At 38.4% G+C, this 524,476-nt stretch overlaps 31 protein-coding genes across 51 annotated transcripts; 12 read left to right on the forward strand and 19 right to left on the reverse strand.

Annotated features, from left to right (window-relative positions):
• Positions 1–806: 806 nt before the first annotated feature.
• Positions 807–17,678, reverse strand: tpcn1 (two pore segment channel 1). Of its 2 annotated transcripts, none has more exons than XM_089130446.1 (26): positions 17,216–17,678; positions 12,683–12,813; positions 12,401–12,577; positions 10,954–11,067; positions 10,683–10,813; positions 10,351–10,474; positions 10,197–10,255; positions 9,736–9,835; positions 9,502–9,618; positions 9,270–9,394; positions 9,124–9,172; positions 8,961–9,024; positions 8,755–8,799; positions 8,249–8,305; positions 8,020–8,073; positions 7,834–7,906; positions 7,640–7,747; positions 7,143–7,214; positions 6,971–7,060; positions 6,544–6,659; positions 6,410–6,456; positions 4,226–4,294; positions 3,754–3,850; positions 3,500–3,636; positions 3,314–3,394; positions 807–2,991 (listed from the first exon to the last, which is right to left on the reverse strand). In XM_089130446.1, the coding sequence occupies exons 1-26, from the start codon at positions 17,292–17,294 to the stop codon at positions 2,890–2,892; spliced, it is 2,418 nt and encodes an 805-aa protein (XP_088986572.1). In that variant the 5' UTR covers positions 17,295–17,678; the 3' UTR covers positions 807–2,889. The 2 variants fall into 2 exon arrangements, with proteins under 2 accessions (XP_088986572.1, XP_088986571.1); XM_089130445.1 differs by lacking the exon at positions 17,216–17,678 and adding an exon at positions 12,906–13,382.
• Positions 17,679–17,709: 31 nt separating this feature from the next.
• On the forward strand, positions 17,710–20,504 carry drc10 (dynein regulatory complex subunit 10). The gene is made up of 5 exons (XM_039658565.2): positions 17,710–18,034; positions 18,298–18,954; positions 19,112–19,345; positions 19,437–19,508; positions 20,136–20,504. The coding sequence occupies exons 2-5, from the start codon at positions 18,310–18,312 to the stop codon at positions 20,415–20,417; spliced, it is 1,233 nt and encodes a 410-aa protein (XP_039514499.2). The 5' UTR covers positions 17,710–18,034; positions 18,298–18,309; the 3' UTR covers positions 20,418–20,504.
• A 162-nt stretch (positions 20,505–20,666) lies between these two features.
• On the reverse strand, positions 20,667–23,841 carry cfap73 (cilia and flagella associated protein 73). Its single transcript, XM_039658514.2, has 7 exons — positions 23,700–23,841; positions 23,424–23,535; positions 23,194–23,298; positions 22,910–23,110; positions 21,501–21,722; positions 21,194–21,349; positions 20,667–21,030 (listed from the first exon to the last, which is right to left on the reverse strand). Exons 1-7 carry the CDS (start codon positions 23,747–23,749, stop codon positions 20,935–20,937), a joined length of 942 nt encoding a protein of 313 aa, XP_039514448.2. The 5' UTR covers positions 23,750–23,841; the 3' UTR covers positions 20,667–20,934.
• A 6,305-nt stretch (positions 23,842–30,146) lies between these two features.
• tbx5b (T-box transcription factor 5b) lies at positions 30,147–36,763 on the reverse strand. The gene is made up of 8 exons (XM_039658494.2): positions 36,529–36,763; positions 35,878–35,972; positions 35,170–35,289; positions 34,601–34,748; positions 34,346–34,498; positions 34,166–34,257; positions 32,288–32,412; positions 30,147–30,790 (listed from the first exon to the last, which is right to left on the reverse strand). Exons 1-8 carry the CDS (start codon positions 36,670–36,672, stop codon positions 30,420–30,422), a joined length of 1,248 nt encoding a protein of 415 aa, XP_039514428.2. The 5' UTR covers positions 36,673–36,763; the 3' UTR covers positions 30,147–30,419.
• Positions 36,764–40,473: 3,710 nt separating this feature from the next.
• On the reverse strand, positions 40,474–46,467 carry prps1a (phosphoribosyl pyrophosphate synthetase 1A). 2 transcript variants are annotated; one of them, XM_039659303.2, is made up of 7 exons: positions 46,165–46,467; positions 45,297–45,480; positions 44,931–45,029; positions 44,604–44,728; positions 42,823–42,996; positions 42,547–42,706; positions 40,474–40,885 (listed from the first exon to the last, which is right to left on the reverse strand). In XM_039659303.2, the coding sequence occupies exons 1-7, from the start codon at positions 46,284–46,286 to the stop codon at positions 40,793–40,795; spliced, it is 957 nt and encodes a 318-aa protein (XP_039515237.1). In that variant the 5' UTR covers positions 46,287–46,467; the 3' UTR covers positions 40,474–40,792. The 2 variants fall into 2 exon arrangements, with proteins under 2 accessions (XP_039515237.1, XP_039515236.1); XM_039659302.2 differs by having other exon boundaries at positions 45,291–45,480; positions 46,165–46,421.
• Positions 46,468–47,107: 640 nt separating this feature from the next.
• nexmifa (neurite extension and migration factor a) lies at positions 47,108–57,349 on the reverse strand. The gene is made up of 4 exons (XM_039659522.2): positions 56,832–57,349; positions 53,954–54,075; positions 50,221–53,800; positions 47,108–49,842 (listed from the first exon to the last, which is right to left on the reverse strand). Exons 2-4 carry the CDS (start codon positions 54,024–54,026, stop codon positions 49,710–49,712), a joined length of 3,786 nt encoding a protein of 1,261 aa, XP_039515456.2. The 5' UTR covers positions 54,027–54,075; positions 56,832–57,349; the 3' UTR covers positions 47,108–49,709.
• A 685-nt stretch (positions 57,350–58,034) lies between these two features.
• On the forward strand, positions 58,035–61,252 carry uprt (uracil phosphoribosyltransferase (FUR1) homolog (S. cerevisiae)). The gene is made up of 7 exons (XM_039659939.2): positions 58,035–58,436; positions 58,679–58,721; positions 59,031–59,100; positions 59,234–59,296; positions 59,411–59,572; positions 59,702–59,800; positions 60,858–61,252. Exons 1-7 carry the CDS (start codon positions 58,189–58,191, stop codon positions 60,962–60,964), a joined length of 792 nt encoding a protein of 263 aa, XP_039515873.1. The 5' UTR covers positions 58,035–58,188; the 3' UTR covers positions 60,965–61,252.
• A 102-nt stretch (positions 61,253–61,354) lies between these two features.
• Positions 61,355–70,755, reverse strand: zdhhc15a (zDHHC palmitoyltransferase 15a). Of its 2 annotated transcripts, XM_039659938.2 has the most exons (12): positions 70,434–70,755; positions 69,877–69,903; positions 69,661–69,755; positions 67,220–67,340; positions 65,871–65,940; positions 65,420–65,452; positions 64,915–65,035; positions 63,392–63,524; positions 63,183–63,309; positions 62,245–62,345; positions 61,684–61,865; positions 61,355–61,612 (listed from the first exon to the last, which is right to left on the reverse strand). In XM_039659938.2, the coding sequence occupies exons 1-11, from the start codon at positions 70,753–70,755 to the stop codon at positions 61,699–61,701; spliced, it is 1,317 nt and encodes a 438-aa protein (XP_039515872.2). In that variant the 3' UTR covers positions 61,355–61,612; positions 61,684–61,698. The 2 variants fall into 2 exon arrangements, with proteins under 2 accessions (XP_039515872.2, XP_088986577.1); XM_089130451.1 differs by lacking the exon at positions 69,877–69,903.
• atrxl (ATRX chromatin remodeler, like) lies at positions 70,674–94,704 on the reverse strand. Of its 3 annotated transcripts, none has more exons than XM_039659935.2 (34): positions 94,482–94,704; positions 93,944–94,062; positions 93,776–93,831; positions 91,012–91,061; positions 90,806–90,927; positions 89,572–89,688; positions 87,983–88,092; positions 87,736–87,803; positions 86,341–86,845; positions 84,815–85,802; positions 84,240–84,303; positions 80,226–80,386; positions 79,813–79,974; positions 79,625–79,697; positions 79,408–79,480; positions 79,109–79,315; positions 78,625–78,748; positions 78,041–78,150; positions 77,811–77,954; positions 76,521–76,698; positions 76,291–76,428; positions 75,958–76,133; positions 75,749–75,866; positions 75,201–75,304; positions 74,632–74,717; positions 74,202–74,323; positions 73,984–74,095; positions 73,386–73,483; positions 73,199–73,307; positions 72,937–73,114; positions 72,005–72,172; positions 71,758–71,907; positions 71,253–71,309; positions 70,674–71,168 (listed from the first exon to the last, which is right to left on the reverse strand). In XM_039659935.2, exons 1-34 carry the CDS (start codon positions 94,499–94,501, stop codon positions 70,989–70,991), a joined length of 5,247 nt encoding a protein of 1,748 aa, XP_039515869.2. In that variant the 5' UTR covers positions 94,502–94,704; the 3' UTR covers positions 70,674–70,988. The 3 variants fall into 3 exon arrangements, with proteins under 3 accessions (XP_039515869.2, XP_039515868.2, XP_088986576.1); XM_039659934.2 differs by having other exon boundaries at positions 70,674–71,165; positions 74,190–74,323; XM_089130450.1 differs by having other exon boundaries at positions 74,190–74,323.
• A 274-nt stretch (positions 94,705–94,978) lies between these two features.
• On the reverse strand, positions 94,979–100,606 carry cnga2b (cyclic nucleotide gated channel subunit alpha 2b). Its single transcript, XM_039659937.2, has 6 exons — positions 100,506–100,606; positions 99,199–99,309; positions 98,932–99,105; positions 98,722–98,829; positions 98,334–98,440; positions 94,979–97,050 (listed from the first exon to the last, which is right to left on the reverse strand). Exons 1-6 carry the CDS (start codon positions 100,604–100,606, stop codon positions 95,630–95,632), a joined length of 2,022 nt encoding a protein of 673 aa, XP_039515871.1. The 3' UTR covers positions 94,979–95,629.
• Positions 100,607–104,306: 3,700 nt separating this feature from the next.
• On the reverse strand, positions 104,307–109,211 carry chmp1b (charged multivesicular body protein 1B). Its single transcript, XM_039659732.2, has 8 exons — positions 109,025–109,211; positions 108,330–108,427; positions 107,227–107,373; positions 107,067–107,135; positions 106,850–106,957; positions 106,706–106,749; positions 105,055–105,127; positions 104,307–104,970 (listed from the first exon to the last, which is right to left on the reverse strand). Exons 1-8 carry the CDS (start codon positions 109,038–109,040, stop codon positions 104,926–104,928), a joined length of 600 nt encoding a protein of 199 aa, XP_039515666.1. The 5' UTR covers positions 109,041–109,211; the 3' UTR covers positions 104,307–104,925.
• A 739-nt stretch (positions 109,212–109,950) lies between these two features.
• Positions 109,951–128,916, reverse strand: brwd3 (bromodomain and WD repeat domain containing 3). Of its 3 annotated transcripts, none has more exons than XM_039659238.2 (40): positions 128,760–128,916; positions 128,567–128,625; positions 128,450–128,479; positions 128,247–128,306; positions 127,468–127,618; positions 127,216–127,314; positions 126,700–126,860; positions 126,181–126,402; positions 125,248–125,348; positions 125,094–125,164; positions 124,856–124,956; positions 124,643–124,683; positions 123,480–123,584; positions 123,161–123,314; positions 122,906–123,040; positions 122,454–122,582; positions 122,128–122,353; positions 120,839–120,973; positions 120,541–120,721; positions 120,184–120,274; positions 119,813–119,983; positions 119,603–119,679; positions 119,177–119,381; positions 119,003–119,101; positions 118,785–118,892; positions 118,533–118,657; positions 118,213–118,295; positions 116,961–117,072; positions 116,802–116,863; positions 116,556–116,711; positions 116,268–116,388; positions 116,032–116,157; positions 115,845–115,920; positions 115,643–115,693; positions 115,384–115,527; positions 115,128–115,280; positions 114,090–114,238; positions 113,922–113,998; positions 113,546–113,671; positions 109,951–112,178 (listed from the first exon to the last, which is right to left on the reverse strand). In XM_039659238.2, exons 1-40 carry the CDS (start codon positions 128,791–128,793, stop codon positions 111,502–111,504), a joined length of 5,184 nt encoding a protein of 1,727 aa, XP_039515172.2. In that variant the 5' UTR covers positions 128,794–128,916; the 3' UTR covers positions 109,951–111,501. The 3 variants fall into 3 exon arrangements, with proteins under 3 accessions (XP_039515172.2, XP_039515173.2, XP_039515171.2); XM_039659239.2 differs by having other exon boundaries at positions 119,603–119,676; positions 120,541–120,724; XM_039659237.2 differs by having other exon boundaries at positions 120,541–120,724.
• A 1,443-nt stretch (positions 128,917–130,359) lies between these two features.
• Positions 130,360–133,573, reverse strand: hmgn7 (high mobility group nucleosomal binding domain 7). The gene is made up of 6 exons (XM_039659169.2): positions 133,419–133,573; positions 132,530–132,556; positions 132,151–132,180; positions 131,813–131,860; positions 131,598–131,705; positions 130,360–131,237 (listed from the first exon to the last, which is right to left on the reverse strand). The coding sequence occupies exons 1-6, from the start codon at positions 133,431–133,433 to the stop codon at positions 131,178–131,180; spliced, it is 288 nt and encodes a 95-aa protein (XP_039515103.1). The 5' UTR covers positions 133,434–133,573; the 3' UTR covers positions 130,360–131,177.
• A 596-nt stretch (positions 133,574–134,169) lies between these two features.
• On the forward strand, positions 134,170–137,134 carry LOC120469897 (uncharacterized). The gene is made up of 3 exons (XM_039659168.2): positions 134,170–134,343; positions 134,702–134,870; positions 136,333–137,134. The coding sequence occupies exons 2-3, from the start codon at positions 134,711–134,713 to the stop codon at positions 136,983–136,985; spliced, it is 813 nt and encodes a 270-aa protein (XP_039515102.1). The 5' UTR covers positions 134,170–134,343; positions 134,702–134,710; the 3' UTR covers positions 136,986–137,134.
• Positions 137,135–141,017: 3,883 nt separating this feature from the next.
• LOC120469996 (connector enhancer of kinase suppressor of ras 2) lies at positions 141,018–184,943 on the forward strand. The gene is made up of 23 exons (XM_039659362.2): positions 141,018–141,719; positions 155,388–155,551; positions 159,499–159,701; positions 160,048–160,135; positions 160,234–160,275; positions 162,152–162,271; positions 162,617–162,676; positions 165,650–165,718; positions 167,775–167,921; positions 169,281–169,411; positions 169,533–169,693; positions 170,957–171,037; positions 173,576–173,814; positions 176,177–176,211; positions 177,877–177,925; positions 178,357–178,405; positions 178,565–178,737; positions 179,095–179,168; positions 179,384–179,455; positions 179,535–179,605; positions 179,777–179,859; positions 180,832–181,533; positions 182,607–184,943. The coding sequence occupies exons 1-23, from the start codon at positions 141,656–141,658 to the stop codon at positions 182,826–182,828; spliced, it is 3,099 nt and encodes a 1,032-aa protein (XP_039515296.1). The 5' UTR covers positions 141,018–141,655; the 3' UTR covers positions 182,829–184,943.
• Positions 184,944–186,002: 1,059 nt separating this feature from the next.
• Positions 186,003–190,422, forward strand: apool (apolipoprotein O like). Its single transcript, XM_039659023.2, has 9 exons — positions 186,003–186,251; positions 186,887–186,991; positions 187,404–187,523; positions 187,923–187,977; positions 188,059–188,157; positions 188,242–188,333; positions 188,458–188,553; positions 188,962–189,712; positions 189,997–190,422. The coding sequence occupies exons 1-9, from the start codon at positions 186,192–186,194 to the stop codon at positions 190,083–190,085; spliced, it is 1,467 nt and encodes a 488-aa protein (XP_039514957.2). The 5' UTR covers positions 186,003–186,191; the 3' UTR covers positions 190,086–190,422.
• Positions 190,423–191,599: 1,177 nt separating this feature from the next.
• LOC120469817 (RPA-related protein RADX) lies at positions 191,600–200,276 on the reverse strand. Of its 4 annotated transcripts, XR_005620436.2 has the most exons (17): positions 200,181–200,276; positions 199,397–199,961; positions 198,805–198,947; positions 198,506–198,698; positions 198,015–198,123; positions 196,261–196,361; positions 195,997–196,116; positions 195,805–195,897; positions 195,545–195,718; positions 194,451–194,608; positions 194,142–194,302; positions 193,544–193,588; positions 193,105–193,205; positions 192,515–192,612; positions 192,325–192,443; positions 192,083–192,247; positions 191,600–191,965 (listed from the first exon to the last, which is right to left on the reverse strand). XR_005620436.2 is itself a non-coding variant. In XM_039659019.2 (16 exons), exons 1-16 carry the CDS (start codon positions 200,184–200,186, stop codon positions 191,817–191,819), a joined length of 2,568 nt encoding a protein of 855 aa, XP_039514953.2. In that variant the 5' UTR covers positions 200,187–200,276; the 3' UTR covers positions 191,600–191,816. The 4 variants fall into 4 exon arrangements, 3 of the variants coding, with proteins under 3 accessions (XP_039514953.2, XP_039514952.2, XP_039514956.2); XM_039659019.2 differs by having other exon boundaries at positions 192,325–192,612; positions 194,142–194,299; XM_039659018.2 differs by having other exon boundaries at positions 192,325–192,612.
• Positions 200,277–200,931: 655 nt separating this feature from the next.
• Positions 200,932–267,412, reverse strand: npas2 (neuronal PAS domain protein 2). 4 transcript variants are annotated; one of them, XM_039658938.2, is made up of 22 exons: positions 267,201–267,412; positions 228,541–228,924; positions 228,353–228,409; positions 226,678–226,832; positions 225,509–225,600; positions 224,276–224,365; positions 221,877–222,000; positions 221,224–221,337; positions 220,011–220,129; positions 219,811–219,893; positions 218,608–218,714; positions 218,238–218,385; positions 216,173–216,254; positions 214,491–214,617; positions 214,297–214,400; positions 212,973–213,044; positions 212,444–212,602; positions 211,297–211,461; positions 211,025–211,215; positions 206,127–206,222; positions 205,210–205,420; positions 200,932–205,084 (listed from the first exon to the last, which is right to left on the reverse strand). In XM_039658938.2, exons 2-22 carry the CDS (start codon positions 228,609–228,611, stop codon positions 204,884–204,886), a joined length of 2,568 nt encoding a protein of 855 aa, XP_039514872.2. In that variant the 5' UTR covers positions 228,612–228,924; positions 267,201–267,412; the 3' UTR covers positions 200,932–204,883. The 4 variants fall into 4 exon arrangements, with proteins under 4 accessions (XP_039514872.2, XP_039514873.2, XP_088986580.1 ...); XM_039658939.2 differs by having other exon boundaries at positions 206,127–206,219; positions 267,201–267,410; XM_089130454.1 differs by lacking the exon at positions 267,201–267,412 and adding an exon at positions 246,415–246,710.
• An 8,905-nt stretch (positions 267,413–276,317) lies between these two features.
• On the reverse strand, positions 276,318–277,603 carry vma21 (vacuolar ATPase assembly factor VMA21). The gene is made up of 3 exons (XM_039659942.2): positions 277,429–277,603; positions 277,078–277,187; positions 276,318–276,844 (listed from the first exon to the last, which is right to left on the reverse strand). The coding sequence occupies exons 1-3, from the start codon at positions 277,488–277,490 to the stop codon at positions 276,702–276,704; spliced, it is 315 nt and encodes a 104-aa protein (XP_039515876.2). The 5' UTR covers positions 277,491–277,603; the 3' UTR covers positions 276,318–276,701.
• Positions 277,604–279,040: 1,437 nt separating this feature from the next.
• mtnr1c (melatonin receptor 1C) lies at positions 279,041–300,668 on the reverse strand. Its single transcript, XM_039658362.2, has 2 exons — positions 299,946–300,668; positions 279,041–281,342 (listed from the first exon to the last, which is right to left on the reverse strand). Exons 1-2 carry the CDS (start codon positions 300,139–300,141, stop codon positions 280,453–280,455), a joined length of 1,086 nt encoding a protein of 361 aa, XP_039514296.2. The 5' UTR covers positions 300,142–300,668; the 3' UTR covers positions 279,041–280,452.
• Positions 300,669–304,781: 4,113 nt separating this feature from the next.
• On the forward strand, positions 304,782–311,221 carry LOC120470170 (uncharacterized). The gene is made up of 6 exons (XM_039659622.2): positions 304,782–305,086; positions 308,959–309,117; positions 309,203–309,301; positions 309,751–309,821; positions 310,448–310,578; positions 310,814–311,221. The coding sequence occupies exons 1-6, from the start codon at positions 304,948–304,950 to the stop codon at positions 311,046–311,048; spliced, it is 834 nt and encodes a 277-aa protein (XP_039515556.2). The 5' UTR covers positions 304,782–304,947; the 3' UTR covers positions 311,049–311,221.
• Positions 311,222–312,145: 924 nt separating this feature from the next.
• Positions 312,146–320,998, forward strand: nono (non-POU domain containing, octamer-binding). Of its 2 annotated transcripts, none has more exons than XM_039659591.2 (10): positions 312,146–312,323; positions 313,071–313,218; positions 313,308–313,501; positions 315,288–315,589; positions 315,668–315,763; positions 316,198–316,394; positions 318,713–318,897; positions 319,994–320,024; positions 320,260–320,339; positions 320,426–320,998. In XM_039659591.2, the coding sequence occupies exons 2-10, from the start codon at positions 313,071–313,073 to the stop codon at positions 320,516–320,518; spliced, it is 1,326 nt and encodes a 441-aa protein (XP_039515525.2). In that variant the 5' UTR covers positions 312,146–312,323; the 3' UTR covers positions 320,519–320,998. The 2 variants fall into 2 exon arrangements, with proteins under 2 accessions (XP_039515525.2, XP_039515526.2); XM_039659592.2 differs by having other exon boundaries at positions 320,429–320,998.
• A 2,503-nt stretch (positions 320,999–323,501) lies between these two features.
• casp22 (caspase 22, apoptosis-related cysteine peptidase) lies at positions 323,502–326,202 on the forward strand. Its single transcript, XM_039659512.2, has 7 exons — positions 323,502–323,612; positions 323,970–324,290; positions 324,468–324,484; positions 324,619–324,727; positions 324,944–325,454; positions 325,566–325,719; positions 325,987–326,202. The coding sequence occupies exons 1-7, from the start codon at positions 323,606–323,608 to the stop codon at positions 326,002–326,004; spliced, it is 1,137 nt and encodes a 378-aa protein (XP_039515446.2). The 5' UTR covers positions 323,502–323,605; the 3' UTR covers positions 326,005–326,202.
• A 62-nt stretch (positions 326,203–326,264) lies between these two features.
• On the reverse strand, positions 326,265–329,552 carry tnfsf10l4 (tumor necrosis factor (ligand) superfamily, member 10 like 4). 2 transcript variants are annotated; one of them, XM_039659514.2, is made up of 5 exons: positions 329,185–329,552; positions 328,919–329,050; positions 328,744–328,789; positions 327,171–327,257; positions 326,265–326,827 (listed from the first exon to the last, which is right to left on the reverse strand). In XM_039659514.2, exons 1-5 carry the CDS (start codon positions 329,356–329,358, stop codon positions 326,424–326,426), a joined length of 843 nt encoding a protein of 280 aa, XP_039515448.1. In that variant the 5' UTR covers positions 329,359–329,552; the 3' UTR covers positions 326,265–326,423. The 2 variants fall into 2 exon arrangements, with proteins under 2 accessions (XP_039515448.1, XP_039515447.1); XM_039659513.2 differs by having other exon boundaries at positions 326,265–326,830; positions 329,185–329,550.
• An 850-nt stretch (positions 329,553–330,402) lies between these two features.
• Positions 330,403–346,524, forward strand: aifm1 (apoptosis inducing factor mitochondria associated 1). 3 transcript variants are annotated; one of them, XM_039659321.2, is made up of 19 exons: positions 330,403–330,607; positions 332,267–332,391; positions 333,060–333,159; positions 333,426–333,452; positions 336,594–336,956; positions 337,064–337,129; positions 337,725–337,873; positions 340,095–340,225; positions 340,378–340,468; positions 340,641–340,725; positions 340,813–340,889; positions 341,799–341,907; positions 342,897–343,004; positions 343,111–343,199; positions 343,333–343,473; positions 343,675–343,817; positions 344,778–344,902; positions 345,661–345,851; positions 345,946–346,524. In XM_039659321.2, exons 1-19 carry the CDS (start codon positions 330,520–330,522, stop codon positions 346,015–346,017), a joined length of 2,280 nt encoding a protein of 759 aa, XP_039515255.2. In that variant the 5' UTR covers positions 330,403–330,519; the 3' UTR covers positions 346,018–346,524. The 3 variants fall into 3 exon arrangements, with proteins under 3 accessions (XP_039515255.2, XP_088986584.1, XP_088986585.1); XM_089130458.1 differs by having other exon boundaries at positions 336,624–336,956; XM_089130459.1 differs by lacking the exons at positions 336,594–336,956; positions 337,064–337,129 and having other exon boundaries at positions 330,406–330,607.
• Positions 346,525–346,630: 106 nt separating this feature from the next.
• Positions 346,631–360,621, forward strand: glra4b (glycine receptor, alpha 4b). 3 transcript variants are annotated; one of them, XM_089130460.1, is made up of 10 exons: positions 346,631–346,742; positions 348,791–349,100; positions 350,448–350,575; positions 352,891–352,958; positions 353,326–353,549; positions 353,629–353,936; positions 355,035–355,249; positions 355,688–355,846; positions 357,939–358,043; positions 358,708–360,621. In XM_089130460.1, exons 2-10 carry the CDS (start codon positions 349,030–349,032, stop codon positions 358,993–358,995), a joined length of 1,566 nt encoding a protein of 521 aa, XP_088986586.1. In that variant the 5' UTR covers positions 346,631–346,742; positions 348,791–349,029; the 3' UTR covers positions 358,996–360,621. The 3 variants fall into 3 exon arrangements, with proteins under 3 accessions (XP_088986586.1, XP_039515257.2, XP_039515258.2); XM_039659323.2 differs by lacking the exon at positions 346,631–346,742 and having other exon boundaries at positions 348,822–349,100; positions 353,629–353,711; positions 353,799–353,936; XM_039659324.2 differs by lacking the exons at positions 346,631–346,742; positions 348,791–349,100; positions 350,448–350,575 and adding an exon at positions 352,736–352,807 and having other exon boundaries at positions 353,629–353,711; positions 353,799–353,936.
• Positions 359,844–362,513, reverse strand: rpl36a (ribosomal protein L36A). Its single transcript, XM_039659327.2, has 5 exons — positions 362,387–362,513; positions 361,840–361,945; positions 361,685–361,752; positions 360,529–360,651; positions 359,844–359,925 (listed from the first exon to the last, which is right to left on the reverse strand). Exons 1-5 carry the CDS (start codon positions 362,387–362,389, stop codon positions 359,905–359,907), a joined length of 321 nt encoding a protein of 106 aa, XP_039515261.1. The 5' UTR covers positions 362,390–362,513; the 3' UTR covers positions 359,844–359,904.
• Positions 362,514–365,979: 3,466 nt separating this feature from the next.
• Positions 365,980–394,845, forward strand: sptbn4a (spectrin, beta, non-erythrocytic 4a). Its single transcript, XM_039659320.2, has 21 exons — positions 365,980–366,080; positions 367,762–367,994; positions 368,230–368,380; positions 377,597–377,893; positions 377,977–378,180; positions 378,877–378,966; positions 380,175–380,453; positions 381,236–381,366; positions 382,992–383,196; positions 383,445–383,690; positions 383,794–383,928; positions 385,443–385,687; positions 385,856–385,994; positions 386,581–386,665; positions 386,758–386,948; positions 387,045–388,009; positions 388,765–388,825; positions 389,707–389,960; positions 390,657–390,827; positions 391,498–391,540; positions 391,631–394,845. The coding sequence occupies exons 3-21, from the start codon at positions 368,258–368,260 to the stop codon at positions 391,994–391,996; spliced, it is 4,230 nt and encodes a 1,409-aa protein (XP_039515254.2). The 5' UTR covers positions 365,980–366,080; positions 367,762–367,994; positions 368,230–368,257; the 3' UTR covers positions 391,997–394,845.
• An 80,821-nt stretch (positions 394,846–475,666) lies between these two features.
• LOC120469570 (uncharacterized) lies at positions 475,667–483,166 on the reverse strand. Of its 2 annotated transcripts, XM_089130461.1 has the most exons (8): positions 483,018–483,166; positions 482,237–482,394; positions 479,346–479,373; positions 478,920–479,252; positions 478,713–478,792; positions 478,166–478,226; positions 476,486–476,932; positions 475,667–476,377 (listed from the first exon to the last, which is right to left on the reverse strand). In XM_089130461.1, exons 3-8 carry the CDS (start codon positions 479,362–479,364, stop codon positions 476,040–476,042), a joined length of 1,278 nt encoding a protein of 425 aa, XP_088986587.1. In that variant the 5' UTR covers positions 479,365–479,373; positions 482,237–482,394; positions 483,018–483,166; the 3' UTR covers positions 475,667–476,039. The 2 variants fall into 2 exon arrangements, with proteins under 2 accessions (XP_088986587.1, XP_039514568.1); XM_039658634.2 differs by lacking the exons at positions 482,237–482,394; positions 483,018–483,166 and adding an exon at positions 479,671–479,838.
• Positions 483,167–485,483: 2,317 nt separating this feature from the next.
• On the forward strand, positions 485,484–491,258 carry gpr83 (G protein-coupled receptor 83). Its single transcript, XM_039659759.2, has 5 exons — positions 485,484–486,047; positions 487,027–487,152; positions 487,298–487,431; positions 489,169–489,730; positions 490,471–491,258. Exons 1-4 carry the CDS (start codon positions 485,736–485,738, stop codon positions 489,644–489,646), a joined length of 1,050 nt encoding a protein of 349 aa, XP_039515693.1. The 5' UTR covers positions 485,484–485,735; the 3' UTR covers positions 489,647–489,730; positions 490,471–491,258.
• Positions 491,259–491,956: 698 nt separating this feature from the next.
• On the reverse strand, positions 491,957–520,898 carry arhgap20b (Rho GTPase activating protein 20b). The gene is made up of 15 exons (XM_039659767.2): positions 520,649–520,898; positions 519,453–519,520; positions 514,277–514,414; positions 514,030–514,176; positions 512,683–512,724; positions 512,395–512,485; positions 512,148–512,225; positions 511,738–511,804; positions 510,104–510,268; positions 508,383–508,552; positions 507,843–508,004; positions 507,541–507,641; positions 504,585–504,774; positions 499,828–499,942; positions 491,957–498,077 (listed from the first exon to the last, which is right to left on the reverse strand). Exons 1-15 carry the CDS (start codon positions 520,730–520,732, stop codon positions 496,222–496,224), a joined length of 3,474 nt encoding a protein of 1,157 aa, XP_039515701.2. The 5' UTR covers positions 520,733–520,898; the 3' UTR covers positions 491,957–496,221.
• Between the last annotated feature and the right edge of the window lie 3,578 nt (positions 520,899–524,476).

Here is a 524,476-nt window from a genome sequence, read left to right on the forward strand (position 1 = left end):
GATAAAAACCCTGGTAACCGATTGCGTCACCTACCATCATGGCCGACCGGCTCAGACCCCGCCCAAATAGGCACGTGACTCCTCATTCTCAATAGGCCTAACGTTACTCTGAGAAGACAATCGTGATAAACTTTTAACTGCGTGTTGGCCTAAGTTACTGTTAATATAAAGCTGTGTAAGGTACCTGCTGTTGTTTTACACTCTCAGGGAAGAAGCAGAGATAGACAAGTAGCCTATTTACAAGCCCAAAATATAACGTTAATGCAGCAAGTTTTGCTTAGCGGCCTACTACATGCCTGTCGAAATAGTAAATGAAAAATCGGTGCATCATGCATGTATTTCGGAGCATGTGTAAGAGGATTATTTTTTATTAATTGTAATAATTACCAATCAATTATTTTTGCTAAATAATATGCCTATGCTAAAATGCCATTTTTTTGTCCGTTAAGCAGGTAGTCCCATTAGGGAATCAATATAAAGCTCACTCAAGTCACTTCCACGCTGCGATTCGCGTGACTAAACTAACATTTGTTGCGAAATCTCCGTGAGAGAAATACGCGAAATCAAATTACTACGGTCTATTATTGCCCATGAAAATGTTCAATTTCGCAGCAGCAAAAAAAAAAAAAAAAAAAAATCGGATTGGTTCTTTCATTGGACTAAGCATTTACCTGTAAATCTAAAAAGATACATTGTTTTAGTCCGAATGAAATTAAACATAATAACAATTACAAAGACGAGCCAAATAACATAATACATATAAAAAGCAACTATTAACAAACAAATTCAAAAAAAAAAAGAAAAAGTTTCATTAAAATGTATCATTTACTAGACCTGTCATTAGGCTGTTTATACATTTACAGAGGTACAAGAACAGAAACACAGGTAAATCCTACAGTATTAGAGGAGCTGGTGTGGTTTGATCTCACACATGCAATATGTTACCTTGTGTTAGAACATCAAGGCTGTACATCCTACAGTGAAAAAAACAACCAACTGGGATGAAATCACTGACCCTCCTGAACACATTTATGATTTACTCCAGGTCAGATGCTCTAGACATTATAGTAAACAATGATATATGAGGATTTGCATGCATTCACCCTGTTAAAAGCATCAAGAAAATAACTAATAAAATATAAAATAATACAGCAAACAAGAGAGATGTACATGAAAATATGTTTAAGTCAGAGTAAATAAATAAATAACAGTTTTGAAGAACCTTGCAAAAAACCATAAGCAAAGCTATATGGTTTCCCTTTGTCACCTATGGTTTTACACAAAATAAAATTTAGATTTCTAAACATTTGTTTTTACTCTGGAAAGCTGAAAAAAAAAAAAAAAAAATCAGACTGTAGGTGGAATAAATGTGTGATTTTAACTCGATTTTATCTGAACCGGTCTGTTAAAGTTACTCTCATGCATGCGTAAAACAATACTGACTCCAAACTAAGGAAATAAAATATTTTTTTATATGTGACAAAGATGATAGTTTGTATGTACTGAAAGGTCCAGGGCTGGTTTTCTAACATTTATCAGTCCAAAATTAACACTTCTGGGAAACCAGCCCATATTGAGTGAATAAGTGAATGTATTAAAACATTCTTTTTTTTTTTAAAATACTTGACTCTTAAAGGTTTAGTTCACCCAAAATTGAACATTTTGTCACCCTCGTGTCGTTCCAAACCCGTAAGACCTTCGTTCATCTTCTGAATACAAATGAAGATCTTTTTGATGAAATCTGAACGATTTCTGTCCCTCAATAGACAGCTACGCAGCTACCACTTCGACGAGCTATCACTTCAAAAAGTATATTAAGAGATCGTAAAACTAATCCATATGAATTGAGGGGTTTAGTCAAAATATAAAGAAATCAAGTCTCTTCAGAAAATTTGGACTCTTTGTGAACTTTTTGGAAACACTTCCTTTTACAGTCCAGTTACCTATGTAAATACTATGTACTTATTTTAGTAACTACAATTACTGGGTAATAACTAGTACTAACCCTGAACCTACCCCTGTTCCATGTACTTACCTTATATTAGCCAGTACTTTCTAGGTAAGTACACTGTAAGTACCCAGTAAGTACTGTACAGTAAAAGGAAGCGTTACCAACTTTTTGAAGCGTCAAAGTGTCAGTCGTGTAGCTGTCAAAGGAGGGACAGAAAGCTCTCAGATTTCATCAAAAAGATCTTCATTTGTATTCAGAAGATGAATGAAGGTCTTACAAGTTTTGGAACGACACGGGGCAGAGTAATTAATGACAGAATTTTCAATTTTGGGAGAACTAACCATTTAACTGCATTGGACATACGTTTAATCTGCTTGTATATATTTATAAATAATAACAAAATAAGCCTCTCTATAGGTCCAAAGGTTCCAGCATAAAGCAGCTTTAGTTTAAAAACAGCATTAGTTTATTACTATAATATTTTATCTGTTGGTTAAGCAATACCTCAGACTGTGAAGAAAGACACTTAGTGCTAAAATCCTCACATTCAGTTCTGATTCATCTCCCACAGAAACATTCAATCACTGTGCTCCATTTGTCAAATCCATGAGAGAGTCTGAATCATTCAGGATCCCACCAAAGGGCAAATGTCATGAGGTGCATTTTTATGGAATAAAGAAAGAAGGTTCCTGGACCTAGTGCATGTCACATGATTGGCCTGCAGCAAGCTTCCCTGATTGGCCATGGAACCTTAAGGTTTTTTGGGGAATAAGGCTTTAAGTAAAGAACTTCTGTAGGTCTCCATGTGGAAAAGGGAGAATGTAGTGGTCATGGGGAACACCTGTGCTTTCCATTGATGGGAGGAAGACGGTCTTACGATCCCTCAGAGGTATGAGTGAGTGTGTTAGGTAGCGCTGAAGCAGTGTTCAGAGGTTGTGCTAATTAATGCTGTTTGAGGCATTGACTTCAGGGCTGTCCAGTTCTCTGTGGAATGTCTCATCAGGCTGAAGGTTTGTTCTGGAATATTCCTCGTACCATTCCTGCAGACAAAAAGAAACAAACACTTGCCTATCTGGAAATTTATGCTTTAAAAAAAGAAAGAAAAACAGAACATTCTGAACCAAAGACATCAAAGTATAGCTTAGCACAACATAAGATTATTTCTATAAATAGCTGTCTGATTGATTACAACTTCAAACTTTCGTGATTTAATTTTCTGATCCTATAAGAGAACTCTTTGGGAGTGCTTTAATTAAAACTTCCAATAAAAGGTTCAAATTAACATTATGACCACAACGCTACATTTTTGCAAATTCAAAAGTGTGGCTTTACCATGCGTTTCTATATGTGAGGTTTGAGTACCTGAATCTCCTCCTCGTACATCTTCATGCTGAGGTCGCTCTTGGTACGTGACCTTCGACCCTGAAATACTAATGAGGAGTGCTGTGAGCAAAGACAAAAATGATCCATTAGTTCGATTAATCTAATGACAAAACAAAATTCAATGCTCTGAACATAGACTGCGTGTACATGTGTGCATGTACTCACCCCGCTACGCTCCAGAGCCACACACATGTCCTGCAGTGAGCTTAGGTTGGTGACGCCCAGTGTGTGTTTATACAAGTCCAGAGTCTGTAGAGCTTCAGTCTGAGACACCTCTGTCTCAAATACAATCCCCTTTTCATCTATTACACATACACACACAAACACACACATTCTCATTATTAGATCTCAGTGGAATAGGTCCCAGTCACACCGACTTTGTCACACTTGTCATTGGATGAACTGGACTCATTCAGAACCTTCTGGGTCGTCCAGCGGCTCTCTGTTCTTCCGACTGTAGTTCATCCTGAAGACAAATGCATCCAGTATGAAGGCCACGATTATCGTCATGACTACCTGCATCACATAATCACACAGGCATTTACACTCAAAACAACACAGAGCTGGGAGAAAATATTAATATCACTAAATCGGGTTTATAACACACATATAGAAATGGGTAGCTGATAACAGTAGTGTGACATTCTATAGTTTAATAACATTCTAAACAACATCATTCTACAATTGTAAGAGTTTTAAACATGCAATTTGGGTCTAATATTAATTAAGCAACTACATTACTATTCTAATTTTCGTTTAGTTTTTCTTCCATTTTATTTTATTTTAACTAAAAATATGAAAATCATTTTTGTTATTTGAAGGTTTATTTGAAATTTGTTTGTTTTGGTTTGGAATAATAACCCTGATTTACCGACATACACATTCCCTTACCATGGTGACAATGTAAAAGGTCATGAAATAAAGGCGAGTCCAGTGAGAAGTTTCTGATGTCAAACCTTCCTGTGAAAACAAAGATCAAAGTGTTCAAGAACTACAAATGGCAGACAGATGCTCATTTACTGACTGGCTCATAGGGTCCATAGGCTTCTGCTACAAACATACACACACTGCACAAACACTTAGAGATGTTAGCATTACTTCACATTTAAAACAACACTTTTAAACAATGTAATGTTCATTGTTTACAATGACATAGGTACACAACAATCTGCTGTCTGACATTTAACCCTCTCATTATCTTTGGTATCTTTTTAACCCTCAAATGACTTTTACTCAAATTTTTGTCCAAATGGTATGAAACTTTCTTCGGCTCAAAAAAAAGGGAATGATATCTGTTTTTATGTTAGCATTAAGCGACACTACTTGTCTTCGGGGTCCCTGGAGACCCCGCATAGTAAATATACAAAATTCATCATCAGAATCAGAAACAACGCAGAACACATAGACAGAAATAAAGTGGCACACTTCTAACAATGCAAAAAACATCCACAATGCGTGCACACACAGAAACACACACAGGAATACATTTGTAAGGCTATACTATGAATACTGCCTGCAGTGCACTGACGCATAAACACCTGCAGTGCATGGTAAACGAGACTGTATGAGATGAGACCACCAATTATTGTTCGTAGTTGTTCGATTTTTTTTCCGCCCATTCACTGTTTTTTTAACTAAATTTATTTTTTTAATGCTCTATTTGATCATTTGTTATTGCTGTTCAGTTCATTGCATTTTGATGCTCATGTCATGTATTTTTTACTCAATATGTAATATAACTGTTCGTTTCTGTTCTGTTACAGTTAGTAACTGACATGTTGATTAAAATTGTAGAATTATATTAAAAACAGATGATTGCAATAAATGATAAAATCTAAAGACTCCAACAATTCTCTTTGTAACATTTTGTTCAGGTTTGATTCTAATCATAATGTAACATTATTGAAAAAAATGGGTCAGTGCAAAAAATGCTAAACTCTGACAAAAGTTTTTTTTGTTTTGTTATAATTGTGATTTTAGAATATTTAGATATGAATCCAACTGGAAAAACTTGTGAAGATGTATTTTGATTTGTCAAATAGCATATAATGGAGCTCTATAGCCATCTAGTGGTTAAAGTGATTTTTTTTTTACTACATTTTCCAAAAAATGGCTGCAAATCTTAAGGCCAATTTATACTTCTGCCTCGATGGTACGCCGTAGTGTACGGCGTTGGCTACGCACGTAGGCGACGCCGTTGTGAGCATTTATACTTCTGCGTTCAGGTCTTGAATGCCCTGCAGTACTGCTCCAAAACGCTAGTTGGCGGCGGAGGGTTTTAATGTTCCACTGTGTTTAGATTCCTCGCGGCTAGGTTACTACAAGCAATATCGACTGAAAGAGAGCGGATCATGTTGGAGTTGGAGCTTATTGAGGTGGAAAAACAGTTCATTTTAGTGAAATTACTAAAACTGAAAGGCAGAAATGAGAGAAGATGTCGGAGGAGATGGTACGTGTGGAAATCATAGACAGTGGTGGAAATGCGTGAGAAGGTACGTGCGGAAATGCGTAGGAGGAAATGTGATGCTACCAAGCCGACCAATTACCGATCTTGCGGTCCGCGTCGCAGCGACGTGTAGTTACATTTTTGAGGAGGTGCGCGTCAGGCGACGGCGAAGGGTACGCGCTATGGGACGCGTCTGTGCGTATGCTACGCCGTACCTACTGCGCGCACCCTACGCAGAAGTATAAATTGGCCTTTACATTAAACCATGTAAAATTATCCATGTTATCTCCATGAAGGAAAGTTAGAAATCTGGGTCTTTTATAAGTGAATTTTACATAAAATGCTGTTTCATTTGTAAAAAAAAAATAAAAAATAAAAAAATAAAAAAATTAATATTTATTTCTTTATTTTTTTATTTATAGATATAAAAACTGCACAAATGTTGAGTAAAAACATTAATAATCAGAGTAAAATTATTATTATTTTTTTTAAATAACTTTTTATTCTGTTACAAAATTAAATGTTATTGTCTGGGGTCCCGGGAGACCCCAAATATAACTAGTATAGACACAAAAGAAGATAATCAGAGGGTTAATTCCAATAAAAAGGAGATGTGCATTTACACTCACCATTGTGATGTACCAGTTGTTCACCACTGTTAGCTCAAAAAGAGTGACTGAAACATGGAAGAGAAAAAACACTCAGTTACAAATTACACAAAGTTATACACTGAAGTGAGAGGAGTGTGGAGTGCTGCACATACCAAAGCTGCTTAGGATGTTATTGAAGTTATTGAGATAGTAATATCCCTCTTCAACCACGGTTCGGTTGCCAATGGTCACATTTATCTGGCGATACGAGTCAGCAACTGTGCTATTCCTTTAAGAGACAGAGAACATACCATTGAACACACCACTACTCAATTGTTTTTGTAGCTTGGCATCTACTGGCCATCTTGTACTTTCATAAACATTCTTTAAAATATCATTTTCTGTGTTGCACACACCACACTTGAAATAACACAAGGGCAAGTAAATGATTTCATTTCGAGGTGAACTATTCTTTCATTATGTAACAGGACAGCAGTAGTAGATCATCTTACATTTATAAACTGCATACGTTCAAGGTGATGTTCAGTCAATTTTGATTTTTGCAAAAGAAATACATTTATGATGATTAAAGGGACCTACTTGCAGCAGTTCGGATAAACAACCCCAGCAAAAAACTCCATTCCAACGATGGCAAAAGAATAATAGAAGATAATCAGAGTCAGACCTAGACTATAGAGACAGAGAGTGTTATGAGAGAGAGAAGATCCTTCATCTGTGACTAATGAGCTGACATGGATTATTATTTCTGTACCTGGCCATACGCGGGAACAGTTCAAACATTGTGTCCAGAACATTACGATAGCGCTGTTTAATTTTAAACAACCTTGACAAGAAATAAGAAAAAAATACTATGAAACTGTTAAATATGGAAAATGTCTGTTTCAGTTATATCAGCTATGATTGATGAAAATATAAATTATAAAAAAGATATTTAATGATTCACACAAAATGACAGAGTTAAAGACACTGACAGAGTTAAAAGTTATTACACTGCAGATGTTATCTACAATGGGGTACAAATTTGGCATTTTTCTTAACTGATTGGTTTTTAATATAACGCAATAAATTGCTTAACAAGGATAACAATTTGCCTGAAAGTTGAACAAATAAAAAATGTCATGTTTTTTGTTTTTTGAGAGGTTTGAATTCGAATTTTTTTGATTTCAGGTTTTCAATTCAGTCTAAGACTTCTGGGAGAACAATATGTAAATCAGAAATACGTCAAAACACAAAAATTAGTACACACACCGGAGGAGCTGAAAAGGTCTCAACACCACAATGAAGTAGAACGGCTCCATGTCAAAGGCCAGAGCAATCAATCCCAGAAAGGCAAATACTGTTACTGAAAAATCAAAGCTGGAAAAAGAAGCACACACATAACAATGAGGCAGTTTGAATGTGTGTGTGTTAGTGCTTATATGAGTGTACGTGTGTGTACCTACAGGTTCCATCCTGAGCTGAAATATGTCATTGGACCAAGGCCTGTGATCTTCAACAAGACCTCAATTCCATAAACTTCATTCCACAGACATATCAGCAGGGGGAAAAAATGCAAATGGTATGCATATTCATTAAAACATTGACATTTGGATTTACTAATGATTTCATTTGAAATAATTTCCACTTACTTGTGAGGAAAATAATGTAACTCAAAGGGACAACGTGAGTCCATGAGACACCATCTGTGAGGAGAGAAGAGCTCCCTGAGAGCCAAATTCAATTGGATTCACACAGAGAAAACTGTTAATTCTATGAATTCACGGTGAATTCATGGTGAATTCATAGAATTATCTAGAACTGCAACACAGCTGCACTGCATGTCCTACTGTTACATTACATTACTAAAGCAGATCTTACCATTTACCATGTTTGTCTCCACTAGGATCCAGATGCCATTAATTGCTACTACCAGATCTGTTACAGGTCAATAATGAAAAACAGACATTATTTTTAGAAATATTGGAATGAATATAGTGCAAGCGCAAGAAACTACTACAATTTAAAAGTTTGGTGTCTGTGTTTAAGCAAAATTAATACTTTTATTAAGCAAGGATGAATTAAATTGGTCAAAAGTTAAAGACATTTATATTGTAACAAAAAACAATACGTTTTACTGTATCTTTGGTCAAATAAATGCAGCCTTGGTGAGCGTTAGAGACCACAATCTGTACAGTATATTATAATATAAGAGGTACTAGGAGGTATTAAGAGAATATCTGACAAATATGAATTTTTAAAATACACATTTTTCTATTAACCCAGAAGCAAACTGGTTTCAAAGAGAATGTATTCTGATCAGGTATTGTATGTTAATATCTAAAGGGGTAGAGCATATAACACAGTATTTAAGAAATATAACTTACACATTGCATATTGAAAAGCTTTGGATTTCACAAGTAAATTCATTCCTGTTAAAAAAAAAGAATAATGATCATAAAAAATATTACGGTAGATAAATATTTGATGCCAACTAATCATAAATGTACCTGGTCATTCTGAGCAGATCATTAAGTGTAAAATACTGTAACTAATAGAAATTAAATTAAAATGACAAGGAAGCCTTTAAAACCTTTGAAAATGAGGAATGCTGTGCGAGGAAGATCATCAAACCAGTACTCCCCACTCCGTCGAGCCTGCAACACACACATACACACACCAGATGTTCTGGCTCAAGAGGGTTTAACATACACGCTGGAAGTATAATCATTGTGTGACGGTGTGTAAAATCTGACCTTCCATTTGAGCCCAATCACTTCATAAAATTTATAAAAGTCCTGGAGACTAAAACACAAGCACAAATACACCTTAAAAACTCATCATCTATTCAAAAAAAATCAAAAGAATGTACGTGTATGCACTTGTGAGCATGTGTATGTACCTCAGCATGGTTGCGTCTGAATAGTTGAGGGCTTTGAAGGTGAGAAAGCGATCCCGTGCAGTCATTCGTGGACGATAGAATCGCATCAGTCCATCAAACTGCTTCAAAGAAACTCCATCTGGCCTCTAAATAAAAGACACACATGCAGATTAATCACATTCACTTTCATTCACAAAGTAAACAAGGCTAAAAAACATGGGAAAACAAAGAGCGTTATCTGAATAAATCTCACCTGCCGACTAAGCAGCAGCTGGAAAGCGTGCTCCATGGCAGATCGCTTGTGTAAAAGCAGAGATTTGAATTTCATCTTCTCGACTCCATTAAAGGTGTCAAAAACTACTGCCAGGAGCTGAGAGGCAAAAAAGAATAGCAAACTCAAGGTAAAGGCTAGTTCAGGCTGCCCCAAAAGACCATTCCAAAAATGAATACATTATAACAAACAGATCTGATGTTGTCCATTACTGACCAGATTCATGATGAAGTAGAGCTCGATGGACAGATACACAATGAAGAAAATGCATGACCAACGATTCTTCGAATATGCTGGCATCATCACATCTGGAAAACTAGTGAAGAAAAAAGATGAAAAAAAAACTTGTAAATCTACTAACGACTCTGAGGTCTTTATAGATGAATAGTTTACTATAAATCATTTAGCAAACACCCTCTTATTGATATTGACTATTACTACATTTTTAACAGTGACAGTCTGAATGTAGCAACCTGGGGTTAAGTACGTTGCTCAAGGGCATAATGATAACAGAGGATCTGAGAAATTCTCTAGTTAAAAAAACTCCATGTGTTTTTGAACTGATAACATTTGTTTTACTAGCTCCGTTACAGGAAGACATAAAACAACCCCACTGAGACTCAGGGTCATGTTATCTTAGCCAGGATGTGTGCCCCACAGTGAGGCTACATACTTACTTTGCAGTGGTCAGAAGGACGAACAGACTCACAATGCTGTTCTCAAGTGTGCTAAAATACTGTAGAGAGAAAGAGAAGTCTTCCTGAGTTTGTACGTGTGATAGAGAAAAATGTGGAACATAAAGGTGAGTGTGTGTGACTGTGATGCACTAACCGGGTCAGCTGAGTTGCCTGAGAACAAGCAAAATCCCAGGATGGCAAAGATGACCATGAAGAAAAGCAACAGCAGAAGAATATCAATGAAGGGAGGAAGAGACTGAAATATCTGCCTCAGGTTTCTGAGGGAAGACAGAAATAGAGATATAGTGTCAGAATATCACTACAATGTATCCAGTCAAGGACATGCTGTGCAGAAATTTCCTAATGTTAAAGTGGATTTTAGGCAAAATCGGTGTAACGCACAACCTCAAGCAGCTTATTGCTTTTATAAGATCTCAGAAACAGCAATAGAATAAAAAACTTTTAATTTAATAAATAATAATATGCCTGCGAACGGCTCCACAGTAACGGCAGTCCACCAAAAAGATCGGTCGCAGGGCTCTCGTCACACGCAGGTGAGATGTCTGCCGGACTAAGACCACAATCGCCTCGATGAATTGAAGAAACAGGACACACGTCTGAAATGCACACAAATCCAGAGAGGATATCAGGAAGGAATCTTGAGCTGAACTTCTGTGAATATGAGTCTATGAATCTACAAAGAGGAAAACATATACCATTTTAAATATACATAGTCTATTACAAAATCGACACACACCTTCACCATGGTCCTTTTATGCTGTATAAAGGTGTAAAAGCCAAGCCATCGGAGCTTCATACCCAACTCAAATGCCACCAACGCCAATGCCAATAACTCCAGTGTCGCATGAATCTGATAAGAACAAAGTATGAAGTCTTATTCATATAATCGAAATCCACAAGCATACAAATTTGTTTTACAAAGGCATTAGCCTTGTCTGGACGGTAATTGTTTCTGATGGGGACGTAAGGCATGTTCAACATTTGCAGGGAGTTGTCTGTGATTTTATTGCCATCCGAATCCAGAATGTCTGTTTCTCTTCCAAAACCCACATAAAAATCCCTGGCCGAATTAACTGCTGTTTTTTTTAAATTACATCATCATTTTGAGAGATAAAATGCATTACAGAAAAGCAATCCAACTATAGCATGTCTATTTTCCTATTTTTAAACATATTTAAATAACCAAATAATAAATAGGATATTTCTATTACTAAAAATAAATATGAATTTATTTTTATTCCAAGCATATGACATTTTATTTACCGAAGTCAATCATACGACCATGTGAGCAGCCCGTTGTTTCATAAGATAGAAAAAAAAAAAAAGAAAACGGCATCCAAATGCATGACTTTTATCAATGAGGAGCCATGCAAATCTATAGATGTCCAAATGAGAAACAAGTCCTGTCTCAGTATGGCTTTACACACATACACAACCTTTCAAAAGTTTGGGGTCAGTACTCTGTAAGATTTTTGAATGTTTTTCCAAATAAGTGTCTTATGATTACCAAGGCTGCATTTATTTGAAATAAAAATACAGTAAAAAGCATAATATTGTGAAATATTATTACAATTTATTATTATTATAACTTAAAATATCTGTTTCCTGCTTTAATACATTTCAAAATGTAATTTCAATATTCCTGAGGGCAAAGCTGATTTTTCAGCAGTTATTACTTCAGTATGCTGATTTGGTGGTCAAGAAACATTTCTTATTAGAATCAGTAGAAAACGAAAAACAATTCAGGTCTCTTCAATTAATATAAATTTCTAAATAAAAGCATTTATTTGAATTAGACTCATTTTGTATCAATGTAGAAGTCTTTACTGCCCCTTCTGATCAATTTAATGCATCCTTGCTAAATAACAAATTAATTTTTCTTCTCAAATCTTAAGGCCCTTGCACACAGAGTCCGAGATTTTTTCCATTCCATTCGTGATTCAGTGGCTCTGAATTGTCAAAACACCATTCAAACTGCTTGCTACGAATGCGAAAAATGCAGAAAATCAAACCGATACGATTTATTTTATGACGGGCAAAAGTTTCGGAGGCAGTGCCCAAACGTGATTGACAATGACATGAGGTCGTATTTATTTTTTAACGTGTGAAAAATTTCAAACGTGAATTACGGATTCAGTGTGCAATGGTTGTGTATGCACACAGTGCAATTAGAAGTCACATACATAGACGTCCAAGCGCAGGAAGGGGACGGCAGGGGCCTCTGAGAGGGACAGTAGCATGAGTAACAGCGCAGTCAGCAGCTCCATCACATAGAAAAGGTGATTGTGAGCAAACAGGTAGGCGCTGAGCGCGTGGGCACTTCGTGGATGAGTGAAAAACTTGTCATTATTCTCTCCCTCCTGAGGACAAACACAGACAAATGGGAAAGGAAGAATTATTATCAGCCCTGAGTGTGTGTTTATGATCATCTATTTAGGTGCTTCATTGGAAGTTCAAAAGATGACCTGCAGATATATTGCTGCTTCCTGGTAGTTCATTTCCCAACTCTGCCGCAAAGAATTCTGGGCTCTTGGGTCTGGTGGTCCAGGGGTCGGTATGACAACATTATTCACAACATCATAATTTCCTGCCGCATCTGTATAGAGAAAGAAAAAATATATATAGTAAAAATGATTTCTCAATATAAAATAAGCATTCACAGTTGATCAACACATTTCAATAGCATACCGACAGACGGAAACTGCTGGCAGAACGAGGATGTTTGGACTGGCCTATCATGTGTTAGTGCAGTCATGTTGTCAACAGTGCAACTGATTTCCATAGCAGCCGCTGTGATCGGCCCCACGTCCCAGTAGTCAGACAGAGAGCATGTCACTGGTCAAGCACTTTAGCGCCGCAAGGGTTAATTATAAACAATGGACTCGAACATGTGAGTTTCATTGTGCCAGCTGCTGTGGCCAACAGTCCAAAAGCAGAACAGAATCCTGTGGTTAAGCTCACGATTCCTCCAAAGACGACACAGTTTCCAGGAAAACTCAAGTCAAATCAGGCCAAACGCTACTTTAAAACTCAAAATATCTCTCTCAGCACCTTCAAACATTCATTTGAATGTAACATTTGTTAAGAAAGACAAAAAAATGCTATTAATGCTAAAAATAACCAATAAATTACACAAAAATGTCTCTTTTGCTGGCAAAAACATAAGAAATATCCACAAAAGAGGATCCAAGTTTTACTTATATATATATATATATATATATATATATATATATATATATATATATATATATATATATATAAAATTTGATTAGACAATTTTATAGAAAAGTGAAGAATTAGATTAGGTCTGCTTTCAATAACATCAACAATATTTAGACATTCAAAGACAATCAAATACCGAAAAAAAAAAATAAATCAAATGTGAATGAAATGTGAACAAATGCACTTCAGAACTGCTTCCCAAAACACTGGCTGGACTGTTGAATCCCAAATAGCTCGATATTCCAAAAGGATTCCACTCTGCACTTTTCCCCTCTCTTTCACAGGATATGTGGGAAGGAAACACTGTTGATGGTTCCAAGATCACAGTGTAACCCAGCAGTTGAATAGATAGTCCAGTGGATTTTCTTAAGCATCAGGCCCAAACACAGTGAGAATGTCCTTTGAAATCTTGAAATCTCTCCCATCAGTTCTTCAATCTCTCTGTCATAGCCTCCTCTCTTCCGTGTCATCTTTTGTTTCTAATGCAATTTTCTCTATTTACAGTGTCCATTTTAGTGATTTTTTCCTCCAAGCTCAAAAACGCAGCAGTCCTTTGAGAGCTGAACAAATCTACCAAACTGAGAGCCTCATTTGACTCAAAGGGAAGTAAAAAGTTTCAATTCATTTTTTCGATTTATACTTACCATTGCTTCTCTGTAAGCAATGAATATAACATTTAATCCACTAACACCCTTTTAAACGATCTGTCAGGGCAAAGCCTGGTAAATGAATGCCTTACCGATTAAATCAAAAACACTAAGAGCTTTTAGTTTGACCAAACACAAGCTGATTGAATGAGTTACTCCATTGCCGATCAGTTCATTGTAAACAGCTCTTATTGAGTACGCACATGACAACAACAGTGTGGGTTTTGCTCTGTGTCTGTCTGATCAATAAGTTCCTGGCAGAGCAAGAGCGAACAAGAGAGACAGCACTGATAGCAGTTTTCTTTTCAGTCCAGTTCCAGATTTCCTTCAAACACAAAGAAACAAAGCCGAACTAATGATCAGAGATTTCAAATATCCAAACAATCTTCAGCATGACAATGACAAACATTTTGAGATAGCAGCTTGAGGCAGAATGAGAAAGCAGGCATCTGATATTCCCATCAGCTTCTTCTTTCCTCATAAATTAAGAGACAGCTGTCCAGGAACCAAAAAGACCGTGTCCTTATGTTGTTTTTTTCTTAATGGCTAACTAAATGAACATGTCAAATCCCAAAAGAGCGCTACAATTTCCATTCAGGTCCTCAAAATATTCACGCGTCCAGCGCTCATCACTACCACACAGTTTTGACACAAGGCCATGGACTGTGTGTGTGCCAGATGGGAGTGGAGAGGGGGCCACACTGTTGTATTTGCCATAGGCTGACACAGCACTTTAACTCCTCTGTCTCTCTCTGTGTGTGTGTGTGTGTGTGTGTGTGTGTGTGTGTGTGTGTGTGTGTGTGTGTGTGTGTGTGGGAGAGAGGTACAAAAGCTGGTATGCTGCTGCATTGGACACTTGAACACATGATCGTTGGGGTTTTTGAATACTTCACTCTTAAAGTGAAAGTACTTCACAGTGTCCTTACCCAAAAACATTGATTCACATAATGTTTGTTAATGTTTTCACCAAAATGCAATACCACACAAGAGCACTAGAGCGCAGCATCTCTCCTGTCATTTTTAAACCATTCACACCAAAAGTCTCACAGTTCTGAACACAGCACATTTGCTGAATCTACACTGCGAAGGTGTCACAGATGCGCTTCTGAAGTGGCATTTAGGTGTCTTTACAGACTTTTGAATGCTGCTCAGAAGTGGCATAGATGCATTTACAAAGCAATTTCAACGGTATACTTATGCAGCACGATGTCTGGTCTTTACACAGAATTGAGCAGGCACAGAGCATTAACTCTGCAGTGTAAAAGAGCCTTTTAATTAGATTATTTCCCTTAAATTTACACTGCAAAGTGCAAATGTGTCACAGAAGCACTTTCAAAATGGCCTAAGTCTAAGGTTTAATGCTGATCAGAGGTGGCATAAATGGCATTACACCAAAATTACAACTTTGATTCTAGGGCCTGAGGTGGGTGAGAGCAGGCATAAATTAGTCTGGCTTTTAAGCTAAATTGCTACTTTAGACTGCATTTTGAGCAGACACACTTAGCCTTAACTCAGCTGTGTAAAGACGCCTTAAAGTCCCCGTGAAATCAAAATTGAACCTATTTACTTTGTTAGCGCATATTACTAGTCTTGTGGTGAACAATTAATCCGTGCAAGTAAAAATATATTTAAAAAATGTTTTACCTTCGTAATCTTTAATCAAAATCTGAAAAGTTACTTCCGGTCTGGAACGGTTTCTTTTTCTGATGACGTAGGTTTCACAACTTGGGTGGGGAAACGCTTAACCACTCCCCTCAAACCGTTAGTTTGCTATGAGCGAGAGATGGAGAGGAGGAGCGCTAGAGTAAAACCCTGCCCTCTGTTCAATATTCCGTTTCACTTGGAAATACGTCACAGCACTGGAGAAAAATCTTTTGCAACTTCCGGTTCACGGGGACTTTAAGAACAACATAAGCCAAATAGCACTATAAGCAATCTGTATCCAATAGCAAATCTGTTTTTTAGAGTGAAAGATGCCACATGTAACACAATTCAACAAAACTGCCTTCAAATGTATGGCTGTCAAGCCGAATAGATTTACTTTATAAACTTATTTGTGTGTGTGTGTGTTTTAAAGAACTGCTGATATCTGTATGTGTAGCAGATAATGTTCACTTCCAAGTGAAAACTGGATACAATATGAAAATCATTCACATTCACACATCAAAGAGATATTTTGTGTGATGGCATCATGATTAAGTCTAGCAATCCCACACTCCTCTATAACAAGATCCACCACTGATGACAGCTGGCACACACTGATGAAATTAAATTCAACATTAGAAATGCTTTTATAAAGCAGTGTGGGGGGAAAACAGCCATGCTTTAGCAGTACTAAAACCGTAAATTGTGCCAATGCAGAAGGCCTACAATTATTAAGGCCTAAATCATCTTCCAGCGCATTAGCAATGTCAGTAATGTAGTCAACAATGACGAAAAGGTTTGACTGCCAAGCCCTCTAGAGTTATCCACTGTCACATGATGGAAGTCTGGGGGTTAAAGATCAGCAGGTTTCATGTAGAACAGCTGCGCCTGTAGTAACTTATCTCAGCGAAGTCTAATAATCAACAGTTCTGTAAGACTATTACAGTTAATCACTGATAATTAACTGACACCCAACAGCAGAAGTCTTCAAATGTCGGTTCTGACACCAGGGAACTATAGGGAGTCTATAGAGAATTTTATAAATGATGTTTATAGGGCTATTGTTCTTTTGAGTTCACTAATTGTTACCAGTGAGATATCAAAGCGATTGATGTTGTCTTTGCAATATCACGCTTAAAATACTTCTATTTATAGCATACTAGAATATATACAGCTAATTCGGCAGGATTTATAACATTATATTTGCAACAATTGGCCCTTGGAAAGTTTCAAACTCTCTGCTTTACAGTATCTGACAGCTCAGACAAAACCAAGGAGAGAGAGAGGGGCCAATGACAGAATTCATAAAGGATGCTGCGCACCAAACCGGTGACAGATCTTTACAAGAGGGCTTAAAGCCGGTTAAAGATCTGTACGCAGTCCTGGTATAGCACCAGCAAAACTTAGGTAAATACAGACCGAACAACCCTGCACAAGAAGCGTCAACTGAATTAGGCGTAACTTAGTAAGGACACATATACTCACGCTCGTCTTCCTCCAGGAGCCCGCTGGTCGCATCGTCCCAGGTCAGAATCAGCGGCACATCGTCGTCCCCGTCCGCCATCCCGCAGAACGGCGATAGGAACGTAGCTTCCTCTATTTTCAATAAACTAAGTTAACCTTTCACTGCTGCAGAGAAACTTGGACTACACGAGTTGCAGAAACCGTTTTAATGTCCCTAAACACCAAACTGAGTGCGTCTATGCTAAAATGTGTTTTAATTGAACTTTAACAGACGTCCAAGATAAACAAATCAGAATTAAAAACTAACAGAGCCTGTCTGTTTACGTCATTATTGTCGGCTGTTATAAAAAATGCCATCGCAAGTACAAGGTATATAGCTGCTTTCTAAATTAGTAATAAACTAATTAAACTTTATAACGCAGAAAAATGCGATTTAATCGCGTTTTTAACATTATAAATAAAAGAACCGACGCCGTCAAGCAGGAGGATCTGACGTTACGTCTTTTTACGACAGTGTCGTTTTTGACCGCAGAGATAAAACAGCTGAACTGTCACAATAAAAGTCACGTTTTGAAAAATGTTCCTTGTGGCAAACATTTTAATTCATTCATTGATAATATGAGGTTATGATTTTTTTCATACACGTATAATTAAGCGATGAGTGAGATTTCTAATTTTTTTTCTTTGCTGGAGTCGAGTGGGAAGTCACTGAATGGAGTGGAGGGGTTAAAGATAAGAATGTCATGCCAACGCCGGTTGTCACGGCAACTGGTATAAACAACAACAACAGGAGTTTGACTGATGAAGTGAATACGGATTTTGACCAAAAAGAATAACACGGTGACGTATTACATATTAGAATGAATTTTAATTCAGAACTGTTTTTATCATTCAAATGAAAACCTTTTTGTACTTAGGTATTTTTTGTATGAATTGCATTTTAATGTATTTTAAATAGCTTTGTGGAAACTTGCACCCTGACCTTCTGTATTTAAATGTCTTTGTTTTAAATGTTTTAAAATGTTTATTGTTAGTAATGATAATATTATCTAGTGTCTGTTTATTTGATGCGTGATGGTTTTCTCTCCCTTACTCAATCAAAGAGACCTCTAACGATGAGCTCAAAATTAGATGATCTCCCTCTTGAAGAGAGACTATCAGATGCAGCCAGCATTCCAAACAAAACTAAAGCAGACCTCTTAAAGATCATCAACCCCACCAGGAAAACTCTATCGTCTTGGGAATCAAAGCTCATTTTAGGAGTACTAGATGAGTGCATTAATCAGATGGAGATAGCCTCCCTTTTACGCACTTTGCTGAACTGTCCAGAAGCTCTTTCCCCTAGCCTGGGAAAGGAGGTGGTGAGCGCCCTGAAAGAGCATCATAGACTTGAAGAAAAGTACCAAGCTATGGTTCTTGATGGGAGTCTTGAACAAAAGGAACAACTAGCCAAATCAGCAAAAGCAATTCAGGATTCCTTTCGTAACATTGTCCGGCTATTTAGGGGAACTCAGACCACAAGAGAGGTGCTAAAACCAATAGAACCTAACACAGGGGGAGAGATGGGGCTTCAGAATTTGAGAGATGGCCTGTGCAAGTTCAGGGAGGTCGTTTTGGAGAGGCTCCTCAGAACCCCTACGGAGGAGAGAGAACACGGAGAGATGATTCTGAAAGTCAGTCTACGTCACTCTGCCAACCAGGCAGTGATGGACTCACTGGACAAAGAGATTGCAATGGCAATAAAAGCCAAGGAGACAGAGGTGAGAAGCACCATAAGGACCAAACAATGTTTATAAAGTTGACAGTTGTGATTAGTTAGATGACAGAATCTTGACAGATGAACGAGTTATCCAAATGTGCTCTCATTCTCTATTTTCTCCCCTTTTCTTTCTCTGTCTGGTTTCCCCCCCGAATTAGATCTCCATGTTGAATAATAAAGTGCAGCAGCTGAGGAGCTCACTGCATCAGATGGAAAAGAGTTTGGAAGAGTCTGTTGTCCGAACTCAGCAGGACGCTGAGAAACAGAGCCAATCAGAAAAGAAAACTTCAGAGGGGAAGAGAGCTCGTATGCAGCAGGAGGCCAATCAACTGAGAGCTCAGTTAAATAATGTGATTTCAGAAAACAGAGAGAGCGAAATGAAACTACGAAAGGTGTGCACACATTTGGGGCTCATCCAGTTAATGAAAAAGGAAGCATACGTATAGTGATTATTTTGTAATGTTACTGATTCATGATTTGCAGAAAAAATACAAGGAAGAAACAGAGATAGAGAACTTGATCCAGAAATACGATGCTGAAATGGGGGAGAAACAGGTAGACATAAATGACTTGGCCTTTACTGATGTTTGATGCATTTTCGGATGTATTTGCAGATACCATTCAAAAGTGTGGGCTTTTTACAAGATTTATTGTAGGTTATATGTCTCGAAATGAATTTTATTCTGCATTCAATTGATTGACAATAAATACTTTTACATTGTTACAAAGAAAAATGTTCAAATAAATTCTGTTCTTTATTCTTTAAAGAACCCCCCTTTACAGTTTTCACAAAAAAAATGTAAAGCAGAACAACCATTTTCAATTGAAGTAATAAGATGAAATGAGCATCAAATCAGCATATTAAAATGATTTCTGAAGGATCATGTGACACTGAAGACTGGAATAATGATGCTGAAAATTCAGCTTTGCCATCACAGGAATAAAATACATAAAAAATATAATAAAATAGAGAATAGTTATTTTAAATTGTAGTAATATATCACAATACAACTGTATTTTGACCAAATAAATGCAGCCTTGGTGAGCATTGGTTTGAAAAATATAAAAAATCTTACCGACTCCAAACTTTTGAACAGTATATACATTGCAAATACAATGTATAAATGTATTTTAATATTTAAATGTGTTGTCAAATGTGTTTGATTTTATATGTGTCTCTAGACAGAGTTGGAGGAAATTACTTGCATGCACGAGAAAGATGAGACAGAGCTGACAGGGCTGGAGGAACTTTTTGCAGCTATGAACCTGGAGTACTCCCAGATTATGAAGGAGCGACAGGAGGCTCAGGACAAGAGGAGACAGCAAGAAAAAGAAAGAGAGATACAGAGCCAAGCGGCCACTATCATTCAGGCCTACTGGAGAGGCTTTTGTGTGCGCAAAGCCATGAAGGCCAGCGCAAAGCCCAAAAAAGGAAAGAAAGGAAAGGGTAAAAAACAAAAATAAAAGAAAACTACAAACAAAAGCACAGTGCAAGATAATCACTGTTATTACTCTTATGTTATTAGATAAATAAAATCAATAAAGCCCACTATGACTTCACATTCATCTTTTGTTAATACTTTTACCCACAATTTTGTATGTAGGCCACTTTGATTTCAGAATGAAAATACCTATTGTTTTCATTTGTCATTATAATTATAAAGTCCAATTCTGGAAAAAAAAAAAAAAGTTAGAATGGGAGACGAGTCACAATTACCTTTTTTACATTTTTTTTAATTCAGTGGCAGAAACAAGCTTCCATAGAAATAGAAAGGCAATATGCTTTGATAATATGTCACTGATTAATTAAAAAGGAAAAACCTTAAAATGAATCATCCATGTAATCTCCATACAGTCTTCATGTTGCTCCTCCCCACCTCATTGCATAATCCTGTCAAAATGGTGGTCAGATGATTTTTATTTAGCTTAGACGTCTTCAGTTGATATCCTGTACATCCTCAAAGCTCGGGTCTTAATCCCCTCAGTCATTTTCTTCAGTTCGATTCGGCATAGTCATAATGTTGAACTTTAGATCATCATCCACTAGACCTCCCATAAGCTGAAAATATTTCTGAATCTGTAAAAAAAAAAAAGAGAGTTATTCACCACAGCAGTTGTGAAACATCAGCTTGCATGCTGCATGCATTTGATCACACAATGCTGTGATGACTTTTACGGTACCTCATTTTAATAAAAAACACATCAACAACAAAATACTTGACAAACAAAACATTATTCACCATTTCCAGCTGCTTGAAGGTGTCCTCAGAGTCCACAGAGACTCTTCTGTTGTAATGTGTGATCATTTGATAAATGTTATGGATCGTGGTCTTGAGCTGAGCAAAATAGAGAATCTCTTTTTCTGCAGTGGAACAGAAGTGCTTCAGTTTTAATTCCTGTAGAATACATGAATAATCTGTAATCTTGGTGCAAAAGGTAATCTGTAAACAGTACAAAAGACAGAGGTGCCACTGTGACATCTGTGTGTCTTTTTGTGTGTACATTAACACACTCACCCTCTGTAAATATATGAGTGTGTATTTTTACCCATTTGTATGCTTCAAAGCGTATGCTGTCTAGCTGCGTCTGTTGCTGGTGTAGTTGGTTGTTACAGTGCAGGAGAACAGTTCGCTGCTTATTTATGTACTGTGTCAGTTCCTGCTTTGTCCTCTCTCTCTCTTTCTCTAATGCAGTCTGGTTTTCTAGAAGTTCCTTGTGAATTGACTGGAGTGCTTGAAGACGGGCGATGACTTGACCAATATTATCAAACTCAAATGTCATGAGAAAAATTGGGGGAGGGGGGAAAGAGAAAGAAAAAGTGTAACATTACTATACAATATTTAGATATTTCAATATAGTGAAAAACTTTCAAAAATGCATCCGTTTTGTGTTCAAAGATTCCAAAATAACTCTTTATGCAGATATTTTCTTGTTACCCCATCTGCCTCATTCACAAAACAGAAAATCCAACCACACAGAATAAAGGCCCATTAACACCAAGGACTATATAATGATAAAGATATTGTTCTAAATATAATATTGTTCTAAACTGTAATAATAAAGGCACAGAGAAACAATGTCGTTGGAATCACTTTCAGAACGTTTTTTCTAGCTGATGAGTGATAAAAACATTTTAAGACAAAGCTACTGGGCTACTATCTACTATCTTTCCTCCAGTGTTTACAATTGCCATATTGAGCATTCAGGGCTGCTGTACATTTTTTTAAATCAAATGTAAGATTTGTTAAGACCTGAAGAAATGAAAATTAATGCTGCACATAAAGAACAAACTTACCACTATCTAAATACATAATATTATGTAAGCAAATATACAAATACTAAACACATAACATTTAACATTGATTAATAAAAGTTCAAATCTAACATGCATAACTGGATGTAATGTGACTGATCACATGACAGATGGTCATTATGTTTTTCATTCTACTGTTCAGCCACACCATCCAACTGGCGTTTCAAAAAACAAAGTAATAATTCCACACAAGAGCAGTCTTCCTTTTTAAACATAATAGTGAGATAACATAAGGGCCTGTTTTATCAGTAGCCCAACATCTCAGGTGGAGGTGCCGACTCGTGTGAAGAACCCTAAGCCTTAAGATTTTCTGCCGGTGCAAACCTTGCACCTTTGCAGTTGTGTCTGTCGTTGTGTTCCCCAGAGCTGCTGCTAGTGGAAACTTTTATCATGGTATTGACAATTTTGATTATTAAGACTTTAAAAATGCCCCGCAGGAACCTTGGTGTTGCAATTCATACTGTATATCTCTGCCCTACACAGTCTTTAGTTCAGACTCTCAAAGTGTGGAAACTGGAAAGTCTCACTCTTCAGTCAAATGAGGCAGGTGAGTCCAGACAGCTTGACAGTTTCTCTGTGCTGTGTCAGTACCTCTCCCCATTCCAGACACAACAACAGCAGGACCTAGTTATTTAGTGCCTACCTTTCCAGACATTTTTGCAGCTCTTTCCAGGAACTCTTGGTAGCATATGGCTTTTCCGACATGTTCCTCCAGAAGCTCTTTACGTGCCTGCAGGGCGTCATTCTCAGTCTTTAGCTTCTGAATCTCTAGTTCTTTCAGTCTTACTTGTGCTCTCTCTGCCTCTGCTTTCTTTATGGCACGCAACCGCCTGGCATCATTTTCCTAAAGGGAAAGAAAAACACATAAAAAGGTTCCCAAAAAGTAATTTTACATATTACTCATTTCTATGCAAGTAGTTGTTTTACTTGCAAAAACTTGTTATATTTCAATATGGATTTCTTCAGTTTCTCCTCCTCTTTCTTCATGTTTTCCTCTCTCTCTCTTAAACTCTCCCGCTTCATCTGCATCTCCTGACAAAAGCACACACATGTCGGAGAACGGAAACATTAACGTTACACTCATTCAAATTGAAACAGCGAAAATGTAAATACAGTAGTTTTTTTTTGTTTGTTTGTTTGTTTTTTCATACGACCACCTCTTTCTGCGCTTCCAGTGCTGCGGTCACGCTCGAGGACTCCTCGCGCGTCTCCAAAAGTTGCATTACGCTTGTACTCGTATCCGTCAAATCCTTCTGCACGGCCTTATTTCTATAGGGTTGAACAATCTCTGAGTACACGCAATTCACCATCTTTATCCGCCCAAACAAAGCTTTGACTACAGTTTTGCACTTCAACGACTAGAATCTGAGTGGCCATAACTTATTAACGGATTCAAAAACAAGATTTGTTGTGTAAATAAATTATATACTTACAATGAAAGTCGTTCTTTGAAAACCGACTGAAAGTAATCCTCCAAATTCATCTTTTAAGTCCCACAAAAAGCTTTCCGGACAAACTTTTTGCTTTTTGCGCGTGTCGTTTCCACAGCAACAAAAAGGAAAGCGTTTCCCTATATTGCCCTCCAGTGGCAGATTATTATTTATTGTTAGTTTAGTGAAGTTTGGTGTCGAGGAGGCGGAGTAAACAATGATCTATGTTCTCAATTTTGTTTAAAATTTAGTTAAAAAAAGAGAATTTTTTCACAGGTATCTCATTAATAAGGACAAGACTATATTAAATTAATTGCAAGAAGTCAGTGTTACAGTTTTCGTCTTGTTGGGAGATTGTTACAGTGTCTGAGCAATTGTAACACTGATAAATAAGTAATATTATATTTATACCCACTGTAGAAATATGTTAATTTTCTAACAGGATGTCAACATAGACAAAGAGGGTGCTTCCATTGGACCATGTAACTTGGGAGCAACTTTAACACAATGTCACAGCCATGATATTGTATGCTACACCTATAGAGTTGGTTGACCACAGTAAATCCTCGTGATGGCCAAAATGGGCAAAACTACTATGGGCCTGGCACACTGCATGTTTACTGGGTATCAGATGTTGTTTTTTATTTTTTATTTTACATACATAAAATGTAGTCATCTAAACCGTGGAAAAATACAATAACAAAAAATATTGTACATCCAAAAACTAACTTTCATAACTCAAAATTATGAAGGTTATATGTTCTGCAACATTTGCTGAGGTGAAGTGATCGTGATCCTTTTCCAAAGGCAGAGAGAAAATCCTACTGATCATGTGCAGATTAAGTGTCATCAGCCTGTTTCTGATTGGAGGAACTAAGTGTGTTACAATTGCCCCCGGTCTCCCCGCACTGAAGCACTATCAAATGTATAAGCTATAAACATTTATGAGGAATTTTTTATACACAAGCCTGTTAAATGTCTTCTTTGGTTCAAGGCGTGCCAAAATGCACTTTTTTGTCTACATCATTAGAATTTAAAATATTTTTTTCGCTATTTAATGAATAATTCCACTAGAATAACAATGCGAGAACATGAAAATTCCCTCTTTTGTACTACTCTTAATGGACTTGATGAGATAAATTCAAATACGTTAAGTGTTTTTATGTGTTTTTTATTCCTTTTGTTTTCGTGCGTGTGTCCAGACCTTCATTTATCTTTAATAAACATGCTTCTGTCTCCTGTCACCTTCTCTCCTAATGCATTAAGGCCTCGAATCCTTCTGTTGTCTAGTGTGGAATTAGAGGAAATGATTTTAACACCCATGTAAATGTCCAAATGCTGAAAAGACAAGAAACTTTTTTTTCCCCTCACAATATTTCACTTTATTTTGCGTATGTTTCTTAGCTTTAGAACAAAAACGAAATTATTTTTTGAAGATGTTAAACAGTGGGGTCCCCTGAACAGTCCTCCATCACCCTCATGATCAAAATCTGATGGACTGTAGCCAGGGATCCCATATTTAGTCCATTATTTGACCTTATCCCTGACCTCAAATCGCAGAAAGAAAAAAAAAAACACGCAACCCCACATGTCAGCATGTTATTTAGTAAATTAAGGAGGCATCAGGTCTCTGTGTGTCTCTTTATTGTGTTCACACATGATCGAACACTGAACAAGCGCAGGCGAAATTCATTATTCAAAAGCATAACAGAGGTGAGTGAGTGAGCAGGAGACCCACTCAATGTTCAGGATGATGTTTACCCTCACTTAGCATTTGTGATAAGTGATGAGACACCACAGCTGTCCCGCTGAGCCGGGGTCAGGGAGCATTTGTTTGTTTGTTTGATAGTTGTAATGCACCGTTTAGTGTTGCAAAAAGAGACTTGCTTATGGGTGGTAAACAATATCGAACAAGAACACGGGTGAGAGAGAGATAGAGAGAGAGAGAGAGACAGAGAGAGGGAGACTAATGTTCATAAAGACCGAACAGCTAGGTTCAGTGCTTGAATTAAAGTGATAGTTTAGCCAAAAAAAATGCATTCTTTCATCATTTACAGGCCCTTGTATTATTTCAAACCTTTTGAATTTTTTGTTTTATATTTTTTTTGAAAGAAGTCTGCTCACCAAAGCTGCATTTTGATCAGAACTTGAATACTACCTATTACAATTGAAACGTTTTAATTTTTAAATCCTGTAATGGCAAAGTTACATTTTCAGCATCATTACTCCAGTCTGATGAGTAGTATAGTCTGATGAGCCTTGATTTCTGCAGTGTCATTCAGATGGTGGGGGCAGAATTTGGCATAAATAACATGAATTGCAGCAATGTACCAATGGTTCTGCATGGCTGCTGGTGGTGGTGTAATGGTTTCTGGGATATTTTCTTAGTATACACTTAGGCCTCTTAGACAACTATTCACCGTTTAAATGGCAGTCGTCATATTCTTGCAGACCATGTCCTTCCCTATGACCACAGTGTCTCCTGATGGCTACTTCCAGCAGGATAACAAACCATGTGACATAGCTAAAATCATCTTAAACTGGTTTCTTGAAGATGACAATGAGTTCACTAATGTCAAATGGCCTCCACAGCCACCAGATCTCAATCCATTAGAGCTCCTTTGTGATGTGGTGGAATGAGAGATTTGCATCAGATTTGCAGCCGACAAATCTCCAGAAAATTCTATCATGTTAATTTGGACCAAAATCTCTGAGGAATGTTTCCAGCACATTGTTGAATATGTGGCACAAAAATTAAAGCACAAAAATTCATAATTACATATACACTCTAAAAAATGCTGGGTTGTTTTAACCCAACTTTGGGTCAAATATGGACTAACCCAGCCGTTGGGTTAAATTTTTACATTACATTTTTAACCCAACATTTCGGGTTTGTCCATATTTGACCCAAAATTGGGTTAAAACAACCCAGCATTTTTTAGAGTGCTACATATATATATATTCAAAAACAACATTCTCTTTGAGGTCAAGTAGGAGGCCAAACCTCTCATTTTGCTCAAACCATATTCAAGTAGACAGAAAAGATGTAGAAAGGCATTTAAAAAAAGGTTCAGATCAGTGAAACAAGTGTTTGTGAAAGGTCAAGCTGTGGACATTAGGTCTCGCTCACATACACACGCATACGCAGACACTGCATGACCGGCGGTGCCACTCGTGGTTAGTGATATCATTATGGCAGTTTTGCATGGGAGGTATTGGGGCTTTCTTGCTAATGGAGAGTGACAGTGGCTCCTTGCTGCCGAAGCACACTGCCCCAGAACATTCGGAGGTGGGGTGCGCAGGGGGGGGGGTTTAACCCCCACATCGGGGTTGTGCGGTCATAATGATCATTGCATAGGCTATATATCAAACACAGTAATCAGTAAATAAATAAAAAACAATAAATGAGAAAAAAAATAGTAGTCAAATGGACAATTCTTTAGAGGATTACATATATACATTAATTATTAACTTTGTAAAATTCGAAATGAATAATGTAAAATGTAAATGCTATACATTATCATTAACGCACTACAGAAATGATATTATCTGAGCAGGTAAAATGAGTACATATTTGTTTTTGATTTACAGATAATCTCTATTAACGATGTAATGTTTTTGAGGAGTCTGCTCAGGTCTTTTCTGTCTGTGTTTGGCTACAGGCTTTGACATTGAGGATTATGAGGTCTCCATAGGGAACAGTCTTCTTGGGATGCACTGTTGGGGGAGGGGCTTCCATGTGAGTGTTTTCTGGTCCACTAAGCATCGGATGCATTGATGCACTGACCCACTCTGAATCTCTTGGCTGCTGGTATTTACTGATTATTGACAACTGCTGATTCTGCCTCTCTGTCTTTTTTATTGGCATTTTATTGTTTTTTTATTGGTTTTATTGAAGTACATTGTTAAAGAGGAATCTAGAGGAATATTTTAGTTTAAACAAAGACTTAATGTCAAATATTTGTTCATATATTTTGATGCTATCAAACATCATCTTTAAATATTTAAGACTTTTTTTCATAACTTCAAATTGTTTTTCTTCTATATTTTCACTGTATAATCCTGAGCTTAAAGAACATTTTTGTTTTAAATTAAGTCACAGTGCCTACTTATCTTCCGCTATCAACTTAACTTAATCAAACTTACTGAATACATGTGAATTGAATTGAATTGAAAGCTGGAAATGAGGAACAAGAATACACAATTATGAATACATTAGTTGTGAGCTGCATTCCTAACAACTCTGCATTAACATTAAGATGCACGCTTTTCGATCTCTTCCCACTCCGCAATAAATTCGGTTAAATGGGCATCTTTCGCATTTTGCTTAAGTGGGCATCTTAACGATGAATGGGTTAATAGCATTACAAGCTAATGTCAGGGAGGTAAAAGGGCCCTTACTGGAGTGTGTGCGTGTGCCAGAGTGTACTGGGGGCAGCGGCGTGTTTCCTGGAGGAGCTGGATGATGCCATTAGGATTGGGAAAATGAGCTCAGATCACTTAATTAGCAGTAAATAAGTGCCTAGCTGGGCCAGGAAATCCAGTCAGGGTCAGAGGCTTTTCAAAGACTTGATTTGAGTTCAGATTTTAAACAGTTCTGCTGAGATAAGACAGAGGAATTTAATGATAGCAGGTTAATATTATTATATTCTGTGTATAGGTTTTCCATTCCTAAACATTTGTTGGGATCTTCCAAATTTTATCTGAAATTTAGTTATAAATGGCAAAAAGACACATTGCTCTCTGAATGCAGTGCAGTATTGTTTGTTCACAAAACCTATTATAATAGGTTTTGTGAACAAATAATAGGCCTTCCAAATGTCAACCATGTAATCCAATGGCATGAAAAGGGGACAGAAAAGAGCTGAATTATCTTTCCTCCAAGTAAAAAATGTTGTTGAAATGCACAAGACATTGCCTGGTCTTTACATGATAAACTGTTTTGCCCTTAAGAACTTTCCAGTCATTCCTGTGAAGACAAACTTCTGAATAGCCTCTCTCTCTCTCTCTCTCTCTCTCTCTCTCTCTCTCTCTCTCTCTCTCTCTCTCTCTCTCTCTCTCTCTCTTTCTCTCTCTCTCTCTCTCTCTCTCTCTCTCTCTCTGTTTCCCTGCAACAGCTTAAACTCTTACATGAGGTGTGAAAATACACCTCTAAGCACACCTCTAAACACACACACGTTGGGTTTTCATGTTTTATGGGAACTTTCCATAGACGTAATGATTTTTATATTGTACAAACTGTCTATTTTATCCCCCCTCACCATACCATTAAATCTACCCATCACAGAAAACATCTGCAGTTTTACATGTCGAAAAAACCTCACTTAAATATGATTTATAAGATGACACACACACACACACACACACAGACTGCTGTTGTCATAGACGCATGCAAACGTACACATACAAATCTATAATTGAAGTACATTTCAAGACAGGCTCTAGATTAAACACAAAATACATGGTTGTGGATTACCATTTTATTTCAGCCTCATATTCAAACAAGTTTCAGAAAACACCTTCACAAAACACAGAAACTCTACATTTTTCTGGGTAAACCACTCTCAATGAATTTTAAAAACGCTTTACAAATAAATATCAGCAAACACAAATTGTGAACTCAAAATCAATAAATAGTTCATCATTATAAATAATTGGAACATGAATTTCACAACATTAAAACTCTTTTAAATGACCATATTTCACTTATGAAATTCTTATTGCATGGTGTGTCTATAAATAAATGTCCAGCTGATGCCCCTCCTCTATGTCTCTCTTTGCCTTGGGCCATGACAGGATTGGTAACATCACTGCTCCCTTAACGGACTGTGACACGTGCAGTACCCAGCATTCCCTTTTCTCTTCATTATAGAGTTAGAATAAACAAAATAAAGGACCCCCATCTGAAGCTAGCACATGAGCGTGTTCAAGTGGATATTTAAGAGCCTTTTGCATTTGGGGTTGTACATTAGCGTTTCCCAAGTGAAATAGTAAAAGAGAGGATTCACTCTAAATCTTCACAAATACTGGCCACAGTGAAGCCAACCTACCTCCTTACCTTTTTTTCTTTTTTAATTCCTGGTGTAGATGTATCTTGATGAATTTATTTCTATGCGGTAATATTAACAGAGATTCACACATCTTTACCAGAAGAGATATTTGATGAGATACAAAGGTACACAAAATCTCACACACATCACTGAAGTTGCAAGGAACATGCAAACATCCATCACTGTTTTTGGGATATGAGGAAATGAAAAGGGTTTTTTTTTGTCAGTATTAAATAAAAATTTCTCATTTTTATCCTGAAATCCCATTAGATTCCACTTGCTCCACAGTGAATGTGAACATGAAAAACTTTTAGTATATATATATATATATATATATATATATATATACTAAAAGTATATATATTATAAAACAGTATCTATATTATAAAACAGTATATACAAATATTTATAACAATAAATTAAATAATTGCTTGCTAAACACTGGCGATAATATTAACTGTGATGTTAATATTTATTTTGATGATAAAACAGAACTGAAATATGTACCGATTTTAATCTGCCAGACCTGATTCACAACAACATAGAATCTGTGGAGCAAAACAGATGCAAATTTGTGATTTCAGGATGAAGTTATGAGCAAGTTATCGCGATTATTCACAGACTTTTTTCCCCTCTTACCCTCTTACATACACACACACAAACACACACTTGCTCAACTGCCCCCACACCAGCTGTTTGGTTGCTGGTTTTGGCTGAATGATCGACTGCAAGCATAAAGCGATAAATCAGTCATCATGCAGTGTGACTGGACACCCACCTCACAGGTGTATTGTGGATACAGTTCCTGAGAGAGGTCAGTGGTGGGATCAAAAGTCCCACTCATTTCTTTAGCAGAAGAAAAGCTTTGGTAAGTTGTACTGTCTGTATAAGACGCCCACCTGAGGTCCTCCATGCCCACCTGAGAGCTTCCGTACATGCAAGGCTGGTGCTGTGGGGTGTCCACACTGCAGGGGGAGAGCTGGTAGGTGAAGAGCTGGTAAGTGGGGTCATGAGCGTGTGGGGCTTCAGTGAGGGTGTGATCACCTGCAGAAAACAAAAACAAAACATGATTCAATCATTCCAGTAAAGACATGGCAAACATGAATGTGGATTTCTGCTTTAAAAGAGTAGCTCATTGTTTTGGGTTTATATAGCTGGTTGCTGCTTGCTTAGAAGATGGCCACTGACCTTTTGAATTAATAATAACATGTATCCAGGATGGCAAAAAAAAGTTTACAGAGAGCTCTCTGCTGCATACAGAATAGAGTCTGAACAGCAAAAATGACAAGGACGACGTTGGCTCCTAAAATAAAATATTTAGGAGCTCAATAACACCGTAAGTAAAATTAATAATAAAAGTGGTTTTATTTAAAATTTTTATTTTTTATCTAAAATACTTTTATCTAAAGTAATATGTTTTACATTGTTCAAACCAATCACTGTAACAACATCTTTACTATATTCTGTTTAGTTGTTTTAAAATATACAGTCATTAAAAAATGTTCATTTGATAAATACAGAAATAAAAAAGCAAAGATTCTAAAAGCTTTGAAGGAGATCCCCATTATAATTTAATATGGGTCAAAATTAGATCAATTTAGTGCAGAAATTAGCACAAGTAAGATCTAGGCTGCTTTGTGAACATTTTTGACTGGCTCATTAAAAATGACCTGTTTGAATCAGACATCACAACAAAGGCTGTTTTTTATTGCTTTATTTTTTTTTTTAATTTAAAATAATTGCTTTCTCATTTCGAAGGCTAAGCCCTCGCTAGGTCACATACATCAAATTACAAAATATCAAGGAAATTACAGTCATTTAAACCTCACAAATCATAACAGTCGTAACATTTTATAATGGTTTCTTTTAGCCCCTTAAAATTCTGCAATATTATTGACTTGACTGTACTGAGAACTGAACTGAGCTGGATTTTCTCCAGAGCTGCTTTATAGATGAATTGAATTCATTCCATTATTGATGAACTTTAGTTATTGAACCGAACTGAATCAACACTGAAGTTATTTGACCTGAATGGTGACTGTTTGCTATTGTCATTTTAAAGCAGCTTTATAGCAGAATTTTATTCTGTTTGCGTTACTGAATCTTTTTCCTGATAACCAGTGTAAAGCAGCTTTGAAACAATCTGTATTGTATAAAGCGCTAAATAAAGGAGACTTGACTTTTCTGAAAAGAGAAAATTATGTACCTGAACATTGTTAAAAAAAAAAAACACAATAATTCCGAAGTAACGCAGGGACGTACAAAATAACAGAATAAGTACAAATACAAATAGCAAATACAAATAATAAATATAAAATGTACAAAATCAAATTATGACTTAATTAAATTAGTACATTTAAAGTCACTTAAATTAGGCACTAATTTAAGCTGCTAAAATTATTTATTTATTTTTGAATGCCACATACCTTGGAGCCACTGTAACAAAACTTGAGTAACTTGTTTTATTTGAGTAAATAAAACTTACCTTTAATCAAAATATTATAACACAAAAATTCAAACTCTTTGTTTTGAAATATTTACCTGAAGTGTCGGAGCAGGTGTAGCCTGGACTGGGTTTTTGTGTCACATATTCTGACCGAGAGAGACAGTCAGGAGAAGGTACATGCTGCCTTGCAGTACTACGTGGCACAAGTGGATACTCCTTACTGTGGAAAAATGGCAAAAAAAGGAATCAGACACACTGCACATTCCTACAGCAGAGACCAACACTTTAAAAAAAATCCTGTTTTTTTTTTTTTTACGGAAAAAAAAACTGGCAGCTGTGGTTTTCAAACCTTATTTAATTATCTGATATAAGGTTAATTTACCAACCTATTGAAGTATTAATATCTGTTTTGTTCCATTGTAATACACTGACAACCAACAATCATCACAGCAGAGATGAGAGTCACATGATCAATCAAAGTTCATAGCAAGCAGTCTTCCACAAGAAAGTTAATACTCAAAGAAGCTGCACAGTCTTATTCGCACAAACATTAAACGCCATCATGGTACACATGGAATTTTAAAAATGCAATAAACATTTCATTTAACAACATTAAATGTAACATAAAACCCTAATGTGCATAACTGATAAGAAAAGATCTAAGAAATCTAAGAAGAAACAGTTATTTCAACAAAAATATCAAATGTGAAGTGTCACACAGGAAATTGTGGGAATTTACGTTTGACGATGAGTTGTTCTTTTTCACTTTCAAAAACTGTAAATTTCTACGGTATTCTATAAAATTCTACGGTATTTCACATGTACCGTTATCTATAACGGTTATTTACTGTATATAGTAAGGAAACTTTCTGTTAACCAATTAACAGTTTTGCTCTGTAGAAATACAACACAGTCTCATGAAGATGCGTATCTATACCACGAGTGTCATTTCTCGTGGCATTTATACGCCAAAAATGTTTTTTTTCCGTGTATATGGTACGCACTAAAAAACCCTGGGTTAGGTTTAGGGGGGAGGGGGGTGGGGAGTTTGTGCATATTATACGCAAAAAAGTGCGTATCATATGTACGCAAAAATCGCGTGCCATATACACGCAAAAACTGTTTTTGGCGTATAAATGCCACGAGAAATGACATTCGTGCCATAGATACGAACTTTCATGAGATCGGGCTGAGAAATCACATTAAAATCACAATCATTTTTTTTTACAGTGAAGACAATAATTGAGAAAATGATGATTAAAGGAAAAACTCCAAAGCTATATTCAGCATATTTCCAGGATATATCCAAGTGAATTATGGTCCTTTTAGGGGAGGAGTCTCGAAACACTGGCACTAGGGTTGATAGATCAGGGTGTTAAAAGAGAGAGAGCAGTCTCATGATTTGCACTGGCATGGTGGGGCGGCGAGGGTAAGGGATATCATTTGCACAATACTGATCGTTTCTAATTACATTTCTAAGCTAAGAGACAATTACAGTAGCTAAAAATCTTCTCTATCCCCCTTTCCAATCTGACTCATTCCTCTTTCTCTCTGTTTTCTTTCTCTCTCTCTCTCAAAAACGCATTTATTCAGACACACACACATTAGCCCTTCAGTGACCTTTCTGTGTGACAGTGTTGTGCCGCTCTGCTCTTAATATTGTTACACTATAAATATCCCTCTCTTGTGTGTCACATTCAATACTGTCAACATTCAACAGAAAGCTTTGAATTTTGTTCCCAAACCCTACTAGTTAAAGTGCAACATATTCTCTGTGTATCTAAAACAACAACATTAGTGGCCACGGGATGCAACATGCAGGCACATACATACATGAAAAAATACAGAACATTAGTGATTCATCATTACTCACATCACAAACTGTTATGGTGCTGACATGATCTACTAAAGTAAAATATGTTTGCGTGTGGACATGCAGACGTATTGATATGTTTAAAATATGTGCGCTCCACCTTGGTGTACGGGACATGCGATGTAATTCGACATCGTCATTTCCACGGAAACCTTTAGCAAATGGATTATTCTCAATCTTCAGCTGAGTGATCTGAAAACAAAAGAGGATTAAAGATGAACACTGCTGCTTTCTGCAAATCTATCCATTTATTTACGATCATAGGACTGCTGCTGCTTACTGTGTGGTTCTGGTAGGAAGTTACAGCGATGAACGTCGTCTCGGGAAAGGAGTGTGTGCAGAAACTCGTGTTGCTGGAGCCAAAGCTGTTCCTCTCGTCTGCCTTCACGATGTGCAGGCGAGGTTGGTATTTATGCATGGAATTTAAAATGATCTGCGGCAAATAACAGGAAGAGATTTTCTGGTTAACCCACGGTGGGGAGTTGAATCACATTCATTAAATAAGCTCTTCAACCTGATTGACATCATTGCTCACATGTCCGAAAGGGTCCAGGTGGTTGTTGGTGAGTTTGAGTTTCTGGAAAGAGACGAGCTGTCTCATCCAGTGAGCTCCTGAAGCCGGTGAGTCTGGGTGCACATACAGTCGGCCTGGAATCGCCGGCTCAGCTTTACCACTGATGGACCTGCAGAGGAGATAGGGAACGGGATAGTCAACGTTAAAGAAGACAAGGACTTTCTGTCTGCTCCACAACTCTAAGATAAAAGTTAAGGGAGCAAAATGAGTTTCTCTGCGTGGATCCTCCACTCACTGAACAATACAACCTCACCAAAGCTCATAATCATATGAGTCATGCATCATTTCACAACAACAACACAGTTCATTTTCTATTCATTCATATTTACACTATGCATTCCTTTCTCTTTGCATTCCCCCCTCACAGCCCAATACCCTACAATAATTATTACACTTGACCACTCTGAACAATTTTAATAAATGCCCATTTAATATTTTTGTAAAAGAATGAAAATGTTGACCCCTCTATTAATTTATGAATATAAATATTACAATTTACATAAATTAAATAAATTCACTGTAGTTCTTACCATTTGTTATCTGCAAATTTATACCGATGCTCGTCGGCTGAAATAATGTCCATCAGTAAGATATATTTTGCTTTGGGATTTAGGCCTGTTACCTTCACTTTGTAGCTGGGAAACATCCGTCTGTAAAAGATTAAAGATGCATTATAGAGAGCTAACAACAAATAATAATAATCCATAAATGCATGCATGCATAGATACATACATGCAACAATAATATTGCAATGGAGCATTTTCTTGATTATCTCTGAGCACTGGAACATTTTCCTTATGTAAAGAAAGAGCTTTTTCTTTTTTGCAATTATGCAATCATTTATAATGAGAGTCCCTGAAACTATAACATATATTTAAAGACATTATTTGTTTATCAATTTTAATTTTATTCAATGTGGGCCAAATTAAAAAGGGAATGGATTTATTTGGAAATAAATCAAACCAAATATTTTCTGGTATCCATGAAAATGATGACAAAGTTTGCCCTATTTCTGTCTACTCTGCTGTCCTCCAAGGGCCCTTTGCTCCTGCCTGAGAATTATGTTGAAAAATGAATATACAATAAAGAGAATTACATATTTCTGATCTGTGAAAGAAAGAAAGAAAGAAAGAAAGAAAGAAAGAAAGAAAGAAAGAAAGAAAGAAAGAAAGAAAGAAAGAAAGAAAGAAAGAAAGAAAGAAAGAAAGAAAGAAAGAAAGAAAGAAAGAGTCACTCACCGACCAGCTTTGGTAATGATCATCTCTGTAGAGACATCATGAAATTTCGCCCACAGATCTCTCTCGTGCAAATAAACTTTGATTCCCTCCATACCCTGCATCGTTCAAGAAAAAAGGGGGAGGAAATGGAAATTACTGCTGATTTTTTTTATTCTGTCTGAATATGTTGACGAATATAACAAACATAATAATAATATATTATATCTGTCTGGTAATTATTTTGTACGGTTTTTTTTGTTTTGTTTTTTATAACCACGGTTTTTTTATTAGTCCATAAATGTGAAAATAGTCAAGAACGGCAATTAATAATATCGAATTTGAAAGCAAAATAAAAAGAATTTGAAGACACCCACAAACGATCTAAATTCACTGTGTAGCCTACTAAATACACGCAATATAAATAGGCCTAATACACTCTGAATGTGACGCTATATAAATGTCTATTTGTTTTGTAAACATGATGTAGGCTATTCCCTTTTAGCTTTATCCGGGAAGTGAATATCATACGTGCAATAAACAATTTCCACTTAAAAATAAACAACAATACCACCAAAAATAATAATAACCACAAAATACACAAACAAAAAAAATGTGACAGCAGAATTATTGCCTTGTATACTCGGGGAGGCTGCACTTGCAGTCATGGCTGACCTGTTGGGAAGGCTGAGTTTGCAGTGGCGGCGACCCGGTTTTGCTCCGACCGTGATGTCCGGAATCTTTTTCGTTCTCGAATTCCATCGCTGGGGAATCGCCGCCGGAACACGATTGTAGAGATCCGAGCTCTAAATCCGCCATATCCCCGTTTGAGGTTAACTACGATGAACTAAAAGATGCGCAATGTAAAATCGTAAAAAAAAAAATCAGCAGGTGATCTCCAGATAATTACAAATAAACAAACAAATAAATAATCCACACAAACTCACATTGTTCTTTAAAAATGCGTTCAAACAGCTGATTTAGGCTATTTAAATTCTTGTGAAATGTGATGAAGTAGGCTAAATACTAAATGATTTAGCCTTGATTAAAAAAAAAGTTTCGAGTTTTCATTTTGCGTTCGATGATAAATCTGTAGGTTAGAATTTTAGGACAGATCGAGCGACGTTTTTTGGCTGAAATTGTCAAACGTTTAACGTTAGCTATAAATAATAGCTCATAGCCTGCAGACTTTTGGAAAATCTCAGGCTGCTTTATAGAAAGAAAAATCTTCATTTATTCCTATCCAAAATTTATTTTGTTACATTTATTTTGCCTCGCGCATAGGCCTATTTTTTACGTCTCTTACCTCATCGTTATAAGGAGCTTTTCGTTGGTGAATTAATTATTCCAAAACAGATTTAAAATTCGTCCGTAATCATTTGTTAAGCAGTTTCTCCAAAAGGCATTTTTATCTCCTTGACAACAAATGAGAATATTGGCAAAAGCGTTTAGAACGTTTTCATTTTTGAGTTTCTCTTCTCGGACACCTCTACCAAGCTCTGTCCCTTCTCCTGTCGTGTCTCTCTTTTCTCCCTCCATCTGATTTCTCTGTCTCCCATTAGCGGGATGCCTTCTATGTCGTCACACCTTTTTCATTCACACACTCATGACACGCCATGTCCAAACTCACAAGACACGGCGACAAAATAAACACCACATTTCGCGAACTCCTATTTTTCTCCGTGGTATATATAGCCTACTTGTTCCTATGCTTCCCAAATACAACAACAACAAAAAATTGAGGAACAAGCATAAAAAGCATAAGAAGAGAAATTCACTATACTTACATGTATGGTGCAGAATTTATGCTCAGGTTGCAAATTGTGCTGTAAAAAAATCGGCGCTTTTCAGTCAACATCACTGCGCGCGACGGTTGCGCGTGCGGCGGGGTTAAAAGTTTAGGAGGTCGAAAGGAGCGCTCTGTCCTCTCTCTCTCTCTCTCTCTCTCTCTCTCTCTCTCTTCTCTCTCTCTCTCTCTCTCTGCGAATCCGTTTGTTTTTGTTTATTGATGATAGAAAATAAAATCTCCCTCTATAAACTTTGGAGATATTATCTGGTGAGTGTGTCCATGCACGCGCGTTCTCTGTCACTCGTGCACATTTTTAAACAGGCTTCCATAAATAAGACAAGTGGATGATAACAGCTAGGGCAGCTTGCACTACTGAGCCCGAGCCGTGGGAACATTGCTCTTTAAGATAAGACACTATCCCGCAATCGTGCGGCGAGATAAGGAGGACACACCACGGAGAGTTTGACGCCGAGCTCATGACTCGTCGGTATTTGGATTAGGCTCTGTTTAATGTGACGTTGAATGACAAACAAGTTAATTTGGCAAATCGGTTTTCCTTACAATTACTTCAACACTGATGGCTATTATTTTCATTGTTTTTTTCTGCTGAGAGTGACGGGATAGGTGCATTTATATATCTCATGGTTGCTGCGGGCTGTCAGCCAGAATCGACCTGACATCTGTAAACCAGACCTCGACCACTTCTCATATTTTATTCATAATAAATTCATATAGGTCATGATTAATATTTCCAAACATATCAGTAGACGTATAAACATGCTACTGAAATTGTAATGTCGTGTAGACTTATTGCGGCACCTCCGCTTAGGCTATAACGTTAAGTCGTCTTCGTTTTTTTTATAAACGTATATTAGCCTAGTGTGCACTGCTTTGAGCTCCGTGTAGCCAACGGAAATGACGCTTAAATACCCAATGAAATATTTATGTTCAAATAACACCTGACTGTCTACAACCATTCTCCAAGACACAGGTTGAGACGTTCAGACAATTACAATGCTTCCCGCGGGGGAAACCCAATTCATGTCTAGACATTTCACTATAGAGGAAAAATTAAACATATGTGTGTAGCAGCGCAAATATGCCTTCCAGCTATAAAAAAAGGCTTTCTTTATCAAAGGACTCAGCATCCAACTTAAACATTCAAAGGTAGCTACGACTAGCACGGACATAGTGTTTCGGCTAAAATTTAGTGTTTGTTAGTGATTTCAAATTCCATATTTTATTTCTGATAGCAGTAACTTGTAAGTTTCTGGAGGAAAATGAGCCAAAACTCCCACCACTAACGCGCAGTCAGTGAAATTAAGAAAGATTAAGAAAGATAACAGCCTTTATATTTTGTGTATAAACTAAGTATTTTTCCCTTGTACATGTTCAAGAAATAAAAATAAAAGATGTCTGTATAGCCTTATATAGAAGGCTATACAGAAGTATGTTATATGTGTGTTGTGTGTGTGTGTATATATATATATATATAGCCTATATACGGGGCCATGTAATCTATTTGGTGATCATGTCAAGACACGATTAAATAAAATTACTTTGCTTTTTACTTGACTTTATTTATATATGTGACCTTAAAGGGAATCCAAAAAGTGATTATATTACATTACTTTTATAATGTGGTGTTTGGATTACGTTCCTGAATACTTTATGAAGTAATTTGTAACTGCAACAGCATTTTAAAAGCTGTTTAAAAGCCTCCCAACCCTAATTGGAAAAAAACAAGCCGGTGTGCAGTTTATACATGTAATGCTTTACTTGTTCTGTATTCAGACAAGATACAGTCGTCAGTATTATTTTCCTTCATTAAGGCAAACGGCATACACCTATCAATTCAAACTCTGCCATCTCACATACTTGTCCAGTGTAAGCTTATGTATTATCTCTGATCTCGCTTAAAGGGTTAGTTCACCCAAAAATTAAAATGTCTGTCGTTAATTACTTACCCTCATGTTGTTGCAAACCTGTAAGACCATCATTCATCTTAAGAAGACAAATTAAGATATTTTTGATGAAATCCGAGAGCTTTCTGTCAGTCTGTGGGGGGTCAGAAAGCTCTCAGATTTCATCAAAAACATCTTAATTTGTGTTCCGAACATAAACGAAGGTCTTATGTGTTTGGAACAACATGACAATGAGTAATTAAAGACAGAAATTTTGGGTAAACTAACCCTGTAGCATGGGAAAAAAGAAGCATACTTCAAAGAACAAACACACTAACCCACACAGACATAAGCAAGAAACAGCAAAAAAATATGGTTCAATAGGCTGATTGTTTAGGCCAATTCCACAGTAGTCACTTAATATGACTTGAGTGTGTGTTTTCAGCCCAATCTGAAGGGCACTTCACAGAACCGTGCTAAAGCAACCAAAAACACTGCCTAACTGTAAACATGAACAAACATCTTAACACAACTCTACTTTTTTTTTTAATGACCTAATTTGTCCACTCAGATTTTGGCTTTTGCCCTGTCAAAAGACCCTGAAAAGATAAAAATAAAGTAAAAAAAAAAACTAAAACCTGAGAAGAGGAACAAAAAAAGAAGGGAAAAAAATCCAGCTGCCATAACAATGGCAATCTATAGGGGTCTTACCCATCTCTATTCTTTTCCAATTTTGCCACATGTTAGTAATTATATTCTATGACAAAAATGAGATGATACAAAATTCATAAACGTCCATCGTACCTTTAAGTTACAAAGTAAATTTGGAGTTAAAATACCAAGAAAAAAAATCCAGTATTACAGGAGATTTTCCATTATAAGCTGGTGGTTTTGTATAATTGTTACTTGAGAAATAACAGACAAACAAACATGCAAGTAACATTTATATAACAGTGTGACGGGTGAAATTCAATAAGTGGAACGAGTAGTTGGAAATCAAGATGATAGAAATATCAAATTATTACATTTCACAATTTTCTTGGGGGGGAAAGGCGAGTCAGCATATGCAGCAGAAAGGGGGAAAGCGTTCATTCTTATCTTTCACTGTCCAGGATATGTCTTAAGTTAAATGGTGCGTGAGAGAGACTCTTACGTGCGACAGACCCAGCAATGGTTCTCCATCATGCGAGTCTGTACACTGTGATGACACGTGTAAAGAGATGACGTGCGTGCATGTATGTTTGTGTTACAATGGGACGTGGCTGAACAAATATGAAACCGACTCCCCATTATGAGTTCGCCTGATGGCTTCAGCCAGAATCATAGAAATGTCGATCACCTGGAGAGGGAGAGAACAATAAAACCGTCAGAATGCTCAGAGTAAAGAACAACTACTAAAAATACTATCTGTAAAAGAACCAAATCAGATATAATATTCCAGAAGTTAATACCAGATTACACTACCATTCAAATGTTTGTTTGTTTGTTGTTGGGAAGTATTTAAAGGGAAAGTTCACCCAAAAATGAAAATTATCATTAATGACTCACCCTCATGTCGTTCCAATCCCGTAAGACCTCCGCTCACAGTTCGGAACACAGTTTAAGATATTTTAGATTTATTCTGAGAGCTTTTTGTCCCTCCATTGAAAAATGTACGATATACTGTCCTTGTCCAGAAAGGAAATAAAGACACCAAAGTAGTCCCTGTGACATCAGTGGGTTAGTTAGAATGTTTTGAAGCATCGAAAATACATTTTGGTCCAAAAATGACTAAAACTAGGACTTTATTTAGCATTGTCTTTCCGGTTCTGTTGTGGATCCGCGTGACGTGTGTCTGGTGCGGCTGAGCTTCGGTTACAGTCTGAGGGAGACGCACGCTGTAAACAAAATCTTCGCAAACATGTCTAAGGATTTCGACACAGAGGAAGACTTGCATTTTTTTGCCCATCCACATTTATTTGAACCCGAATACACGGACACACCAGATAACACGCCAGCAGCGTCTTACTTCATCAGCTTCACTGAGGACTCGTGAACGCGGATTGACAACAGAACCGAAAGACAATACAATTTGAATAATTTTGATGCTTCAAAACATTCTAATTAACCCACTGATGTCACATGGACTACTTTGATGATGTCTCTATTTCCTTTCTGGACAAGGACAGTATACCATGTATACATTTTCAGTGGAGGACTCTCGGACTAAATTTAAAATATCTTAAACTGTGTTCCGACGATGAACGGAGGTCTTTCGAGCTTGGAACGCCATGAGGGTGAGTCATCAATGACATCATTTTTGGGTGAACTAACACTTTAACACTTTTATTCAGGAAGGACGCATTAAATTGCTGTTCTTTGATATTCCATTTTTTAAAAATCCTGAAAAAATTAGTTTTCCCTAAATATATTCAGCGGCAACATTCATTCATAGTTATAAATATTCCTTTATAGCAAAAATACTGGTGTTACTAAGAAATGTTTCCTGAATACCAAGTCAGCATATTAGAATGATTTGGAGGATCTGAAGGACCATGTGACATTGAAGACTAGAGTAATGATGCTGAAAATTTAGCTTTGTCGTCACAGGAATAAATCGTATTTGAAAATCTATTCAAATAGAAAACACTTACATTACTTTGTAATAATATTTAAAAAAATTCCTGTATTTACTGAATTTTTAATCAAATAAAATCTAGCCTCAGCTAACTTTTAAACAATAGTGTACATGCATCACAAAACTATGTTCAAATTGTGAGACCATGGAGTTCCATATGACTGATTTGATTCAGAAGCTTGAAATTCGATTCTGAATTATTGTAAAATCATGTGATTATGTATATTACAATACTTATGTGACTGAAAACATTTGTTTGGATTATTTTTAAAAATTAGATTAAGAAGAATCGAAGAATCGATATTTAAAACGATTGTTATTATTTGGGAATTATTACCCATCCCTTAAGCGTAACAGTTTTTTTATAAGATAAACGTCTGTGCCTGAATCTTGTTGCAGTGTTTGATTTTGTCCTCCTGTGGAATTGTGTTGGTGACAACGACAGCCTCAAAGTTGGCATTGTTGATCCGAGAAATGGCAGGCCCCGAGAAGATACCGTGAGTCAAGATGGCGTAAACTTTAGTGGCTCCTGCAGACACCAGTCTGATAGAGGACAAAGACACACATATGCAGTTAAAACACATGACAGATTAATAGGAAAATCATGAACGTGCATGTGTTTGAGCATGAAAGTGTTCGTGTATCATGCGAGTCCTCACTTGTCAGCCGCGTGACATACTGTCCCACATGTGTCTGCCATGTCATCAACTAAAATCGCCACTCGGTCCTTCACGTCCCCAACCAGTACCATACGATCCACCTCATTGGCCTTCTTTCGCTCCTTGTGGATTAGGGCAAAGTCCACGTTCAGTCGGTCAGCGATGGATGTCACTCTGATAAAATGAACAAAATTCTTAGGTAGCATTCTGTACAACACTGAGAAATGACAATGGATGCATTCAGGCTTCTCTGCAAGAGTCATATACAGACGTCACAGATAGGCCACATGCGCATATGTCAGTAAAAACTCCAGTCACAGTGTGTGCAAGATCACTCACTCACTCGAGTGCCTTAAATCGTTACAAAAGGGGGCGCTGCAGTCAGTCCATTTCTCCAGAAACCAATCACATGATGTAATCAGCATGATTAAATTAGCCAAGCTTTAAAAGGCCTCAAACAGATTTGAAAAAAGTGCCTACCACTATAATGTATAGCTAAAGGTTTATGCCAAGCCATCGACTGTTAGCAGAGAATCACACACTCACACATAAACACACCAAAAACCTGACATTTCCTTACCCTCCACACCTAAAAAGAGTAAAACACATTCATGTCCATCGTCTTCAAGAGCCTTATCAAAATTATGAACTACAATTCTTTATTTAACAACCTGAAAGGGCTATGTTGCTTTAAATCATATCTGCAACCCAATACTTAAAAAGATCACAAAATACATTTATTTTTAAAACAAACTGGTTTAAAAAAGGATAAACAGAAAACCAAATGACAAGAATGACAGTGAAACAAGAAAAGAATTGGAGTGAGGAAGAGAATGGGTCTCATTCAATGATAATTGTGTAAATTATTCAAATGTGTACATGGTGGTCCAAATTTAGACCACGTGTATACAGACACTCGTTTGTTCTTAACCTTATTGGAATGTTAATGAATTTGTATTATCCTGAATTCACAACCTCTCGCCCAAGGTTAGTGATTTGTGTAAAAAAACGCCCAACCATTACATACATCTACATACACGTCTCAGTAATTTCACCTTAATGGCAATGAAAGAGTTACTTGTCAGTTATTGGAATGTCTTATTGGTCAGGCAACAAAATTGATCAGAGAAAAACATTAAAAACTCAAAAATGCTCATTTAAAAGAAAAAGATTTGAAAGAAATATATATATATATATATATTGGGTGCCCTGTGTATAATTATATATATATATATATATATATATAAATACGCACACATGCTTGTATATATTTAAAAAATATTTTCATGTATATACTGTATATAGATTTATATTATTTATAAATATTTTATACATAAATAATATTTTTTCTTAAATATACATGCATGTGTGTGTATTTACATATATATACAAAATAATTATACACAGGGCACCCTCATATATTATGTAAACACAAACTTTTATTTTGTATGCGATTAATCGTTTGACAGCCCTACTAAATATGTATATATGTTTGTGTGTATTTAGCATAAATATATAAACATAAAAAAATATATATATATATAAAACACGTTTCTCGCTTACAAGTCCACCGAGACTGATTTTTGCCTATGTGTGGTTTCAGCTGACATTAAATTTTTTTGTTAAATTATTGTAAAATTTTAGTACAAAAATTTATGAAACCTGATTTATTTGTTTGTGAAAACCTTTGTACGCCGGTATCACGCATTCATTTCTACATGGGTCACTGAACGAGAACCTATGTTTTTGAGACAGGCAGGAGAGGAAAAAGAAAAACTCACCTCTTGGCTCCACCGGCATCAGGAGAAACAATGGTGCAATTCTTCCACTCATTGATGTTTTCCTTTATCCATTTGAGGACTGCTGGCTCAGCATACAAGTTATCAACTGGGATGTCAAAGAATCCCTAAAAAAAAAAAAAACCATTGACTTAATAATCATACCTTGAGCAAAAACATAAAAAAACTGAGTAAAACGGGGTGGGCATTACATTTCTTCTGCATTTTATATGTGCCTGACTGTAGCGTTATGTCACTGATCTCTGTTCATGAGAGATAAGGGTTTGTTTTGAGTCTGTGTTTGGAGGGAAGGCGGTTTACTGTGTGTACCTGAATTTGAGATGCATGTAGGTCCATAGTGATGATGTGGTCTGCTCCGGCTACAGACAGCATGTTGGCAACCAGCTTGGCTGAGATTGGAGCCCGACTCTGTCAGACAAAATTCTCACTTGTAACTAAACATGCACTCATCAATAGGCATCATCACAGCCATTAACAGGAAAAGAGCCAGCATAATAAGCCATGCCTTAGAAGTTGCCAAGAGGCCAGAAAAGGAGAATACAAGAAACACACACTGACACCACAGAAGAAAGACTTACAGAAAGTAGACCACATGGATCCACCAACAGTGATGCGATTAATCCATGATTAACTGTGAGTACATGTTAATAAACAAGCTGTTTCTCTCACCCCCACCTTGTCCTTCTTGTCCTGCCGAGCGTAGGGGAAGCAAGGAATGACCGCGGTGACTCTGGATGCTGACGCAATCTTACAGGCATTGATCATGATCAACAGCTCCATAAGATTGTCATTTATTTCACCACAGCCACTCTGGACAATATAGACATCTTCTCCACGCACACTCTCTCCTATCTCTACACTGCAGACAAAAACAGCGAAAAACACACACAGATAAGGAGGAGTTACTAAAGACAGAACACAAATAAATCTATATTCGTCAGCCTGATTAAAGAGGAGTATGTGCTATGAGCTGAAATTTGGTCTTCACTTCAAAAAAAGCAAAATGAAAGTGTTGCGTCAAGAACCTGGCTACATTTATCACGAGTAGTCAGGAGCAGATAAAAGAGTAAGAGAGACATTTTATCATGGGCTAAAAGTCAATTATATAAACAGTGGCAGCAGAGCCAACATGATTTTTCATCTTGAGAGATGTTGTGTATTTTTTAAATGACGTCTAATGTGTTCAGTAGTAGCCTATTACAACTACGAATAATAAAATAATTATAAATAATAACAATACAGCTCCATTTCAAAATAGCACAATTAATAACGGGATGACTCCTCACGTGGCAGAGGAGGCCAGACGGGACGTTTAAAATTAGCATTAGCGGGCCCCAGAGTCACATGCTTAATGCAGGTGCATCCTGGGAAACTGAGTCTGTTGCATGTTTGAGGCGCATTGCGCCAGACGACAACTTCCAATTCCGAAAACTACAAACCAAAATAAAACATGGTTCCCATGTGTTTACCATTTCGTTTACCCTAGCCAAAACATTATGGGAAAGCATAGTTTCCGTTTTAATTCTGACTGAAATTAACTCACCAGGTTTCCTGATTGCTGAATTTTTTGGTGACCACTTTACCCAGCTCGAGTCCCAGTCGATCCGCGATCTTCTGCGACAGATCCGGATGCGAACTGCCGCTAAAAATCTTTATATTTGGCATTCTTGGCTGATCCGTGGTGCCTATATTGTCGGGGTGCTGTACAGTGTTTTTTACAAAACACTGTAAGTGAAATTCTCTTCTACTTCAATGTTAACCTTAAAAAAATTGAATGCAGAGGGCCTTGGTACCGTTTATCTGATTTCGAGTCCGTCCACGCAGCAAATGTACTATGTGCTTTTGTGGCTCCGCCCCCTTCAAGCAAAACACACCCATAAACTGTGGCTTCTCAATTTCTGGGATATGATTGGATAGATTTCTAGGGGCTAGATGACTGGCAGCTATGTAACTACAATATCTAACTATCTAATTAAATATAACCTACAGTTAGAAACCAGTTAATTGGCGAAGATAGAAATGTCTTATGTCACCAGGCTTTTATTAAACCTGGGAGTCATGTGTATCATAGCCTACATACAGATGAAATATCAACATTTTCAAGAACGAAAAGAATTTATGTAGTATGTATAGTGAATGTATTATGAATATTATGTATTACAATTTATGTAATAAATTCTGTTTGTTTATAAGTTCCGTAATTTACTGAAAATCTCTGGTTTAGTTAATATTGCACTCTTGTGGTAGAAGAGGTGTCAACCGCAGTGTGTTCCTTGAACTCCTGTTGTTGTTGTTGTTGTTAATAAAAACTGCTATCAAAGCTGATTTACAATGAGATATGTAGATATATTTAGGATTTAGTAGCCTATGAGCACAAACTAACTCGACAGAGCAACAACGTTGGAAAACAGAATTGGTATACATCATATTTGGTTAAATCAGATGTGTTCATATTATTACATTTACAAGTAAAAATTAAACAATACTGAAACAAGTGATCAAAAGCTCTTTTAATTAATATTTATTCCATAAACATGATTACAAAACTCAGCAAGTTACCAATATTACATTTGTCACCATACAGGCTTGATCACAAATATTTCAACTTTTGTGACAGATACAACAAAAACAAAATACTAGAATAATTTACATGAAAATCTATAAAACAGCAATGAGATCACAAATTAGTGTTATTGTTCCACTGTCTGTTTTCATGGTTTCTTTTTTATCTTTAAATTAATATATATTTTTACTAGAGCACAACACTCTTACAACAAGATTGGTCCAATTACAAAAACTCTCAACAAAGAGTCACAGCTTGCTCTCCTTCTCTCTCCTTTACAATAGTTTTTTATTTATTTTTATAGTATTTTCAATTTTTGGTTTCAAAACAAACAAACAAAAAACAAATAAGAGAGAGAGAAAGAAAAAGAAAGAAAGAAAACATGGCAATTAGCAACCTTTTCACTTGCCGAAAAGGGAAAAGAACAAAGCCACAGTAAGAACGACCTCACATCACTTTCTAAGAAAAATATACACTTAGAAAATATGTTACAAATTGGCACAATGAAAAATATACAGGTCATCATTTTTTTTCCCTACATCAAAGTTCATTGAGAATCCACCTGGTGAACACAGACCAGGCAGTAGAAAGAGTTTCTTTTTTTTTTCCCTTGAAGATGAAAAAGGCAAAAGTAGTTACAAGTAATGCAGTGTCAAATAAATCATGAAAAAAAAAATACTTCCAACTTGACAATATAATACATTCATAAATAGGACACAATTAAGTTTTTGATATTCTTGTTTTAACTTTATATGATGCACTTATAGGGGAATAACACTGTTTAGGAACTTTTAAAAAATATGAACAGTTAGTGCAGGGGATGTGTGCTATAAAGTTTTCACTGGTGTAAAACTCTGTTCTCAAAATATGAACAAGAGCACCCTGCACTGGCATCACAGATGTCATGCAGGTTTAGCAACAATAGGGCTATGTAAAAACAGTACAGTAGGGGGCACCGCTGAGAACAGCTCGAGTTTATGTCGAGATGGACAGCTGAGGGAATGAGAGATGTGAGTGCAGTTGGGTTCCCTGAGCCAACGGACCTGAACCAACTGCGTCACATCTCCATTCACTCAGCATGGGGAAAACATGGACAACAGCCTTTCCCCGGCAAATATTTCCTGGCTTTTTGATTGGTGAGGCTCATTTGGCTGGGAAGGCTCCAATTAGTTCAACCTAAAATCAAGAAGTTTTCACTTAGGAATCTCACCACCAGTTGTGGAATATCACTCATCATCTGCACCTGTGTTCATCAACATTTTCTCCAATAATTGAACCTCAATTCATTCACAGCAATGTGAACAGCATTTGCACAAATACCCATTGAACTCTGAAATAGGAGGGTCAGTTCACAAACTAACCTGATGTGGTGAACAACATAAGTGTTTCACACTCTGTCAACATAAGGAGAAAGAGAGAGAATGAGAGAAAAAATATTTTCAAATACATATTCACAAAAGTGGGGATCCAGGGAGTTGTACAATCCTGCAGCAATTTAGTAAACAGTACATGGGGGTAACCAAGTTGGCTTCTTTCCCTCTTTTTATAACACAACAAATAACATTCCAACAGCAATTGAAAAACAATGGTCTTGAGATCAGGTAAGAAAAAAAAAAACAGGCGAGTCAGAGAAAGTAATAATACAGGGGATCAGCATTCACAGCACATATTCATATGTTTTAAATGCATGCACATCACTAGCAACAAATTTGAAAAACTTTCAAACGATATTTGGTCCTGTTCTTATCTAGTTTTAAGGGTGTAAAATTCATAAGAGGTACAGAGCAAATATATACTGAAAGCTAAATTAGAAACTTGGGGATGTAAACCAGTTAGAATGCATTATATGTCTTGTTATGAGAAGGAAAGATAATTTTCTTACCTTGTTAAAGACAAACAGTGATTACCATCCAGAAATAAATAAGAGTGAAAGGCAACCAATACATTTCTCTGCCATTATAGCACTTCCTACCACCAATTGTTGTCATGCATCTCTCACTTCATGCCTCTAAACTGGAACTAGCCAAGAGTGTAAAACCGAAAATAAACATTTCTCTTTTGATTGTTGAGATGACTCCTCGCTGTTTGTAGAGATGTGATGCAACAGGAGTGAATCTCAGGTTAACAACTCCCCCCATCCCAAGCGCACGCACACACACACACACACACACACCTCAATCACTGCCACATTATAAAACAGCAAATATTTATGTAGATAAAAATGTCTGTACATTTAATTGTTCATAGTTTGGCACATTAATTTAAACATGTTTGATATAATCTTGTTTTGTAAATAGTGCATATGTTTGTGTACAACAGCATTTTGATACTGGCAGGAGATTCACTGGAGAACAGATGAATGAACCCCCTTTTCACAACTTATAAACAAACAACAATGAAAAAAAAATCTCTTTCGGAATTTCAGAACCTCAGAAAACGAACATCTTGGTGAGGACGCTCTCTTTTAGCTTGTCAAAGCCCAATGTTCTGAGGGGTTGGCACAGAAACGAGGGGAAAAACGATTCTTAGCACAGAATACTACACACGACCTTTGACCCCTGAACAGAAGGCAACCATTTGCTGAGAGACAGAGAAGGGCGCTGGGCTCGATTTAAACCATGGTGCTGTGACACCGATTTAACACATACAGTGTTATAGCTGCAACGGAAAACAAAAAGACAAAATATTGATATTTAGATAAACACCACACTAAAAGAGAATCCAAAGACTTTCAAGGCATTTTTCTTCTTGTAAAACAAAAAAAAAACAACTAAAAACAACTGAAAATTTGTCAGGTAAAAATGCAACAAAGCAGCAATGGTGAGTAGGGTGCAGCCATGTCAGTCAGTCTAGTAGGTAGTTTAGCAGGGCTGACATGCAGGATGTGCCTGCCTTCCGGTGGGCTAGGCAAAGGATTGTGGGTAAAGTCGGTGCCATGCAGCTCTGAAATGTGAAAGGATTTTAGGAGGATTTGGCAGGGTGCGAGGGAAGGGAACGGAGAAAGAGAAGGGGCACATTGCAGAGAGAAAATATTACCTCCGTTTCTCTACCAAAGCGGTCAATGCTACTCCTTTTATGTCCCTTTTGCCCGCTAAGAGTTCCTCACGGGCAAACTTAGCACTGCTTTTGTGACGGTACATTTTTTTGTGGGCTGGGCGGTGGGGAAGTGGGAGGCAGTCTAGTCCAAGGGTAGGAAAGAAGCCTGGTGGGAGAAGTTTAGGCAGTGCTTTAGCACCCCGCCCAGCCCCTTTCTTCCCTCGACCTCCGCCTGAGGTACCACTCCGCTTTTTAAGGTCAGCGGCGTTACCCAGAATCTTCAGTGTCTGGCTCTGGAGGGCATGTTGACCTGGTGACAGGCAAGGCCCCCAAAGAGGTTCCACAGAGGCCCTCATAAAACGCTGTACCTCAGCCATGCCAGACACTATATTGGACAGGATGTTTGATGGTTCCTGGAATTCTCGCTGGTCATCGTTTGATAGTCCCCCAGTAATAGGCCACTCCCCCTGAGCTCCAATCACGCCAAGCGATGGGGTGGGGGATGAAGCGCAACTTCCTGACCCTCCACCACATTTGGCTGCTTTTCCCTCCAGCAAAGCTTTGATCTTTTTCACGGAACGAGAACCCTGACGTGGGAGCTTTACTTTCTCTCCTTTTACTGTTTTTGGAGTTTTGGTCTTTTTAGTGCCTTGCCCATTTTTCCCACCCTTTTTCGTAGAACCTTTGTGATCCCTTAGCCCTACATCTCCCTCCTCTGTGTTGAAAGACTGTACCTGAAGGAGATGTGGGTTTCCATCTTCATTTAGTTGCGGGACAACTCCACAGTTCCATTGTACATTTGCTTCTGCTGCCTCAGAGAACTCTCCAACTTTACCACAATTCCCCAGCAGCTGTGGGGAAGAGTTAGGCGTGTCTGGTGGGGACATCTCGGATAGCGATGAATGACGGAACTTGTCAGGGGTAAAGTTGGAGATATCCAGAAGGTCAGTGGACTCTCGAAGTGGAACAACCTCCTCTAGACTTTGCTGCAAGATGAGCCGTGGACTGCAATGTGGCAAGAAGCCATCGTTGATCTCACTGATCTCTTCTTCCCTCTCTCTTTCACCCTCTCTTAGGCTGAGCGAGCTGTAGTTGCTAGAGGTGGCAGAAAGTGACCCAAGGGAGTTAAAGCTAACCAGTCGCCCTACGCCACTGTCACTCCGAGACCCAGCCGGACTCAAGCCATAATCAGCGTCAGGTTGGGACTCTTCATATGACACCCTGCACCCTGATAGAGACACTTGCCCATACCCTGCGACATTTGTGCCATCCCCTGCTAACACAGGCAATGGTGTGGGAAAGCCTGATGGCATCATAGGCGACTGGGCTGGGATGTCTGGGGAGAAGGGCAGCTGTTCAGCAGATGGTTGGGATGGCCATGAAATGGGCTGGGTCGGTTCAGTAAGGTTTGGCTCAGCATAATGTGTGTGGTTGGGCCCGAGGTTCATGGGTGGAGGAGAGTGGGGCAGCTCAGATTCAGAGGGAGGAGAGAGAACACAGCTCTGGACTGGCTGAAGGGTGGGATTCTGCAGCCCTGGATGGAAATAGGTGATGTTAGCAGTGCTCGATGACTCAGAGGCTTCAAGAAGAGTCTGCAGGTATCCCCCCGGGAGGAGTTCAGCATTTCCATTAGTCCCTGGAGCTGTTGGGGTCAAAGTGCATTTTTCAGGGTCATTACTGGAGGTTTCATTTGTAACATTACCTTCTAAAGAGTTACTAAGGTTTTCTGGTAAACATGGGCTGCACTGCTCAATCTCAGAGGCTTCAGGGACTCCCTGTCTCTCAGAGTCTTTTAACTGTTTCAAACGAAGTCTTGCTTCACTTTTAAACTTCTTTATCTTTCCTGTTTTACCTGCCTTTCTTCTTTCCTCTCTCTCCTGTGTTCTGCTTTTAGCCCTGGCAGTGTGCGTAATGGGGGTAATGTCATCTTTTGGTTCCTCTGTGCTTTTCAGTGATTCAGTCTCCTCTGGCTGATTGTTAGCGTGGACCACTATAGTTTGGCTGGGGAGGGAATTCTGTACTGCATGGATCTGCTGGATTCTGAGTCTGGCCAACCTGTGCTTGCGTTTGGGTGTAGTGTTTGGTGGTCTTTTGCAGCCATTGAGACGTTTGGTTGTTTCTGCAGCTGTCAATCTATTCTGTTCCTGCAACTCCTTTTCTCTTTTCTGCCAGTAAGCTTTCAATGGTGCAAGTCTCTCATAGCGTAGCAGAGCATTTGGACTCAAACAGACTACAGAAGGTGATGGGTCCACTCGTCCCAGCCGCACTCTCATGTGCCTCTGGCCTTTAAACCGATTAATGATTATGTATTTTATAATGACAGGTGGGTCCTTCCTACTGGACCGCCGCCTCTTCTTCGGACACCAGTCATCATCACGCTCTTTCTTGAGCCCAGCAGGCTGTTTATCTCGTTTCTCTGCGTTTTTCTCACTTTCTATAGAGTCCACATCATACAAGTAGTCTTCTCGGTAGGCCACCTTCCTCTTGGCTCGGAGGCGGTAGCTTAGCTGGCTGGAGGAGCTGGAGTTTTCTCTGGACAAACGGCCATGGCGAAGGGAGAGCGCGTGGTCTGGGGAGCCTGTGCAAGAGCTGTCATCACTAAATTCACCAGAATCTTCTGGAGAATTACTGAGGTCAAAAAGAAAGTTACTGTCTGGGCTAATATTGGGGGTTACATGGTCATCACCCTTAATCTCAATGGATTCGTCTGTTTTCTCTTTTGGCCCCTCCTTTCTACTGCAAGGTAAACTAGGAAAGAAACCTAGCTGAGATTCATCCTGTAGGGCAGACTCACTTCTCTCCTGTATTCCATCCTGATAGGACTCGTAGCGTATCTTAAGTGAGCAGACGTCAGCACTGAGTGCTGTCTCCTCCTCTTGAAACATGTAATTCTCCACATCTTCTTCACAGAACAGATTGACAGCAAGTTCACTGCGAGAGCATAAGTCCAAGAGCTCCATACGGCTTTCACTGATGAGTGTCTCTAGACAGCTCCAGTCCTGCGCCTCCTCTACAAGACCTTCGTATATGCTTCTGGATGCAGGATCCTCATCTGATTCGCTCTCCTGCATCGACCTCCCTTCCTCAGCCCCCTCATTGGATACAGCTGGATGGGCGGGGCCGCTGAGCAGCTGGTCAGATAGAACCTGGTCACCATAGCGACCTGCGCTGGCGGCGGGGCCAAGGCATTGCAAATTGATGCTGGCAAAGCCGAGTACAGACTCACAGGATTCCGGTTCTGTCTGATTTTTGGGGATCAGACAACTAAGGCAATCTCTGCCCCTGGAGTCCATGCTAGAGAGGGATGACCGGTCACAGGTCTGCGGCACAGACCAGGGCGTCACAGGTTTGGAACAGGGCACAGAAGAGAGAGATGAGAGGGAGGAAAGAGAGGAGAACGAAGAGAGAGAGGATAGAGAGGTGGTGTTGGAGACAGACCCATCATGCAGGTCAGCTGGGCTAAGGGGACCTTCAGAGGTCTGACTCTGGCCACAGAGGGAGGGCAGGGACAGCACTGCAGGAGTGATGTCATCACAGCGCCTTAAATCATGTGTTACATCTGCCAACGGGTCATGTGGTTCTAAAAAAAAAGTAAAAAAAACAAAAAGAGGGTGAGACAAAAATCAGTGAAATTCAAGTTTTTCCCGTCAAACATCTGTAAAGATTTTAAAGATATAAAGTGCAATGATAGTTCTTAAAATGCTGCATATTATATGCATGCGAGAACTCCTACCATTTTCACTGGCATCTCTTGGGCAGGGGCTATGATCTGCCCCTGAGAATCGAGACTCCTGTAGAACATCCATCAATTTGAACTGAATCTCTCTCTCACTAACATAATTACCACTGTCCAGCCTGTAGAAACACAAAGACACACATACAGGCTATAGTGGAAGCCATGCAATCTTTAAAATCTGTCAACGCTAAAGTCTGGGGGGGAACACTTTTCAGAACTCTACATTTGACCGATAAACCAGTCATGTTTATTTTTGGTAATTTAGTAATGTGTTCATGTATTCTTTTATTAGATTCTGTATTCTCAGTGACTTACAAATGAAGACTATAGCAAACAATTTGTTATAAGAGCCAACATTATTTGCACTACACAATGGCAAGTTTAAAGTATAAAATGACTCTAAATGAAGATAATAATAAAAAGGTTCAGAAATTAGAAAGTATCAGTTCTTAGCCAATTAATAGAAAAGAAAACGTAGGGAATTCTTATAAAATTCTTTTGCGTTACATCGGGGTAAGTCATACAAAACATTTAAATAGACATGATGGTGGTATTTGACTTTTTTTGGGGTGAAATATTCTTTTAAATTTATCAACAGCTAAAATGACGAAGAATGTTGTTATTTAGCGGAACTTTAGCTGCAGGTTCAGTTTTTTTTTCGATGTTCAAAACTTCCGAGAAGAGAATATTTATTTACCATGCCAACTAGGAGTTACAAATCGGCCTTCTCTCTCTAGTACTTCCTTGATTTGTGTCCCGTTTTCCGTTCCGCTCTCTCACTTTTACTCCCAAGGATTACAGTAAGTTGTATTGCTTTACATCATTCTGTCCTCTGACTGCCCTTCACTGTGAAGTACAACTCTTGAGGATGTGAAAGAAATGAAAGAGCTTTGTAACAGGAGAGACTGAGAAAAAAAGAGTGCTATCTCTTGCCTTAGGCTGTGTGTGCATGTGTCAGAATAGTGTGCCATATATGCAAGTAAAAAGACATGCAGCTTTTTATTTAAAAAAATAAATAAATAAACATAACACAGCCGCTTACGGGAGAAATGCTCTAGTACACTGTTTGAAGTGTTCCCATGAGGTGAATTTACATAGGAATTCAGAACTGACCTATTGAAGATACATGAATTGCACAAGAGTTTTGAAACTGTTGAGTGAGCATTGTGTGTATTTCAGGGGTTTGCTGCTCCAATTACATTATTTTACTACCAGAAATAATGTAATTTAAACAAAATTAATGAAAAAAAAATCGAATTTAATTATCACTTGGAATTCCATATGAAACTTTAGTGGATACATTCAATTCCAATTAATATAACTGATTTGGTGTTACTATTTGTATTGTTCAACAAACAATATAATTCAGAAATGTATTTATCAAATGTTATTAAAACATGCTTCTGATCATAAATACATCAACATTTACCTATACCTTAAAATCCATGATGTTTCTGGGCAAACTATTTTAATAAGCTGTTACTATCAACAGCACATTGGTCTTATATACCATAAATACATTGATTCTCTGTATAATTTAGAATATCATCAGTGTTTTAACTGTTTTACGGGTCTGGAAATGGCTATGATCTAGGATTTGCTCCTTCCAAACCAGTGCCAGTATGAGAAAATGACTGGGCTCATTCTTGCCAGCTTTGCAGACAGAGACAGAGAACAGGGCAGTGGCACTGTCTGCAAACTGCTTTTATTAAAAACGAAATTAATATTTATTCAGCTTCAACATCCACCCAAGAGACAGACAATGGAATTACAGGAGAGAGAGAGAGAGAGGAGAGAGAGAGAGAGAGAGAGAGAGAGAGAGAGAGAGAGAGAGAGAGAGAGAGAGAGAGAGAGAGAGAGAGAGAGAGAGAGAGAGAGAGAGAGAGAGAACATCGGTGTGAGTTTGTTAGATCTTTTTCAGAGATCGATAAATCTGCTGCAATCTGTCCTTCCTTGGTCATCTGTCAGACAAGCAACCAGAATATCAAACATCCATCCATCCTATATCAATAAAAGCTTTACTGCACTACTTAACTCAAGGTAGAATGTTTCAACACTGACTGCAAGTCTGGCTTCTGTATGGAAAACAAACAGACCAATTCTGATCGACTGATTGATTGATTGATTGATTGTCGAGAGACCTTCGGTTCTGTTAAAGCCGTACGTGTGCGGTGCAGCATCAAAGAAACTTCCATAACAGCCTTCTCAGGACAGGTAGCCTATCCGGTGACAGACAGGTCCTATACTCCAAACATGATTATATCAATAGCCTGAAAGAGGAGCACGCTTCCAACATCTCGGATTATAATTTCAAGATAATTTACATTATTCAGAGAGACGTAACAGGTTTGAGTCCACCCTTAATTATTGAAGGCCTGGTGCGCTATGATACGCGCTTTGCATCCCCCATCGCCAAATGCCGCATCGCAGGCGCCGAGCACCGAGCACCAGCAAAACGCGGGGGGAAATGAAAATGCGTAAAACGGCACATACAGAATATCGCCAAATAACATCGTTCGTGTTATTGCTCTGTGTGAACGAATGCGTATGTAACTGTGGCCTTGGCTTAGGGGGATGGTGTGTAAGAGCGAAAGAGAGAGAGAGCGTGTGTGTGTGTGTTTGCCTCACGTAGCACCAATGTTTTCTGTCCCCTCAAACGATGGCCTGCGACTCATAGCTTTCGCAGGACACTGAGCCATTCCTCCTCCTCATCTTCTCCCTCACTCACTCACATACACACACACCTGTGCAATATGGAGGCATCATGACAGCTGACACTCGCTCCACCATTTCACCCCATTGCAGCGTTTGACGCGCGTCACACTGGCCCACTCACCGCATCACGCACATAAACACGCACAGCCCACATACTCACCTCCCGTTACACTCGGGCCGCACGTCCCGTCTGCTCTTAAGACTCCGTTTGATCGCTCGGCGGGTGGAATGTTGTCATATGTTGTTGTTGTTTTTTGTTACCCACTTCAATGCAGTGGTCTCAACATGTTTCCCCTCTCTCGGGAGCCAGGACTGCCTTCCCGGTAGCAGCAGGTGGACGCGCCTCTCGCGCCTCGGAGCCCCTACCACTCCATTTTATTCCCTCGCGCTCCAGGGTTTCCAGGAAACAAACAAAGGTCTGCAGCAGCCCCTGCTCCTCGCCGCATGCTCCCTCTCTCCCGTTCCGCTCTTCCCTTAGAGTCGCTTTTGTTTTTTGCCGTATGTGCTTGTATGACGGAGACGGGGGTGTGTGTATGTGTTTTTCCCAGCTGTACCCCGTCCGTCCCTGACAACGACGGCGCGCTCGTGCGCTGCTGCTCCCCCTCTTTTGAGACCTGCCATAAAGAGCGCGCCCCCATATTTTGCACGGCGGCGCGCTGTGGAAGCGGGAGCGCGCGGCACTGCTGAACAGGTGCAGAGGCGCACGCATGCGCACTGATGCTTCACAAGCTCCAAGCACCAGCTAGGGGTCTCTGCAGATTTAGTTTATTTCTGCTTATTTATAAGCTGGAATTACATGCGCAGTTACTTTAAATAAATCTAATTTAAAAGTAAATATCAGCGAGGAAATCTGAAAACCAAAATTTAGTTGAAAATAAAAATAACCTTTACGACACTGGTAATATTACACACACGCAGCCATTTACTTTAGATAAATAAATGTCAGCGAGGGAATTTTAAAATTACAATTAATCTTCATCTACGAAACTGGTATTACAAATACAGTTACTTTGAGCAAACAAATAAAAACTATTTGCGATTTAATTTTAAAGCCAATATTTTTTAAATAATTGAAAATGAAAATTATCTTATTTTTTTCATGTAGAAAACTTGCAATCACGCTCTCTTTACACAAACACTTAACGCTATTTTTTTTTATTTTATGTTTGATATACATTAATATTTACTCAAATATGTACCATATGTTCTGCACTTCTGGTGTGATGCTATCTTTTACCTTGTAATTACCATAATTCACTGCAAGTGAAAAGAACACTTGCTTGAATGAGGGTCGTAGTGTCCCGCCCCTTACGTCAGTGAGCTTTAGATTGGCGTAATTTCTATCCAATCATGTGAACATGGGATATGACGTCAGGATGTTGTTCCCGGGCGCGTGCGTCATGTATCATGATGCGTCTCAGATAGTGGATCATTGAAAACCTTATGTGGAAAAGAACAGCCAACATTTACGTGGACCAGGTGGTTTTGTGTTGTTTCCTTCTTGTGGTTTTAGTCCTATGGAAACGGATGTTATCGAAAAGATGCCGTGCCATAATCAGCAGCTGAATAACAATGAAAGCCCCGAACACGCCGCGAAGCACGTCCGCTTCGCCCGCAGTAGCGCTACTGCCGAGACCTGTCAAGATGACACGGAACCGTGTGAAAACCAAACCATGAGTGACATCCAGGGACAAATAGGACCTCAGCTGAAACTCTTGCCATTAAATGACCAAATACGAGAACTTCAGACTATCATTCGGGATAAGTGAGTCTCCAGTCCGCCTTTTAAACGGATTGAGTGCACATTTCGTGTCCCCATAGGCCAGATCTGTATATGCACCTATATAATTTTATGTGTACAGGAACATAAACTTGTAACTCAGAATGTATCTAAATGGTAATAAACTGGGAAATAGCCTTATGCCATTTGGTTGCACATCAATCAACATGTATTATATATTGTAGTAGTTTGTCACATAGTGACTTTTCTTCCTCTGTCTCATCCAGAACTACCAGTAGAGGTGATTTTGTGTTCTGTGCCGATAGATTGGTAAGCATCACCAAAAAATGGTAAAGAATTGTGGCATATTGTCTTATATTCTACTAACCAGCCATTATTCTTATAAAGACCTTATAAATAATAATAAAGGCAGCTCACACAAGAAATTTTACAATCAACACATTGAATGTATCGTTGATTATTTGTTTCACATTCATTGATTGCTTTTTTTTATTTGACCATATTTATTAAAGAAACAAAACTTGTTTTTTTAGTATTGTCAAATTAGTAGGTCAACTCTTATGTTTTGTGTTTGGTTTTCTACACTCTATTCTGATTGGTTGTTTGTTTTGCTCTCAGATAAGATTAGTGGTGGAAGAGGGTCTCAATCAGCTTCCATACAGTGAATGCACTGTAACCACACCAACAGGTGAGCCTGTTACCATGGTGATTACCCCCCCCCCCCCCTCCCCTCTTCTTGCATATGACATGGCATTGCTGCCATCAGTTGTTGAATTTTTCCGAATTAAAAACAAACAAACTAATCTATACTCCTTATGCAGGGCATAAATATGAGGGTGTGAAATTTGAAAAGGGAAACTGTGGGGTTAGCATCATGAGAAGTGGTGAGTCTCTTTCTTTCTCACAAATTCATACGCACACAACCATGATGGAAAAAAACCCAGCCCTACTTAGTGTGCATGCCTTTTATACTTAACCGTATATGTTAATGTGAGCAGGTGAGGCCATGGAGCAAGGCCTGAGAGATTGCTGCAGGTCAATCCGTATTGGGAAGATTCTGATCCAGAGTGATGAGGAGACACAAAAGGCCAAAGTTTACTATGCAAAGTTTCCTCCTGACATCAGCAGAAGGAAAGTTCTGCTCATGTACCCTATTCTCAGTGAGTAATTCATCTCTATAACCAGGCATTAGGCCGACCCACATTCTGCACCGATTTGGGGGGAAATCTGGATTTAAACATGGTCAAATATGGCATTTAAAGAGACGATTTATTATTGTATGTGTTCAGGTACAGGTAACACTGTGATAGAAGCGGTGCGGGTGCTGAATGAACACGGCCTGCTGGCCAAACATATCATACTACTGAGTCTATTCTCCACTCCACACGGTAAGAAACAAACACAATGACGACATCATAAATGTTTGTATTTTATCCAAGTCCGTGTCAATAGCACTCTTGGTAACAAACAAACAAGGGACATTTATGAAACAATTTGAACTTAGCTGTATATTTGGATTTTCTAAGTCATTTATACATTTATACGCTGCCCTGAAGTGTCAACTAGACTATCCCCTACGTAGGCTCATCGACAAGTCATTCTTTTTCACGACAAACATTTTTACTCTATACAGATGAAAACGTTCTCAAAATGATTCCCGTTCACACGATACGTGGAAACAACTAAAAACGCTGTATTATGCATGCCAGACAAGTAATTGGCAATGTCACTTTGTAAGAAAGACTACCCGCCCACACATATATGCACAGATTCACTTTTTAGAATTTTACACGGAGATTTGAACAGTATCGCTTTTAAAACTCGTTTTCTAAAACTTGCCCTTTGAAACCTATTTTCAAAGTTTGCGTTTGCAGGACACCAACACACTGTTGTTGTGTAATTGAACAGCCAGAATGCATTAAAAAGTTTTCTGTTTTCAATTAAAAATGGTGTGTAAGCAGTAATGACTAATGATTTTTACAATGGAAATTAATCAATATTAATCATATTTTGTAATATTACAATTTACAATAATTTCCTTGTGAGAGCAAAGTTAGGAGCCATTACTCAAATTTTTAGTGTCACATGATCCTTCTGACATAATTCTAATATGCTGATTTTGGTGCTCAAGAAACATTTCTTATTATTATCAATGTTGGAAAAGGTTGTGGAAACATTTGTTTTCAGGACTTTTTGATTAATTCTAACTAAGTTAAAAAGAACAGACGTCATTTAAAACAGAAATCTTTTGTAAGATTATAAATGTCTTTAATGTCACTTTAGATTTAATTTTATGCAATTTAATGCAGAAAAACATTAATTTCTTACTTTATATATATATATATATATATATATATATATATATATATATATATATATATATGAAGTAATTTTTTTTTAATAGTGCACACTGCACCTCCATAACAATGTGTGTAATGTGTGCAGGTGCACGGTCCATTGTTCAGGAGTTTCCTGACATCACTATACTGACAACTGAAGTTCACGCTGTCGCTCCGACACATTTTGGCCAGAGGTATTTCGGCACAGACTGACAAACCACCAATTCCACAAAAGTTCACTTGGATTCATCTGAAGCCTGACCAGCTCACAGCAAGTGTCTGTGTGAGTGTGAGATTGGTTGATCAGGGCTGGCCTCTGTATTTTTATTGGTTATGTATTTATCCATGTTTAATGTGAGCAAATGGATCAAGTGATCTTTCAAAAACACGTGCTTTTCCATGATACCACCAGGATTAAAACAAACTGTCTTCTAGACTGTTCCTGAACACTCTAGAATGATGCAAATAAAATAACTACAAATAAAAATATTTTGTATTAAATGAATTGCCTTTATTTTCATAAAATCTGTTATTCAATTCATCTAGAAGACACTATTTAATAGACTCACGGTAAAGCTAGAATCCAGTCTTACAACAGAAAAACCACTACATTTCAGCCACACAAATATTGAATTTAAAAGATGATCGCTGAGCAGGGACACCTGATAAAGCTCTCTCACACCCTGATCAGTAAAAGAGGTTTCGGAGACCTGATCGCTCCCTTAGGAAGTGTTCCAGGTGAAAACTGAGCATGCGGGCAGGTGTTCTCCCTGAAGGCCGGCCGCCACTCCTGTAAGCTTAACCTGTGACTGAGATCTTTCTAAAACCACCTCGCTGTGTCACACAACACATTCTGTTAACCTAGAAAGACAAAAAGACTTTTCTATTATTTGGATTTCATTTGAACGCTGCAGAACAAGCATTTCTCATACCTTATTTCATTACTTCTAGTCATCCACTGCTATGGTTACGGAGACCCCCTCATGTGAGACTGATGGCAGAACAGGATGATACAAATGGCTCAAATCAGAATTTTCGATTAGGCTGTGCAGACCTGGATTGGCCTCCCGGGGGCAGTATATACTTAGAGTCTGAACCTCCTTTTCCCAAAAATCTAAATGAAAAAAAGATAAACTTTGTATTACAATAGAAGATTCCATATGTTTATCTCCTAAACTGACAGACAGTTACTTCTGAGAAGACTATTCAGAGTGCTATTTAGAGTTACTGGGGACATTTTAGAGTGTGTGTTCGTAATCCTACTCTTTGTGATAGCACACTTAAGTTAATGACAAAAGCAGAGAGGAGATCACCTTCAGAGACAGTGTGAGAACTGGGATAAATTCAGTCTCCCTCTAAATAAAAGATTTCCCAAACCATTCTGACTACAGTGCTGCTGACACATAATTAGATGACTCTCTCTAAACCGGGAAGCTGGACTTGGATTGATGAATCAATTTGTTCAATTTTTAAATATGATTCAGATTTCTTACCCACAGTTCCTTCCATGACACAATGCCCATTTCCATTTATCACCGAAGGACTGCGAGACGACATCTGCCATCTCAAGGGGAATGAATGTCCATCCCCTTGACTGAGATAGATATAAAAGAAACAGTTGGTAAACATAAGCTATGGCATCTGTGCTGTGGCACTAAATGAAAAAATATCACACGTCTTTGGCTGGTTTCACAGACCAGGCTTAAACTAATCCAGACTAAAATGCATGTTTGAGACATTTAAACTGAAAGCAACTTGCTCTGACAAATCATGAATTCGTCTCAAAATTCACACCAGTACTGTTTTCTTCTAATGCACATTTATTAATGCTACTTAAATGTCCTAATTCAACTAAGGCCTAATCCTGGCTTAATCTAAGCCTTGTCTGTGGAACCAGGCCCTTAAATGTTTGTGACTGCTGGCTTAGATTAAATATCCATTCACTAAACAGCGAATAGCCAGTATCTAACAAGGAAATGCAGTTTTGAAATTCATCAATACTGGGATTTTAATCTGAAAACTGAAAAATGTTGTTATTATTGGGACATGTTTTTCATTCTTAAAGCAGTGTACTTTAGCAAAGCGAAGAAGAATGCCTAAAACTCCATTAACTACTGAAAGACCAGCCTTGAGTGTCATTGCCAACAGGCAGCAAAGTAAATGACAGGAAGCATTAATACACAATTTTAAATTAAAAGGCTCTTTATCTCTATATTTGATAAAAAAAATAAAAATAAAAACAGTAATATTGTGAAATATTATAGCAATTTAAAATAGCTGTTTTCTACATTTGCATTTTATTTAATATAGAAATCTTTTGTTGCATTGTAAATGCTTCACTATCACTTTTTAATTTCCTGCAAAAACTAGTTTTTATAATCGGAAGGCTGTTTATGGGTCCCATCAATGGTGATTACTGCTTAATACTGACCTGCTAAACACTGGAAACGGCCAGTGTCTCTTTTTCTTTCCAAACACCTGTAAGAAGTTTGCCCTGACACCCACATCAAATGCTTCACCTCCTGGTCCATCCGCAAAAAAGGGGACTGACAACCACTCTGAGAGAAAGAGAGCAAGAGATGTTAAGACGCCTACAAAACCTCATACAAATAATGTGCATATGTGAAATGTAGGTTTTACCAAGAGTAGTTTTGTTGCTGGCGAGCAGCCAAATGTGGAAGAAGAGCAAAAAACAGAGGGTAACAGCAAACATGGCCGACACCAGTGTCAAAAACAAGACATGCAGTTTAACACAACTATCGAACAGTTTGCCCTGAGAGAGAGAGAGAGAGAGAGGGGGAAAAAAATCATTGTTTGCTTACAGCAAATTAACTAATGTTAACATGCAACTTTTGATTGTAAAATGTGTTAGTAAATGTTGAAATTAACTTAATTGTTCATTCATAGTAGTGTAGTAATCTAATGATAACACATGAAAACTTGTAAATGTTACCAAAATATTATATAAATAAGAATTCAATATACTGCAAAGATAAAACATATATATCAAATTTACTCGCAATCACTTAAATTGTATTTACACATGTGGTAGGTACTTTTATCCAAACTTGAGCAATATACTTTATTACAACTAGTGTTAATTTTGACAGCAAATTTTGATTTAGTTTTAGTCTTTTGACTAAAATGCAATTTAGTATTAGTCATATTTTAGTCATCTGAATTGTTTTAGTTTCAGTCTAGTTTTAGTCGACGAAATTCAATATGATTTTAGTCGACTAAATCTACAGTACATTTAGTCGACTAAAATATAATGGGTTTAGTTAAATTGTAATGCATTAATTTAGAATTTAGAATAGAAGTATTCTATTTGGAAGAATTACGGAAGAATTACTAATAGAAGAATTACGGATAACCGTACCGAATAAAGCTATTTTTTTTTGCATCGTCACTCTTATTCATATCTATATGTCTGCTCTACTCATTCTCCCAGACATTCGCATTTTTTAACGTTTTATGATTTGCACGTTACAGTACAAATGTGCGCATCTACCACACACGCAGGACATCAGTTCTGACTGGATCGCTTCCCAAATCGTCACTATCTAATATTTTCGTCTAGTTTTTATTCGTTGACGAAAATGTCAATAGATTTTCATCATAGTTTTTGTCATTCAAAATTAGTTTTTATTTAGTTATCGTCTCATTTTTGTCTGTGAAAAAATGTCGTTGACGAATAATTTGTGTCATTATTTTCGTCAACGAAATTAACACTGATTACAACCCAATTTCCAGAACTTTTGTTAAATGCAATAAAACCAAGAATTTGTGATTTGTTAATTTTCTTTAAACGTTATTTAACTGACAAAAGTGCAAAAAAAAGGATTTCCAATGTTTTCACTGATAAACTTAATTGTATTTTGTAAAGATAAAACAAATTTGGATTTTGATGGCTAAAACCTTGAACTGTTTGGTTACCAGTAAAGTGCATTATATGGAGAAAAATCCTTGAATGTTTTCATCAAAAACCTTAATTTCTTTTCGACTGAAGAAAGAAAGACATGGATATCTTGTATGACATGGGGGTGAGTAAATTACCAGCAAAAGTTTTTTTTTAAAAGTGAACTACTCCTTTAAAGTGCAAGTAAATTTTGCACAAAAAACAAACAAAACAAATGCACTTCAAAGACACAAAGGTCACCCACCAGCCACAGTTGGATGAAGGTCGGTGCAACCGTTGCAACGATGAGGAGGCAGTACAGGAGTGAGTAGAGGAGGAAGAGCATGAAGAACTTATAGTTGGAGAACCCAATACAGTTATTCAGCCTGAACATGCAACAACACACAACATACACACGGAAGAGGAGAATAAGCGTCACTTTTTAAAAATGGCAACATTACTCATTTAAACAAATATAACATGTTAAGTCTTGTCTGTGTACGTAAATAACCATTTTACTTCCTGAATGCAAGCTAATTAAATATCTAAGTAGCTATTTGACTTCCACATCCAATAGCCTGCACAGACTAAGCAACAACTGTGGAAAATAAAAAAATGTTTACAGGAAGAGTAAGTAACTAACCTTTGATTAACCATTACTAAGCTAAAGATTTATTCTTCAGAACAAAATACACCAATAAGTCACTCACAATAAACAGAAACATGAGTTTAGAAAGTAAACAGGGTCAATTTTAATTTAGTTTACAAACCAGGGGCAATGATGATCCATCTTCAGTACACACCTACAAAAAGAGAGAGAGAGACGCACCACAGGAGTGAAGTGCACAAGCCACAGGAACTATTCTCATTAAATAATAATAAAAACCCAAGTGTAATCAGACACACACACATAATCTCAACAAAATCTCCACAAAGACATATAGTCATTCTTTTTCTCCATTCCACTCGCCCTCTCTCACACACACACTCAGACCTGGACTTTAATCAAAGGCAGGGAACCTGATATTGAAACTCATTTGAGAAGATTCACTGTGTCCACTCAAATAAACCAAGCGCTACAACAACATCCTGTAATTATCACACACACACACAGATCACATTTCAACGTCTCTCCCTTTCATTAAGGGAAGAGTGTGTAGATGAGTGGGAGATGCACTGATACGCACAAAGAAATGGAGAGAGAGAGAGAACAATTCTTACATTTGGCAGACAGAACAGTGATGGCAGCGATCTGGTTTTATCAATTGGCAGTGATGACAGAACCTGATAGCTGAGATGAACACACACAAACAACCAAATAAATAAATAACAGTTTCCCCAACGTTTAGGAAAATGGAATTCCTTTTTTGATAAGAGACTGTTATGTTTGTCATTATGTTGTATATCTTATAAGATCATTTTACATTAAGATTCAGACTTCAATCAAAAGCATATGTATATATTTGGTCACACTTCATTTTAGTTTCCAATTCTCACTATTACTAACTACGACTTTTGACTCAAACTCCTAATCACTGCTTATTAATAGTTATTAAGGTAGTTTTTAAGTTAGGTATTGGGTGAATTAAGGTATGTATAATATGGTCATGCAGAATAAAGCATTAATGTGCTTTATAAGTACCAATCAACAGCCAATATCCTAGTAAAATGCATGCTAATAAGCAACTAGTTAATAGCGAGAATTGGACCCTAAACTAAAGTGTTACCATATTGATTGGTAAGTGAGCTGGAATTTATTTTATTATTCTTAAAAATATATATATTATCGGTTTCATTTGTTGTTGACACATTGGTGTTATTGATCACTTGTCAAGTTGTCTACTTTGTATTAAAGTTTAAATGAATTAAAAAAAATGTTATTTCCTCATTTTCTTATCCTTATATTGCACCAAACCAGCATGACTCATTATGACTGTGTTCAGCAGTTAGTCAGATTCATTATTGTTCAGATATTGTTTGTCAGTCTGCTGTGGGAGTGGGTATTGATACAGACTTTCCAATTCAATCTGATTCCAAATTTCCAAACTATCAGTTTTAATCTCCATTTTGCATCTATACAGTAGAAATTCTCTCTCTGCTAAAGTTGAATATTAAGGCAGTGTTTGATATTGATTAAAATGACAACTTGTCTTTGAAACATTCAAAAAAAACAATAAGCTCATAAGAGCCATTTGTTTCAGGATTTTTTTTTTTATCACTAAAACTAAAGACACAGACCTGGAAATCTAATTTCTTTTGCCACAGTGCTGACAGATTCCCCTCTGTTACAAAGCAGAGCAGGAAACACTGATGCAGTGAACCTTCTAACATGATGCAGATGCTTTTCAATGAAAGACATTGAAAATCCACTAATTGCAGATTCAGTGTCTCTGGAGCAACCTAGAGTTCAGTGTCTTCCCTCAATTACATGATGCTGATGGAGCAGGTTCATGTTTACAGGTTCAGCGTGAATCGAGTTACATTTGGAGCTGGGGTTCAGTTTAGTTTGGAGATTTTATTTACTTTACATTGTCATGTTTCTCCATTATAGCACTGACAGGTTTCCTGACCTCCGGTTGCTTTACGTGTATGAACTGGAAGCTTCTGGGAGATTTCCAGAAGAATCTGACTCTTCTCCAAACCGCCATGTTCCTGCTCGAAGAGCAGCGAGTCTGAAGAGGAGAGCTGAAACTGAACACAGACATCCACACAAACACACAGACACACACACACACACATACAATTAGTAAATTAGATAGCGGTGCCCTGAGAGGGACAGGGGTTTCTTTTACGCTCATTTGTCACATATGACATGCCTGACTTGAATAACTTGCAAGTGGATGGGCTGACCCCCGTAAGAGCCCAAGTACCCTTGCAAAAAGTACTATCAGGTGTACTATAGTACACTGATGCAAGCCTGTAACCTTATCTTGAACATTTTGGAGGGAGTGAGAGAATCCCCCTAAATATTTGAAGGATTTCAAATAGAATTTATTATCTATTTGAATTATTTTTAAATAACACTCACAACAGACAGCACTGACTAAAAACAAAAATTGTTGACCAAGGTGCACTATATCAAATAAAAATATAATTTAACACCATGTCCAACATAAATTATAGAACAGACATCACAAATCAACTACAATTAAAAGCCAAAGAAAAAAGATAGGCTTTGAGTTTTGCCTTAAACTTTATAAAAGAAAAATATATATTTATTTATATATTTAGTCTTATGCCTAATGTGCCAAAACGGCTCTGTTAATGTTACATTTACATTTAATTTTGAAATCCTGAATTTTTTTTTATTCAAAACAGTCAAATTTGGCATTAAAGTCAAGTCGTTTTCATCACTGAATATTACTGTTGGCCATTCAACATATTTAGCTATTTACATCGCACTTTCTCAAATGAAAAATCATACTGTAATTCATATTCTGCTTCTGTGGTCAGTAAAGCCTGCCTTCTTTAAATTGATTGGCCATCTCAATCATTTTGACATTGACAAGTGCTGTCAGACCCATAAGGCCAAAAGTTAACTTTTAAAGGTGCCATATGTAATAATTGAGGTAAAATATCCAAAAAATGAGCTACACGCATCAAATGAATGAGAAGAAATAAGTGCAATGATGTCATTAAAAAACTGAAAAGTTATAGTGCTGCCGAGATATAAACCTAAATTAGCATGCTAAATTACTAGCCCCGGCCCGGCAGGTGTCGTAATACCAGTTTCGGCCATGGGAGGCGGTATGCGGGCGGGCAACATAACCACCAGTCAAACTGCAATAGACGAGTAACGTTAACTCGTGCGGCTTGTGTGTACTTGAACCTGATGTCAGTCGTGTGGAAATACAGCCCACTGCTACATTTCAGTTCAGGGAAGAGTTCAAAAAATCATTGGTCGACATTATGCATGAGGAATACATTTTGCTAAGTTGTAGCATACGGTATCTTTCAATAGTGTTCATGTTCTTTTTCCATTAGCTAGTAGAGACGATCGGTTCACGTCCACTAGGGATCTGTGGTGTACCATGTACAAGCGCCAAAACGGTATTTATTGTTTGAATTGCGTAATAAAATTGACCGAATCTGAGAGCTTAACTAACCTGCTTGCTAAGCTAAGCAGCCGTAGGTTGTGTGGTAACCGGAAGTGACTTAGCTGGCTGAATTGGAATGTGGAAGAGAATGCGCATATAGCCTATTGCGTGCGTCTCACAGTGAATTCTTGAGAGTTGGCAGCTCTGAATGGCGCCAGCTTGATGATCATCAGTGAATGCTGTCTGTCAAATTAATTCAAACTAACAATAAAAGTGTAATATGAACAAAACAAATAGCGTAAACTTAAAATAATTGCCCAGGCTTTTATTTTCCCATATCGTCGAAATGCACCAGCTTGTTTTTGAGATAGGCGTCTATGAGACGGTCTTCATCATTTAGTGTTGAGATGTTGTTCATTGAGTCTCTGATCTTTAAAAATCTCCAAATGCTCCACGTGAAACTGCGGTCTTCCAACCTTTTACTATCGTGTCAAATGATTTGAATAATATGCGCGAAAGAGAGCAAAACAACGCTCGCTTGTGTTGTTTGAAGACGTGAGAGTGCGCGTGGCCGCAGCACAACTCACTTTCTGGAGGTATACTGCCCCCATCTGTTATGGAATATGGAATATGATTTGATTTTATGTGCCAGAAGGCACCTTCAAAACTTTTTGTTATCCTATGAATATATTTAACCATATCTGTTTATTGGGGGGACTTGTCCCCCTCAATGTCTACGGTGGTTAAGGTGGTAAAAAATAGTCATACTAGCTACTGTACTTAATTTATTTACTATAGTATTACATGGTAGTCTAAGTGACACTACGTCGAAAGTTTTTTCTGTGTACATAAAACACACGCCATTAAGCTTTTTTTTTACCCTTTCCAAAAAGCCATATGTCCATTCTCCAGAACGTCCAGGGGAGGAACTTGTTTTTTTGGTTAAGAACTATCAATTTATAACGCTACTGTACCTCCACAGAAGGAGAGGATGGTGGAGTAGACACTGCTTTCCAAAATGACCACGAGAACATCCCAAAACACACGTGGAACAGGCAAAGGAATACCACTGAGAGAATAAGTACATTTACAATTAATCAGAATAGCAAGAAGCAAATGCCAAATTTATCCATTCAAACTTTACAACAGCATATTTTCACACAATAAATAGCACCACAAAGATTTCATACCTCTCTGAGTAGCACAGGTAAGCAGGACTGGCACACAAATATGAACAAGAATCATTCATAAGTTATAACATCTGATGTCATATCTACATTACTGAACAGTTTTAATTATGTATATTTATAAAAGGTGCTCAATGACTTTCCTAAGTAAGAGGGAGACCGGAGAGTCCAAATCACTACAATTGACCACACATGCTTCATTTGTCAGTCTACTGACTGACTAATACACACGCAATCTATTGTTTTTTGGATGGATTGATTGATTGTCAGTTATATATACTGACGTCCATGAATTAAGCAATGGAGTAGTTTGACATTCAACAGGTAACGTTAAGAGATACTTGTTGATTTCAGAAATACTTAAAATGTACCAGTCAAATATAGTAGCATCATATAAAAGTTCAGAGAAACATAAAAAAACCGAGTTAGACAGACAGTGAAACAAGGATAACGTTACATCTTTGGTCTCTCCTTCATTTTAATATCACGTATGGCCTTTTAATCCCACGAAATCAACGTCATTAAAACAATTTTAATGATTTTACAAAAATATTACTCACCCCAACAGAAGTGCACGACATAGGCGTAATATGACCACATCACAACCACGATAATGATCGTAACTGGGATCCAGTATAGCAGCCGCGCGCAGCGGCGCAGGCACGCGGGCAGAAGCATCAGCGTGACCGGCGCGAGACGCGAGTCTCTGAAGCATCTGTGTCTGGAGTAACCAGTCCATGTATAGTATGAAGCACAGTAATAAGAGAAACAGCGCCTACACAGGACACAACAAGCAAGTGTATCTTTTCTATCAAGCAAGTGTATCTTTATTTCTTTAATCTTATTACATCTACAAAGCAGTTGAACAAAGAACAATGCCATAACACAGATTGAGGTGACTTTTAAGACCTTTTCAAAACTAAATTATTTAATATGTAAACATAAAAAGTGTTGGCAAAGACACTAAGAACTGTCTTTTTGTTTACAGACTTCTGAACCGCATTGTGCTCAAAAGGACATACATATGCTGGAAGCTGGATACATTTCAGCATACTCATAGTGGTATTGAGGTAGAAAAAGGTCTTGAACCTTTTTTATATCAAGTCAATATGCGGCTATGTATTTGCTTTTGAAACGGAATAAACCACGTTGGGTTGGTTCAGCTGAAAGGTGATGCTGGGGTTGTTATAAACATCCAAAGCAGCAGAATGTTGGGCATTGCCTTGTTTGACAGGAAGTGGAGTTGAAGGCACGCTCTTGCTTGTATAGCCAACATTTCGTAAAGCAACAGCCTGCTGAGAGAAAGAGATTTTTAGCAGAATTTCTGTTTAATACACACACAAATACAGAATCCTTAAAGGTTAGAGATTAAACTGTACCAGTAAGTCCCGACTGGCTTGTCTGGAGGCGGCTTCATTGGAGATCTGTACAGCGGCCTGAAAGAGACAAATCACGAATGAGCTGTTGTAGAAATGTGACACGCAGAATGAAGGCTAGTGAGTGAATATGCATCAACATGATGCATACAGACAATTTTAACTTTCATAAAGGTCAGGCTTGTGTAAACCAGGTTTGGGCAACCCCAATCTTTAAAACCGCCTTAAGAAGATAAAGCTCACAGAAAATACAATAATTGCTTTTAATGTCTCAGTTTTTGATCACCCTCTTTTTTTGCACAGAAATTACATTTCTGCCTAGTAGGGCCTTGAATAGCTGGTTTGGGTGTGTTTAATTGAGGTCAGAGCTAAACTCTGCAGGACAGTGGCCCACCAGGAGCAGGATTGAACATCCCTATTCTAGAAGTGTAAATTACCAGGGTTGTGATGTGTACCACTTGGGGGCACTCTGTACCACAGTTTAAAACCACTGACTTGCAATATGTACCTTCTTTTCTGCACGGTATTCATCCCAGGCTGCTCTGCGCTCTTCCTCACTCAGCTCCTCTTCCTCCCGGTGGTCTAACAATGAGTTGTGCTCATGATAACTTACTATGAGCTGCTCACAGCTCTGCAGCAGCCGGACCAACACCTCATCCTGATCAAAATGAAGACAAAGCCTTGTGGTCATAATCATCTCATGTACCCACATCTGTGTGTGTTGTACAACAGCAGGTCCATGTAAGCGTGTTTACCGCAGGCGTTTCTGTGTGTTTACTGGGCCGTAGGTCTGGCTGGAAGTGGTACAGCTCGTTCAGCTGGCTTTGCGTGAAGTGTCTCTGAATCTGCTGCTCGTCCAGAACACGGGAGGACAGAGACTGCTTAGCAACCTGCCGCTCATAAATGTTCTGTTCCATCGTCCCCTGCACACACATTAAAAATGTATATATAAAAAATATAAAATATACAGTACCCGTCAAAAGTTTGGAAACATTTAATGGTAATAATAACAACAAATTTTATGTTTTTGAAAGAAGTCTCTTATGCTCACCAATATGCATTTATTTGAATAAAAATACAATAAAAAAAACAGTAATATTGCAAAATTTTATTACAATTTAAATTCTATTTGACTATGTTTTAAAATGTAATATTCCTGTGATTCCATTAGGGTCACAGTCTTCAGGGTCTGATTGTCTCATTTTTGTTGAAAATAGCTGTGATGTTTTGCTTAACATTTTTGTGGAAACTGTGTAATTTCCCCCCCCCCCACAGGAATAAATTTTTTTAATGTATTCAAATAGAATACAATTATTTTTAATTGTAATTTTTCTGAATATTACTATTTTTACTGTACTGATTAAATAAATGCAGCCTTGGTAAGCATAAGATATTTCTTTCAAAAGCATTAAAACATTGCAATGTTTTCCAAACATTTAACAGGTACTGTATGTATGGTATACAGGTATGTACATATTTAAACTACATTATATATTAAAATATTTTACTCTCAAAATAAAAAATAATTTAACTAAGACAGTCCTCACCAAGTAATAAAATCTTCATGAATGGGTTAAAAATGACTTAAATAGTGCCTGTAGTTGGGGTTTTTTTTTAATTCATTTTAATATTTTTTTTTATTAAATATGAGAAGTCCTCCCAAGTATGTGTGATTCTATGTGCATACCTGAGCCAGAAAACGGTACACAGCTACAGTTTTTTTCTGCCCAAAGCGATAGACTCTGAAGATGCTCTGGATGTCATATGATGGATTCCAGCAAGCGTCAAACACCACGACTCGGTTTGCAGCAACCAGATTTATTCCTAGAGACCCCGCACGAGTGGAGATCAGAAACAACCTCCCTCTGGCACAGAGGAAACACCAAGAGTAAGGACAAGAAATCCAGAAAACTTAAATATAATGTTTATTAGCATTTTGTGTGACGTACCTTATGTTTTTAGTGTTGTTAAACTCTTGAGCCCATCTCTTGCGAGCAGAAGGACTAGTGGTGCCGTCCAAACGATAATAATCTTTATTTCTTACCCATGATTTCTTTCCTGCCAATACACACAAACACTATTGTATACAATGAACAAATGACGGCACTAAGAATCCCGTGTATAAACTGTTTTTACCTTTGTATGGACACCCTTCCTTCCCGCTGGTCTCATCTGCATATAGGAGGAAACTCTCAATAAGGTCCAGTGATATCAGAGATTGACTGAACACCAACCTGAACAAAAGCAAACAGAATTCATTCATGTGTCAAACTTAGTCACTATTAACAGTTAACATGCAACCGTTTAATGCACAATAACGTTTAAAAATACAGTAAAAACAGCAATATTGTGAAATATTACAATTTAACTTTTTAATATTACATATTTAAAATGTAATTTATTCCTGTAATGGCAAAGCTGAATTGCTCCAGTCTTCAGTGTCACATGATCCTACAGAAATCCTTCTAATAAGCTGATTTGGTGCTCAAGAAACATTTATTATTTCTAATTATCATTAATGTTGAAAACAGTTGTTCTACTTAATGTTTTTATGGAAATTGTCATATGTTTTTCAGGATTCTTGAATGAATATATTCCAAAAGAACAACATTTATTTGAAACAGAAAGCTTTTACAACAGTCTTTACTGTCACAATTTTAGGCATTCTTGCTTGATTTCTTTCAATGAACCAAATATGAATATGAACCAAAACAGCTTATAACAAGTTCCTCACACTTTGTCTTCTAGTTCCTCTGCCCAGTGTAAAATCTCCAGTAGCAACTGTAATTTCCCAGAATGCTCCAGCACCTTGGCATCAGCTGCTGTTACGAATGGCAGATACCACTCTGCAGTAGACAGAGACACTAAAAGTGAGACAGACATACAGACAAAGAGAGACAGATTCAAAGAAACAGAGAGAGGGAGACTGTGTAGATGTACCAGCTTCCCCACCAGGAATTTCCACTGTGGGTGTGTTTGTGACATCTGGCTTTTGTTTGGACCCACAGACTGAGGAGACTGGATCAGTATTTCCCTCTCCATCACCCACAGAACCTGTGATCATTGCATCTCTCCTATGAGACAGATGGTGGAAACATCAGAACAAACCTGGTCTTCTAGCAGGTCCCATACATAACTGTGTATTACAAATAAAATATGTTCTGGCTGGTTGTGATTGTGTCATTCAAATAGCAAGTAGTCTTGCAACTGGTAGTCTTTCATTTTCAAGTAGTCTTTCATTTACCAATAGTTTCCAAAACAAACTGTTCTCAAATTACTTTTCTATTCAAAGTCACTCTAGCATTGATGTGTGATATTTTACAAAAGCATAAGAAACATTATTGGTATAGAAAAGACTGAAATCTGATAAGACACCACATACCTTTCAGAGCCATTTGGCTGTACAGAATCTCTCTCCAAACCTGCATCCAGCCCTGTGAAGACGGGAGCAGGCTCTTGCACTTTTCCCTGCAACACACAGAAATGTTTTTTGAAAGAAAATGTTTTTTTGAAAGCCTCTTATTCTCACCAATCCTACATTTATTTGATCAAAACGACAGTAAAAACAGTAACATTCAATAAATAAATATGATTATTTCAAATAAGTTTTCTATTTGAATAGATTTTGAAATGTCATTTACATTTCAGCATCGTTACTCCAGTCTTCAGTGTCCCATGATCCTTCAGAAATCATTCTAATATGCTGATTTGCTGCTCAAGAAACTTTTCTTTTTATTGTAAATGTTGAAATCACTTGTGCTGCCTAACATTTGAAAGTTCAACAGAACAGAATTTATTTGAAATACAATTTAAAAAAAAAAATGTAAGTCTTTACTGTCTTTTGATCAATTTTATGAAACCTTGCTGAATAAAAGCAATAATATCTTTAAAAAAAATCTTACTGGCCCCAAACTTTTGAACAGTAGCGTATCTGGATGAGTAAATGTTTACCTTATTCCTGCACAGCTGAGCAAGTTTAAGACACCAGGGATGAGTCCAAATCAAACTCAGAACATGAAGATCCTGAAACAAACTGTTCACACCTGCTCCTTTCCCTAAAATAAAGACACTGGTTGTGATCATTTGCATACTATCAATTTGTTAGTGCAGAGTGCTTGTTAGAATTAGATGACAAAATGAATGCAATGTTCGAAATTAAAATCGAAAACGTGTGCATCACATCACCATTTAGCAATTATTAGGCAATATTTAATTGTGCATGCTAATTCTTTTCTTAAATTTTTGCATTTAGATATTTAAACTTAAAATTCATTTATACAACACAATTTAACAGTGTTTAATCTCAAAATATACATGTTTGTACATTATAATGCAATGATACTTAAATTAAGCATTTCAAATGTATTAGAGAAAAATAAGCTTAATTTCAATATGAGCCATACCATGAAAACAAAATATTAGGTTAATCTCTACAGGTTGACACTTTTCTACGGTTACAGTATTAGTCTGGCTCTAGTGTGTGCTTTTGAGACTCTTACCTTTGTAGGTTTGCAGATAGTGTTTGTATAACTGACACTGCAGAGGTGTCATCCTGACTGACAGCACATACTCGCGCTTGGGCGGCAAACAAGACCTCAAAACTGAGTAGTCCCGCCTCTGCAACACAAACACAAATCATCAAATACAAAACATTTAGCCTTTTTTTTTCACAGCCTCTAGCTCTATTCTCGCTCTCTCTCTTCATCACCTGTATGAATCCTGTCATCATTTGATGGAGGACGTGCGATCTATTCTTCATCAGTCTGACATCAGCAGGGGTGGAGTCTGCGCACTGGCCGTTTTGTATTGGATTAATAAAACGGTTTCGGAACTCCTTTAGAGAACCCAGCAGGTTCTCCTTAATGAAGTTTACCATGCAGTGATCTAGAACAATAAACAAAAAAAAAAAATTACACACTTTGCCTTTAAAGTCAGACAACCTCAAAAATATTGAAAGAGTTCAAAATAAAATAAAAAATTATATTAGACAGTATTTTTTCACAAGCAGCTATTTATAGAAATGGATATGAAAAGCGATTACACTCAGTGAGGTTGTTTTGAAGCGGTGTTCCCGTCAAAATGATTCTCCTACGTGTACGTATAGCTCGCATAGCTTTTGAGATGCTGGAGTCTGCGTTCCTAAGGACATGACCCTCATCACACACCACCAGATCAGGGCCTAACACACGCGGGTTTTAAAATAATAATAATTTTAAAAAACTATTTTAACTGTACTCAGTATTTGAAGATGGATTATTCCAAAGAGTTTACCTGGATCCAGTAGAAATGAGCGGAAGCTTTCTTTGTGTTTGCTGTATTTTGCGCTATCGGTGTTCGTCAGAACACGAAAAACCTCATAACCCATGATTATCACGCCACCGTTCTCAAACCAGTCATTTAACAGCTCAACACGAACAGCCAAAGACTTTACCGTAGCAAGCTCTGCCACCTGTGTGAGCCAGACACAAGAAAAAAGGCAGATATGATCAGAAAAATGTCAGTGTGGCAAGAAAACAAGATTAAAAAAAAACATCCAGAAAAGTGGATGGTGATCTTAAAGGGACAGTTCACCCAAAAATGAACATTCTGTCATCATTTACTCACCCTCAAGTTGTTTCAAACCTGTATGAATTTCTTTCTTCTGTTGAGCATAAAATAAGATATTTTGGAGAGAAGATATTTTGAAGAATGTCGGGAACCAAACATTTAATGGACCTCATTGACGTCCATAGTATTTTTTTTCCTACTATGGAAGTCAATGGCTACCGTCAACTGTATTATCAACATTCTTCAAAATATTTTGTGTTCAGCAAAAGAAAAAAAACTCACAAAAATTTGGAACAACTTGAGGGTGAGTAAATGATGACAATTTAAATTTTATCCCTGGATTAATGTAACCCTGGGTTAGCCTTATCCCTATTGCACTGTCAATGTCCATTAACCTAGGGTTAAAAAAAGGGTTACATTATGTATAGTGTAATAAGCCTAAACATAGCTTGAGTCCTTTATTCCAAGTCCTCTGAAGACATATGATAACTTTACATTAAAAACAAAGAATTAAAAAAAAACGTTTACGAAGATGAATAAATGCAATGCATATAAGGAGAAATTCAGGTCTGAAAAAAGGCCCTATGTTAGCTAGCTCTGCAACATAGCTTTCTAATTTACACTTCCATTCAAGAAGTTTGGGATCAAAATTCTGTTTTTTAAATAAACTTACTTTATTCATTAAAGATCAAAAGTGACAGTAATAACTATTACGATGTTACAACGTTCAAATGCTGTTCTTTTAAACTCTGTATTCCTCAAAGAAAAAGAAAAAAACATACCACAAAAATATTAAGCAGCACAAGCGTTTTTAACATTGTTAAGAAATGTTTCTTGAGAACCAGATCAACATATTCAAATTCTTTCTGAAGGATCATGTGACACTGAAGACTAGACTAATGATGCTGAAAATTCAGCTTTGCCATCACAGGAATAAATTACATTTTAAAATACATTAAAATAGAAAACAGTTATTTTATTGATCAACGCAAGAAGTGAAATAATTCTACCGACCCTCAGTCTGTTTGGTCTTAAGCCCCTCTGCCACTGGTCAAACTCACTCTTCCAGTTCAGCACTGTGTTGAGAGGACACACCACGAGAGCCGTCTTCAATGGCAACTCCTTACATAACAGCACTGTGTGAAGGAACACGATGACCTGAAATACACACACAGTTACTCTTCGTGAAACTTCCACTTTCTGATTTGATTCAAAGAAAATTTGAATATTAAGGTGCCCCATACCTGAAAGGTCTTGCCCAGACCCATGCAATGAGCCAGAATACAGCCGGAGCCTTGAGACGACTTCACACTCTGAACAGACTCACAACAGCAGTCCCACATGAACCGAACACCTAACAGCACACAAATACATATGCACTACATGAACCATCTCCACCACAAACTGTCACTAAATACATTTGAAACGCATAAAAAGTATAAATAAAATACAATGAACATTATTTGACACATAAAAATAGTCTGGCAATTTGACCCACTGCAAATTGACTCCCGACCCACACCGCAAATGACTATGTTAGTATTTTTCTAAAACCATTACATCAAATATTAGTGGTTAACCCCATGATTTAAGCTGTCTCGACTGCTTCTGTCTCTTTATGCAATAATAGACTGACTCAATAATGGTGAGATCAGATCTATGTTGCAGGATTTTGCCCATACAAATATCTCACTGTATAATTACAATATACAGGCACAATTAAAGAAAATAAATAAATAACCATATTAAAACAAATATCTTTGTGAATCATCTAATGTGCCTCGTGCAACTTACTGTATTAAAACTGCACAAAGGCAAATTTTCTCACCCTCTCGCTGGTGTGGTTTAAGTTTATTCAGAAAGCCCGTGTGCACTTGCAACATAGGCTTTTGCGTTACTTCATCTTGCTCAAGGACCAATGGTGTGGCCTGTCTCTCAGAAACTAAGATGACCTAAAGTAGGTGAGAGGGGAAAAAAATGAGAACAGATTGAGCAAACTAATTTATCATTAAGGTTAAAAGCATGTCATTAATAATGAACATTAAAAAAAAAACATTGAAGGAATAGTTCAGCCAATAATGACAATTATATCATGACTTAGAATCACCATCATGTCATTCAAAACCTGTATGACTTTCTTTTGTGGAACATTAAAGATATTTTCAGCCAAAAGTGTATGGACAAAAATAATAATAAAAAAAAACCCACAACATCTTTTGGAACAAGTCTGGAATGACATGAGGAAGAGTAAATGAATTTCAAAATTTGAAAAACAAAAATTGAACATAATATGACACCATGCAGTTCATCACCTCTGGGTCTGCTTCTTCCCGTTCTCTCCTCTCACGTTCCAGTCTTTGTTTTTCTCTCTCTGCTAATCTCTTCCTGCGCTCTTCCTCTTCTTTCAGAGCGCTCTGTGTCTCCCGGGCCAGCTGACCCACCTCGAGAAGCCGTCTGATCTGCCTTCTCCCTCGAGGGGTGCTCCTCAAACTTTCCTCGGTAGTTGAAGATACATCATCCTACATATTCACCCCCCAAAAAATAACAATACATAAATAATTGAGGAATCCACAGTCACAGTAACTATGATATAGAAGGAACAAACACACACATTAGCAGCAGTGGTCTTGTCAGGTGTGCGTGATGCACTCTGAAGCTTCTCATCACGAGTGGGCGACTGGGACCTAAAAAAATGAATACATAGGGAAAAAATGTATCAATGCATACATTTAGGCATATTGCTAGGCACTAATTGAAAATGTGCTTTTTTATGCAAGTGCTTGATGTCCACAGCAGACTCCAGTTGGTGAATGTGATATGAGCTTTACCCTATTTCCTCAGACTCTGAAAGGCTGAGTTCTTCATATTGGGCAGAGTCAACTGTTTCATCACTGCTGCTCACTAGGATTAAAATGGAAAAAAATCGAAATGACACCAAGTCCGAACAATCAATCAGAACATTGCATTCTTTTCAAGAGTTTTTAAGAGAAAAAAAAATGTATAATGTATAACTCACCAATAACGCATCCTAAATCTTGGACTTCTCTTTTACTCCTCTTCTTCTCCCCTTGCTTTTGACTTTTTGCTTCTGCCTCTGATAAGGTAAGACCATGTCGCAGCAATCGGTGGCGGTGGCGTGACCCTGACTTTGACTCACTGGACTCTGAGCCATCATTGTCTGAAGAGAAACTATTTTTGGTCATATAACAATAAAATACAAGAATAATGTCTAATAATATTTGTAACTATTCGAAGGATCTGTTGCATATGTTAATAAAAGTTATTATAAAAGGTTTAAATGTTATAAAGCTACGTAAAAACAATGTGAAGTTAAATCAGTTTCAGATGCTGATTAGGTTTTCATCAGAAATCCCATGAACATCGAGAGGTCCGTTTCCCATGGTACCAGTGGTAATGGCCACCACTCACCTTCCTCGTCAGTGGTCTCAGATGCTTCGCTCTTGCTCTTCGTCTTCTTCTTCTCCTCATCCTCTCCTCTCGTGCTCTCTGATTGTTCATCTGAGCTGTCGTCCAGCTCAGAATCTGAGAGGTTAGCTCTGATCTGAGCCAGCAGAATCTGCCTCGCAATTCTTTATAAAACAAATGATGGGATGAAGCAGTAAAGAGAATAGAGAGAGAAAAGGGATGAAGAGAAAAGAGGGACAAAATGTGAGGTGGGTGACCATTGGATTCAGATTCATTAAACAATGCATCTTCCTCCAACCTCTTTCATTGTAATTTCTCAAAAGCGCACTCAAATAGTAGCAGGATTACATGTTTTGTTACACAAACAATTGAACAGAAGTAGTTTCTATTCTTTTCTTTTTTTCATTTAAATTATAAAGGATGCAAATATAAAAGACATGAATATAATATTTAAATAACAGGTTACTGAACATTGAAAAATATCAAACGGACTGTAAAGTGGTGTGTTAGTTTCTCAAGTATAAAAATCCTTAAATTTATGAGTGAAATGTAAAAAGGCAGACAAGAAATGTAGATAAGACATTCTGAACCTCTGAATATGACAGACTGAATGCAAGATCCCCAAAAACAAAAATATATATAATACAAAAAGCACAGAGGCTGTTGTGGCTGGGAATATAAACTTTTATTACAACTACAATACAGTTTTTACACAGTTATTTACATTTTCTCTTCTCAGATGCAAAATAATGCATGCTTCTTTCTGATGAAAATAATGAAAAGGCTGTTTTTCTGTATAAAACATTTTAATAAAACAACAACAGTAATAAATACTTCCAAACAAAGGACATTAGCATGCAATAAATATTTGAGCTCTCAGGGATTTAGAAATTTAACGAAAGTGAGAGGATTCTACAATAAAAATAAAGACAACAAACAGAAAAAAATTTAAAAAGATGGGTGAAAAAAATGGATTATTATCAGAAGCATGTTAATGCAAGTTAAGGTCAGGCAGGGTTCCCACTTGGTCCAAGATATTATTTTCCATTTCATCAAAGCCATTTTATGTGATGGACAACTAATATTTAATCAACATCTGTGGCCTGCTGTTGTTTGCCTTAGAAAATAAAAGTTGACTCATCCAATAGATTGCAAAAATTCAAAACCATTTTTGTAGTACGGCACTTACAATGGAAGTCTAGTAGGCTTTAGAGTTTAAAAACAGAAATACAAAAGGTTTATTTAACATGAATTCTCCAGTAAAAATGTTTGACATTTGAACTGTAATGTTCAAATCTGATTGACTGAGTTAATAAACACTTAAAGGGATAGTTCACCCAAAAATGAAAATTCTGTCAGGATTTACTCACCCTCCTGTTGTTCCAAACCTCTGTGTTTTTGTTCTGCTGAACACAAAGGAAGATATTTGGAAGAATGTTTTAATCAAACATATCTCATTCCCCATTGACTACCATAGCAGGAAAAAATACATACTATGGTAGTCAATGGGGAATGAGATCTATTTGATTAAAACATTCTTCCAAATATCTTCCTTTGTGTTCAGCAGAACAAATAAACACATAAAGGGTTGGAACAACATGAGGGTGAGTAAATACTGACAGAATTTTTAATTTTGGGTGAACTAACCCTTTAACACAAACACAGGATATATTAATCAGAATTTGGTCATTCTGATTTGATAGCACCAGAGTCATGCTAAACATGTTATGTTCAATGGTTATGGAGACGAGTCAAGCTAGTTTTCCATGGTAATAATTGACTGCATGCCACAGATTCCGCTTTGCTATAATTTTGCGAGAAGAATCTTCAGAAATTACTAATTATATTTTGTTAAGAAAAAGAAATAACCATGTTAAAACAAATATTTTTATGAATAGTTTAAAGTTTGTAATGCAGCCATTGGTTATTGGCATGGTTCAAAATGCACAGCTAATGTGTGAACTAGCCTTTCATTTGAGTGACAAAAGTCATCTCCGGAAGATTCTAACTGTCCAGTCGAATTAACCTGATTAAGTAACTATGCTTTGGGAAATTACAATAGTAATAATAATGTGTTGAAATATGTATGGTATCACTGTCAGTTGATATCAATGAGTGATTTCTGTGCGGAGAACAGAAATGACAATGAGTGTGCAGAGACTATGACGTATTCCAGCTCATGACAATACACAGGCAAGCGAAAAAAACAAAACGATATGATTCTGTGATGTCATTCATGCCAGAATACATGAGAACTGACCACAGTTCCAAATCCCGATAGGTCCCAGGATTTCTTCATTTTATGAAAACGTTGTCAGTGACAAGGTGAACCAGTGTGATTAAAAGGTTACAGTAAACAAATTTAAGTACATTTCCCATGATTTTTCCATTATTGGAAAATCGCATTACAAAATTCAAGGTTTTCCAGGTTTTCCAGGATGCGTGGGAACCCTGTTAAGCTACAGAAAAAGAGACGAAACGGGGAAGAAACAGAGAACAAGAGAAAGAATAAATAAGATTTTATTGCCTCTCCATAAGAACCATGCAAATAACACACAGAAACCACTCAGTGAGAGTGAAGACTACACTCAATCGCGTGCTGCTTTTAGCGACTGACTACACACAAGCTTACAGATTACATGTTGGGCCTGAAAGAGCATCATCACTGCCACCTGCTGCTGCCCCGTGAACATTCGAACGCAAACTAAAGCCAAGTCCACCAAAGCAATCGTTTCACATTTGGGTTGGTTCAGCCTTCTAACCAATTTTATTTATATAAATATCAAAAAAGGGTGGGAACGAGGGAGAAATAACACAAGCCTGGCTTAAAAATTTACATTGCATGAGCGAGCACCATTAATCGATGAGTTAGAGCGCAAGCACCAACTGCCAGGCCATGGCTCCGATCTAAACTACCATTTAAACCACCAACTCAAAATCTTTTACATGCTGGAGTCAAGTTTTCTGTTCCCTCAAATTTCCAATCCCTAACATCCATCAACTTCTGCTAAAATGAACAATCCATAAACTTAACAGTATAACCTTTTGACCTTCTCACGAATTTACGAGGACATAAATTCTGGGCCAATAAAAAAAAAAAAAATGCGCAAGTAACTCTCTGTAAAAAACATTAACTTATTTAACAAAAGCAGTTCAGACAAAAGCATAAACAAATCTTCAGTTTAAGCTCCTAAAGGTAGAAAATTGCAGTTGTCTGTCGCAGGATTAATCTCCTGAAAAAGAACAAACACAACCGCGTTTAACATAAATGCTAATACTGTACGACTGCCTTTCACTCTGCCTAAGAAACGTGTTCACTTGAATTCCACCAATAATGACATTTTACTGTCATTTTACAACAACAAAAGTGTTATATGAAACTAACACCTACCGTTAGCAAACCACACAGCCTTTGTTTTGACTGACCGAAAACATTACAGCATGAGAACCGGGAAGCTGAGCCCTAAAACACAAACACACACAAGAAGTTGTCTGTCTTACTGAACACAGGATCCATCAGATCCGAGCAAAGCAGTTTAGAGTCTTTCTACCCTCTTTAAAGCTTTATTAGCAGCACAGACAGTAAAGAGGACAGTGTGTCTTTCAGGAGTTCTGCTAAACACATGCAATGGTCTGTGTCAGTGAAGTCAAATTCAAACACAGGAGCGTCTCCGGAGATGATTCACTGACTTCCGTTAGACAGTGCAGGCTCAGAGCTTCCCCACTGATGGGCAGTGTGTGCCTACGGCTACAGATTCTCTCTACTGCGTGTGGAAGAAACTGTGGGGAAATAAAAATCGGACAGTGTTGATCGGGCAAAAAAAGCGTGTTTGGGTGAGAGACATGTTCAAAAGCACTGTCTAGCGGCCGTGCATGTGGATGGAGGGGACGCTTGCATGTTTTTAAATGGGATTTGGATCGATGCTCTCGCTGTAGTGGGTTTGGGACAGTTGGAGTCCAGTGGAGAAGGCCTGTGCCGGGAAAGTGTGTGTGGCCCTGGTGTAGTCAGAATCGTACCTATTTTCTAAATCATCGTCCTCCACAGACAAAGACGGACCTGGCTGGATGTCCATCTCATCACCTAGAGATAGACAGAAAAGGAATTCAAACTAAATTTCGCTTCTGAAACATAGGGGCTTTTTTACATTCAGATTTCAAACATTTTTAGATTTACATTTTGTTTTTCATAAAGGGATAGTTCACCCAAAAACGAAAATTCTGTCAGTATTTACTCACCCTCAAGTTGTTCCAAACCTCTATGTGTTTATTTGTTCTGCTGAACACAAAAGAAGATATTTGGAAGAATGTTTTAATCAAACAGATCTCATTCCCCATTGACTACCATAGTATGTATTTTTTCCTACTATGGAGGTCAATGGGGAATGAGATCTGTTTGATTAAAACACTCTTCCAAATATCTTGCTTTGTGTTCAGCAGAACAAATAAACACATAGAGGTTTGGAACAACTTGAGGGTGAGTAAATACTGACAGAATTTTCATTTTTGGGTGAACTATCCCTTTAAGAAAAACATGTCCCTGGTAATAATGTAGAAAGCAAATATTGGCTTTTTGCACCCACACACAAACTTACCGGAAGACTGCTGGAAATTTCCAGAGCCCAGCAACGTGACGCCCTCTGTCAGCGGTTTGATCCTCTGGTCGTCGGAGTCGCTGCTCGGACCACTCTCCAGTTCCTGTCCTCCCACCTCACTTGATGAACTCCCACTCTGCCCTGTCATCCTAGCAACTTTGTGGGCTCTTCCTCTGGTCATTCTGACTGCAGACCCCTGGTCTTGGGAGCCCCTCCTTGAAGAAGCAGAAGAGGATGACGAGGACGATGAAGACCTCTCCTTGAGATTCCGCTTACGAGAGCCTCTGTCGGGAGGTGTGGTTTTTACCAGCCCAAAGAGTCGCTGCTTTCTGACTTGCTGGTTTACCTCCTCCCCATCCCAACTGCTACCTACCAAACCCTCTTCCTCACTATTAGCCATGGCAGCAGCGGTCTGGAGCAGCACTTCAGGCACCTCATCAGAATCTGAGTCATCCTCAGCTAAACCAGCATGCTCGGCAGAGGGGTTTGTGTTTGTCCGCCGACGGCGCGGTGTGGTTTTTACACGTGGAGAACGTTTATTCTCCTCTGATAAAGACAAACTTTTTGGGTCAGTTTGATCTTCCTCCTCCTCCTCCTCTTCTTCTTCCTCTTCCTCCTCTTCCTCCTCCACCTCCCCTTTCTCTTCATTATTACCACAATAATTCTCCACGTGTCGATCTCTCTCAGTCATTCCCTCCATGTCCATCCCTTTCTCCATCTCCACCTTTGCTCCACTTTCTTCCAGTGTTCCATCAGTCACTCCAATGTTCATGTTTTGTCTGTCAGGTGATGGATGAACAGAAGGAAAAGTGCTGCTGATGGGCTGTGGGCTGACTGGTACGGGAGTAAGTTTGACCACCAGCTCTTTAGTGAGTCCAGGGCTCCGTGATGACATGGCCTTCTTCGGTCTACGCTTCCCTTTTGATTTATTATCTAAAGCAACTCTATTGGCACGTTTGGGCCCAGTCAGCTCGTGGTCCAGGGCTTCCTGCAATTACAAGTTAGATGTTGTTGTAATACCTTCATATGAACAAACTGCAAAAAAGTATTATGGTTTCCACAAATATATTTAGAATCAACAACTGTTCTAAACATTGATAAGAAAAGTTTCTTGAGCAACAAATTAGCATATTAGAATGAATTTAGTGACACCGAAGACTGGAGAAATGACTGCAAATTCAGCATCGTCATCACAGGAATAATTTACATTTAAATTAAAGTTATTTTAAATTGTAATAATATTTCAAAATATAGTTTTTTTTTTACTGTATCTTTGATCAAATGTTATATCTGCCATAGTTTAACATTGGGACGTCTAAATTCAACTTACACTAGAATTTTAAAATTATTGATTTTAGGTTGTGTTTTTTTTGTTTGTTTTTAAATAAGACCAGTATCACCATCAGTCTTAACATGGAAATAATAATTACTGGGTTATCTGTGCATCCCTAATCAAAATTGTATGGTTTGTTAAAGCATTCTTCTTAGTTTTGGTAAAATTGGTAAAAACTGGTAACTTCTCTTACCTGTAATGCACTGTTGGCAGCATGCAGATCATCCAGTACAGCGCGGAACATCCGTAACTGTCCAATTCTCTCTACCTTCTCTTCTTGGTTTCCATCCTCCTCTCTTTCACTTTGAACAACTGCCTTGAAGGAATGACTCAAAGATGTTGTGACATCTACAAACCGCTGCATTCGCTGATAAAGGCCTACAGAGGGCACCATTCCACCTCCAGCCCCCATCAGATAGGATGCACCACGACCGCCCTTGTTCGCCCTCCCCCTGACCGAGTTTGGGTCGGTACGGGAGACTCGTTTTTGAGCCTGCTCCAAGCTCTCTAGAACAGAGTCACAGGACAACACCAGCTCCACCAGTGGCTCGGGACTGCACACATAACAGTACCACTTCCTCTCCTCCTCCAGAATGGTGGACAGCTCCTTCCTTCCCAGGTTACGCAGGACACATTTCTTACAGAAGGCGTTGCTGCAGTAATCACAGCCAATCAGACTGCCTCCCTCTGCACACCACCTGAATGAACAGGGATTTAGAGCAGTTGTTTTACAAACCTAAAAATAAGTGAATACATCAACTGCAAACCCTATCTATTAAAGGTGCTATATGTATTTTTTAGCGGCCTCTAGCGGTGATGTTTCAGATTGCAACCAATCTGAACACAAGAGCAGGCACTCATGGTACACGCCGGCCACACTGAGACTTTCAACACACCGGAGAAAGCATCACACAACATGCTGGAAGCTCATGTAAACTCCCACTGCAACGTTACAGTTATAGGCTACTTTTATCAGCTTACCGTTAGACTAATGCTCCATGCTCGTACCATGATAACGTTACATTTGTGGTGTTATCTAACATTAGGTATTTCACTAACTATTCATGCATCTTTCACAATCAACAATGTCAACATAGGTGAATGTATAATATGATAACGAAAACGGTTAGTGAACTAGACTGAACCATTTCAGTGTAACAGTAAGAAGATCGTATGAAGCAACACTACATTACTGTCTGGGTCAGTCCACCCCAAAATGATAAAAAGCAACAACAACAAAAACAACTTTGTTTTTGCTATTTTCATGCCATTTTATTTTTAAAGAATGTTTGTTTAAATAGGGGGGAGGAAAATATCCACCAATACATTTATTGCGGTATTTAGAGTATTTAATTGAATTTATGAGGTTTTAAATCCGAAAAAAATGATGATCTGCAAAAACAAGCAGCATTTTCTTAAATTCTAAATATATATCATCATTTTATAAATATACAGGAGATATTCACCCCCACTTAATAGTTAATCATGACAAATATGATCCTTATCTGCGATATAAAATTCTCTCTAGACAAGTGACAAAAAAAGCTAGACTTTTATACAAAACACTCTTTTAAACACACTCACGTACCTGCATTGCTCGTCCATCCCCTCCGAATCTTTGCTGATGTCATCACTCATATAATATTTAAAGCAACTCTACAAAAAAGCAAACAGATTCTTATGAAACTCTGCACTAGAGTTTCACTAGTTGTCAAACATGCTCAAAAAACAATGCAGGTTTGAGAAAGAAGTGTTGATTTTAAGACTCTCCTGTTTACTTTCATATGCATAAACGAACATTACACATATTCCTGCAGAGTTTCACATTTACATACCTTACAGATTAGCACTTTAAGCATAGGGTGCCTGTAGACTGAGTCACGTTGGAAATGATTCACCTGCTGACCGCACGCAGTGCAGTTTACCCTCTCCAGCTCATATCCTCCTAACACACAAACAAAAAACTAGAAGAGTTTACCCTCATAGCCTGACACACACAGTACAGTAGGAAATACTACAGAAATTGAATAAACAAAATAAAACATTTCAGTCTCCAGTGTATGAAAAATACACATTTAACCCATATTAAAGCCACTTAAGTTATTCACTAAAGAACAGTGATTGATTTTCTCTGTCTTTTGTTGTTTGATTAACATTAAGGACACAGGAAGAAGCAGGTATATTACGCTGCTGTGCATAATTCTAATGTACTGACATCTATTAAGAGACAACGCACCATATTTATGTGAATTCTCACCAAAATTGTGCTGTTATTTAATTTGCATCAATGAAATGCAATAAGCTGTGAAAGAACTGAATTCAAGATAGCATGCTTTCAGAGTGGAGGCTTTTTGTGCACTTGCTCCAGCTTCAGGTGCCAGACAGCACAAGTACAGCATTATTTTGTTAAAGGGTTAGTTCACCCAAAAATGAAAATTAAGTCATTAATTACTCACCCCCATGCTGTACCAACCCCGTAAGACCTTCGTTCGTCTTCGGAACACAAATGAAGATATTTTTGATTAAATTTGAGAGCTGTATAACTACCACATTGGCTCCTAAAGGACTGCCTCTTGACGGCCCAGAAAGTCAATGAAGAAAATGTTTAAATATCCCAAGTGACTACCGTGGCTCAACTATATGTTTATCAAGCGACGCGAATACTTTTTGTGTGAAAAAACAAACAAAAATAACGAGTTTATTCGACTATTTCTTTTCTTCCTTGTAGGCCAGAACGAGACTTCCTTATAGATTTCCACGACGCATGCGCGAGATTTGCGATCTGAAGTAGTGAAGCTGGTGTGAGCAGATCGCAAATCTCGCGCATGCGTCGTGGAAATCTATAAGGAAGTCTCGTTCTGGCCTACAAGGAAGAAAAGAAATAGTCGAATAAACTCGTTATTTTTGTTTGTTTTTTCGCACAAAAAGTATTCGCGTCGCTTGATAAACATATAGTTGAGCCACGGTAGTCACTTGGGATATTTAAACATTTTCTTCATTGACTTTTTGGGCCGTCAAGAGGCAGTCCCTTAGGAGCCAATGTGGTAGTTATACAGCTCTCAAATTTAATCAAAAATATCTTCATTTGTGTTCCGAAGACGAACGAAGGTCTTACGGGGTTGGTACAGCATGGGGGTGAGTAATTAATGACTTAATTTTCATTTTTGGGTGAACTAACCCTTTAAGTTTTTATGCAGCTTATTACACTTAAAATCTTTTTAACATTAAGCATGACCCATGCTTTGTTTTAAAAATGTCTTTATTTATCTAACAAGTCAATAACTTCAAGCAGTCCTTTGCAGTGTAGATATATTAATGCACCACAATATACATGATACAGCAAAATCTCTATACACTTTACATTGTCACCAGAATATATATCGACCAGCCCTATTTAAAGCTTAACATTGTGCCTCTCTCTTACCTCTGCGTCTGTCACCATCTCTGTGCTGCTTGTAAACACGTCTATTGCGGAATTCTGGACCACGGAAATCATCACGAGCTTCATTAAAGACCGGCTCTGGCAGCACAAACGCCGTTCCTGTGTCAGATAATAAAGGGGAACAAAGACAACTTGAAATTAGGGATGTTAATCCGATGACAGTTTGACCAATGGTTGACCGTATCAACGTTAACCGATCAAAGTTGTCTGTAGTTGGTTTAAAAAAAAAACACGAACTCTGCAGATGAAAAAAGTTCACATCTTGGGCAGACTACCAGCATTGCGTGTGAAATGGCTTCATCGCAGGTACATTGGCATATATTTCAGCATGTCATGTGAATATAGTTTCATGGGCTTTATTTTTTTCAGACGTCAAAAGATCGCGTAGCTCAAGTTTAAGCAATCAAATTTCGTAGTTCTTTTCGTGCTCGGGTTCCTACCCGCACCTCGAAGTTACATAGTGCCAGTAAAAGCGATACGACACTGTCAGGCTATGGCAAGTATGGTAAGTCAATGTACCATCTCCAGGGTTTTGAAAAAATATTAGTTGAAAAAGTTACATAGTAGTAGTGCTTTAATAAACCAATAAAAACATTTGGCGCGAGAACGCAGCGTTTGGGTTTGTGCGCTCACAAGGTTTGCGAAAAGTAAAGGCTAAAACACTCGAGGTTAGAGCCAGGGCAGATGACAGGATGAAGCGTGCAAAGAAAAGTAGTGTGTGGGACCATTTCACCAAAAAGAATGACACAGATGTAAGTTGCAATACAGTGCTTAAATACAGTAGTAGCACATCATCTATGATGTATCACCCAAAAACGCAACACCTGCAAGCCTCTTCAGGTAAGAAAGGTAGCCAAAGCCAACCTACCGTGTCATCTATGCTAGCTGGTAGGAAATGTGACAAACAGCGCTCAGAGACTATTATAGTGTGTGTGAGCGGGAGGCAGAGCGGCAGAGATATGTGACAGAGTTGTAAAATTGCAGGTGCAGCTCGAAATGGCTGTTATTTCAAATAGCGTAGCATATTTTAAACTAATCGGTAAACCGATTTCAATCGGCTAATAAGGCTTGGTGGTCGGTCAAGAACATTTTTAGTTTTCGCCATCCCTACTTGAAATATCCTAATGTATTCAATAACAGAAACCATAACATAAAATATATCACACAGGCATGATCATCTGAATCAGCCAAGTGAATACGAGAATAGGAGTAGCACCTTTGGGTAGAAAGTTAGTGTCATGGTCGTTGGAGTGGACAGACATCACATCCTCTGTTCCACTCTCAGACGAAACGTCTGACTCGTTCATCCCGCTGTGTTTGGTGACAACAGCCGGTTTCCTGTAAGAATAACAGTTCACAAATGAGTTCACTAAGTCAGAGCACAAAGGGTGTCCAGATGCGGTTCATCCTTTATTGACAAACCTTCTTGAACGAGCCGACGACAACATTCCCACTTCTGAGGGACCACTGGGCTGAAATGAAAACCATTTTTAATGAAAATCAAGTTCAGCCAACTTAAATTACAATGTTAATCTATACAATAGAGTGCCACAGGACCTAAAACTTTTAAACTTTTTGTTCCATCATCCCAAAGTCAATGGGTTTTTGTTTGAATGCCTCAAATAACATCTGTGGTTATTACAAGCTTAAAGGGTTAGTTCACCCAAAAATGAAAATTCTGTCAGTATTTACTCACCCTCATGTTGTTCCAACCCCGTAAGACCTTCGTTCATCTTCGGAAAACGAATTAAGATATTTAAGATATTAAAATCGCTCCTGCATACAGTCCATAGGCTTCTTGAGGGACTGGCTCTTGCCGTCCCCGAAAAGTCATAAAAGACATCGTTAAAATAGTCCAAGTGACTACAGGGGCTCAATCTTAAGTTTATCAAACGACGAGAACACTTTTGTGCGCAAAAAAACAACAAAAATAACGACTTTATTTCAACTATTCGTTTATTTCTCCCTCTGCGCGAGTCAGCTAACTAGTTTAATAGCGTAAGCTTCTGTTATTGTACGTCACACGCATCACACACACATGACCAGCGTCGACCAATAGTGAGCCTACGTGTGACGTAGCTCTACGCAATCACACTACGTTAACGGACTATAGGCTTATGGAGAAGGAAGTGAATAGTTGAAATAAAGTCGTTATTTTTGTTGTTTTTTTGCGCACAAAAGTGTTCTCGTCGTTTGATAAACTTAAGATTGAGCCCCTGTAGTCACTTGGACTATTTTAACGATGTCTTCAATTACTTTTCGAGGACAGCAAGAGCCAGTCCCTCAAGAAGCCTATGGACTGTATGCAGGAGCGATTTTAATATCCTAAATATCTTAATTTGTGTTCCGAAGATGAACGAAGGTCTTACGGGGTTGGAACAACATGAGGGTGAGTAAATACTGACAGAATTTTCATTTTTGGGTGAACTAACCCTTTAAGATATTTTTTCTACTACATAAAATACATCACCAAGAACCCACTTTAAGTTTTTACGTGTCTTGAAAAAGGCGGTTTCTAACCTTTGGCTAAATCAAATTAGATTGTCAGGGGCATTAAACGTCATCATGGCAAACAGTAATGTAGTCCACTTCTACAGGATCATGGTCTTTAAACTCATGCTCTAGCAAACTATACTAAATCAAACTTTCCAAATTGTAAATTTGAAAAAATTCCAGATTTTATTAATTTTTAATTTTTTTAAAGGTGCCATCTAACATAATAAATCAAATCTTACTCCATATTCCATAACAGATGGGGGCAGTATACCTCCAGAAAATGACTTGTGCTCCTACCATCACGCATGTTATTCAAATCATTTGACATGATAGTAAAAGGTTGGAAGACCGCAGTTACACATGGAGCATTTGGAGATTTTTAGAGATCAGAGACTCAATGAACAACATCTCAACACTAAATGATGAGGACCGCCTCATAGACGCCTGTCTCAAAAACACGCTGGTGCATTTCGACGATATGGGAAAATAAAAGCTTGGGCAATTATTTGAAGATTATGGTATTCGTTTTGTTCATATTACACTTTTATTGTTAGTGAATTAATTTGACAGACAGCATTCGCTGATGTTGATCAAGCTAGCGCCGTGAATTCACTGTGAGACGCACGCAATTGACACTTAGCAAGCAGGTTAGTTAAGCTCTCAGATTCTGTCAATTTTATTACGCAATTCAAAGAATAAATACCGTTTTGGCGCTTGTACATGTTACACCACAGATCCCTAGCACACGTGAACCGATCGTCTCTACTAGCTAATGGAAAAAGGACATGAACTCGTTGAAAGATACCGTATGCTACAACTTACCAAAATGTATTCCTCATGCATAATGTCGACCAATGATTTTTTGAACTCTTCCCTGAACTGAAATGTAGTCATGGGCTGTATTTCCACACGACTGACATCAGGTTCAAGTACACACAAGCCGGCACGAGCGCGACTCACTCGTGTATTGCAGTTTGGCTGGTGCTAATGTTGCCCGTCCGCATACCGCCTCCCATGGCCGGAACTGGTATTACGACACCTGCCGGGCCGGGGCTAGTAATTTAGCATGATAATTCAGGTTAATATCTCGGCAGCACTATAACTTGACAGTTTTTTAATGACATCATTTATTTCTTCTCATTCTTTTGATGCGTGTAGCTCATTTTTTGGATATTGTTACCTCAATTATTACATATGGCACCTTTAAAGATGGAAAAGTCATCTGAAGCTTAGTGGTAGTGACGTTAAAGTCATGCGACTGTGATGAATGGGTTAGTTCACCCAAAATAAGTTTTTGGACCAAAATTTATTTTCAATGCTTTAAAAAATTCTAACTAATCCACATGGTGTTCAAAATTCTAACTAACCCACTGATGTCACATGGACTACTTTGATTATGTCTTATGTCCTTGACAGTATATCGTACATACATTTTCAATGGAGGGACAGAAAGCTCTCAGACTAAATCTAAAATATTTTAAACTGTTCCAAAGATGAACGGAGGTCTTACAGGCTTGGAACGACATGAGGGTGAATAATTTATGACATAATTTTCATATTTGGGTGAACTAACCCTTGAAGTTTGTTTATAGCATAACTTTAACTTTCTGATAGATTTGTATTTAGGTATGCAAGTTGTTTTCATTTGTGAAGATCATCTCATCCCTGCAGCACTCTAGAAACAGTCTACCTCCTCTGTGCTCTGGACAAGAGCCTGCTGCTCCAGGTATTCTTTGGCCGTAGTTCCTGTCAACAAGATATGATAGAAAATTAACTATAAATACTCCATTAATGAGTTTGTTTTTAGTTCTGATTCTGTTGTGACTGTAATGATCAATATTTTCCCTACTGTACTCACCATTCCAGTGTCCAGGTAAAGTAGGTTCATTTTTGTCATCTGTAGATGCCGACAGGTACTCATGGAGCTTCCCAATCAGCTCACCTAACTTACTTCCTCCACCGGCCACCGGCCTGGGTCTGCAAAGACAAGACACAGCTCATCTCCATGGCAACTGCCTCCCGCTTGAATCTCTCATGAAACATTAAATACACCGAATAGCCCTTTATAAACACCAAAGCACACTACACACAACCACAGAGAGTTTCTAAAAAAAGAACCATATCTAAGGCTTCAGTCTGACAGAAATATGTGAGGTTTACGTTTAATAAGACTTAAATAGTGGAGCACCGACTCTTTGTTCGCCTGGTGCAGATAACGTTAGAGCAAAACTGCAAAGTCAAAACGTAACATTACTTTATGTAAGGGATATTAAAGAGCAGATATTTATTTCAAACAGCGACTGGATTTAATTGATGTATTGCCGATGAATATTAACAAACACAACAGTGTGCACGTTAGCAATGCAACAGAAAATAACGTTAGTCGTGCGCCTTACCTCAAGACTTCAGTAGACATCGCTTCCTCACGCGCAATGGTTCAACATACCGCCGAGCTTTTAGCAGAACCAACAACAGCGATGCGTTTACCAGTTATCAGGATACAACTCATAATTGTCCAAAAGAAAAAACTAACCAAAAGCCAGTTTCACCCGCCATCTTCCCAGTGGAACTTGCGCCATGCAGCCTAGGCTAAAATGGCGCACCGGAAACTATGCTGTGACCGTGACTGACGTCAGGTGATGGCGTAATTACTTCATAGGATTTCGTCATAACCACACGTGGAGACAACTGAGGCTGGTCAATGTCAGCTTTATTTTTAAATGAGCTTGAGTTGCAAACAGTATACATTCGGATCACAGTAATAATGGAGAATATATTTGGTTATTTTTCTGCATACATTAGTGCGAAAAAGCGAATTAAGGCATGAACCCAACATGTTACAAAGAGCCTATACAGTCTATCAATTCACATTTTGACTGCAGCATTTGTCCTGGGTATGGACTGTTTTCACAGCCATATTAAATATTTCACAAATGAAAACGAGCCTTTATTAATAGTAATAAAAATATTTTTAGCTGCATTTGTGCATTTGTAATTGTATTAATCTATTTATCTTTAATTAATTTATATTTCAGTTGTAGTTTGTCATTTTAGTATAGCTACGTCATCTTTGATTTCAATTAGTTCCCAACTTTTCTCATTTTCGTTTGATTCAAAAAATAATAATTGCCTAATATTTATATTTTATAGTCTTTACATGGACACATCATTTGGAGAATTGATAGATAGATGAATTTGTATATTTTATTTTATTTCAGCTTTTTTCAATTAACAATAGTTAATAACAACACTGATGATATATCTATATATAAATATAGATGCAGTCCTGAAGGACTACTTCTATCTCTCACACATTTTCATTTAGGGAAAATTAAATATGGTGTCTTTCTTAAAAAAAAAATATATATATATATATATATCCATTAAAGACAATACTTGAAAAACCAAGTCTAAACGCTGAAGGCTGTTGGAACGTGTTTGAAAAAGCAATTGTCTGTGACTGTAAATTTATGTGCATCTAGAAATATAGGCTAATCCTGCAAGTGACATAGAGGCACAATCTTTATGGTGCAAATGAGCATATCTATGCTGTTGAATTGGCTCGTGGTGTGTTAGCATTACTCTCAAAGTCCATCTCTTGATCTGAAACAAGCCCAAGGCCCGTATGACACAGTTGTCTCTCAAGCGCTGTAATTCGTTGCTTCAGTCTGCTTTGAGTCACTGTAAACTCACCGAGCAACCGTGCGAAACGTGCTTGTAGAACATCCAGTGAGCCCTCCAGATGTTTAACTTTCTCGTCTGTATCCATGACAAGCATGCCTGCCTGTGCGGTGCTTTCATCCAGAAGCCCCTGCTTCCTCAGAATCTCCCTTCCACGCTCCTCCAGAACCTTCTGAGCGTCTGGGTATTCGGTTACGGCCTCCATTAGGTCGTCCTTTGAAAGGCAGAAGAGGTCAGAGTAGCCGATGCTGCGAATGTTAGCTGTCCGACGGTTTCCCATTTTACTACCCTGAATGTTAAGAATGCTAATCTCACCAAAACAGCCTCCAGCTGTTAGCAATGCAAACTGTGTCACCCCATCATCAGCAACAACTGCTAATTTTCCCTCTTTAATGATATACATCTCTTTTCCAATGTCTCCTTTTCGGCAGATGTAGTCACCGGGACTGTACACTTGAGGGCGCAGCTTTAAAACCAGTTCTACCAGCAGTCCGGCCTCACAGTCTTGAAAGATGCGAACTTTCTTCAGAGTAGATAAATGAACGTTGATGGCAATTTCTGCACGTAGCTTGTCAGGAAGATTCTTTAAGACTTCCTGTTCATCCACCGCTTTCTGATTTGTCCACAGGTAGTCAAACCATTTGATAACACGTGTCTCAAGATGGCGACTGACTTTGCGGAAGTGCATGTAATGTTTAATAGCGTCAATCCGTCCCTGGAACTCTGCCCGTGTGGCGTTCATATTGGAAATCATGGAGCCCACATTACCCACAATGGTGGCAAAAATGAGCACTCCGACAAGAAAATCAAACACCACAAACACATATTCCTCGTCCCGTACGGGCGGTGGCATCTCTCCGATGGTGGTCAGGGTCAATGTGGACCAGTAGAAGCAGTATACGTAACTCCGTCTCAGAGATCCTTCCTCTATAGATGAGATGTTGGGATAAACCCATGGATCTGACCCAAAACCAAGAGACTTTGAGATGGCATAGAAGATGCAGGCATTCCAGTGGATAATAACTAGAATGTAGAGCACCAAGTTCCAGATGCGGAAGATGTTTGGGTAGTTGGTTCTCGTCTCAGTACGATTGAAGAACTCAAACATACGAGAGAAGCGCAGGAGGCGGTTGAAGCGGACCTGTGGTGTGTTGATGCCCACGAAGATGTACGCCAGGTCCGTGGGAAGGATGGAGATAAGGTCCAATTTGAACTGAAATGTATGAATGTAGCTGTCTCTGAGTTTCGCTAGGTCCTTCACCAGAAGTCCTTGCTCCAGGTAACCTGGAAGAGCGTAAAATGCATTATAGTTCATTCAGTAACACAAAGAATACAAAAATCTGCACGTTTCCAAGATGCTGAAATAAAAAAAGTCTCGATGAAACTGAAGTGGCGAAAGATCATTTGTCCATATTGTATTGTACATCTGAGTGAAAAGGAAAAGAAAAAATGTAGGACAAGAACTTGGTTCTATGCATCAGTTTTTGAATGGATGGAGGCAGATGTGTAAGAAAGGGGCGGGGTTAAAGCAGACAAAATCTGGCATATGTCACCAAAGAAAGTCTGTCGTTTCACCAGAAATTACGAGGTCAAAATAATAATGAAAAAAAAAATAAAGAAACATGCATGTATGAAATGTTTACAATAAAATCAATAGCACACAATTAGTAAATAGATGAATTTTCGTTTCATTACGGTTTTAAATTAACATGAAATATGCATGTGTGATTTTCCAGCCTACATGGAACAAACACGGGGTCAACAACAAAAGATATGGGAAGTAAAAGTTTGAAATATGAAACTTAAAGGAGCCGTATGTAAGATTGTGGCCAAAACTGGTACTGCAATCACTTTAAAATTACTGACTCGAGGTTGCCAGATAGGCTGCAGGATCCAACATTTTTTTTATCCGAGACGTTTGTATCTGCAGCTTTGGTAACTAGAGCAGTGCTGGCAAACCGGATGCTGCAACACAACTGACTCTGTGATTGGTAGATCGGTGGAGGGTGGAGCATCAGACCAAAACATGACAACATCAACATCAGTTGAGGGCTGCAACTTCACTTTTTAAATGACAATATCCTGGCTGGACTACTGTTGTCAGTGATATAAGTATTTGAAATGAACACGGTTTCTCAATGTGGCATATCAAGGCCATTTTATGATTTTTTGAAATAAATTTCAAATTTCCTTTAAAAGACATTAATGTAAACTATGCACAATTAGTTATGCAACAAACAAAATGCAGCTAATATGTTTGTGTTCTTGCTGTTCACAAATATAAACCACTCCTGTAGCTAATACAGCATGGTGCAGGAAATCCCAAGGTTAGGTTCAATTCCCAGGGAATGCAGGAACTGATTGAATGCAATGTAAGCTGGATTAAAGAGTCCTCCAAATACATAAAAGCAATTCAATACAAGATTTTGTGATGCTAATATAACATGATTTCTATATAGTGTTTCTGTAATGAGTGAAGGCAATGAATTCAATCTTTGGGATAATTGGTGTAAGTCAGGAATTTTGAGTGTATGTGTGTGTGTGTGTGTGTGTGTGTGTGTCTGTACCTGTCCTTAGCCGCATACATGAATCCAGTATGTAGACAAAGTCACAAATATAGTCAAAAACCAGCCAGACAATAGGATTCTCAGTCTGAAGCTGATCAAAACATGCTCTATTCACACAAAGACAGAAAGAGAAAGAACACAAGAACCACAAATATTTAGACAACCTGCAGAAACACACATCTGTACAGTTAGTCAAGCAGTTGTCTCAAAGGACTGTTCTGTTTGTGGAAGAGTGACAGGCGTAACAAAAGAGCATTAGAGCATCTTAACAATTAGTTACACCAGAAACAAACTGACAGCACAGGGAACTGTGGGTTTATCAGGAGCACATTAACAAAAGGTGTAGTGATGAATATGTAAACAAGAAAGACTAGGTGAAAAGTCACACCTGGCTACAAGAAGAACCCAGTTATAGAGCACAGCAGCGGCGATAAAGAAGAGCCAGTAGTAGTAAATATCATCAGATGGAGAAACTATAAATGTCTCCCATTGTTTCCTGTGGAAAAAAACCCACACACATATGTAACAAATGTTATCCTCTCTGTATTTAGAATAGGTTTCATGCCCATATGTAAAACAAAAATAAATGTCACATTACTTTGTATTTCCCTTAGTATTTCCATTGGCGTCCGGTTGGTTGTTGCTCCTTCGACTGGGTGGGGCTCGAACTTCGGGTCCCCGGAATCTCTCTAGGAAGGAATCGGGTCTCTCTTCTTCCTCAATCAGACTCCTGTGTGCCCAGTCTCTCAGAGTCACCACCAGAGTCACCAACCTGGCAACACAAGAGAGAAAGGATTTATTTATTCACAGACTTGCTGTGGCACATGTGAGAATATGTATGTGTATATTTATATGGTTCCTAAACCTGGACAGAGCTCCTCTTCCTCTAAAGGAGTTTCTTGATGGCGCATCTTGGGGCTCTAGAGCAGCTACTCGCTGCAGCTCAGACGAGGTGTCATCACACGCAGACTGAGACCTGATAGAACGACAAATGGATGAAGACAGAACATGAGAATAACTCCGAATCAAATTATGTTGTTATTGAGGTGTTTTATGTTAAATATGACTTAGGGGGATAGTTTTATGAATTTCTTTCTTCTGCTGAACACAAAATAAGTTATTTTGAAGAATGTCAGTAACCAAACAGTTTTTGGTCCCCATTGACTTCCATAGTGGCCTATATTTTTCATATGGAAGTCAACGGGGACCAGCATCTGTTTGGTTACTGAAATTCTTCCAAATAACTTCTTCTGGGTTCAACAAAAGAAAGAAATTCATATAACAACATGAGGTTGAGTAAATGATGACAGAATTTACATTGTTATGTGAACTATTCCTTTAAGATGTTAAAATGCTATTTTAATTTTTTTATTACTATACCACTCAAAGATTTGGGGTCAGTAAGATTTTATTTTTTATTTTTTGAAAGAAAACAATATTTTTAATACCATCATCAAGGATGCTTTAAATTAATTACAAGTGACCAAATAATTCTATTTCAAATAAATGCTTGATCTTTTTATTCTCCAAAGAATCCAGATTTATTTTTTTAATCATGGTTAGCAAATAAACTGTTTTAATGTTTTCTGAAGGATCATGTGATATTGAAGACTGAAGAAATGGTTGGTGAAAATGTAACTTTGCCATTACAGGAATAAATTACATTTTGAAATGTACTCAAATAGAAAACAGCTCTTTTAAAATGTAATAATAGTTCAGAGTATTAATGTTTTTACTGTATTTGGTGAACATGCAATACTTCTTTCAAGAACATTTAAAAAAAATCTACTGACCCCTCAAGTTTGGATTTTTGGGTATTTACATTTTCAAACCAGTCTCATCACACTTTTGCAAATTTTTAAGAGTTATGATTATACTTTTGGAATAGTGTGACGATTTAATATCTCAACCTTTTATTTGCAGTGCTGTAGGCTCTTTTCAGCCCTGCACAAATCGTTTTAATTTGTTACTGGAATGAGTCAATTCAGAGGCAAATGACAGCTGTTGATAGAATATTGATTAGGGGTAAAAATTATAACATGAAATGATATTGTTTCATCCTCTTACACTTCGCTTCTGAGGACCACATAGATCACCAAATTGGTTTTTACTATAATTGTGAGGACATTTGGTCTGAACAGACCACACAGACACAAACACAAAATCACTGACCTGCTGAGCACACTCTCTGCTCGGTCCTGCTCATCCTCTTGAGTTTGCACAGAGAGACGATGAGAGCAGGGAGATCCCTCAGCAGCCGACTGGCCCGTCATACTGTACACACAAAAACACACGATCACTTCACTTATGAAAAATAAGTGTCCTATAGTATAATTATTTTAAACAAAAAAAATAAGAAAGTATACTTTCAGTCTTCGTTTTATGTACTTCTCAGAAGTATATTTTATGTAGGCCTAACTAAAATATGAGCTATAAGTATTTGACTACACATGTAGTAGCCTAGGCTATTGCAGTACAAAGAAAAAACAAGTACAAGTAAACTAGTTGTGTACTCAAAAGTTAACTAGGCTACTGTTAAAGTATAGGGCCTATACTTTCGTAAAAAGGTGAGTCCCAACAGTACGCTACACTTTTGCTGATAGTAACTTGAATACTTCTTTGAAAGTGTTGTTGTTCTGCCACCACTTTGTGTTGCATTAGAGACATCTAGTGGTGTAAAGTTGTATCGCATTAGATTTCTTTTTAGTCCCTCTTCTCTTGCCGTTGTTTTCCTGTTAGTTCTATTTGCCTTTGGTAGGAAGTCTGTAAATATTCCTGTAGGAAGTATTTACTATAGTCTTTCTTTATTGTCCGTTTTAGGATAATATGTTTGTTGTATTGATAGATGCTAATTGTGATTAGCATGTCTTCATAGACATCCATGTTAATGTTATCTTAAATGCTTATTAGTCAAATCTCATTATATTGCTAATATTTCTTATGTGTGAATAAGTGTAACTTAGTTATCTAAATGAGGACATGTTTTTTTAAATCCCAGCTCTCAAAAATATGTTACAAGCATGCTTTCCCATGAGAACGAAATTTCTGAATGTTCTTAGAGCGTTCAAAACGTCAAGTTTTAAAAATGTTTTAAAAACTTTTCTTTCTTTTTTTGTTATGAATATTTTCTATATTTTATCATTTTGCAAGTATTATGGGAAAGTTACTGTGAGTGTTCTTTAAACCATCTCCAAAAAGTAAAGTTAAAAAACGAATGTCCAATTAAAATGTAAGAAAAAATGTTAATAATGTTAACACCAGATAACTTTGGACAAACAACATTACTAAAAGGACGTTTGTTCATCTATTATAAGAAAACCTTGCCAGAATGTTAGACAAAGATCTAGAACCTTCCCAGTTAGCATGGGACCATATTATATGCTAACAAAAAACATGCATCTGAAAAAAAAAAATGATAATCAAATATTCATTAAAAATAGGCCTACATTTAAGTTTTTTTAAAAAAAAAATTCCTAATTTGAAAATGCCCAAAGTGAGGTTTTGTCAGAATAAGCTGATTTTTATTGACAAAATATTTAGACATTTTCTGCCGACATTACATTCTATTTTCAGTACATCTTGGTCCTACAAACTTCTCAGGAGTGCATGTCAAAGACATTGTGGATGAAATGCAGGGACAGCAGGTCAGGGGAGTTACCGGCAAACACTTCTCGCCTGGGAATGTGGTCACTATGACAATCACCTCAGATTACCGTAAAATATAGATGCAACAGGGAGAGATTTTAAAAAACATCTCTCACAAAAGATCCAAACTGAAGGATGATCTCATGGTTAATAAGGGTATGGCTTAGGGACTGATGGATGGATGGTTCAACAGACGGATGGATGGATAGTGCCGTTTCTAGATGAATGTTAACAATGTTTTTGGTAATTGGCTCATCATTAAAGAAACACAGAGTGACACAGAGGACAAACACACAGAGCTAATGTCTCATGAGAAATCATGGTTGCTAACAACCATTCCTCTGACACACACACACAAACATTAGATTTTCATGTTTTATGGGGACATCCCATAGACGTAATGATTTTTATACTCTACACACTGTATATTCTATCTCCTACCATCACAGAAAATGCTTGCAATTTTACATTTTCCAAAAACATCACACACGCAATTAATATTATGATGTAACATATTTTAAATATAACAGTGAATGTGTATTTTTTAGATTATAAATCATTCAAAATAATATTAAAGAAGCCAACAGTTTTACCTCATTGTTATTAAAAATGAACCTGCATGCATGTGTGAGACAAATTCCCTGACTCACCTTCAGCTGCTCCTCTTCAGGATCCCAAAAAAATCCAGAAAGTTGGTCCATATCACATCCTTATACTCAACAAGAAACACACAAAGTGTGTATCTGATCTTCATGCTAGTCTAAAACGTAGTTCTCTTCCTGTGCTTAAATGGAATAATACCATGATCAGTCAACCCATCTGTCTTTCTCATCTATAGAGTAAAAAACACTCCAGCAAAAAAAGGTGGGGTATGAAGGGGCAGGCCAGGAGAGAATGGGAGGAGAAAAAAATAGTTGGTCGCATAAATTAGTGACATTTTCATGAACAGTAGTTGCAAATAAAATTGACATGACATTTTTTCAAGTCATAGACTAATGTTCACTTCTGGTCTAAAGTTTGGCTTCAGTAAAAAACTCCGTTAAGCTATCCAAGGATGCATGTATTCGATTAAAAATAGCCTACAGTAAAACAGCAGAATTGTGAAATATTATTACAATTTACAAGAACTGTTTTCTGTTTTAATATATTTTAAAATGTAATTTATTCCTGTGATGGCAAAGCTGAACAGTTGCTACTTAATATTTTGGCAAAACTGATATATATATATATATATATATATATATATATATATATATATATATATATATATATATATATATATATATATATATATATATATATATATATATATATAAATTATATTATAAATATATTATAATTATTCTTTATTTATTTTATAAATTTATTTTATATAGAGAATTTTACCCCAATGGATGTATATATAAAGGAAAATGGTAATTTTAAAACATTTTTCAGTGCTATAATCACCTTCTAGCTGTTCACTTTTATGGTCCCGGAATTTTACATATTAAATTATAGAAGTACAAATATTTCTTTAATCAGATTATAAATCATTCAAAATAATATTAAAGAAGCCAACAGTTTTACCTCATTGTTATTAAAAATGAACCTGCATGCATGTGCGAGACAAATTCCCTGACTCACCTTCAGCTGCTCCTCTTCAAGATTCACAAAAAATCTAGTGTTTCTGATCTTTCTGTCTTTTTAATCTATAGAGTATATGATATATATATATATATAATAAAATACTTAGATCGGTCATCTGGACTCCAGGTTTAGTCCAGACTCCAATTGGACACACATAAAATCAGGTAAGACTCCAATGGTAAATTATATGAATATATAAATTGGTTTTGGTTTTTAAGCAGCACATTTCTCTTTGGGCTCATGAGCCAGTGCATCAGTGACAACTGTTCAGCTCTGCTAACTCTCAACCCAACGGACCAATCAAAACCTCTTCTCCTGAGCCCAATGGACCAATCAAAATCCAATCCTGTTGTAACTCATCTAGGCCGATCACAGTCATCTAACAAGTTATATGTACGTATTCTCTGTAGAAAAAAAGGATTTTTCCAATATACAAATAAATGTGAATTAAATTATTTACATTCAAAAACAGAAATTTGGAAAATATTTATTTATATACACACAATTATATATATATATATATATATATATATATATATATATATATATACACACACACACACACACACACTCATCTGAGCCAGCTGATTGAGATGTACATCGCCAAAGGAAGTTTTTTTTACATTTCGGATAAACCAAAACAGAAAAAAATCAGTTTCTGTAAAGACTTAGGGCTGATAAACTGGGAATATTACTGCCTTGGACAAAATGAAAAGATTTTATTCAAATCATCATTTGATCACATGCATTTTAAGGTACAATTCCCACAATCCATTAAAGCAGAGGCAAAAACATGTGCAGCAAGAAAAAAAAAAAAAAACATGTCACAATTTTTACCCAACAGCTGTTTGATATAATGCTGGTATAGGTTTATGTACTGTAGCTACATTGGCATAAAATGTATATGAGAGACAAGCAAGTATTTAAAACACGAACTTAAATAAAATGAGGAATATTACAAAGAAATGTTGCAAGCAATATTATAATCTTTATACCAATTATTATGGACTGAGGGAGAGCAGGACCCCAGAACAATCCTGATGACAGCAGCGTTACCAAATAACATCTAATTTTGTCCGATTCAGTTTCCAGCATGTCGTTACAGTTTGGTTTCAGTGTGTTCTAGTGGATAAGGAAAGCTGCACACCCTCAAAAATCTGCAAACACCCCTCAATGTATAAAACTGAACTAAACACAATTAAACAATGAGGCTAATGTATCCAGGGGTCAGTAAACAGGGGATATGTTTCACACACACTGGCACATACATACACAATCTCTCTCTCGCTCTCACACTCACACACACACTGGTTCTTCCTTAAACCTGGTCTCTGAGTTTGGCCAGTCTCTGAGAGAGCTCGTCCTATGGTGAGAAAGATACAATTATTGTAGTACATATCAGTTATACTTTTGTTAGTATGTTTATCCTAATGTATGTGTTAAATACCTGTTCTGCAGATGCTACACTGGTTCCCACTGATCCTGACTGACCTTGAGGAAGCTCCATATTGAGGTCCAGCCTAAACACACAAGAGACAGATATTGTTTGTTTAAATCTTAAAATTGTTTCGTTCAGTCTCCCTCTTCACCGTAAATACGTTAAGGATACATTTTAAGTGCATCATTCTGTATCCAATCATTTGGCCGGATCCTGTGATTTCCTCAGATTTAAAAAACACTAATTTTGGTTGAGGAGAGATTCTCTGATATGATTGTAAAGCGATTAATTGATTGATTAATTCATTGATTGATTGATTGATTGATTGATTGATTGATTCATTCATTCATTCATTCATTCATTCATTGATTCATTCATTCATAAAGCTGGATATCTCCATCCAGTCTGAAAAGTGTTTTCCGGGTTGATTTTCCTATAGGCTAAAGTCTATTCTGGCTTAGAATATTTTATGACATCCTATAATGGTAGCCTAATGCTGGTAGATTGGCACTTATTGAATTTCCTTTTGTACAAACAAGACACACACACACAGAGTGTGAAACACTCGCTATGCACCATTATGAATGCCTGTGTGCGCGGCAATGTGAAACAACTGGAAGCACACTCGCAACTTCTATGGAAGACTGTATTCTCGTACTCTAGAAATGTTTCGACTTTAATCTCGAAATGCTAGATTTTTTTTTTTTTTACTTTGCGCTTCAGGGCTTCCGTATTATTGAGCTTAAACGGTACAATACACACAGAATAATGACAAAATGCTGGTCTTGTCGAGTATTCATAAACAACTCACGTTTTAAGTAAATGTAGTTGAGAAAGAAAACACGTGTAATAGTATGATGGATCCGTGCGTCAGGTCTTAAAGTGACAACAGCCTAATAAACCTGCTGCCAAATTATGAGATATTATTAAAAATTAGGGCTGTCAAACGATTAATCGCATCCAAAACAAAAGTTTGTGTTTACATAATATATGTGGGTGCACTGTGTATAATTATTTTGTATATATAGAAATACACACGCATGCATGTATATTTAAGAAAAAAATATTATTTATATATAAAATATTTATATATAATATAAATTACATATAAATCTATACACAGTATATACATAAAAATATTTTTTAAATATATGCAAGCATGTGTGTGTATTTATATAAAATAATTATACACAGTGGACCCACATATGTTATGTAAACACAAACTTTTATTTTGGATGCGATTAATCGTTTGACAGCCCTATTAAAAATGTGTATATGGCTATTGTTCCTTATGCTATTCGATGTCAAAATTGTGGCCATTGTGTAAACGCTGAGTGGATAGTAACTTTGGAAAACCACTAGCCACAGTGGCTGGTAAGCTAAAAAGTTGATTTCAAGCCCTGAGAGGAAAGATGCTACAAATTCAGCTTTGCCATTACAGGAATAAATAACATTTTACAATATATTCAAATAGAAAACAGTTTTTATAAACTGTAACAATATGTATATTTCACAACATTAATGTATTTTAATCAAATAAATGCAACCTTGGTGAGCATAAGATACTTTCTTTTATACAATCCCCAATCAATCACAAAGTGTGTTTAAGTATTTACTCATTAATAAGAATAACAAATCTCAGCATTTAAAATGTTCTTACCCGGCCTCATCTGCCATTTCCATCATCAGAGAATCGACTTGACCCTAAAACACACCACAGTGTCAGTAAAGGCAAAACAACTACTACATCAGTGTATTTATGGCCTACGGTGCAGTCATTGTAGTATGCCAGTGCATGTATGACCTGTGGTGTGGTCAGTGTTGTGGTGCTGCTCATAGTGTCCTCCATTTGAGCCGTCTGTACATCCAGAGTTTCAAACTGACGCTCAAACTTATCCATCAGACCTGAAATCTGACGAATCAGAACACAGAGAATAAATATAGAGCCAATATAATAAAGTCAAATCAAAGCACTACGACTGTTTATGTCAAATAGAAGTCTTCCTCTCTCTCCCTCTCACCTTCTCAAGGTTCATGCTCTTTAGGGTTGCATCCATGCCCTTCACCACCCCAGCCATAGACTTGGTGACCTGGAGAATAAAAATCAAATGCTAACTATTAAATCTTGTTGAATAACTACTTGAATTTATCTGGTTTAAAAGGAGAATGCCATATGTGTACCTTGTTCATGGTGACAGCCGTCTGTACTCGTGCAGCCACTGCATCCACTCTCGCACTCATTCTAAGGAAGTTCACTGATTGGTTTTTCTGGCGGATAGCGTTTTCTGCATGTATCCGTGCAACCTCCATATTGCCCTTCTGGATGGCCTAAAGTAACCAAAACATAAGCCGTGATTGGTAACACTTTACTTGAAGGGGTGTGCATAAGACTAACATGACACCTTCATAATCATGACATGACATATGTTATAAATATGAAGGAAATTTTATGCATGCTTGTGACAAATGTCATTAAGTGTCATTCGCTCAGTAATGACATTTTTAATGCAAATATGACATTGTTTGAGATGTCTTTGTTATGACACCTTGACATAAACCAATACATTATAACCTGTCAGTGTCTTTGTCATGACAATTTGACATTACTAAGACAACACAACCCGTCTCACAACTTTTTAATGACAAATTCAATTAGTACCACTGTAGTTGAGGTCATAAAACATATGACACATGACAGTTTAACTTAATTTAATGTCAAGTTGTCATGACAAAGACACTTGACAGGTTATGATGTTTATGGTTTATGTCAAGATGTCATAACAAAGACATCTTAAACAATGTCATATTTGCATTCAAAATGTCATTATTGAGCGAAAGACACTAAATGACAGTTGTCGTAAACATGCATAAACCTTACTTCATATTCAAGACATATGTCCTGCCATGGTTATGAAGGTGTCATGTCAGTCTTATGCTTATCTTATCTTCATCACATCAATGTTGACCAATTACATGTGCTGTAATTATGGAACATTTACTTTTAAAATACTAAAGTACAATCTAATGTGGTGTTGACTCAACATTCTCATTTATGTTTTTGGCTATACTTTGACATTTAGATTTGTATAATTTTTGACAATGTATACAAATGTATGTATGTATGTGTGTGTGTGTGTGTGTGTGTGTGTGTGTGTATATATACTTAAATCCATTTTCTTAAATATATCCAGACAGAGAAACATAATACTCATAAAGTAGTAGAAATCTTCGTCAATGTTACTTCATATGAATGAATGGAGTCTCCAAATGCCAATGTTGTTTACCTTCTTGACCTTGGCCTTCTCTGCTTTCTCTTCTTTGTCGCATTTCTTGGAGCTCCGCTGAAGTTCTTTAGCTGCAAACTTGAGGTTAAACAACTGCTCTGAAGTCAAAAGTCAAGGAAAAGGTTTTAAAAGGAATCATAATGTCTGTAAAGGTTATCTGATACAGTTAATAATGTGCCCAAGACAAGCCTAAACAATATAAACAACAATCAATGTAGACCAAAATCGTCTCGAAACTTGACAAACTAGTTTGACCACCTGGATAGCGTTTACCTAGGTGGCGACATTACGTAATTCTACGTCAGTCATACCTGGGCGGATTTCACGATGTTTTAGACGAACACGAAACTTTCAAAATAAACACTTGGAACTTCATAAACGTACAAAAATATAAATAGCACGCAACGGCGAGTTCACCAACTCATGTAACGTATCACTTTAAAACGTTTTCTACTCCAGAACCCAAAATTCACTCTCTAATTCAATTTCTACCTTCAGTGACGCGAACAGAAATCTCAACGTGCGATTAGATTTAACGGCTAGCTAGAATGTGACCCGATCTATTCGTACATAACAAAATGTTGCCAGGACCGAGTTCAAGTCAACTCATAAATTACGCTAAGTAGAAGTGTTTACGGTCCAAGACAGTGAAGTGAATCTGGATCGGGCCCGACCCCCGGGGTCCACAAGGATACTCTCCATGTTTGACATCCTGGTTCCACTTGATGAAGTGTGAAAATTAGACGAGAATAGTTTTCAGTCTTGTTTTATTCCCCCCGAGCTCTTCGTGTGGATCAGTAACTGTCCTCGATATGTTTGTTGTAATTTCCCTGTATTCACTTCCGGCTTCTCCAAACCACTGGAGTGATGTCACAGTCATGCGCTCAGGTCAGCGATCGCGGTGATGTCACGACTGGCAAAACAAAGCTGTGTCTCTGCCGTCTCTTCCTGCGAAAATATATTTAGATCATGTATCATAACAAAACCTTTTGTTTAAAATAATTGGTTACACTTCATTCAACTTCATATATAAAGACAAGCCTCACTATTTAAATAGAAATATTTGATGTAATTATAATATATAATATAATATTATTTAATATATAATTGGACTTATAATAACAAATACTGTATTAATGAAGTTAATGAAATATACTTTCAAATGATACGCATCATTTATCCAACCATAAAAATATAGGCCGACAACTGATCTTTATGTTTGTACTGTATGTTAGATTCTTTTGGATTAATGTGGATTATTTATTTAATAAATTCAGTGGAATTAAAATTAAAATTTATTTTAATTTTGTCATTTATAATGACCAAAAAAAAAGAAACAAGAATCACATTTTTTATGTTAAATAAACAAATGTAAATGTTCTGAATGGATACCCAATATCACCTAAGGCTGACATTTATTTTGAAACCTTTCAAGGACTTTCAAGCCATAAAGAAATCAGAATTATTCTTTTTTATTTTTTTTTGATTATACACATATATACCCTTTTCTGTTATCTTTTTTTTATTTCCTCTCTTTTAACCTCCTCTTTAATATATGAATATATGTTTTGTTTTGAATATTATCCTTAACGTTCATCATAGATCAGACAGTAGAGACTAATCACAGTTTTACACCTTTATTATAAAAAAAGCATAGAAAACAAATAAACAGACATATGCTTATGACATCAAACATCATGACCATCTTCACCATCAGTGTCACTAAACAGATCCAGGCTTTGTCACCCAATGACAACAGATCCCTGACACACACACATTTACAAAAAAAAAAAAAAAAAAAACAACAACACACAACCCAGGCCATGATAGATGGAAAGGAAAGGAACAGACAAAATAAACTCAGACTGCTCAGCTCTTGACCAGAGAGAGCCTGTGGAGGTTAATGCTGTATCCTGATTGGCTGAGAAAAGTCTTTCAAACAGCAGATAAGGGACTGGATGGAGAGAGTGTTTTCCATTTCAGTGCATTAAGGGACAGGAAAAACTAAAGTGAGAAAAGAGAGATAAAAATAACAAGGTAAGAAAAGGGCAAAACAAAGAGAGAGAGAGATATGTACCAGTGTGTTAATCACATTTTTGTAAACACCCTTTTAACACCACAAACCAAACTCAGATTCAACTCATGATCTCTTCAATTTAGGCTTTGTATTCACCATCCTGAAAATACACCAATGAAAAACACATCAGCATGGATTAAATGAGCACTTGATAATCAGACGACTGTTCTTGTTGCCTCCCTTGTCCAAAACACAACAGTCTTTTCAGTTATCCATGATAATGGTACAGAAGAAAAAAAGATGAAAAAATAACCATTCTGATGCTCCTCAGATAGCCTGAGGGCACAGTCTTCAATTTACATTATATTTGAACCAGAGTCCAGGATTCAAACATCACCAACCAATCAGCTGCCACATATACTTGACATAAAATGTGCAAACATCATCAATACTAATCTTCTCCTTACTGCAAGATAAAAATGAATTAAAGTGTATCATACAAGAGTGGAAAAATATAAATATATTCTGTAAAAACAGTCTGAAGTGTATTTGAGTGCATTTTCTCCTACATTTCACATAATCCTCCTCGTGTCTGTACTTTAATGGACGAGGAGTAGCACAAGTGATCTGGAAGTAGTTAATGCATCAGTTTGCACCTGCACTAAATCATATGACTAAAATGTATTATATTATTGAACAGAGGTAAATGCATTACCTGATTTAATAGTAAAGTCAAGTCAGCTGAATTATATGGTAAACGTAAGTGTTCTCGACCCCATGTAAAAAAGTATGAAAAGAACGCAAGATGGAGAAAGTGAAGAGAGCAGCACCATCTTTATGACTGGAAAATGGAAACCTAAAGAACCATGATGGGAATCAAAGTCATTCAGGAGGGAGGGAAGAACAAAAGAAGGAAGAAAGGAAGGACCACTCTGGACTAGAATAAGGCAGAGGTGGCGGATTAGTTGATGGCAAGTTAGTTTCCGTGAAAACCAGAGAAGAAAAAGCACCACAATCCAGGAAGAGTCATGAACATCAAGTCTCGGAGACAACAATAGTAAAAAAAAAAAAAAAAAACAAGTCACAAAAAGACAGTACTAAAAACAAAATCCCTGCAGTATCGCTGTAGTGAGTCTGTGTGAGGATCATAAAATGTCAATGTGTCCAACCCATAAGATGGCTAACCCTCGCACGTTCAGTCATGCGACGGACCCTTCCAGAACGGGACATTCCAAGATTCAGAGGGTCTGTCGTCAGCCCCTCCTCTTCAGAGTCATCGTTGTATAGAACAGTCCTTCGTCCCTGGTTACGAGTATTAACCCGCCCTGACTTTGCAGTCCTTTGATTTGACCTCTGACTTCCAGTTTTTGTTGAAGAAATGAGGTCTTCATCCTCAGAGTCCTCCTCTTCCTCATCCAGCTCCTCTTCTTCCTCCTCAGGTTCCTCCTCTTCATCTGGTTCTTCCTCTTCCTCAGGCTCCTCCTCTTCATTTTCATCCGCCCGCCGCGCTCGTTTCTCAGGTTCTGTTGTCTGCTCTTCTCCTTTGCGCTTCCGCTTTGCGTTATCGACAGAGGCTGCTGCCTCTTTGCCTCTCTGTTTTTGTTGCGGGGCTTTGCTGTAGTCATGGTCGCCGCCATCTGCAAAGCCGCCCACCTCAGTCCCGCTGTCGTCGCTCTCAGACGAAGACGACGAGGTTTTGGAGGACGACGATGCGGATGTTGAGGAGGATGACGAGCTGGTGCTCTCACATTCAGAGACTTCTCCCTCTTCTGCTAATGCTGCTCCTCTCCTACGTGAACTTCGACCTTCATTTGGCAGGCAGTCATTGGCACCTAGGACACAATATCAGAGTCAACATGAAGGTAAAAAATTATTTGCAATACACCTTATACACTCTTTTGCTCACCACTGCATTTATTTGTTCAAAAATGCAGTAAAAACATTAATATTTTGTTTTCCATTCTAATTTTAAAATGTAAATCTATTTATTATGAAAAGCTGAATTTTAACTCTTTCCCCGCCAAACACGGAATTTTCCGTGTTTAATGAAAAAACGCATCTGCGCCAAACACGGAATTTTCCGGGTATCCGTGTTTTAGGTGGTATACGGTAAGGAAGACCCGCGCGCATGTCCTGAATGATTGCGCAACTCTTTGTTTAGAGAAACAGATTGCAATCGTCTCAAACAGTGGAGTAGTGAGAATGTATCAGACAGACAATGCAGAGGTATATGGCTGAAGTACTGGAGGTTAATGGACTCGGAGTCCGATCACTCTTTATTTGATCATTCTGAATCTGATCGGGACGAAGTAGTCAGTGAGAGAGATGCACATGTTCATGCTAGCCATGGACGTGCCGCAGATAGATCGTATAATATTATGACACTTATAAGGCACTTACAGGCATTTATGTGTGGCTGTCTAAATATATAAGGTGTAATTGTCAAATTTTTTCTCTCTTTGTGCACATTTACCACATTGTAATATGTATTTGTGTGTGTGTGTGTGTGTGTGTGTGTGTGTGTGTCTAGGCCTGTTTATTGTAATTCCAATTATTCATTATTCACAGGTAGAACACAGAGAGGCAGAGGCAGAAGTTTTATTGCAAAAGTTACATTTCCCTTACATCCTGGGAAATTTGATATATTTTACATTTATTTTATGTTTTTAATTTATTTTGGAAAGTTTTATATATGAAGGAAACAACATCTGAATGTATTCTGCTTTTAAATGCACTTGTTTGATAAAAATACCTTTTTCTCAGTTTTTTGTCCAAAATGTTGTGTTTTTGACAAAACCTACCTCTGTTCAAGAGGCAATAAAAAAAGAACAGATGAAGATAAAATAAAAACGTTTTTTTTTGCCTAAAAGCAGAGGCTCAGATCTTTATTTTTATATATATCATCTTCATATATTCATGGAAGAAAATATTCAGCGGGGGCATTCAAATTTAGCGAAAATCGTCATTACCATTCTCAGTGTCACATGACCCTTCAGAAATCATACTAATATGCTGATTCGCTGAAACCGATGCATTTTTTCAGGATTTTTTAATGTTTGAGAAAACAGCACATTTATAAATTGAAATTTGTGTAACATGAGAAAAGTCTTTTGATCAACATAATACATTGTTGCTGAATAAAATGATTTAATAATAAAAAAAATTTTGAGAGAGTGGAAGAGCATGTTTGTTTGTGTACCTCGGCTGCGTGTAACTCGGTCGGCTCCTGCAGGCTCTGATGAAAAGGACGAGGAAGATGAGGAGGAGGATGATGAAGATGAAGAGGATGGCTGACTGTCTTCATCAGCTTGTGCAACACTTGAATCTGGTGAAAGAAGCAAACACTTTGACTCTCCCATGAAAAAAACCAGCTGTGACTTAAGGTGGTGTCTCATTAGCCGACTACTACTAAACCTACAGACAGTTATTAGGGGTTCAAGCATGAAGTGATGATCACTAACATTTCAATTCTACCATTATTGTTGATATGAGACAACCCCAATTTCGAAAGTAAGGGTTCAAAGAAAACCCAAGTTCACAGTGGTAATTACAGCCTCTCTAAGACTCTTACACACCTTGAGAGGATTTCCTTGAGCGGGACTTTGGAGTCATCTGGGAGGTTTTCTTTACAGATTTCTGTTTTCCTTTGGGGCTGCCGAAACACACAAAAGTTTAAAACGGGTAAAAAAAAAAAAAAAAAAACTGTGTGTACCATGATTTGATATTGAGTGTACATGTTTTACCTGTTGGGATAGGAACTCTGCAATCTCTTGCTGCAACTAAGTCTCTGTTGACTCCTACGCTGATTCTGAACAGCAGATTTGTAGTCTGAGATTATGGGAATAATTTGATTCTCAAAGAACGCCGACAGACTCAGAGTCATACTGTAGATCTAAACAAAAAGCAATATCAGAGTAATACTGTGGATAAACATAAAACATACTTTATACATTAATGCAATATGTAAAGATTAATGCCGATGAGGTGTCCATTGTCTAGGTATTAATGGACGACGGCGAGGCGTGAATCGTCCGACACGCAGTGGTTGTCTCCGCCGAAGTCCATTAATACCTAGACAATGGACACTTCGAAGGGCATTAACCCGCTTATACCATGGTCACTTGCCAAATAACACATTTTTAAAACAGTTTATATTTTAATTAGTTTTACAATCGATAACTTGGTTTCCCTGGTTATCCTAGATTTAACCGTTTTGCTCCTATAGTGTTGGGTGTGCCATGATGTGTCAAAGACCCCACACACGAAAAGATTTTTAACCAGAGTTTAGACTGTGAACACAGGAAATCTCGCAAAATCTCACGAGACTTCAGAATAATAATGTAGGTCAACCCAGTACAAAATCACTCACACACAATATACTGTGGCTATTTGGTCAGCTACCTGGCAAAGACATTACACAAGAAATTCTGATATGCTGATTTGCTGCTCAAGTAACATTTCATATTATTATCAATGTTGGAAACAGTACTACTTGATATTTTTGTGTTTTTTTCCCCAGAATTATTTAATGAACAAAAAGTTAATTTGATTTTTGTTTATTTTTTAAAAACAATAGGCTTCGACCAAACATTTGATTGGTAGTGTACATGTAGTAAGAATATAAATACATCTCATTAATTAATTCATTGTCGGTTTATAAAACTAATAATTCTCAGGCACTGATTCTGATTGGTTGAGCCGCATTTGAAGCCATTGTAAAATACAACACGTATTGCTCTATTATAAAAGTGATGAGTGTGATTGAAGGGTGCTGGTCTTACTCTAGACTTCTTGTTAGGCGTGTAGGCTTTTGAATTACTGAAGATAAGCCGCACATCTTTGGCAAACTCTATGGGATTCTCGTAGTTCCCACCCATTAGGGTCTCAGAGACTGTGCCCAAATCCATAGGAGTGTCTATAATATCACGGTAATCCTGATACAGAGAGAAAAAAAGAACACAATGGAATATTGTTAAATGGATAAGATGGAAAGTACAGGAAGGAAAGGAATGAAAGAATGAGGGAAGAATGAGCTACCGGGTAAATGAAGAGGTCAACAGGCTGGCGGAATGGCTCTGAATCTGGGCTTGCCATCATTCTCCTCACAAGGTCTTTGCATTGTCTGTTCCATGCGTTTATATCAAGGACCACGCCACGCTTCTGAGGCACATTACTGGACCTCTGTAAATAGTGGGGGGGGGGGGGGGTTAAAGAAAACACAGCTGGTACTATAACGTTTTCATAATAAGTAGATTACAAAGCTTAATTTAACATGCATGTGCTTGAATTGTCTCACCCTTTGACCAGTGGAGGTGCCGGGAGTGTCCGAGTCCACATCCACAGTCTCCTAGAGAACAAACAAAGACGATGAACAGTTCCTCTTCACACTAAAATATATACACCAGGCCGTGGCTTTCCCAAAGCTTAGGCACATTGGTCCTGGGTCAGAAGACAAACATATTGTTGAGCTCTGTACACAAACACAGACCCAAGCTCACCTCTTCCTCATCTGCACTGCTGAATTCAGTCTTCATCTTATTGTGCAAATCCAAAATATCTGTACAACTTTGATCCCTACAGACACATGTACAATAAAAATGAAAAAGCTCAGCATGGTCACTGATCCCAGCAGGTGAACCAAGGGGATCGTAATGTAAAAATGTGTATGATCGTGTCTTCTCTGACCTGATAAAACGCAGCAGAACGTCGGTGACCGTTTTCGCTGCTGTGACAATGGGGCTCTGTGGTTCGTTAAATGTTCGAGCATTGTGTTCGATGTAACGCACTTCCCACATAAGTGCTGAGATTCGCCTACACATACAAAAAGAGGTGTGAGAACTCCAGCAGTTGTCTGTGTGTACCTGGAGGAACGGGGCACTCATTTATGTCAGATGATGCAGTGGTCAGTGAGCTGAGTATACCTGTAGAAACGATGCACCAATCTTGTTCTGATGGTGCTGAGGTCAGTGAGATAGGCCACAACAGTGCAGTACAGCGGATATTCCCTCAAATCGACAGGGCAGGAGAACGCCTTTGCCACATCTGTAAAACACACAAGAATATAATTAAGCAAGGAACATGCTATATTATGAATAGATATTTTAAATTGCAACAATTTTTCACAAAATGACTGTTTTACTGTATTTTTGCTCAAAGTTTTTAATGAATACTGATAGTAGCTTTGGGTGGTTTGTGTGCACTTGTGATACCAAGGGTTAGCAGCTGATCTATGGCCGCGATTACTCTCTCGCACTCCTCATCTCGTGTGTGCAGCCCCCACTCTCCCTCCTGTGGCCGGTACAGTAGGGACTGAAGCTCGTCCTCTGTGACAGGGACACTGTCACCAGTATCCTCTGGGACTTGAGCTGTGGAAAGTCAATCACACCATTAGACATGCCAGAATGTATTGCTGATTTACTGTCCGAGCTCATGGGTGAAGTAAAGTGTGTCAGTACCTTCTTCAGGTATGGGCTCAATATCCCACGGACTCATCTTCTCTCTCTCTCCATTATCCCACCTGCAAAATAACACACCGATTATTGACACTTACCTCACAATAATCAGCAAAATGTTTAACTTCATACTCTGGTAAAGCGGGTATCAAACCCATGTACCTGACAATGTAGCACTGAAACAGGCTGTCTGGATATTCAGACTGAAACGGCTCCTGACACTCCACAGAACCAAACCACCAGGCATCATCAATGATGCTCCTGAAACGGTGACCTGCACACACAAATATATAGCTGTTATCATCATAACATTACGCATAAGAAACATACACACATTTGTCTATACCACAACAGGATTAATAGAATAATAACCTATGCTATGCAGTCACTAAGGCATTCTTCACATTTTATAGCATGTTGGTAAATAGTTAATAGGATGTTCTGGGTGGTCGTTTACTGGCTCAAATGAAAAAAGCCCACCCACAAGCCTCTATGATATTCTTGTATGGCTCGTAGGGGTTTAACAATATATCGTGTCACAATACATCACCTTACGAAAATGCAACAATACTTATCGTGGATAATTACCCCAAAATAAAAATTACTGTGTGAGAAAAAAAATCAAGTTTTCAGAATTTTAGTGTCAATACTACATTAAACTACTATATATAATGTTGATTATAATGTAGAATAATGCAATGGGGGAATATTTGTGCGTCCTGATAATGCCAGATGTCTTATGTTACCTGACATTTATTTGAAATACATCTAGTCAGTGACAGAGTGCAGTAATATTCGTTTAAAATTATTCTGTATTTTTTTCAGCTTCAGAATCATGAATATTGTTATTCTAGTGTCATCATTATCCTTGGGTTACAAGCACCAAGTCCAAGCCTATTTATTTAAACCCACAATGTAATATCAAATTTAGCATTTTAATCAACAATACATTTTTTGTTAATCCTTTATGTTTTGGAGTATCGCAATAATATCTTATCGTGAGTTCAGTATCGTAATATGTATCGAATCGTGACATGAGGGTATTGTTACACCCCTTGGCTCGGGTTAAAGGTCTGCAATCTGCATAGTCGGGATAAAGAAATGGATTGTGGGCTGCTGCAAAACATAATTATCTATCCTATTACTAACAGCACGCATAAGTCTGTCACTGGCGATGTGAAGAATAGTGTGTGTGGAAATTGGAAAAAAAGTAAAGTGCAAATTGTAAGCTCAATCACGAAAAGTAATAGCGCACCTCTCAACAAACCAAATGATTTGAGGCATCATTGATAACCTCAGCGCAAACAAACTGAAGTTCAATACTTTGGGTAGAGGTTAGTTCATTTCCTAATCCTAAGCTTGAGCACTAGCTTCAGACTCTAGCATGCACCACAATTTAAAAACACAAACACACCAGGTTGCCAGTTTCGTGCTTTGGCCTCATTATAAATCTGTTGTAGCACCAGAAAGTCGATGACATCAGGCATATCATGATACCTAAAAAAAGAGATTGAGACAGCCATCATTTACAATCTCATTTTCATGAAGAATCCTATCCTAACATCCATATTACATTTATTGATCAGTTTTTATTGTAATTATTGTGCTATTCCAATACCAATAATGTTACAATCCCAGTAAACCAGCAAGTGTATTGTCAAAAATAATTCATGAATTAATAAAAATCAAACAAAATGTGTTGGTGTGTGTTTTTGGAAATATAAGCATGCATACTTCAAGCTGAAGGATTCGTTGGTCATTTTCCCTGAGGTGGGGTCCAGGAAGGCCAGTTTGAGACAGCACAGAGTTGGCGGCCCGACTTCATATTTAATACCCACTACTTTGACAGATTCCTGATCCTAAGAGAACAAACAAACAACATACATGTTCCCGTTGGTCTGTCTGGAGAATGGGTCAACCACATGTGATGCAGACCAGATTATGCCTAATAACAAGTGAGAATGATCATGAGACAGGAAATCTTACCCTGAGATCCAAGCGATTCCAGGGCTGTTTCTGAGGATTCACGCTGTAGGTTTTGGCACGACACACGGCTCGGACATATGCTTGATGACCCTGGCGGAAATATATCAACTACAGAGAGACAGAGAGAGAAATGACTGCAGAAAGATGCATCCATAATGCAAATCCTTGTACTTATTTCTGCTCATTTAGTGAGCATGTCTATATTTAAAGGAACTCACCTCATCTCCCATTTGAGGTACGAAAGGTGATCGTCTTGGAATTGTTTCCATGATCCAAGAGGGCGGCAACCATTCCTCTAATTCTCCAGCAGGCACAGACTAAACACGCACACACATTATTGTAATAGAAAAAATATGGATGAATGAATGATGAATGAACGAATGGATGCTCACCCGCGGTTTAGTCTGTTTCAGTTTTTTTTTCTTTTCAGTCCGTCGACTCTTTCTCTCAGCCTCCCCTTCTCCCTGCCCTGTCCCATCCTCATCTTCAGAGCTACTGCTCCCGGCAACAGGGGCCTGTCTTCTGGTTGTTCGTTTGGGGGGCTGGAGGTTGATTCCCGCATCTGCCGTCCAATCAGAATACTCACTGGAAGAGTCACTGTAAAACAGATTTAAACAGGAAAGAGCTAAATAGACAAAATCAAAAGCTGTAAACCATGATCAAACAGCTAATTGTCAGACTGTTTAATTCCATATGCAGTTAAAAACTATTAAATAACTGTTAAAAAATTAAACCTAAGCCAGTTCTAGACCAACATCACAAGGCTTAATTTGCATTATTTATATTGTGAAATATGTGTGACTAATTGGAGACTGAACCTGGAGCTACTGTCATTCTCCCACTGAGCTTCACCATCCGATGACCCATCACTGTTCTCATTCTGGTCCTCTTCCTGCTAGGTTCACACATACAGAAATGTTGCATATTTAATAAAGTATTTAAAAAAAAAAAGTAAACAATAAATCTTGATAATAAAAGCCAATTAAAGATGAGCAGAGTTCAAGGACAAACACCAACTGCTGTCTTACCTCTGCTTCACTGTCAGACTCTCTCTCACTTTCCTCGTTACGGGTGTACGAGAGCACGCTTGAGCTGCGTCTCCTATCTCGAGTCGAGCGGGTCTGATATGTGTGTCTCCTCTGCTGAGCCTTGCGCTGTGGCCTTCGTAACATGCGAACGTTGTTACCCACAGGTTCACTCTACAGATAGATGGGGATAAAGTAAGATTTTTACGCTAGACTGGCACAGTAAAAAGTGACTATATTTGTTTGTTTGTATTGCCATACCAGCATCTATGGCTAATTTCAAAGCGAGATCAATGCATTTAAAAAAAGAAACAACAGTAATAATGAACAACATCAGACATTTTTGTTTGTGTGTATATGTCTATTAAACTCACTCCTATTGTGGGTGCAGATTTTTTCTTCTTCTCAATGTTGTAGAAAAGCCGTTCCACCTCTCCTTTAGCACTCCTATTGTCTTCCATCACTCTAAAGAAACACAAACATCACATCAGGGTTTGAGCTCACAAAGCTGTTCACAAGAAACCAACATGGACAGTTTAGTGTCCATGTGTGATTTCTGGACCTGGAAAAGTCATGTATATTATTCAAATCTTATAACTCCACAAACATGTTTCAAATCAATTGTATTGTGTAGAATCAGTTTTTTAATCTTTATATTCTATGTACTGTATACATACAACTTAGCACTAACAGTTGTGAATAGTGTGGTCAAACTGAATTCACATATATACCTGAAAATGCCAGACTGGACTTCATTAACCACTACGCGCCGGCTCCATGCCAACAGGTCTCTCTCAGTGGCCATCTGACTGCGGGGGGCATTGTTGTGCATCTGCCGTACACCCTCAACTTGTCCGCTACGTCGCAGCCCAACGTTAGGGGGTGATAGAGGACCCCCAGCCACTTCAGCACCTACTGACCCAACAACTTTAAATGTCACAACCTCTAAACGAACAGCTGAAACGGTTTTAAAATAAATAATACATTTTAATCTAAAAAAGGTTCCAAATCAGATTGGCTTGTTTTCACCTGCAGGATTTCCTGGGTTGCGATGCTCATCTTGCTGGTTCTGGAGCTGCCTAATCAGATCATCCAATGGGCTTTCTTCCTGAGAATCCTCAGCGGTCTGCTGGCCAATCACCTGCTCAACCACTTCACCATCACCTAAAAACATTAAAAGACTCTCAACAAGCTAATTTAGACTAAGCACTAAACTAGTCCTCAAATAAAGGACTACAACATGACATATCATTAAGAACAGGGAGTATTTCATTAAAAATTAACCCTAATGAGGCCCTCATCTTCATAGCTTTTCATAGGAAATAAATTTGAGCCAAAGGCCCTGTTTACACCTGGTATTAAGTCTTTATAATTAAGTTGTAAGTTAAACTTACAACTTATCGCCAATCTGATCACAAGTGGATGACGCTAAAAACAAGTGTAAAATGCATTTGAACAGCCACAAAAAGACTAATGCTTAAACATTATGCGAAGCACAATAGTCAGATGGGATTTAAACTTTATCAGCTGAAGATATAAAGTTTCTAACACACACTCAGAATATGTGTGGTCTTGCGGCTGTCAGAGCAGAAACGAAAGCGGCTACTCTCCGTATGTTTTCCATCGTTTCGTGTTCATATGTAAATTGTGTGAACTCATTTTGTCCATTAAACCGAAAGTTAATGAAACCCATACATTTACCCGCCCACAGACCCTCCCTTCAATACAGAAGTGGCTGAGAGTGGACAAAAGAGGCTAATTTAAAACACAGAGGGTAAAATGGGTCTCCCTCGTCTACTTGTGATCCGACTGAACAAAACGCATCCTAATACCATGTGTAAACATGGCCACACAAGTGGTGTGTGACTGATTAAAAGGACCAAATAATCAGCAATATTGTTGCTACAGCTATGTCTAGTAAAAAGAAAAGCCCACAGTATTTTGTGACAAATAGTACATGCCATCATTTTTATTTAAACAAAATGTATTTGGATTTTTTTCATATATATGCGTTTTTGCTGTAGCATTGGTATTTGTATCAAGAATCATGACATGTCAATGATATAGGCAACTGAAATTGTGAAATTTCCATGGAGGAAAGCAGGATGTTTTAAAAATTTCTACTTGAAAAATGATGTATTAACTTGGCTATAATTAGTTGTGCAAATCTATGAGTAATATAATTAAAGACAATTAAAGACAATAAAAGACAATTAAAACATTAATAATGATTATTACTATGGCTATACAATTTGCATTAATCGTGAAGTGATGCTTTGTGTCATTTGTTATTAGCCACGTAAACCTGATAAATGTACCATTAGCCATGTAGCCGAGCTGTGGCACAAGCTGCTCCTCTTTGCAGTTTTCTCTTCCCGGCACTAGGCGCTGGTAACGAGGAGGGTGGGGGTTCCCATCTACGTCCACCAGGAAAGGTGGAGGCATAAGATGGGGTGCCTGCTGCGTCTGCTCATCTAGAACAAAGTTATTGGAGTCCCGTATCAATGGCCGGTAATCCGTATGGAAGAACATTTGGTCTAGAATCTGAAAGCATAGAGAAGCATTGGAATGTGAACAAGAGTGGATTCGATCAACTGCACAACAGGCTAAGAATATCACACATCTGAGACTGAGACACACACACCTTTTCATAAGGCTGACTGCACCCAAAGCCGAAGATGAGCAGATGACCATGAGAGTCTGTGCAGGCAAAGTGCTGCCCATCCATTGAAAATTTACAATCAAAAACAGCACCATGCCCCTGGCCCTCAATCTAAAAGACAAAAGGTGACAGAAAATAATTCAACGTCTGTGATAAGCAGCACTTTTATCGAAATCTAGACTGTAGTATACACTACAATTCAAACATTTAAGGTCAGTAAGATTATTTAAAGTTTTTTGAAAGAAGTCTTGAGGTCACCAAGGCTGCATTTTAATTGATAAAGGTAAAGGTAACAGTAATGTTGTGAAAAACTATTACAATTTAAAATAACTGGTAAAATAAATAAAATAAATATTATTATAAAAAAATATATTAAAATAAATTTAATAATGTTTAATAGGTTTAATAAGTTTTAATTGAAATCAATATCTCACCATATTGAAGAAGTTTCTGATCTTCTGGCCTTTGCTGAGGTCCCAAATGTAGATGTTACCATCATGACCAGCAGATAACAAGATCCGGGAGTCAAAGGGGTGAGCTTCCAAAACAAACACTTCATCATCATGACCCTAAGGACAGATAAACATTTGCCTATATGATCCATGCATAGTCACAGAAAGTTCCTCCTATGAATTACAAAACAAGGACCAAAAGGAACAGACTGAATTCTGCCTCTCACACACACATACCGACAGCACATGTAGTAATTGGCCATTTGTTGAGCTCCAGACTTTGAGGAGGCAGTTTGAAACGGCTGTGATGATGGAACGATCGCAACGATCCCACGCGACCATGGTCACCACCAACTTTGTCAATTTATCATCGCCTGATATCACAGCACTCCTGTGAACACAATACATATGTCCACATAGACAATTCAAGGACCAACTACATTTTTTTCATCCTCCAAAAGAACAATATGTAATGTTAACATTTAGATCCAGTCCAAACTATGCTTGAGAAACCTGCCTGATCTCACAATTAGCGGATATGTACACACACACTCACCCTGGTAATCTGGTGGTCATGTCCAGCACCGTACTCTTCCATTCCTGCTGTTGGTAATGCCAAATCCGAGCCGTACCATCCCGACTACCACTCACAAACCTGAGACTGGAGATACAGAGCAGCCAACACTTAAAGGGATTTACTTTAGCATTTAGCTTTGTATTAGTAGAAAACCTGTAGCATTTTAAAATAACATGCTTTCCACCCTCATATCCCCCAGAGACGAGAGATTTATGTATTTTTTTTTGTCTGGAAAAAAATCATCCGATGATGCAAAAATCGTCATTTTGCATCATAGGAGGATTTTTTGGCCAGAGGCTAAAGACTACAGTCAGTAGTAGGGGCTGTCCGGCAAGTTTTCAACCCACCCAATAGAGGGTGGGATCTCACTCAAAGAATGTACACATAGTGTCAGCCATCTTTTTTTGGAAACTAAGCTAGCAGGCTCTTATTTTGTGGAGAAAGCCGAGTAGTAGGGGTTACCATCCTCTTTTTCCGGCCGTCGAGATCGTAAAATATCCTGGATTCAGCTTTTGCTTTTTGCAGTTGCCATTCATTGTTTACATCTCACCTTTTGTGTCAATCTACCTGAATTCATTCCATTGGTGAATCTGAATGTAGTGTTTACATGAATGCTAAACAAGTGATTGGTTTATGTGTGTTTTAACATCGCTAAGAAAATCCCTGCTCCTCCGTGAGGGATACGAGACCGGTGCGTCTCACAGGTTTCTCACTGGCCTCGCACCGTTCTCCCGCGGCCCTCAGTCTCGTTCTGCTCGCCGCGGTAAACATAATGAATGGAGAATGCAAAAGCCGAATCCCGGACATTTTGGCCGATCTCAAAACACATTTTCGGGCAGACTCATCACAGAGACTCACTAATAGCCTAGACTTGTTGTATAACTACTGCGCTCTGTTACCGGTAGGCGTGGCCTCCTAGGGCAACAAAGCAAGTGCATGCTGGGAGTTGTTGTCTTTCATCCACATAAGCCAAAAATACATTTTGTGGCTTTTCTCTTCAACATAAATGACCCATTTTAAATTCATATTCATCTTTCCACAGGTGACGTATCCCTTTAAAAACACCCAAAAACCAATAAAGATATATGGTACATCCCAATGAACAAGCACGAAAGGAACCATAACATATAAAAAAAACGTACCTGTCAGTGTTATTGCAAAACTGAATAGCAACAACTTTATCCTGTAAAACAAAAACATGCATTAAAATGAATGAAACTCTTAAATCAGCACATTTCTAACATGTTTCTCATTTCCCATTCTACATTATTTTTTACAAGTTCTCCTTTCTATCACTATCTCTCTTGCTTTCTTGTCTGTCCACTGGCTTCCTTCTCTGTGTTTCACGCTCTCACCGTGTGGGAGTCCAGGTCAGAAAACTTCACAGGCGTCTCTGTGCCGAGGTAGTAAACTTTGATCATGTGATCTGTGCCTCCAGTGGCCAGAAACATTCCACCTGGGGTCAAAGGACACAATGTCAGAATTATAATCCGACTGGTCATGAGATGATAATAAAGAGACATGAAAAAAATGTTTATTTGAATCAGATCATTAAGTGTTTGGAAGTTGGAGTGTAAGTGTGGCTTAACACACCAGTGCTGAAGGAGCTGCAGGATATCTGAACTCCGGGACGAGAGCGTTCCATGAACTTTACAGGCTTTTCACTGCAAACACAAACACACAGCTAATTGCAAAGTTACTCTAAATAATAAAAGTGAATCATTTAAAACATACAAATGACACTCACACAAACTTCATGCTGAGTGAGTTCCACTGCCAGAAACACACCATGCCATCAGCTCCAGTGGTGGCCAGATACCGAGAGGAACCTAATGCTGATGGAGAAAACTGCAGAGACAGACAGAAAAATATCCTTTAACCACCAAAAACATCTGAATTAAAGTTACTGTAGTCTTACCGAGTCCTTTAAACGCCCCATTATGCTATTTTTAAAGGATCCAATCCCAATTCTGTTTTTGAGGTCTCCTACAATGTGTATTGAACACCACCTCATTTCTCAAAGAGTACAATAATGGTTTGTTCAAAGATTGTCTCTCTAAAGTTTAAACTCCTCCTTTCTGAGAGCCTACTCTACTCTTGATTGGACAGATGGACGACTTATTTCAGCGATTCTTTCTTTTAGGTGACATTAACTTTATGACATCCACGTTGATCTTTAAAACTCTATTACACACTCTATGATAGGTAATGGGTAAAAAGCATAACTAGGGCTCTTTAAGAAAAATAATAATCTTATTTTACAGTACAACTGTAAAATTGCAATTTATATTTTTGGATGTCTTCATTTTTAAACATTAAGCCATCAAACTTTTATTTTAACGATAAAAACTGCAGAGAGCCCTTAAAGTTTCTTTTAGACTGCTGAAACCAGCTGGTTTTTAACCACTTCTCATTACAAGTACTGTTCAGTGCATGTTATAAGTGACCTACACTCACAGTGCATAAAGAGATGAGTTCACGTGGAAAAGCATGTACTGTGAAGCGAGCAGATCTCTAATACTGCCAGGTTTATTAGACATTAAGATTAGGAATCAAGCTAGAAAAAAGAAAAGGTGTGATGTTTGCGTGGAGGTAGGCAGCTTACTCCACCAGAGAGGAGCAGAGAAGGTGAAGGTTTTGTGACTTTGTTCCTCTATAAAGAAAACGTGTGTTCACACACCTGTATGGAGGTGATGGAGGCTGTGTGTCCCTGCAATACAGCCACAGGCGCACAGGTACGCAGGCACCACACACGGATGATCTTGTCACAACTGGCTGAAGCGAGGAGCGTGTTCTCGAAATTCACTGTCATATCTGAAATCTCTGCCGCGTGTCCACGCAAAGTGGCAAGCAGACGGCCATCATCTGTTGCCCAGATCTTCACTAGACAGTCGTCAGAACCCTGACAGAAACACATGTGCATAAACCTTGATTACAAGCGTGCACACACAGAACATATAATAAAACTACTGATTTCAAGACACCAGTGTTTCCTGCATTAGTATATTAAGCAATAAACTGAGCAATGACATGAAAACAACATCAAAAATGCATGTGCATGGCTTGTAATTGTCTATGCATGTTAAACTATTAAACTAGGACAGGAGTCAACAATATTACACAATTCACTTTTATGTCTAAATCAGGCCCATTTGATGCCCTATCCTAAACTTCCGAGTGTTACACACATCCTCTTTACCGTGAAAATGCGCCGTCCAGTGCGGTCAAACGCCACACAGTACACTGATGAGAGATGGCCCAGGATCCTCCGATGCATCTTCATGTGCTGGTAGGTGCAGGAGGGGAAAGCATGGCCAAATCGAGCTACTCCTGTTTTTTGGCGAGCACCCATGATTGACACTGAGCAGAAAGAATTAGACTGTTACAATCAACAGAACCACAGAAGCTGGTCTACACCGATGGACATTATTCTATCACTAAATAACATGCTAAATAAGTGAACTTCATTCAACAACATTGAAGTCGCAATGAAATGATTCTTAAATAAGAAATAAGTTTAGGACAGGGACTTGGTTCTATTCATTGGTCATTGATAGGATTTTGAGATGCAAGTTATGAACTTTTTACTTTAATCAGCTACCATGAAGCACTATTTTCAATTTGACTCTGTGCACAATCCCAAGTAGTCATTCCTAAAACTAAAGCTAAAACAGCACCAACCCAAAACATACACCATTTAGTTAGCAGGGCTTACCTATATTTGGTTGTTTGGCACAGTCTATAGGTGGTTCTGGGGGCCGTCCCCTGTGCAGGGCGACTACTGCAGAGCCACTCCATACTGTATGAGAAGAACCTTTGAGAGCGAACAAAAGATTGAATTGTTTCAGATGGAGAAAATTAACATAAGGGAAAGTGTTAATGTGATCGTGTGCTTTTCTCAAGTCTTTATAGTACAGAATAACTGAGAAGGGTTCTCATTGTTCACTGTATGTAGTGATCTTCTCACTTTTTGCTGTCCGTAGTAATGACTGTCGACCAGTGCCCAGTAAACTGTGGACTCCAGGAACACTGGGAGGAATGTGTTTATCTATCAGTGGGCCAATCTGCTCACACACACGCAACAGGTAATCCGCAGGTATGTGCCGATTTAACAACACCTGAAACATACAGAGATAATTGATACATAAGGTGCTTTGATAGACGCAGCCAATCTTATTTGCATTAGGATTAAATACATAGAAATAACAATGCGAGTCATACAATATTATAGTATTAAAAAACACATTGTATTGATAATTTTGTATTATATTATAGTAATAAACTAGCGTGAATTTTGCTTAATTTCACCAACATATTCCATATTATTCCCGAAAGACCACCCTTTCCCTCCACAAGCTCCAGCCAATCAGACGCCTTCTCCAGCGATCTTTTTCGTCTCCTAAGTAGCAACTGAGGTTTGATTGGCTGCCGCCTTTGGTTGACGCAGCAACCCACCAATCCATTCTCGATATATATGCGCTGCCGTAACGCCCCCGGCCGGCACGCACAAAGCCTTTCATTTCAAAACAAATACTTTATATTGAAATTCTTACAACCAAAACTTTCCCGCACTACACTATAGACTCGTGTACATTATAAAAATATAATTCTCGCCGCTAGCACCGCGTTCTCTCATCATTGCTTTTATAAGTTGATGCATTGTAATGCAAGTAAGCCAAGCACATGTGAGAGTTTAGTTCTGTATTTCACGTGCGTGTATGTGTGCGATAGTTTATTTAATCTCACCCAGTCTTCAAAGCTTCGCTTATACAGCTTTCCATCCCAGCTCCAGCGCTTCGGAATGATCTGCACACAAACACAGCGGGGGAGAAAACACATCACATGCGGGATTTAGACACGCAGCCGGGCTGGGATGACGAGGAGATGCTGATGTTGGGAAATTTGAGAGAAATAACGGGTTAGAGTGAGAGAAGAGGCATGAAACTCACCTCATATTCGTGCATCTCCTGAAGCAGCATCTGCAAAAACACACAGAGTTACACACACACACCGTAACACACAATCATTGCTACACACCGACACTCACAAGCCATTTTCCGTCTCACCTGAGCGGATTTCTGACATGGTCCTGACTGCAGGAATCTGGCGATCAGGTAATAAAGTTCTGCAGAGAGAAACACAACAACACCAATCATTAGCTTTAGCTTAGCCTAGCTTAGCCTCGCAGGCTAATGCTAAACAATGCTTAAAGTCTTTCTAGGGATAAAGACGCAGAAATAACGCTAGAGAGGTGCCCACCGGCTTCAATTTGCGAGCACGGTTCCGCCGCCATGGCCCGGTCCGGGCGGTAAATGGAGGTTGGTGAGGCTCTGCTTGCTAAGAGCGGCCTGTGCTGTATTTTCTCTCAGCGTTTCGGCCTGCAGCCGCCGCTTGCGCTGCTTTGTTTGAGCGCCCCCGCGCGGCAGCCGCACGCCAGTGCCAGTATAGTACAGCGCTCCTCCGCCAGGGGCGCCATAAGAGCGCACAGGTGAGCTCACAATTTCCACGGGCGGACATTTTACATGGTGTGATGGTGTCTGTTGGGTAATTTGTTGAAACCAAAACATTGATGTATTGCAATAAATGGACGCATTTAATTTTTAACATCATATTGAGGATCACAGGTCAAGCGTGTGTGGTTTAAACATAAGATCTGTTGAAATGTTCCATACTACAATCCATGTAGGCTACCATACATGTGTTATGTAAGGAATGGGTTATCCATTTTACGTAATACAATTATGTAATGTGCATATATCGAATAAGTGTTCAAATACATCTATCAAACATTTTAGTTGGACATATGGACTGTTGGACATATGCAGAAATGATTCACCCTGTTGTTTTTTATTGCATGTTTCACTCATGGTTTCACTTCATTATGTAATAAAGTTATTAAGATGTTAGTACGCAAATTATGTGTCCTGATTTGATGTTTTCTGCATAGTTATGAGGAGCAGAGCAAAATATTTATAGGATGTCAGTGTGTTGCCTCTCAGATGACTCAAACTTTAGAGGTCATGGATGCTTGCATTCATTCATCAACTAGACACACACAGCAAGAGCTGGAATCATAGCTTTCAAAGCTATCTAAAATGTATTTATGTGCAGTTTTAATGTCTTAGAGACTTTTTCTAACACTAAATAAAAAAAGCTTTTTCTAAAGCAACAAAGTGTTTACATTGTGACTGTTGTTTTCATTGAATCCTTTTTGCTCTCTATCGAGTTGGTTTCAGAATTTTTTTTTTATTCAAGAAGGTATACATTTACACAATATACATTTATAATGGCATACATTTGTGCAAGTAAATAAATAAAACAATGCACCAATAAAATTGGGAAGGGGGAAAAAGTACAAATAAACAAAGAGGGGTCTTTTCATTCATCTTCCAATAACTTGCAAGTCCCTTATAATCCCAGCAAATCTGCAGAACTTTTACTCTTTCAATGATGGAAAGTATTTGCAAACTTTAAATCCAGAGAAATATGATTTTCTCTTTTTTGGAAGCTCTTGTATTTGTACAGATGACAGTTTTAATGTATAAATGAATCCTAAGAATGTCTCAGCTTGTGAAAATACTCAAACAGGCACTGTTTTTGATTCAGTGCATGGATTGAATTTAGAAGTAAAAACCTTTTGTCTCATAAATTATGGCTCAACTAAAATTCATATTTGCATTTAGAGTGTTTGTCTCAGCTGTTGTGATTATGATCATTTGTTAAGATTTAAATGCAACGTGAACCAGTGGTGAAATCCACTATTAGTTATTAGTGCATCAAACCACTGTTATAAACACTTGATAACTGATAGAACATCATAATTCTGTATTGTATTCAGTGAAAAAGACCACAGCAGACATTATGAGGAAAACTCCAATGATGGATTTTTATTGAGTGAGACCAAGAGAATTATAGGGGACACTAAGCACTTTTTCACAGATGAATTTTCAGTGTTAAAAAAACTCCAAAAAACGCTTAATTTTTTTTTCTTTGAATCCTGTAATTTCAAAAAAGTCCTCTATAATAACAGAAGGGTTTTTTTCTGGCCTCCTAACAAAGCTCAGTTGCCTGTTTCAACAAATTGCAAAGGTGGTATGATTCTTAAAAACACCAGGAGTCACCATCTAATGCTGAACCTGGAATGTAAGCAGTCTTTAGTTGTTTTCTTTCTTGTACATTTGTTGAACTCATTCCTCTTTCTTAAAGACAATCCATTACATTTAAAAGAAAAATAAAACAAACCCCGTACAGAAATGTTACAGACTCCAGAGCAACATCACAAGCACTAACGGACATACAGACTGAGAGCCTCCTCCCACCTCCCACTCCAAAACCAAGCTACAGACCATCCGCTTAAAAAAAAAGAAAAAGAATTAAAATCAGAAAAATCAACAAAACCAAAGAAAGACGCCGCCTTTTTTTACATCTCTCGCGTTGTAAACACCTAATACAGCCGCGGCCGAACACAAGACTTGTTTAGTCAGCTTTGTTTTTTGTGCTAAAAACCTGAACCAGTATTTACAAATTTGCTGATAAAAATATTCTTCTGGTGTTGATGGGCAGAGAGGAGGTTGTTGAGAGAGCTGGAGAGGGAGAGAAAACTGCGAAAGAGAGGAAGATAAAAGAAAGGAAAGGGGGAAAGAGAAAGAATGGACGGATGGATGGACAGGCGTGGTGCTACTCTGTCTTCGGGTCCTCCTTCTCGGGCTCTCCCTCTTCTTCTGGAGTTTTCTCAACCTGTGTAATAAAAGGGAAAAACCAATGAGAATCAAGCAGGATTGCCTTTGCACCAATCAGAATCATTCTTTACAGATAGAGGTGGTGAAATTTGGAAAATTCACTTTAGTTAAGGCTATTAATGTCCTCATTTTAGGGAATTTATTGAACCATGTTACTTAGTAAGAATTAAAAAGCCTTTTTTTTTTTTTTTTTTTTAGATATTTCTTTTAAGGGACTAGCGAAGTAAAGGTTGTTTAATATGATTTTAGGAAGACCGAGGTCTACCTTTAGGTCTACCTTAATGCATACACTTTATTACTATCACTATTAAACAACTTTTACTTGTTTTATATATAAATACTATATATACACACTTACCTCATTGGTCTTAGTCTCGCCATTTTCTGATTGATTCTCCTCCTTGGATTCATCAGCCTTTGCCTTTGCCTTCTTCTCTTCCTTTTTATCGTTCACTTCCTTCTCCTTCTGTGAGAGAGGAAAAGACAGGGCAAAAGAATGACTATAGAGCAATCCATATGAGACAAACCGAATATTGGAAACAAGTTGAGAGTTGTTTTAAAGTGTAAAAGTACCTTGGGAGTTTTTTTCGGTTTGGGTTCAGGTTTTGGAGGGTTTGGTTTCTGAAGGGAAAAGAAAATATATGATTCATTCACAAACTTACTGTTTGATCAGTAAAATGCACACCTAAACAATGAACATATGAATAGTTAAAATAGAGCACAGTATGGTCTTTGTTGTTCTGCCCTATCCTGAATTTTAAAGATCATCTTAACGGAAATGTCTGGCAAGACAGTGCTAATAAATTCCGAAACTATTTTTAAAGTTCCTGAAGACATTTGAGGACTCCTTAAAAGTAAAACAATTATATAATGGTAACATTAAATATCTTTAAAAAAAGAAAACAACTTACCGCCGATAATCTAGCAGACCTTCTCTGAGGCTACAAAAGGGAGAAAGAAAAAAAATCTATTTATTTGAGGGCAGGTAAGAGAGAACAGATACTTACTGTAATGCCTATTTAAAAATCCTGTTCTTTTCCATTTCACCTTCTTGTATACCAAGCAAGCTTATACTTAAATAAAGGCTATTATTGGCTCTTATGGCAAATTGTTTGTGGTGTTTCACGTTTGTAATTCGATTTCGTAATTGTAATTCAAAAAGTGACAGCTAAATAAATAAGTGTAAATGTAGATTTAGAGTAGGCCAAGTAATGCATTTGTAATGATTTTGATTACTTAAATTTGCAACACAAAATTGCTTCAGAGATTCTTAGAATATTCTTTCAGTACCTCCTCCTTGACTTCTCCATCAGTTCCCTGCAAATGAACAAAACAAATATCATAAGTAAAAACATAGTCTATACTTGTATTAACATAAATGGCGGGAAACCCAAAAAGGCAACTTGTATAAACATTGGGATCTGCGAATCTGCATGTTTGTATATGTGAGCAACATATTGGGGTGGCATAAAAACGTGTGTGGTTAGCTCTATTAAAGTTTAAATAACTTTTCTCAGAGAGGCTTTGCGTATAAGTGTATTTGTCAGCGGACGGCAGTGCAAAATGGTGAGCCGATTTTTTATTTATCATTTTTCACGGAGACATTTCACTTCACAGGCTCCAGGCATTTGGATAAGGAGGAGGGGCGCGATTATCCCGCCTCAACGCTGACACCTGGCGGCAAGCAGGCGTTACGACACTCCTCTTCCATGGCGAACAAAGAAAATGCGTTAAAACTGTTTAAAAACGCGAGCGCCTTTTCGCAAAATTGCCACCATTCAGAAAATTAGAGTTATCCAGCTATTTTTTAATCCCCATTTTACAGCGCCTGAGCCACGATTACGCTTATAATCGTCGGTTTTCGCGTCGCGCTGTGTTGGAGATGGAGAGAGAGAGAGGGCAGCATGGCTGCGGTTCCACGGGCATGAGATCAAGCCGAGCTTCAGCACAGCTCTGCTCCACTAAAACCCTCCTGCTTAACGCACCACCGTCGACTAAAACACCGCGATCCGGCAGAAAAAATCGCAAAATTAACAACGATTTTTTATCTGCCCACTGATTCTAAAGAAGTCGCCTGGATTTTTATTAAAAAAACATTGTCTCGAGGGCTTCCTAATTTCACGACTGATTAGTAAGGGCAAAAGTGTAGCCGTGCGCCGCGCTCGGCTTTTCTACATACCTTTCTCTTGGGCATGTTGAGTTTGGGATATTTTTCTTCTTTTATGCAAAACTAACAGGTTATCTTTTGTGATTCGTAGTTCACAGTTCAGGAGACTGTCGTCCGCTATGCACTAATTCTGTAGTAAACACAGGGCTACATTAGAGAGCCAGTGGTTGAATGGGAGGGTGGGGGCGGGGCCATGTTATGACTGATGTTCCGCTTGTCCAATCAGCGGGCGCCTGTGTCCGCCACAGAAGAGGCAGATTCTTACCTCCGCTGTGCTTTTACGCGCGAAATCCTGAGGTGTAAATCCAACAGCGGAGTTTCCTGTTCAATTTCCCTCCCGACATGTTAAAATATAGTATGATGTGAGTGCGTTCTGCACCAAATAATGCTCTGCCGTACAGTATTGATGTGAAAGGGACAAGCTCACGTTTAACCCCAGGGATAAAGTCAGACCCTCATGGGTGTATGCTATAGCTGCATCTGTGAAGTTTTTTTTTTAAGCAGATGAGCAGCTTACCTTATGAGCTCTTTCTATGAAAACGTTCCTATGTGCAAATATAATGAAACATGAAATTGCAATCACTGTGCGCACATGTGGCAATCTGTAATAGAGAAGAGGAGCCACAAGACATTTCTCACTTCTGCTTTGTTTAAGCAGTGGCCTAATATGTGTGTGTGTGTGTGTGTGTGTGTGTGTGTGTGTGTGTGTGATCTATAACTGCTTACTTCCTCTGCTGCTACCCAGATCTGAGACGCAAGCTCAGAGAAAACATATCAGACACAGATATATAGACAGACAGAAGGATATAGATGAGAGAACTTTCAGAAAGTGACACTATAGATTGAACTTTTGGCTTCTAAGCATTACTGTCACTCTTACGATTTCTGTTTCTGCAACCATACAAAAAGGCATTGGCCTACCACTCTAAAACTGTTGGTAAGTTTCTTATATCCATATTCCTAATAAATAGATTGTTGTGACGAGGCTGTAATGATCTGCTTTTGTTTTCTTTACTGGTTGTCTAAAGGGTTTTGTTTAAAATCAGAGTAATCTATATTCTGAGGGGATTTTTATTAATTTTAGATTTTATTAAAGAACTTATTAAGGAAGGAAGTGTAGGCCTAATCATTCCGTTCTTTTTAATTCCTCATTTCAGTTTGATTTCATTCATGTTATTTTTAATGTTTGATTTTGCCGTCTTATGATTACTCTGTTTTTTGTATTTGATTAAGTTTTTTTCTTGAGTAAAATGTATATTCACTGGAGCTTGATCTGTGTGTGTGCGTGTGCGCAGGGGGCTATCATGCTCGGAGAAGCTTTCCTTCATGTTCTGAACTGCACAGAAGACACCACGAAACATGATGGACACTCTCACACACTCTCATCCACCCTCACGACCTGTCCCGACCCCTGCATGACACACGCCACTGCCAGATCACCTCTGCCACCACAAACTGTGAGAGGTGAGAGACCTCAGAATTCTGGGTTATTAGGATGAGGTTGTGTTAAAAATAACATAAAGTCATGATCTGACTGAAGGCATTAGGAGATGAACAATGAAGAAATATCACTTATAGACTATGAATGTGGCCCAGGTCCTGGGAACAGTCAATAAATGTAAAAATAAAATTCAGGAAGGAAGTGTGGTGCTGCTGAGAACTTTAACCCACAAAATGAAAAGCCACTTAAATGCAGGTGTTACATTTGAGCACATGGTTAAAAGGATAGTTTGCCCAAAAATGACAATTCCTCCATAATTTATGCACTCTCATGTCATTACAAAGCGGTATGATTTTAATTCTTCTGCACTGCAGAACACAAAAGAATATATTTTGAAAAATGCTTAGATGTCTATATGATGAAAAAACAAAACAACTTTCCTTTTATGGAAAAAAAAATGCTTACAGGTTTTTGACATGAGGATGAGTACGGTGACATTTATATAATTTGGAGTGAACTATGTATTTTAAGTCACCATGAAATCAAAATTGACAATGGGCCCTTTTCACGGACTTTGATGACACGTTTCCAGAGTGATCGACACCGCAAATCTAATAAAGTTTTAAATATTTTCATTATTAATATTTACACATTTATAACACTATACTTTGACCACCTTGGCAGCAAATGACAAAAAAAAAAAAAAAACGAATTAATGCTGCAATGTTGTTTCTAATACAACTGCTGAGGAAGTGATGGCAAATTGGACATCTTTCTCTCTTCTAACTGCTGGAATCTAACTCTATATTTTCTCTCATTTGGAAAGTTTTGGAAACTCTATAACAAATTTTTTAGAGCAATGCATTTGCAAAAATTCTATTTGCTGTCATCTCCCATTCACTGCTATAGAAGTTTACCTAACTATGCTGACTTCCGCTTCTGAGAACCCTGGAAATGTGAAATGGGTCCATTCTTATTTTTTAATGAAATATTGCAGTGTTAATTATACATTATTTATCCATGCATTATTGAAAAATATATATGCCCTCGTAATCTTTAGTCAAAATCTTTAACTTCCCCTTCCCTTCCGGCAACCTGTCACTCACAAACGACAGCAATCAATTTGAGATTGTTATTTAAAAAATAATTCAAGAACCTGTCACTCATATTATACAGCAGAATAGAGAATAAAAAATGATCATAATTACAAACGTGCCTACTTTAAGTGATAATATTGTGTAATAGAGTAAACCAACAAAATTCCAAGGCCATTTTAGTGGCTCACAGCTACAATAAATAAAAAAAAAAAATTCCAAATACTTCCTCATTTTGTATGGAGACATTCAAACTGTCATACAGTGTATCAAGTGAGCTCCAAACTCTGGGCTTTCTTACAAATGTCCACATTTTTTGGCTATTTGTTATGTGCTATGTTAAGATGAGGCTGGTTATAGCCGTGCCTAAAACATTCTCTCTTCATGGCAGCTGTCAGGCCCAAAGGCCTGGAAAAGCCAAGGCAGTGCCGGTCCTCTGCACCCAGCAACGCTATGCCCATTCATAGCTGTAGCAGGGAGGAAGACTTGGGCATGACTCTATATTGCTCCTGGTGCTGTCCCAGCTTCTACAAGGACTATCCAGACCTCCGGCTTGCAGGTGACCGGCTGGAGCACTGGAGTCCTCATAACCCAGACCTGCTCAACCCACCACCGGACGACGGACCACTGCTTCAATCTCAGGACTTGATCTCTCTGGAGCCTTCTTTGGAGCTAAGTCAACAAGCAGTGGGTGTAAGCCAGCAGGACGAGGGGTATCTCGTCATGAGGAGTGTTCAGAGCCCAGGCTGGGAGAGAAGGCTCACCAACTCCATGTTGAACGGCTATCTGGAGGTCCAAATGCTGGAGGTGTTTTGCCAGCATATGCAAAACATGGCGTGCTGCGGATCTTCATTGCTGGGCGCTGACGTCATGCCGGCACTGGTGCCCACCAGCCTGACTGTATCCAAGGAACAGACACTCCCCAGTCAGGAAGAAGAGCTGGGTTCTTCATCCAGTAATGTTGTGCGATACTTGAGCACTTGCTCAGCTCCAGCCACCTCCCACTTCAGCTCACCTGTGCTGCGAATTTCAGAAGATGAGTAGCCACACTTAGAAACACACTCCTGCCCTAATAAAACTTCCTGTCTTTTGACCAACACACAAATTTTTGTTAAAGGAATGTTCTGCGTTCAGTACCCACATCATTTGTGGCATGTTGATTACCAGAGATTTGTTTTGACTAATGCCAGGATTTTTGTAAAGCAAAAGTAATGAACATTAACATACACAATTTTTCAAAAGTATAGACCTTATGTAGCCCCGGCCCTTTTCATCGTTGCGCTTGTTGTGTTCTGTCTTTTCTGGTTTGTATTTTCACAAGGTAAGATTTTATGGATTTATGAATGAACCGCTCGTTTTAAATTCTTCCCTTTAAATTACATTTGTCATGACATCCACTTCAAACATTGCAATGCTCATGATAACTTTAGTTAACTCTACAATAGGTGAATCCATGTCACAAGCTTTTTACTCCCCAATAGCGATCCTATAGAAATATTTGAGCTATAGTGCGAAAACGGAAGTTCAAAGACAAAATTCTAAAGATGGCTGCATGCTTGTTTCTCTGCATGTTATCATTGGGTTTGATAACTTGTGAACTTGTCTATATAAAAATGTTACACTACTGTTCAAATGTTGGGTCTGTATTTTTAATAAGTCTCTTATGCTCACAATGAAGGCTGTATATATTCAATCAAAAATACAGTAAAAAACACAATATTTTGGAATATTGTATTGTAAAATGTACTTTATTTCATTGATTAGTACACATGATCCATCAGAAATCATTCTAATATGCTGATTTGGTTCTCAGGAAACATTTCTTATTATTAGCAATTCTGAAAAACTACTGGAAACTATTTGAAATGGAAATCTTTTGTCAAATTGTCTTTACTGTCACTTTTGATGAATTTAATGCATCCTTACTGAATAAAAGTGTTGATTCTTTTTTTTTCATATCAGCACATCATAAGAGTGCTTTAACATACATGAGTCTTACATTTCTATAGACTTTCCAGACTGCTGAACTCTTTACTTCCATGTTAAATACTAAATTGCCTACGTAATTATTACTGTAACTGCAATTTGTGCTTTTTTATAAAAGAAAAAAACCTACTAAGGGACAGTTCTGTTATAATTTTTAAAATATTTTTTTCTGTTATATTTAAACATTCTGCTACAAATTCTGTTAATAGAGCTTAACTTTTGTTTAACTCAGAACATTCCTTTAATTTACATTTTCATTAATGCTAACCCTTTCCAGACCTCACAGACTGACAAATTGTGACCAACTGCAAATCCCTCAGAAAACGCATAAACAAGTCCAATGCCATAGCAGAGTGCCTCTTTTCTTTTTACTCATCCAAAAAAATCCTCCTCTCTCCTCTGCAATCCATTGTAAGCTTCCATCAACATGGCATGTTTAGAAGAAGAGGAACCAAAGTCATGCTGTCATGTGTAGACTGTGCAATGACATCTATAAATGTTACCACTTCCTACTAAACAGCCAATCAAATGTTGTTTAACTCCATCAGTCCTGCTGCTAAATGCTACTTTCGCTTTCCTTGTAATCATAATAAAGCGTTAATAATGAATTTAAACTCCTCAGTTCTAATATAGTGCCATGATTCAGTTAAATCAATTCCCTTTTCCATTAGATGTTTTGGTAATGTTTCAATAATGTGAAACTGTGTAATATGTATTTTTAAATACTGCCACCCAGGGGCGAAAATTTCATCAAAATGTTGGGGGGGACAATAAACATAACAATTCTCAAGAGCAAATTTTGAGGGGGACACCAATAATACAGGCAAAAAAATACAGAGGAAAGCCTTACTACTATTATTAGTGTAGCATGGAGACCATTTCATTATACTTCTTTAAATTTCTTTCTGGTTTAAGCCAGCAGCGAATCTATTTACATAACGTTACTCTCCTCACGCAGCGCAGCGATTTCATTTAATTTATTGACTCATTCTTTAACTATATTAAATGATATAAACCAACTAAATCACAGTGAAAGTGTTACAATCTAAATGCACAGCGCACCCGGACTTTCTCATCAGTGTATGGCCAGCAATATAATGTTTAATGACATGAAGATAATGTCTGTTCTAAGTTATTATTGTACTGTACAATTAAATACAATCGTTCCTGTACAATCGTAATGTCTGCAGTCTGAAAACTTTACCTCAGAGCATCCGTTTACTGAATGAATTGAGAATCTCACCTGAAAAAAATCCAATAACACCAGCAATTGTCATTCAACTGATTTCTGTAAATGAATGCAAAACTAAATGCATATTGCAGCATAGGGCGAAGTCAGGATCCGTCAGCACCGATTTGAGACAAAAATAATTTAAATTGTATATAAAACTATGTAAATGGCGCTCTGTGGCGCAGCAGGGTTTTGAACACGGTCCTGAGCCGTTGCTGGGCACCGCGGACAGACGCCGAACGGCGCCGCCGGTGTGTGTACACTCATAGAGAATAATGTGTTCGAATTTTAAAGACGTGGCGCTGCGCGACGCGACGCTTCTCGTCCGGTGTGCGACCCCCTTTACTGGAGTTCCACAACTAGCTGCTACTCAAAAACTATGTTTTTCTCTCCCCCCACCGGAATGTGTGTGTCTGAGGTAAAAGGGACGGAGGCGGTGGACCAACGCACTGTGAGGCAAGGGAGGGGGGTCTCAAAATGTTTAGAACGCTTTTTTCGTTATTGCCCCGTTTGCATTTGTGTTATTTTATTTCTTAATTATTTTAAGAATATATCATTACATTATTTACAATACACATATTTAAATGGTTTTTTTAGGGGGGACAACCCTCAGATAGGGGGGGTCCTGACCCCCCCGACCCCCCCGCGATTTCCGCCTATGCTGCCACCTGCTGTTCTTCCTGCAAAATGACACCCTGCCGCTGAGAACTGCTGATACTGTGCTCGCGCCCTCTGCTGGGAGCGTTCAGAACAGCGGCCAATGTCACCATCAAGGTTCATGTGATAGTCATACTGGCCATGGCATTGTCCTTCACCTGTGAGACCTCAGCTGTTGTATATTACATCGATGTGTTTACAGTTAAATACTCGCATTACATTAATGTTATATTAAGATTTTCATTTTATTGTAGTATTGAATGGAAATTGTTTAAATGCCTTTGCTGACATGATGTTTTGACGTCACTCTGACGTTACATTCAGGGAGGTGCAGAGTCAGACATAACTGTTAATGGGCCATAAATGTGTGTTTGTGTGCATGCTGATATCCTGGCACCGGTACACAGGAGCCAAACTCACAGCATCATCAACAGGATTAACTGTTAACTGTGATCTGTAAATGTGTTTGCATGTGTGTGTGTGTGAATCTGATCTGTGCCAACATGGCTACTTCACACTCTTGTAGCTGCTCTGTGGGCATTTAAACGGGCTCTTTAGCCTGGCACCATGTCGCAAACCGTAATACCAGATGGACCGCTCTCTCTCTTTCTCTCTCTCCACTAGTCCTGGAAGTTGCCCAAGCCAAAATATCATTTAAACTATCCCTTGCCATATTTTGACGTCATGTGGTGGGACAGGAATGTAAATGCACCAGTCAATGATGTGACACTAATTTATGTGTTGGATCTGTAAAGTAAAGGGGGGAAAAGACAGCAATGGTAAATAAATGCAATTTATAGAGTCAAATACACCTATACACCTACACACTACATTTCTTAGTGGCATGTTTTTTTTTTTTAAAGGATTCCCTTTTTATCATCTCCCACATTCGTGTTTATTAGCCTACTGTCCCACAGCCGGAGACCCAGCACCCCCAATTTGTTAAGTCTTTCTGTGCATTTGCGATCATTTGAGCTGCACAGACTTCTGTTCTCTATTTTATCGGGTGACCCGGTTTCCCTGGTTCGGTCGGTTGCGGTTACCTCACTTTGCTGAGCAGCTATTGGTTTAGCTGGCGCACACACCGACTTATGCCATAAGAGTGATATTGGGCAACGGTGACGTAAGCGAACGGGCGCGCAGAAATTTTCCAGACGAGGACGGAGGAGCGAGCTTGTGTAGACCCGAAACGGTCCAACCGAGAGAGCGAGAGAGAGAGAGAGAGAGAGAGAGAGAGAGAGAGAGAGAGAGAGAGAGAGAGAGAGAGAGAGAGAGAGAGAGAGAGAGAGAGAGAGAGACACGCATACAAGCACGCATACCAAGTATCCGTTTACAAGGCACTCGGTTGCATCTCGCGCTCAGTATCGGACCCAGTGGAGCTGTTCGGCGTTTATCGGTAGTGTCACCGAACAGTCCCCACGCTCACGGAACCGCTGACCCATGTGATACTGCAGCGTTGCGAGCGCGGAAGGGAGGGGGCGAGAGACACATCCCCAACCACCCCCACCCCCCCGCATCTCCACTCGATAGACTGGAGAGAAGCAGGTGCACACTTGGGAGAGAGAGAGAGAGCGAGAGAGAGAGAGAGAGAGAGAGAGAGAGAGAGAGAGCGCTGGAGGGGGGGCGGGTAACGTTAGAGTCGCGCGCGTGGATCTCTCCGTCGCAGTCCTCCGCGAGGATGTATCCAACAGCAAGACTCCTGCCGCGCGCGCGCTGCCGTCAATGTAACGGAATCACATGTGCCCCTGTGAACTAACGGCGGTTCTGATCTGTTTCTCTGGGTTCGGATGGTCCGCGCGCTCCATACACAATTCAACCGGGAAATCAACGCACACCAGCCATGGCGCTGGTCATGGAACCCATCAGCAAATGGTCCCCAAAGCAGGTGCTGGACTGGATGAAAGGTAAAAAAAAAAAAATCCCCCATTTGTCCCCCGCAAGTAACTCTGCACGACCAATAGCCGGTGGGAGAGGAATGGGTTAGCGGGAAGAGCGTCTCGGCTGCATGCGGGCTGTGCTCGTCTCTGCCTGTGCCGTGCAGTGAGGTATTGATCGAGCTTGTGTGCCATTTTGCGCCTTTGCTCGGCGCACCATGGTGTGTGTGATCTGCACAGCGCTACACGCGTCGCGCAATAGGGGGTGTGCGTGTGGTCTGGGGATGCGTGATGTGTATGTGTGTCTGTGTGCGCGCGCTCGCGTGTTTTGCAAGTAGATTAGCAAAAACGGTTATGACAAAGGGCGACATGGCGTTTTCATACAGCACATAAATATACACATACGTGCATGTGCGCACACACTTCAGAGAGAGAGAGAGAGAGAGAGAGAGAGAGAGAAACAGTGCTGTTTCCAGACTCAGAGAATAAATCTCCCTCTCGCGCAGTGATAACTAGCACCATGGACAGATCCAGGCCGTCGCGCGCTGTGCTGCGCTGCAGATGCGCGTAATCTAGGGACTTGAAGAGGGATGACGGTATCTTTGGAAACCAGCTGAGCCTTGACACCCATGACAAACATTTACTCCTTTAAACTAATTAGTATCTATTTTTATGTCACTAGTACTTGGGGTTTAATTACCATAAGTAATCCATTTGTAGCCTATCATTTTCAATTGTTTAGATTCGTGTGCTTCCTACAGTGACTAGTATATTAACTTTGTCACTCACAGTACATACTAGTTCTTATTTATTTGCTTCTAGTCACTATTCTAATATGGACATGTATTTATTCCATTACTGGAAACAGTACATTCAATGCTTCAAATATGTTACTTCTACCCGTATAACCTCCTAGTAGCCTATGTACTAGTTGACCTATTTATTTCTTATGTACTTCTAACAATCATAATAGTTATCATAATAGTGTAAATTTCAGCTTCACTTGTACTTATTTTATTTATTAGATATACCTTATTAGATTATTAGATTATTGTGTCTATCCCAAATAGATAGTATTTATTTTTTAGGAAAACTAGGTTAGAATAGCTTTGCATAAACCCATCCAGAAAGCAAGAGAGAGTAGGCTATCCAAAAGCTGCTTGCCGATAGTTGAAGGCACACCATGAAGGTTTCGTCATGCAGTTATAGCTCAGGGATGTGGACTTGGCCTTTCCTTTTTTGGGAAAAACTGACGGCATTTTCAAAAAGCTATGCAATCTGACATGACAACTGGTATCTGATTGGAAATAATTTTCCATCTTCTTTAGATGACATGCAAAGACACACGGATGGATGATACACAGACGATATAAGTAGAACACAATGGAGCAGCTGAGGTGGAGAGACATAGGGCCGAAATACCAGCAAGATCAGATGCTATCTGAAGTGAAGTTTAAGGGCATTAGTGCACATGACATTCAGGTGCTCATAATCTTTACTCATCAGCATTTCAAAGGTCAGATATCCTTTGCCACCAATCTAATAATGGACAAGTGTACACAGGTGAATCAATAATGCTTGTGATCTGTATGTCCAAAACACCCATACTTTAAGGAAATTCGTAAGCCGATTACATGTCCCTCAGGTCTCTATCTATGAATGTACAGTGCCCTCCACTAGTATTGGCATCCTTTGTAAATGTGCAAAGGCTGCTGTGAAAAGAAATCTGCATTGTTTATCCTTTTGATCTTTCATTAAAAAAATCACAAAATTCTAACCTTTCATTTAAGTTAAATAATTGAAAGTGGGCCACAATTATTTGCACCCCTGGATATTCTTATTAGTAAAATGTCTCTGAAGTATATTCCCATTCATATTTACATTTTCTTAGCACACCAGAGTGACAAGGAGCATGAAATTGTCCAGCCAAGACCTCTTGTTCCACTGACTGGAGTATAAATATGAGGAAACACAAAGGCCATATTCCCTTAATCATCCATCACAATGAGTAAAACCAAAAAATACACTTCTGATGGGTAGCAAAAGATTGTCGAGCTTCATAAAATAGAAAGTGGCTGTCAGAAAATCCCCTTTTCCACCAGGGTAATAATTAAGAAGTCCCAATCAACTAAAGATGGTATGAATCTGACTGGAAGAGGACAAATGCGTCTATATCGTCCAAATGCACATCGAGGAGGAAACTCAAAGACTCTCCAAGGATCACAGATGGAGAATTGCAGAGATTAGTTGAGGCTTGGGGTCAGAAAGACTAAAATGTTTTATTTGAGCACAAAATGAAGCTTCTGCCATGACCATGCAGTTCTCTGACCTGAACCCAGAAAATGAGTGTGCTGAACTAAAGAGAATAAGCACCGACTTGGGAATCTGAGTGATCTGGAGAGATTCTGTATGAAAGAATAGTCTCTGATCTCTTGTCAGGTGTTCTCCAAACTCATATTTACCAAGGGTGCCAATATTAGTGGAGGGCACTATACTTAGGCAAAAAAAACAAACATCTTTTGGTCATTGCTATTATTGGAATTTTTCCTACAGAATTTTACATTTATACGAAACGATTCACCAGATTAATTCTAACCATTTTATAATTAAAAAAACCAAACAAAACTATTTATTAAAAGAGAAGCAGCCATTTGTTCAAGAATTGGACTACTCTGGTCACTCTGTATTCAATTCACCAAAAAGAATCTTCTAAAAACAGTAATTTGTTTGTGAATAGGATTACCCTCATCGTGCTGTTTGTTTCTGATTCACTAATGAGAACCGGCAGACAAGAGTCATTTGTTCAAGATCTGGATTACCCAGATTGCGCTGTATGTTTTTGATTCACAGTAAAGAACCAGCTCAAAATAGTTTGTTAATTGGACTAAACTGGTCACGTTGTATGTTTTAGCGTGGAAGCACTTGAGGATATTACAACAGAGAGATTCTTCTTGACACTGTTTCATGGTGCACAGTCTTTATATTTGATCACAATTTAGACTGCAAACTCAAATTGATAAAATTTCTTCGCCACACGATTGCATTAGAACTGTACATTTATTCAATATGGACTCTACTTAATTGACATTACTCTTAATTGTAAGATTTCTGTAAAGCTGCTTTGAATCTATACACTGTAAAAAAATATTGTTGGTTTAACTTAAAAAAGTAAGTAACCTGGTTGCCTTAAAATTTTAAGTTGATTGAACTAGAAAAAGTGAGTTAATACAATGAAGGAGATTAATTTAACCATCAGAAACTCAAAATAATAAGTTATCTCAACTAAATAAATTATTATAAAGTTGATTTGACAAAAGAAAATATGTTGTGATAACAAATCTTGAAAATATTTTTTACAGTGAGTGTATGTATTGTGAAAATTGCTATAACTGAATTGAATTGAATTCTCCCCTGTGCAGGATCACTGATTAGTTCTGTATTTTAGAAAACTAGGTTTCACGGCCAGTTGTGCAGGATGGTTTCCATTTTCAGGAACCCTGTTCACTGTCTCAGATGCAACTGCAAACTATAGCTGCTTGTGCATAATCTTCACAATTACTGCTGACAAAGAGTTTGTCAGACCTCAGAGCACCTGATCCTGGGTCATTTTGCTGGTATTGATGCTTTCTATTGCTTTGCATAAAATTTTCATAGAGATTCTGCACAAGAAAAAATCTCTCAGTGTGATTGTTTTGTTTATTCTTCACTGTTTATTTCCTAAATTGAAGTCTTGGAGCAACTGCCATTGCCATATTTCTGTTAAATGTGCATTTTATTTGTTTTCTTACACTTGGCAGAAGTGTAAATAGAAAAAAAACTTGCATGCAGAGATGTGGCATGGGCTGATGTTGTCTAGGGATAATCTGCCGCCTCTAACATTACAGACATCTTGTAATATAAAACTGTGCTGCGTGCCCAGTTTTGACCTTTACAGCTTACATTTGAAAAATCATCATGTTGGTTGACATATGATAGGATCTTATACCCAAGACGACAGTAAGGACTGTGGGTATGCATGTGGTTCAGCAGTTATTGTTAAAGGGTTAGTTCACCAAAAATTATCCTGTCATGTTGTTTCAAACCCGTAAGACTTTCTTTAATCTTTGGAACACGAATGAAGATCTTTCTGATGAAATCTGAGAGATTTCTGTCCCTCAATTGACAGCTACACAACTGACAGTTTGAAGCTATACAAAGTTCATAAAGAGATTGTAAAACTAATCCATTTGAATTGAGCGGTTTAGTCAAAAGATTTCTGGAGAGACGCAATCACTTTGATGAAGAAATTTAATTTAGGCTAATTAAGTTGTGGTTAATTTAATTTAGGTTAATTTAGGTTAATTTCAGTTGTGGGAAACGGAAGCTCACGCATGTTTGCATGACGTGCAAGAACCAGTGAGGTTCATTCTCATGTTACGTAGCACGTTTGAGTTTCCGCATGAACCAATGAGGTTCATTCTCATGTTACGCAGCACGTTTGAGCTTCAGCAAGAACCAATGAGGTTCATTCTCAAGTTACGTAGCACGTTTGAGTTTCCGCATGAACCAATGAGGTTCATTCTCATGTTACGCAACACGTTTGAGCTTCCGCTAGAACCAATGAGGTTCATCCTCGTGTTACACAGCACCAGTGTTGTAGTCGAGACCACCTCACTCGAGTCCGAGTCTAGACCGAGACCAGAGAGAGTCGAGTCCGAGTCAAGACCGAGTCCATAGAGAGTCGAGTCCGAGTCAAGACCGAGTCCATAGAGAGTCGAGTCCGAGTCGAGTCCGAGACCAGAGACGGTCGAGTCCAAGTCGAGACCGAGACCAGTGAGGGTTGATTACCTAATTTACTTTTATTTACCAAGAGAAAACCTTTTTTTTTTTTTTTTTTTTACTGAATTTACTTAGAGTTTAAAAAATATGATCAGTTTAGGGTAAAAAAGCCACATAGTAAAAGCAATTTTATTACAATTTGTCATGCGCAGTTGTGCACTAGAAAATCACCAATCACTGGGCGTGTCAATCAATTTAAAGAAATATTTTATTAACATACATTAATAATCATGAAAAATATTTTGAATTGAACACGAGTGGACTCGGGAATAAGTCCGAGTCCTAAAAAAAAAATGTTCGAGTACGAGTCAATTCCGAGTCCAAATGCACAGGAGTCCATGACAAGACCAAGACCATTAAAATATGGTCTCGAGACCGAGTCCGAGACGAGTCCGAGTCTCGAGTACTACAACACTGCGCAGCACATTTGAGTTTCTGCATGAACCAATGAGGTTTGTTCTCACAGGTCAAGCAGGTTCAGTTGAGCTTCTGTTTATGTTCTCTGATCATTGTTTATACGTGAATAAAACCGATCAATTCAAATGGATTAGTTTTACGATCTCTTTCCATGGAGCGTCCCTACAGCTTAGCTCTCAGATTTCTTCTAAAAGATCTGCATTTGTGTTCGAAGATGAACGAGTCTTATGGGTTTGGAACAAAAAGAATAGAATTTTCAAATAGAATTTTCATTTTTGGGTGAACTAACCCTTTAAGGTTACCCTAGTTGTAGTTATGGTATTGATATTGCAGTCCTTCCGTTTAACAGAAAAAAATTGTCAATACAATGTTCTACTTGGAGTGTGTCTCACTGCAGTGGTTCTTCCCAGTGTTCATTGCTACTGTTGCTCTTCTTGTCACTTATCAGAGCATTTATCTCCACTGTTCTCTGTTAACAAAATGAGTGTACACTCCATAAGCCCTAGTGGCTCACCTGTTTCATCTAATAAAATCTTTCCAGAGGCCTAATTTCATTTGCAAACCTATTCAGCTTGTTTGTATCTCTGTATTTAGGAGTTTTAATAGATGACTGATGTCCATGTGTAAATAATAAAATGCCTCTGCCTTTTCAACCAGCTTTGTATTATTGCAATGTCAGCAGTATATGTAACTGAACGTTGTGTAATCTTGCCCGATTTATCTCAGTTTATTGGTAACTAAAGTCACGTTTTACTTTACAGGCTTTTGACAGCTCCAAGTCTTTTGTGAGAACTACAGATTGTACTTCCGCATTTTTATATTCCCCGTCACATACAGTTTGATCGTGCCCAGTGTATTATGGTTGTTAAAGTTTTTATAATTTTCTGACAAATTAAAACACCTAGTTTTCTCTAGTCATACAGTGCAGATTGATTAAAAACATTATCCCATTATTTAAATTATCCCAATAAATGCTGGCTGTTTCAAATTCAGATCCGAATAAGCTACTATCACATTACTTTCACTGCTGCTGCAGTATACAGCATGCAAATGTTCTGTCAGCATGAAAATCCCAGATGATACATTTGCCAAAATGTGCGTTATACAACAGAGCTCACTGCCCTGGCCTGAATACTATATTCCATAATGGAAAGTGCTCAATTTGACCTTCAATTTCCAGCGTGATAAAGAAATCACAAGTTATATCAGCCATCATTTTTTAACACCCTTTTCTAGACTAGTTATTTGATAAGACTAGCAAGAATTAAGACATTATAAGACAATAAATCAATAGTACACTAATATTCTATTGGAACATTGCATTTTCTTATCCAACAGATAAAACTTTAGCAAATCTCCTTGACTTTCACAGCGATTCATTGCAATTTGGCAGTTTCATCAAACTAATCTTATGTCATGGAGTAAACAGTCAACACACACCCATGTAATCAAAGTCTGGACATTTGTGGTATTTAGTTCATGTTAGTTTTACTTTTAAGGCCATATATTTGCCAGTATATTCCACAATCTATTTTATGTATCTATCTTTCAAAAAAAACAAAAACAATTATTTCAAATAGTAGACATGTACTATTTGAAATGCCCCATTAGAACATGTTTCACAATTTACATTTATGGATTTGGCAGATTACTTTATTCAAAGTGACTTACATTGCATTGCACGGTACATTTTATCAGTCTTGCTTACCTAGAAATCAAACCCATAACCTTGGGGTTGATAGCACTGTGCTCTACTGCTTACAGGAAGAATGAATATGAAATAATACTGTGCTCATCAAGCTATTTCATGGAAATTAATAACCGTCAGGATTTTCGAAACACTAACATTTAAATAGATGTACAAGACTGGCTGTCTGAGTGAACTCAAAAACACAGAGGTCAAACCGGCTCAATTCAAACATTATCTCCTGCGCTGATTCAGATTCTGCAAAAGTACTTATTTGATGAACGCCTTCAATTTAATAAACCCAAAACAAATTGACTGCATTTGAGGGGAAAGTGCTCAGTACTCCCTCACCTTGCCTGAGCTGAGTGTTTTATCACTCATTATCTGCTCTTCCTGAAGCTGTGAAGGTCAGGTTCTCTTAGCCTACTAATACAGAATGCTCCAGGCACTCATTTAAAATTATTTCAAATGGTGGATCACCTTCCATGAACCAAAACCAAATATAGGCCTATCTAAAAAATTATTCTTCACCACTCATGCATAGTCATAAATTCCAGGATTTCAACCTATCACACCACACACGTGAAAAGCATCATTTGCTAACTATGGTCGCAAGTTACCAATAGAGTTCAATGGAAATTGCCACCAACTTGCGACCATAGTTGGCTAACGATGCTTTCGGGAAATGCACCCCAGGTTAGTGATGGGAGAAATAAAGCTTTTTGAAACTTTGAATCAGTTGTTCCATTTGCTTGGTCAAAATGAGTCACTGTTTCAAAGTGTTTGAAACGCCAATCACTGGTTTGAAACAAACGAAACAAATTCGCAAAGTGTCTTTTAAATTCATTAAAACACTCACTTTCACACTAACAGCGTTTCTGCTTCGTTTTGATAGAGGAAATAGTGATAGGCTATATGTGGGTTGCTAAATTGAGTATTTTGCAACATGACATCATGACTTTTGCGTAAACATACACGCCACTTTCGAGTCAAGTGGCGTGTTATCTTCACGCATTTTGAGCTATCCGCGTGTATCCGCGTATATACGCCATTAACGTCCGAGTGATTCCGGCGTTACACGCCGTCAAATGTCCGCGCGAAACGAAGCAAAATGTAGATCTACATCTGGGGAGCGATCTTTTTTTTACTAGGATGGTAAGGGAACAGTCATAAATGCCATTAACCCCAGTGACGGTTAGGTTTAGGGACGGGGTTGATGTAAGTCATATATTTATATATACAGTAAAAACATTAAGTCAACAGCGTTCATAAACACGCTGAAAAGCGATTATGCGTCTTGATAGCACGCCAAAAATGGAAATACGAATTGGCGTGTCATACACACGCTACTTCATGAGATCAGTCTGGTATTTTAAGAAATAAAAAAAGAACTTTACAGTGTCTTTATTGTCACTGTAAAGTTTAGTATTCGATCACTAATAGAGCGAGGTTGTACGTTTTGTGATTTCATGAAAGAATAGCGTTGAGAGCAAAGAGACAACATTTATGACATGTGCTGTCATTTATGATCATTGGGATGGTCAAAGGACTTTCAAGAAGGTGGTGAACAGATTTAAAAAAAAAAAATCTTCATGATGTCCAGTATCCAAAGTGAGGTGTATCAGAAACTGAAGCAGCAGCAACTGGGCTTGGAATGGTATGATGTTTGCGAGTGTGTGTGTCTGAGTGAGTGTTTGATCATTTTCTAAGGGGTTTCCTCACGATGAGTCACCTCTCTTAATGGGAGGGACCAGATTCATTTTTCCCTTTGTCAGCTGTTCTTGGATCCGCTAGATGTGTTAGCGCAGATGTGAGATGGTGGGATGTTAACCAGAAGAGTGGACTTGAAGAGATTATGTGTGTGTGTTTCTTAAAGGAGGCCATTGTAATTATGCATGCTAATTACAGTTTTTTTCCACGGTGAAGTGCTCTCTCCTGTCCTAGCTTAATATGCTGAGACGCTGCAAAAGGGGAAAATGGATAGTTTATATATCTATCTGATGTGACATTTAAAAAATAGTTTTGGTTGGTGAAATCTTATTTAGTCTTGTTAATTTAGTCATATTAAACAATTAAATATTTTTTATAAAATATATAGAAATAGACTATATTCAAATATTTTAGTATGTCATATTTATATCTATTTCTATATATTTATTTTCTTCCAATATTTTTTTTTGAATAAAACCCTATACCATGAAGCCTATTTAGGTTGTTAGCCAGGTATGTTTCAGTTTAGTTTGTGCCAACCCTGGGTTTTAGGCACCATGAAAGTGGTTTGGCTTTTAGGAGTAGGCCTATTTAATGCCATAGTAACTTACATTCTCAACGGTAAGTTATGCTCACAGTCACACTACATGATTTTTGGCTGGAATTTGCAGTTTTCCAAGGTTTGCAACAAAATCCCCAGTCATATTGGGGCTTGTTGGAGTGCCGATGGTCGGAAAGTATGAACAGGTCACACAGGTGCACACGCTACAAGATCACATAACAATAATATCAACAGTCTGTGACTGCTCGAGACAGGCTAAGATCACAAAGCTGTGTTATTTTTAAAACCTGTGTGATAGTATTGCCTTGTGATCTTGTGTTTGCAATACAACGAAAAGGTGGAGGTCACACTCTCTCTTCAGAGCATTCCCTAAAGCCACGCCTCCTTCAAAACACATCGACGTGCAGGTCTCACACCAGCCAGATTCAGCTAATTCATTTCAGCATTGTGTTGTCAGAGAAACACATAAATTCAAATCTGATGACGCGAACAGCTTAGAGTAGAAAGTCACGCTTGCTATTTTGTAATGATGGTTACAGCATGTCATGAACGAACCATAAGCTCGTTGTTTTGGTTCAGGAGGAACTGTAAAAGGTGGCTGTCTGTAGCTCTGATGACTTATGAGGTATGGAAATACATATTTTGACTGGCAGGTAGGACATCCTATCATTGCCTTTTGACTCAAATGCAATGTTTGGAATGAATATTTTTCGGCCCTGAGACCTCTAGAGGAGATATAGGCGATGTACATTTTTTTGACATGTAGATCACTTCATATAATCTACTCTCCTACACTACAAGAGGAGCAGTGGCCATTTTGTATAAAAACCCCATCACACTCAACCCTGTCACATGTACACTCACCTAAAGGATTGTTAGGAACACCATACTAATACTGTGTTTGACCCCCTTTCGCCTTCAGAACTGCCTTAATTCTAAGTGGCATTGATTCAACGAGGTGTTGAAAGCATTCATTGGAAATGTTGGCCCATATTGACAGGATAGATTTGTGGGATGCACATCCAGAGCATGAAGCTCCCATTCCACCACATCCCAAAGAAGCTTTATTGGGTTGAGATCTGAGCTTTGTGACATGGTGCATTATCCTGCTGGAAGTAGGCATCAGAGGATGGGTACATGGTGGCCATAAAGGGATGGACATTTAAATGATGCCCAATTGGTACTAAGGGGCCTAAAGTGTACCAAGAAAACATTCCCCACACCATTACACCACCACCACCAGCCTGCACAGTGGTAACAAGGCATGATGGATCCATGTTCTCATTCTGTTTACGCCAAGTTTTGACTCCACCATCTGAATGTCAACAGAAATCGAGACAACATTTTTCCAGTCTTCAACTGTCCAATTTTGGTGAGCTCTTGCAAATTGTAGCCTCTTTTTTTCTATTTGTAGTGGAGATGAGTGGTACCCGATGGGGTCATCTGCTGTTTTCATCTCAAGGTTGTGCATGTTGTGGCTTCACAAATGCTTTGCTGCATATTTTGGTTGTAACGAGTGGTAATTTCAGTCAAAGTTGCTCTTTTATCAGCTTGAATCAGTCGGCCCATTCTGATCTGACCTCTAGTATCAACAAGGCATTTTCACCCACAGGACTGCCGCATACTGAATTCTTTGTGAACCCTAGAAATGGTGGAAAATCCCAGTAACTGAGCAGACTGACCCTTCTGGCACCAACAACCATCCCTTGCTCAAAATTGCTTAAATCACCTTTATTTCCCATTCTGACATTCAGTTTGGAGTTCAGGAGATTGTCTTGACCAGGACCACACCTCTAAATGAATTGAAGCAACTGCCATGTGATTGGTTGATTAGATAATTGCATTAATGAGAAATTGAACAAGTGTTCCTAATAATCCTTTAGGTGAGGTTTTTTTTTCTCATTATTTCGGGTTGTTAACTTGTTGTGACAGGGTTTTTCACTTCAATATTTCACGTATTTATGAATAATTGTAATAAAAAATAAAATAGAAAAATTACATAAAATATTCTATTTTTAACAAAATTATGAGTCATTATTTTGGTAAGAATATCTTTACTGACACCATGACTATTTCAGTAAAGATATTCTTACCAAAATCCTGACTCATAATTTTGTTAAAAATAGAATATTTGATGTAATGTGTCCACTTGACAACCATCCTGGCAGCTACATCAGCAGCAGAAGACTGTGTTGTGCAACCAGATGTTAACCCGAAAGAAGGGCACACTATGAGACTGGGACAAAATTTAAAATAGAAATTTTTAAGTCTCCCTTCAAACCTGTTACAGTCTTCAAACTTATCACACTATTCTCAACTATTCTTAAAAAAAAATAGGCGAAGATGATTGAAAATGAAGGCATTTCTTGCTAAGTGTTCAGTTCACTTAAAAAAATCTAGTAAACCGTTGCCTTAAATTATTAAGTAAATAAACGTAATGCTTAATTGAAAAAAATTAGTTATGTGAACTTTTTTTTTCGATTAAGCATGAAGTTTAATTACTTAATTACTTAAACGGGTTTCCTACATTTTTTTTAAGTTAAGTCAACTGACCACTTTACAGTGCACCTGACATGTTAAGGACTAACAGAGTAAAATGGTGGTTTAATTTTCTTTTTTTACAAAAATAAATACCACAGATATACAATATTTGCCTATTTGTAACTTCAGTCCCGTAATGGAAATGGAAAAATTATCATAAAATGTTACATTTGTAGTCATTGAATTGTTATGAGGTACACTTGAGCAGTAGGTTGATGTTTGTGTTGAAGCAATTTATAAGCAATCGTTAATACCTGAAGTGGGAAAAATAGAATATGTTGGCGGTTTGATATTTGTAATGATGTGTGATATTTAAAAATTAATTACCATTTACCACTATATGTTGTTAAAAAAATCCAAGTTGAAATATTACCGAATACCAGGGCTGACCCTGAAACTAACCCAGCCGATCACAGTGCATATGTTGTAATTTTAGTTTGTGCAGCTCATCAGCATTGTGTTGTGTGTGCGTGCTGCTATAACAAGACGACGACAGATGACAAGAAACCTTGTAGTTTAATGTGAGCACCACAGCAATTCAGCCAGTCCTACAATCCTGTAGTGTGAGTAAAGTAACACATCACTGACACCATAAAATCACTCCCCAGTTTCTCTTGCTCCAAAATTAAAGGTCACTAGATAACAGATTTTTAAATACAAAATCGTCTGGTTAATTATTTTATCTGATTTACATATTATTTGTATAATTAATATACCCTGAAACCATTAAACATGAGCAATTTGACTTTAACAATTATCTGTTAGTGTAAATTTATGTAAAAACATAGGCTACAGATAATATGTAATATAAACACGCTTTACAATCAATATAGATGAAGCTTTAAAAATGACTACACATGAGCTTACATATTCAAATGATATAGCAAGATATTTACTTGTTGCTCTGTAAATGCATTTATAAGAGACAGTTGACTCTCTCGCGAGAAGTGAATTACAGTTTTGCACGTTTCATGGCATGTGATTGGCTGTTCGCTGATGTCGCACTTTCATGTGCTCGCGCTCCATCAACAACATGCTAAAAAAACGAAGCCTGATTTGAATGGTTTGGTTTTGTCAACTCAAATCGAATCCCATAACCCTGACTTTGTTCAACTACCATAATGGTATGAGCCTCTAGTAAACCAGAAGTAAGCCATTCCCGCCTGACCAATGGTGTGTATTTGGCTGAATAATCTGGTCATCCAACCAACTGTTAAATCATTATTGCAATTCGATTAGGTAATGTGAGTGTTAGAGGAAATACACATATCTCATTTAATGACTATGTCATATGTATGTGTGTGCCTTTCCAGTATAGATATGTGTGTGTGTGTGTGTGTGTGTGTGTGTAGGACTGTAGGAAATGGAGGCCTTTATCATTCCCTGTGCAGGCTTACCTCACCGTCTCTAAGCAACGGTTGCCAAGCAGCCCGTATAGCTGGAGCAGAACGAGAGAATGAAGAGACTGAGCACGAGAGAAAGTCTGTTTAGCTGAAGGACATCCTACACACACACACACACACACACACGTGCATGTCGATAAAATAACACATAGGTTATAGAGCTGTTTAGGAAGGAAGGACACTGAGTTTGGGTGCACCTGCAAGTTCAGAATGTTCCCATCTGAAGAGTCTCGGCCGACATCATCCTCTGAGAAAGCAAATGTGTGTGTCGCTGCATTGAAAAACGCAGGTGTGTCTCTTTCTGAGAGACGTGCCTACATTCACTAAGTGGTTTATCGGGGGAAACTGTTACAGGAATTAGCCACTTGACATCATTTGCAGGTTTACGGTGTGTTTATGACTTGCGTTTGGTGGTGTGTGTGAGTGTTGCGTATTAATCATCCTAATGACAGCTCTCTGTATGGAGAGAAGCTCCATTATACACTGGGTCACATTTTAAGTTTATTACATGACATAAATGAATTATGATCACATGGTTGTGTTGCACTTCTCTCTCTCAGGGTTGGATGACTGTTTGCTGCAGTATATGAGGGCATTTGAGAAAGAGAAGATAAACGGAGAGCAGCTGCTTCACATCACCCATCAGGAGCTGGAAGAGCTCACCGTGACCCGCATCGGACACCAGGAGCTCATTCTGGAGGCTGTGGACTTACTCTGCGCACTGGTGTGTGTGTGTGTGTGTGTGTGTGAGAGAGAGTGAGGGGAAAATGAGACTGGCTGTGATAATGATGTGTTTGTTTTGTATTAATGACACGACAGACATTTTATTCAAACTCCGCTTAACACTGAATGATTAACACCCAGCGGGAATCTCTCAACCAGTATACAAAAAGAGGAGGGAGTTTGTGTGCAAGGAAGGGAAGATGCGTTTTTGGTTCTGATTGGCTGCTGGAGGAATTCACGCATCATAGAATGAGAGGAGGAGTTCAATCTCAGTCAACTAGCTAACTTCCTCACAGCTGTTCATGCAAAACAATTCATCTCAGAAGCAGAATTCAGGTTTATAAGTAGGCTAAAGAGCCGTTCCGGGTGAAAGGATAACATGCAACCGGAGTCTAAAACAATTTGAGATCTTATCGCAGACGACAGCGAAGGACCGCCTACTCAGTCATAGTCAAATTTTTTTTGTTGCTATTATAGTATTTATTTATTGATTTTTTTTTATAAGATTTTATTTTTATATTTTCATTTTAGTTATTTATATTATATACATTTTTTTTAATTCGAAGTTTTAGTAATTTTGCTTTTGTCATTTTAAAATTTTAGTTTTAGTAATTTTTGTACTTCAATTTTTACTTCATTTCAACGTTTTATTTCCGTTATTTGCTAAAGTAACATTTCCAAGGCAAGTTTTTGTTAACCTTAAAGGAGAACTCCGGCGAACAATGAACCTTTGGTCTAATAAAACATCGGTACATAGTCAACCGTTCTCTGAGATTTGTTTTCATGATAATCGAATGTAAAGAGTTTTATCCCTAAAAACTGTTTAGCGTATAATGCTAGTAATGGGGGCATTGACTAAGTAAAAAGAAATCGCTAGTTTATACCACTAAGAAGGCTCAAAATAGCCCCACACTAACGCAGTAACATAATGAGGCTCCATACATGCAAAACGAAGCATTGAGAACTTTGTAAGTGTACAGACCGTTTAATACGAAGATACTTTATGAAGACAGTTCACTTCGCATATACATACAGGAGCCATCTTAAAAAATAGTCTCGATAAGTCGATCCCCGAACGCCGTTCATAGAGTTCAGAAGTTCGCTGAACTTCATACAGTTCAGATCACTCAGCACGACGTTCGGGGATTGACTTATCGAGACTATTTTTTAAGATGGCTCCTGTTTGTATACGTGAAGTGAACTGTCTTCGTAAAGTATCTTCTTATTAAACGGTCTGTACACTTACAAAGTTCTCAATGCTTCGTTTTGCATGTAAGGAGCCTCATTATGTTACTGCGTTAGTGTGGGGCTATTTTGAGCCTTGTTAGTGGTATAAACTAGCGATTTTTTTTACTTAATCAATGCCCCCATTACTAGCATTATACGCTAAACCGTTTTTAGAGATAAAACTCTTTACATTCGATTATCATGAAAACAAATCTCAGAGAACGGTTGACTAGGTACCGATGTCTTATTAGACCAAAGGTTCATTGTTCGCCGGAGTTCTCCTTTAAGTTGTTCATTCAATATGTATATTTTATTTGAATTTATTTCTGTTTTATCTAATTCTATTCTATTTAATTTTTTTAATATTATAAATTTTAGTCATCAATCAATCAATCAATCAACCACTGTGCTAAAACAAGTGTTTTAAATTGCTGTTTCCATTTGTCTTTAAAATAGAATAAAAAATAAAATGTGGTGCATTCCTGCCCTCTGAAGCACCATCCCAAAGTCTTTCGCTCCTTATACATTTTGCATTGAACCTTTTTTAAAACAAGAGTCAACTGTCACCAGATCACTCCTAAATTCTCATGGGTTCTGCTGACCTTCTTTTTATTTATTTATTTGTTTATTTTTTTTATTTGCTTTAGGTCTTTGCTATCATATCTATCTATCTGGAAACATATTTAAATTCTAAAGATGCCACAAAGAGCTTTTAGGTGCCTTGAAGTGATGAACACCATTTCAAAGATCTACCTTGTGAACCTATTTAAGGATCTATTTATAATAATGGTTGGAACATTGAATGGTGTCTACATATTAATATGCATGGCGGCTCTAATTTATGCAGTGAGGAGCTTGAATTAGATAAGGGAACAACAGTCACAACTAGAAAAAGACACGTCACTGCTGCAGATACCAGTTTACACCATATATAGAAAAAAACTGAGAAGACCCTCTGCCTATAAATGAGAGATGTTGGGTCCAGCTGATTAATACTATAAACAAACCCAAAGGAAATGTGAGAGAAAATCTACTGTTTGTTATATGAAACAGCCAATTGTGAATCAGAATGATTCGGTTATTGAACTATTTTGCCGATCGATACGCAAAAATGATGGGTTCTCCAAGCAGTAGGTCTGAGAAAATGGCATTCATTCTGAGTAATGCATTTTTCCAGATATGAATGGAGACTTGATTGTGTGCCTTATTTAATTCCACAGTGTATGCAGTGTTTTATTTCTGAGTTACTTTGTTAGTGTGTAGTGATGACCCTCTGTACATGCTGTGAGAATGCTGCCTGATTTTTCTGCTGCTTACACTTAGCTTTTAAGCCTCAGAATGATAAAATCAGCCACAAGATTGACTACTATGCCTCTGACCTTGGACCCTCTTAGGAAAAAAAACTGCTATTGGACTGTATTGAAAAGAACATTTTAAAATAATAAATCTCTCATGCTTTGTCAGACACATCACTCTTAGAAAAAAGGGTTCTATATATGTAGCATAGGGTTCTTTACTCAACTGCAAAGGACCTTTTATGCAAAAAAAAAAATAATGATAATGACAAGAAAGAACCATTTTGGCACAAAGGTTCTTTATAGGCTGTTATTCATATATTACATTATTCTGCAACATTTTGCAATTAACATTTTGCAATTAAATTATTGTTTATTAAACTGTCGTAGTAACTTAATGTCACATTTTAATCATGCTGATTTTTGGAGGATAAAAACTAAAATGGCACTCTTCGTGTGATATTGATTAATTACATTTTTTAACCCCCATATCTTAAATTTTGTGATCATTCACATGCATTGCATTTTAGGGGTTCCAAATACGTAGCGCTTTAGAACCTTTTAAGGTTCTATATAGAACCTTTTCTTCTAAGAGTAACATTCAAAAGTTTGTGGTGAGTACGATTGTTTATAATTTTTTTGAAAGAAGCCATTTATGCTCATCAAGGCCGCATTTATTGATCAAAATACAGTATGGCTAAACAGTAACATTGAGAAATATTTTTTTGAAATGATTACAATTTCAAATAAACGTTTTCTATTTTGAAATGTAAATTATTCCTGTTGTGACATGTCACAAAGGTGACAAATTACTCCAGTCTTCAGTGTCACGTGATGATCATAGACTGAAGATATACAAAGACGGTTCACTCATATTACTTAAAGATGTGAGAAGCAGCAACGCGCAGTACGCAGTATGGCGGAATACGTCCTGCCTTCTTCTTTATGCTTCTTTAAGCATTAGAAACAACATTTTTGAGACAGTTTATATCAGATTTAGTTGCGGATTTGAAATATGTTATTTTATTGTTAGTTCGGAAAGCAGTTTTTTAGATTGAAGGATCCCCCCATTCAAATAGATAGGACTTGATCTTGAATTCCCAAAATAGCTGCCCGGAGGCATTGCAAATATGGCCGCTGAGTGAACAGACTTTCTTTGAAAGGGATTTTGCACATAATCCTTCAGAAATCATTCTACTATGGTGATTTGGTGCTCAAGAAACATGTATTATTATGAATGTTGAAAGCAGAGATTTTTTACAGGATTCTTTGATGAATAGAACAGTAATTGAAATATAAATCTTTTGAACATTGCAAAAGTCTTTACTGTCACTTTATCAGTTTAATGCATCCTTGCTAAATAAAATATTAATTTCTTTTGAAGAGTAGCATAACTATTCTAACAATGATATTTTTCCTGTTGCAGAACTATGGTCTAGAGACAGAGAATTTGCGGACTTTGTCACACAAACTCAATGCATCCGCTAAGAATCTGCAGAACTTCATCACGGGGCGGCGCCGTGGGGGCCATTATGACGGACGAGTCTCGCGGCGTCTACCAAACGATTTCCTGACTTCAGTCGTTGACCTAATCGGAGCTGCTAAAAATCTACTGGCATGGCTGGACAGGTACTCAAACCTCCCCAAACAGGGAATGAACTCACCTGGGCTGAATAGAACAGACCTGAAAGTCATATGATACCATAGAAATGAATGGAATTGAAATCTGATAGGTGTGTATTACTGTAATAGGGAGTCAAATAGCCTTGATAAGCTGTCCAAAACACCAAATAAAAAGAAAACTAATTAAATTCTGGTTTGTATAGTGGCCAGTGCACAAGTGCTCTGACATATTATAGTGTGGTGCTCATGAGAGAAATAAGTTTTGAGTCCAGCCCAGGTCTTGTTCCAAACCTCTGTTTAAAATGTGAAAAAAGCCCTCGTCTCTTTATGTATGTGTTTGCTTTGTTTGCAGGTCTCCATTTGTCAGTGTTTCTGAATACTCAGTGCTGAAGAACAACATTGTTCAGCTCTGTCTAGAGCTAACCACTATAGTACAACAGGTGTGTGTGTGTGTGTGTGTGTGTGTGTGCGTGTGTCAACACAAACGGCACAGTTCTTTATAATTATTTTAAATGTAAAAATGTTCTTCTCCTCTTAGGATTGCACAGTGTATGAAACTGAAAATAAGATTCTGCATGTGGTAAGTGTTTCTCAAGCCTAACACACACTCTTACACACACAAACTTGTACCACTATACTTGTGACGACCCCCACTAACTGCAGTGTTGTGCAAGTTACTTCCAAACTGTAATACATTAGGTATTACTTGTTACTGTTATTTAAAAGTAATTCATTACCTTACAATATTACTGTCCCAGAATTGTAATGCGTTACATTACTCATGTATTACTTTTGAGTTACTTTCACCAAAATAACTAAGTAGAACTTAACTTTTGGGCTATAACGATATGCAATATGAAACCGAAATCGCGATTCGCCACACGACTCAGATCCACGAACCTACAGAATCGCGACACACCTCTTCCAACTCCAGCGTTATTCTCCTTACCGTCCATATCCAATGCTGCCTTATCTTTAAATTAGGCTATTAGTATTTGAAGTTAACATTATAAAATACGTAGACCTACACCACAAAATTAGTTGAGGATAAATTATTTAAAATTGGGGAAGTCCAGCATTATGGACATGATGACATTTGCAGTCAAAACTTGAAATAAAAATTCTCAGAAAATACATGTATTGAAACGTATATAGGCTACTTCCTTAAAGGACTCCAGACATTAGACAAATATCAGTCTATGTTTTATTTGTAATATTAGGGAAAAGACACACATTCGTGCGTGACAAAAAAATAGGAGGCAAAATCGATTTTTTGTAATTCTGTGAATTACACTGCGCAAATCGGATGAGGAAGGGTTGGCTCTCCAGTCTCCATAGAACTTAAAATATTCATTTTAGTTTAGTTTTTGTGTTCGCATTTATGAGGAAAAAACAATGTTACAGACGCGACCGCTCTGAACTGGCACTAAAAGACTGCTTTAAAACTTTCACATAGTCTGTTGCCTTTAAGAAGTAAAAGCAGACAATACACTGTAATACAACTGTAATACAAGCCTCACTGATCATGTAACGAGTAAAATATTACTGAAAATTGATTAGTAATGCCTTACACTACTGCGTTACATCAAAAAGTAACATGTTACTGTAATGTATTACTTTTGTAATGCGTTACTCCCAACACTGACTAACTGTAGTAAGAGCATACTTTCGATTAGCACAGACAATTTTGACTCAGTACTGCACATTAAGCAGAAATTTGAAAATTAAATGATTGTTATGTGAATTATTCGGATAAATGTGTATTAATTGATCTGTGAAGGTGTCTATATCCTGCTTTTGAGGTACGACCACTTTTCTGAACTGTCCTTTAAAACATTAATTTAGACTTTAAATTATCAGGCCATCCTCACATGCTGGTTATAAAATATTTCCCCGTTCTATAGATGTGACTTCATGACATTTTCAAAACATACTTCCTAAGAATAGTGAACAAGCACACACACTTTTTATAATCACACAGCCCTTATATTTATATATTTTCAGTAAAACGTGTGCACGAAGTCACGTGTATTTGGCCTGCTCTGAAGCAAACGTCAGTGTGTGTGTGTGTGTGCGTGTGCTTTGCCTTAGGTTGGATATCCTGAATAATGCAGATTTTTCTCCCTTCAGGATCACTGCCTGTAGAACAGAGAGAAAGAGAGAGATAGATGGATACAAATAGACAGAAAAAGAAGAAAGATATAATAGAACATGAATAAATATTCATATAGCATATGATTAATGCAGATTCATTATACATTATGGGTATATTTCATGATGCTGAATGGCTTTCATGTGAATGGTTTGGGCCGCCGCAGGGTTGCCAGTATTTACTGCTCCCTCCCAGTTCAACAGCTATAAATAGACTGAGAAATGTACAATGCAATCGCAAACATAGACTGACAACACTGTCTGTTGGTTTCTCATTGTCTTTCTGTCTTTATCTCTCTTTGCAGTGTAAGACTCTATCAGATATCTGTGAGCACATTATTTCATTGTCGTCCGATTCGTTGGTGTCACAGTCTGCTCACCTCGAGGTTGTCCATCTGACTAACGTTATGCCTAGCGAGGGCCTGGTGAGTAAACAACGGCAATATCCCTTTCATACTCAACAGAAATATGAGAATGTTTAAAAAAGAAGGGTCTAATTGGTTGGATTTTTAGGAAATTTCTCGATTTCTTTAAAAAGAAAACACTGTTGCTCTGTGGTGACATAAAAAATTGCTCTGCATGTTTAAAAACCCGACATTGACTCAACCAATGGCGTGAGTTTGGGGCAGGACTATTTGTTTATGTGACCAATAGGTGACAGGGAAACCTGTTTGAAAACAATCATTGTTTTTGTAATTCCATTCAGTGACAGAAATTACACAGTTTGAAAAATCTGTTAAATCTCACAACACTCTCTTTCCTCTTTTTAGGGCATGTACATCAAGTCCACATATGATGGTCTTCATGTTATCACTGGAACTACTGAAAATGTGAGTTCAAAGCTGCATTTATTCTTTACCTGTCTCATAGTTTGGGTCTACCTAACAAATATTGGGAGAGGAGCTTTTACATATAAATCCTGAGATTATAAACAGCTGCTCTCCCCACTTCTTCCCACGATTATTTTACAAGTTCACATCTACATATAATTATTATGGTAACGGTTATGCGTACTTGGCGTGCTGTCTGGGTGGAGGGCGCAGAGCTCTGAATTTTTGCCCAAACCCAGTGTAATGAGGAGATGGAACTAAGGCCACGTTTACACAAAATGAATATTTTCCCCCTCTCCGTTTTCAAAAATAACTTCGTTCACACACCCGCATAAATACGCCGTTGAACATCATCATATCTATGCCAAACCAATTGGCGGCAGTGTAGGGGTTAAGGATAAAGCAATGCAAGCCAATCAGAATCCTCAGAATCGACAAGAGAGAACCTAAAACGCCGTTTCTCCCAGTTCACACGACAACACATAACCGGCATTTTCAGAAATCTCCACTTTGGCCGGAGTTTTTAGAAATAATCGTTTTCTGTGATAAAAACGGGGTTTTCGTGTAAACGAGAGGCTAATCCGTAGGGAAATATCTGCGTTTTCCCTTCGTGTAAACGGGGCCTAAAAGTGAGGAGATGGGGGTGGGATGCTGATAAACTGTCAAGGACCAAAAGTGGGTTCTGCTGTTATTTATCTTGTCCTGAGTTGATTACTGATTGATCTCCCCATGTGCTGATTGGGTTAATTATGTACATTTGCTCCTCCCGAACCTTGTTAACAAAACATAAATTAAGAATCCCACCTGGAATGCCAGGATGGTCATTTAAACTTGTAGACATGCCATTTAGGGGTGTGTGATATGCATTGTCTATGATGATATCGTAATTGTTGTTTTTACAATGTACGAGCTGAAATTATTAAGTGTCTCTCACTTTGCAAAAAAAGTAAACTGAGTGCTCTGAGAGTCCACATTTCACTAAAAATAGTGAATACAATAGCCAAAAGTAGCCATCTCTAAGCAACACACACCGGTGTTTTGTTATTGAATGAATCTGAGTCATTTGAGTTAAGGATTTCTTGCTTCATTTCTAAATGAATGAAAATATTTCAGTAAATTATTCAATGACTCACTCATTAAGACAGGGACATTTCCTATTTCAGTATTCAAAATGTTATTTTTAAAACTTCAATTTCATAGTATTATTTAGGGCCAGAGCACCAATGGTGAAAGTACCCTCTTGAAATTGCTTCGTTTATTATGTATTTGTAATTTCTGTGTACATGCATTTATGCCATCTCTGAGTTGCATTAAACAGTCTGTGTAAATACATCTAAATGCCACTTTAGATGCAGCTTCTACAGTGCAAAAATAGCTTTTGTTAATGCTGCTTTCATTTGATTAGTAACAGCCATTATGGGTCTTATTATTCAAATTTAATAAAAAATGAAGTACTGAAATAAGTGTCCTGAGAAATCACAACTGAGTCTGTGACAGCCTTAGGCTCTAAAAACGATTTTTAGCCAATCATGGAATGTTCCATACATTTATGTGTTGAGGATAAGGCAGTCTAATGAAGTGGTTCAAAACACTTTGAAACTTTGAACCACCTCTGCTTGTTTCCAAATAAGGTTTTCATTTATGCCATTGTTTGATATTTATAGTTGATTTATTGCTCATCAGCATGAGAAGTGATGTTATAAATACCTAAAATAATTTTATCCAGACTGGTTTGTTATAATTGTATTATGTAAAGCACCATCTGAGTTCTTCTACTGCATGATTAAAACTCCTACATTCTCAGATAAAATGGTAAAAAAGCCGTCACTGGAATGTTACTGCTAACCTAAAAAAGGTTCTAATTTACCATTTACAAGTACTAATATGTACACTTTTGGTACCTTTGAACTACTAACATGCACTCTTTAGGTGTTGCCTTTGAAAGGGTACCACCTCAGTGACAGCTTCTGTACCTTTTTGTCTGAGAGTGTGTGTTGTTTATATAAGTGTTTATGTCAATCTAAGATCATTATTGATGATGCTGTGTGATAGGACATCTTATTCTGGTCTGGTTTTCTTCATATTGTCAGTGCCCAATTCAGACGGTATTGCTCTAAAGCACATGCTGTGCTGGAGCTCTTCTGTGGGGACAGCAGAACCAGGTCATCCGCTTTGAGCAGGCACTTGATTTCAGAGCTGGCAAGAGTGAGGCTTGAAATGGTGGATTGTTCCAGTGCTGTTGTTAAATCATTTATGTAGATGTTCAATTGGGTTGAACTCAAACATGCCTTTTTTTAGTTGCTGGAAGAGCAGAATTCATTGATTTCTAACTCGTAATGCACATTTAGCCTACTGTTCAGCTAAATGGATTTTTACAGTTTTTAATGATTTTTTTTTTTTCATTCTATTCAGTCTGTAGAACAACATATCAGAGCAAATGCAAAATCTTCTGAATAACTTTGGACTGGTGTGGCATGGTTTAGTGGTTAAAGATTTGGAAAAACTATAAATTCAAATCTCAAAGGGTTTGAAAATGTCAACCATTGTACACTTGAGAAAGACATTTAATCCGAGGTTGCTCCAGGCGAACTAGATGTCATTGAAGCATCATTGAAATGACTGTTTACTAAGTTTGAACCGATTATGAAAATATTCTTTAAAATAAATGTTTAGCTGTTTATGCCTAAGTGTGTGGAGAGAGTAAGCAGAGCTGTGTTCACCAGAAGCATTTATAAGCCTAAGTAGATTGTAGAAAGTTCAAAATCAATGCTCTCCACGATCTACTTAGGCTTACGCAGCCCAGATGAGTGAGACTTTGATGAAAAGACTTTCAAACGTTCTTCATAGGGAAGGTCAACAGTCAGGCATGTATGATACAATAATACAACACTGAAATGCCTTGGTAAATAATTGGCGTCAGATTTATCTCTATAATGAGCAGGGGTTATTAATCTCTCTATCTCTCTCCTGCAGTCTCCCGCAGATCAGTGTAAGAAGATCCATGCCGGTGATGAGGTCATTCAGGTCAATCACCAAACAGTGGTGTGTATCTTTGCATGGGTCAGTCATCTGTGCTTGCATCCTAGGGGGCTTTCACACTGGCAGTTAATTCGGAACGGGGCACGGTTCGCATGAAAAATCGCTAATGTGAACGTTGTCATGGGACCCGGGTGCGCACTGGGGAACAGAACCCGAGACTACTGGAGCAGGTGGTCTGAGTTCGGTTGCGTGAATGTGAAAACAACACGGATTCGGGCGCGCACTTGTTCAGGAAGTAAAGTATCCTGCGAATGCGTTTTAGCTTATTGTGATGTATTCAGTTAAATAACACACTTGTAAGGGATGATAGTGTTGATTTACCTTGGATACAAGCGAGAGTGAGCCTGTATTCGTGAATTGCGCGTGGAATTAGAGCAACGCATTTGCAAATCCACTGTCTCCTCAAAAGAGTCCTTTTGCAAGCAGCAGAAGTCCACCTTATGTGACACACGCACAGTAAACCTGTATTGTTCATTCAACTGCGCATAATAGCAGCAAATTATAAAAAAAAACACCATATTTACCCACGTCCTGCTTTCTATCATGCGCCGAGCACGTTTGCGATGACGTAAGATGCACGCAAACGCGCCAGGGTTCGATAGAATCAAGTTAAGTGTGAAACCAGACCAACGCTGCAGGGGGCGCCAGGAACAAACGCGCTCGGGCTCGGAAAGTAGCAAACTAGCCCAGTGTAAAAGCCCCCTAAGTGCATAAATGTGCAGATATTATATTGTTTGTGAAGATATTGATTGGCAGTTGATGCTCATGGGTTTCCAGGTGGACCCCATGAGTCGAGAACCTGTCTGCAAAATTTCTTTGTAAGAAATGGGAAAACTTCACAGTAAGGTTTTATTTGTTAACATGAGTTAACATAAACTAACAATGAACAATACTTTTACAGGATTTATTATTCTTAGTTAATGGGGTACTTTCCTGTTATCCGGACCCCACGATGGCCTACCCCTAACCCCGCCCCTAAACCTACCCGTCACTGGGGTTAAGACCAATCAGGGATGATGGCCTAAATGGTTCCTAAATGGTATATGGTGGGGTCCGGATAACAGGAAAGTACCGTTAATAGTAATCTCAACATTTACTAATACTTTTTTCAGTTCAAATGCTGTATCGGTAAATGAACTATGAAAATTTGTATTATCTAACATTAATACATGTTAATAAATACTGTAAAAAAAAAAATGTTGCTCAATGTTAGATAACTAATTTTAATAAATGAGACATTATTGTAAAGTGTTACCAATTATATACTTCAAAAGAAAATATTTCTTACTTTAGGACCATAAATTGTTTTCGGCACTGTGTCATTGTTTTCTCAAAATTAATGCACATTCTATTGAAATTCAAAACTAAGCACGTTCCCAGCCACCAATTCTCATTATTTTAAATTTCAGTTATATTACAAAAGATTAAATTATATATAGTGTGTGTATATATATATATATATATATATATATATATATAACACAGGCTGATGGGTCCTTAAAGCAAGCTGATGATATTTACAGCGTTAACTACTTGGCACAAGCTGATTGGTTCATGTCGCATTTGCAGCCAATGAGTTTGCTTCTCAACATTTAAATGGCTTGTTACCATTCACTATAGCAGTTTGCAGCGTGTTTTCAGAGTTCGTCTAAAACCCTCCACCTTCCCCAGCTCCACCTGTATAGTTCGGCTATGGGTAATTGATATGCTATTTGTGCAGCACAGCAGCTGTATGTCTTACATACTCACAGCAGCGTATTGGCATATGTATTGGCAGCAGCAAGTTCCTGTAGTTGCTCTGCAGCAGCAATAATCTACAACAGCAAAAATCAACAGCAGCAGTGTTGCAGATCTATTCCACCAAGACTAAATACATTAACATTGTCATATCCATTACCATGCGAAAAATCTTCAGAGAGTTGTCAATATATATATATATTCTATTTTTGAAAATAAATACAAAAATGGCCTAATTTTGGGTTTAAATATATAAATATAACCTTCACACTACCAGTCTAATGTTATTTATGTATTCAAACATATTTATGATTTATTTAAGGTTGGCTGGCAGTTGAAGAATTTGGTCAACTGTCTACGTGAGGATCCAAGTGGAGTCATCCTCACGCTGAAGAAGAGGCCACAGAACACTCTGGGCTCCACCCCTGCACTTCTGAAGAACGCCCGCTGGAAACCACTTGCCCTGCAGGTGTGTGTCTGTGGGTGTGTGTGTGCGTGTTAGGATAGCTCAATGTGTTTGTTCAAGTACATCCATTTAATACGTAGTACATCCATTTAATATGTAGTGCATATGACTGTGTGTGTGTGTGTGTGTGTGTATGAGAGCATCTCAGAGCACTGAATGAGTTCTGTACAGCTTGTTGCCATGGCAGCCAGAGTTCTGTGGTTGCTCTGGATACAAGTATCAGACAGATGCAGTTAACAGCTTGCACATGTGTCCTCTCCTCACAGTCACGACACAGTAGAGCGGAGTGGACGTTCACTCATGAATGAATTCACATTGGCGAATTGAAGGACATAATGATAATTGACTTAGCCACTGATCAAATTGCGGTAGAACAGGATTTTCCATCCTCTCTGGATGATTAAATAAACATTTATACACTTGTGAATTACAGCATGAAAACAGCACTTTAAATAACCTGATGAAAATGACTAAAGAGTAGAAGGGCATATCTGTTTACATGCAATAAAACGATGCCCATTGACAAATGATAGTGATAAATCGATGGACAGTGTTTTTATGCATGTCTCTCCCGCCTCTTGTTGCCGGGGTTGCGTTCTGGTGCTTGTTGCTATGCTTTTCCTCATTGCTTACTGACTGATGCAGCGCTCATGGTTGGTAAGGGCAACACTATCTTCATTATGAAACACACTCTTGGTCCTCTGTTAGTCAAAGGTCTTTAGACGTGTGTGTGACCGATCACTGTCCTGCCCTCCAGACTAACATACTGTACAAGTATAATATGATTCACATATGAAAAAATATTCCTGCCTGAATACTTTCATAATCCATCATGAGCAATATAAGATCTGCCTGATATTATGTTTTTATAATAGCTGATTTTCTTATAATTATTTTCCTTCACATTACAAGGGCTATATGTAAGAAAATTCATGTATTAATATTTTTTTTATTAGCTTGTAACTGAACTTAAATAACTGCAGAACAGAAACTTTAGTATTCGCTATTGGAGCTGGAATTACTGAGGCTGCTGGCACCAGACTTGACCTCCTGTCGTGTGTGCCCATGTGTTTAGGATACACTAATGTAATATAAAATACACTCTAAATTATCCACACACATTTTAGATAATTACTCAATTAACTCCTTGCATTACTTCAAATATTTACTGCATCAAACATAAATACTGTAAATATTCTCTTCAATTTTCTCCACAAGAAATGAATAATGCAAATGACTGTTTTAACACATAAATTAAATGATCAATTAACTGTTTTAAGGCTCCTACAGCCCCTTTAATATTATAACAAAGTGCCATTAGCTTTATAGTCATGTTATTTTGTGCATGCTTTTGATTGGCAGCCACTGTCCACCAGTCCGTGCAGTGGTTCTCCTACACCACCCAGCACGCTTGGGTCAGTTGGACTTTCACCTGGAGTGGACACACCTGGGGGACATGATGTTTTTATTCTTTCCCCTGTCTACGGACACAGGTATTTACATATAAAATATATGCAAACCAAGTTAAAACTTAGTCTCTTTTAGCATGTTGGTGTAATTTCTTTCTCTTTTCCTTTTGTTTTCTTTCTTTTGCTACTGTTGTCATTCTTTTAGAGAGGAGGATCTAGATCGGGGTGGGTTTGGTGTGTTTGGCTCTGATTCTCCAGGGTATTATGTAGAACAGGAGGTACTGGGTGGCCAGTACTTCCCCCTCCTGGAAGACGATTCTGGGAGAAATACCGGACTGCGACGCAGAGACCGGACCCCAACTCACAGTAAGAACATACACAATAGGGCTGCAACTAATACTTGGATAATGCAAATATGCAAATACATAAATGAAAATTCAAATAAATACAAAGTTCTGTCATGAAACTCTAGATGGCGCAGGCTGATTGGTTCTTCCCTCATTCTGCTTGAAATCAAATCATTCTCTACAGAGCATAGCTGATTGGTTCCTGCTGTATCAGTAGCCAATGAGCTCGCTGATTGACCTTTCAAAACTTGGTCAGCATCAGCTATGGCAGTGCAGCACGCTTTCAGAAACCCTCCATCTTCCCCAGCTCCACATGTATAGATCAAAATGAGTGAATTTAAATGATTTATCGGTACTAATTATTACTATCGATTATTCCTATTTTAAGACCACAAATATTTGCATGGAGACAGCATTACAAATGACTGGCAAATGAACACATGCATGAAATTACTAAACAGTAGAAGAACATGCACTGCCCACTGAAAATAAAAAATCAATAGGCAGGATTTTATGTCATTTTATAAAGAAAACAAGATCTTTTTTCAGATCATGAATAACTCCAAAAATATATCTATATTGCATTGTACCATTATTTTCAATAATTCAAATTCAATAATTTCACTTGACTAAACTGTTAATTCAAATTGTATATCATAAAATATGATATTTTACATTTTATACATTAAAAATACATACTGTAGTTTACATATCATGGTAGAATTTGTTTTACTGAAATTAATTTATGCAAATTTTATTTAAAAAAGCATTGTGCCTGGACAGGATGATTTTGATTGCTATATTACAGTTTGGACTTAAGTGATTTGAGAGTCATTATTAGTATTGATTGATTTTCTCTATTAGTTGTTGCTATACTGATTCATATAAGTACAGTGCTCTTGATTCAAAACAACATATATTAGGCTACATATGGTTTCTATACACTACAGTACTGCATTCTCTATTTTAAATAATATATGAAACACTCCAACCGCACAGTTTCCAACCATGCATTTTTAAATTGTAGTATGCTTGTGCGATGTTACACAATGTACGTCTTACATCATGCATGGATGGCTATTTTTTAAGCTGGACATAAACGCAGAGTGCATTACAGGAGATTAAGCCACCAGGAAGCTCCGGCTTTAAACTGCAAATCTCAGCCATTTAGTATGTTACAGCTGCAATACTGTGTGCACTAATACACACAGAGGACATGATAGATGCTCTGAAACGCACCACAACATACACACACTCAAATGTTGTATGTCTCTGCCTGTAGGTGAACTCCGACAGGTTACCATGGGAACTGAATGGCTCGCAGAGCCTCAAGAATCTGGAGTTTACAAAAGAGGAAGCAGAGGTGATGATTTTACTTTTTGGTACTACATTACTTTTTGTTTACTCCACTGGCACCAAGTTGTATTTTAGATTCATTTCAAACTTTTAATTGCCGCTTTGACTCCCCTTTTACTTGAGCACAACCGGGATTTTGTCTATCTGGCAAGGAATTTGAAAGTGGTTCACTCAAAAATGGCATTAATTATTCTGTCTTTTTAAAAACAGACAGATGTTGAGGATATTATTTCAGAGCTCAGTGTCAGTAATGTGAGGCTAACATAAATACTCCATCTCTGATCCTTAAAGGACAACTCCGGCGCAAAATGAACCTTTGGTCTAATTACAGATTGCTACCTAGTCAACCGTTATCTGAGATTTGTTTTCATGATTGCTGAATGTAAATAGTTTTATCTCTAAAAACAGTTTAGCCTATAACGCTAGTTCAATGCTAGTATATAGGGCATAGAGTAATGACAAATAAAAATCGCTTGTTATTACCACTAACAAGGCTCAAAATAGCCCCACACCAAAACGACAGCATAATAAGGGTCCCTACATTCAAACCGAAGCATTGAGAACTTTGTCAGTGTCCATACAGTTTAATAAGCAGATATTTTATACACACAGTAAATTTCGCGAATACAGGAAGAAGCCATCTTTGAAAAATAGTCCCTATCAGTCGATCTACGAACGCCGATCCAAGTGCGCTGAACTGTGCAGAATCTCATATGATCCGTTGTTTCCAGAAGAAACACAAACACAAACCGTTTACTTGTCTTCAATATGTACACGTAGCCTACTGTTCGCGCTCACCTTATCACCTTATTCACATCTCACCAGCGCACTTGGATCGGCGTTCGTAGATCGACTGGTAGAGACTATTTTTCCAAGATGGCTTCTTCCTGAATTCGCGAAATTTACTGTGTGTATAAAACATCTGCTTATTAAACTGTATGGACACTGACAAAGTTCTCAATGCTTCGGTTTGAATGTAGGGACTCTTGTTATGCTATCGTGTTTGTGTGGGGCTATTTTGAGCCTTTTTAGTGGTAATAACAAGCGATTTTTATTTGTCATTACTCTATGCCCTATATACTAGCGTTATACTAGCGTTATAGGCTAAACTGTTTTTAGAGATAAAACTATTTACATTCGGCAATCATGAAAACAAATCTCAGATAACGGTTGACTAGGTAACAATGTGTAATTAGACTAAAGGTTCATTTTGAGCCGGAGTTGTCCTTTAAGGTATTAGTAGGAAAGAGAGGTGTAAGATAAACCAATGGGTTGCCCCACTCATATTTCTAAAAAATGTTTAAGTATCCATCATATTCAGAGATCTGTGAATATATGATCTCATCTAATTATGTTATGCCAAAGATGTGTGTGTGTAAATGTGTTTATACTTCTAGTCAAAGAGGAGCTTCTAGTTATATACTTCTTGATCACTAAAATCTAGTTTACCAACATCATGTGTCATTCTCAGTTGCACATCCTGGCATTTGCCATTAGGATGTGATTTGTGCAAGTTGCTTTGACTAACGTCTGCAAAGAACGTAAATGTCACAAAACTATATAACTGACATTTTAGAGCATCAGAACTGAGAACACAAACCTGTAAGGCAGTGACTTTTTTGCAACCAAAAGCAGGAAATGCCGTTATATAGGCTTGTTTGTGAAAGCTGAGGTAAGCAAAGATTTCTTTGAAGAGGCCACCTAAGCCTCAGAAAGCTGGAGGAACGGCAGACAACCATTTCCTTTGCCTTTGGTTGATCAGTACAGTGTATGACTTACAACTTTTTTTCCCCCTGAATATACTTTAATGAGAAAAATATTTTGTGTGCGTGTGGTTTTCTTTTTTTTTATCAGCAGATCAGTGTGAGCATATTGGAGATTACATTTTTAGGTTTTTTGAAACTTAACAGTCCATCACCTTTACTTAATAATAATAAGACAGTTTTTACTGCTAAAAATGTTAAATTTTAATGTAGTATAGATTATTATAAACACTTTAACCAAGTTGTTCTCTGTAATTAGTAACTGAAGCAGATGAAATCTAATTTCAGCTGATATTTTTCTTCTTTACTAACAGTTTTTAATGTGTGAGAACTAAAAGGTTTAACCTTAATGTGTGATATTGACAGTAACCAACTTTCTTTTTTGGGGGGGGATTGTGAGAGGTGACAAGTTAACTGTTAACATGTGAACTCATTCATTACTACTTTGTTTTGTTTTTTTGTGGAAACACAACTTCTAAAATAGAACAGAGAATACGTAGGCGACACAGACACAGATATAAATAGAAAGCAAACCTCCATTATGGGAAATAAACCTCTCACAAACACACACACACACACACACACACACACACACACACACACACACACACCTACACACACACACACACACACACAAACAGGAAGGTATCAGACTAGCTTCATTCTGTGGCAAATAGAGTTACAAAGAGTTGAATATTCAGCAATATGCTCAGTATCTGCTAAACACTCCCTTTTTCTCTGAGTTTGTGACTCCCTGCTTGCTTTCTGTCTTTCTCCATCAGATTCTGATTCCTCCCTCTTGCGGTTCCTCAGTGATGACAGGATTGTCTTGATTCAGGAAGAGGCAGACTTTTCCCAACGGGACACAAGCAGGAGATCCAGGAAGAAGAGCCGGAATCCCAGCAGTCCCAGTTTCCCCATCAGTCCCTCTATGCTTGCCCCACCTGTGCGTCTGGACACAGGCCCCCCTGAGGGGCTGCCCTTCCCCGTGCCCGACTCAAACACGATGCCACACTACCATGTAAGTAAAATGTTGAATCTGATCAGAGCTGTTTTTACTGCTGTGTACTGATGTTTAAATTAATCATTTGATACAACACGCGTATTGAGTTCATACATGTTTTAACAATGTCCTCATTAGGCATTTAAATACTACCTGCAAGTAATTACAGCTGTAATCAGCTGTAATTATACCAGGGCCGGATATAGGCATGGGCAAGGAGGGGCAATGCCCCCCCCAAATGCCGTGACTGCCCCCCCAAACGTGATGGCATGCAAAGATCCGAAATTTAAAAAATATTTCAAGAAAAATGGTCAGAGTGAGCGCTCTCTGCTCTCTATCCCTCATTCAAAGTAGCTATGGTCGCGATCTCGTAAAGGCCGGTAGCGATCTTAATTTTTAACAAAACACGTACGTCACGGAACAGCGACAGTGGCGTATATGGTAGAGCGTGTCGTCCGTGAATGAGCTTTTGCGCTCGGACTCGAGTTCGAATCCGCCTTTTGCTGAACATGAGACGTAAAATGAATAAAATAACATGAAGGTCTCTAGCGTTATATTTTGCCAATGAACTAAAATCGAAACCATGATATGGCTTTTTGTTTTCATAAAAGAGCACAAGACTTTAAGAATAGGCATTCTGTTTGTGCTGGGTATTTAGAGAAACGTGTGCACTTTGCTCACGCGATCAGCTCTGGTGTTTGTTTCCCCCTAAACACAAGCTCAAGGTTTATTTCTTGCAAGTGTAGAAATAAGGACAAAAGTATTTTAATTTTCCTATATTATAGTGTAATGCAGACTAAAATATACATTTAAAATATACATTTTCATAGCCTAAATAATAGGCTATATGGATTTTACGTCATAGGAATAATTATATTTAAATCGTTATTACATTATTATAATTGTTTGGCATTGATAATACCAATAATACCATTGATAATGTAATGTGTAGACTGAGACTCTCATAATTAAAAAGATGTTTGAGCCCTCTTTATTGTCATGATACAAATCAATGCTTTATCTTTGTTTAAGGAGCAGTTCATGGGTTGAAGCTCTTAATTTTGATCTCTCAAAGAGCACGAGACCCCATAACAACAGGTCTAGATATGGACGCATTTGTTAGGACTTTTGCACAGAAAAGCAGACGACTGATGCTAATGACTGATATAAGCTGTGTACAGAGCTAAAGAAATTAAAACAAACAAACAAAAAAAAAAAAAACCAAGGGCATCCAACATAAAATCAAATGGATCAAAGGAGCTGATAGATTAGAGCTGGACGATATAGGATTTTTTAATTTCACAATATATACCCCCCCCCCCCCAAAAAAAAAAAAAGACTTGCTGCCCCCCCTGATATTCTACCTGCACCCCCTAGTGGGGCTGGCTGAATCCGGCCCTGCCTTTGACCACACCTTAACTCAGCCTTAAAGTGATACTCCACCGTTTTTTCATATTAAACTATGTTATTCCCTTAACTAAGACGAGTTGAAACATACCTTTCTTGTCTCAGTGCGTGCGCTCAATCGCTCTGACACTTCGATCGCACTTAACTTAGCCCAGTTCATTCAATAGGGGCCAAACAGAGAAGCGACCAAACACCTCCACGTTTTTCCTATTTAAATACAGTTACACGAGTAGAGTAACTCGACCAAGAATGGTGACAAAATAAAACGTTGCACTTTTCTAAGCGTGTAAAGTGGATATAATGTATGGGAGAATACCACAGGAAGTGCTTGGGAGCAATTCAACTCGGTGTAGTAATATCATCACTCGTGAAAAGTCCTCTCCCTCTCCGGAGTGATGATATTACTGCGTCGAGTCCATAGATATAAATGCGCCGAGTCGAAGTGCTCCCAATCACTTGCTTTTAAATAGGGAAAACGTGGAGGTGTTTGGTCGCTTCTCTGCTTGGCCCCTATTGAATGAACTGGGCTAAGTTAAGTGCTATCAAAGTGTCTCGCGGGCCAGAGCGATTGAGTGCACGCACTGAGACGGTGAGGTATGTATCAACTCTTCTTAGTTAAGGGAATAACATTTAATATGAAAAAAAAAACAAGTTTAATATGAAAAAACCTAACCAAACAACGAAACCTTTCCCTAAACTTAACCGTATCCCACCACAATAGCAGCAAAACACAATAAGTACAATATACCTAACTTTTTTTTATGTAAGTACATAGTAATTAAAGATACAATATAGTGAACAAAATTTCAGAATTGCCTCGACACATACATTTGATCTATATTGTCATGTGATTGTACATACAGAAACACACGTCTCTGAAACAGTACTTTCGTTTCATAACTCAGAACAGGAAATTCAAATCTCTCTTCCTCTCTGTCTTTCTTTCTCTTTGTCATTCTGTTCCTTGCCCCAGAGAACTGCAGACACACTTCGAGCAGATGCTGATAGGTGAGTAAACTTCACACCTTCCTTAATTTATCATACAGTTTGGTATTATTTATTTATTTTGTATTATATTTTTTATTCCCTGAATTTGACTTGCCAAAAAGTCAAAATTTGTTTTTTTAGACAATTTTAATTTTCTTTGCCTCCTTTTCTTTTAGCTGGTTTGTCCTTAAGAATGTTTTGTAAACGCCCTCTTCACTTGTAAAATGAAAAAAAAAAAGCGCTCTGACAAAAGCTGTAGGTTGCCTCTTTGCATAGCCTGCATTATATTGTGACAGATTCACAAAATAATTGGGCTCATTCAGAAAGATTTTCAGAGGAACAGGTGCTAAACACAGCCAGATGTGTAGGCGCTATACAGAGCGCACGTTTGCTGGATTTCCCCAAATTTTATTTTTATCATTATTGCTTCTGGAGTTTAGATTAACAGTATCAATTCAGCTTCCTCCTTATTGCCAGACTTTGACTAGACTGGCCAAGATTAAGAACATTAATGTCATTGATGTGTAAATGCAGCTGATTATGTTAATATTTGCAATTTCTTGCATCATAAGTGCAAGAATGTCAGAAAGTGATGTTTCTGGATATGTTCTTTTTAGACTAGGGAGCAAGTTTTGAGTTTTTAAAGTGACAGGACATCAGTGTAATAAGCTTTATCCTAAAAGATGAAGGAGAGTTTGATTCCTCCTGATATCTTATGATAGATAATGGCTTTGAAACCGGTCACTTTAAGTTCAGAATAAGCATTTCAAGAGTTTTGTTTGTTGATGTACAGGATATTAGGATGCTTCTCATGGCTTTGTTCGAGCTTAATGAACTGCCGTTTGTTTTCTAAATGAGGAACAGAAATTCCTTGGCTGCAGTCTTAAGGAGGTTTTTATTTCCTGTGACTAAAGCTGCAAGAGTCTGTGGAGTCTCATTTTGTGGAACGTGTCTGTCTTAAGATATTATTAAACATGTTTGTATGCGTTTGTCGTACACACGAAATAGCCAAAAAGCCAGCGCTGGGATTTGATAAAACTAAAACATATTATACATGCACACACATTTAAAATGATTAAGTCTTACTTACAGGTTGTGGCCCAACAACTGCTTCCTCTGGTTTTAAACTTGGACCTGCTTCATGTTTTAGTAACAGTTTCTTGTTGAATCCGGCATTGAATTCGTGGAGATTCTTGAAGCTGTCTTCCGTAAATCTGCAGCAAAGAGAGATAAATTACAATTGTAATTTTCAGGAACATAAATTTTAGTCATTGTTGACGAACTACAACGTCCGTGGGAAGCCCGAACACAGAAGACCTGACAGCTGGGAGAAAATAACACACTTTCAATGAGCCGCAGAAATATGGCCATGCCCTTTTTTGCATATTCCGGAGGGAGGGTTGATGCAAATGTATGGGTTAGTTACGTATAAAAACCCGTTGATCATCAATTGGACCTCACTAGTTAAAATTGTTCAAATGTTTTGCCCATGCCATGGGTGCCTATGAGATGACCTCACTATATTGTGAAACAAACATAAGTGTGTGTGTGTTTGTTGGTTTGAGGGTGTGGAGTCAACCTCAAAAACCAGCATCCTGTCCATTACCCGGGTCTATATTTAAGTTAAATAGGTGCAACATTTTTATTTGAATTTATCATATATTATTTCTCTTTCTCTCTCTGCAGATATGCCAGTTCAGGACTTGACCGACAAGCAGGGGCATCAATGAGGAAGGTAAACCACAAGCACAGTTACAGCATCAGTCGTGGTAATGAGAATACATAGTGTTGGGAACAAGAGGTACAGATACAACTTTAACATTTTCAGTAAAAAAAAAAGGTGAAAAAAATTCAAACTTGCAATGCAAAAAGTATCACTATTTATTCAGCAACGTTTTGGTCCCATGACCTTCAGCAGGTATTTACGGTGACGGGACTGAAACGTTGCTAAAAAGTTTGATTCTTTTAACAAGTTGGGATAGTGTGCAGGATTTTTTGGGCAATAGCCTTCGCCCCTATCAATTAGCCACAGGTGTGCAATGTTAATCGTTTATTGATAATGATTTTATAGAAGTCCTCACAACTGAGAATGGTGCAATCATGAGCCTTCTGAAAAAAGTAATCTAGTCCTAAATTTCTCACGAGTCCTTTCTCTCCTCTCTCTAGTCTGTACATTATGCCTCTCTGAGGACCAAGCCCAAGAAGAAAAGCAAAGGTATGATGATGAGATCCTGGGTTTACTCTAAGCACTTTGGTAGTGTGTTGTATTACACTGTGCTGTTCTGTATACATAATATAATATAAAGTGTGATTGTATTATTCCAAAGTTATTCTGTCATACGTGGTTGCCATTTAATATGCTGTGTGTGTGTAGGTTCCCTCAGTAGTGCCAGCAGAAGGCGTATTGCCTGCAAAGATCTGGGTCATGGGGACTGTGAAGGCTGGCTATGGAAAAAGAAAGACGCCACCGGCTACTTCACGCAAAAATGGAAGAAGTATTGGTTCGTTCTCAAAGACTCCAACCTATACTGGTACACCAACCAGAATGTAAGCAAACAAACACAATTCCCTTCCCTCGGGTGGTAAAGTCTGTTGGCTGCGTGTGTGTGTGTGTGTAATGCCCTTCTTTAATTATCCATTTCCACTTTTGGCACCACATCCAGCAATCAATCTCTACTATTATTACCAATTACACAATTATCAGCACTTTCGGTCCTCTCTACTTTCATTGATGGCCAAGTCACAGGCTCACAATGCTCGTGATGTTTAGTTTTCTTGTCCACGACAATAAAATGTGCATCATATGTTCTCGGTTTCAGAGATGCTGATCTTTGCATTTATATTAACAACTACTATAGTTATGATGCAGAAATGATTTCTCTTCTTCTGTATTTGCTTGCTCAGGATGAGAAAGCAGAGGGCTTCATCTGTTTGCCAGAGTTTCGGATAGACAGAGCGATTGAGTGCAGGAGGAAACAGTGAGTGTTAAAAGACAACATTAATAGCTCTTTCTCTCTGTTGTGTTGGGTTTGCTGGTTTTTGGGCGGGTCTGTATTTGAAGCCCATCGGCTAGCGGAATCTGGGTCACTGCAGAACTGCTGATCTCTCTTATACAAACACACACAGTAATTGATTGTAAACTAGATATTTGTGACTGAACATCTCTTTTTCTCTGCCTTTTTTTTTGTTTCAGTGCCTTTAAAGCATGTCATCCCAAAATTAAGAGTTTCTTTTTTGCTACTGATCATTTAGAGGAGATGAACAGGTAAGTGGTTTCAGAGCCTCTTCAGACTTCAGCTGTCCCTTCTTGTTATTTCCTCTCACGTCTATGGTCCCTGTTGCAGATGGATGAATCGTTTAGGCTTGGCTGCGATTGGCTACACGCCTGATGATCCAGTACCACGTCCTGATGAAGGTGAGATCACATCCTGTGATGTTAACTTATCATAAGGCCATAGTGTGACTCTAGTTTCACTCCATTCCATGAATGATTGTACTTGAAGCAGTTGAATAGCCCAGTTTGAGTATCAGAATCTACTGTATGTTGTCATGTACATGTGATCCTGATGTCATTTTTTTTGTTTAGATTACTGGAGTGAGAGTGACCAAGATGAGATTGATGGGTCTATGACACTCAAACAGGAATCCACGTACCACCACAACCCGTCTGTGAGTATAAACACACGTCTACGAACATATATGCATATAATCAGCCAAAAACTCTCTTTGATTTTCTTTAGCACAGACACACCATCACACTGGTTCTGGTGCCGGTTCCTTGTATTGACGTTTAAACCTCACATCATGAACCAGTGACATCAGAGGTCAGGAGTCAGAATAATGTCTCAAACTATTTTTTTTTTTCCAATTTAAAGGGATAGTTCATCCATAAATAAAAAGTATTTTATTTTTCATCAATGTTTATATATTGATTAAAGCCTCAATTAAATCTGTTTATCATATAAAGCAATCAAGTCTCTTCAGAAAATTGAATATGGATTAGTTTTTACGATCTCTTTATGAACACTGTCAAAATGGAGAGACAGAAAGCTCTCAGATTTCATCAAAAAGATCTTAATTTGTGTTCGAAGATAATTGAAGGTCTTACGGGTTTGGAACGACACAAGGGTGAGTAATTAATGACAGTAGTAGTAACTACATGATACAAAACTAGATTGTTTTTGTTACAATCAATAAATCTAAACACAAGCAGCCATGTAAAAGCAGCCATTGTGTAATCCGAAATAAAAACATTTTTGGACATATGCAGCCTTGGTGAGCATTAGAGACTTCTTTCAAAAACCTTTAAAAAATCCTACCGACCCCAAACCTTTGAATGGAAGTGTACGTTAAATTAAATACAGCTCATGATGAAATAAAGATGTTAAATTACATTACTTTAGATGAGAAAACTAAAAATGATGTAACATAGTCACTTACAGTATGTCATTTTTTGGGCTCACGTCACTGAAAACATGGGCCGGCTCTGAGAAAGGTTGGCTGAGCACCGGCCTTCACATCACCAACACTATTGTGGTGGAAAACATGTAGCAAACTCACTCTTTGGCTATCATCTTACACCTCTAGCTCTCTAACTAATAGATTGACAATGCTAATGAGAAGTGATTCTGTTGTCCTCAGGGAACTTCATCCAGTCCATTTCCCGAGCGTCATTTTTCCAGCGGCTCCACATTCTCGCATTCCTCTGCCGAAGAGTCCCACTCTTCTTGCCGATCCTCCCATCGAGAACGCCGCTCATGGCAAGACCTGATTGAAACCCCGTTGACCAGCACGGGTCTACACTACCTGCAGACTGCAGAAGAGGAGGCGCCATCCCTGCTGTCACCTGACCAGCACCGGCAGGCTACGCTTCCCGCCCAGCGCCGGCGTCCTCTGGAACGCGATGGGCCATTTCCATTGACGGACAGCGAGGAGTCCCGTCCCCGCCATCACACTCACAAGCAGCGCAGCCAGAGCCTCCCACGCCACCGCGACACACACGGAGGACACTCGCACCGCAGCGCACGTACACACACTCACACACACACGCACGGCACTCTGAGGCCAAGAACTCATCTCCATGAGGAAGAGGAGGAGGAAGAGGAGGAGAAGCAGATGAGGAAAGCCAGCAGCAGGAGGCCTGAGAGCGAAGAGCAAGCGTCTGACGGCACGGACGGCCTGCAGGAGTTGTACCGATCGCTGGAACAGGCCAGTCTCTCGGCTTTCGGCCAGCAGAGGCCTTCCACCAAACAAGAGTTCAGACGCTCCTTCATCAAACGTTGCAATGACCCCGCCACAAACGATCGACTGCACCGCATACGGGTTCTCCGCTCCACGCTGAAGGTATGGAAACACAGGGAGCAATGGACTCTTTCACACTTCAGGGTTTGGAATGTGGAAGTAAACTATACACCAGGAAAAATCTGGAAAGTTTGAATGTTTTTAAAAGAAATCTCATGCTCACCAAGGCTGCATTTTATTTTATCAAAAATACAGTAAAACGGTAATATTATAAACTAGTGTTACAATTTAAAATAACTGTTTTTTTATGTTTTATATCATTTAAAATGTGATTTATTCCTGTGATGCAAAGCTGATTTTTCAGCATCATTTCTCCAGTCTTCAGTGTCACATGATCTTTCAGAAATCTTCTAATATGCTGACTTGGTGCTTAATTAATTATTATTATTATTATCAATGTTGTAAAAAGTTGTGCTGCTTAATATTAGTCAGGTTTCTTTAAATAAAAAAGAAAGTTCAACAGAACAGAAACAGAATTTATTTCAAATAGAAATCTTTTGAAAAAATATAAATATCACGTTTGATCAATTTAATGCATCCTTGCGGAATTAAAGTTTTGTTTTTTTATCAAAAAGAAGAAAAAAATCCACTGATCTCAAAATTTGGAATGTACATTAAAATTGTATTAATGAATATATAAAAAAATGATTGCAGTGTCATCACAGTCTGTGAATCTCTGTAAACAAATCTTGAGATGTCTAATGGACAATTCTAATGGATGTTCATACACATTTAAGACTAGGACATTGTCAGCTGCCATCTTGACAAGTAATAAACCTAATAATCAGCTTAGCTCATGAATATTAATTGGGCGGCTTACTGTAGTGTAGTGTTAACAGATTCAATTATTTTTCCCAAAGCAAAATAAAAAGTTTTTGGTAAGAAAGCATTTTTACAATTAGACATTTCTGAAAGCTAAACCAATTAAACTTGCTACCCCCCTGCTAGCTGATATTTGTTAAAACCCGTTATGCTTCATAAAGCATATTTTTGACGTTTCGGTAACTTTCGGAATTTCAAACGCTTCAGCCAATCAGATGCTTTTTGTACAAATAATGAATTGAGCATATCGTGTTCTGAATCATCTATTTTCCACCTCTCTCTTTCACCCACAGGCAAAGGAGGGCGACTTGGCGATAATCAGTCAGGTACTAGAAGATCCTTGTTTGACCTCGAGGAAGTTTCGTGAATGGAAGCAACGTAACCACGAGCTCTTCCTGGATATCTGTGAGTTCAGCTCTGCTCCATTGGAACCGCCCAGCGATTCCAACGACCTTTCACCTCTCTCGCCAACGCTGATGATGCACACTCACTCTTTCATCGAAACGCACGTGTGAAAGTCACTGTCACGCACCCGCACGACAAACAAACAGTCACACGCTGACAATACAGACATAAAGGTATATGAATAACCTTGAGTTGTGTGTTTCAAACCCACACACACACAGACACACACTTTGAAAAACACTGTGGATCCAGACTGTCTTCACTTTTTCCTTGACGGATGACCTGATACTGCCCTCCTCCCGAGCGTGAGTGACACCAGATACACTGTAAGATCAATGTCAAAGAAGTGACCCAGCCTCCAGAACTACTGCAGACACACACGCAGGCACTGTCGTCAAAAGCAAAGTGTTACCTGCACATCTACGGCTCATTGCAAACTCTGTACAATATATTTCATCACGGCCAGTTTCAGACGGATGGAAGAAAAGGCCCTGTGAGGTGCCCGCTGCATGCCTGAAGAATCATCTTTTCAGATTAATTGACCACCAGTTGAACAAAATAGGGCCGTATATAAAAACTAATCTCTTATTTTTGTCTCTGATTGGAGTAGAAAAAAAAAGATCTTTTTTTTATATCTTCTGAAGATTTTTGTTCATTTGTTTATTTGATTTTTTTTCCTTCCCTCGGAATGCTGCAGGAAGAGCACTCATGTAGCCATGGGCAACAGGCTTCACTCTGTTACCAAGCAACACCGCCCTACTGTGTTACTCTATACAACTCCTGAAGCAAGCAAGAGTGTTGAAAAGTGTGTGTGTGTGTGTGTGCGTATGTGTGCGTGTATTAGAGAAATGAGAGAAAGAAAGCGAGTCAGATGGATGCAGAAGAGTCTCTTTTTGAGAGTTTGATGACCATTGCGTTCGTATATGGTAAGAGATGAACTCCTGGCAGGTAGTAACGTGTTTAATTTGGCTTCTTTAGAATATTTATATTATAGCTAAACTCATGCATGGTTTAAAAAATTATTACTATATGCTATCAGGCCAGAGAACAGTCTGTATATAAGAACATATTATTTGCATAGCTGCATCCTCTGTTTAAAACTGTGAATTGTACTCGTGAATGCAATCTTTTGACTCTGCCAACGCAGAACCTTTCTACTCTCTATTTTTTTCTACAAAAAAGATGACAAAAGACGAAAAGCTTTGCTTCTCTGATGTTATGACTGTTTTTGCTTGTTTCCGGGTCTTTGCTGGTCATTACCTCTGAGCTATGGGCTACATTCAGGTTGTTAGTTTCTGTTTGCTAATGTACGTGTCCCTTAGACAGACTCCACCAGCCTAAAGCCAACGTTTTATTCCCTTTCTCAATCCTGGACGTCAGTGGCTCAGGATTCTAGAATTGGATAAAGTACAATGGGAGAGAATTTGAGGTTAAAATCCAAAAAACAAAAAACAAAAACAAAAAAAAATCAATTGGTTCATTCCAGGCTGTGGAGTGCAAAACGTACCCCTGCTAAATGTTGTGTGTGTGTGTGTGTGTGTGTTCCCATTTTGTTCACATTAAAACATCATCAAGACACATTGGTTTTAATGCAGCCCTGCATATGTGCTCTGCTCAGTGTTACAGTTATGTTTGATTGTCACTTTTTAGAATCTCGTGGGATGTATTTTAATTGAATAGAATGTACTCATTCAATGGCTTGTTAATTGTAAATTTCATTGGAACAAATGACACACACTACCCACACACAGACTTTTATGTCCGTGGTCGATGCTTTCTTACCAAAGCGAGTCTCAAATTCACATCTGCCTGTTACAGTTACTGTTTTAATGATTCTTTTTATGTAGAATGTTGGTTACACTTTACTGTGCTTCATCTCATGGTGTGTGTGTGTGTGTGTACGCGAGTGTGTGAATGTTATCCAGGCCATCGGGGTTTCACTGTGGTTTTAAGGGCATGTCCCCCCTTCTCTCCCCCACACGGCTATGCTGTATAAGGTGTAAGTTGCACTGCAACATTGAGACGGAACATATTGCTCTTTTTTCAAGGTTTTCTTTCAAAAATTTCCCCTTCTGTATATTAAGACACCAGGAAGAGCCTGATATTTATTCACAGTATTATTCAAAGCTAACCCTCTTTGCTTTCAGAAATATAAATACATATATAAATATATATAATACAGATTGTAAAATGTTAAACTAATAAACTGAGTTCTCTGCACTCTGCATTTGTGTGTTGTCGTGTGATGCTTCCAATTTCCATCATTGCTGATGTACATCCACTGACATGCAAAAATCAATTTCACTTGGTTTATCTAAGAAAGGATCAGTTTTGATGGGGCTAATAATCTTACCACTAAACCAACATCATATATAGATTTTCTGGTCATTCTTATTTAGTTTCTTTTTATTTTTGCTCCACCACCTCTAAAACCAAAACGTTAAAGGGATAGTTCACTTTGAAATTAATTTTTGATATCATTTAGCTTACCTCAAGGGCATCCAAGATGTAGGTGTCTTTGTTTCCACAGTATTTTCAATTTCGACATTTTTCGGTCAAACCGGTGTTGTCTGTCAGTCATATAATGCAGTTTTAGGGGGTCCACCTCAAAGAGCCTGCACAGAGAATTCAAATGAAACATGATTTAATGACTCGTGAATGTAAGTACACACTGATGGCCTAAGACACAAAAGGAGCGGTTTGTGTGAGAAAACGAACAGTATTTATATAGTTTTCACCTCTTGTTAACAGATATGTCGAACTGATCTGAACCAGATGTCCAACTGAACCGAACTGAACCGTGTCCAAAGTTACGCCAGAATGGTTTACACTGAGATTTCGGAAGTTTCGCAATGAATCGCAATGGAAGACGATTTCGATATATCTAAATATATTTAGTGAAAGGTATCTGTATCCTCCGTATGGATAGAAAATTGTTATATTACAAGACACAAATTCAGATAGGCTTCTCAGAGGTTACTCAACATGTTTTATTGTGACAGGTTTCAAAAATAATGCATATAATAACTATATAATGATAATTTAATAATTATAACAATTATTATATTATAATGGCTCTTCTGTATTAGAAAATAAATATATAAATAAATAATAAATAACTAAAAGAAATACTTCCAAATTGAACAAAAATAGCTCTCACAAACTTAAAAAACAAACTAACAACTATATATATATATATATATATTGTTAGTTAGTTTTTGTCTCTTTATCCTGTTTTTCTTCCTCATCCCTCATCCCCCATTTATCACGTTCATCACATGATCAGTCCATTAAACGAATACAACCAGGACGGCCAGGAAAGGGCGTGAAAATAAGACATATCCTGGGAAATCAGGACTGTTGGTCACTCTAACTATGCCATCAAAACAAAACCCGTGCATTGTAGTGACTTTTAAACTTTAATTCAAGAAAGAAGCCAATCAGGAAAATTCTCTCGCGCTTTGAGGGCTTTCATGAGTCCTCCTGCTTTCCGTAGTGAGACCGAAGGGGGCGGGACCGGTATGGCGGCCAAGGTGAGTGACACTTCCAACTGAGTTAGTTCAAATGATCATGTGTATTCTTTTATAATATGTCCATTCTGCAGCAGAGTACCCACACATCTCGTCAAGTATAATTTCTCAGGAGTTGCATGATGCAGCTGTTAATCAGAGCGTGAGCACGCTTGTTGTTAAACCAAAGCGAAGAACATGCTGTTCCTAAACTCACTCATGATGATCTGTTTGAGGCACCCGACTCTAGTTTTCGGGAAACGACATTCTCTCTGTCGCTTTCTATCACTCAGAAGACTCAAAAGACAGCTTTTGGTTTGGGATTATTACACAGTAAAGCGTCTTCTCATGCTTCAGTCCATTAAACGAATACAGATAATGTTCTTAAGGGAAGATCAAGAAGCTGAAAGGGGGAAAACGCTCAGCCAGGACAAAGCTGATTGTTATACTACAAATGTCATTATAGGCATTATATTACTGCTAACATGTTCACTGAAAACTACACAACACAATCAAATGTACCATATCATATTCCCATAATCCGGGCATGAAATATGGTAGTGACATTTATGTCCTATGGTATGAATATGCAATACTTCAGCATAATGGTCAACCACTGAAGTGAGTCTTTATTAATAAAATATTGTGTTGATTCTCAGATACTAAAGTATGCAGCGCTTCCTGCTGCTGTAGTGGGTTTGGGCTCATTTAGGATTTATTCCATGAATGAGAAAAACAATGAGGAGCTAATATCTCCAAGACAGGTAAGAAGTCGTGTTTGGAATAGAGTACACCTATTAACAGTGTTTTTGATGTATGTGCCTTATTGGGGATGCATTTATTGGGTCAAAAGCATCAAATATTTATAATGTTACAAACAATTTAATTCAAATAAATTCTAAAAGAAAGTTCCTGAGTAGTAAATCAGCATATTAGAATATTAATCTTGTGAAACTGAAGCATGGAGTAATGATACTGAAAATTCAGCTTTGCCATTGCAATAGATTACTTTTTTAATTTGTAATATTTCACATTATAACTGTTTTTGATCAAATAAATGCGGATTAAGAGACTTTAAATACACCAAATTTTTTAACAGTACTGTATTAGTGAAAAGTAATACATTATGTTAAATATGTCAGCATGACATCTATTTCTTTTTCTGCCTCTGTCCAGTTGTCTATCTACTCCCCAGATGTTGCTACTGTGCCATTTGTGGAAGAGCCCCCTGGTGTAGTGCAGACAGGGCTGGGGGCCGTTAGGACGGGCCTGCAGCCGTATGCCAGAGCCTTGCAGGTCTGATAGACACTATGATAAGGAATTAGTTTGTCATTAGCCATGTTTCCGTCCACCTATTTCTAAGCAAATTTTGAAATATCGCATAAAAAAAAACACTGGAAACACCAAGATTCACATAAATTCTAAAAATGTCCTTTAAAAAAAATCGTATTCACTTAATTGAGTTGGATAATCTTCCCGCTCTGAGACGGATATTCTTCCCGCTCTGAGACAGTCATTTATGATGGTGGAAAAAGAGCCGCAGTGGCTTCCCTGATTCCTTGTTCTCTTTAATACATCGGAAGGAAACTTTTTCCGTACAAGATAAATCCGCAACTTTGGGTGGAAACATAGCTATTATAATATGATTGACAGAACAACAAAATTTCCTGTTAGCATCCTCTCTTCTTTTTACAGAGCGCCTTGACTTCAGTCAAAGTTGGTGTGATATCTGTTTACCTGGCCGGGCAAGGTGAGTCTGATGTGTGCGATTGAGCGAAAGGCAGGAAGTAAATGTGAACCTGACCTTTAACCCCTGACCTTCTCATTTCAGACACGTATCACTTCCTTCGAGATCCACCTCCTGGCTTCCTGCCAAGAGTGGGTGTCATCGGTGTGTCTGGATTGGGTGGCCTGGTTCTGGCACGCAAGGGTAAGCTTAGTGTGCAGTCACTGCATGTTGGTTTACTGTTTAAATCGATTAAGCAGCAGCATCTGTGTCTGTGTTTTTGCCCAGGCTCTCGTTTAAAGAGGATTTTTGCACCTCTTGGGCTGGCCACTGCTGGTACTGCTGTCTGTTACCCCACACAGACTGTAGCAGTCCTGAAGGTACACTCTCTCAATCTCTCTCTCTCTTAAAAATATTTTGACGATGTAAATTTTTCCCAAACCTTGGAAATCTTTTCTTCTCCATGATTTTTCTACTTCATTGTTGCTATTTTTTTATTTCTAGATCACGGGTAAAAAGATGTATACTGTCAGTTCATCTGTTGCTTCAATGTTGAAATCCAAACCAAAGGAAAATGTCATGTCTGCTGTTAGCGTGGAGGTAATCTACATATTTCATATTAAAACCAAATTATGTTGGTTTTTATAGTACATATCGCAAATGTGAAGAAGTTTCTGCTAAATTAATAAATGCAAATATAAGGGCCTTAAGGCAGCATTATGTTATTTTTGTCATTATGTTATTTTTTATATAACCGATGAATAGAACCAATACCCCACCTTTTTTTTTTGAGAAAGAATCTGTTTCACAGATTTCTGATGTACGTCACAATATAGAAGAAAATATCTGTCGCTAATTTAAAAAACGTAATTACACAAAATTAAGTTTTATACTAATTAAGCGTAGCCAATTAGCCTGTCAAGATCTTTTTGCATTTATTTTACTCCAATGTTGAAAGAAATTTAAAATATTACTATACAATTAGTTTTTTTTTTTTTTTTTTTACAGTCTGCTGTTGCTGTAACGAGCCCAGATACAGAATCAACCGTTGAAGCACTTCCTGAACCCTCGCCCGAGTCTGAGCCGTCCCCTGCCGTTTCAGAGGAGGAAGTTACACCAATATCCAAAGCTGAATCAGTGGAATTATCTCCAGTAGCTGATATTGTATCAGAAGATGTTGTAGAACCTCCCTCTGTTGATTTAACAACTGGAATTGCTTCACCACTCTCTCAACCTGAATCTCCCCCTGCACTTGAGACTGCCTCAGTTACAGAAACTCCCCCTGAACCTGTTGATGGTACTGTCCGAGATGCAGAATCCACCCTAGAGCCTGTTGCTGAAACTGTCAAAGAAAGCACCCCTGAGGTCCCTGTCCCACAGCCTGCCCCAGAGCCTGCCTCAGAAGCAGCACCTGCTGACTGTGTTGAAGACACTGCTCTTGAGCCAACACCTTCCGCTGACACAAATATTACCCCTCTTGAGGAGTCTGATCCTGAAATTGTCCCAGACGCTGCCCCTGCTAGTCCAGAATTTGAAGACCCTGCACTTACGGTTGTTTTAGAGGAGGCTACGCCCTCAACTACATCTACAGTAGAGGAAACCACACCCCCTGCCCCCATCCTTCCAGAAGATAACGCCCCAACCAAAGTAGACGAGGAACCGGCTTCCGTTTCCCCACCCCCTGCTGAAGAAGCCATTCCCCTGACAGCAGAAGAGGCTCCAGCTTCATCTCAACCTCCTGTCCTTGAGCCAGCCACAAGTGAGAACTTTTTTTTTTTTTAAATATTCCTCCAACTACTCGAATGCAGCCTTCCTAGGAAATTTCTGTAGTATAAAATGGATGAATTGATCAATTTATTTTTTTTAGTACCTGACAAAGACAGGAAGGGAATTTGTATGTAATTTATCCTTTTTATATTATATATATTTTTTTCTGTGTGCATCTTCATGTTTATCTTGCAAATTCAATCATTCTTACATGACTTGGCAGCATAAGCACTTTCTTTTCTCTACATTCTAATATCCTCCTTTTTTTTTTCCTAGTAAAGTCAAGCTTTGTTCCTGACCCTTCTCTGCTGGACCACGGCCAGTCTAATCCAGAGGACGCAGACATGTACAGCACACGGAGCTGAATGAGTGATAGAGTAACTGCAGATGAGAAAAAGATGGAATTGATGAGATGTTTTAATGTGCCATGTTTCCAGCAGTTTAAACGTTTTGTAATCGTTTAATTACAAAATTATTATTTTACCAATAATGTGATGTGGTGAGGAAGGTATGTCATGTTTCTTTCGTTCTGTGATGCTTCACACCTCAGCAGGGATATCAAACACTAACACACGTTTATGTGTTGTTAATACACGTTGTCCACTGTGTTTAGTAACTTAGCTCTTTCTCAGTGTGATACTACGAAGGAAAATCCAGGCCCAGGGTTACAGTGTTTTAATAAAAAAAGCCTGTGGTCCCTTAGTCTCATCTCCTGGTTTATTTCCAGTAGCAACAGGAAGTTTGTGTTCCTTTTATACAGTTAAAATTTTCATATAAAACTGGACCACACCAAACACTATTTTATATATGAACAAAACAAAAATATTTGACTTATACATGAGTATTGTCTAAAAATATGCTTTAGCGACAAAATCTTGTAATCAGACTTGGAAAATGTGAAGAATGATCTATGCAAATATTCCTTCACGCCATATTTTAAATTTCAATAGGGCTTTTCACACTGCGCGAAACGTTGTTCTAAAGCCCTCTTTAACACCGGGTAATGGGTTAGCACCGCTTTTTACTAATATTTATTATGTTATTATGACCAATTTTGCGGTGCCAAACTAACTTACAGCGCGAAACTTTTCAACAGAATGTTTGCTTTGGACAATCACACCAGCACCGCCTGTTGTACTATAAACGTTAAAAGTGACTGAGTGAAAACACGCGAATTGGAGTAAAGAGACTTATTTATTCTTACCTTTAGAATCCAAACAGCATCTTCAGGGACAATAACCAGGTAATATATTGAATGAAGATGCGCAATGCCAGAGCCTCATGTAAACAGGTCCAGTGCTGCATTAGTCCAATCAATGACGCGTCACGTATACCGCAAATGAGAACGTTAACCCCGGGTTTAGGAACGTACAGTGTGAAACGTCAGGATTAAAAAAAGAGCCCGTTCTTATCCCAAGGCGTCATATACGACACCTTTGCCAAAGCATAGACATCCAAAGCACATGGCTCACTTCGGCGTCAAATGAAACGCAGATATATATGGGGCAGAAGGCGCCTCCTAGTGGTCTAACCCTAACCCTACCCCATACCTAAACCTACCATAACCGAAGCGTCTCATTAGACGCTAAAGGGTGCCATGTGCGTTGGATGTCTACGCTTTGGCAAAATTGTTGTATATGACGCCTTGGGATGAGAATGTATTGGTATTAATTGTTAACACCGAGTAATGTATGAACAGTGTGCAACATAGAAAGACCCAGTCAACTATTTCAAGTGTGAAAAGTCCTAGTATTTCTCAGAGGGCACTGACAGTGCAGAGTGAATGTTTTACATTAAAATATTTAATTTATACTGTCTTTACATGAATCTGTTGTCTGTGCAAAGGAAAAAACAGGACATGAAATAAATAGATTTAAAGAACGTTTTGAGTTTGTTTATTTTCCCTAAATGTTTCCTGAAATTTCATACGAAAGATTATAATCATATTTTATCTAGATGCAACAACGAACAAAAACTTGTTTAACAACAAACAAGACTTTTTACACATAAAATTAGTCTTTCAGTCCCCTAAAATAACTCAAATATAAATGTACATGACTTTTTTTTGTTTTGTTTTTTTTGTTAGGCATGTCCTCTCATTGAGTGTTGTTAGGCTGGCAGATGTCCGTTGTCCTGTAGAGTTTGGAGCACATCATTTCCACCCTGCCTTCTCCAAGCAGACACAGATCAACAATACACACCACTCGCTCTGACTCCAGCATTGGGGCAGAACTCATCAACGAGACTGCAGAAATAAAAAAACACACACACACACACACACTTTAGTTCTACCTGTGACTCACAGGTTATTCAGCAAAGATGGAGGATGTGAACAGAACAGTGTGGTAAAACACACACACACCTGGTGCGGGAAAGCTGCCGCCTGGCTGAACACACAGACGTCCTGATGAAATGCAGGACAGCAGTGAGTTGTCATGCTGAGTGTCTGGCACTCCAGCAGCTCTGGGGTCATCAGATGAGACGACGGGCACAAACAGAACATCTACTGTGGCCGTTTGATTCAGCCCTGAGAGAAAAAGAGAGGACCAGTTATTACCTGAAGCTCCATTCCACAACATAGAGAGCTGCATGCGCTGCTCTTACCCAGAATTGTGAGCATGAAGTAACCGGGGCAGGCCACAGGTGTGTGCGTGTGCGTCTGCGAGGTCAGATCGGGGTTCCATCTCGCTGCGCTCAGGTTCAGGTCATGCAGTAAAACTTCTCTGTCGTCAAAGTGGAATTTTTCAGGAATGCTTTCTTGATCGAGTCTGCCACTGCAAATATGATCTGTCACCTGCTGTTTCACTAACGGCCAGACTCTGCTCTCCCATAATGCAATGGGGTGGCTCGCAGCTTGCTGTACATCTGGGACTTGCGATGTCTGGTCAGTCTCTTTAGAAATAACAACACAATATTTGATATTATGCTCATCAAGGCAACATGTATTGAATCAAAATACAGGTCAAACAGAAATAATGTGAAATATTATAAACATTTGAAATGCTAAACTGTAATATATTCATGTGATGGCAAATCAAAGCTGTTACTTTAGGCTCCAATTTCTTATTAACAATGTTGAAAATATTTGTGCAGCTGAATACCTTTTCAGAAACAGTGATACTTTTAATCTTTTAACATTACAAATGTCTTGACTGTCAATTTTGATTTTCACAATTTAAAGCATCCACCTTGCTGAATAAAATGATTGATTTACTGACCCCCAAACTTTTGAACAGAAGTTAAAGAATATTTTATCATTACAAATTACTCCAGATATTTAACACCTTCAATTATGTATTGTATTATAAATGTGTCAGTGATGTTCAGAAGGTGCAACACCTTTTCCTACAGCTGACTGTCTAATTGATATGTGTTTGTCTTTACCCTCAGATTCGTCTGACTCCAACTCGCCTTCGTCCGGTTGTTGTTGTTGTTGTTCTTCCTCTTCACGAGAGGTAAAGGCCACCTGCATACCTGCATTGTACCTCAATTGAGAAAAAAAACATTATGCATATTGTGCACATAGGAATCAGAGACTCATGGGATAAATGCTAAATATACTGTGGCCGTACCATACATTTTCAAATTAAAATATGAGATACTTAACTAAATGATAAAAAGGAAAAAACAAAAACTGCATATATATATTTTGTTATCAGTATGTTTAGCTGAAGAGTGATTTGTTTTATGGGATTTAACACACAATATTTTAATTTAGAAGAATTTCAATGTCCAAATTAACATGTAGATGTAAAACTGAATGAGAAATTCTTACGAAATTCTTCCTAATTAATTCATTCAAGTGAGACTAAGCTTAGATTACCTGTTGGACTGCATTTTGGATCTGGTGAAATACTGACAATGCACTCTAAACAAAAAGGGGGAAAATTTATTTGTGACATACTAATGAAATTAACTGTTCATATGAAGTAATTTCAGTAATTAAGCAATATTTGGTTCAGCCTTGTTGCCACACCTGCCACTGGCTAGTAAACCAGCCATAAATGTTTTACCTGCCAAGAAAGTTTTTTTTTTTTGCATTAATATTTACCGACATATATTTTTGTCCCTTTGACAATGGATTTGTCTGTAGACTCTTCTTAAACATTTACATTGCTGTAAAAAGTTTGAGGTGATTAATAATGTTACAAAAGATGTATATTTCAAAGAGATGCAGTTCTTTTCAAATCAAGTCAAATCAAATAATCCTGAATGCATCATGGTTTCCACAAAAATATTAAGCAGCACAACTGTTTTCAACATTGATGATAATAAGAAATGCAAAGAAATCAGCATATTAGAATGATTTCTGAAGGATCATTTGATCTCACTGACCCCAAACCTTTGAACAGTGGTGTATAATGAACAAAATGATGGATCTGATTCACTTTGGCTACTTGTACTGATTAAGAATGCTTTACCTAGAGCCTGTCTGCACTCTCCTACGTTTGGGTGCGACTGTAATATCCGAATCAGGTGAGGTTGTATCTGTTTCTCTCTGTGACAGAGTCATCTCATCCTTTGTGGAGGAATGAATGGCAGGTACAGTGTTGCTGACCCCTCGTTCGGAGACACCCTCCTGCTTTAAAGACATCATCAATGATGTTATTATTATTATTGTCAGCACATTTAGTTTCTTTCTAAAAAAAAAATGTAAAGGGAAATAACAGACTGTCCTCATGGTGGCGGCAGCAGACTGGCTGTTTTCATCTTGATTCAGAAGTACAGACCTGTCGATGGCTGTGTGGCGGCTCATGTTGTGGTGGCGGCCAGATGTGGAACTGCACAGCAGCCACGTGACCCTGTACAGCCACTCTCCTGTGCTCCCTGTACTGCAGACTCTCCAGCTCCCCCTTCAGCTCAGCCACTGCTGTTATAGAAAACTCATCTACAACACACGATTCATACAGGTTTGAAACAACTTGAGGGTGAGTAAATGATGAAAGAATTTTCATTTATCCCTTTAAAACTGCGGTGAACCAGACAGTCTCAAAAAAGTGGTTTGACACCGTCCTCGTCTCCTTTTGTCAAAACACGTATCCATCCCGTCAACATGCAGGGCGGGGCTTTTCTCCATTGACTTTCTTTGATTTTCAAAGAGTTTCTAAGGATGCTGATTTTTAGAAGGCAGCTGTCTGACTCTGAGATGGCGAACGAGACCAGGGCTAATTCGCATATTCATGTGCATGTATACTAAAAGAAGCAAAGGCAATAACATTCAAGCTATTTTAAAGCATGAAGAAGTTATTTTCACAGGAAACAAAAATATCTCATTTTGGTGAGTTTTAAAGGGGTGGTATTATGCCCCTTTTTACAATATGTAAAATAAGTCTCTGTTGTCCCCAGAGAGTGATGTGAAGTTGTAGCTCAAAATACCCCAGATCATTTTTATAGCATGTTAAAATTGCAAATATTCCAAAACTGTCTAAATTTAAATTTAAATTTAAAGTCAGCATGAAAATGAATATTTCTTCTCCCTATTGTAAAGTATATAAGAGTGAAAAGGCTTCTCACGCAAGAAAAAATGTAGGGCGGGAATTGATTTTGTCCATTGAGAATTGATTGGATTGTTGTGGTTTGCTCTCGCTGTGATCTCATGTGAGTGACAGGTTGTCCCGCCCTCGCTCCGTAAACACATTATAAGACAAACAAGTAACACAAACAAGTCTTGATTAAAGATTATGAGGCACATGGATTTAAATACATAAATAAATAAAAAATGAATAACAATTTAAGTAAAAATAATAATGTAAACCCATTAAATCATGTATAGTAAATATTCCATAAAAAAAAACTTGATTTCATGGGGACTTGAAATTCTTACCGGTCATGTTGCTATTGGTGGTGGTTAGTGTGAAGGTGGGTGGGGCAGGAGGGTAGCGGTAATGTCCCCCAACTGCAGTCTTCCGCAGCATGACACTGTCCTTCAGTGTCTTGGTCCACTGGATGAACGCTTTAACTTTTGGCTCATTGACGTAAGGCTGCTTTTTATGGCAGCCTGTTAATGTAAAAAAACAAAATAAAACAAACAGACATAAACAGCTGATTGTGGTTATCTGTGACCTCATTGTAACTAAAATTTACCTGTGATGAAGAGCTGTGTTTCTGTGCTACTGGTCAGATACACAGAACAGCCTGTCCGACACACCCTCATCTGAGTACACACCAGATACGTCACTGTGAGAGAGAGAGAGAGAGAGAGAGAGAGAATCAAATCATTCAGCATTAGAGAAATACAATGGTTGTGGGACATAAAGCCATGGGTGGGTTTTTTACTAGGACAGATGTTGTTGAAAATCTCTGGCTGGGATGTGGAGAAGATCTCGAGGATAAAGGGAGAGTCAGTTGTCCCATCCACTGCATGTACCCAGCGATACGCCCAAAACTTTTCAGGTCCTGACACACACACAGACACACACACACGCAGTCAACCCTAAGTATGAATGAAGCTAGCATTAGCAAGCATATAAAGGAGCTGGGAGAGGAGTACGAGAATAAATGATCTTAACTGACAACCAGCTGTTCAATAATAGTCTATACCTGTCTTTTCCTTGCTCCTGATTCGCTCAACCCGGCCCACATAAGTCACTAGACCAATGACATCACAGGCTTGGTTATTGTTCATTGAGTCCACCTCTGATCTGATCACAGAGAGAGGTTTTGTTTAGTTAGGAGACTTTATTCTCCACAATGTGGAATGATACCATGATAACGTTACATTTGTGGTGTTATCTAGCATTAGGTGTTTCACTAACTATTCGTGTATCTTTCACAATCAGCAATGTCAACATAAGTGAATGTATATGATAACGAAAACGGTTAGTGAAGTAGACTGAACAATTTCAGTGTAACAGTAAGATCGAAGGAAGCAACATTACTGTACTGAACGTGTCTGGAAATGTACAATATAGTAGCGGGATGAGTGACGTTAGACAGTAGATCTAGTACATAAAATAAAAGTTACATCCTAAAGCACCTACTTTTTTATCCTGGATGTGTTCTTTTCATGTCTCATATATGTTGTAGTTTACCTTGCTATTTCATTACAGTTTACCATTATTTCAGCATATCTGAAAATAAAAGTATCGGAGGTCTCTCCATAATTCAAACGCTCTGCCAATGTTGATCCGTTTTTTCCATCTCTAGTCGATCGATTAACGTTTGGCTTGACGAGCTTTAGCACATACGTTTTTGTTTTGTTTTGTTTTTTATATTTATGTGGAATTTGTGTTGAAGTGTGTGTTGTGCTGGAGGCAGGTCGTTTTTTGGTGTTATCAGACTCATGTCATTAGCTGCAGTGCCGTCGCATAGATTGTTAAGAGGAGAGACAGAGGCTCAGGAGCGCACATGCACGTCACATTAGATGGATTTTGCAGAAAATCCGACCCGCAGACTTCACATAGATATAGGAATACTGGCCTTCAGAGGTAATATCAAAACCCAACAAGTGGATCATTGTAATGTGTGATTACAACCCCTTCACACACAGAGGCAATAAAAAAAGGAATCATTTTAGAAGAAAAGTTACATATAGCACCTTTATAGGTATTAAAAATGAAAACCATAATGCAATAAAATAACGCTGAAAATACTATGCTATTTAGTTAAATTAACTTTTTTGTTGTTGAAAGAAGGTTCAAGGCTGCTTTGATTAAAAACATAGTATTATTGGGAAATAATAATATGATTATTTTTTGTTGTTATGTGCATATTCTGCGCAATACACTGTATTTACGTAATATATCATCATGACTCAAGAGTGGCAGATTTGGCTACACGAACTTCCCTAGCAAAGTGAGTAACACACCAAATTGGTTAGTGATTTGACAGCATTACTTAGTTGCCACAGCTGATTTTTACCCGCTGACGGGTGTTAATTTTAAATATATACAGTACACAGGGTTTGAAATTAACACCCCTTTAAGGTTTGAACATGCAATTTAACTGCTGTGACATAACAGCTTTATTTATCTTAAAATTACATAAAACATGGTCTCTTCAAATAAATGATATGCCAACTTGTGTCCAGCCAGGTAGATCAGCACGTTACAATTCCAAAGTGCGCATCAGTTCTGACTGGATCTCTTCCCTGCCTAACATTTTTGTTTCGTTTTTTACTAGTTGACAAAAATGTCATAAGATTTTTGTTGTAGTTTTTGTCATTCAAAATTGTTTTTTATTTAGTCTCTTTTTCGTCTGTGAAAAAATTGTGTTGACGAAAATGATGATGAAAATTATTCGTCATTGAAATTTACCCTGAAATCAAAATGTTTGTAACTGGCGAGTATGTGTACCTTGTGGCAAAGTTGTATGGGACATCAGGCAGACCCCACTGAGGCTGAACACTTTTGGGTGGAATTACAGTCACTACAGATGCAGGACTTCGAGGATTTAAGCAGATCTCTACAATACACAAACCAACCAAAGAGCTGAAATAATGTAACTTTTCCATGAAATGGTCCAATATTGAACCTGTATAAAGGCCCTTGCACTCCGAGTCCGAAATTTTCGTATGCGTTTTTCCGTATTCGTGATTCGGTGGCTCTGAATTGTCAAAACACCTTTCAAACTGCTTGCTACGGATGTGAAAAATGCAGAAAGTCTAACCCAAATCGATTTTTTTTTAATGACGGACGAAAGTTTCAGAGGCAGTGTGCAAGCGTGATTGACATGACGTGATGTCGTATTTATATGTTAATGTGCAAAAATTTCGGTGTGCAGGGGCCTTAATACAAACCCAGATGAAATACTTGCATAAGAAATATAGCTTTGGAGAAGCTCATACCAATGGAGTGGAAAGCCATAAGAGAGAGTGTGTGGATCTGTGGTCTAGAGCGCTTCTGATAACTGTGTTTCAACGAGTACTGTTGCAGATATAGAACTGAGCCAACTGTCAGTCGGTTGAACCACTCGAGACAAAGATCATTCCATACAACCATAGACATGACTCCACTCTGATCAGCCACCTCACAGTACACCTGAAAGAGTGAAAGAAAGAGGGAGCGAAGAAAGAGATTATGTTTGGCACATAATAGTCAATAGCTGCATACAAAAAAACAATGTAACCCTATAACCTCAACTCACCTGAAATGGGAAGTCAATGTTCTGTCCTGGTTTTCCATAGTACCGGATTCTGGACCTATGCAGAATTCGGACCAGTAGTGGGAGAGGACGTCTGGAGCTGTGAAAGAATACATCCAGATCCGCAACAAGAGTGATTCTAGAGACTAAAAAAAAAGAAAGACAACAACATTGACCAGATATAATGAAAGGATTACTATTTCACTATAAATTGTGTGCAAAAGAACAGCAGTGTTTGAATATTATATACAAATAAATTCTCTAATTCTCATTTTGTACACAATTTTTGACAAACATTGTCAAACTCAATTATCCAACCCTTTTAAGCTATTATTATATTACAGTATTAGCAAACCTAACTTTTAACCTTTATGCATGTAACATCATATATCTCAGAGTGTGTAATGTATAATATGTATGTATTATTTATGTATGCATATAATATGCACTCACACACACATAAATACATTATGTATTATATACTTTTATACTATATACTACATATTACATTATAATTTTATTACTACATTATAAACTTTCCACTTTACATACACACACTTGTATACATTTTGTTTTACCACTGCTGATCTCATACCATCAATAGCCACGTCTGGAGGTGGGTTGTTAGGAATCCACACGCTGCCATAAGGATCATCGTTTATCCACAGGGGTAAATAATATTTCCTGCTCAGCTGCAAGGGTCCATCGGATCGGGTCACGTAGTCCTGGCACCACTGTGGAATTTTCTCTACGTCTTTAATAGACAGAAATCTCTCAGGAAGCTCCACGACGCCGTGAATCCCGTCTATCCTCAGGTAACTGTGACTCAGTCTCGTCTCATCGTGAACCAACGACAGCAGGGACACCAGGACCCCCGCCCCGCAGCGCAGCGAGCCCGTCCGGACCCAGCGGGTCAGACTGTCCGCCAGCTGACACTTCATCCTCCATCGACCGTCCGTGATAGTCAGGTCATAGCTGTAGCTCTCACCGGAGGGATGTTGTAAGCTCAGGTACCGGTCCAGAGCGACGACAGCCAGGCACAGCGGGCTGGCGAGGGTCAGGGAGAGAGTGTGAGTGGACCGCAGCTTTTCAAACACAGTCTGGAGAGCAGAACCGGAACCGCTGTCACTGTGATCCGCTGGACCTGCCATCTCTGAAACCTGAGAAGGTTAGAACATCTAGACCCAAACCTCTAACGTTAACGTTACACGATCTGGCCCGAACAAGATGGAAGCATTAAATGAAGTTTAATACGTGTATAATTAACATTAACTTATATGAAAGCGACTGCGCTTGCGTATCTGAACTTTACGCTGTATTATTCTTTTTCATTTTGAAACAATAGAAGTCAATGCGATTTTTTATCTCATGACACTCACTGTCATTTATTGAAATCTGAAGTCAGCTCAATCTTCACGGAATGTAAACAAACTCCAAACGCGCGGCGAGTTCGTGTTTCTTCTTCCCGAATCACGAGTAACAGCAGAAGATTAAACACTTAAGGAACCGCAGCGCCAACTACAGGCACGGAGGACACGACCGCGACACCGTCTGCAACAACTTCGATTCCACTGCACAGACAAGGCTAGATGCATGGCTAGGCCAGACGAAATTTCATGTTTGAGCTGTTTTAACTGTAAATAACTTGCACGGACATTTTTAAAAATATTTTTTGGAGAATACCAGCAACGTCAAGTGGTCAGAACAAACAAAAGATGGAGCTGAAAAAGCAATGCTGGTTTGTTTTGCAAACACCACACGGGGCTTCATCAGGGCAAAAATGCCATCAGGGCCATTGCTTTGTCTCAAGATGCACACCTGTCATGTTTTTTTTTCCAAGACACCTTTTTAAAAGCTATACTTAAATGTCTTAATTAAACTAAGGTCTTTTCCTAGCTTAATAAACTCTGTCTGTGAAACCAGGCCTCTTTAGTTTTGTGCTGCTTGTTGTGATTCAGGAAGAACCATGACCTGAAGGATAATGCATTTTTATGGTTCCAAATTGCATTACAATCAAAATAAAAATTGAATATTGTTGGACAAGCACATTTTTAGTAATACAATAGTCAGTGTGTACAAATAATACAATAGTGTGGATTCAAAATAATGAAAGTCACTATAACATCCAAACTGTTTCAGAATGTAAACTTTTTTATTATTAATTTCTTTTAAAACAATATTAACAATATGTTAAAGCTTGTTGTGATGGTATATGTACACAGAAGAATAAAAGGGGGGAAAAAACAAGCCATACATCATTGACTGTGCAACATCAACTCGCTGAACTGACAAACAAAGCTTTACTTCCCCTAAAGTAAGACACTTCAATAATCTGTTACAAAATACCTCTGTTTTACTTTCAAATCATACACTGTATAGAAATTTATTTCAATCTATTTAACATCTTATAAAATAAACAACTATATTTTTTTCTAAACCTTTTTATGTCTTATATTACAATATCTTCCATGTATTTTCTGCAGAGTATCAGCAGAGATGGCTGTTTATACCAGGTGTCGTTTTCATCTCATCTCCACACCTGGTAGAATATAAATGCATTGACGCTCTCGCACCCACAACAAGAGTTATGTCACCTGAAGTCAAATGTCCCGGTAACACACTCACAACGCACACATAACACACACTCGCACAAATCCATGAGGCCTAAAACCTCATCAGAGCAGACACTTTTGGGGAGAAATCCAGGCCAGAGACAAAGAGAGAGCAAAAAGCAAAAGACATAAAGAAGGGAAAATTAAATAAAGTGCAGTCTCCACATCCAGAGCATAGATTCACACGAGGAAAAGAGAAAGAAGATGAGAGAGCCAGAACAGATATCGTCTACCATTCACAACCCAATCAATGAACTAAATCTGCATGTGCAAACGACACCGCAAAAACATGAACGTCCGCAAAGCAACCTCAATAAACATTTGAGACTTAATGTTTGAGCCTGGCTGACAAAAAAAAATCATGAAATGACCACAAACGTGCATTAAACGAAGGGCGAAGCAGCTGGTTTTGTTCAGGGGATGGTGCACACATTTTAAACTGGCGTCACATGAAGACTGAATCAGATTGGCTTAAATCGCAACCAAATTCGGATTTATTGATCAGTACTCCTGGTAAAATCCATTTCAAAACTGGTTTCTAGCTCCTCCAAAATCCAATTTTAATTGGTTACTATCTGGTTTGTTGATGGTCTTGTATGGTTCTATCAGCTTGGACCAGCTAATCTAGTTTAGACCAGCTACAATTGTTCCAAAATTAGTTAAATCTGACTCAAAGTGTATTTCTCTCACGCCTACAGACAAAAAGAGCATTTGTGAGACCGAAAGATAATCTCAGAGCAGCAGATGATGAGAAATGGGAGGCACTGATGCAGAAAAACCCTGACACGTCATACTTTGTGCTAGCTAGCATCTGAAACACAAACACGCCAAACACCGTCCTTGTCTTTTCTAGTGCCACTCCAGGAAGGCAGAACAAAGCACTGAGATGAACAAGTCACGCAATTCAGACTCTACACAAACCCTTGAAAAACATTTAGTAATGGTTCAGATGGCCGTAAATGATCTCTTGGAAAAGTATAAATCTCTGAAGTGCTTCTTTTGAATGTAGTTTGATCTGATTGACTTGAGCTAAAATTTAACAAGCTACACGAGCGTGAAGAGAGCGTGAGGGAGTATCACATTTCTACATGACTGAAGGAATGTTGAGGATCTTTGCATACAAAAATACTTTTACTGTTTTCATTCAAACAGCACATTGAAGTGTTTCTGGCTAATACAAGAAAATATATCTGACTAAAAAACTAAATCATAAGTATAAATTACACACATTCTTGTTTTTTCGATTCACATCTAACAACAGGCAGAAGGACACACGATCTTGGACTTTCTTGAATGGAATTTTCTTAGTTTCAATTTTTTTTTTAAATAATCAGCACCAGTCTTTAATGTGCAGCGTGTGACAGGACAGAGGAAAGCACAGCTTGAAGTCTCCGCACAAAAGAAACGGATTGAGATTTTCCGATTGTCAGATTTTGTGTGTTCACAACATTCATGTGTCTACACCAGAGATGCCCAAACCAAAGTTGGCCCTTGATGACCTTTGACTTGTCGTGAGGGGGAAAATATAGCCTAGGAAAAAAACATGCCATTTAAGTAGACATATGCCGGTATTCTAGATAGCATATTAGCACAATTCTTTTCATTTCTCTCAAAAACTTACAGTATATGCATCAATGAGTCTTTAACGCAACCCTTACGAGCTTTTTGGAAACACATGCAGTCTGTGCACCATCTGATTGAGAACAATAGTGTGAAGTACATCTACAATGAGAAGCATGTCAGAAGGAGGATTGCTTTCAACTATAGTGTTCAGTCTACAAGTGTGTAGTGCTTCTTTACAAAGAGACATCGCCAACTACTGGCCTGGCATGCATTATATAGCGTTTTAATTTTCGCGGATCATAATTGATATATTATTAAACATAATTTATTTGTGGATTCATTCAATGTGTTCAATTAGTTTCTTTTTGTTTTGAGTTTGTTGTTAATTTTTTTGAAATGTAAGCTGGTGTTTAAAACGTAAGAAAAACATAATTACAAAAAATAATACTGCAGAGTACAGTGTTATGTTTTGATATTATGAAATCCCAAATGAGGGGAACCAAGGTTAAACACAAATTAAAGATAAAGTGCAACTTTTACTTTCGGCCCTCAATCAAGTTTGAATTTTCGTTGTTTGGGTACCTCTGGTCTACACCATCTCCCCGAAAATCATAAAAAATAAATAAAAAGAGAGAGAAAGAAACTAAGTGCATTTTTTATACTAATATTTGTTAAACACAGGCAGATGAGAACATTTCCATTTCTGACAATTAGGCCTGACAATTATGATTGTCTTCAATCATTGTCTTATTTTATCTATATTTGTTCATCACAGTTAAACTGCTGCACTTCCGCACAAAGTCCATCGTCTACGAAGCATAAATTAGACAGAGCTTCATCCCTGTGTAATACTGAAACTAAATATTAGCTCATCTGTTTATATTGACATCAAATCATTGGAGTTACAGTATGCAGTGTGGACATGCAGACCACATTAACATCTGAGAAATCAAAGAACCGTGTGATCAGCAAACATGCTTCTCTCGAGGAGTTATGTCTAGATGCTAGCCTGAAATATGACCATCCAGAACACGTTATGTGAATGAATTATATGTACAGTAAAGTGGATCCAGAATTTTTTTTTTTTGGATTGAGTTGAACTCAACAGTAGGAAAATGTTGCCCTTGTCTGAACGTTTAAATTGTTCTTAAATATTTGAAATATACAACGTGATTCAAGTTTCTTACGTTAGCATTAATTTTACAACAGGAGGGGACTGAACTTGCTCTGCACATGATAACAGGCAGTCAAATAAATGCATTTTTGAAATGTTTGGGTCTTCACTGAATTGTGCTCAGCTCCTATCACCAGCATACACATATGAAATATGATGTGTGGAAAGCAGTTCATTCATGACCATGTATTTTCCTTCTTTTTGGTGGGGCCATTTCTCTTTTAGCTAGTATTTTAGTATGCGTTTGAGAACTGAACATGTGACGGCAAACTCAGCGGACTCTAGATTGAGTTTAAGCTCTGTCAAGGCATTACTTGATTTTGTCTTGTTTGTATGTTATAAAAGTCCAGATGAAGTCAACGGGCTGTAACATTACAGTGCCAAAACCCTTCCGTCTTTCTGTCCTTTTTCTATCAATCGGAGCATCTGCTCGACTGCTCTGTGACCCGTCTCCACGAATAACAGATGGGTCACGCCCCATGTGGGCTCCTCCTACATATCCCAGCATCCTCTGCTTGCAGTCCGGGCCAGGCAGAGCCCTTGGGCCTCGTGGCGTTATCACCATCATTTGCTGTCATGGGAACTTTAAGGGACTTTGGCTTTCTCGATTTGGTTTGGCTCGGGACCGAGCCTTCCTCTGAGCCGAGAGAGAGTCCCTTCCCATCATGCCTTTCAGAGCTAAATGCTCAACGAGCTTTCCTGGCAACCTCTTGTCTTCTCCCAGGGGGCGGGGCTACCGGTGGAGCATGTTTCTGTAGTCTGACAGGTTGCTGGACTGGGAGTGATGATGCTGCTGTTGCTGCTGTTGTTGTTGTTGCTGCTGTTGCTGCTGCTGTTGTGGCTGTACGTATCCCACAATGCTTTGCTGTGGAATGCCAGGGGTGTGGAATAAGGCCTGAGTGGGAGTGCTGTGAATCAGACCCTGAGGCTGCATCTTCAAGAGAGAAAAAGAGACCGAATGTTACCAGAATGTTTATAAATCACAAAACATGAGTTAAAGATGATATGATACAGAAATGTAAATCTGAATCACAATTAATCAAAATTGTGTTTGTCTACCTGAAAGAACTGCTGAGGTTGCTGTAGAGGTAAGCCGTGCTGGGCAGCCACCTGGTGAGGCGTGTAGGTAGGTGTGGCCTGATGGGTGATGAAACTATTATGGGGGATCATGATTGGTGAGGTGAAGACGGGGGACGGGACAAGGACAGCGTTACAATTCACCTGCTGCATGGGGAAGGAAGGAGCCATCATCTGCTGGTCCAGAGGATATCTGTAACACACAAACAATATTGGTGAATTAAGACTAGTATACTCCCCATACTATGTCTATTCTAGCAGAAATAGTTAAATGTAGTACTGTATACTAGTATGTTCTTTCAAATTCAGCCCAACAACCGGCCTATTGGCGCTTTTCCATTACCAGTACCAGCTCGACTCGATTTGGCTCGACTCAGCTCGCTTTTCTTTCTGTTTTCTATTGCAGACAGCACCGCCACAAATAGTACTCGGTCGTCATAGCGACGCCTTTCGTTCCTCATTGCCCTATCAATCTCTCGCAAGATCCTCTCTTCGTCCACCAAACAAAAGTCTGCACCTCCTTGTCTGACCATGGCGTATTCTTCCAAGATGCCATAATAACAGTAGTAAGTTTAGCAAATATCTCTGGCCAAACTATTTAAAAAATAGCGGGGTTATTCTGGAAACTGGCGCGTGTAATGATGACGCAGTGAATGGTGCCGATTCTCTCTGACCAATCAGCAGTCGGCATTGTTTTCACGAGACATTTTAGTATCACCCTAGCTTGCGAGTCAGAACCTTGCCGGAGGTGGTACAAAAAAAAGTACCCGAAAGCAGGTACAGATACAACTTTTACAGAGTGGAAAACCAAACAAAGGCGAGCCGAGCTGGTACTGTGTAGTGGAAAAGCGCCATATGACTTATTTCATTTTGAATGGGGCCATCAATCCCAAACACACTTGGTATGTTGAATAGTTGAGCTGCACTGGGAAGACTGAGCCCCCCCATTGCTGTCTGATACAAGCGTCTGCATTGGCTGGTTTAGCAGCATCCTGCTAATCCGAAAACACCCTGTATTATATTACTGATCAGATCAGATCAGGTCTTGTTACAATCACACATTTTGTGATCAAAATCAGCCAATCAAGAAAACTCTCGAGGAATCACCTCTCGTTCTGTTGTCACCTTTACAGTCATCACTAAATTAGATTGTTACTACTGTATCATGGATCTACTAGAATCTATTATTTATTAAGAAACAGATAAATAATGTTAATTAATTATCTTTAAAGGGCTCATGACACGAAAAATCAAGTTTCTTCATGTGTGTCGCATCAAAAGCACTGATGCCCTCTATGCTGGATATAGTATATGGATGCACGTTCAGTTTCTGATGTGCTCCACCCACGTGAGTTTGTCGACAAGAGGACAAATGGAAGAGTAAAGTGGAACGTAAAGAAATATATGACGTGTCCTCTTTTTTAAACAGCTCATTTGTTCATTTCTGTTGAGACTTTATAGTCCAGGCAAAGTAGCGTTTTACGACAGACTAATTGTAAAAGAATTTTTTTCAGCATAGATCATTTCTATGAGGTGTCCAGAACAACATACTAAAAGTCCTAAGAAATCCTAGTTGAGGAAATATGTTTAATTCTCATCAATCCGAGATGTGTGCCAGTAAGGCCAGACAACAATACACCCCAATGGGGCTATTTTTTTCCTCTGCTCCTATCAAAATAAAACTTTATACAATGAAAGTACCCATGAAAAGTAACAAATTTTGTATTACAAGTTTCTTTGAAAATGAATTTTATTATGCAAATGAGCTATACACTAATCGAATATGCCCCAAATACACCCAAATAGGCTTAATTTTTTCCTTTACTCCTACCACAATAAAACTTTACACAATGAAAGTCTACAAGAAAAGTAAAACATTTTGTATTAGAAGTTTCTTTGAAAATGAATTTTATTATGCAAATGAGCTATACACTAATCGAATATGCCCAAAATACACCCAAATGGGCTTAATTTTTTTTGCTTTATTCCTACCACAATAAAACTTTACAAAGTAAAAGTATACAGGAAAAGTAACTTATTTTGTATTACAAGTTTCTTTTGAAATTAATTTGAATATGCACATGAGCTCTACACTTATTGAATATGTCATAATTTGCATAGGCAGAAACACCCTTCATATGTATGACAAATCGGCCCAATCTTCATCCAATCATCCTACTGCCAATGGGTGATGGCAATGCTGCTTTTAGACTGGCCTCTAACCTGAAAACTGCCTGGCTTGGTAGTACCTGCCAAGTGTATAACCCCCGCCGGTATAGTCTTCAGGGTCACAGAGGGACACAAGCCTCAGGGGAGGGTTGGGTGTTTTTTAATTTTTGTTTTCTCTCATTTTATTTTATCCTCGACCCCTTCTCTGTGGCTCTTGGTTCTGGCATACCCAAATCAGTTCCCGGTTTGTTCTTTGCTTAGTTCTTCCCCTCATATTCATCTGATAGATAAGGCAACTGTGAGTTTGTGCAGCTAGTACCACGACATTCCCTGCAAATGGCAGTGCAAGGGAGTCCATGTTTTTTGCATGTTCTTCTCTTTGTGCCACAGTCTTTCTTGCAACTACAGTGGACTACATCTAGTATTTCTGGTGGTGCCGCAGGCTGATCGGTCATTATTGGCAAAACTCCCCCATCCAAAACATGCCACCCCCCTGTCTTTTGGGTCCGTACGTTCACTTCCCCCTTTCCACTCCATCATTTGTTTAAAGACCCGAAGACTGGAACTTTGCAGATGTTGACGTTGGAGGGAGAGTTTGAGGTTCCTCTGGAGATGAGTTCGGGGTGACTTTTCAGTCACTATTCAGAATATAGGTGGGGCCACGGGTCGGCACATTCCCGGGATGGGCCGGCTGCGTCTCCATCCATTGTTTCGTCCATGGTTTGGTCTCTTATCTAAATCTGACCATGGAGTTGACTTTGGCGGAAAGCTGAAGGTAATTGCTGATATCAGACCACGTCTCATTGAGAATGAAACATTGTCTAGAAACCACATGTTCATTTTCTCGTGTTTGAGGGGTGGTTTATGAATGCCCGGAGCCGTATTATTGGGTGCTACGAATGTCTATCAAATGCGTCTGTACGTAGCTCATAGCCAATCGGTTCAATGATACCAGATGACGTATGTAGAACGGCAGAAAATTAGACGAGGAAAAAGACAATGGGTCAGAGATTTAGGAGATTTAAAGTAAATTTCAAATAATAGCGAGTCCCAAATAGTCTGTCTCTTTTACACGCCTAGTGTGGCTGCAGGTTTGGGTAAATAAAAGCCGGTCTCAAATAGAGGCCAGGTCTGTTTTTTAGTTTCGGGTTGTTAATCTTCTAAAACCGTCAGATCGTCCGCTTTTTGGCGTCTGCCAAAGCAAATTTTTGTCCCGCCATGATCGGTGAGTAATGTAGAATAGAAACTGCTGCACTTGATAGGACACATAAGGAGCAGAGAGAGTGCACCGGACACACGCGCGCACTCGCACGTCTTCAAACAACACGAGCGCTGTCTTGCTCTCTCTCCTTCGCGCATAATCAAATCAATTGACACGATACTAAAAGGTTGGAAGATCGCAGTTTCAGGTGGAGCATTTGGAGATTTTTAGAGATTATAGACTCATTGAACAACATCTCAACACTAAATTATAAAGGCCGGTTCCATATAGACGCCTGTCTCAAATACAAGCCGGTGCAGTTCGATGATTTGGGAAAATAAGAGCCCAGGCTATTATTTTAAGTTTTACAGTATGTATGTATACACAAAGACTGTATCAAAAGGTAACGTCGCGTCCACTGCCAAGATGGATCCATAGAGATACACAAACTGCTGCGGTGTTGCATAGACATCATCATCGTCTTGCCGCTCCCTCCCCGTTCTGTGATTGGTTCCGTAGCTCAGGCGGAAATTTTGTTCATGGTGTCCAGGCTGCCTAGCAGCGTGAATAAAATCGTGCTGTGGCAAGACAGCATGGGGAAACCCAGCCTAGGCGCTTGCACAATCCAATCACGTTTGAGAGGGAAACAACAAATTGAGGGTTTCCGAGATTTTTCTTATTTTCATTTTTTTTTAGAAGTAGTAATGGGTGCTCACGGTTTTGGGTAGAAATGTAGTGGAGTAAATAGTACAATATTTCCCTCTCAATTGTACTTGAGTAAAGTCAAGAGTACTCCCCAAAAAATGATCCTCGAGTAAAGTACAGATCCCTCAAAATTGTACTTAAGTACTGTACTAAAGTAAATGTCCTCTGATACTGTCCGGCTCTGCTAACTACATACATTTTTGTTTTACAAGATAACTTGTAAAACAAAAAGGTTACTTTTCATGTATACTTTCACTGTCATTGTTCTGTGAGGTTTAATTGTGAGTTTTATAGGAGTAAAGGGAAAAAAATAAGCCCATTAGGGTGTATTTTGGGCATATTCGATTAGTAAATTGCTCATTTGCATATTCAAATTCATTTTCAAAGAAACGTCTAATACAAAATGTTTTACTTTTCTTGTAGACTTTTATTGTGTAAAGTTTTATTGTGGTAGGAGTAAAGGAAAAAAATTAAGCCTATTTGGGTGTATTTTGGGCATATTCGATTAGTGTATAGCTCATTTGCATAATAAAATTCATTTTCAAAGAAACTTGTAATACAAAATTTGTTACTTTTCATGGGTACTTTCATTGTATAAAGTTTTATTTTGATAGGAGCAGAGGAAAAAAATAGCCCCATTGGGGTGTATTGTTGTCTGGCCTTACTGGCACACATCTCGGATTGATGAGAATTAAACATATTTCCTCAACTAGGATTTCTTAGGACTTTTAGTATGTTGTTCTGGACACCTCATAGAAATGATCTATGCTGAAAAAAATTATTTTACAATTAGTTCTATTTTTTGCTCCAAAATGGGCTATTTTGCCTGGACTATTAGCAGGATACCAGCGTCGGGAACAAGTGGATGACAGCAGCTGCATTGCAATGATTTCATAAAGTGTAAATGACGGTTTTAAATGGATAATGTTTTCAAAACACTTACTCAAGTGCAATATTGAGTGGGCATTTAGCCAAAGTGGCCGTTTACAGTCAAGTCTTAAAGGAGCCGCCTTTTAAAACGGATCATTACAGAAAGAGGGTCAGAAGGATCCAGCATATATAATAATAATTTCCAACATATATATATATATATATATATATATATATATATTGTGCAAAATTTAATAAGTGAACCTCAAGGAACATATTAAAATATTTTTTTTTTAAATTCATGTCATAACCCCTTAAAAAACTGCATTTTCAACCAGAGATAATGTTTTAGCCTAAAGGTTTTTCTTCTGATCTCTAGAACATAATTTCCAGAATATAAATGTCTGGCCTAATTTGATCCATTTGAATTGAGAGGCATTACATCTGGATTATTATAAAAGACAAGAAGCAACTCCAATGTTTGAACAAACATTTGGTCATTTTCACGTACAATTTGTCTGTTCAGACCAACGCATAAACAATGGCAGACGGGTTGAATGAAAGTGCAAGAGTTCCAGGTTCTTTTTCTGCTATTCACTGTCCCTTATATGTGAAATATGTATGCGAGCAGAGCACCAAAAGTTGTAGTTATGTAACAGCAGCCAATTACAGTTTTATTTGCGGAAAACAAATAGAAAACAAATTAAACTCTTTAAAAAAAAAAAAAAAAAAATTCCATTGACCGCATGTGATTGTTCATGTCTGTCTGAACAGACACATAAACAGACGTTTTTTTCAAATGAAAATAATGACTCAAATGACTGTTTTCTGTGTGTCAAGGTGTGTTTTTACCGTAGCTGTCCATCCTGGCTGTAGTCGGTGTGTGTGTTTCTTTGGCAGTGTGTGTCTTGTTGGGCTCTGTGTCCGTGGTTGGGGGAGAACATCATTGGGTTGCTGTAAAAGGGTGTGGTGAGACTGGTGTGTGTGTGCATTGGAACACTGACGGCCTGCATGTGTCCAGTCTGAACCAGTCTCTGCTGCCCCTAAACACACATAAACACAAGTGTGTGTTAGTCTGTCTGTGAGGGAGTAATGTCGATGTGTGTGTGTTGTGTGAAGTGTACCTGAGCAGATGAGCTACTGGGCTGTTCTCTGAGCTGTGTGTGTGATGAATGTGAAGCACAGTGTTGAGGTTTGGGGTGTGTGTTTTGTTGGGCTGGCCTGTCTGGACCCTGCGACTCTGAACCAGAACCGGCAAACTCTCCCTGTATCGGCTGCTGGAGAAACATCTGCAAGACAGCGATCCAAACACACCATTCAGAATCAGACCACTTTAGTTCTAATAATAAATAAAGCAAGACTTCCAATACAATAACTTCATCTCTGAATACAGTAGCATTTTTTCTACAAAGAAGGAATATCGTATATATCTACTATTCAAATGTTTGTGGTCAGCAATTAAAAAAAGAAAAATAAATTAATTCATTCATTCAGGATGCATTAAACTGATGAAGTAACTTCTTTTGAAGTTAAAAAGTTTTTCTGAACTTTCTATTTATAAAAGAATCCTAAAAAAAATTTCAGTTGCCACAAAAATATTAAGCAGCACAACTGTTTTCACCATTGATAATAAGAAATATTTCTTGAGCACCAAATCAACATATTAGAATGATTTCTGAAGGATCACGTGACACTGAAGACTGGAGGAATGATGCTGAAAATACAACCTTACCACCTCAGAAATAAATTACATTTCACAATATATTAAAATAGAGAGCACTTATTATATAACAATATAATTATTTTAACAATATTTCACAATAGTACTTTTACTTTCAAAAATAGAACAAATCTGTAAAACTTTACAATAAAGTTCTGTTTGTTAACATTAGTAAACTACTTTAGTTAACAAGGGAAAATAATTCTAAAGCATCTATTAATCTTAGTTCATGTTCATTTCAACATTTACTAATACGCTAATACAAAAGTTTTACCTGTTAATATTATTAAATGGAACTGAGCTTACATGAACTAACAATGACCAGCTGTTATTAACTAACATTAACAAAGATTAATACTGTAACAAATGAATTGTTCGTTGTTATTCAATTTTAGTTAATGCATTAACTAACGTTAACTAATAGAACCAAAAAATCAGTAGTGTATTTCTTCCTCTTTTTACATCACATTTTCAATATTTGATGTATTTTATCTGACCCAAATTTGCACAAATAAATATAATACTGCGAGTTTATGATAATGTGTGCGCACCTGTAGGTTGGCGAGCTGTAGTTTCTCTTTAATGTCGTGCAGCTCTTGTTGTTGTGTCTTGATGTCGGCCTGTAGGATGCGTGTCCGCTCCTCTAGCTGCTCTTTCAGCTGATGCATGACGCCTAACTGAGGCTGCTGGAATCCATACAGAGATTGTGTCTGCAACCCACATGCACACAGAACATTGAGAACACACAAAAAGACTCGAGAGCTCAACATATAAACCCTTTTCCACCTTTTCAAAACTGTGAACTTCTCTGAAAACCAGCTGTAGTTTCCACTAAGCCGAATTAAGACTTAACCGACTACATTATTCCATAACATTTTGAAAAGCTATTTTAGAACAAATTAGTTCAGTTCTGAATTTCTGACAAATAAAATTTCTGCAGGGAACAAAGATCTAGATTTGGCACCGTTACACAGTCGTTGGTAAAATGTTGACAATCGTTCTATTCTGTAGCTATACTTAAACATGGAGGGAAAGACAGAAGAGAGAAAGGAATAGAGGGGAAAGAGAGAGGATACTGACCATGTTGGATTGCTGATTGCAGGAGGGGGAGAGTGATGTGGCCTCCGAGGAGCCCTGCCTCTGAATCAGGGTCTAAAACAAACAGACACATAAAGCATTCAGATACACACTGAGTGGTGATAACAACAAATACAATACTGTACAAAAAAGTAGGGGTCAGTAAGATTTTTGATCAAAAATGTTTACGTAAGATTTAGATTTCAAATAAACAGTTTGTTTCCTTTCTATTCATCAAGGAATTCTGAATAAAATTCATTAATAACAACAAGAAATGTTTCTTGAGCAACGAATCAAAATATTTGAAATGATTTCTGAAGGATCATGTGACACTGAAGACTGGAGTAATGATGCTGACAATATGGCTTTTAAAAGAAACATGTAAATTGTAATAACATTTAATAACAGTACAGTTTTATTGTGTTTAGTTTAAATGAATGATGAGTAAAAGAGACTTTTCTAAACTGTTAAAAATATATTACCACCCCTTCACTTTTAAACAGTAGTGTACAGAGCAATAAAAGTATTCAAAGTGGTTTTAGGGAGTCGCTAGTTATTTATATATATTATGATGTTTATGCATGTTTTAGAGTGGATTTTTGAAAGAATGTTGCAAAATTGTACTGTTAACTATTACTATTTGTACGGCCAAGAGTAGTGTTACAATACATTTCAGAGTATGAGCTGCAGTATGTAGTTTAACAATATTTAGTAAAGTGTATTGTTTAATGGTTACATTTTTGCTACAATTGGTCACTTGGATGAATTCTGCTTTTCTCATGTCTTGAGTCCTTCATAACTCACCTAGATATCGGTGGGGATTTTTATGTGTTATTAAACATCTGAAGAGACAAACTAATGACCTTATGATACAGATTTAAGGGCATCATCCATCTGCCCGTCTAATATGCACACCCTCACCTGTTGAATTCTATCTGCAAACACCTGTCTGTTGAGTTAATTAAAAATAAAACACAAAAACTAAAATAAATGTGTATTAAATCACAACATTACAAATGTACAGTATAAAAAATGGACAATTCATTTTGACAATGGCTTATTAAATTACTAGTGTTTTTACAGACTTTAAATGAAAGTTAGTCTATATGTCAGAGAACCTGTTGATTTCTGAAATTTTAAACTGTTGCTGAGACTCAGCCAAGCAGATATATAAAAAAAAAAAATCAAACAATAAATAAACGGAGCAGTTCTTATAGGGTCCTTGAACCATTGGTACTTGTGTCCTAAAGAGATCACTGCAGATCCCCACCAGATCACGGCACATAAATGATGATAATGAAGATGATGATGAGGTGCATGTTTGTACCTTCGATCCACTATGTGGCATTTTGCTGGAGCTCTTCTCAGGAGCAATGGAAGCAGACTGCCGTGATGACGTGCATGCTTCTGTGTACCTCACCGATGAGTTTGCTATGGACACAGACACACACAGGCTTACATTCACATGACGCTCTCATGCACATGTACACCTCAAGGGCAGAAGTGCGTGTTTGTACTTACACGCAGAGTCGGACAGTGCTGTGTGTGATGATTTTCTCGAGCTTTGTGATGACACTGATCGAGCGCTGTTGTTTCTGTCCCGTGTTTTTTTCAAAGGAGGACAAATGTCCAAAAACACATCCTGCCCCTACACAGACAAAACTCATTTGAATAACTATTCACAAACAAATGGGAATGAACACAATAAAGCTGTGTATGCGTCGTACTTATCAGACCGTTATGTAAACGTAACGTAAATGGGGAAAAATAACGTCAGTAGACTATGGAGTGCCACAAGGATCGGTGTTAGGCCCTCTGCTTTTCTCAATATACATGCTGCCACTTGGTAATAAACATGGAATTACTGTATATATTTCATCACGACCAGATGAAAACACTCATCTAAATTGACTGTGTCTTAAAGATATAAAATGCTGGATGACGTGTAATTTCCTGCTATTAAATTCAGATAAAACGGAGGTATTACTTATTAGTCCAAAAAACTACCCACAAAACCCCTTTCAATACAACTTTCATTTAGAAAGATGTCCTGATACTTTATCCACTACAGTAAAAGACCTGGGTGTTCTACAAGGCCGCAACTTGCCTTTCGAAAATCATATTTCATATGTTACAAAAACAGCCTTTTTCCACCTTAGAAACATTGCTAAGCTACATAACATGCTATCTGTTTCTGATGCAGAAAAGTTAGTTCATGCATTCATGACCTCGAGATTAGACTACTGTAATGCTTTATTATCTGGTTGTCCTACATGCTCAATAAACAAGCTACAGTTAGTGCAAAATGCAGCTGCTGGAGTTCTTACTCATTCAGAAAATGTGATCATATAACACCAATTTTATCATCTCTACACTGGTTAACTATTAAGTTCTGTAATAATTACAAAGTATTACTACTGACCTATAAAGCCCTAAATGGTTTAGCACCTGTGTATTGCGTTCTTTACTTCACTAAATTCGAGGCTTCTGGTCATTCCTTGGATATCCAAGTCCACTAAAGGAGGGAGGGCGTTCTCACATTTAGCTCCTAAACTCTGGAATAGCCTTCCTGATATTGTTCGAGGCTCTGACTCACTATTCTGGTTTTAAAGTAGATTAAAGCCGCCTCTCTTTGGCCAAGCATTCACATAATGCTTACATTTTATACTAATGTTGAATCAGATCGAATGCATTAATATTATATAAACAGCAGCTGTGATAATTATTTCCCAACTGCTTTTCAGCTGTTATCTCGGGACACTAGTCCCGAGTTAAATAGCGTTCATCAGCTCCAGTTTGTATCCAGCCTCTCACGGAGACTTCAGATGCCCAAGAGATGACTCGACGCTGGCGATATGTTATGACCTAAATCAGGGATAGGCAAGTTCAGTCCTAGAGAGCTGCTGTCCTGCTAAATTTAGTTGCAACCCTAATCAAACACACACGAACAAGCTAATCAATGTCTTCAGGATTACTACAGCTATTTGCAGGAGAGGTTTTTTTTAAGTGTTGGAGCTAAGCTCTCTAGGACCGAACTTGCCTACACCTGCCCTAAATTAATACATGATTAACTAACTGTATTTTTTCTATGTACATTTCTGAAATGCACGTTCTGTAAAGCTGCTTTGAAACAATATGTATTGTGAAGAGCGGTATACAAATAAATTTGAATTGAATTGTGCGTGTGTGTGTGTGTGTAGTACCTTGACTGAGGATGTGGCCATATCAGATGAGCTTTCTTCCAACCCAAACTCTCTCCTTCTCTCCGCTCGGACTTCAGCATAACTTTAGAAAGACAAAGTGTTTTGTTTTTACTTTTCATTCTTTCAAATTGTACATCCACTGTGAAAAGCCTTAGACCAGTGGTTCTCAACTTTTTTGACTCCAACAGTGTCACCACCTGCGCCACAACAGCTTGAGGCTGTCAACGGTGGACGCGACAAAGTGATCGTTGCAAATCCATTTATCTTTGTGTAAGATGCTATGGTAAGACGTAGCGTGAGCGCTTGAAGTATGTCAGAAATAGAACAGGGCTTCAGTTTACTGTCGGGAATTTGCTGTGTCACATTGCGCTGCGTCATCACTCCCCATTGACCACAACAATTTTTGAGGGCCCCTTTTTCAGATGTTTGTGATTTACTGGATAAAGATTCAAAATAAGGATTTTTTTAATATAAATAAAATATACTTACAATTTATACCTAATAAAATATTCTAGAACTTGTCATTACTAGAAAATGTGTATTCTTTAGAAAGATATTGTTCTAAGATTTTATGGATTTTAAATTAGTTTAATTAATAATCAATTTGCAGGATCGGGAGTCTTCCTCATATATCCAGGATTTCCAAGACTGTAGGAATACTGGTTCTTAAAAGACAAAAATAAATAACTTGATTTGTAGTTGCTTTTTTCATTTATTTATTTATTTTTCATTTTAAGTCATCTTGAGGACCCCTTGGAAGTTTCCTGATGCCACCAAGTGTGCCCTGGGCCCCTGGTTGAGAACCACTGTAATGTAATGTGGTGCATTTCTGAGAATAGGGCAAATTTTAAAGGTCAAATCTGTAGTAACACAAACTGACCACTAGATGGAAACTGAGGCTAAAAGATATACATTGTAAAACAGACTCAATTAATTGAGCTGAATACCATATTAACTACTTGGATACTTTTTTAAGTTATGAACTGATATTTGAACACAGATATCCATGTTACAAATATTATTAATCCTAAACATTTTTAAAATGCTTCAACATGCTTGTGTTATGTAGTGTTTTTGTTTATACACATATACTTTCCAGTGTGTGATTTAGGGTGTTTTCACACCTGAAAGTCTGCACCAAGGTCTGAACCAAAGTTCACGTTTTGATACATTTTATACTTTCAGAAAGTTTTGGTTGGTTTTACACTACAATTATGCAAGCGCACTAAAGAACTTTACGTGACACACTAGAAATTTAAATTTGAAGTTTATTCGAAGGATAGCCCCTTGAGATGTAACATCTCGTTTTCGAGGGGAAATGAACCAAACCTTTGATCAGTTTGATCCGGACCGAGACTACCTCTTTTCGTGAGACCAAATTTCATCTGTTTGGTCCGGACCGTGGTCCGAGGGAGGTTTCACACCTGTAATTTTGATTCGGACCAATCTGAAAAGACCGAAAGTCCGGACCAAACAAGGTAGGTGTGAAAGGACCCTTAGACTTCTTTATTGTCATTGTAACAGAGACACTACGAAATTCTCTGTGACACAAGCATATAAAAACTACAATTCCGACAAACATTAAAATAACAAAGAACAACAAATTTCAATGAATTACATGCAATGATATATCCAAAAAATATTTAAAAATAGAATATAATCAAGCCGAAACAAGCTATTTGGTTTCTTAAAGGGATAGTTCACCCAAAAATGAACATTTTTTCATCGTTTATGCACCCTCAAGTTGTTTCAAACCTCTATGCGTTTATTTGTTCTGCTGAACACAAAGGAAGATATTTGGAAGAATGTTTTAATCAAACAGATCTCAATCCCCATTGAATACCATAGTTTAAGGGGGATTAAGATCTTCCTTTGTGTTCAGCAGAACAAATAAACACATAGAAGTTTGGAACAACATGAGGGTGAGTAAATACTGACAGAATTTTAAGTTTTGGGTGAACTAACCCTTTAAGGTGATGAGAAGTCAATAAATAATGCTTTGCTTTCCAATATACATGTATGATTTTTTTTTTTTTTTTTTCATATGAATGGTTGTGTGTTTTACCTGACCACGTTGTGTGTACAGACGATAAACTCTGGTTTGGAGTTCCACTGGTGGTATGTTATGTAATAGTGTGTCTGTAGCCAGATCCACTGCTGCCCTTTAGTCAGGAACCGATAGTAGCAGGATTTTCCTTTCCCAAATTGCATCACTGCAACACACACATCCATGCACACAAGCTCTCAAGATCAATAGTCTCTAAAAAAGATTTGAGAGCTTCTTACAAGGCCTTTCATCTTGCCTGGTGGGAAAGCTCCTCAAGTTTTCAGCTTCTCTGTGATTCACACAAACAGCACTTTCCAAGCCAGTACACTGACCTAGTTTTACAAGAGAGCGAGCGCGAGAGAGAAAGAGACTTTGAGATAACACTCACATTGTTTATGACACTGAGCAATCAGCTCCAGGTCGTCCACATGGTAGTAGTCGTAACCCGAGGTCCCCAAAACCTCAAACGGTAGGTACCCGATGATAGGAGAGGCCCTGCGAACACACACGTTCAGTACATACTATCTGCTAATTCCAAGCATTGGCCCAATTTACAAAACACAAACTCAAATCTTATGTCCTTTCAGACCCATTAAAAATGGCTCAGCATTTCCCCTTGAGACTAAAGGAATGAAACATGGGGGCTCAGATGAGCCTGCAAACACTCATCGCCATGGAAACCACTGAAATAAGCAAGAGCTTGGTGTCCATAGCTTGCCTGGGTCTATGTAAGCTTAACGGTGAAAAAAAAAAAAAGTTTATCAGAATTAAAGTAAAACCGTTATATTGTGAAATTTATTACAATTTCATTGAACTGTTTTCTATTTTTATATATTTTGAAATTACATTTATTCCTGTGATGACAAAGCTGCTTCATGACTCCAGTCTTATGCTGATTTGGTTCACAAGAAAAATCTTCCATTATTATCAAAATGTAAAACAGTTGTGTGTGTGTTATACGTTTTATAAATTCCCCGATGTCTCAAAACACTGTGTTTGACAATTTGGACCACAGCAACACTGGCTCAACCAATTGTGCAAGCAGGCAGCACTATCTGCATGACTGACCAACAGAAAATGCAGTGAGTATTAAGGAAACCTGTTTGAAAACAAACATTATTTTTGTTGATGCTAAAATTCCACACTTCCCGTTTAAAGAGAGAGTTTGACGAGACAGCTCGAATGTCCAATTATAGCTCTGTGGGGAACAGGACATCCAGTACTCACTCACACACGGTTATGTAACTCTCTGGGGGTCAGAAAAGCCTCCTGAGTAAATAATCTCTATCCTGAAATTTATGAATGGCCACAGCTGAATAAAAACATCACATTAAAATGGGAGTGTCAGAATAGATTCAAGCACACGCAATATCTGATGACATCCCTGGCCCTCGCAGCCGTGCGTGGGACAGCGGAAAGTCTGAATTAGCAGATGTAAGTGGGTCAGAGACTGATGAATGAATTAAGCAAATGACAATCAGAAAGAGTCACGAATGAACCTACGAAACGGACCTAATGGAGTGCAGTACAACAGACCATGCAGAACCACAACATCAGAGTCGTTTGCATAATTGAGCGGCATTTGACTCACCTGTGATCTAAGAAGAGAAATTTCCATTCCAAGCTGTGTCTTGATGTGAATTCATCACACACATCTTCCATGTTGCACATATCCTATAACACACACACACACACACACACACACTAAGTCTGTCCTTCCTTTGACATAAGGATGAATGCAAGTAGTGTGTAATATTGATTTTGTGCATGTGTGATTTTGTGCACTGTTACCTTCAGAAACTGAGGGGTCACGAGTCTCACTGTGGCTATAAGACAGATCTGCTCCTCTAATGAAGACTGCAGTGTGCGTGGGAACGCCAGCTCATAACCGTTACATGTAGACAGAGGCACTGCAACACAGAAAAACATCATGTTCTGTTAAAAAAACACCCACAATGACCAGATTTCAGAGATTAAGCATTAAACTTGGCACCACTTAAGGTATATTTTATTTATATTACAACAACTTCTAGTGAATGGCAGTGAATTCATTCAAAATGTATTTTTTTATACGTATTTTATTACTATTTTGTATTATTATTAATAATTTATACACAGTTGCATGACCATAGCCACCATGTTAAGCCTATGCTTTAAGAACTAGTCTGACCAACTGGCAATTAGATAAGGGTAATCAGTCTTACCTTTCAGATTTAAATTAGACCATTCTACCTTTTTATGTAACTGACATTTAAAAAGACCAATCTTGAAGAAAAATGAGATGACTAACTTGTAAGACTAAGCAGTTTATGCAACCGGCCACAGGTGTGAATGTGATGAATACAAATCTGGATTCTTAAAAAAAAAAAAAAAAAAAAAAATCAAAAAAAAAATTATATATATATATATATATATATATATATTTATTTATATATATATATATATATATATATATATATAATTTTTTTTATATTTTTTATATATATATATATATATATATATATACATATATATGAATATTGTATATTTTTTAAAATAAAATGATAATAATTTATTATTATATTTCAATGTAAAATTACACACACACATATACATATATTTAAGTGGTGGTTATAATATTGTACTTAAAACTTTGCCTTAAAAAAAAAGAAAGTTTAAAATGTTTACAGAGAGGACTAGCATTGTTCTGGTTGTGGCTTAAATGTTTTCTTCTCTTCTTCACATTTCCACATTCCCTTTCAGTAGAATGTGACCTCATAAGACAGACAAATAGTTCCAACATAGGCAAATCATCATCCTAATTAAATCTCTTCAACAACCAAATACACAGGAGAAAACACAAATGCATTCGTACTCTAATTGTTTACTAACACAGCTAAAGTTGACTTCTCAAAATAAGCAATACACAGAAATACAACAATATCCATTTATATTCATCAATTATTAGTGTCTATGTTTGTGTTGCATGTAGCTCTGGGAGATGTAAAAAATAAATAAAACCCACCGTTACTATGAAATTTGAAATCTCCAACAAATTTGACATATTCATATGTGGGCGGTTCTTTTGGGTTAACATTCCCCCTCGCTAAATGACAGCAGAACTCGACGTGCGTCTCGCCTGAAAGAAAGAAAGTGTGCACAGGGAGAGGAAAGAGACTGTTAGCAGCTGATGTAACAGCAATTCAGTTTACCAGACAAACCCACAAGGTTGAGGTTAATGTTCTATTATGACTGTGGCCTGAGTGTGACTTTGATGATTATCCTAAAATAGAGTACAATGACCTGACAGACCATACAACAGTGTGTGAGTGTGTGTCTGTTTTGTTCACAAGGGACTGTGACCACTGACCAGTGTAACAAAGGCGGTTATGGTGATCGAATGAGATCAAAAAGTCAACAGTGACTGTTTTTTCTACCAGTATCTCTCACTATGTGTCTGTGTGTCGCTCTCTCAGGGATTGGGGTCAGAGCTGTATGTGGGATTATCAGGGTGTTGTAACAGATAATCTGTGTTACACTGCACACGCAGAGCCTCTATAATTAGCCTTGAGTGTAATCATAGAGCACAATACATCCAGGCAATAAGACGGCACGCTCTCACAACATACTGCTTCTGTGTTTTCAGGTGTGTGATGGTTTGTGTGTGTATACACTCACTGCTGTTGAGTAGGTCCACAGCAGAAGGCTCCGCCAAGAGCATGTGCGATGACAGAAGTTTGTACACCTCTCCGTGCTCTCGCTCTGGCAGGAAGTTCAAAATGTTCTGGTCCACCATATCTGACTGAGACACAGCAGTATCCATAGCAACGTCACTCCCAGCTCGCTTCCATCAGTGCTACACAATGCACTACATTTCCCACAACACTAAGCACTTAAGTATGACATGATTTCACAAGAAATTTCATTTTGAATAATTATTCATCACTATTAATTGTAATAATAATTTGCTATCCATGAAAATCAAAAGATAGGTCCTACAGCATCATCAGCTTGTGGCAGTGTTCTTATTGGTAACTAATACTGAGGGCCAGATTTACTAAACAGGGCAAATTAGCATGAGGGTGCAATTCCAAAAAAGCGCAGATGGGAGTGGAAATTAAAGAACACAGACGTAGCCGGATGCTTTTTGGGCGTTAAATAATGGTGCAAATACCAGTAAATTGACTAGTGAAAACCTGAGTGATTAAATTTAATTATAAAAAATACTTATTTTAAAAAATACTTCTATTTTTCTTGCCAAAAGACGGTTTGTACTGGGCGAGTTGTAAGTAAATCTGTCCCTAAACCTATTTAAAAAACATTTTTGGTAATTCAAAAGTTGGAATAAATCATATATTAGATGAAAAACGTCAATTTTTCATGTAATACCCGTCGCTACTACTGATTGGGTGGTATAGTGAGGTCCTTGGATTGGCCCCACCGGAGCTCCTAGCTGGGTTCTGGTGGAGCGTCGAGAAGATCATGAAACTTGACCATCTAGACATAGTAAAAGTCGTAACAATGCCTTGTTACTACGTTTAATATCTCTAGATGGTCAAGTTATGACTTCTATCTCTAGACGGTGAAGTTTGATCGTCTTCTCGACGATCATCTAAAACCCAGTGAGGAGCTCCGGCAGCCGCGGGCCAATCCAAGGACCTCACTAAACCACCCAATCAGTAGTAGCGACGTATGGTGTGTACAAAGGACATGGACTTAATCAACGCAAGCTTATGACCCGCGCTCACATGGAATTCCTAAATTATGGCAAACAGTTTTTCAATCCCCAATCCCGATCACGAGCGGGGTTCAGCGGGTTACCCGCACCTCTCGGCGGCTCGGCGCAGGGTAGGCACACACTGATCCGCCCATTGTGGCACGTGTGCAGCCCTGGTCTTCTAAGGGCATCACAGACATGTTATTGCTCTATCTTGCGTGGCTAACCGCCACTTGTCCCTCTAAGAAGTCGGACGCTGACCGCTCGCTCGGGGCCGCGTAACTAGTTAGCATGCCGGAATCTCGTTCATTATCGGCTCCACCAACTAAGAAAGGCCATGCGACACCACCCACAGAATCGAGAAAGAGCCAGAATCTGTCAATCCTTTCCACGTCTGGGCCGGGTGAGCTTTCCCGTGTTTCCCATTTAAAAAAAGTAAAAATAAAAAATTGAAAATGTTGCCCAGGCAACTAATTGAAATAAATAGATTTAAGAGCATGCTTAATTACTTAAATTAAAACTCAAATAAAAATAACTTCAAGCTATACATAAATATAAAAGAAAAGCTAATTAAAGCACATACAATTACAAAAAAAACTAAATTAAAAATAATAACAAATACAATAATAATATATGAATAATACTAAAGCCTCCTTTTTGCTTGAGCCAGCATTCTGTTGTAACAGGAACTGGCACCATCTCAACAAAATCATAAGAGTATTAGCACAATCTGTGTAGATCCATAAATATGTCCATAGTGCCACCTGAGGTCAGCTTGTTTGATTCCTAAATAACAAGAGTCTGCTAAGCCCACCTCTCTGCTTAAGGTCAAAGGTTATGGCTTTGACAGTGATGGAACTAATCATCATCACTATTATCAAACCGCATTTGTGACCCACACACAGCAGGAACCGAGCTAACAGTCAAGTTTGGAAGCAAATCCCATTAGACTGGCAGCATGTGATCACAGTCTGAATGGATTTTGACACATTTGCAGAGTTAAGAAGAGAGGTACAGTACATTGATTCAGGTTTATGGAATGTTTTTTTTCTGTAATAAGTTAAACCACTTGACTGGAAATAAGCCAAAGCACTTGACATTTCATGATTTTCAGATACTGTACAAATACAGTTCTGAATGTCTAATAAAAATCTCCAGCATTTCCTAAGGACTGTTGTCAACAGCTTAAAGAAAACCTGCTGTGTGTGGGCTATCTTAACTATATTTAGATACATAACATATCAAAATAGCATGAGTTTGCCTGACTAGTTAAAATAAAACAGGGTTTTATTCTCAGAGGTATGAGTTCATCCAAATCAAATTCTCTTTAAATCCCACTGGACCCCACCCCATCACTTACCGGCAGATGGCCAATGAGAGACGAGACACTGTCAGATACATATATTATGTTCCCATCTGTGGTAAGAGCTATTAGGAAACCATCCAAAGCCTGCAATCACACAAAAAAATACATTCTGAATCAGCAGAAACTCTCATAATATACTGATGACAGTTGTCCATCTGTTATTTAAGAAATAGTTCATCTGAAAGTACAAATTCTGTCAGCATTGAGTCATCATTCAGTGAATGACTGAGCTGAACTTTGAATATTGGTCTTGTCCCCACACAAAATAACAGATTCGAATCAAATGAATGTGCAATTTATTCATCTAGAAATTCATTCCTCAAAGCTGAGAACACTGGTTAAGAAAATCGTTTGTAGATGCAGAATGCTTCCTATCAGGCTCTTGAAGTTGCACAATATTTTTTAATTGTTTTCAACAAGAAATAAACAGAAGATTCCCCAACTTCACTTGTCACTGCTTTTAAATGCATGATTCACTGTTCTTGTATGTTGGAATATCTAAGACTGGGAACTGACAAGAGCCTGAGCATGTTAAAAGGAACTGTTCATGTGTGAATGTTTCCTTAATGCAGGAAACTCTGTGGAGAATTCAAAAACGCCCCATACAAAGCGCAACATCCGGTTTTCTGGCTCTGGGAATGCTTTGCGCAGTTCAGACTGACTCTGTATATTCATGTATTTCTGCTACTGTACATGATTGAAGTTAAACATTTTCCTTTATTTGTAAAATGTGTTTTCAAGGAGGCAACATAGTTGAGCCTGAAGCAGTGCTGTAAGGCATCTCATAGTCTCGCAAAATACATGATGCGTTGACAGCATGGGGCTTAAAGGGATACTCCACTTTTTTTTGTGGAAATAGGCTCATTTTACAACTCCCCCAGAGTTAAACAGTTGGGTTTTACCGTTTTCAAATGTATTCAGCCAATTTTTGATATTTAGAAGAATATCAGTAAACAGACAGTTCCTGGTCTCATTGACTTCCATTGTATATTTTTTTCCTGCTATGGAAGTCAATGAGACCAGAAACTGTCTGTTTACTGACATTCTTCTAAATATCAGAAAATCGGCTGAATGCATTTGAAAACAGTATAACTCAACTGTTTAACTCTGGGAGAGAGGTAAAATGAGCCTATTTCACAAAAAAAGAAGAGTATCCCTTTAAGAAATACAGCTGAAGTCAAGACTACAGAAAAACGGAAGGTGAATGAGGCAGATATGATGCTTTACCTCCAACATTAACTGGGTGAATTCCTCATTGCTAAGGAAAGAAGGCTTCCAGTCCTGTCGGACCTCACAAGACTCTGTTTGAGCAGTGATCTCTGGAAAACATCAAACAGCAAGAAGAATTTTTTTTAGGAATGCTGTAAGTACATGTTTATGGAATTCTGAGAAAGGGAATGTGTGAACTAACAAGTTTGGACGGAATGGATAAAAATCGTAAGAAATTTAAATCAGGCAGTGAGGAAGTCTGCGATTGGGGGAAGTTGGTAATGGCACTTGAACTGTTTAGAGGAGCAGTGAAATCTGCTGCCAGTAAACGTTGTGCCGACGGCCTGACAGCTGTGCCCTGGATTCAGACAGGAAATGGAACTGGGCCCATCACAGAGCAGCTCCTGGCACTCCAAGGTGTTGGTAGTGACACCCACAGGAGCTTGCAGTGGTTTGCTCCACCCACCAAATGCAAAAATAAAGTAAAAAGTATTCTGTTCTTCAAACCAGGGTCCAAAATTAATACTCTGCAAATGTGCGTAAATCATGGCATTAGAGAGTCAATGTTTTAAATCAATTGTGGCAATGATAATATGGTGTGAGGTGGAGAGATTCAAAACAAATCCAACCAAATCCCAACATCACCAACAAACATCTGTGACTCTGAGGTTTACCTCTCTGGAAAAAGTTTAGTTGAATGTCTTAAGGATTTTTTTTTTTACACCAGAACTCCACGCAGCCACACATATGTTCCTTCCATACACTAATAGGAGGAACAAAATCATGATTTACTTCATGTTTTTGTGCGAGGTGCAGCTTCACTTAGAGGTGAAGACTGGCTAACATTGTTCATGCAGTGAGGGACAGCTAAATTAATTAATTAAAAAATGTCAAATGTATACAAATATTTGTCCTGGATTATAATATTTAGACAATAAAATTAATGTATTTAACACACACACACACACACACACACACACACACATATAACATGATCTTTTATTAAATGAAAATGCTACTATGGTACTATGGAGCTGGGTATCATTCTGCTTTTTTGACTACAATTTCTTAAATATCCAAATTAAATAAATGAAATAATTCATAAAACAAATGAAGGCAATGAGAATGAAACACCAACATAAATATGAATATCAACTCCGAATATTTGAACTTGATTTTTCTCTGACCTTTCTGTTTCTGCAGGAAGTCAATGGTCCTCTGCAGGATGGTGGATTTGTCCATCTTGCGGGGGTGACCTTGACCCTGTAGCATAGTACACAGCTCTTTAATGAGAACATTGAACTGGTCTCTCCTCTTCTTCTCTGATTTATTACGGGACGCCCTGCAGAGAGATGGGCAGAAAGAGATGACACTCACACAACTTCAGACAACTTTAATGGCGTAATTTTTACTGACAGCTCTGTTCTGAAACAACAAGTCAAAAAGAAAATGTCTGTATACGGTGATGATGGTGTTTGTGTATGCTTTCTCATATGGATCTGTAGAGAATTACAAACATAGACCTTGTTATAGAAAATTTCATGTTTTAACATTTTTTTTTCATTCTACATTATGAGGTTTGTTCCTTTCAATTAAAACGTGTTTCTCTCCTTATACTCTGTATTTACATAGCAGGAACTCTCTCACACACACAGCCAAAGATATGCTAAAGGCTTTTGTTTATAGACAAGGGAACCACCGCATTATAAAGCCTTTTGATCTCATCAACTTTTGATCTCACAGGAGTAAGGGCAGTAAAACACCATGGGGCGAGGGGCAGGTCATTGACTTTTGCTCTCACAGGAGTAAGGGCAGTAAAACACTATGGGGCGGGGGGGAAAGGTGTATGAAAGCTGTCTGTTCTATATGTCATTTAGGTCTGTGTTCCTATCGCGAGGTAGCTGTCGCAGTATTTTTGTGAACAAGCCTCCTTTAAAAGAATAAACATCTTTTGAAGTACAATTTGAATCTAATGTCTCTTACTATGATGCTGTTTGTTAGTTAAACTGTTTTTGCCACAACAACCTACTATTTCATTTCAATTACAACTGAGGATAATGATTTTAGGCTTCCAGTTCCAGCTAATGGTTTATACGCCTTATTCACAGCAGCGCCATCTTTGATTTTTAATGAGAATGAAAGCGAGGCTGTGAGGGATAGACTTGCATCTCTTCAATGGGCTGTACTGTTATTTAATGTGTTTTCGGATTGTTCTGCTCATGAAACACTGGAAAAATATCTTTCCAAGAAATGTCAGTTGACAAAAAACTCCCGACAATATAAGCTGTGGAAAATTGTAAGTAATCTAGCCGCTTTATTCAGCTTTTTATAGCGGATGCCATTGGAAACACGGTACGTCTATCCCTCACAGCCTCTCTTTATACCTGTCATGGCGCTGCTCTGAATAAGGTCTATACACTTGCAACATGACATAAGAAAAATTGGAAACACCTGTTTCCAATTTGAAACTGGAAACTGGAAATTGGAAACACAACTGACAAAAACATTGTGAGGTTTTATTTGTTTTTTTTTTTGTTTTTTTTTTTCTCAGATTTCTTTTTTGGATTGAAGTTAGTTATAGAAAAAAACGTTTTTCCCCCCTAGATTTAATAATACTAATGTCATCTCCCATCAAAAAAACTCTTTCAACCATTTCCATTATCTCCAATTTTATTCTATATCAGCCCAAAACTCTCTTTCACAAGTAAAATCTATTGTATTGCGTGAAAGTGTGAAAAGCTTTTAAAGGTGTGATTTCTTAAACGTCTTTGGGCACAATTCAAGTTCACAGGTTTACAGTCTAATGTGGGATTTTATTATTCAACATCATCACACACTATAAAGAGCAAAACACATACAGACCTTTTTGCTCTGTCCTTCTCATCTTCGTCCATTAAATCATCCACACAGCTGCTTGTGCTGTAAGCAGAAGAAAATGTTTTCTATTAAAAATTCCTATTTGGCACCATCTCTCAAAACAATATAACATCGCAAATTCATTACAAATGGACAAAAAGGACAAGCATATTGTGACATTAGTGTGGACTCACTCCCATTCCCGGACAGACGGACAAAGGCCTCCAAACTCCGAAAGGTTGTCCATGCTCACTCCTTCTCCCATTCAGGCCGTCTGTGAAGGCTGGCGTGTCCCATTCGCGTTTTTTACACTTAAAACACTCACAGAAATTCTAATAGATGCCACACGCTTACCACCTAATGCTAGTGGTAAGCCACTACTCGTAAATCTCAGATGGCTTGCCGTCAGTGTTACCCCACTGATGATTGGCAGCCGATAGACGCTGAGGTTATGTCCTTAAGGCTAGCCAGTCCTTGAATGACAAAAACTGGCTTTTGGCTTTTAGCCAAAAATTGCTAATGTACACTTGCAGAACTTCGTTCTCTCTCCATGAAGTTAGTGGTGGAAACAGTAGACCCTGTGGAGGAAAAAACAAAAGGGTGTTTTAATTTTAATTGGATGAATTTATGATCATTTTTATTCTGATTCAATTAATCTGCAGATAAAATTATCTGGGATTGTTAAAGGCTGGGACACACCAAGCTGACTGTCGGCGGTTGGGCAACGTTGAGCCATTTTTGAGCTTCGGGCGGCTCCGTTTATTTTTTTTCAGTTTCTGCCGCACCATTGGCTCTAGTCAGATGCCTCAGGTTTTTTTGGGTCGATTCAAGATGTTGTATAGGCGTCGGGCCGTCGGCGAGAGAACTCTGATTGGCTGTTCAGCTTAGCGAACGAGTATAAAAGTGAAAATTATGAAAGCTAGCAAAGTGAAAGTCAAAACAGTACAGACAGAAGCTGTTATAAATTCTCATCCGAGCATTCGAATGCACGAATATTTTCATAATAACGTGAGCCAACTGAAAAGATCAGTATGAATGACACTAAAAATGGCATGCAAGCTCTACTTTGTTTTCAGTTTGTATATCTGCAGTAGCCTACTAGCTTTTTTGAATGACGAAAAATGACTATTGAAACCTGCTGATATAGACTGATATTTACTTACATACAGGCACAGAACGAACGCATATGCTTGTTGACAGTCACCTTTAGTCATTTTGGTGTGTTCAGTGAGTGATTCCAAAAAGGAAAATACCCCAATCCTGACAGCTCAATCCCCAAATTTACTAACGCTATGAAGCACAGGCCCCTTACTTCTGATTGGCTACAAGTGTGTTTTGATGCTCAGTCTGATCCACTTTCAACAGCTTTTCTCAGAAATCACTTACTAGACCTTTAATGACCTTTAAGGACTAAAACCTTAAATAGTTCACCTAAAAATTAAAATGTTGTCATAATTTAATGGTATCAATTGACTTCAATAGTAGGAAAAATATATGATAGCTGAGCATTTGATCATTCCCTCGTCATGAAGCTGAAAAACTGTATTGTATATAATAACAAGTAAGTTCAAATGAGTGAATTTTTAGGAGTGTTAAAATTAAACAATATATACAAATTCTGTTACAAGACCACCAACATTAATTAGTTGCTCTCTCTCTCCCTCTCTGTCAAATGAATAAAACATTGGCAACTGTCCAGATACATTACAGTTCAGCAAAGCCCGCTGAGACACCACATGCTGTGTGCTTTGTAATAAAACAAAATCGAAAAGTACACAGCTGAACACTCATCAGCTGATTAATGTCATGCTAAGATTATTATATTCATTTAAAATATAAATGACAACAGAAAGATCCCACCTATAGCCTACCTTTACTTTAAACATTGTTCATGACAGCTAAAATAATTTTAATAAAAAGTGCAAACTAATCAGTAATATGAATAAATACAAAAGCTAAATATTAGTGTGTCATCTTACTGGAGGCACAGTGGGTTATTTAATGCTTCATGTGCTACAATTTGCCCCAGCCACACTGAGTGTGACACTCTTCTTGAATTGAATATTATGATGTAATCTGTAAGTCTTACTTTTTAAAGTAAAAGGTTACAATTGCCCCTGATGTCCCTTACATTCACAGTGAAAGGGTGTAGAATCAGTAGCCTATATGAAACATGAAAAATATGGAATGTGCTTCCAAAACTGATACATTTTCATCATCTCACCCCTGAATCTGTTGAAGCACTACTGAACCTGTTCATCATCTAGACACGTCTCATTTAATAACTGTTTCTCACGACAACCTCTGCAATGATGAGGATTTTGGGTGTATCAGAGCAGTTATTGCTCAAGTCTAATTACATACAAATCAGCTGTAGATCTCCACCTTAGTCCAGTCAATAATCCTGCTTCAGACTACAGCGTAAATGGTTCAAACTGAGGCGCAAACATATTTACTGCAATATCCAATGACAAAGTAAAAACTGCCCAAGAAGTATTGTGATGACACCTAGGCTTAAGCGTTAATGCAACATTGGCACAACCCTCAGGGAATGTTGAACCGGCAAGGAGTGCCATGACCTAGAAACATCTTTTATGCCAAGCTCATAAACCAACACAACAGCCAAGAAGAAAGAGAAAAAGTGGGGGAGAGAGAGGAGTAGTTAGCGAGAGTTAATGGAGAATGTCTGTGCATTCTGTGTGTGTTACAAATCCACCAACAAGAAAGAATAGCTAATGTACACCTTATCAAACAGCACAGGGAGAAAAAAAAAAAATATATATATATATATATATATATCTTCTAGGGTTTTTGTCTTACGCTGGCTCTAGAGGATAAGTGGTTTGGAGAATGGATGGAAGATAGATATTTTTACGAGAAAATTAGACAAAAATACTAAAAACATATTTAAACAAGATGAAATTTAATTTAGATAAAATTCTATAGTTTTCAAAGAATTATCTGGATTTCATTTTTTTCTTACCAAACTGATTTAAAAAAACTTTGTCAATGAGAAAAACAAAAACTTAATTCAAGAGATTGGGTTAGACACATACATGGTACAGAAGAACAGAACAGTTGATTTTACGAAACAAACTGATTCCTGATTTGATTCAGTTATTAGGAGGATAATTTAAGTTGGTTGTATTTTTTTAGGAGATGCTCTGCGATTAAAGGTCTAGTAAAATAAACAGTCTATTTTTGGCTGCTTGTTTGGACATTTTCCAGTAATGCAAGTCAATTTGGTAAGAACCACTGGCTACATACAAAAATATAAATATATTTATATAAAAATATAAGTACAAGCAGAGAAAATACTTAAAAGCAGATGAACTAGGGATGCAAAATAGATGACAATGATATATATTTATACACACATATATACACACACACACACACACACATATATCTATATATATATACACACACACACACATATATATATATATATATACATATATATACACAAGCATATATATAGATGATAATGACATATATATAAAATTTACAACAATATACTATATATATATATATATATATATGTGTGTGTGTGTGTGTGTGTGTGTGTGTGTGTGTGTGTGTGTGTGTGTGTGTGTGTGTATATATGTATACACACACACGTCGCATCTCAACTTTGGTTTGTGGATATAATTCCTTAAATCTGACTGTTCTAATCAGCTGAGAAGAGGTGTGTCAGACAATAACTGACCTATATTCTCACACACACGCATGCATCGCTCTCAAAACATCATATTGACAGACCTGTTAGACTAGCCAATGGCAATGACAAAGTTAAAAGGACAAAAAAAGTAAAAATATTCAGTGTCTTTAGAAATATTAGGTTGTAATGGAAAGTTTCTAAACCAGAATCTGTTAGTAAGAGAAACATTTTTCACCCAGACGTTGCCATTATCAGCCAAAATCGACAAAAATGGAAGTGTTTGCAATTTACTTTATATATTTACAACAATTTACAACAATTTCATACTATTAAGCAGCCTCGGTGTGTGTGTGTGTGTATGAATGAGAGAGAGGGAGAGATTCTTTATGATTTTTACTAGGGATGCACCGATCCACATTTTTTCACTTCCGATCCGATCCCGATACCTGACTTTGGATATCGGCCGATACCGATACTTTTCCGATACCAGACCTGTGTTTGCTTTAACATTATTTATCATTATTGTTGATTTTATATGATGCTGAAATAAACACCTCTCTACAAGCAAGGATGATACGTACGTATGTAGCCTATGTCAATATATATATATATATATATATATATACATATATATATATATAATAGATATATTAAACAATAGATAGACAATTAAACAAAGATATACGCATTATACAGGCCTACACAGTGCTTTAATTTCAGGAAGGTCTACTAACATTATTCAGGTTTATCGTCTAAAAAGAATTATAATAAAGTAATCAAAAGTAAAATAGCACTGCAAAGTTTATCATAGATTTATGCTTATTAAAGCTGAAGTTATTCATTCAAGAGCTGTGGGTGATTTTCTCTTTGCCTTTGGTTGTTTTATTCTCAGTAATGTCGCAATCGTCACATTTATACTGCTGCCCCTTTAAGAACTAGTGCGGATTTCATAGTCTACTGATGCACCATATTTTCTCCCAACTATTTCCATAAACCGTTTATGTCTAAAATGAACGTAGTTAAGTGATAATCTCCAAGCCGGTCGTTTTGACATTTTTGTGCAGGCTACTTTTGATCGTTTAGACGCGCATATGAAGCCCAAAGTATAATTTGCTTGTCTGTTTCGGAGCGCGCGCCGCCCTCTTGCGCAAATTTTGTGCTTTTAATAGCTCTTTTTATTATTAAAAGCGTCCCGCAATTTAGCAACAGCAGAGACGGCATTTTACAACAATTACCGATCGTGCTGATTCTGTCTTAAAGTTTGAGTTTTAGGGAGAAATGACAGTGCACCGCCGCGATGGGAAGGAAGTTGGCTACACAGAATGCGGCTATTGTTTAATGTTTTTTTTACCTCAATATATTCTTTAATCTTTGGAAATCAGACTAATATCACAGATCTAAAGTGTAACCAGGCTATGTTTCCTCTGTCGTCACTCATTGCAGGGCTGTCGTGTTGTGCGTGCTGTGGCACCGCGTGAGAGATCTCTCTCTTTCTCTTCTGGACTGCGAATTGCAAACATGCATCACAGACAAATAGTTTAATTTATACGGCTTTGCAAACATTGCATTTTGCTGTCTTGCTCTGCTGCGGAGTTTCCAGTGTGAAGTATTTCCACCATAGGATTTCCACACAGCGAACATATTGGTAGCTCAATGCTATCCTGCTAGCTGGCTGCAAACTGCGGAATGGATTTCTTGAGCGGGCGTCTGTGTGTCTCATTGAGCCCTATTTTTTACAGTCTATGATTGAGCTGCACCTCCGTTCAGGATATCCATTCCACAGTTTTCAGCCAGCTAGCAGACTAGCAGCCCCGGGGAATCCCTTTTGGAGTCATTTCAGCAGCCAACGTTAAAGCGCAGACATGGATCATAAATATCGGATTTCTCCGCAGGTTGGATCGGAAAAATCCGATACGTGAATTACGCTGGTATCGGTCCCGATACCGATACTGGATCGGATCGGCCCCATCCCTAATTTTTACCATACATGAGCTAGTTAAGAATAGTTACACCAAAACTATGATGATGACCAGACAAGCACAAATGAGAAGCCGCAAGTAAAACTGGATGGAATTATAATACAGCACCTCCAAAACTCTTATAAAAACAGCATAGAACACACACTTGTACAGACACAGATTACTCACACTGACACAGACATTGTGTTCTGTCTAAGTTTACTAATCCACAGTAAGTGTGTCTGACAAATAGTTCAAGCCTTTGAACTACAGTTTCGCATTTAATTCAAATAAAAAAATTAAATTGAAAAAGATGATGAAAGCGAAGGAACACAAAAAGACAAAATGCAGCAAACTCTCGGCTAAGTAAACCAACACAACGGCCTTTCTGCTAATAATCAACAGCAAATTCTCAGGATATTATATGATAGGATTTGTTCTTGGGTGTAGAGTGCAAAGACAAACTGTTTAACAATTGGCAAACTGTTAAATTGACAAACTGTCTTAAAATGCAATTTTTTATGATGCAAGAAGAATTAGAGTTGTGATGTCTCTGCGTGTGCTCTAAACTATTATATGTTAACAATTAGCCATTAAAGTCACCATTAAATCAAAATGGACAATTCTTGGGTTTTTTATGGAACATTGTAGTATATATTATAAATGACTTATCTGTAAACGGTGAACATTATTATTTTTTATTCACATGCCCTCAAATTTATCAAAATAACTTCCCCCTCCCTGGGCAAGGGATGGACAACCTATCAATCACATGAGATCACACAGCAATAGCAAACCACAAAGATTCATCCAACCATCCGATCAATGCCCAATGGAGAAAAATCGTTTGAGAAGCTGTTTTACTCGGATGTAAATCACCACAGAGAAGAATATACTATCTTGATGTCCACTTCATGACGTTTTAAAGTTATTATAAACATTAACAATATGAATTTCTGTAAAGCAATTTGTATAGTGAAATGTGATGTACGCTAAAACTGACTTGATGCACGATTAATCGTTAAAAGATTGCGATCTCGATTCAAACACCCACGCGATTTCATTCCGAAATGAGAACTATTCGCCTTAGACAAAATCACAGCGGAACATACAAATCTGCCACAGTTATCATGTATAGGTATGAAGCAGCTTCACAAACAGTCTTTCCATCCCCACAGTATTGTTATTTCTGTGTAACAAATATTCATATTACACAGAAGTACTGGGATAAAAGTTTATAGTTAGATATAAACACTCATGTCTACGGTAGCGATCAAAATAGAATAAATCAACTTTTGAAAGTAACTTGGTGCTTCAAATAACGATTGCACTGATTATATAGTTATTGATTATACACCACCGGGTAGCAAAAAGTCAAGTGAACGTTAAAAATGTATTTGTCATTGAATCATTAATTTAAAAGATTTGTTTAAAAATGCTGATTCATCCAGTAATGGAACAAGTGGAGTATTTGAGTGATTAATTAAATACATAATTCAGATTAAACATTTTAAATAAACATTTAGTCAGAATCTCTAGTATGTTTTTTAGTTGTCTGTTCAGAATCATGGGAGAATCGTGATCTCTGTTTGTACTTGACGTGTAAAGCTAATGACACTAAACCAAACCAAGCTAATTAGCATTATTTTCTTAAAAAACAAACAAACAAAAAATAATAAAATAAACACTCAAACTCACTATTTGACAAGACTGTTGGACAATTTTTCATAGTTGAATTGTGACTGATTTCCAGTAATGAACACAAGCACTTTCCTAATAATAAACACAATTCTTGAGAATGAACACAACAATTCCCCTGCTCATGATGAATTCTATGGCAATAATCATTCAACACCGCAATCATTCCGATAATGAATCAGCAAACTATCCAGCGGTAACAAGCAAACTCTCATGATAAACACTGCAAACTCTGCTAGTAATGAACACAGCTATCTCTTTGCTAATAGCCTATTAAACTCTCAGTGGCAATAAACAGAATGAACCCTGATCATATGTATTCCGAAATATTTGACAACTGCACACAGCGATTAACCAATCAGAATCAAGTCTTCCAAACAGGTGTAAAACTTAACGTAGCTAATAATAAACACAGAAAACTTTTTGCTAAAATGAATACAACAAATTCTGTGCTAATAGTAAAGCATCACATTTTTTTTAAACTATGCCAATAGCAAATAGTTTGAAAATAGATCAGAATGAATTATATATCAGTTAAATAAAGACAGCAAAATCTTTAACACATGCAATAAATGCATCAATCACTCTGAGCAAACTCTTTTAATAATAGACAGACACTCTATGCTAATACTTAAAACTTTTACCACTCAGGGCTATAAAAAAAAATTGCATTAACATTAACCATTTGAACTAAGTTTAGCTGAACCCAAGTCAGCAGCATAGGATCAATAAAGATCAATAATGAAAACTATACAACTGTTAGAGAAAGGATTACTGGCTTCTCATTTTAATGACATGACAACACATCAGTGGCATTATGACATTATTAATTAATTATGCACAGTAAATAAAGTTCCTTAGTTTGAGTTTTGCATCTTTCTAACACATGGCTCTTTTCAGTGTGCATTTGCTACTTTTTTTATCCACATAGCAAGCGGCACTATAAAACACATATAAATTGTTTATGAAAAGTTTATACTAGACATAAAAGAGGACAGAAAAGAAAAAGTGAACCACATAAAGAAAGCCACAATGGAAAGAAGAGAAAATCTTTCTCCCATGCAGAAAGGCATGAATATCTCTTTTTTTTGTCTCTGTCAGGAACACAAACAAAAGACGCTTAAAAAAATAAGTCAAGTACAGAGTAGACAGCATAAGCAACATTAGAACAATCCTAATAAATATTCACAACTTATAAAAACCGGGGGCTGGGTCAAAAATCCCACCAAAATAAACAAGTTAAAGGAGAACTCCGACAATTTTAACATTGAGCTAATTTTTTTGTACATTTTTGGAGTGCTGTCAGTACGGACAAAAAACAACAAGAAATGGTGTTGCCTACACCGTGTTATCGTCTTTTTAAAATTCGCACCTTGTTGACTTCAATGGGGCAAGTTATAAACTTGCTTTTAGCCTCTTAACATCCTTGATTTGTCATTATGAGTGCACAGCCATTTGAGTGGTGTTATTATGAGTGACCACGGTCAATCTGACTGCAGTAGATGTGAAAGATATGAATAAAAATGATGTTAATCCAGCCAGCTCACATACATCTATTTGCTTCCCGTTTTCGGTCGAAGCCCACAGTAGTTGATGGTCGATCTCACACGCGCGATCATTAGTGAATATCATCTCAAACCTCCACCGTGTGTTCAACAACATCTGATTCGGATTAACAATCCATTTGAGCTGATATTTTCAGAACACCACACAGTGGTAGGTTTGAGATGATATTCACCAATGATCGCGCACGTCAACTCGACAATCGACTACTGTGGGCTTCAACCAAAAACAGGAAGCAAATAGAGGTATATGAGCTGGCTGAATTAACATCATATCTTTCACATCTAGTGCAGTCAGATTGACCATGGTCACTCTTAATAACACCACTCACATGGCTGTGCACTCGTAATGATAAATCAAGGATGTTAAGAGGCTAAAAGGAGGTTTAGAACTTGCCCCATTGAAGTCAACAGGGTGCGAATTAGACGATAACACTGTGTAGGCAACACTGATTTTTGTCGTTTTAGTCTGTGCTGACAGCACTCCAAATGTACAAAAAAAATGAGCTCAATGTTAAAATTGACCGGAGTTCTCCTTTAATTATCACATTCAAGATAAACGGGGAAAAAGGCTCCAGCACAATTAAAGTGCCCCCATTCTGCCGTTTTAAAGGTTTCTAATTTTGCTTTTGAGGTCTCCTACAAAATGTTTGTGCGCATCCAAGGTCAAAAAATATTTATAATTTTCTCTATAATATAAATTGCACATCAGCAAATTTCTCAAAGAGCCTGAAAACAGTTTGTTCGGATTCAGACCCTCTAAACCTCTTTTCCACAATCCTACTCTGCTCTGATTGTCTCTTGTGACTGGTCTACCACTTACATATAATATGGGGCACTATAAACTAAATCTATTAAAACTTAAGCAATTAAACGTACAGTATGAAATTTTTGGCCACCAGGGGTCACTCATTTAAAATAATAACAAAAGACGTACTTTGATGACGTCTGGAAAGAGCGTGGGCTCACGGGAGTTGTTGTCGCTGTCAATGACAACCAGCTCAGCTCATGGCATGACATCATCGTTTCACAAAATATACGGATATACGGCATCTCTTTGTAGATTTAGCTTGTTGAGAAGCTTTAAATGCAACCCCAATGTTTACCTGTGTCATGCTTCTCCTGTCCCAAACCCTTCTCGCGTCATATTTTTCACCCGTACGTTTGAGCTTTACTGAGCTGGCTGTAGCAGCAGAACGTGCAGGCAAAGCGTAATCGTGGTCCATAACTATAATACAGACCGCAGTAGACGAATATAAATATTTATATTACGCTCCTTCAATGAATGACCTATTTTAGAACATTTTTCATTTATAGGGCGCACCGGATTATAAAGCACATACTGCTTAGATAATATAAAGATACTGCAGTCAAACGTTTGACTGGGTTTGCGTTATGCATCCACTATGTGCTAAAGGCTAAAGGGAATATAGTGAGTGCGCGGCGCCGGAGGTAAGGCGTTTATTTAGTAAGCATGAGAGAGCTGAAGCGGACAGGTACATTCGCAGCCTGACTCATAAAAGTATTCAATGTGCGCGGCTCGCTAACAGCAACAGTACCGGTTACTGTGAACGGGGAGCGCTTTATGCACGAGCAGCACCGGGGACAGTGTGTCTGTTAAGAGTGAGCGCTCGTGAGCGGGCACGTGATTTACACACATAAAAATACGTAATGCTTTTTTTTTCTTCGTCATTTTCTTTGCTTTATTGACGGTAGTCCAGTGTTCCCCTTTGTGTTTGACGGTTTCGCCTGGTTCCGCAAGGAAGTTAGAGAAAATAGAGGAGTCAAAGGTTATATGACGGCATAGACGGGCGACGAAACGGAAATAGGAAAACGTCCCGTGTCTTCGAATTAAACTATAAATTTCTCCGTATTTGAAAGTTGGTGAAAACTGTCGGGATAATGCAAGTACACATCTAATAGAAATATATAACATAGATACAGTTATTTTTGCTATTTTTAAAGCAGAAAAAATACATATTGTGGCTTTAAAGTGGAATTAGAAAGTGAATTTAAATTTTTTTTGAAAAATGTAAAAAAAAAAAAATTAAAAGTGTAGATCAGATTGTATTTTACAATTTTTTGCAGCATTGAACATTATAACCAATCACACACATTTCTGTTGAGCTTATGAATGCAATTGGCAATCGGCGTTTCAATTACTAGACACCTCTGAATTTACCTCTGAATTCTCTCAACATAACACAAGTGCAGCTAATACGCAAGAGATTCATTTTTCAGTGTAGACAGCTTCAGACTGACTGAAGTAATTGTTTAAATGTACGTATTTGACATAAAAGACAACACAAATACATGCAACATTTTTTGTTTAACGTGATTTGTTAAAGAAACACGTGAAATGTGGTTTACAAAAATTACATTTCCTAGTTGAAGACACATCCATTCGTGTGTCTACGACAAGGAACACACACACAGCACATATAATAAACAGAGTACAAATGCAAAATACAGAGGTCAGTGAGATTATCCTTTTATCTCAGTATCATAAGAGTTTCAGACGCTTTCGCTATGATTTATGTCACTAATATGAATCTATTCACAAACACCCACTTAAACATGGATAAATTAACACATTAATGCACGTAAGCTTACAAACACCTGAACCCGCTCATATAAACACCCACACACCGGACATGTTGGGTTCAGAAAGAGGCCAAGGATCACACTCAGGGTGTGAGCTGATGGAGGCCTCAGGAGAATTCCGGAAGGGCTGGAATCACTCGAGAATGTTACAGCAGCAACAGGAAAACACACACAGTCAGCTTCAGCAAAATGTTGGAGCAGTGCTACAGGAGTGTTGATGCCATATTAGCCCAGAGATGCATGTACGGGCCTCGTTCAGGAAACACGAGCAGAACAAATCGCTCAAACGGAATTGAGTGCAACAATTTATGCATGGTTTTACGAATGACACAGACAGAAATTCATTCTACTTGTGCTTCATGAATGAGGTCCATTACATAAACACAAGCATGGATTTTATAGCTTAAAAGCTTGAGTTTTTTTTTTAAATAAATTAATACTTTTGTTAGGCAAGGACACACTCAATTAATTAAAAAGAGACCTTAAAAAAATTAAAAAGCTGTTCTTTTGAAATTTCTTTTCATCAAAGAATCCTGAAAAAATGCATCATGGTTGCAGTAGCGATGCTGAAAAATCAGCTTTGCCATCACAGGAATAAGTGACATTTTTAAAAATATATTCAAATAGAAAACAATTATTTTAAATTGTAATAATATTTCACAATATTACCGTTTTTACATTTTTTTTTTAATAAAAAAATAGGATTGATGAGCTCTAAGATGCCTTTGTAGTCAACCATACATTACCATAATGCTCTGAAGAGAGAGAAAGACAAACTATGAAGGATGGTGAGTGAACTGCCTTGCCTCGGTCTCTATCAGTGTATAATCTAACTTAATAAAAACATTTGTATTCTGCCTTTCAGCTGATAAAAATTCTTTATCATTATATGTCTCTAAAGTTGATCCTGAGTTGCTACTGCATGGACAGCTAATACTCACTCTCTCCGTGTCTGTGAGATTCGGAAGGGAATTATTCATATTTCATGCGGCACAGGTACTAGAAGACATGCTCAAGTGGCGGGCTCAGTTTGAGCCTGCGTAGTATGCCTGGCTATCACCTTTTAACGGGCTTCAATTTTATCCATTGAAATCAATGGGGTCGCTGTGTCCATTTTTTTTTACTGTATATGGAGCAAGTGAAACAGCGTTGCGTTACCCGACAAGTTTTATTCGTCTAATGGGCTCTATGCACGGCGGTATTTCCGGTGAAGGTTTAAGGATGCTTGATAACTTCCGCCGATCGTAGAGTCCAATGCAACACAGAGAATTTATATTGAATTTTATACTCCATGGTTATACTAAAGAAACGTTAGTCACAAAAACAGATAAAACAGTCACCCCTCGTTGTGTTTATGCTTCTTTTTAAAATTATATTAAATAAACATAACTATATATAAAATTACATCTAAACGTGTGTACGTTTCGTTTCAATGACGGGAGGACAGTAAATTTTGAAGCCATGATCCCGTTTTCCTCGGTTTTCCTCCGCTTTAATCTCCACAACCGGAAATGGACGAGTATCCTTGCGTCAAATGCGGAACTTATGCGTGCATATAGCCCATAAACTGACTTGTGTGAGTATTATTCCGCACTTGCGTGTAGTTCGGTGTGAAATGTGCTTATTCCTTTATATCCGCGGGACCGGTGTTGTGTGTGGCACTGGTAACGTTATACGTCTCTCATTAGCAATCACGCCCTGCTTCATACCACAGTCATGTTAAAAACATCAATGTATCCATGAAAGATCCATAATTCCGCTTAATGCTTTGCGTCATTAATATACGCCTTTGTTATGTAAGAGCGAACCCGTGGTGAAAAATCCGACATATTGTACCTTTAAAGACTTATTTTTATTGGGGGGAAAAAATGTCACCCCCAATGTGGTGAAAATCAAGTTCTCTTTGTTGAACACAGATCTTATTTTCCAAAAGTCTATGGGGAAAATGCATAGCTTTTCGATCAAGGGAACCCATGCGCAGCTAACTTCCGAGTTGTCCTAAAGTGACATCATCACTTCGGGACTATATAGAGCATCACAGTCCCACCCACAGTCCAAGAGAGCTTTGGTGCCGGAAGTAAATTTCGAATAACTGCAATTGCAGATTTTGAACAGAGATGGCAACAAAGATGAAAAACTGCAGACTGCAGCTTTAATAAAGTAGTCAAGCAAAAGGCTAATCATATTAATTACTGTTATGCGCCCGACATGGTAGAGAGAGTGAAACATACAACTCATTACATTCTGATTGATATCAGCCTGTATAATTCACTCTTCCACTTCTTCTTAATCAGTTTCTGGTTCAAACATATGAATGAATTAAACCAGTATTTCCACTTGCCATTGTGACTAATCAAACATTAGTTTTAAGGGATACAATTATTGACTACAGGGGACTTTAAAGTCCCTGTAAATGAAAATTCTAAAAGAAAATTACAAAGAAAAAAATACATTACAAAGACTGTGAAATACTGAATTGTGGATTTAGACCGTTAAAAAGTTTTTCACCATTGCTGTGTTCCGGATTTTTTTGGCGGGGCTAAAACGGGGCTTGATGACGCACTGGAGCCACTGAGGCTGGCCCCTCCCCTAACAATAGAGTACATTCGGTTCAGTTCGTCACTCAATCGCAAGTTACTGTAAGTACTATTAGTAACTACAGTCTACAGTTTAGCTATGCCTTCGGCACGGAACTGCGTAGGCTACTACCTGGATGCGATCACATACAAAACAGATCAGTGTCTGTCCTTATTTAATTTTCCGAAAAACAATCACATCAAGAAGAGGTGGAGTCATTTTGTGAAGAGCCGTCTTGATAAAGAGCTGAGGATCCCCGCCCAAACCCGCCTTTGTAGTGATCATTTTACATGGGATAGTTTTATAAACTTTCGTCGGGGGACAACTGGGATTCACTGATAATCCACAGTTACTGGTGAATGGGGCCAAACCGACTATCTCCCGCCTCTGCCTTCATCCTCCCGTCCCGAAAGCAGTATCCCCTAAGATCACCATCGGTAGCTTTCCCGCTAATGGGCATGGTTTCAGCGCAGCCAGCGGATATGCCCCCAGCGTTTGAGAGCAGAGAATACGGCTAATTTTTTCAAGATTTTGATTTCTTTATTTATTTACTTGACGGCTTTTTTATCATTCAGATTTGGCTGGGTGGCTAATAACACATTTTTCTGTGGTGTGACAACTCAGAGATAACAGCACTGTGGAGTTGAGAAGTTGAGATTCACTGTTGGGATTATGGAGCTGTGTTGTCCCTGCACTTACTGTAGAGGTTACTCTAGATCAGCCAGGTGAATATTTCAAGTGCACCTCATTAAATCCATTATCACTCACAAACAAAACCACACCGACATAAATAGGAGGTCAGGAAACAGCATTCGGTGCTTCTAAACAGATTAATTTGTTGGCAATATATGCAGTACACAACGACAAGAGGTATCTTTGCAACTGATATTGAATGATGCAGCAAGAATGGTCTTTAATGAGCCAACAAGAGCACAGGTCACACCTCTTTTCATAAAGTTGCACTGGTTGCCAATTGCTGCTCGCTTAAAATTTAAGACACTGATGTTTGCCTACAGAACAACCACTGGCATTGAACCCCTATACCTAAACTCAACACCTCAGACCTGTGTGCCCTCCAGAAGCTTAAATTCTGCAAGTGAATGGTACCTTGTGGTGCCATCCCAAAGAGCACAAAATCTTTTCCACTGACCTTTACCTTGACTGTTCCAAGCTGGGGGAAGGATCTGCCCAACTCAAATCGAGCTGCAAAACTTAAAGGGATAATTCACCCAAAAATGACAATTTTGTCAGTAATTACTCAGTTCTCATGCGTCGTGGCGCTCTCGTGAACTCACGTCAGAGGCCAGAAGAAAATGATAGTTGAATTAAGTCATTATTTTTGTTTCGTTTTTGCACACAAAAAGTATTCTCATCGCTTGATAAACTTAAGGTTGAGCCATGCTGTAGTCACTTGGACTATTTCAACAATGTACTAACTTTTCTGGACCGGCTGATTGAAATTGCCTATGAAGGAGTGAGCCAGCTCTCAGATTTCATCAAAAATATCTTAATTTGTTTAAAACACGACAGCGACAGTATTAATATAGAATACAGTACAAGTACACTACAGTATATTGACATTTAATTATAAAGTAATTACTTTGCTGACTTTTTACACCATCATGACTATAAGTTTGCATGTGCATTCGCAATTTCACAGCCTTTTGTTTTGTGCAAATATACGTTTTCATATGGTGTTGTGTATCCTACTAGCCCTTTATTTAGATTAAAACACTTCTCATTCATTTGGTGAGGCAGCCTTTTCAGCAGCATTTGCATACCGTCATGCTGTGTGAGCCATTCGCATATTGCAGTATTAAGGCTAACAATTAATCGATTGTTAATTTAAACGATGATCGATCGTGGGAATTTGTGAAAATTTATATCCCTACATCCTTGTTAACAAATTGGACAAGCAAAGTGTTACCTATGAAATTTACGCATGTTTCTAGATTATAGCTAAAGAAAACTGTAATATTATAATGTTGAAATTATTTTCTGTAGAATCAACACTGTTTTACTATGTGTTTTACTTGTGAGTGTTATGTTTGTTGTAATACAGTATCCATTTTTAAAAATATCGGTTGATTAATCGGTTATCAAAGCTAGTTAACGGTATCAGTAAAATTCACTATCGGTCGACCTCTAATTCCTATTCTATAAATCCATTTAAAGGGTAGCTAAACCCTAAAACAACTTTTATTTAATGGTCTGTAAGACTGGGGCTTCAACACGCCCTTGCCAGAGAGAGATGAATCTCAGTCTGTCATTTGTAAGTCGTTTTGCATAAAAAGCAACAGAGCAAGTGAGAGAAAAACGGATAAGGAAAGAGAACAAGAAAGAGTGATTTCCAGGAGGCAAACAGCCTGACCTCCATGTGAGAGGTGAGGGAATTATTGCATCACTCGAACAAATTGCACTGTTTACAGTATTACCATGAAGCCTAGAGCCCATATTTAACCATTCAGGGGCCCATGCACCATACAGCAGCACAAACACATTCCATTAACCAGGGGGCCCAGGTAAAGGCTCTATTACACATACACATGCATCTACACACTAATCCACACTGCACAAAAACATTCAAACAGGTCTCTCCATCACATGAACATACATTGTGTGACATTACAAGAACTCACATTCATGCATGCTCGCACTTGCCTCTAAACATTGAAGGGTAGATGACATGAAATATTTTTGGAAAGGGTTAAGGTTAGAGCTAAATTTACTTAACCCACAACCATCACTTGAAGGGAAAGTTCACCGAAAAATTAAAATCCTGTCATCATTCATGCATCCTCATGTTGATTTAAACATGAGTGACTTTCTTTCTACTGTGGAACAAATATTTTAAAGGATGTTGGCAATTTTTCATCCCTTTAACTAATCCACAACCAAAAACAAAGACACTACATCATATAACTCCTAATAAATAATAATAATAAAATTGTAATAAGGTTCCTTACTTGTAACTTCCTCTGGATATTTCTAAATTAATACATTCCATCCAAACAATTTTAAGCAGCATTTTGTTTGAAATCTTCAGTCTTTAATTATTATTATGCATGCAGCCTTTTGCTTTATGCGTATCACACCTGCTTATACATTCATATACATTTCACCTAAAATCTCAGTCTAAAAAAAGTCCATGGACCGCTATGAGTCAGCTACCCTTAAGGCTACTTGCAAAGTCCAAATCATTTCCTGAACCACAACAAACAGAACCCAAACACACACTTTCTTCCAGCCCAAACAACAGGAGTCCAAGGCCACAAAACTATTACAAATTAAACTAAAACCACTCCGCTTTTATTAAACGTTTAAGGAAATAACTAATTTACAACTTAAATTAAGTTTATTGCTGGCACCTTTTCAACCACTTTGAACAATATGAAAAGTGGAAGGAAATGCTGTCACAACATTTGAATAAACGTGTACATTGTAATTAAATCAGAGCTCTTATAGGTATTTCTCACACAAGTGCAAATGGATTCAAGTCATTTATTAAAAGTTTCAATAGCCCAACATAAAGCGACATTGTCATAGAAAGGTTTTATGCTACTGGAGACATTGGTTTCAGCGCATTAAACAGTGACCCATTTCGACTGCATTCCAAGATTTCAGATCAATCCGGAACCACGGCAGTCAAACCAGCAAACTTCCCTGACAAAATATTAGAAAGTTTTCAGGAACATAATTCCATTGTCCAGAACCTGAACGTGTTCAATTGTGCACTCTTCAGTCCATCGCGCCCGGGATAAAAAGGTGAAGGTAAGAAAACGCTCGCGGTAACATCAGTGATTCCGTTTCCACGACATCCTCACCCATCAATTTCTCAACATTCATTTACGAGTCCCACTTAGTTTTCCCCTGTAGACTCGCAGAATCCAATGGAAGCCAACAAGCTTATTAAACGAGTTAAAAACAGCTCCACAGACTTAACAGCTTTACTTTCTCATTTGTATTCTAACTTAGGCTACATTAGCTATAGCCTACGTAATATCTTACCGTGCGTTAAGGACTACAGACAGGTCCACACTTCACTTTTGCCCTCGTCCGCGCCTCTCATTTCAAGCCACGAGTGAGCTCGCCTTACCATAAACAACCCACGAAAGAGCCACTGTAGAGTCGGATACATGGAAAAATATCCATAAAACACTCGACTCCAACTGAAGAATCCCCAAATAGAGTGGAACAGGAGAGCACGCGACTCGGCGTTTGGGCTACGTTTTTTCGTTACCGGGTCCACATTCTCCGCTCAGGAGAGCCTGTAAACAGCGCTGAGCTGATGCGAAGTACGAAAGTAGGTCAGACGGGAGCTCAATACTCAACCAACGACATCACTAACCGCCCGCAGCCTCTCTCTCACACACACACACACTCCAGAGAAAAGACACCGAAAACACAAATTCAAGGACGGCCTCGAACATAAACACCCGGTAACAATCATTTTTAAATAATTGTCACATACACAGAAGATCCGCTCTTTTGACCCTATGTTTGGTGAATGTCATGCTGCTTTGAGCCCGTGTGTCTATGCTGAGCGTCGCCTTTCACATTTGTCTCAATAGAGTTGCTTTTTAGTTAAATAGGTAGATTAAACAATTTCTTGCAAGATGATGCACCTCTTTGTATATACAATTTTTAGCTATTATTATATACCATCATGATTACATCAATAATATTTTTATTTATATAATTATATAGTGCCTAGGCTATCTAAAATGTCAAGGTTGGTTGCTTTACAAGACCACAAAGAGCTGTAAGTTAAGATACGTATTAGAAAAAATTAACTGGTAGAAAAAAATTAACTATTTCAGGTAGTTCAAAGAAAACAGAATTACAACGGAAAGGAAACATATATGGTACAGCATCTATACAGAGGTGTAAGCTATACAGCACAATGCAACCTGCATATGTAAAAGTCAATGACAATTCAACTGTCATCGTTGTTAGTGGAATTGACTGCAATATGTCCAAACTTATAGACAGGGTAATGCTCAAATTTACAAGATTGCATGTGTAATTATTCTGCACTATTTTGGAGGTAGTTTTCTCATGCGACCAAGGGTGAAACTGGGTCTGTCACATGGGGCTAAAATAATGATAAAAAATTTTGATTTTTGTAATAAAATAAAGTGACTCTTTAGAAATTTGCACTGAAACTATACTGACAGCAAAGAAATTACTTTAGTAAAAAAAATAAAAAAAAAAACATTTTTTTACAGGATACATTTTATATTTTTTTTACAGGATAACATTTTTTTTTTTACAAAATATGCATAAAACTGTCAACACAAACATGTGTTCACAAACACATCTTTTAGAGAGGACATCTTTTAAATCCACTTAAACAGCTAAAGCAGAAATGTGTGGTGTTGGAAAGCACAGTGTCAGGACCAGTATCGGTTGCCATGGCAAAAACCGAGTCCTCCATCAGTCCCTACGTCCAACATGGCTGCTGGGCAGAAGAGCAGACAAACCTTTCAAACACATCAGCAGTGTGCCTTTAAAGGCTCGGTGCATTTTTAATGAACTCACCAAATAGATTTAATTGTTATGCATTATTCTTAACACTTTAATGGCGTAGTTGCCATGATGTTTCAGCAAAAAATAGATTCAAAACTCTCGTAATTATAAAACCAAAAGGTAATGAAGTCTAATTAAAGTCTGATGACAACTCTTAAAAGAGGGAGTCTTAGATTCATCATGCAATGAGTCAATGTGGATATAAAAAGGTAAACAAAGTCTTTCTTTTTCATCTTTCTTCCTTTGCCCTTATTTGTTTCCTTTCTTGTTTTTTTTCTCTTTGTAATTTATTTTATGTTTTGCTTTGTCACTGTTTTTTTTATGTCAGTGCTACTTTGGTTTCGAAGCAGACTGCAGCTCTGTATCTTTAAAGAACAAGGAATATGGGTCAGTGGAACACCAGCACAAGTGCGAGGGAGTAACTGAGGGAGAGAGAGAAAGAAAGAAAGAAAGAAAGAAAGAAAGAAAGAAAGAAAGAAAGAAAGAAAGAAAGAAAGAAAGAAAGAAAGAAAGAAAGAAAGAAAGAAAGAAAGAAAGAAAGAAAGAAAGGGAGAGGGAGATAATTTAAACAACATAGCAAACAACATTCTAACAAGATAATAACAAGAACTTCCTCATTAGAATCCAACCGCAGATATACGTCAAGGGTGTGTGTGTGTGCTTAGCCTACATGTTTCATAAAAACAATAAAAGGTCAAGTGTTTTTTTTATAATTGACAAGTCAGTATGATTGTTCAGGAATTTTAAAACAAGTGTGGTTATATCAAGCAACAGGTAATCACCCAAATGCACAAATATTGGCCAAATCTTGTTGTTTGTGACCTGCAGCGTGGCTTGTTTACAAGTCACTGACACAAATTACTGTCAGATTCATTTCAGAAGTTAATTAATAACCCATTGTAAACACCTGCTTCCTGATACCAGCAATCCCATCCTAAACAGCCCAACAGTACTCATAAACATCAGAGATGCATCAGAAATGCTAACATTTTTACGTTCTATTGGTCATTCTATTAGTCTCTCTGTGGATCTTTGGATATCATATTGTCAACATCTTAAGTTACGACTGTAACCATAGTTCCCTGAGAAGGGGAACTCAACACTGCATCTCGATCGGCGCTATGGGGAACTACATCAGTGTGACCGGTGTCTGAAGCATGTGTATACACGACAATTTAATTGGCCGACAACAGTTCATGACATCACTACATGAGCACCAGTGGGTATAAGAGGGCACTTGCAATAGATGCAATCAAGTTCTTTGTCCGACGGAGACATGCTGAGCCCGAGTAACGAAGGTTACAGTCATATCCTGAGACGTTCCCGAAGTGGAACTCAACACTGCGTCTGAATCGCCGCTTGGAGAAACAAATACCCACTCCGCCATCCTGAGGGAAGGCCTGCCTCATTAGTACCCAGCCACACTGGCATTTTTGACTCAATACAGACTTGTCTATCCAGAAGTCAGAAGCGTTAATCACACAGGGCGCATCCTAAGATTCATAGACTGTCAAGTGGTAAAACTTCCTCAACCATTTCCCATGCTCATATTCCCCATGACAAGAAAAGTCCTGGCCTTTCTCAACCTTCCTCTTCCTTGTGGACCCAGCCATAGCCACCTATTTTAGCCAGACTATTTTAATGCGTTACCCTGGCCTACCACTACCACTTGAGGGAGCAAAGACAGTGGTTTTCATTTAGAATAACTATTCACCCTCATTGCTAAAATAGAACTCTAACTTCTAGGAAACTGCAGGGGAGATACAGCTGTACTACCCTAGAAAGATCGGGGGAAAGCGCTCACACCCTGCCTCGACTAGCCCAGAGCCAAAAGACTCCCAGCACCTGACAAAAGTGTCTGAAAACAAGAAGAGCTGACATAAGGCAAATTAACCTCTACTTGCTAAGTTCTAAGGGATCGATTAAGGCTGAGTGGAAGATCCTACTTTAAAACCACAACAGTAGGGGAAGGTTCTACTCTACATTAAACTGCCCCGACCTAGAGTCCCAAGACTCCCATCACCTGACAAAAGGTGCCTGATAACAAGAGGATCAGCTAAAGATGAATTAACCCCTACTTGTTAGGTTCTCTGGGACCATTTGAGCTTCAACATGGAGTGGAGGTACCTATTTTAAAACCTCAAGGGAAGCCATCCTAATTAAAGACCCCTCAAGGGGGGAGGCAGGTCAACACTCTCATCTAGGACCTGCTATACACCTTATTCAGAGCAGCGCCATGACAGGTATGAAAGTGAGGCTGTGAGGGATAGACTTACTGTTTCCAATGACATCCGCTGTAAAAAGCTGAATAAAGCGGCTAGATTACTTACAATTTTCCACAGCTTACATTGTCGGGAGTTTTTTGTCAACTGACATTTCTTAGAAAGATATTTTTCCAGTGTTTCATGAGCAGAACAATCCGAAAACACATTAAATAACAATACAGCCCATTGAAGAGATGCAAGTCTATCCCTCACAGCCTCGCTTTCATTCTCATTAAAATTCAAAGATGGCGCTGCCGTGAATAAGGCGTATAGCCCATGCTAATTTAGATCAGTACTAACTTGTATTGACCTAGCAAAAAGCCATTCACAGCTCTTTTCTCAAGCCCTGTGCCAGACTAATCAGAAGGCAGATCATAAAATAAACTAATAAACTACGTTATCAGTCCAGCCTCAGGGCCTGATGTAGGCACTTAAAAATATAAGAAATAGCAGGAGGAGTCTTGAAAAGAAAAAGGACTCATTGTCAAGACTCCTCCCAAACTCCATGCCTACAATCCCTGCGATAGATCCCGCATTGCCACTACAGCGGCCAAAACACCTGAACCGTTGGGTGTAGGTGCTAAACTCTCATCCCTCAAGAAATAGTAAAGCACAGATGGAGGTTTTCACTGTTACTGCATCACAAATCATGCATTCAAATCTCGAGAGAGAAGAAAGCTCTCTGTTTAAAGACAGATTCGTATTACTCACCCGGGAATGACGCATGAACAGAGTATACCAACACAAATTTAGACCACTATCCCTCAGGTGAGAATCATAGAAGATCAAAGTTTCTTGCAGTCTCTTTCAGTCGCTTGCTAATGCATTATAATGAGCACATCAAGCTTCCTCGAGGAGTCGAACACACTTCACTTGTAGCGTTTGCTTTACACAGTCATACAGATCTAGATGTGTTGAGATCCCCTTCGAAAGAAAACTTGAGTTCAGTTGCTACCTTCAATTTTGAAGTACAATCAACTTGGCTGTATAAGAAATTTTAACTTACTGTAAATTACATTAAACTGAAAAAAACGTTTTTTATTTAACTTATTTTGATGAGTTAAAGCAATGTAGAAAGTTATGTTGTCAACTTACTGATCATATACACTCACCGGCCACTTTATTAGGTACCCCATGCTAGTAACGGGTTGGACCCCCTTTTGCCTTCAGAACTGCCTCAATTCTTCGTGGCATAGATTCAACAAGGTGCTGGAAGCATTCCTCAGGGAGTTTGGTCCATATTGACATGATGGCATCACACAGTTGCCGCAGATTTGTCGGCTGCACATCCATGATGCGAATCTCCCGTTCCACCACATCCCAAAGATGCTCTATTGGATTGAGATCTGGTGACTGTGGAGGCCATTTGAGTACAGCGAACTCATTGTCATGTTCAAGAAACCAGTCTGAGATGATTCCAGCTTTATGACATGGCGCATTATCCTGCTGAAAGTAGCCATCAGAAGTTGGGTACATTGTGGTCATAAAGGGATGGACATGGTCAGCAACAATACTCAGGTAGGCTGTGGCGTTGCAACGATGCTCAATTGGTACCAAGGGGCCCAAAGAGTGCCAAGAAAATATTCCCCACACCATGACACCACCACCACCAGCCTGAACCGTTGATACAAGGCAGGATGGATCCATGCTTTCATGTTGTAGACGCCAAATTCTGACCCTACCATCCGAATGTCGCAGCAGAAATCGAGACTCATCAGACCAGGCAACGTTTTTCCAATCTTCTATTGTCCAATTTCGATGAGCTTGTGCAAATTGTAGCCTCAGTTTCCTGTTCTTAGCTGAAAGGAGTGGCACCCGGTGTGGTCTTCTGCTGCTGTAGCCCATCTGCCTCAAAGTTTGACGTACTGTGCGTTCAGAGATGCTCTTCTGCCCACCTTGGTTGTAACGGGTGGTTATTTGAGTCACTGTTGCCCTTCTATCAGCTCGAACCAGTCTGGCCATTCTCCTCTGACCTCTGGCATCAACAAGGCATTTCCGCCCACAGAACTGCCGCTCACTGGATGTTTTTTCTTTTTCGGACCATTCTCTGTAAACCCTAGAGATGGTTGTGCGTGAAAATCCCAGTAGATTAGCAGTTTCTGAAATACTCAGACCAGCCCTTCTGGCACCAACAATCATGCCACGTTCAAAGTCACTCAAATCACCTTTCTTCCCCATACTGATGCTCGGTTTGAACTGCAGGAGATTGTCTTGACCATGTCTACATGCCTAAATGCACTGAGTTGCCGCCATGTGATTGGCTGCTTAGAAATTAAGTGTTAACGAGCAGTTGGACAGGTGTACCTAATAAAGTGGCCGGTGAGTGTATATTTTTTGCAGGGTAGTTGATTATCATTATGATATAACTAATGAAAAATGTAAAATTGCTTAATTCATTTGTCTGAATTAAAGTGATCTAAACATATATGTTGCCATGACATTTGAACAAATCAAGTTAATGAAAAGGATTTCAGGCGAGCTTTTCAATTTACAAATAAGTCTGATAGAATAAATGGTATGCAAATTTGGCGTGCTGTCTTAGGAGAGGGCTCCGGGCTCGGTATTCGGCCCGAACCCAGAGTACTCCTCCCGTATTCCTGGCAGCGTAAGGAACAAGCCAAGAGTGACGAGTCAGGGTGGTAGAGGGATGCTGAAAAACTGCGGAGGAATAGGTCGACGAGTGAATATACGCTTCCTCTCATGCTGATTGGATAGACATGATGATTGTTGATGACAAGTTGATTGGATTGTTTATTATCAACTAGACTGTTCGTGTAATATCGGGCTAGAATGTTTGTTAATTTACAAATTTCTCCAAAATCTGAAGTTTTCGATCACTAGTTTGATATGTTCACCTACAGCCGATTAATGATTGTTGCGATCAAATTTTACCTCAGACGAAATTCTTGCAGCATCAGATGACGCAATTCTTGAGCAAACAACAAACCACCATTTGCTCCACGCATATCGTCTTTGTTTTTAGTTTTTTCCATTTTTCTTTTCAAGACAAGTCATGATCAAAATTAACGCTAGATATTGTTTTTATTTGCTAGCCACCATTTCTATCTCACATGTAATTGCGGCTCAGTCACCGAATATGTCATGAATTGATGTACAACTCCAAACAAGTCTTGTGTGCATCTGAAAATTGTGTGCACTGTAAATCGTAGAGTGTGTACCCGGCTTTTAAACCTTCAAAATTAATTGCTTTGCATTAGCATTAGAGATCAATTGCATGCAATTCATAATATGCAGATTTCTTGTTTCAGTCAGTAGGCATGAGTTTAACCTCTCCGTTTCTATTGTTGACTTACACAAGATTGTGTAGGATAGGTCAGCTGGAGTAAAGCAGCAATTTTCTTCAATCTCAGCGCACAGGAAACTCTTGTAGACGTTTAAAACCCCACAGCCAGAAATGCCTCGATACTGTATGAACATTTTCACAGAAGGCCATCTTACTCTTTGAGCTGAGATAATTGCTGCTCTCTCTTCCTCTATTCACATGTGCTTCATGCTTCAGTCTATCCATCCATCTCTTTCTATTTAGTCACTGAGCACTGTCATCATAACATATGGGCTGTTCTGGGCTTTGGCCCTTTATGCTTGTGTGTCATTGTGTGTTGCAATTACTCACATATGCATATCTCCTTTGTGGCTGTTTTAATCCCACATTGTTCTTTTATAATTGTAATTATCTTAATGTGATCTGACCCAGCTAAATGAAAAAGCTAATCATCACACATTACATCAAGTAAAAGGGGCTGTTCATAAGTGTGTGTGTGTGTGTGTGTGTGTGTGTGTGTTCTCTCAATACTCTCAAGAGTCATTAAAAGGATGCAGTGTTCCACCTCTCCCTTTCAGTGTTTATGAGTGGAAAAGAGAATAAAGAGAGGCAGACAGAAAAAGAGAAAAAGCTAATCATCACACATTAGATCAAGTAAAAGTGTCTGTTCATAAGCATGTGTGTGTGTGTGTGTGTTCTCAATACTATCAAGAGTCATTAAAAGGATGCAGTGTTCCTCCTCTCCCTTTCTGTGTTTATGTGTGGAAAGAGACTAAAGAGAGAAAGAAAGAAAAAGAGAGAGTGGGGGGGTCTACAGAGTTAAGAGGGAAGAACACAAACTAATTAAGGGAAGAGAGACTATAATTAAAATGGCCTGTTTTTAATTTAACAGTGAGCTACTTTATATCAAACAGAACAGTGATCACTTAATTATACAGGCAACATCTGAGAGAGAGAGAGAGAGAGAGAGAGAGAGAGAGAGAGAGAGAGAGAGAGAGAAAATATGGGAGGGTGGGTTTAGTAAGATGTTGACTGTTTTCGGCAGTGAATTCTATTCGTTAAAGAGAAAAACTGATCAACCATATTTTTTTTTATAACTAAAAAATTAATTCTTTACATTAAATATTTTAGTATGGAAGCCCTAAGAAGCTCAGCATTGCTTCATTTTAATATATAAATAATAATAATAATAATAATAAAACCTTCAGTTGACCACATACTGTACAAAATGTAAAAACTTGATCCAGCTGTGAACAAATGGCTCTATAGCTCTTAATTTCCATCTTAGGAATCCTGCTGTCTTATCACTGTTAAATAATCAAGTAATAATTAATAAAGTAGCTGAGCTTAACCAGAACATATTTCTGAAAGCTTGATACATTTTTTTTTCTAGAAATATTCCTTTATTTACAATCCAGTCATATTAGTTTTTCTATTCAGCATAATGGGGAAAAAAAGTTTATTCAATGACTTAAAGGGATACTCCACTTTGTTTGAAATAGGCTGATTTTACAACTCCCCCAGAGTTAAAACAGTTGAGTTTTACCGTTTTCGAATCCATTCAGCCGATTGTCTGATATTTAGAAGAATATCAGTAACAAGACAGTATCTGGTCTCATTGACTTCCATACAGTAGGAAAAAAATATACTATGATACCCAAACCATGAACAGAACAACCCATCGAAATCCAACGAAGACAGATGAGGAAAACACTTAGGGTACGTTTACACAATGCAATAACATGCTTAAAAAAATGAGAAATTTTTCGTTTGACCTTTCGGTGTACAGACAACTCCAATGTCAATACGATCCCCATTCACATGGATCTGCGAAAACGGCTAACAACTCTGTATTTTGCTGCGAGGTCATTAGATGACGGTGAAAAACTATAGACTGAACACGTATACGCATGTGCATGATGTCATCATCTTCACAGATTTGCGCACGGAGACCGTTTTGAAAAACTTTGAAACCCATTTTTGCATTTTTCAGGCACCCAAAACGTAGTTGTCGTGAAAAACAAACGGCCAAAACACAAAAAGTTTTAAGTTTCTTGTTGAAAACGGTGTCGTGTAAACACCCCCTTAAATACACAGACCCAACCAATCAATCAATGAAATGAATCACAGGTGCAAACACAATCAAACAATGAAACAGATGAAAACTGAACTAAGACATGAGCATGAGCAAAAACTAAAGCAAACACAGATAAACCCTGACAAATAGCTTTTACTTGTCTTGTAAAAGGCTAACAAGTGGCTAAATGAGACTAAAGATTGTCAGGGACATATAAAGTAAACGTCATCATCAGCCGAACAGGTGAACTCATCTACTCACAAGTCCACTTTCACAGCCACGTTGAGTTTATAGTCACACTCTTGCAAACTATATAACACAATCTTTTTTATATGGTCTCATACTTTTGGACCCCGCTATACACGCACACATCCAGATAACGCTATATTTGAACACATTTTGTAATGTTGCCAGAGGGACATTTTGAAATTTAACCTGATTTGATTGCTAGGTCCACTCCTGAACTACTGGTCCCATAATTCAATTCAGCGTTGGTAATAAAGACAGTTGCAGCTGCAGGCATTGCTTTTGCAGGTTTGCAAATTAAATTTTTTCCAGGATTGAGGTTATCTTTCAACCTGTTCCACATCCAAAAGCAGCAAGCTCTGCTTTTTCTATAATTGTCCATTTAATAACCTACCAAACCATTTTAATATTTAATATATGATACAGGCTGTATTCATTTATCAAACTTGTATTTAAAAGCCCCATTGGCTAAAGCTCTGATGTCTTTAGTGTAATGACTGTTGTGGTCCCCTCTCATTAGTCTATACTTAAAGAACCATCAATCTCTCCCGTGAGCACCAACATCGCATAAATAATTGACTTGTATATTCAAAACTTTCATTAGATTTCATTAATATTAACCACTCAAACAATCCCCACAGCCCTGCAAAACACATCGAGAAAGCGAGAGCGAAACAGTGAGAGAGAGTCACAGAGACATGAGAGAAAGTTTGTAACTCCATGGAACGAGCGATACAATGATTAGTGACGCTGGCACACATACGAAATACACTCAAATCACACACCCACATGCTGTTAGATAATAAATGTTTTGCATAAAATCAACAAAGACTTGTACTTGTAGAGAACATTATGACATCAGCATGACATCATGATCCCACATGAGTACACGAGGTGACATTTGCTTATGCGTTTCATTTTTGGGATATCTGTAAGATGACACATAGGACCTAAGGCTGTTCCTGGCCTTTTAGCAAACAGGAAAACAAACAAAACAACAGTCAAAGTGAGTCATGGGCTAAATCATTGGTCAGTAGATGCACAGTGCAATCTTAAACTGAACCGAAGAGAGAGAAAAAATTACACCCACACCAATAAACTCAAATCCCCCTTTAAATTTCTGTGTAGGCAAACATTTGCATAAGGCTCCTTGGAAATAGAAACACTGGAAATAACAGAAAATAATTATATATGCCAGCTAATATTAGAAAATAGTCAGTTACACAAACCACAAATCCAAAGTTCACATCTGAATCTCTACTGGATCCACACCCAAGCTGGCTGAACACAGATTGAAAGAGCAAACTGGCAGATATCCCATAATGCATCACTTTATCCACAGCAAGCTCTAACTAACACACAGATAAAGGTTAACATTCACACAAACATGAAATACAGCTGTAAAAGTTAGCAAGTGCTATTTTTTTTTTATTTCAGAGCACCATTCATTTATACAAATTATTTAAGATTATTTTCATTTTCTTACTATTTTATAGATTATTACTCTACATAAGTTTTGTTGTGGTACTTTTTTTTTATTTCAGAGCACCATTCATTTATACAAATTATTTAACATTATTTTCAATTTCTTACTATTTTATAGATTATTGCTCTACATAAGTTTTGTTCTATGTAAATTCTGTTAAGTCTATAAAAATATGTTCTACTTAAATTCTGCTGATTTATCTCAAGATCATATGATCCTGTGTCAATAATGTTTTGCAGACGTTGCCATCTTTTCTTTTTGGTATCGGTTGTATACATTCTAACAAATTTTCTGTATGTAAAGAAAAAAAATTGGGAAGAACAATGTAAAGGATACTTCACATCTTTTATTTTAAAATAAAATAAAAATATTACAAAAGAAAATAATGCATTTATTATATCAGTGTGTGTGTGTGTGTAGCCAATTATTGGCAGGGCAAGAAAAATTGTCCAGCAGAAAAAAAATCCAGTAAAGCTACAGGTTTTCCAGGTCAGGAAGACATTTTTCAAACCACAATTGAAAGTTCTAAGTTTTTTCATGAGTCAGTCATAAAATTGAACATAAAAAAAGCCTGGCCAATGCTACACAACCAGCACCCCACCAAACAGATGACCTGTAATGGAATTAAGCCCAGCATGGACAGTAATAGTTTTAACCTGAACACACTCTGATGTATTAAGCAGTGGTAAGAATAGGACTAACCTAGAAACCTGGATAAATAAACACTCATGCTTACAGAACAAGACCCCACTCAAGCCCATGAAAATGCATGGATTAAAAAAGGTCAACCTAAAAATAGGGAATTTTTTGTATTGATAATATAAATTTTGAGTACATGGAATGGAACTCTGAATATACAATTCATGTTCAAAAAAATGAAAAAACATTATGCACTATTCTCAAAGGAATTTACATTTATTCATTTAGCTGACGCTTTTATCCAAAGCAACTTTACAATTGCTATATATGTCAGAGGTCGCATGGCTCTGGAGCAACTAGGGGTTAGGCCGTGTGTCCACCAAAGCGTTTTTCCACGCGCCTGGCGTATGTTTTCTAATCTATATATTCAGACTTTCCTTTTAAATATTCTCAGATTTCATTTCATATATTCTGAATTTTAAAGCTGCAGTCCATTTTTTGGGTTTAAAATTATCCAAAATTTTAAACCCAAAAAAACAGAGCTTGATTCAAAGTGGTAAGCTGGTAATAATGTTTTTAATTCCAGTGGTACTGGTGGATTTCTGTGGGAGATTCAAGTATGTCTTAAGTCATCACGTCACATCTGTACACATAAAGGAGTCTCGGCTAGTAGGCTGTATTGCATTTGAGGATGCTGGAGGTGGGGAGTTATAGCCTTTTCTCACAGCACTTGATATAATTAAACTTATTAATTTGATGACGGATCCAGAAAGGTTCAAACGACAATCACCAGTGACAACAGATTCACCCGCTGTAAAACGCAGGACTTCGAAGTGACTACAGAAAAAAAGAGATACTGCAACCGGACTCAAGGATAATATCGGAAGAACATTACATGCAGTCACGCAATGCTGATGTTGTTAACATTAACAATTTGAGAACGAAGTATAATTTGCACAGTTTAGCGTGATATAAAAAACAATTGTTAGATTTAATCAGCGTGATTTACTGCAATGTCAGAACCAGAACAAAAGTGTATTTTACTCACTTGCTCAGATGACATTTTCGGGTGAAAATTATTATGTTGCTCATATTTCCAAAAAGAATAATCTGTGATTCTGAATGCCAGTATCCACACCGGTGCGGTGACTGACCGCTTCACACTCTCCTCGAACATTGTGTTCATCCACGCTGTGCCGTGTCGAGGGTGTTGAAGTACAACTCACGTAAAGTTGATAATTCTGCGAACGACTGCGATTGCAGATTTCGAACAGAGATGGCGACAAAGAGGAAAAATTGTGTACTGCAGCTTTTGAAAATATTCAGACTTAATTCCGTTTTCACAATCTCATTCCAAGATAGATAAGATAGATTAGATATAAAATAGATTAGACAGATTAGATGGATACATAACTTAATCACAGCTGGAGATCGGTCTGCTTAAATGGGTCATATTTTTATCATTCCTTTTTTCCACTTACAATCCTATTAAAGTTTTTTGTTTTGTTTTTTGTGACACCTTCCACCCTGTCCCCAAGTCAGTTCAATTTCAGAAAAATGGTTCTTTTGGTCTGAGAGGATACTTAGACAAAGCACATCTCAAAACATCACAGAACATTTGATCCTCATGATATGATCCCCTTAAGGCTTCCTGTTTGCCTCCAGCCGACCTCACACTGCATCACGATTTCTCATAACACAATGTTTTATATCAAGGTTTACCAAAAGTATCTTATGCTCAAACAAACCCACACATGCACAATATCAAACACACTTGTATCTAAAGAAGGGAAACGTACAAAAAAAGCAGAGGGAACTGTATTTGCTCCTTAATCCCAAAAGAAAAAGAAAAACTTAGGCTGGGGGAAATAGAAAGAAAAAGAGACCTAGAGGAAAAGAGAAAGAGAGTGCACTGAGGAGAGAGGAGGGATATGGGGAGAGAGGCATTTGAGCACAGAATGACGTCTGTACGAGCAGTTACATAATCATGCGCTGAACATTGCGTATGTCACCATTAGAAGGTTACAGAGAGCAACATGAATACCAGACATTCTCTCTACAGTCATGTGCAGCATACTTCCACTCCCTTAACGTACTCATGAAGCACAGCTGCTCCTGCCCTGCGCGACCTTCTACGGCCATTAAATCCGTACTCAGGGAGACTTATCTTCCCCGACACCAGTCCACACATCCTCAAAGTGCTCTGAGTGGAAATCTCTGTCAGCGCTGCTTCTTGTCTGGTCCACATTTACTCCCTTCAAACTTGTATGTCATGGTTTTCTCCATCAAACACAAATAGAGATGTTAGAATGTTTACACAGCTCTTTTACATACAAAGAAAGTAAAGTCAAGGACAAAAAACAACCAGAACTAGTGTTCAAAAGTGTGGGATCAGTTAAATGAACATTCATATTATTATAGAAGTAATAATATGACGCCGTTAGAAGGCCTTCGCTTCGACAGGGTGGAGTGGGCCTATCTCCTCTTCTGCCTGAGACCGTTTGGTTTTAATACTAACTTAATGTCATGGGTCAGTTTGCTCTACTCCTATCCTTACACCTCAGTGTGCCCAAACAACTAAAGTTCTACTCCGTTTACACTCCACGACAGGGGTGGCCGCTATCCCCCGTTATTGTAAGACAAGTTTCGTTATCTGCCGATGATCTGCTTTTCTATGCAAGTGGCCCCTTGGCAAGCATCCCACATATCCTGACTTTGTTGAATTCTTTCGGTCGTCTGTCGGAATAGAAGCTAAATATTTCTAAAAGCGAATACTTCCCAATCAACCAATTAGCTGTAGCCATATTGCCATCAACTATACCCTTTAAAATAGCCAATCCTTGCAAAGTGCGAACCAGTCCATTCTCATCCCAAGATGTCATCTAACTGATGCTTTTGACCATACGTCAACATCTGACGTTTTAGGGCACCCTTTAACGTCAGTTAGATGTAGTAATCAGGAGTAATCGCTACTAAAAATTCAGCTTTGCAATAATAGGAATAAATTACATTCATATGAATCACTAAATAAATACACATATACGAAGTTTCCTGTTTTTAGTACATCATTGATGTGTAAACGCAAGTAACGAACAGGCAGACACCGACTCTGAGAGGCTTCAGAGAGAGAGAGAGCATTGTTTACTATTGTATTATACTTGTAGCTTTTGTTAAATTGCTGCTTATACTTTTTAATTTATATGTAAACAGTTTAAATATTCCGAAAATTTGCTAAAAACGATGGAGCAGACGATGACATATACATACAGTCTACCTCATAACAGTTCTGCACACACTCCATATTTTAAATATTCCAAGATTGCTAACAATATTAGTGTAGTATTCTCATTTATGGTTAGTTCGGCAGTATTCAGCAGATATTCCCCTCACAACAGCACAAAAAACTGCCATGCTCAGGGCCTCGTGCCTGCCTTTTGACAAAGGTTAGCATTTACTAATAGGAATGAAAGAGTTTGATGATGTAAATGAGAGTGAAGATCAAAGAAAGGAAATGTAAGTGATGCCTCAAAGTGTTTGTGAAGCATGAATAGAGGAATAGATTAGATTGACTTACTGATTAAAGTGAGAGGACGGACAGAGCACTGAAGAAAAGAAATGGAATGAGAAGGGAAAAGGCACATGACATTTCTTTGGAGTATTAGAAAGAATATTTGTGTAAAATACAGCAATATTCAAAAAAGGAAGATGAAGAGCCCAGTGTTTAACTGTGTTGTGGTTGTGACAGTATAGTATATAAAAAAAAAAAAATCCATCCAAAACAGTACTGCCCTCAAACTATGTCACAGCCTTGAGCAGATATCATTTACATGGAATATATCTGCCAAAACTTATACAACCTGGTGACCTCCGGGCACAGAACAGCCTTGAGTTCAAGAAACATGGCTGGGAAACCATACATATGACATATGCTCCTAATTACAGAAAAAACCCTACATAACAACAAATGTTCAAGATAGTGGTTTTCTATGCTTTATGTCAAATGTCACATCTCATCGCATCTGCTCGTCGGAGAAAGTGTTAATAGCGGTATGAACTGTCGGCCATATCTATGGACTTTCTCTAGTCTAACCTATAGCTAGTTATTTTTTTATTGTTGGTGTGTGATGGAGAGACCTTGAAGTCTTCCATCACTGTTTTTAACGCGTTCTTACTGTTTCTATGCATTTTATAATATTTATGTGGGGTTTGCTAATTTACTTTTCCTTTATTACTGAGTGGGAGTGGCCTTAAACTATCTATTTAGACCGGACAGATTATGATTTGAGAGAATATAAACATGCTTATTGTAGAGCTGCTTGAGCACACTGAAACTCTGGCCTCAATAGACCTTATTCAAAGCATGTTTTCAATGGCATTTTGGCAATTTATTTTCCACAGCTCATGTTGTCATTTTTTGACTCCATAAATTTCATGGAAATATATTTTTGCAGTGTTTCGTCAGCAGAACAATCCAAAAACACCTTAAATATAACAGTACAACCCCACTAATGAATGTCTAACCCTCACAGCCTCGCTTTCATTCCCGTTATAAACCAAAAACAAAAAACAAACAAAAAAACACCTGAACTGAAAGCAATGCAACCTGTTTGACAGAATACAGAAGTTTGTTGCACTTGAGCATTAACCCCAATGTCACTACCAACAATCTTACACACTGTAAACTTAGATCAAAGGCCTTCACTGCACTCTCTCTCACTTCACCAGTCATCTAGCCAATGACTTTTACAATCTGTTTACAGGGTACAGTTTAACTATAAATCCACCTTGTACAGATACGAGGAGGCTTACCAAACTGAAAAGTCATCACAAGTGCCACTAGGGGGCAAATTGAGATTGTTGTCATTTACACATCATGAATAACAGTGATACAACTATTCAAGACATTTAATAATTAATGCATTTCCTGGAAATCACACTTTGATGTCATGCTCTAGCTGTCTAGCAGACTTTTTTTGTCCACCAAACCTTGACCTAAAATATGTAGGCGTGCTTGAAGCCTGTAGCCCTGAGATATCAAGTTAATATTTCAATAATTCACATGTTCATGGTTCCATACTGGTGACATGACATGCAGGTAAATAAATACAATATTTCATGTTTTTTTTAGTAAGCAAATTATTTGGATTGTTTTTCATTAAAAGTATTTATTATAATTTACATTTTTATGATTTAATAAGTAGCTTTTCATAAGCTCACAAAATAATTTGTGTTCAGGAGAATGAAATGCATACAGGTTTAGAATGACATCTTTGAGTGAACTCTCTCTAATATTAACCATTGTCTCTTTTAAAACAAGCCACAGCTAAAGTGTCAGGCTCATTTATTAACATTAGTTAATGTATTAACTAACATAACAATGAGCAATACATTTGTTACTGCATTTACTGATCTTTGTCAATGCTAATAAAAATCCAGCTGTTCATTGATTGTTCGTGTTAGTTACAGTGCATTATAATGAAAACAAATATAACATATGGTTTTTAATAATGTATTAGTAAATGTTAAAATGACCATTAACTAAGATAATCTTAGTTAATGGTCATTTTAACATAGGTACCGATTATGTTTTATACAAGCACCAGGCTTCTCGTTCTGCATTTATACAGGTGTTTTCCCCATAATATTTTCTTTCTTGTTTACTTTTTCTCTCCATTCTTTTAACCATTCTCTATCTTGCTGAGTGTTGTATTTCTATTTTTATCAGTCAGCTCAGTTTTTCAGTTTCATGCTCTGCTCTGAAGGCTGTAGATCTGACAGGATTTGAACATTCACCACTGCTCTGGGCTCTTAAAGGGCCGGCGCTTCCCTTAACGTGCTCGGGCACAGCAGCAGCGGCTCACTGCCATTTCTGCCTGCCAAGTCACAACGACATGCTTGCTTGCGTGCTGGGGCGAAGCTTGCAGGCCATGCCCCAGTAACCCAGTTTCCCCAGTGCGAAAGCTCCGTAACAGCCCAGCAGTGGCCACTGTGTCATCTGTTACCTAACACACACTTACACCGGAAGGGATGTACATGTCATATGCCCTCAGCACCCACCACACCAAATTTGCGCTGAAGTTTTCATTTTTAGTCTATTTGTGAGTCAGTGTATCTTCTAATGGGAACCTTTATTCAGAACCATTTAACATACAGAGCAGAACAGGGCACTTCTAACTGCCCACACAGCACAACAGATATAAAAAAACTGAACAAGGAAAATGAGTTAACAGAACATGAAAGAGATAAAGCGAGCACTGAAGCCATTCAAAATAGACCTATATTACTCTGATGAGGTAACAATGGCTTAATCAGTGAATGGAAACCTCAAGATGAGCCAATCAAGAGTCAGAAAAGAACTAAGTTTTGGGAAAAAGGAGAATCACAGAGGCTTTATTCGAAATTGCCCCTTATACCCTTGTTCACTATTCCCTACATTACTCCACTAATAATTAAAGTCCACTGAACGAAAACAAGAGAACGAATATGGACAATGAGTGCTCTGGAAGTGGTGCGAACACCATGCAGACAGTGGATGGGTATTTTGCCCACTATGTTTAGGACATCTGTCCCCTAAAATAGTGCACTGTATAAGGTTATAGGACTGCAAATAACATCCTTTTATTGATCTTGCCCATTAATCAATTTACTAGCATACATCTAACGGTCAAGTTTAATGTGAGCCACATCAAAGTGTATCTAAATTAGCATGTATCTAAATTAGCATATCACTTCATTATATCAAGGGACCACTGGTTGATGATCGGCGCATTACATGTCTAATTCCTAACTTCATTAGCAATGAAAAGCTGATTCACAATCTTTCTTTCAATCTCCCATCCCTACACACTCACAACAGACAGATCAAATAAACAGTCGTGATGCACTAAAATAAATAAAGTGTATATTTATTCTCATTAAAAAAAAGTGAGAAGTATTTTGCACTTTGCACACGTACTCAGAATTCATGTTGCTCTCTTTGAACAAGGCATAATAATGAAGAAGAAACCCAAATCAATAGTCAAATATTCCATAAGACACTCTCTGAAGACGTCTTCTACAACAAAGTAGAAATATTTTTAATGGGGTATGGTGGATTTATAAATGATAAATCTGTGCACATTATTATTTCTTTCTTAAAGTTTATGTGCCTTCACAACCTTTGATCATCATATCTTTCCCTCCCTTTTGCTCAGCAACATCTCTTCTCTTCATGTTTGTAAGGGCAGACAAACTGCTTTACATCAAATAATTCCTGATGTACAAAATCAAGTAAAGCCCTATTTCTTCTTGTTCAAGAAGGACCAGGATTGAGAGTTTAAAATTAAATGTTTCAAAGTTTTGAAACCAGCCGCACTGGTTCCCATAATGGGACATCTGATGGATCTGATACTCTTGTTCAAGGGAGATCTGAATCTGCCTATATCACATGCTTGTTTCATTCCGTCACCTGCTTGCAAAAACACTGCTCAAAAAAGCTCTTGGATCAATAAGCACCACATTTGTCAAATAAGTGCTCTGTGTGCAGAAGGCCAATTAGTTTTGAATTCGACCCATGTGACCATATTTCCCATTCCCCAAGCACATTGTAAACCAATTACGGTAACAAGTTCCACTGAACTCTATTGAGACTATAGTTGGCTTTGGGAAACGCACCCCTGTATGATGTGAAGAGCACCCATGGAGTGCCAGAACATCCATCTATCAGTGGAGAGGATACAGAGTGAATATAGTTATACCAGTAGTTAGGCAGCCAATTAATGTGCAAATCTGGACAGCATACAAACTAAGTTTACACCCCCTCTCTTTTTTAAGAAAGTCCAAATTAATCTTTATGACCACAAAAAAACATAACTTTATTTTAACATTTCATCTCATCTGAAGAATATTGCCTTTTTACAGAATAATGTCGCCATCACTAAATTAGGACAGAGTGCAGGGTGAGCACCATCTGCTGGCCTCACTAATAGGCCTACCTGCCTTAGTTTCCCTATTCATTTCTAAAAAGGGGAGGGGGGGGGGTTAAAATTCTAGCTCTAACAGAGGCCTACAGAAATATGTCTGAGACTTACATTGTTTTTCAATGCTGTACAACTGAGGGGAATGCTAAAATCAACTGATTAGAACAATTAAGATGATTTGCAATGCAACAGCTGTTCAAGTGTGAACCCTACCTTCCGTTCCCACACTTTATTAAACCCTTTTGTTCGTGGTTTATTTTGACGACTCGTCACTTGAGATTCGCAACCACAGAACAAAAAATTAAAACAATTAGATTGAGGACTGACAGCTGTTCTCATGCTCTGCCAAGCATATATGTGGCTCATGCGCGTCATGGAGAAGCCGCGCGCGATGTATACAACTCTCGACGTATCAAACTACAGACAGCAAAGCCCTCATATCACAATACAACAAGTCACCACTAGTTCAAAAAAAAAAAATATATGACTTGTAACTATTTGTTAACTTTCTCCAGAACAAGCAACACCAACAAATTAACAACACACGAAATGAGCAAATAGGAGAGATCAAATGGCATTTTAGAGCAACAATTAGGAATAAATCACCAGAGAGTTTAAATGAGAAAAAACTGAACGAGTAACAGCTGACACATCGTCAGCAGAGAACTTTTTATTCCCCTCAACGAAATCCAGGGCATGACGTCACTGCCACCGGCTCATGATTCTCAAGTCATGTGTTACATAACTTGCAATCTTTTCATAAGTGCTTTTATTTTAAGGGGTTATTACTTCAAATTCTCAATTGGCATATCAGCATTGTTTCACCAAAGCTTTTTATGACTTCAGTCCATAAGAAGCGGTAAAAGAAAACATGCTACTATAGACTAGATGTTACCCTGCTGTTCCTCTTGACCTCCATTAAAAACACACAGAGAGACGTCACCTCGGTCTGTCAATGAATGAATAGCTATATGCAGACTAGCGGAGAGCATAATCTGCCCTCCATCTGACAGATATAGATATCACAGTAACTATCTTCATTCCTGGAATATGTCATTTCAAGTGTACATGAACAAAGTACAGATCTGTCCTAATCAATTAAGAAACAACGTCATTTCATCATCACATCACTTTCTTATAACAAGAAAGTATTTACTCAATTCTCGCTTTCAAAACACTCACGTCCTATTGCAACTTTAACTGAACGCTAAAAATGTCCATGACACTAGGCACCGGGCGCCTTTAACACAATGACACACTTCTTGTGTGCTCTAATTTCAAACTAAACCAAGCAACAACCAGCTGTACTCACCTAATCAGAGGCAGCAATGAGAACCCGACTTCAACAGAAAAGTTGCTAGGAATCTCCAGCGACGAGACACTCCAAGAGGGTTTTTTGCCTTTCTTGCTGTACACATGAAATAGAGTTACATAACCGGCACCGTTTCTGTGGGCAATGAGTGACTTCCAGAGCGCTTTTTTCATTCACTGATGTTCATTTTCCAACGCACACACCTCACGCTTGCGTCATCAGCCCTCGTCACACCTAAAAAGGAGCGAATGGGCGTGTCCGGACCGGATTCGCCAGAGTCGGCGGAGGGGAGCGCGCACACCCACCACAGCGCGTGCCCGCCCGTCCGCCCGGTCTTTCTCTCTCTCTCTCTCTCTCTCTCTCTCTCTCTCTCTCTCTCTCTCTCTCTCTCTCTCTCTCGGCCAGAGAATGTCATCGGTGGAGAATTAAGGAGGCCGTGTTTCTGTGAGGCAAGCTCTTCGTGTATAAATAAAGGGGGAGCTTGAGTTACAGATCGGAGGGAAGCCATTTAGATGAATATAACAAATACCACATAATTAACGATGTTCACAACTGTTTAGTTTACAAAGACGTTAAACTCACCGAGTGTGGGGTGTTGTTCACTGATGTTCACACAAAAATCGCTGCAAAAGATGCTGAATTCCAACAGGTTTATCGTCTTCGTAATAAATTGTTCCTCTAATAAATGTTAATAAATAAATAAATGACCATAAACTTTAGAAAACACATTTGGATGTAGGCTTTTTTAGGCTATATTTATTTAACTTGAGCCTAGCAGCATGTCTCCATCAAATCCTTATTGTTGCCAAAAATATCAAGCACATGGAACTTATTTTAATTTATTGACTGAAGCCAAGGGGATGTCATGTTGTTGTTGTTTTTTTAATTTCAATTCAAAGGGGTTGTTAAATTGTTTTTTAATATTGTTATTGTATTTGCAATTTTTCTGCGCATAGGCTACAACCTAGGATAAATGTCACCGAATATACAAATAAAGGGTCGGGTTATTGAAATGATGTGGGACTTCTAGTCAGTTATGTTGGACTATTTCATAAGGTATTTTGACAGCCCGCAGATTATTTGGCTGATTTGCTTACTCTAGGGTTAGGGTTAGTCTAAATGACTTGAAATATGGCGTCACCCCCATCTGGATTAAAGAGTTTAGTTGCGCATGTAAAAGGGGTTAAGGTTGTATGTTTTTGTTATCAATATTCCACAGTGTTTTCAAACGTTTCAGCATCGACGAAAGGTATTACAAGTTTACAAGTTAGTAGCTACAATTCTCTCAGTCAGATTCCAGCATCTGAGAAGGTCACCATGGAAACAGTTTGCCACTCACGCCCTTTCCAAGCGCGACACGTAACTTGGAAGTACTCAGCATTTTGTTAGGCTACATATAATAAAACACGGAGATTGCGTCCCAATTTCTTTTCCAACAGAAATTTGGAAAACTCGACAGCCAGAAAGCCATCATACGCTAACCCAAATCATTTTACTTTCTTTACATACGTTACCGATCAAAATTCACCCTCTTTTGGCGTTCGTATACAAAAAAGAAGCGCAATTCTTCGAAGTGGAAAGATTTCTTTCAAACTGTATCCTATAGACATCATCATCATCAGCGGGCGGGCGGGATCGTGCTGCTGTGGTTTGTATCTAGGTCATGTCCATCAGCTGCCGCTTCGCTCTCAGTGGTGCTTGGTCAATGAAACGCTCAGCTGTGGACCAGAGGCAGAAATCACACAGCTGATCCATACTGAGTCACTGTTGTGTACCCTGTAAATGTCTCACTAATCTGGACACACACAAACAATTCATTATAATTCGAAATATTAGAGGATGAGAAGAATAGAATTAAATAGAGCAGACGTTGCCAGAACTTACAGTGTCATTAAATGACAAATGTAGCCAAATGCAGCCTATCTTAATTGTAAAATGTAGCCTATTTTAAAAAATAGCCTATAGAATTGGGTCTTCTCCTCTTTAGCATTAGAACACAGCCTATCACAGTGTTACCCATATGCAACACAAAACCAACAGGGTAACAAAACATGCCATTTAAAGAATGCGGTAAACAAACGATGTAGTAACGAAGATAAATGTGATGGTTTGTGCAGGGAAAAATCCACCTTTCCCCTTTTATGTCCCTACCCCTTATCCCTTTTACTGTAAAAAATAAAACCGTAATTTTTACGGTAAGAAATGGTTCTGGCAGCTGTGGTTGCCAGAACTTTACCGTTAAAAATACGGTAGGAATGTTAATGGTTTTACAGACTTAATTTAAAATTTACAGTTATAAACCGTATTTTATTTTCTGATAAAATGTTGAGTTACCAACTTATTGACGTATTGATAACTATTTTAGACCATTGTAAAATTCTGACAACCAACGATCATCACAGCAGTGGTGAGAGTTACATGAGCAATCACAGCTCATCACAAGTGAATACAGTAATACATAGAAGCCGCACAGTTTGATTCACACAAACATTAAACAACATCATGGTAACACACATGAAATTAAAAAAATGCAATAAACATCAATTTAACAACATTAAATGTAACATAAAACCCTAATGTACATAACTGATTAGAAAAAAAACAATAAAACTATGAGGAACTATAGTTATTTCAACAAAAACTCATCAAATGTGAAGTGTCACACAGGAAATTGTGGGAATGTCAATTCACGGTTTTTCACTGTAAATTATACAATGATTTGTTCTTTTTCACTTTCAAAAACTTTAAATTTAACGGTATTTTACTGTAAAATTATGTCACAATTATTTACCGTGTATAAAGTACCGTTAAAATCACGGTTATTTTTTACAGTAGAATACCCCAAAATATTATTTTTCCAGTGCACAACACTGCATTCGTTGTGACTGGAGGTTCACATGACAAAAGATAACATACAGAATGCACAATATACTCAATACACAAGAGTAACATTAAACAGAATAACTTCAAGTTTTCTTAATGGTCAATTAATAAGCAAATTGAGACGTTTGAGGCGTGAAGAAAAGAGAGGGTGTTTGGTGTAGAGCAGAAAACACATTGCTGACCCAGTGCCCTGGCAGAAAACCCAATGAGTCAGTGTTCAGCCTGAATCCTAGATCAGCGTGAATGAAAAATACTGTGTGGAAAAAGACAGGGTGGCTGGTTCTAGGTCAGTAGTCATTCCCATTAGTATCATGATCAAAAATGATGTGCAGAAATCTAAACAAAACTGTCGTGGAGTTACCACTGAATGCCTAGCGCTTGCAGACAGTTTAGATAAATGTGTTTACAAAGCCTCAAATTGGCAACTGTGGATTACACTATAAAGTTCAGAATTATTCTTTCTTTCCATCTCTCTTTTTTTTTTCTCTCAGACTAAACTTCAAGTGATCGCTCTGAAAATTCCAAGATAATGTGAGAGAGAAACCAGTCTCCATGGCGATGGTCGCTAGTCAGTGAATCACCCTTAGTTACTATTGCACAATCAAAATACAGGATGAGTGCCCAAATTGTGTCCATGGCAACTTAGCGGATGTGTTCTACTTAGGGAGCAGGATTCTGGTACTTCAGATTGAGACGGCATTCTCACCCAAAATATTTTGTAATGTCTGAAGTCTCTGAACCACTTTCTGGCCTTTCATTTCTCTACAGATCCCACTAGCTCTATATCTGTGCCATGAGTCACCTGGCTGACAACCAAATGTTTCTCATATTCAGCATGAATTCCATCTCTAAACATGAACTAACTTAAATGAATAAAAGTGGCCCACCGGTCGGCCCAAATCTGTAATTAACCAAAACAGTACAATCCAACTAAGCCTAAACTAATCTTGACAAACAATATATCATTTGAAAGCTTACAATCTCTAGTTTTACATTCTCATCTGATTTTTAAACGAGGAGCCATAATTTATCAATTTGCAACAAGATTTTTTTCACACTCCTAAACCGTGTTTAAGACTTTTATTTTGATATAGTGATGAACATGAAAAATCATGAATGAAGGGTAACCTCGTTTTGTTTTCATGCCAAGAGTTCAACAGATAGCATCCATTAAATTGTTTTAGGTAACAAGGTCTGAATTTTTTTTTTTTTTTTTATATAAAGAAAAAAAGAAGATAGATTCACCATTTGTGATGTGGCAGGCAGCGAACTATGACGCACATGTGTGTTCGTTTTATGTGTTTCTTAGAGGTTGAATTCATATCAAAATCTGTCAAACTTCTCATATTACTTCTGAATAGGATGCCTATGTCATACATTGTATGAAAATTGAGGGAATAATGGTTCAAAACACATTTGGAAATGAAGGCACCCTTATGTGCAGTAATGGAGTCAAGTTGTCTTGTGAAAGGTTTGGCTCATTTTTTGAGATATCAACCTAAAATTTGAAACACAAGTTTGCAGTTTTAGAATCGCCCGGGTTTTGAAAATATATATTTTATATAAAATATGAATATTTTTTACATTGTACATTTACATTTATTTATTTAGCTGACGCTTTTATCCAAAGCGACTTACAATTGCTATATATGTCAGAGGTCATTGTGTAACTGTACTGACAACGTGGCCAACTGACCAGCGGCCAAAGAATGAAATCCCATCACACTAACCATTATCTTTAACAGACATGAACTTCCTCCTACTTTATTTAGCTTTCTGTGTGTATCAGGCATCATTAATAGATTATATATTTATATGTAAAAAATATATATATTTTATACAATATTTATTTTTGATGAGTTTAGAAAGTGTTATATAGATTAAGTTGGATGTGATGGGTGTGTTTGCATTAGTTTACATGATAATTTATGTACAGTGTCTAACGCACCTGAGTGTTGGTTGTATGTGTGTAAGTCTGCACTGGTCAAGACTTTCTTGATCTCAATGAGGTCATGTATTGTCTGACTAGAAAGCCACATGCACACAGGAAATGGGGAGGATTATACAACATCCTCTCACCTCTCTGCATGTGTGTTTACACGACGGGAGTGAGTCACAGAGAATAATAGGGGAAGATTCGTGCACACACATACATACCCACCCATAAACTCAAATACATATGCACACTCACAGATACGTACACATAGACCTGGATTAATAATTATAATGATGACGCATAAATGGATGAAATATCTCCGTCATCACTTGGAGCTGGCAGTGAGGAGAAAGAGTAAGTGAAGCAGAAATAGACTAGAGGTTCTATCATGTTCTGTGTTGATTTCAGGTCAGGACTGTCGGAGGAACAGTTGGATAACAGCTTTCCTTGCCCTATTTATCTATAATGGCCCCCCATTGTGAAGCTAGCTGTTGTTGCTTTTGATGAGACCTGTGTTTTTCATTCATTTCTTTTCTTCTCCAGCTTCCTTTCAATTCTTCTCTCTTTTGTGCCAATATTATTGCACTTATTAACCAACTTGTGAAACTTTGGTCTCCAACTCCACTGTTGTCAAGGTCGTGTAGATCATGTATAGGTCCTCATTAGAAATATGCATCAGGTCCACCTATCGCTCTGTTGCTTACAGGACAATTCGGGACATGCGATTTACATAAGCTTTGTAAATAGTGGCTTAAAGTCACCATGAAATCAAAATAGATTCAAAACATTTCAGTTCATCTTGAACTTGTATTTTTTTGTTGAATCTTTGAGCAGGACGTTCTTATTCAGTAGGCTATGTCATTTCCAGATCAGACATGGGCAACTTTGGCCCTGGAGGACCACTGTCTTCTCCAACCCTGTTAAAAACTCACCTGTCTGTAGCTTTATTTGTAATCCGGAAGACACTGATTAGATTTGCTCGGGTGTGTTTGATTAGGGCTTTAAGGGGCATGGGGTTATTTTATTATTTTATAATGTTTCCTGGGTTGCCCTTATAGTGTTAGTATGTTTTTTTTAGATTAAAAATAATTTAGTAATAAAGGGCATTTTTAATAGCCTGATTTTAGGCTCTGATTTGAACGCTCTGTTTGAAGGGGCGTGTCTGCTGTGGGATTCAGTGTAACCGCCCACTGCTGTGATTGGCTGACATGCTTGTATATGAAATAGCTACATATTACATGTGAAACGCTACTTTTACTACAGCTATTATACGTTTTTACTATTAACGTTAGAGCTATTGAGATTACCGAATCGTGAGAAGTTTTTGAAGTATGATCTATTCCCGTCACATAAAATGTTGCTGTGATGAGCATTGAGCAGCAGATGACAGTCTGTTGATCGCAAGAATGAAGATCATTGTGACACAGTTTCTGCACTCTCTCTAATGCTTTTTCACCAATGCAAACATGATGATGTAGATACAGTAAGAGCTTTGTTGTGCAGTGTAACACGCGTCATTGATTTCATAACGAGTTGTCCAGATAAACTTGCGCTGTGTGGAAAGATTGTTCTATGATCGCTTTCTGTATAATTTGATCACAATTTAAATAAGATTATTTTCATCCTACTAAAAGAAATGTTGTGAAGTTGATATTTTAGACACTGGCTTAACTTATGCATAAACAGTATTGAAAGATTTTGAGAGAAAGATTACCTGTCTGTTCGCTCGTTTGCAAGACATTATATCTCTCAAGGAAAAACTAAAATCGCACCTGCGTGTTCGTACTTCCTGTTCCTAGCTCATTTTCTCACGGGTGAGCCAAATGGACTATATGCACGCATAAATTCCGCATTTGACGCAAGGATGCTCGTCCATTTCCGGTTGTGGAGATTTAAGCGGAGGAAAACCGAGGAAAACAGGATTATGGCAGAGTCTTCAAAATTTACTGTCCTCCCGACTTTTAACCGAAACGTACATACGTTTAAATGTAATTTTATATATAGTTATGTTTATTTAATATAATTTTAAAAAGAAGCATAAACACAACGAGGGGTGTCTGTTTTGTCTGTTTTTGTGACTAACGTTTCTTTAGTATAACCATGGAGTAGCTATAAAATTCAATATAAATTCTCTGTGTTGCATTGGACTCTACGATCGGCGGAAGTTATCGAGCATCCTAAACACCTTCACCGGAAATACCGCCGTGCATACAGCCCATTCTCCGCTGGCAAAGCAGAGAAAGGGGAGGTAACCTTTCCTCGTTATGACGTAATAACGAGGAAATTCAGTCAGCGCGTCTGAGGTGCAGAAAAGAGAAATATAGCCAAAGCTCGGTTTACACCGATTGAAAATTCTAGACACGAGGAGACTAAATACAGGCTAGGGGAACTAATATTAACGTAAAAAAAAAAAAAAAAAAACAATAAACATGAAAATTTCATTTCAGGGGACCTTTTAGAACTCTGCAGGACAGTGGCCCTTCCATGACTGAAATTGCCCATCCCTGGTCTAGATGAAGTAGGTGTAGCTGTATTTAACCATTTTGATGAGGTCCACACTGGTTTCTGGTTTGTTCCGTCCATCCATGCAGTCATCACCAGCAGGAAAAACCTGACTAAGGAGTTGCAGCTTACATTTTGACTCCAAATACGCTCTAATATTCATATTGCTTCTCATATTTGAATGCTTAAACATGAACCTCTCTTCTAATGTTCTATTATCTAGAGTTCAGTAGTGATGTTCTGCTGTCAGCGATTCTGTAGTGTAGAATTACTCTCTTGGGCTGCACAGCTCACAGAGGGGGTAGAATGGAGAGAAAGTAGGCAGTGGCCGGAGAAAACGGCAGAGCTGGAGGAAATTCTACTAATTCTCCTTTTCCACTCTTCCTATTCCACTCAGACATGCTCTCAATATTTCCGCCTGGATGTTTCTCTTCTCTCCTTGCACCCCTCCCCAGCTTCAACTCATTTTTTTTTCCCTTCCAATGTTTTCCAGTCTATTATTTTCTGGCTCAGTCTGCATTAGCAGATGGTGTGTTAAAGCCTTCATTCCTTCCACTATACCGGCTATACCGATGGAAAAACGACACTGTCAGAAATTTATCCAGACCAGAACCAATTCATGAACTCATTTAAAACCAAAGCCATCCCTGAGGTTAGTGATTTGATGTAACTTGACAGGGGCTCAAAGAGCCTTTTTGTTTGTATAATATGAAAAATATTAAATATACCCCGCTTTATACTTTGGCGACTTTTTGCTCCAATTGTTAAATTACTTCACTTCTTTCTTTGCACAGTGTTAAAGCTGAGTCACTGGTTCTTCACTCTTGATTTGAGATAGTGGCACTGGATTCTCTGGAGATGTATCTCTTAATCTTAAGCCAAAACTATTTTTGTTATCCACTGCTTTAGGGTTAAAATGCTTGAATGAGTTTAAAATGCCCATAAATGTAGAGTCTTACTGTCTTAGTCTCAAACAATGGTTTATTAAAACAACACACACATCCCCCATCTTTGCATGTATTCCTGTTGACTTGGGGTCGTACTCACTTGTCTAAACTGGGTTGAGAAGTGCAAACTACTCAATGATCATTCACTAACCTCCATCTCTGCCCCTAGCTTCAGCTGCTTCACTTGTCAAACATGATCACAAAGAATTTCCGCTTGATAAATGTCCAGAGCTCGAAACTTGTAGCTACCACTTCTTATTCAAGACAGAACATGACATGTGTTTAGTCATGTGAATTTTTTTTTTTTGAGTTTATAATATTGTTAATTGTCAGCGTTTTAGTTTCCTAGATAACCATTCAGGAGAAACAATTGAAGGGTTCAGGATTTAGTTTATTAATTGTTGATTCCATGTTATCATCAAATATTTGTGCGATTCATTAAAATATATTACAGGCATGGGTCAATCTAACTCAACATTCTGATTAATGCTGTGATATTTAATTAATCACTTTCTATCATATTATCCTAAAAGAGGGCACAAAGTATAAAATGTGTTTGGGGGCAGATGGAGGTCCAAAATACAGAACATATTAACTCATATCCCACTCCACATGTCATTTTAATTGTAAAATGTTATAAAACACTCAAGAGAAAATGAGAGCTTTAACAGCAAGAGAAAATGAGAGCTTTAACAGCATTAATTGATAAATAAAACGTGAAATGACATTGGATTTTTTTTAAACTTAACCACAGACACCCACTTATTTGAACTCACCAACTATCTACATAATTCTTGGTAAAAAATAGAAGGGAAGACATAAAAATGATACAGAACAACAGCTTGAATTCAGTTCTGAATCAACTGATTTCATTTATTGACTATGCTGAAATGAGGCAGATAATGACACTGCGGGAATATTAAATGTTTATGAGAACAGCTTGTCTTTTCTACCATCTTGAATTAGCCCTGCACAAAAACACAATATCATCTAAAACCTTCTGACACAACCTCCAACCAGACCTAAAGATGACATCGACCATAGCATGAAATAAAGAAGAAATCAGGCTTCTTATCGCTGATAGGTTGAGACATTCAGGAGAAAAAAGTAAACACACATACACACACACACAGAGAGAGATGGTGTTACTGCATTATGATATTCTAGTTCATAAGAATACAATAAGAGTGGCATGTGTGTGTTTCCATCTCTCCCTGCTGCTTCCAGTTTAGGTTAATCCTGTTTTCCCTCTCTCCATTGGCGTGATCCTTCATTCCATGCAACGTAAACAAAGAGTGCCAGAACCACGTGGACGGCAAGCACAGCAACGATGGCAGCATAGAAATAGCTGTCATTGCTAGAGTAACCCAGAAAGGCTGTAAAGAAAAGAACAGAATTAAGGAGAAATTATTATGGTAAAAGCAATCCAGCAACTAAGGACTCAATATAATGGCTTGTAGAGTAACACATCGATATTTAGCACTGGAAATTTGTGTGGACCGTCCAACAATAATAAGAACAACAGCAGTCTTGATGATAATAATAATAGTAGCCTTTATTATTATTATTATAAATATAGTTGGCTTTTCAGCCTTTGTAAGCAAAATACCTTCAAAGAGAAAAGACTTTGATGTAAAATACAGTCCAATGGGGAGAGTTATCATCAGAATAGTGAAAAACAATAGTGTCTTGAGCACAGAGACAAGAGAACCGTCATTCCTGAATGAATAAAGAGGACAAAAAGAGACAAGGAGAGATTAGACAAATTAAAGTGGTCGAAATGTGAATTTTAAATGATTTGGAATCACCAAGAGCACCAAATACATTATTGATTTTATATGTAAATGTTTATTTCATTTTAATCCGTTAGTTTCATGGGCTTTGTGATTGTGATTTTGGCGAGAGAGGTCATGTGAAGTCTGAACAGAATAACGTTAAGCACATTATATCAAATTCTTACCCTCTGAAATCAGGCAAGGTTCCGGGAATGGACCCGACATCTGTCTTGTCGTATTTTTCCATTGTGTATTTTTATTCATAGGCAAAACAAAAGAAAAATCTTAAAAGGGAACTCAATCGCTGATAATTCCGTGCTGCGACATCTTGAATTATTATTTGCGCTTCCGGGTCTTTGTCACATGATCTCGATGAACATGACCGCAGTTGTGTGCATGTTTGCACATGTCCGCTAAGGGGCGCCGCAGTACGTGTTTCCAGTAGTACGCTACACGTCGATTATACCTGAAAACTATCCATGATGTAGACAAGTGGTTTCAATCACGCTAATTTTGTATGGCTTCCTTTACCACACCTGACTGAACGAAGAGAGCTCCATAAACGAAACTGAGTAGGTTATGTCGAATAAAAGAGATTGTGCAGAGCATGTGACCACTTACCCGCAACAAAAAACACTGGTGGCCTCTCTTCCTCACAGCAACTTCTAGAAAAAGTAATTTATTCATTTCTCTCTTTATATATATATATATATAATTCTATTAGAGAAAATGGGGGATAGTTTCCAAACATTTTACTAGCCTACATTATGATATTGCTTAGGATCAAATGATTCTTAACTAAGAGATTATTTTTTTAACTAAAAAATATTTTTGTCCTACTTGAAACTAACATATATAAAAACAATTCTGGAGAAAAACAGCATTTGTGGACTTTTTACTTAAAACCTTAGTTACTGAGATTGTGTTAAAGATTTTTAAAATGTGCACATGGTGGATGTGGCTCTGAAATATCTTTGTAACAAAATGGAGGGAGGATCTCTAAAAAATTAAAACATTTTAATATTTTCTTATTTAATTACATTTTACTGTAATATGGGCTTTTAGTTTGAAGGACAAAATGCATAATAATCACAAAACCAGCATTTGTGTAATTCGACATTTGACTTACTTATAAACTTATTCATAAAACGTAAATAAATTCATAAGCAAATATAAACAAAAATGAGCAAATAAACTATGTCTGCTCATATTTTTTAAATTATGACCCGCGAGTCTCCAAACCCCTCAGTGCCATATGCTTTTATACTACTGAGTTTGAAAAGCATTTATGGCTCTTTATATCTGTGGTTCATCAGGTTTAATAATTCCAGACGTTCTTTGAAAATTACTGCTCTGGAGAATCTTATGTCAGGTTATCATCAGCTGTCCCTTTCAGCTTGCACTTTAAGTGTCTGGAGAACTGATGAATATCCCTCAAGGATAGGAGCATAGTGTGTTGTGTGTGTGTGTGTGTGTGTGTGCAGAGTAAAAATAATCAGGGAAGAGAAAGAGTATGATTGACATAATGATGTTCAAAAAAATGGAGGCAAGATACAGCAAGATAAGAAAGACAGGACTAAAAAGAAAAACAAGCTGTAGTTTAGTTCTCAGCACCACAGCATGCAGACCACTCAGATTGGAAATGCCCACTCTGATAGTCGGGAAATACAGATCATGATGTAGATACAGTATATCAAAAATATTTCAATAAATTAATTGTTGTTGCAAAAGTAAAAAAAAAAAAAATTGTGTTACTCGTATGAGCATCAGTCTTATTTTCCTTTTTTATTACTGCAAAAAAAAAAAAAAAAAAATATATATATATATATATATATTTTCAGTCCATAACTTGGAGACGCACCTGATATGTAAATCATCCATATACAAAGACTTTACAAAGGAATTTACTCACAGAGCATCAAAACATATTTTTTCAGTGTCAGTTGCCATGGTATCAGCCAATCTATAGGAACTCAAGAGCAGACAGACTCGACAGTCTGCAGTCTTATTTTCTCTGTTTTTTAGCTCAAGTCTGCTCAAATAAAAACACAAAAAGGCTGACAACCACTCCATTTATTAAAGAATGTTCATTCTACAAGGAATACCATTATCATCTCATAGCCTCCACACAGACTTCTGTAGAATAGATATATGGTACGATGGTGCTAAATTGCCACCTAATGTAGATTTTGTCCCTTGACAAACACCTTTGTATAGCTCAGTTGAGGTTTAAAAAAATATTCCTATTCAGTAATTTTGTTGAATTTTTATTAATTAATGCTTTTGTACTGAGAGTGTACTACCAAATAAATCATGATCATAACCTTTATCTCCATAGTGAAATTACAGATGGATAGACAGTGATTCTTTTTGACATTTTGATATCCATGGAAACAAATTTTAGTGTGTTGTAAATAAATAGTGCTCATAAATGGCTTTTGTCTGTTGAGATAATCAATTTCTCACTTGAAACTTGGACAAGAGACTTAGACCCAGAAACAGTATTCTATTCACAACTTTGCAAGCATGGTCATTATTATGCAAAATATATTACATTATAAGTTGATACTTGTTCAAAATTCCTTCAACAAAGTTTGTACCATATTATTTATCCAAAAACATAAATTAATTCAATAAATATTCCTTTCATTAACAAAAAAACAACAACAACAACAACATGCAAATTGGATTTAAAAGATTCTGAAATATTCTTACTCAGAAGATATAATTTAATATGGCTTAACAGTGAAAATAAATAATATTTTATAAATATATATATATGATTACCCAACATAATAGTCAGCCAGCTTATTATTAGTTCAATTAATGTGCCTGTATAGCAATAGGGACACTTTCACCCCAAATACTATTCTTATATATATATATATATATTCATTTGACCCAACCCAGTTTAATATCTTTTGGATTGAATTGTATTATTTTAGCTATATAACCCTATATAACATTTTAAAAACCTTAAATATTAGATAAACCTAGTTCAGAATTGACTTTGTGTTTCTGCACACGACCACATCAAGAATAATCCCAAATTTCACAGTGTTTCATGAACCGCAGATGATTAGAAAAGTGCTGTGGGGATTTTTTCTGCAATCTGGGAGAATAAAAACATATGCGCATTTTACCCATGTCCACCTCTTGGCCTGTTGTACCCTTATATTGTGGTTGTTAGGTAAATGGGGAGTGATCTACTAGAAAAGAGTATGTGTTTCTCTGCCCTTATACATGTTGGTCTCTTTCACGTTATTATTAGTTCCCGCCGGTGAATGTTTACTCTTCATGGCTTCAGTGTTGCACCTGGAGCTTTCAATGAACAGCGCTCTAGGGGTGCAGAGAGCACGGAGAATCTGTTTGTACTCTTGCCTAAAGTTCTGGTTAAGCAACCCGTAGACGACAGCATTCAGACAGCTGTTGAAATATGCCATAAAGTAGCTGGTAACAAACAGCCACTCAGGGACAATAGGCGCCACTCTTGCAGGGTTAACCGCCACGGCGAGTCCTATGAAGTTCAGGGGCGCCCAGCATACGGCGAACAGTACGAACACCACAAACATCGTCAGGAAATTCCTCATGTCAGCTGCTCTGGCTTTTGGATTGGGCCGGACACGACTTTTGACCCTAATCACCAATGTCCATATACGCAGGTAACAGAAAGAAACCACACCCAGCGGGAGAAGGAAGTGGATCAGAACAACACAGACTGTATAAGAGGAGCTTGCTGTCTGGGCGAAGGTGCAGGAGAAGATGCGTGGGTCGTATTTTAGGGAACCCACAAGGAAGTTGGGCACGGTGGCCAAAGCGGTTAGCATCCAGGTGAGCAGCAGGTACAGGCAGGTGTTCCTGCGCGAATACAGTCGGTCGTAGCGAAGACTGTGGCAGATGTAGCAGTAGCGGTTGATGCCGATGGCCGTGATGTTGAAGACCGAACCGATCACGCTCAGTCCCATTACAAAGCCACTCAGCTGGCAGTGCAGGGAGCCCATTGTCCAGCCATTGTGGAAGATAGCGAACAGAGCCAAGGGGTAGGGGTACAGCGCCACCACCAGGTCAGCAACAGAAAGACTCACCACAAAGATGTTACCTATGCGAGAGAGAAAAAGAGAGTGACATATTTTTGTATTTAAATGTTTACATATATTTAATTATCTAATTTATTTGAACTAATTGCACAGGGCAACTGGACAACCCAAACACAACAGTAAAGTAAAGTAAATAAATGATTAATTCACCCAAAAATAAAACTATTTGCCATTACTTGCATAAAAAAGGTATAGTGAAAGTCATTGCAGTCCAAATAACATTGGACCCAGTTGACCTCCATTTTATGGAAAAATAATAAATGAATAAATATCTTAGAAGAAAGAAACTATAAACCATATGACAACAATGGGACAAAGTAAATAAGTCTTACTTAAATGAAAGTTCATCATCATTTACTCATCCCTACTGTATATGTATGACAGAATTTTCATTGTATTATATTTGAATGCCAGTGGACAACATGGACCCCACTGACTTTTTTCTTTTTTGGGTGAACTGTTCAATATTCACAATATTGAGAGTGTTGCTAGTAGATGCCCCCCCCCCCCCCCCCCCGTATCTATTTGTATCATGAGGTGCATCACATGAGCTCCAATCTCTTCACTGTCATTGGTAGTCATATTATGTCATTGTACATTTGCATAGAGTTGAACTCTGCTCAACTTTGTTGCATCGCCAACGGTCTCTGTTGCTCATGTCACCTCAAATCACCAACTCTCATTGAAAATGAATGACTTCCGGTTGCTTTGTCGCTGCAAATCCCTGTCAGTGTGAATGCCCTTCAGGGGACCACAAGGTCTGCAGTGCACAGGATGCCTTTGCCAGCTACTATGAGGGACAAAGAGTAAATGTGTCACCAAACCATTATTAAAAAATGTTACTATTACCCTATTACAATTTAATTTTGTATCCTTCTAAATTTTATTGATTTTGTTTACTTGTCTATTTATCCTTGTTATTATGTTGTAATGTTATTATTTCATTTTACTTTGCATTTAAATTTATTTTATTTAGACAGATACTTTACTAAAGGAAATTAAGGTGCAAATGCAGCCAGGCAAAACATATACAGAGCCCCAAAAGGAAAAAATATGAAAAAATATGAGATGGGAGGAAAAAATACATTTCAATGCTTTTGCGTTCCCCCGAGAAACTGCATCTGCTTGCAAAATGTTTGTGTTCCCTCAAGAAACTTTGTGTTCGGAAAGTTTCTCAAGGGGGACAAAAAACCTTTGTGAGCAAACACAAAAGCATTAGAATATTTTATTTCCTCCCATGAGCTCATATTTTGCCCCATGCAACATGTCCCTTTTGTTGCTCCTTAAAATTTCACCACATATTATAAAGTAAATAACAACATTTTTACATTTTATTAATTAAAAGCTAAGCAGATTATGAGTTGCCAATAAAGAAAGAATAATAGTAGACTTAATAATAGACTTTTCTTGCTCTGTGATATCAACAAATGTTTGTTTGAAAACATTTATCTGTGTTTGAGTGTGTATGTGAAAGATAGAGAGAGAGAGTCAGAACTGTGTGGAACGACAGAATATAGACACCAATATGTAATTCATAACTCGATTAGGGAGGAGCTGTAATAACTATCATCCCTGCAGGCTAACATTATTAAGTCTCCTCGCACTATTTAGGTGAGAGAGGATGCTGGCGCAGTTGACTGCTGCTTCTCAACCCATGCATTTTAGTTTTCATTTAATCAAATAATTTATTTTTATTTCATTTTCCAGTTTAGTTAAATTTTGTTTAATGTAATATGACTGGTGGTTTGGTATCCATTTCTTCTGGCCCTGTGTGTATCAACGATGATATGAGCTTGAGGTTGTGTGTGGATTCGTTGTCGGCCTGGTGGTCCACTTGGGTATCGCTGAATGACATTTGCTACTCTACGTCAAGAATTCTACTTGGAAGGTCAAATGGTGGAATTAGCAGTTACAAATATCTTAAGCTTATCATTGATAATAATTTGTGTTTTGATACTCATGTTGAGGCAGTATGCAAAAAAAGTCCATCTTCAGAGACTCAATAGGATATCAGTAGGACTCTGACTTTTCCATATGCAGTTGGAATGGTCATGTAAACTACAAAATTCATTGATTAACATTATCAACCAAGGTAGTAAGATTATTTGCATTAAGCAGATTGGGTTGTCAAATAGCTTTGAACAGTTTGTCTCACAGAAAGATAGAGCTGAAAGATGTGTTATTCCCACTGTTGTAAGGCTTTTAAACGTATGGGCTAATCTGTCAGAATGTTGTGTTTTTGTTTGTGTGTTTTGTATAATATGGTTACAAATTTTATGCAGCACCAAAAATCACCCTTTGGGGTTATAATAAACTTTGAATATTGGATATCAGTATGCTGATTTCTTTTTTCTATTTGTCATTCTTGTCTACGTTAATTTGATTTTGTGAAATATGAAACCAAGGCTCTGGAACTGCAACATTATAAGGTACTCTTTTTCGGAATTTCTTTTACTGGGTCATTATTTGTCTCCTATCATATTTATTCAAGAAGTTTATGCTCACTTCAATATCCTCAGTCTTCAGGAATGCAACTTTCAAAATCAGTTTCACTCAGTTGAATCCACCGTTCAATGAACAAGGTTGAGGCGTTCCTCTATGATATAATTCTGGATAACAAGTTGACTTCTTTCTTGACTTTATTGGCATCATCCAAATGACCATTTAAATCCTATCTCACTGTTCATTTCCAGTTTGGGATAAAATAAATCGGAACCAACATTGGTATAGCAGGGTGTCCCACAGGGTTCTCTGTTAGGGCCCATTTTGTTTCACATATGTTGCCCTGATATCTACTATGTCAGCGCACCCTGACCTTAACTCTACAATTACAGTTCTTACAAATTGTTTGGATTAAATAAAAGCATGGATGCAAGAACACTGTACATTGTACAACATCGTACAGTATGAGGCCACAACGTTGCACAGCTTCTGGTTGCAGATTACGGTTGCAGATCTTTGACCATCCCATGTGGCAGACGGCACGTATAGCGGTCCATAGAAACAGCCTCTAATGAGGCTGAGGCTACATCAATGTATGAATGTATCTATAGTTAAGAAGCATCTTTTTAAATCTGCTTATTGTCTTTGAGTGTTTTTTCTTACATTTGTTTGTTTGTATTCTCTTTTTTTACTTGTTTTTTATTGTTTTACTGTTTTTATTATTATTAGTCTATGTGGTGTAGCACTTTGGGTTTGAAAAAATTTCAATATAAATAAAATGTAAAGGTTTAGTTTAGGGCCCAATTCTAACTATTAAATTGCTTTTTAGCATGCAAATTACTAGGATGTTGGCTGTATTAGTACTTATAAAGGATATATACTCTATTCTGCATGTCCATATTCTACATCCCTAATCCAATACCTAAACGTAACTATTAATAAACGGCAATTAAGATTACTGTGGTAAAAGTCTAAGTTAATAGTTTAGATAGTAAGAACTTGACCCTAAATTAAAGTTTGACCAAAATTATTATTATTGCACTCTATAGATAAAGAGAATAAAAGCTGTCTTTAAAAGCAGAGTAATTCAGTCTCAAAAGTAAAATGGCCAGACACATCCATCTTCTCTTAAAATGACCTCATTGTGTCTTTGCAAAAATGCATTTCTTATTGAGTTGCTTTCAAAAAGAACAAACATTTACAAATCTTTTGCTGAATTCAAATGCAGCTCATTTCCGCAGTTCCAATTATTCTTTGACTCTTCGCAATACTTGACTCAATCAGGTCACATTTGTTTTGCTCATTCATGAACCCTCAATGATTGGTTCCCTTCATCACAGTCCAAATTGAACCAAAGGAGCTGAAAAGATTATGTGCCAGGAAAACTTGATAGCTCATGAAGGTTGCATTCATGAGTGAAACAGATTCAAGCAAACTGATATTAACAATGATGTTGTCCACTTATATGCAACGTATTATGAAGTGATTAGACTGGGTAACATTTTTTTTTAAAATATACTATTTTTGTATTAAATATATATATATACAGTATATATATATATATATATATATATATATATATATAAATGTATTATAATAAAAAGCAAATTTTTAAGTCTCTGGTATTCTGTCTCCTATAAAATGCTGGAGTAAAACATTTATGCCTCCTTCCCATTTGAACTACTTCCTTGGAGGTCAGTGATTCCATTGATGTCTCTCCATTTTTACCCCAACCAAAAAAGAAACAAGATTCAGTTACAGATTATGTCTGCTTGGTGAGCACAATCACACACAGACACAAAAATGGATTTTAGACAGCCCCAAATCTGCCCCTTTCTCACCATGTCACCTTTAGCATCAAGCATGATTTATCCTTCCATTTCAGTTAAATCTATAGTGCCATTTTGACTAGTGTCTCAGCCTGCCAAACATTTGTCAACTCAAAACCACAGCTGACATGAAGTGTGCTTTGACAAGACCACCATCTCCTGCCATCAGTCTACCACAAGTCCAATAACCTGAAGCATCAAACACAGGACGACAAACAGCCAGGGCCATCTCATCTCTCTGTGCTGAAATCATCCACACTATTCATGGCGAAGTGTGCAGAATTCATAATTATAAAATCTATATTGATATAATTGATACTTGCATATAAATATCAAATCTATGTGTTGTGTTAAACTATTTATTTAATTAACTGAAGATGTATCATAAGCTCTAGTAATGAAACTAAAAAAACAAACCAAGTTAGCAAATACACTGTAAAAAAATCTCTTATGTACCCCTTTTTAATGTCTTACATCTTGAAAACAACCAGTTTAATGACTACAATTTAAATACAACTTTAAATACAATGTTACTATATAATTACTCATTTTAACCTTAGAAATTACAATAAGTCTGATTCACTATTCGTAATTATACACATATTTGTGCGTAAAATAATTCATGCATGAAATTGGTCATTGAACAGAAGATTGCAAACACAGGTAAAATACAAATGAGTTTATGAGTTTATTCCCCTTTGAGTTTATTGAATGACACACAGGTGATTGGCAGATGAGTCTCTTGATTGCAGACGGTTCTGGTGATACTCGCATGTGAATGAATGTCTTGTTGCAGGTAGAGAAGAGAAGTGGCAGGTGGGCTGAAGACTAGCAGACGATGACAAGACAGTTCGACTTAATCCACGGATAGGTAATCAGGTAGAGTTCAGAGTCAAACAACGAGACCCTGGGATGTGGTCGTAGATGGTGAATGCTTAAATGGAGAGCAGCAGATGAACGATGAGAGTGAATGAATGATGGCAGGTGTGGATGATTGTGAAGTGTGTGCAGGTGTGAGCCGGGAGGGATTATGGGAAATGAAGTGCAGTGGCGAAAGGACTGGTGAATTGTGACAAAATCATAATCCATTAATTTCTTTCAAACTAAAACCACATATTTTTTTACATAAATGTAAAAACAAAAAAAGCATTCTCCCGGTAGACTTATTATTTTATTATATATATATATATATATATATATATATATATATATTACTAGAAATTAATTAACAGTGAGTGGCTATTTTCTAAAGTAGCCTAGTAATTTTTTTTTGAGTAACAATGAATTAAATGATTATGCAAATTACTTACTGCATCCACAAGCTCCTCCATTTAGAAATATGTAGATTTATTGTTAAAACTAACCTGTTTAAATTTTGCTCACAAACTTTTTATCCACACATAAATATGTAAATTTTACAACATTGTGAATTGGGGTTAAATTATGATCAGAAGTATCATAATAATCATCATATATTAATATCAGCAATATTAGATCAAAAAGAAAATGCTAGCACCTTGCTCTACTCTAATAAGAATCCTGATTGATAGGTTAATTTTTATGTAACTCAGCTGATCAAATGTAAGCAATTTTGTACAATTGGACATAATGTCAAGATATCTTTTCGGCTGAAACACAAATGCCTCAGTGATCTGATTCTCTCCAGCAGCTCATCACTGAAACCCGAGCAAAATCTAAGCTCAAGTCGGACCTTAGGCTCCATAAAGCAGTTTTTGACATCTTTCTTAGTCTGTGGAAATGGATCCTCTGGCAACAGAGTCAAAATGGTCAGGGAATTGCGCACAGGTCACTGCGGGTTCTTTGCACTGACATTTACAATGACATTTATATGGAGAGTCAGTGCTGTTGGCGGCGGACAAAGTTTCTGAGCGGGAAAGTATTTTGGACAAAACCTAAAAAAAAAAAGGAATCTCTTGCTTTTTCGGAGTCTTTTAAGTCTTTTGTTTTTGGGGTCTACTTAAGTTTCATGCTTATATATATATATATATATTATAAAAATAATATTGTTCATTATCTCTCACGCTCTGTTTAATTCCAGTTTCTATGAAGCCCCTCCTTCTAAAAAGCGCAATGTGCTCTTATTAGACGACTTGACTGTGTTGTGATTGCTCAACTACTTTGAGTGTCTTTCAGAAATTTTACCCCTTACTGTGACCGCGAGATTCAACACACTACTAACACAACTCAACCAGGCCTTGGAATTTTTTTTGTGTAAAAGAGGAATATTGTGACGTGTACGTTCCTGGAATAAAACTCAAGACTACAATCGAGGCTTTTCAGGGAGTTCAGAAACTGCACAAACAGCAACATAACACATGGAAGTACCTAAATACGTAAAGAACAAAAAATACAAGACATAAAAGATGTAATGTGTCATTTAAACACAAAGAAGCATATTTGCATAGTTTTCCTCTATCTTTATAGTTGAGGTTCAGATGACTTTGAGTTGCGGTCGGTCACTTAGTATCAGAATGAACCTACACAGCTGTCAGAGGATCAAAGTCACATGACCCAAAGTTAGAGTATAAAATATTGAAGGAACTGTACTTCAACATCTAATAACACCATGGTTTATGAGAGATAAGAAGTGAATACTGAACCTTTCCTTTATCACTATCCTCCAGCTTTAATGCAGAAGGGTCTCCTCTTGTTTTTATTCCTCATCAAGGTTGAGGAGCATAAAAACAGTGTAATAATGACATGCTTGTTTTACGGAGACTCATATATCATGTTTGGGAAAGAAAGAGAGAGAGAAAAAGAACAGGATTTATTGTGCCTGTGGTTCAAATCAGGACAGTTCCTGGGACAGCCAGAGGATCTCAATAAATCCACATGATTATCCTGAACAGAACAGTTTAATTGGTTTCCTTTCTCACAACTTCTCATGACAAACTCTACACAAGGACAAATGTACAACCCTGAGCTGCATGTGTAAATGAGTCACATGGAGGACACATGGGAGATCTCAGCATAAAGCCTTTTCTTATGTTTCTTAACTCAACATTAAAAAAAGATTTAACTTTCTCAATAGGGTGTTACTGGGCATGACTCATCAGTGGATATAATTGGCTCCACCTTGATTTCCTTTACAGTTGACATCATTTAAGCCATAATTCCCAACCATATATGAAAAAATATTGGTTCGGAATTTGAAATAGCATAGGCTACTCTATTTCAGTCAAATCTTCAGGCTGTTTGGCAGAATGTATACAGATATCTACTAGGGCTGTATTCAACCAAAGAAATCCTTAGTCGACCAAAGTCGAGTCCTGCATAACGATTAGTCGACTAAAAAAAAAAAAAACGTGATGTTTTGATTAAACATTTTTTAAACAACTGTCATTGAGCATTTATAAAACAGCAACGAAAAAACATCACAAATAAATAAAACTATAATAATAATACAATTCTTTGAAAATTAAGTGATTTTTTAACTGCAAAAAGTCAAGAGCTCTGTTCTATAGTAACAGTCACAATCGCGCACCTGACCACATAATGAAAAATCCCAACAAAAGCTCTCGTTTATACAAGCTTTATATTCTTCTTTACTTTCAAAGCTATGGGTTAACTTTCGTCCTGACGATCAAGGCGTTTTAAACAACACACAAAAAAACCCCAAATAACTTAAAAACAATCCTAATAATAGGCTGTAGGACCGTGTATAGGTTTATTTTCGTTTTTTTTTGCATTATTTAGGCTATTTTCAAATGCGTCAAGTGTACAAATAAAAACAAAAACATTAAGAAAACACAATCTATTGAGTCAGCATGATATAGCCGTTAAAAGGCTGCTCACGTCTTTTGCGTGCTCAAGTTCGATTTCAAATGTAGGCGCGCGACTTGCGCGCTCATAATGGAGCAACGCGTCGCGATCGCCTCCCTCCACAGTCTTGTCGTCTTTGTTTTAAAATGCAGCCAGACAAAAGATTTAGATTTCCTGGACATGTCGACTAAAGCCAAAACAAGCAGCGTTCTAACTGAATGAATACAGCATCCCTTACCGAGCGCGAGCAGCAGCGCAGCCAGCCACAGGTGCGGTTCCCGAGTGTATTATCATGTGTGTGCGCTAAACTGTGGCGCAGTTACAAAAATAGCCTAAATTAAAGCATTTTAAAGTTGGGGACAAAGCATAGGCTAATTATATTTAGAATACAGTAATAAATAACTCTATATAAATGAATAAATATCAAGGAGTAAATCATTGAAAAATTCTTTCTATTGGTAAAAAACAAAATGCAACTGGTCGACCAATAAGAATATCAGTCGACCAAGACGGCATCGACCGATTAGTCAACTAAACGACTAAAGTTGACAGCCCTAATATCTACACTATTTTGGTATTAATAAAGAGGGTACAATGTTTGGCAAACACTTTTTGCCAGTGTTAAAGAATAGTGAAATAACACAGAAGCAACCTGGTTATGCGCAGATGGGGCAATGGACAGATGTTTTGCCAGCACAGGAGATCAAACTGACACCTAATTACCATAATGGCACCTCCACATTGTTCAATGTGTTGCCAAATTCTAAGGCCTTGTCCACATGGACACGGGCAGGCTACTTTTTTTTACGTGGTTCGGCCGTCCGTCCCTTCAGAAACACCGGTTATAGTGTTGTCCAGGGTATATAGTAATCCTTAAGTTAAATTTACTACTTTTTAATACCTTTTTTACTACCTTCAGAATTTGTTTTAAAACCATCACGACACTGAATTGCAAGTGTTAACCAGCAACCTTTCTATTACACAGATTTTGACATTTATAACATACAAAAACGAATAGATTTTAAAGCATGCATTCCATTTTTATGTTTAGTGGATTGCATTTGCGACCGAAGTGCATTAGCTCCCATCCAGTTGACATTGATGTTTTTTGACACACCAAACAATAGAGGGAATGCATTGACATCACTTTCCCACCGGTACAACCCCCCTCAACCTGACTGAGTGGCAAAAGATCTGCTGCGTGACTGGATTTAATAGGGGAAACTATTAAACGAAAATGCGACTAAAACTAACAATTTGATCAATTTAAACTAAATGTTGGACTCAATATAGTTGGACTCCTAACAACTTACTAAAGATCCAGTGATTCACGGATATTGACATGCAGCAGCAATCGTGTCACCTGACATTTATGTTTGCCTGATTTCAATAAAAGGGAAATAAAAGCAATATATAGATCTACATAGGCTAAAGCAAATTTGCCTGTGAACGTTTTATAAATACAATATAGGTAGGTCTAAATCCGGGTGATCACTTATATCAGGGTTATATAGCCTCTATATATCGTCATATCGTCCAGCCACTGAATATGACGTCAGCATCAAACATAGACAGAGATGAAAGATCTTTGATTGTGCCCAGATAAGCTAAAGCCCATATTTATACGGACTAACGCAAACACAAAATAGGATACCTGATAGTCTGGAAAAAAAAATAGCTAGTTTTAAAAAAATAATACATCTCAGACTACATTTAACACTTTTAATGGCCTTAAATTTGACAATTTTGATTTATCACTTTTTAATACTTTTTAAAACCCCGCGGACACCCTGGTTGTCGTGTAGAGAGTAAAACCCATAGACAGTAAAAGAAATGTACACAGCGACCCCATAGACTTCAACTGAGAAAAGTGAAGTCAATTAGAAGCAATAACTTCCTGATGGCTGAGCGTACTGCGCAGGCTCAAACTGAGCTCGATGTCATAGATGTGACGTGAGCAACCTGTCTGACAGTTGTTCGTCTTCTAGTAGCTGTGCCAAGAGGAATCTGAATCATTCCCTTCTGAATCTTGCAGAGCCGGAGATCGAATTAGTATTAGCTGTCCATGAGCAGCAGCAGGAGCAACTTTATGACTCTCAAATACATGTGTAATGAAGTTTGTCTGGATATGGCGATATGATGGAAATAAACTGAGCTCATGGTTTTAACAGCAAAGAAGACTTGGACTTTCATTAATCTATCATGGTAATGTGCGTCAATCCCGGGAAAGCATCCCAGGGGCTTCAAGTTTGGGCTTGGCCTCTACAGTGTGTGATTGTGCACAGCAACATATTTACATGACCAAATACCGTCGGGCCTTGTCATACTGAAAGTACCTTCGCCTGCAGGGAAGGCACCTCCATATTATAAAACTTCATAAATGTGGAGGGCGAGGACCAGCCGGCCACTTCACAAATATCCTGGATGGGAAAACCAGATGACAATGCCCATGACGAAGCTATGCCCCTGGTCGAATGGGGCTTGACACCTATAGGGCAAACCTGACCAACCGAGGAATAAGCCATCGAAATGGCATCCACTATCCATCTAGACCAGGGTTTCTCAAACTTGGTCCTGGAGGGCCACTGTCCTGCAGAGTTTAGCTCCAACCCTGATCCAACATTAGTGTGAAGAACATTTGAATAATTTTAGGAAATTTTAGTGCTTTAGAAAGGTTCCATGGATATTATAGTTTCTTCATGGAACCAGATGCCATTGCCAATTAAGAACATTTATTTTTTTTAAGAATGTATATATACATGTATTTTTATACAATGTTATTTATACTTTATACATGTTATTAAGTGTGGTTCTGTCAGAAGTTTCCAAAAGTCAAAAGATTGGATTTGACCTTTCTCTAAATCTGGCTCTGAGGGGAAAAAGATAAGTAATCTGTGGTTCACTGTTGAGTTTCAGAGGAGACAATTTAAATGCAATTACTGTTACTTTCCCAAAGTATCTCTCTGAGCCAAAGTTATCAGTGAGGATGAGTTGGCTGATCTGCCTGTGTGTGCTGTCATAAATGTATTTAATGGATAGTCTGACTCAGCTTCTCTGGAGCATTTATGCTGGAATTAACTAATATTGAAATGTATTTTACATGCGTATTTTAATACACACAGATCAGACAGTCTATTATAACTTTGCACCTCATCTTTATATCTCACTCAGATGCCCATTATATGTGTAACATTAAAATCTGCCATCTATTGTGTGTTAAATTATTGGATAATAAATCTCATGAGATACTGGTGACTACCACCAGCCCCCAAAATTGCTCTGAAGACACACACACACACACACACACACACACACGCACACACACTCACACACACACACACACACACACACACACACACACACACACACACACACACACACACACACACACACACACACACACACACACACACACACGCACCTTAGATACGTAAGCACTAGGGTTATTTACACCCATATTGCCCCTACATCCCAGTATAATAAAAATAACTGAGTGGAGGCACAGAGAGAAAGAGATGAGAGAGGCATTAAGAAGTAAAGTGTAATGCCTTACAAGTTACATAACAAGTAGCATGTTGCTTATTTACGCCAGTCTTTCTATCTTTTAACCATAATTCAAACTAATAAACAAACAAATCTTTATTGACATATATTTCTAATAAATTTTTTATTTAAATCTGTTTATTTAAACCAGAACCAGAAAAAAGTAATGTAAAAGAATGAATACTTACCCAAATGTAAGAGTTCTTTAGAGTTCTTTCCTTAGAGTAATTCAGAATGAAATACATTGAATTTTTAGAACACTTCCCAAAACTAAGGAGGTTATTTGGTGCACAAATGTATGTATTTTATGTAAGTATTTTAAGCAGTGTGTTTGCACGTGTTTATGTGTATGCATGAACAAGTAAGAGAGGGAATATGTTCCCCTTCATTTCCATAAGTACTTAATGCTGAATTATTCCTGTATGCCAGCCAATCATATAAAACAGCCAAGCTCGGGAGCTCTGCCAACAGACGGATCAAACCCACTCCAGCTATCTAAACATCTTGATACTGCGATATTCAAAAGATTATGTTTACTCTTTTATTGTAAAAAAAAATGCAGTGAGGTATTCTATTGGCTGTTGAGCTTGTCTGGTAAACTGACAGTAAGTGCAGCAGGTCAGACAGTTGTGCCTGAGGCCGCAGCTTAAGCAAGAAAACATCACCAATGCCATCAAAGACTTTCAGAATCACTGTAACACCATCTCAACACTTCTCCATCTGCACACAAGCATTATAACTCAATTCAAACCCATTCATGTCAGAAAATGACCATATAAGAGCATTAACATGAACTATAGACACATACGCTGACGTTTGCTGTGTGTGTCTGCTTATTGTGTGAGGGAATGGTGGTGAGAACACACATTCTCATTAATTGAGTGTGTGTTTTGCTTAGACTGATATGCCTTTAACAGAATTTATGGTCCATCAAACTCAAAATTATAACTATTATGGAGTGCAAAAGGGGCTACCCGAATGCTAAGTAGCCATAATGTTCAGTTGCTAATGTGTTCTCCTCAGCAAGCAGCACAAAGTGAGGTTTATACCGAGGACACAGTTAACGACTAGCTGAGATCCATTGAGCTAATCAAGGTCTTCAGGATTACTAGAAACTTGAGTTGGAGCTGCACTGTAAAATCTAACATTGTTCTTACTAAGAATTTTATGTTAACTTTACTTAAAGTGCAATAATTTGTTGAACTTACTTAAAATTTCTTAGTAATCCGTACTGTTTGCATGTGTGCTTTCGTTACTCAGAAAAACCTTGTAAACATTACTTGACTGGTTTGAGTACCATTTTCAATTTGCATTCGCTCATTTTCCAGTCATCTTGAGTGTTATTGTCAATACACCTAAATATTTTTGGGAGAACATCAAAATTCTTTAGTTGACTTGTTGATTTCCCTTTCTCACCATTATTGTGATTGATGTTCCCTTTGGTTGCGCACTTGAAACTTAATTTATATTATGGTTCTCTTCCAATTGTTTGCAGTGATGCAACTTGAAATCATAATTATTTGATTTCAAAGGAAGTGAAGTAATTTATATATATATATACAAACAAACACACATACTTAAATTAATTAATAAATTATATATAACATAAATATATTTCATGTATAATAATGATCTTTTAACATTTTATTGCTAACGCTTATGGCATAAATCTTTAATTGGGTTGATATAATCCCTTTATATTTGTGACAATATCTTGCAATTTAGGTTGAGTCACACACAGACTTCAACATTCAGCATGCAAACCACAACAGTGGTAACATTTTAAAAAACTCATTTAATTAATTAGACATTACAATTTTATTTGCTGTCTCTTTTCAGTATAACCCCAATAACGATAGCAAATAAAATTGTAATAAAGCCAAAAATAGTAAAATAAAGCAATAAATTTATTCATGCCGCAATGCACTCTGGGAGTACACTTCCTCGGTTCACAGATACTGGAAAGTAAAATATCAAGTATAATATAGAAATTATTTTAAGTTACTGGAACTCTCTTGTAAGTGTACACTACTAAGCATGCACTTGTTAGGACTACACATTATTCCTATTTCACTTTACTCAATTTTTTGAGTGCAATCGGTTTGCATGCTTTTTTCAATTAAGGTGTACTAATTGGATTTTATAGTGTGGTTGAAGCTAAACTGTGCAGAGCTGTGGCCCTCCAGGAATTGAGTTTGAGATCACTGCTTTAAATGATAAACTTCTCTGTTTTAAGCATGTTGTTGTTGTGTAAACGTACCTTTAATCATGTTTTTAGCAAATTAACACACCTAAACCAGCTAATTAAGGTGTTCAGGGTTACTTGAAAATTAATTACAGACAGTTGTAGCATACTGGAGCAGGTTGGAATGGAGTCTGTGGAAGGTAGCGCTAGCTGGCTACTCTTGATTCAGTGTTTGGTTGAATTCCAATGTAGAGAATTCATACACTGCCAATGCCGAACTTCCCTCAATGTCAGTATGCATTGCCACAATGAGAATAGTTTATTGCCTCTCCTCTGAAAGCCATCTGTTCATCAGCAGCCCTGAGTGTGTGCCACTGCCAAACACTGCTGCAATTTCAGGTGAGGTGTAATGGACCAACTGCAGAGGCTAGGATGCTGCTAATGGAGACACTGAAATGCAGCAGTGAGCATTTTCAGTAGAGACCTTTTTCAAAAACATTACATTTTTACCAATCCTAACCTTTTGAACGGCAGTGTACTTTTGTTTATATGTACACTGGTTTTATGTTGCTTGGATGCTTGGCTTTGGGAGATCTAATTTGTGCAAGAATCTCCTGAACAGTGTGAGGGAACGCCAACTGAAGCTGGAGATTAAGAAGCTATCAATCTCCACTCCGTTCTAAAGATGGGACAGAAGACGGGGGCAAGGGAGTATTGATTAAACCCAAATCATGCTGCCAGAACCCGCACAGCACCCATAAGCAAACCCGACGGCTCTGAGCTGTGAGGAAAACAAAAGAGGAAGGGGCTTAAGTTTACTCGTGAAAATATTCGAAGTAACAGATCACATATATTAGTCCATATTTATTTTGTTTTTTTCTTTAGATTTGACTAAACTTGTATTTACTGGACTATAATATAAAATTACTAAAATGTAATATAGATATAAAAATGTATGAATGACATTTATAAAATGTAGATGAAAAAAATTATATAGATCAGAACGTATTTAAATGTGCTCTAAGCGATGTTGGGTGTCGTCACTTCTTGTTGACGTTCGAAGTATTGTCAAACAAAATGGAGGCTAGACCCTCCTCCCCTTTCCTTGCGTTGGTTAGGCGAACATGAATGTCCATTTAGAAAAACGAAAAAATTGATTTCCCCACCTGTCCATTAGCTAGAATTAGCTAGTAATAATTACGTTACATTGTTACAATGTAGTTGACTGACTGTCCTTTCAACTTTTGACAATGTGACTGAAGTATTTCTTTAATAGCGCGTGACAGTTATAGCAATGAGACGTATCATCTCTCCTTGGCCTGTTATATTGAAAATTTATGTTTTACAATTTGCAGTGTGACGTTATTCATTGCTACATTATGGCTCATCATAGACTAGCTAACCACAAAGCTAGCTAATGCCACTATCATCAGTCTGTTCTGTTGTGACAATAAAAGAAACAAGTTTCTTTTTAAAATGCATTATCATATTATTTTAGTTAAAACTCATAAATAACTACAAATAACTAATCTTAGGGAAATCTGTTAATGTTTTCTTGCATGTTTCTGAAAAAATAAATAAATAAATATCGGCCGATATATCGGAATATCGGATTTTAAAACCAACAAATATTTGTATCGGTATCGGCCTTCAAAATCCTTTATCGGTCGGGCTCTACTAGAAAAATTATTTTTCTCAGTCTCACGTATCTAGTAATTGTATCTTCAACATACAGCCTGCAGTAGAAAATGAAGACCTGTAAAATGAGTTGTTTGCTGACATTCTTCTGTTGAATGAGTCGATCATGCCTTGGGTTACATTTCCCTGACACTTCTTTACACATCAAAAACTTGACGTTATTATGTCTTTTAACATCTTATAGGATATTTTTTTTTGTTGCACAACACAAAAAGACAGCCATGTTTTGCTGGTGCCTTATGTAAGTCTGGGGGAAAGGTGCATCAAAACAGGGCACACGAAGAAAATCATGTTAACTGTTTTGATATAATGCCATAGCCTACTATGACCAATCCTGTTTCCAATATTGCAATTAACAACCTCTATCAACTGAAAAATATATGATTCATGCTAAACTGACAACAGCAGCTGGGACCAATAGACTTATATTCATATTTCAACTCAAGAGTAGTGTTAAGGTCAGCTTTAGATGAACGAAATGTTTGTTCTAAAGATGGAAGTGTGGATTCTATCTCAGCCAGGCGCTTAAGCTTCTCCCACCTCGACGAGGATTCATATGCAATAATATGACCTCTTAACACTACTTTACATGTTTCCCACAAACAAGAATCTGAAACAGAGAATATAATTCTAACTTCCCTCTTCATGATTCTCCTCCACACCCCACTTCATGTATACGCGCACTGACCCCCCCAAACCCCACCCCCAAATCCTTCTTGTTGGTCATTGGCTGGAACACTGTTTGTTATGTTTTCATGGTGCGGGTTAGCCCAGTTTGTTTTTGTTGCCGTTTGTGGAGCCTGGGGCCGTGTTTTTACACTGTGTTCAGGGGACAGGCAGCTAGCGGATAGTGAGGAGGTGTTTGCTGTATGTGACAAAACATGCTTTGGCCTAGAAAATGCGTGATATCGCTCAATGCACATTTAATACTGTGTGGTAATTTGTACCTATTGCATGATTCATTTGAAATGAATTGTATTGTTTTGTCACTTGAACACAAGAGATCCTTCCTGTTGGACGTCTCCTGCTGAGCTCATGTAGTCAACAACATTTTGGCCATTTTATCAAAATACAGACAAAATGCATTTAATACTAATAATAGTATTTTACTTTTTTGCCAATTACCGTGACATTTTATGGTTAAATGAACTGCTTTTTCCAGTGCACATAATTATCATTCTAAACTACAACATACTGTCAACAAGTAATACTGAAAAATAGAATTAAATGAGCACAACTGCCCATTCACATTTAGTTAAAATGCTATTGAGAATAAATTTCCCCAACAACCTTTTCTTCAAACAAACACAAACATCATGCCTTAGTAGTGGCATGATCAGCACAAAAAGCCAACAACACATAATATAAAGAGCCAGTGTAATGTCTTCATCACTGTCTCTGTCCCCATGGTTTCCTGTCTCTCTCCATTTGTCCTGTGCTTAAAGGCATTAAAAGTCCATAAATAGAAAAAAAAAAGAGAGAGAAAGCACTAAATTGGCACTGGCAGGTTGCATGTCTCTTTTTTTCCCACAGCATTCCCATCGTCACACACACATGATTCTGATATAACAGAGTTTTCCAGAACCTAACGAGATGGACTCAAGCAGTATAGGTGCGAACACTGATCATGCGTGTAAGTGTGTACAATGTGCATGTGTGTTTGGAGCGAAGCGTCTTGTGTTCGTCCATCCAGCAATGCTGGATTTCCATTCTTTAAGCAAACATGCAGTGTTTTAACTTCTACTTCTAGCTCAGGGCAGGCTGGGAAAAAGCCGCATGATCTGAGGCAGTGAGAATGCGACACGCTGTCTAAACAGTTAGGAGCAGCTGCAGAGATCGGACTGTCTGATGACAGGAATATGCAAGGAGAACAACACCATCCACACTCCATGCTTTTCTCATTATGATTGACGTGCATCTCATGTGAAACCCAACATGGATAACTAAAAACTCTTTTCAAATCAACTGCCAGAGCTCTTTAAACATGTGTTAACACCACACTGTGGTCTGATCTGATGACAGCACTTCAGCTCTGATGGAATGGATCACACAGATGTCTTCTGTTTGCCCTTCTGAGATTATGGTCATTAACAGCCATGTGCTGCCCAATCATGTTAAATAACTATAGCAGTGAAATCTATAGACATATACCCCTCTCAAGCGGAGCTATGTTCTCTCACTCTCACCTGTATAAGATTACAAGCAAAGAAAGAAAGAAATCAGATAATGTAGCAACCTAGCGACAGGTCCTTTAACAGATGTACAAAGAGATAAGAAAGATGAGAACAACAAATTGACTAAGTCAAGTAATCAAATTTGGGACACTAACCATTGGGATTTTCAGATTTTCCACCAGTGAAGCATGCAAGATGCTCTCTGGAGTATTTTCAAATCATGCTGGTTAACATGGATCATCAGCTTTTTCAAATTAATTCACTCTTATTGTTATATTGCTGAACATATCATTTGCAATTAAAAAATGTAATAAATTAGAAAAATAATTTTCACTAGAGCCCAATAAAAGTCTCATGTATCTAGTAATTGTTTCTTCAACATACAGCCTGCAGTAGAAAATGAAGACCTGTAAAATGAGTTGTTTGCTGACATTCTTCTGTTGAATGAGTCGATCATGCCTATTGGGTTACATTTTCCTGACACTTCTTTACATCAAAAACTTGACGTTATTATGGCATTCAACATCTTATAAGCTATTTTGTTTTGTTGCACATACAACACAAAAAGACAGCAATGTTTTGCTGGTGCCTCTTATGTAAGTCTGGGGAAAAGGTGCATCAAAACAGGGTACACAAAGAAAATCAATGCTAACAATTTTTTTGATATAATGCCAAAGCCTACTATGACCAATCCTGTTTCCAATATTGCAATGAACCTCTATCAACTGAAAAACGATATGATTCATGCCAAACTGACAACAGCAGCTGGGAACAACTTCAGCCAACACACACACAAAAAAACAATCCTGCTTTAACTTACATAAGTGTATTATGCATGCTATAGCCTACACAACAAAAACAAACTCAGCAAAACAAAAAAGAGAAGTATCTTCTATAAAAGCTTATCATATAATGTTTGGTATTTGCCTGACATTGCAGAGTTCTTCACACCTGCATTCCTCAGTTTCTTGTTCCTGTACACGGACAGGATGACCAGTAGATTTCCAAGGATATCAGCCACGGTAGTGAAGATCAGCACGCCGGCGAGGGTGGCCGCTACACCGGGAGACGTGTTCCTGGCGGGGAGGCTGGTGTTTCCCCGGGATAAACTATCCAGACAGCTCAAGTTCGCCTTCATCATCGCCATTCTTAGGGACCGGTGTAATGCCACATTAAAGTTTTTTTTACATTGAACCACTCTTCAAGAGAAAAAAAAGTTGGCGCGAACAGGTATTCTCGTACACGTTCCCGAAAATATTTTCCCAATCCATTCCACTTATAAAATATCACTGAGGACTTAAGAACCGAATGTAATGTAAAATCCCTTTTTTAACTTCCATCGCGCGGTAGGCTAAATGTCACAGAAGAATCCCTGTGAATTTCCCAGAAGCTCCCATTCAATTCTATTGCATGTTTGGTCGTCGGTGCATTGTAAGCACCACATATCTGGATTGTCAACTCGAATCACAGTGACTCAAACACACTCCGGGCTGTTGCTCAGACGCAACACACATCACGGCACACAGACATCAACGACGGTCTGCGTCGCATCACCGGCGCCCGGAGCCTCCAGTCTCAGTCAGTTGTTCAGAGTCAGTGTGAGCAGCGATTAGCGTAACGAGTTGTGGATTCAGTCCAGACCTCCTCCGTTAAACCAGAGTGTGGAGGTTTATAAATAGGTGATTTTAATATGCATAACTACTATGTCAGCTACTGTAATAATGTATATTTAATAGCCTACACACGCGCACACATACACACACACACACACACACACACACACACACACACACACACACACACACACACACACACACACACACACACACCACACACACATAGTGAAACAAATAAATAAATGTTTGGTTAACCAGAAAAGGTAGGCTAATTTATGGAAGCTAGCTTCCATACTAATTAACAATAGTCTCAGGGCGCATATTTCCATGCGAACTAAAGGCGCAACTGTTGGCTTGAAGAAGTAACTATAGCAACAGGATACCATTTCAGAGGATGTGTTGCACTTTATATTTGTCTCGTTATTTCCCTATAGCTTTTAATAAATCGGAAGTGTATTAAAAAAAAACACCTTACTACCTTATTGAAAAATAATGTGGATAAAGTGGTGGAGCTATGACCACTTTGTAGGCCAAATGCAGTCGCTGGAAGGTCTTCTTCAACCGACGACTTCAACGTCACCACACAGTCTTCAGTTTTTATCTTTGTCCTAGAAAGTTTGAGTTAGAATACAAGAGCAAAATTATAAGCATAACAAGGCTGTAAAAGTGGACTAATTTTAGGCTACTTGTTCAGCATGACATTTAGTGGTTGATTGGGGTCAGTTGATTGGGACATTTTTTCCAAGTTATGTCACTGGAAAGAAGTGTCCTGACTCCTGTCCCACTTTTTACAAGTTATCTCACTGGAAAAAAAAGTGTCCCTACAGGCTACCTGAATTCGTAATCTCCCTGACAGCCTCTGTAGTCCCACGAGTGTGGTAATACTGATTTATTGTATTTCATAGAATAAAATGTGAAAGTAGCCTATCTTTATGTGTTCACCACCACAGACCTTTTTTTCAGCCATTTAACCAAACCTATTAAAACTGTTGACTTTGGGACGATGGAACCTGAAGCGAAATTGTAAAATGTGAACTTGTTTATTTGTTTTAGTATTTTTCCATTAATTTCCCCCATAAGGATTTAAAAAAAAAATCTAAAATCCAATAAAGCGTTATAAGCCATGGATCAAGACAATCAGATGAGGATCACAACAAAAAAAGTATTTGAAAGTCAGACAAAAATATAAAGGTACAAGATAACTTTTTTAGTGAGGGAAAGAACTGCTATAGTGAACAGCATATTCAAATTAAAAATGGAGAAACATAAAACTATTCATTTACAAATGTTGATTTTATATATATTTATTTTGATTACCTGTTTTTCTTTTTTCTCCATTTTGTTCTTAACAGCTCCCATTCTCTGAGGTGGAGCAGTGATATTTTTGCTTTTTGAATGATGAAATAAACAAAATAATCTGTTTCACACAAGTAATAATCCACCCTGAATCTCTACAACCAGGCACCCACACAAATACACACACAGTGACACACTTGCTGCAGCATTTTAATAGGCTCATTCTTATGTGTTTATTTGGCTATAACAAATTTACACATGTGAGTAATGAGATCGCAACAGCCAAGTTGACCAACAAGGGCAGGCTACAAATAAACAGTGACATCCTGATATGGGAGCTAGGACAGCTGAACACTAAACAATCTGTTGCTAAAAATAATCATCTGCATTCAATCACGTGTAGGCTACATACATTCACACTGCATGAGGTAACAATGATGTCAGTGTACAATGGTGAGTTAAAATGAGTCTGAGCTTTATGGTAATGGTTGAGAGAGGATATATTCTTCCAATCACTGTACCTTTTAGGAAAAGAGTTATGTATTTATTATTATTGCAAAAAAAAAAAGGCAGCGAAGAAGAGGACAGTCATTAACAAGCTGATTTCATGCAGCCGCCATTTTGAAATCAAAAATGAGGCTCTGGTGGGAAGAACCCAAGATAGAACCCCGGATAGACAACAATGCCTTGGACTACAAACCTGCTGCTGCCGTGATTTACACTAGTGGATGTTAATATCCAATATAGGATATGTATATAGTTTGTTCCTGCTTCTTTTTTTACATTCTGAATTATATATAAAAAAATATTTATTTATAGTAGGCTATAGCTTCTGTAGTCTATAAAGAAATGTACATTTTTAGAATAACTAATTTGTACATTAAACACAACAATAGTCTGACTCAAATCTATGACTCTAAAAGGCGACATTTCCGGTTTTCTTCCCACCGGAGCAATTTCAAAATGGCAGCTGCGTGAAATCAGCATATAGCCATGGGCTCATGCCTGTAGATGTCTGGTGTCTTGTTTATAATTCTATGCCATAAATTACTGTCTAGTGTGAAGTGCCCTCACTGAATGAATGTTCCATGCCAGCAATGTCATCAGTCAATCCTCAATGGAGATTTACGGTTCTGTTGAGCCAGCATTTTAGTCATTTTGTCATTCCTCATTCTGCAAATGTGTCAGAACAATCTCAGCTTTCTTTGAATAAACTCTTGAATGCATTTTTGTTACAAATTAATAAATACACTTGCACTGTTATAAAAAACTTTATTTACCCTTAAAAGGTTCAAAATCTGATGCACCTTTTATTGGTTATCGGGGGTTATCGCATTAGTGCCATGGCCTGGATAGGAGTGAGGTTTAGGGGGTGAGGGTATAATGGAGGCTAGCTAAAGAGCTGTGCAGGTAAACCTCACTCACTTGGCTTATAGAAGAAAGCTAGAGACTGTGTCCTTGTAATCATGCCCGCCTCCCATGATGGAAACGCTATTGAAATCCTGTCCTGGTTATCCATCAACAGAGATTTGATCAGACTTACCAAAGACTATGGAACTTTAAACCCGAAACAAAGTGAAGAGACTAGCAAAGGCCAACATCAGAAACACTGCCAAGTTTCCAAGTGTGAGGCATCCACTGCCTACGCTGTAAAAATAGTTTTATAAGTCTCTTAGAACAAGATACACAAATGTCATTTTAAATAAAGAAGCAAGAAGAAAAACAGCTTATAGATAGATATATAGACATACAGGCAGACATGATTTGAAAAGGTTTTCTAAAATGACTGCATTAGAAATGGGAGACGATTTTCATTTGGGTGCGTCCAAACAAAATCTTTTTGAAAGCTCTTCTTGTTTTTTTTATTAAGATATAAGGCTCAATTTTTGAACACAAATTGTTTAGATTTAGGCTATGGCTTTGATTTTCTTCCAGTTTTAGAGTTTTAAACATGTTTTTTGAAAATATATATTTCATATTAAATTAACATAGTATTTTTGCATATTTTTCATAACAATAAACGTAAAATTCTATAATTTTTTTTAAAGTTCACTTTTTAAAACTTCACGTCACCAATAATCTGCTAAGTGTCATATTTGAAAAGAGATCAAACTCTGTGCTCTCTAAAGCATTCAAGATTTACAACAGTTAAGTTGGAAATTACATTTTCAGGTCTATGCTCAAAAAGTGAATAAATGGATTATAAATACAGCATAAATATAATTTTGTACCATAAATTCCCTATAAATACAACATATTAAATACAAAACATTAGCAAACTAAAATATAGTAGCCTACATTAATTTCACTGAATTTTTTTTTTATTTCGATCATTTTTGACCGACATGCAAAGAGCACCTAAGCACAATAATAAACAAACACAAACAAACAACAAAAGCATAAACAAACAAATTAATTAAAATAAATAGAATAATTACCAGAACATTTCCTGGTACAGAAACCAAACTTTCAGTATTGCATTCATATTAAAATAATTATTGTAAAAACTTTTAATATTTAAAAAAATGTAAAATTATTGTAAAAAAAAATTACAAACTATACGGACTAACATAGGCTTAATAAGAATTGTAGCCTACTCCTTCTAAAGGCTGAATAAATAAATCAATTTACTCGCTTATGTTATGTTGTATTATAGCCTCCAAAAGATTTCTAGAACTAAAGTTCATAGTTCTTGCGGTGCGCACGCGGCAACATCCGATACTTTCGCCAAGTTTTAGGTCTAGGCAGAGCCAATACATGGCTCTGGGTCTAGGAACTATGAAAAAGTTCAGAAAGCCCCTTATTATGCTTATTATGCAGGCAAACCTGTCCGATGTGAGCATGCGCACTAGACTGTGTTGCGTAAACGCGGAATCGACTGTTGTCAAGAAACTGTTTTGTAGTTGAGTTATAAAGTCTTTTGTTTCGTCCTTGCTAATTTTCTAAGCAAAGTGTCCTTGTCTCTACAGAACCCATTTATCATCAAACCAATCTGATCCATAGATCTGATCCCGCTACCTACCTACGTTAGGCATTCAGATATGAGTGACGAGGATGAAAGAGACAGAAAGAAGATGAAAAGAAAAACTGGTCCGAATGATTCAAAGGCTCCTGAGAAGAAGAGACAGAAAATAAAAGACAAAAACGAAGAAAAGAGCAGCGCAGTCAAGAAATCACGCGGTATCTATCTATCTATCTATCTATCTATCTATCTATCTATCTATCTATCTATCTATCTATCTATCTATCTATCTATCTATCTATCTATCTATCTATCTATCTATCTATCTATCTATCTATCTATCTATCTATCTGTTATCTAACTGTTATCTAATCAGCGTTTGTGAAACTTCGTTTATCTAGGTTTTCACATTTTCCACGTTAATGAAACCCTACATTATCAATAATAATATATTGTTGTTAGATTTTTGTGTTTATTAAAATACTCAGACGTTTAAAAAAAAGTCCTCCCACCTTCAATAGCTTTCAACATCTTTTTTTTTACATTTATTTACAGTTTTTCTCAGTCGCTTTGGTGCATCTCACATCACTATTTACATTTGTACAGTTGATAACCTGCAAAAGTGTGTCACTTGCTCAAAATGGATAACTCATTCCTCAAAAGCAAGTATTCATGTCATTGAAAGTGTCAGTGTTGTCAAGATAAAAAAAAGTCCTCCAAACACCACCAGTGTTTATGAACAAGATAGTCAAATGGCTTTGTCGTGTTTTCATTATGACAGTTTACTCTGTAAGTGTTTGCCAATGCAAAAAAGTCAGATCTTGGTGACACTACCTGAAAATGCTCAAGACAGTCCTATAAACTATTTGCACAGCCACTTGAAAACTACAGTAAAGTTTCACATTACTGTATTTAGTGAGGTACAGTAATTGAAGACACTGAATATGTATGTTTCACATTTTTACTGCATGGTCTTAGCATTTAGCATTTGTTCAGAGGATTGTGCAAAAGAAAAAAATACACCCTTATTTACAACAAACATAAACTCCCTATGGGTAGATCGGTGCACAACTGTAAACAATATCACAGTACATATTGGAATTGAACATACATATCATTCATGCACATCTCTTCTCATCAGTGAAAGCTGAGGTTCACATGCGAGAAATTGTTCAATTTAGGATAAAAAAGTTTGTTTTAAAGATAAACAGACGAATTTTGACAACTAGTTTAACATTTTTGTATGTGATGACTCGCGCAATGAAATGTGGACTATTAGTTTTATATGGAATGACTATTCAGCATTCACAAGTATAGTTAATTTGGACTGATATGACATAAGCAAATGATAATGTTATAAAACAGCAGTGAGTTGTATGAAAGCAATTGACGCATGTCCAAACGCATTTGCAATTTGTTGAAAGGAGAAACTGCTACTATGTGCACAAATGACAAAATGTTGTGGAGGTTCAACTAACTGTTGTGCAAATGTAAATAGTGATGTGAGAAATGCACCAAAGCGACTGAGAAAAACTGTATTATGCATAAATAAGCCTTGAGAGGCCTTCAGCCTTCGTAAGAAGTACCCTGCCTCTCAGAGAGAGATCTCTTTGTTGCCTGGGTAAATCTCTTCTGAATTTTATCCGTAAGGGGTTGGAAATTAAAAATGCATCTTTCTTTTTGGTGCTTCACTATTTAAACTCCTAGATAACAAACGTTTTCTTTCACAGGAATACCGTGAATAAAGGAGTCATTGCAGTTTTTTATGGTCAAAGCTCACATTTTTGAACATTTAAAAGCGATCCCGAGGCTTTGGAAAATGATTTAATAACACTTATTGCCAAAGGGATCTGCATAGCATCCCTAAGAAAGAGGGTCGTGTCATCAGCAAGCCAACTGATGCTCTCTTTCAGCTATAGCTACTCCTTTCAAATTGCTGTTTTTTATGTGAGCATAGAGAAGCTAAACAGCGAGAAGAAAAAGTCGAGGTGAATTGGGGCAGCCCTGGCTTGTTCCCCTTGACATTACAAAATGGTGGGTTGCGCCATGATTTAGGACCACAGAACTACTGCCATTTGTATATAAAGTTCTTATTGCATGACAGAAGAAATCTCCAAATCCAAATTTTTCAAGACACTGAAAAATAAACACATATAGTGTCGAAAGCTTTACAAAAATCTAAAAAAAAGAACAAAACTATCATCAGAAACTAGACTAGAATAATCTAAGATATCTAAAACTAAATGTATATTATTTGATATGTGTCTATTAATGATGAATCCAGATTGAGCCTCATCTAGAACCGAGCATGTTTTATTCTCTTGGAATATACTGTACGGGAGCCAAAATCTTATAATCATTATTTAATAAACTTATTGGGCGCCAATTGTCAATAAAGTTCAAATATTTTTTCTGTTTAGGGAAATTATTCCTTGAGTATTACTGGGAGGAAGTTTATGGTTTTTAAATCTATCGATAAACACTTTCAAAAGAAAAGGGGCAAGAATATCCGAGAACTTTTGGTAGAATTCTGCTGAATTTCGTCATTTCCAGGTGACTTGTTGAATTTGAGATGTTTTATGGAATCAGCTACCTCTTCTAATATTATGTCCTGATCACAAAAACTGTTTTCTATAGCACTTATTGAATTTACACTTTCTAAGGAGTCTAAGAAGAGAGTAGCTGTATCAGCACAATAGCTGGATGGCTATTGCAAATTTGTAACGGTTGGCAAAAAAGTTTACACAAAAGCGGGAAATAGTTTGACAATCATCCGTAATCATCCGAGTTTTGTTCACCTTTTTCTAACCACTTAACTCTTGACCTGACAAACCTTGACCCCTTCTGCTTTACGTTCATAGATCTCATCTAATTTATATTGAAGACCAGTCAATCGCAATCTCTCCTCAGGTGAGAGCTTGTCAGGAGAAACCATAGAAAGAGAGGTGATTTCAGACACAATTTGCTCCTCTGAAATTCTATTTACTTTAGAAAGCAAAGCACCATATGGCCTTAGATATTTACCAACTTCATATTTAAAAAGTTCCCAATATCGGTTTCTTTTCTTCCCACCCATCCAAAGTGACGTTAAAACTCACGTAAAAGGGTAAGCTAACAAAACAATACTCTAAATCAAAAAGTGTAGTCTCCAAAATCGAATTAGGCTAATTATTAGGCGAATTAGGATAATTAGCTATTAGACAAAAACTCGACAAAAAGCGTCAGCTCTGGTGGCCATCTTGGTCCCGCCACTCTAATTAAGTGCATCATCATAGCCCGACTACTTCAGACTTCGTACTTTTGCTAATTTTCAGTTCGCTTCTGTACTCAGTCTGAGATAGCGACATTTCTCTCAGTTTGAGATGGTCCTCACTGGGGAACATGAAATTCATGGGGAGGAGTCGGATCCAGATCCAACTCCTCCCACCTTACATACACCTAAACCTAACCAACTCCGCCCCCTAATCCCTAAACCCAACCCTAATCCTACCCATCTCCACCCCTTGGATCGTGATCCGACTCCTCCCCGTGGATCTCATGTTCTGCATTGAGGTGCTACTGCTCAGTTTCCCTCCGGCCTGAAAAAAGCCAGCCAATCAACGAACAGAGGGCGGGCTGAGAGCTGTGACGTAAGATTGTATTTTAGGTTAGGGAAACCGAGATACGGGATGCAATTCGCTGTGTTGTGGAGAATATTCCCGGCATTTGCAAAATGAAGCCCGAACAAGAAAAGTGTTTGTTAAACAGTTTGAAAGGAGGTGATTGATTGTGTTATGTGATTGGCTTATGGGTAACCAATGATGGACAACTAGCTAGCTTTGTGCAATATTTGTTCTCATACCTAATATGCATTTTTTACTGACAATTATTTTCTCATCAAAAACCCTGGTCAGTGAATATTGCATTGTTTTATAGTCAACAAAATAATTCTAAAACTGTTAATAAATTACATTTTGAAAATATCCTTTATTGTTTTTTTATACATTTGCATTTTATATATTTAAGTTGATGTTTCAGAGATTGAGGCTTTTTAGGTCAGCAACATTGTTAAAAGACTGTGTTTTGTAAACTGTTTTTCTCTGATATTCAGCTCTCGATGGTAAAGCTGACTCTAGAAAAACTAAAGTGGAGGTCTCTGGCAAAGACAAGGACAAAAAGAAAAAAAAGAAGGATGAGAAAAACAACTCAGATGATGGCAAAAATACTTCTGAAGTAAAGAGAAATGAGAAAGGACAACTTGTGTTTGAAGGTGAAGTTAAGAATGTTTTGTTGTATAGTTTTGTCATTTATTCAATCATTCATTCATCTTTTCATTTCTCTGTTGTTCTATCTAGACCACCCAGAGTTCACACCTAACATGACCCCCAAAGAGGTTTTACAGGCAGGCAGTTTTGGGGGTACCTATTTCAGGCCCATCTACTCCAGTATCACAAGTATGTCTCATAATGATTTAAGTTGGTTTAATTGATTTTCAAAACATGCACAGTGCTTTTTAATGATGTTTTATTACAATTACAGAATTTTATTACAGAAAGATCCTAACTTTAGAATCCTATCTTATCTGTTTGGTAACCAAGAACCTCTATGTTCACTTGGACAAGAAAAAAAAAAGTCAAATCACGTAGAAATAGATCAAATTATTTACTGTGAACTTTCCTCTTAAAAAGTTTGTCACATGTACTTGTGACTTGATTCGGACTTGAGCAAGAGACACAAGAAAATACTTTTTTTCCCTTCTTTTTTATATTTCTGATTGCAAAAGCCACTCCACATGTCCTTTTGGAGGCAGTGAGGCACACTCAAATGTGTTGCAATTATTATGCATTCAACTGTAAATGTTGAAGTATTGCCAGATGTTTTTTTTTCTTTTTTCTTTTAACAGAGAAACATTACAAAGATGTTTGGCAGGAGCTTCCCGAAGACTGGTTGGATGGACTGAACATCTCTAAACAGGTGTTATTCTTTACGATTGCATTTTAATAGTTTAAGCTTTTGACAAAATTAACAAAGGTTTTATTTTAAGTGTGTGTGTATGTGTGTGTTTTATTCAGTTGACTCTTTTGCCCTAGATCACAATGGAGCTCTTTGTGATCAGTTCATGGACTGTTTTATGATACTGTATTAATAGTTCTTTTTATAACTATCATTGATATAATTTTTACTGATCTACTGTTATTTTTTATGTGGTAAGTGTCTTATGTTGTTTTATGCGGTATTTTATGTTAACTGGTCATTTACTTTTATAGCCTTAGATCGGATCTCAGGGCTTTGAGCATGTGATAAGAGATTCTCACGCAAAAGAGAAAACCATGAAATTTTAATTAGCCACAAGACATTGCTTACACTTGATTATAATGAATGAATAGTTGATAACAGTTAGATTACCGCACACACCACTGTAGTTGACAACAGCTAGATTGCTGCAAGCTAGCAAACACCATTTATGGTTTTCATAAACAGCACATTCAGCTTGGGGATGCTGATGTATGCATGCATTTGAGATGTAATTGAAACTTTTGTGAATATGTTGTGAGTATTATAGAATTTGTTGTTTTTTAAACAATCTGGGTTTATTTCAGGTGGCTTCATCCACGTATAGGGAAAATGTGAACACGTATAAAGTAAAATGTGGAGGCAGTCTAGAGATGTGGGAAAGCAGTGGGTGGATCGTGACCCAGGATCCATACGGCTGGTTCCAGTGGTATTGCAGGCAAGAGCTTCTGCAACTCACTTTACACTACTGTGTAAATCCAAATACATGCATGTTGGGACTATTGAAGGGATGACCACTATTAGAAGAAGACAGCACTAAAAGCTAATAGTTGTCCAAATATATATATTATTTACCCTCCTATGCTCTGCATAGGAAATATATTAAATCTTAAAAATTCAAAGATTTAATTTATCTTTGTCTTTTACACATTCATGTTCTGTCTTCCAAGCAGGTTTTACCAGGGCAGACGAACTATGGATGATGCACGGCAGATCAGTCGCTGGGCCAAATGTGCAGGAGTCAAAGGTCGGTGGCGGCAAAATCTCATCACTAAAGTTGTCCGGTCCGGTTGTGGTTATGACAACTCCGGTGTTTCCCCGGTGGTCAGACAGACTCTACAGCACTGGGGCTACAAACTCACCCAGGAGGACTATAAGGAAGGAGCAAAGAGAGTTAAACTCAAATAAAATGAATACACTTTCAAATTGGTCTCATCTGATTTAACACAGTGCAGAAGTGTGTGGATCAAGCTGGCTTTATTGCATGGGCATAAATTGACATATCTGATTAAATAATTGTTTAGGTTTTGTTGGACTGGGGGACTTGTTTAGCTTAGTAGACTTGTGGCAATATTACTGCTGTATTTAGTTTCCATTGGGCATGGTTTCTGTAAGTGTTTTTGGGAAATTATTATTTTTTTGAATCCAAGGTAAAAGCAGACAAACTTTTACACAATGTAAAAACTGTGTTCAGTTTTATACCACATGTGTCCTGGAGGAATTTGAAGAATGGATCTGCGATCTGATCTGGCCATTTTTAAAATGAATTTATTGTGACAGTTATCGTTTTTTCTATAGGTTTATTTTTAATATATGCTGTACATGCTTATGTGATGTTTCTTGAGAGTGTCATATACAAACATATCTTTCCAGTCTGTCATCTGTGAATGCAGTTTATTAAAGTCGCTTTTTTGTATCTGTTATTTTCGTCTTTTTTTTGTTGTCACTACACATCACAACAAAGTTATGGTTTTAGAAATAGCCAGGTTTATATGGGTAATTTCTGTTATGCAGTACAAATTTGTGTCCTCATCATATATGTATTGATATATTAGATATTAGTTGATGTAATAGATGGATATCACATTAGGCAGCTTTTCTTTTACCACAATATCTAAATTAAGTGAACACATGTTTAATTTGTTCACAATTGCAATTTCACTACTTGTTGTTTGATTCAGCTCACTTTCTTTTAAGAAATGTATATAAAGAAAATCAAATGGAACGTTAAAAATATTTTAGAAATATATTTTTTAATTAAAGCACTGTCAGTTAACGTCTTGGTGAATAAAAAATGTGTACATTGGGTTATAAATATTTGTTATGAAACGGACACTGGTTTTATTGGTTGCGCTTCCTCAACACTGGGCGGCACTAGCAACTTTCAATCCTGTTTTACGCTTTTATCAATCCACGCCGCTCACAAACTTGTTTTTTTCACTCATGTCATTTCCTATTGTTTAAAAACGCCAACAACCAATGAACATTTTATAACATGTAACGTCATTTTCTTGACGTAAAATCGACCAATCGAAAGCGGCAAATCGTACGCCGGAAAACCCAGCGCCAGCCAATGAGCAGTTAGAGCATTCAGCAGGTTAAGGTGTACGGCGTTCCGCCCTTCTCCTCTTTGTGATCAACGCTGCGTGTGTTACCGAAGCGGATTATAAACACTTATTGAAGGTATTAAAACACTTATATTTCTCTTATATTCTCTGCATATGATGCATGATTTTATTCCCTAATGAATACGTTAGTGCACATCAGTTGGAAATAAGCCCGTGCTATTCCGTGCTCTTCGAGTGTTTGGCCGGCTCAGGCTTCACTTTGAAAACCCATAAACGCTCATTAATAAAGAAACCAGATAAGTATTAATGTATAAATGCATGCAGAAATTCACACTCGTTATTAAAAGTAATTCGATCTTAATTGATGAAAACAGCGAACAAAGAAGTCATTAGCGCAGACTCAAACAATAATTGAAAACAAAGATACCAAATTGCACCCGCAAATAGTGAAATCACAGTCTTAATGAAAATGTTTACTAAATTAAGACATTTATTAAATATGCATTAATGAATAGATGCTCAATTTAAATAACATGACCATTGATAGAAAAAAATCAAGGTCTTTTGTGATTTCTTAAAAATTATGTAACTTATTAACTTAATGTAATCAGATTTTTGTTGCTTTTCATCGTCTCCTGTTTATGTTTTCCCACTGTATGTCCAACGTAGATTTTCCCAATAAGAATTTCACTGAATGATGCTAAAAGAATGATAAAAGATACTGCAATATCAGTGAATCCTCTTACATCAGCAGAACAACATCTATCATGGCTTTGTTTATACTTTTGAATGAGTATTTTTCTCAGGTTTTGGAAATAATCTTCTATAAAAGATTGTATTGATGATTTATGTGCTTTAAAAGATGCAAGGAAACAGAGGACCACGTTCAGACCAGCAGAATCACGGCCCACCCCGACAGCAGCCCAACCCCCAACAAGACCAGCAGAGGAAGCCCCCAGGAGCCGACAGCAATGGACAACACACTGATGCTGGAGAGCAGAGTAGCCCAAGTAAGAAACAGTTTTACACAACACTGCCACACAGATATTTGGCTTTATATTGATTGTTGCTAATGCTGACTGAACTTTCTCTCCTACAGATGCTGCTTTCACTATAGACCTGCAGAACTTCAGGAAGCCGGGAGAGAAAACGTACACACAGAGGAGTCGGCTGTTCGTGGGGAACCTTCCCACTGGAACCACAGAGGATGATGTGGAAAAGCTCTTCTCCAAGTATGGAAAACCTTCCGAGATCTTCATCAACAAGGAACGTGGCTTTGGCTTCATCAGGCTGGTGAGTTTGACCAGTCATCACCTAGGCAAAAAAAAAAATAAAGCACTTTGGGCAGGGCAGTATGATGATATAACTCATAAAGTGTCTATCATTAGAGATTTTGCTAAATCAGTTATATATCGATATATAAATATGTCCACGTAATGCGGTACTACTTAAAGTTATTGACATTTTTAAATAAAGAGTGCTTAAAGAAAGCTGCCTCTCAGCATGCAACCCAGATTTCAGGTCTCTTTCGTGGCTTATTGCGCTTTAGTGGTCAAATACACATAAAGTTGTTAAAATGGTTATATAAACAGACTATGAACGGTGGGTGAAAACCTGATATGTGTCAGTATATTAGATCTATGCTTTATTTTTCAAAGTGACAGCATTGTTAATCAAACAACAAAAGACAAAGAAAATAGCTCACTGCTCTTGACTGAGTATTATTTGTATCTTCACAAATTGTAAAAATTGTATTCTAAAAATAAACCTACTTGATTACCGTAAACTGAAAGTTTAATTGATTTGAATTTCTTCAATTGAATTTGTCCTGTTGTTTGTATCTGCTTGCTTGTCTAGCAGAGGTAAAGGCATGGATGTCCCTAAATTTTCTCCACCTTAATGAAGACAAAACTGAAATTATTGTTTTCGACCCACCAGAAGCCGCAAGTTCTCACTGCTTAAATCTTGGCTCTCTATCTCAATGTGTTAAACCAATTGTGAAGAATTTGGGCGTGACTTTTGATGAAGCCCTTAAATTTGATAAACAGATTAATATGGTAGTCAAGACCAGTTTTTTTCATCTCAGACTCCTAGCCAAAGTTAAACCATTTCTCTCTTTCAAAGATTTCGAAAAGGCGATACATGCCTTTATCTCAACGAGGCTTGATTACTGCAATTCTTTGTATCTGGGCATTAACCGTGCACCACTCAACCGCTTGCAAATGGTACAGAATGCAGCTGCTAGGCTCCTTACTGGGGTGCGCAAACGGAATCATATCACTCCGGTTCTGAAATCTCTGCACTGGCTCCCAATCTGTTACAGAATAGATTTTAAAGTGCTGATGCTGGTTTTTAAATCCTTGAATGGATTGGCTCCTGTATATATGTCTGACCTTCTATCCAGTCACAACTCGGGAAGGTCTCTTAGGTCATCCAACCAGAGACTATTAACTGTTCCGCGGTCCAGATTAAAAACTAGAGGAGATCGAGCTTTTGCCGTGGCTGCACCAAAACTTTGGAACAGCCTCCCTGCCCCTATTAGATCTGCCTCTTCACTTCATGAGTTTAAAGCTAAACTCAAAACATATTTTTTTTCCTTGGCATATAACTGTAGTTGATGTGTGCTGTGTTTGATATCTTCAGTGATTTGTTTGTAATTGAAATCTATGTTGTACTTGGTGGCCGTTCGTTGTACAGCACCTTGGTCAACAACTGTTGTTTTTAGTGGTGCTATATAAATAAAGCTGAGTTGAGTTGAGTATTTTGGTACTTATTTTTAATTTAATAATAATGGAAAAAAACTAAATGGTTCTTATTGTGAAATAAGATTTTGTCCATATCACCCACCCCTAGAGAGTGACTGGTTTTTACTTTCAGTAAGCTTGACCTGACCAAATGTATTCATACCTAAAACTGCATTTTGGATGGTCAGTCAATTAACCTTGTTTAGCTAATTGACTCAAGATCATATTTCTATTATGTAACAAGGTCATACATTTGTTTTCAATGACATATCAGTTCTCAGACAGCAAATAACCAATACAATAGTCACCCTGACTTGCTGCTTTCTTCACATTAGGAAACGAAGACGCTTGCGGACATAGCTAAAGCAGAACTGGACGACGCCGTCTTCCGTGGTCGCCAGATCCGTGTGCGTTTTGCCACACATGGCGCTGCACTGACGGTTAAGAACCTGCCTCAGTTTGTGTCCAATGAGCTCCTGGAGGAGGCCTTCTCCATGTTCGGTCCAATCGAACGGGCCATTGTCATTGTCGATGACCGTGGCAGGCCAACTGGGAAGGGCATTGTGGAGTTTGCCAACAAACCGTCCGCTAGAAAAGCTCTGGACCGTTGCGGAGATGGAGCCTTTCTTCTCACGGCGTGAGTCTGTGTTTCTGTTGCTCTCTGCGTTAATTGTAGTTGGTTTACTTAAGTTTGACTTTTATTTCCCAAACTCAGATTCCCCCGGCCTGTTACCGTTGAGCCGATGGAGCAGCTTGATGATGATGAGGGACTTCCTGAAAGACTTATTAATAAAAACCCGATATATCACAAGTGAGTTTGTTTGTTGTCTAATATGCAATTGTATTTGTAAATGGTGGTGCATTACCAGACTGTTATTATCCATGTTTCCTATGAGCATGGAAGACTTGGAAATATTTAGAATAATGTATTTCAGGCATGGAAAAAGTTCTGGAAATTTACAAAGTAATTGAATATTTTATTTTTCTAGATGTTCTCAAAAATTGTGAGTACTACCTTTTAATTATTCCCCCCCAAAAGTTTTAATCTGTGTCATGTATGTATGTGAATGGAAGGTAAGTGTTCAAAAGGGTGTGGGGATTTATAACGTTATAATTTTATATTCTAATAAAAGGTTAAACAGGAGAACAATTTTCTTATGGTGATGACCAGTAGACTGTGCATTATCCAGGTCATTACACAGCTTTAAAAATAAACTAACATGTATTTTTCTATATGTCCATTAGAGAACGTGAGCAGCCGCCCCGGTTTGCCCAGCCAGGTTCGTTTGAGTACGAGTATGCGATGCGCTGGAAGGCCTTAATGGAAATGGAAAAGCAGCAGTTCGACCAGGTTGATCGAAACATCAAAGAAGCTCAAGAGAAGCTGGAGACCGAAATGGAAGCCGCACGTCATGAGCACCAAGTCATGCTGATGAGACAAGGTGAGCAGCACACGCAGATTTATCTATTGGAGGTTGTAAACCTTAAAGGGTTGGTTCACCCAAAAATGAAAATTAAGTCATTAATTACCCCCATGCTGTACCAACCCCGTAAGACCTTCGTTCATCTTCGGAACACAAATAAAGATATTTTTGATTGAATCTGAGGGCTGGATCAGTCCTATATAGACTGCCTAAGGGACTGGCTCTTGACGGCCCATAAAGTCATTAAAGAAAAGGTTTAAATATTCTATGTGCCTACAGCGGCTCAATTATAAGCTTATCAAGCGACGAGAATACTTTTTGTGCGAAAAAAACAAATAACGACTTTATTCCACTATTCCATTACTTCCTTATGGACGCATGCGCGAGAACTGAGACGAGGACGTTCTCATGCGTCTACTTCTTGTTACCGGCTGCTCACCGCTTAGGAGTTTTACCGCCACCTACCGTATAAGATGATGTGCTGATATAGCTGGAAGTGCAAAACTTTCTGTTTACAAGCAGAGGAAGATGCGCGCTGTCAAACGCTTTTCAATTTGCGTATTTTCCGCACTATAAGGTGCACTTAAAAGCCTTAAATCTTCTCAAAAAACGACAGTGTTCCTTATAATCTGGAGCGCTTTATATATGGATCATCATTTTATACGGTAGGTGGCGGTAAAACTCCTAAGCGGTGAGCAGCCGCCGGTAACAAGAAGTAGACGAATGAGAACGTCCTCGTCTCAGTTCTCGCGCATGCGCCCATAAGGAAGTAATGGAATAGTGGAATAAAGTCGTTATTTATGTTTTTTTCGCACAAAAAGTAGTCTCGTCGCTTGATAAACTTATAATTGAGCCGCTGTAGGCACATGGAATATTTAAACCTTTTCTTTAATGACTTTATGGGCCGTCAAGAGCCAGTCCCTTAGGAAGCCTATGGAAGAGTGATCCAGCTCTCAGATTCAATCAAAAATATCTTTATTTGTGTTCAGAAGATGAACGAAGGTCTTACGGGGTTGAAACAGCATGGGGGTGAGTAATTAATGACTTAATTTTCATTTTTGGGTGAACTAACCGTTTAAAAAAAAGTTATTTATCATCTCTCTGACAAGTATTCCTTTTATACAGTAGTTATAAGGGTTTTATGTAGTTTTTTGTCATTCAAAACACTTTGACCTAAAATACTTGCTTGATTTACCCTGTGACATTTTAAGTTAACATTTCAATAAAATTTAACTACACATTTGCATGTTCATGGTTCTCTGGTTTTTGGTTTAATGGTCACGTGACATGCAAGTATTCAAACAAAATATGAAAGGTTGACGAAGTTATTTATTTTTCTCCATTTATTTGATTTTGATATTTTTATGATTTGATTTATGATTGGTTAGGTTTTTGTCATCTGACAAACATCCTGCATTTCCCTAACGGATCCTCACAGGTTTGCCAACCCCAGTTTGGTGAACTGTTTTAGAGCTTGACTAAAAATAATTGCTTTCAAAAGACCTTTTGTGTCCCATCCCATCATGAGCATTGTTTTTAATATCAAGTTAAAAATCACATCTCGAGACGCCTTGTTCTTCATCTTGCTGTTTTTGAACAAAAAACCTGCAGCCTATTTAAATGGATACTAGTTCAGGAAACCTACAGACAGTCTGTTTTGAGAATGTAGATGTGGATTCCATAAAACTTCAAATAATAGCTGAGTCCCAAATAGACACCTGTCTCTTTTACACGCCTCGTGTGGCTGCAGGTTTGGGTAAATAAAACCTGCAGCCGGTCTCAAATAGAGGTCGAGGCCAGGTCTGTTTTTTAGTTTCGGTTTGTATTTAATCTTTTGAAACCCGTCAGATCTTCCGCTTTTTGGCGGCCGCCAAAGCAAATTTTTGTCCCGCCAAAGCTTTATTGGTCGGTGAGTGATATAGAATAGAATGACTGCTGCGCTTGACAGGGCGCATAACGAGCAGAGAGAGAGAGAGAGATTGAGCGCCCCGGCCGCTCGCGCACTCTCATGTCTTCAAACAACACGAGCGCCGTCTTGCTCTCTCTCCCTCGCACATGTTAATCAAACCAATTGAAGCGATAGTAAAAAGTCGGAAGACCGCAGTTTTACGTGGAGCATTTAGAGAAATTTTTAGAGATTAAAGACTCTTGGCTTACACTCAATGAACAACGTCTCAACACTGAATTATAAAGGTCTGTCTCATAGAAGCCTGTCTCAAATACAAGCTGGTGCAGTTCGGCGATTTGGGAAAATAAAAGCCTGGGCTATTATTTGAAGTTTTACGGTAACCCTAGTCAGCAATCATAGCCACGTCCCTCTCTCTTTTCTGCTTCAGATCTCTTGCGCAGACAGGAAGAGTTGAGGAGAATGGAGGAGGCTCATAGCCAGGAGGTGCAGAAACGGAAACAGATGGAGCTGCGTCAGGAGGAGGAGCGGCGAAGGAGAGAGGAGGAGCTCCGTGCCCACTCCGAGGAACTGATGAGGCGGCAGCAGGGGCAGGGAGGAAACTTCCCTGAGAAAGTGAGTCCGAGTTTCCTGAGGTTTTCGAACTCCACAGTAGTGTTGTAACAATACATTTCAGTAGTCGGTACCAATTTCTGTACCATAGCAAAAACTATTGTAACTATTTAATATTAGTAGTTTATCTAACTATTTGAAAATAAAAATATTAAAATTATTTAATTATTAATGTTATTGAAAATGCATTCAAATATTAGCATTTAGCCTTGAAATGTTTTAAAGGGTTAGTTAACTAAAAAAATAAATTAGTAAAATAAAAAAAAATGTTATTTATTCACCCTTATTAAGACTAGATCTAGTTTTATAATTATCTAAAATAAAATGTAAAAACCTATTTTAATCATTCTTTTTTTAATCTCTTCCTCGTCATGAATATAGCCAGGGGAGCTGACATGGCATTAAACTATAAACAAACAAACTCACCCTCTTGTCGTTTCAAACCCATAAGACTTTCGTTCCTCTTCGGAACACAAATGAATGAAGATCTTTTTAATGAAATCTTAAAGCTTTCTGTCCCTCCATTGGCAGTATACGCATCTAATTCTTTACTACCTTTATGGAAAGTAATCTGTGTTACTCCGGTGATTTAACATCAATTTTATGAAGCGTGAGCTTTGTTTGCGCTAAAGAAAATATTTACCACTTTTTTTGGAATGACATGAGTAAATGATGACAGAATTTTAATTTTTGGGTGAACTATCCCTTCAATTTAAAAAAATCAAATGAAATAATCTCTTATTGGCATAGTTTATAGTTTGGTTGTAATGAAACGTTTTGCGAGTGTGCTGAACAAAACGCCTCCAATTGGCCATTGTGTTCACATGGTTAAAAAACCCATCTGTGATTTTGCTACAATTTTCAATGCTGTAAGATCCCTTTGAATCTCTACACAGAGCACTCATAAATTTGGATGGGAGTGTTTGAAGCCACTTAACATGTACTTGATTGACCCGGTATTCGGAACTCCCAGTACTGTAGAAAGGCTGGTATAGTTGCGTTTAACATTAAAGTATTGACTTAGTACCATACTTTTGACAACTCTATGCCACAGTTTGTCTGCATTTTAAATTCATGAACTGAATGTTTGCTGTTTCAGAGGGATCCAGATATGAGGATGCAAATGGGAGGTGAGAAAGCCACTCCACACATACAAAAAACATCTTTGAGTGGTTGAAAGGGCTTAAAAATCCTGTTCCTGTTATTTCACCCTATTTTGGACTTGGAGAAATTGTGTAGTTAATCTTTCCATGATCTGTCTTTTATTTTTGTTATATAAACAATTGATAGATTCTCACTTTTTGTCAATATTTCCAATGTATTACCCATTTGAGCCTGACATTTCTTTCTCTATTGGGCTGAAAGGTCAGGGAATGGCTATGAACAGGAGCCCGATGGGTGGAAATCCCACAGCAGCAGGAGCTGCCGGCATGGCTTCCAGTGAGGTACTACAGATCTCAACACACACATTGACAACTTTCAGGGCAGCATGCAAGGAGTAGTGTTGTAAGCTGCTTTCTCTCTCTTTCAGCAGGGGTCTGCCGGTAATCCAGGTGGTCTTCCTCTTCCTTTCCCTCGTTCTGGAGCTATGGACTTTGGGCCCAACAAACGCCGCAGATTCTAGAAGACCAGCCAAATGTCTTTCCTTTTTGATTTGTTTTTTTTTACACACTGTAAAATATTTTTAAGTGCAGATTGTGGTTTCGTAGAGCCTGGGTATGCATTTCATTTCACAAATGAGTTTGTGTAGGCAAATGTTTTAAACAGGTTAAAAGTATAAGTTTTAAGTTGCTCTGTGTGATCTCCCATCTCCAGCAGGAGCCTTAAGGGATGTTTCCTGAAACTGATTGAGCCCAGTTCTGGGGTAAAAGACCTTTATGCTTATGATTTCTTACTGAAGAGTCTTCATCTAGGGATGATGATTTATCTGTATGGAAAGAACTTCAGGGTGGTCATTCAGCTCTGTATAGCCCTATTTTCTTCTTCTTTTTTTATTATTAATTCCTTTTCTAAAGTATAGATTAGCCTTTGTCCGTCTTGTCCTCTGCAATGCTTGCCTTTCTAGTCAACTTTCAAATAAATTCACAACTACATGTTACATACATTTCAGTGTTACTGGTAGCATTCTTGGACTTTAATTTATTTGTCTTTGTACATGAGGTGTAGCCTGACTTCGTCATACTCATATTCAAGAGAATATGAGTCTGAGACTCCTCCATTGGGCTTTGATTATGAGGCGTGTCGTAACCGAACCAGGAAAAAAAACCCCTCTGCACTCAAGTGGATTGTCGGTAGACCTACAACCAATAAGAGCAACGCATAAGTCAACTCCTTTGCATAGCGCAGTTTTCAAATACAGAACGTAGCCTACTTTATTTATTTTAGAAGTTAAATAACGAGTGTTACTTCTTTTACTTACTTCTCCATGAGTGCCACCAAAGGAGAAACCACAACGACCACAGGCTTTTCATTACGTCCCATCTTCTTAATGAACGTCAGAGCCAGCTGATAAGTTACAGTTTTCCCGAATCATGAAGGAAGAACGCAAAAAATATCTTTCCGATTGACAAATGCCTTGATTGCAGTTCTCTGTTTTGTCTATTAAAATGAATGCGCTGTCGATTTGTTTTACAAAAGCGTGCGACAGCGGAATCTATACATCTCAATTCTCCAGCTGCAGTCATCTCTGAGGAAAGACAGTTAAGCACTCTTTGATAATGTGATTACGTCCCTGCAGATCATCTGTCCATCATTGTATAAAGCCCGCCCTGGCATTTGATTGGCCCGTTCATTTTTTTGCCTGATCATAATTAGCACTACTCCTCAATGGATCGAGTCCAGACCGAACTTCCCGATCAAAAAATATTGTGGGCGGAGTTCGGGCTGGCATCCAGGCTACATGAGGTCTGTTACAAAGAAGAAATTATAGTTTCAAACTAGATGTCCCAAACACACTCTTATTTTGCATTTCCTATTACCAGGATAAAGAGGAGGGGTTGCTGTGGGACCAGTTTATGAGTGTCGCCTGAACTTTAACTGGATTTCTCATTGAACGGTCATTATCTGGGGTCTCATTTATAAAACTGTGTGTAGAAACCTTACTAAAAGTGCACATGCAGCCGAAAATGGTGTATTCATGCCAAAAAATATTCAGACTTATAAAACTGCCTATGCCAATACAACTGCGCAAAATTCCCTTAATAAATTGCAGTCAGCGGAAGATTGTGCACACATGCATCTCCTCCCCGAAATTACCACATATGGAGCTTACAACACTTAGTTTTACTATGCATATTGTTCTCTGTATAACATGTGCATATGCATTTAGTCACATGAGACTATATTTAACGCCGGTACAAGACATTACGAAAATATGAGATACGGTCCTGTCACATTACATTGCTAAAAATTATTTAGTAGCTTATCCTTGCCTTGTTTTATAACGTTAAAGAAATTAAACAGTATTAAATACTTTTCAGAGAAAGTTGTAATCTTTTCCAATGGCCAAATTGTATTTTTAATTGCAACAGATGTCTTAATGTGCATTATGGATCCAGAAAATTTTCCTGTCAAGTTTGTTTCAATAAATCACAACTTAAGCTTCGGAAGCATATACTATCTGTTAACACTCCTTTTTATCACACCCATCTTCCGCCCCAATCCTGTTTTGTTATTTCTCCCCGGAAACTCCCGTTTGCCTAATTAATTTGTATTGCCACCCCCATTTAAAAGGCTAATATCACATTAATTCATTATTCTGAGGTTGTCCAGTTGACGTATTGAATGAAACGCATCATACAAAATTTAAACCATTTGTGACCTCAACCTGGCAATTAACAACCCAGTTGCGCAATTGATACCTGCGCAGGTAGTAGACGTGGGAAGTTGAATAAAGCATCACTGGTAGAAATGGGAGAAGACTAACGCAATTAGTTAGTAAATGTTTAACTCAATTGTCGCAGAGTCCATCTTTCTGTCATCCTTTGGCTATCCGCTTCCATTATATGATGCACTCTACTGCCTCTTCAAGCCAGCATCCTCCGAAGGCCGATTGCGTCAAATTGGTCATGGTCGGCCCTGAGTGAGGCTGGTTTTCATTCATAAAAAGATGGCAAGTATTTTAAATATAATATTTTAAAATAAACTGCCTTTATGTTGTTTCTACATATATATTTTTAATAGTGATTAATAGGCTAATTTTGGTATCCAAATGTTGACAGGTAGGCCCATGGTCGGAAGTGGCGCCCGCGCCCGCCTCCCTTTGAGGCCCCTCGACTCCATACTTTAATAATTTGTCAGGCATGTTTATTTTATGGATATTACTGTTATAAATTGGCTTAGTTTAAATAAAAAAACATTAGCTTAAGATATATTTCAATTATTTGTTCGATCATACATTTTCATGCAACAAGTTAGGCTATTTTACTTAAAATGTGTGCCCATCTGATAATTCATGTGAAATAGGTTAACTAATAGTTTAGTTATAATGATAAGACGATAACGATAAAACCAATGATGAAACGATTATGCCTAGCTATTTGTATGGTATAATGGACTCTACCGGTTCCTCGAATAGTTCCATCCCCCCCATATGGCACATGTAGGAGGGGCTTTACTCATATATGATTTTACATAGGAACGACTACGCCATTTTGCACCTTTTCTCGGCAGAAGCTATACATAAAAATATATTTTATTTTTTTACGACGAAATGGCAGGTAAGACAAACCATATTAATAATTTGTGTGTGAGAGTTTGAAAACTTAAATAGTTTGGTTTGGCGTAGTATTCATTTGTGAAGAAATCGCTCAACAAGAATGAGATGAAAAAGTGAAAGTAAAAAAAAAGTTGCCTAACGTTACCTGTAGGCTATTTTAAGAAAAAGACATCCCAACGTTTCCAATCTATGTTAAGATTTAAGACATATAGCAGACTACAATTACGGAAAGTAATTTGAGGTAAAAACATTCAGAAACTTGAGAAAATTAGTAAAATAGCATTGAATATCATCTGGCAATAATTAAATTGAATAGGCCTATGCAAAACATTTAACTTAACAATGTGCTTTCTTTTAGAAAAAGTCTTGGAAAAATGTCGCATTAAACTGAGGGATGGTTTGACCGAGCCTGTTATCAAAAGTTTGTCCGATCATCTTCTGGAAGAAAATGTGTTAGGCAAAGAGGAGGTTGAAGAAATATTGCAGAGGACCAAAACGCGAACTGATCAAGCTCGTGATCTGATTGACAGCGTGGTGAGAAAGGGGTCGAAAGCAAGTGAAATTCTGCTCAAATGTTTGGAGAAAAGAGACAAGTATGTTTACGACTCCTTAAACATAGACAGCTATTCAGCAATTCAGGAAGCAGGAGCGACCTCTAGTCACCCTACTATAACGGCAGGTAGTACAGTTTCATGAATTATTCAAAAATCATATTCAGCTTTCATCGTTTTCTTGGTCAATTTTACTTTTACAGTTTTGAAAAAATGACATTTTCATAATTAGTTTTTCTTAAAGTGTGTTTTACAATTAAACTTTGTACAATTATTAAAGACTTATGATACTCTTGTCCCCTCAGATAAACCAAACACCACGGTAATGAAGTGGAGGGAGCAAGATGCAACATTTTGAAATGATACTTTTCTCACAAATTATTACATTTTCAGACTTTCCAGATTTTATTCTTGAATGTTGAATGTGCGCTAGTTATGCCTGCTCTTTTGTTCTAGACTGAGGAGTACAAAATGGACAGTTATCCACGTGGACTTTGTGTAATAATTAATAATGAGACCTTTAAAAACCCCAAACGTAAACGAAATGGATCCCAAAAAGATGTTGGTATGCAGTAAATGATTTTTCATTTTTGATGTGTATGAACCACAAAACAACACATCCTTCCTTTGAGAAAAGCTTATTGAACTATGCATTGTTCCAGTTTTTCTTTTTTTCCCTTCTTCATTTTCTTTATTTCATTTGTAATTACTCTGTGGTCATGGATTTTATGACCTTTACTTTATTTACTTGTCTTAGTTATATGTATTTTTTTCCCCCCAGAAAGACTGAAATCCTTGTTTGAATATTTGGGCTTTCTGGTTGAAATCAAGAAGGATCAGACCACATCTGAAATAAAACAACTCATGATCGATTACAGTATGGATCACCGTCATGGAGACTGCTTTGTCTGTTGCGTGATGAGTCATGGAAACGAGAATGGTGTTGAGGGATGTGATGCCAAAGTCCTAGCCTCTGGTGATGAGCAAATGTGTCCCCTGAATGACATCATCTCTCCATTTGATGGAGACAAATGCACCTCTCTTATTGGCAAACCTAAAGTCTTCTTTATACAAGCATGTAGAGGGCATGAGATGCAGAGTAAAGTTCTGGTTGCAGATGGTCCTGGTTCCAGCCGTATCCAGACATCTGGCACAAAATACAGCATTGCCAAAGATTCTGATTTTCTAATTGCCATGTCCACGGTGGAGGGATATAAGGCGATTCGTAATAAAAACGACGGGTCATGGTTTATACAGTCCCTTTGCAAGCATTTAGAAGATGGAAGTAAACGGTGAGCTATCCACTTCACTGGCCTTTTTTTTTTTGTTGCATGCAGTAAAACTAATGGTTATTTTAAGCCTGTTTGGTTTATATGTTAAATTGTTTCTTCCTTCATGTTTAGAGGCCAGGACATCTTGAGGATCCTCACTAAAGTCAATGATGAAGTAAGCCGTGCGGAGGGCATTATAGTCGAAGACAACAAAATAATAGATGCAAAGATGACTCCTCAGCCCTATTTCACTCTGAGAAAACTTCTTGTTTTCAGAGCTCCAAAGGTCAGAACTTAATCTTGTTTTATTTATTCATTACAGACATCGATTCAAGTTCTGTGCAGTGTGTAAATTCAAAACTGAATATTGTTCTGTTGATGCATCTTCTTAAACTTGAATTCCATGTTCAAAGTAGCAGTCTTGTGGTTTCTGTACATTGTTGTGGTGTGATATTTTTCAGTTCAATCTACAATAGAAAATTTCCATTGAACAACATTTCAGTTAAAAAAAATATTTATCAAATCGAGCTCTCTCTTCATTCCCCATTCTCAGGCTGCTGCTTCTAAATAGAAGAAATCAAAATCATCTTTCAGCTGCAGAAGAAGAAAATCTTGCCATTGACATTTCAGAGAAATTCAATCATGTACCACATTTTACCATGTAAACAAAAAGAAGGGAATGGTTGTATTGTTAAGTGTCAAGAATATGAATTATAATAGGCATAACTATATATTGATGTTTTTTCTAATTAAATCAGATCTACTCTTACTCTTGAACTTTTTTGGCTGTGGACAAAAGCACCTACACAAAAGCAACAGGACACTGAAGACTATAATTCACATATGGGCTTTAATTTACAATAAACAATCTATTAAAACTAAATTCACTTAAAAAAAACACCTTATGCATCATCTCTATATACATACATTTTTATGGGAATGGATAACATAAGCAACAAAGTGAATAAAAATACTGCTGTGCTGTTTCGCTTAGTTAATCATGAATGCCCCAAAGTAAGTGGCTTCCTGAGGGAAGCGGACATCGCTTATGTTCAGCACATACAGGGAGAGCCTGTCGCCTTTTTCTAAGCGGAACAGCGCACCCTGGTGGTTGGAATAAAGCTGTACACCAGACCTTACGCTCTCACAGGGAGTCACTACGGCTTTTGCGAGCATCACTGGCCGCGGATAAGATGCGGTCTTCTTGTACAAGTATTGTGTAAAGTACATACTCTGTCCTACTTGTGTTTCGAAATTAACCTGAGAGAAAACAAAGTAAATTCCGTCGTGTGGCACCACTATTTCCCCTTCAGGGCTCAAGCTCATTAACCCTTCCTGACTGAATTGGCCATTCATGTTGTCCCACTGGATACGATCCAGTGCAGGAGTTTCGTCTGCTGAAAGTAAAGAGAAGAATTTTGTGATCATTATCCTATAACTTAACTACATTATAGGCTATTTGTTGTAAAAAGTGATCAGTTGACTAAACTTAAAAAGTAAGGAAACCCACTGCCCTAAAATTATTAAGTAAATAAACTTCATGATTATAGAAAAAATTAAGTTATGTAAACGTGACAATTTCACAAAATTTATTTTTTTTAAATTAAGCATGAAGTTAAGTAATTTTAGTTGACATAACTTTTTTTTAGTTAAGTTAAGTCAGCTGATCTGTTTCTACAGTGTTACACAATCTTGTAAAGTGTAAATAGTGGATTGTTACTCTGGGGAAGATCCTACCATTTTTCTGAAGCTTTTGATATTGTTTAAGCTCTTGTTTTGCCCCGACATGCACAGCTGGTTTGAAAATCTCAGTGATGTTATGTTCTGTAAAGTCCAAGAACATACTTTTAATTAAATCAGTCACTATGTCTGATTTCGAGGCAATTGTAAAATCTGGGAAAATACTATACAGCGTCTGTAGTAAAACATCAACCTGTGCGCCCTTGACACACTCTTCACATCTTTTTCCAAAATTGTTTAACTATTTCGAATCAGATCTAGAAATGGTAAATGCCTCACTTCTTCCCCCTCACCATTTTTTAAGTCCCTGAAAACAGCAGTTGTTAAGCCCCCCCTGAAAAAAAAGCAATCTGGAAAACACCAGATTGAGAAAATATAGACCAATCTCAAATCTTTTCACAGGTAACATTATTAAAAAAATGTGTTTTTCAATCAGCTGAATAAATTCTTAAGCCCGAAAGAATACTTGGACAATTTTCAATCTGGTTCCCATAATACATAGTTAATACATAGTTAATACATAATACATAGTTCCCCATTACATAATACAGGCAAATTATCAGTGCTGGTACTACTTGATCTCAGAGCTGCATTTGACATTTCAGAGCTGCATTTGACATTGTCAATCACAGTTATACCTCTTGACAGGCTAGGAAACTATAGGGCTTTCTGGTATGATTCAGGTCATACAGGGAGGGGTTACTATGTGAACAACATATAGGTGACCATACGTCTATTATAATAAGTGGACATCGATGACATGTGGAGTCCCACAAGGTTCAATTCTTGCGCCACTCCTGTTCAACTTGTACATGGTCCCACTAACCCAAATAATAAGAACCAAATTGCTCACCACAGCTATGCAGACGACACCCAAATACTTAGCCGGTTAGCCCTATTGCCTAACAACATTGATTCCCTGTGGCAATACATTGATGAAATGAACAGTTATCTTTTTAGTTAAACAAAGTCAAACTGATGTCATTGCATTTGGAAACAAAGATGAAATTCTCAAGGTGAATGCATACCTTGAATTTAAGGGTCATAAACATACCACACCAGTCCTCAGGTCTTTACACTGGCTTCCAGTTACATTTAGAATTTACTTTAATGTAGATATATTACTTGTTTATAAATCACTCAATGGCCTAGGACCTCAGTACATTGCAGATATGTTCATTGAAACCTAACAGATAACTCACATCATAGGATCAAGTCAGTCAGAAAAAAACAAGGGTTCACTCAAAACAATGCGAGTCTAATTTTAGCTATTATGCCACAGGAACCAGCTTCAATCATAAGTGCTCCAACAGTAGCCACATTCAAAATCTGGACTCAAAACACATCTGTGCATTTCCTGAAATACATTTTAAATCATTAAATCATTATTTCTTATAGTGCTTTTTGGGACAAAGGAGAGTGATTTGAGGATGCACACAGACATGAGTGAAAAGACACCAGTACCAAGGTCGCAGGCAGCTCTTCTCGTGTAATGGAAATCTTAACAAAAACTGTTGTATAAGCAATAATAGCGAACAATAATTTAAATAAATCAATAAATGTGTTTTACCTCCTAATGTTCCCAGTACATCATTTTGTATGTCTAGCAACAGCCTCTGTTCAAAAAGAAATTTAGACTCTTAGTAAGAATGATCATATACGTTATAATGTAGGCTAATAATCTTATAGGCTATATATTACTCAATTTCAAAAATGTATTCATGTTTTGAAGCCGTTTTAAATACCTGCCGTGCAGTTTGTGCCAGTTCTTGATTGAACAAGTCACAACTTGCGATTCCTGCTTGATCTGCTGGTTGGGTGACATCCGAGGAAAGACAGTGGATTGGATACCCTCCATCTCTGCCTGTTTCACGAGTCTTTTAAAGCCAAACAAGCAAAACTTATATATATATATATATATATATATATATATATATATATATATATATATATATATATATATATAAACATGTTTATAGATCATAATTTAATGAAAAACGATTTAACTCACTCTGTGAATATCCTCGCAGAAGTCATAAAGAAGAAACGCTGTGATAAACGTCTCGGTGCTTAATATTAAAGTCATAATCAAGAAAAATATGTACTGCCCTTTTGCATTTTTGTTTTCAGATGTGTTTTCGTCCAGCTGGCAATAATTGGGACTGGTTGGTACGTTTGATGTCATGTTCCGACAGCGTTTTACAGAATATTCGCATGACAGAAAGAGAAAGTAACCTTTTCCTGTTGTTTCCCGAGGGAGTCAAAGGTCTTGGAGCTGTTCAGCGCTCTTCCGCATGTTAGTTTGTTTCCCCTACTACTACTATAGGCTACATACATATATAAAAAAGTGCTTTCCCTGCTGGAAAGCCCCGTGGTCACAGCGCCGCCCCGCTTTCTATCAGTCTGATAGAATGAGGATTGTCAGTTTGCGATGATGTAGCGCTACGTATACCCTTACGAAAAAGAAGTTTACAAGTGTTCTACTTAGTAACCTATACTTCATTTAAACTAAAAATAAGAAAGTATACACTACTTTTAGTCTACATTTAATATACTTCTCAAAAATATACTTTATGTAGGCTACTTCTCAGAAAAATTGCCTAAACGTACTTATTGAGAGAAAAGTCCAAGTTGGCCTGTAGCTACTTGTAGGCTACTCAACCTTTTGATCAAGATATACTTAAAAGTATTATTAATTAAGTATTCAAAGTATTTGGCTTGTAGCTAGTTGTGTTTTACTCTTTTGATCGAGTAGCCTACTTACATAATTACATAGTTTTTCATATAATACAGTATAATAAAACTTACATTGTTTGAAAATATTGATATAACGTTAGGCTACTTCTTTTTCGTAAGGGTACGCTATATACAGTTGTTCAAGCTATTTTTCTAGGGAAAAAGATCCTGCAGATACGTTATATTATAATTTAAGGCTTTACGTGAATTTTTATTATGTAGGCTACTTTTTTTGACAATTGCCCTTTATGATTCAAAATCATTTAGAATTTATAAATGTCTGAAACGTAAGATAAATAATAGAAAGTTAAAATAGAAAAACCACACGACCTATGGCGTCGTTAAGGAGTAACGTACCTTACAAATAGTCAGTCGTTTATTGGGTGACGCTGAGAAATTTTACCCGACAGAAACACTGACCAATTACTTAATACTCCGTCAGAGCTACAGCCAATCAGTGCAGGGAGGGGGCGTGACGTTAGAGGAAACCGGAAGCTCCTGCAGGAGCTGTGTGACCTGAGAAGGTCTCCGGCCTTGTGCAAAAGTTGCACGGTGAGCGTGTCTGTGAACCTCCGCAAGCTGTCTTATTGAAAAGCACAGCAGAGCCGCGATGTTTAAGTGCAAGGCAGCGTGGAATAAGCTGGCTCCGCTGGCCCGGGCCTCATCCTCTTTGTGTCTGCAGAATGCGCGGAAATCAGGCAAGTTGAGATAACGTTAAACGGCAGAAGTCTGTGTGTGAACCTCATTTCTGTCTAGCAGAACAACCAACGGCTTGCACAATTTCTATTGAAACACAAGCCCAGGCACCGGTAAAATAAGCGTTTATTTAATTGTGTGGATAGTCAAACCAGTAAAGCACACTGAGTTGAATTGAATAGATAAACACAACTAAAAGTTTCATTTAATGCTATCCGCGGTCACAGCGCATTCGAACACAATTTCAGCAAAACTCTATGCGGCCATTCTGTACAAACTATTATTCGGCACGAAAAGACTTTATGGGTTAATCTAGGAGTGCAAGTGTTGTCGTAAATTACTCCAAGGTCGTTGAACGTCAAAGTCTGCCTCATACATTTTTTCGCTGTGACAACTCCATGCCGCTGTCATTGAATTGCACCGCAGCTGTATTGTGGTTATGGAGATGGAAATCTGAGAACTTTTTATGCCTCCATTGACAGCTACGGAACTGAAACTTTTACCTTTCAAAAAGTTCATTATAAACATTTATTAGCGAACATTAACAGAATCTCAACCGCACCAACTTGACAAATTAAACAAACTTTATTGGTTCAAACTTGCTGCATAACCTAAGTGCCTAACACGAATGTACTGGTTCTCGCAGGTCAAGAGTACATGGTTGAGCTTCCGTTTACCACAACTGGACACATCATGTGATGATGTTATATGTGAATTAAAGCCTATCAATCTGTTCATCATATAAACCGATTTTGTCTCTTCAGAAAATTTTAGATTTAACCGCTCAATTCGTATGGGTCAGTTTTATGAACATTTTTTGAAGCGGCGAAGAGTCTGTTTCCTAGCTGTTAAGTGAAAGACAGAAAGCTCTCAGATTTCATCAGAAAGGTTAACATTTATGTTCCAAAGATGAACAAAAGTCTTACAGGTTTGAAACTGGAATGAGATGAGGGTGAGTAATCAATGACAGAAATGTTCTAATTTTGGGTGAACTATCCCTTTAAGATAGACTGACTGTATACTACTATCCTGTATATTACACAGATACTTATCAACTAAATAAATACATGGACATTAAATATTGGTTTTACATTTTTATTTTATTTTTTTAAAGAAAATAGATGAATAGTCCCTATTACACATTCAAATTTATAGTGTCCGCTGATGCGTTTTTTAAAAAATACAGTAGTATGTGGTAATATCCATTTTGTGTTGCAGTCTTTGTAGGAGTACAGGATATCCTTGTACAGGATATTTTAAAACCTTACCCGATTTTAAAACACTAATGCTAGGCATCACTTGCAGACTTTGTATGTGGTTACAGAGAAAAAATGGGCAGGGTGAGCATCACAAACTAGACTAAAAAACTGTGGATCATATAGTAAAGGTTGTTACACACCTTTTGTCCATGTTTAATAATTGAAGGCATTTTAGAGTTTTCATCGGCCGTGCATCTCCAAGGACAAGGCACATGTGAGTTTGTTGTGTTCCGAATGACTTGAAAGTCTGTTAGTGTCTGTTCCTTTGTCGTTAAGCACTATGGGTATAGTTAAAATGTCTTCCTATGCTTGTAAAGCTATTTTATTGTGGGGTTCATGAAGAAATGGATATGTTCTTTTATAAAGAATTAAGAATTTTTGTTTTTATGATTGACTTTTCAGTGCTGAGACATGGAAGAAGGCTGGATATGGTTCAAAAAGCCCAGATGTCATCAGGGCCAACAGGAGGGGACAACACTCTGTATTACGTCCTGGTTGGAGCAACATTTCTGGGGGCGGGGGTTTATGTAAGTACCCCTTTATTATTGGAATCTTCATCAGCCCCATATTGACAACAATATAATGAATATTTATTTCTAGCATAGTTGCTTCAACTTTAATGATATTCACAATCACATCAGTACTGTTCTTGTGTGGGTTGTGGAGTTTGTAAATTGTTAATTTATTTTTTATTTTTTCTGAAGTATGCTCAAGATGTATTGATAAACAATAAATAAACAGCGTTCTTTTGCTCTGCCAGTTAAACTGCATTCTTAATTGCTTTAAAAAAAGATTTGATGTTAGATGTGCCATGAATCATTTTCAATCAATCATGAATCAATCAACCATAACTGGTAATCATTTACATGTAGCAGACTTTATCACACAAGAGACTGAATCGAAGTGCACTTGGTGAAACAGGCTAATAAGCTTGATATAGCTTATATAGCAGTTGCTTGTATAGCAGTTTTTCCCGCACCTCCATTTTAGACTATGTATGTAAGGTTGCATCAATTTTCTTCAGTGTTGTAAATAATGTTATAATTTCAATCATATACATTCTCACATTTTTTTGGTCCTCACAGCTTTTGTCTTCCAAATGTTTATATATATATATATATATATATATATGATGTTGATTCTCATATTTGCAGAGTTCAAAATGAGTGTTGTTTATCTGTTTGTGTGTTTGAAGACATACCGCACTCTCTCAGGGGACAAAGAAAGATATAAGGAGCGTATTATAGAAATAGCCAGTAGGCCTAAGCAAGAGCCACAAGCAGCTGAGGCTGTAGGTAAGTGATTACGCTAATCAGATCTAGACATGCATCACAGGTCTCATTTAATTAGCAGTTATCGGTTGTTTCAATTAGCATATTTTCATCTTAAAGAGTTATTGATGTGTGCCTCGTGTCTAGTCAACTTATTTCTTAACATAAAACATGTTTTTTTGCCTTTTACTGCTGTCTGTAGCACAGATGTAAAAAAAATAATCAGTATTTGTTCTTAAATTAGTATCAGAGAAGTTTAATTCAGTGGTCTGTTGTCTTTTGTGTTTCAGCTAAAGTTGTGGCAGAATCAAAAGAAGGTGAGAGGTTATTTCTATGCACTGCTATATGTGCAGTTTGTGCACATTCACAGCCTTGAGGACAGAGCACTGCAGGGCATTACTCAAGCCTTAGCTTAAAAATGTCAGTTATCAGTTAAATATGAAAGTTTTTAAAATTCTAATTTTGATTGGAAAACAAAGATGAAAACGTGTGAGATAACCACCAATACTGTTGTGCTCTGAGGTATCATGGCTCTGGATTGTATATGTCTATGTCACTGGGGTACACATAGGTATTAATCGATCACAGTGCACAGCTAACCCAATACACTCGGACATTCTCTGCTTCCACGTCCATTGAAATGCATTGTCAGTGCATTTCAGTGTCTTCATTTTGGTATGTGCATACCATAGCATAACATTGCTTAACTATCTCTGTTTTATCAGAGTAAAATCAGTTGATTTAGTAAAAATAATATAATCTGAAAGAGGTCATATCAAATATTTTATTGTTTTATTATTATTTTTTTATATTTATATTTTAGTCAAGATTTGTTTTGATAAAATCATTCCTAATTTAGTTTTTCAAATCTTACTACTTTTAGATTTTGGCTACTGTAGTGGTTCACAATGAGTTTTTAGCTAGTATCAAATAGTTTTTTTTTTGTTTGTTTTTTGGCTGGACAAGTTGTTCTATAAATCAGTTTTCAAATTCCATTAAAGGAAAGTCAAAGAAAACTTAATTTCTCATGATAAGAACCATTTTAATTTAGCATTTAATTACCCAAAGAAGCCATTTTTCTTCTATAAGGGCTGAAAAAATATCCATTCCATGTCCCCGGAGTGTGTATCTGAAGTTTTAGCTCAAAACAAATTGGCGGCGCTTTGGGTGGAAACGTGCAGATTGCGGCATAGTAATATTATAATAAGATCCCCTTCCTACGTCAGAAGGGGAGCGAAATCTGATCGGCTAATTTTTTGTCATGCTTGCAGAAAAAAATCATACCAAAACAAAAGTTCCTTGGTTGTCACTTTTCACATGGTCTGGATTAGTAGATGCACCGGGGACCTGATTGTAGCACTTAAACAAAAAAAGTCAGATTGTCCCCTTAAATTCAATGTATTAAAAAAGTGAATGATTTGTCACAAAAGACAACTATATATATATTATGCAGACATCAAGAGTAGACTTTAACATGGTCTTTATTCATAACATGCTAGGATCAACAAATGCACTCTTAGTATTAACAAATCCAGGGTTTCTTTGATAAGTTGTGTGTACAATGCATATACTCTACCGTTCAAGTAAGATTTGTTTTTTAAGTCATTTTTAATTGACAGTAAAGAATTTTACATTGTTACATTTCCACACAAATATTAGGCAGCAAAACTGTTTCAATATTGATTATAATAATAATAATAAGTGTCTTCTTGAGCAGCAAATCATTATAATAGAATGATTTTCTGAAGGATCATGTGACACTGAAGACTGGAATAATGATGCTGAAAATTAAGCTTGGCATCACATCTATAAATTACCTAAAAATAAAAAAAATAGTAATATTTCACAATATTACTTTGTTGAGACCGCATTTCATATAAATTCAATATCAAATGAATGCTGCCACGGTGAACATAAGACTGGTAAAATGTACATGAATTGACACTTTCAGTTATGCATGCTTCTTGGTACACTGCATATACTGCATGTGACTGTCCGTTTAATGTTCCTATTAACTGTCTTTTTACTTGTGTAAATGTCATCTTTAACTCCCCTAATATTTCTGCATCATATATCCATGTGCCTCTAAATAACCTCAAATAAACTTTAAATAACTCTAAATAAGCATCTTCCAGGAATGGTAATTGTAAATTGTTAGCTAGCTTTAGAATTGTCACCATGACTTTCCACCTCTGCTCATACATGGTGAACTGTCGGTCTCTATATCAAGTGTTTGACTCTGAGCATTTGTTTTTGTGTGACTGCCTTGTGGGTAACTCCATTGACGTTCCTCACCCAACCAATTGACTATCCATTGTTTTTATTATAAATCACATTTACTGTGCTTTTTCGAATTGAGAGGTTAAAATTGTACAAATTGTATCTGTTTTCTTTCTGCCGTTGGGCCAAGATTGGTTGGATTGAGGTGATGATCTATGAAGTTGTTTACTTTTATCCTTGATGGATATGCCTGAGGCTCTTCTTCATGTCCTCTTCTTTCACTTGTCTGTTGTGTATTTTGCTTCACACATTGTCTGTCACCAACCAAACATTTCCACCACAAGAACACCCCTATTTTTGTCCTCCTATTTCTGTTCGTCCTACTAACTCTTTGATATTTTTAAGAGAGCTGTTTTGTCTTGCTTTAACTATTTTATTTCTGTTAAAATATTTGGAAAGATTTTTAGATGGCTTGATGCCATTTGTCTGGATTGTCTGTCCTGTCCTGCCTGCTGGCACAATGAAGCTGAAGTTTTGGAGAAACTCTCATCTTCTGGAAATTTTGAGAAAAAAATTCTCATATTCCTCATTCCTCAAAAAAAGTTTCTGTTGGACTTCTTGAATGGCATTGACCCAGCCTCAGAATCAACTTTCAGCTACGAGTGTTAAAATAAAAAATGGCAAAGAGGAGCTTTGAGTTTTTTTTTTAATAAGAATCTTGGAATGAGTTTAATGTAAAGGTAATGAAGCCTGAGAGAAGATTCCTGAGAATTGATGCATGTCATGGTAACATGGTAGTCCTTTATAAAACATGAGGATCCTGTCATGGAATGTCACACAGAAAATTTTCCAACTAAGGAAGGAAGTGGATGAAGACTCTGACACCTTCACATTCACCCATAACTATTGTCCTTTTCCTTATGTTTTTACCCATTTCTTACAAATTCATTCCTGATCCTGGATCCTTCATTTTTCCTTTTTCACCAGAAGAACCGTACTCGTACAACCTATCAAAGCTCGAAAATGTTAGGATTCAAAGCAATGAAAAATGCTTGGTATTAAGTCAGTTGTCTACTCATAATCCTGCTTTAGATGTTGCAGCACCTCTGGAATCCATATCCAGAGCCAGTTATAAGTGCTAAAAGTCTAGAGATGAGGAAGATGGAGTAGATTGTTTTGGTTGTGGCATCTTCTGTCTCAGTCAAACAGTCTTGTGTTTTGCTTGTCTGTGGCATTAGAGCCTGTTGCTGAAGAACCTATTCCAACAGAACCTTCAGTTGAAGAACCTCCAGTAATAGAAGCTATTGTGGAGTCTCCTGAAGCTGAACCTGTTGCAGAAGAACCCGTAACTGAACCCGTAGTGGAAGAACCTGTAACCGAACCCATTGTAGATGATTCTATTCCGGAACCCATCGTAGAAGCTCCAGTAACGGAACCTGTTGAAGCCTCTGTAGCGGAATCAGACATTGAAGTCCCTGTAACGGAACCTGTTGAAGAAGCTCCAGCGGAATCAATCATTGAAGTCCCTGTAACGGAACCTGTTGAAGAAGCTCCAGTGGTTCTACAGAGTGAAGAGCCCTTAGCTCCTGTAGTTGAGAGTGGTAAGATTGACACATCTGCATGGAAATCCAGGATTTTTAAGGAGGAAAATTCTTTTATTTGGATATTGAGGTTAACATCTTTCCTCTCCTCTAACATCGTGATTAAGAAACCGAGCCCACACCTGTAATCATCGCTGAGCATGTTCCAGAGGCTTCATCTGTTTCTGAGAGTGGTAAGAGTCCAGTTTTGACTGGATGGGAATCAGTTCTGCCGTATAAACATGTTACCGATAAAATATACTGATAATTACTTCATTGACACATATGGACACCTATTCAAAACCTGTTATTACACTTTTTGGCTACATATGATCTTTTTTGAGTTGTTTGACTAGATTGTGTGGTCTGTCATTGGTTGGTTATTTCATTTATCAATGAAGATCATTTGTTTTTCTTGTTTATATAAACCACATTGTCCTCACTTCTTTTCAAGGTCTTATCTTTTTTCCCCCACATTTCATGCTTTGAACGTTAGTTGTGTCAAAGTGTGACTGATTTAATGCTAATTACTAATGCTAATTGTACAAGGTCACACTCTTATGACCAATTTGCAGCCGTGTTGCCAGATTATTCGAGGTATTGTTTGCACTAATATTACTATAAAAATGCTAATCTCTTCCCTCATCTAGCTCTGTGTTCCTGAGATCACTCGCATATTCTTGTACAGATAATGTTAAGCGCACTCACATGGCTAATTCACGATTCATGTCAAGTTATTCATAAACGCTTGTATGTGTGTTTGTACTAAATTTGTCTTTCTTTAACCAGCTGTAGATCCTGAGCCAGCTTCAGTGCCCCTTGAACCCACTGCTGCTCATTTAGATGTCCCCGAACACGCTCCCTATCTGCTGATTGGTGGAGGCACAGCTTCATTCGCTGCAGCTCGGTCCATTCGGGCACGTGACCCTGGTGCCAGGGTGAGTCTGTCAGTTTTGTAGTTTGTCAGCATTAACGCTCAAGTATTGTAATCATAAATACTTCAATACAATCACTTAAACAGGTTTGCCAAGAACCCCCAAATATGAGGATGAGGGACCTTGTGTGAGGCATCCTTTCTTAAAGGGTTAGTTCACCCAAAAATGAAAATTCTGTCAGTATTTACTCACCCTCATGTTGTTCCAACCCCGTAAGACCTTCGTTCATCTTCGGAACACAAATTAAGATATTTAGGATATTAAAATCGCTCCTGCATACAGTCCATAGGCTTCTTGAGGGACTGGCTCTTGCTGTCCCTGAAAAGTAATTGAAGACATCGTTAAAATAGTCCAAGTGACTACAGGGGCTCAATCTTAAGTTTATCAAACGACGAGAACACTTTTATGCGCAAAAAAACAACAAAAATAACGACTTTATTTCAACTATTCACTTCCTTCTCCATGAGCCTGTAGTCCGTTAACGTAGTGTGATTGCGTAGAGCTACGTCACACGTAGGCTCACTATTGGCCGACGCTGGTCATGTGTGTGTGATGCGTGTGACGTACAATAACAGAAGCTTACGCTATTAAACTAGTAACCTGACTCGCGCAGAGGGAGAAATAAACGAATAGTTGAAATAAAGTCGTTATTTTTGTTGTTTTTTTGCGCACAAAAGTGTTCTCGTCGTTTGATAAACTTAAGATTGAGCCCCTGTAGTCACTTGGACTATTTTAACGATGTCTTTTATGACTTTTCGGGGACGGCAAGAGCCAGTCCCTCAAGAAGCCTATGGACTGTATGCAGGAGCGATCTTAATATCTTAAATATCTTAATTTGTGTTCCGAAGATGAACGAAGGTCTTACGGGGTTGGAACAACATGAGGGTGAGTAAATACTGACAGAATTTTCATTTTTGGGTGAACTAACCCTTTAAATATAAAGACACACTTTTCCTGTATTAATAGCAGTAATATAGGAAATAATACAGGATATATGATATTGTAAAGACAACACAATGAAACCATCATTTAACTCCTGCTTATCATCCTCGTTATCGGCATTAGTTTTTTAACCCGATTTGCTATGTCCCTCTAAATACACCACTAACCCGATTGTGATTTCATCCCTTAAAATTTGGAAACAGTTTCATCATCATTTTAAATTAAACACATTGTCCACCTTAATGCCTATTTGCGGTGACCATCTTTTTATACCCTCTACTGTGGATTCAACTTTTGAGTGATTAGCGCAATACTCTGAGTGAACTCTCTGCTCCTCACCATGGTGCGTCTCAGGTGCTGTGGTAATCACTCCGAAGAAATAGCAGTGCTTCGCCTTCTGAGAATATAGTTCCCAGCATGTACATGGTTAGAAGATGGCTGTGTCTCATGTGACCTTGTTATTTGTACACACTTTGACTATACAAGTTACAACATATAAATAGGAAAATGTTGGCGTTATTTTGTCACTTATTGGGAGCAGTATGCTAGCTGGAGCCATTTACTTCCAGTCATTTTATAAAATGTGGAATACTATCCTTTACTTTGTTGAGACTGTACCTTCTTTGGAGATTTGAGGGTTTTTTTTCTCCCCCTTTTTTCTTTTTCTTTTTTCTTTTCTTTTTTTATTTTTTGTAGGATAATTTGGGACAGGTATAGTTATTCTGTATATCTGTATATTTTTTCTTTATTCATTTCTATGGATGTTAAAAAAAGATAAACAGCAGGTTGGGATGGTTTTCATATTTGTAATGCACATATTGTCACTTAAAATAAAATGCTTTTATATTGTCAATATACTAAAGAAATCTGTTAAAATATCTGGAAAATATTTACTTTTTATGCTTTTAAGTTTCTGAGATGAACTTTTATTAAACTAAAACTCTTAAGCAGACTGTTTTGTTTTTTTCCACTGTTAAAAATTAGTGATAGCAGTAGAATAATCACAGTGAATCCATTAATCTGACCAGTATTTGGAAAGCAGAAATAGTAATATAATCAAATTTGGTGAATAATACATAAACATCAAGTTTCATTAAATGTATTTAATTAATATCGTCGGTGCACAAGTTTGCAGACATTTTAAAAATACATTTCATGGAATCTTTTAGTTTTCTTCCAATTTTAAAAATGATAATTATGAACCACAGATGTGGCCATTCTAAATCCCATCTGCAAAACATATCTATGTATTAAAGTGTGTTTGTCCTGTGTTTATATACAGGTCTTGATTGTAACAGAGGAGTCTGAACATCCCTACATGAGACCCCCTCTCTCTAAAGAACTCTGGTTCTCGGATGACCCCAAGGTCACTGAAACACTGCGCTTCAAACAATGGAACGGCAAAGAGAGGAGGTGTGTGACGAGTGTTCCAGACTACTTAAACCAGACCTAACACTGATACACTGACTTATTTGTTGAAGGGTCATAATTGCATACTTTTTCTGAATTTTTGGTTCAGTCTGTTTGCATATATCGTGATATTAATTTATTTCTATTTGTTGTAGTATTTACTTCCAACCTCCCTCGTTCTACATCAGTCCCGCGGATCTTGCTAAAGTTGAGAATGGGGGTGTGGCTGTGCTCACGGGCCGTAAGGTGAGAAACTCTGACATCATCGTCTCATGTTGCCCTCTTAATTATGTCCACTTAAACAAGTCTGAAAAATGCTGAAGTTGCAGCAGAGGAGGACATGTTTTATGGATTGCTAAATGTGTGTGAATGAGTTGTCCGAATTATTACCCTCTGTGTGTTTGTACCTATGGTGTAGGTGGTACACATGGATGTCAGAGAAAACAAAGTCAAACTGAGTGATGGTGCAGAGATCTCCTATGAAAAGTGCTTGATTGCCACAGGTAAAACACATAATATGCACATGAACACATATGGTTTATAATCTATTGCTGACTGTCCTGTAAATGAATATTGTGAATGTGTATTAGGTGGGGTGCCTAGGAACCTTCAAGTGATTGAAAGGGGAGGAGAGGAGGTGACGAAGAGGACAACCCTCTTTAGGAAAGTATGTCTTGCTGAAGATATTTTGGGCAGAGTGGAGCAGTAGTGTTCAAATTAAATCCCCAATTAATATGTTTGTCCACATGAAATCAATACTGATCCCATTTATGTTCTGAATACATGTTCCTGGTTTTATTGTGCACAATTCATTGGTACATGTTATTCTAAAGGGAAAGGGGTTTTCTTTATCAACATGCAATAAATCACTCAGACACTGAAAGCTTTTCTTTTCAGACGATGGAATAATCCTGTCTTGCCCCATTTCTTTCCTTGCTGACTAACTATCTTATTTCACCCAAACAAAGGATATTAAATGGGTTGTGATGTGAATGCTGTTTCATTTTGATTTTAATATTTGTCAATTGACTGAAATGCACGTGATTCATGATCAGATTATACCTGAATATACAATGTCGGTACAGTAACAACCAAAATAGCATGCTTCTTTAGATGAGCTCTTTTACTAAGTGCCGATGCTTATCATCTCATGAGATGTCAAATTCATGAATGTAAATGTGCAGAACACCACTGGAGGGCACCCTTATGTTAATAATGTCGCTGTAGCATTTTGCAACACCACTATAAATTGCAAGAGTAGGTTTTTTCCCCCTTGTTAATCAAAGGACTAATTTACTTTAAGTCTTGTGTACAGTTTTACAAACATCACTGTTGGAGTGAATATTTTCCTTGATATACATTTTCCTTCTATGTTGCTCACTTTCTATATCTTGTTCCTACAGTCCTGGAAAAAGCAAGGGAATTAAGATTGTGGGAAAATATTTAATGTAAAGTTCTATATTAAACAAAGTTATTATGTTCAAGTGTAAAACAAGTTTTTATCGTTATACTTCAAATCCTAAAAAATATGTAATAACTGGAAAACTAATGGAAATGTGTTGGTTTTGTTTGGTAGATTGAAGATTTTAGATCTCTAGAGAAGATCAGCAGAGAGGTGAAGTCCATTACCATCATTGGCGGAGGTTTCCTCGGTAGCGAGCTTGCATGTGCCATGGGTCGCAGATGTGAGTCCAAACCCTCAGCTGTCATTTAGATGTGGAAAAAAATCAGGCCAAAAGTGTTGATTATAAAAAAAAAGATTCCAAAAATGATGTAGTTCTAATTACATTATATTGTGTTCTGAAATGCTCATAATCAGATTAGTTACTTTTTTAATTACATGATCACATATTATGTGGATGTGTTGTGGATTTGCAAACACAGAACAGTCTATAGTCTATAATTACATGAAAAATAGAATTTTCTCAACACTGCATGCATATCTAATCAACTCCTGACTAACACCTTTGAATTATTATTTGAATTATCACTCAGTGAGTCATTTAACATTGTATTACTACTGTATGTCTTTAGAAGGCTTTTTTCTTTCAAACTGATTAAATGCACAATTGCCATTTTGTATTCATTTAACCACACATTTGTATGTCCGCAGTTTTATTGTGTTGGTAATAGTCACATGGTCACACTTTGGTTTATCTTTGTGTTAAAGTGTTTTAAATGGATTGTTTTTATTGCAAAATTGTGATTTAATTGATTATTTGCTTTATCAGCTTATAACCCCCATCCAGTTCCTTCACAACCCTCAGTTCAGGAAACCGTGACATAATGTGATGTTTAATGTATATCAACATGTTGATAAAAATAGAATATATTTTTGTATATAAATATGGTACAAGACTTTCTTATTCAAATCAATATGATGAATCAGTTCAAAAGTAATCTAAGTAATCAAAAAGTAGTAAGATTTTATCATATTTAGAATGTGTCATGTAATACATTACATTATAGAGCACATTATTAATTACAAGTTTGGTCATATTTGAAATCAATAACTGGCTGAAATTATGTTTGTGTAACTTGTTATAAAGGTTGTGATTGGCTTTCATATAAATATGGATTTTGTTTAAAAAAAAAATTATTAATGAAACAAACTACTGAATTTTCCCCTTTCCTCTGTTTTTGCCGTCGCTTTCTTTCTCTCTCCCTCTTATAGCTACGGACCCTGGTTTAGAGGTGATCCAGATGTTCCCAGAGAAGGGTAACATGGGAAAAGTACTGCCTGAATACTTGAGTAACTGGACCACTGAGAAAGTTCGGAAAGGTAAGAGAATGAATAAAGGACACTGGAATTGCTTCCTTTAATCTTTAAATTCAAGAAATATGCATTTTGAAAAGTTGACCACAGCTAACCTTTTGACCATTCTTAGAGGGTGTGAACGTTATCCCAGATGCTCTAGTGAAAAATGTGAGCTACAAGAATGACCAATTGGAGATCAAACTGAAGGATGGTCGAGTGGTGAGTCTGCTTTTCCATCAGTCAATCATAACATGGCCTGCTCATCTATTTGCTAATTACACGGTTTTATAGTTATACAGTATTTGTATTATTATGGAAAATAAAAACAATGAGATTTTTTGTGTTGTTTTAGGTGAAGACGGACCACATTGTGGCAGCAGTTGGTTTGGAGCCCAATGTGGAACTTGCCAAATCAGGCGGGCTGGAGGTGGACTCTGATTTCGGAGGGTACCGGGTTAACGCTGAGCTCCAGGCTCGCTCCAATATCTGGGTGGTATGTAGGACTGAGGTTTTTTTCCAGCAAAACTTACGAAAGGGCAGAGAGGTGGATCTTATGCTACTAAAGTGTGGGTATTTAGACACTCGTGTCCTAAAGAATGAAGGAGATGAATGGCTCAGTTTTCATAGGAACTGTTCTAGTTCTGAATCTCAATTTTGATCCGATAATCAAGTTTCCTCTTTGTTTGTTTTCTAGGCAGGGGATGCTGCATGTTTTTATGACATCAGACTGGGCCGCCGGCGCGTGGAGCACCATGATCACGCGGTGGTCAGCGGCAGACTGGCTGGAGAGAACATGACTGGAGCCAACAAACCCTATTGGCATCAGTCTATGTTCTGGTAAGCACACATCTTCAACAAACTCACCTTTTTAATGTGTTTTTAATGGCATCAGGATTTCTTGAAAGTACTTCAATTTCAAGGACTAGAAAGTATTTGAAACATAAGAAAGTGAAAGTGCTTGAATTAAACATGAACTAAATTTGCTTCTTATAAAATTTGGTCTTTATTCACTGCCAAAGCCAGAACAAAACATCACTACCAAATTGGGGGAAAATTGGAAAAACCTAAAAATAAGCAGCTTGAGCACATGGATCGTAATTACGCACACAGGTAGCCCTGCGTGATGAACACATGAGAGGCATAGAGCTGTTTAACTAGTTCAATATCAGAGAAGTGCAAATTAAATGTTGCTTGGCTCATTACTGAGCTACATAAAAATTGGCTAATCAAAATTCCAATGAAAAATGCTTAGTGTTGTCAATTACAGAGGGAACTGGGGAAACAAATATATTTCTGCTGTTCAATAAGTGACATCTACTGTCAGATTGAAAGTAAATTCAGATTCAATTCTGCTGTTTTTGTTTAGACCAATCTGCAAAGAATATTCTTAACCCATAACCCATATTCTTACATAGCTTATGAGCAGTGTTGTAATTGATAGGAAGATAATTTGCTTTTAAAAGTGTAAAATAATAAGGTCTCTTGAATTTTGTATATAATCATATTTTCAATTAATATGTATAATCTTTTAGCATTTTGACTCATCCCTTTTCTTAAAAAATGGTTTAAATGCTAAAATTAGTTGTTTTTTTTACCTACACCTACACAAGTACAGTAGGTCTTTGATACTGTCCAGATTGGCAGTAACAAGCCCACCTTTATTTTCTTTGTTGTGCTTGATCTAAAATAAAAGGAGATTTTAAAATTCATTGAAAGTCCTTGAATCTGGCGTTTATGATAGAGTGGGAACCCTGGCCTGAAGCAGAATGGGGCACTCACAATTTGTCCTGTCTTCAGGAGTGATCTAGGACCAGATGTTGGATATGAAGCCATCGGTATAGTGGACAGCAGTCTGCCCACCGTGGGAGTGTTTGCTAAAGCCACGGCTAAGGACACACCAAAAGCTGCAACCGTACAATCAGGTACACAAACATTTGCTAAAATTTTGATATTGTATCCTTTTGTGGTATATTGTGATCTTTTGTGGTACTGGATGGCTTGAGTATCTTGAATGGGATTAATGAAGTATCAATCATCATCATTTGCATTCAATAGCAAATATATTGTGCTTTTAACAATGTAGATTGTTTCAAAGCTGCTCTACAGTGATAATAGGAAATTAAAGTAACAGGGATTGGTTATTATATAAAGTTATTTTCCAGCTAAAGTTAGTTTTAATTGGTTCACTTATTAACTTGGAGGTCGAATTTTTACTTGGGGAGACTACAATGCACTCCCTGATGCGATGCTATAGTAGATGATGGTTGCATAGTCATACATTTCTCCTTGATATTATCAGTCTTATAAGTGAACAAGGTCATAAAGTCCTTCCAGTGTTGCTTGGAAACTCCTGGGCTTGAAGCTTTATTTTTCCGTTAGTTTAGCAAATGTTTCAAATAAATACTTACGGTTTTGTTTATTTTCTTCTAATAGGGTTGAGAAATAAGCAGATCTAGCAGTTTTTAAGGCCTCTCTGTAAGCAATCGAGCTCTCCTTCCATGAAATGCGAAATGAAATGAAATACCTCTAGTTTAGTTTTCTTCCAGTTTCGCTCCATTTTTCTGGCTGCTTTCTTAAGGGCCTGAGTGTGCTTGTTGTACCACGGTACTATTTTTTTTTTTTTAATCTTCTTTAAGCGCAATGGAGCAACTGTGTCTAAAGCAGTTTTCTTTGTTTACAGGCACTGGAATCCGTTCCGAGAGTGAGACGGAGGAGGTTGCCGGGGCGTTTGAGGCAGGAACAGCGGCCCCTCCACCTCCTATCCAGCAGAAGGAGGATTATGGGAAGGGAGTGATATTTTACCTGAGGGACAAAGTGGTGGTTGGTATCATTCTGTGGAACGTCTTCAACAGAATGCCCGTCGCAAGGAAGGTGAGCAGAGATATCATTCCCTTTCTCCATTCATCTTCATTTCAATGTCTCTCTGATAAAGATTGTTAATTTGTTGTTTTGTTTTTATTTGTAGATCATCAAAGATGGAGAGGAACATACAGATCTGAATGAGGTGGCCAAGCTTTTCAACATCCATGAGGACTGAATAATCTTTAGTTTTCTCTGTTCTCTTTCCATATCTCTGTGGAGTGAACTTGGAAAAAGACATACACACACTCACAGAACAAACACATACAGGCTTACAACAGCCTGTCATCTGTCATTATGACCTTGAACTCTTTGAGATCAGGACACATGCAATGCTGCCTCTGGGGCTGTGATTTCAATGTGCTCATGGATTGGTTCAAACAGTTTTACTTAATTTTCTACTGAGGGAAATCTATACCTGTTGTTTGTATTGAAAAGTGCTGTGTTTTTTTTCCTGTTGAGGTCAGTAAATTTTCATATCACCTCTTGAATGCATCCCTTCTGAACACCTCCTCCAAAGCCTGACGGGATAACCACTTTTGTTGAATATTGCAATAAAAATTGCATTTTGAATCAAACAAAACCAGATGAAAGACATTCCTCTGACACCTGGTTGCACAGTTTTCTGTCTGCACGATCAAAGCAGCTGGTACAAATGAAACTAAATAAAAGTAAATTATTTTTATTTATGCCTCATGTTTCATTTGAATTTTTTCTAACTTATTTTTTGTTAACATTTATCAACACCATACAGTGATTGTTCGGCCTTTCCAGAAGTCTTTCCAGGAACATACCAACCATCTGCAAGTGCAAGAAATTGAAAGGTTGTGCATTTGAACGCCCGTGTCTCCGATATGGGTGTGGCCCTGAGGGTTTTGAGATGTGTGGAGAAGATGCAATATGGTAAGGCTCATTAAACCTGTGATTGCCTGCAAACATGTTCCCTAACATAGCCTTGACCTATTTTCTTATGCACCAGCGCTCTGATATACAGGTCCGAGTAATAGGAAAATGCTCATTCTTTCTGCAGAGTGATGTGGCATAGGAGAAAAATACAGTTTGAGAAATAATGAAATTTTGATGTTAAATGAAATATTTTGACGTCTCCAAATGCTATTTGGATGTTGTTTTGTAACCTTGGTACAGATTACAGATTAATATTAATTCAATATTTTATCTAATTAATTTTTGCAGATTTTTTTTATTTTCAAAGCAGGATTAAACATGCCGTGGAATTTAAGAGTTTTAAGATTTAGCTTTACAGTATACTGAATAGGATATACTTGTACTATACCTATGAGATTGGGTAGCGATTTCAGGTTCAGATTATTTCAGCTAAATTGATTAAATGTGAAATCCTCTCTATTAATGCTGTACAAATCTTTTATTTGTGAATTGGACAACATAGCATTGCGTTGTAGACCACTTAACGGAAGGTTGTTATTTCGCTATACGCTGTCTTTATGTTGCATCACATTCACAATTTGGGTAAAATAGTTACTCTTTGTTTTCCTATCAGCGGGGAGCACATTTAACATTGTGTGTGTGTATTTTTGGTGGTTTGCAATGACTGAGTTGAGTTCTGTATTAAATCTGAGCCTCCAGCCTCCACAAAAACAAGATCAGATGTTTCTGAGATCGTTCTTTAGGACCACAATATTCTCTAAAGCATATGAACAGGGTGGATGTCGCTGACCCGAACACACACAAGTTTCTGCTTCCACGCCAGTTAATCTGGAGTCAGCCATGAATTCTCAGTTCAGAATGCCTGAGTACCTTTAACCCCTGTGGAAACTGAAAAATTGAAGTGAATGTGTGTTTATGTGGCGTTTCAAATTTTACGATTCATTGGTTAATAACTGTTTTCAGATGTGTTAATGATTAGAAGTCAGTGGTGTGTGTATTTGGTGGGTCTTGGATAATTATGTTGGCTGGGAGCATAAGTGTGTGTGCGTACTGTAGCATGTGCTCCAATTCCTCCAGAGGTCAAGGCAATGTTTTAACACATCATGGACATGAACGCTGAGTGTGTGTCATTTCAGAGAAAAACTGGGCTTGTTTTTCTTTAGTTTGGTTCACTCTGGAGAGAAGATACATTAAAATTAACACTGGCCTAGTTATCCACTGTGACTCAACACATAGAGCTCAGTAGGATTTCTTTTTTTTTTTTCAGTTGTTTTTCTTACACCCACTCTTCTTGTCTTATTTTTTTTCTCTTTTACTCCACATCTTTGTCCTAGTGAGTGTCCGTTTCATGTAAAGCAGTATAAAAGGGGGGTGACGGAAACTGTGTTCCTGCACATTCTGCTTTCAAAAACACATTTTCAGCTTTCAGTATGGAAAATATATATAACCTATATGTTCCACACAAATACATATATAGAGTGGAGCATTTACAGGATTACAAATGATTTAAAAAAGATTTTAAATGCATGCTGTTCTTTTGAACTTCTTCAAAGAATAATTTTTTTTCATGATAATATATATATATTTTTTTAATAATGTTGGTAATAATAAACTGTTTATAATGAGACTTCACAATCTTATACCCAAACCTTTTTTACCAGCAGTGTGTATATTATGTTTCATATTTACTAAGAGACTATACATGCGGTATTTGTAACGTTAAAGACTTGAAGTAAACTGCCAGGCATAAAGGTGATTAAAAATGATAGGAAATTCAAAATAAATGGTGACCAGTCACAGAACCTACAATCTAAACTGTTTTTAATACATCATTTGAACCTAAATCTTACTGTTAAGCAACAGCCCATGTTATGTGTCAAGAATATAGATATCAGAAAAGATGGATGGATGGATGTTTGTCCTCTGCTGCAGTGCGTCTTGGGATGTGGATCTGGAGCCCCTTAGGTGGAGTCGTGTCACATTTGTTTATTCTGATAAAAGTCTATAAATGCATCTTACGCCCTGTTGCCTCTCTTTTCTCTAAGAACTGCACCTCAGGCTAACATGTGGATAGAGAGAGAAAGAAAGAGCAGAAGACCCCCCGTACACACACACACACACTCTTAGTGTGCCCGTCTTGGGATGCGGTGCTCAGTCAGATGGCAGTGGAGGAGAGACCAGAGTGCATCGGAATGGGCGTCCTGCCCCTCCATAACACATCTGCTTATTGAGCTCTAGCCACGGGACACCAGAGAGGAAAAGAGCGCAGCGGAATAGTGAAAGGATGTTTTCTGTGATCTGGAGGATCCTGTTGGAGCTCTTACTGGTTTGGTGGATGTTTGAAGGGGTCATCAGGTGAGTTTTTCACAGGTGTGCCATCATTCCTCACTGGTTTCAGCATGTCATTCATTAAAACACTTGTAGAGGCTTTTTGTGAGGATACAAATGTAGTTTTAAAATGTCTTCAGAAGAACTCAGGTGTATCTGTGTAATTGGTTAAAATGATCAGTTTCTTCCTTAAAATTTTTTTTTCCATACTTGTGTGTGTTTGTGTGCTCAGTCGTCTGTATTTTGTTTGTGTGTTCAGTTCAGAAGTCTTCATGGGTGATAGGTTTATTTTAATCCCGGGGAGCACTCTTATGTTTTCAGAGTGTGTGTTTGTTGGCTTTATGTATCTGGGTCTCTGATGTATGAGGCTGACACATAGAGACAGCTCTGTCCAAAGTCATTTTTCACTGTTACTGATATTACAGATTTATTGAAGTTCACATAATGAGATTGAACTATTATTGTCTTATCTGGAACAAGACATTTCTTGTTCTTCACTCACCTGATGATGCATTCGTTGTGTGTTTATTTCCATTCCCTGTACGCTGTCTGAAACGGACTTTATGCTTTCAAAAATCGAATTTGCCACAGTTCTGCTTACAAACAGACAGCGAAATTGAAGAGGAACTGGACCAGAAAATTTCTCTAAATATAGAATAAGATTCAAAGTGTGTGTGAGAAAGAACTGACTTTTCCCCTACTTGGACTTCCACTTAACTCTTAATAAAATATTAACACCTTATACAAACTGCAATTAGGGCCAAGGCAATAAAAATGCCAATGCTGTTTAATTTTGCAGCCACACAGAGAAACAGACAGGATGTGTCCAGTGGAGGATTTTTTTTAATAAAACATGGGGTAGATGACGTATTGATGTGCTCATTTAAAGGCTTACTAAAGGCTTTAAGTTAGCAAGCAGATTTCCCTCCGCCATTCACTTTTCAAATTGGCCAACATTATTACCAAAGCATTCAGTTAATAATGGAAAGGTAATAAAGCCTTTTGGCACCAGTGAATGTTAAAATTAACAACAGAAAGAGCTCATAGAGTATACTTATTAAACCACACACAAATACAGTCCAAAAGTCTGACACCACAATGGGATTCTGGTCATTTAACTTCCAATTAGACTGAATAAATTGAAGTTTCTGAAGACAAAGAGGGAGAGATGAATGCAAAGCACATCAGTTATTCTATATAAATGGTTGAGGGAAATCAGATTCATGAGGATTTTGTAAAATGCTAAAGCAATTTTATTAGTGGTTTCAGAATTTGGACCCCACTGAAAAACAAACTGCTATTTAATTTGATGATTCTGTTGGAGATGGGTGTAGATCTGATGTAATTTTATAATTATTATTTCATCTCTCTCAGGTGTGTGTTTAGTAAGGAGCTAAAATCTCCCAGCAGTAGGGTGAAGCCCATGTCACCGTCTGATTTTCTGGATAAACTAATGGGGAAAACGTCCGGATATGATGCTCGGATCAGGCCCAACTTTAAAGGTATTCCACTCCAATCTACTGTAGCATGATTTAGATAAAATATTTAGATAGTAATGAGTGCATCAAAAAAATTTATGCAAATGAGAGGCAAAAACAGTCAATTACTGTGTGATAAAAAAATCACATTTATTTAAGTAGCACTTTTCACAATACTCATCATTTCAAGCCCACATTACAATTTAGAGGGATCTGTTATCAGAGGTAGCTGTCTAAGTTATGTATTTCAAAAAAGCACATACAAATCACAATTAGCTATAGATGTATTAATTTAAACAATGTTATAATTTAAGGCAGAAACAGTGAGCTCATTGAAGTTTTAACTTTTGACAGTGGAAACACAAATAATTGTGTACCATACTGTACCATACTGCTCAGTGGAAACGAGCCATGAGAGACTTCTTTAAAAAAAACACAAACTTTTGAACGGTATAGTGTTCAACACTATACCGTTCAAAAGTTTGTGTTTTGTGAGTGGTGTTTTATAACGTATATTGTTTAAATGTTATAAACTATACGGTGGTCCGGTAGTGTTCTGAGGTTGCGAGGGCTGGTCTGAAAATAATTACACATCGCAAGTTCTTCGCAACACCATCCGGCGGCCCACTGCTCAAACTCTAACCCCTAGTTAAGTGTCACACCAATGTGACACTTGACTAGGGGTTATGTGTCACATTGGTGTCTCGCAGTGGATTTGAACCCAGGTCTCTCACACCAAAGGCATGTGTCTTGTCCACTGCGTCATCACCACCCCTGGAAGACTTTAGGAGTCAGTCTACTACGGTCTTTCTCTTGTCACTCATTCTCTCTTCTTTCAAACTCTTTCAATGATAGTCTGGTCATTTTTAAACATCACATAAGGGAACACAGAAGTAAGTAAAACTGCTGTTGCAGCTTAATCTCCTGTAGATAGATGGTTTTGGCAGGAAAATTTGATGTGGTCAGCAAAGAATATATTTACATTCTCTCTGAGCCTTGCATGTGAAAAAGTGCTGCAGCCCGAAAACACAGAGAAACATAAGATCTCATTAAAGATGAGATCCCCTCCCGAAGAGTTCTCTAGTCTATTTTTTCCCTTCCCCACCTCACACAGATTCCCAGTGACCATTCAACCAGAGAAAGCCACAGGCGAAAACCGACAGAATACGAGACTTTCAGTCCCAGTCGATGAGAATGATTTCAGAAACATGCAGGATACGGCTGTCAGCTCACGCTAGTTTTCTCTCCGTAAAAAGTGTCACAACAGCTTCTGTGAGGATTTTTTCCGTTGGCATTAGGGCCATTTAGTTTGTCATGCTGTCCACTCGAGTGCATGTTAACCCACAGACCTAAATAAGTCTTTTCCATTCCTTCTCTTGCTTATGTTTTTAAAACTGGAATTTTTCTTTTTCTTTCCTCACTCCTCTTTTTTTCTCACAATCTCTCTCTTGAATTCTCTCTGTGGGTGTCTCTGAGCTCGTATATATTTCATATGTGTTCTACATCTCAGAGATGTGGCTGTCAGCGTATGTGGGGGGAATGTCCCCTCTGATAAGCTATATATATCGCTAATGTCATGAACATTAAATCAATAAATAAAATGCTGCATTATTTACAGAGCAACCGAGTGCTAATTAAACATATCGGCTAAATTAGCATAGCCAGCCGTGTAGTTCGCGAATGAGGCATTTTACAGTTGTCTGGTTCGCTATGGGCTTTTCGTGTTCATGAAAATGCTTCATCACTTGTAAATTGATTTAACAATCTCAGACAACCTCTTCAGTATTTTTCTGTTGCTATCTGTTATTTGCTGCTTGAGAATTTTTTTTTATTCAAAACACTGAAGCTGACACAGCAGGTCAATTCTGCTTGAATTATTTATCTAATCTAACATGTTAAAATGGTTGACACAGATGTTGAGTTTTTAATATTTTTCTTTTCGGCCACTATGGATCACACCTTTAGTCGACTGTTATTCCTGCTGAAAAAAAAAAGCTTATATAGGCTGGCCAAAGATTATTTGTTCATTTTGGTCTGGTTTGCTGGATTTAATCAATCTGGATGACCAGTAAAACACAAGGCTGAACAGGCTAGACCAGGGGTGCCCAACACACCTGAAGCAACCAATTAAGGTCTTCAGGGTCACTTGGAAATTAAAGGCAGGTGTGTTTAATTAGGGTTGGAGATGAACTGTGCAGGACAGTTGATCGGCAGGAGCAGGGTTGTGCACCCCTGGGCTAGACCACTGTAAAGCAGGTAAGACCAGTGAAGCATTTTAGGCTGGTTTAAGTATCGAGAGGGGTGCTTTTGTTTCTTACGATGTTCTTTTTCCTTTTTAGGCCCTCCTGTAAATGTCACCTGCAACATTTTTATCAACAGCTTTGGTTCCATCACAGAGACCACCATGGTACAGACACACACACTCACTCATGTCTGGTTTATTGTCTTTTTGAGGACTCTCCATAAACGTAATGGTTTTTATACTGTACAACCTGTATATTTTATCCCCTTACACTGTCCCTATCCCATCACAGGAAACATTCTGCATTTTAACATATTTCTGTATGATTTATAAGCGTGTTTACCCATGGGGTCCTCAATTTAGGTCCCCATAGTCTGTGTGCATTCAGGTTTCAGTCCCCACCAGGATAGAAAAACATGTACACACAAACGCACACACACACAGAGAGATAGATAGAATTTCAATATTTACATATTTTACTCGGCTGCTTTGCCAATCTGATACATTTCTCAACACTACTGTAACTCGTCAGGATTATCGGCTGAACGTTTTTCTGCGGCAACAGTGGAATGATCCACGGCTGGCTTATAAAGAGTATCCAGATGATTCCCTGGATCTGGATCCATCAATGCTAGACTCCATCTGGAAGCCAGACTTGTTCTTCGCCAATGAGAAAGGCGCCAACTTTCATGAGGTCACCACGGACAACAAGCTGCTGAGGATTTTCCAGAATGGAAATGTGCTGTATAGCATCAGGTGCGATATTATCCCCTATAGGTAATAATTCCAAATTATTGCACGAAATATAATCAGAAATGTCTCTTCTCTCTCTCAGACTCACTCTAATTCTGTCGTGTCCTATGGATCTGAAGAATTTTCCAATGGACATACAGATTTGTACTATGCAGTTAGAGAGCTGTAAGACTCAGCATCATCAACTAATTTCATTTTTTATCTCATTTCTCTTTTATATGCACATTATTCTCTCTGTCTCTCTCTCTCTAGTTGGCTACACTATGAATGATCTGATATTTCAGTGGTTGGATGAAGGCCCAGTGCAAGTGGCTGATGACCTTATGCTGCCCCAGTTTGTCCTAAAAGAGGAGAAAGACCTGGGATACTGTACAAAACATTACAACACTGGTACAGCACTAAATACCACAGTAAAGCTTCAACTGAAATATTGAGCACTGTGATGTACAGCACAATTCCACCATTTCATTTTGATATAAATAGTTAAACATTTCAGAAGATCGATAATACGTGTTATGGGGAATAATAATGACAAATAGGTTTTTAGAAGTAAAAATAATTGATGCTTGTCCGTTCAAAACTGCTAGGGGGTTGCTATCGTGGTAGATTTTTTCCCCTACGCACACCTGACAGACACCTGAAAATATTATACTTGAGTTCACCTCTGACTGCTCGTTGATGCCAAAGTGTAGCTATTCTAAAATGCCTAAGAATTAAAGTTACCTGACCACAATCTAACCCCGCCTAAGAGTCTCACAAAGAGTTAAACTACGTCTCGCCACCTTTCGAACACTATCACTTGGGAATAAGGTAACTAGTGTTCTTAACCCGTTCCACATTATCACTTGGGAATAGAAGTAAGATCTCTAGTGTTTCGCTAAATAACTTGTTCCACTAACTAACTTGCTGTGCAGCATTAACTTAGACAGACTCCAGACAATGCCTTTGAATATGCTTTAATCAGACAAATCTCAGAGAGAGTTCCACCAGCAACAGTTTTTATAGGAGCATGGCAAAAATGACATGGGGCATTACATAATTTCCAAACCCTTCTGTTACTAGGTAGGAGCAAACTTAGATCTCAAATCATTATAAAAATGGAAAAAGTTAAAAGTTCAGTTGATTACTCAATATGTCATGAGACTATTCTAGACTGTTATATTTTTCATATCGTCTAGCCAGCATCTCAGAATTTTCCACTACATTTTGTTCAAGGCCTAAAGAAGAAGTAAGGTTAGATGTTAGAATTGTGATTAGTTTGATAAACAGTTTACTATTTCATTTATTTTTTTAAATCCATCACACTATGCAGTTGCTAAGGTTTTCTAAATGTGTTGTTTCCAGCGGGTTGCTCTGCGTTTGCTGAGGTGTTCTCAGTGGTTGTTTGGGGTGGTTGCTAGGGGCTTGCAATGTGTTTGGTTAGTATAAGAAACTATAAATGATGCTAGTTTATTCTTGCTGTCTAACATGAGTGTGTGTTTCACCCAGGTAAGTTCACTTGTATAGAGGTGAAGTTTCATCTGGAGAGGCAGATGGGTTATTACCTGATCCAGATGTACATTCCCAGCCTCTTAACTGTTATCCTGTCGTGGGTCTCCTTCTGGATCAACATGGATGCTGCCCCGGCCCGGGTTGGGCTGGGCATCACTACAGTTCTCACCATGACAACACAGAGCTCTGGATCGAGAGCATCACTGCCTAAGGTGGGAGAGAATCTACTTTATCCATCTGTACATTCATCCACTATCAGTCATTACTTACTCACCCTAATGTTTTCCTAAACCTGTATGACCTGTTAAAACTAGAGAATAGAGATACATTGATGTATCGGCCACCCATATGTTCATCTGCCGATTTTTGATCAATTTAAAACCATCTGCAAATAGCATGAAAAATAAACCAGGTAGCAATATGCATTTGTGAAATTTAAAACACAATCAAAACACTAATCTATTTCAATGAGAGCAAGTGTTTAGTTGTTAGCCCCCCTCCCAAAAAATCCTATCTGTGCATCCCTTGTTAAAACAGTTTTTTTTTCTCTCAATCAACCGCATTTGACAGATTCTTAATGTGTGTTCAATCAAGAATGTTCCTTTAACATATGTGTTTGCATTAACTACGCTGTGTGTGCATATGTACAGGTATCCTATGTGAAAGCTATTGACATCTGGATGGCAGTGTGCTTGCTGTTTGTCTTTGCTGCTTTGCTGGAGTATGCAGCTGTTAACTTTGTATCTCGGCAACACAAAGAATTCTTCAAACTGCGGAGAAAACTACGAGAGGAACAACGCTATAGAGCTGTGAGTGGCAGTCAGAAACTTTCCTCTGTTGTACACGTGAGATATGCATTAAGTGCCCTAAGCCTAGTTCACACTACATGATTTTAAAATGTCGGGCTGAACTGTGCAGTTTACACTACATGACTTGCTCTCAGTGAAATCATGAGTGTTCTAGATTGTACAACCACTGTGTCCCAATGATGTTTCACGAGCAGCCGCCTGGCCCCCTCCAGAGCAGAGAGGGAAGGTCAGTGATGGCATAAAAAGTATGTCATGAGTAATACTATTATTTCCACATAAAAATATGGGACAACATGAATGGGAAGAAAGCGAAAAAGCTGCAGGATTTTAAATATGGAGAATGTCCCTGTGATGTTGAATACGAAACTGATAAGTTCAACATCATTTCTCTTTTAAAGTTGAAATGTGTAATTTCTGGGCTATCAGCTCCACCAAATAGAATAGCTAAAGTAATCATTGTATTCAAACAGGTTTTCTGAATTTTAATCTATTGTTTGTTGAGACAGATAGTCCCGCCCAAAGCTCACGCCATTGGTTGATCCATTGTTGTTGGGTCAAGCTCAAATAAACAAAGCAGCATTTTAAAAGTTTTTTTTTTAAAATACAAATGGCTTTCTCATAAATTCTAAATATTAAGCTGTCACATATATTTTGACAGTATTTTAACTTTGAACATTGCAAAATTGCATTTTGTGTAATACTCAATGACAATGGCTATAAAGGTAAATCTCATGAATCATGTCGAACATGTTTTATGTTTTTTTAAGTGAAAGTAATATATAATTTGAAATATGTGAAATGAGTGAAAACATACAAACAAACCCTTAAGAAAAACATCCAGATGGATTACGCTAATGAGAATGGGGTGGGGGGTAATTGTGCTTTTAATGGAAAATCTCACAATGCACTTTTATTGGTCCTAAAAAGAAAATTCATTTTCTTTATGCTACATATAATTACTTGTTTTGTCTTTTGATTTTTTGAGGTGTATTATGACCCAGACATGCCCTTTGTCTGCCTGGAATAGGAGGCTATTCCTAGACTCCTCTCAGGAGTTTTAGTCTGCAAAGATTGCAGTTATTTCCTTTTCTTTGTTACTCTGCTCTTAACCAGCTAGTTGAGAGAACATCGTGGCTTTCTTTTGGACACAGCAGACTCTGTCCTGCTACAAAGAGCAGAGAGAATAAATATTACACTATCCTGTCCTTTTCTATTCCTCCTCCATATCCCCTCTATCGCCCTGCAGGGCAGGTCGTGTGTGTGTGTGTGTGTGTGTGTGTGTGTGTGTGTAGCCCAGTGGGTGAGTTGGTGGCGCTATGCCCCCTCATTTGCCTTAGGGATGCTGTTAGGTATAGAACATGCAAACAAGCTAACATACTACTGCACTCAAGCTTTTAGGCATAATGAACAAATAAAAAACACATTATTGTGAATGTGGTGTTAGCCACATACATACTAAAACACACATACACACACTCTGTCTGGCTGTTTGGTTCCAGCAGTGTGGTTCAGTAGGCTGTCTGATCTTATGTGTGCCCAAGGCAGCGAACTGAACACAATATGATTCAACACAAACGCACCAAACTGACTGTATCTCATCCTTAATAAAGCATCCTTTCCCAAAGGAACAAATACACTGTCATTGTTGATCTCTCTCTCACACACACAAATAAATACAAGATATCACTTAGAATAAATTACCTCCATGGAAAAGAAAAGAGAAAACTTGAGGAAAGCCAAAGAAAGCTGGCACAAAAAAGAGAGAAAAGGCCAAGGAAAATTATTGCAACTGACAAAACGTATTTAGACTGAAAAACTAATAGAAAATGCATGTATCTTGGAGAGTAAATAAATGCCTTGTTTAAAACACTAAATGATTCAGACTGGTACCTGCTGACAAATAAAAGATATATCTGTACAAATGTTCATGCCCTCAGAGATTTTTAAGGTACATTGTGACCCTGTTTCATATCTCTAATGCATGGTTACAGATAAGCCAGACAGGGAGGTCTGTTGAAGATGGGAAGAGAATATTTTATTGTTTGAATAAATGATGAATCCGTTTTTAAATGTGTCTTTGTTTTGTCTTCAGGCCTCTGGTCAGGCTGGAGGAGCAGAGACGAAGAACAAAAGCAACAACGTCACAGGGAGCACACCAAGCAAAAGCGCACAACGCAAATGCAGTGCCTGCGCACGGGTATGCACCCACAAACTATATATTTACTTATAAACATGCTTCTCTAATGAATACTTGATTCTGATTGGTCAGTTGTGACATTGAGCCGTCCAATATCTTTATGTAATGACCATGATTGATGGCAACGTAATGGTGCTACTTTCATGTCTCCCATATTACTCTGCTGTCTTCCCGTTTCATGTAATGCAAGTTCTGAAATAACAAAGAGGATTTCAAAAGTTTTGTGACAGTAAGGAAAGGAATGCTTTTATTCAGCAAGAATGCATTAAATCGATCAAAAGACAGTAAATACATTTATAATGTTACAAAAAGATTTATATATTTTTTTATCTATTCCTGACAACAAATGTTTTCCACAAAAATATTAAACAGTACAGTTAATCAATATTGATAATAATAAGAAATATTTCTTTCTGAAGGATCATGTGACACTGAAGACTGGAGTAATGATGCTGAAAATACAGCGTTGCCATTTCAGAAATATAATACATTTAAATTTTTTTTTATCAAAACATATAACTGTCAATTTAAAATAGTAAAATTTGTAGTTTTTATTTTGATAAAAAAAAAATACAGCCTGGGAGAGTTTTTGAAAACCATAATTTTACAAGTGTATATTGCATTTTTTTGTTATTTTTTTTTTTTTTGTTATGTTTTTCTTAAGGAAGAGCAGTTAGCCTCACATAACCAGGACCTGTACTTCACGGGATACGAGATGGACACCTGTCTGTCTGGGGACGGGCCTCTCTCTGAGGCTGCTGCCATGTTTGCAGGCCTTCCGCCCGGCCACATTCTGTTTGACATCCGCCGGCGCTTCGTGGAACGAGCTAAACGGATCGACACCATCTCACGAGCCGCCTTCCCGCTCAGCTTCCTTGTTTTCAATGTGCTCTACTGGTTCACATACAAAGTGCTTAGAAATGAGGACATTATCCCTGAACTGCGACCCTGACAGCCTTTACGACTTATGAACTTCCCAGTATCCCATTTTGAGAGCCAGTTACAATCCAATACAATATGAGATCCTGTATCAAGGACATTGAAATTGAACACGTTTTCTCTGCATGAGTGAGCTACAGTGCACGCGTCTAAGAACACAAACACCATATAAACATTTAGTTTATATGAAGAATGACTGAATCACTCCAGTGAAAGTCCTTTGTTGCATTAAGCACATTTGTTTGTCTGTTAAAAATAAATGTGATAAATGGATTCTTCCTCATGGCTGTTTGAGGAAGACTTTGAATAGACCTTAATGCTGCTACATGGATTAAAAATAACTGTATTGGCAAATAAGCCCTAATTCAGGAGACCATATTTATAGTGAATATGAAAGCATAAATTTGGTTGTGGTCATATCAAGCGGTGGTGGCCCACAAGGATAGACTTGTTTAGCATTATATTTTCTAGTCATGCATTTACAGATAAACATAAATAGGAAAGCAATCAAACCTCAATACAAGCTTTCATTTTATTGACAGGCATCAAATTGGATCTAAAAACTGATAAAAAAGTAATAGTACATTTTCACTGCCCATGCTTAAATATTATTTTCTCAGGTTGAACTAACAATATGGCTGTACTCACTAGAGCAAAAAGACCAGACAATGAATGCTTTCAAAACATCTTTTCCTTTAGCTGCCAAGTTTAAGCGTTACAATTTCTAACATATGTCCCCTCCCTCTGCCTCTAACTACAAAAGCATTAGAGTATTTTTTGGTCCCCAATGGTGCACTTAGTGTGGAACTTAATTTGAAAGTGAAATTTGATAATGACATTGAATGAAAGGCAAAGTCAGCATAACTGTATACAACTTTTATTGACAGTGATGGTAAACCACAAAAAAAGCACTTGGCCCAGCTCAGAACTGGATGACCTGGCCCTGAAAGAAAGATGAAAACACAAATTATGCATAAATATTATAACAGTCAGAAACAGTTTTACATTTTTCAATGGTTCTGTCTTGATGCCAAAGTACAATTTGTTAAGTCACCCCTTTTCCAATATACAGATCATGGACAGTTTGACTTCACAGTACTTTATGTACTAAAAATACATATTTTAAAGCCCACACATTTGATTTCATTCTAATTAAAGAGTTTAAACGTTCGACTTAAATAAAAAAAAAATAATAATAATCCACCCACTGATTAATTTTAGTAAATCAGGGTTCCCACATCTCTTACCCAATGATTTAGCAAGTAGTTTTGCAGCTTTAGTTTGCACTTATATCCATGCAATTATTTTCGAAAGACTGCCTCACAAATAAGAGAATTTTCTAGCCGATAATCTTTTAGAAGACGTAACCACAAATCTTTCACTAAAAATCAATCAAATATTATTTCCAATTTTCTATTTAAGACAATTAATGACTAAACGCCTTCAAACCACCATTTCACTCATTTCTACGTTTTATCGTCAGTACAAATTGTTTACAATTTGCCTTTTTACTTGTTCTTTAAGCAGCTAATGTGCATTTCATTACCTTTCTCTTTTTGTCTCCTCCCAGCTCAAAGTGTTTGCATCGCTTAATGGCCAACATCCTCTTTGAGCGGCAGTTGGGCTCCACGCACTCCAGCCTCAGCACAATCTTCTTTGTGGTTTTAGCCTACAGCAAAAATAGGGACAATCAGACCTGATATGTAAACATCCAATGATCAACAATGAATATTGAGGGCTATGTTTCTCCACAAACAACATATAAATAAACCCAACTTAGGCTGCATTTACACTTGGCACTTAAGGAATAGTAATTTGTACATGTAGCTTTGAACCTTCCACATTCTATACTACTTACACTTTTACTGGTGTTAGTTAAGTAACGAAGTAAACAGAAGGATTTGACTATCATTTTGATGCACAAATTTAGATTAAATATTTATGCAGTCTTCATTATCCAGAAGTTAAAGAAACTTAGAAGAACGTTTCTGTGGCATGCTTCGTTTTAATGTCAGCTTAGAGTGCTAGATACACAAGAATTCCTCAAACTGAAGCACAGAACTCCTGTTCTGAGAATATCCTTCGGGAGAATGATGCGCACTTCTGTTCAGAGGTAGAACAGTCCATTTGGTCAGTTTGAAAAGGTCAGATGAAAATAATGAGGTGTGTTTTTGATCTTATATGTAGGCGGCAAACAGTATCCTAATGATAACTACGGTGATCTCCAACAAAATACAATTGCATTCGAAGACTTGTAAGATTTGCCTTTTTAATTATTTATCATATTTATCATTTATCCCGGAAGAATCACATCAATGATTTTTATGGAAAGATGCAGGTTCTGGCATACGCATGGATTCATTTGAAAACTTGTGCATAAACCAAATCTATGGACCTCATTTTGGTCAAAAGCACTTCTCATAACATTCCACATTTTTGTTGTATACTGAGAAGTTACTCTCTTTACTGAATGAACTTCACTAGGTCCTCATTGATCATTTGACACATCTAATAATTGTTGCAAAAATACCATGAGTTGCAATGATAGAAAATGACTTGAAATAGCCATTTAAAATCAAATCAATGTCAAATAAACACCAGCAGTACTGGGTTGGAACGATATTGAAGACATTTTTGAATTTGAGGCAACATGGCAACTCTGACTCCCATACTATGGCACCCATCTGCAAGACCCAACATACCTTTTTTCGGAAAATAGGCTTCGTTTGTCCTCCATAACCACTCTGCTTTCTGTCGTAACGCCTCTTCCCTAAATTAACAATTAAACAAATGCAATTAATTCTTCAGACAGTGAAATCTACACTGTTCAACGTCCCAGCCAGTTCTCAGGACTTACCCTGGGCGTAAAGAGAGTCTTTGCCCTTCTTGTACTGGGTCACTTTATGCGGCTGGTGCTTCTTGCATTTTTTGCAGTAAGTCCTGCGGGTCTTCGGTACGTTTACCTACGGAAAAACACGCCTCGTCAATGAAATCTCATGCAGTCGAAGTCCAAAAACGTTACAGCGGCGCTGACAACTACCAAGAGACAAACTAGCACTCGAGCTAATCAATATTTTCACTAAAATGTACATACAATTCCGGAACTTAAAATGGTGTGAATAATGCATTCGAATATGCAAAGACAAAACGTAAGCGTTTAAGTAAACTTATTTAAAATACCAATCATATGCTGCCACGGTTAAAACATCTACATTACTATTCGTGAAGTCGGCAAGTAAAGAGAATAATCATCTTATTCGTCATATAAACAACCCAATATAACATTTTAAATAATGCCTATGCTGTATAAATTCACATTGTGCACTTTGTTTAAGGCTAAATTGTTCAAAAACTTAGGATTAAAACAGATTTTGGATGAAAGTCCACAGGACAACAATACGCACCATGGCTGCCCTCGCGGTGCGGGAGCAAAGAGGAAGTGAAGACGTCACTCACAGCATTAATACCGGGTCGCGCCAGTGAGGTCTCGCGCTGTTTGCTCTTGCACGATGCTACCACCTAACGGTCGAGATCGAGATACCAAACACAAATATGAAAACCAATATTATTGTAAGTATTTTAATGACTAATGTCAATGATACCACGCCGACAACGTAGAAGTTGATAGTGTTCAGATAATCTGTAAAGACTCGACTGTATTTATTTCTACTTATCGCGATATTTTGTCGAACCGTGACCAAAACAAACATGATCAAAATATCATAAAATTACCGAAAATGTGACTCAGTCATAGTACCACATAATAAAATCTCGGTGAAAATGTTTCTAAAAGAATATTGTTCTACAATGCTTTTATATTGTGTTTTCGTAACAAAATGAAATGAAAAAAGCGTGTACAGTAAGTTACTTTTGCACAATTTTAGAGCTGAAACCACACGATTGGAGAAGATTGTTTTCATAATAAGGAAGTGAGGAGCTTTTTTTTATTTTTTTTTATTCAACTTTCAAAATCATAGAGTTTGAAATCAAGTTCTTGACATTTCTTTTACACATTTTCTGATAAATATAACATTTGATAAGTAAAACATTGAAACATTCAACAAAAAGAAGAAAAAAACGAAAAAAAACAAAACATAGAGGGCATCACAGACATATATTAAATTCTTTTAGGAGGGATACAGATCTTTGGGCTTTTCGATTTTTAAAAAATTTTACAGACTCAAAATACATTTTAAAGGCTGTTTTGAAATGAGCAAAGTTGGGTTTTGAGTTACTCCACTTAGATTGATGAATATTAAATTTTCCTACTAGAAACAAATCGGTAACATACATTTTTCTTATAGGAAACTCAAAATCATTTGTATGAAGTAAGACAGAAGACAAATTTAAGACAAGGTTTCAATTCATTTTAAAACCTAGAAATTGAGACATCTCATTCCAAAAGATTGAAGAATAGGGACATTCAAAGAATAAGTGCACAATAGACTCTCTTTCACAATTACAAAAACAGCAATTGTAATCAATATCCAGATGAAAACGCTCTAATGTGTCTTTCACAGGATATATTCTGTGAGCAATTTTAAAAGACACTTCTTTGGTTTTATTTGATACACAATACAAACTAAGAACTCCCCAAAAATGTTGGGCATTACGGCGTCGTTTTGGGCCAGTTCTGGATAATATCTGGGTACTTTGTAAAGCTCTGGGCGAGTTTGCTTCCGGTATTGATCTGGTTGCCTTGCGGCAAACAGCACTTGGGCCAACCTTGGGCCGTAATTCCATGCGGTATGTGGGCAAAAATAGCCGAAATTAAGCCAGATCCGGCCAAAAACCAATTTGCTTTCTGGGCCAGGGGAAGTAGGATACGTTGTAGCTAAATCGTCTACAGTGGTACAATATTTTTATTTCAGTTTTTAGTTTATAGAATCATTTATGTTGAGTTAATTTATATTTTATCACTGTTGACTTGATTTAAGTGGTAAATATTGTAATATTTTAAAAACATCAACTTTTTTATTAATGTTCCTCATTTGTTATTTTTGGTTTGTCAGAAAATAATTGAAAACAATTATGGCCAGTACAAAAAAAAAAAAAAAAAAAAAAAAAAACCTGCTTGTGCTTCGTGTGCCCACTGGCCTTCTGAGATGTTGATGTAGACTGGCACATGCAGCATGCTGCTCGTTGCCAGTATCACCATGGCGACACTGACTAGGTCATTACCGATGAGCAGTAATAATATCTGCCTGACCCAATGACTTCAAGATGCATTTTGACTTCACATTATACTGATGTTACTGGAAATTCACGCCTGCTCACATTCACGGTTATCTTGACATGACTTCTAAACAAAACCACCCTCAACTACACACACACACACACACACACACACACACACACACACACACACACACACACACACACACACACACACACACACACACACACACACACACACACACACACACACACACACACACACACACACACACACACACACACACAACATACTGCATGTCCTGGAGCTTTGATTAATAACACCTGATTGTACAGTAGCCTACTTGTTCGTCTTTAGCTCCCTTCATGCAGATTAACGAGGTTAATTAAATTGAAATAATTTGAAAAGACAAAGAACAACCCATTGGTTGTGTGTGGGGATGTTGCTCTTTTTTAAAGTGCCAGTGATTGAGAAAAATGTGTCTGATTTGCAAACCTAGAAAAAAGAAATTGACAAGAAAGTTTTATTCGAAATTAAGCAATATTTTGACCACATACAGTAGGTCCTCATCTGGCCTAATGCAAATTGTGACTCAAGTTTTGTGGTAATGTCATGCATCCCTTTAAACAAACAAACTCCTACACTTGTATTGGTGACTAGTTTATTTGTGACAATTTAAAATATAAATAGAATATACGTGTGACGTGTTATCATTTTTCATATGCATTTATACAAACAACTGTGTTATACTATTTTCATATAAATGCTCACAAACATTTCACATGAATATTTTATTCGCATTTTGTTTATTGTTTGTACTGTTCCATAATTTGTCTCTTGTTGGTGTTTCTAACATGTTGTCCACACGGGGGCGCCAAACGCCTGAAGGCCTTTGCCGATTTAAACATGGACAGGAGACAAGTTTATGCATTTCTGACATCCAGCGAAATACGAAAACGAAGGTGAATTATTTTAAGATGTGACCCTCTTTATATGCTCATAGATGTTGCTTTTAAATGTGGTAATTGTTCAAATCTGTACTCTTTGACTAGGCATACTGGGTTGGAGAGAATGGTAAAAATGGAAAAACAACAAACAATCAAATAAAAAAGGCTAACGGACGTGCTTCACTTGCTAATGAGCACAATATTAGTAATACGTTTATGTAAGTAATGCCTAGGATAACATTTAGTTTTATGCCCAGTAAAACTACAGTGTGTACAGTATGACAAAAGCAATTATTGAGGCGAAGACCAGGCAACTCAGTCAGTGTATCTTCAGCAGAATTCTTTATTGAGAAAGCGGCTGTTTGGTAACTTAGCTGCAGTCAAGTCTAACAAGCTACACATTGTAGTTTTATACACATTTTAGGGTAGTCCTTACAGGTGAAGACAAAGCACTCAGGTCGAAATCTTTAACAAAGTTTGCTAAAGATGTAACGTTAAACAGTTAGCCCAGCCAGACTTTGGAGTTTATGAGCCCCAGTCCAATCAGCATAACTGTATCATGTGGCAGGACATTTGTACCAAGATTGAGGCAGGGGAACCAAAAGCCATCACAGATAAAAGGTGATGCTTCTTTAACTACCAATATGGAGATCAGGAAATGTCAGAAACCTAGAACCTTTGCTTAATAATCATTCATCTGATGTTATCATCTTCACCTTAAATGACAAATACAATGTATATCCCTTAATTTTTTATGTGATGTTTTGTAGGATCCGCAGATCTTAAACCGATTCTTAAATTTGTAATTCGACAGAGGACATGTTTCATTTCAGTTTTAACGTTTTTCTCACCACTGTCCTTTTTGTGTCTGTAGACCTGTCAGAATGGGATGCTGGTGAAGAACCTGATTCATTTTTGGAGTATGGCCATATTCAAACCAAGATCTGAAGGTGACGGTGCTGATTAATGTGAATGGTGGGTGGTCAAAATTATTTTCTTGTGATTTTATATCTCTGATCTACTGTCTGCTAACTGTTATAGCATTACATTATTGTTAGGTGGTAATTCTAATTTAGTGGACTGGAACAAAATTTTATTGGATCAATTTTTTTATACATCCCTGATAAGATGATTAAGTCAATATATTTTATGTATTTGTTTGTACGTTTTACTTTTGAATGCATATACACTACAAAATTACAAATACTTATTTCATCAAATGAACTTTAATTTTTATATATATTGAAACATTGGTCCAAAATATAACAAGCACCCAGGGTATCATACAGATTCTATTATTCACATTGTACAATCCTTGCCTCTAGTTTCCTCCTAAACCAAATCCTGCATTTAATTTAAAGGCTTAATTTCTTCATTTGTTTTTGAAAGCTAAATCTGTCAGTTTCTTCAGAAATATTCCAGTCCAAACCTCTATTTTCTGGGTGTGTACATTTCTAAACTGTGCCTGTCCCTTTAATTTAGAAGCAGCTATGCTACAGTGACACGTGTGTCCTTTCCTCTGCTCTCACTCAGCTGTTTGAAATGATGACAGATACCTTATAGACACACAGTCAAGATATCTCCCATTGAACCTTCAGGTTTCCCTTTTGACCTTTGTAATTACACATTCCACCTCTCAAATTAATCTGGCCAGTATCGTTCTCAGTGCACATGTAACATACACACATCTTTCTTTCTGAATGTCCTCACACAGACACACACATTGTGTGGCATCTGCCCAACACTACTGCTGAGACTGTGACCTCCAATGCCTCAGCTTCCCTGTGGTTGTTTTCTAAACCAATCTGTTCTCTTTTCCTTACTGTCCCCTAACACACACACACACACACACACACACACACACACCCTCCTGCCCCCGCGGTGCAGCTAAACGTCCCTAGTGACACTGAAAAATGTTGCCTCTTTTTCTTTCCTTTCCTTTCCACCTGTCTCTCCCTTTCTCTTTTTCCTTGTCCTTTTACGAGGTGTTTCTCCTACAGTATTTCTATCTCCCTTTGTAGCCAACATTCCATCCTCATGCCTCGTCTTTTCCTTTCTCTCTCTCTCTCCTCCGTCTCTACCACCCCCTTTGCCTTCATCATCTACCACCCCCTCCCTTTTTCCCCTGTCTCTCTCTCTCGTTCTCACTGCCTCTCCCTCTTTCTTGTTCTCACTCCCTCCCTCACTCTGAGGCACTGCAGTAAAGTGTGTTGATAGGATTGAGGTGGTTTTCTCTGCGCTGAGAGAGAGAGAGAGAGAGAGAGAGAGAGAGAGACTGCAGCATGCTGCATTGCAATCACACTAGAGCACATGAGAATCTTCCCACAAAAGCACACGTGTGTATCCATTCAGCCGTCGGATCCTCCGCAGCACGATGTTTGTGAGTGCGTGAGCTCATTCAAAGAGGGTAACTTGTGTCTTTACGTGTCTAAATCTGCTATCCCCCCCCCCCTCCACATACACGCACATCGGCAACTCCTCCCACTCCGACGACGAACCCCCATCCACCCAGGTCGACAGCAGGACGGCGTAGCGATTCTGGACGCAGCGCTGAAACCAGAGCTTCGCCCTGACGCGGACGTATACAGGCAGGCAAAGACGCGGCATTTGGTCCTTGTCTCGCCTGAGGAATTATCATGCGGTGTTTTCTTTGCAGGAAACTGCTGGAGTCATTGCCACTAAAGATTCTCTAGGAGACTGAACGCTTTCGGTGGGTGTCTGTCCTGCGTGTGCGTGCATACCGGTTGTTTTTTTCTGAGCCGTTGGACTGACGCACGGATACTGCAGCAGAACTGCAGGGGCCTGGACGCTAACCTGGAGGACATGAAGACCCAGTGGATCCCCCACCCCTGAGCACCAGAACCCACTGCTGCTGCACATTCTGCTGAGGTGCTGCTCTCTCCTCTGCTCTGGTCTGAGATTTTTGGGAAGTGTGTGTGTGTGTGTTGGTGATGGAGGGGAAGAGGTTTTTCGTGGTGCTGCTGCATTGCTATTGAATATATGGGGCCTAGTGCTGTGTGTGTGTGTGTGTGTGTGTGTGTAAATGATGGCTAAAAGATTGTGACAGAGTGTGTCTGTGTCGTAGCTGTCTGCTGACTGCTCTGTGCATGTGTGTACGGTATAGCTGAGCAGAGCTCCCAGAGGCCGATAGGATGCTGACAGCTCGCGATGGAGCTCGAGATGAAGCTCAGAAGCTGCACAGGAAATGGATGAAGCACCAGGCCTTCATGGCTGAACTGGCCCGCAACAAAGAATGGCTTGCCAAGATTGAACAGGTGAGTCACAAGGGCTGAAATGAAAGAAAAATGAAGAGAGCAGGAATAAAAAATCAAAAATTCAGGTAGATGCTACTTACACGAGGTGCTTTTCAAGGCTCCAATACTTTTCAACACATTGGCTAGTTTATACATGACCACGGTTTCTTTGTAAATTTATATAAATATATAAGAATAAAAAAAATATAAGGACATGTATACACTACCATTCAAAGGTTTAGGGTCAGTAAGGTTTAAAGAAAACTTTTATACAGCAAGGTTGCATTAAATTCATCAAAAGTAGCTGTAAAGACCCAAAATATTTCTTTTCAAATAAATTCTGTTCTTTTAAACTTTCTATTCATCAAAGATTTGTTTTTAAAAAGCATCACGTTTTCCACAAGAATATCAAGCAGAACACAATATCAACTATTTTCAACACTGATAAAACAATAATAATGGAATTGTTTATCATGCACCAAATCATCATATTAGAATGATTTCTAAAGGATCATGTGACACTGAAAACTGGAGGAATTTTCTGCTGAAAATTCAGATTTGCCATCACAGGAATAAATTATATTTTAAAATATATTAAAACAGAAAATATTTTAGGTTGTACCGTTAATACTATTTCACAATATTCGTTTTCACTATATATTTTTTATAAAATAAATGCAGACTTGATGAGCATATGATCTGGAAAAAATCTGGCTTACAATATTTAGATAATAAATTTAAATGCTTGCCAGACCTTACCTTTACTCTGGGATGTATGGAAATAAATACAGAGCTAAGAGGGATTGTGGGTAAAAAGCAGATTTCATTAGAAGTATGACAGAAAAAATAAGACTCGGTTGTATTAGGGATGATGAGTGAAGATTTATTAAGGATAGATTCAGGATTTGCTAAGATTGGGTTAAGGACAGATTGAGGATCTGGTAAGGACATATTCAGGAGTGGTTGAGAATAAATTGAGGAAAGATTCAGTATTGTTTGTGGATAGGTCGAGGACAGATTTAACATTGGTTGTGGATTAGTTGAGGGCATCTGGTACTGATTGAGGATGTATTGAGAAAAGATTATTTGATTCAAGATGAGCTGAAGACAGCACAATTTCTTGAAGGGCATTTTCTCACCTTTATTATAGAAATTGTCTTGATCTTAAAATTTCTTTAAAAAAAATCCATATTTCATACTGTAAGTTTTAATGTTGTGATGTTTCCTACATTCCCTTTGCATTTGACATTGAAACCGAATGTTCATTTTAGCTTTTAGGGTCAAGCTCAAGCTGATATTGTCACACACAAAAAACCTCAGTGGTGTAAACGAGAAGAAACATTGGTGGTGATAATGGTCATTGAATGCTTGACAGTGGAAATGAAGAGCAGTAGTAGTCCTCTGCTGTCCTTAATATCATGATGCAACCAGGCTGTCTTTACATCTACATGTAGATTCACATCTTATTTTTAATATCAGTTGCCATTTAAATGCTGTATAGCATGTTAAATTACACGCAACTCTGTTTCCGTTAGTCTGTGGTGCTCTATGATGCCCTGCAACACAATATTTTATCCTAGATGACCTGTTCTTATCTGGTACATGCTGTCCTGAAAGATTGCTTATCATGACCTGATACACAACAGTGCATCCTGGTGCATCTGATGTGTCATGGTTGGGTTTTAAATGCACTGTGAAGTGTCTAAAACCATACGGCATCTTGTGGCATGGCAGGGACTTTAATATGATTAGTATGTAAATCAGTCTAAAGGTATAATGGGTATTAGTTAGATATCTCCTAGTGTTGCTGATCACAGAAAATGGCAAGGAACCATGTGACATGGTGCATCGTGTGTTGCTGTATGACGGCATAGATGCTGCTACTGCTACTTTTTTCATGCTGACAGTGGGTGAAAAACTGATGTACAGGCATGAGCTGAATGTTCCAATGTCTCAAATAATGTATAAAACCAAGAGTTACCAAAATATGAATCCATTAAATGCTGATATTTCAGGTCCATGGTTTTGCGTGTGTGTGTTTGTTTTTGTGGTAGATGTACATGCTGTGTGGACAAAGATGCAAGCATGTGGTGTTGGTCAAAACAAGGTTGGCCAAAAGATCTAAACATAAGTGAAGAAGCTTTGCTACAAAGGTTTTTTTTGTCTTGATTGAATTGTGTGTTTGTATGTGGTAAATCATCCAATTATGCCACAAAATTTTAGATGCGTTTTGCTGCATAGATGATTTGATGAATAATAACTCAAATGCCTTGTTGATTCTTTATTGTGTGTTTGTGGTGAATTTGTGTCACATGTTTGAATTACAGTACTCTGAATAGTTTATTAGATGTTGTGGGCCTGCTATATTTCTGTTTTGGCCTTGTTTTCTCTTCTTGTATTTCTTTCCATTTATTACTATTGAAGTTCGCTGCTATTTACAGTTCACTAAGGAATAGATGATGTAAGATGCTAAACTCTGTAGCCTTTAGGCTGACTGTACTACTTTGTAATAATTAAGCTAATCTTTATTCAAGCTGATTTTAAATGTCACTTGTGTTTATTTTCTGATACTTCTGTCAGAGCTTGCCTAAAGGAGCAGTCCTTTTACAGGAATTATTAAAGTCAACAATCAGTTTTCAGGCAGCAATCAGATTGGTTTATGCCCTTACAAATCTTTTCATGTGGCAAGAAAAACTTGTTCTGTTAATAGAGCTATTTTTTAATGAATAGGACATATAGCCCAAAATTTGACATCGAATATGACAATATATAAAATATATTGATGATGATATATTTTAATATGAATTTATTAAAATATTCAACGCAATTTAAGTAGCATCTGTTTTTTTTTCTGTCATACTTAATAGGCTACATGATCACAGTATCTTTCATTAAACCATTGTGCTATTAAACCATTCAAGTGTGATAAGACTGTGAAGTGGCTTTCTGTGAACAAACAAAACACGCACACTGAATGCTGCTTCAGATAGCCTGTGCCACTTTGAGTTCTCTTTTGTGCTCGAACAGACAAAAACACACAAATTTATGTCAAAATTTCTGTTTGTCGAGTATCGGCCTCAAATGAGTAGAAAACCCCTCATGTATATATGTTTGTTTGTTCACAGAAAGCCGCTTATATTACAAATTGGTGTACAATTTATGTGAAGACTGTTTTAAGCTCACTTATAAAAGTTTTTTATTATAGTTAATGTATAGTATTTTTTAAAGCCGTTAGATGCAATTAATTACGATGAATTACAGAAAAATATGCGATTAATTAGTTAATTTTTTAATTGACAGCACTAATTGATAGCACTACTCTATAACCTTATAAAACACAAATATAATATTACATATAATAAATATTACATGTTAACATTTGTAAGAAAATGTTTACTGCAACTTTCTAATCCAACGCAATCAGACTTAAAGGGATAGTTCACCCATGATTTACTCATCTTCTTTCAGAATCAGGATCCACAATCAGGGATATATTTAAAAATATCCTGGCTCATTGAAGCTTTATAAATGGTGGTTCTGATTTTGAAGTCCAAAAAATTGCATCCATCCATCATAAAAGTAATCCATACGACTGTATGGATTTAATAAAGGCCTTCTGAAGCAAAGAGATGGGTTTTTGTAAGAAAAATATCCATATTTTAAATTTTATCAAGTAAAATAACTAGCTTCCGGCAGATTGCCAATACAAGTCAACTTACACCAAAAGAGTAACCACTGATGCAATGTAAGATGTAGAGTATCGTAAGCTTTTCTTGGGGTTCAAACAACTAGGGCTGGTAAACAAACTCAAGCTCCTTTTCTCTTAAACCGAAATCCTCCAACATTTCTCTTTAAAAATTCTCATTTTAGACTTATAATTTGTGACTGGTGTTTTGTTTTGCTCTGTCCTCAATACGTCATGGGTCAGGTCAGAGGTAACTTTTTCCTCCATAAATTGATGTGTATGGCCGTCTTTCGAAAGCTAGTTATTTTAATTTATAAAGTTTAAAATATGGATATTTATCTTACATGCATCGCTTCACGTCAAAAGGCCTTTATTAATCCCCCGAAGCCGTGTGGAGTACTTTTCTGATGGATGGATGGATGGATGCACTTTTTTGGACTTCAGGATGGCCATTCACTGCCATTTTAAAGCTCGGAAGAGCAATGATATATTTTTAATATAACTCCTATTGTATTTGTCTGAAAGAAGAAAGTCATATACACCTAAGATGGCTTGAGGGCAAGTAAATCATGCATGGGGTAGTTTTAATTTTTGGGTGAACTATCCCTTTAAGTGAACATTGCTAATAATTTTTTTGTCTTATCTCTCCTTACTCACAAGAAAGGATTGTGACACTATGTGTCCTTAACACTAGTCTAAGGACACTTTCTGTAAGAAATGTACTAAAAAGCACATTAAAATCCTCACTGTATTCAATATTTCTATGTCATTTAAATTGTTGTCAATAGCAAAGTCATTGCGAATATACTGTCATTATTTAATGGGTCACCCTGCCCTAATGTAATCTTGATCAGTGTCATATCATGGGTTGCGAAAGCTAATGTCATAGTATGACATAATATCTTCAATTATAATAAATTGCATGGTTCTTTCTGCTCTTGAACCGTAAATGCCAGTGGAAATCAGTAGCTTCTTGGCTACTCTATATGGGTATGAGTCACTCTCATGTGTCTCAAGGCCTTTTGTGAAACTTGTGATTAATATTGTTCTGGTACTGCCAACGCTTTCAAAGCTTTGTTCGGCTGATTTCAGTGGACCATAACAAACATGCAAACCTATCTCATGGGTGAAATAGCTTTTTATAATCTGAATTCTGCAGTGAATTAGATTCACCAGCAAATGCAAGGGAATAAGTATATATGTTCAATATTCTGTGTTGCTGTGTAGAAAATAGTTTTCTGCTTCACTGAGTCAAGTCAAAGTTTTTGTCTGAACACATTGTCTATTTGACTTTGAATTGTCAGACGTTTGCTTGTTCTGTTCAATTTGAAGACGGAGAGTCTAATTCTGCTTTCTGTGCAATCTGGAACATGCTTCCTTTTCTCTCTCTGTTCTTCAGGATTTTGTTTCAGGACTTCAGCTGTGTCAGAACTCTTGGATCTATTTTACAGTTATACAGGTCATTTTAGAATTTTGAATTCTGGCATTTTATTCTGTAGATTTCTAGATGTCTCATTTTAATAATTATCCAATGTTTTTGAAATATATAAAAGGAATTTGATTGGTTCAAATTTAAAAAAATCATTCGATGATGTTGAAATTTTTCATTAATGATCAACAAATCAATTGCTGTTTAAGCTGTGTGAGTTGTAGCTGAAGAGTGAATGAACAACCATACATTTAAGTGCTGTATATATATATATATATATATATATATATATATATATATATATATATATATATCAGTGTTTCCCATAGGATTTTGTGAAACTGTGGTGGGTTGATCTCGGCCCCTCTAAGGGGGTCCAGGGTATGCCTACACGTAAGAAAATTTTGTACATTTCAAAGTTTAACTCTGTGTGTGTGTGTGTGTGTGTGTGTGTGTGTGTGTGTGTGTGTGTATATATATATATATATACACACACACATACATATATATATACAGTATATATGGGTGTAATGGTACACAGAAGTCAGGGTTCGGTACGTACCTCAGTTTCGGGATCATGGTTTGATACAAGTTCTGTACATTTACGCTTCCCATTTCCAGGACAAGCATATTTCATTACTGGACTGTAGTGAGACTTCCACAACATAAATCAGCACAATGATTTTGCCTCGTTTAGCAGAAACAACACCAGAAACAACTTAAGACACTGTGTCGTTTATTGTCATACAGATAAACGCAAGACATCATTCAAAACTGTGAACGTTTTTATTTGTGTACACTCTTTACTTTGTGCACACTTTGTGCTTTTGTAAAATAAAGAAAACAAACAGGACGCCACTTTCTGCCATCCCGTTTTCCTTTTTGTGAAGCTTGCGGAGTGCATCACGAAAAATAATCGTAACTTAGCAAGCATATAGACCTTACTCAGAGCAGCGCCATGACAGGTATTAAAGGGTTAGTTCACCCAAAAATGAAAATTAAGTCATTAATTACTCACCCCCATGCTGTACCAACCCCGTAAGACCTTCGTTCGTCTTCGGAACACAAATGAAGATATTTTTGATTAAATTTGAGAGCTGTATAACTACCACATTGGCTGCCTAAGGGACTGCCTCTTGACGGCCCAGAAAGTCAATGAAGAAAATGTTTAAATATCCCAAGTGACTACCGTGGCTCAACTATATGTTTATCAAGCGACGCGAAAAAACAAACAAAAATAACGAGTTTATTCGACTATTTCTTTTCTTCCTTGTAGGCCAGAAACGAGACTTCCTTAGATTTCCACGACGCATGCGCGAGAATTGCGATCTGAAGTAGTGTAAGCTGGTGTAAGCAGATCGCAATTCTCGCGCATGCGTCGTGGAAATCTAAGGAAGTCTCGTTTCTGGCCTACAAGGAAGAAAAGAAATAGTCGAATAAACTCGTTATTTTTGTTTGTTTTTTCGCGTCGCTTGATAAACATATAGTTGAGCCACGGTAGTCACTTGGGATATTTAAACATTTTCTTCATTGACTTTCTGGGCCGTCAAGAGGCAGTCCCTTAGGCAGCCAATGTGGTAGTTATACAGCTCTCAAATTTAATCAAAAATATCTTCATTTGTGTTCCGAAGACGAACAAAGGTCTTACGGGGTTGGTACAGCATGGGGGTGAGTAATTAATGACTTAATTTTCATTTTTGGGTGAACTAACCCTTTAAAGCAAGGCTCTGAGGGATAGACTACCTTGATTTCAATGGCATCTGCTTGGAAAGATATTTGTGCAGTGCTCAAAAACACATTAAAAAAACAGTACAACCCACTAAAGAAATATATTTCTATCCCTCACAGCCTCTCTTTCATTCCCGTTAAAAATCAAAGATGGCGTTGCTGTGAATAAGGCCTATAGGCTATTACTGTTGCAAGCTCTTGCGTGCCATCTGAACTGTTTTGGGTTGTGACTGACTGTATTCGTCGTCTGATTGTATGCACTGAACCGTTATGTCCATACTGTGGCGGTTCGGGATGAATACATGTACCGTTACACCCCTAATATATAGAGTATACATAATAAACGCAATATTACAAATTACATTTGCACAAATTAGCTTTACTGTGCAAGTCAGAATTTGTAACTCCCATTGTAAACTGCACAAAAAGGGCAACTGGGCACAAATAATCGACAAAATTCTACAAGAATGCTCTGATTATACTATTATGTATATGACAGACTGGCACGGCTTGCCATTGTTGTATTTTCATTCATTTTTTTTAATGATCAATCACTGCTGTCACTTTCAAGTACTTGTGTCCATACCTAAACCAAATGTTTTTATTCTTTACTATTGCCTTGTGAGCTAAATCCACAGAATTTAAGAAACATAAGATTATTATTATAAGCTTAATTATCTCAAATTCGTAAGTGCACAAGTTTCATATTATCCTTAATTATTTTCTTTGTTGGGTGCCTCAGAATTTATTCAAATCCAATCTCTCGAATGTAGAATCTCTCGAGACCTGAGAAACAGTCGAAGCAATGACACCACATCCCGCTGTGATTGGAGAACTTTTTTTTGGAAAAGATCCTGCTACCTCCCCCTCCCCCCACCCCCACTTCCAGACTCACTCAGCTCAGCATCCTCAATGACAGACAGGCGGCTGGACCAATTACCTTAGAGTACATTAGGTGTGTTCAACTTAAAGCGATGCTGTGTTTAGAGAACAGACGGCTCTCTATGCTTGTCTGTCTGTCTGCCCGTGCCAGCAACCAGCTAAATCAGCCAGTGTGCTGATCCCCTGCAACGGTTAGCAATCAGCTAGAAAATTCTAGCAGCCAGCTAAGATACCCTAGCAACACCTAGCAACCAGCAAAAACACCTTAGCAGCTCCCAGCAACCAGCAAAAACAATCTAGCAATGCTTAGCAATAGTCATAACTCCCCAGCAACCAGCTCAAACACCTTAGCAACCAGCCAGATCACCTTAGCAACACTTAGCAACCAGCCAGAAAATTCGAGCAGCCAGCTAAGATACCCTAGCAACCAGCCTGAACACCTTAGCAGCTCCCAGCAACCAGCAAAAACAATCTAGCAATGCTTAGCAATAGTCATAACTCCCCAACAACCAGCTCAAACACCTTAGCAACCAGCCAGATCACCTTAGCAACACTTAGCAACCAGCCAGAAAATTCTAGCAGCCAGCTAAGACACCCTAGCAATACTTAACAACCAGTCAGAATACCTTAGCATCCAGCTAGAACCATCTATCTAGTTTTTCCATTCCATCTTCAGTCTCAGTCCCTTCTCCTTCATCTTTTGTTTTCCATCCAAACATCCCCTTTTTCCTGCTTCTTTCTCCGCTCCCTCTTTCTTTTTGTTTCTACCCGTTTCTATCTGTCTTTGTGTTTCTCCATCTGTTTCTTTGCCTTCTCTCTCTCCTTCTCTCACACACTCTGCAGTACGGGGAGCAGGCGACTTGTGCCAAAAGGAAAAATGCTGCACTGCATTATGAAACACAAATGCACACACGTATGGACAAGCGCACGTGTACACACACACACACAGTGACGGCTCTGTAACGGAAAGAGGGATGTAGATCGCTTTGAAAAGAGATTCAGGAGGGAATTTAATTTCATGTGTCTCTGCAGGGAAGAATTAACCTTTACACACTGATGCGGGGAGAGAGAGAGAGGAAGAGAGAGAGAGAGAGTGAGTGTTTATGTATGTATGTATATATATGAAGAGTTCAGATGCAAAAGCCTCTAAGTGCCATTTGAAATTTTCTTCTAGAATGATCATTTTTATCAAGCTTATATATTTAAGTTCAGTAATTTTACTAAGTGACAATGAAGATTACCTATGAATTGCCATTTATGTGAAATTACGCAAATGGCACTTAGAGGCTTTTGCATCTGAACTCTTCATATATATATATATATGTGTGTGTGTGTGTGTGTGTGTGTGTCCACCCTATTTTAAGAGGCTGGACTTCAGCCATGGCCCTGAAGAGACAGATACTCTCTTTACTTTGATCTCTTTCCATTGTACACATACACACTCAGGCAAGGATGATGGTTGAGGGCCAGAGCAGTAACAAGTCCATGGATTATGTTACATTTGTGTGTGTAGGAGGGCGAGGAACTGATCCAGGAACAGCCTGAGTTGCGATCGGTGGTGGAGGTAAAGTTGAAGGAAATCAGAGAGTGCTGGTCTCACCTGGAGAACACCACCAAAGTCAAGGCTCGCCAGCTCTTTGAAACCCAGAACCACCGCACTATCGACCTGCCCACCAACAACCTCAGCGACCTGGACCAGCATCTCAACGTCATACAGGAGCAGCCACCCACACTAAGCTCCGCCCACACCACTCAACCCACCCTCCTTCAGCCCCGCCCCACTTTCAGCCAGCAACTTCAGAGGATACAAGTGAGACCAGAAACGATATTTCTTAAAATTTGGCAAATTGCATGTCCATTTGAAATTTCACTTTATACTTTATAATCTCTTAGTCGTTGGAAGCCCAAATGCAGCTTTATCATGGTGTTGGCGAAGTCAGGGGCAATGCTGATCCCCGGAGACCAGAAGTAGAAGAGCAAGGAGGTGTGGTGGAGACCCGAATTGTGCGTCTTATTGAGCCTCTGAAGGAAAGGAGGCGGATCCTTCTTGCCTCAAAAGAAATGCACCAAGTTACCCAGGACCTGGAGGAAGAGATTGTGAGTATTTCTTTCTTTTCTCTATTTAGTTTGTGGTGCTTCCTGTTACTATTTGCTCATTGTTAATTGAATTAAGTCTTAAAATTTGCACATATTGGACATAATGCAAATCTTAAATTATTAAGGAGAGAAGTTATTACTTTTCTAAGCAATAGAAGGTCAGAAAAAGGTCAAATAATTTCCAGCTAAATAATCACTTAGTTACTCCCAAAAATGTTACTCCCTGAAATCCTTGCAATTGCATAAGGACATTCTAACAAACTTAAGAACATAGGGATGCACGATTTTGGGCAAAATCTAATTGTGATTTTTCTGATAAAAATTGTGATTGCGATCTAAAATGCATGCTGTGTATGCTGTGCTTCTTTTTACCTTGGCTGTGAATATATATTTTACTGTGAAAGAAAAAATAGATTATTTAAGAAAAATATTATAATATTATTTTACAATATAACTGTAAAATTACAGTACTAAAATTATATCTGTTTTCATTTATTAATTTTCAAACGTTAAAACGCCCAAGCTTTTATTTTGGTAAAAAATCGGTTTTTATTACAGTTTTATCATGCAACCCTATCAGAAAACCTTAACAACTGCATAGCTATCCCTTGGTAACTACTCACAAATTCATAAAAAAAGTACTTTTGCTATTACGTTTACCTAACACCATCGATTTCACTATTTTGTGTTTTGTAGGTATGGATTCAGGAGCGGTTACATTTGGCCTCATCTACAGAATATGGCACCAATCTGCAGAGTGTCCAGCATTTATTCAAAAACCATGAGGTGGGAGTTACAAACCTGTTGTCAGTAAAACTATTGTCTCCTTTTCTGAACTCTGATATTGGACACAATTCTCAGACAGGTAGTTGTGTTTCTCTGATAAAGAATAAAGGCAATCACTGTGGGATATGCTCTGTTTTTACAATTAGTCACACTGAAATATTGTGTTAAATTAACAGCTTTAAATATAATCCCCTACCCACATTTTTGTTGGAGAAAGTGTCCATTTAAACAATTTGGAAAAAAAAAATCTAAACTTGCTTTGATCACAGTAATTAAACACTCAATGCTGCTCTTTCCTTTGATACTTTTTGCCTTGCTTTGGGATACCAACTTCTTTAACTTCTACATTGAACAATCATGTATGTTATTTGTACATTCATAAAATGATGTAGAGGATATTTCCTGCCAACTTTCCATAACTATAAAACTATAAGACTAGAAGCAGAATAAAGAAGATAGATAAATAAAATAAATAAGAGGTCTGGGAATTTATTTATCTCTGTGCTGTGTTGCAGGCCAACAGCCAAATAATATACAAATGGCTTGACTGTCAGTCAATTTAGATCGATTATCAGCTACATTTATAAACCCAGCAAACACAGAACGTTCCCCTAATGTTCCCGAATGGTCCCATGAGGTTATTTTTTGGAGAACCAAACAAGAACGTTATAGGAACAAGAACGTTATGGTTATTTTTAGGTTCCATTTTTATAACGTAAGGAGAATGTTCCGGGAACATTCCCTTAACCTTAAGGGAAAGTTCTAGGAACGTTCTGGGAACCAAAAACTAACGTTCCCAGAACCTAAATTTGTTTGCTGGGAAGGGCCATTTACACCAAGGAGGATAACTGTACTGATAACTATGAGTTTCAATAATCATTATAATTCTATGAGAACAGGAATGCCCACAGGAAACAAGATAACTGCAGCGTGTGCTTATAATAAACAGAATGTTATATTTCATTGGCATCGATGCTAAAATGGTTATTCCGGCTATCTTTATAGTAATCATTCTTGGTGTGAACTTCCATTAAAAGCCAAATTAATAATTTATTGTTATCTTCTTGTTTTTTAATATACATCATTAGTCATTTTGCAGATTTCTGGATATTGTTGAGGTTTAAGACTGAGGATATGGTTTGGTTCTCATGGCTTCCAGTGATGAATTGTGATTGATATTTCACTTGTGTGAATAATTGGACATGTAGGCGCTGCAGATGGAGATGCAGGCACGGAGAGGGCGAGTCGAGGAGGTGCTGGACAGGGCAGAGGCCGTTGCTGCCCTGAGGACCCCAGAGGTGGAGCTTGTGCGGGAGGGGGCGGGGCATGTGAAGCAGCTTTGGGAGGTGCTTCAGGTAGAGATGGAGCGTCGCACAGTGATGCTGGATGCTGTGAGTCACGCCCAGCAGTACTATACCCAGGCAGCGAAGGCCGAGTCTTGGCTCAGTGGACAGAAGCTTCAGGTCCTCAATGAGGAAAACGGAAACGTATGTAATGTACCTCGAACTCAATCCATCTGTCACGTAAATCAGGGGTTTTCAAAGTGGGTCCAGAAACTCCCAGGGGGCCGCAAGGGAGTGCTAGGGGGTCTGAGGATATAAAAAATATATCTATAATAATAATTAAAAATATAAATTGTATTTAAAAATGAATAAAAGTTTGATTACTGTAAATAAATAATGAAAAAATAATGCATCTAACAGTACAGTGCTATGAGTAAAAAAGTAATAATTAACCTAATAGAAAATATGTGTTTTTAAAATAATATTTAGAAATTTATCATATACATTTTTCACAATATAAATTGGGCCTTTATGCAAGAAACTAAATAGATGCCTTTACAATTTTAGAATGGGGGCATGACAATAATCTTATCAATAATCAATATTTTGGTGGTCCATGGAATCTAAATGATTGAAATTCCATGACATAATTTATGCTGTTTTTAAAACATCATTACTCAGCATTATTTAATGTATTACAGTGTGTTAATACACTGGCATGTGTATGTGTGTTTTCAGATTAGAAACTATACCAGTGTTGTAAACTGTAGTTAATACAGTGTGGTCTGTTTGTCTTTCACTTTGTAAACCAAGACATCCTCCCTCCCTCCCTCCCTCCCTCTCTCTCTCTCTCTCTCTCTCTCTCTCTCTCTCTCTCTCTCTCTCTCTCTCTCTCTCTCTCTCTCTCTCTCTCTCTCTCTCTCTCTCTCTCTCTCTCTCTCTCTCTCTCTCTCTCTCTCTCTCTCTCTCTCTCTCTCCACTTTTAGGATGAGACCAGCACTCTTAGGTTACTGAAAGAGCAGTTGGCTTTAGAGCAAACGGTAGAGAATTATGCAGAGACAGTGGGCTCACTGTCCCAGCAGTGCCGTCGAATGCTTGAGTTGGGACATCCAGACAGGTAAATATAAATGTCTCATTTTCACCAAATCTCTTCAATGTTAATCTGAGTTTTTGGCCAAAATATTGTGACGGTTTCTTGGTTTCTATTTCTGCTGAATTGCTCTGTGTAGCCCTTCCCATAGGAAAAACTAATTGGTCCAAAATTGCATAGCCAAAAGCTGCATTTTACATATCAGTCAGTCACTTGTTCTGATTTGCATAATCAAATATTTGATTGCGCTGTCCATCAGGCATGCTATAAATACAGTCAGTCTGTGGTCAGTATTTATTTTTTTTTTTAAGAAATTAAAACTTTTATTAAATCTGCAGTCCGTAGCTTTTTTGATCCAACATGATCCAAAATACATATTTGAGAAAATAGATAACCAGTGAGTGTTCAAAACTATCTGCCTGCCTTCGCTCGATTTGTTTTTAATTCCAGTGGTACTGGTGGATTTCCGTGGGAGATTCGAGCATGTCTTTGCGTCATTACGTCACATCTGTAGTATAAGCTATATTGCGTTTGAGGATGTTGGAGGGGGAGTTTTATAGCACTTTAGATTCTCTCACAGCACTTGATATAATTAAACTTATCAATTTGATGGCGGATCCAGAAAGGTTCAAATGACAATCACCAGTGACAACAGATTCAACCGCTATAAAATGCGAAAGACTTTGCTCGGACTTCGGAGTGGCTACAGAAAAGAGACTGCAACCGGACCCATGCGAAAACAAGGAGGATAATATCGGAAGAACATTACATGCAGTCACGCAATGCTGACATTGTTAACATTAACAATTTGAGAACAAAGTATAATTTGCACAGTTTTGCGTGATTTGAAAAGCGATTTTTAGATTTAATCAGCGTGATTTACTGCAATTTCGGAACCAGAACAAAAGTGGATGTTACTTACTAGTTCAAATGGCATTTTCCTGTGAAAATTCTTATGTTGGTCATACTTCCAAAAAGAGTAATCTGGGATTCTGAATGCCAGTATATGACAGCCTCACACTCTCCTCAAACATTGTGTTCATCCACGCTGTGTCGTGTCAAAGTACAACTCACGCAAAGTTGATAATTTCTCGAAAAACTGCAATTGCAGATTTCGAACACAGATGGGGACAAAAGAAAAACTGCAGACTGCAGCTTTAAATAAGTATGTATTAATTTGATCAAACTTTGACAGAAAAGACATTTAAAATGTTTCTGTTCATTAAAGAATTCTGAAAAAGAATGTATAATGGTTTCCACAAAAATATTAAACAACGCAGCTGTTTTTAGCACTGATGATAATAAGAAACGTTTCTTGAGTACCAAATCAGCATATTAGAATGAATTCTGAATGATCATGTGACACTGAAGACTGGAGGAATGGCTGTTGAAAATTCATCTTTGCCATTACAGGAATAAATTCAAATTATTCAAATAGAAAACAGTTTGACATTTTTATAATAATTTTTTACAATATTACTGTTTTTACTGTTTTTGATTAAAAAAAAGCAACCTTGGTGAGCATAAGATAGTTCTTTTGAAAACATGAATAGTTTTAAATGGTAGATTTATCGATTTGCAATAAATGGAGTGTGGCCCTCTTAGAATTTAACCTCTGTCTATCTTGTATCTTTCTTTTGCTTCTACATCAGTGAGCAAATCACCAAACAGCAGGCTCACATAGACCGACTGTATGTGTCTCTGAAAGACCTGGTGGAACAGAGGAAAACGAAGCTGGAACAGCAGTACTGGTTGTATCAGTTGAAACGAGAGGTGGAGGCACTGGAGAAATGGATCTCTGAGAGGGAGGCCGTTGCCAGCTCCACTGAGTTAGGCCAGGACCTGGAGCATGTTACGGTATCACCATCTCACACTAAACTCAGGGATGTAATATACTGACTACCTGTCAAGATGAAATAAAAATGAACCCAAAATGAATTCGCTCTTCCACTGAAAGAATGTTCCTTTCCTGCTGACGTCCCTTAGACAGGAAATAATATTAACCAATAAACAAATGGCTGTTTAGGCAGTGTCTTAAGCTACTATTAAAAAAAAAAGAATATTTTCTTTCACTCAGAAATGTCTCTCAACTTTAATTTTCTCAGGTTCTGCAGTGCAACTTTACTCGGTTCTCTTCTGAGACGCGTGCAGTGGGTCAGAAACAGATGGATTCTGTCAATAAGATGGTCAATGAGATGATTGACTGCAGTCACTCTGATGCTGCCACCATCGCCGAGTGGAAGGACGGACTGAACGAGTCCTGGGCGGATCTTCTGGAGCTCATGGAGACCAGGGCGCAGATGCTCGCAGCTTCGTACCAGTTGCACAAGTTCTTCACTGACTGTCAGGAGGTATACAAGCACACATACAACCATAAAGCATGTTTTTTAAACACAATCACAGTTAATTGACATATTGAAGGATCATCAATGTATCTGTGTTCGTGTTTTGTAGGTGCTGGTCCAGATTGAGGGAAAGATGAGACAGCTGCCAGAGGTGAGGTCCTGTCAGGTGAGCTCGGCCAACCCTGGCACACTGCAGAGACTTCTGCACTCTTTCGAGCATTCCCTGCAGCTGCTGGTCTCGCAGGTAAGACTCACACTAACACACACTCACACAAAACACCAACACCTGTTCTGAACAGGTGCAGCCGCCACGATAAATAAGTGTTTAGACTGGTTCGCCCTCCTGACCGAGAAAGGGGTGGTTCCCATTTCAGCCGATGAGCACAATAACACTCAGAAACACAGTTACAACCATCACACAGTACTGAATACTTAAAAGTCGGCATTAAACGGCGTGAACCAGCTTTTCGAACAAGAAAAAAATGTAGGATGGGACTGTCTATTGGAAATATTGGGAGTGACAGGTTGTCCTGCTCACATGCCAGTAAATAAGTAAACAACAGAGGAGAGAAGAGGGAGAGGGAAGTTATTTTGATGAAAGATTATGAGGGCACATGCTTTAAAATATATATATATATGTGTTTAATAATGTATATTGCTACATGTATATTCCATTCAAATTCCATTAAAACATACAAAAAAAGAAAGTAGCTTTTAATTGAATTAAATTTAAATGACGGTTAGTTTTAGTTTTAAGTCAAGTTATGACTTTATTATGGAAGCTTGTTTCCGCCACTGAATAAAAAAATAAAATAAATAATTGCGACTTTTTATCTCACAATTCTGACTTTTTTTCTCACAATTGCGAGATAAAAAGTCCGAATTGCGTGATATAAAGTCGCAATTGCGAGTTATAAAGTCAGAATTGCGAGATATAAAGTCAGAATTGCGAGATATAAAGTCAGAATTGCGTGATATAAAGTCGCAATTGCGAGATAAAAAGTCAGAATTGCGAGATATAAAGTCACAATTGCGAGTTATAAAGTCAGAATTGCGAGATAAAAAGTCAGAATTGCGTGATATAAAGTCGCAATTGCGAGTTATAAAGTCAGAATTGCGAGACATAAAGTCAGAATTGCGTGATATAAAGTCGCAAAGCGAGTTATAAAGTCAGAATTGCGTGATATAAAGTCGCAATTGCGAGATATAAAGTCAGAATTGTGAGATTTAAACTATTCTGATGGGGGAAAAAAAATTGGCCTAATAAGTCGCAATTGCGAGTTTATATCTCACAATTCTGAGAAAAGATGTCAGAATTTCGACATATAAACTCGCAATTATGTGTTATAAAGTCAGAATTGCGAGATGTAAACTCGCAATTGTGAGAAAAAAAGTCACACTTCTGTCTTTTTTTCTCAGAATTGCGACTTTATATCACACAATTCTGACTTTATATCTCGCAATTCTGACTTTATATCTCGCAATTCTGACTTTATAACACACAATTCTGACTTTATAACTCGCAATTGCGACTTTATATCACGCAATTCTGAGAAATAAAGTCAGAATTGTGAGATATAAACTCGCAATTGTGAGAAAAAAAGTCAGAATTGTGAGAAAAAAAGTCAGAATTGTAAGATAAAAAGTCACAATTCTTTATTATATTTTTTATTCAATGGCGGAAACAAGCTTCCATACTTTATAATAAAAGCATTTGCTTAATAAAAAATAGCTTTGTTTTTACATTTGCTCCCTCAGGTGCGCCAACTACAAGAAAATGCAGCTCAGCTGCGTGCAATTTACGCCGGGGAAAAGGCAGATGCCATTTTTTCCCGTGAGCAGGAAGTGATGCAGGCCTGGAAAGAGCTCCTCGTTGCATGTGAGGGCAGCCGTGTGCAGGTTACCACAGTAACCGATAAGATCCAGTTCTTTGCTGTGGTGCGAGAACTGAGCATGTGGATGGATGGAATCATGGGACAGATTGGCTCGACTGACGATGCAAGGTACCAGATCATTTATAGAACTATCGGAATCATCCTGAATATACCGTTGGATTTCAATTTTAAACCAATCGTGATAGACAATGTTCATCAGGATAATGTGTGTGCATGTTTCTTGTTTGTGTCTGGGCGTGGGTTTCGGTGTTGGGTGGGTCCTTGTGTACGTGTCAGGGACCTCTCTGTGCTGGAGGGCATGATGTCCCAACATCAGATTTTGAAGAGTAAGATAGATAACAAGAGCAAGAACTTTGTGCATTGCGTGGAGATGGGAAAGATGCTGCTCGCTGCACGCAACCCTGCAGCTGAAGAGGTAGACACATACTCAAACACTGAACAATTTGTGTGCACACCTTAAAGGGACAGTTCACCCAAAAATGAAAATTCTGTCATCATTTACTCACCCTCATGTTTTTCCAAACCTGTATGAATTTCTTTGTGGAGAATGAAGATATTTTGAAGAATGTTTGTAACTAACAAATCATTTTTCAAAATATCTTTATTTGTGTTAAGCAGAACAAAGAAACAATGACATACATTACATTTTTGATTGCATCTCTTTAAAACATGCAAACGTATACATACAATCATAGAAAACCAAAGAAGTACCAAAAAACTTTACTGTGTTTAATCACTATGTATTTTAAAACTTATATGCTGATTTGGTGCACAAGAACATTTCTTATCATTATCAATGTTAAAAACTGTTCTGCTGCTATATGTTCTTATGGAAACTTTCTTCTTTTTGTTATGTGACAGTCACATTAAAAACGTTTTGGCAGGAAAAAAATGCCTTTTGCATTGAATACACCCATTTTGTCCCCCTGCATAAAACATGGATAATTTGCCATCCGTGTTCTGCTCATAAATGATTACAATATTTATACCCTTCGATCCAGGTAAAGGAAAAGCTGGAATATGTCATGGCAAAGCAGAAAGACCTGAATGAGCGATGGGAACAGCACTGGGAGAAGCTTCAGCAAGGTCAGTGGTAACTTTATTGTAACATCATGTCAAATGTCTGCCAATTTAATCCTCCTTCAGAGTGATCCATAAGCTCTATTTGTGCCCTCCAGCCCAGCAGAGGCTGCAGTCTACCCAGCCAGGATTGGCAGAGCAGTCCTGGCTCACAATCAAAGAGCCAGTCACTCCAAACACTCGTGATACAGGGGGCGGGACAGACGAGGTAGAGGAGCTGATTCGCCGGCATGAAGCGTTCAGGAAGGCTGCAGCCACATGGAAGGACCATTTCAGCTCATTACGACAGGTCATTATGGAAACAAAGACTTATAAATAACATAAAATGAAGAACTAAAAACTCATTGACTCTTTGTTTAACATTCTCTTTCTCCTCCATCTGCAGGCAGAGAAGATGAAGGAGGAAGCGAGCAGGCCACCTTCTACCTCCTCTCTCCTCAGCAGGCAGATGTTCCCTCTCTCCTGCCTTGTGCCCAGCTCCTCTTCCTCGTCCTCGTCCTCCTCTCTTTTCCGTAACCCTCTTCAGGACTCTCTTCCGGAGTCTAAGCCTGGGCCGGACCTCATGCACCCCACAGAACAGGTGGTGGCACACACACTCCCTCAGCGGCTCCTGTCCAACCTGAACAACTACACGCCCATTATGAATGGCTCCTCCTACCACGGGCTAAACCAGCCATCAGGGTTTGTGGTGGAGGGTTCTTTCTACCATGGGCTAAAACAACAGGGTGTTTCAGGGTTGGATAATTCCAGCTATCAGGGGTTAAACCAACAAGTTGGTGTCTTGGGGGTGAACAGCTCCAGCTACACTGGACTAAACCAACAGGGTGGTTTAGGAGAGGATGGCTCCAGCTACCATAGCCTGAACCATTTAGGTGCTGTGGGGGTGGTAGAGCCCAAAATAGGATATCCTTGGCAACACCTGAAAGCTGACTGCTTTCAGCCTAAAATCAACCACATTCACAAAGCTGTTCCACCTTTACTGGAGGCTCACCGAGCTCAGCTCGCCAGTGGAGGGGCAGGCGTCCCAGCTCCTACCATGGGCCTGGACCCCTCCCTGGAGATGATCCACAGCCGTTTACAAAGAGACCCCCGGGGAAGCCGCTCTGACCCGCAGATGGATCACCTGCGGCGGGAGAGAGAGTACCGGCTTGGCCGACAGACCTCCAGCGAGCAGGAGATACAGGCGCGACTTAACGAGCTCCCGATGATTGTTAGGCAGGAGCGTTACCGTCGAAGACTGGAGAGACAGTCGTCCAGTGAGCAGGAGGCCAGTGGTAGGCAGAGAGTACAGAAACATGACTCTAGCGATGCAGAATCTGGGAAAGAGCCGTCCGACAAGAAACCATCTGGGTGAGTGTGTGTATATATAGTTTGGACCAAAACCTCCTTTCTGTGATGTCCTTAAAGATAAAAATAATTCATAAATGAAGTAAAGGAAATGTATTATTTTCAATACTAAAATGCATTAGCTTTTAGAGATGTGTTTAGGGTTTGGGTTAATGTTTAAGATCCCCACAAGGAAAGTAAAACCTGAACTCAGCCAATGAAGCTTAATAAACGTACTAAGTAATGAGCAGTGCTGTAATTGTTAACTAAAACAAACAAAAAAAGTTAATTGCAATAAAGTAAAGTATATAAATATTAGATGGAAAACTAAAATTAGAAATGTTTCCTTGGCAATTAACTGCAATAAAATAAAAATTACTACTAAAACTGAAATAAATAATTAAAAAAAACTATTAAAACTGACAAAAGCACATAACAAAATTACAAAACCTTAAATGGAAAAATAAAAACAAATGCTAAACCAAATCTAAAAAATTTCTATAAAAATGTGTACAAAATTATACTGAATGAATAACGAAATATACTGTAAATGATTATATAAAAATGCTGAAAGTTTGTAGTGAGGGCTAAGTCTATGGTTAAGATTTAGAAACTATAATGTCTATGGTTAAGATTTAGAAAGTATAATTAGTTCAAAATAAAAGCATAGAAGTCAAAAGAAAGTCCCTACCATGAAAAAATAACAAATCTGTGTATGTGTGTGTTCTTATCTGTATGTGGGTATCTAACTTCTAAGTTGGCTTTCTCATCTTTTTTAGGGAGAAGCGTTCCACTATGGCTGAGATTGTTGAGCAAGTGCAGGAGAGAGAAGCTTGCCATGTATGTGTCATGTGTCTGTACTGAATTTAATATTTGTCATAAATTTAATTCACATCATACATCACATTCCCCATCACCATTTTAATGCGTCCTCTAAACAATTAGTAATACACCACGTTTGGTTTCAAAAGTTTGGGGTTGGTAAGAACTTTCCGAGGCTCACCTTTGAATATGTTTTCAAATGCAATTTCTTTAATGGCAAATCTGATTCCATTAGCAACCGTCTTCCGTGTCACATAATAAATTCGAATAGGCTGATTTGGTGCTCAAGAAACAATTCTCAATATTATCAATGTCGAAGACTTAAATATTTTTTGTGCAAACCGTGATGTATTGTTTGATTCAGGATTCTTTGATGTATGGAAAAGAAAATTGTAGCCATGTTAAAGTTACATTTAATCGATTTATTGGATCCTTGCTGAATAAAAGTATTAATTGCTTTATAAAAAAAACTTGCTGACCCCAAACTCATCGGTAGTGTATGTTCAGGTGATTCTCTTTACTTTTAAATCAGTCCACACATCACTGATTTAAAGGTTTAGGATTTTTGTGCCATTTGTATCATTCAAAGTCGAAATAAGAGTAGACCTACTGCAGGTACAGTGCCTCTGGAGTGTCCCGGTCTTGTTCAAGGGCACAGTGGTGATCTCAGCTCAGACTCTTAAATTATTTATTTAGTTAGGTTAGATTGATCTTATGCAAACTTTGATTTAGCTCTATGTAGATATAAGTGAAAGTTTGGTACAGTACTGTATGTGCATATTTTTTCTAAGCAAAGAAAGCACTTGAATGTCATGCAAAACACACCTTATTTATACTTATATACACACTCAGTATCAACAAACGGTTCGTACATGCACAAAGAATATCTTCTTTTTTAGGCGAAGGGAGAGGCGTACAGACCATCCAGTAGCCTCTCTGCACCAGGGAGCCGCCTGGATCGCCCTCGAGCTCGTGACCGCCCCAAACCACGGCGAAGACCTCGTCCAAAAGAACCCGAAGAGCCACGGAGGTCCCGTTCTGCGCCCGCTCAGGGTGGCCCATCCACACATCAGCCTCCTACCCACACAGTCCAACATGAGGGCTTTTTGTACAGGAAACACGAAGAGGAAGGGAAAGAGAGAAGCCCAAACAGGTTTGTGTCTTACTAGCTGCTAATGACTATTCATGATTTTTTTCTGATCATTATAATCTTATGAATAATCTAAATGCTTTTCATTGCTACTGCTAATACACTAGAAATCATGTTACCTAGCTATTAGCTAATTATGTTAATTTCATCCACAATTAACACTGTGTTCAGAATAGCATGCATATTGTTAGATAGTAAACAAACCCAGTCTGCAAGGATAAATTACATGAATTGATGTACATAAAATTGTTGCTGCAAACATGACTTGCAACCTGCAACTTTAAAAGCTAGAGGTAGATTACATTCTGGTACAGTAAATGATGTACATTGAATGAGCTGTCACTGAATATGATGAATTCAGTGTGATATTAACCCTTTTTACATACTTAAAATATACGTTGTGCAGTATAGGGTTAAGTGTATATACGACACACTGAGGTTCATTTCAAATGTATTATGAATAGTCAAAGATGTAATATTCAAGATTGTGGGACCAAATTTATTTTTATGTCATTTAAAACCCATATTGATCAACCATTGTTCTGAATATTGGGGACTGGGGGTCATTGGTGGTCATGGCCCTGTGAATAGTAGTAATGCTGTTCTGAGTGTGCTTGTCTGATAATAGCAATACCAAATGCCTTGGTATGGCCTAATAACTCACAAAGTTTTTTTCCTAACCTTTTGCACTTCCTGCAGCAAGTCGTGGGTTAATATGTTCTGCGTGCTCAAACAAGGGGAGATTGGTTTCTACAAGGACGCACGACACAAGACCACACCCTTCAACGATGAGCCACTTCTCAACCTGGCCATCTGCGAATTTGACACTACCAACGGATACAAAAAGAAGAAGAATGTCTTCATTCTCAGGTACAACTGATCTTTAATAATACTGCTTTGCCTGCTAATCTACAAAAAAACAATAGCAAACAACTATGCAGGAAATGCACTTTCAAACTACATTCCAACAAGACCTGATGCTTTTTGAAGTTTTTGTGTTGATTTATTTTCTATTGAAACCCGGTTGATATGGGTTAGGACATACTGAAGGATTGACTTAATGTTTAATTGTTTTATTTTTTAGATGCTTTTTAAAAGTTAATAACAATCTTTTTTAAACAAATGAATACCTTCCTTGCATTTATATTTTTACCAATAATTTCTATTTCAAATAAATGCTGTTCTTTTGAACCTTTTACTCATTCTACAGAATATTGTCAAATGTAGCACAGTTTACACAAAAATGTAATTGTTTTCAATACTAAGAAGAAATTTTTATCATGTGACACTGAAGACTAGAGTAATGATGATGAAATTATAGGAATAAATTACATTTTAAAATATAATAAAATAGAAAAGAAGCTTACAGCAAAACATTAAAAAATTTAACTGACTCCAAATTTTTGGACGGTAGCGTACAGTACCGTATGACAAAGGCAACCTTCTCAACATATTAACTTCATATGATCTTCCCATTTTAACACCTTATTCATATATAGGCTATTTATGTGTTTCTAATTTATGTGTTTGTTATTTTCAGGACCACTGCTGAAGGGGACTACATCTTCCTGGCTAAGGATGAGGTAACGACAAAGCCCCATCTGATTGAAAAAGATCAGAGTATTTTGTCTATTGTGGCCCTATTAAAATTGTGTGTGTATTCTGTCTCGCAGGAGGATCTGAAAGGTTGGGTCAACAGTATCAACGCAAGCCTGAAAGAGATCGCGGACATTGCCAAGTGGGAGAAAGCCACAAACTCCTCAACTGACCCTGACAAATCAGAGCGCAAGGAGCGTTCTGAAGGGGCGGAGCCATTGGAGGGGGCGGAGAGATCAGAGAGGTCAGAGAAGTCTGAGCGTTCAGACCGATCAGATAAAATCGAGGCATCGGACAAAAGCTCAGAAAAGAGGGACGCATCTGAGAAAGAGAGAGGAGATAGAGGTGAAAGGGAGGAAAGAGAGAGGGGCGAAGGAGGAGACCGGGGTTCCCGGGGTTCCCGGGGTTCCAGGGGTTCCAGCACTTCGGGAAAAAGCAAATGACTCATCTCTCGACACGTTTATTTACTCATCTATCCCTCCATCTTTCCAGAGAGAAGACAGGACTTGCATTTCTCTGTCTCTGTCGCTCTGTTTGTCCTGACAGCCTGATTCCAGGACAGATGTAATTGATTATGTCCCTCGAATGTGTCGATGTGTGTCTGTGTGCGTGTGCCAATGTGTTGAAGAGAACGTCTGTGAAAGAATCAGTATATGAACGTATCCCAGCATCAGAGGGCCCGTTCAGCCGCCCTGCTCGACTCTCACAGAAAAGGCACTTTAGATTATTGAGGATGACTATTATAGCCCTTAATATTTTAGAAGCGTTTTCTTGAAGCAATATATTGTATGTAGTAACCGATGCCGCTTGTTTTAGCTGCTCTGCTCTTCCAAGTGAGTGTGAGAGAGAGAAAAAGTGACAGAGAGGACTTTCCGAGAGAGAAATCTGGTGCGGTATTAGGATCGACATCCTTACACAGCCCCACACATGCATACGCGCACGCACTGTGCATTATGGGAAAATGTTCGGTATGGAACACCATTCTCTCACCTGAGGCCGCACACGTCTTCCACCTGCTGCTCGTAGTAATGGTTTTAATCATGTGAGACGCTTCACAGTGCTGAGGTGAGCTTGATTCAGTCCAAACTACACTCGACGAAGTCTCAGTCACAATACGTGAATATAATGTGGCAGTGTGTGTGTGAATACAGCTCCATCCAGAAGGAGCTCAAATGTACTATGTATAATCTCATTGATCGTATTTATTAGGTTATCGTGATACGAATTTAAAGTGCAAAGTTATTCTTCCCTGAACTAAGAGGAAGTACGATCAAACACCCCCCGTACGTGTACAAATATGCTGCTTTTTATCATCTCTGCCCCCCTACATCACTCTTTGATTGTAAAATTAGTACACATAAAATAGGGTGTCTGTGATTTTTGTCATGCTATAATGAAAAAGATTGTATATATATATATTTGTATATATACTAGTAAACGAGATTTACTTCTATGAACTGCAGCGTCTAATTAAAAAAAAAAAAATCATTTTTATCAACTTATGAAAATCTAACAAGTTAAAAGTTGTTTTAAAGTGCCCCTGGCTGAATTTAGACGGCAAACATGCGCGTTAGCCGAGATCTCTTGCATATGGAAACGCAACTTTTACTGTTTACGGTTTGTTTGTTTGTTTTTTTTTTGGCCAGGGCGAAAGATCAGGATTCTTGTAAAAAGAAATCACCATTAAAATACTCATCCGAAACTGTTTTGTGTTTAATTTAGATGTTAAGAGAACTGTCTCTTGACAGCAGTTGCAATTAATATTGACAAAGACAATGATATTCCCCCTAAAATAGTTCAAATATGTTTGTGAAAATTATATTTACACAGATATGATACAAACAAAAAATATCAAAGTAAACAAATCATTTTGGTGAGGTCAAGCTTTTCCTCTCTGGCTCTGTTTTCAGCAAACAGTTTAAACTCTAACTGACCTTACTGTCTATGCAACAAACTAGTTCTTTTAGTGAATCTAAATCTGTGAACAATCACATTCGTAATCCAACACGGTCAACAAACCTCTGCTTGGAAGGTCAACAACATTAGGACTCATCTGATGGATTTTTGTGACGTTTTTGTTCTCACTGTGGGTGCCTTATGAATGCATGTAATAAGCAGATGCAGGCACTTCCTCCAGTATTATGTTCCAGATAAAACATGCATTATTATGTGTTGATCACAGAAAGCATTGCTTACAGACACTTGCCCCCTGTTCAGATCTAGTTAAACATGCAACATTGTTGTCACATGACACAAAACAGCCCCTTATGGCAGCAGAAAACAGTCACGCACCCTCCTCCAGACTGGCTTAGACTTAGTGTGATGGAGTCAAATCTGGTTCTGATTGGATTCTTCTTTGATTATAAATGTCACAGAAACTACATAAATTGGGACTACACATGTTTTGCACTATGTATCTGTGACTGATAAATGGGATTGAATGAATGTCTGTATGTCTCTGTCTTGTCTTTGCTGAAGCAAACTCTCTCCTGACAACCAGTCAACCAACTCCCCCTCCCAAAGCATAGCCAAAAACTATTTAAAATCATCTGACTTCACTTTCGGACTCTTCTACATATCCAACATTTGTTTCAGAGTGACCTTGACTATGGTCTACCTGCAAAAAGCACAATTTCTCCCCAAACAACAATCTGGAGTATTAAAAGACACTGGATTCTGTCCTACACCATGACCCTTTCCTTTCCTAAAGTTGCCACATGAGGTCAGTGTTGCAAAGTCATTGCTGTGCTAAAATATCTTATTTGAACTCTTCAGGGTTTTTTTTTTTTTAACCCAGAAATGTTGACAGACAGGGTCACTACACTGCATATTTATCTGTGATTTTTTTAGACCATGTAGTCAGTTTTTGGTTTGCCAAGCCTTTCTTTGTTTCTTTGGCAGTGCCACTCACTTCTCTCCCCAGCTTGACCTCACCAGCAAGTCTATATTTTAAATCATTTCTGAACAAATGAAAAAAAGAAAAGAAAATCAAGCCCTAAAATAGACAGATTGTGGTTTGCCCTTCTTTATTCAAAGTCAGTTGTTTCACACATTAAATTAAAGAAAAACTATTAAGTTGCATGAAAGAGAATATAGAGGTGATTTCTATGCAACAGCTGTGCATGTTTATCAAAAGGGTTTCAATCTTCAGCAAAGCACTGGGTTTGGATGATGATGATGGAGATGGAGAAATGAGTGGAATGAGCAGATCACTTGTATAGCTGAAATGAGACATTAAATCATTTATGTACTGATATCTGCACTACTTCATAAATACAGGTTGTATATATCAGTGTGCTGTGGTGTTTTGATTTTGGTGACTGTGTCTTATTTGCAGGTACGTTTTAAATTAGATTTTTTCATCTATAGAAATTGAAAAAAAATTGGTCCTTTACTAATGATTAGTTTACAGTCCTCTTTTAAAGTACCTTTACATTTAAATAATAATTAAAACCCCCTTCACAGATAACTTCAAAAGAAACATCTTTGACATGACTGTGAGTGTGTAAATAAAGAGAATGTTTCAGTACAGTTAGGACAGGTATCTCGTATGAAACCCCTGTAAACACACACACAGGTATCTGATACACATATAGGCCTACAGTTAGGACAGGTATCTGACGTGAAACCCCTGTAAACACACACACAGGTATCTGATGCACATGTACAGTTAGGACAGGTATCTGACGTGAAACCCCTGTAAACACACACACAGGTATCTGATGCAGATGTACAGTTAGGACAGGTATCTGACGTGAAACCCCTGTAAACACACACACAGGTATCTGATGCACATGTACAGTTAGGACGGGTATCTGTCGTGTAACCAGTGGTGGAATGTAACGAAGTACAAATACTTTGTTACTTTACTTAAGTGCATTTTTCACGTATCTTTACTTTACTTAAGTAGAATAAATAGCGCATACTTTTTACTTTTACTTCGTTACATTTTGCAGCAATTATTATACTTTCTACTCCACTACATTTCTACAACTTCTGTTACATTTTCATTACATTTTCTGATCAGTTTTTCCCCTGCCAAAACGTAATCTGACCGTCTGTCCATTGCACGTTTGTCTCACCAGTGACGTTTGGTTGCCATAGAGCCTCGATTTTTGCACTCAGGTCTAAGTCCCATGGCCCTCTATCATAATCCAGAGTTTCAAGAAGATTGGAGAAACTTATTTTTTTGCCCCCCCCCAAAAAAAAAAAACGAAAGGGGTAACACTGGGGGGGGGGGGGTCGAAATTTTGAGTTTCTCTGATCTTCTTGAAACTCTGGATTCTGATAGAGGGCCATGAGACTTAGACCTGAGTGCAAAAATGGAGCCTCTAGACCCTTCCAGAGCTGAGATATTTATAATTCTACCAGAAAGACTCAGGAGATAAGTTGAAAAGCAGAATACATTTATTGACAGCTCAGCAAGCATACATTTATGAGTTCTTTGGCGTAGGCCCCGTCCTTAGCGAGCAAAGCGAGGTTAGCCAAATCTGCATGTCCCGCCTGAGATGAAGGCGGGGGCGAAGCCGACCCCCTGGAGGTAAGGAAGGGACCACCCTGGTGGTGGTGATGGGGAGGATGGAGGGGAAGGTACCATCTTGGTGGTGGTTGGGGTGGATGGAGGTAAATGGCAGTGTCAGCATCTGCAAATTCAGACGAGTGTAAGTACCAGTCTTTTATACTGTGACTGTTAACACCTGATTGGATAGGAATGAGGTAATATGACGCGCTAATTGAGTCTTCCTGACAGAACTTAAGCTAAAGCTTTCATTGGCATAAATGCTAAGTGGGATCTCAATATCTCAGGTCTGGAAGGGTCTAGAGACTCCATTTTTGCACTCAGGTCTAAGTCTCATGGCCCTCTATCAGAATCCAGAGTTTTGAGAAGATTGGGGAAACTTAATTTTTCGCCCAAAAAAAACCCGTAAGGGGTAACACTGTCGTTTTTTTTTCTGGTCGAAATTTTGAGTTTCGATATCTCAGCTCTGGAAGGGTCTAGAGCCTCCATTTTTGCACTCAGGTCTAAGTCTCATGGCCCTCTATCAGAATCCAGAGTTTTGAGAAGATTGAGGAAACTTAATTTTTCGCCCCCCCCCCAAAAAAACGTAAGGGGTACCACTGTCGTTTTTTTTTCTGGTCGAAATTTTGAGTTTCGATATCTCAGCTCTGGAAGGGTCTAGAGCCTCCATTTTTGCACTAAGATCTAAGTCACATGGCCCTCTATCAGAATCCAGAGTTTTGAGAAGATTGGGGATACTTATTTTTTCGCCCCCCCAAAAAAAAACGTAAGGGGTAACACTGTCGTTTTTTTTCTGGTCGAAATTTTGAGTTTCGATATCTCAGCTCTGGAAGGGTCTAGAGCCTCCATTGTTGCACTCAAGTCTAAGTCTCATGGCCCTCTATCAGAATCCAGAGTTTTGAGAAGATTGAGGAAACTTAATTTTTCGCCCCCCCAAAAAAAACGTAAGGGGTACCACTGTCGTTTTTTTTTTCTGGTCGAAATTTTGAGTTTTGATATCTCAGCTCTTGAAGGGTCTAGAGCCTCCATTTTTGCACTCAGGTCTAAGTCTCATGGCCCTCTATCAGAATCCAGAGTTTTGAGAAGATTGGGGAAACTTAATTTTTCGCCCGAAAAAAAAAAACGTAAGGGGTACCACTGTCGTTTTTTTTTCTGGTCAAAATTTTGAGTTTCGATATCTCAGCTCTTGAAGGGTCTAGAGCCTCCATTTTTGCACTCAGGTCTAAGTCTCGTGGCCCTCTATCAGAATCCAGAGTTTTGAGAAGATTGGGGATACTTATTTTTTCGCCCCCCCCCAAAAAAAACGTAAGGGGTACCACTGTCGTTTTTTTTTCTGGTCGAAATTTTGAGTTTCGATATCTCAGCTCTGGAAGGGTCTAGAGCCTCCATTTTTGCACTCAGGTCTAAGTCTCATGGCTCTCTATCAGAATCCAGAGTTTTGAGAAGATTGAGGAAACTTAATTTTTCGCCCCCCCCCCAAAAAAACGTAAGGGGTACCACTGTCGTTTTTTTTTTTCTGGTCGAAATTTTAAGTTTCGATATCTCAGCTCTGGAGCCTGCATTGTTGCACTCAGGTCTAAGTCTCATGGCCCTCTATCAGAATCCACAGTTTTGAGAAGATTGGGGATACTTAATTTTTCGCCCAAAAAAAAAAAACGAAAGGGGTACCACTGTCGTTTTTTTTTCTGGTCGAAATTTTGAGTTTCGATATCTCAGCTCTGGAAGGGTCTAGAGCCTCCATTTTTGCACTCAGGTCTAAGTCTCGTGGCCCTCTATCAGAATCCAGAGTTTTGAGAAGATTGGGGATACTTATTTTTTCGCCCCCCCCCCCCCCCCCCCCCCCCCCCAAAAAAAACGTAAGGGGTACCACTGTCGTTTTTTTTTCTGGTCGAAATTTTGAGTTTCGATATCTCAGCTCTGGAAGGGTCTAGAGCCTCCATTTTTGCACTCAGGTCTAAGTCTCATGGCTCTCTATCAGAATCCAGAGTTTTGAGAAGATTGAGGAAACTTAATTTTTCGCCCCCCCCCCAAAAAAACGTAAGGGGTACCACTGTCGTTTTTTTTTTTCTGGTCGAAATTTTAAGTTTCGATATCTCAGCTCTGGAGCCTGCATTGTTGCACTCAGGTCTAAGTCTCATGGCCCTCTATCAGAATCCACAGTTTTGAGAAGATTGGGGATACTTAATTTTTCGCCCAAAAAAAAAAAACGAAAGGGGTACCACTGTCGTTTTTTTTTCTGGTCGAAATTTTGAGTTTCGATATCTCAGCTCTGGAAGGGTCTAGAGCCTCCATTTTTGCACTCAGGTCTAAGTCTCATGGCCCTCTATCAGAATCCAGAGTTTTGAGAAGATTGGGGATACTTATTTATTCGCCCCCCCCCCAAAAAAAACGTAAGGGGTACCACTGTCGTTTTTTTTTTTCTGGTCGAAATTTTGAGTTTCGATATCTCAGCTCTTGAAGGGTCTAGAGCCTCCATTTTTGCACTCAGGTCTAAGTCTCATGGCCCTCTATCAGAATCCAGAGTTTTGAGAAGATTGGGGATACTTATTTTTTCGCCCCCCCCCAAAAAAACGTAAGGGGTACCACTGTCGTTTTTTTTTCTGGTCGAAATTTTGAGTTTCGATATCTCAGCTCTGGAAGGGTCTAGAGCCTCCATTGTTGCACTCAGGTCTAAGTCTCATGGCCCTCTATCAGAATCCAGAGTTTTGAGAAGATTGAGGAAACTTAATTTTTCACCCCCCCAAAAAAAACGTAAGGGGTACCACTGTCGTTTTTTTTTCTAGTCTAAATTTTGAGTTTCGATATCTCAGCTCTGGAAGGGTCTAGAGCCTCCATTGTTGCACTCAGGTCTAAGTCTCATGGCCCTCTATCAGAATCCAGAGTTTTGAGAAGATTGGGGAAACTTAATTTTTCGCCCAAAAAAAAAAAACGAAAGGGGTACCACTGTCGTTTTTTTTTCTCGTCGAAATTTTGAGTTTCGATATCTCAGCTCTGGAAGGGTCTACAGCCTCCATTTTTGCACTCAGGTCTAAGTCTCATGGCCCTCTATCAGAATCCAGAGTTTTGAGAAGATTGAGGAAACTTAATTTTTCGCCCCCCCCCCCAAAACAAACGTAAGGGGTACCACTGTCGTTTTTTTTTCTGGTCGAAATTTTGAGTTTCGATATCTCAGCTCTGGAAGGGTCTAGAGCCTCCATTGTTGCACTCAGGTCTAAGTCTCATGGCCCTCTATCAGAATCCAGAGTTTTGAGAAGATTGGGGAAACTTAATTTTTCGCCCAAAAAAAAAAACGAAAGGGGTACCACTGTCGTTTTTTTTTCTCGTCGAAATTTTGAGTTTCGATATCTCAGCTCTGGAAGGGTCTACAGCCTCCATTTTTGCACTCAGGTCTAAGTCTCATGGCCCTCTATCAGAATCCAGAGTTTTGAGAAGATTGAGGAAACTTAATTTTTCGCCCCCCCCAAAACAAACGTAAGGGGTACCACTGTCGTTTTTTTTTCTGGTCGAAATTTTGAGTTTCGATATCTCAGCTCTGGAAGGGTCTAGAGCCTCCATTGTTGCACTCAGGTCTAAGTCTCATGGCCCTCTATCAGAATCCAGAGTTTTGAGAAGATTGGGGATACTTATTTTTTCGCCCCCCCAAAAAGCACAATTTCTCCCCAAACAACAATCTGGAGTATTAAAAGACACTGGATTCTGTCCTACACCATGACCCCTTCCTTTCCTAAAGTTGCCACATGAGGTCAGTGTTGCAAAGTCATTGCTGTGCTAAAATATCTTATTTGAACTCTTCAGGGTTTTTTTTTTTAACCCAGAAATGTTGACAGACAGGGTCACTACACTGCATATTTATCTGTGATTTTTTTAGACCATGTAGTCAGTTTTTGGTTTGCCAAGCCTTTCTTTGTTTCTTTGGCAGTGCCACTCACTTCTCTCCCCAGCTTGACCTCACCAGCAAGTCTATATTTTAAATCATTTCTGAACAAATGAAAAAAAGAAAAGAAAATCAAGCCCTAAAATAGACAGATTGTGGTTTGCCCTTCTTTATTCAAAGTCAGTTGTTTCACACATTAAATTAAAGAAAAACTATTAAGTTGCATGAAAGAGAATATAGAGGTGATTTCTATGCAACAGCTGTGCATGTTTATCAAAAGGGTTTCAATCTTCAGCAAAGCACTGGGTTTGGATGATGATGATGGAGATGGAGAAATGAGTGGAATGAGCAGATCACTTGTATAGCTGAAATGAGACATTAAATCATTTATGTACTGATATCTGCACTACTTCATAAATACAGGTTGTATATATCAGTGTGCTGTGGTGTTTTGATTTTGGTGACTGTGTCTTATTTGCAGGTACGTTTTAAATTAGATTTTTTCATCTATAGAAATTGAAAAAAAATTGGTCCTTTACTAATGATTAGTTTACAGTCCACTTTTAAAGTACCTTTACATTTAAATAATAATTAAAACCCCCTTCACAGATAACTTCAAAAGAAACATCTTTGACATGACTGTGAGTGTGTAAATAAAGAGAATGTTTCAGTACAGTTAGGACAGGTATCTCGTATGAAACCCCTGTAAACACACACACAGGTATCTGATACACATATAGGCCTACAGTTAGGACAGGTATCTGACGTGAAACCCCTGTAAACACACACACAGGTATCTGATGCAGATGTACAGTTAGGACAGGTATCTGACGTGAAACCCCTGTAAACACACACACAGGTATCTGATGCAGATGTACAGTTAGGACAGGTATCTGACGTGAAACCCCTGTAAACACACACACAGGTATCTGATGCAGATGTACAGTTAGGACAGGTATCTGACGTGAAACCCCTGTAAACACACACACAGGTATCTGATGCACGTATACAGTTAGGACAGGTATCTGACGTGAAACCCCTGTAAACACACACACAGGTATCTGATGCACATGTACAGTTAGGACGGGTATCTGTCGTGTAACCAGTGGTGGAATGTAACGAAGTACAAATACTTTGTTACTTTACTTAAGTGCATTTTTCACGTATCTTTACTTTACTTAAGTAGAATAAATAGCGCATACTTTTTACTTTTACTTCGTTACATTTTGCAGCAATTATTATACTTTCTACTCCAGTACATTTCTACAACTTCTGTTACATTTTCATTACATTTTCTGATCAGTTTTTCCCCTGCCAAAACGTAATCTGACCGTCTGTCCATTGCACGTTTGTCTCACCAGTGACGTTTGGTTGCCATAGAGCCTCGATTTTTGCACTCAGGTCTAAGTCCCATGGCCCTCTATCATAATCCAGAGTTTCAAGAAGATTGGAGAAACGTATTTTTTTGCCCCCCCCCAAAAAAAAAAAAACGAAAGGGGTAACACTGTCGTTTTTTTGGGGGGGGGGGGGGGTCGAAATTTTGAGTTTCTCTGATCTTCTTGAAACTCTGGATTCTGATAGAGGGCCATGAGACTTAGACCTGAGTGCAAAAATGGAGCCTCTAGACCCTTCCAGAGCTGAGATATTTATAATTCTACCAGAAAGACTCAGGAGATAAGTTGAAAAGCAGAATACATTTATTGACAGCTCAGCAAGCATACATTTATGAGTTCTTTGGCGTAGGCCCCGTCCTTAGCGAGCAAAGCGAGGTTAGCCAAATCTGCATGTCCCGCCTGAGATGAAGGCGGGGGCGCAGCCGACCCCCTGGAGGTAAGGAAGGGACCACCCTGGTGGTGGTGATGGGGAGGATGGAGGGGAAGGTACCATCTTGGTGGTGGTTGGGGTGGATGGAGGTAAATGGCAGTGTCAGCATCTGCAAATTCAGACGAGTGTAAGTACCAGTCTTTTATACTGTGACTGTTAACACCTGATTGGATAGGAATGAGGTAATATATGACGCGCTAATTGAGTCTTCCTGACAGAACTTAAGCTAAAGCTTTCATTGGCATAAATGCTAAGTGGGATCTCAATATCTCAGGTCTGGAAGGGTCTAGAGACTCCATTTTTGCACTCAGGTCTAAGTCTCATGGCCCTCTATCAGAATCCAGAGTTTTGAGAAGATTGGGGAAACTTAATTTTTCGCCCAAAAAAAAACCGTAAGGGGTAACACTGTCGTTTTTTTTTCTGGTCGAAATTTTGAGTTTCGATATCTCAGCTCTGGAAGGGTCTAGAGCCTCCATTTTTGCACTCAGGTCTAAGTATCATGGCCCTCTATCAGAATCCAGAGTTTTGAGAAGATTGAGGAAACTTAATTTTTCGCCCCCCCCAAAAAAACGTAAGGGGTACCACTGTCGTTTTTTTTTCTGGTCGAAATTTTGAGTTTCGATATCTCAGCTCTGGAAGGGTCTAGAGCCTCCATTTTTGCACTAAGATCTAAGTCACATGGCCCTCTATCAGAATCCAGAGTTTTGAGAAGATTGGGGATACTTATTTTTTCGCCCCCCCAAAAAAAAACGTAAGGGGTAACACTGTCGTTTTTTTTCTGGTCGAAATTTTGAGTTTCGATATCTCAGCTCTGGAAGGGTCTAGAGCCTCCATTGTTGCACTCAAGTCTAAGTCTCATGGCCCTCTATCAGAATCCAGAGTTTTGAGAAGATTGAGGAAACTTAATTTTTCGCCCCCCCCAAAAAAACGTAAGGGGTACCACTGTCGTTTTTTTTTTCTGGTCGAAATTTTGAGTTTTGATATCTCAGCTCTTGAAGGGTCTAGAGCCTCCATTTTTGCACTCAGGTCTAAGTCTCATGGCCCTCTATCAGAATCCAGAGTTTTGAGAAGATTGGGGAAACTTAATTTTTCGCCCGAAAAAAAAAAACGTAAGGGGTACCACTGTCGTTTTTTTTTCTGGTCAAAATTTTGAGTTTCGATATCTCAGCTCTTGAAGGGTCTAGAGCCTCCATTTTTGCACTCAGGTCTAAGTCTCGTGGCCCTCTATCAGAATCCAGAGTTTTGAGAAGATTGGGGATACTTATTTTTTCGCCCCCCCCCCCCCCCCCCAAAAAAAATGTAAGGGGTACCACTGTCGTTTTTTTTTCTGGTCGAAATTTTGAGTTTCGATATCTCAGCTCTGGAAGGGTCTAGAGCCTCCATTTTTGCACTCAGGTCTAAGTCTCATGGCTCTCTATCAGAATCCAGAGTTTTGAGAAGATTGAGGAAACTTAATTTTTCGCCCCCCCCCCCAAAAAAACGTAAGGGGTACCACTTTCGTTTTTTTTTTCTGGTCGAAATTTTAAGTTTCGATATCTCAGCTCTGGAAGGGTCTAGAGCCTGCATTGTTGCACTCAGGTCTAAGTCTCATGGCCCTCTATCAGAATCCACAGTTTTGAGAAGATTGGGGATACTTAATTTTTCGCCCAAAAAAAAAAAACGAAAGGGGTACCACTGTCGTTTTTTTTTCTCGTCGAAATTTTGAGTTTCGATATCTCAGCTCTGGAAGGGTCTAGAGCCTCCATTTTTGCACTCAGGTCTAAGTCTCATGGCCCTCTATCAGAATCCAGAGTTTTGAGAAGATTGGGGAAACTTAATTTTTCGCCCGAAAAAAAAAAACGTAAGGGGTACCACTGTCGTTTTTTTTTCTGGTCGAAATTTTGAGTTTCGATATCTCAGCTCTGGAAGGGTCTAGAGCCTCCATTTTTGCACTCAGGTCTAAGTCTCATGGCCCTCTATCAGAATCCAGAGTTTTGAGAAGATTGGGGATACTTATTTATTCGCCCCCCCCAAAAAAAAACGTAAGGGGTACCACTGTCGTTTTTTTTTTCTGGTCGAAATTTTGAGTTTCGATATCTCAGCTCTTGAAGGGTCTAGAGCCTCCATTTTTGCACTCAGGTCTAAGTCTCATGGCCCTCTATCAGAATCCAGAGTTTTGAGAAGATTGGGGATACTTATTTTTTCGCCCCCCCCCCAAAAAACGTAAGGGGTACCACTGTCGTTTTTTTTTCTGGTCGAAATTTTGAGTTTCGATATCTCAGCTCTGGAAGGGTCTAGAGCCTCCATTGTTGCACTCAGGTCTAAGTCTCATGGCCCTCTATCAGAATCCAGAGTTTTGAGAAGATTGAGGAAACTTAATTTTTCACCCCCCCAAAAAAAACGTAAGGGGTACCACTGTGGGTTTTTTTTTAGTCGAAATTTTGAGTTTCGATATCTCAGCTCTGGAAGGGTCTAGAGCCTCCATTGTTGCACTCAGGTCTAAGTCTAATGGCCCTCTATCAGAATCCAGAGTTTTGAGAAGATTGGGGAAACTTAATTTTTCGCCCAAAAAAAAAAAACGAAAGGGGTACCACTGTCGTTTTTTTTTCTCGTCGAAATTTTGAGTTTCGATATCTCAGCTCTGGAAGGGTCTACAGCCTCCATTTTTGCACTCAGGTCTAAGTCTCATGGCCCTCTATCAGAATCCAGAGTTTTGAGAAGATTGAGGAAACTTAATTTTTCGCCCCCCCCAAAACAAACGTAAGGGGTACCACTGTCGTTTTTTTTTCTGGTCGAAATTTTGAGTTTCGATATCTCAGCTCTGGAAGGGTCTAGAGCCTCCATTGTTGCACTCAGGTCTAAGTCTCATGGCCCTCTATCAGAATCCAGAGTTTTGAGAAGATTGGGGATACTTATTTTTTCGCCCCCCCAAAAAGCACAATTTCTCCCCAAACAACAATCTGGAGTATTAAAAGACACTGGATTCTGTCCTACACCATGACCCCTTCCTTTCCTAAAGTTGCCACATGAGGTCAGTGTTGCAAAGTCATTGCTGTGCTAAAATATCTTATTTGAACTCTTCAGGGTTTTTTTTTTTAACCCAGAAATGTTGACAGACAGGGTCACTACACTGCATATTTATCTGTGATTTTTTTAGACCATGTAGTCAGTTTTTGGTTTGCCAAGCCTTTCTTTGTTTCTTTGGCAGTGCCACTCACTTCTCTCCCCAGCTTGACCTCACCAGCAAGTCTATATTTTAAATCATTTCTGAACAAATGAAAAAAAGAAAAGAAAATCAAGCCCTAAAATAGACAGATTGTGGTTTGCCCTTCTTTATTCAAAGTCAGTTGTTTCACACATTAAATTAAAGAAAAACTATTAAGTTGCATGAAAGAGAATATAGAGGTGATTTCTATGCAACAGCTGTGCATGTTTATCAAAAGGGTTTCAATCTTCAGCAAAGCACTGGGTTTGGATGATGATGATGGAGATGGAGAAATGAGTGGAATGAGCAGATCACTTGTATAGCTGAAATGAGACATTAAATCATTTATGTACTGATATCTGCACTACTTCATAAATACAGGTTGTATATATCAGTGTGCTGTGGTGTTTTGATTTTGGTGACTGTGTCTTATTTGCAGGTACGTTTTAAATTAGATTTTTTCATCTATAGAAATTGAAAAAAAATTGGTCCTTTACTAATGATTAGTTTACAGTCCACTTTTAAAGTACCTTTACATTTAAATAATAATTAAAACCCCCTTCACAGATAACTTCAAAAGAAACATCTTTGACATGACTGTGAGTGTGTAAATAAAGAGAATGTTTCAGTACAGTTAGGACAGGTATCTCGTATGAAACCCCTGTAAACACACACACAGGTATCTGATACACATATAGGCCTACAGTTAGGACAGGTATCTGACGTGAAACCCCTGTAAACACACACACAGGTATCTGATGCAGATGTACAGTTAGGACAGGTATCTGACGTGAAACCCCTGTAAACACACACACAGGTATCTGATGCACGTATACAGTTAGGACAGGTATCTGACGTGAAACCCCTGTAAACACACACACAGGTATCTGATGCACGTATACAGTTAGGACAGGTATCTGACGTGAAACCCCTGTAAACACACACACAGGTATCTGATGCACATGTACAGTTAGGACAGGTATCTGTCGTGTAACCAGTGGTGGAATGTAACGAAGTACAAATACTTTGTTACTTTACTTAAGTGCATTTTTCACGTATCTTTACTTTACTTAAGTAGAATAAATAGCGCATACTTTTTACTTTTACTTCGTTACATTTTGCAGCAATTATTATACTTTCTACTCCACTACATTTCTACAACTTCTGTTACATTTTCATTACATTTTCTGATCAGTTTTTCCCCTGCCAAAACGTAATCTGACCGTCTGTCCATTGCACGTTTGTCTCACCAGTGACGTTTGGTTGCCATAGAGCCTCGATTTTTGCACTCAGGTCTAAGTCCCATGGCCCTCTATCATAATCCAGAGTTTCAAGAAGATTGGAGAAACTTATTTTTTTGCCCCCCCCAAAAAAAAAAAACGAAAAGGGGTAACACTGTCGTTTTTTTTGGGGGGGGGGGGGGGGGGTCGAAATTTTGAGTTTCTCTGATCTTCTTGAAACTCTGGATTCTGATAGAGGGCCATGAGACTTAGACCTGAGTGCAAAAATGGAGCCTCTAGACCCTTCCAGAGCTGAGATATTTATAATTCTACCAGAAAGACTCAGGAGATAAGTTGAAAAGCAGAATACATTTATTGACAGCTCAGCAAGCATACATTTATGAGTTCTTTGGCGTAGGCCCCGTCCTTAGCGAGCAAAGCGAGGTTAGCCAAATCTGCATGTCCCGCCTGAGATGAAGGCGGGGGCGCAGCCGACCCCCTGGAGGTAAGGAAGGGACCATCCTGGTGGTGGTGATGGGGAGGATGGAGGGGAAGGTACCATCTTGGTGGTGGTTGGGGTGGATGGAGGTAAATGGCAGTGTCAGCATCTGCAAATTCAGACGAGTGTAAGTACCAGTCTTTTATACTGCGCTAATTGAGTCTTCCTGACAGAACTTAAGCTAAAGCTTTCATTGGCATAAATGCTAAGTGGGATCTCAATATCTCAGGTCTGGAAGGGTCTAGAGACTCCATTTTTGCACTCAGGTCTAAGTCTCATGGCCCTCTATCAGAATCCAGAGTTTTGAGAAGATTGGGGAAACTTAATTTTTCGCCCAAAAAAAAAACCGTAAGGGGTAACACTGTCATTTTTTTTTCTGGTCGAAATTTTGAGTTTCGATATCTCAGCTCTGGAAGGGTCTAGAGCCTCCATTTTTGCACTCAGGTCTAAGTCTCATGGCCCTCTATCAGAATCCAGAGTTTTGAGAAGATTGAGGAAACTTAATTTTTCGCCCCCCCCAAAAAAAACGTAAGGGGTAACACTGTCGTTTTTTTTTCTGGTCGAAATTTTGAGTTTCTCTGATCTTCTTGAAACTCTGGATTCTGATAGAGGGCCATGAGACTTAGACCTGAGTGCAAAAATGGAGCCTCTAGACCCTTCCAGAGCTGAGATATTTATAATTCTACCAGAAAGACTCAGGAGATAAGTTGAAAAGCAGAATACATTTATTGACAGCTCAGCAAGCATACATTTATGAGTTCTTTGGCGTAGGCCCCGTCCTTAGCGAGCAAAGCGAGGTTAGCCAAATCTGCATGTCCCGCCTGAGATGAAGGCGGGGGCGCAGCCGACCCCCTGGAGGTAAGGAAGGGACCATCCTGGTGGTGGTGATGGGGAGGATGGAGGGGAAGGTACCATCTTGGTGGTGGTTGGGGTGGATGGAGGTAAATGGCAGTGTCAGCATCTGCAAATTCAGACGAGTGTAAGTACCAGTCTTTTATACTGCGCTAATTGAGTCTTCCTGACAGAACTTAAGCTAAAGCTTTCATTGGCATAAATGCTAAGTGGGATCTCAATATCTCAGGTCTGGAAGGGTCTAGAGACTCCATTTTTGCACTCAGGTCTAAGTCTCATGGCCCTCTATCAGAATCCAGAGTTTTGAGAAGATTGGGGAAACTTAATTTTTCGCCCAAAAAAAAAACCGTAAGGGGTAACACTGTCATTTTTTTTTCTGGTCGAAATTTTGAGTTTCGATATCTCAGCTCTGGAAGGGTCTAGAGCCTCCATTTTTGCACTCAGGTCTAAGTCTCATGGCCCTCTATCAGAATCCAGAGTTTTGAGAAGATTGAGGAAACTTAATTTTTCGCCCCCCCCAAAAAAAACGTAAGGGGTAACACTGTCGTTTTTTTTTCTGGTCGAAATTTTGAGTTTCGATATCTCAGCTCTGGAAGGGTCTAGAGCCTCCATTTTTGCACTAACATCTAAGTCACATGGCCCTCTATCAGAATCCAGAGTTTTGAGAAGATTGGGGATACTTATTTTTTCGCCCCCCAAAAAAAAAACGTAAGGGGTAACACTGTCGTTTTTTTTCTGGTCGAAATTTTGAGTTTCGATATCTCAGCTCTGGAAGGGTCTAGAGCCTCCATTGTTGCACTGAAGTCTAAGTCTCATGGCCCTCTATCAGAATCCAGAGTTTTGAGAAGATTGAGGAAACTTAATTTTTCGCCCCCCCAAAAAAAACGTAAGGGGTACCACTGTCGTTTTTTTTTTCTGGTCGAAATTTTGAGTTTCGATATCTCAGCTCTGGAAGGGTCTAGAGCCTCCATTTTTGCACTCAGGTCTAAGTCTCATGGCCCTCTATCAGAATCCAGAGTTTTGAGAAGATTGGGGATACTTATTTTTTCGCCCCCCCCCCCCAAAAAAAAAAACGTAAGGGGTACCACTGTCGTTTTTTTTTTCTGGTCGAAATTTTGAGTTTCGATATCTCAGCTCTGGAAGGGTCTACAGCCTCCATTTTTGCACTCAGGTCTAAGTCGCATGGCCCTCTATCAGAATCCAGAGTTTTGAGAAGATTGAGGAAACTTAATTTTTCGCCCCCCCAAAAAAAACATAAGGGGTACCACTGTCGTTTTTTTTTTGGTCAAAATTTTGAGTTTCGATATCTCAGCTCTGGAAGGGTCTAGAGCCTCCATTGTTGCACTCAGGTCTAAGTCTCATGGCCCTCTATCAGAATCCAGAGTTTTGAGAAGATTGGGGAAACTTAATTTTTCGCCCAAAAAAAAAAAACGAAAGGGGTACCACTGTCGTTTTTTTTTCTCGTCGAAATTTTGAGTTTCGATATCTCAGCTCTGGAAGGGTCTACAGCCTCCATTTTTGCACTCAGGTCTAAGTCTCATGGCCCTCTATCAGAATCCAGAGTTTTGAGAAGATTGAGGAAACTTAATTTTTCGCCCCCCCCAAAAAAAACGTAAGGGGTACCACTGTCGTTTTTTTTTTCTGGTCGAAATTTCAAGTTTCGATATCTCAGCTCTGGAAGGGTCTAGAGCCTGCATTGTTGCACTCAGGTCTAAGTCTCATGGCCCTCTATCAGAATCCACAGTTTTGAGAAGATTGGGGATACTTAATTTTTCGCCCCCCCAAAAAAAACGAAAGGGGTACCACTGTCGTTTTTTTTTCTCGTCGAAATTTTGAGTTTCGATATCTCAGCTCTGGAAGGGTCTAGAGCCTCCATTTTTGCACTCAGGTCTAAGTCTCATGGCCCTCTATCAGAATCCAGAGTTTTGAGAAGATTGGGGAAACTTAATTTTTCGCCCGAAAAAAAAAACGTAAGGGGTACCACTGTCGTTTTTTTTTCTGGTCGAAATTTTGAGTTTCGATATCTCAGCTCTGGAAGGGTCTAGAGCCTCCATTTTTGCACTCAGGTCTAAGTCTCATGGCCCTCTATCAGAATCCAGAGTTTTGAGAAGATTGGGGATACTAATTTATTCGCCCCCCCCCCCAAAAAAACGTAAGGGGTACCACTGTCGTTTTTTTTTTTCTGGTCGAAATTTTGAGTTTCGATATCTCAGCTCTTGAAGGGTCTAGAGCCTCCATTTTTGCACTCAGGTCTAAGTCTCATGGCCCTCTATCAGAATCCAGAGTTTTGAGAAGATTGGGGATACTTATTTTTTCGCCCCCCCCAAAAAAACGTAAGGGGTACCACTGTCGTTTTTTTTTCTGGTCGAAATTTTGAGTTTCGATATCTCAGCTCTGGAAGGGTCTAGAGCCTCCATTGTTGCACTCAGGTCTAAGTCTCATGGCCCTCTATCAGAATCCAGAGTTTTGAGAAGATTGAGGAAACTTAATTTTTCGCCCCCCCCAAAAAAACGTAAGGGGTACCACTGTCGTTTTTTTTTTCTAGTCGAAATTTTGAGTTTCGATATCTCAGCTCTGGAAGGGTCTAGAGCCTCCATTGTTGCGCTCAGGTCTAAGTCTCATGGCCCTCTATCAGAATCCAGAGTTTTGAGAAGATTGGGGAAACTTAATTTTTCGCCCAAAAAAAAAAAAAACGAAAGGGGTACCACTGTCGTTTTTTTTTCTGGTCGAAATTTTGAGTTTCGATATCTCAGCTCTGGAAGGGTCTAGAGCCTCCATTTTTGCACTCAGATCTAAGTCGCATGGCCCTCTATTAGAATCCAGAGTTTTGAGAAGATTGGGGAAACTTAATTTTTCGCCCCCCCAAAAAAAACGTAAGGGGTACCACTGTCGTTTTTTTTCTGGTCGAAATTTTGAGTTTCGATATCTCAGCTCTGGAAGGGTCTAGAGCCTCCATTGTTGCACTCAGGTCTAAGTCTCATGGCCCTCTATCAGAATCCAGAGTTTTGAGAAGATTGGGGATACTTATTTTTTCGCCCCCCCCAAAAAAAACGTAAGGGGTACCACTGTCGTTTTTTTTTTGGTCGAAATTTTGAGTTTCGATATCTCAGCTCTGGAAGGGTCTAGAGCCTCCATTTTTGCACTCAGGTCTAAGTCTCATGGCCCTCTATCAGAATCCAGAGTTTTGAGAAGATTGAGGAAACTTAATTTTTCGCCCCCCCCAAAAAAAACGTAAGGGGTAACACTGTCGTTTTTTTTTCTGGTCGAAATTTTGAGTTTCGATATCTCAGCTCTGGAAGGGTCTAGAGCCTCCATTTTTGCACTAAGATCTAAGTCACATGGCCCTCTATCAGAATCCAGAGTTTTGAGAAGATTGGGGATACTTATTTTTTCGCCCCCCAAAAAAAAAACGTAAGGGGTAACACTGTCGTTTTTTTTCTGGTCGAAATTTTGAGTTTCGATATCTCAGCTCTGGAAGGGTCTAGAGCCTCCATTGTTGCACTCAAGTCTAAGTCTCATGGCCCTCTATCAGAATCCAGAGTTTTGAGAAGATTGAGGAAACTTAATTTTTCGCCCCCCCAAAAAAAACGTAAGGGGTACCACTGTCGTTTTTTTTTTCTGGTCGAAATTTTGAGTTTCGATATCTCAGCTCTGGAAGGGTCTAGAGCCTCCATTTTTGCACTCAGGTCTAAGTCTCATGGCCCTCTATCAGAATCCAGAGTTTTGAGAAGATTGGGGATACTTATTTTTTCGCCCCCCCCCCCCCCAAAAAAAAAAACGTAAGGGGTACCACTGTCGTTTTTTTTCTTCTGGTCGAAATTTTGAGTTTCGATATCTCAGCTCTGGAAGGGTCTACAGCCTCCATTTTTGCACTCAGGTCTAAGTCGCATGGCCCTCTATCAGAATCCAGAGTTTTGAGAAGATTGAGGAAACTTAATTTTTCGCCCCCCCAAAAAAAACATAAGGGGTACCACTGTCGTTTTTTTTTTTGGTCAAAATTTTGAGTTTCGATATCTCAGCTCTGGAAGGGTCTAGAGCCTCCATTGTTGCACTCAGGTCTAAGTCTCATGGCCCTCTATCAGAATCCAGAGTTTTGAGAAGATTGGGGAAACTTAATTTTTCGCCCAAAAAAAAAAAACGAAAGGGGTACCACTGTCGTTTTTTTTTCTCGTCGAAATTTTGAGTTTCGATATCTCAGCTCTGGAAGGGTCTACAGCCTCCATTTTTGCACTCAGGTCTAAGTCTCATGGCCCTCTATCAGAATCCAGAGTTTTGAGAAGATTGGGGATACTTATTTTTTCGCCCCCCCCCCCCCAAAAAAAAAAACGTAAGGGGTAACACTGTCGTTTTTTTTTTCTGGTCGAAATTTTGAGTTTCGATATCTCAGCTCTGGAAGGGTCTACAGCCTCCATTTTTGCACTCAGGTCTAAGTCGCATGGCCCTCTATCAGAATCCAGAGTTTTGAGAAGATTGAGGAAACTTAATTTTTCGCCCCCCCAAAAAAAACATAAGGGGTACCACTGTCGTTTTTTTTTTTGGTCAAAATTTTGAGTTTCGATATCTCAGCTCTGGAAGGGTCTAGAGCCTCCATTGTTGCACTCAGGTCTAAGTCTCATGGCCCTCTATCAGAATCCAGAGTTTTGAGAAGATTGGGGAAACTTAATTTTTCGCCCAAAAAAAAAAAACGAAAGGGGTACCACTGTCGTTTTTTTTTCTCGTCGAAATTTTGAGTTTCGATATCTCAGCTCTGGAAGGGTCTAGAGCCTCCATTTTTGCACTCAGGTCTAAGTCTCATGGCCCTCTATCAGAATCCAGAGTTTTGAGAAGATTGGGGAAACTTAATTTTTCGCCCGAAAAAAAAAAACGTAAGGGGTACCACTGTCGTTTTTTTTTCTGGTCGAAATTTTGAGTTTCGATATCTCAGCTCTGGAAGGGTCTAGAGCCTCCATTTTTGCACTCAGGTCTAAGTCTCATGGCCCTCTATCAGAATCCAGAGTTTTGAGAAGATTGGGGATACTTATTTATTCGCCCCCCCCCCCAAAAAAACGTAAGGGGTACCACTGTCGTTTTTTTTTTTCTGGTCGAAATTTTGAGTTTCGATATCTCAGCTCTTGAAGGGTCTAGAGCCTCCATTTTTGCACTCAGGTCTAAGTCTCATGGCCCTCTATCAGAATCCAGAGTTTTGAGAAGATTGGGGATACTTATTTTTTCGCCCCCCCCAAAAAAACGTAAGGGGTACCACTGTCGTTTTTTTTTTCTGGTCGAAATTTTGAGTTTCGATATCTCAGCTCTGGAAGGGTCTAGAGCCTCCATTGTTGCACTCAGGTCTAAGTCTCATGGCCCTCTATCAGAATCCAGAGTTTTGAGAAGATTGAGGAAACTTAATTTTTCGCCCCCCCCAAAAAAACGTAAGGGGTACCACTGTCGTTTTTTTTTTCTAGTCGAAATTTTGAGTTTCGATATCTCAGCTCTGGAAGGGTCTAGAGCCTCCATTGTTGCGCTCAGGTCTAAGTCTCATGGCCCTCTATCAGAATCCAGAGTTTTGAGAAGATTGGGGAAACTTAATTTTTCGCCCAAAAAAAAAAAAACGAAAGGGGTACCACTGTCGTTTTTTTTTCTGGTCGAAATTTTGAGTTTCGATATCTCAGCTCTGGAAGGGTCTAGAGCCTCCATTTTTGCACTCAGATCTAAGTCGCATGGCCCTCTATTAGAATCCAGAGTTTTGAGAAGATTGGGGAAACTTAATTTTTCGCCCCCCCAAAAAAAACGTAAGGGGTACCACTGTCGTTTTTTTTCTGGTCGAAATTTTGAGTTTCGATATCTCAGCTCTGGAAGGGTCTAGAGCCTCCATTGTTGCACTCAGGTCTAAGTCTCATGGCCCTCTATCAGAATCCAGAGTTTTGAGAAGATTGGGGATACTTATTTTTTCGCCCCCCCAAAAAAAAACGTAAGGGGTACCACTGTCGTTTTTTTTTTGGTCGAAATTTTGAGTTTCGATATCTCAGCTCTGGAAGGGTCTAGAGCCTCCATTGTTGCACTCAGGTTTAAGTCTCATGGCCCTCTATCAGAATCCATAATTTTGAGAAGATTGGGGAAACTTAATTTTTCGCCCAAAAAAAAAAAACGAAAGGGGTACCACTGTCGTTTTTTTTTCTCGTCGAAATTTTGAGTTTCGATATCTCAGCTCTGGAAGGGTCTAGAGCCTCCATTTTTGCACTCAGGTCTAAGTCGCATGGCCCTCTATCAGAATCCAGAGTTTTGAGAAGATTGGGGATACTTAATTTTTCGCCCAAAAAAAAAAAAAACGAAAGGGGTACCATTGTCATTTTTTTTTCTGGTCGAAATTTTGAGTTTCGATATCTCAGCTCTTGAAGGGTCTAGAGCCTCCATTTTTGCACTCAGGTCTAAGTCTCATGGCCCTCTATCAGAATCGAGAGTTTTGAGAAGATTGGGGAAACTTAATTTTTCGCCCCCCCAAAAAAAATGTAAGGGGTACCACTGTCGTTTTTTTTTTCTGGTCGAAATTTTGAGTTTCGATATCTCAGCTCTTGAAGGGTCTAGAGCCTCCATTTTTGAACTCAGGTCTAAGTCTCATGGCCCTCTATCAGAATCCAGAGTTTTGAGAAGATTGGGGATACTTATTTTTTCACCCCCCCCCCCCCCAAAAAAAAAACGTAAGGGGTACCACTGTCGGTTTTTTTTCTGGTCGAAATTTTGAGTTTCGATATCTCAGCTCTGGAAGGGTCTAGAGCCTCAATTTTTGCACTCAGGTCTAAGTCTCATGGCTCTCTATCAGAATCCAGAGTTTTGAGAAGATTGGGGATACTTAATTTTTCGCCCAAAAAAAAAAAACGAAAGGGGTACCACTGTCATTTTTTTTTCTGGTCGAAATTTTGAGTTTCGATATCTCAGCTCTTGAAGGGTCTAGAGCCTCCATTGTTGCACTCAGGTCTAAGTCTCATGGCCCTCTATCAGAATCCAGAGTTTTGAGAAGATTGAGGAAACTTAATTTTTCACCCCCCCAAAAAAAACGTAAGGGGTACCACTGTCGTTTTTTTTTCTAGTCGAAATTTTGAGTTTCGATATCTCAGCTCTGGAAGGGTCTAGAGCCTCCATTGTTGCACTCAGGTCTAAGTCTCATGGCCCTCTATCAGAATCCAGAGTTTTGAGAAGATTGGGGAAACTTAATTTTTCGCCCCAAAAAAAAAACCGAAAGGGGTACCACTGTCGTTTTTTTTTCTCATCGAAATTTTGAGTTTCGATATCTCAGCTCTGGAAGGGTCTACAGCCTCCATTTTTGCACTCAGGTCTAAGTCTCATGGCCCTCTATCAGAATCCAGAGTTTTGAGAAGATTGAGGAAACTTAATTTTTCGCCCCCCCCCAAAAAAAACGTAAGGGGTACCACTGTCGTTTTTTTTTCTGGTCGAAATTTTGAGTTTCGATATCTCAGCTCTGGAAGGGTCTAGAGCCTCCATTGTTGCACTCAGGTCTAAGTCTCATGGCCCTCTATCAGAATCCAGAGTTTTGAGAAGATTGGGGATACTTATTTTTTCGCCCCCCCCAAAAAAAACGTAAGGGGTACCACTGTCGTTTTTTTTTCTGGTCGAAATTTTGAGTTTCGATATCTCAGCTCTTGAAGGGTCTAGAGCCTCCATTATTGCACTCAGGTCTAAGTCTCATGGCCCTCTATCAGAATCCAGAGTTTTGAGAAGATTGAGGAAACTTAATTTTTCACCCCCCCAAAAAAAACGTAAGGGGTACCAATGTCGTTTTTTTTTCTAGTCGAAATTTTGAGTTTCGATATCTCAGCTCTGGAAGGGTCTAGAGCCTCCATTGTTGCACTCAGGTCTAAGTCTCATGGCCCTCTATCAGAATCCAGAGTTTTGAGAAGATTGGGGATACTTATTTTTTCGCCCCCCCCAAAAAAAACGTAAGGGGTACCACTGTCGTTTTTTTTTCTCATCGAAATTTTGAGTTTCGATATCTCAGCTCTGGAAGGGTCTACAGCCTCCATTTTTGCACTCAGGTCTAAGTCTCATGGCCCTCTATCAGAATCCAGAGTTTTGAGAAGATTGAGGAAACTTAATTTTTCGCCCCCCCCAAAAAAAACGTAAGGAGTACCACTGTCGTTTTTTTTTCTGGTCGAAATTTTGAGTTTCGATATCTCAGCTCTGGAAGGGTCTAGAGCCTCCATTGTTGCACTCAGGTCTAAGTCTCATGGCCCTCTATCAGAATCCAGAGTTTTGAGAAGATTGGGGATACTTATTTTTTCGCCCCCCCCAAAAAAAACGTAAGGGGTACCACTGTCGTTTTTTTTTCTGGTCGAAATTTTGAGTTTCGATATCTCAGCTCTGGAAGGGTCTAGAGCCTCCATTTTTGCACTCAGGTCTAAGTCTCATGGCCCTCTATCAGAATCCAGAGTTTTGAGAAGATTGGGGATACTTATTTTTTCGCCCCCCCCCAAAAAAAACGTAAGGGGTACCACTGTCGTTTTTTTTTTGGTCGAAATTTTGAGTTTCGATATCTCAGCTCTGGAAGGGTCTAGAGCCTCCATTGTTGCACTCAGGTCTAAGTCTCATGGCCCTCTATCAGAATCCATAGTTTTGAGAAGATTGGGGAAACTTAATTTTTCGCCCAAAAAAAAAAACGAAAGGGGTACCACTGTCGTTTTTTTTTCTCGTCGAAATTTTGAGTTTCGATATCTCAGCTCTGGAAGGGTCTAGAGCCTCCATTTTTGCACTCAGGTCTAAGTCGCATGGCCCTCTATCAGAATCCAGAGTTTTGAGAAGATTGGGGATACTTAATTTTTCGCCCAAAAAAAAAAAAACGAAAGGGGTACCATTGTCATTTTTTTTTCTGGTCGAAATTTTGAGTTTCGATATCTCAGCTCTTGAAGGGTCTAGAGCCTCCATTTTTGCACTCAGGTCTAAGTCTCATGGCCCTCTATCAGAATCGAGAGTTTTGAGAAGATTGGGGAAACTTAATTTTTCGCCCCCCCAAAAAAAATGTAAGGGGTACCACTGTCGTTTTTTTTTTCTGGTCGAAATTTTGAGTTTCGATATCTCAGCTCTTGAAGGGTCTAGAGCCTCCATTTTTGAACTCAGGTCTAAGTCTCATGGCCCTCTATCAGAATCCAGAGTTTTGAGAAGATTGGGGATACTTATTTCCCCCCCCCCCCCCCCCAAAAAAAACGTAAGGGGTACCACTGTCGGTTTTTTTTCTGGTCGAAATTTTGAGTTTCGATATCTCAGCTCTGGAAGGGTCTAGAGCCTCAATTTTTGCACTCAGGTCTAAGTCTCATGGCTCTCTATCAGAATCCAGAGTTTTGAGAAGATTGGGGATACTTAATTTTTCGCCCAAAAAAAAAAAAAACGAAAGGGGTACCACTGTCATTTTTTTTTCTGGTCGAAATTTTGAGTTTCGATATCTCAGCTCTTGAAGGGTCTAGAGCCTCCATTGTTGCACTCAGGTCTAAGTCTCATGGCCCTCTATCAGAATCCAGAGTTTTGAGAAGATTGGGGAAACTTAATTTTTCGCCCAAAAAAAAAAAAACGAAAGGGGTACCACTGTCGTTTTTTTTTCTCGTCGAAATTTTGAGTTTCGATATCTCAGCTCTGGAAGGGTCTACAGCCTCCATTTTTGCACTCAGGTCTAAGTCTCATGGCCCTCTATCAGAATCCAGAGTTTTGAGAAGATTGAGGAAACTTAATTTTTCGCCCCCCCCAAAAAAAACGTAAGGGGTACCACTGTCGTTTTTTTTTCTGGTCGAAATTTTGAGTTTCGATATCTCAGCTCTGGAAGGGTCTAGAGCCTCCATTGTTGCACTCAGGTCTAAGTCTCATGGCCCTCTATAAGAATCCAGAGTTTTGAGAAGATTGGGGATACTTATTTTTTCGCCCCCCCCCCCAAAAAAACGTAAGGGGTACCACTGTCGTTTTTTTTTCTAGTCGAAATTTTGAGTTTCGATATCTCAGCTCTGGAAGGGTCTAGAGCCTCCATTGTTGCACTCAGGTCTAAGTCTCATGGCCCTCTATCAGAATCCAGAGTTTTGAGAAGATTGAGGAAACTTAATTTTTCACCCCCCCAAAAAAAACGTAAGGGGTACCACTGTCGTTTTTTTTTCTAGTCGAAATTTTGAGTTTCGATATCTCAGCTCTTGAAGGGTCTAGAGCCTCCATTTTTGAACTCAGGTCTAAGTCTCATGGCCCTCTATCAGAATCCAGAGTTTAGAGAAGATTGGGGATACTTATTTCCCCCCCCCCCAAAAAAAACGTAAGGGGTACCACTGTCGGTTTTTTTTCTGGTCGAAATTTTGAGTTTCGATATCTCAGCTCTGGAAGGGTCTAGAGCCTCAATTTTTGCACTCAGGTCTAAGTCTCATGGCTCTCTATCAGAATCCAGAGTTTTGAGAAGATTGGGGATACTTAATTTTTCGCCCAAAAAAAAAAAAAACGAAAGGGGTACCACTGTCATTTTTTTTTCTGGTCGAAATTTTGAGTTTCGATATCTCAGCTCTTGAAGGGTCTAGAGCCTCCATTGTTGCACTCAGGTCTAAGTCTCATGGCCCTCTATCAGAATCCAGAGTTTTGAGAAGATTGAGGAAACTTAATTTTTCACCCCCCCCAAAAAAATCGTAAGGGGTACCACTGTCGTTTTTTTTCTAGTCGAAATTTTGAGTTTCGATATCTCAGCTCTGGAAGGGTCTAGAGCCTCCATTGTTGCACTCAGGTCTAAGTCTCATGGCCCTCTATCAGATTCCAGAGTTTTGAGAAGATTGGGGAAACTTAATTTTTCGCCCAAAAAAAAAAAACGAAAGGGGTACCACTGTCGTTTTTTTTTCTCGTCGAAATTTTGAGTTTCGATATCTCAGCTCTGGAAGGGTCTACAGCCTCCATTTTTGCACTCAGGTCTAAGTCTCATGGCCCTCTATCAGAATCCAGAGTTTTGAGAAGATTGAGGAAACTTAATTTTTCGCCCCCCCCAAAAAAAATGTAAGGGGTACCACTGTCGTTTTTTTTTCTGGTCGAAATTTTGAGTTTCGATATCTCAGCTCTGGAAGGGTCTAGAGCCTCCATTGTTGCACTCAGGTCTAAGTCTCATGGCCCTCTATCAGAATCCAGAGTTTTGAGAAGATTGGGGATACTTATTTTTTCGCCCCCCCCAAAAAAAACGTAAGGGGTACCACTGTCGTTTTTTTTTCTGGTCGAAATTTTGAGTTTCGATATCTCAGCTCTGGAAGGGTCTAGAGCCTCCATTTTTTCACTCAGGTCTAAGTCTCATGGCCCTCTATCAGAATCCAGAGTTTTGAGAAGATTGGGGATACTTATTTTTTCGCCCCCCCCAAAAAAAACGTAAGGGGTACCACTGTCGTTTTTTTTCTGGTCGAAATTTTGAGTTTCGATATCTCAGCTCTGGAAGGGTCTAGAGCCTCCATTGTTGCACTCAGGTCTAAGTCTCATGGCCCTCTATCAGAATCCAGAGTTTTGAGAAGATTGGGGAAACTTAATTTTTCGCCCGAAAAAAAAAAACGTAAGGGGTACCACTGTCGTTTTTTTTTCTGGTCGAAATTTTGAGTTTCGATATCTCAGCTCTGGAAGGGTCTAGAGCCTCCATTTTTGCACTCAGGTCTAAGTCTCATGGCCCTCTATCAGAATCCAGAGTTTTGAGAAGATTGGGGATACTTATTTATTCGCCCCCCCAAAAAAAAAACGTAAGGGGTACCACTGTCGTTTTTTTTTTTTCTGGTCGAAATTTTGAGTTTCGATATCTCAGCTCTTGAAGGGTCTAGAGCCTCCATTTTTGCACTCAGGTCTAAGTCTCATGGCCCTCTATCAGAATCCAGAGTTTTGAGAAGATTGGGGATACTTATTTTTTCGCCCCCCCCAAAAAAACATAAGGGGTACCACTGTCGTTTTTTTTTCTGGTCGAAATTTTGAGTTTCGATATCTCAGCTCTGGAAGGGTCTAGAGCCTCCATTGTTGCACTCAGGTCTAAGTCTCATGGCCCTCTATCAGAATCCAGAGTTTTGAGAAGATTGGGGAAACTTAATATTTCGCCCAAAAAAAAAAAACGAAAGGGGTACCACTGTCGTTTTTTTTTCTCGTCGAAATTTTGAGTTTCGATATCTCAGCTCTGGAAGGGTCTACAGCCTCCATTTTTGCACTCAGGTCTAAGTCTCATGGCCCTCTATCAGAATCCAGAGTTTTGAGAAGATTGAGGAAACTTAATTTTTCGCCCCCCCCAAAAAAAACGTAAGGGGTACCACTGTCGTTTTTTTTTCTGGTCGAAATTTTGAGTTTCGATATCTCAGCTCTGTAAGGGTCTAGAGCCTCCATTGTTGCACTCAGGTCTAAGTCTCATGGCCCTCTATCAGAATCCAGAGTTTTGAGAAGATTGGGGATACTTATTTTTTCGCCCCCCCCCCAAAAAAACGTAAGGGGTACCACTGTCGTTTTTTTTTCTGGTCGAAATTTTGAGTTTCGATATCTCAGCTCTGGAAGGGTCTAGAGCCTCCATTTTTGCACTCAGGTCTAAGTCTCATGGCCCTCTATCAGAATCCAGAGTTTTGAGAAGATTGGGGATACTTATTTTTTCGCCCCCCCCAAAAAAAACGTAAGGGGTACCACTGTCGTTTTTTTTTTGGTCGAAATTTTGAGTTTCGATATCTCAGCTCTGGAAGGGTCTAGAGCCTCCATTGTTGCACTCAGGTCTAAGTCTCATGGCCCTCTATCAGAATCCAGAGTTTTGAGAAGATTGGGGAAACTTAATTTTCCCCCCAAAAAAAAAAACGAAAGGGGTACCACTGTCGTTTTTTTTTCTCGTCGAAATTTTGAGTTTCGATATCTCAGCTCTGGAAGGGTCTACAGCCTCCATTTTTGCACTCAGGTCTAAGTCGCATGGCCCTCTATCAGAATCCAGAGATTTGAGAAGATTGAGGAAACTTAATTTTTCGCCCCCCCAAAAAAAACATAAGGGGTACCACTGTCGTTTTTTTTTTGGTCGAAATTTTGAGTTTCGATATCTCAGCTCTGGAAGGGTCCAGAGCCTCCATTGTTGCACTCAGGTCTAAGTCTCATGGCCCTCTATCAGAATCCAGAGTTTTGAGAAGATTGGGGAAACTTAATTTTTCGCCCAAAAAAAAAAAACGAAAGGGGTACCACTGTCGTTTTTTTTTCTCGTCGAAATTTTGAGTTTCGATATCTCAGCTCTGGAAGGGTCTACAGCCTCCATTTTTGCACTCAGGTCTAAGTCTCATGGCCCTCTATCAGAATCCAGAGTTTTGAGAAGATTGAGGAAACTTAATTTTTCGCCCCCCCCCCAAAAAAATCGTAAGGGGTACCACTGTCGTTTTTTTTTTCTGGTCGAAATTTCAAGTTTCGATATCTCAGCTCTGGAAGGGTCTAGAGCCTGCATTGTTGCACTCAGGTCTAAGTCTCATGGCCCTCTATCAGAATCCACAGTTTTGAGAAGATTGGGGATACTTAATTTTTCGCCCCAAAAAAAAAAACGAAAGGGGTACCACTGTCGTTTTTTTTTCTCGTCGAAATTTTGAGTTTCGATATCTCAGCTCTGGAAGGGTCTAGAGCCTCCATTTTTGCACTCAGGTCTAAGTCGCATGGCCCTCTATCAGAATCCAGAGTTTTGAGAAGATTGGGGATACTTAATTTTTCGCCCAAAAAAAAAAAAACGAAAGGGGTACCATTGTCATTTTTTTTTCTGGTCGAAATTTTGAGTTTCGATATCTCAGCTCTTGAAGGGTCTAGAGCCTCCATTTTTGAACTCAGGTCTAAGTCTCATGGCCCTCTATCAGAATCCAGAGTTTTGAGAAGATTGGGGATACTTATTTCCCCCCCCCCCCCCCCCCCCCCCCAAAAAAACCGTAAGGGGTACCACTGTCGGTTTTTTTTCTGGTCGAAATTTTGAGTTTCGATATCTCAGCTCTGGAAGGGTCTAGAGCCTCAATTTTTGCACTCAGGTCTAAGTCTCATGGCTCTCTATCAGAATCCAGAGTTTTGAGAAGATTGAGGAAACTTAATTTTTCACCCCCCCAAAAAAAACGTAAGGGGTACCACTGTCGTTTTTTTTTCTAGTCGAAATTTTGAGTTTCGATATCTCAGCTCTGGAAGGGTCTAGAGCCTCCATTGTTGCACTCAGGTCTAAGTCTCATGGCCCTCTATCAGAATCCAGAGTTTTGAGAAGATTGGGGAAACTTAATTTTTCGCCCAAAAAAAAAAAAACGAAAGGGGTACCACTGTCGTTTTTTTTTCTCGTCGAAATTTTGAGTTTCGATATCTCAGCTCTGGAAGGGTCTACAGCCTCCATTTTTGCACTCAGGTCTAAGTCTCATGGCCCTCTATCAGAATCCAGAGTTTTGAGAAGATTGAGGAAACTTAATTTTTCGCCCCCCCCAAAAAAAACGTAAGGGGTACCACTGTCGTTTTTTTTTCTGGTCGAAATTTTGAGTTTCGATATCTCAGCTCTGGAAGGGTCTAGAGCCTCCATTGTTGCACTCAGGTCTAAGTCTCATGGCCCTCTATAAGAATCCAGAGTTTTGAGAAGATTGGGGATACTTATTTTTTCGCCCCCCCCCCCAAAAAAACGTAAGGGGTACCACTGTCGTTTTTTTTTCTAGTCGAAATTTTGAGTTTCGATATCTCAGCTCTGGAAGGGTCTAGAGCCTCCATTGTTGCACTCAGGTCTAAGTCTCATGGCCCTCTATCAGAATCCAGAGTTTTGAGAAGATTGAGGAAACTTAATTTTTCACCCCCCCAAAAAAAACGTAAGGGGTACCACTGTCGTTTTTTTTTCTAGTCGAAATTTTGAGTTTCGATATCTCAGCTCTTGAAGGGTCTAGAGCCTCCATTTTTGAACTCAGGTCTAAGTCTCATGGCCCTCTATCAGAATCCAGAGTTTAGAGAAGATTGGGGATACTTATTTCCCCCCCCCCCAAAAAAAACGTAAGGGGTACCACTGTCGGTTTTTTTTCTGGTCGAAATTTTGAGTTTCGATATCTCAGCTCTGGAAGGGTCTAGAGCCTCAATTTTTGCACTCAGGTCTAAGTCTCATGGCTCTCTATCAGAATCCAGAGTTTTGAGAAGATTGGGGATACTTAATTTTTCGCCCAAAAAAAAAAAAAAAAACGAAAGGGGTACCACTGTCATTTTTTTTTCTGGTCGAAATTTTGAGTTTCGATATCTCAGCTCTTGAAGGGTCTAGAGCCTCCATTGTTGCACTCAGGTCTAAGTCTCATGGCCCTCTATCAGAATCCAGAGTTTTGAGAAGATTGAGGAAACTTAATTTTTCACCCCCCCCAAAAAAATCGTAAGGGGTACCACTGTCGTTTTTTTTCTAGTCGAAATTTTGAGTTTCGATATCTCAGCTCTGGAAGGGTCTAGAGCCTCCATTGTTGCACTCAGGTCTAAGTCTCATGGCCCTCTATCAGATTCCAGAGTTTTGAGAAGATTGGGGAAACTTAATTTTTCGCCCAAAAAAAAAAAAACGAAAGGGGTACCACTGTCGTTTTTTTTTCTCGTCGAAATTTTGAGTTTCGATATCTCAGCTCTGGAAGGGTCTACAGCCTCCATTTTTGCACTCAGGTCTAAGTCTCATGGCCCTCTATCAGAATCCAGAGTTTTGAGAAGATTGAGGAAACTTAATTTTTCGCCCCCCCCAAAAAAAACGTAAGGGGTACCACTGTCGTTTTTTTTTCTGGTCGAAATTTTGAGTTTCGATATCTCAGCTCTGGAAGGGTCTAGAGCCTCCATTGTTGCACTCAGGTCTAAGTCTCATGGCCCTCTATCAGAATCCAGAGTTTTGAGAAGATTGGGGATACTTATTTTTTCGCCCCCCCCAAAAAAAACGTAAGGGGTACCACTGTCGTTTTTTTTTCTGGTCGAAATTTTGAGTTTCGATATCTCAGCTCTGGAAGGGTCTAGAGCCTCCATTTTTGCACTCAGGTCTAAGTCTCATGGCCCTCTATCAGAATCCAGAGTTTTGAGAAGATTGGGGATACTTATTTATTCGCCCCCCCAAAAAAAAAACGTAAGGGGTACCACTGTCGTTTTTTTTTTTTTTCTGGTCGAAATTTTGAGTTTCGATATCTCAGCTCTTGAAGGGTCTAGAGCCTCCATTTTTGCACTCAGGTCTAAGTCTCATGGCCCTCTATCAGAATCCAGAGTTTTGAGAAGATTGGGGATACTTATTTTTTCGCCCCCCCCAAAAAAACATAAGGGGTACCACTGTCGTTTTTTTTTCTGGTCGAAATTTTGAGTTTCGATATCTCAGCTCTGGAAGGGTCTAGAGCCTCCATTGTTGCACTCAGGTCTAAGTCTCATGGCCCTCTATCAGAATCCAGAGTTTTGAGAAGATTGGGGAAACTTAATTTTTCGCCCAAAAAAAAAAAACGAAAGGGGTACCACTGTCGTTTTTTTTTCTCGTCGAAATTTTGAGTTTCGATATCTCAGCTCTGGAAGGGTCTACAGCCTCCATTTTTGCACTCAGGTCTAAGTCTCATGGCCCTCTATCAGAATCCAGAGTTTTGAGAAGATTGAGGAAACTTAATTTTTCGCCCCCCCCAAAAAAAACGTAAGGGGTACCACTGTCGTTTTTTTTTCTGGTCGAAATTTTGAGTTTCGATATCTCAGCTCTGTAAGGGTCTAGAGCCTCCATTGTTGCACTCAGGTCTAAGTCTCATGGCCCTCTATCAGAATCCAGAGTTTTGAGAAGATTGGGGATACTTATTTTTTCGCCCCCCCCCCAAAAAAACGTAAGGGGTACCACTGTCGTTTTTTTTTCTGGTCGAAATTTTGAGTTTCGATATCTCAGCTCTGGAAGGGTCTAGAGCCTCCATTTTTGCACTCAGGTCTAAGTCTCATGGCCCTCTATCAGAATCCAGAGTTTTGAGAAGATTGGGGATACTTATTTTTTCGCCCCCCCCAAAAAAAACGTAAGGGGTACCACTGTCGTTTTTTTTTTGGTCGAAATTTTGAGTTTCGATATCTCAGCTCTGGAAGGGTCTAGAGCCTCCATTGTTGCACTCAGGTCTAAGTCTCATGGCCCTCTATCAGAATCCAGAGTTTTGAGAAGATTGGGGAAACTTAATTTTCCCCCCAAAAAAAAAAACGAAAGGGGTACCACTGTCGTTTTTTTTTCTCCTCGAAATTTTGAGTTTCGATATCTCAGCTCTGGAAGGGTCTACAGCCTCCATTTTTGCACTCAGGTCTAAGTCGCATGGCCCTCTATCAGAATCCAGAGATTTGAGAAGATTGAGGAAACTTAATTTTTCGCCCCCCCAAAAAAAACATAAGGGGTACCACTGTCGTTTTTTTTTTGGTCGAAATTTTGAGTTTCGATATCTCAGCTCTGGAAGGGTCCAGAGCCTCCATTGTTGCACTCAGGTCTAAGTCTCATGGCCCTCTATCAGAATCCAGAGTTTTGAGAAGATTGGGGAAACTTAATTTTTCGCCCAAAAAAAAAAAACGAAAGGGGTACCACTGTCGTTTTTTTTTCTCGTCGAAATTTTGAGTTTCGATATCTCAGCTCTGGAAGGGTCTACAGCCTCCATTTTTGCACTCAGGTCTAAGTCTCATGGCCCTCTATCAGAATCCAGAGTTTTGAGAAGATTGAGGAAACTTAATTTTTCGCCCCCCCCCAAAAAAATCGTAAGGGGTACCACTGTCGTTTTTTTTTTCTGGTCGAAATTTCAAGTTTCGATATCTCAGCTCTGGAAGGGTCTAGAGCCTGCATTGTTGCACTCAGGTCTAAGTCTCATGGCCCTCTATCAGAATCCACAGTTTTGAGAAGATTGGGGATACTTAATTTTTCGCCCCAAAAAAAAAAACGAAAGGGGTACCACTGTCGTTTTTTTTTCTCGTCGAAATTTTGAGTTTCGATATCTCAGCTCTGGAAGGGTCTAGAGCCTCCATTTTTGCACTCAGGTCTAAGTCTCATGGCCCTCTATCAGAATCCAGAGTTTTGAGAAGATTGGGGAAACTTAATTTTTCGCCCGAAAAAAAAAAACGTAAGGGGTACCACTGTCGTTTTTTTTTCTGGTCGAAATTTTGAGTTTCGATATCTCAGCTCTGGAAGGGTCTAGAGCCTCCATTTTTGCACTCAGGTCTAAGTCTCATGGCCCTCTATCAGAATCCAGAGTTTTGAGAAGATTGGGGATACTTATTTATTCGCCCCCCCCCCAAAAAAAACGTAAGGGGTACCACTGTCGTTTTTTTTTTCTGGTCGAAATTTTGAGTTTCGATATCTCAGCTCTTGAAGGGTCTAGAGCCTCCATTTTTGCACTCAGGTCTAAGTCTCATGGCCCTCTATCAGAATCCAGAGTTTTGAGAAGATTGGGGATACTTATTTTTTCGCCCCCCCCCCAAAAAAACGTAAGGGGTACCACTGTCGTTTTTTTTCTGGTCGAAATTTTGAGTTTCGATATCTCAGCTCTGGAAGGGTCTAGAGCCTCCATTGTTGCACTCAGGTCTAAGTCTCATGGCCCTCTATCAGAATCCAGAGTTTTGAGAAGATTGAGGAAACTTAATTTTTCGCCCCGCCCAAAAAAAACGTAAGGGGTACCACTGTCGTTTTTTTTTTCTAGTCGAAATTTTGAGTTTCGATATCTCAGCTCTGGAAGGGTCTAGAGCCTCCATTGTTGCACTCAGGTCTAAGTCTCATGGCCCTCTATCAGAATCCAGAGTTTTGAGAAGATTGGGGAAACTTAATTTTTCGCCCAAAAAAAAAAAAACGAAAGGGGTACCACTGTCGTTTTTTTTTCTCGTCGAAATTTTGAGTTTCGATATCTCAGCTCTGGAAGGGTCTACAGCCTCCATTTTTGCACTCAGGTCTAAGTCTCATGGCCCTCTATCAGAATCCAGAGTTTTGAGAAGATTGAGGAAACTTAATTTTTCGCCCCCCCCCAAAAAAAACGTAAGGGGTACCACTGTCGTTTTTTTTTCTGGTCGAAATTTTGAGTTTCGATATCTCAGCTCTGGAAGGGTCTACAGCCTCCATTTTTGCACTCAGGTCTAAGTCTCATGGCCCTCTATCAGAATCCAGAGTTTTGAGAAGATTGAGGAAACTTAATTTTTCGCCCCCCCAAAAAAAAAAGTAAGGGGTACCACTGTCGTTTTTTTTTCTGGTCGAAATTTTGAGTTTCGATATCTCAGCTCTGGAAGGGTCTAGAGCCTCCATTTTTGCACTCAGGTCTAAGTCTCATGGCCCTCTATCAGAATCCAGAGTTTTGAGAAGATTGGGGATACTTATTTTTTCACCCCCCCCCCAAAAAAAACGTAAGGGGTACCACTGTCGTTTTTTTTTTCTGGTCGAAATTTTGAGTTTCGATATCTCAGCTCTTGAAGGGTCTAGAGCCTCCATTTTTGCACTCAGGTCTAAGTCTCATGGCCCTCTATCAGAATGCAGAGTTTTGAGAAGATTGGGGATACTTAATTTTTCACCCCCCAAAAAAAACCGAAAGGGGTACCACTGTCGTTTTTTTTTTTCTGGTCGAAATTTTGAGTTTCGATATCTCAGCTCTTGAAGGGTCTAGAGCCTCCATTTTTGCACTCAGGTCTAAGTCTCATGGCCCTCTATCAGAATCCAGAGTTTTGAGAAGATTGGGGATACTTATTTATTCGCCCCCCCCCCAAAAAAAACGTAAGGGGTACCACTGTCGTTTTTTTTTTTTCTGGTCGAAATTTTGAGTTTCGATATCTCAGCTCTTGAAGGGTCTAGAGCCTCCATTTTTGCACTCAGGTCTAAGTCTCATGGCCCTCTATCAGAATCCAGAGTTTTGAGAAGATTGGGGATACTTATTTTTTCGCCCCCCCCCCAAAAAAACATAAGGGGTACCACTGTCGTTTTTTTTTCTGGTCGAAATTTTGAGTTTCGATATCTCAGCTCTGGAAGGGTCTAGAGCCTCCATTGTTGCACTCAGGTCTAAGTCTCATGGCCCTCTATCAGAATCCAGAGTTTTGAGAAGATTGGGGAAACTTAATTTTTCGCCCAAAAAAAAAAACGAAAGGGGTACCACTGTCGTTTTTTTTTCTCATCGAAATTTTGAGTTTCGATATCTCAGCTCTGGAAGGGTCTACAGCCTCCATTTTTGCACTCAGGTCTAAGTCTCATGGCCCTCTATCAGAATCCAGAGTTTTGAGAAGATTGAGGAAACTTAATTTTTCGCCCCCCCCAAAAAAAACGTAAGGGGTACCACTGTCGTTTTTTTTTCTGGTCGAAATTTTGAGTTTCGATATCTCAGCTCTGTAAGGGTCTAGAGCCTCCATTGTTGCACTCAGGTCTAAGTCTCATGGCCCTCTATCAGAATCCAGAGTTTTGAGAAGATTGGGGATACTTATTTTTTCGCCCCCCCCCAAAAAAACGTAAGGGGTACCACTGTCGTTTTTTTTTCTGGTCGAAATTTTGAGTTTCGATATCTCAGCTCTGGAAGGGTCTAGAGCCTCCATTTTTGCACTCAGGTCTAAGTCTCATGGCCCTCTATCAGAATCCAGAGTTTTGAGAAGATTGGGGATACTTATTTTTTCGCCCCCCCCAAAAAAAACGTAAGGGGTACCACTGTCGTTTTTTTTTTGGTCGAAATTTTGAGTTTCGATATCTCAGCTCTGGAAGGGTCTAGAGCCTCCATTGTTGCACTCAGGTCTAAGTCTCATGGCCCTCTATCAGAATCCAGAGTTTTGAGAAGATTGGGGAAACTTAATTTTCCCCCCCAAAAAAAAAACGAAAGGGGTACCACTGTCGTTTTTTTTTCTCGTCGAAATTTTGAGTTTCGATATCTCAGCTCTGGAAGGGTCTACAGCCTCCATTTTTGCACTCAGGTCTAAGTCGCATGGCCCTCTATCAGAATCCAGAGATTTGAGAAGATTGAGGAAACTTAATTTTTCGCCCCCCCAAAAAAAACATAAGGGGTACCACTGTCGTTTTTTTTTTGGTCGAAATTTTGAGTTTCGATATCTCAGCTCTGGAAGGGTCTAGAGCCTCCATTGTTGCACTCAGGTCTAAGTCTCATGGCCCTCTATCAGAATCCAGAGTTTTGAGAAGATTGGGGAAACTTAATTTTTCGCCCAAAAAAAAAAAACGAAAGGGGTACCACTGTCGTTTTTTTTTCTCGTCGAAATTTTGAGTTTCGATATCTCAGCTCTGGAAGGGTCTACAGCCTCCATTTTTGCACTCAGGTCTAAGTCTCATGGCCCTCTATCAGAATCCAGAGTTTTGAGAAGATTGAGGAAACTTAATTTTTCGCCCCCCCCCAAAAAATCGTAAGGGGTACCACTGTCGTTTTTTTTTTCTGGTCGAAATTTCAAGTTTCGATATCTCAGCTCTGGAAGGGTCTAGAGCCTGCATTGTTGCACTCAGGTCTAAGTCTCATGGCCCTCTATCAGAATCCACAGTTTTGAGAAGATTGGGGATACTTAATTTTTCGCCCCAAAAAAAAAACGAAAGGGGTACCACTGTCGTTTTTTTTTCTCGTCGAAATTTTGAGTTTCGATATCTCAGCTCTGGAAGGGTCTAGAGCCTCCATTTTTGCACTCAGGTCTAAGTCTCATGGCCCTCTATCAGAATCCATAGTTTTGAGAAGATTGGGGAAACTTAATTTTTCGCCCAAAAAAAAAAACGAAAGGGGTACCACTGTCGTTTTTTTTTCTCGTCGAAATTTTGAGTTTCGATATCTCAGCTCTGGAAGGGTCTAGAGCCTCCATTTTTGCACTCAGGTCTAAGTCGCATGGCCCTCTATCAGAATCCAGAGTTTTGAGAAGATTGGGGATACTTAATTTTTCGCCCAAAAAAAAAAAAACGAAAGGGGTACCATTGTCATTTTTTTTTCTGGTCGAAATTTTGAGTTTCGATATCTCAGCTCTTGAAGGGTCTAGAGCCTCCATTTTTGCACTCAGGTCTAAGTCTCATGGCCCTCTATCAGAATCGAGAGTTTTGAGAAGATTGGGGAAACTTAATTTTTCGCCCCCCCAAAAAAAATGTAAGGGGTACCACTGTCGTTTTTTTTTTCTGGTCGAAATTTTGAGTTTCGATATCTCAGCTCTTGAAGGGTCTAGAGCCTCCATTTTTGAACTCAGGTCTAAGTCTCATGGCCCTCTATCAGAATCCAGAGTTTTGAGAAGATTGGGGATACTTATTCCCCCCCCCCCCCCCAAAAAAAACGTAAGGGGTACCACTGTCGGTTTTTTTTCTGGTCGAAATTTTGAGTTTCGATATCTCAGCTCTGGAAGGGTCTAGAGCCTCAATTTTTGCACTCAGGTCTAAGTCTCATGGCTCTCTATCAGAATCCAGAGTTTTGAGAAGATTGGGGATACTTAATTTTTCGCCCAAAAAAAAAAAAAACGAAAGGGGTACCACTGTCATTTTTTTTTCTGGTCGAAATTTTGAGTTTCGATATCTCAGCTCTTGAAGGGTCTAGAGCCTCCATTGTTGCACTCAGGTCTAAGTCTCATGGCCCTCTATCAGAATCCAGAGTTTTGAGAAGATTGAGGAAACTTAATTTTTCACCCCCCCAAAAAAAACGTAAGGGGTACCACTGTCGTTTTTTTTTCTAGTCGAAATTTTGAGTTTCGATATCTCAGCTCTGGAAGGGTCTAGAGCCTCCATTGTTGCACTCAGGTCTAAGTCTCATGGCCCTCTATCAGAATCCAGAGTTTTGAGAAGATTGGGGAAACTTAATTTTTCGCCCAAAAAAAAAAAACGAAAGGGGTACCACTGTCGTTTTTTTTTCTCGTCGAAATTTTGAGTTTCGATATCTCAGCTCTGGAAGGGTCTACAGCCTCCATTTTTGCACTCAGGTCTAAGTCTCATGGCCCTCTATCAGAATCCAGAGTTTTGAGAAGATTGAGGAAACTTAATTTTTCGCCCCCCCCAAAAAAAACGTAAGGGGTACCACTGTCGTTTTTTTTTCTGGTCGAAATTTTGAGTTTCGATATCTCAGCTCTGGAAGGGTCTAGAGCCTCCATTGTTGCACTCAGGTCTAAGTCTCATGGCCCTCTATAAGAATCCAGAGTTTTGAGAAGATTGGGGATACTTATTTTTTCGCCCCCCCCCCCCAAAAAAACGTAAGGGGTACCACTGTCGTTTTTTTTTCTAGTCGAAATTTTGAGTTTCGATATCTCAGCTCTGGAAGGGTCTAGAGCCTCCATTGTTGCACTCAGGTCTAAGTCTCATGGCCCTCTATCAGAATCCAGAGTTTTGAGAAGATTGAGGAAACTTAATTTTTCACCCCCCCAAAAAAAACGTAAGGGGTACCACTGTCGTTTTTTTTTCTAGTCGAAATTTTGAGTTTCGATATCTCAGCTCTTGAAGGGTCTAGAGCCTCCATTTTTGAACTCAGGTCTAAGTCTCATGGCCCTCTATCAGAATCCAGAGTTTAGAGAAGATTGGGGATACTTATTTCCCCCCCCCCAAAAAAAACGTAAGGGGTACCACTGTCGGTTTTTTTTCTGGTCGAAATTTTGAGTTTCGATATCTCAGCTCTGGAAGGGTCTAGAGCCTCAATTTTTGCACTCAGGTCTAAGTCTCATGGCTCTCTATCAGAATCCAGAGTTTTGAGAAGATTGGGGATACTTAATTTTTCACCCCCCCCAAAAAAATCGTAAGGGGTACCACTGTCGTTTTTTTTCTAGTCGAAATTTTGAGTTTCGATATCTCAGCTCTGGAAGGGTCTAGAGCCTCCATTGTTGCACTCAGGTCTAAGTCTCATGGCCCTCTATCAGATTCCAGAGTTTTGAGAAGATTGGGGAAACTTAATTTTTCGCCCAAAAAAAAAAAACGAAAGGGGTACCACTGTCGTTTTTTTTTCTCGTCGAAATTTTGAGTTTCGATATCTCAGCTCTGGAAGGGTCTACAGCCTCCATTTTTGCACTCAGGTCTAAGTCTCATGGCCCTCTATCAGAATCCAGAGTTTTGAGAAGATTGAGGAAACTTAATTTTTCGCCCCCCCCAAAAAAAACGTAAGGGGTACCACTGTCGTTTTTTTTTCTGGTCGAAATTTTGAGTTTCGATATCTCAGCTCTGGAAGGGTCTAGAGCCTCCATTGTTGCACTCAGGTCTAAGTCTCATGGCCCTCTATCAGAATCCAGAGTTTTGAGAAGATTGGGGATACTTATTTTTTCGCCCCCCCCCAAAAAAACGTAAGGGGTACCACTGTCGTTTTTTTTTCTGGTCGAAATTTTGAGTTTCGATATCTCAGCTCTGGAAGGGTCTAGAGCCTCCATTTTTTCACTCAGGTCTAAGTCTCATGGCCCTCTATCAGAATCCAGAGTTTTGAGAAGATTGGGGATACTTATTTTTTCGCCCCCCCCCAAAAAAACGTAAGGGGTACCACTGTCGTTTTTTTTTGGTCGAAATTTTGAGTTTCGATATCTCAGCTCTGGAAGGGTCTAGAGCCTCCATTGTTGCACTCAGGTCTAAGTCTCATGGCCCTCTATCAGAATCCAGAGTTTTGAGAAGATTGGGGAAACTTAATTTTTCGCCCGAAAAAAAAAACGTAAGGGGTACCACTGTCGTTTTTTTTTCTGGTCGAAATTTTGAGTTTCGATATCTCAGCTCTGGAAGGGTCTAGAGCCTCCATTTTTGCACTCAGGTCTAAGTCTCATGGCCCTCTATCAGAATCCAGAGTTTTGAGAAGATTGGGGATACTTATTTATTCGCCCCCCCCAAAAAAAAACGTAAGGGGTACCACTGTCGTTTTTTTTTTTTCTGGTCGAAATTTTGAGTTTCGATATCTCAGCTCTTGAAGGGTCTAGAGCCTCCATTTTTGCACTCAGGTCTAAGTCTCATGGCCCTCTATCAGAATCCAGAGTTTTGAGAAGATTGGGGATACTTATTTTTTCGCCCCCCCCAAAAAAACATAAGGGGTACCACTGTCGTTTTTTTTTCTGGTCGAAATTTTGAGTTTCGATATCTCAGCTCTGGAAGGGTCTAGAGCCTCCATTGTTGCACTCAGGTCTAAGTCTCATGGCCCTCTATCAGAATCCAGAGTTTTGAGAAGATTGGGGAAACTTAATTTTTCGCCCAAAAAAAAAAAACGAAAGGGGTACCACTGTCGTTTTTTTTTCTCGTCGAAATTTTGAGTTTCGATATCTCAGCTCTGGAAGGGTCTACAGCCTCCATTTTTGCACTCAGGTCTAAGTCTCATGGCCCTCTATCAGAATCCAGAGTTTTGAGAAGATTGAGGAAACTTAATTTTTCGCCCCCCCAAAAAAAAACGTAAGGGGTACCACTGTCGTTTTTTTTTCTGGTCGAAATTTTGAGTTTCGATATCTCAGCTCTGTAAGGGTCTAGAGCCTCCATTGTTGCACTCAGGTCTAAGTCTCATGGCCCTCTATCAGAATCCAGAGTTTTGAGAAGATTGGGGATACTTATTTTTTCGCCCCCCCCCAAAAAAACGTAAGGGGTACCACTGTCGTTTTTTTTTCTGGTCGAAATTTTGAGTTTCGATATCTCAGCTCTGGAAGGGTCTAGAGCCTCCATTTTTGCACTCAGGTCTAAGTCTCATGGCCCTCTATCAGAATCCAGAGTTTTGAGAAGATTGGGGATACTTATTTTTTCGCCCCCCCCAAAAAAAACGTAAGGGGTACCACTGTCGTTTTTTTTTTGGTCGAAATTTTGAGTTTCGATATCTCAGCTCTGGAAGGGTCTAGAGCCTCCATTGTTGCACTCAGGTCTAAGTCTCATGGCCCTCTATCAGAATCCAGAGTTTTGAGAAGATTGGGGAAACTTAATTTTCCCCCCAAAAAAAAAAACGAAAGGGGTACCACTGTCGTTTTTTTTTCTCGTCGAAATTTTGAGTTTCGATATCTCAGCTCTGGAAGGGTCTACAGCCTCCATTTTTGCACTCAGGTCTAAGTCGCATGGCCCTCTATCAGAATCCAGAGATTTGAGAAGATTGAGGAAACTTAATTTTTCGCCCCCCCAAAAAAAACATAAGGGGTACCACTGTCGTTTTTTTTTTGGTCGAAATTTTGAGTTTCGATATCTCAGCTCTGGAAGGGTCCAGAGCCTCCATTGTTGCACTCAGGTCTAAGTCTCATGGCCCTCTATCAGAATCCAGAGTTTTGAGAAGATTGGGGAAACTTAATTTTTCGCCCAAAAAAAAAAAACGAAAGGGGTACCACTGTCGTTTTTTTTTCTCGTCGAAATTTTGAGTTTCGATATCTCAGCTCTGGAAGGGTCTACAGCCTCCATTTTTGCACTCAGGTCTAAGTCTCATGGCCCTCTATCAGAATCCAGAGTTTTGAGAAGATTGAGGAAACTTAATTTTTCGCCCCCCCCCCAAAAAATCGTAAGGGGTACCACTGTCGTTTTTTTTTTCTGGTCGAAATTTCAAGTTTCGATATCTCAGCTCTGGAAGGGTCTAGAGCCTGCATTGTTGCACTCAGGTCTAAGTCTCATGGCCCTCTATCAGAATCCACAGTTTTGAGAAGATTGGGGATACTTAATTTTTCGCCCCAAAAAAAAAAACGAAAGGGGTACCACTGTCGTTTTTTTTTCTCGTCGAAATTTTGAGTTTCGATATCTCAGCTCTGGAAGGGTCTAGAGCCTCCATTTTTGCACTCAGGTCTAAGTCTCATGGCCCTCTATCAGAATCCAGAGTTTTGAGAAGATTGGGGAAACTTAATTTTTCGCCCGAAAAAAAAAAACGTAAGGGGTACCACTGTCGTTTTTTTTTCTGGTCGAAATTTTGAGTTTCGATATCTCAGCTCTGGAAGGGTCTAGAGCCTCCATTTTTGCACTCAGGTCTAAGTCTCATGGCCCTCTATCAGAATCCAGAGTTTTGAGAAGATTGGGGATACTTATTTATTCGCCCCCCCCCCCAAAAAAAACGTAAGGGGTACCACTGTCGTTTTTTTTTTCTGGTCGAAATTTTGAGTTTCGATATCTCAGCTCTTGAAGGGTCTAGAGCCTCCATTTTTGCACTCAGGTCTAAGTCTCATGGCCCTCTATCAGAATCCAGAGTTTTGAGAAGATTGGGGATACTTATTTTTTCGCCCCCCCCCCAAAAAAACGTAAGGGGTACCACTGTCGTTTTTTTTTCTGGTCGAAATTTTGAGTTTCGATATCTCAGCTCTGGAAGGGTCTAGAGCCTCCATTGTTGCACTCAGGTCTAAGTCTCATGGCCCTCTATCAGAATCCAGAGTTTTGAGAAGATTGAGGAAACTTAATTTTTCGCCCAAAAAAAAAACGTAAGGGGTAACACTGTCGTTTTTTTTTTCTAGTCGAAATTTTGAGTTTCGATATCTCAGCTCTGGAAGGGTCTAGAGCCTCCATTGTTGCACTCAGGTCTAAGTCTCATGGCCCTCTATCAGAATCCAGAGTTTTGAGAAGATTGGGGAAACTTAATTTTTCGCCCAAAAAAAAAAAAACGAAAGGGGTACCACTGTCGTTTTTTTTTCTCGTCGAAATTTTGAGTTTCGATATCTCAGCTCTGGAAGGGTCTACAGCCTCCATTTTTGCACTCAGGTCTAAGTCTCATGGCCCTCTATCAGAATCCAGAGTTTTGAGAAGATTGAGGAAACTTAATTTTTCGCCCCCCCCCAAAAAAAACGTAAGGGGTACCACTGTCGTTTTTTTTTCTGGTCGAAATTTTGAGTTTCGATATCTCAGCTCTGGAAGGGTCTACAGCCTCCATTTTTTGCACTCAGGTCTAAGTCTCATGGCCCTCTATCAGAATCCAGAGTTTTGAGAAGATTGAGGAAACTTAATTTTTCGCCCCCCCAAAAAAAAAAGTAAGGGGTACCACTGTCGTTTTTTTTTCTGGTCGAAATTTTGAGTTTCGATATCTCAGCTCTGGAAGGGTCTAGAGCCTCCATTTTTGCACTCAGGTCTAAGTCTCATGGCCCTCTATCAGAATCCAGAGTTTTGAGAAGATTGGGGATACTTATTTTTTCACCCCCCCCCCAAAAAAAACGTAAGGGGTACCACTGTCGTTTTTTTTTTCTGGTCGAAATTTTGAGTTTCGATATCTCAGCTCTTGAAGGGTCTAGAGCCTCCATTTTTGCACTCAGGTCTAAGTCTCATGGCCCTCTATCAGAATGCAGAGTTTTGAGAAGATTGGGGATACTTAATTTTTCACCCCCCAAAAAAAACCGAAAGGGGTACCACTGTCGTTTTTTTTTTCTGGTCGAAATTTTGAGTTTCGATATCTCAGCTCTTGAAGGGTCTAGAGCCTCCATTTTTGCACTCAGGTCTAAGTCTCATGGCCCTCTATCAGAATCCAGAGTTTTGAGAAGATTGGGGATACTTATTTATTCGCCCCCCCCAAAAAAAAACGTAAGGGGTACCACTGTCGTTTTTTTTTTTTCTGGTCGAAATTTTGAGTTTCGATATCTCAGCTCTTGAAGGGTCTAGAGCCTCCATTTTTGCACTCAGGTCTAAGTCTCATGGCCCTCTATCAGAATCCAGAGTTTTGAGAAGATTGGGGATACTTATTTTTTCGCCCCCCCCCCAAAAAAACATAAGGGGTACCACTGTCGTTTTTTTTTCTGGTCGAAATTTTGAGTTTCGATATCTCAGCTCTGGAAGGGTCTAGAGCCTCCATTGTTGCACTCAGGTCTAAGTCTCATGGCCCTCTATCAGAATCCAGAGTTTTGAGAAGATTGGGGAAACTTAATTTTTCGCCCAAAAAAAAAAAACGAAAGGGGTACCACTGTCGTTTTTTTTTCTCGTCGAAATTTTGAGTTTCGATATCTCAGCTCTGGAAGGGTCTACAGCCTCCATTTTTGCACTCAGGTCTAAGTCTCATGGCCCTCTATCAGAATCCAGAGTTTTGAGAAGATTGAGGAAACTTAATTTTTCGCCCCCCCCAAAAAAAACGTAAGGGGTACCACTGTCGTTTTTTTTTCTGGTCGAAATTTTGAGTTTCGATATCTCAGCTCTGTAAGGGTCTAGAGCCTCCATTGTTGCACTCAGGTCTAAGTCTCATGGCCCTCTATCAGAATCCAGAGTTTTGAGAAGATTGGGGATACTTATTTTTTCGCCCCCCCCCAAAAAAACGTAAGGGGTACCACTGTCGTTTTTTTTTCTGGTCGAAATTTTGAGTTTCGATATCTCAGCTCTGGAAGGGTCTAGAGCCTCCATTTTTGCACTCAGGTCTAAGTCTCATGGCCCTCTATCAGAATCCAGAGTTTTGAGAAGATTGGGGATACTTATTTTTTCGCCCCCCCCAAAAAAAACGTAAGGGGTACCACTGTCGTTTTTTTTTTGGTCGAAATTTTGAGTTTCGATATCTCAGCTCTGGAAGGGTCTAGAGCCTCCATTGTTGCACTCAGGTCTAAGTCTCATGGCCCTCTATCAGAATCCAGAGTTTTGAGAAGATTGGGGAAACTTAATTTTCCCCCCAAAAAAAAAAACGAAAGGGGTACCACTGTCGTTTTTTTTTCTCGTCGAAATTTTGAGTTTCGATATCTCAGCTCTGGAAGGGTCTACAGCCTCCATTTTTGCACTCAGGTCTAAGTCGCATGGCCCTCTATCAGAATCCAGAGATTTGAGAAGATTGAGGAAACTTAATTTTTCGCCCCCCCAAAAAAAACATAAGGGGTACCACTGTCGTTTTTTTTTTGGTCGAAATTTTGAGTTTCGATATCTCAGCTCTGGAAGGGTCTAGAGCCTCCATTGTTGCACTCAGGTCTAAGTCTCATGGCCCTCTATCAGAATCCAGAGTTTTGAGAAGATTGGGGAAACTTAATTTTTCGCCCAAAAAAAAAAAACGAAAGGGGTACCACTGTCGTTTTTTTTTCTGGTCGAAATTTTGAGTTTCGATATCTCAGCTCTGGAAGGGTCTAGAGCCTCCATTTTTGCACTCAGGTCTAAGTCTCATGGCCCTCTATCAGAATCCAGAGTTTTGAGAAGATTGGGGATACTTATTTATTCGCCCCCCCCCCAAAAAAAACGTAAGGGGTACCACTGTCGTTTTTTTTTTCTGGTCGAAATTTTGAGTTTCGATATCTCAGCTCTTGAAGGGTCTAGAGCCTCCATTTTTGCACTCAGGTCTAAGTCTCATGGCCCTCTATCAGAATCCAGAGTTTTGAGAAGATTGGGGATACTTATTTTTTCGCCCCCCCCCCAAAAAAACGTAAGGGGTACCACTGTCGTTTTTTTTTCTGGTCGAAATTTTGAGTTTCGATATCTCAGCTCTGGAAGGGTCTAGAGCCTCCATTGTTGCACTCAGGTCTAAGTCTCATGGCCCTCTATCAGAATCCAGAGTTTTGAGAAGATTGAGGAAACTTAATTTTTCGCCCAAAAAAAAAAACGTAAGGGGTAACACTGTCGTTTTTTTTTTCTAGTCGAAATTTTGAGTTTCGATATCTCAGCTCTGGAAGGGTCTAGAGCCTCCATTGTTGCACTCAGGTCTAAGTCTCATGGCCCTCTATCAGAATCCAGAGTTTTGAGAAGATTGGGGAAACTTAATTTTTCGCCCAAAAAAAAAAAAACGAAAGGGGTACCACTGTCGTTTTTTTTTCTCGTCGAAATTTTGAGTTTCGATATCTCAGCTCTGGAAGGGTCTACAGCCTCCATTTTTGCACTCAGGTCTAAGTCTCATGGCCCTCTATCAGAATGCAGAGTTTTGAGAAGATTGGGGATACTTAATTTTTCACCCCCCAAAAAAAACCGAAAGGGGTACCACTGTCGTTTTTTTTTTTCTGGTCGAAATTTTGAGTTTCGATATCTCAGCTCTTGAAGGGTCTAGAGCCTCCATTTTTGCACTCAGGTCTAAGTCTCATGGCCCTCTATCAGAATCCAGAGTTTTGAGAAGATTGGGGATACTTATTTATTCGCCCCCCCCAAAAAAAAACGTAAGGGGTACCACTGTCGTTTTTTTTTTTTCTGGTCGAAATTTTGAGTTTCGATATCTCAGCTCTTGAAGGGTCTAGAGCCTCCATTTTTGCACTCAGGTCTAAGTCTCATGGCCCTCTATCAGAATCCAGAGTTTTGAGAAGATTGGGGATACTTATTTTTTCGCCCCCCCCCCAAAAAAACATAAGGGGTACCACTGTCGTTTTTTTTTCTGGTCGAAATTTTGAGTTTCGATATCTCAGCTCTGGAAGGGTCTAGAGCCTCCATTGTTGCACTCAGGTCTAAGTCTCATGGCCCTCTATCAGAATCCAGAGTTTTGAGAAGATTGGGGAAACTTAATTTTTCGCCCAAAAAAAAAAAACGAAAGGGGTACCACTGTCGTTTTTTTTTCTCGTCGAAATTTTGAGTTTCGATATCTCAGCTCTGGAAGGGTCTACAGCCTCCATTTTTGCACTCAGGTCTAAGTCTCATGGCCCTCTATCAGAATCCAGAGTTTTGAGAAGATTGAGGAAACTTAATTTTTCGCCCCCCCCAAAAAAAACGTAAGGGGTACCACTGTCGTTTTTTTTTCTGGTCGAAATTTTGAGTTTCGATATCTCAGCTCTGTAAGGGTCTAGAGCCTCCATTGTTGCACTCAGGTCTAAGTCTCATGGCCCTCTATCAGAATCCAGAGTTTTGAGAAGATTGGGGATACTTATTTTTTCGCCCCCCCCCAAAAAAACGTAAGGGGTACCACTGTCGTTTTTTTTTCTGGTCGAAATTTTGAGTTTCGATATCTCAGCTCTGGAAGGGTCTAGAGCCTCCATTTTTGCACTCAGGTCTAAGTCTCATGGCCCTCTATCAGAATCCAGAGTTTTGAGAAGATTGGGGATACTTATTTTTTCGCCCCCCCCAAAAAAAACGTAAGGGGTACCACTGTCGTTTTTTTTTTGGTCGAAATTTTGAGTTTCGATATCTCAGCTCTGGAAGGGTCTAGAGCCTCCATTGTTGCACTCAGGTCTAAGTCTCATGGCCCTCTATCAGAATCCAGAGTTTTGAGAAGATTGGGGAAACTTAATTTTCCCCCCAAAAAAAAAACGAAAGGGGTACCACTGTCGTTTTTTTTTCTCGTCGAAATTTTGAGTTTCGATATCTCAGCTCTGGAAGGGTCTACAGCCTCCATTTTTGCACTCAGGTCTAAGTCGCATGGCCCTCTATCAGAATCCAGAGATTTGAGAAGATTGAGGAAACTTAATTTTTCGCCCCCCCAAAAAAAACATAAGGGGTACCACTGTCGTTTTTTTTTTGGTCGAAATTTTGAGTTTCGATATCTCAGCTCTGGAAGGGTCTAGAGCCTCCATTGTTGCACTCAGGTCTAAGTCTCATGGCCCTCTATCAGAATCCAGAGTTTTGAGAAGATTGGGGAAACTTAATTTTTCGCCCAAAAAAAAAAAACGAAAGGGGTACCACTGTCGTTTTTTTTTCTGGTCGAAATTTTGAGTTTCGATATCTCAGCTCTGGAAGGGTCTAGAGCCTCCATTTTTGCACTCAGGTCTAAGTCTCATGGCCCTCTATCAGAATCCAGAGTTTTGAGAAGATTGGGGATACTTATTTATTCGCCCCCCCCCCAAAAAAAACGTAAGGGGTACCACTGTCGTTTTTTTTTTCTGGTCGAAATTTTGAGTTTCGATATCTCAGCTCTTGAAGGGTCTAGAGCCTCCATTTTTGCACTCAGGTCTAAGTCTCATGGCCCTCTATCAGAATCCAGAGTTTTGAGAAGATTGGGGATACTTATTTTTTCGCCCCCCCCCCCCAAAAAAACGTAAGGGGTACCACTGTCGTTTTTTTTTCTGGTCGAAATTTTGAGTTTCGATATCTCAGCTCTGGAAGGGTCTAGAGCCTCCATTGTTGCACTCAGGTCTAAGTCTCATGGCCCTCTATCAGAATCCAGAGTTTTGAGAAGATTGAGGAAACTTAATTTTTCGCCCAAAAAAAAAAACGTAAGGGGTAACACTGTCGTTTTTTTTTTCTAGTCGAAATTTTGAGTTTCGATATCTCAGCTCTGGAAGGGTCTAGAGCCTCCATTGTTGCACTCAGGTCTAAGTCTCATGGCCCTCTATCAGAATCCAGAGTTTTGAGAAGATTGGGGAAACTTAATTTTTCGCCCAAAAAAAAAAAAACGAAAGGGGTACCACTGTCGTTTTTTTTTCTCGTCGAAATTTTGAGTTTCGATATCTCAGCTCTGGAAGGGTCTACAGCCTCCATTTTTGCACTCAGGTCTAAGTCTCATGGCCCTCTATCAGAATCCAGAGTTTTGAGAAGATTGAGGAAACTTAATTTTTCGCCCCCCCCCAAAAAAAACGTAAGGGGTACCACTGTCGTTTTTTTTTCTGGTCGAAATTTTGAGTTTCGATATCTCAGCTCTGGAAGGGTCTACAGCCTCCATTTTTGCACTCAGGTCTAAGTCTCATGGCCCTCTATCAGAATCCAGAGTTTTGAGAAGATTGAGGAAACTTAATTTTTCGCCCCCCCCAAAAAAAAAGTAAGGGGTACCACTGTCGTTTTTTTTTCTGGTCGAAATTTTGAGTTTCGATATCTCAGCTCTGGAAGGGTCTAGAGCCTCCATTTTTGCACTCAGGTCTAAGTCTCATGGCCCTCTATCAGAATCCAGAGTTTTGAGAAGATTGGGGATACTTATTTTTTCACCCCCCCCCCAAAAAAAACGTAAGGGGTACCACTGTCGTTTTTTTTTTCTGGTCGAAATTTTGAGTTTCGATATCTCAGCTCTTGAAGGGTCTAGAGCCTCCATTTTTGCACTCAGGTCTAAGTCTCATGGCCCTCTATCAGAATGCAGAGTTTTGAGAAGATTGGGGATACTTAATTTTTCACCCCCCAAAAAAAACCGAAAGGGGTACCACTGTCGTTTTTTTTTTTTCTGGTCGAAATTTTGAGTTTCGATATCTCAGCTCTTGAAGGGTCTAGAGCCTCCATTTTTGCACTCAGGTCTAAGTCTCATGGCCCTCTATCAGAATCCAGAGTTTTGAGAAGATTGGGGATACTTATTTATTCGCCCCCCCCCAAAAAAAACGTAAGGGGTACCACTGTCGTTTTTTTTTTTCTGGTCGAAATTTTGAGTTTCGATATCTCAGCTCTTGAAGGGTCTAGAGCCTCCATTTTTGCACTCAGGTCTAAGTCTCATGGCCCTCTATCAGAATCCAGAGTTTTGAGAAGATTGGGGATACTTATTTTTTCGCCCCCCCCCCCAAAAAAACATAAGGGGTACCACTGTCGTTTTTTTTTCTGGTCGAAATTTTGAGTTTCGATATCTCAGCTCTGGAAGGGTCTAGAGCCTCCATTGTTGCACTCAGGTCTAAGTCTCATGGCCCTCTATCAGAATCCAGAGTTTTGAGAAGATTGGGGAAACTTAATTTTTCGCCCAAAAAAAAAAAACGAAAGGGGTACCACTGTCGTTTTTTTTTCTCGTCGAAATTTTGAGTTTCGATATCTCAGCTCTGGAAGGGTCTACAGCCTCCATTTTTGCACTCAGGTCTAAGTCTCATGGCCCTCTATCAGAATCCAGAGTTTTGAGAAGATTGAGGAAACTTAATTTTTCGCCCCCCCCAAAAAAAACGTAAGGGGTACCACTGTCGTTTTTTTTTCTGGTCGAAATTTTGAGTTTCGATATCTCAGCTCTGTAAGGGTCTAGAGCCTCCATTGTTGCACTCAGGTCTAAGTCTCATGGCCCTCTATCAGAATCCAGAGTTTTGAGAAGATTGGGGATACTTATTTTTTCGCCCCCCCCCAAAAAAACGTAAGGGGTACCACTGTCGTTTTTTTTTCTGGTCGAAATTTTGAGTTTCGATATCTCAGCTCTGGAAGGGTCTAGAGCCTCCATTTTTGCACTCAGGTCTAAGTCTCATGGCCCTCTATCAGAATCCAGAGTTTTGAGAAGATTGGGGATACTTATTTTTTCGCCCCCCCCAAAAAAAACGTAAGGGGTACCACTGTCGTTTTTTTTTTGGTCGAAATTTTGAGTTTCGATATCTCAGCTCTGGAAGGGTCTAGAGCCTCCATTTTTGCACTCAGGTCTAAGTCTCATGGCCCTCTATCAGAATCCAGAGTTTTGAGAAGATTGGGGAAACTTAATTTTCCCCCCAAAAAAAAAAAACGAAAGGGGTACCACTGTCGTTTTTTTTTCTCGTCGAAATTTTGAGTTTCGATATCTCAGCTCTGGAAGGGTCTACAGCCTCCATTTTTGCACTCAGGTCTAAGTCGCATGGCCCTCTATCAGAATCCAGAGATTTGAGAAGATTGAGGAAACTTAATTTTTCGCCCCCCCAAAAAAAACATAAGGGGTACCACTGTCGTTTTTTTTTTGGTCGAAATTTTGAGTTTCGATATCTCAGCTCTGGAAGGGTCTAGAGCCTCCATTGTTGCACTCAGGTCTAAGTCTCATGGCCCTCTATCAGAATCCAGAGTTTTGAGAAGATTGGGGAAACTTAATTTTTCGCCCAAAAAAAAAAAACGAAAGGGGTACCACTGTCGTTTTTTTTTCTGGTCGAAATTTTGAGTTTCGATATCTCAGCTCTGGAAGGGTCTAGAGCCTCCATTTTTGCACTCAGGTCTAAGTCTCATGGCCCTCTATCAGAATCCAGAGTTTTGAGAAGATTGGGGATACTTATTTATTCGCCCCCCCCCCCAAAAAAAACGTAAGGGGTACCACTGTCGTTTTTTTTTTCTGGTCGAAATTTTGAGTTTCGATATCTCAGCTCTTGAAGGGTCTAGAGCCTCCATTTTTGCACTCAGGTCTAAGTCTCATGGCCCTCTATCAGAATCCAGAGTTTTGAGAAGATTGGGGATACTTATTTTTTCGCCCCCCCCCCAAAAAAACGTAAGGGGTACCACTGTCGTTTTTTTTTCTGGTCGAAATTTTGAGTTTCGATATCTCAGCTCTGGAAGGGTCTAGAGCCTCCATTGTTGCACTCAGGTCTAAGTCTCATGGCCCTCTATCAGAATCCAGAGTTTTGAGAAGATTGAGGAAACTTAATTTTTCGCCCAAAAAAAAAAACGTAAGGGGTAACACTGTCGTTTTTTTTTTCTAGTCGAAATTTTGAGTTTCGATATCTCAGCTCTGGAAGGGTCTAGAGCCTCCATTGTTGCACTCAGGTCTAAGTCTCATGGCCCTCTATCAGAATCCAGAGTTTTGAGAAGATTGGGGAAACTTAATTTTTCGCCCAAAAAAAAAAAAACGAAAGGGGTACCACTGTCGTTTTTTTTTCTCGTCGAAATTTTGAGTTTCGATATCTCAGCTCTGGAAGGGTCTACAGCCTCCATTTTTGCACTCAGGTCTAAGTCTCATGGCCCTCTATCAGAATCCAGAGTTTTGAGAAGATTGAGGAAACTTAATTTTTCGCCCCCCCCCAAAAAAAACGTAAGGGGTACCACTGTCGTTTTTTTTTCTGGTCGAAATTTTGAGTTTCGATATCTCAGCTCTGGAAGGGTCTACAGCCTCCATTTTTGCACTCAGGTCTAAGTCTCATGGCCCTCTATCAGAATCCAGAGTTTTGAGAAGATTGAGGAAACTTAATTTTTCGCCCCCCCCAAAAAAAAAGTAAGGGGTACCACTGTCGTTTTTTTTTCTGGTCGAAATTTTGAGTTTCGATATCTCAGCTCTGGAAGGGTCTAGAGCCTCCATTTTTGCACTCAGGTCTAAGTCTCATGGCCCTCTATCAGAATCCAGAGTTTTGAGAAGATTGGGGATACTTATTTTTTCACCCCCCCCCAAAAAAAAACGTAAGGGGTACCACTGTCGTTTTTTTTTTCTGGTCGAAATTTTGAGTTTCGATATCTCAGCTCTTGAAGGGTCTAGAGCCTCCATTTTTGCACTCAGGTCTAAGTCTCATGGCCCTCTATCAGAATGCAGAGTTTTGAGAAGATTGGGGATACTTAATTTTTCACCCCCCAAAAAAAACCGAAAGGGGTACCACTGTCGTTTTTTTTTTTCTGGTCGAAATTTTGAGTTTCGATATCTCAGCTCTTGAAGGGTCTAGAGCCTCCATTTTTGCACTCAGGTCTAAGTCTCATGGCCCTCTATCAGAATCCAGAGTTTTGAGAAGATTGGGGATACTTATTTATTCGCCCCCCCCCAAAAAAAACGTAAGGGGTACCACTGTCGTTTTTTTTTTTTCTGGTCGAAATTTTGAGTTTCGATATCTCAGCTCTTGAAGGGTCTAGAGCCTCCATTTTTGCACTCAGGTCTAAGTCTCATGGCCCTCTATCAGAATCCAGAGTTTTGAGAAGATTGGGGATACTTATTTTTTCGCCCCCCCCCCCAAAAAAACATAAGGGGTACCACTGTCGTTTTTTTTTCTGGTCGAAATTTTGAGTTTCGATATCTCAGCTCTGGAAGGGTCTAGAGCCTCCATTGTTGCACTCAGGTCTAAGTCTCATGGCCCTCTATCAGAATCCAGAGTTTTGAGAAGATTGGGGAAACTTAATTTTTCGCCCAAAAAAAAAAAACGAAAGGGGTACCACTGTCGTTTTTTTTTCTCGTCGAAATTTTGAGTTTCGATATCTCAGCTCTGGAAGGGTCTACAGCCTCCATTTTTGCACTCAGGTCTAAGTCTCATGGCCCTCTATCAGAATCCAGAGTTTTGAGAAGATTGAGGAAACTTAATTTTTCGCCCCCCCCAAAAAAAACGTAAGGGGTACCACTGTCGTTTTTTTTTCTGGTCGAAATTTTGAGTTTCGATATCTCAGCTCTGTAAGGGTCTAGAGCCTCCATTGTTGCACTCAGGTCTAAGTCTCATGGCCCTCTATCAGAATCCAGAGTTTTGAGAAGATTGGGGATACTTATTTTTTCGCCCCCCCCCAAAAAAACGTAAGGGGTACCACTGTCGTTTTTTTTTCTGGTCGAAATTTTGAGTTTCGATATCTCAGCTCTGGAAGGGTCTAGAGCCTCCATTTTTGCACTCAGGTCTAAGTCTCATGGCCCTCTATCAGAATCCAGAGTTTTGAGAAGATTGGGGATACTTATTTTTTCGCCCCCCCCAAAAAAAACGTAAGGGGTACCACTGTCGTTTTTTTTTTGGTCGAAATTTTGAGTTTCGATATCTCAGCTCTGGAAGGGTCTAGAGCCTCCATTGTTGCACTCAGGTCTAAGTCTCATGGCCCTCTATCAGAATCCAGAGTTTTGAGAAGATTGGGGAAACTTAATTTTCCCCCCAAAAAAAAAAACGAAAGGGGTACCACTGTCGTTTTTTTTTCTCGTCGAAATTTTGAGTTTCGATATCTCAGCTCTGGAAGGGTCTACAGCCTCCATTTTTGCACTCAGGTCTAAGTCGCATGGCCCTCTATCAGAATCCAGAGATTTGAGAAGATTGAGGAAACTTAATTTTTCGCCCCCCCAAAAAAAACATAAGGGGTACCACTGTCGTTTTTTTTTTGGTCGAAATTTTGAGTTTCGATATCTCAGCTCTGGAAGGGTCTAGAGCCTCCATTGTTGCACTCAGGTCTAAGTCTCATGGCCCTCTATCAGAATCCAGAGTTTTGAGAAGATTGGGGAAACTTAATTTTTCGCCCAAAAAAAAAAAACGAAAGGGGTACCACTGTCGTTTTTTTTTCTCGTCGAAATTTTGAGTTTCGATATCTCAGCTCTGGAAGGGTCTACAGCCTCCATTTTTGCACTCAGGTCTAAGTCTCATGGCCCTCTATCAGAATCCAGAGTTTTGAGAAGATTGAGGAAACTTAATTTTTCGCCCCCCCCCCCAAAAATCGTAAGGGGTACCACTGTCGTTTTTTTTTTCTGGTCGAAATTTCAAGTTTCGATATCTCAGCTCTGGAAGGGTCTAGAGCCTGCATTGTTGCACTCAGGTCTAAGTCTCATGGCCCTCTATCAGAATCCACAGTTTTGAGAAGATTGGGGATACTTAATTTTTCGCCCCAAAAAAAAAAAACGAAAGGGGTACCACTGTCGTTTTTTTTTCTCGTCGAAATTTTGAGTTTCGATATCTCAGCTCTGGAAGGGTCTAGAGCCTCCATTTTTGCACTCAGGTCTAAGTCTCATGGCCCTCTATCAGAATCCAGAGTTTTGAGAAGATTGGGGAAACTTAATTTTTCGCCCGAAAAAAAAAAACGTAAGGGGTACCACTGTCGTTTTTTTTTCTGGTCGAAATTTTGAGTTTCGATATCTCAGCTCTGGAAGGGTCTAGAGCCTCCATTTTTGCACTCAGGTCTAAGTCTCATGGCCCTCTATCAGAATCCAGAGTTTTGAGAAGATTGGGGATACTTATTTATTCGCCCCCCCCCCCCCAAAAAAAACGTAAGGGGTACCACTGTCGTTTTTTTTTTCTGGTCGAAATTTTGAGTTTCGATATCTCAGCTCTTGAAGGGTCTAGAGCCTCCATTTTTGCACTCAGGTCTAAGTCTCATGGCCCTCTATCAGAATCCAGAGTTTTGAGAAGATTGGGGATACTTATTTTTTCGCCCCCCCCCCCAAAAAAACGTAAGGGGTACCACTGTCGTTTTTTTTTCTGGTCGAAATTTTGAGTTTCGATATCTCAGCTCTGGAAGGGTCTAGAGCCTCCATTGTTGCACTCAGGTCTAAGTCTCATGGCCCTCTATCAGAATCCAGAGTTTTGAGAAGATTGAGGAAACTTAATTTTTCGCCCCCCCAAAAAAAACGTAAGGGGTACCACTGTCGTTTTTTTTTTCTAGTCGAAATTTTGAGTTTCGATATCTCAGCTCTGGAAGGGTCTAGAGCCTCCATTGTTGCACTCAGGTCTAAGTCTCATGGCCCTCTATCAGAATCCAGAGTTTTGAGAAGATTGGGGAAACTTAATTTTTCGCCCAAAAAAAAAAAACGAAAGGGGTACCACTGTCGTTTTTTTTTCTCGTCGAAATTTTGAGTTTCGATATCTCAGCTCTGGAAGGGTCTAGAGCCTCCATTGTTGCACTCAGGTCTAAGTCTCATGGCCCTCTATCAGAATCCAGAGTTTTGAGAAGATTGGGGAAACTTAATTTTTCGCCCAAAAAAAAAAAACGAAAGGGGTACCACTGTCGTTTTTTTTTCTGGTCGAAATTTTGAGTTTCGATATCTCAGCTCTGGAAGGGTCTAGAGCCTCCATTTTTGCACTCAGGTCTAAGTCTCATGGCCCTCTATCAGAATCCAGAGTTTTGAGAAGATTGGGGATACTTATTTATTCGCCCCCCCCCCCAAAAAAAACGTAAGGGGTACCACTGTCGTTTTTTTTTTCTGGTCGAAATTTTGAGTTTCGATATCTCAGCTCTTGAAGGGTCTAGAGCCTCCATTTTTGCACTCAGGTCTAAGTCTCATGGCCCTCTATCAGAATCCAGAGTTTTGAGAAGATTGGGGATACTTATTTTTTCGCCCCCCCCCCAAAAAAACGTAAGGGGTACCACTGTCGTTTTTTTTTCTGGTCGAAATTTTGAGTTTCGATATCTCAGCTCTGGAAGGGTCTAGAGCCTCCATTGTTGCACTCAGGTCTAAGTCTCATGGCCCTCTATCAGAATCCAGAGTTTTGAGAAGATTGAGGAAACTTAATTTTTCGCCCAAAAAAAAAAACGTAAGGGGTAACACTGTCGTTTTTTTTTTCTAGTCGAAATTTTGAGTTTCGATATCTCAGCTCTGGAAGGGTCTAGAGCCTCCATTGTTGCACTCAGGTCTAAGTCTCATGGCCCTCTATCAGAATCCAGAGTTTTGAGAAGATTGGGGAAACTTAATTTTTCGCCCAAAAAAAAAAAAACGAAAGGGGTACCACTGTCGTTTTTTTTTCTCGTCGAAATTTTGAGTTTCGATATCTCAGCTCTGGAAGGGTCTACAGCCTCCATTTTTGCACTCAGGTCTAAGTCTCATGGCCCTCTATCAGAATCCAGAGTTTTGAGAAGATTGAGGAAACTTAATTTTTCGCCCCCCCCCAAAAAAAACGTAAGGGGTACCACTGTCGTTTTTTTTTCTGGTCGAAATTTTGAGTTTCGATATCTCAGCTCTGGAAGGGTCTACAGCCTCCATTTTTGCACTCAGGTCTAAGTCTCATGGCCCTCTATCAGAATCCAGAGTTTTGAGAAGATTGAGGAAACTTAATTTTTCGCCCCCCCAAAAAAAAAAGTAAGGGGTACCACTGTCGTTTTTTTTTCTGGTCGAAATTTTGAGTTTCGATATCTCAGCTCTGGAAGGGTCTAGAGCCTCCATTTTTGCACTCAGGTCTAAGTCTCATGGCCCTCTATCAGAATCCAGAGTTTTGAGAAGATTGGGGATACTTATTTTTTCACCCCCCCCCAAAAAAAAACGTAAGGGGTACCACTGTCGTTTTTTTTTTCTGGTCGAAATTTTGAGTTTCGATATATCAGAGCTCTTGAAGGGTCTAGAGCCTCCATTTTTGCACTCAGGTCTAAGTCTCATGGCCCTCTATCAGAATGCAGAGTTTTGAGAAGATTGGGGATACTTAATTTTTCACCCCCCAAAAAAAACCGAAAGGGGTACCACTGTCGTTTTTTTTTTTCTGGTCGAAATTTTGAGTTTCGATATCTCAGCTCTTGAAGGGTCTAGAGCCTCCATTTTTGCACTCAGGTCTAAGTCTCATGGCCCTCTATCAGAATCCAGAGTTTTGAGAAGATTGGGGATACTTATTTATTCGCCCCCCCCCAAAAAAAACGTAAGGGGTACCACTGTCGTTTTTTTTTTTCTGGTCGAAATTTTGAGTTTCGATATCTCAGCTCTTGAAGGGTCTAGAGCCTCCATTTTTGCACTCAGGTCTAAGTCTCATGGCCCTCTATCAGAATCCAGAGTTTTGAGAAGATTGGGGATACTTATTTTTTCGCCCCCCCCCCCAAAAAAACATAAGGGGTACCACTGTCGTTTTTTTTTCTGGTCGAAATTTTGAGTTTCGATATCTCAGCTCTGGAAGGGTCTAGAGCCTCCATTGTTGCACTCAGGTCTAAGTCTCATGGCCCTCTATCAGAATCCAGAGTTTTGAGAAGATTGGGGAAACTTAATTTTTCGCCCAAAAAAAAAAAACGAAAGGGGTACCACTGTCGTTTTTTTTTCTCGTCGAAATTTTGAGTTTCGATATCTCAGCTCTGGAAGGGTCTACAGCCTCCATTTTTGCACTCAGGTCTAAGTCTCATGGCCCTCTATCAGAATCCAGAGTTTTGAGAAGATTGAGGAAACTTAATTTTTCGCCCCCCCCAAAAAAAACGTAAGGGGTACCACTGTCGTTTTTTTTTCTGGTCGAAATTTTGAGTTTCGATATCTCAGCTCTGTAAGGGTCTAGAGCCTCCATTGTTGCACTCAGGTCTAAGTCTCATGGCCCTCTATCAGAATCCAGAGTTTTGAGAAGATTGGGGATACTTATTTTTTCGCCCCCCCCCAAAAAAACGTAAGGGGTACCACTGTCGTTTTTTTTTCTGGTCGAAATTTTGAGTTTCGATATCTCAGCTCTGGAAGGGTCTAGAGCCTCCATTTTTGCACTCAGGTCTAAGTCTCATGGCCCTCTATCAGAATCCAGAGTTTTGAGAAGATTGGGGATACTTATTTTTTCGCCCCCCCCAAAAAAAACGTAAGGGGTACCACTGTCGTTTTTTTTTTGGTCGAAATTTTGAGTTTCGATATCTCAGCTCTGGAAGGGTCTAGAGCCTCCATTGTTGCACTCAGGTCTAAGTCTCATGGCCCTCTATCAGAATCCAGAGTTTTGAGAAGATTGGGGAAACTTAATTTTCCCCCCAAAAAAAAAAAACGAAAGGGGTACCACTGTCGTTTTTTTTTCTCGTCGAAATTTTGAGTTTCGATATCTCAGCTCTGGAAGGGTCTACAGCCTCCATTTTTGCACTCAGGTCTAAGTCGCATGGCCCTCTATCAGAATCCAGAGATTTGAGAAGATTGAGGAAACTTAATTTTTCGCCCCCCCAAAAAAAACATAAGGGGTACCACTGTCGTTTTTTTTTTGGTCGAAATTTTGAGTTTCGATATCTCAGCTCTGGAAGGGTCTAGAGCCTCCATTGTTGCACTCAGGTCTAAGTCTCATGGCCCTCTATCAGAATCCAGAGTTTTGAGAAGATTGGGGAAACTTAATTTTTCGCCCAAAAAAAAAAACGAAAGGGGTACCACTGTCGTTTTTTTTTCTCGTCGAAATTTTGAGTTTCGATATCTCAGCTCTGGAAGGGTCTACAGCCTCCATTTTTGCACTCAGGTCTAAGTCTCATGGCCCTCTATCAGAATCCAGAGTTTTGAGAAGATTGAGGAAACTTAATTTTTCGCCCCCCCCCCAAAAATCGTAAGGGGTACCACTGTCGTTTTTTTTTTCTGGTCGAAATTTCAAGTTTCGATATCTCAGCTCTGGAAGGGTCTAGAGCCTGCATTGTTGCACTCAGGTCTAAGTCTCATGGCCCTCTATCAGAATCCACAGTTTTGAGAAGATTGGGGATACTTAATTTTTCGCCCCAAAAAAAAAAAACGAAAGGGGTACCACTGTCGTTTTTTTTTCTCGTCGAAATTTTGAGTTTCGATATCTCAGCTCTGGAAGGGTCTAGAGCCTCCATTTTTGCACTCAGGTCTAAGTCTCATGGCCCTCTATCAGAATCCAGAGTTTTGAGAAGATTGGGGAAACTTAATTTTTCGCCCGAAAAAAAAAAACGTAAGGGGTACCACTGTCGTTTTTTTTTCTGGTCGAAATTTTGAGTTTCGATATCTCAGCTCTGGAAGGGTCTAGAGCCTCCATTTTTGCACTCAGGTCTAAGTCTCATGGCCCTCTATCAGAATCCAGAGTTTTGAGAAGATTGGGGATACTTATTTATTCGCCCCCCCCCCCCCAAAAAAAACGTAAGGGGTACCACTGTCGTTTTTTTTTTCTGGTCGAAATTTTGAGTTTCGATATCTCAGCTCTTGAAGGGTCTAGAGCCTCCATTTTTGCACTCAGGTCTAAGTCTCATGGCCCTCTATCAGAATCCAGAGTTTTGAGAAGATTGGGGATACTTATTTTTTCGCCCCCCCCCCAAAAAAACGTAAGGGGTACCACTGTCGTTTTTTTTTCTGGTCGAAATTTTGAGTTTCGATATCTCAGCTCTGGAAGGGTCTAGAGCCTCCATTGTTGCACTCAGGTCTAAGTCTCATGGCCCTCTATCAGAATCCAGAGTTTTGAGAAGATTGAGGAAACTTAATTTTTCGCCCCCCCAAAAAAAACGTAAGGGGTACCACTGTCGTTTTTTTTTTCTAGTCGAAATTTTGAGTTTCGATATCTCAGCTCTGGAAGGGTCTAGAGCCTCCATTGTTGCACTCAGGTCTAAGTCTCATGGCCCTCTATCAGAATCCAGAGTTTTGAGAAGATTGGGGAAACTTAATTTTTCGCCCAAAAAAAAAAAAACGAAAGGGGTACCACTGTCGTTTTTTTTTCTCGTCGAAATTTTGAGTTTCGATATCTCAGCTCTGGAAGGGTCTACAGCCTCCATTTTTGCACTCAGGTCTAAGTCTCATGGCCCTCTATCAGAATCCAGAGTTTTGAGAAGATTGAGGAAACTTAATTTTTCGCCCCCCCCCAAAAAAAACGTAAGGGGTACCACTGTCGTTTTTTTTTCTGGTCGAAATTTTGAGTTTCGATATCTCAGCTCTGGAAGGGTCTACAGCCTCCATTTTTGCACTCAGGTCTAAGTCTCATGGCCCTCTATCAGAATCCAGAGTTTTGAGAAGATTGAGGAAACTTAATTTTTCGCCCCCCCCAAAAAAAAAGTAAGGGGTACCACTGTCGTTTTTTTTTCTGGTCGAAATTTTGAGTTTCGATATCTCAGCTCTGGAAGGGTCTAGAGCCTCCATTTTTGCACTCAGGTCTAAGTCTCATGGCCCTCTATCAGAATCCAGAGTTTTGAGAAGATTGGGGATACTTATTTTTTCACCCCCCCCCCCAAAAAAAACGTAAGGGGTACCACTGTCGTTTTTTTTTTCTGGTCGAAATTTTGAGTTTCGATATCTCAGCTCTTGAAGGGTCTAGAGCCTCCATTTTTGCACTCAGGTCTAAGTCTCATGGCCCTCTATCAGAATGCAGAGTTTTGAGAAGATTGGGGATACTTAATTTTTCACCCCCCAAAAAAAACCGAAAGGGGTACCACTGTCGTTTTTTTTTTCTCGTCGAAATTTTGAGTTTCGATATCTCAGCTCTGGAAGGGTCTAGAGCCAAAATTTCTACGAGAAAAAAAAACGACAGTGGTACCCCTTTCGGTTTTTTTTTTTTGGGTGAAAAATTAAGTATCCCCAATCTTCTCAAAACTCTGGATTCTGATAGAGAGCCATGAGACTTAGACCTGAGTGCAGAAATGGAGGCTCTAGACCCTTCAAGAGCTGAGATATCGAAACTCAACATTTCAACCAGAAAAAAAAACGACAGTGGTACCCCTTTCGTTTTTTTTTTTGGGGCGAAAAATTAAGTATCCCCAATCTTTTCAAAACTCTGGATTCTGATAGAGGGCCATGAGACTTAGACCTGAGTGCAAAAATGGAGGCTCTAGACCCTTCCAGAGCTGAGATATCGAAAATCAAAATTTCGACCAGAAAAAAAAAACGACAGTGTTACCCCTTGCGGTTTTTTTTTTGGGCGAAAAATTAATTATCCCCAATCTTCTCAAAACTCTGGATTCTGATAGAGGGCCATGAGACTTAGACCTGAGTGCAAAAATTGAGGCTCTAGACCCTTCCAGAGCTGAGATATCGAAACTCAAAATTTCAACCAGAAAAAAAAACGACAGTGGTACCCCTTACGTTTTTTTTTTTCGGGCGAAAAATTAAGTTTCCCCAATCTTCTCAAAACTCTGGATTCTGATAGAGGGCCATGAGACTTAGACCTGAGTTCAAAAATGGAGGCTCTAGACCCTTCCAGAGCTGAGATATCGAAACTCAAAATTTTGACCAGAAAAAAAAACGACAGTGGTACCCCTTACGTTTTTTTTTTTCGGGCGAAAAATTAAGTTTCCCCAATCTTCTCAAAACTCTGGATTCTGATAGAGGGCCATGAGACTTTGACCTGAGTGCAAAAATGGAGGCTCTAGACCCTTCCAGAGCTGAGATATCGAAACTCAAAATTTTGACCAGAAAAAAAAACGACAGTGGTACCCCTTACGTTTTTTTTTTTCGGGCGAAAAATTAAGTTTCCCCAATCTTCTCAAAACTCTGGATTCTGATAGAGAGCCATGAGACTTAGACCTGAGTGCAAAAATGGAGGCTCTAGACCCTTCCAGAGCTGAGATATCGAAACTCAAAATTTCGACCAGAAAAAAAAACGACTGTGGTACCCCTTACGTTTTTTTGGGGGGGGGGGGGGGGGCGAAAAAATTAGTATCCCCAATCTTCTTAAAGCTCTGGATTCTGATAGAGGGCCATGAGACTTAGACCTGAGTGCAAAAATGGAGGCTCTAGACCCTTCAAGAGCTGAGATATCGAAACTCAACATTTCAACCAGAAAAAAAAACGACAGTGGTACCCCTTTCGTTTTTTTTTTTTTTGGGCGAAAAATTAAGTATCCCCAATCTTCTCAAAACTCTGGATTCTGATAGAGGGCCATCAGACTTAGACCTGAGTGCAAAAATGGAGGCTCTAGACCCTTCCAGAGCTGAGATATCGAAAATCAAAATTTCGACCAGAAAAAAAAAACGACAGTGTTACCCCTTACGTTTTTTTTTTTTGGGCAAAAAATTAATTATCCCCAATCTTCTCAAAACTCTGGATTCTGATAGAGCGCCATGAGACTTAGACCTGAGTGCAAAAATTGAGGCTCTAGACCCTTCAAGAGCTGAGATATCGAAACTCAAAATTTCGACCAGAAAAAAAAAAACGACAGTGGTACCCCTTACGTTTTCTTGGGGGGGGGGCGAAAAAACAAGTATCCCCAATCTTCTCAAAACTCTGGATTCTGATAGAGGGCCATGAGACTTAGACCTGGGTGCAAAAATGGAGGCTCTAGAACCTTCCAGAGCTGAGATATCGGAACTCAAAATTTCGACGAGAAAGAAAACGACAGTGGTACCCCTTTCGTTTTTTTTTTTTGGGCGAAAAATTAAGTATCCCCAATCTTCTCAAAACTCTGGATTCTGATAGAGGGCCATGATACTTAGACCTGAGTGCAACAATGGAGGCTCTAGACCCTTCCAGAGCTGAGATATCGAAACTCAAAATTTCGACCAGAAAAAAAAAACGACAGTGGTACCCCTTACATTTTTTTTGGGGGGGCGAAAAATTAAGTTTCCCCAATCTTCTCAAAACTCTGGATTCTGATAGAGGGCCATGAGACGTAGACCTGAGTGCAAAAATTGAGGCTCTAGACCCTTCCAGAGCTGAGATATCGAAACTCAAAATTTCGACCAGACAAAAAAAACGACAGTGGTACCCCTTACGTTTTTTTTTTTCGGGCGAAAAATTAAGTTTCCCCAATCTTCTCAAAACTCTGGATTCTGATAGAGGGCCATGAGACTTAGACCTGAGTTCAAAAATGGAGGCTCTAGACCCTTCCAGAGCTGAGATATCGAAACTCAACATTTCGACCAGAAAAAAAAAACGACAGTGGTACCCCTTACGTTTTTTTTGGGGGGAGCGAAAAATTAAGTTTCCCCAATCTTCTCAAAACTCTGGATTCTGATAGAGGGCCATGAGACTTAGACCTGAGTGCAAAAATGGAGGCTCTAGACCCTTCAAGAGCTGAGATATCGAAACTCAAAATTTCGACCAGAAAAAAAATGACAGTGGTACCCCTTTCGTTTTTTTTTTTTTGGGCGAAAAATTAAGTATCCCCAATCTTCTCAAAACTCTGGATTCTGATAGAGAGCCATGAGACTTAGACCTGAGTGCAAAAATGGAGGCTCTAGACCCTTCCAGAGCTGAGATATCGAAACTCAAAATTTTGACCAGAAAAAAAAACGACAGTTGTACCCCTTACGTTTTTTTGTTTTTTCGGGCGAAAAATTAAGTTTCCCCAATCTTCTCAAAATTCTGGATTCTGATAGAGGGCCATGAGACTTAGACCTGAGTGCAAAAATTGAGGCTCTAGACCCTTCAAGAGCTGAGATATCGAAACTCAAAATTTCGACCAGAAAAAAAAATGACAGTGGTACCCCTTTCGTTTTTTTTTTTTTTGGGCAAAAAATTAAGTATCCCCAATCTTCTCAAAACTCTGGATTCTGATAGAGAGCCATGACACTTAGACCTGAGTGCAAAAATGGAGGCTCTAGACCCTTCCAGAGCTGAGATATCGAAAATCAAAATTTCGACCAGAAAAAAAAAACGACAGTGTTACCCCTTACGTTTTTTTTTTTGGGCGAAAAATTAATTATCCCCAATCTTCTCAAAACTCTGGATTCTGATAGAGGGCCATGAGACTTAGACCTGAGTGCAAAAATTGAGGCTCTAGACCCTTCAAGAGCTGAGATATCGAAACTCAAAATTTCGACCAGAAAAAAAAAACGACAGTGGTACCCCTTACGTTTTTTTTGGGGGGGGCGAAAAAATAAGTATCCCCAATCTTCTCAAAACTCTGGATTCTGATAGAGGGCCATGAGACTTAGACCTGAGTGCAAAAATGGAGGCTCTAGACCCTTCCAGAGCTGAGATATCGAAACTCAAAATTTCGACGAGAAAGAAAACGACAGTGGTACCCCTTTCGTTTTTTTTTTTTGGGCGAAAAATTAAGTATCCCCAATCTTCTCAAAACTCTGGATTCTGATAGAGGGCCATGATACTTAGACCTGAGTGCAACAATGGAGGCTCTAGACCCTTCCAGAGCTGAGATATCGAAACTCAAAATTTCGACCAGAAAAAAAAACGACAGTGGTACCCCTTACGTTTTTTTTGGGGGGAGGCGAATAAATAAGTATCCCCAATCATCTCAAAACTCTGGATTCTGATAGAGGGCCATGAGACTTAGACCTGAGTGCAAAAATGGAGGCTCTAGACCCTTCCAGAGCTGAGATATCGAAACTCAAAATTTCGACCAGAAAAAAAACGACAGTGGTACCCCTTACGTTTTTTTTTTCGGGCGAAAATTAAGTTTCCCCAATCTTCTCAAAACTCTGGATTCTGATAGAGGGCCATGAGACTTAGACCTGAGTGCAAAAATGGAGGCTCTAGACCCTTCCAGAGCTGAGATATCGAAACTCAAAATTTCGACGAGAAAAAAAAACGACAGTGGTACCCCTTTCGTTTTTTTTTTTTGGGCGAAAAATTAAGTTTCCCCAATCTTCTCAAAACTCTGGATTCTGATAGAGGGCCATGAGACTTAGACCTGAGTGCAACAATGGAGGCTCTAGACCCTTCCAGAGCTGAGATATCGAAACTCAAAATTTCGACCAGAAAAAAAAACGACAGTGGTACCCCTTACGTTTTTTTTGGGGGGGTGAAAAATTAAGTTTCCTCAATCTTCTCAAAACTCTGGATTCTGATAGAGGGCCATGAGACTTAGACCTGAGTGCAACAATGGAGGCTCTAGACCCTTCCAGAGCTGAGATATCGAAACTCAAAATTTCGACCAGAAAAAAAAATGACAGTGGTACCCCTTTCGTTTTTTTTTTTTTGGGCGAAAAATTAAGTATCCCCAATCTTCTCAAAACTCTGGATTCTGATAGAGAGCCATGAGACTTAGAGCTGAGTGCAAAAATGGAGGCTCTAGACCCTTCCAGAGCTGAGATATCGAAACTCAAAATTTTGACCAGAAAAAAAAACGACAGTGGTACCCCTTTCGTTTTTTTTTTTTGGGCGAAAAATTAAGTATCCCCAATCTTCTCAAAACTCTGGATTCTGATAGAGGGCCATGAGACTTAGACCTGAGTGCAAAAATGGAGGCTCTAGACCCTTCAAGAGCTGAGATATCGAAACTCAACATTTCAACCAGAAAAAAAAACGACAGTGGTACCCCTTTCGTTTTTTTTTTTTGGGCGAAAAATTAAGTATCCCCAATCTTCTCAAAACTCTGGATTTTGATAGAGGGCCATGAGACTTAGACCTGAGTGCAAAAATGGAGGCTCTAGACCCTTCCAGAGCTGAGATATCGAAACTCAAAATTTCGACCAGAAAAAAAAACGACTGTGGTACCCCTTACGTTTTTTTTGGGGGGGGGGGGGGCGAAAAAATTAGTATCCCCAAATCTTCTCAAAGCTCTGGATTCTGATAGAGGGCCATGAGACTTAGACCTGAGTGCAAAAATGGAGGCTCTAGACCCTTCAAGAGCTGAGATATCAAAACTCAACATTTCAACCAGAAAAAAAAACGACAGTGGTACCCCTTTCGTTTTTTTTTTTTTGGGGCGAAAAATTAAGTATCCCCAATCTTCTCAAAACTCTGGATTCTGATAGAGGGCCATGAGACTTAGACCTGAGTGCAAAAATGGAGGCTCTAGACCCTTCCAGAGCTGAGATATCGAAACTCAAAATTTTGACCAGAAAAAAAAAACGACAGTGGTACCCCTTTCGTTTTTTTTTTTTTGGGCGAAAAATTAAGTATCCCCAATCTTCTCAAAACTCTGGATTCTGATAGAGGGCCATGAGACTTAGACCTGAGTGCAAAAATGGAGGCTCTAGACCCTTCAAGAGCTGAGATATCGAAACTCAACATTTCAACCAGAAAAAAAAACGACAGTGGTACCCCTTTCGTTTTTTTTTTTGGGGCGAAAAATTAAGTATCCCCAATCTTCTCAAAACTCTGGATTTTGATAGAGGGCCATGAGACTTAGACCTGAGTGCAAAAATGGAGGCTCTAGACCCTTCCAGAGCTGAGATATCGAAACTCAAAATTTCGACCAGAAAAAAAAACGACTGTGGTACCCCTTACGTTTTTTTTGGGGGGGGGGGGCGAAAAAATTAGTATCCCCAAATCTTCTCAAAGCTCTGGATTCTGATAGAGGGCCATGAGACTTAGACCTGAGTGCAAAAATGGAGGCTCTAGACCCTTCAAGAGCTGAGATATCAAAACTCAACATTTCAACCAGAAAAAAAAACGACAGTGGTACCCCTTTCGTTTTTTTTTTTTTTGGGGCGAAAAATTAAGTATCCCCAATCTTCTCAAAACTCTGGATTCTGATAGAGGGCCATGAGACTTAGACCTGAGTGCAAAAATGGAGGCTCTAGACCCTTCCAGAGCTGAGATATCGAAAATCAAAATTTCGACCAGAAAAAAAAAACGACAGTGTTACCCCTTGCGGTTTTTTTTTTGGGCGAAAAATTAATTATCCCCAATCTTCTCAAAACTCTGGATTCTGATAGAGGGCCATGAGACTTAGACATGAGTGCAAAAATTGAGGCTCTAGACCCTTCCAGAGCTGAGATATCGAAACTCAAAATTTCGACCAGAAAAAAAAAACGACAGTGGTACCCCTTACGTTTTTTTTTCGGGCGAAAAATTAAGTTTCCCCAATCTTCTCAAAACTCTGGATTCTGATAGAGGGCCATGAGACTTAGACCTGAGTTCAAAAATGGAGGCTCTAGACCCTTCCAGAGCTGAGATATCGAAACTCAAAATTTTGACCAGAAAAAAAAACGACAGTGGTACCCCTTACGTTTTTTTTTTCGGGCGAAAAATTAAGTTTCCCCAATCTTCTCAAAACTCTGGATTCTGATAGAGGGCCATGAGACTTAGACCTGAGTGCAAAAATGGAGGCTCTAGACCCTTCAAGAGCTGAGATATCGAAACTCAAAATTTCGACCAGAAAAAAAAATGACAGTGGTACCCCTTTCGTTTTTTTTTTTTTTGGGCAAAAAATTAAGTATCCCCAATCTTCTCAAAACTCTGGATTCTGATAGAGAGCCATGAGACTTAGACCTGAGTGCAAAAATGGAGGCTCTAGACCCTTCCAGAGCTGAGATATCGAAACTCAAAATTTTGACCAGAAAAAAAAACGACAGTGGTACCCCTTACGTTTTTTTTTTTCGGGCGAAAAATTAAGTTTCCCCAATCTTCTCAAAACTCTGGATTCTGATAGAGGGCCATGAGACTTAGACCTGAGTGCAAAAATGGAGGCTCTAGACCCTTCCAGAGCTGAGATATCGAAACTCAAAATTTCGACCAGAAAAAAAAACGACAGTGGTACCCCTTACGTTTTTTTGGGGGGGGTGAAAAATTAAGTTTCCTCAATCTTCTCAAAACTCTGGATTCTGATAGAGGGCCATAAGACTTAGACCTGAGTGCAAAAATGGAGGCTCTAGACCCTTCCAGAGCTGAGATATCGAAACTCAAAATTTCGATGAGAAAAAAAACGACAGTGGTACCCCTTACGTTTTTTTTGGGGGGGTGAAAAATTAAGTATCCCCAATCTTCTCAAAACTCTGGATTCTGATAGAGGGCCATGAGACTTAGACCTGAGTGCAACAATGGAGGCTCTAGACCCTTCCAGAGCTGAGATATCGAAACTCAAAATTTCGACCAGAAAAAAAAAAACGACAGTGGTACCCCTTACGTTTTTTTGGGGGGGCGAAAAAATAAGTATCCCCAATCTTCTCAAAACTCTGGATTCTGATAGAGGGCCATGAGACTTAGACCTGAGTGCAAAAATGGAGGCTCTAGACCCTTCCAGAGCTGAGATATCGAAACTCAAAATTTCGACCAGAAAAAAAAAACGACAGTGGTACCCCTTTCGTTTTGTTTTTTTCGGGCGAAAAATTAAGTTTCCCCAATCTTCTCAAAACTCTGGATTTTGATAGAGGGCCATGAGACTTAGACCTGAGTGCAAAAATGGAGGCTCTAGACCCTTCCAGAGCTGAGATATCGAAAATCAAAATTTCGACCAGAAAAAAAAAACGACAGTGTTACCCCTTACGTTTTTTTTTTTGGGCGAAAAATTAATTATCCCCAATCTTCTCAAAACTCTGGATTCTGATAGAGGGCCATGAGACTTAGACCTGAGTGCAAAAATTGAGGCTCTAGACCCTTCAAGAGCTGAGATATCGAAACTCAAAATTTCGACCAGAAAAAAAAAACGACAGTGGTACCCCTTACGTTTTTTTTGGGGGGGGGGGGCAAAAAAATAAGTATCCCCAATCTTCTCAAAACTCTGGATTCTGATAGAGGGCCATGAGACTTAGACCTGAGTGCAAAAATGGAGGCTCTAGACCCTTCCAGAGCTGAGATATCGAAACTCAAAATTTCGACGAGAAAGAAAACGACAGTGGTACCCCTTTCGGTTTTTTTTTTTGGGCGAAAAATTAAGTATCCCCAATCTTCTCAAAACTCTGGATTCTGATAGAGGGCCATGATACTTAGACCTGAGTGCAACAATGGAGGCTCTAGACCCTTCCAGAGCTGAGATATCGAAACTCAAAATTTCGACCAGAAAAAAAAACGACAGTGGTACCCCTTACGTTTTTTTTGGGGGGAGGCGAATAAATAAGTATCCCCAATCATCTCAAAACTCTGGATTCTGATAGAGGGCCATGAGACTTAGACCTGAGTGCAAAAATGGAGGCTCTAGACCCTTCCAGAGCTGAGATATCGAAACTCAAAATTTCGACCAGAAAAAAAACGACAGTGGTACCCCTTACGTTTTTTTTTTCGGGCGAAAATTAAGTTTCCCCAATCTTCTCAAAACTCTGGATTCTGATAGAGGGCCATGAGACTTAGACCTGAGTGCAAAAATGGAGGCTCTAGACCCTTCCAGAGCTGAGATATCGAAACTCAAAATTTCGACGAGAAAAAAAAACGACAGTGGTACCCCTTTCGTTTTTTTTTTTTGGGCGAAAAATTAAGTTTCCCCAATCTTCTCAAAACTCTGGATTCTGATAGAGGGCCATGAGACTTAGACCTGAGTGCAACAATGGAGGCTCTAGACCCTTCCAGAGCTGAGATATCGAAACTCAAAATTTCGACCAGAAAAAAAAACGACAGTGGTACCCCTTACGTTTTTTTTGGGGGGGTGAAAAATTAAGTTTCCTCAATCTTCTCAAAACTCTGGATTCTGATAGAGGGCCATGAGACTTAGACCTGAGTGCAACAATGGAGGCTCTAGACCCTTCCAGAGCTGAGATATCGAAACTCAAAATTTCGACCAGAAAAAAAAATGACAGTGGTACCCCTTTCGTTTTTTTTTTTTTGGGCGAAAAATTAAGTATCCCCAATCTTCTCAAAACTCTGGATTCTGATAGAGAGCCATGAGACTTAGAGCTGAGTGCAAAAATGGAGGCTCTAGACCCTTCCAGAGCTGAGATATCGAAACTCAAAATTTTGACCAGAAAAAAAAACGACAGTGGTACCCCTTTCGTTTTTTTTTTTTGGGCGAAAAATTAAGTATCCCCAATCTTCTCAAAACTCTGGATTCTGATAGAGGGCCATGAGACTTAGACCTGAGTGCAAAAATGGAGGCTCTAGACCCTTCAAGAGCTGAGATATCGAAACTCAACATTTCAACCAGAAAAAAAAACGACAGTGGTACCCCTTTCGTTTTTTTTTTTTGGGCGAAAAATTAAGTATCCCCAATCTTCTCAAAACTCTGGATTTTGATAGAGGGCCATGAGACTTAGACCTGAGTGCAAAAATGGAGGCTCTAGACCCTTCCAGAGCTGAGATATCGAAACTCAAAATTTCGACCAGAAAAAAAAACGACTGTGGTACCCCTTACGTTTTTTTTGGGGGGGGGGGGGGCGAAAAAATTAGTATCCCCAAATCTTCTCAAAGCTCTGGATTCTGATAGAGGGCCATGAGACTTAGACCTGAGTGCAAAAATGGAGGCTCTAGACCCTTCAAGAGCTGAGATATCAAAACTCAACATTTCAACCAGAAAAAAAAACGACAGTGGTACCCCTTTCGTTTTTTTTTTTTTGGGGCGAAAAATTAAGTATCCCCAATCTTCTCAAAACTCTGGATTCTGATAGAGGGCCATGAGACTTAGACCTGAGTGCAAAAATGGAGGCTCTAGACCCTTCCAGAGCTGAGATATCGAAACTCAAAATTTTGACCAGAAAAAAAAAACGACAGTGGTACCCCTTTCGTTTTTTTTTTTTTGGGCGAAAAATTAAGTATCCCCAATCTTCTCAAAACTCTGGATTCTGATAGAGGGCCATGAGACTTAGACCTGAGTGCAAAAATGGAGGCTCTAGACCCTTCAAGAGCTGAGATATCGAAACTCAACATTTCAACCAGAAAAAAAAACGACAGTGGTACCCCTTTCGTTTTTTTTTTTGGGGCGAAAAATTAAGTATCCCCAATCTTCTCAAAACTCTGGATTTTGATAGAGGGCCATGAGACTTAGACCTGAGTGCAAAAATGGAGGCTCTAGACCCTTCCAGAGCTGAGATATCGAAACTCAAAATTTCGACCAGAAAAAAAAACGACTGTGGTACCCCTTACGTTTTTTTTGGGGGGGGGGGCGAAAAAATTAGTATCCCCAAATCTTCTCAAAGCTCTGGATTCTGATAGAGGGCCATGAGACTTAGACCTGAGTGCAAAAATGGAGGCTCTAGACCCTTCAAGAGCTGAGATATCAAAACTCAACATTTCAACCAGAAAAAAAAACGACAGTGGTACCCCTTTCGTTTTTTTTTTTTTTGGGGCGAAAAATTAAGTATCCCCAATCTTCTCAAAACTCTGGATTCTGATAGAGGGCCATGAGACTTAGACCTGAGTGCAAAAATGGAGGCTCTAGACCCTTCCAGAGCTGAGATATCGAAAATCAAAATTTCGACCAGAAAAAAAAAACGACAGTGTTACCCCTTGCGGTTTTTTTTTTGGGCGAAAAATTAATTATCCCCAATCTTCTCAAAACTCTGGATTCTGATAGAGGGCCATGAGACTTAGACATGAGTGCAAAAATTGAGGCTCTAGACCCTTCCAGAGCTGAGATATCGAAACTCAAAATTTCGACCAGAAAAAAAAAACGACAGTGGTACCCCTTACGTTTTTTTTTCGGGCGAAAAATTAAGTTTCCCCAATCTTCTCAAAACTCTGGATTCTGATAGAGGGCCATGAGACTTAGACCTGAGTTCAAAAATGGAGGCTCTAGACCCTTCCAGAGCTGAGATATCGAAACTCAAAATTTTGACCAGAAAAAAAAACGACAGTGGTACCCCTTACGTTTTTTTTTTCGGGCGAAAAATTAAGTTTCCCCAATCTTCTCAAAACTCTGGATTCTGATAGAGGGCCATGAGACTTAGACCTGAGTGCAAAAATGGAGGCTCTAGACCCTTCAAGAGCTGAGATATCGAAACTCAAAATTTCGACCAGAAAAAAAAATGACAGTGGTACCCCTTTCGTTTTTTTTTTTTTTTGGGCAAAAAATTAAGTATCCCCAATCTTCTCAAAACTCTGGATTCTGATAGAGAGCCATGAGACTTAGACCTGAGTGCAAAAATGGAGGCTCTAGACCCTTCCAGAGCTGAGATATCGAAACTCAAAATTTTGACCAGAAAAAAAAACGACAGTGGTACCCCTTACGTTTTTTTTTTTTCGGGCGAAAAATTAAGTTTCCCCAATCTTCTCAAAACTCTGGATTCTGATAGAGGGCCATGAGACTTAGACCTGAGTGCAAAAATGGAGGCTCTAGACCCTTCCAGAGCTGAGATATCGAAACTCAAAATTTCGACCAGAAAAAAAAACGACAGTGGTACCCCTTACGTTTTTTTGGGGGGGGTGAAAAATTAAGTTTCCTCAATCTTCTCAAAACTCTGGATTCTGATAGAGGGCCATGAGACTTAGACCTGAGTGCAAAAATGGAGGCTCTAGACCCTTCCAGAGCTGAGATATCGAAACTCAAAATTTCGATGAGAAAAAAAACGACAGTGGTACCCCTTACGTTTTTTTTGGGGGGGTGAAAAATTAAGTATCCCCAATCTTCTCAAAACTCTGGATTCTGATAGAGGGCCATGAGACTTAGACCTGAGTGCAACAATGGAGGCTCTAGACCCTTCCAGAGCTGAGATATCGAAACTCAAAATTTCGACCAGAAAAAAAAAAACGACAGTGGTACCCCTTACGTTTTTTTGGGGGGGCGAAAAAATAAGTATCCCCAATCTTCTCAAAACTCTGGATTCTGATAGAGGGCCATGAGACTTAGACCTGAGTGCAAAAATGGAGGCTCTAGACCCTTCCAGAGCTGAGATATCGAAACTCAAAATTTCGACCAGAAAAAAAAAACGACAGTGGTACCCCTTACGTTTTGTTTTTTTCGGGCGAAAAATTAAGTTTCCCCAATCTTCTCAAAACTCTGGATTTTGATAGAGGGCCATGAGACTTAGACCTGAGTGCAAAAATGGAGGCTCTAGACCCTTCCAGAGCTGAGATATCGAAACTCAAAATTTCGACGAGAAAAAAAAATGACAGTGGTACCCCTTTCGGTTTTTTTTTTGGGCGAAAAATTAAGTATCCCCAATCTTCTCAAAACTCTGGATTCTGATAGAGGGCCATGAGACTTAGACCTGAGTGCAACAATGGAGGCTCTAGACCCTTCCAGAGCTGAGATATCGAAACTCAAAATTTCGACCAGAAAAAAAAAACGACAGTGGTACCCCTTACGTTTTTTTTGGGGGGGGGGGGGCAAAAAAATAATTATCCCCAATCTTCTCAAAACTCTGGATTCTGTTAGAGGGCCATGAGACTTAGACCTGAGTACACAAATGGAGGCTCTAGACCCTTCCAGAGCTGAGATATCGAAACTCAAACTTTCGACCAGAAAAAAAAACGACAGTGGTACCCCTTACGTTTTTTTTTTTCGGGCAAAAAATTAAGTTTCCCCAATCTTCTCAAAACTCTGGATTCTGATAGAGGGCCATGAGACTTAGACAGACCTGAGTGCAAAAATGGAGGCTCTAGACCCTTCCAGAGCTGAGATATCGAAACTCAAAATTTCGACCAGAAAAAATAACGACAGTGGTACCCCTTACGGTTTTTTTTTGGGGGGGGGGGGGGGGCGAAAAAATAAGTATCCCCAATCTTCTCAAAACTCTGGATTCTGATAGAGGGCCATGAGACTTAGACCTGAGTGCAAAAATGGAGGCTCTAGACCCTTCAAGAGCTGAGATATCGAAACTCAACATTTCGACCAGAAAAAAAAACGACAGTGGTACCCCTTTCGGTTTTTTTTTTTTGGGCGAAAAATTAAGTATCCCCAATCTTCTCAAAACTCTGGATTCTGGTAGAGGGCCATGAGACTTAGACCTGAGTGCAAAAATTGAGGCTCTAGAGTCTAGACCCTTCCAGAGCTGAGATATCGAAACTCAAAATTTCGACCAGAAAAAAAAAACGACAGTGGTACCCCTTACTTATTTTTTCGGGCGAAAAATTAAGTTTCCCCAATCTTCTCAAAACTCTGGATTCTGATAGAGGGCCATGAGACTTAGACCTGAGTGCAAAAATTGAGGCTCTAGACCCTTCCAGAGCTGAGATATCGAAACTCAAAATTTCGACGAGAAAAAAAAACGACAGTGGTACCCCTTTCGGTTTTTTTTGGGGGCGAAAAATTAAGTATCCCCAATCTTCTCAAAACTCTGCATTCTGATAGAGGGCCATGAGACTTAGACCTGAGTGCAACAATGGAGGCTCTAGACCCTTCCAGAGCTAAGATATCGAAACTCAAAATTTCGACCAGAAAAAAAAAACGACAGTGGTACCCCTTACGTTTTTTTTGGGGGGGGGGGGCGAAAAAATAAGTATCCTCAATCTTCTCAAAAATCTGGATTCTTATAGAGGGCCATGAGACTTAGACCTGAGTGCAACAATGGAGGCTCTAGACCCTTCCAGTGCTGAGATATCGAAACTCAAAATTTCGACCAGAAAAAAAACGACAGTGGTACCCCTTACGTTTTTTTGGGGGGGGCGAAAAATAAAGTTTCCTCAATCTTCTCAAAACTCTGGATTCTGATAGAGGGCCATTAGACTTAGACCTGAGTGCAAAAATGGAGGCTCTAGACCCTTCCAGAGCTGAGATATCGAAACTCAAAATTTCGACCAGAAAAAAAAACGACAGTGTTACCCCTTACGTTTTTTTTGGGGGGGCGAAAAATTAAGTTTCCCCAATCTTCTCAAAACTCTGGATTCTGATAGAGGGCCATGAGACTTAGACCTGAGTGCAAAAATGGAGGCTCTAGACCCTTCCAGAGCTGAGATATCGAAACTCAAAATTTCGACCAGAAAAAAAAACGACAGTGGTACCCCTTTCGTTTTTTTTTTTGGGCGAAAAATTACGTATCCCCAATCTTCTCAAAACTGTGGATTCTGATAGAGGGCCATGAGACTTAGACCTGAGTGCAAAAATGGAGGTTCTAGACCCTTTAAGAGCTGAGATATCGAAACTCAACATTTCGACCAGAAAAAAAAACGACAGTGGTACCCCTTTCGTTTTTTTTTTTTTTGGGCGAAAAATTAAGTATACCCAATCTTCTCAAAACTCTGGATTCTGATAGAGGGTCATGAGACTTAGACCTGAGTGCAAAAATGGAGGCTCTAGACCCTTCCAGAGCTGAGATATCGAAACTCAAAATTTCGACGAGAAAAAAAAACGACAGTGGTACCCCTTTCGTTTTTTTTTTTTGGGCGAAAAATTAAGTATCCCCAATCTTCTCAAAACTCTGGATTCTGATAGAGGGCCATTAGACTTAGACCTGAGTGCAAAAATGGAGGCTCTAGACCCTTCCAGAGCTGAGATATCGAAACTCAAAATTTCGACCAGAAAAAAAAACGACAGTGTTACCCCTTACGTTTTTTTGGGGGGGCGAAAAATTAAGTTTCCCCAATCTTCTCAAAACTCTGGATTCTGATAGAGGGCCATGAGACTTAGACCTGAGTGCAAAAATGGAGGCTCTAGACCCTTCCAGAGCTGAGATATCGAAACTCAAAATTTCGACCAGAAAAAAAAACGACAGTGGTACCCCTTTCGTTTTTTTTTTGGGCGAAAAATTACGTATCCCCAATCTTCTCAAAACTGTGGATTCTGATAGAGGGCCATGAGACTTAGACCTGAGTGCAAAAATGGAGGTTCTAGACCCTTTAAGAGCTGAGATATCGAAACTCAACATTTCGACCAGAAAAAAAAACGACAGTGGTACCCCTTTCGTTTTTTTTTTTTTTTGGGCGAAAAATTAAGTATACCCAATCTTCTCAAAACTCTGGATTCTGATAGAGGGTCATGAGACTTAGACCTGAGTGCAAAAATGGAGGCTCTAGACCCTTCCAGAGCTGAGATATCGAAACTCAAAATTTCGACGAGAAAAAAAAACGACAGTGGTACCCCTTTCGTTTTTTTTTTTGGGGCGAAAAATTAAGTATCCCCAATCTTCTCAAAACTCTGGATTCCGATAGAGGGCCATGAGACTTAGACCTGAGTGCAAAAATGGAGGCTCTAGACCCTTCCAGAGCTGAGATATCGAAACTCAAAATTTCAACGAGAAAAAAAAACGACAGTGGTACCCCTTTCGTTTTTTTTTTGGGGGTGAAAAATTAAGTATCCCCAATCTTCTCAAAACTCTGGATTCTGATAGAGGGCCATGAGACTTAGACCTGAGTGTAACAATGGAGGCTCTAGAACCTTCCAGAGCTGAGATATCGAAACTCAAAATTTCGACCAGAAAAAAAAACGACAGTGGTACCCCTTACGTTTTTTTTTCGGCGAAAAATTAATTTTCCCCAATCTTCTCAAAACTCTGGATTCTGATAGAGGGCCATGAGACTTAGACCTGAGTGCAAAAATGGAGGCTCTAGACCCTTCCAGAGCTGAGATATCGAAACTCAAAATTTCGACCAGAAAAAAAAACGACAGTGGTACCCCTTTCGTTTTTTTTTTTTATTTGGGGCGAAAAATTAAGTATCCCCAATCTTCTCAAAACTCTGGATTCTGAAAGAGGGCCATGAGACTTAGACCTGAGTGCAAAAATGGAGGCTCTAGACCCTTCAAGAGCTGAGATATCGAAACTCAACATTTCGACCAGAAAAAAAAACGACAGTGGTACCCCTTTCGTTTTTTTGTTTTTTTTTTTTTGGGCGAAAAATTAAGTATCCCCAATCTTCTCAAAACTCTGGATTCTGATAGAGGGCCATGAGACTTAGACCTGAGTGCAAAAATGGAGGCTCTAGACCCTTCAAGAGCTGAGATATCGAAACTCAAAATTTCGACCAGAAAAAAAAAAACTACAGTGGTACCCCTTACGTTTTTTTTTTTGGGGGGGGGGGGGCAAAGAAATAAGTATCCCCAATCTTCTCAAAACTCTGGATTCTGATAGAGGGCCATGAGACTTAGACCTGAGTGCGAAAATGGAGGCTCTAGACCCTTCAAGAGCTGAGATATCGAAACTCAACATTTCGACCAGAAAAAAAAATGACAGTGGTACCCCTTTGGTTTTTTTGGTTTTTTTTGGGCGAAAAATTAAGTATCCCCAATCTTCTCAAAACTCTGGATTCTGATAGAGGGCCATGAGACTTAGACCTGAGTGCAAAAATGGAGGCTCTAGACCCTTCAAGAGCTGAGATATCGAAACTCAAAATTTCGACCAGAAAAAAAAAAACGACAGTGGTACCCCTTACGTTTTTTTTTTTTTTTTGGGGGCGAAAAATTAAGTATCCCCAATCTTCTCAAAACTCTGGATTCTGAAAGAGGGCCATGAGACTTAGACCTGAGTGTAACAATGGAGGCTCTAGAACCTTCCAGAGCTGAGATATCGAAACTCAAAATTTCGACCAGAAAAAAAAACGACAGTGGTACCCCTTACGTTTTTTTTTCGGGCGAAAAATTAAGTTTCCCCAATCTTCTCAAAACTCTGGATTCTGATAGAGGGCCATGAGACTTAGACCTGAGTGCAAAAATGGAGGCTCTAGACCCTTCCAGAGCTGAGATATCGAAACTCAAAATTTCGACCAGAAAAAAAAACGACAGTGGTACCCCTTTCGTTTTTTTTGTTTTTTTTTGGGGCGAAAAATTAAGTATCCCCAATCTTCTCAAAACTCTGGATTCTGAAAGAGGGCCATGAGACTTAGACCTGAGTGCAAAAATGGAGGCTCTAGACCCTTCAAGAGCTGAGATATCGAAACTCAACATTTCGACCAGAAAAAAAAACGACAGTGGTACCCCTTTGGTTTTTTTTTTTTTTTTTTGGGCGAAAAATTAAGTATCCCCAATCTTCTCAAAACTCTGGATTCTGATAGAGGGCCATGAGACTTAGACCTGAGTGCAAAAATGGAGGCTCTAGACCCTTCAAGAGCTGAGATATCGAAACTCAAAATTTCGACCAGAAAAAAAAACGACAGTGGTACCCCTTAAGTTTTTTTTGGGGGGGGGGGGGGCGAAGAAATAAGTATCCCCAATCTTCTCAAAACTCTGGATTCTGATAGAGGGCCATGAGACTTAGACCTGAGTGCAAAAATGGAGGCTCTAGACCCTTCCAGAGCTGAGATATCGAAACTCAAAATCTTGACGAGAAAAAAAAACGACAGTGGTACCCCTTACGTTTTTTTTTCGGGCGAAAAATTAAGTTTCCCCAATCTTCTCAAAATTTTGGATTCTGATAGAGGGCCATGAGACTTAGACCTGAGTGCAACAATGGAGGCTCTAGACCCTTCCAGAGCTGAGATATCGAAACTCAAAATTTCGACCAGAAAAAAAAACGACAGTGGTACCCCTTACATTTTTTTTGGGGGGGGGGTGAAAAATTAAGTTTCCTCAATCTTCTCAAAACTCTGGATTCTGATAGAGGGCCATGCGACTTAGATCTGAGTGCAAAAATTGAGGCTCTAGACCCTTCCAGAGCTGAGATATCGAAACTCAAAATTTCGACCAGAAAAAAAAACGACAGTGGTACCCCTTTGGTTTTTTTTTTTTTTTTTGGGCGAAAAATTAAGTATCCCCAATCTTCTCAAAACTCTGGATTCTGATAGAGGGTCGTGAGACTTAGACCTGAGTGCAAAAATGGAGGCTCTAGACCCTTCCAGAGCTGAGATATCGAAACTCAAAATTTCGACGAGAAAAAAAAAGGACAGTGGTACCTCTTTCGTTTTTTTTGGGGGGGTGAAAAATTAAGTATCCCCAATCTTCTCAAAACTCTGGATTCTGATAGAGGGCCATGAGACTTAGACCTGAGTGTAACAATGGAGGCTCTAGACCCTTCCAGAGCTGAGATATCGAAACTCAAAATTTCGACCAGAAAAAAACCCGACAGTGGTACCCCTAACGTTTTTTTTTTTCGGGCGAAAAATTAAGTTTCCCCAATCTTCTCAAAACTCTGGATTCTGATAGAGGGCCATGAGACTTAGACCTGAGTGCAAAAATCGAGGCTCTAGACCCTTCCAGAGCTGAGATATTGAAACTCAAAATTTCGACCAAGTAGAGCTGTAAAAATGAACGCGTACACTTCAGTCCACTCATCTCGAAAGATGCGGTTTTCAGAGTCCACTTTTCTCATTTTTGACAAAGCCATAATAATCAATTCATGAATATCATAGTAATGTGTGTACAAGCCAAAGTTTGTGATCTCTCCAGACCCCGGCTCTTGCAAAGGACCTGACACAGACATAGCTGCCTGCGCGCACGCCTGTTCAAAAATTACTTTCGGTAAAAATTCATTTTATTTTTTTTCTAAAACTTTTTAATAAAAATGTTTAGAGGTCCGGATAAAAAGGTATTGGGGTCCGGACCTGGACCCCGGTCCGCCAGTTGGGGACCCCTGGTCTAGAGCCTCCATTGTTGCACTCAGGCCTAAGTCTCATGGCCCTCTATCAGAATCCAGAGTTTTGAGAAGATTGGGGATACTTCATTTTTCGCCCAAAAAAAACCCGAAAGGGGTACCACTGTCGTTTTTTTTTTCTCGTCGAAAATTTTGAGTTTCGATATCTCAGCTCTGGAAGGGTCTAGAGCCTCCATTTTTGCACTCAGGTCTAAGTGTCATGGCCCTCTATCAGAATCCAGAGTTTTGAGAAGATTGGGGATACTTATTTTTTGGCCCCCCCCAAAAAAAACGTAAGGGGTACCACCGTCGGGTTATTTTCTGGTCGAAATTTTGAGTTTCGATTTTTCAGCTCTGGAAGGGTCTAGATTCTCCATTGTTGCACTCAGGTCTAAGTCTCATGGCCCTCTATCAGAATCCAGAGTTTTGAGAAGATTGGGGATACTTATTTTTTCGCCCCCCCCAAAAAAACGTAAGGGGTACCACTGTCGTTTTTTTTTCTGGTCGAAATTTTGAGTTTCGATATCTCAGCTCTGGAAGGGTCTAAAGCCTCCATTTTTGTACTCAGGTCTAAGTCTCATGGCCCTCTATCAGAATCCAGAGTTTTGAGAAGATTGGGGAAACTCAATTTTTCGCCCGAAAAAAAAAAACGTAAGGGGTACCACTGTCGTTTTTTTTTTTCTGGTTGAAATTTTGAGTTTCGATATCTCAGCTCTGGAAGGTTCTAGAGCCTCCATTGTTACACTCAGGTCTAAGTCTCATGGCCCTCTATCAGAATCCAGAGTTTTGAGAAGATTGGAGAAACTTATTTTTTTGCACACAAAAAAAAAACGAAAGGGGTAACACTGTCGTTTTTTTTTTTTTTTTTTTTTTGGTTCGAAATTTTGAGTTTCTCTGATCTTCTTGAAACTCTGGATTCTGATAGAGGGCCATGAGACTTAGACCTGAGTGCAAAAATGGAGGCTCTAGACCCTTCCAGAGGTGAGATATTGAGATACCACGTAGCGTTTACGCCATTATAAATATCTCAATATCTCAGCTCTGGAAGGGTCTAGAGCCTCAATTTTTGCACTCAGGTCTAAGTCCCATGCTCCTCTGTCAGAATCCAGAGTTTCAAGAAGATTGGAGAAACTTATTTTTTTGCACAAAAAAAAAAACACGAAAGGGGTAACACTGTTTGGGGTAACACTAAAGTTTTTACTTAAATTAACATATTTTTAATGTAATTTTATGGTTTTTGTTTGGCACCCCGTGCTGCCAGTGAATTGACCCTTTTTTAACGATTTTTTTACAATGACGGTATTTGATCATAATAATGCAGGAAATACCTTTAAATAACAGTGTTTTTTTCAGTTTATTTTAATTTGAATATTTTACTTTAATTTTATGGTTTTTGTTTGGCAGCCTTTGTTGCCAGTCATTTGACCATTTTTTAATGATTTTTTTTTACAATGAAGGTATTTGATCATAATAATGCAGGAAATACCTGTAAATAACAGTGTTTTTCAGTTTATTTAATTTATTACGTTTTACTTTAATGTTAGAGTTTTTTGAGCTACAGTCATGTAATCATTTAACTGTTTTGTTACCATTTAATTACAGATTCTATTTGTATTTTTACATAAATGTTTATGTCATTTAAGAAAACAGAAAAATACTGTATGAAAAATACAATCAATTACTTTAAAAAAAATGTGAATGACTGGAATTTTTTCTTTAATTTAACAATACCTAAAATATCAGCTGCATTTTTATTTTCCAGATATTATTTGTAATTTTGCAGTGTTTTGAGTACAATTTAAAATGAAAGAAAATGGTCGTCAAAAATCACAGTTATTTTCTGTGAAATTAGGATTTTTTTTTACAGTGTAGGTATCTGACGTGAAACCCCTGTAAACACACACACAGGTATCTGATGCACATATACAGTTAGGACAGGTATCTGACGTGAAACCCCTGTAAACACACACACAGGTATCTGATGCACATATACAGTTGGTATCTGACGTGAAACCCCTGTAAACACACACACAGGTATCTGATGCAGATGTACAGTTAGGACAGGTATCTGACGTGAAACCCCTGTAAACACACACACAGGTATCTGATGCACGTATACAGTTAGGACAGGTATCTGACGTGAAACCCCTGTAAACACACACACAGGTATCTGATGCAGATGTACAGTTAGGACAGGTATCTGACGTGAAACCCCTGTAAACACACACACAGGTATCTGATGCACATGTACAGTTAGGACAGGTATCTGACGTGAAACCCCTGTAAACACACACACAGGTATCTGATGCACATGTACAGTTAGGACAGGTATCTCGCGTGAACCCCCTGTAAACACACGCACACAGGTATCTGATGCACATATACAGTTAGGACAGGTATCTGACGTGAAACCCCTGTAAACACACACACAGGTATCTGGTGCAGATGTACAGTTAGGACAGGTATCTGACGTGAAACCCCTGTAAACACACACACAGGTATCTGATGCACATGTAGGACAGGTATCTGATGTGAAACCCCTGTAAACACACACACAGGCATCTGATACACATATACAGTTAGGACAGGTATCTGACGTGAAACCCCTGTAAACACACACACAGGTATCTGATGCAGATGTACAGTTTGGACAGGTATCTCGCGTGAAACCCCTGTAAACACACACACAGGTATCTGATGCACGTATACAGTTAGGACAGGTATCTGACGTGAAACCCCTGTAAACACACACACAGGTATCTGGTGCAGATGTACAGTTAGGACAGGTATCTCGCGTGAAACCCCTGTAAACACACACACAGGTATCTGATGCACATGTAGGACAGGTATCTGACGTGAAACCCCTGTAAACACACACACAGGTATCTGATGCACGTATACAGTTAGGACAGGTATCTCGCTTGAAACCCCTGTAAACACACACACAGGTATCTGATGCACATGTACAGTTAGGACAGGTATCTGACGTGAAACCCCTGTAAACACACACACAGGTATCTGATGCACATATACAGTTAGGACAGGTATCTGACGTGAAACCCCTGTAAACACACACACAGGTATCTGATGCAGATGTACAGTTAGGACAGGTATCTCGCGTGAAACCCCTGTAAACACACACACAGGTATCTGATGCACGTATACAGTTAGGACAGGTATCTCGCTTGAAACCCCTGTAAACACACACACAGGTATCTGATGCACGTATACAGTTAGGACAGGTATCTCGCTTGAAACCCCTGTAAACACACACACAGGTATCTGATGCACGTATACAGTTAGGACAGGTATCTGACGTGAAACCCCTGTAAACACACACAGAGGTATCTGATGCACGTATACAGTTAGGACAGGTATCTCGCGTGAAACCCCTGTAAACATAATGTACATGTACGGGGCCATAACATAAGCTGATGTACATTATCTGATGTACATTACGGGACCATAACATAAGCTACAAGGTAATGGAGCATTTTACACATTGTTGTGTTTCTTTAGAAATAAATAAAAGACAAATGGGGTCTTCAAACGTCTCAGATGTAAAGTTATTAGCTGTCAAAGTGACACCAAAATGAATGGGAGTCAATGGGAATGCTAACGCAAGTAAAGTTCTGCTACAAGATGGCAGCTCCCTTGATTGGCACGGACGAGCCGTGGGGCCGCCATCTTAAACCGGTCATCCGCTCCACTCATTCTAATCTGTTTGGCAGGTGATATGAGCTGTCAGCTGTTTAATGAATCAAATCTCACTGAATACCGAACTGATTTTCACGCGGGATTTTTTGCAAAGGTCATACATGTAGCTATGAAACAGGACACATGGGATGTTTTATTCACAAAATACAACCTTTAGTCAGGTAATGTTAAATCTTACTTGTGAAAAGTAATTCCCGAGTGATATGGTGCGTTCATGTGCTATGGTAATTATGGTAAATACTAAAAGCCGACGTGGAAAATGCACATGAACATCCCCTCATGTGGTATTTTCCACTGGGCAACTCGTAGAATATTTTGATGGACGAGTTGCTGAGATGAGACAACCTTTGGTAAATGGTAAATGGACTGCATTTATATAGCACTTTCATAGACCTAATGGCCACCAAAGCGCTTTACATATTGCCTCACATTCACCCATTCACACACACATATTCATACACCGATGGCGGTGTCAACCATACAAGGCGCCATCCAGCTCGTCAGGAGCAGCTGCCTGGGGTTAGGGGTCTGCTCATGGACACCTCGACACTTGGTCAGGTGGAACCGAGGATTGAACCACCAACCTTCCGGTTTGTAGACAACCTACATGAACCACCGAGCCACTGCCACCCCTTTGACCTTTAACCGTTGCAGATTTCAAAATGGCGGAGAGCACCGCAATAGTCGTGAATGGTAAAAACTATATACTATTCATGATCTAGAAAATAGTTACAGCATATTATTTACCTTTTGAGTTTTGATAAATCATTTTCTTGCTGTTGCAGATGTCTCAAGCAATCTAAAATAGTTTTAGCTAAATAACGGGTCTGGATCTCCATCTTTTTACCACATTACGACAACAAAAGCACTTGAACGCCACACACTGGTAAATACCAGTTCACAAGCACGTGAAAGCACTAATAGTCCGCCGATTTGAGCAGGAATATGCTGCGCAGTGCTCTGTCATCTACTGCTGCTATGCAACACAATAGGAATACATTTAAACTGTGGAATATTCAACCAGTGATACATTAAATGCTACCATTTTGGCATTTTTATTTCATTAAACTTATAGGTTCAGCCTATTTTCAAAGGGTAGTTTTTGCTGCTTATTGCATGCTTCTGGGTCAACTAAAAAAGTAAACTAAACAACTGCTACCCCATTTTCACAACCAGTGACTTGCAGGAATGCCCTGAACTCAGGAATGTTATCTGACCCTGTTACATGTAATGAAAAGAGATGCACCACTGTCATTTATATGATCAGTGGGAGATACACACACATTTACTGAGATTTTATAGGAAAGGCACAGTAGCAGAATACGCATGAAAAGAACCCACAAATGATCCACAACCCACAAAGCTGCCACCGTAGTATTTAAAAAAAAAATCTAGCTCATACACAACTGTTATTTCTCCAGATGTGTGCTTTTAGTGTCCTGTTGCTCTGCTTGAAATTTACTGGCTTCCAGATCTTTCGATTTGTTCTCTGGACGTCTCGTTTTTTCATTCATCATTTTGTGCATGTTTTCCAGTTGTGTGTGTTTCCCCTGAAGCTGATTCTGTTTCTTTTCAACCTCTCTGACTGTTTGAATCAGTTTGGCAGTAATGTCCTTGAGACGTTTGTCTTTGTCTTGAAGTTCTTCATTAAGTCTGTCTTTCTCTTTCTCCAGATCTTTAATCTTTCCATCTCTTTCTTCTAGAAGAGATTTTGTTTCTTCAAGACATTTGGCTTTTTCATTAAACTCTGAGAGAAGCATAAACACAATCCCAGATGTTAGATCAAAAAGGTTATTTCCTTAAACACCCATATTAATATGTTCATGATCAAATTTTAAAATATCAAATTTATTACCTGAAATCCTCAACTGTTCTTTCTTCTCCAGCATTTCCTGCTGTCTCATTTGCTCCTGTATCAGTGTCTGTAGTTGTTGTTGTTTACTAGTTTCCATCTCTTTGATTGTGCTCTCCAGCAGTTTCTCTTTCTCGCTGATCTGTTTGCTGATATCCTCCAGTTGTTTGTCTTTCTCCTCAAGCTGATTCTGTTTCTCTTCAATGCATTTGGTCATTTGTAGCAGTTGTTTTTCTATTTGTTGCATCTGTGATTCTTTCATATCAAGGTCTTTATTATTTTCTAGGAGACCATATTTTTCTCTGATTGTTTCTAATTGTTGTAAGACTCTTTCCAAATCAGTCTTAGATGCCTTTAACTGTAGTTCAGTTTGTTCCAGTTTTTTCCCTTGATTTTTGAAAACCTTGAATATCGTTTGGTGAAGTACCTTCACATAATTCACTTCAAGCTCTGAAAAAGGAAATCACATAATGATGTCTAAATGCATCTATACCCGACGGTATTTCCCTGATACATAACTTATTATTAAATGTATGTGACGCTGTTTTAGGCAATGCCTATTTTTAGCCCAGAGTGTGTTGAGCACACCTTAGAGAGAAGGGTGCCTGTTTATTTTTACCACGCTTTCTCCAGTTTTGAGGTTAGCCAGGAGGTAAGCTTATATTGTTTATTTTCATTTTCTTTCCTATGTGTAGTAAAGAGGTGTAACCATAGTTAGCCGGCTAATTTTTGGTTTTTGTTTTGGCCTTTCCCTCTCCTGAAGCTTTTCCATTTTGTCTCCTAGTCAAGTTAAACATTCTTTATTGTACTCCTTGGGTTTTATACATACAGGTTTAAGCGTGGGAGATGAGACTCTGGGTACCTATTGTAGCGTCTGGACCTGGTCTGGACCAATCAGACACACACAAATTAATAATTATATTTAATGAAGAATCCAACAAATTCACTCTTCCAACAAAGTTCTATGAAATTCCCCCCACAAATGAAGCCTATTGGCAGAACCTGGTGTCCTGGTGAACCGGTTACAGGGCACATTAAGACTGATAACAAGCTGTATGGTATGACCCAATGGAATTTCCAGAGAGTTGTGACACTCTTCATTCTTCTAACCCTTTTAAACCTATAAATTATATATATATATATATATATATATATATATATATATATATATATATATATATATATATATATATATATACAGTGAGAAAAATTAAGTATTTGAACACCTGTCGATCAGCTAGAATTCTGACCCTCAATGACCTGTTAGTCTGCCTTTAAAATGTCCTCATCCACTCCACCTGTCCACCCCATACAATCAGTAAGAATCCAACTACTAACATGGCCAAGACCAAAGAACTGTCCAAAGACACTAGAGACAAAATTGTACGCCTCCATAAGGCTGGACAGGGCTACGGGGAAATTGCCAAGCAGCTTGGTGAATAAAGGTCCACTGTTGGAGCAATCATTAGAAAATGGAAGAAGCTACATTATTAATATTTCAAAGAGCTAATTCACTACACTATAGTCTGCCTGGTTTAGGTGCTCTATGTTCTAAACCTGAATTTCTTTTTTATTTCTTTGAGAGCTGTGGTGGAGCAGCACTGTCAGACCTTGTGACACTATACCTAACGTGTCAGTCCTGATTTTTAACATACAAACATAGTGAACTTTAACAACACTCACCTGCCATTAAAGCAGATTCCTCCATTTTCATTCTCTGATTCTCTCCCCATGTTCTGTTTGACTGTGGAAGTAAAGAAAAAGGGTCTTAAGAGTCCATTATGTTTCTACAGTTACAGATGGATTCCGTCAACAAAAATGTCTTTATTAAAACTATGACCATATGCTGACTCAGTCAGTTCTGATTAGAACTGATTCCGTATTGCATTGGTTACTTTAGACAATCACGTCAAACAATCATGTCTTACTGTATATCTGTTTGCATCCATTTTCTTATTAGATCAGTTATGACCTGATTTTCACTTGCTTACAATGTAAAGTGTATGTTTATTCTGGCTGGGCACATACAATTAGATAAAAAAAAAAAAATCAAAATTATGGACAGCAAAACAGCTGCTTATAATGAATCCTGCTGATGTGGGGTTTAGGATCCCTGTGCATACATTTTTTTTAATCAAACCTAGGAAGCAATAAAAAAACTATAGCCTAATGCATCAAGTTATTACATTACGTTAATGGATAATGTAAAGTAGTTCTTTAGTTAACTTACCTCATGAAGTGTCAGATGAACTTGTCTACCTTGAATCTTTGATGGCTGATTTACAGGTTGGCCATCAGAATCTTCCCTTGCTAAGGGAACAAGACACAATTTAAAGCATGAGCATGGGTTTTATTGGGGTTGTTTAAGATTAGATTAACTTCTCGGAGACTGTTGAGGACATTGAGCTGATGTAGAGTGAAGTTTTGGGATGCTCACCTTCTAATCCTATTGTTATTTCCTCTGTTCTGTCTTCACTGATGACCTGGCACAGGTAAACCCCTATGTCTGATTCTCTGAACTCTCTGAAGTTCAAGGAAACATTTCCTCTGTTCAGCTCTTTAGTGGACAGACCTGTTCTGCCATTGTAGCTTCTTCCTTCAATCACCTTTCTGTTCTTATAGAGACAAGCACAGTCTGTCTCCTTAAACCACCTGATCTCCATGTCAACAGCACTGATTTCAGGTGACAGATGACACGGTACGGTGACATCAGACCCCAGTTTGACCTCAGCACTCTGAGATTCATTAGGGATAATAAGATAAAACTCGTCTGTGAAGGAAGAGAGAAACACAAATTATTTACTGTACATGACCTAAATTATGTGTTACTGAAATATTATCATGTGACAGAATTAAGCCTTACTGCTGCTTGCAGATGCCATTATTCTCTCCTAAATAAAGGGAGAAAAAAAACTGTTAAAGAAATGAAATAATTCCATCTAACCAATCACAGCATCACAAAAAAGGACTTCATATTTCAATATTATCTTTACTGGCATTTGCTTATAATAATACACCTATAGTAATAATCTGCTTTTCTACTTATTGTCTTGGAGTATTGAAATGTACGTCATTGTCACAGTAACACAACAAGTCGTATTATAAGTTCTACTTTTAAAGTCTTTACTATTCGTTCACATTTTAAACAGTTGTGTGTGCAACAGACCCACCAGGACTTGTTTCTTTACCTTTTCTGATGAAATTTCTCCAGTCTCGTTTGAAAAATTTGCAGAGGACTTGAAGCTCACACAGGTTTTCTCAAGATAAACTGCGAGTTATGAAATCTGTATGTTCAGAGAAGTCTTCGCCTTTCCTGCTGTGAACTGTGAAACCTGTCCTACTAGTTAAGCATTCAAGTCTCTTTCACTTTTACTGCAAGTGCACTTACTTTCACTTGCACACCCAGAATAAAACAGCACTTAGCTTCTGCTGTTTAAATCTTCACATTCATTGCACATTCACCCTTTCCCTTTTTTCAGGTTATTTGGATAGCCTTCATTAGTTTGCCAACTCAAAATTAATTTGGATGCCTGTTTTGATATGTTGCTTAATCTTCAGTAAGCTTGCCTTGTTGGATAGTTTTACGTTTCAGAAACTATTTTGTGGATTGAACTTGAAAAACTTTCAGTTTACCAATTCTATGCATGACTTCTATACATTGAGCATCCATGCTCTATTTCTCCACTCTGTACAACCCAAAAAATAAGGCATTTGTCGACTTATTAGGCCCATGAGATTTGTCATAATAACCCAAAAATGTGAACATTGCCAAAAATGCAGCAAAGCACATTCATTGCTTTTGAAACACCATAAAAGGGAAAAAAAACTAAAGTGAAATTCACCTAACTGAAATTATTTTTAAATTTGGGCCTGTCATGCACACTTCTAGTCCTTCCTGCATGGCTCTCATCATCGTGTTTAGTGTTTGACTATGAAGAAGACGCATGGAAGGCGAAACGTTATCATTTTATCAATAAAATAATTTAAAACGTTCTGTGCTCCGGTTCAGCTCCTTGGTCTTAAGTTAGACCTTGGGTTGTTTGATTTGATTCCTGTGTCCTGTTCCGTGAGCACAAACTAGGCTGAAGCGCACGTGATCCCTTTCTACTGTTTTTAGTGTAACTGTCTCTAACTCTTTTGCAAACTCAAACTGTTACAATTCAGAAAGGATGATTATTTTACTAACATTCAGAGTAATTGTGTAAATAATATGTTTGTTATTATTGTGTCATGTAGTCCAGGATTTTCGGATGTCACGACAGTGGATGGACATCGGGTTGAATATGACAGTAACATTAATATGATACGCCGCAGTGGATGCCGGAGGCTTTAGATACAGTACTGAGAAGAAAATACAGAGTTTAGAGCAAATGTGGGGGGATTGAATTTATTAAGCAATGAGGTGTGCTGTGGTTAACCCAAATATAAAATAAATGAACATAGGCTACTGGTGGTTTTGTACCAGAGGTGATCATTCACAAAGAATTTGATTTACTTTATGTTTTCCCACACCACTAGATGGCAGTACATACCAGATATGTTCACTAGCTACATGTGTAGAGCAGCAGAAATGAAATGTGCCAAAATAACCAGAAATCAACATATGAAGAGTTCAGATGCAAAAGCCTCTAAGTGCCATTTGAAATTTTGTCCTAGAATGACCATTTTTATCAAGCTTGTATATTTAAGTTCAGTAATTTCACTTAAATGACAATTAATAGGTAATCTTCATTGCCATTTAAGTGAAATCACTGAACTTAAATATACAAACTTGATAAAAATGATCATTTTTGAAGAAAATTTCAAATGGCACGCCACAGAGGCTTTTGCATCTCAACTCTTCATATACAATTTCCAAGGGCTAGATTGGTGCAGACAGTGCATTTAGAGAGCAATAAGCTATCATTGGTTTATTTGAGTGGAGCCTCTTGAAATCGGTCTGTTTAGCCAAGGTTGTCGCTTCTCTAAATGATGACTAGCCTTGTTTTGATGACTATAGCCTAACATTGTAATCTTCGACAGACGGGGACGAAAAAGAAATCCAGAGAAGTCTGTTATATAGAGCAAATGACACATATTAACTGGTGTGAGTGATTGCAATCACAGTCAAAACCAAACGAATAATGACAGGTCATTAGTAATATAGAAAAATATTTTCTGGCAAAAATACTTTCACTTTCATTCGTTTCACAGAAAATGTAAGATGGACTTTCGTGGGAGTAGTTTTTTGCTGACTGGAGGAAAACAGCCAGAGCAGTCATGACATGAGTCATGTCCATTTACATCCCAGGTAAAACAGCTGACATCATCCTGAACCCCCAGAGGTGCTGCTTAACCTGCCTAATCTCATTTCAGCAGACATAAATGGTAGAAAAACAGTCACTGCACTATTTGGAAACATACAAAAAGGTGGCTAAAAGGTGGCTGCTGTTTGTTTGTGCGGTGCTCGGGTGATTGTCTGTCCACAACTCTGCATAGACTTACGGAACGTGCTCGTGCTGATGATGTGTGATGTCTGCATGTGTGAAAAATATGGGGGGAAAAAATGGAAATAAACAGGCAAGTATGACATCATATCATTGCATTTGGACCGAATTCAATGATTGGACAAACATTTTTTGATCCTGAGAATTCCACAGAATGACATTTTTGGAGAAAAAAAAATATTTAGACCACTTCTGTAATTGGTTTCTTTCAGGATGTGAAAAGACTTCTCAACCAGAATAACAAACTGTATATGAAAAGATTGCTTACCCAGTAAGGCGAGGCTGAGAATTTCTGAATAGACTGACATTCATTCAAGACAATATACGTGGCTTTGAGTCAGATGGCTCTCTCTCCAAATGAAAGCATGCATGTGCAAGGGTGCAATCTACAGTATGGCTGGAAAACTGTCTGTTCTGACAGAAGATCTGAAAAAGGAAGAGCTGAATTTAGAAATGCTTAAAAGGTTCTAAATAATTATCAAAGAACAAAATCTACTCCCCATGCCTGCATTATGAACAACTGACAAAAAAAGAGGTTCATCTCATTATGTAAAAATTGCCTAATCAAATTTGAAGAAATTCTTAAGAGCTAATTAACCAACATCCATTAACCTTTCTTTCACACAGTATAACCAAGAGGGATGTACTTACTATTATTAGCACGATAAGAAATGTATACTGCGTTACTGTTAAAACATTTTGAAGTAGGCTAATGATGAAATAAATAGGCACTTGTTGCATGATCTTACTGATATGAATCATGTAATGCATTGCAGCAGACGTAATGCAAAGGAGAAAGGAGCCAGTTACAAGTAACCTTTCTGACCCAAGAAAGAGTTCTTTGTTTAAAGACATTTAACCAAATATATTTTCTGTGTGTCTGTTTGTCCATGTCACATTGGAATAACTATATGATTTTATCATAGCATAAGGTTGTTACGATGCAGCAGACACAAGGGGATCCATTCGCAGCATTTATTAGAAGTCAAACAGGCAGGGATCAAACAAACATCAGCAAACGGGACAATGGAGAAAAGGCAGAGACAAACCAGATACAGGCAGAGGGTCGAGGCAGGCAGCGAGAATCAGAGTCCAGTGAAAGAGTCCAGGGTCAGGGCAGGCAGAAAAGGGTCAGCAACGATAAACAATCCACAGGTTAAAAAAACAGGAAGCAAACACAGGCGGACAACGCTCAGAATTGCAACTAACAGTAAAACAAGACTTCGCAATGAGTGAATGAGAACACAAGGTATTTATAGTGTGAACTGAACAAGACAATGAGAACCAGGTGAATGAGATGAGTGCTGATGAGTCCAGGCAGAGAGTTCTGGGAAATGTAGTTGTGAGTGAAACATGAACATCTGGTGTGGAGTGCCCTCTGGTGACTCTCAAGGGCACTCCACCTGGTAACCATTACCAAAGTCCTTTTAGGCAAGTCATGCCACTCGGCCGCCATCTTGGCAATGCCTCCGGGCAGCTATTTCGGACTTAACAAGACCAGGCTCTATCTACATGAATGGGCAGAGAGTCAGAACTGCACTTTCACTGGTCACCGGGACATAAAAACTGCATGTATAGAAACAGCAGTAAAATATAATAAAAATCGCTGAAAAAGTTAGATGACTTTGCCCCAAAATAAGGTTTAAATGCCGTTTTTCCCACTGGGTATACTTTTACTGCGCATGCGCAAGGGTTCTGTCGCACGCGCTGCACCGTTTGAAACACAGTATGTGCGCGCTCTTGCTCGCTCGCTCTAGATTCCAGGAGATTTTAACTAATTTACGGTCATCAGCGAGCCTCTATCAATCTGCGGGAGACACCCGGAACTTCTGGGAGACTTGGGATGTCTGATATTTACACAACACGTACACATACACTGCATATCAAATCTGCCGCCTTTTCAAACAGCAACGTATTTAAATGTTTCCCGGCCTGACCGTTAAAAGCAGACGATTGGCTGTCCAGTGGGAAGGACGGGGCATTTGCATACAACCGCCATCTTTGGTGTTACGGGTTTTCCCTATACATTTGTATTAAGGATTGAGGAAGTGGCATGTCTCTATATAAATAGTCTCTGCCGTTACATACCGCCACCCCAGAGAGCGGCTTCCAGACGCTCAAAAAACAGTCCAAGAGGGAGGTGGATCTGGGGGAGGGATGGAGGGCCAGGTCCGAGGAGCAGAAAAGGACCTGCAGACTGCGGCAGAATGGATGGCCAGGGTGGAAACGACCCTTCAGGGGACCAGCGCGGAGCAGGCGTGCGGGCGACCAGGGCGGAGCAGGCCGAGCGGTCGAACAAGGCGAAGCAGTATGAGCGGGCGGTGAAGACCCCTCAGGCGGCTGATATTAAGCTGTCTGTATTAAGCTGTCTAAAGGAACAATAAAGAAATATAATTACCATATTCTGAGAATCATTTACACACTAGCATGATCATAGTTGAACAAATGCAATAACAATGATTAAAGGGATATTCCACTTTTTTTGGAAATACGCTCATTTTACAACTCCCCCAGAGTTAAACTGTTGAGTTTTACCTTTTTTGAATCCATTCAGCCGATCTCCGGTTCTGGCGGTACCACTTTTAGCATAGCTTAGAAGTGCATCATTAAAGTGCATTGAAGAAAATCACAACTTTACATTTAACGTCTGTCTTAGTGCACGATGTAACTATAGAAGAGTCAAGTTTTAAATAGGAAAAATATCGAAACACTTTGGTAATTTTTTTGGGAGAAATGCTGCAACTGGTCTTGTGCACTTCAGTGATAGTAGTAGCCTATGCTAAGCTATGCAAAAAGTGGTGCCACCAGAACCGGAGATCGGCTGAATGGATTAAAAAAAGGTAAAACTCAACAGTTTAACTCTAGGGGAGTTGTAAAATGAGCATATTTTCAAAAAAGTGGAGTATCCCTTTAACACTCAAGTCTAGTCTGCATCCTTAAGAGCTTTATCAATACAAATTATCATGATACATTTTATAATGGTACATTACTAATGTAAACCCATTGGTAATTGAGAGCAAGGAGTCACGTGCCGATTTGGGCGGGGTCTGAGCCGGTCAGCCATGATGGTAGGAGAGCTATCGGTTGCCAGGTTCAACCTTTCTTTTACTGTCTATGGGTTCAACGCCTTCAGAACTTCACAGAGGCAGCGCAACTTAGTATTTGTTTACATTTGACATTTTAGCGATTTTAGGAATTTTTAACAATGTAAATGTTTTAGAAATGTTTTGAATTGAAATATTAAACCATGTTGAATTTCATCCCATAAAAATGCAAGCCCTAAAAATACAATGCATTAAAATGCAAGCATGGTTAATGCAATGCCTATTTTTTTTCCAAGTAGCCTGCAATTCAACAGTGTTTTTTTTTTTTTTTTACAAAAACATTTGGCATTATTTTACTTCCATACACAACGCATTTCCATTTTAATTGTTACTTTTGTCTGATTGAAGAAGTCCAGATTACAAGATTGGAAAGTGACCTTCGTTAGTTATGTGCATACTGAGAGGTACTGCTGGGAAGTGGTGATGGTGTACGTGTGCGAGTCTGTGAAGTGGCAGGCGAAGACTGTGATTGTGATTGACTGTCTGTGAGAATAGAGGATGAGACGAATCGCTGACCGTGGCTTTCATCCAATCCGCATCACTTGACGCTGGTGCAGCGTTTGACTCGCAGCAGGTTGACTCAAACACCTCCGAACTGTGTTCAAAAGTGACTCCGAACTGCGCTTTGGTGTTTTTGACACTGCTCCGGATAATCTCGTTACAATGACATTCATAAACACCTCCTTAGATGTATTCTCGCAGTTTTATATCTTTCAGAATTTCTCTACGTTTTTTAATTTCTCTTTGGACGCGATGAGAGGGTCGAATTACGAGTCTGAATCCCACAGACCGACTATCAGAGCGCTGCTCGTCGTCTCATATTCCGTTATTATCTTCATATCACTTTTCGGAAACGTGGTGGTTTGTCACGTTGTTATTAAGAATAAAAGAATGCACTCAGTGACAAGTTTGTTCATCATGAATTTAGCCATTGCTGACATCCTTATAACTCTCCTCAACACGCCTTTTACACTGGTAAGTTTACGAGTTTCTCTTATTCACTTAATAAGAAAACAAATGGCTCTATTGATGTTTTATTTTAATTTGTATTAAAATACAATTATTATGTTACTCGTTCCTTTTTATGCAATTCAAAATCTAGACAATCGCTCATCGCCCTAATCTTGGATTTAGCTAGTCTATTCAAAATGCATTAAACAATACAATTCACTAAAAAAGAAAACAATCCTTCATTGGCGGACATGTTTGCAAATATCAGATTAAAAAAAGTAATTTCAATGTTTTTGTGGGGTTAAAGTTAATGTGTAGCCTAACTGTCCCTAGTTTGGAAAATATAAAGGCTGAAATTCTTGACATATTTGTAGTCTATCTATAGCCTAAGTAGTTCATTTATGACATTTCTTAATATTTTTCTGCCAAATGTGTGGGCTAACCAACAAAAGAAAAAAAAAATGTGACAAGAAAACAATTGAACATTTCTCCTTTTTGGCTATGAGCTTATTTTGACTTGAGTCAAACACTTGATATTAAGTACTTAAAAAAATCCTTTTTGAAAATGTTTGTTATACACTCGTGAATAGCTAATTATTAAGTATTTAGCGCTTTTTTTCTTATCTTAGACACATTAAGTAATAATACTTGTAAAAGCAAACAAACAATAATGTTCTTAAAATCATCCAACTTAAATAGGAATGTTTAAGAACTTGACACATGGGTTTAAAACAGGATTTATACAAGATTTCTCATTGTTATCCTCTTGGGCATCCTTATTTGTCACTGAGTCGATTAATAGCTAGGCTAAAATGAAGCAGTTTAATAATGTACAGAGCGCATGCAAAAGAGAATGATTATGATGCATAATTCCTCTAGTTTTGGAATGTTGTCTATAGCATGATTCATCTCTCTGTGAGTGGGTGGGGGTGAACATGCTGCAAGCATGCTTTTTAATTCTTACATGCATCTGGATCCAAGACCACTTTACTTGTTCTCTCAGGTTCGGTTTGTTTACAGTACATGGGTGTTCGGGAAGGTAATGTGCCATGTGAGCCGCTTTGCACAGTACTGTTCTGTCCATGTCTCTGTTCTTACACTGGTTGCCATCGCCATTGATAGACACCAGGTAAATGTTCTAACAAACAGCCTTTTGTAAAATATTATCAATTAAACCTTTAGAGTGAATAGCTTTTTTACAGTTCTTATCAAAACTCAGTGAATCATTGCATACCAATGTGCAGTCATTATTGAGGATTGTTGCTTTCCATCAGGTGGTGATGCATCCAATGAAACAGCGGATGTCTCGGCTTCAGGGCGTAGCCTGGATCTTTGCTATCTGGCTGATGGGGTCCTGCTTCTCTCTACCACATGCCATCTATCAGAAACTGCTGCGCTTTGAATTCATGTATGAAATTTATCTTATTCTTTCTGATTTATTGTGAAAATCTTATTTAAGTAAAAAATACTTTGTGACAATTTGATTAGATGAAAACAATGATAATGTTATAATGTCATGTTATCAAAAAATGTCAACAAATACTTTTTACAGTGCAGGGGCACAAGAAATCACTGTTAAATTAAAAAATATAAATATAAAAAATTTGCATATCGCAACTTCGCCCCACTGCATGGGTATAAAAGGAGCTGTGTGGCAATCTCACATTATGTTATTCTGAGAAGCTGAGACTGAACTTCAAGCGGTACAGTGGTTGTGGCAGGGGGACGTAACATTACATATGTAACCAAGACGTTCCCTTTTGTTCAGTCTCTGAGTTCAGTTACGTCAGTGACTGACGAAATGGAAGGTCTCTTTCATAACCCTTTCCTTCACCCCTAGGGGGCATTCATGGTTGACCCTGGGTCTGGTAAACCAAGACAAGAGAGTTAGCCGGCCTGACTTCTAGGCACGCTTTGTCAACCGAAAATGCCTGCAGTTCCCTTACCCTCTTGATGGAGGCCAAAGCGACCAGGACCACTGTCTTCATAGACAGGAACTTAAGCTTGACTGACTGCAATGGCTCAAAGAGAGCTCTCTGCAGGGTAGATAAAACCACTGTGAGGTCCCAAAAGGGTATAAAAAGAGAGCAAGGAGGATTTAGTCCCACCAATTTCAACTCTACAAGGTCGTGGTGCACAGAGATCGCAGCCACGTAAAACTTCTGGGTGGAAGGAAATGGCCTTCATTCCAACCCGATCCGCACCAACCCGATCTGGCATTTCCTGAGATACTCTTGGCAAGAAGAACACCAGGTGACGAAGGGGTAGGGTAGGGTACTCAAACCTGCTGCGTCCCGTCTAGAACCCACACATACAGGTTCCAGAGATCGGGACGTGGGTGCAAGATGGTGCCCCGTGTCTGAGAAAGGTCATTCCTCAGAGAGATTGGACAGGGAGAGGCTGTTGCGAAGATGACCAGTTCAGAGAACCAGGTCCTGGTGGGCTAATGAGGTGCAACCAAAAGGACCTGCTCCTCATCCTCCCTGATCTGGCACAGGACCTGTGCAAGAAGGCTCACTTTGGGAAACACGTACTTGTGGAGGCCCCATGGCCAGCTGCGCACTAATGCATCCAAGCTGAGGGTCCCCTTGATCATGGAATAGCTTGAGCGACCCAAACGTACTGCCATAAACTCAAGGCAATTAACATGTTAAAGGCACTGGGGTCATGTCCAGTAACTTGTACTTGGAGCTCGCCCTGTTGCCATGCCCACCTCGGGACTCGATCACGAAGCCAGTGCTGAAGTGGTCTCATATAAAGCAGTCCGAGCACTGTTGGCACTACACAGACCAGCAGCAGCGATCTCGCTGGAACACGACGTAACGCCAACAGCACTGAAGAGTCGCTTGTCTCAGGTGAAGAACTCAGAAAGGCTTGCAGAAAACAAAAACATAATGCGAGATTGCCGGGCAGCTCCTTTTATACCCGCGTAGTGGGGCGGAGTTGTGCTATGCAAATTCCGCAGACCCATGGCATTGTTTTGAGTTGAAGGTAATAGGCTTTTAAGTGAAACCCTCATTTAGTCAGGCACTGGCGTAACTCAGAGTGGCTGAACGAAAAGGAATGAAGGTAAGTTATTGATGATTGAATTTTCATTTTGTGAGTGACCTATCATCTAAAAGATTTCTCTTCTTGATTCTTTTAGCAATAATAGAGTACGGATGGTATGCCTGCCCAGCTTCCCTCATCCCTCTGATCTCTTCTGGAAATATCTGGATCTTGCCTCCTTTGTCCTCCTCTACGTGTTGCCTTTAGCAATTATTTCCTTATCGTACCTCGTGGTGGCCAAGAAGGTTTGGTTCCGGAATGCCGTCGGTGATGTCACACTGGCTCAATCGGTCGCTCATCGCAGAAGGAAGAAGACGACTTTGAAAATGCTGATCGCAGTGGTGGCTGTGTTTGCAGTCTGCTGGTTTCCTTTAAACTGTTACGTTGTGCTGCTGTCAAGTAAAATGATCCAGGCTAATAACGCCTTGTACTTTACTTTCCACTGGCTGGCCATGAGCTCTACCTGCTATAACCCCTTCATATACTGTTGGCTCAATCACAGTTTTCGTGCGGAACTAAGAGCCCTGCCTCTAATTGGCCGTATTGTCAAGAGCAATGTCATCCAGCAATCCTAAGGAAGCGCCCAAGATTTCACCATTCTATTTAGGGCCCGAGCACCAATGCTATGAGGACCCTCTTGGAATTGTCTTGCAGTCTAGGTAGGCAAACTAGGCACTGCCTACCCTGCCAAAATTCAAAAACTAAAAATAATTATTAAAAAATAAACTTGTATTTGTATTTTGACTGTTTATTTTTGTGATGCATATATGCAAAATGGGCGTTATTCCAATTGTATAGACGTTGCGATGACAAATGTAGCAGTTATGCATAATCAAATAAAAAATCCTGTATTCTTTAACATGTACGGCAAAAAGCACAACTCTGCTGTGAACTTGGACGTAAATATAGGTAAAACAGGCCCAACCCAGATAGCAATGAGTCGGCGGACCGTCGGCAGTAGAAGCATCACAATAGTGTAATCGCAAACACATTTGACGGCGCTCCGCCAGCGGCAGCTGCCTTCCTACCGCTTTTGTTCCGCGGTCACTGTTTTGATGAATTTCGACCCCCGCCAAATTATTACCCCCCTAGCATTGGTAGGTTTAATATTAGTTGTGGGGGAGGGGTTAGGATTAGGGGTGGGATTAGGCAATCAGGTATTGGCTTCAATGAGGGGGGTAATAATTTGGCAGGGGGGTCGAAATTCGGCACAACATATGGTTTGTGTACCCCTCAACGGCGTTCGTGTTTTCAAAATGGCCGCCAGGTGAATAAGGCGAATTGCCTATCACTGGCAATCAGATCAGTCACAGTTGTGTCTCGTTTATGAATTCTATCTTGTGTTTGTCATGTTCATTGTCAGATTGTTCTGGTAATCCTTGTCTCATTGTCTGTGCAGTTCGACTGTTTCCAGTTCCTGCCTACTGGATTATTTCTCGTCTGTTCCAGAGTTGTGGTCAGTTGGGTTCATCATTGTTTTCGTGCACCTTCGTGTCTTCTTGGATTTCCAGCCCACTGTAGTCTCTATGCTGTCAAAAGCCAAACTGGCGATCCGAGACATTCTCCAGCCTGCCTTGTTCACTTGCTACTTCTAACCTTTATTCATTCGCTATATGTATGCTGTGTTTTGTATCAGACAATTTCTACCTTTGGTAGGATTTAAAGGGGCTTTTAATGGCACACGTCTCAAGCAGCTACAGCTGTTTTACAGCTACTACACTATGTTCTCCTCTGGGCCAAATCTGAGCTATATATTTAAATATATAATGTGCTACATGTGTTAGTATTAATTATAAAAATTATAGGGTGGCCAGGTCTCTGGTGTGAACTTCCATTTACACCTTGGTGAATTATTCCTTTTATTAAATATATGAACTGAATTCCCATTGCTCTTGCAACGAGTATGAGTAACTGGTGCAGTTTAATGTGACCAGTTTGACACATCTGTGCAACCGTATCAATTTGAACCAGAGTCGGACCCGGAACAAGATGACGGGGCGCAAAGAAGTTCGACAATTAAGGCTTGAACAGGACTCAGGTTTCTGAATGGTTGGTTAACATAATGTCACTTTGTTCTATCTTTGTGTACATACTCAGTTTGTAATAACACAACAATAACTCGTTGTTCATTATAAACGTGGGATTGTAAATTAGATTGTAAATTTATATTAAACATGCCGTAATGTACCCTGAGTGTAAACCTTAGCCGCATTCTTTGTGAGGCGTACAAGCGATTTGCAAAGATTAATATAAAATATACAATTTTATACTCACTTCTTCTGGAGGTGCAGCAGGAACATGAATAGTTGGTACCGATTGTTTTTTTTTTTTTTTCAGGAGCAGCTTCTTAGCAAAACCAGCTTTGTTCTGATCCTCGTTTATAAAGCTGTCTTGTGAGAAAAGATTAGCATGAACATGAAAGCAAAACACGAAAGCATTGACGTTGCTTGAGGGGAATATTCCCTTTGAAAACAAAACTCAGCCACTGCGTCTTCAGCGTTTCGGATTTGGGAACATCAAAATGAATGCTGTGTTCATTATTACACCCAAGAACAGAACACCACAATCGCTTAAACGCCATTCTGCTCCAGTGTATCAACTTGAGGCAGGGGAAAACGTACAGTATAAGGAGATTAAAACAAAAACACTGGATATATTTTTATCATTATATGATGGTTGTGTACAGGCACTGCCAACACACATTTCAGTACAATCAACTTAAGAAAAAGTGCATACTATTATATGACCCCTTAAATAGAAAAAAAAGGAAATAAAAAATCATTATACATCAAATGGTTGTTAAGATGTAAAATAATAAAAGTAAAATAAAAGTAAAAACCCATTTGGTTCTTGTTTGAATAAAGAAAAAACTAAACAAAATGAGCTCTAGATCTTAAAACCAGCTATAACGTGGATTTTAGAATTTATTTAAACACGTGTACATCTTATATCCTACCTGTGAAAGCAGTTACAACAGCAGCAGCACATGCGCACATTGTGTTTTTAAATAAACAATCTGTGATAATTGTGTTTACCTTACAAAACAAATGAAAGAATGATAACTTGTTTAAACACATGAAAACCACCCAGATTAAGAACACATGATATACATTTTAACAGTCTTGAATTAGGTGAATCGACACTGCCTGCTGTTACCTTTGCAACTCCCCACTGCTTATTGTTTTGGATTATACAGTAGACTAATGAGGAATATCAGGAGAAAACCACATATGAATAACTTACACGTAATAAAAACGTTAACATACACCACAGCTTTTGAGCAATAGTAGGGAGCAGTGTTAAATGTGAGCAGTGTTCAAAATATCAGCTTTCTACTTATCATTTGTCACAGCTAATGATTCATTAACAGAACTTTGACATATATGCACGTGTCTGTTAACGCACACACATCTCAGGCTGCACACGCACACTTTCTAAGCAGATCAACAACAGCCAATCTTTAAGGAAGAATATTGGGTGCTTCTCAAACGAAAGGCTGCACCCTAGTGAGGCTGTGTCCTTAGTCCAGTCCTTCAGAGACTTGTACATGTAGGTTAAGAGTCTACAGCATTAAATGCAATAATGAGACAGTCTCAGTGCACCTATGGCATCGTCATAAATGTTGAAAAAATGCTATTAAAAATCATAATTAAAAGAAAAATACTTTATATTAAAAACCTTTATGTTAACTACTTTTCTATTAATGAAGTACAGGATAATGGCAAACATCTGTGGTTTCCCAGTATTTTACATCATGCACAGTTTTGCCTTATTTGATTAATTTAAAACAAAACAAAATCTTGTTGTAATCTTTTTTCTTTCTTGCATTACGTTTGGACAAGCTCAGTGCCAAGTCAATCTACTAATTATTTTTTTGTGAATTTAAATGTGCAATCGATTGTGTTGTGTGGTATTGGAGGATACAGGATACTCTTTATGTATCCATCAAAACAGGCAGAATGAAGAACGCAAATGAAGGCTGCCTTCAAATTGGGACGTCCTTTGAATTTGACCTGGTAGCCCAGATATGCAGCCTTATTGGACTCAGCCATCCGATTGAGAACAACTCATTATGTGGTTTTGTGTGACGAGAAACAGCTGCGGACAATTAGAGCTCATTAGCAACACCTAGAGATGACACATGACTCAGAGAGGGGGTGGATATGAGAATGGCAGCCAAATACAGTTGGCTAATTTGCTTCATCTGTGAGGAAGTGTAAGCTGCTTCCTGCTCAAATGTACATCCCACAGTTCCATAGAACCCTTCATCTCACCAGCTCTCTCAACTGCCAGAAGATTAGCATCCTACTCTCACCATACTGCGGTCACAATAGGTTTTGAAAATCTGATCCTACTTGAACTGAATGGGCAATAGGATATGAAATGCATGCTCTAATTCAAAATATTAAAATACAGTATCTTATTATTATTATTAATTGTCTTGTATTTAGAGGTCAATCTGTGACCTTTAGATCATTTTTCAGGGTGTAAAATGCCATTTCACTAGGCAAATTCATAGTTCAGTGCTCACCAAAGGTATGCAAGCAATGACATGCAATTCTATTCTCCTGTGTTCACATGAGTATGAATGGAAGTAAATGGAGCACCATGTCTAGTTTGATGGCACCTTTAAAAAACATCCCTATACCTCTTCCTCATCTTTACAGCTGGATCAGCCCATCCTGCCACAAATCACCATCAGCCAAAACACTCCTAATCACTGCTTGCCTCCATCATGTTACCTTTGAATGGACAGATCACAATCATTTATCATTACTCTGACAGAAAACTTCAGTTTTATTCTGACTTTTAACATCCGGAATAAAGAACCAGGAGAATCAGACGTAATGTGTCAAATTCTTTTGCCACGTGTACAATTCTAGTTGCTCTGTAAATTTAAATAGACTTGCTGAAATTACTCAAAATGCATGCAGACACAAATTCTGAACTGTCAGTATAGTTTTCCTTTGTGCTCAGGGGAAGACACTTGGAATTCTAAAATTCTCTAACAAAAGACAACTTTTTCCTGCCATTTAAAAAGTTGTAAACTTACAATTTCAAGAAAAACTCCCCACACTCGAATGATGTTTCAGCTGCTTTTGTCCATGCAATGAAAGTCATTGGGGTAAAAAACAAAATGAGCCGAAACATTTTTCAGGATATCTTCTTTTATATTGCGCAAAAGAAAGTAAAGTCATATGGGTTTGGAATGACATGAGGGTGAGTTAATGATTGCATTTGTGTGTGTGTGTGTGTGTGGTATGTGAACTGTCCCTTTAAATATTCCAGCATGAAAAGATGCCAGTTTATCAATAAACATTTGTTTCTTTCCTGCAATCAAAATGTTTAAAACACAGGTTGAGAAAATTAATTTTAACTTTTAGTATTACTTTTCCTCCAGCAAAGTGATGTTTTTGGTGGGAAACAACACCACAAATATCCTAATTTGAAACTTTAAAACATATCATCCACTTGGATAAAAATACAAAATCTGTACATTTTCAAAAGAAAGTTGAAAGTATCAAAAAGTTGTCAATATCCTAGTCAGATCTTTATTTCCATCATATTAGGCATGAAGTAAATATTTTCGTGCCAGTGTGTGAATAATTCACACTCACAGCTACGGACGATTGCGGTCTCTCTAATTAACGTTTGCGGCATGTCTTCGGATTGTGGAAGAGCAGTGCTACCCACTGAGCAACTGTGCACAAAAACAAACATGACTCTGAACCATATGATTATTTAAAACATCACACTGTCTTTCACTGGATCTACACGATTCACACTAACATCTACACACATCCCACTCCAAAGTTCCTCCTTATCGTTCATTTAATATATACAATACACAGCATCTTACGCTGACCAGCTTCCAAATACCTTTTTTTTTTGCTGTATTCACATACACCTGGTCTCTTCTCCTGCCACATACTTTGTTCCTATAGTGACGCACTTACTGTTTAACCTGTCAATTAACCAAAGCAAATGATCACCATCACATGGTTTTCTGTTTCCACATGAATATTACGGTTCATGCATTCAAAACCAAATTCTTTGTTTTTATAATCTTTTCTTCTGTCTTAATTATCTGTCTCAATCGTATGCTTTCTTTGTATGTGCCACATGGACACTGCGCTCCTTTTACCAGACCACTCCAGCCAAAATGTTGTTTTGACTAAACTTGTCCATTAGTGTTACTCTGTTATACGGCCATTTAAAAATAATAAAACAAAATTGTGAATTAATAAAAAATGCTTTTCCCACTATGGCTGCCTCCCACTATGCTCTGGGCTCTCGTCGGCCGTCTAATGGATGCTTCCACTGTCTACTCCACCCTGGTCCATCTATCTGACATCTCTGCCTGTTTCCAGGCCTTCACCATCTCATCATCCACCTCCAGAGCCCCACCCCCCGCAGTCGAACTGTTATGTCACAAAATGTATATTTTAGTTAAGACAAAGGTCAGGTATGCAGTTTTCGCAATTGATATTATAATTTCTGACCAGAATTTAGAAAGCATATAAATAAGCCTAACATGTAATACTGAAAAATAATAATGTCAAATTCAGTTCATGTTTAAAAATCATTTAATTAATATCTTAAAGGGACAGTTCACCCAAAAATTCTGCCATCGTTTCCTCATCCTTATGCTGTGCCAAACTTGAATAATTTTCGAACGCAAAAGATATTGAGAAATGATTATTTTGATTTTGACTAAATATAACATTTTCGTCTTATGTTGGATAAAATATTAGACTTGTTAAAAATGGAAATCATATTTTTGGTTTTGGTTTAAACTTTGGTCTATTTTGTTTTGAGTTTTGTGATGTTAATGGTTTTTATTGTTCATTTGAAATAAAAAAAAAAAATAAAAAACAAAGCAATGTGAGTTTTCCATTCACACAACTGCATGACTCCCATATATCTGTGTATGGTCTCTGCAGAAGCCTTTGAAATGGCACACCCCGCAGTGCAATCCCTGTTTTCATTGTATGCCTTTAGCCTCTACTCCAAACAAATAAATACACACAAAACACGTACCCCTGCTGCAACGCATAAAACCTGCCTCGTTCTTATGAAAAAACACTGAGAACAAATGCTGCATATGCACTCCATCTCGACGTAATATCACACAACCAGAAGGGTTCAATTATGGTAATGGCTTGTTCTGTGCCATCCCTCTGCTGCCAGGGAGCTTGATACAGATTGTGTGGCGAAAGGTTCCTGAGGATTTTCTAGAAGGTTTCGGATAGGCCACACTCTGATTAGCATTGCTGTGAATAAGCTTTATACTTTGGTTAAAATTATGACCACTCCTAATGCTAACAGCGGGGCTAGCAGGTTCAGTAACACAGCCAGGGCTGTGCAGATCATCAACAGTGCTCATGCTAGGACTAATACATTTGATGTTCTGCATGGTATTTTCTGCTTGGTAGCTGCTTACTCCGTTGCTAATATCAGTTGCGACAATCCTAACATTAGCTTCATCACACAAACCTGCATCTGTCAGACCAATATCATCAGGGGGAGTACAATGTGTACTCACCTGAACTGACATTTGCTGCGGCGGTGTAGAAAGTAACACGAGCGGAACATTATGACCATAAAACAGTGTCTGTGGGATATGTACCTGAACAGATTCTCGCACTTTTCCCTCCTTTTCCACACTGAAACCTGGCTCAACTTTTTGCTCTGTTTCCATTGGCATGTTTGTGGTTTGATCTGTGACTTTAGAATGTTTTAGCATCACTCTTCCAGCAAAGGGAAAGACTGTAATTTTCATTCTGCTCACTTTCTGCCTACCCGAGGAATAGATGTTTGAGCAAGCATTTTTTTTACGCTCCTGCTGTTGCCGACTTACAGAGTTTTCTCCATTGGTTCTGGATTGCTTTTGTGCCGTTGTGGGTGTGTGTGTTAGTGTTTGAGTCACCTGGCATTCCTGTATATCATTGCCAACCTGATTAGTCAGTGGGGTGGACCATACACTACAGGGATTCAGTGAAATCGCTTGCGAGTCTATATCAAGATTGGGCTCGATCTGGTATGTGGAAGAGGGTTGTGATGGATTCACACTAATCTCCATGCTGCACATAGACACAGATTGTCTCGTTGCACCTTTAACCTCATGAACATCACCAAAGGACTCACAGCTCATGCCATTCTCACCCTCAGGTCTTTCTCCATCCTTCACTACTTTCTCTCCATAACAGTCATGAAAAGATGCTTCGAATTCCCTCTCTTTCTCATTTTCAGTCTCTTGATCTCTCTCTCTCCACATGTCCTCTTCCTCTTCGTAGGTAAAAGAACTTGTCCACCGCTTTCTGCACATTTCAGGTGTGAGAGGCTGCAGTCTCGCAGCAGCTCCGAAAAGAAAAGGCCGGGACTGTGTATCTTGAGTGCTGGGGATTGGATCGGCAGAGCTAAGGGACAACGTACTATCCAATGAGCTGAGAGAAGAAGTGGTCGTAGATGATAGACTCGACATGCTGGCTAATCTCTGCGCAGGATGACGGAAGCGAGTGGGGATTTGTGGTGACTTCCAAAAAGTGTAACGTCGTCGCCTGGTACCCATTCCAGAATTGTGTGGTTGTTGTTCGGGGCTCAGCCCCATGGGGCCTTGTGACTGCTCATTTCTGCTGTCTATTACAGAGGCATCATAGCTGGATTGGCGGATAACAGAGGTATGAGTCGGTGCCAGCGTTTGGGGTGTGGAAAAATACATGGAAGGCTCAGAGAGGCATCGATCGCGTGATTGGCTGAGATCCCCAACTCCCAGCATACTCACAGAAGCACTGGAACGAGATGAAATGGAATCCAGTGTTCCACAGCTGTAAGCGCCTTCTGTTGACGGCATATCAGTTTGAAAGGGCCGGGGGCTCCTCTTCTCTTTCAGGGAAAGAGCGGCCAAAGGGAGGTAAAGTGGATGAACTTCAGGCAATTGGGAAGAAACGGTGAAGTCTTGATCTGTGTCCTCTGAAGAGGAGTGCTGAAGATTAAATGAAGCATCTAGAGAAGAGAAAGAATTGTAAAATATTTTAACATTTATTGCAGCTTTGTCATTTTAACATACATATAAGAAGTAATAGATACGAGTAATTTATATAAGATAGGTAATATTAATTTACAGCTATTAATGATTTTTTTTAACAGAAAAAATTGTATATGAACTAAATAATAATTGAATATAATTAAAACACACACGTGCACACACACGGTGTTTGGAAATGAATACATTCAATGGAAAATGTTTCTTGTAAGAATTAAACATTTATAAAGCTCATAAAGTCATTTACTTTACAGTACATGCACAAAAAACTGGGATAGTCATGACAGTGGTAAAGAATACCATTTAAAGCAGTTTCCCAACCCTGTTCTCTACACATTTTCGCAGTGTTGTAGTCGAGACCACCTCACTCGAATCCGAGTCGACACCGAGACCAGAGAGAGTCGAGTCCGAGTCAAGACCGAGTCCATAGAGAGTCGAGTCCGAAACCAGAGACGGTCGAGTCCGAGTCGAGACCGAGACCAGTGAGGGTTGATTACCTAATTTACTTTTATTTACTTAGAGAAATCCTTTTTTTTTTTAATGAATTTACTTAGAGTTTAAAAAATATGATCAGTTTAGGGTAAAAAGGCCACATAGTAGGTGGTGTTAAAAGTAATTTTATTACAATTTGTCATGCGCAGACAGTTGCGCACTAGAAAATCACCAATCACTGGGCGTGTCAATCAATTTAAAGAAATATTTTATTAACATACATTAATAATCATGAAAAATATTTTTAATTGAACTCGAGTGGACTCGGGAATAATTCCGAGTCCTAAAAAAAAAATTTTTCGAGTACGATTTAATTCCGAGTCCAAATGGACACGAGTCCATGACAAGACCAAGACCATTAAAATATGGTCTCGAGATCGAGTCCGAGACGAGTCTCGAGTACTATAACACTGCATTTTCGAACTCTTCCTAATTAAACACATCTGATTCAACTCATCAGTTCGTTGGTAGAGAGGAACAGGGTTGTGAAACACTGCTTTTTGAAAGTTGTGTATGGAAAAGCTTCTGTGCTCCTATTGATCAACCTCATACATGTGACGGAACCGTTGTGGATGACCGTTAAAAAAATTAAACATGCTAGTCTTTTTGTCGTGAAGCATCACAGATGCAACGTAGGTTGTCGCCCACTATGACACACTATATGAGATAAAACGATCGAATCTTGCGTCCCGACGGCCGTTGTCGTTTACGAATCCCCACGACACCCTACGTCAAACGGATCGTGCCAAAATCGGGCTAAAATCGTTTACTGTAGAACGCAAAAGCCGAATCCCGGACATTTTGGGCGATCTCGAAACACATTTTCGTAGTGAGTACTAGTAGTGAGTACCAGTAGACGTGGCCTCCTAGGGCAGCGAAACAAGTGCATTCTGGGAGTTGTTGTCCTTCATCTACCTAAGCCAAAAATACATTTTCTTTCTTTTCTCAGTCTAGAAAGCTCCAAATTCAAAAATAATTTCACATTTCTACTACATAAATTACACATTTTAAATACACATGATTCATCTTTCCAGAGGTGGAGTGGCCCTTTAACTAAAATTCATTTACTACTACTAAGTCAAACTCTAAATAACTGCCAGCAGTTTAAATGTGTGTGGGAGTAAAACTGCATTGTCAAAACGGCAAATTGTGGTCTTTTAAGTACCTCAATAGGCTTCTCATATTAATGAGGTCCAAAGGGCATTACTAAGCAATTACCTGTGTAGTCATGTGTTTCCTGCTCAGAATTCATCTGCCTGGTGAACAGACTGTCCAGATCATCTCCAAATATGGCAGGCGAGTTTTCAATCAGGTACTGTATTAGCATGGCGACCTGAATGACAGATTAAAAAAAAACAAAAAACACAAAACATCATCAATATGGAAAACAGAGACAGCTGGCCTGCAAATATAAACGTTGACTATGGCAGCACATATATCAGAGACCGAAGCACTGTACAAACCAGCTCCAGAAGTTTGTGTTGTAAGTGCATCTGTGGTGGACACATTTGGTATGCTATGACTACCACCTTGTTTTTGTCCAAGTTCTAAAATGTTTAGACATTAGTGTAGAGTTTTCATAGCACAGATCGCACGTGACGCCAGTGTGTTTGTGTGTGTTTGGCATCAGCATAGAGATCCTCACTTCTCTCATAGAAAAAGCCAATGAATCTTTTACTCCAACTCCTTTCAAATAGAAACCAGGCAAAGAAATGGAAAATTAAAATGCATGCGGAGGAAATTGAATACCGTAACATTGCAAGATTTCCATTGCAAAAAAACAGTATTTAACAGCACCAGAGGGTTTAGTACTATCCACTGATTGACTCATGCTGTTCTCTTCCTAAAGCAATTGCTTGAGTTAAGAAATGCAAAAGCATCATTGAACATAGTCCTGGACATGGCAAACTGTTCTATCCACATTAACAATTAGGTATTGTCTCAAATAGCCTGTTTCCATTCAGCATTTCAGTTTGTGCATTAATTTGTATCCATAAGAGGAAGCAAGGTGAGAATGCATTGAATAAATGAGCTGTTGCCATTTGCACTATATCACAGACATCCAACTGCTCATTTTACCCTCAAATTGTTCCAATCCTGTGTACATTTCTTTCTTCTGCTAAACACAAAAGAAGATATTTTGAAGAATATGGGTTGACTTTCATAGTGTGATGAAAAAAAAAAATCCATCAACTGATATTCTTCTTTTGTGTTCAGCAGAAGAAAGAAATTCAGACTGGTTTGGAACAACTTGAGGGTGAGTAAGTGATGAGAGAATTTTCATTTTTGGGTGAAATATCCTTTTAATTTTACCATCTCTTCTCTAATGCCGTGGGTGAGAACCGGACAATAAGCAAAACACTTTAGCAAAACACAAAACACAAAATCGAGGACAAAATTGAATCCAACATTTTTCAAGAATCATTTTCACTCGGATATGTGAAAATGGGGGAGAAAAGGAGATTGCAGTTTCCGTTTCATGTCGACTGTAAACATTTCATTTACATTTTCTCTGTATTACCAACCGTTCCGGTCATAATTTAAATAGGTTCAGATGAATTTAAGATTACAGCTGTGGTTATTCTGTATACCGTGATTCATCCCTGTGCCCAAGACTTCAAAAATCATTAAGTGAATTGAATCACTTCTCAGAGTGAATCACAGAGGATTACAGAGAGTCTTATAGTGAATTATATCACAGATGTGATCTCATCTCTACTGGATCAGATTAATCTAAAATCTCTTGAATAATGTTAATGAAATTTGTGTACACTAAAGAAAATATTTAAGCTTGTTTTTAAGATTGTATAGAAAAATTCTATCAAATTGAACTGGACATATTATTCACGTGAATTAAGAATGTTAGTTAAATTCCATCAAATTGAATTGAACATTCCTTATTTATTTTTCATATTATGAATTAAATATTTCGAATTTTAAATAAGTAATAAAATGGTCCATTACCTTGTTTCATTAAGATTTATACAAAATGTTTTAAGCTGTGGTTTATTTTACTCACTAAAAATTTAAAATTATTAATTCATATTATGAAAAATATAGAAGGGATTCAATTCAATTTGATGGAATTTTACTATACAATATAAATTCGTAAATCTAAAAAAAAAAACAGAATAAAAATGGCATATAATCTACTCCAACCCCCTGATGGGTAGTGAATGTGGTATGAATTATGCAGAAGGTATGGATTCAAAGCATATAACTCTGGCTCATACATGAAACTTTTTGGAGTCAGATCATTCATTGGTCTCATATTTTGTGCCTGGCATATCCCAGTATATGTTGCTATGGAGACCAGATTCTAATAATTGGCATCTTTAGGTAGCCAGGCAACACGTTGCATACTTCAAATGCCCAGCATGGTTCTCAAATGACACAAAATATATTATTCCTTCTATTAATCTTTCTCTTCCACTCTTTATCATGTGGCTATAATGTCAATCGTCTCAGGCTTAGCCATGAGAAAATTGGCTTTATGCACAGCTGCACTGAACTTAAGCCAGCTCCTTGTTTCCTGTCTGTCATTATTGGACAAATTGATTAATCCAGGTGTGCCTGACCTCAGTAGTCACGGCAACAATAATCAGACACACCTGAATTCATCAAGTTCGGCCAATAATGGCAGACAGGAAACAAGGAGCTGGCTTAAGTTCAGGAAGTAGTGCAGCTGTGCATAAGGTCATTTGAGCTCTGTTTCCTCTCAAAATCTCCCCTCTATTCTCAATCTCTGAGTAAATCACACAGACACCACCACCTCAAGTCTTTTCGTTGGATTCTAATACGTTAGGCTCTGATTGCGGGCCGCTGTACAATTCTCCATTCTCCATTCCTGTCACACTCACAGCTGACTTTTCTCTTTCAATAAATATCTCAGATCTAAGACTATTACTTTAGTCAAGCTTTTAATAAATAATAAATAAATAAAATAACCATCAACCTAACCAACCCCTCCCCACAGCTCAAACTATAGTGGTGCTATAATTGTCATCGTCGGTCTTTATAGCTGCTAAATTAATACACAGCCAACTGGATGTATTTTTTATGGTAACAAAGAAGAAGTTGTCTTTAATAAATTCCATTGTTCATTTTTTAAAAATATACATTTTTAAGAAACATTATTCTTTTCTTTTTTAAATTTCAAAAATATTTTAAAAACAAAATAATGAAAATTATATATGTATAGCTTATATGTAGCTGTAATGTATAGCGCCTTGGTGGCTATAAATTCATATGCACACTTTTCCTGGAAAAAAATAAGACATACTGTACAGACATTTTACGCATTCGAACTGATGTATGATTATAAGATTCTCACAATTTCAATAAGCACTACACACACAGCACACTGTTAGTCTGAAGTTAATGACTCAACAACAGCTGTCATATGAAGCAATAGAATATTACTCGGGAGAATCTGGATATGTTTTTCAATTATACATGCTCCTGAATTTTATTGGCCCTGAATATGAAAATCTGTATAACAAGGAATCCCCTTTGACATGCAGAATCTCTGTTTCAGCACTCCTGGATTTGAAACCCAGATCATAGAAAGACAAACAGTGTGGATTCATTCCAGTTTTTACAGTTTTACAAGTCTTATTTTGCACATTGAAACAAACCTAAGATTTATAAATCTCTTGTTGTGTTGCAACACATATTGTACCACCAGTATTCGTGCCAACAATATAGTGACGTTGGTCCCTGGCGATTCAAGCTCTCAGTGATTTCCCTGCTTGCATTTGTGTCAACATCCTGTCGATAAGAGCGATCCCTTGGTAACATCAGGAAATCTGATTTTGTCAGCAGCCATCAGATGCATCATTATCATGCAGCTTTAGGCTAATAATAGTCAGATCATTATTAGCCCGGGTTGTTGCACCCTTACCAAAAGGTGCTTGTGATTATTTAAAATTCAATCAATTGTGCTCATGTAATGGCTCATAGATTTTTCTCCAGCATGACAACCTGTGGTGATAGTGGTTTTAAAACGCATTCCCAAGAGCAATAAGGGGGAACTGTTTAAGCGGCATGACAGCAGTGCTTAGCAAGTTGGCATACAAATTAGGATCTACTGCCATGGGGGACAAAATCCAATTCTTTGTTCAAATCTGACCTAGATTTGAACCAATACATTTCCGATTCTGGACTGGAACTGCTTCTATTCCTGAACTAGAGAAAGTGTGAGTGCACTTCATGAATGAATATATGCACAATAAAGCTTGTAACTCAGTGACTGAGTGATTAAATTGTCTGTGGGTAGTTATAAGCATAACATGATATACTTCTAAAGCCGTTTCAGAGAACAGTTTTCTAATAATCAAATTAGCCAAGTGGGCACTATAAAGAATGCCTCTCTTGTATGTTCATTACCTGCTAAATGTCACAGGTATTTTTGTTTTGTTTCAGGGTTGATTCTTTTGTATAGCTTCTTAGTTTTTGTTTCTAATTCTTGTCATGTCTTTGTTCACTGTTTGATGAGATATATCCAAATACTATTTCCTTTACATAAACTGTGGGCTTAAACATTCTAAGGGCACACTTTAAAATCTAATTTAATCCAGAAAGTTGAAAATAGTTTATTTGAGATAGATTATTTAGAAATAGATCATTGAAAACAGATAATTTAGTCATATGACTAAATTATCTGTTTTCAGTGATCTATTTCTAAATAATCTATCTCTAAATAAACTATTTTAAAATATGTTAAAAAAATAACTCTTATTTTGACCTAAAATGAATAAGAAATATTTCTGATTCTGCACTATTCTGATTCGGTCACTAATCAAACAGGCACATTTGTTTAACCCAAGCTGCTCTTTGGATCATTCTCAAATGCCAGAGAATACGATCATCAAAAAAATCAGATTTATGATAATATAATAGATATCAGTTGATAATATAACAGATATCAGTCATTTGATTCATAATATATAAATTATAGATTTTTACTGGCTTACCTGCAACACACTCTGTCCCTCTTTCTCAGGGCTGATTTGGGACGACCTCCAGAGCATATTGGGTGCAATGCAAAGGGCCAAGTTTGTTGCTGTCATCTGATTCACCTCTGAGTGAGTGTGTATCCTGTGTAGCACTCCAAATAAGTGGCATAGCAAGGTGACATTCTTCTCCGGCAACTGTGCAAGCAAACTAGACACAAAGACAATACAGCTTGAAAAATGACAGACAAATGCAACCAGGTAACAGAAACATAAAAAGAAATACTCAAATAATCTTTCCAATAAATGACTATGTGCAGAAATTTTTCAGCACTCCCATACATGTGGAAATATATTCATGCACAAACACACACACAAAGATAAGCAGGTGAGCATAAACTAGTGATTATGAATCAATACATGAGAAATTTCCAACCAATAAGCAATTGGATTGGAATTTGAATTTTTCAAATGGTACATCAAAATGTAAATCTCTGCACAGTTGAAAGAAAATACCATCATTACATTCCCTGCAGCAAACTGCTTGAGTGGCACTTTAACAACAACATGAGTTTCTATGATGAATATCTATTGAGAAGAATATTGTTTGAAAAACTGGTTGAGAGGATTTCTTTGTTCAATCCCCTGAGGCAAGTCAGAGGCAAATTATAGCGATCACGGTCATTTTATAGAAGTATTACCATCAGCAAACCCAAGGAATTTGAATACTAAACAAATCAAGCCTATCGTCAGTTCTGGCATGCTCGCATCAGATGACTCTCAGCTGATCCACGTCTACCTATAGGCATACTGTATGATGCCTATCACAGTATACATATATAAACTCCTTCAGTATTATCAGCAGCTATCGCATTTCTCAGGAGCTAATTACCCAGCTCCTCCTCTCATCCAGTCAGGATTTGGCATTCTGATTCCTCTTGAATCAGAATAAATTCTCAAATGTCCAAAACTTTTAATAAATGATATCTGCAATATCTGAATTGAAGTAAACTGCAATGATCTTCATCTTCATCTTCAGTAGTCTCCCTGTATCTTCGTTCCTCGGTCTACATCATCAACCACACTTCCTTCATCTTCATTTGCATTACAATCAGCTAAGTCCTATATGTCATCTAGTACCATCCTTCACCAGTTGTGTTCTGCTTTGCTCCTGCTGTCAATAAAACTCTGTTTTATTCATTTATTTTATATCCGTCTGCTCCCTTCTGTGTCGTGACAGTGATCTATTTTTACTAAATAATTTATGTTATGTTTGAATAAGAGTTCATTCCAGGTTACATTATTTTCTTTTGTCTAGAAGAGTACAGGTTAGAACAGGGAGGGATTTTTTTTTAAATATAGAGTTCACATCAACCAGATTCAGTCAGGATTTAAATGTTTTTGAGAAATAACGTACCAATTAAAAATCTCCCAGCTGAGCATTCATGCTGCTGTTTTCCTGAAAAAATGTAACATCACTTTGCTGTTCTTTGCTTACAACAGCTTACCCTCCACACTAAGTTTCTTTGCCTAATTAGTAAAAAAATATATATGTATAATATATAATATATAAATAATGAGGCTTGAGGAAGTATTGGGGGATGTTTACAAACAGAAATGGCTGTACTCTTCAGAACCCAGACGATGCATTTTGTAAGAAGTTTGTGAATATACACTTAAATGAGCCCGAAGCTTTTCATTTTCCATATCAGCAGATGTTTTTAGTCTTGCCATCTAGTCAAGTTATGAGTCTTACCATGACGAATGGATGTCAGAATGTCATATTGGTGGATCTTACCATTTGAAGGATAATTACTATTGTTTTCTTGGGTCACTTGGTATTGAATATAAAGGGCAGGGTCTTTGATTTTGTAACTATGTAAATTACTCAATCCCTTGCCTGTTCCTTGAGGTTTTCAGATACTGGTCTACTCACTGTTGTCACGTTTTGTTGATAAGAACCCAAGTGCAGACAGTACTTTCACAAAACACGGTTGATTTACAAACAGAAAACAAGGACCCATGGGTCAATGGGGCAAACAAACATAAATAAATGGAACTAGAAACTTGACAATGACAAACAGTAACTCTGACGATAACTAGACTTGTAGACTTGGCCGATTCCGGAGAGGACAGACGTCCTCTCTAAAGCCCACAGCTAAATCTGGCATCCCCATCCAGAGTGCTGGTCTCTGCACGCATGGTTGATTAACGGGTACCCGTTGTCCTGCCAGAAGGAGTGCTGAACACGATTACGCAGTATAGAGCTACCTCTACAAAAAAGCTTTACGCATCTAAATGGTCAGTGTTCTCCAAATGGTACACTGACAAAAATCTGGACCCACGAACGTGTGGGGTCTCGCGGTCGCTTAGCTTCCTTCAAGAGCTGTTGGATAAGGGCAGGTCCCCCTCCATGCTTAAAGTCTATGTGGCGGCTGTTGCAGCGTTTGCAGAGTCGACGCCAGGACATTCATTAGGAAGGAATGAGCTTGTCATCCGCTTCCTTAAAGGATCCAGGAGGATGAATCCTCTGCACCCACTGTCGGTTCCTATGCGGAATCTTTCATTGGTCCTCGAGGCCCTGAAAGGATATCCTATTGAACCGTGGATCTAAAGTACCTCTTGCTCAAAAAAAGTTTTTCTGACTGCTCTATCATCAGTCAAACGTGTGGGGGACTTTAAATGACTCTAAAGTCATTCTCAAACCTAGACATGGATATGCCCTTAAAGTGATTGGCACTCCCTTCAGAGCTCTGCCAATATCCGATAGCAAGAGCGGATACTGGCAGAGCTCTGAGATATTTTTTTTGGCTTCATATCTCGAGAAAAGATGACTTTACCTGTAGCGTAAGCTAACTTATGCAATAGTCGTTCCCTCTTCTAGAGAGAACTCAGTCTTAGTTCATACACTTTGTACAAACAGTGTGTGTATATGTGCGAGCATATGTATATGTGTATGTTTGTGTGGTGTTCTCACCTTCTGACTTTGTTATATCTATCCTCACTCTCTAGCACTTCCATCCAGTCATCATATAAGTCACAGCACAAAACACTACCAGGAAGTTTCCGTAGGAACTCCTACACACACACATTATTTAATCAAGGATAATCAAAGAAATGTAATTTATAGGGCAGAGTACAATTGTTATGCTCAAGCCATTGATTATGATAACTTAGAAAGAGAGTGTAGAGTTAAATTGAGAATGTAAATGAGAAATTATGTGTGTAAATCTTTGTGTGTAGTGTATCACTGTTGAATTGAAATGACCGTGTTCTCACCATAATTAGAGATGCAGAGACGAAAACTGATTGTTCATGCAGTGAAATACTTTGCCCAGAATTCATTCGCTCCTTTATGATCCTACAGTTTTTGGCATTTGCTGAACGACGGAAGATTCCACGGGTGTCTGGACCCTCACAGAATAGCAGATATAGAAGGTCCTATGTGTACACACACATTTAATTATTAGCTTTAAATAATAATATTCATAATTCCTTACATTTATATACCAAAGTAAAATATGAATGAAGTGAGAGTATTAAAATTGTGATGCTAATCATCCACACCACTGCACAGTTTGAGAACTTTGGTCAACATTATCTATTGTTATCATTTTACCTATATTATTTTTTGAATTTTGATGTAAGGTTATATGCTATATTAAATAGATCACATATTAGAAATAAACATATGGTCAGGAGCATGAAATATACAGTATTTTAGTCTCTCATACCTAAACCTATGGCTTAATGAAAGTTCCATTGACAATGAGTAAAAACAATAAAAACAAAATGGTCCAGAGCCAGTCATATTCTTACCATTATTGGCTTGGGCAGGTTTCCATCAGGACAAATGGAAGAAAGAGACTGACCAAATAGCTTGTGAGAGGCCGTTTGTGGATCAGACTGGCCATCAGATTGATGAAAGTGTCCCCTCCTCAGAGCCCAATCAATCAGAGACCTCTTTCTTTTGTGTTTCAGCAAAGCACCTGTCAGTCAATGATACAAAATGGACCAATCAGACTTGGGCAAATAAATGTTCCGCTGATTCTAGTTTGAGAAAAAAAAAAAAAAACACAAGTAAAATTATACAATCTTTCTATTAAAGTAAAGAGTAAAGAGTAAAGGCCCTGGTCCGAAATTCGCATCTGAAATGTTTGCACGTTAAAAAAATTAATACGACCTCATGCTTGTCAGGGTTGTTGCAGGTAGCTGAAGACGAGGACACAGAACTGCAGTATAGTTGGTTTATTTTCAAACTTAACTTAACAGGAACAAACGAAAACTCCAGGAATTCAGCACACAAAACCATTCAAAGACAACAAACCACAAACACTGAGGGAAAACACAGGCCTTAAATGAACCGGGACTGATGTGATAATTAACTAAACACAGCATCGTAGCAAGCAGTTCGAATTGTTTGAATAGTGTTTTGACAATTCAGAGCCACCGAATCACAAATAAGAAAAAACGCATGTGCAAGGGCCTTAAGCCACTCTCAAAGGAAAAAGATATCAGAATTGGCTGCATCCCATGTGACTTCACTGAATGTTCTTAGTACTACTTGCAAGGGCTCGCTCAATTACTAATAACTGACCCCTGATATCACCATTATGCGCTGTACAATAATTAGTGTCACCATACAATACTGTACAAAATTACAGTATCATATGGGGAGAGGAATCCAAAAAGATTATTGGAAAGGTAAATAAAAGAAATTGTTCATATATCTTTAACAAAATGTTAAACTGTAAGAAGTATTTGTTTCATTATTAAGGGATCGAAAATCTTTAACTAAATTAAATGTTAACTGTTTTCTTTTATATCTCCCCCCTCTGTAACAATATTTGTGTACAGAAAATGTTTAAAGGGTTAGTTCACCCAAAAATGAAAATTAAGTCATTAATTACTCACCCCCATGCTGTACCAACCCCAATAAGACCTTTGTTCGTCTTCGGAACACAAATGAAGATACAGTATTTTTGATTAAATCTGAGCGGTGGATCACTGCTACATAGGCACCCTAAGGGATTAAAACTTGACGGCACAAAAAGTCATTGAAGAAAATGTTTAAATATTCAATGTGACTACAGTGGCTCAACTAAAAGTTTATCAAGCGACGAGAATACTTTTTTGCGGAAATAAAACTAAAATAACGACTTTGTTTGACTATTCCTTTTCTTCCTTATGGGCCTGAGACGAGAGTTCAAGAGATTTACACGACGCATCCGTGCGTCTATCATTCGCTCCAGAAATAGACCGGGCCAATAACATGCTCTCAACCAGATCTGAAAATGAACAAGCTTTTTGATTCGCCATGAGAGTGAAATGCTGGAGTGAAGTGATGTTTGAGAAAGGGATAAACCCATCCTGGCTCTCATGCTCCTTAAGTAGACACACTTTCTCTATACATATCATCTTCTTTGAGATACACAGACAGATTAAGGGAACCCCATAAGGCACAAATCTTATTATGCATTTGATGAATTTTACTGAGCTGGTTATGTGTGTTGTGTTCTGTTGGTGACAAGTGAACTCACCCCTAGGAGTTGGTGTTCTGGTTTTTAGGGTAAAGTGAGGGGTCTTGGAAGAGGCCGTCTGCTGGGCAGAACTAAATGTTTCCTGCACGGGCTCATTGGGCATGAGCAGATGGTCTTGCTGACTTCTCAGGGAATGATGCAGGATAAAGAATGGTAGCTCATGGCCTACAAAAGATACAAATTTAGACAGGAAATTGGTGTTTCAGCTTGCAGGCAATTTCATTCTCTAACAGTACAAGAACCAAAAATCATATTATTGTGTTTAATTTATTGCTAACATATTTCATTATGTGTAGGATTGTGTCTGTTTTTTTTTTTTTTTAAATGAGACTGTGCTCTTTTGATCTTAAGAATAGTTGCTAGGCTGCTTTTTTGTTTTCTCACTAGTACAAAATTTGTATATAAATCCGACACACATTGATGCACCTATGGATTAGTCATAGAGATTTTAAGTTTAATTGAGTTTTGGTTTTAATTGAGTTTTAAGTTTGAGTGAGTTTGAGTTTTGGATTCTGTTATCTAGAACTAAACCTTGCATATCCTGTTGTCTCATTCAATAAACCTTACTTAAAAACGTGCATATAAATGACATGGCTCATTAATAGTAGTAATAGCAACTTTTATCATGACGAGTCTTTCATCAGGGCACCAATAATTTCATATAGCTCAGAGCTTTTAAAGACAGCATGCAGGCTGAATCATGTCCTTTGGAGGAGTCCAACTTTGAAATGTGGGATGATTTTTAGAAAAATCATGCTTGAAATATTATATCAGTATGATATTCATAATAAATAACAAAACATCCATCCATTTTTTTTAAATCACTTGTTCAAAGTAAGAATGCAGGAACAGGTGGTAAGTGAAATAGTGTTAATTAACAGGATTGCAGAAGCAGACGCGGATATGGTGAGTATTTAGACAGTTGATTATCAGATTGAATGTTTTTTTTTAATCATGCATGAAATTTGCGAGCATCTGAAACCAGATTTGTGGCAACCTACAGCATAATTTGTGAATGTACTTTTAGGCAACAATGACAACACAGAGGTACACAGAAATATTTTAAAGGCAAAAAGTGAATTTCACTTTTCAAAAAGAGAACTATATTTTTTAACTAGCAAAGCAAAGCTTGTCAAGGCAAACTCTGATTGTTGCAGACCAATTTAACTGAAATTCCAATTTATGGACCAAAAGGGATTCAATTCAATTATGTATTTTACCCAACCTTGATGATATATTCATTTCACGGTGAGTTTGCCTGAAAACCATGCCTTGTAATTTAAATGAAGCATTCGGTTTTGTTTTAGGCTGAACTTGGTGATATATTTAAATGGCTTATTCAAGTTATTAAATGATCCACCTGAGAGCAGGTTTCTCATTTTCTTCTCAATATTGTTGTTTGAATAAAATTCCCTAAGTTATTATGTAATTATGTAATTTATGTAATCTATATTAAAGAGGCGTAACATAGTTTTTGACTCCATAAAAAGTATGTTATGCATGATCCCTGCATTGGAGCAAATTAAAATTGGTCGAGCATAAGGGCATGCTTGAAAATAAGTTTGACACCCCTGATCTACCAGGTGTTCACATTTGTTTTAAAAAGTATGTTAATTCTGTGTGTGTGTCATCACCAATAAGGGGGTATGTTTCCTGTTCTTTTTCATAGTTCACACACAGCTGGTAGTCCAAGACTTCACCCTGCACACAGGAAGTGGTCATTATGTTTTGTAAAGAAACAGGAAAAAGGATGTGGCTGATATCAAACACAGGAAATGCCAGTGGAAAAATTTGGCACAATATAGTTACTGGTCATCATAGTCATCATATCAACAGAACGATGTACATAGCGTTATAAAAGCACATTTAAATCCACCAAATTACAAAGTGATATTGGGTGTAAAGAAAAAGAAAGTGGCTCTCTAACTTGGACCACTCCCTAGTATTCAATTGTGCTTTAAATAGGTTAAATAGCTAATGTTCAAACAAAGGTGTATTAAACTATTCCTCACAGCAAGGGGCTACTGTATAACGAACTACTTACCAGAAGTTTGCACTGCTGCATGATGTACTGAACCACATTTTCTGCGGTCGTGCTCACATCCACTGCCACAGCGACGGTCTTAAAAGCCAACGCCATGTAAACAAACAACAGCAATGACCATCAACTCACAAGGAAAAGCTTCGGGCTAGAGTACAAATAACCTTCACTTATAAACAGAGACATGGATTTAGTTCCCTGAGGGCCGGGAGTGGCTTGGTCCAAATTAAACCAAAAGACGTTTATGTACCTCTGAGCTGTTGTCATCGGGATGGCATATCAGCAGAACGTAGAGAAGAATGGCATTTGGCAAGACTCTTTGCCTGGCCCTGCAGGTGTGCCTGAAGAATGAACCATTATTACAAGCAAAGAACAACAAATGGGAAAGCAAGAAAAAAAACAAATACAGAGGCGTGGAACATTCAAGAGAATGGACACAAGATCAGAGCGGGAATACCTCATGTTTGAAAAGAAACTTGTACTTTGATACATTATATGCTGTTATGGACACGAGTCTTTGATTCGTTTTTTTACTTACCACTGAAGAGCTTGTAACCATCTCTCTTTTGTTTCAGATGAGCTTTGGTTTTGGAGGACAGGCAGAAAGAGAGAGGAAATGTTAGATTTAGTTAAAATATTCGAATTGGATTTTCAGACAAATGCACCTGAATAATAAGACATAAGACACTGAGTTCTGATATTAGTCAATGTAGTTTTTATTTGATATAGGTTGCTTCTAGTCTTGAGTTTGTAACTCATTTGATTTCTGATCATATGTACTAACTAACCATCTAAGTGACCATCTTATGTACCCTTCATTAATATTCTCATTAGCTGCATGTGTCCCAACCAATCCCCAAAAAGTGAACATTGCGCAACCACAGACGTAGACAATCCAAAACATTTACGGTATTTAGCCATGTTTCCAACGCAGGAACTTTCCCCAGGAACTATACTTTGGGGTGATACTCCGTGTAGGCCCCTTGTAAATGTAAGTACACATTGATGGCATGTGTATAAATATATAAATAAATACTGTTTGTTTTCTCATACAAACCACTCGTTTCGTGTCTTAGGCCATCAACGTGTACTTACATTTACGAGTCATTAAATCATGTTTAATTTGGACTTCTCTGTGCATGCTCTTTCAAGTGGTGACCATAGACCTGCATTATATGACTGACAGACAAGAACAGTTTGACGTAAAAATATAAAAAATTGAAACTACTGCGGAAACAAAGACACCTACGTCTTGGATGCCCTTGAGGTAAGATAAAAAATACCAAAAATTAATTTCAAAGTGAACTTTCCCTTTAACTAAAAGGATTCTCAGTGTTGTTGTTTTTTATCCTGTGATTAGCAGCATATTATGGATTCTCTATTTAATGGGATTTTACCTACTTTAATCTCCACAACAATATGTTTAATGAAGAATGAAAAATCAGGTAAATAAGGATGCAAATCAGCACTGTACAAATGACAAAGAGCTGAGCTGAATTTATAAAAGAGTGTGTGAGTGTATATAATGCGAACTTCACATGAGAATTTAAATGCTGCAGGAAAAAAATGTTTTCTGTCATCTTATCACACAGTGTTTTATGATCAAGTCAGTCGCAGTAGTGTGGGTGGATCTCACTCAATTATTTTCCTTAGCACCTTTGTAGCGCTAAAAGCTTTCCACCAGTCCTTTCCTTCAACTACAGAATAGTTCTCTTTTAAAGACTGCTGCTTCATCTCAAGTTGTAAAAATCCCATAAACAAAACGGTTTAGAATTATTCAGTACTATTTGAATGACATACTATGACCACATCAGTCTGGTTTGGATTGCTAAAACTACAGACGTTTGACATTTAAGCTATTTTTAAATAGTTTTTCCAAGACCACCTGAAACTGATGACATAATTGATGGTCGGCCAGCCAATCACAAAGGAGTTCTTGGACGTGAGCTTCCTGTCTGTGATGCAATGAACACAGGACGCCAGCCATATGTCTGAGAGGCTAACACGATCCTTCAGCTTTAGATACAGAGACCTGTAACATGTAACACACACAATGCACACATTCACTTTTAGAGAGACAGATGTCCTACATATAAATGCACATACTCACGCCCACTGAAAAGTTGACATACTTAGTCTTGGCGATGATAAGTGAATCTGTGAAAAGCAGCAGAAGTCTTTCTCTTGACTGCAAGCCATTGGTAAGGTGAGCATGTGCTTCCATCAACAGCACTGCATTTTGGGATGCATCACATGCCTCATACTCATCGCTGTAGAAAAGTGAACATGTTAAAATCACACAATTACACTGAAGAACATTTAGGAATTCCAATTAAATTTCTGTAATGAACTGCAATATAAAATCAGGTGTCCCACATTACTTGTTCTATAAATTGTTCAAACCCAATGTACTAAAACATTATGACATTAAAACAAACAATTTTGATGAGTAAGCCATGAGGAACAAGAGGCAGCTGCCGCATCCTTCCACTAGAAAAATAGTCAACAAGCAAAACAGCATGTCTCGTCTAACGGGGCTCAGATAAATACAGAGAACAGGAACTGTTCTCACGCGCTTTATTTTTTTACACAATGTAATAATTATACGTTTCATTTATATAGCGCCTTTCCCAAGCTCAAAGGCGCTTCACAATCAGTTCACACATAAATGAACAATAGACATTTGCCCAGTCCAAAAAGACTAATGGTACCTAATTTAACATTATGACTGTAATACAGAGTTATGAATAATGTTTAAGAAAAACGTGTCATGATGCAGCGTGGTGGTTGTCCTAAGAGCCAGGGGAAGAGATTTCCATAGCTTGGGGGCTAAAACGGAAAAAGACCTGCCACCCAGAGATGATAGGCGAAAGCTTGGCTCACAAAGGAGTTCACAACCAGAGGATCTGAGAGTTCGAGGAGGAATGTAAGGAGAGAGTAAGTCAGAAAGATAGGATGGAGCAAGAACATCAGAGTGATTTAAAGGTAAGTAGAAGAATTTTGTAAGTAAAGCGGGATGACACGGGTAGCCAGTGGAGTTTGAACAGAATTGGAGTGATATGAGCAGTTTGTTTGGTGTAAGTTAGTAATTTTGTGGCAGAGTTTTGAATATATTGCAAACGTGAGATAGAATGTGCTGGTAGTCCAGAAAAAATAATATTACAGAAGTTGAGAAATCGCATGTACCAGCGATTCAGCGTCTTTTCGGCTGACATAGGGCCGGAGTTTGGCAATGCGGTCGAGTTGAAAAAATTAAGCTTTGCAGCATTGACTAATGTAAGGATCGAAGGTCAGTGAAGGGTCAAGTGAAGGGTCAAGAGTGATACCCAAATTTTTGGCAGTGGCAAATGGAATAATTGAGTAGAGATTTTTGACAGACAGTATCAAAGGCTGAGCTGAGGTCAAGTAATAAATGTATGGAAAGCTTTCCAGAGTCACCAAAGTAAGAGGTCGTTGATAATACAGTTTCAGTACTGTGGTTTTGGCAAAAACCAGACTGAAATAAATCGAAGCTATATTGTTGAGAGATAGATAAGACTGCAGTTGAGAAGCAACCACCTTTTCCATGATTTTAGAGAGGTAGACTATGCTAATTAAGATTGGGCGATAATTAGCATAGTCAGTTGGGTCCAGATTTGTTTTTGTAGGTTTTAGGTTATTTCCTCACACACACACAAACACACACATCTGCTTAAATCTCAGCATGGAAAAACAGCTGGATCTGCATGAGAATGACAGGGGGAAGGACTTGGCCTCAAAGTTAAAGTTTTATTTCAACAGTCCACTTTAGACATTCTACCAACCTTAAGTAACTTTGTCAACTAAGGGGCTGTTTAGACGACACATAAAAGTGGTCAGGTTTCAGGTTTCTGAAACTAGACACAAATAATTGCAAGATTTTTAAATTTCTGTTATATTTATTCATTTTTCTCTTGGCACCTTGCCACTCTCTCTCTCTCTCTAAGCTCCTAATCTGAATGACGCACTTTGCCAGCTTTCTTATGTGTGTGTGTCTGTTGTTGCATTCCTGCCTATATAAGGCAGAGTGTGTCTTCTAGCCATTACCAAGGGACTGGTCAAAGCAGTCAGTCTGTATGTGTGTGTGTGTCCTGTGCTGGCAAAATGAATCAGAGTCCGCGTGGGATAATTTCAAGCTACAGGCAAAAATAGTGAAGAAAAAAAAAAGAAAAATTGTTGAATTTGATGTTTCCACAAAAATGTGTCCATTAAAGCTGCAGTCGGCAAGTTTGGCAGAATGAGTGGATTTAGCCAAAATTTTGAATGTTTACAACTCTCATGCCCCTCCACTATCAACACATTTTGAGAGCCGGTTCGGAGCCGGTGCCTGTGTTTCGACAGCCAAAGAACCGGTTCGCGGCCGGGAAAACTGGTTCCAAAGCGGCACCAACTCTTTGCTGGACTAGAACCGTTCTTTTAGCACGTCATGCTTACATCGGGTCGGGGGCTGGGGCGGGTTTAGATGTGTTCTAAACATATTTTCTGACCATCGCAAAGCCAGGAGAAACTGCAGAAACACGCAAGCGTTTTTATTGATTTATTTTTTTCGAAACATAAGCAAAGAAGAAAACAGTCACGATATAGAACAAATAAAAGGAAAGAAAAAAAAGACACAAGACAGGGGTACATAACTTATCAGAAAAGATTACATATCAAACGAAAAGATTAAAAGACTTGCATATTTCAATTGTTTTTAAAGTTTTCTTGGTACACGAGTTAGAGATAATCCCAAAGCAATGTACTTGCAAGCGTTTCTAGCGACGTGCACAGTGACGTAACGACGTCGTTCCCTGGGCGCTCTAGTCAATGGAAAAACAAACAGGTTCTGAACGGGTTCGGAAGTTGAACCAACTCCTAACCAACTTTGAACCAGCACCAGTTCCGAACCAGTTCTTTTTTCAGTGGAAAAGGGGTAACAGAGAATTCGTGCTCGTCAGTTCGTGTGCACCAGCTTTAGTAAAAGCGCCTGTCTCATCAGCATCCATCAACATTCTTCCAAAAAGCCAAACTTTTATTCCTTTGACATGTTTATACACCTAACCTTACGTCCACATGGATTTCAGTGCAAACAAAGCTAACGAACCTGCCCAACAAGTGCTAACGTAAGCTATACATATACCAACACATTTGGGCAAACATAGGCTAATGTTACTTACATTACTAACATAACACTAAGACATAAAGTAACTGGTTGATAAAGCCCAATTTAGACAATTTCTGTCGAGAAGAAATGTTCCAAGCTCTGCGTCCAGCTTGAACCCCTGCATCCAGCTTAATTGAAACCATTTAAATCACGTAAATTTCCACCTTTCAAAATGCCAATCCGATTGTAACTTTCGCGAGGGGTGGCATGTACACAACCTGTGCTTGACAGATCTCCTCTCCCCCCACCCCCCCCCAACCCCCCCCCCCCCCCCGCGCGATTGGACCCGTTGAACCGGGAGCGGTGGATTTTTGCTAAACAAATAACACACGTCAGTTGTAGTCAGAAGCTCAGTTTTTTCCCAAAAACACTTTATGCATGTTGTTCTGTCGGATTATAGTATTTAATTTCACTAAATATGATCAAAAACATGTTGGCGACGGCAGCTTTAAGCCCTTCTAGCGGAGTTTCTCCACGATTATTATGCCCCAGTCCAGAGGCACACAATGCCCTTTCCTTTGGATTGGAGGATATTTTATTTACTGCGACGTCTGAGTCTTAGGATTTCGGGGTCACGGCCGACACCTGTCCAGAGGCCAAGAAGCCCAGTCTTTTGCAGCCTACATTGAGCTCGTGGATGTGTTAACACGTGTTACTGAGAAACTTAACATTGGCCGGACGAGCCTTGCGATGCTCAGTCTTCCAAGCTTGATGAGCGTTTTCTGAGGGGTCAATCCAATTTAAAAGAAAGCTGCCATTTTTCAGCGATCTTCACTGTGAGATTTCTAGGGACTAGAAGCAACCTTTTTCAGCTCAGCTGACTAATGCCGCTGACTTCACCAAACTGGTTGGTTCTGTGGAGCAGGGCTACTCGTTTATCCCAGTGGTTGAGGACACGTTGGCCACTCACTTTTTGCCTGTTTTGGCTCCTTCCTGGAAAACCACTCCTTCCTTGGCTCTCCCGCTCTTCCTTCGTAGCCCTTTATGACCACTTCCGCCCTCATAGGCGAATCCTACATGGTGGCTGGCCAGGCAGGTATGGCGCTCCATACCATGGCGATTCTTCAGGTCTACCAAACGGACTTCCTTAAGGAAATGGATGAGAACAGGGGCATTGGAGCTCCTCAGAGCTACCGACCTTACGCTGCGTGCAACTAAGCACACTGCATGCACGGTTGGGCAGACCATGGCAAGTTTGGTGGCTATTGAGCTCCACATATGGCTAAATCTCCCTGAAATTTGACCCCTATCTCCCAGTCAGGTTTGTTTGGAGAGGCGGTCAATTCATTGGTTGACAAATTTTGAACTGCTAAGATGCAATCAGCTGCCCTTAAGCAGTTTATCCCTGGGAGGGCTTCTACAGACCCTCCTACTCCTTCCCCAGCGCCCAGTGACCACTTCGCCCACCATGAAGAGGCCTCTAAAAGGAGTAACGAGCCGAGACATCCCCCACCTCGCACGGTCTGGAGAGCTTGTGGCTGTCCGATGCCCTGTCAGCGCAGTCGGTGTCACTAAACGGAGAGCTTCCCCCATCTCAGAAGGGAGGGTTTTTTTATATAATGTGAAAATAACAATATCTCGGTTTTGAAAATGTGCTAATTGCGACTCATTTTTCCAGCACGGGCCACATATAGACCTATTTTGTATATGCACAGTATATGTATGCCATTTAGATTCAAATCAGCTAGATCAAATACACACACACACAATTAAATTGGCTATCTAAATGTGGACATTCATTTATTAATTTCATAAATGTTATAAATATGATAAAAAATTTCCTTTATTACTTAATTTATTTATAGATTATTTATCATATTTTACAAATGAAGATGTGTCTAAAAGGAGGGTGGTAGCTGATTTTTTTTTTGGTAGCTGACTTCTGGGTACATGTGTCCCCAAAATATGGTTAAGTTGGTAAGGCACACATAGGTCAGTTAGTCAGGAACAGAGGGGAAAAAGAGGTATTTTGAAAGGGTAAAGGAGGAGAAGCCAGTGGCACAGGAAAAGAATAATGAGAGCATGTTTGTGTGAGGGGGAAGTGAAAATGAGAAATTAAAAAGAATATTACATTTACATTCAATATCAATTTAACATGCCCAAAGACTTCTCATATTTGTATAATGTGTGTGTATTTGCTTGTTTACCTTTGTCTGGTTTTGCTGAAAGATTTAATAACAGTGGTTTTTCTTCTTGGAATTGTGGACTTCATCATCTACAAATTAAAAGCAAACACAATTGCACACCAATTACACATACACATCGCAACAAAAAAAGGTCAAAATCATCATCGGCACTTCGGCAGCAACAATAAAAGTACTAATAAATGAAGAGAAAACTAAGAAACTATAAAATAATTATCTGTTCATTGAGAGAAGAAAATTCACACCTTTCAGATAATCTCTCTTCTTTATATGACATCTGGTGTGAATACTTCACTGACCTTTCCATATTTTCATAATGAGAGGTAGCATGGTTTATCATTAGATGTTTTATTTTATTTATTTACTTATTGCAAGAAAAAAAAAATCACAGGTGAAACTGCAAAATAAAAATGCACAATATTAGTCTATTATTCTGGTTTTGACACATTAAAACATCCCTATCCAAAATTTGGTAATGGAAATTCATAACTTTTAAACAAATCCATAAGGATCAATAAAGATTTCCCCAAAGAATCAAATAAGATTATATTACAAAGGGTCCAACATCAGATTAGCTCACATAATGTTCCATAAAATTAAATAAAAAGATTTCTCAAGCTTTCATGTGTGTTAATATAAAAATGTTCAGTGTGTATCAGACACTGTATCTTAGTAAGCGCACATGTCAGCAACATCTGTTAAATAAAGCACTGCATTCTAACAGTGACAGGGACTGTTTAGGAGACATACAGTAGATGAGCAGACGGTCTTATTCAGTTGCAAACACAACAAATAGATAATATCTGAAAAACATGTATGTGATGTCAGGACACATTTAAATAAAAGAAGAAAAAAGACATATAGGCTACATGCTGTATATTTGCACTGAAATAGCAGCAATACCCCCAGGAACCAGATTTCATTTAGGTACAGAATTTCATATTTAGATAAGACTGACCAGTGATGTGAATATCAGAAGATTAAATATGAGCTAAATGCATGCACTATGTGCACTAAATGCATGGAGTGCATAGGTTTATGTAAATAAAGGTATTAAATGTCTTTAAATGTTAAATACTAAATATTAAATGTCTCATGTATAGCTCACCTACCCTCAGTTTGAGGTCCATTCAAGGACACCTCATGTAAATCATCTGCTGAACACAAACAAACCATTTGCTACCTCTATGTAAATTCACCTTCTCTTCCACAGGCCTGGTCACCGGTCCACTTCTGGTAGATTGAAGGCTATTGGAGTTTGATACCTTCAGACTCATTTCCATCCATCTCCCTCAATCGTCCTTGGCAAGGCTGCTCTTAATCTCCTCATTCAAAAAAAGAAAAAAAAGAAAGAAATCATGCATCAATTCCCACAAAGGACAGGAGCTTGAACTTCGAGATTATTAATTTTTTTTCCCTCATAAAATAAATTGTAAATGGTTTGAGAAGTTGTCTAGAACATGCTGTGAGGAACTTTACCCACCCAACCCATCCCATGTCCCCCCACAACATTTTCTTTTCTCTTTAATTTTCATTACTGTCCCCTTCCTTTCTCCCTCCCTCCTTAGCAAGGATTTCTCCCCCCCTCCCCCTCCCACTCCCTCTCCCTCTCCCTCTCCCTCTCTCTCTCTCACACACATACACACATTCTTTTAGTCTCACTCTCTAAATATGGACATGCAGGTTCAGTTCCACATTCACTGAAGTTCCAAGGCCCCCCACTGGATGTTACCGTCACTACAGAATATATTACATTTAAGTAGAGATTTGCAATCAACAGCAGTTATGTATTTTAATATGTTGCTTTGAAACAGCTCATGATGACGACGTTAAAGGGTACATATCATGCTTTTAAATCGGTCCTTTTTACATATAAATCATACTTTTGTGGTCTATATAAAGCGAAACTGCAATGCTTGGGTCTGAATTCCTCATTATTATAGCTCCACAGGCCCCTATTCTACCCCTTTTCTGATGTGCGTCTGCATGTGAGAAATTCGTTTTGGAGCGGCCTCTTTAAATAAAGAGGAGATGTGTCATAACTTCGCCCACTCTCCAGTTTGCTGAGTTGGCCATTTTTGTAGTTTGATTAGAGATATAGGATTATATAGCGTCACAGAACATTTTTATTCACATGTAAACACACTCAAAAAAATTATATGTTGGCTTTAATTAATTTTAATTTGTCAACAGGTTCCACATAACTGGATTACGTTAAACAAACATAATTTGTTCATGTAACTTCAACATAATGGATTTATGTCATTTTAAATTACCCAATTTAAGTAGTCTCAACGTGAATTTTTAAAGGCTTCCAGACATGATTCAAAGGCATTTTATTACATTCATTCATCCATTTATATTTCGTTTGATTCAGTGACATTTAATTAAACTGATAGACTTTAGCTAGCTATTTGCTAGCAGTAGCACATATTAGCATCTTGAATGCTAAGATTTACATGCTCCTTCATCCAAAGCAATACAAAATAATGAAATCAGTCGACAGGCAAACAAAATGCTCCACTCTTCTCCACAATAACAACAACGGAAGATTTTTCCATCAAGCCTTACATGTTCGAGCCAGAGCGAGCGAGTTGAAAAAGAAGACGACAAACCTGCAGAACAATTTCTTCATATGGATGTATTGCAATGGTATGTTACTGTATTGTGTTATAAGTGAAAGTCGATTGTTTGTCGTGTTAAAACAAGCACACTAACAAGATAAAGGACTATGGTCTATTCTTACCACTAAAAATCTGTATTGATAATATCATTTAGAAAAGCATCAGAAAACACAGCAGCTAAATGACCATTGATGAAACTCGAGAACAATAATACAGCAGACATGTAACGTTACTAAAAAAAAAAAAAAAAAAAACAAGGAAAGACAAAGATACTGCTAAACCATGACCGCCATGTGTTTATAAAGTACTTTATTTTTATTAACGATATTTACAGCTTATCGAAATGCAATTAGAAGGAATTTACCCATCATTCAGACGAAGTCGATCGGCAAACCCTTCCTTATACTGGCGGAGGCTGTTGAAGTGGGAATCCTTGAAGTTTTTCTCGCACTTCGCATGTGGGTCACTAAATTAAACAACCGAACATTATGACTTGCGATCTCATAACTTCTGCATCCCTGAGCTTGGACTACAAAATTGGAGAAAGAAATAAAAATGGCAGAATAAGTGTTGGGCCGGTAGTCAATGTCCTTATTTGTCAGTTCCGCAGCAAATACTGTGACGTAATTGTTCAAAATACGTCATAAAGAACAGAAAAATTGGAACAGGTTGCAAAATATGACTAAAACAGAATATAAAGATATAAACGAAGCACCGGAAGAGAATAATTTAAACTTTTCTGTACTTATAAACACTCCAATTATACAACAAAGGGCTAAACAAAAGTGGATTTAGCATGATATATCCCCTTTAAAAGACCATCTTCACACTGAACATTCATTGTAGATCTAATGGCAACATCTCAAAAGCAGTTTCACAGTTTATGGCCTTGGTGAACAAATCCCATCAAACCAGTCCAAACAAACAGCAGCTAAATTAGCCAGCTTTTAAAATTGGACTCTGTCACTATAAGCAATACATTTTAGATAATTAAATTTAAAGTTAGAGAAAACAATTGAAAATCATTTTCAAACTGTATTTATAAAGTAATGCGTCATAAGGCCTGCAGGTGAAACTCTGCCCAACCCACTGATGCAACAGAGCTGCCTGACCAAGTTCTGAGTCACACAAGAGGCTATTATCAGGTTGCCTCCATCTTCTCACTTCCCACAAGATACAGCTCTGTATAATGTATGGACAGAGACAAAATATACTCTTTTCAGTGTCTTAATTTATTTAACTGTTTTTGTTTTTACTGACAGATCAGGTTTTGTTCTCAGTGCATGCGTGTTGTGTGTGTCTTTGTAACATGCAACGTCGTTATAAGTGTGCCTGGTACACAGCTGGAAGCTAAAGTTAAAAACTCCTTTCCCTGATCCCACACAGAGTCAAAAGCACTCAACTTTCAAAAACTTCAAATTCAGAATCAAATTCATTCCTCTTTTTAGCTTCCCTGCAGTATTATAAAGCACAACAGAAAGTCACGCAGAAGAGGCTGATGAAAACACTTGCTTAAGGCACACGCTGAAGAAACAAAGTCAACTTCTCCTTTAAGACAAACTGAATATTAGAACTTCCCCTTTAATAGATGGGCCACAACTTTAGCTATTTTGAGTGTTGAAATGGTGATTGCACTCACACAACTGATTATTTACAGAGATACTGAAAACTCACATGCCCCGTACACGGCCACATACACACTCATACACAAACATATGCATGCACAACCTTAAGAGAACCCTACAATTTTCCTCCACAGGACTTTAAAATCAAGGATTAACAAACATTCAGAACTTTAGTGAACAGTGTTTAAATATAATCTAAAAACATGCCCAACTACACAAACACACAGTCCCTTACGGACATAAGTTGTACACTTGCATGCACAAACATGACCATCCTAGACACACACAATACTATACGGTAGTAAAAGAGACTTCGTGAATAAATTCAGAAACTAGTTTTTTTAAATGATTCGATGCTTTGATAGAAGCAGATGAGAACATCTATAGTCTGTGTGCGTGTGATATGAGTGCGTGTGAGTCATCATGACTGGTGTGGTTAGAGCACTTTGCTGATCTATATCTGCATCTAGTCACACTGAAAAGCTGCAGTGAAGATTTGATCCAAACTAAAAACCAAAACCAGCAGAGCACAGCACAACTCCAATATCTTGATACCGAGCATCTGAATAAAAATGTACCTTAAAATAACTCCTTTCTCTCTTTTTATAATGCCTTGTTCTGCTATTTTGGCTACTGCAGAAAACTGCATGACAAGCAGAAAAAAAAGAGGTGTCTCTTCGAAGGAAGCATATTTTTCTTTAGAGTTGTGAAGGTGTAACTTTAGTTTTTCTCTGTCGTTCTTTCTCAAACACACTCGGTGAGAATCAGCCTGAAATGT

The sequence above is a fragment of the Pimephales promelas genome, chromosome 4, assembly GCF_988280905.1.
Source record: "Pimephales promelas chromosome 4, fPimPro1.hap1.1, whole genome shotgun sequence".
Classification (NCBI taxonomy): Eukaryota; Metazoa; Chordata; class Actinopteri; order Cypriniformes; family Leuciscidae; genus Pimephales; species Pimephales promelas.

What these genes read in the sequence shown, in the direction of transcription:
- tpcn1 (XM_089130445.1), bottom strand. Translation starts at nt 12,999, where the DNA reads ATGGAAATCAGTTGCACTGTTGACAACATGACTGCACTAACACATGAT. An exon ending in TACTGTGGAGCCGTTCGCAG is followed by an intron (nt 10,475 to 10,682) that starts GCATATTATTAT and finishes GTCTTCCCTCAG; the next exon opens with AAACCTGAGGCAGATATTTC. An exon ending in CTGTTCCCGCGTATGGCCAG is followed by an intron (nt 7,061 to 7,142) that starts GTACAGAAATAA and finishes CTGTCTCTATAG; the next exon opens with TCTAGGTCTGACTCTGATTA.
- drc10 (XM_039658565.2), top strand. Translation starts at nt 18,310, where the DNA reads ATGAGCTCAAAATTAGATGATCTCCCTCTTGAAGAGAGACTATCAGAT. An exon ending in GCGAAATGAAACTACGAAAG is followed by an intron (nt 19,346 to 19,436) that starts GTGTGCACACAT and finishes CATGATTTGCAG; the next exon opens with AAAAAATACAAGGAAGAAAC. An exon ending in CTGAAATGGGGGAGAAACAG is followed by an intron (nt 19,509 to 20,135) that starts GTAGACATAAAT and finishes ATGTGTCTCTAG; the next exon opens with ACAGAGTTGGAGGAAATTAC.
- cfap73 (XM_039658514.2), bottom strand. Translation starts at nt 23,749, where the DNA reads ATGAATTTGGAGGATTACTTTCAGTCGGTTTTCAAAGAACGACTTTCA. An exon ending in CACTGGAAGCGCAGAAAGAG is followed by an intron (nt 23,299 to 23,423) that starts GTGGTCGTATGA and finishes TGCTTTTGTCAG; the next exon opens with GAGATGCAGATGAAGCGGGA. An exon ending in CCTTCAAGCAGCTGGAAATG is followed by an intron (nt 21,031 to 21,193) that starts GTGAATAATGTT and finishes TTTTTTTTACAG; the next exon opens with ATTCAGAAATATTTTCAGCT.
- tbx5b (XM_039658494.2), bottom strand. Translation starts at nt 36,672, where the DNA reads ATGGCGGATTTAGAGCTCGGATCTCTACAATCGTGTTCCGGCGGCGAT. An exon ending in ATCATTACCAAAGCTGGTCG is followed by an intron (nt 35,290 to 35,877) that starts GTGAGTGACTCT and finishes AATCTTTTACAG; the next exon opens with ACGGATGTTTCCCAGCTACA. An exon ending in CGCATGTCCCGTACACCAAG is followed by an intron (nt 32,413 to 34,165) that starts GTGGAGCGCACA and finishes ATTTTTCCACAG; the next exon opens with TAAGGAGTATCCACTTGTGC.
- prps1a (XM_039659302.2), bottom strand. Translation starts at nt 46,286, where the DNA reads ATGCCAAATATAAAGATTTTTAGCGGCAGTTCGCATCCGGATCTGTCG. An exon ending in GATGCCGGTGGAGCCAAGAG is followed by an intron (nt 42,997 to 44,603) that starts GTGAGTTTTTCT and finishes TCATTTTATCAG; the next exon opens with AGTGACATCCATCGCTGACC. An exon ending in GTATGTCACGCGGCTGACAA is followed by an intron (nt 42,707 to 42,822) that starts GTGAGGACTCGC and finishes GTCCTCTATCAG; the next exon opens with ACTGGTGTCTGCAGGAGCCA.
- nexmifa (XM_039659522.2), bottom strand. Translation starts at nt 54,026, where the DNA reads ATGGATGTTCTACAGGAGTCTCGATTCTCAGGGGCAGATCATAGCCCC. An exon ending in AAGAGATGCCAGTGAAAATG is followed by an intron (nt 53,801 to 53,953) that starts GTAGGAGTTCTC and finishes CTTTTTTTTTAG; the next exon opens with AACCACATGACCCGTTGGCA. An exon ending in GCTTTGGTAGAGAAACGGAG is followed by an intron (nt 49,843 to 50,220) that starts GTAATATTTTCT and finishes TTTCCGTTGCAG; the next exon opens with CTATAACACTGTATGTGTTA.
- uprt (XM_039659939.2), top strand. Translation starts at nt 58,189, where the DNA reads ATGGAAACGGATGTTATCGAAAAGATGCCGTGCCATAATCAGCAGCTG. An exon ending in GCTCATGTACCCTATTCTCA is followed by an intron (nt 59,573 to 59,701) that starts GTGAGTAATTCA and finishes GTATGTGTTCAG; the next exon opens with GTACAGGTAACACTGTGATA. An exon ending in TCTATTCTCCACTCCACACG is followed by an intron (nt 59,801 to 60,857) that starts GTAAGAAACAAA and finishes TAATGTGTGCAG; the next exon opens with GTGCACGGTCCATTGTTCAG.
- zdhhc15a (XM_039659938.2), bottom strand. Translation starts at nt 70,755, where the DNA reads ATGGCATTGTTCTTTGTTCAACTGCTTTGTAGATGTAATAAGATTAAA. An exon ending in TACCTGTGCTACTCAGAGAG is followed by an intron (nt 69,756 to 69,876) that starts GTATGAAATCTT and finishes TTATTCTCTCAG; the next exon opens with TGGTATTCCTTTGCCTGTTC. An exon ending in TGTCATGGAAGGAACTGTGG is followed by an intron (nt 61,866 to 62,244) that starts GTAAGAAATCTG and finishes TTTTTCATTTAG; the next exon opens with ATTTTTGGGAAAAGGAGGTT.
- atrxl (XM_089130450.1), bottom strand. Translation starts at nt 94,501, where the DNA reads ATGTCTACTGAAGTCTTGAG. An exon ending in CACTAACTTTCTACCCAAAG is followed by an intron (nt 89,689 to 90,805) that starts GTGCTACTCCTA and finishes TATCTGACACAG; the next exon opens with GAACGGCGTTTGTGCTGCCA. An exon ending in TCAAAACAACCTCACTGAGT is followed by an intron (nt 76,134 to 76,290) that starts GTAATCGCTTTT and finishes TTATTGTTCTAG; the next exon opens with ATCACTGCATGGTAAACTTC.
- cnga2b (XM_039659937.2), bottom strand. Translation starts at nt 100,606, where the DNA reads ATGACGGGCCAGTCGGCTGCTGAGGGATCTCCCTGCTCTCATCGTCTC. An exon ending in AATACTAAGGGAAATACAAA is followed by an intron (nt 98,830 to 98,931) that starts GTAATGTGACAT and finishes TTTTTTCCACAG; the next exon opens with GAAACAATGGGAGACATTTA. An exon ending in TGGGTTCTTCTTGTAGCCAG is followed by an intron (nt 98,441 to 98,721) that starts GTGTGACTTTTC and finishes TTGTGTGAATAG; the next exon opens with AGCATGTTTTGATCAGCTTC.
- chmp1b (XM_039659732.2), bottom strand. An exon ending in AGAGCATGAACCTTGAGAAG is followed by an intron (nt 106,958 to 107,066) that starts GTGAGAGGGAGA and finishes CTGATTCGTCAG; the next exon opens with ATTTCAGGTCTGATGGATAA. An exon ending in GTGTAGCATCTGCAGAACAG is followed by an intron (nt 104,971 to 105,054) that starts GTATTTAACACA and finishes TTCTCACCATAG; the next exon opens with GACGAGCTCTCTCAGAGACT.
- brwd3 (XM_039659237.2), bottom strand. Translation starts at nt 128,793, where the DNA reads ATGGCGGCGGAACCGTGCTCGCAAATTGAAGCCG. An exon ending in TGAGCCCATACCTGAAGAAG is followed by an intron (nt 116,712 to 116,801) that starts GTACTGACACAC and finishes GACTTTCCACAG; the next exon opens with CTCAAGTCCCAGAGGATACT. An exon ending in AGATCAGCTGCTAACCCTTG is followed by an intron (nt 116,389 to 116,555) that starts GTATCACAAGTG and finishes TGTGTTTTACAG; the next exon opens with ATGTGGCAAAGGCGTTCTCC.
- hmgn7 (XM_039659169.2), bottom strand. An exon ending in ATGGAGAAGTCAAGGAGGAG is followed by an intron (nt 132,181 to 132,529) that starts GTACTGAAAGAA and finishes TCCCTTTTGTAG; the next exon opens with CCTCAGAGAAGGTCTGCTAG. An exon ending in GGTCTGCTAGATTATCGGCG is followed by an intron (nt 131,861 to 132,150) that starts GTAAGTTGTTTT and finishes TTTTCCCTTCAG; the next exon opens with AAACCAAACCCTCCAAAACC.
- LOC120469897 (XM_039659168.2), top strand. Translation starts at nt 134,711, where the DNA reads ATGCTCGGAGAAGCTTTCCTTCATGTTCTGAACTGCACAGAAGACACC. An exon ending in GCCACCACAAACTGTGAGAG is followed by an intron (nt 134,871 to 136,332) that starts GTGAGAGACCTC and finishes TCTTCATGGCAG; the next exon opens with CTGTCAGGCCCAAAGGCCTG.
- LOC120469996 (XM_039659362.2), top strand. Translation starts at nt 141,656, where the DNA reads ATGGCGCTGGTCATGGAACCCATCAGCAAATGGTCCCCAAAGCAGGTG. An exon ending in TCACTGGAACTACTGAAAAT is followed by an intron (nt 162,677 to 165,649) that starts GTGAGTTCAAAG and finishes TCTCTCCTGCAG; the next exon opens with TCTCCCGCAGATCAGTGTAA. An exon ending in ACACGATGCCACACTACCAT is followed by an intron (nt 173,815 to 176,176) that starts GTAAGTAAAATG and finishes TCCTTGCCCCAG; the next exon opens with AGAACTGCAGACACACTTCG.
- apool (XM_039659023.2), top strand. Translation starts at nt 186,192, where the DNA reads ATGAGTCCTCCTGCTTTCCGTAGTGAGACCGAAGGGGGCGGGACCGGT. An exon ending in AGACTGTAGCAGTCCTGAAG is followed by an intron (nt 188,334 to 188,457) that starts GTACACTCTCTC and finishes TTTTATTTCTAG; the next exon opens with ATCACGGGTAAAAAGATGTA. An exon ending in TGTCTGCTGTTAGCGTGGAG is followed by an intron (nt 188,554 to 188,961) that starts GTAATCTACATA and finishes TTTTTTTTACAG; the next exon opens with TCTGCTGTTGCTGTAACGAG.
- LOC120469817 (XM_039659018.2), bottom strand. An exon ending in ACATTGACTTCCCATTTCAG is followed by an intron (nt 198,699 to 198,804) that starts GTGAGTTGAGGT and finishes TCACTCTTTCAG; the next exon opens with GTGTACTGTGAGGTGGCTGA. An exon ending in TATGGCTTTCCACTCCATTG is followed by an intron (nt 198,124 to 198,505) that starts GTATGAGCTTCT and finishes TGTGTATTGTAG; the next exon opens with AGATCTGCTTAAATCCTCGA.
- npas2 (XM_039658938.2), bottom strand. Translation starts at nt 228,611, where the DNA reads ATGGGAGAAGGAGTGAGCATGGACAACCTTTCGGAGTTTGGAGGCCTT. An exon ending in GAGAAGGACAGAGCAAAAAG is followed by an intron (nt 226,833 to 228,352) that starts GTCTGTATGTGT and finishes ATCTCTCTGCAG; the next exon opens with GGCGTCCCGTAATAAATCAG. An exon ending in TTTCAAATTTCATAGTAACG is followed by an intron (nt 220,130 to 221,223) that starts GTGGGTTTTATT and finishes TCTGTGTTGCAG; the next exon opens with TGCCTCTGTCTACATGTAAC.
- vma21 (XM_039659942.2), bottom strand. Translation starts at nt 277,490, where the DNA reads ATGGAAAAATACGACAAGACAGATGTCGGGTCCATTCCCGGAACCTTG. An exon ending in ACCTTGCCTGATTTCAGAGG is followed by an intron (nt 277,188 to 277,428) that starts GTAAGAATTTGA and finishes TTATTCATTCAG; the next exon opens with GAATGACGGTTCTCTTGTCT. An exon ending in AAAGTCTTTTCTCTTTGAAG is followed by an intron (nt 276,845 to 277,077) that starts GTATTTTGCTTA and finishes TTTTCTTTACAG; the next exon opens with CCTTTCTGGGTTACTCTAGC.
- mtnr1c (XM_039658362.2), bottom strand. Translation starts at nt 300,141, where the DNA reads ATGGCGATGATGAAGGCGAACTTGAGCTGTCTGGATAGTTTATCCCGG. An exon ending in CAAGAAACTGAGGAATGCAG is followed by an intron (nt 281,343 to 299,945) that starts GTGTGAAGAACT and finishes TCTCTCGCATAG; the next exon opens with GTAACATCTTTGTGGTGAGT.
- LOC120470170 (XM_039659622.2), top strand. Translation starts at nt 304,948, where the DNA reads ATGAGTGACGAGGATGAAAGAGACAGAAAGAAGATGAAAAGAAAAACT. An exon ending in CATCTACTCCAGTATCACAA is followed by an intron (nt 309,302 to 309,750) that starts GTATGTCTCATA and finishes TTCTTTTAACAG; the next exon opens with AGAAACATTACAAAGATGTT. An exon ending in TGGTTCCAGTGGTATTGCAG is followed by an intron (nt 310,579 to 310,813) that starts GCAAGAGCTTCT and finishes TCTTCCAAGCAG; the next exon opens with GTTTTACCAGGGCAGACGAA.
- nono (XM_039659591.2), top strand. Translation starts at nt 313,071, where the DNA reads ATGCAAGGAAACAGAGGACCACGTTCAGACCAGCAGAATCACGGCCCA. An exon ending in TGGAGAGCAGAGTAGCCCAA is followed by an intron (nt 313,219 to 313,307) that starts GTAAGAAACAGT and finishes TCTCTCCTACAG; the next exon opens with ATGCTGCTTTCACTATAGAC. An exon ending in TATGAGGATGCAAATGGGAG is followed by an intron (nt 320,025 to 320,259) that starts GTGAGAAAGCCA and finishes TTGGGCTGAAAG; the next exon opens with GTCAGGGAATGGCTATGAAC.
- casp22 (XM_039659512.2), top strand. An exon ending in TGGATCCCAAAAAGATGTTG is followed by an intron (nt 324,728 to 324,943) that starts GTATGCAGTAAA and finishes TTTTCCCCCCAG; the next exon opens with AAAGACTGAAATCCTTGTTT. An exon ending in TTAGAAGATGGAAGTAAACG is followed by an intron (nt 325,455 to 325,565) that starts GTGAGCTATCCA and finishes CTTCATGTTTAG; the next exon opens with AGGCCAGGACATCTTGAGGA.
- tnfsf10l4 (XM_039659513.2), bottom strand. Translation starts at nt 329,358, where the DNA reads ATGACATCAAACGTACCAACCAGTCCCAATTATTGCCAGCTGGACGAA. An exon ending in TGTACTGGGAACATTAGGAG is followed by an intron (nt 327,258 to 328,743) that starts GTAAAACACATT and finishes TGGACTTTACAG; the next exon opens with AACATAACATCACTGAGATT. An exon ending in TCAAAAGCTTCAGAAAAATG is followed by an intron (nt 326,831 to 327,170) that starts GTAGGATCTTCC and finishes CTTTACTTTCAG; the next exon opens with CAGACGAAACTCCTGCACTG.
- aifm1 (XM_039659321.2), top strand. Translation starts at nt 330,520, where the DNA reads ATGTTTAAGTGCAAGGCAGCGTGGAATAAGCTGGCTCCGCTGGCCCGG. An exon ending in AACTGAAGGATGGTCGAGTG is followed by an intron (nt 343,200 to 343,332) that starts GTGAGTCTGCTT and finishes GTGTTGTTTTAG; the next exon opens with GTGAAGACGGACCACATTGT. An exon ending in AGCTGCAACCGTACAATCAG is followed by an intron (nt 344,903 to 345,660) that starts GTACACAAACAT and finishes CTTTGTTTACAG; the next exon opens with GCACTGGAATCCGTTCCGAG.
- glra4b (XM_089130460.1), top strand. Translation starts at nt 349,030, where the DNA reads ATGTTTTCTGTGATCTGGAGGATCCTGTTGGAGCTCTTACTGGTTTGG. An exon ending in CGAGAGCATCACTGCCTAAG is followed by an intron (nt 355,250 to 355,687) that starts GTGGGAGAGAAT and finishes GCATATGTACAG; the next exon opens with GTATCCTATGTGAAAGCTAT. An exon ending in AGGAACAACGCTATAGAGCT is followed by an intron (nt 355,847 to 357,938) that starts GTGAGTGGCAGT and finishes TTTTGTCTTCAG; the next exon opens with GCCTCTGGTCAGGCTGGAGG.
- rpl36a (XM_039659327.2), bottom strand. An exon ending in AGACTCTCTTTACGCCCAGG is followed by an intron (nt 361,753 to 361,839) that starts GTAAGTCCTGAG and finishes TTGTTAATTTAG; the next exon opens with GGAAGAGGCGTTACGACAGA. An exon ending in AGCCTATTTTCCGAAAAAAG is followed by an intron (nt 360,652 to 361,684) that starts GTATGTTGGGTC and finishes TTTTTGCTGTAG; the next exon opens with GCTAAAACCACAAAGAAGAT.
- sptbn4a (XM_039659320.2), top strand. Translation starts at nt 368,258, where the DNA reads ATGCTGACAGCTCGCGATGGAGCTCGAGATGAAGCTCAGAAGCTGCAC. An exon ending in GAGTTGGGACATCCAGACAG is followed by an intron (nt 381,367 to 382,991) that starts GTAAATATAAAT and finishes CTTCTACATCAG; the next exon opens with TGAGCAAATCACCAAACAGC. An exon ending in TCTTCACTGACTGTCAGGAG is followed by an intron (nt 383,691 to 383,793) that starts GTATACAAGCAC and finishes CGTGTTTTGTAG; the next exon opens with GTGCTGGTCCAGATTGAGGG.
- LOC120469570 (XM_089130461.1), bottom strand. An exon ending in GGAATCTGCTTTAATGGCAG is followed by an intron (nt 476,933 to 478,165) that starts GTGAGTGTTGTT and finishes TTCCTTTTTCAG; the next exon opens with AGCTTGAAGTGAATTATGTG. An exon ending in AGAACAGTTGAGGATTTCAG is followed by an intron (nt 476,378 to 476,485) that starts GTAATAAATTTG and finishes TGCTTCTCTCAG; the next exon opens with AGTTTAATGAAAAAGCCAAA.
- gpr83 (XM_039659759.2), top strand. Translation starts at nt 485,736, where the DNA reads ATGACATTCATAAACACCTCCTTAGATGTATTCTCGCAGTTTTATATC. An exon ending in TCGCCATTGATAGACACCAG is followed by an intron (nt 487,153 to 487,297) that starts GTAAATGTTCTA and finishes GCTTTCCATCAG; the next exon opens with GTGGTGATGCATCCAATGAA. An exon ending in CTGCTGCGCTTTGAATTCAT is followed by an intron (nt 487,432 to 489,168) that starts GTATGAAATTTA and finishes TGATTCTTTTAG; the next exon opens with CAATAATAGAGTACGGATGG.
- arhgap20b (XM_039659767.2), bottom strand. Translation starts at nt 520,732, where the DNA reads ATGGAAATGAGTCTGAAGGTATCAAACTCCAATAGCCTTCAATCTACC. An exon ending in ACCTGCCCAAGCCAATAATG is followed by an intron (nt 508,005 to 508,382) that starts GTAAGAATATGA and finishes GTGTACACATAG; the next exon opens with GACCTTCTATATCTGCTATT. An exon ending in AGGGACAGAGTGTGTTGCAG is followed by an intron (nt 499,943 to 504,584) that starts GTAAGCCAGTAA and finishes TCTGTCATTCAG; the next exon opens with GTCGCCATGCTAATACAGTA.